This window comes from Typopeltis vanoorti, chromosome 10 (genome assembly GCF_054136105.1).
Source record: "Typopeltis vanoorti isolate ZY-2024b chromosome 10, IOZ_Tvanoo_1.0, whole genome shotgun sequence".
Lineage (NCBI taxonomy): Eukaryota > Metazoa > Arthropoda > Arachnida > Uropygi > Thelyphonidae > Typopeltis > Typopeltis vanoorti.
In genome coordinates this window covers 112,572,392-113,062,500 of record NC_143558.1, presented here as the reverse complement: position 1 = coordinate 113,062,500, position 490,109 = coordinate 112,572,392, and the positions used below count along the sequence as shown (strand labels likewise).

At 35.4% G+C, this 490,109-nt stretch overlaps 1 protein-coding gene across 2 annotated transcripts; it reads left to right on the top strand.

The window, feature by feature from the left end:
- Positions 1-3,519: 3,519 nt before the first annotated feature.
- Positions 3,520-347,397, top strand: LOC150102709 (uncharacterized). Of its 2 annotated transcripts, none has more exons than XM_090399309.1 (13): positions 3,520-3,726; positions 25,939-26,038; positions 69,528-69,629; positions 77,465-77,567; positions 103,345-103,482; positions 128,269-128,366; positions 169,635-169,744; positions 186,032-186,143; positions 202,724-203,883; positions 280,820-280,904; positions 294,246-294,294; positions 326,400-326,500; positions 347,198-347,397. In XM_090399309.1, exons 2-13 carry the CDS (start codon positions 25,991-25,993, stop codon positions 347,357-347,359), a joined length of 2,268 nt encoding a protein of 755 aa, XP_090255435.1. In that variant the 5' UTR covers positions 3,520-3,726; positions 25,939-25,990; the 3' UTR covers positions 347,360-347,397. The 2 variants fall into 2 exon arrangements, with proteins under 2 accessions (XP_090255435.1, XP_090255434.1); XM_090399308.1 differs by having other exon boundaries at positions 3,520-4,017.
- The last annotated feature ends 142,712 nt before the right edge of the window (positions 347,398-490,109 follow it).

Genomic DNA, 490,109 nt, shown 5'->3' with positions numbered 1-490,109 from the left:
AGCTATAATGCAAAAAGGCATGTGCTGTTCAATGGAAGTTGAGCTTGCGTCCTCTCCGCTTGGTCGCACGAAGTTTGACTTACGTTCAAGTCTGGTCGCCGACTGGAGGAACTTTTTCTAAGCCTTTTTTTGACCGGTTCCCAAGTTAGTCGATCACTGGCCCGGGCAAGCGAGTTTTTTCTCCCGTAACTCAAGGAAATCGACCGTACATTATTTCAGCCAATGACATACCTTGTTAGGGTTAGGTACCAAGAAATGGCAGCAGTTGTTCGTCAGCCTCTTAGTCGTTGGCTGCTATAATTAGTGATAGACATCGGCTAGCTATCTCTGATTGACTACCGGTGGAGATTGACGTGCCCACTTAGTCTCCAAAAACTAGATAGGGTATAAAGGCCTCGCTTACTCCCTATAAGGGAATGAAAGGCGTTAGCTGATTTATTATTTTTTTTATAATGAAAATATTGGTGTAAATGAAATGGTAGTGAAAGAGAAAATTTTCATGACCGCATCACGATTTCCCACTGCCGTATTTTGTCGTAAAGTAATATATACTATTAAAAAACAAGAAATATAATAATTATGTAGTAATAATATCTCTCCGCACTGTAGTTCGGATGCTCTTTTATCAAGACCTTGTAAACAGGAAAAATGACTTCCTTATCATATGCTTCAACATCACAATTATCCTCTGAGTTGTATTTGAAATTTTTGCTGTGATCTTTGATCTTCAAATTCATACTATTACAGCAAATCCCTAGCCTCATCAGTTATTGTAGCATAACCCATTTAATGTCTGGGAATGCATTCCACTTACCAATCACTTTCCATGCAAAGAACCTGCAACTCACAGATATCCTTCTTGTACGGTTTTTAGGGATGACATTTTGTGTTACCTCCACCGTCTAATTCTATGAAAAATTTCTTTCATGTTAATCTGGGAGGTTTGTGGAGGTCATTCGAGTGTGATAACTTTCATGTCCACAAACCATGCAGTTACATCAAAAGCAGCAGCAGCCATATTATATGTTATCAATCTGTCTTCATACCCCATATTCCAAAGGCCAGTTATCACCTTTGTGAATACTTTACAAATGCCTTCTGGCATATCCTCGCCGACATGAAAACCAGATACCCAAATCTATGTACAATAATAGTCATCAGGCCTGCTAAAAGCATTATCAAGAATCACAAACCTTCTATTTCTGCAAGCCAATCTTTTACACATCATTGACATTATCCAATGTGACAAGTTCACAATTTATACACAATGTGGCCACTGAACTTCAGATCCTTGTCAGCAACCATTTCCAGATCTTTACTCTCCTCTACTTATTTAAATGTTTCTATGCTAAGTGTATACTTTGCATCTCATCACTGTTTATGAAATTTTAGATTCTTACGCTTTGCAAGAATGAACACTTTTCATGTCCTCTCATGCAATCTACTCGAGTCCTCCCTTAAGGACACGACTACTTGACTCCTCATTGTTCTCCCCAAGTTGTGTCATCTGCGAAGGGTGCATATCTCCAGTTAAATCCTTCCCAATGTAATTAATATACAAGTGGAACAACAATCGTCTCACTACTACTACTACTACTAATACTAATAATAATATATCCATCCTTCTGTCACACTACCCAGGGCCGGATCTAGACTTGCTGAGGCCCTAAGCTATACAAAACCCAGAGGCCTCCTACTGTGTTAAATTACATCAGCTGGTCTTTTTTTATTTGAGGTCCCGGCAGATTGCGAGGTCCTAAGCTGTAGCTTTTTTAGCTTATACGTAAATCCGGCACTGACACTACCAGTGACTTTTCACTTTCGGGATACTGCTTCTCTATTCTATCTGGCAGCCAGTCACCTATTCAACTCACTAGTCTGTTTAGTTCAACCCATTTCAGTTTATTTAACACCTTAGTACTTAATCAAGTTGATAAAACATTATTTTTCTGTAAAAATCCATGCTAACAATGACATTGAATGTTGTTATTACCAACCCAGGTCTATATCCTTATTGTCGGTATTTTTTCCACTTCCTTAACCATAAATTCAGATATGCAGGTTAACCTATAATTTGTAGCCACAGCCTTATCACCAGCTTTATGCAGTGGAACAGTTTTAATTTCTTCTCACTCCCTTGTGATCTGTTCTGTTGTAAGATTCTTAATAAACAATGTCAATGCTACCGTTACCCCATTGAACATTTCTTTGTCTTGTCCTCAAAGTATATTGCTCATTGACATCAGACTTATTTGATTCTCATATTCCTCCTGCTTACCTAAAATTAACTCATCCTTTTTCTATTTCCTCTACACCTACTTGAATTTTTCACGATATTACCCTGAAGTGGATGAAACACCTTCATAAATTATTCACTAAATACTATACCACGTCCTCTGCAGCAGTTGCTATTCCACCATCTTCATCTATTAACATCGTTTCATAATAATCATTCTTCCCTCTACTTCTCACATATATGTGGCAAGTAGAGGGAAGAATTGGTTTTTGAGCCTATTTTGTGCTGTCCTGATTTGTTAATTTCTGTTCATTCTCCACTTTTTCCTGTCATTACCAACTGATTCTCGTTTACCCTGGATCTTTATACACCTCATGCAATTGATTGTTACCATTATTCATCTTGTGGTGCTTACACAGTATCCTCATCTTCCAGATTTCGTGCTTAATTCTTTGATTCATCCATTTGAGGCTTTTTGACTTTCGGAATATATAATATTCACACATTGATATTTGTTTATTATCTCTTGGTCAATTCCTACTTAGCATTTCTCTCTCTCTCTCTCTTCCCCGCTTAACTCCTCATTCCACGCCATAGCTCGAAGCCATCTCCTAAGTTTCTCATAATCACCAGACTTGTAATTCCACATTTATCTTTTCCTTGCAGAAGTCTTCATATGGATGGCTACCACCTAGGCGATAACAGATCACCTCATGGTCACTCTCACCAACTGGTGGAAAATGTGACACCTCACTCATAATCATATCCTCCGATGAAATGAAGATCTAAGATTCTTGATCCTCGCTTGCCCTTCCTTATATACGTCCTTGCTGCCTATGATACCTGTTTCTCAAAAACTCAAGAAATTAATTTTCCATGTTGTTTCTTTTCCAATCCATATTGCTATAATTAAAATCACCCATAATGATTACCATTTCTTTGTTTGCTAACCCAAGTCGCTTATACATTTCTTTATCACTAATCTTCACATACCCTGGCCTATACAGCACTCGATTAAATATATCTTCCTGTCAGCCTCCACCTCACATCATACTGAGTCACCAACTTTCTGTTGTTTCATTATGATCTTTTGATAGGATTAAAAAGAATAAAATAAAATTTCTTCCTTATTCCAATGCAAGCTTTTCAAATTACAACTGAAAAAGGCATTGCTATTGCGGATAAGAACAGTTACTAAACAAGGAAAATTTCTGAAATCAGAAGGGATAAAAAAAAAAAAAAAAGGAGAGAGAGCTGGACAGAGAGCGGGAGCGTAGCGAACAGAACACGTCTAAAAACGTTGAGCGCGAATTTTGTCACGTTGAAAAAATAAAGGGAATAAAATTAGCGTCGGTTGAAAATTAAATAAATAATATTTCATTAGTGTGCAAGTGAAAGAGAAAAGTATATGTTTATCAGGAAAGGTGAAGGTATTAATTAAATGTATCGTACTTTATAAGACTGATAACAAAAGAGAAAATCTAGATCGGGTAATGAAATAGTCTTTGAATAATGCAATACTTAGTTAACCCTCTCACAAATTTTCTGTTAGGTTTTATGGGAATGCGCTATATGTACTAGAAGTAATTATTATTAGCAGCCTTCAGTGGAGTCTGGTGAATCTGCCTTCAACTCTTTCAGTTTCATATCCAGTAAACATGTTGACAACGTATTCTGTTCACTGCTGCTCTCTCTAAGAAGAAATTTTATTTCTCACTTTCTGTAGCCTACTTTAACACAAGTTTTGGGGATTCGTTATTTTTCTTCTCTCACCTTGCACTGTATGTATAATCGTTTCTGTATTATTTGGTAAACATCTTTACCTTTTAGTCTATGTTATATCATCTCTTCTCTGCCTGCTAATCAAATTCCCATTTAAATGTTAAAATAGTCCAAAAGATTACTGGGATGTTGAAGGACATGTTGACAAGTAGAGATGGGGATGTAATCAGGGGGGAATGCTGGTCTTTAAATTCACACTTGCTCTTGTTATCATTCAGCAGGGAGTGAGAGGTGTGATTGAAGTCTGATTAGCGGAATAATGAATTACTGACTATTTAAAACTATATATATATTTAGAAATATATGTACATTTAATCATACAAATATAACATTTATTTTACAAATGATATTCTATCTTTTTCAATTTAGCAACTTGAATACAAATTCTACCCCACGGTTCTTCTTTATGAACTGGTAAATAACATCATCATAAAAAGAAAGTTGGTTGTAACTTAATTTTCCCAAGTAACATGCACACTTGTAAAGGCTGGTTGAAGCTTACTGGCCAGAGCTACGTTGACTGCGTATGGCCTGTGTTTAAGCAGGCCATACAGATGGCAATGCGTGTGCACGAAATCACAGTGCTGCAGCAAGGACCTGGAAGCTCCTACAACCGAGGAAATCAAGGTTGCTTTGACTAGACGAGCAAGCATCGGCCTTCGATACACAATGCAAGTTCAATTATTGCCGCGCAAGCTTAAGACTCTTCTGTGTACAAAAATAAAAGCCTAAATGGAATGCTTATAAATGCATGCATTTATTAACAAATAAATATTACTTCTTTCTCAATTAATGAGCTTACGCAGCAAGCATGGAGAATTCGCCCCTGGATGTAATAATCCTTCTTTTTAAGGCTATGATATTGCTGCATACTGACTATTGTACAGATTTGGTTACCTAGATTTCTTGGAGATGAGGAGGCAGTGGATAGGATCCAGAGATTTTTTTTCTATTCTTTTTCTTATGCGGAAACTCATCTACTAGATGTTGGTCAACATACAGTACACTTGTTTTGTGGATTGGCAAGAAGGAACTTATTCACATATCTTGAAGTGTTGTAGAGTGTATTCCTTGGGAATCACATAAGATAGCAAACTGTTCCAGAGGGCAGCAGTGAAAGAGATGAGTGAAGAGGAAGAGAAATTTGTTCTGTGTGTTTGGAGATGCATTGTGAGCGAGTGTTGATTAGTTACTGCACGAGTTTGAACTGATTTGGCAGAGAGTGGGGATATTATTGATGCTAATTTCGATCAATAGTGGCCATAGAAGTATTTGTAGAAAGTGCAAGCAACAGAAACTGAGTGTTTGTGTGAAAGTTAGTGAAGTGCATTAGTGAGGGATGAGGACAAATGATCAGTCTGACTGCCTTTTATGTACAGAGTCCAGTAATTTGAGGGGCTCTTAGGAGCATCACCCCAGATATGGGAAAGATATTCAATGGTTGGACAGATTTGTATAACGTTAGAAGTTGTTTGGAGTTAATGTAATGCTTCAAACAAAAAAAAAAAAAAAAAAAAAATCTAATTTTTTTGAGGAAATATTTCCAATATGTTTGTCTCAAGAGAGATTTGAGGTTAGTTTTATTGCAAGATGCTAAATCTCATTATACATGGTGATTTGAAAAGTAAGGTGGTGGGAGATGGGTTCTTTTGTATTTGAAGACAAGATTATCCAAACCCCCCACTGGTGAATGTTTTGGAGATCTGTATTTAAGTTGGTATTGGTTAATGCTCTGGAGATTACGTTGATTTGTGCATTGCTAGATTTGTCAAATGAAAGGGAGGAATGCAGTGTGTTGTCATCAGCAAAACTATGCATTAGGTTTACAGTCTACTGGAGTAAGTTATTTATAGAAGGAATAGGGTGGTTGGGTGAGAGAACAGATCCTTGTGGGTCCCCTGCATTGGTTGTATACCTAAAAGATAAGAAACCATCCACCATCACCTGAAGTGAGTGTCCAGTTAGAAATCTGGCAGTCAAACTTCAGAAGTCAGGGAGACAAACAAAATGATGGGAGTTTACTTAACAGGCCTCTGTACCAGACCCAATCAAAAGCCCTGGAGATATCAAGGACACTTGGGACTCGCTAAATTTTTCTGTGGTATTTGTCCAGATATGGGTGACATGAGTGAGTACATTACCTGTTGACTGACAGTGATAGAAACCATACTGCTAGTTAATTATTAACTGACAGTCTTCAAGATAGCATAATAATTGAGTGTTGATAGCACTTTCCATTATTTTGGAAGAACTGGAGTAAGAAAAATTGGACGGTAGTTTGAAGATATAGATTTGTCGCCCTTTTTAAGGGGTAGGTTGATAGGTTGATTTCGAGATTGCAGGTAGATACCTGCAATCTCGAAAGATGATATAGAATAGGAGTCAACTCTGGAGCACAAACCTTTAGAACAATTGGAGGAATGCCATTAGAGCAAGGAGATTTTTTTTGGTATCCAGTGTGAGCAAAATTCTCTGTTATCTTTTTGGCGAAAGAACGCATTGAGTGTAGTGTAGTGTATGTGTGTGTGTGTGTGTGTGGGATGATTGAGGGCAAACATTTACCAAAAGCAACACTACAAACATTGAAGAAGAAGAGTAGGAAGTCAGAAGATTGGCACAGTCAGTTTTTGACATGTTGATAATGTTCTGTCAACAATTCTGGCCTTTACTATAAGTGCTATAGGTGGATGGAGTTTTGTATGTAAGCCAGTTATGGTATGTACAGCTTTGGCACACCTGTCGGTGAAATAAGGCTTAGATAAGGGACAAGAACTTATGGCGGAATGGAGAATAAATGTGTCTGTGCTGATAAGAATTATTTCTGTGATATGTCAGCACATTAGTTTGGATCAGATATCTGGAAGCAATAATCCAAGGAATATACACTGGTGGATTCATTCATTAGTGTCCAAAAAGCCAAGGACTAACTACAGATTTTAGCTGTTTAAAAAAAATTTCATGACTACAGCTAAATGTGGACATAATTTTTTTTTTTCCATCTTACCAATAAATTATATTACACAATAATTATGTTATAAATTTCATATAAATGAAATTGCAATACGTTTTTGGTAAAAGTTACAAATTTCCTAAAGATGTAGTTAAGGAATTAATATACAGCACTCATAGAAAACTATGCAGAGAGACATATCAGAATGGAATACATCTACCTCAGACTGCGATGCAGCTCTCACAATGTTGTACCTTCCTTACCACAAAGTGATTCAGGAGTTTTTGAGGCAAACTGGCTCACTTCTCCTTCAGAACAAGGATAAGTCCTTGTTTGTTTTCTGGAGGGGAATTTTGAGCAGCAATGCATCTCCCTATTGCATAGTCATGTTCTATGGGGTTGAGATCTGGGGAGTGTGCTGCTAACTCGATTCGATTAATATCCTCGTTCTCCAGAAGTATCTCCACTGCTCGTGTATGATGTGGCATGCCATTATCATCCATAAAAATGAATAAATGACTAAAGTGCTATGGAACAATCGAATATAATGTTGAAGTACTTTGTTACAATATCATTCACCAGTCATACTCCTTTTTTCCAGCACTTGTAGCTCGGTGTATTGGGACGTACTGAGTAGGAGTCAAGCATCTTGAATTTTTAAAAAAAATTTTTTTTTATGAAGTTTGCTTTGGCATTGTTGATAATTTTTTAACACCTGTTTTGGACTGTAATGTAAGCTGAATGAGAAGCTGGAATATTTGATTTAAGCCATGAACATGTGCAGCATTTTTATCATGGATTGCAGTGGTACAATTTTTAGCGAACCAGGGCTTGAATAAGGATTGGGAGTTTGCAGTAGAGTGGGAAAATAAAGGCCCACATTTCAGTGAGGATTATTTTAGTGATTAGTTCAGTGCATATGTTTGGATCAGGAGAGCAAAAAACAGTTATCTAAATTGGATAATCTAACCATGGAAAAGAGTGCATAAAAATACCAGAGATCATCCCATTTGGGTGGGATGGCCTCTGTACGATCTGTGAAAAAGGAGATTTGGATAAAATTATGGTCAGAGTTGTCAAGAGGAGAGATCCTCAATATATTTGGAGGAAGACCTGGTTGAGTTTTGGAAACAACACGTCATTTTCCCAACACTCTGTTGGAAACAGAGTGTTGGAAAAATGATGAGGATTGTTGGGTTCTAGTCATAGGTTAACTAGATCATTACCATAGGTAAATGATTCTGAATCCCTTCTGGCTTGATCTGTCAAGTTAGAGAATGTAGCCAGTTTGTTTTATGGATGTTAAATCACCTAGTAAGATAATTTTGTGATATGGGTAATTGGATTGTGTGAAATCAACTTTTAGCAATAAGTAGTTAAAAAAAAGCAGCATGGTTTTCAGAATTAAGAGAGTGGTAAAGAGAACCAATGATGGCTGTGGAGTGAATTAATGAAAAGTTGAGCCAGAACAGATTGAAAACTGAAGATTTCAGGTTGGATAGCCTTTTGAAGAGGGATATCTGATTTGACAAAAGTACGTGTTCCTCTCTCTTGTTGCAAAGTACATCTTGCAAAAATGTAATTGGTATTGTTGAGGTAGGCCATAGTCATGAAGCATACCAATGGTTTTCAATTAGGAATAGTAGGTCAGGTTTTGATGTCTGTAGCTGGTGGTGTATATCATTATGTTTGTATTGATGCCTTGGATATTGAAGAAATTAGTGTGGAATTTTGGTGTCATTTATTATTATTATTATTATTATTTTTTATATTAAAAAAAATTCTGTTGCCTTTTTCATATATTTTTTTTTGTTATTTTTTATGGGAGTGTTTTGGCAATAGGGTGGGGTTGACTTGCCTGTGAGAGGTTATATATATTATGTTATCACCAGTCCATAATGGCCCTAGTATTTTTAGAGGATTCCTCACTCCGTAAAAAAACCAGGTCTTCTTTTCCACTCAAGATGCTACTTTTCATCCATTCAGCTATTCTTCTTCTATCATCTATGTAGATGATGATGAGGCTGAATGAACTCTTTCCACTTCTATCTGTCCCTGGGGAGTCCGAACAGTTCTGTCCAGTTTGGTGTCGCTTGTTGTGATTTGGTTTTCAGGTCCTCTTTTATTTTGGCTCTCTATCTAATTCTGGGTTGCCCTTTGGATCTTTTACCTTCCATCATTGTATACAGGGCTTTAGTTGATAATCTTTCTGTTCCCATTCTGGTCACGTGGCCAAACCATCGCAATCTTCTTTTTTGGATTTTGTCTATTATCGTTATTTCTTGTTTTAGGCATTTCCTGATGTCTTCGTTTCTTAGTCTATCCGGCAGAGATACTCCAAGTAATCTTCTTAGCTAACTTATTTCAATAGTTAATAATTTTTTCTCTTCAGCTTTTTTTTGAGATTCCAGCATTCACTTCCATAGAGAAGTATTGGGAGGATCATTCAGCTATTAACTCTGTGCAAATCCCAAATCTCTCCATCCTGAGACTGCATTTCACACATGTTAGGTGATGTACCCAAAGCATCCCAAAAAATTCTTCATGCTGTATAGAGGAGAGTGATTCATCTGAGATGAAACAACCTCCATGAACTTTCATCCAAGAGCTCTTTCAGATCCATGTCTTTTTACATGTACTTCCATGGATACTAACTACACTCAACTGGCATTCATCATTCTTTGCTGTGCATTCAGTGTGTTAAAACCATTTTCAATCCAACTGCACCTGTTTATCCTCTTCCTTATTTTATTCTATCTCTGTGTCCTCTGAAACAGTCTTTCTTGTGAAGAGTTCCCCAACATCTATAACCTCCAACTCTTCAAGAAAAATGTCAGTAGATTTTGTCTTTCCCAACTTTCACCTGCATCTCATGCATGGCACTGATCCGCTAAAAGCCAATTTCCAGAAGAGGATTAAAATTGTTTTAATTATTTTATTGATAATTTTATTAATTAAATGAACTCAATATATAATGAAAGTATTAGATGATTAGTTTTGCCTTGGAGGCATTTTGGTTGTCACTTCAACTAGCTTGTCATGAAAGTGGTTTTGTTCGTGATACATTATAAAACTTCTGTTCTATTTTAGTTCATCTTTTAAATTCTTTTCTGTTGTCTTAATTGGGCTTTCAAAACATCAAAAATCAATAATTTTGTGTAACACCTGAGCTGTTTAAATGAAGTTATACACAATGATAAGTGCTGCTGAAAAATTATAACTTGGGATAGGAGGCACTGTTAAGTGAACACAAATGTAATATGGTTACTATGTGGAGCTGGTATTGATTCAGTTATCTGCATTATGAGATTTTTGTGAAAAATGATATTTTATATATATAGGCATTCATGGTGGAAATACATTTAGTTTATAGAAATATAAATTAGAGTTTCTATATTCTTTGAAAAAAGTCATAATAAAAATTTTTGAGTCATTTAGATTACTGTTATGTTTAGAGAGAAGGCATGCTCATGGCTGACCACTTTCCAAAGCCCCCACAAACTGCAAATGATCTATAGATCACTGTTTCAGAAATTTGGCTTCAAGATACCGAAAAATTTATTTCTGTTTGTAACATCTTGTGATGTGCTGGATTGAGAGGAAAAAAAAAAGTTAGATATCAGTTATTAGCAGTTTATTATAACTGCAGCCTAAATTTTAGTCCGAATTGATGATGTGTTGGGAAGTTTTTTGAGTTCGAAGTACCTTACCTTTCCAGTAAATCTTCTTTCCATCAATTATGGCATGGCAGCTGCCATACTTTCACTTACTCAGCATATGTTTCCTAGCATTTAAAAATGTGGTAGGTACAAGGAAGTGCATGTTTGCATGAAATGTGGACAACGGGAGGAGTTGGATGGGCTGGATATCGGTATTGGATGTTTCATTGGCGATAATGGTGTTGAGCAAATGAGTGTTGAGAGAAAGATGAGTAGTGTGATGGGGGGGGGGAAGGCAAGCACCAGGTGGTGAGTTGGTTGGTTATAGTTTATTTGGCACAAAAACAACACAGGTCATAGTGTGCCATACTAAAGATTACAACCACATAAGCAGTTACAGAAAATTGTAAACAATATGCCTGTACAAAAATCAAGTTCCACAAAGCAGCATCTACAGAACTGCTGCAGAGGGCATAGCAACACACAAGGTCAGAGGTGATGTGATATTAGGGTATTACTGGGTACATGGAAGATCTGATGAATGGTGTAGACTGTCAGTGAATCTCGAGTACAAGTACGCTGCTTGAATAGAGAGATGCAGGTATTGAGAAAGAGAGAGAGGAAATGGATGGTGTGAAAATTGAGTTCACTGGTGTTAAGGGATAGATTAAAAGACTCGCAAGGCTGACTGATGTGAGACAAACAAGACTGTAAAAGAAAGTCATGGAAATTACAGGGGGTGGAAATAGAGAGAGAGAGAGAGAGTGTGACTTACCAGAGAAAGAGGGGGATGACAAATCAAGGAGCAAGATGAGATGAAATGAGAGGAAGGTAGATAAGTAGGAGAACAACAGGGGAGATTGTAATCATTTGTTTTAAGGGAATACGAACTGGATATATTAATAGATACTTATGATTTATATAATTTATAGTGTATAATTTATATAACATAAATTGTATTATATAAATTATAGTATAATCATTTATATAATTTATAGTTATTAACTTATAATGACTTAATAATTTGTGTGTTGAGACTTAAGTGCTGTGCAGAATTCATGTTGGAGGTTTAATGGAATAATTATCAGCACTGAGAAAGGATTAAAAATAATTTTAATACGTCCAATATTTTGTCTCTGTCACAGAGACATCTTCAGGGATTACAAAAAACTTTTGTAATAACACACACACACAAAAGCAATACAATAGTGAGTGAAACTAAAGTCCTATCTAGGTGGTGTGCCTTCTATGGGCATTTGCGGGTGGACTAGGATGTAAAGAGGGATGATCTCTAATAATTAATGTTTTCCAAATTTTGGGAAATTTAATGCAACCGTATTTGTTTAAATTAGGTTGATTCCTGAGTACCGATGCAGATTCAAAAAACAGTCTTTTTCTTTTGAATTTACTATGGTGGAGCATGGTCATTTTTTTCCAGGAGATCCTGTGGGTAGTATCCAAAACATAGTCTGCAAGGCCAGATTGACCATAATCGTGATTGCAGATGTAAGATCTGTGTTCTTCTAACTGAATGGATGCTGACTTGCCTGTCTGTGTGAAGTAAGCCAGTTTACAGGCACAAGGTACTCTATATACTCCAGGCACTGAGAGAGGAGGGAGTTGGTCTTTGGTGGAATGGATAAGGATAGCAAGTTTACGGTAGGGCTTGAAAGCTGTATGGAGGTTGTACTTTTTTAACGATCTGGCTATTTTTTCTGATGTACCATGGATGTAACCTATGGTGATAGCATTTCTGTAGTCCTTTTGAAGAGGTGGTCGGGGAATGGGGAAGGATTTTGATTATTTTTTTAATCCTGTGGTCATTGTAGCCATTGGAAAGAAAAGTGTTGTATATGCGTGTGAGTTCAGTTGAAAGGGCAGTTTCACTGGAACAAAGATTGTGGGCTCTATTGGTTAGAGTTTTAATAATGCCATATTGCTGAGAGGGGTAGTGGTGTGGGAGTTTGTGAATGTATTTGCCTATATGAGTAGGTTTTCTATATACCGAGAAAGAAAGGTTATCATTAGGAAGGCTTGTTACTAAGGTGTCCAGGAAGAGTAAACTATTATTATTTTCTTTTTCCATCATGAACTGGATTCTTGGATGTAGACTATTGAGGTGACTGAGGAAGGAATCTAATGTGTCTGGGCCATGAGGCCAAATAGAGAACGCATCATCTACATATCTTAGTCAGATATAAGGTTTTAGAGGGGAAGAGTTTATGGCTCGTTTTTCAAAATTTTCCATGTAAAAATTGGCAAGAGGGGGTGAGAGGGGGGGGGGAAGCCATGGCAGTTCCCTCTATCTGTTTGTAGATTTTGTTTTTCCAAGAAAAATAACCAGAGTTGATGGAAAAGGAAAAGAGATCTACAATATCAGAAGGAAAAACGTTTTTTAAGAGTGTTAAGGTGTCGGTTAGGGGAATATTGGTAAACAATGAGATGATGTCAAAGCTGACCAATATGTCTGTACTGAAAGTAAGATTTTCAATTAAGTTTTTAAAGTGGGTACAGTATTTTACATAAGATGTGGTAAGACCAGTGAAGGGGGTCAAAGAGTTAGCTAGCTGCTTTGACAATTTGTAGCAAGGTGAAGTGGTGGCATCTACTATAGGTCTTAGGGGAGAATTAGTTTATGAATTTTAGGCAAACCGTATATATACGGGTGGGGGGGACAAGAACCGAATGGTTTAAGTTTTTTGTAATGTTAGGAGGCCAGGAGGATACTTTTTTAAGAAGTTTTTTTAATTTTTTAACTTGAGTTTTTGTGAGATCGTGTTCAAGTGGTATGTAGGTAGCGCGATCACAGAAAATAATACCCATTTTCCTATTAATTCAGAGGCGTTAAGAACGACAGTGGCATTACCCTTATTAGCTCTGGTGATGACAATACTTCTTTCCATAATTTTCTGAGGGAGGTTTTGTCTGAAATATAAATTCATTCTTGGAGGTGACGACCTGGAGAAAATGTTAGCTACGTAAAGTCTAATGTTATTGGCTGTTTCTGGAACTAAGTGACATATTTCGCGTTCGATATTATGTACAACATCGAATGCGGAATATGTCACTTAGTTCCAGAAACAGCCAATAACATTAGACTTTACGTAGCTAACATTCTCTCCAGGTCGCCACCTTCAAGAATGAATTTATCTTCCAGACAAAACCACCCTCAGAAAATTATGGAAAGAAGTATTGTCATCACCAGAGCTGATAAGGGTAATGCCACTGTCATTCTTAACGCCTCAGAATATAATTGGAAAACGGGTATTATTCTCTGTGATCGTGCTACCTACATACCACTTGAACACGATCCCACAAAAACTCAAGTTAAAAAAATTAAATAAACTTCTTAAAAAAGCTAACCTAACCTAACCTGATATTACAAAAAAACTCAAACCATTCATTTTTCATCTCCCCTGTATATACGGTTTGCCTAAATTCCATAAACCTAATTCTCCTCTAAGACCTATAGTAGATGCTACCTCTTCACCGTGCTACAAATTGTCAAAGCAGCTATCTAACTCTTTGACCCCCTTCACTGGTCTTACCACATCTTATGTAAAATACTGTACCCACTTTAAAAACTTAATTGAAAATCTTACTTTCAGTACAGACACATTGGTCAGCTTTGACATCATCTCATTGTTTACCAATATTCCCCTAACCAACACCTTAACACTCTTAAAAAACGTTTTTCCTTCTGATATCTTAGATCTTTTTTCCTTTTCCATCAACTCTGGTTATTTTTCTTGGAAGAACAAAATTTACAAACAGATAGAGGGAACTGCCATGGGTTCCCCCCTCTTGCCAATTTTTACATGGAAAATTTTGAAAAACGAGTCATAAACTCTTCCCCTAAAACCTTATATCTGGCTAAGATATGTAGATGATGTGTTCTCTGTTTGGCCTCATGGCCCAGACACATTAGATTCCTTCCTCAGTCACCTCAATAGTCTACATCCAAGAATCCGGTTCATGATGGAAAAGGAAAATAACAATAGTTTACTCTTCCTGGACACCTTAGTAACAAGCCTTCCTAATGATAACCTTTCTTTCTCGGTATATAGAAAACCTACTCATACAGGCAGATACATTCACAAACTCTCCCAACACCATCCCTCTCAGCAATATGGCATTATTAAAACTCTAACCAATAGAGCCCACAATCTTTGTTCCAGTGATACTGCCCTTTCGACTGAACTCACACGCCTGAACTCACAACGCCTTTCTTTCCAATGGCTTCAATGACCACAGGATTAAAAAAATAATCAAAATCCTTGCCCATTCCCTGACCACCTCTTCAGAAGGACTACAAAAATGCTATCACCATAGCTTACATCCTTGGTACATCAGAAAAAATAGCCAGATCATTAAAAAAGTACAACCTCCATACAGCTTTCAAGCCCTACCGTAAACTTGCTACCCTTATCCGTTCCACCAAATTCCAACTCCCTCCTCTCTCAGTGCCTGGAGTATATAGAGTACCTTGTGCCTGTAAACTGGCTTACTTTGTACAGACAGGCAGGTCAGCATCTATTCAGTTAGAAGAACACAGATCTTACATCTGCAATCATGATTATGGTCAATCTGGCCTTGCAGACCATGTTTTGGATACTACCCACAGGATCTCCTGGAAAAAAATGACCATGCTCCACCACAGTAAATTCAAAAGAGAAAGACTGTTTTTTGAATCTGCATCGGCACTCAGGAATCAACCTAATTTAAACAAATACGGTTGCATTAAACTTCCCAAAATTTGGGAAACATTAATTATTAGAGATCATCCCTCTTTACATCCTAGGCCACTTGCAAATGCCCATAGGGGGTGATAGAACTTTTGTTTTACTCACTACTGTATTGCTTTTGTGTGTGTGTGTGTGTGTGTTACAAAAAAGATTTTTGTAATCCTGAAGATGTCTCTGTGACAGAGACAGAATATTGGAAGTATTAAAATTATTTTTAATCCTTTCTCAGTGCTGATAATCATTTCATTAAACCTCCAACGTGACTTAATGATTTATAGATACTTACTTATACTTTTTAAAAAATCTAGAAGTTTATTCAAAAGCACTGATATATTTCATAGTCATATGGACACCATCACTAGTAATTGCTTTCAAAACATGAATCATGAGACTGAATATGTAGAATGTGCTTAGTAACTCGTGTCTTGGTTGCAAATGAGTTCACCAGATTACACTGTTAGAGTTCAAAGGAACAGTTGTAAAAGTTTATGCAGAAAAAAAAGATCAACAGTTAAAAGTAATCACTTACCAAAACTTGGAGATTTGTATACAGTCAGAGCAGTTAAAGGTTCAGATGATTTCATAGCATTTCACATGTTTCAAGGAAAAGATTAAATTTGAACCTGAATGAAGAATTTTTATCTGGTTGCACTGAACTCTGTGCCTAGTGCTAATAGCATAAAAAGCAAGGCTGGACTTCTCAGATTCAAACAATGCAATATAGTCTTAATATTCTTGGATTCTAATCAAAGCAAAGTGGCTAGTCTGTCAAAAGTAGCAAAGATGACAGGGACAGGATACTTGATAGACCCCCCCCTGGTAAGAATAGATGAGGTAATGTAGATAAGAAAGAAGAAAACTCTTCTTTCTTATCCTTTGTAGATAAGAAAGAAGAGTTTTCGAGTTGATTTGAAAGGATGTATTGATCAAATTTATGAAGAATTTGTGCTATTTGTTGAGGGATTTCTTTAAAATTTCAGATTGTAGTCTGGTCAACAGATGATAATTATCAATAATTTTTTGAATGGTAGTTTCGTTGTATCCTTTAGACATCAGATTGCTTTTAATTATATTCAGGCCATATAATAAAAGGGAATCAGAAGAGAAAATCATATGAGCATACAAGAATCTTGATAATATTATACTTCTATTCTCTGATGAAAGATGGATGAGATGTGAGGATGAGCGAATATATCTGCCAGTGGAGGTTGGTTTTTGATGAATTGAAAATTCAGTATGACCTGTAGGATTTTGAATTATGAGGGTATCCAAAAAGGAAGGCATTTGTGGGAATTATGTTCTATAGCGAACTTGATAGAGGAGTACAAAGAGTTTTTTCCAGGAAGGAGGTAATTCTGACTCCAAGTGGGACCATATATATATATTAGTATTATTATTATTAAGAGAGACCTCCAGGGAGTTAGGGACTCATCGAGGGAGGCAATATTAATTGTACCAGCTATCATACTTATTCTTGAATTCATTCACATTGCTTGCACACACAACATCCAATGATAATCCATTTCAGTCACGCACCCTATGAGAGAAAAATATAGACCTCACCTCTTCCTTAGCGGCATTTTGTCCTTTCCTTTCTCCACCCTCCAGAAAATGAAAAATTCCATCAACTGAAATGCTATATGACCCTTTCAGAAGTTTGTACATCTCAATCATATCACCCTTCTTTCTCCTGTTTGCTACTGTCTACAGTCTATAAATTCTCAATCTGTCTTCATAATCAGTATTCCACAATCCTGATATCATTTTTAACTCTCCTTTGTACTCTCCACTGTATCAGAATCACAATGGAAACCAGGAGACCAGATCTATGCACAATATTTCAAGAGGTCTTATCAAGGTCTTGTAAAAAGGTAAAATGACATCCTTATCTTTACATATGAATGTTTGTTTGAGCATTGTGATTATCTTTTGAGTTGTATTTGCAATCTTTGCTACATGGCCCTTGATATAATATGACATTGGATATCTAATCACGCCCAATGAATGCCATTTTCACTTGGCCACAATTCCAGCCAATTCAAATCATTCTGCAACTACTGTATGTTGCATGTCAAATCCTTCCCAATGTCATTAATGTACAGATTGAATAACAATGGACCAAGAACTGATCCTTGAGTCACACCAATGGTTACCTTGATGGCAGTCAGCCATCCATGCCAATAATTTATATTCCAATTCCATATTCTCCAGTTTATACAACAGTCTTCCATGCTGTATTCTGTCAAATGCCTTAGCAAAATCCAAAATATCATAGTATATCCATTCTCCTTATCTAACTCTGTGGTAACATTATTATAGAATATAAGCAAGTTGCTAAAACATGACCTTCCTTTTTAAACCCATGTTGTTCATTGTAAAGTAGAGATTCAAAGTCAATGCATTTCTGAATGCGAGACCTAACCAACTTTTTTAAAATCTTCACCACTACTCCTGAGATACTGATTGGTCAGTAGTTGGATACATCGGTCTTTGCACCACCCTTGTGCAGTGGGATTACCATACATTCTTTCCATTCCTGCAGAATCTTCCCTGTTCTGAGAGACTCAAATTATATAGCCTGGTCAAAGGTATTGCCATTCAGCTGAACACTCTTTTTAGCACTTGTGCTAATATCTCATCAGTACCTATTGCTGAATTCTTATTCAGTTGGTGCAACAGCTCGAACCTCTACTACCTCTTTGTAGTTTCTTCAGAAGAGGTTACAGTGAACTCAATGCATACACCAAGTTGATAGCTTTTAACAAATGGGCACTCATTACTTGAACATCTTCTTCTGTATCTATGTTGGATGAATGGACCGAAAGTACAGAAACCCAAAATGATTAATGAGAGGGAAAGTGTGAGGCAGTAGTCTAGAGTTCGAAAATTAGAAAGATTGAATAGAGAGAATGTGATGTGAGATTCAAAAGTTGAATTGGGTTGGATGAGGCAAGAGATGAAATGGATGTGGAGTGAAATTAAGAAAATTCGGGTGAAAATGATTAAAACAAATCAAGTAGGTATGAAAGAGTTAACAAAAGACGAGTGAGTGGCGTTGTATGGCAACTCCATTATTAAAGGTGTACTGGATGAGAGGATGCACAAGGTATGTTTTCCAGGCGGTAAAATGAGTAGAGTGATTGAGGCATTGGATATGAGGATGGAGCGAGCATAGGAGTTGGTTTTAATAGGTATAAATGACTTGACAGAAGATAGCTGTTGATATCCATACAGAGCACGTCTGAATGGATATCAGCAGCCTTCTTAGACAGATATAAGACAATAGTGTGACAGGAAGGGTAGTAAACGTGTTGCCTAGGTATGACTGTGATGAGATGAGGCGGAGAGCAAGGATTATGAATGGTATGTTGGCTGAAATGTGTTAAGAGAGGGGAGTACAATTTAGTAATGTGTGTTATGAGTTTGAAGGATGAAGTGAACTGTATGGGAGCGATGGCTGCATTTGAGTGGTTATGGTGTGAGTCACTTGGTGTTTCTGGAAGGTAGAGAAGTGAGTATAGAGAATGAATCAGATCAAGTGGGAAATGATGTGGAAGAGCATTCATAACTACCTCTTCAATCTCTCCTCTTCAGGAGAGATTGAAGAGGTAGTTATGAATGAGGAAGTGGCATGAGTATGGAAAATGAGAGAATGGGTGTGCAAGATGAACAGGGAAATGGGGAGGCTCAGGGTGGACAGGGATACACAGCATGAGAAAGGTGGATGCTCCAAGAGGATGTGAATGCATGTGTTGACAAGAATGGAATAGGATGACCTAGGATCAAGAGGAAACAGTTGAAATTGGAGAAGGTTCTAAAATGAATAAGCAGAAAGGGAAATGTCCCCCAGTCAAGCATGGAGAGATCACATCGAATGAGCATTATCAGTGGAACTAGCTGTAGATCCAGGAATGAGCTGTTGTGTTTATATACAAATGTTAGAAGTGTAAGAAACAAGGCAGATGAAATGGTTGCACTAATTGAGTTTGTTCACCCAAAAATTGTTGGAATAAGTGAGACATAGTTAGATGAGGATGACATCCTGACAGGAATAGAGATGGAAGGATATGATGTGTTTCGTGAGGATAGAAGGGATAAATAGGAAGGGGAGGGGAGTGTTATTGATGATAGAGAAAGAGTTATGTCCATACAAAGTAGAGATGCAAGAGGGAAATAGTACCAGTGGTTTTGAGGCAGTATGGTGTGAGATAGAGGTGAATGGAATGAAATACTTGGTTGGATGTTGTTATAAACCAGGAAATGTGGATGGTAGTGACTATGAAATGTATAATCAAATTAGCCAAGCAAATAAGAACAGAGTGCTCATTATGGGCAATTTTAATTATGGCAATTATAGACTGGAATGATGAGATAGCAACTGGAAGTAAAGAAAATTAGTTTCTTGAGTTTTTGAGAGATAACTATCTCAGACAGTATATAACAAAGGCACACGAGGATTGAGGGGCTTGGATTTGGTCACCTCATCAGAGGATGTAATTATAAATGAAATGTCAAATCACCCACCAATTGGTGAGAGTGACCATGAGGTGATTGCCTGGGTGGTTGCCAGCAGTGTGAGGACCTATGTAAGAAAAGGGTATATGTGGAACTACAAAGGGGGTGATTATGAAGAACTCAGGAGACAGCTTGCAGTTGTAGCATGGAATGAGGAGTTACCTGGAAAAGAGATCAATGCAGCTTGGGGGATTTTCAAAAACTATCTAGTAGATGCAATGTCTAAATGTATTCCAAGGTAAGAAGGTTAAATAAAGTAGGTGTGAAATGCATGAATAAAGAGATTAAGCATGCGATACAGAGAAAAAGGGCATTATGGAGGCAGCATAAGAGAAGTGGAAATAACCAATTCCATGAGGACTACAAAGACCAGGCAAGGTGGATGACTTGGTTGGTGAGGGTAGCTAAAGAGAAGTATGAACAGCAGTTAGCTAATGAAGCCAAAAAGAATCCTAAGGAGTTCTTTCGATATGTAGCCAGCAAAAGAAAGAATGATTATGGATGACATTGATTGGAGAAAATGGTATAAAGACAGCTGTTGCAGAAGGTGTGGTGAAGATACTTAATGAGCAGCTCATCAAGGTCTTTCAATCTTGTGAATGTCACTTCATGGAAAGATAGAGAGCAGTTGTTGATGATGAGGAAGAGAGACTGACTGTAATTGAGCAAGAGTATGGAGAGTTGAGCAAACTAGATGTAAATAAGGCTGTGGGACTTGATAATATATCACCACGTATTCTGAAGGAATGTGCAAGGGAGTTGATGCCGGCCATGACATATTTTTTTAAATTTAATATGGGTCAAGTTCCTAAGGAGGGCAAGATTGTGCCAGTTCATAAAGGAGATGATAGAACTCAAGCATCAAACTATAGGCCTATCTGTGTGTCAGGTGTTGTAGTTAAGTTGTTGGAGAAGCTTGTGAGAACTAGGATTCAGAATTGAGTTGGAATTGTTCCATGGACAGAGGAGAAGGATACTCAGTAATATACTTGGATTTTGCAAGTGGCTTTTGATAGATTACTGCATGATAAGTTGATAGTCAAACTGGAGTGGATGGGGTTGGATATTAGATTGGTGTATTGGATTGGAGACTGGCTATCTGATAGGTATCAACAAGTTGTGTATGCAGGAGCGATATCCAGGAAAAGGAAAATTACTAGTGGTGTGCCTCTGTTTTAGGGCCATTGCTGTTTAACTTGTATATTAATGATATTGGTGAAGATTTGGATGGAGATATTCAGTTGTTTGCAGATGATGCAAAGTTGGGATGAACCATATAGAGTAGAAGATGTTGTGGCCTTACAAGAAGACTTGAATAAATTGAGTGATTGGGAATGGGGATGTGAGTTCAATGTTGGAAAATGTAAGGTTTTAAAATTTGGAAAACAAAAATGGGATGCAGAATTTATGCTTAGTGAGGATATATTGTCGGAGGTGGAGGAAATAAGAAATCTAGGGGTGATAATGGATAAGGATCTGAAATTAAATTGGGATGAAAATATTGAAGTAATAATCAAAGATAAGAAATGAGCATATAAACAATGGATAAATACAAAATCACTAGAAGTAAAAATTAATTATAAATACAAAAGAGCAATAGCAAAAAAAAGCATGTGGAAAAAAGAATAGAGAAACGTGGGATAACTTGATAACAAAATTGGGAAGAGATCTTACAGTGAAGAGACTAAATACATGCAAAATTCTAAAGAATATGAATAAGGAGTTAAAAGAAAAAGTGAAACTTGAAATAAACAAAGAAAAACCTGGCTGGACTTCTTCCAGAACTTATGGCAAGATAGTAACGAATCCAAAAACTGACATAATGTTTACTACTAACTACGTAGTGGAAGAAATAACATTACAAGAAATCCAACAAGCAGTACAGCAAAGCATATCAGGAAAACCCCCTGGAGAAGATGGAATAAATATAGAACTTATAAAATATGCAGGCATCCTATTCCTCAAACACCTTTTAAAATTATTTAACAATATCTGGCAGCAAGGAAAAATTCCAGAAAGTTGGAATAAGGCAGTTATATCCCAATGTATATAAAAAAAAAAAGGTGATAAGTGAAAAAAAAAATTGAAATGCAACTATCAACAGACAATACAAAAATCATGGCTTTTAAATGACCATTTCCAGTTAGAAGTAAAATCATGATTGAAAAAAAATTTTTAGAAACAAATTAACTGCTTCAAATACCTTGAAGCAGTTGAAGAAATACAAAGAAGCTGACTTGACATCGAAATTTCAAATTTTCTGAAGATAACAGGAATGATCAATAATATTTTAACCACTTAATTAACCATGTTCAAAAGTATGCAAGAATAAGAGTTTATAAAGTTTTGGCAGGACCTTCTCTACTGTATGGAAGTGAATTATGGACTGCAGAAGATAAAAGAATAGAAAGAAACTTGAGAAATGAAATTCTTACGAAGGATTGGCTATACTCTCTGGGACAAAAGAAGAAGCACAGGAATACGTATAGAACTAAAAATAGCCTCAGTATTGGGCAAAGTATGTGAATACTGTGAAAGAAGTGGATTGAACATATTGAAAGATGTACGAATGAACAGTTCAAAACTATCCAAAAAATATTCAGATATCACCCAGTTGGAGGATATAAAAGCAGGGACGACCAAGGAAAATATGTAAAGAGACCAGAACAGGCCACTGGACCTAAATACCTCAAAGGATGATAATAGCCAAAAAGGTGTCGAAAAAGAGGTCTGGAATACGTGAATGCTTGGAGTGCATTTTAGGATAGAGAGCTGTATGCATGAGATTGACTGCATTTAAACATGGGCATAAGCATCTGGAGGATTGTGTTCTTGAGGCAGGTGAGAATGTTAAGAGGTGAGAACTAGAGTTCTCAGGGTGGATAGTATTGAGTGTCCTCTGTAGGGAATGGCACATAGGAGATGGAAGAATGCATGGTATACTGCATTCTCAATGCAGGATATCTGTGCCATTCTTGATAGCATTGATAGCCTCAGCCTGTCTCAAGATTATTGGAATCAGTGAATCATGATTGATAGCAGATGATGACCTGACAGGAATAGAAGCATAAAGCATATTTCAGCAGGAAAAAAAAAAGATGGTGTGTTACTTATAAGTGATAAGTTGAGGCCACTCAGAGTGGAGACTTTGGAAGAAAATGCTAACAGTTTTAAAAGTGTATAGTGTGAGATGGTGGGCAGGAGAAGATATTTAGTGGAATGTTGCCATAGACCATGGAACACAAATGGGTGATGAGCAGGAAATGTTTCTCTAGATCAGTTTGGTGAGTACAAAGCAAGTGATTATTATGAGAAGTTTTAACTATAGCAGTATAAATTGGGCAGTGGAAGTAGCGTACAGTTGGAAAGGAATGATATTTTTATAATTTTTGAGGGACAGATGTCTTGGGCAACATGTAGTAGTGGGAACAGGAGGATCAAGAATTTTGGATTTGGTCCTTGCATCAGAAGATCTGACTGAGACGACAGTCTTTCTTCCATTGCTGAGAGTGACCATACAGTCTTGATTTGGAGGCTGAATAGACATGCAGAAGTGTCAAGGAGAAAGAAATTTATGTGGAATTATAAAGCAGATGACTATAATAATATTAGGAATCAACTTTGGGCTGTTCATGGATGGAAGAATTGTGAAAGAGAGATATCAGTTGTGTATGGGGCTAGTGAAGAAATATTTATCAACAGAAGTGGCAAATTGTATTCCTCATGTGAAAAAAAGATAACACGATTTGATCTAAAGTGGATGACTAATGAAATCAAACAGAAACTGTTGATGAATAGGAGGTTATGGAAAAGGTATAAAGAGAGAGGTGGAGAGTAATTCCATGAGGAATATAAGACTCGGGCCAAGGAGATGACTAGTCATAGTGAAAGACCAAAAATGAAATACAAGGAGAGATTAGCACTACAGTCTTGTTATGTGGCTGGTAGAAAGAGAAATTATTGTGGACAAATGACCATATTAGATAGAAAAGGAGGTCAAGTGACCAATGCAGATGATATAGTGTAGTTGTTTAATGATCACTTTATCGCGGTATTTCATCCTGGAAAAGCAGCTTTTGTTCCTGGAGGGATGAGAAGGATTGAAGTCTTAGAAGTGCACGAGGAGAATATGTTTTAATTTACTAAGTACTTTGGAAGTCATTAAGTTAGTGAAACCTGGATGGTATTTCACCATGTGTTTTAAGAGAATGCTAAGGAACTGACAGCTCTTGACCTGGCTGTTCAGTGGAGGTCTAGCTACTGGGAAAGTGCCTAGTGAGTGGAAATAAGGTAAGATAGTGCCATTGCACAGTGGTGGTAGAATGCTGGCATCAAATTATGGACCAATTTATATTACTTCTGTGGTTGTTAAGATTTTGGAGAATTTAATGAGAGATTGTTTATAAAATTGAATAGATGTGGTCTGTGTAGGTCAGCATGGATTTGTTAAAGGGTTCGCTTGTTTCATTAATTTGCTTGCCTTTTATAATAAAGTGACGAGGGAAGCCATATACTACCATTTTTTTTCATATGTTTAAGTTGCGGCACATGAGATTAGACATCAGTTTAGTGAACTTTATTGGAAATTGGCTGTCTAATAGATTTTTAATAGATGAAATAAGGTAAGATAGTGCCATTGCACAGTGGTGGTAGAATGCTGGCATCAAATTATGGACCAATTTATATTACTTCTGTGGTTGTTAAGATTTTGGAGAATTTAATGAGAGATTGTTTTTAAAATTGAATAGATGTGGTCTGTGTAGGTCAGCATGGATTTGTTAAAGGGTTCGCTTGTTTCATTAATTTGCTTGCCTTTTATAATAAAGTGATGAGGGAAGCCATATACTACCATTTTTTTTCATATATTTAAGTTGCGGCACATGAGATTAGACATCAATTTAGTGAACTTTATTGGAAATTGGCTGTCTAATAGATTTTTGAGACGTGTAAGGGTGGAGCAGTATGAAGGAAGAAGAAGATCACAAGTGGGATTCCACAGGGATAAGTATTGAGACCTCTGCTTTTTTAACCTGTATGTCAGTGATATTGTCACTGGATTTCAGAGGGATATTCTGTTATTTGCATATGATATGAAGCTGGAAGGATTATTAGGAATAATACTGATGTTGATAGCTCTTCAGGATGATTTAAATAAGCTGGACAGGTGAGTAAATGAATGGAGATATCAGTTTAATGCAACTGAATAGAAGGTTTTGAAATTTGGGATCTACTGATGGGAAGCTACATACTCTGGTGGTGGATCTATACTAGAAGAAGTGAACGAGGCAAGGGATCTTGGAGTTAAAATAGATAAAATTTGCAGTTTAGGACATATAGTGTGAAGGTAAAGGTAACCCAGTACAATTGCTCCAATAGTAAGAAGGAATAGTAAAGCCCAGATCAGGCCATATCTAAATTATTCTTTTCATATCTAGTCACTGGGATTTGAAGAGGATGAGTTAACTTTTGGAGAGAGTACAGAGGCAGATAACCAAAACGATGTTTAGAACTTTACAATGTTAGCTATGAGAATAGACTGAGGGCATGCAAACTGCAGAGTTCTGTGGATAGAAGACGAAGGGCAGATGTGATTGAGACATTTAAACCATTGAGAGGTATTTACAGGATTGACACAGGAAAGATGCTTCATCTAGTAGGAGAAGGAGCAAGGACATGAGGCAATCACTGGAATTTTCAAAAGGAGGTGGTGAGTAAGAGGATGAGAAGTGGCCTTTTTGGTATGGAGGGTGGTTGGACCATGCAATTTTTTGTTAGAGTGGTGAATGTGCAGACAGCAAAGGGATTTAAGGAGTGGTATGATAGGCTTTATGTTGTTCGAGTTGTTCATGTAAGTTTGGAATAATAACAGGAATGATGATAATAATATCAGTACTGCCAGAAATATTTGAATAAAGTAGCCATATTTAATTGAATTATCCAGCTTTTAAGAATTTTGTATTTAGTAATAGGAAAAACTGTTAAATTGAAATTTTTATTTACAAATCTTACAAATAGCATAACAGGTTTCTTTCTTTCTTTATTTATTTACAGTGACTTGGAATATGAAAAAAATCTTGAAAAGCAGTTCCATATCATGATTTGAATGATGTTAGAAGTAATCTTTATCATGATATTATTTAAAGTTCTGGTGGTAAGTGCCTTATGCAGTTTTTTTTTAAAGTATACTACATTTTTTCTGTACCATGTTACCATAGTTTTTTGTATCATGAAGTATTTGAACTTGAGTGCTGGACACTGGTTAATGAAATAGCATAACAGGTTTTTCACTTAGTTATTCCATACTTAGGAATGAAGGTAGCATTTAGCTACCAGTATTGGTAGCTAAATGCTATCTTCATTCCTTATGCTTATTCCTTCATACTGTTGGATATAATTAAGATGTGTAGTATAAGATTTCATTTTTATCTGTGACTGTGGAAACAATCTTTGCTCGGCACATGATCGTATCATTGTGTAAACCTTGGATATGTTCACAGTCATCTTTTAAGTTTATGGCTTCTTATGATGAAATAATGTCAGCATATTATTCCACACAGTTGTGTAGTATTTGATCAACAGTTTTGCTGTTTCTTTGAACATCTTTTAAGGGCAGTAAATGAAAAACTGTGAATATGAGAAATTGCATACATGAAACTCTATGTAATTATTTCATGTATGTTATTTCTTGTATTCTCAGTTGTCATGAGATTTTGAGGTAGTTGTTGATAGATATAGTGAAACTGTTGAGCTGATAAAAACTTTTTAATGTGAAATAATTCTCTGTAGATGCATTTTAAGTTAGGCTGGATTTTTTCATTCAGTCAGTTAGGTGGATTGAAGGAGTAGATATGTATACTTTTATTTTTCTCTTTCTTTGGAAATACTGTGATTTCCTGTAAAATAACCACAGTGAGCTGAAAATCTTAAAGCCTTAATTTTTAAAAAAAAAAGTCAGTAGAAACCTCTTTTCCTCTTTAAATAAACAAAAAAAAAAGTTAAGATGTAAAAGTAAAATTCATAGTTTCACATTCATCAGGACTATGTTTAAGCATTCACTGGAAACAGGTGGCATCTCTTTCTGTTTTTTTTTTTTTTTTTGTCTGTATGTCTGTTCCTCTCTCTCTCTCTCTCAAACACTTGACACCTCCTTGAAATATGAGAGGGGGATGGAAAGTTCTGATAAATGCCTAGAACAAAAATGATATTAAAGCAACTGATATAACCACAAGAAAGAACATACGAGGATAAAAGAATAAAAGAGCATAAGTTACCTTCATAACTCTGCTACTAGTATGTTCTTGTGGTTATGTCAGTTGCTTTCAGTGGCGTAGCTGAGGAGTGGGGGATGGGCCGCCCCGGGCGGCACTTTTCACGTGAGACACAATTTTATTTTTCAACAATTATTTTATTTATTTTAACTTAATAATTTTTATTACTTAATGAATAATTAGTTTTAACAACAACTATGCTCACAATTAAAATAAACATAAATATAGTGTTTTAATTTATTTCCCAATACAGTCATACCCCGACTTAGGCGAATCCGGAGTTACGCAGTTTCTTATATGTACGTATTCCCGTTCCGCTTCACCACTAGTCGTATCTTTCCAGTGCCGGCCGCATTCACCAGTGTCGCACATGCTGTGAACAAGCACTGGCAGGTTTCACGCGGTCTCCATTCATACACGATTTTTGTAGTCTACAAACCTTGCGATTGTTTAATGTTATGTTCTTGATAAAAATTTTATCACATTAAAAATAATAATGTCGTCCAAAAGAAGCAAGTCCAATTCTTCTACAGCTAGCAAGAAAAGAAAAACATTGACTTTGGAAACAAAATTCAACGTTATTAAGGATTTTGAAAGCAGAATGAAAATTTGTGAGCTTGCAAAGAAGTTCGATCTACTGGAATCCACAGTAAGAACAATCATAAAAGAAAGGTTTACAGATTTTGGATGACATAGATTCTAACGAGGAACAAGTAGCCACAAGACAAGGAATAAAAACATCATTAGCTTGCTATGAAGAAATTTTGTGTGACAAGAAAAAGACATGCCGTCAGACAAATCTATTAGATTTTATGAAACCATCGACATTGAAATAACTTTCTTTTTTTTATGTATGAAAAAACAGTATTTCTTTAAAAATATATGTGTTTTTGTAAATCTTTGGTCCCAATTAACTAATATTTTGTATGTTTGTATATATAAATTACATGCAAAATTATACCCAGAGTTATGCGAATTCGACTTACTCGCTTTTTGTTGGTCCCACCTACTGCATAACTTCGGGGTATGACTGTACTTCGTTTTGACTTTTTGTAGTATTTTTGTTGTGTATTGAGAGGGGCAGCAGGAACTTCCCTGTGCGGCAAACGCTCTAGCTATGCCACTGGTTGCTTTAATATCATTTTTGTTGTAGGTGTTTATCAGAACTTTCTAGTCTCTATGCCCCCTCCCCCTCATATAGGGTACTCAAGAACTACTCTGATGACTGTCAATTGTTAAACTCATATGAGATGTTTGTTTTGGGAGAGGAGGCATTTGCTAATAAAGGTAATAGTATGATTTACTTTCTTTTTTTTCTTTTGAATTTTCTGTGATTCTTCACATAATGTTAATAAAAGAAATAATTAGTTCAGTTCCTCAAACAGAGTATTCAGCCTATCAGTGAATCCCATACTTTAAGACCTTAGATTTAGTTGCATTAGAGAAATAATCTAGTACAGTTCCTCCAACAGAGTATTCAACTTCCCATGAATTACAAACCTCAACACCTTACATTTAGTTGTATTAAACTGATATCCTCATTCATTTGTTGTTCAGCTTATTTAAATCCTCCTTAGGGGACTACCACATTGACACTATTACTAATAACCCTTTCCAGCTTAATATCATCTGCAAACAACTCAATATCTCCTTGCAATCCATTGGCAGCATCATTAATATAAAGATTAAACAATAAAGGTTCCAGTACTGAGCCCTGTGGAACCTCACTTATGGCCTTTGACCTCTTGATACCAGTCCCTTATACACAACTCCCTGATATCTATACGACATTCAATTCACTTCACAAACCTGATATTTAAACCCATAAGCTGTAACTTAAAATATCAGCGTATCATGTAGCATCTTGTCATATGCCTTTGTAAAAAAAAAAAAAATTGTAGCGTATGTCTTTCCTTCACCAACCACTCTTGTTACTTCATTATAAAAGGCAGTCATATTGCTAAAACAAGATCACCCATTAACAAATTCATGTAGACTGTCACAGATAATATTGCCATCATCTGCCTAATGATGTATATGATTTCTTACTAATTTCTCCAAAATCTTAACTATAGAAGAAATACAAACTAGCCTATAGTTTGATACCAACCCTTATGTAATAGCATTATTTTACCCTCCTTCCACTCCTTTGGCATCTTTCCCATAGCCAGACTCTCATTGAAAAACCAAGTGTCAGAGGATTGTCACTTCCTTAGCACATTGTCTCAAAACACATGGTGAAATCCAATCCAGTCCCATTGTCTTATTGACATCCAGATGCTCATGCTCTCTAAACCTTCAACCCTCCCCTCTTTCTGCTAATAAAACCTTCTTTTCCAGGATGAAATATCCCAATAAAGTGATTATTGAACAACTCCACTGCTTTTTGTATCAGTTACTCTACTCCCATTTTTGTCTAACACTGTCATTCTTTCACAATCACTTCACCTCTTATTTGCCACATAATGAAAGAATTCTTCCTTCAGATTTTCCTTTGGTCTCAGGCTAAGACTTTTTTTTCTTCTTTACCATGATAGTCACTTTCCTTCCTGAGTCTTATTTCCCTCATTCAACTGCTTTCTTCCCCATTCTTTACACTTCTTTCTTATAACCTCTTTTTCATCTACAGTTCCTGTTCGATATTGTTAGTCGTCTGCTTTACACCAAATTGTGTTTTCTTTTTCACTCGTGGTATATAACTTGCAATTGCTGCTAATAAATATTTCTTCATATTTCTCTTGCACTGGTGATATCTCATTCTTCCAGTTCTTCCATCCATCGAACTGCCCCCCCAAGCTGATTTCTAAGACTAATTATAATTACCTGCTTCATAATTCCATATAAATTCCTTTCTCCTTGACACTTCTACATGTCTATTCATCCCTCAATCAAAGACTATGTGATCACTCTCTATGACTCGGGATAAGGATAACATCTCAGTTATCCAAACATCAAAGGATCTGTTACAGTTAGATAGATTTTTTGATACTAGGACCATAACTCAAAATCCTTGAACTTTCATTTCTTTTACTGCACATTGCCTAAGACATTCATCTTTCAAGAATTTCAGAAATTTCCTTACTATTGCATGCTGTTTCTTTTTTTAATTTCTGCTTCTGTAGTTAAAATCTCTCATAATGATCACTTGTTTTGCATTTGTGAAACTCAACTGCCTAAACATCACCTACTCTTTACCATCTGCCTTCCCTGACTTTTAGCAACATACCACTAAATATCCTGTCCTGTCCACCTCCATCTTATGCCATATGTTCTCAAACCATTTGTTTCATTTACTAAAATAAAGAGCTAAAAAGCTTCAGTTTGGCGATGCAAAATTATATGTCAAGTGGATATTAGATCCAGCATTATTTCAAAACCAAATGTGAAACTACGAAAATTTCTTAAAGATAAGTTGACCAGAGAACTTATGGAATACACTCACCGGCATTCATGAGTTGCCTTACCGTGGACTACTTAGAAAACATAAACGCTGCCCAAGCGTTGCTTTCTATTAGTCCATTTTGATAAGTTTCATTGGCCTGACAGCTGTTTTGAACTGGTTGGTTCTTCTCAGAGAGAGACCAGGCAGAAATCTTAAGAGAGGAAAAACTCGTTCAGTACTATGGAACTTGAAATGTCGGAGAGGTGTATTTTTTATAATTGAACTCTTGGTCGGTGAATAAAAGTATTTAGTAAAATAAAGAGCCAAAGGCTTCAGTTCGGCAATGCAAAATTATATAAGTAAAGTTGATATTAGATCCATTTCAAAGCCATTTCATTTCATTATTTCAAAGCCAACTTCAAAACTTGTAGCGACATTAGTTCCATTTCTTTCCAGATTCCTTCACTCTTAGAGGACACAACTCATTACTTATCATAAGTAATACTCCACCACTGCATTTGCCCTTCATATCCTGAAAATGCTATATTCTTCTACTCTTGTTCCTGTCAGGATATCATCTTCCTTCAGTCAACTTTCTCTTTCACTGATTCCAATCATTTTTAGACCAGAATATGCCACTACTAATTCATCTTCTTTATTCCTGATACTCCTGGCATTTTTATAAAGAAACACCAGTGCATTGTCAGTATTTCTATACCTATTAATATTCTCTCCAGACTCCATTTGACTCTACATTACACCCTACATCCTTCCATTTCCCAAGTGATCATTATCACAGCAGCCACTCCTGCTACCATCCACCTTAACAACTCTAGTTTCCCTGCACTAACATTTTCTTCTTTGCCCAGAGAACAACTCTCTCTCTCTCTACCCAAATGTTGGTATCCTTCCATGTTCAAATGCAGTCTGTAACTTGCATACAACTCTCTTCTACCCTCATATGTATTGCAGGCATTCACATAATACAAGCTTCTCTTTTGATAATTCTTGCCATCATGCCATTCATTGTTGATGCTCTTTGCCTCAATGCTACATTATTATATCTCATCATCATCAAATTCCTGCCATGTACGCTCAAGGGGTGTACAGGATATGATAGTAATACATGAAAAAAATTACATCATTACTAACTTCTTATCTACAATTTTCCTCCAAATCAGTCTGTTACTTGTCAAGACTCCAACATTATCAGATCTTATATTTCTGTCGTCTAAGGCAGTGCTTCCCAACCTTCTGGATGTCAGGGCCCCCTTTGCAAAAATTAAAATATTTCACTAATCTTTCTTCACCCATTCTGTTTAAGCGACCATACCACCTGAGATTAGCTCTGCTAACGCATTCCTGGATGCTGACAATGTCAAGTTCTTTCCTAATATCCTTGTTTTTAGGATATTGCCATTGATGCCATCTGTTCATGCTTCTAATCTTTCTCAGAACTCTCATATCTGTGGTCTCTAGTCTTTGATCAAGTGTTTTACTTCTGACCCAGCTCTCAGATCCATAAGTTAAAACTGGTTTGAACACTGTCTTGTATACACTAATTTAGTGTTCCGACTAATTTCTCTCTTATTCCATATGAATTTATTCAGTTGACTTCCCACCATACCAGCTTTGTTGATCCTGTTGTCTATTTCTATATTGAATTTACCATCTTCACTAAAAATCATGCCTAAGTAGCTGAAATGTTTTACTTGTTCCACAGGTTCTCCATTCACAGTTGACATTTTCAATGATTCTGCCTATTTTCATTGTCTTTGTATTTGTATTGCTTACCTTCATACCATATCTATTACAACAGTTATTCAATTTAGTCAGAGAATCTTGCAGCCTTGTAGCAGATTTATTTAGAAGTATAACATCATCTGCATAAAGCAAAGAGCTGAAATTAACATCTCCAATTTTGATATCATATTTAATACCACTTTCCTTCATAATGTGATCCATATAGATAATGAGTAACAGAGGGGATAATGTACATCCTTGTATCATGCCAGATTTAACATTAAACCATCTTCCTATACTTCCTTCAATTCTAATTGCTGACTTGCAATTCAAATAAAGACTAAGTATTGCTTGATATAATGCCCCATTGACACCATATAACTGTAGCGTATTGAATAGCTTCTCTCTTGGCACCTTGTCATATGCCTTTTCCAGATCGACAAAACTTAAATACAGATCTTTGTTATATTCCCATGATTTCTCAACTATTTGTCGTAAAGCGAAGATCTGATCCTGACAGCCTCTATTTGGCCTGAATCCAGCTTGTTCTTCACCAAGCTTTTCTTCCGCAATTCTTCTCAACCGTTTCTCAAGTATACTTGCATAAATCTTGCCAGGAACACTCAGTAGGGAAATACCTCTGTAATTCTCACATTCAGTTTTATTTCCGTTTTTATATATGGGTACTATGAGAGATCTACTCCAATCATTGGGAATTCGTCCCTTTGTCCAGGCTTTCTGAACTATGCAGTGCAGCCACTGTAAGACTCTTATACCACCATACTTCAGCATTTCTGGTCAAATATCATCTACTCCTGCTGCCTTTCCACATTTCAAGACTTTGATAGCTTTTTCTACTTCGAGTATGGATATGTATTCCTGACTACATGCCTGGTCAGTGTTTTTTACCACTGTGCTGTCATCACTGCTTGTTTCATTTAGCAGTTTTTCAAAGTAATTACTCCATACTTCAAGGATATCTTTTTCTTCCGTTTTCATGTCACCTTTATCATCTCTAATTCTTTTTACAGCACTCTTTCCTCCATTCCTAAGCTTCTTCAACAACCTCCAGAATATTTTGCCACCTTCTTGATATTTATTTTCTATAATCTTGCCAAAGTCCTCCCATGACTTTTGTTTAGCTAGTTTTACACAGTATTTAGCATTCGTCTCTATATTATCTAAGAGCACAAGCTGACTTATTTGCCAGAAACTTTTGATATGCTTTCTTCTTTTCCTTCACTGCCTCTTTAACTTCCTGTGTCCACCGTGGAGTTCTAATTTTTCTTTCCTTGCAGACAACTTCACCACATGCCTCTCTAGCTGAGTCAATCTGGGCTTTCTTCAAGGCTTGCCACTGAATCTCCAAGGTTTGATTCCTGTTCTCAAAACGTTTTCATTTTTTCTTCATTAATCTTTGTGTATTTTAGTCTACAGTTCACATCTGAGAGCTGCTCAAGTTTTATTCGCTTTAAAACTTTCTTACATGTTATTCTTTTCAATATGAAATTCAATTTTATCCTGCTCAAGACTAAATAGTGATCGCTTCCGATTTCAAATCCTCTGTACACTCTGGTGTCCTGCACCAGGGAAAAAAAATCACTATCAACAATAACATAGTCAGTTAGACTTTTCTTATTCCTTGCCTCTTCTCTCCATGTGAATTTGTGCACATTTTTATGTTGGAACATGGTGTTAGTAATAACCAGTCCATGTCCTGAGCAGAAATCAAACATATATTTGCCATTATTATTAGATTTGCTCTTTTCTCCAAATTTTCCCAAAATATTTTTGTATGTCTGATAATCATTTCCTACTCTGCTATTTAGATCCTCAACAAGGACCAACTTTTCCTTTTTTTATTGTGTCAGTTGCTTTTTCTAAAGCATCAAAAAATTCCTCCACTTCTACCTTAGTAGAACCTTCTGTGGGACCATAGGTACAAATTAGTCTCATTGTCCAGTTCCCCATTCTCATATTTGCCCACATTACTCTACTTGAGACTGCCTGCCATTCAAGAAGATTAGCCTCGTATTTTGTGTTGAATACTATGGCTACTCCTTCTTTTCCTTGATTGTCATTGCCTGAATATAACATTTTGTAATTATTGCTCAGAAAGATCTCACCAGTTTTTGTCTTTTTTGTTTCAGTAACCCCTTTTATGTTGATCTGGTACTTATCTAATTCCTCAGCTAGCTCCATTTCTTTGCCATTCAGGCTTCTTATATTGATAGTACTAATCTTTTCCTCTGGTGATGATCGGTACTATCATCACCAGAGGTTGAGTTAGGGTGCGTGTTTTCAGATTTGTTCCAGTAGCTGACTTTTCGCTGTTCACCCTGTTTCCCTGGCGAAAACAATGGGGGGCCTCGTTTAACCAGGAGACGCCCCAGCCCTCATGAAATTTTGTCGTGTTGTACCATCATTTTTTTATTTTGTTTTAACCAGTAAGAATACAATTTGGTCGACTAAATTCCAAATTGTCAGCCCATCCTCAGTCGTGCAGTATCCAAGTAGATACCCAACAGGGTGCACAATGAGAAGGTGAGGATTGGACATTAGGTCAGAAGCCCTGGTCGGTTCTCCACATTCCTTTAAAGGCTATGTGGAGGTCTCCTCTCAGTTATACAGGTTTGACCCTTAAGCACCCCAATTTTTCTAGGTAACATTATTTTCCCTCTCGCACACTTCTGTTGTACAACTTCAAGCATTAACCTCAGATCTCTCACCACTTGATTCACATTATCTCTCATTCTTACCCACCATGACTATCATCTCATCCACAATTTCATCTTGCTTAATTGCTATATCACACACTCTTCTGTCATTTTATTTTGCACTTCACGAATCACTGAATCTCCTTACATCACACCCCTCTCTGCTTTGTTCACTTTTGCGCGCTTTCTCTCCCTGCAACTATTTTTCTCCTTGCACTCCCACTTACCTGCTTTTCTATTATCTTTTCACCCCTAGCTCATGCAGGAGCTTCTTGTCTTTCTTCCTATTCTCCTGGTGTTCCTATGTTCTCTTTCCTATCATAACCATGATTCTTTCTCACTCTTTTGTTTGCTTCATGTCAGTTTAGCCTTCCCAGTATTCTGGTTTCTTCTTTCATACTTTTGTATTTATTTTTCATGTATTTCATTTCTTCTCTCAGTAGCTCTTTCTCTCTCTCTAAGCAATACTCTTTCTCCACATTCTCCCACTCAATCGTTACCACCTTCTAAATTTACTACACACCCTAAACACACCCTAATCCATATCAACATGACGCTTGTATTCCTAAACCTCAGTTATGTTACCCCTCTCTGCCAATGCTGATATCTGTGTTGCCAAGCCCTTCCAATTTCCTACATTTTATGTAGACATGTACCCTCTGGTCTCTTGCCTGCCTCATTCCTAACTGCTGGGATGCAAACATGTCACAAGCATCACATGCTACAAAATTTTGTAGTATACTTTAAATGTTATCCTTGAATTGTGGTGACTGGATAACTGACTGGACAGTAATGTATTGGCAAATTGACTTAATGACGGTCACCATTATTGAAACACAATACAAAGAACACTGACAAGATATGATAAAAAATGCATTAAAACAGCAAAAACCTCAAAATGTAAACTATTCACAGTCAAGATCTAATTAGACAGGTCTCCCTGTAAATTTCAAATAAGTATTGTAATAATTTATATCGAAACTTGTGTTTATTCTCTTCTACCACTTTAACACTTCTAACATGATCGTCATCCTCTAGCTGAATATCATCTTGAAAAGAAAAATCTAAGAAAGTTTTAAAAAAGAATCAAGAAGTCAATTAAGCAGCTTTTGGAGGTGAACTGCAGACTGAAATATATAAATATTTTTCAAGAATCTCTAAGGTCGAAGACAAAAGACTTCAACCTTGGAGATTCAGTGGCAGCCTCTGCTATGGATGCATGTGGTGAGGTTATTTGCAAGGATAGAAAAATCTGAACTGCATAGTGGACTCAAGAAGTTAAAGAAGCAGTCCTGGAAAACAAGAAAGCGTATTGAAACTTCATAGTGAGTAATCCAACAGATGATCTGAGCGAATACAAAGAAAAATGTGAGAATACTAAGCTGTGATAAAGTAGCTAAAGAAATCTATACCTAAGACTTTGGTAAGAATATAGAAGATATTTGATATCACAAAGGTTGAAAAATATTCCGGAGGCTGTTGGAAAAGTTTAGAAATTACAGTAAAAGGAATTGGAGATGATAAAAGTGATATAAACGTTGAAGACAAAGGTATTCTAGATGTCTGGAGTAACCATTTGAAAGATTGCTAAATAGAACAAGTAGTGACAGTACAGTGGATCTGTTCTTGTAGAACAGATCCACTAGAAAATATTCAAGAAGAATGCACATTAATACTTGAGGTGGGAAAGGCCATTGGAAATGTGGAAATGCAGCTGGAGTAATGACATTCAAATAGAATGCCAAACAGATGAATAATAAAAACAAAGCTATACAGTGGTTGCACTGCATGATTCAGAAGGCTTGGTCAGAAGGTTGAATTCAAATGATTGAGGTAGAGCTCCTCATAGTATCATCTATAAAAAAGGATAAAGCTCAGTGTGAGAACGTCAAAAGGAATATCTCTACTAGCGAGTATTCCAGATAAGATTCATGTAAACCTGGATTCAGGCCAGATGATGGTTGTTTGGAACAGATTTCACTTTAACCTCCCTCCTGGCCAAAGTGGATGAAATATCTATAAAGTATCTATCCTCCTCAAAATATTGTATCCGTGAAATATACCTTTTGTGATGGAATATTTGTCATGAAATATCTTGCCCTCCTTCCACTCTTCAGGAGTGAAAAGAGCCAATCGCATAGAATGGAGATATCAAACTATAGATCAGTTTATTTCTTATTTGGTTGTTCAGATTATGAAATATTGGTAAAAACTTATATACTGAATTAGGCAGATCAAGACAATATCATTTATGCATGCAAGCATGGATTTATTAAAGGGCACTGTTATTTTAATAATCTGGTTTGTCTTTTATAATGGAGTAAGTAGAGAAGTGGATGAGGTTTAGGCATACACTGTGATATTTTTAAATTTTTCAAAGGTATTTGACAGGATGCAGCATGACAAGTAGATATTTGAGTTGCAACATATGGGTTTGGATATCAACTTAGTGGATTGGTAACTGGCTTCTTTGTTAGATATCAGAGCTGTGTGGGGCAGGGGGAAGTATCACAGAGTAGAAAAGTTACAAGTGGAGTTACACAGAATTTCGCACTAGGACCTCTATCAAATCATCTATGATTTCATATACTCTGCTGTTATTCTTTCAATACAGTTATCTCACAGAGAAAAAGCACTTTGCTAGTTAGATAATTGAAGGGTTGGATAACTGAGGGTGAAATTACACTAGAAGTTGGTTGTGAGATTAACATCCATTCAGGGATTGGCCAATTGACGGTTCAGTTATTTGAAGGTCAGATAACTGTTTTCCATAATGCTAAAGAGGGGATAAATCGGATCTCATTATCATTCTCAAAACCACTTGTGAACCTTTTTTTATCCTCAATAGATAGCAACATTATCAACATGGAAACCTTTGTCGTCAGAGTAGTTATCATAGTGTTCCATGTTTGAGTAGGAGTTGCAGGCATGCTTGTGAAGTTAGCAGCTGTCATGAGGCACCACAGCACATTATTGTTCCCAACAAAAAACTACGTAGATCATGATAGGCCATCCATCAGTTTGAACTAGATTCAAACTGTGTATATTATTAGTATTGTTACATGACATCTCCAGGGAGTCCAAAGACTCATCGAGGGAGGGTACCTATTCTACAACTCTCTCTCAATCCACCAACTACAACGAACCACCACTACATCAATGGCATTTACCACATCACCACCACTAGTAATTTCACAGACAATCACAAACATCCATGCCCACAGCAGGATTCGAACCCGCAGCCTTTTGGTTGGAGAGCAGATACGCTAACCACTCGGCCAGCCAAGCTAGCAATTCTGGAGATAACCACAGTAATTGGGAATGAGAAGTAAATTTGATATGTCAAATGATAAAACTTTCTCTAACTTGTTAGTAATCCAGAATTGTATATTTTGCAGACCTGTAGGTGGTAGTCCTTTTATTATAAGTCATGACTGCTTTTCCTAAATATGTGCTTCATAGTTATACTATCTGGTTTATGCTGTCAGTCATCATGTTGTTCATGTTGAACTAGATACTTTGTTAACTTCATTGAAACCTGGCAATAATGCCATAGCTTATCAATATGCAGAGACCTTATCATTCATGTTTGTCTTTTGGCCAGACTTCTTTTCTTACTGCTGTTTTTATTCTTTTATTTCTTGTTGAGGAAACTATCTTCACTAACATACCTTGCTCTTCCCCTGCTTTTCATGGCAGATTTTTCTCTGCAGGTGCTTTTATACAGTTATAAAAGCATGATATACAGGTTATCTAGTTATGCTGATAACATGGAACTATGACCTACCATTCCTCATCTTGATTGGAACATTCACATTCCCATTTTACTGTAGTTATGTGTAGCTATGCTAGCATAATGCAGTTAGGTGTGTTTGTTTTGTGTCCTGGAGTACTAAAGTTACAGTCAAAAACAAGAGCAGTATCACTGAGTTTGAAATGGATGTGAAGTTGGGTGCCATATCTGAAAAGGAAGCATCTGATGTCAGATGCTTCCTTTTCAGATATGGCATGCCTTGTTGTTTCCTTGAAGCCTACAGTGATTTTAAACAACACAGCAGCATGATACTGAACAAACAAACTACCTGCCACCTAAAACTGTAAAGGAACAATGGATACTCATGGTGAACTGATTGGTAAAGGGTGCAAGTCACCATACAGGCCAATCAGTAGTAGAGTCACATGAATGATATTTTGGATGATGGTAATGTGCCTTGCTCCACTTATATATGAATCTTTGGCAAAAGCCTCACAAGTTATCTTCTCCCTCACCAGAAATCATTGTTGAAAGCTACTGCTGTAGTGTAAGTATGTTCTGGTCCAATGAGTTGTAGTAACTTACTGCTGCACTTCACAGATGTAAGGCTATGCATATTTAGCAAACATGAGTTTGATGCATTCCTCTCATTCAGAGTCTTCACTGTTTAACTTGGCAAAAGTGTTAACAATCGACTATAAAAACTTATGTGCTGGTTTGAACTTATAAGATTTAATGGAATAAATATAGCACAATTAAACAACACATTTAATCAATCCTATTTTTGTCACTGAGACATTGTCAGGGAAACTATTAAAATTGAAAAAACATGCAAAATTGAACAGAGCAATAAGTGGAAAAGATTATTATCATCATCAAATTTCTGATATGTATCCTCAGGGTGTGTACAGGATAATTATGATAATACAATACTACGTGAAAAAGTTACACCATTACTAACTTCTGATCAACAATTTTCCTCTAAATCAGTCTGTTATCTGTCAAGACTCCAACATTATCAAATCTTATATTTCTCTCTTTTAAGGCACTTATTATTATTATTATTATTACATACCCCCCCCCCCCCCAAGGAGTCCAAAGACTCATCGAGGGAGGGCACCTACTCTACAACTCTCTGTCTCCACCACTCAATCAACCAACTACAACGAACCACAACTACCATCATCATGATCTACACCAGGGCTGTCCAAAGCACTGCCCACAGTGCGATTTTGTGCAGCCCCACTTGTGGGTTTTGATTTTCATAAGCTAAAAAATAAAATAACAATTTGAATCGAATGCATATTAGATATTTTAATTTTATCACTAATTGATAATCTCAATGTTGATAATTTTGTTTGGTATTTTTACATCACTATATACCTACGTGTTTTTCAAATACTAGATGTATCAAAGAAGTTCTTACATTGTTTTGTTCCAGTGCACATGCTCTGGGTGCTCATGGGGAACGTGAGCGCAAGATTAGTGCACAATCAACTAGTGTTGTTCGTTTGTTCAGCTTTCTAGGTTGTGTCGCTGCTGCTCTCCAAATTACTAGATATGCATTGTGATGCCCCTTAGATAATTTTTTTTTTCTAATGGAGCCCTCGGATTACCTGAAGTTGGATAGTCCTGATCTACACGAACGCCATCTGTCGCCCATCTTTACCACTAGTATTTTCACAGACAATCACAAACATCCATGTCCACAGCAGGATTCGAACCCGCAGCCTTTTGGCTGGAGAGCGGATACGCTGACCACTCGGCCAACAAGGCTGGCAAATACATTGCAGGCACTGGTGGAACCTGAACCCATGATCTCCTGTTTACCAGACAGGAGATCGTGGGTTTGATCATGGGTACTGTATCAATCCATTTATATCTTGGTCTTCCTCTGTGTCTTTTTCCTGATAACCTGGCAAAGAACACTTGTTTTCCTAATCGCATAGCCACTCGGCTAACAATGCGGACTAGCTATTATTATTATTATTAAGAGATTTCTGCAGGGAGTCAGGAACTCATGGAAGGAAGCCATACTTCACACCAGCTGTCATACCTGTTCTTGAATTCATTCATGCTACTTGCACACACAACATCCAAAAGCAATCCATTCCAGTCATGCACTACTCTATGAGAAAAAACTCTATCCCTAATCCTCTTCTTGACAGCATTCATTCTCAACTTCCTTTCCTTTCAGCATTCCATGGATGTCCTCGTCTCCTTTCTTCACCTTCCATTCCATCTAATAATCTATATTCCACAATCCTGATATTATATTTAACATTCCTTTGTAATCCTCTCCACCGTATCAGAATCACAACGGAAACTAGGAGACCAGGCCTGTGCACAATAGTACAAGTGAAGTCTTATCAAGGCCTTGTAAAGAGGCAAAATGACATCCTTAGCTTTACATGTAAAAGTTCGTTTCTGCATTGCAATTATCTTTTGAGTTGTATTTGCAATCTTTGCTTCATGGCCCTGAACTTCAACTTGTTATCTACTAAAACTCCAAGATCACTAGCCTCATCAGTTTCTTCAAGCATAATCCCACCAGTATAATAAGACATTGGATATCTAATCACCAAAGTGCATGGTCTTACATTTATTAACATTTATTAAAATCGAAATGACAGCCATTTTCACATGGCCACAATTCCAGCCCATTCAAATCAATCTGCAATTACTGCATATTAGCAGCACTCCTGATTACCTTACTTATCTTTGTATCATAAGCAAATAGCTGCTTTCACATCAAATCCTTGCCAGTGTTATTAATGTACAGATTGAATAACAATGGACCAAGGACTGATCCTCGAGTCACACCACTAGTTATTTTACTTTGTAAATCTCCGCATTGAAATGTAGTGCTACATACTATGGTCTACCGGAGCAAAGGCTGACCAGTGCCTTTGCCCCGATAGTCCAGAAAGGCCAAAGCCAAAATACATCGAGATTTATCCCATACTGGTATGAGGTATTCTAGAAATCATTTGTTGGTGATGACGGCAAGCTACCAGTGTGCTCTGCAACAAGATCTTAGCCCTATGTCTGCTGAAGTATTGCCTATAGAAGTCAAGTCTTTGTAACTCTCATTGCACCATATGCCACAAAGGGAGATGGTAGCACTAGTGATATGAGAAGCTGCCCCAAACTCCTCTTCAATCTGTCGAGCAAGATCTATATTCTGTTCATAATATGAGACCTTGTTCCTATGACTGACAGCAAGTGGGCACCCAGTACTCACTATCTGTGCATCAATAACCCAAACTCTTTCATCCTTCTTTGCAATTAAATTGGGCTTTCTAATACAAGCTAAGCTATAGTCCTAGAGTGTGGTTCAACTACAGTCTCTTAACCCTTGTTTTTCAACCGGTTATTTAATATGAGGCCAAGGCATCATGAAGCTTCACCTGTACCATGAGTTCTAAAACAACTTTGGGCAATATGAGAAAGGGTTTCACTGTAACAACAACCTATGTGGGCCCTTGTGGGCAGAGCATTGATCCTAGTCCTGATTAAGTTAATAAATTCGTAACCAAGTAGTCTAGTACCTTCCCATGCCCATTGATGCTGGAGAGGCACTAGATGTCTTCTGATGTAGTCTCTATCAGCTGACCTTGATACTTGGTCCACCCTGTAGTATGCCGAAAGTCTTCCTGGATATCAGGACAATGAAATGCATCTCTGCAAATTTGAGAAGTGGATATTTCTAATTTCTTAATTGTATTATAATGGAGGCATGGGATAAGCCAGCAGAGGGAAGGGATACCAAGTCTGCCGTCCTTCACCTTGCCATGAAAATCTAAAGGAAGCCTAAGTCATGAACAGACGGCAAAGCGAATAGCCCTATCCATATGGGACAGTACTGAGACATAGGTATGTCTGCATATCAACTTATGATAATACCTAGGGAGCAAATAATTTGAAAGGAGGAAAAGCCTTTGCTGGGGTTTGAGAGGAGCTTTTCTTAAAGATGACAAAGCATTTTCTAAAGAGAAGGGAATAGAAGACCATCCTTTTGGTGTAAAGAAGATACCAAGGTATCTCCATTCCTCCAGGACATCAAGGCAATGCAATGGCCTATTGTGCAGGAAAAACTCAAGATTTTTGACCTTACTTCTTGTCACACCCTGAAGGGACAAGTGCTAATGAGCCGGACTTCTGCACATTTATTGTAAGACCTCTAACATGAAAGAAGGCTACTGCCTGGTCAAGGAGTTCCTGTAGGCCTACCTTGGTGGAGGCCATGAGAATAAGATCATCGGCTAAGGCCATAGCATTAAAAAAAGAAGCATCAAGAGAGTAACCCATATGGTTAGGTAGAAAACGAAGAAATTCATCAGTGATGCAGGTTTAAGAAATGATGGGATGGAGGGTCGCCTTGGCGAACACCCCAAACTGCGGGAATAGAAGTTGCACAGACCCCTATATTAATAGTTAGAGAATTATTAGAGTATAACTGTAAAACATATGAAAGAAAAGAATCTAGACAGCCTGCAATAGATATAGCTCTTAAAATAGCAAGAAGAGAAACACTGTCAAAGGCTTTCTGAAGGTCCAGGCAAGCTATAAACAAAGGCTTAAGACGTTAAAGATACCAAGCAATTTTATAACCTTGGTTTTAATCCGTTTTTTCCCCAAGTAAGCAAACAGACAAGTAAGTCAAGTTTGCTCCTGAACATAGTTCAGGTCTGAGGCAACTCGTGGAGTAAGCTCTGATAATTTTCCTTAATATTTCCCCTAATGCAAAGCACACTACAAAGGCTTAAGATGTCGACGGGAATCGGAAAGGAGGGCAAAAAGAATATAGATGTTCTCAGCACAGCCATCTGAAGGGACGAAGGCTCTCTGCTGAACATCATATTCAGGGCCGATTTTATCATTAGGCAAACCAAGGCAATCCCTTATGGGTGCCAAGACTTCGGGGCACCAGATTTTGCTACATATAAAACTATATAAAACTAACAGGAACTCCTGTATTCCATAAAATTCATTTATGTAAGCATACCATTTCTTTAATGGACTTATATACACGTCCAGCAAACCCGGATAATATTCTGACCTTACTTTTTGACACACACCTTGAATGGACAAGTGCTAATAACTCATAGATATTTAGTCTGATATTCTGTCCACCTGCTGAAAGAACATGGGTAAGAAGTGTAGTTTGACAGTCATGTCCATTAGAAGGGGCAATAATCCCTCACGCTGAAAAGAACACTTAACTAGATTACTTGGCATATGTAGTAGCTATGTTCAATTGACTACAGCAAGAAACGCAGTTGCTTGCCGTTTGCTCGGTAACTGGAATCTAAGTTATATCAGACTAAATACCTATGAGTTATATTCATTTTGCTGCTTGTTTTTCTCGTATAATTATAGTTTTTAATGCCAGTGCAAAATAAGAAATCCTTTCATACTTTCTTCACTTCATATTGTATCACTTTGGAAGATCAATGTCACTATCAATTTTTTGGCTAATTATTTTAATCACCAGTACATTTTAAAATTCTCCCAGAACTTGATTGAAGGTAATTATTTTTGTCAAACAATTATTTTATAAATTCACGAAAATTGGAATCTAAAAATGAATACAGCCTCCATCTGTTCCTAATTAAGTTTTCTTTTTTATTCATAATCTTAGTTCGAAGATTTGTTCACAGATTGCGCAAAGGTTCGCACTTTTAAATTTTGCTTTATAGAGAATCATATGTAAATCTTGAATCATGTCACGGAACACATCTTCTTCTTCTTCACATCAATGTCATAATTTAATTTTTATAAATAATTTTTATGAACGTAATCTGTAGGTTTTTGCATTTCAAATTTCTTGGTTTCCCCCAATCACTCCCTACAAATCGAAATAAACGGCAGTTATGAAGTCTGCTGTTATGTACATATTTTCGGTATTATGCAGCAGTTTTGAAGTAGCGATATTTTCCCTACACCTTATCCTTCGAAACATGTGTAGGTGCATGCGTCAAAATGAAAGTTTATTTCCAAAATTTTCATAACAGAATTAATTCGCCTTTAATGGCTAACCCCCTCCCAAAATTATCACTCCCCCCCCCCCCCCCCCCACACACACGAAAAAATACTGCTAGATAACATATGTGCACTTTCTTTTTGTTTGAATTCGTTATTTTTCCAAAGTAATTGTACTGTTGTTTTAAGCAAAAGACAAAGGTGAAGAATCTCTGATAAAATACCATTGGATATAAATTTTTGATATTAAAAAGACTCACAATTGGAAACCCCGAGTAATGTTTAACATCATTTGTTGTTCATTAAAAAAAACTTTCCTAAAATTGAAATGTGCGACCCAAATAATTTTATTTTCAAGGAAAGAAAGCAAAATGTCATATTTATTTCAATAAATGCTATTTAAAAAATATAAATATTTGACATAATATTTCCAATGCAAACAAATGTTTTGATTATTTATTTTTGCACATGTGAAATTCGTTTTTATTTGGGAAGAGACACGGTAAATAAATTGTGCAGCAAAAAAGGGTCAAATATTGTAAGACAGTAAAGAAATTCGAAGTAATACAGTGCACATGAAGACAATAATCCATTAATGGAGAGGGGGGAAGGTAATTGCATTTTAACTACATTTTTATTAGGTTAAAGGGATTTTGAGTGTATATTTGCGAACAGATATATTCAACATAACTTAGCCAGTTTTGTTGTAAAAAGTGCCCGCATTTGCAGAAATATTAGCGGCATAATAATAAAATAGCAAAATTCATAATGCTTCAGAATAATTTGATAATTTTGATAATACTAAAACAAGATGAGACACATCTGTATAAATCTATTATTATTATTAGAGTCCTTTTAATTATGAACCTCTATAAATATATATTTAATAAATTGGTTGTATTTTTGTGTTTTTAATTAAATAAACTAGTTTCATTTTGTCACAGATGGTTTTCGCTTCTGAACTACCTGGTCTATTGTTCTTATCAATATTACTAAATTCCAATCTCCTTCTCTGGAAATTTACTCTTAGTAAATGTTTGACTTGTATTGACTAATCATTGAGTGACTCAGCAGTTTAATCCAGAGATTTAATATATGGCCACTTTAATCCATAACATTCTTAAGAATATTTCACCCTGTGATTTCCCAGAATCCTGTTAAGAAAGAACAGATAGCTGAGTATTGAGCTTGCGATCATTTTGAAGCACGTTCCTGAGACAACAGAGGTTTTTTTTGTGTGCTGCTGCTATTTGTATTAATTAGTTGGGTAAGAGCAGTTTCTATATCACATAAACAGAGCATTTGATTTTCAAGTTTATTATTATTTATAAATTAAATGATTTTTGAGTTCATTTTTTTGTGCATCAAGATTCTAGTTATTTTAGGATAAAATGTCGAGTAAAAAGTGGATGTCAGCGAGCATAGCAAGTTATCGTTACTATTCATTGTCTCTACGTTTTAACTAAAGCTGGAATTATTATGCTCATTACTGCAACTTAAAAGAATCAAATCTGGAGTTATATATATATATATATATATATATATATATATATATATATATTTATAAAATTAAAATTTAACGGACTAGAATCCGAGAAAGTATAACAAAAACCTTTAATATATCACGACTAGTTTCATCGGTGTTCCGACTTCTTCAGGTGAGTAAGACATAACATAAGACTTATAAAAATAACAAGGTAAAAAACATGGACTTTCCAGCTTAATAAAAAGAAGCAGAATAATAACAATCATATTTGAATAGGTGACCAGGTGCTACTGTTGGCATGAGTTGAATGTGTGTGACAGCTAATTTTAGAGTGCCACTATTGGATTACTGCTCTATTACAGCTAATCCAGTATTGGATTAGCTGTCACACACATTCAACATACCAACAGTAGCAGGTCACCTATTCAAATATGACTGTTACTATTCTGCTTCTTTTTATGAAGCTGGAAAGTCCATGTTTTTTGCCTTGTTATTTTTATAAGTCTTATGTTATTTCTTACTCACCTGAAGAAGTCGGAACGTTGATGAAACTAGTCGTGATTTATTACAAGTTTTTGTTATACTTTCTCAGGTTCTAGTTTGTTAAATTTTAATTTTATAAATGTATACATCCCGAGTCAATCCTAATTACAACAATATATATATATATATATATTATTATGTGGCGATTAGTTTTTACTCGGTTGTTATACATTTCAAAAAATAGATTTAATGACTCCAAGACCGAGATAACATATAAAGATTTTAATGATAAATACTACTAGTTTCGGCATATAGCAGCCTTCTTCAGGTATTTATAAAGGAAAGGAATACTAATAAACATTGAATTATTTAAATAAACAAACTGGAAATTACAGGTACAAATTGCCTCACATAATCGATACATAAAAACGTTGTATTTTTCAAGTTGTTCCAACTGGCGTGCCATTGTTTGTTGCAATTGTGCGTGCAAGTTCACGTGAACGCCAATATTGAATAACTGCAGCATGGCTATCTGGGATGTTATAACTTAAATTATTATTTAAGTGGACCGGGTTCAGTAGGATTTCCCTTGATTCTACGATTTTTCTTTCAAACTCATCTTCACAGCGAAAAATATTTTCTGATCTATTCCAGCATACAGAGTGGCTTTAATAATAATTTAAGTTATAACATCCCAGATAGCCATGCTGCAGTTATTCAATATTGGCGTTCATGTGAACTTGCACGCACAATTGCAACAAACAATGGCACGCCAGTTGGAACAACTTGAAAAATACAACGTTTTTATGTATCGATTATGTGAGGCAATTTGTACCTGTAATTTCCAGTTTGTTTATTTAAATAATTCAATGTTTATTAGTATTCCTTTCCTTTATAAATACCTGAAGAAGGCTGCTATATGCCGAAACTAGTAGTATTTATCATTAAAATCTTTATATGTTATCTCGGTCTTGGAGTCATTAAATCTATTTTTTGAAATATATTATTATATATATATAATTATAAATATAATTATACAAGTTATATATATATATATATATATATATGTATATTATATGCTTTTTATGCGAATCCCATGCTTCCAGTAAGTGAGGTGGTCTCGCATTAGGCAACAAAATTTACCTTTCACTTAAAGTTGTGTGGTTGGAAAGCAGATACGTTATTTATATATGACAAAAATTTCCAACCATTCTGTTAACCAGAGAGGCATACTATGCATGTTACTGCAAACTGAAATGTTTTATATTTATATTTAGATCTATGTTGTAATTCCATAAATATGATGATTTTTGCTACAATTTTTACCGCAAATTCAAAATTTTTATTTTTAGTGAGAATATCTGAACTTTAGAGTTGATGAAGTTCCTATTTTTGCCTTGATTAGCAAGCTTAATTGGATTGCATTTAAATTCTTTTCTTTTCTTTAAAAAAAAAAAACTTTTATCCTTATACTAAATTATTACCATACCTCCTTATACTAAATTATTACCATACCTTTTAATATTTTTTCAGTATTCAGAATTTTTGTAGCAACTATGATGCTTGTCAACGAAGCTTGTCAAACAAAATCAATGTTCTCAAAATCAACAATCAACACTGCAATTGAAATCTTTTGCAGAAAGATTTTGGATATATTTGGATATAAATGAGGATATAAAGAAATTAAAGATTCATTACTTGTACTATCCATTTCTCCTCATGAAAAACCTATTTCTAAATTAGAGAGGTCATCATTGGCTGAACATTGGAGAAACTTTAATTTTAACAGTTGTGTGGGACAAAAGTTTACAACAAATAGATGCTACTAGTAAATCTCTACAAGATCCCGATATTGATTTGTTTTTAGCTAATAATTTGTTACAGTCTTTAGTTGGTTTTATTTTAGATATAAGAAATAGTTCTGCTGCTGTAAATGAAGAAGCGAATTTATTATCAGATGAGACAAAATTTAAAGATGAAAAGGAAAGAGTTAGAAAATTAAAAAAAAAAAAGAGTGACGAAGTTTCACAATCGAACAATGAGATTATGTTACATGGGAAAGAAAATTTCACTCCGAACACTTAATGTCATTTGCGATAAGCTAATTTTGGAAATTAGTGAAAGAGCAAAAAGCTATTTCAGCAGATTAGATGTTTGGCGTTTTTTTTTTTTTTTTTTTTTTGAAGAAAGATATAGATCAAGACAAGTACAAGACTGCTATTAATAAAATTTTACAAACTTATGGGACTGATGTTCATCCAGAAAAATTTACTGATGAAGTTAAGCAATTTTTAATAATGATGAAGGAAGAAAATTCTTCAATTAAAAATATGTACAAATTTATAAACGATGGGTTAAGGTCAACTTTTCCGAACGTAGAAACAATTTTAAAAATATTTTTGATGATGCCTATTTCAAATGCAAGTGCTGAACACTCATTTTCAGCATTGAAATGAATAAAAAATTATTTAAGAAGCAACTTGCACCAAAATAAAACATGTGACCTGTCGTTATTATGCATTGATTCAGATGTAATAGACTCGATTAATTATGATATCATTTTTGATATATTTGCTAAAACCAAAGCCAGAAAAAAAAAATTTCGTTATTGATTTTTTTTAATTATTAAATTTTTTTTTTTTAAATATTAAATTTTAATTTTTAAAACTTTAAGGAAGTTCAAATTTATCGCATCCTTAGTAATGTGGTATAATATACTTTTTGAAATAAACTTTACAAGTAAAGAACTTCAGAATACAACCCTTGATATTAATGATACAAAGAATTTCTTAATGAAAATCCGAAATGAGGATGAATTTGAAAAGATGTTAATTGATGCGGAAAAAATCGCTGAGGTCTTAGGTGTAACGCTTAATTTTGAACAAGAAAGAGTTAGACTTAGAAAAAAAAAGAAACAATTTGTGTATGAAGCAGAGGATGAATTCATAACAGATTTTAAACAAAAATTCAAGGTAGATTTTTATTTTTCAATTATTGATACTGCAATTGCATCTGTTGATGAAAAATTCAAGCACATGACTACAATTAACGAAAAGTTTGGTTTTCTTTTAAATATATATGAATTTCAAAAAATTACTCCAGCAGAACTGCTTAAAAAATGTTTGATATTGGAAAATTATTTAACACATGATAATTCTAGAGATATTGACGGAACAGATTTATGTAGTGAATTACAAATAATAGCAAGGCGAATTCCAGAAAATACTTCCTCATTAGATATCCTGTCATACATATGCAAAAATAATTTAGAAAATAGTGTTCCAAATGTGTTTATTGCTCTGAAAATTTTTTCAATATTGCCAGTATCAGTAGCAAGTTCAAAAAGGAGTTTCTCGAAATTAAAACTTTCAAAAACTTACACTTGCTCTACGATGGCTCAGGAACGACTACTGGTCTAGCAATAATATCTGTAGAGCATGAAATTGCATCTACAATCAGTATAGATGAATTAATTCAAAACCTTGCCAAAGCAAAAGCTTGAAAGATTAATTTTTCATAATTTTTGTATTCAAGAATAATTTTCTTGCTATTATACAGATATTAGAAGTAATGATATATGTATACAAATGTATTGGTTTTGATCAACAAATTTTATATATAAATTTTTATATATAAATATTCTTAATGATATTATTTTTTTAAATATCCACATGTGTAGGAGTACGTGTGCTTGTGTGAGTATGACAAAATATATATAAAGCAATCCCTCGATTAGTGTGCCTAATGCGTTCTTTAAAACAGGTGCATTAATCAAAAATGCACTTAATGATATTATTTTTATAAATATCCACATGTGTAGGAGTACGTGTGCTTGTGTGAGTATAACAAAATATATATATACAGCAATCCCTCGATTAGTGTGTGCCTAATGTGTTCTTTAAAACAGGTGCATTAATCAAAAATGCACTAATCAAATGTAATAAACTATGGGAAAAAAAAGTATAATTCGTTTCTCAAATTTCTTTTTTGAACCTTAATTTTTTAATAAAAGAATGAAGGTATGTCTCAGGGCCTAGTTAAAGGAAAATCATGAAGCTGGAAGACAATAAAACATACTCAGAATATAAATTTTATTATTCTACTTCTTAACAAAGAATTTGAGCTAAATTTTGTATGAAAAATATTATATGCCACCATTTGTTGTAATCGGCTTGCATGCAATTTTTATGATTGGCCATAAACAGTGGTATTCTCTTTCCCGATTGTTGAAAGATATCGATGTGTGAAAATTAATGATAATACGTGAATATTTCCATGTTTAAAAATATGCCACTTGGTCATTGACATTTGCTACACAGATGTAATTTCCTTCAATTTTGAGAACAGAGGACACCGCCGATTTTTATAATCCGCTTGCCGGCAATTTTTATGACCGATCATAAACAATGGTATTCCCTTTCCCAAATGTTGAAAGGTTTCAATGTGTAAAAATTAACGATACACAAATATTAGGCGTTCTGGATCTGAGCTTTTCGACATATTCTCGAATATTATTCTCCTCAGAATATTTCCACTATAAAATATTTATTCATAAAAAATGATTAGACAACTAAAATGACAAATTCCAGGAACTTCTCGCAGAACACAGTTTGGGAAACCCTGGTATACATAGTTTACATGGAATTTCTAAATAACTTAGGGAATTGAAACAACGTAGATCCGAATATAAATTAAATAATATTTTAATAGATATTTCCGATATTTCGGCAATGTCACATTGCCATTTTCTAAAGGAACTTACAAAAAGGCAGGTGCACACAAGGCAATAACAATACAGTAACTAAGAATGAAGATTTGAAGCTATCGTTCTCCTAGAAGTCCTGATGGTGCCCTCTGGAGGGCTAAGTAGGCGTTCTTGGCCGTTGGGCTGAAGGTCTGCTGATGTATGCCTCCCAAATTTGGGGCAGTCGCATACAACCAAATTTGTTGAGGTTTGGAGAGTTTCTTAGGGCAGAGGCTGATTCCATAAATAATCTTTCGAATTTATATTTGCTCCGGTGTATTATTGTTGCTTTCTTCCACCGTATTCTGTGGCGAGTATCCAGAGCATGGTCTGCAAGACCAGAATGGCTATACTTGTAAAACCGGATGTAGTCCTTGTGTTCAGAAATTCTGATATTCGCTGTCCTGCCTGTTTGGCCAAAGTACGACAGCTTACAACTGCAAGGAACCTGGTATACACCAGGTAGGTCTAGGGGAAGTGGTTGGTCTTTGGTTGAGCGGATAAGGGATGCCAATTTTCTGTAAGGCCTGTAACAGGAGGTGAGGTCATGTTTTTTTAGAATTTTGGTAATTTTTTCTGAGGTGCTTTGGATGTAGGGAATGGTGATGGATTTAGAGTAATCTTTTTTGTGGAGGGGGGAGGAGGAGGCCTGTGGTTTGTAGGTTTTAATATTTTTTGGATTTTTTGGGGGGGGGTAGCAATTGGCTGAGAAAGTGTTGAGGATGTGATTTAGTTCAGTGTTAAGGGCTATGTCGTTAGAACAGATTAGTTTAGCCCTGTTGTGTAGTGTTTTTACCACTCCATATTGTTGTGAGGGGGGTGGTGGGATTGTTGGTGGATGTATCTGCCTGTATGGGTGGGTTTTCTGTAAACTGAGAAAACCAAAGTTCCATCAGGCTGGCGGGTGACTAGTGTGTCTAGGAAAGGGAGGCAGTTGTTTTCCTCTTTTTCCAGGGTGAACTTGATTCTGGCGTGTTGGTTGTTTAAGTGTGTAAGGAAGGAGAGGAGTGTTTCAGAGCCATGTGGCCAAATAGCGAACACATCATCAACGTAGCGAAGCCATATGGTTGGTTTTTGTGGGGCAGAGGCTAAGGCTTTTTCCTCAAAGGTCTCCATAAAGAAATTGGCCAAGGGTGGTGAGAGTGGTGAGCCCATGGCTGTCCCCTCTATTTGTTTGTAGAATTTTCCCTGCCAAACGAAATAGCCTGAGTTCATTGTGAACTGAAATAGGGCTGAGATATCGGGGGAAATTTTAGCTTGGATAAGCTCTAAAGTTTCCTTGAGTGGGACATTTGTGAATAAGGAAGAGACGTCGAAGCTGACCATTATGTCAGTATGTTGGAGTGTAAGGTTTTCTATGCTGGCTTTGAAGTGGGCTGAGTTTTTTATGTGTGATGGTGTGTTGCCAGTATAGTGTGTGAGCTCTTTGGCCAAATGTTTAGCTAATTTGTATGTGGGGGAATCAATGCCATCCACTATGGGACGTAATGGCACATTTTCTTTATGTATTTTTGGGAGTCCGTAAATTCGGGGGGGGGGGGGGTATAGAGTTAAACGGTTTTAATCTGTTGGTAACCTCTACAGGCCAAGAAGTGACTTCCTTAAGGAGCCTGTGAAGTTTTCTAATTTGTGAGTTGTGAGTTGTAAGTTGTGAGCCGATCTAATAGAAGAGCATTCAGCTTACCTTTGTAGTCCTTTTGGTTAAGTACTACAGTTGCATTTCTTTTATCTGCTTTGGTGATAACTAATTCTTTATTATTTCTCAATTCCTGTAGGGCTTTAAATTCCTTGTTGGATATATTGGTTTTGGGTGGTTTTGCTATGGAAAGGACACAAGCTACATCCAGTCTTACACTGTTGGCGATTTGATGTGGAAGGTGGCGGATTCCTCTTTCAATCTGGATCATAATCTCCTCACTCGGTATTTTTTTGGGAGCAATGGCGAAGTTGTGGCCACGTGAAAGCACGTTGAGAGCTTCAGGCTTCAATGTGACTGAAGAAAGGTTGATTACGGTGTTGGTAGCAAGTTTTGGGTTGATGGTAGAATTCTTTTTTAATTTATCGAATTTCTTCGTCTGTCGGCCTCGTATCTTTTCAAACTCTTTGTCTGCAGCGGTACACGAGATGTCATGTAAAATTGACCACAGTTCTTGATTCAAAGTGCCTGAAAGTTCATCTTCGAGGGTACGAATAGCTTCGTTAATTTCGGCTAAGCCTAACCGCGCGGCGGTGATTTGTTCGCGAAGTAACACGTAGCTAGCGCGGTTGTATATACGGAGCGCTTTTTGCGACACAAAACGATGCTTCAATTTTACACAGTTCGGGATTACCTTGTTATCCCGGCAGCGTTTCAGGAAAGTCAGACGATTTAATTGTCTAGACAGCTTCAACTTCATTTTACCATATTGGCGAGCCTTCCGTGCGATCGTATCTCCGTGGATGATGTTGATTCTCGTAGACAGGCTTATACGTTGGTTATGCATTTCTAAATAACTTAGGGAATTGAAACAACGTAGATCCGAATATAAATTAAATAATATTTTAATAGATATTTCCGATATTTCGGCAATGTCACATTGCCATTTTCTAAAGGAACTTACAAAAAGGCAGGTGCACACAAGGCAATAACAATACAGTAACTAAGAATGAAGATTTGAAGCTATCGTTCTCCTAGAAGTCCTGATGGTGCCCAACGGCCAAGAACGCCTACTTAGCCCTCCAGAGGGCACCATCAGGACTTCTAGGAGAACGATAGCTTCAAATCTTCATTCTTAGTTACTGTATTGTTATTGCCTTGTGTGCACCTGCCTTTTTGTAAGTTCCTTTAGAAAATGGCAATGTGACATTGCCGAAATATCGGAAATATCTATTAAAATATTATTTAATTTATATTCGGATCTACGTTGTTTCAATTCCCTAAGTTGTTTAGAAATGCATAACCAACGTATAAGCCTGTCTACGAGAAGTTTACGTGGAAGTAGTGTAGTATGCCATTAAAAATAACTTCGTAAAATGCTTTAAATTGGTAACTAAATTATTTCATTCTGGTGAGTGATTTTTTAAAATAGTTAGCCATAAAAATGTATAGATAGAAATTTTTTAAAATCTGTAACATTTATTTTTAAGATGTATTTAGGTGCACTAATCGAATTTGGGTATCGAAAAAATGACGCACTAATTACTGCATAGAGACAATGTATAGGGGCGCCTAAATTTTCTTTGCCTAGGGGTGCCAGATACTCTCACACTGGCCCTGGTCATATTGGATATACTTTTGCAGTCTCTTGACTAACACTTCACGAGAAAGTTGAAGAACAGGAGAAACTGTAATAGGTCTGTAATCCACAGCTTTACTAGTGGTATCCTTCTCTGGGATAAATATAATTCTTGAGTTCTGTAAATAAGGTGGAATAACGTTAGTTGATAGGAAAATATCCAGAAAATCTTGAAGGATCTCAATGGGCACTTTCCTTAATCTTGAATCTTGCACATTTACACCCTCCATATGACTTTTTGTTATCTGTAAGTCAGCCATCCTCTTATACTTGCCAATAATTTATAATCTAATCCCATATTCTTCAATTTATGCAGCAGGTCTTCCATGCTATATTTTGTCAAACACCTTAGTGAAATCCAAAAGTATTGCAGTATATCCATTCCCCATATCTAACAGTGGTAACATTATTATAGAATATAAGCAAGTTGCTAAAACATGACCTTTCTTTTTAAACCCATGCTATTCATTGTAAAGTAGAGATTCAAAGTCAACCCATTTCTGAATCCGAGACCTAACCAACTTTTCCAAAATCTTCACCTCTACTCCTGAGATACTGATTGGTCAATAGTTGGATATGTCAGTCTTTGCGCCACCCTTGTGCAGTGGGATTACCGTACATTTCTTTCCATCCTGTGGAATCTTCCCTGTTCTGAGACTCAAATTATATAGCCTGGTCAAGGGAATAGCCATTTCAGCTGAACACTCCTTTAGCATCCGTGCTGATATCCCATCAGTTCCTATTGCAGAATTCTTATTCAGTTTATGCAACAGCTCTAGTACTTCCTCTTCATTCACATGACTTTCCTGATATGATGATTAGGTAGTGGCGAGTTCAGTGTTGCATATATCAAGTTCATAGCTTTTAGCAAAATAGTTGCTCGTTAGTTGAACAGTCACTTGCCATCTGCATTCAGTAGAGTTATTATTCTTTCAAATTCATTCTCTCTTTTAATTGCAGCATAACGATAGAATTTTTTTTTTACTTAGACTTAGCATTTCATACACTTGTCATTCTTCTGGCTTGCTGCTTATAATTATCATAACTGACATCATCCTGATTGCATTCCCAAAAGGAATGCAGTCAAGTGTCATTATGGTGGTGACACAAGCAGTGTTACCACCGAGCTGACACTGCTTGTTTCATTTAGCAGTATTTCAAAGTAATTACTCCAGACATCTAGAATATCTTTATTTTCAGTTTTTATGTCTGATACAATTTCTGATACTTTTTACAGTACTTTTTCCTTAATTTCTAAGCTTTTTTTCAATAGCTTTCAGGATGTTTTGCCATCTTCCTGATATTTTTTTATATGTTCATACCAAAGTCTTCCCATGACTTTTGTTTAACTAGTTTTACACATTGCTTTGCTTTCTTAGATTTTTTATGTATTCTCTAAGAGCACAAATTGACTTAATTGCCAGGAACTTTTGATATGCTTTCTTTTTTTCTTTGACTGCCTCTTTAACTTCTGACTCTGCCATGGAGTTCTGATTTTTCTGCCCTTACTCAATAAAGATTTAGTTTAGTACTCAATAAAAGTTTATTTTTCACTTGGTTTATTATATTCTAACCAAGTGAAAAATAAACTTTCAACATCTTTCTCTAAATCCAGAGTAATTTATTAAAAAGGTGGCACACCATTTGGCAACTCCTATAGGTAGAGATGACCTTGCTAATGCTTCTGGCTGGTATCTCCACTTGGGCCTGGCTCCCACTGAAGAGACCTCAATAAAGGTCGAAACTAGTCTGGGTAGTGGCCCTTCCCTTAATGCATAACATTAGACATATCCTCAAGGAGATGTGTTTTGCATTATGGGAGATACTGAGATAGGAGTGTTAGTAGCTTGCTCCACCTTTGCAAGGAGTCGTCCTGGTGTTGCACTACCTTACCCCAGTCCTGAAGATACTTTCAGGTGCAAACTTTGTTTGCTCATACTTGGATAAAGGATTAAACTAAATTTATTATACACAAGCAAGATGGTACACCTTTGCAAAATGATCACTTAGTAACGCAACTATTTGATTTGCTTCTGTTACTTGCCTACCTCACTTTTTTAAGTCATCCTTCCATAGTTATTCCTCCTTTTACTTGCCACATAACGAAAGAACTCTTTAGGATTTCTTTTGAACTCATCAAAAGAAATCCTAAAGATGGTTACCATCTTTTGAACTCATCAAAAGATGGTAACCTGGAACAGGTTACCATCTCCTTGCCTGTACCTTGCTGCTCATGTGTATGCTAATTACTTTTTTTTTTCTTTATACCTCCTTCGCAGTCTTTTCTTTATCTGCAACTCCTGCTTAATAATACTATTCATCCATCTTACTCCTACTTGATTTATCCTCCTGACTCTGGGTACTGTCTGATAATGCTTTTCTTAAACACCCTGTAACAATCTCTGCAGCATCAACATCTCTTCCCTTCAAATTCTCATATCATAGCACTGCTGAAAGCTGACTTCTCAGCTTGTCATAATCACCAGCCATGCAATTCTACATATATCACTTCGTAACAGAAAATTCTGCACTTACAATCTCCCAGGTAAAGACCACATGATCGCTTTCCCCAAGTGGAAACAGAGTAGCTAAATTGGCCATGTTCTCCAATGCTGTAACTAGACCCAACACTCTCGAACCTCCTGTCCCTTCCATTACATGTTGTCTCAGGCATTTTATATCTCTTAATAACTGCATAAACTCCATTTCCTTCCTTATGTCTATTCCTTCTCATAATCTATGTCTCCACAGTTAAAATCCCCCATAATAATTACTCACCCTGCACTCATCATGCAAATTTGCCAGTGCATACCATCTATATTCTCCCTCATACCCTCTGGATTATAGCAACAAACCTGTTATATATTTCATAACATCCTGTTGATCTCTCTCTCTCACACAAAAAGAGCCTCAAATGAACTATCCTCTGTATACCTGACCTCTTGATGGAACCTTACCAGAACTTTACCATTTCATTCTTGAGGCACTTTTACTCTTTTTAGCTTCAACTTTTCATCTATCATTAACAAAACACCCCCTCCCATTCTGTCTCTTGTATCTTTCCTTAAAATACTGTATCCCTTACATTCTGCCCCTATAACTATATCATTCTTAGTCAACCAAGCCTCACTAATTCCTATAATTTTTGGCCATGCTGTACCAACTAATGCCAAAAATTCTTATTTCTTATTCCGAATGCTTCTGGCATTAGTATACATAAATTGCAATACTCCATTCCTCCCATAACCTTTCTGTGAATTAGCCCACTCTGTACACAATTTAATTTCTTAGAATCATTGACCTTAGTACTATTAACAGATGACTCTATTACCTGCCTCCCTAGCAAATCCCATTTCCCTGTTTTTAATCATTTACTCTATCAATAAATGTTTTAAATGCCATACGTCCAATCTGTTTAATTGCAAACCATCACTCTTAAAAAATTTCTTCCTTTTATCAAACTCACTCAGACATTCATAAAATGAATATTCAGTTTCATTTCTTTACAAAAGTTTTTATACATCATTCCATTTTGTATAATAATCTGTTTAATTCATGACTGTTGATTTTTCTCATGATTTTTCTATTCTTGTTCATTACATTCATTGCTATCATCAAGTCTTTCAAATTCTCTCTCACAGAAAATCTTTCTCTACCTAGATTATTCATTCCCAACTACAATAATCTCACTCACTCTATCCCTCTGCAACTTCACAGCGTCAGTTATATCCCTAATCTTTGATCCTGGGTAAAATGCTTTAATAACCTTACCATCTTTCACACTCTTAATTATAGAATCCCCACACAGCACATCTTTATTTCTTCCTTTTAATCTTCATGCTTTTTTTACTTAATACTTGCTTGTTTTTGTTCCTGTTATTCTCTCACATGCTTTTGTACATCACTCAGTAATCTCTGTAAATGTGTTTCTGCATTTTTCATTCCATGCACACACTCAACTTAATCCATTATTACTAAATAATATATCATTCTCAATCTCCCAATGCTTCCTATTCCATAAAAGACATCAGAATATATTGGAATGCTGCAAGATAAGCTATACAAATTGGTCAGTTCAGAATTATAAAATATATTCCAGTCATTTAAAAATGTCAGTTAAAGACGGTATGCTTCCTATGAAACTGATTGCACTTAACTGTGAAGTCTTAATGCTCACTTAAACTTGAAACAGTAATTACTAAAATAAAGAGCCAAAAGGCTTCAGAATGGTGATGCAAAATTATAAAAATCATGTGGATATTAGATCCAGGATTATTTGTTTCTTCATCAAAGCCAAATGTAGAAACTATGAAAATTTCATAAAACAAGTTGGCCAGAGAGCTTATGGGAATACACTTGCTGACATTTACGAGTCGCCTAGCACGGACCACTTAGAAAACACGAATGCTCTCCAGGCATCCATATATTCGCTTTCTGATTACCATATATTTTTGCATATAATGTGATCCATATAATGCGAACTAGAAATTTTGTTTGAAAACTAGCCTTAAAATGCCATGTCCATGTATAATGCGATCTGTTAATCTTGTTCCATAACATTATACATAATACAATACGAATTGATGAAAGAAATATTTATTTTAAAACAAAATGTCAAAATACAATACGAATTAACGAAAGAAATATTTCTTTTAAAACAAAATGTCAAAATCCTTTAAATTCTTCTTCATCTTTTGCGTCATCAAACATTTCATTTATAAATTCATCTGTAGGGATTGCATCATCAGTGTAGCAGTTGTCATCATCGTCTTCATGCTCTCCATTTTGTTGTGCATCATCCTCGCTTTCGTAGATGATCTTCGGATCCATCCATTGAATTACTTATTCCACATTTAAGAAATGAGCGTTGAATCATTTCAGATGGTATCGAATCCCATGCTTCTTTAACCCAGCTAGTGACTAGGGTGATCTCAGGCTTCTGAAAATTCCCACCCTTTGTCATCTTCACTAAACCAGATGACATCCATTCTCTCCATTTTTCACGTAAGTGATCTTTAAACGGCTTATTCAAGCTGACATCAAGTGGCTGCAAAACGGAAGTTAGACCACCCGATACGACTGCTAGGTCTGTTCGTAGCTCACGTGCTTTCTCTTTGCTTGCCTCCGTTAAATGCGCCCGGAACATATCCCAGACTAGCATGCTTTGTTGATGTAACAAGCTACCTGGACGTATGTTCCATACTTGATCCAGCGACAATTGTACACCTTCTTCATCCATCCAACCTTTCTGATTGGCGCAAACGATTACACCTGGTGGAAATTTCATATGCTTCGGAATTTTCTTCCTTTTAAATATCACTGTCGGCTTTAATTTGGTTCCGTTTGCCATGCATGTTAGAACAATGGTAAAATGCGTTTTTTCATGTCCCGTTATTTTTATGAAGACACCCTTTTCATCAACCGAGTTTACTGTTCGATTCCCAGGCATATCAAAGTACATAGGCATCTCATCCATATTGCCAATTTGGGAAAGTTCATATCTGTGACACTTACGTAAATTTATGATTAATTTATGGAAGGACTGCACTTTTTCTTCAAGCTACTTTGGTAACTTCTGCACAATTTTTGTTCGGTGTCGTAATGTTAATGCTTTGCGTTCCATAAATTTGTTGCACCACCCAGCAAAGCAAGAAAAGATGAAATACCTGGTGTGTCCTTGAATTTACCATTCTTGAGTTGCAGAGCTTGAAAACAAATTGCATTTCTTGTTACTATAATGCCATCTTGTTGTTGCATCAAAATCCACTCATTTAGCACTTCTTCGAGTTCTGGAAAGGATGCTACATCTCCACGATGGGCACGTTTCGTTTTGAGGATTTTTTCAAGACTGTCTTTTTGCTTACACCAAAGTCTAATATTACTCTCTGCTACACCATTCTCTCATAGCAACACTGTTATTATGTTCTTCTGCAAACTGCACGACACACAATTTAAATCTTGCTTCAAAAGATGAATGTTTACATTTCTGTTGGCTCATTTTCAGGCTAGGTTTGTTTAACAAATAATATTTAAAATGAACTGTGGTTAAACTGTATACCTAACTGTGCTCTATCATTAGTACTACTTACATTACTGGCTTTATGTGCAGATACGATGCACGCTTGGTCGCCGAATGCGAGTGGGTCAAGTAGATTTGGTTGCATTGGCATTAGGTAGTATATATTGTGTGTGCAAGTCTAATAAGATGTTATATTTTTTAGGATCCGCATATAATGCGAACCCCTAACTTTAAGAAGTATTTTTTACCATAAATTTTTCGCATTGTACGTGATAATATACGGTAGTCCATTTTTTGATGAGGTTTCACTGGCCTGACAGCTGTTTCAAACTGGTTGGTTCTCTTTACAGACCAAGCAGACACCTTAAGAGAGCAAAAACTCTTTCAGTACTAGGGAACTTGAAATGTCAGAGAGGTGTATTTTTCGTAAGCAAACTCTCAGTTGGTGCATAAAGGTATTATTTTTATGAAACTTTCATAGTTTCTATATTCGGCTAGGAAATAATGCTGGATCTAATATCCACTTGATTTTTATAATTTTGCATCGCCTAACTAAAGCCTTTTGGCTCTTTATTTTAGTAAATACCTTTATGCACTGACCAAGAGTTTGCTTACGGAAAACACACCTCTCTGACATTTCAGGTTCCCTAGTATTGAAAGAGGGTTTTTGCTCTCTTTAGTTTTCTGAAGAGAACCAAACAGTTCGAAACAGCTGTCAGGCCAGTGAAACCTTATCAAAAAATGGACTAATTAGAAAGCAAATATATGGATGTCTGGGCAGCATTTATGTTTTCTAAATGGTCCATTCTAGGGCGACTCATAAATGCCGGTAGGCGTATTCCTGTAAGCTCTCTGTTGAACTTATTTTTATGGAACTTTCATAGTTTCTACATTCGGCTTTGAAATAATGCTGGATCTAATATCCACTTGATTTTTATAAAATTGAAACAGTAAACAAACCTGATGTGTTACCATATAACTCACGAATGTTTTGATACTTATATGAGTTAAATAAAACAAGCAAAACAGTAGACATATTAGAAGATGTGATAATGGCCTGTCTAATCTTTCATTGCTACCTTGGCATCAGGCAAGAGGTGATATCGTAGATATCACCTCTTTATGTTAAGTAATCTGGACTGACGTGTTGTAACTTCAGAAGAAACAGTAGATTCTGATGACTTTTCAAAACTAGAAAATAAAGAATTATTGTCATCAGTACCCAAGGTTTTGATTGGATGAGTATTGACTGAAGCATTAGAAACTGGAAGGAACACTGATATGTATAGATTCACTTGAGAGTTGGCCTTCGGCAACCAGGTCGACTGCTTGAAAGTTAACGTAGATGATCCTGCTCACTAGGCAAGTCTGACTCCTTATCCTTTAATGACACCAATTCATCTATGACACTGTTACTTGAGTTTTCAAATGATGCTTTCAAATGTGTTATAGGTGATGTTAGGCAGAGGTTGTGTTAGGGGGGTTAAGCATCCTGAAATGCAGGTTTCCATCCCACTATTATACAATGAATTAGATTGTTCAGTTCCTGAAATCTGAAAACAAACCCCAACTCAACATCACCAGAGTTAAAGATCGGTACTATCAACGTAAGAAGCCTGAATGGCAAAGAAATGGAGCTAGCTGAGGAATTAGATAAGTACCAGATCGACATAATAGGGGTGACTGAAACAAAAAAGACCAAAACTGGTGAGATCTTTCTGAGCAATAAATACAAAATGTTATATTCAGGCAATAACAATCAAGGAAAAGAAGGAGTAGCCATAGTATTCAACACAAAATACGAGGCTAATCTTCTTGAATGGCAGTCAGTCTCAAGTAGAGTAATGTGGGCAAATATGAGAATGGGGAACTGGACAATGAGACTTATTTGTGCCTATGGTCCCACAGAAGGTTCTACTAAGGTAGAAGTGGAGAAATTTTTTGAGGCTTTAGAAAAAGCAACTGACACAATGAAAAAGGAAAAGTTGGTCCTTGTTGGGGATCTAAATAGTAGAGTAGGAAATGATTGTGAGACATACAAAAATATTTTGGGAAAATTTGGAGAAAAGAGCAAAGCTAATAATAATGGCAAATATCTGTTGGATTTCTTCTCAGGACATGGACTGGTTATTACTAACACCATGTTCCAACATAAAAATGTGCACAAATTCACATGGAGAGAAGAGGCTAGGAATAAGAAAAGTCTCATTGACTATGTTATTGTTGATAGTGATGTTTTCTCCCTGGTGCAGGACACCAGAGTGTACAGAGGATTTGAAATTGGAAGTGATCACTATTTAGTCTTGAGCAGGATAAAATTGAATTTCATATTGAAAAGAATAACATGTAAGAAAGTTTTAAAGCGAATAAAAGTTGAGCAGCTCTCAGATGTAAACTGTAGACTAAAATACAGAAATATTATTGAAAAGAAAATGAAAGAGTTTGAGAACAGGAATCAAACCTTGGAGATTCAGTGGCAAACTCTGAAGGAAACATTGATTGATTCTGCCAGAGAGGCATGTGGTGAGGTTGTGTGCAAAGATAAAAAAATCAGAACTCCCTGGTGGACACAGGAAGTTAAAGAGGCAGTGAAGGAAAAGAAGAAAGCATATCAAAAGTTCCTCTCAAATAAGTCAGCGTGTGCTCTTACAGAATACAGAGACAAATGTAAGAAAGCTAAACAGTGTGTAAAACTAGCTAAACAAAAGTCATGGGAGGACTTTGGCAAGAATATAGAAAATAAATATCAAGAAGGTGGCACAATATTCTGGAGGTTGTTGAAGAAGCTTAGGAATGGAGGAAAGAGTACTGTAAAAGGAATTAGAGATGATAAAGGTGAAATGAAAACAGGAGAAAAAGATATCCTTGAAGTATGGAGTAATTACTTTGAAAAACTGCTAAATGAAACAAGCAGTGATGACAGCACAGTGATAAAAAACACTGACCAGGCATGCAGTCAGGAATACATATCTATACTTGAAGTAGAAAAGGCCATCAAAGGCTTGAAATGTGGAAAGGCAGCAGGAGTAGATGATATTCGACCAGAAATGCTGAAGTATGGTGGTATAAGAGTCTTACAGTGGTTGCACTGCATAGTTCAGAAAGCCTGGACAGAGGGACGAATTCCCGATGATTGGAGTAGTGCTCTCATAGTACCCATATATAAAAAGGGAAATAAAACTGAATGTGAGAATTACAGAGGTATTTCCCTACTGAGTGTTCCTGGCAAGATCTATGCAAGTATACTTGAGAAACAGTTGAGAAGAATTGTGGAAGAAAAGTTTGGTGAAGAACAAGCTGGATTCAGGCCAAATAGAGGCTGTCAGGATCAGATCTTCACTTTACGACAAATAGTCGAGAAAGCATGGGAATATAACAAAGATCTGTATTTAAGTTTTGTCGATTTGGAAAAGGTATATGACAAGGTGCCAAGAGAGAATCTATTCAATACGCAGCAGTTATATAGTGTCAATGGGGCATTATATCAAGCAATACTTAGTCTTTATTTGAGTTGTGAGTCAGCAGTTAGAATTGAAGGAAGTACAGGAAGATGGTTTAATGTTAAATCTGGTGTGAGACAAGGATGTACATTCTCCCCTCTGTTATTCATTATCTATATGGATCACATTATGAAGGAATGTGGTATTAAACCTGATATCAAAATTGGAGATGTTAATGTCAGCTCTTTGCTTTATGCGGATGATGTTATACTTCTAAATAAATCCGCTACAAGTCTGCAAGATTCTCTGACTAAATTGAATAGCTGTTGTAATAGATATGGTATGAAGGTCAGCAATAAAAAGACAAAGACAATGAAAATAGGCAGAATCATTGAAAATGTCAACTGTGTTGTGAATGGAGAACCTGTGGAACAAGTAAAACATTTCAGCTACTTAGGCACAATTTTTACTGAAGATGGTAAACTAAATATAGAAATAGACAACAGAATCAGCAAAGCTGGTATCGTGGGAAGTCAATTGAATAAATTCATATGGAATAAGAAAGAAATTAGTCGGAACACTAAATTAGCTGTATACAAGACTGTGTTCAAACCAATCTTAACTTATGGATCTGAGAGCTGGGTCAGAAGTAAAACACTTGACCAAAGACTAGAGACCGCAGATATGAGAGCCCTGAGAAAGATTAGAGGCGTGAACAGATGGCATCAATGGCAATATCATATTAAAAATGAGGATATTAGGAAAGAACTTGACATTGTCAGCATCCAGGAATGCGTTAGCAGAGCTAATCTCAGATGGTATGGTCACTTAAATAGAATGGGAGAGGAAAGATTAGCAAAACAAGTGTTCTCTGCCAGGTTGGCAGGAAAACGACCCAGAGGAAGACCAAGATATAGGTGGATTGATACGGTACAAAGTGCCTTAGACGATAGAAATATAAGATCTGATAATGTTGGAGTCTTGACAAGTAACAGACTGATTTGGAGGAAAATTGTAGATAGGAAGTTAGTAATGATGTAATTTTTTCATGTAGTACTGTCATATCCTGTACACCCCTTGAGGGTACATGGCAGGAATTTGATGATGATGATGATGAGTTCCTGATGGCATTTGGTTTTTTGTAACGTTGATCGAAGTCCATCACAGGTCTTTTTGCTGATTTCCCTTGCCGACTCTTACTTATCTGTGTCTCCATAGTTGACTGCAGCTTTCTTTTGCCACACACAATATGACTATTCACTTCAATTTTCCAGCTTCCTAATGCTCATTACCTGAAGCTCTTTGCTGTGTACTTCCCATAGTATCACATCACAATACTTGCTAGCAATTTTAAAAAATCTTTAATTTTTAACAACTTCACAACCTTTAACAGTGATGGAAGCATATCCTGCAAAATATTAATTTTGCCATGGTACATATATTGAATCATCAATTTTAAGTCAGTAAACTTCATATCACTAAATGTTACAACAGGATGATTACTTGAGTTCTCTGAAAATAAGCTGTAGAGTAGATGAACTTTGCAGATGAACTACTTGTTGAGCCTTAAAGGTCATTCCCTCACATAATAATGTTACATCAACCAGACTTTCATTAGCAAGTAAATTATCAAAAGCAGTTAATATATTAGATTTATGATTGTGCCTGTTCAGGCAAATTTTCTGCAATCTTTTCATCATATTTAGTACTGAGCTGACATTAAAATAACATACTTATATTAGGATTCCTTAACCAGATTGAGCCGCATAGTACCATTGACAGAATTCTTATAGTAGTTACATATAACATGCCAGCAAAGGTTGATTGATCGGTAGAGCCTCTGCTACTAATGGCTCACTAAAAAGTTAAATAAGTTTGAGCATGGTTAGTAGTTGAAAGGGGATCAATCGTTCGATGCTCTTGGCACACTCTCCCTCGATGAGTCTTTGGACTCCTGGAGGTGTCACATAATAATAATAATTTCTCAGATATTTCTCAGATAAATTACATACATTATATGAAGACAATTATACATAACAAATACTTTATCGTACATAAAGTTTTTTTTTTAAATAATAATAATAACAATAACTGTTTACAACATATATTATTATGATATTCATAATGATTATTACAGATGTTTCTTTGCAATTTTACACTATATATATATACAATATCAATGGATATAATCACTCTATATTGCATACTTTTGTTACAGTTATTACATACATTACATACATTTGATTATATGTGATACATTACTTACATTTGTTTACATATGATACTTACATTACATACATTTGTTTACATATGATACTTACATTACATACATTTGTTTACATATGATACATACATTACATACTTTGGTTTACATGTGATATGTACATTGCATGCACTTGGTTACATATGATACATCTGGGATGAGAACTAATTTCTCTATTTAGTTTAGTCTGGAACTAAACTAATAATAATTATAATAATAATATATTTTTTTTTATTATTATTATTTCTCAGATAAATTACATGCATTATATGAAGACAATTATGCATTACAAATACTTTCTCGCACATGAAGTTTTTTTTTTTTTTAAATAATAATAATAACAATAACTGTTTACAACATATATTATTATAATATTCATAATGATGATTTTTACAGATGTTTCTTTGCAATTTTACACTCTATATATGCAATATCAATGGATATAATCACTATATTGCATACAGTTATTACATACATTTGATTACATATGATACATTACTTACATTTGTTTACATATGATACTTACTTTACATACATTTGTTTACATATAATACATACATTACATACTTTGGTTTACATGTGATACATCTTGGATGAGAACTAATTTCTCTGCTTTCATCCTCAAAGCTTATATGTAAGCTTATCTGAGGATGACACCAGTTGGTTATTATTTATTGTTTTTTTTTTTTTTTTGCTGTGTTGGGAATCTACGAAATCTATGATTGAGAAGTTCATGCGCACGTGCGCACACACACACGCACACACAATAACTTTGATAGTATTGATGCGTCGCTGAACTGGAAGCCCGAACGAATATTTTGTGTTTCATTAAGTTTGTATGGTATTTTGGGTGCGTGTTTCTTGTTCATAGTATGTTCTTAGAGCTCTTTTCAGGCTATTGTAGTTTGTAAGGTTTCTTATTTAAAAGGTAATTTGTTTATCATGTCTGGGATGTAGAAGTTTCGCGTGGCCTTTCCGTAGTGATTATTTTATTTATATGCGATATAATTAGTAGTCTGAGATCTTGTTATGGGTATGTATTTCTGACTGACCTGTAGTTGGCATCGAAATAATATTTCAGCAAAGCTGCATAGTGACATAGATGTTTTGCTGTCAGTATTTTGTGTTCTGACATTGCAATGTATATAAGGTCGTTATTTTCTCTTTGTTCCCAAAAGATCAGTTTTATCATTTTGTACTGTAGCGACGTTAATCTATTTAATTTGTAGGGTGCACAGAAAGCATACGTTGTTATAGCGATTCATAGTATATTTTGGCATAGTGCTTTGTATATTAGTGTTTTTAGGCGTATGGGAACTATGCATTTTAACCTGTAGAGTTTGCCACTTATTGTTCGGAGTTTGTTGTGTAGATGGTTTATGTGGCTATTCCAGTTCATATCTGCATCGAGGTAAATTCCAAGGTATTGTATTGTTTCAACCTGAGCGATTGTGGTGGTTTTGCTGTTCTATGTGTTTTTTATGTTGGAAGGTGGATGTTGGATGGTTATATATTTGTTATCAACTGGTCGAGTCAATAATAATGATAATAATAATAATACACACACCTACCGTACTGTAATATACCCCTACTAAAATTAATTAGGCTTAGGCTTGGCTGAAATTAGGCTTAGCATACCACTACAGTTTCATAAAGTATATTCACCAAAAACAATAGACTAAAAGAAATACTCTACAACAAGAATATTTTACTAAACACGTAAGCAAGTATACAGCATTAAATCAACTGCCACTCACACGTCACAGTGCTATCATCATTATGTTTATTATTCTTTTTCAATTGAAGAAAGAATATCATCTAATTTACCTTCAATTGAAGGTAAGTTAGCCGATCTCATAGAGACAAAAGGTTTTTTTGTTTGTTTGTTTGTTTTTTGTTTCTGGGAACTCAGTTACTTCATTCGACATACAGCAAATTGACTATCTACTTACCTCTCTAAAAATACTGTGTGGTGGTAAGTATATATTGTAGGTGGTGTTAGTCAATTTTGTAACTTAGACAGTAGATCAGAAATGTGTGATTTTTCTAATTAGACTGAAAAACTTCTCTGTGGGTGCTGTTGGCTAGCATGAGCTGTTTTGCAGGAGGACTAAGAATTAGTTTCCCAGATCTTAAGGAGTTTAATATATTGTTTTTTAAATCTGCTGCTGATTCTGAAAAAAAATACTTTTAAATTTGTATATGTTGCGGTGAATCATGCTCATCACAACAAATACATATTCTTGAATGGCTAGCATGCAGACACAGCATTATCCATTCAGGGACAATCAGATGCCTGTTCACTCATGAAAAGTTTTTTAAGCCTCTAGTACATTCACACTGTACGTGGCTCAGGATTTTTTTCTACCCCCCCCTTTTTTTTTTTTTTTTATAATTTTATGTATATTTTATTTAATTTTTACAGTCTGGAATCTGCTCTGGAGACCAAAAATGGAACTTTTTTAAACCACTTCAGACCTTTGGTAAGTGGAATGTGTTTCCCATTGGATAATGAAATTCATCTCTCACCTTTCACAGATATCTGTGAAACTAATGTAACCATGGCAGTATTTGAACCCACAGCCCTTTTTGTTGGAGAGTGGATATGTTAACCAATTGGACTGTCCTTATTGATTTTGTGGCTAGATACACATTGATGTCAATAGACACCTGGTGGAATCGCTGCTGTGGCAGTTACAGACAGGTGGTCATAATTCAACATTATATTAATGCATAGCACACTGAACTGGCAGTATGTGTAGTTTATCTATGGGATTTAATTCTCCACTCTTGCAACCATTGTAGTTAAATGTCATTCAGCAATGATCCTTCCTATCTCTGCCATGATGAAATTTTCTTTCATTTTCTAAGTGAATAGAAAGTGAATTTCAAGATATGAAAAGATCACTGCTAAAGGCTAATTCTGATTTAAAATGTAGAAAAAAGCAGATGCAAAATTAGAAGTAAAAGTACAGATTTCATTCCCTTGCCATATGAAATAATAATACTATAGACTTTTTTAATAATTGATTTTTGGATTAGCTTTTCTTAAAATTTGAAAGAAAAGCATTCTTTTTACAGAATGACAAGAAACAGTGCTTATTTTGCCAAATAGATGTTCGTCCTGTTGAATGCACAAGTAATGGAACATCTTGTAACTGGTTTCAGCAGAAACATTTGAAGGTAAGAACAGTAGATAAGAAACAAATGCTTAAATATTTCAAAACTTTTTTGTTTCTAAACTTGATCCTGGAAATAAACTTATTTGGTATTTTTAGTTAGCAAGCAGATGACATTATAGATGATGACATTATATTTTATTAACTAAAATAATTTAATTATCATTTTCTATATTTTTTGACTTGTGTATTGTTTCCTAAAGATACTAGAATCATGCTTCAGTGAATCATACCAAGTAAAAATAAATGCATGTGGGCACTACATGAATAAGTGAGATTGAAGTAAGTGAAAAAGAGAAATCTCTGCCCTAAAATAAGTTATCTAGGAGGGCATGATTGGGTGCTGTTGGGCTGAAGGTTTAAGGATGAGAGAGCAGGATAGTTCTTTAAGACAGAGGCTCAGGAAGTTAAATTTACTTTCATGAAGAAAGGTGACTTTTTTCCCCAACTGATTCTACCATTTGCCATAATTTTATGCATCCGGTAAATTTAGTTTCCCAGATGCATGGCATAAAACTGCCTTCAGCCTGACAGCCAAGAGCAACTAATCATGTCTACCAGAGTTTATTTTAGGATTGTAGGCTTTGCTTTTTTCCTTCTATTCGTCTCACTTACTCAGGGGTAATGTGTGCTTGCACTTATCTTTATCCTGAAGATGGCAGTTCGACTTATAGGAAATGATAATCAAATTATCTCAATTATTATATCGTCTGTATGTCATTTCTGTATTTTTTTAAGTAAATTACAACTTAGAGTAATATTAACTAAAATAAATTTAATTAATATTACACTATTTTGGCAAAGTCAGTTTGCCATCGTCAGGGAATAAAATATAATAAAATACATGCACACAGCAATTACACTAAGTTATGAAGATGAAGCATGTCAACTGAGGACTTCAGGACTACTCTCAGTTGACATGCTTCATCTTCATTACTTAGTGTAGCGCCTGTGTGCACAAATCTTATTATATTTTGTTCCCTGATAATGGCAAATTGACTTTGCCGAAATATTATAAATGTTAATTAAATTTATGTTAGTTAATATTAGTCTGTGTTGTAATTTCCTTAAAATAGTTAGGAATAGCTAATTTTTAAGCTTTACCACCAGACATTGTCATCTCCTTTCCAATAATACCAGTCCACATGATAATCAACATATGCTCTTGCAGACCAGACTTAGAAATGAATAGCTTGATATTTTCTTTGTTGCATCAGCTAATAATGTGTGCAAACAAGTTTCATTGATGCTGATAATTTTTGGTCAAGTCAAGCTGACTAGTGTTAAAAATGCCTCCCTTTTATTTCATGCTTCCATCATTTGTGGACATGCATTTTAACTTCTCCTGGGACTCACAATTACTTACCTTTGCATAATGCAATTATCAACTCATTTAGATTCAAAATCCAGGATACTTCATTTGGCAGCTTCCCATCTTTTCACATTACTTGTCGGTAATTAATAATCCCATGCATTACTGACATCCTTCCCCTTCAGTTTCTTGAGCAATGGCATAAGCTGCCTCATGTGTTGTTCATGTTTGGCATTGCACCTTCTTAATTGAAAGTTGTGCATGCTTAGCTGCCTCCTGAATCAAAACTTCATGATCATTCTTTCCAAAATTGAAGGCATAACCTTGGCTATGGACACATTCTCTAATGCTGTCATCAGATCGATATTTGGTACCTTTCTTCCTTGTAGCAGAGAGAAAGAAATGGAATTCTCTTTCTAGTCTGTGTCCAAATCCTCTGTAATGATTACTCAGTCTCTGTTCATCAAGCTAATTTACTAATACATGACATCCACCTCCAGCAGCAACCAACTATATATTTTGTTCTTCTGGCTTTTATCATACATCAAATAGCGTCAAATGCACAGTCTCCCCAACTCTTCCTTCTTGCCGAACTATTTTTGCTAATTGCAGGTCTGTATTCATTAGTAATACACTCCCCAGTCCTGTTTTCTCTATCCTCCCTGAAAATATAGTATCCCATTTATTCTTTTGCTGTGACAGTATTTTGCTCTGTCAACCAAGTCTCATTGTTGTCTATCATTTTTGACTATTTCAAGTTAACCAATATCAGAAACTCTTCTCCCTTATTCATAATACTTTGGCAATCTTTGGAAACTGGTTTCTGCTTTTATTACCTTCTGTCATCAAGTCTTATTTGGCATCTGTGGATAATTTTTCTGAGTTATTGGATTAAAAATCTAGATTTCTTCTGGAAGGAAAAAAAAATTAACCCCTGCTCACCTATAACAAAGATCAGCTAACTTGGGAACTTGTTGAAAAACGTTTCTGAAGGTGTGACGATAGGATTCAACTTGTTAAATCCTTTTTCTGCCTTATGGATGTTATCACAAATCTTTTCAGGCCTGAAATTGTTTGTTACAATCAGTTATAGTGTATATTTCATTTTTGGGATTCTTTTTTAAAGGTAGATTGGAGCTTGTACTCACATGCATAAGCATAAGCAAAATCCCATTTTTAATTGCTGTTTCCTTCTTTCCCATCCTGTTTTTTTTTTTTCTTTTTTTTTTCTCACCTTCAGTTTTGGAGTAAGGATTTTGGCACTATTACTGTTACATTTACACAAAATTAAAATACAGCATGCTTGAATTTCCATGTAAATACTTCAACATTTGAAAGTTTAGCTACATGTATGAAAAATATTGCTTTCATATCATATTCTTGTAGGGCATTGGGCTGAAATTCTGTTGACCAATATCTTTTAAAAGTTACCTTTTATAACTAATCTATTGTTTTCCTTACTTGAAAACCAAGAGATTTAGACTGCATATTAATATTATTACAACTACAGGTAGTTTTTTTACCTCATGCTTGATCCTTACTCTTTATCTTTTGTGTTACTTTCCCATTTTAATATTTCCTTCTTGCGTTTACTTATCTGCTGATACAGCAGATTATTATTCATTATAATAGATTTATGGACTCAACCAGTACCGTAACAAGGGCATGGCGAAAGAAGCGCCCGCCATGGGCACAACTAGGTTTGGGGGTGCAAAACGTTAAAAATAAATAAATAGATATAAAAGTCGTCTATTTTATATTGTATTTTTAAATTTCGGTAGTACGCCCCTTTAGATACACAAATTCTACAACACACTACAAGTCATTTTGATGGGGTTAATAGTGAATATTTAACATATCACATTTAGTAAAATTTAATTGTTACATTTAAATTTTTCAAAATTTTTGTCATTTTTGGATTAGGGGCAGGCCAAGTTAGACGCTTGCCACAGGCTCTTCTTACCCTCGTTACTGTACTGGACTCAACTATTGTTTCAGATTTAAAAGAAAAAAGATAAAGAAACAGTATTGTTATTGAAATTCTGCATTTACATTAAGGCCATCTTCAGGAATATATGTATATCTATATTCACACTACATTGTTAAATTGTGAATGAAACTATGTAGTGTAATTTATTTTTTGTCATTCACATTTAACATTGCTTATTATGTATTAATCATGATTTGTATAAAAAATTATTTATTATTCCTTAATTAAGATTACTATTTAAATATTTATTCTAAACTTAACCTACTATTAATTTATTAAACAATAATATGTGTAGAATTTATGATAACTAAAATATATATATAATGTAAAGGAAAGGTATTATTATAATTAATTGTATACGTAATGAAAAAGCTGATTAAATAGCTCAAATATTCTATTTATTCTTAATTGTGAAAATTTAACGTTATGTAATCACTCATGTAGTAGTAGAGCATTATATTACATTAGCGAAATGTTTGCGTTCATTTGTTGTCATGGAGACGCATGAAGTAAACAAGCACGAATCGAAGAGAGCGTGACCTTCGGACTGAAAGGAGAGAAAAAATATATAGAAAATTATTAATTAGAGAGAAGAGAGGAAGTTTTTGCGGAGTGGGAAGGAAGGTAGAATACAAGTAAAAGAAGTAGAAGAAATTTATAAATTCTCTAGGGCAGAAATTCATGAGAATAGTGTTTAGAAGTGAGCCAAAACGTAGTGAATCATATACTTAGCTGCAAGTGAAGTCAGCTGTGTTGTAAAGGAAAATTAATGCCGTAACCGGATAAATAAAGAACTGGACATTCAATGGAAAATTCTGATTAGTTCCAGTTAGTCTGGGATTACGTCTTAATTCTATGTTGCCCTGAGAAGAATTATATCGAATTAAACTAGTTGGAGAAAAGTAAACAAGGAAAGATATCAGTGCCTTATTGATGTGTTTTTTAGAGTAGTGAAGCGCGATTAACAGTAGTTCAGTTAAATCATCGGAGAAATTTTATTAATGTGTTCCTCTAACGTAAATAAGTTAATTCATAAGTGTGCTCACAATTAATTGATGTATTGAAGATTGTATCTGGTAAGAGTAGTCATATTTGTTTGTTTATTCTAACATTAACATATCTTCGAAGTTCAAAGTCCGAAATAAGATTGCTTGGAATATTGTCTACCTTGATTAATGCTTGCTGTGAATTTAAACATTAAGTACAGCTGATAGATATGTGGAGACTGATTAAATAAAAAGTTTTGTTTTATTAACTTGAGTTAAGAAGGCTTGTGATTTTGAAGCTGTGAATTGTATGAAAGTTTAGAACATTGAATTGCCATGAGTGACTTAGCAGGATGTATTAAGTTGATTGTATTGTTTCATTTTAAAGTAGAATCCTTGTATTTGTTATATATTATATATTAAATGTTTTATTTTGTTAATCTAAATGTTGTGTTTGCCTGAAATCCTTTTTATTGCACCGTTCATAATTATTCGAATCTTGCGAGAACCCCAAGTAGAGTAGTAAATAATTCGGCCTAAATAAATGAGGAGACTGCTAACTTAATTAAGAATTGATCCTACTATTTTATATAGACTAATCTAAAAATAGGGTTTTTTTCTCCCTGAAACCCAGGTTTTTCATCCCTCAAAAACAGACAAACTAGCCAATAGAACACATGCAATTTACAGATAAGAATACTTGGAGGCATAGGAGTAAAGCCACTGATGAATGAAGGTGACTTATAAACCTTGCAGCACGAGTTGGGATGTTGGGGACATTCCTGCATTGGGAAGAAATCCAAAAAGGAAGCTATTCACTAATAATGTATATTGATCATCCAGAAGGAAACTAGTGGTCTAATTACAGAAAGATAGAAGATAGATGAAAGGATGACAATTTGCTGAACAGACCTCAGTGCCAGTCCCAGTCCAGTGCCTTGGAAATATCAAGAGCAATAGCATGGGTTTCTCCAAACTTTTCCATGCACATGGTTAAAGGCATGTATTATTGAATTGATGAACTTCCATGGACCTAGAGTGCTGGAGCCATACTGGTGGTTATTGATTAACTGTTGGCCTTCAAAATAGTGACGAATTTGGCCACCCATGATCAAATTACTTCCGTGCTGTGAAATGTCTGTTGAATATAAAAGGATGGGTGTTATTTCCAGAGTACAACTTTTAAATAGGAAACATCATGTCAACCCAGCCAGAAGGCTTTTATGGTAGCTAACTGTTATGTGAGATTATTTTGAAGACTTTCTGACAAAAGATCATATATGGCTTGTGGCATTATTTCTATTATAGTAGGAAGTGAATTGCCTTGTCATTTCTGTGCAGAAGTAAGAGGAGATGAATCATATGATAGGAGGTCAACTTTATTTTTAGGTATTGTTTTGGTGATGTCATCTGAAAGAGAGAGAGAGAGCGATGAAAGCAAAAGTTGGTCCCTGTGTATTTTGCAAATGACAAGAAATCATAACTATCTTTGTGCAGAAGGAAAGTTTTTATGTGACACACTCATAAAAGGTTGTAAATCTGTTACACATTAGTCCTTTGAATGAGATAAGGATTTTTTTTTCTGTTTTTATTTTATACATTTTTTGTATTTTTATTTTTTTGTCTATAATCTGGAAATCCTACTGTAAAGACCAAATGTGGAACTTTTTCAAGCCACTTTAGGCCTGTAATAAATGGGGCAGTAGTCTTGCACTTGATGAATGAAATTCATTTTCTATCTAAAGACAAGCACATGCATCTGTGTTCATAAGCAGTATTTGAAGCTTGTTATTTAGAGAACTAACTAGCCATTATGCTAATCACTCAGCCATCTAAGTTGAGTTTATTCATGTTGTTTTACATTTGTTAAATTCTTTTGTGTATGCTGTAAACCAGACTGGAGTTATTGCCTGTTTAGCCATTTGTAGTTTGCTGAATTTTTTTTTTTTTCTTGGAATTTTGTAGGACAGCTTCTGAAACCATTACTTGAATATTGTGTGGTAATTTTGAATGGTGTGTGTGGGAAATGAAGGCTTTTTAATTCCATTAAGAAAAATGTCTATAACTTACTTAGAGCAGGTGTTTAGATCTGGAGAATAGAAGCAGTAGTGTGACGATGGAAAGGAAGAGTAGAGGTCTGTGGTTTTCCCTGCTTGGTGCTTTTGTGGTACCATACAATGTGAGATTGAGAGTGGAAGGTTCAAAAAATCCTCTTTTGAACCTTCAATAGCTCATTCAATAATATTCATGTATTGTTATATCATGTAATTCATGTAATAAAAAAATCAAGGATATTCTGGTTGATGGATGGATGATTTGTATTAGATCTTTACTAATAGCAAGTATTTTTTGAATCACTTCTAGTTCAGTTAGAATTAGGGTTAAGCAGTACATGAGCATTACTGAATGAGCTAAGGAAGATTTAAAAGAGGATTCTAGATTTGGCATTCTCAGTGCAATCAGATATTAGAATATCTGATTGTACAGAGAAATAAGTGCCACTCAACAGAAGTAATCATGCTGAGTTTTTGGACAGTCACAGTGTCCCGTGGCTATTATAATTGATATATGAAATTCATTTAATAATTGGAAATCAGATTTGGGTATTTATAGTTATGAAGTATGTCATTTTCATGTTCATGACACAAAGGTAGGTGAAATCAATGTAAAAATTATATTTTTTGGAAGGACTTTTTGTTTTTTTTTAACGTTTTGGTAAACTGCAGTGACATGATTACTTTCCCTCCATGGTTCATTTTGGTGAATAGTGAGTAGAGATATGCATCAAGATGAGTTAAGACTCTTGAACACATTTTCCATATACAGAGCGCCTTGTTACAACACATCCTTGACATGGTTCCTGCATACCACTACTACTACTACTACTACTAGGCTCCAGGCATGTCTGTAGAGTATTTAGTAGTAGTGTTATACACTAGCTGATCTTAAAGTGTTCTAATTCATTACCATTAAGTTCACTCTGCATATCTAATAGTGTGCAAAGCCGTTACTTTTGAAATGAGAACATGTTTGGCATGTTGCTGAAGAGTGTCGTGCAAGGCTTGAAAAAAAAAAAAAAGTTCTCTTTTCTAGAGAACAAATATGAGATCAGCTGCTTTAGAGCTTTGTTAGGTAAGGCACCAATGCAGGTTGTTTATCATCTGGTGGATCTAGTTGGCATTTCCTCCAACCCAGGAAGATCTACAAAATAATTCACTGAATTTCTTAGAATTTCATTTGTGAAAACAAGCCATGTTCTGAGAAGGCATTGTGACATCTGATGAGGGGAAGCTACTTATTTTGCTTCAATTTCCCATTAGTTACCCAACCTTATAGTTTATCAAGATATGGTAGGTATACTGTTGAGTTATTAGAAGACCATGGATTGAAGTATCCTGCTTTAAATATATTGTGACTCTTTGACATTGTGCTTTAAAATATATGACTTTATTTTCTACTATACTTTACTAATTTTTGTAATAAAAAAAAAGTTCTTTTAAGTTAAAATAGCTAGCTTATATTTCAAGAGATATTTTTTTAAAATTTTACAGGAAGTGAAATCGTTATTGATATCCAATGCATTCAGAGATTTAGAACTATTGAAATCAGTGAAAAAACTAGACTTGATATCTGAAGATATTAAAATATTAAAAGGTCTGTATATTTTTCATGAACTCAAAGAATTTATGAATAATTATTTTTTATTTTTTTTATTTTGCTGTCATTTATGGATTAGTTGGGATTGATATTGAATTTGTACATGAGTAAATCAGTCAAAGTTGGATTACAGCTTAAAATTGAACTGTGTTAATAGTGCTGTATACTGACATTGAACAGATTTTATATCTTATTTTACTACAACAGAACAAAATGCCATTCTTGATTTAATTAATAACCTCATTGCATATTAGAGAATTATATTTTCATGAATTGATGGATGGAAATGATTCAAATAAAATGATATGTAAGTGCAAGCAATCACATATTTAAGTAGCAACTGCTGTGCTATTAGCAACACACACTAATGCTGTGACCTCACAAGAAGACCGCAGGATAATTAAGACCATAGGCACTGACATGTTAAATAAAACTCCTCCCACTTTTACATTTTAAGCAAAGTGTAGTGGGCATTGTTTAATTAATACTAAGACAATTGTAGGTAGTAGGGGTGAATATTCCAGGTGTTCTAGTTGTGCAGTGCTCATCCACCAAATAGCAATATCACAAATATTATATTTTTGCATTTATTCCTGTTCAAGGCTCCCCTAATTTCTAGACTTTGTGTGATTCCTAAAAATAAGCACGATATACTGTTTCATAAAGAGGACACTTTTCAACGCGTAAACATTGCATAACATTCACATTAATAGCCTGGGTGTGTGTTCAAAATATACACACCTTTGAGCCCATTGAAAAGATGTACAGATGGTGCAGTGGGTCAAATTCTTAGCATTCTAGTAGTTTTAAATCTCTTAGAAGACGAGGCTGGGTGAGCTCTGAGACAATAATAGCACCTAAAGGGTGTGATTGGTTATTGTGTCAACCAGTTCAATTGAACATTGTCATTTGTAATGAGTTGCTGTTTTTGTTTTCTGAGTTTCATCTGTTTACCGTGTGTGAACTGATGTGGTAGGCAAGATTTTAATATAAATTTGAAAGGCGTTGAAAAGTGTCCTCTTTATGAAACAGTATATTGTGCTTACTTTTAGGAATCACACAAAGTCTAGAAATTAGGGGAGCCTTGAACGGGAATAAATGCATTAATATAATATTGGTGATATTGCTATTTGGTGGATGAGCACTGCACACCTAGCACACCTGGAATATTCACCCCTACTACCTACAATTGTCTTAGTATTAATTAAACAATGCCCACTACACTTTGCTTAAAATGTAAAAGTGGGAGGAGTTTTATTTAACATGTCAGTGCCTATGGTGTTAATTATCCTGCAGTCTTCTTGTGAGGTCACAGCATTAGCATGTGTTGCTAATAGCACAGCAGTTACTACTTAAATTTATATAAATTTAAGTAGCAATAAAATTAAATCAATATAAATTTATTGAAAATTATATAACTTTTTTGCACATATTTACAGTGGGAAACAGTATTGTAGTTAAGTAAGGTAAGCCTCTTCCAAATTTTACACCTTTGAGTAATTTAAATATACCAAGCAATATGGCATTCTCCTTCATTATTGTTTTCTAATTTACAGTTTCTTAAAACAAACACATTGTTTCCCACTTTGCACAGATTTAGTTACAATCATATAATAAATTAAAGTATTTTCAAAGTTATCCTACAATTAATTGCATTAGACCAATTAAGATGAGCACTGATGTGCTATACACTCTAAAAACTTTCATACATCTTATGTATATCAATAAAAATGCCATCATACGGTCAAACTGAGATGAATTTTGTAGCGCAGATTGCATAAGCCACGACAGCACACATCCAACCAAAATGGGCACATGACACTACTGGTAGGTAATGAATTAGAAATTCTGGTGGTGATGAGACTGGCAGACTGTTTATACGAGGAACATCACAGGAGAAATAACAGTGTTAAGCAAAAAAATCCATATGACAAACAGTTTTACTAGAAGAGAAAAGCACATTTCCAGAACATGCATTTAAATGTCCTTTTATTGTAATGTGTCATAAATTGACAATTCTCAGTAGTTTTTGTTTCATATATATATGTAAACTGACATACAAACAAAATTAACTAGCTTATCAAATTATTAACTACTCATTGAAATGGACAAGGTTCCCCCCCCTGTTTTTTATGAAAGTATGGTGAAAGTGATGTTATAAAAAGGTAATGAAAATAGACAAAGCACAAAGTTTGTAATACACAAATAGTGCTTTATCTATTTTCATTACCTTTTTTTGAACATCACAGTTTTGTCTGAAAAATGTGAAGATCTGATAAATAATAGTACAACTAAATAAATGAACAAATTTATTCCAGCAGTGCTCCAGCACCATTATCCCATCCCTGTAGTGGTTCTCAGTAAGATCTACAAAATACCCTATACAGCTGCAATCACCTCTTGTTTTGAAGAAAAACACTGACCAGCAAGGACGAGTTTTAGTTTTGGGAAGAGATAGACGTCAGAGGGAGCATCCCCCCTATTCCTCAAATCTGGGGAATAGGGGGGATGCTCCCTCTGACGTCTATCTCTTCCCAAAACTAAAACTCGTCCTTGCTGGTCAGTGTTTTTCTTCAAAACAAGAGGTGATTGCAGCTGTATTGTAATGTGTCATAAATTGACAATTCTCAGTAGTTTTTGTTTCATATATATGTAAACTGACATACAAACAAAATTAACTAGCTTATCAAATTATTAACTACTCATTGAAATGGACAAGGTTCCCCCCCCCTGTTTTTTATGAAAGTATGGTGAAAGTGATGTTATAAAAAGGTAATGAAAATAGACAAAGCACAATGTTTGTAATACACAAATAGTGCTTTATCTATTTTCATTACCTTTTTTTGAACATCACAGTTTTGTCTGAAAAATGTGAAGATCTGATAAATAATAGTACAACTAAATAAATGAACAAATTTATTCCAGCAGTGCTCCAGCACCATTATCCCATCCCTGTAGTGGTTCTCAGTAAGATCTACAAAATACCCTATACAGCTGCAATCACCTCTTGTTTTGAAGAAAAACACTGACCAGCAAGGACGAGTTTTAGTTTTGGGAAGAGATAGACGTCAGAGGGAGCATCCCCCCTATTCCTCAAATCTGGGGAATAGGGGGGGGGGATGCTCCCTCTGATGTTCCAAAAATTCATAGTGCAGATCCCTTAGTTTTCCCACTGCCAAAACACCTTTGTGGACAGGTGCATTGTCCCGATGAAAGATATGATTTTTTCTTCTGCAAACTGGGTCTTTTCTCATGAATTTTTTCGTCTAGCTGGTTAAAAGATTGGAATAATATTCCCTGGTTATTGTTTTACCCTTTTCAAGATAATCAATAAACAAAATGCCTTCAGCATCCCAAAACACCGATGTTGGTTCCATTTCCTGCTGATGGAACCGACTTTGTCTTCTTTGGCGCTAAACAACCGGCTTCTGTCCACTGTTTTGACTGTTGTTTGGATTCTGGTGTGTAATGGTGAATCCATGTCTCATCCATAGTAATAAATCGACTCACAAAATCAGTTTTATTCTTGTTAAAACGCTCCAAGCACTGTTCAGAGATTTTCATGCTAGTGCGTTTTTGATCTGCTGTGAGCAAGTGTGGCACCTCTTGTGCAAAGCTTTTTCATATGCAAAATGTATCCTACACATTCTTTTGAAATTCCTAGCCTCAGCAATTTCACTCACTTTGACTCGCCGGTCATCCAATACCATATCGTGCACTTGATCAATGATTTCTGGTGTTGTTACACTTTTTGGACGTCCTTCATGTGGATTATATTCAAGACTGGTATGGCCATGTTTAAACTCGGCTGCCCATTTTTTTAATTTTTGAAAACAAAGGAGAAGAGTGCCCATAAACTTTTATGAACTTCAAATGAATTTCTTTTGGTGTTAAACCTTCTTTTACAAATAATTTTATAACCACACGATACTCAGTTTTATCCATATCAAGGGATATAGACAACACTTTTGCTTCAAACAGCTGTATAAAACAAACTACTTGATAGAATGACTTGCAATTTCACATGGATGCTTATGACACATGTACCAACTTAGAAAAAAAAATCTTGTCGATAGTGTTGCCATCTATGGTCGAGGCCGAGAACTTTTCAAACCACCCTCGTACATTAAACAACTTGTCAGATGCACTGACAGTTCTCTTGAACATTTTTGTAACACCAGGTTCGACATTTTATCCACTCACTGCTGTATTGACATTCGTATTTTTCAATATTCTAATCACCTCTTGTTTATTGACCTCATTTCTCACATTTGTCTCTGTCACATCAGCAACTGCAAAATCTCTACCTCAGTGATACACTTTTGCACAGTAATCAATTAGTAACTCAACTATTTCTTCTGCTTCTATCATCTGTCAGCATTGATAAAAGTTATCCTTTCATCATCATCATTCTTCCTCTTACTTACTCACTACATAGTAGAAAGAACTCTCTTGGATTTACATTGGCCTGCTTTGCTAGTTTTCTCTCATCATCTGATTTAGCTTTTCTTTCCATACTAGTTATTCTTCTTGCCTGCACATTGTACTGTTTGTGAGAATTTTATTATTATTATTGTTTATTATTATTATTTTTTTTGCAGCTCATCTTAGCATCCATTTGGTTTATCCTCATTACCCTGGTTAAGCAGTCTTGATACTTCTTTCAAACAACCCTAACCACTTCCCAAGCACTACTGACATTCTTTACTTGTAACTACTTGATGGCATTATTTTCAGTGCCTCCTAAGTCTATCATAATTATAGCAGTATAGTTCAACATAAACTTGACAGAGAATTCCTCATGTTCAGCATGCTCCCAGAACAAGACTGCATGGTCACTTTCCTCAAGGCAGAATGTCCACTGTGATTATTTATTCATCTTGTGATTCTTCTACTGTATCTAGCACTTTCAAACTTCTAGTTTCCTCAAAAATATGCTGTTTCATGCTGGCATTGATGTACACATTATAAATGTAAGGATAACTGGGAAAATAAGAAATAGCCATAATATTCAATACTAAATATGAGGGTAATCTTCTTCAATGGCAGGCAATTTCAAGTAGAGTGATATGGGCAAATATCAGAATGGGGAACTGGATAACGAGACTTATTTGTGTTTATGGTACCACAGAAGGTTCTACTAAGGTAGAAGTGGAGAAATGTTTTGAGGCTTTAGAGAAAGCAACTGACACAATGAAAAATGAAAAGTTTGTCCTTGTTGGAGATCTAAATAGCAGAGTTGGAAATGATTGTCAGACATACAAAAATGTTTTCGGAAAATTTGGAGAAAACAGCAGAGCTAATAATAATGGCAAATACTTGTTGGGTTTCTGCTCAGGACATGGACTGGTTATTACTAACACAATGTTCCAACATAAAAATGTGCACAAATTCACATGAGAATTTGTGCACATTTTTATGCGCAAATTCTCATGAGGAAGAGGCAAGGAATAAGAAAAGTCTAATTGACTATGTTATTGTTGATAGCGATGTTTTCTCCCTGGTGCAGGACACCAGAGTGTACAGAGGATTTGAAATTGGAAGCGATCACTATTTAGTCTTGAGCAGGATAAAATTGAATTTCATATTGAAAAGAATAACATGTAAGAAAGTTTTAAAGCGAATGAAAGTTGAGCAGCTCGGATGTGAACTGTACACTAAAATATACAAAGATTATTGAAGAAAAAATGAAAGAGTTTTTGAACAGGAATCAAACCTTAGAGATTCAGTGGCAAGCCCTGAAGAAAACATTGATTGATTCAGCCATAGAGGCATGTGGTGAGGTTGTCTGCATGGATAGAAAAATTAGAACTCCATGGTGGACACAGGAAGTTAAAGAGGCAGTGAAGGAAAAGAAGAAAGCATATCAAAAGTTCGTGGCAAATTAGTCAGCTTGTGCTCTTAGAGAATACAGAGAAAGAAAGCTAAACACTGTAAAACTAGCTAAACAAAAGTCATGGGAAAACTTTGGTAAGAACATAGAAAATAAATATCAAGAAGGTGGCAAGATATTCTGGAGGTTGTTGTTGAAGAAGCTCAGAAATGGAGAAAAGAGTGCTGTAAAAGTAATTAGAGATGACATGAAAACTGGAGAAAAAGATATCCTTGAAGTATGGAGTAATTACTTCATAGGATTATGGAAGAGAATCTTGGTGAGAATAAGCTGGATTGAGGCCAAATAGAGGTTGTCAGGATCAGATTTTCACTTTATGACAAATAGTTGAGAAATCATGGGAATACAGGAATACCTCGCATAGTCTGGTCCGGGTAATCGGTTTCACCGATATCCCGGACTGATTGAAACCGGACTAATTGAGGAACTAAATACATACAAAAAATGATAATTGATTCCAAAAAAAAAAAATATTCTCCCTGCTTTTTAATAAATAAAACGAGATTAATAAATTCAAATGTCTTTATCAAAAATAATTAAACAAAAAGTACATGTTTTTCGTAATTCATTTTTTATTCTCTAACAATTGCGATATCAACATCTGCACATTTTTCTTCTTTGGTTTTTCTTTTCATATTTTTGTTTGTAGCAACGAATTGCATTGTTTATCGTTCGGCGAATTGTAAGGGTACGTTGAATGTTGGGATGAACTTCCATAATATGCTCTGATAAGGTTTCATCCATTCCAATAATTTTTGATAGTTGTTCGGCTGTTAATTCTCGTGTAGGCACTTCAACACAGTTGTCGTTGCCTAAGTTGTCCTCCTGCTCTTCATGAGCTCATTGTTCATCCGTGTTAATAAGTGTTTCATTATCCAGTTCATTAGTGTTTGATTCAATGCACTCAATTACATTGATGGAATCTAACTCTTTGAAACCAAGTTGCTGTCCAATTTCCACTATGTTATTAGTGACTTCAGCAAAATGAATTTCAAAACCAATGAAATCATTTGTGCAATGTGGTATGATATGTTTCCATACTGCTTTCATATTGCTTGCCGTTAATTCATGCCATGCTTTGCCTATATTTTTTATAATGTTTCTGATGCTGTAGCTCTTCCAAAATTCCGTTAAAGTAGGTGCATTTTCTCCTGTTGTAGCTTTTTGGCTTGCGAAAAAGTGCATGCAAATAATAGGCCTTAAATGTTGCAACAACACTGTGGTCCATTGGTTGGATCACCGACGTTGTATTTGGTGGAAGAAAAGTTATTTGTACATTTTCATTTAAATCACAAAGACCAGTCGGATGACCGGGGGCATTATCTAAGATCAATAAAATCTTAAAATCTAATCTTTTTCTCTGCGATAACATTCTGTTGTAGGGCAAAAATAGTTGGTGAACCAATCTTCAAATAAAACTTTTGTGACCCATGCTTTCTTATTTGAACACCACAACACTGGGAGATTATTTTATTGATACATTTTTAAGAGCTCAAGGATTTTCTGCATACACAAGCATCAGTTTTAATTTGAAATCCCCTGCTGCATTTCCACCTAATAACAGTGTGAGACAGTCGTTTGAAATTTTATATCCAGGGCACGACTCTTCATTGGCTGCTATAAAAGTGTGTGACGGCAACTTTTTCCAGGATAATCCTGTTTGATCAACGTTAAATATTTGTTCATTTTTGTAGCCACCTTTTTGTATGATTTCACTCAATTCCTTCGGATATCTTAAAGCAACCTCTTTTTCTGCACTGCAGATTCGCCAACAATATGAACATTGTGAATACCAGTTCATTGCTTAAAACGAAAAAACCACTCATGACTTGGCATAAAATTTTCACTAGTTCCCTCACCTTCGTTTTCTATATCATCAGTTGTCTTCAAGTCATTGTAAAGACTTAATGCTTTGGCTTGAATTTCCATTTGACTAAGCGGAACTTGCTTTTGAGTTAAGTCTTTGATCCATATGGATAATAGCCGCTCCATATTTATCATTCGAGTGCTTCTGGTTTTAGTCACTATTTTTGATAAATAAGAAGCCATACATAAGAAACCTTGCGATTTGTATTGATCTTTTTTTTGATAAGTTTTCGAACTGATGACTCTTACATTCCTTTTTCATCTCCTATTTTAGCAAAGGTCGCACCTTCTTTATGAAGCTTGATTATATTGAGCTTTTGTTCTAAAGTGAGCCATTTACATTCTTGGTGACAGAATCGCTTTCATGTTTTCTTTTTTGCACTTATGTAGTTTTTTAAATGGGATTAAAATTTAATTATCACAAATTCAACATTAAAGTTCACAATTGTCCACTGCTTACTCGTACTATACATAGCTTACACATTAAGACGTTGAATGTAATGCCGCAATTACATTCTCGGCAAGTCTAGGTACATAGATATACAACAGGAAACCCCCGACAAAATTTAAATATCGTATCGCATAACTTTAAAACCGCATAAAAATAAACTGCACAGAAAGCTACTTGACTGTATAAAGGGGAAAAAACCAAACATTTATGCATAAAAAAATAATTTTGTGTACTCATTTTTTGGATTTAAAACTGGACTATAGTGAATCTGGACTGATCGAAGCCAGACTATATGAGCTATTGATGTATAACAAAGATCTGTATTTAAGTTTTGTAGATATTGAAAAAGCATATGGGAAGGTGCCAAGAGAAAAGCTATTCAAGCGCTACAGTTGTATGGTGTCAGTGGGGCATTAAATCAAGCAATACTTAGTCTTTATTTGAGTTGTAAGTCAGCAGTTAGAATTAAAGGAAGTACAGGAAGATTGTTTGATGTTAAATCTGGTGTTAGACAAGGATGTACATTATCCCCTCTGTTATTCATTATCTATATGGATCACATTATGAATGAAAGTGGTATTAAACCTGATATTAATATTGGAGATGTTAATGTCAGCTCTTTGTTTTATGCAGATGATGTTATACTTCTAAATAAACGCTACAAGTCTGCAAGATTCCCTGACTAAATTGGATAACTGTTGTAATAAACATGGTATATGAAGGTCAGCAATAACAAGACAAAGACAATGAAAATAGGCAGAAGTTGAAAATATCAACTGCTTGGTGAATGGAGAACTTATAGAACAAGTAAAACATTTCAGCTACTTAGGTTTACATTAGGGTTATGATTTGTAGTGAAGATGGTAATTAAATATGGAAGTAGACAACAGAATCAACAAAGCTTGTATGGTATGAAGTCAACTGAATAAATTTGTATGGAATAACAGAGAAATTAGTCAAAACACTAAATTAGCTGTGTTACAAGACAGTGTTTAAACCAGTTTTAACTTATGGATCTGAGAGCTAGGCTAGAAGTAAAACAATTGACCAAAGACTAGAGACTGCAGATATGAGAGTCCTGAAAAGATTAGGGGCATGAACAGATGGCATCAATTGCAATATTATATTAAAAACGATTATATTAGGAAAGAACTTGACATTGTTAGCATCCAGGAATGTGTTAGCAGAGCTAATCTCAGGTAGTATGGTCACTTAAACAGAATGGGAGGGGAAAGATTAGCAAAACAAGTTTTATCTGCCAGGAAAAAGACCCAGAGGAAGACTAAGATATAGGTGGATTGGTACAGTCAAAAGTGCCTTAGAAGATAGAAATATAAGATCTGACTATGTTGGAGTCTTGACAGGTAATAGGTTGATTTGGAGGAAAATTGTAGATAGGAATTTAGTAATGATATAAATTTTTCATGTAGTACTATCATATCCTGTACACCCCTTGAGGGTACATATCAGTAATTTGAGGATGAGGATAACTGGATCCACAGTTATCTTTGTGTAATATCATTACTAACTCATAAATATTTTGAAACTTGGGAAACTGCATTAGGTATTGCATAATCATTTCTATACATATTCATTTGTTTCAGCAGTGGCTGAACTCATACTTGACTGCATCCTCACTGGTTTTCCTGAAGTTGCTCTTCCAGCCTCTCACTGAACAGCACTCTCCAAACACCTATCCAACCAAACCTTTCAAATGTAGTCCATCAGACAAATACGAGTCCTTTTATTCATTAAATTCACTTGATACATGTATAGCTGCGCACTACGTTTTTGTGCATAGTCTTCACATTTACTCATTAGTAATGTCCCTTCAGCTCAATTTGTCCCTATTATACTGAGCCAGAAGATCCATAATCTCTACTTTCTCACTCTTCTTGTTTGCTTCTTTCAGCAGCTCTTTTATATTTTCTATTGTTGTATATTTCTCACTTTTCAAATCATTCATACTTGCCAAAACTACTCTTTTATTACACCCTTGCCGGCTTAAGGGTCAAAGCTGTATAACTGAGAGGAGACCTCCACATAGCCTTTCAAGGAATGTGGAGAGCCGACCAGGGCATCTGACCTAATGTCCAATCCTCACCTTCTCCTGGTGCACCCTGTTGGGTATCTACTTGGATACTGAACGAACGAGGATGGGCTGGCAATTTGGGATTTAGCCGACCAAATTGTATTCTTATTGGTTAAACAAAAATGAAAAATGATGGTACAACATGACAAAATTTCATGCCGGCTGGTGTGTCGCCCGGTTAAACAAGGACTCATTGTTTTCACCAGGGAACCAGGGCGAACAGCGAAAAGTCAGTTACTGGAACAAATCTGAAAACACACCGCAACTCAACATCACTAGAGTTAAAGATCGGTACTATCAATGTAAGAAGCCTGAATGGCAAAGAAATGGAGCTAGCTGAGGAATTAGATAAGTATCAGATCGACATAATAGGGGTGACTGAAACAAAAAAGACCAAAACTGGTGAGATCTTTCTGAGCAATAAATACAAAATGTTATATTCAGGCAATGACAATCAAGGAAAAGAAGGAGTAGCCATAGTATTCAACACAAAATACAAGGCTAATCTTCTTGAATAGCAGGCAGGTCTCAAGTAGAGTAATGTGGGCAAATATGAGAATGTGGAACTGGACAATGAGTCTTATTTGTGCCTATGGTCCCACAGAAGGATCTACTAAGGTAGAAGTGGAGGAATTTTTTGAGGCTCTAGAGAAAGCTACTGAAACAATCAAAAAGGAAAAGTTGGTGTCCTTGTTGGGGATCTAAATATCAGAGTAGGAAGTGATTGTCAGACATACAAAAATGTTTTTGGGAAAATTTAGAGAAAAGAGCAAAGCTAATAAAAATGGCAGATATCTGTTGGATTTCTGCTCAGGACATGGACTGGTTATTACTAACATCATGTTCCAACATAAAAATGTGCACAAATTCACATGGAGAGAAGAGGCAAGGAATAAGAAAAGTCTAATTGACTATGTTGTTGTTGATAGTGATGTTTTCTCCCTGGTGAAGGACACAAGAGTGTACAGAGGATTTGAAATTGGAAGTGATCACTATTTAGTCTTGAGCAGGATAAAATTGAATTTCATATTGAAAAGAATAACATGTAAGAAAGTTCTAAAGCGAATAAGAGTTGAGCAGCTCTCAGATGTGAACTGTAGACTAAAATATACAAAGATTATTGAAGAAAAAATGAAAGAGTTCGAGAACAGGAATCAAACCTTGGAGATTCAGGCAAGCCTTGAAAAAAGCCCTGATTGATTCAACTAGAGAGGCATGTGGTGAAGTTGTCTGTAAGGATAGAAAAATTAGAACTCCATGGTGGACACAGGAAGTTAAAGAGGCAGTGAAGGAAAAGAAGAAAGCATATCAAAAGTTCCTGGCAAATAAGTCAGCTTGTGCTCTTAGAGAATACAGAGACAAATGCAAGAATACTAAACACTGTGTAAAACTAGCTAAGCAAAAGTCATGGGAGGACTTTGGCAAGAAAATAGAAAATAAATATCAAGAAGGTGGCAAAATATTCTGGAGGTTGTTGAAGAAGCTTAGGAATGGAGGAAAGAGTGCTGTAAAAGGAGTTAGAGATGATAAAGGTGACATGAAAACGGAAGAAAAAGATATCCTTGAAGTATGGAGTAATTACTTTGAAAAACTGCTAAATGAAACAAGCAGTGATGACAGCACAGTGGTAAAAAACACTGACCAGGCATGTAGTCAGGAATACATATCCATACTTGAAGTAGAAAAAGCTATCAAAGTCCTGAAATGTGGAAAGGCAGCAGGAGTAGATGATATTTGACCAGAAATGCTGAAGTATGGTGGTATAAGAGTCTTACAGTGGCTGCACTGCATAGTTCAGAAAGCTTGGACAGAGGGACGAATTCCTGATGATTGGAGTAGAGCTCTCATAGTACCCATATATAAAAAGGGAAATAAAACTGAGTGTGAGAATTACAGAGGTATTTCTCTACTGAGTGTTCCTGGCATGATCTATGCAAGTATACTTGAGAAACGGTTGAGAAGAATTGTGGAAGAAAAGCTTGGTGAAGAACAAGCTGGATTCAGGCCAAAAGAGGCTGTCAGGATCAGATCTTCGCTTTACGACAAATAGTCGAGAAAGCATGGGAATATAACAAAGATCTGTATTTAAGTTTTGTTGATTTGGAAATGACATATGACAAGGTGCCAAAAGAGAAGCTATTCTATACACTACAGTTATATGGTGTCAATGGGGCATTATATCAAGCAGTACTTAGTCTTTATTTGAGTGTAAGTCAGCAGTTAGAATCGAAGGAAGTACAGGAAGATAGTTTAATGTTAAATCTGGTGTGAGAGAAGGATGTACATTATCCCCTCTGTTATTCATTATCTATATGGATCACATTATGAAGGAAAGTAGTATTAAACATGATATCAAAATTGGAGATGTTAATGTATGCTCTTTGCTTTATGTGGATGATGTTATACTTCTAAATAAATCCGCTACAAGTCTGCAAGATTCTCTGACTAAATTGAATAACTGTTGTAATAGATATGGTATGAAGGTCAGCAATAAAAAGACAGACAATGAAAATACGCAGAATCTTTGAAAATGTCAACAACTGTGTTGTGAATGGAGAACCTGTGGAACATGTAAAACATTTCAGCTACTTAGGCATGATTTTTAGTGAAGATGGTAAATTAGATATAGAAATAGATAACAGAATCCGCAAAGCTGGTATGGTGGGAAGTCAATTGAATAAATTCATATGGAATAAGAGAGAAATTAGTCAGAACACTAAATTAGCTGTATACAAGACAGTGTTCAAACCAGTTTTAACTTATGGATCTGAGAGCTGGGTCTGAACTAAAACACTTGACCAAAGACTAGAGACCGCAGATATAAGTGTCCTGAGAAAGATTAGAGGCGTGAACAGATGGCATCAATGGCAATATCATATTAAAAACGAGGATGTTAGGAAAGAACTTGACATTGTCAGCATCCAGGAATGCATTAGCACAGCTAATCTCAGGTGGTATGGTCACTTAAACAGAATGGGCAAGGAAAGATTAGCAAAACAAGTGTTCTCTGCCAGGTTGGCAGGAAAACGACCCAGAGGAAGACCAAGATATAGGTGGATTGATACAGTACAAAGTGACTTAGACGGTAGAAATATAAGATCTGATAATGTTGGAGTCTTGACAAGTAACAGACTGATCTGGAGGAAAATTGTAGATAGGAAGTTAGTAATGATGTAAATTTTTTTTCATGTAGTACTATCATATCCTGTACACCCCTTGATGGTACTTGGCAGGAATTTGATGATGATGATGATGATGATTATTGTGTAAACTAACATCATCATCAGTAACATCCTTGCTGCTGGAAAATATGCTTATGTGACATTTTGTCACATAATTTCACCTTTTATCATCAAATCTCCATACAATACCTTCTCTTTTCTCCCAGTTTCTAGCTCTCTCATGCTATTCCCATTTACCTTTCCTTTTGTTCTCCTTCCTCCTGCTGTGCCACATGCCCATCATTTCTGAATTCGCTCGGTCTCACATTTTGTCCTGTGAAGGACTCTGCACATGCACACTGTTACTCTCCTCATTGTCATCTCATCATCCATATTACCTTCAGCCATTTCTTTCATATTCTCATTCATATTTCGTCTATTCATATTTTGTCATATTGCTTACACCTTCTGCTACATTCTCTACAATTTGAATATCCTACTTTACATCGTTCATATTAGTATTTCCACTTCCACTGAGTGTATTTTTAGTGAGTGAAAGAATCTACAGATGATACAGAATTCTGAGTAAATGTAGTGTGTATTTGGGGGAAGTTGGGTGGGGGAACACCATAACAGAGACAACAGCCTTGTTGGTATTGATTTATTCAGTATTCTTATGATGTCGTTTTTGGCAACAGATCAAAAAAATTATGCAATTATAGAAATAAAAAGCACTGAAACCTGGATTTTAGACATTCGCTTCACATGAGAAATAACAGAATTCATAGGCAGCTAAGTAAGCTTGTGCTGTTATCGAATACGGAGAAAAATGTAAGAAAGCAAAGCAATGCAATGTAAAACTAGCTAAACAAAGCCATGGGAAGACTGGTAAGAACATAGAAAATAAATATCAGGAAGATAGCAATATATCATCAACATCATCATCAAATTCCTGATATGTACCCTCAAGGGTGTACAGGATATGATAGTACTACATGAAAAATTTATATTATTACTAACTTCCTATCTACAATTTTCCTCCAAATCAGTCTGTTACTTGTCAGGACTCCAACATTATCAGATCTTATTAGATATATGAAGAGCCAAAGGCTTCAATTCGGCAATATATGACTTGTTTAAGTTAAGGGATATTACATCCCATATCGTTTCTTAGCTGAATAAGAAACTCAAAGAGTTTCATGCCGAATATAGTAGAAACTATATAAAGTTCGGCGATTCCAAGCGTAAGCAAATACATGGATACTGCAGCAACTGATCCTTAAGTTAGTGCAAGCTGTGGCAACTCATGTCAAAGGTGGAGCAAGCTCCGATCACTATTCTTGATATTTACCCATAATGTGAACTTAGCTCCTAGGAGCTGTATTACTGTTCTACATTATGAGAGAAGGTCACTACCCAGACCAGTTTCAACCTTTATTGAGGTCTCATCAGTGAGTAGGTAGACCTAGTTAATACGAAGTTTGTAGCGAACAGAACTTACAACCTTTCTATGAGTATTGCTGAGAGGTGTCCTAATAAATTATTAGATACATGAAGAGCCAAATATCAAGAATAGTGATCGGAGCTTGCTCCACCTTTGACATGAGTTGCCTCAGCTTGCACTACCTTAAGGGTCAGTTGCTGCAGTATCCAGGTATTTGCTTATGCTTGGAATCGCCGAACTTTATATAGTTTCTACTATATTCAGCATGAAACTCTTTGAGTTTCTTATTCGGCTAAGAAACAATATGGGATGTAATATCCCTTAACTTAAACAAGTCATATGTTGCCGAATTGAAGCCTTTGGCTCTTCATATATCTAATAATTTATTAGGACACCTCTCGGCAATACTCATAGAAAGGTTGTAAGTTCTGTTCGCTACAAACTTGGTATTAACTAGGTCTACCTACTCACTGATGAGACCTCAATAAAGGTTGAAACCGGTCTGGGTAGTGACCTTCTCTCATAATGTAGAACAGTACAGCTCCTAGGAGCTAAGTACACATTATGGGTAAATATCAAGAATAGTGATCGGAGCTTGCTCCACCTTTGACATGAGTTGCCTCAGCTTGCACTAACTTAAGGGTCAGTTGCAGCAGTATCCAGGTATTTGCTTATGCTTGGAATTGCCAAACTTTATATAGTTTCTATTATATTCGGCATGAAACTCTTTGAGTTTCTTATTCGGCTAAGAAACGATATGGGATGTAATATCCCTGAACTTAAACAAATCAGATCTTATATTTCTATCGTCTAAGGCACTTTGTACTGTATCAATCCAGTTATATCTTGGTCTTCCTCTGGGTCGTTTTCTTGCCAACCTGGCAGAGAACACTTATTTTGCTAATCTTTCCTCAACCATTCTGTTTAAGTGACCATAACTACCTGAGATTAGCTCTGCTAATGCATTCCTGGATGCTGACAATATCAAGTTCTTTCCTAATATCCTTGTTTTTAATATTGATATTGCCATTGATACCATCTGTTCATGACCCTAATTTTTCTCAGGACTCTCATATCTGCAGTCTCTAATCTTTGATCAACTGTTTTACTTCTGATCCAGCTCTCAGATCCATAAGTTAAAACTGGATCTTATATTGAACATATGTCTTGTATACGCTAATTTAGTGTTCTGACTAATTTCTCTCTTATTCCATATGAATTTTTTCAATTGACTTCCCACCATACCAGTTTTGTTGATTCTGTTGTCTATTTCCATATTTAATTTACCATCTTCACTATAAATTGTGCCTAAGTAGCTGAAATGTTTTATTTGTTCCACAGGTTCTCCATTCTCAACACAGTAGACATTTTCAATGATTCTGCCTGTTTTATTGTCTTTGTCTTTTTAATGCTGACATTCATACCATATCTATTACAACTGTTATTCAATTTAGTCAGGGAATCTTGCAGACTTGTAGCGGATTTATTTAGATGTATAATATCGTCCGCATAAAGCAGAGCATACATTAACATCTCCAATTCTGATATCATGTTTAGTACCACTTTCCTTCATAATGTGATCCATATAGATAATGAATAACAGAGGGGATAGTGTACATCCTTGTCTCACACTAGATTTAACATTAAACCAGCTTCTTATACATCCTTCAATTCTAACTGCTGACTTACAATTCAAATAAAGACTAAGTATTGCTTGATATAATGCCCCATTGACACCATATAATGATATAATGCCCCATTGACACCATATAACTGTAGCATATTGAATAGCTTCTCTCTTGGCTCCTTGTCATATGCCTTTTCCAGATCGCCAAAACAGATCTTTGTTAAATTCCCATGCATTCTTAACTATTTGTCGCAAAGTGAAGATCTGATCTTGACAGTCTCTGTTTGGCTTTTATCCAGCTTGATCTTCACCAAGCTTTTCTTCCACAGTTTTTCTCAACTGTTTCTCAAGTATACTTGAATAGATCTTGCAAGGAATACTCAGTAGGAAAATTCCTCTGTAATTCTCACATACAGTTTTATTTCCCTTTTTATATATGGGTACTATTAGAGCTCTACTCCAATCATCGGGAATTCGTCCCTCTGTCCAGGCTTTCTGAACTATGCAGTGCAGCCACTGTAATACTTTTATATCAACATCTACTCCTGCTGCCTTTCCACATTTCAAGCCTTTGATGGCTTTTTCTACTTCAAGTATGGATATGTATTCATGTCTGTATTTCAATTCAATGAATTCAATTGAATTCACGAAATTCAATTTTTTCCTGCTCAAGACTAAATAGTGAACGCTTCCAATTTCAAATCCTCTGTACACTCTGGTGTCCTGCACCAGGGAGAAAACATCATTATCAACATGTTGAAAGTTTATTTTTCACTTGGTTAGAGTATAATAAATTTAGTTTAATCCTTTATCCAAGTGTGAGCAAACAAAGTTTGCTCCTGAAAGTATCTTAAGGACTGGGGTAAGGTGGTAACAACACCAGGGTACTCCTTGCAAAGGTGAAGCAAGCTACCAACACTCCTATCTCAGTATCTCCCATAATGCAAAACACATCTCCTTGCGGATATGTCTAATGTTATGCATTAAGAAAAGGGCCACAACCCAGACTAGCTTCGACATTTATTGATGTCTCTTCAGTGGGAGCCAGGCCCAAGTGGAGATACTAGGCAGAAGCGTTAGCAGGTCATTTCTACCTATAGGAGTTGCCAAATGGTGTGCCACCCTTTTTTAATAAATTACTCTGGATTTAGAGAAAGATGTTGAAAGTTTATTTTTCACTTGGTTAGAGTATAATAAATTTAGTTTAATCCTTTATCCAAGTGTGAGCAAACAAAGTTTGCGCCTGAAAGTATCTTCAGGACTGGGGTAAGGTGGTAACAACACCAGGGCACTCCTTGCAAAGGTGGAGCAGGTTACCAACACTCCTATCTCGGTATCTCCCATAATGCAAAACACATCTCCTTGCGGATATGTCTAATGTTATGCATTAAGAGAAGGGCCACAACCCTGACTAGTTTCGACCTTTATTGAGGTCTCTTCAGTGGGAGCCAGGCCCAAGTGGAGATACCAGGCAGAAGCATTAGCAGGTCATCTCTACCTATAGGAGTTGCGAAATGGTGTGCCACCCTTTTTTAATAAATTACTCTGGATTTAGAGAAAGATGTTGAAAGTTTATTTTTGACTTGGTTAGAGTATAATAAATTTAGTTTAATCCTTTATCCAAGTGTGAGCAAACAAAGATTGCACCTGAAAGTATCTTCAGGACTGGGGTGAGGTGGTACAACACCAGGGCACTCCTTGCAAAGGTGGAGCTAGCTACCACACTCCTATCTCAGTATCTCCCATAATGCAAAACACATCTCCTTGCGGATATGTATAATGTTATGTATTAAGAGAAGGGCCGCAATCCAGACTGGTTTCGACCTTTCAACATAAAATTTCATAAAATAAACTTTCAACACAATAAACATAATAAACATAAAATAAACTTTCAACATTCATATTAATTAAATTAGGGAAACAAAACACACGTGTTAAAAAGATTATTTTACTGATTACAAATAAAATAATAACTTTACGTTTCGACCCCTGTATTGAAGTTATCTTCAGAAGGATACATTCAGAAGTATAAGAACAAGCTACATGCTGCTGCACATTACACAAGTAAATTACATTTACGTTGTTAACTAATCTTTTTTTTTTTCTTAGCCTGCCCTCTAGTGGAAAAAAAAAAAACCTACAATAAACTCTGATAAAGTCCTCATGTACTAGGATTCTTCTGGAATTAAAGAGTTATATTACGATTATCTTCTGGATTTGTACAGGTTGCTATTGAACGTTCAAGGGAAGAAAAAAAAACGCACTTTACTGGTTCTTGTATTGAGATTTTTCTTTGTGGTTGCTATGAAGGTTGTAGATGGGTCCTCCACTTTCTTGGAATTGTTAGACCATCATTTTTATTCAGATTCGGATCATGTTTGAGCATTTCACATGCTTCCTTGAATTTCCGCTCAAACCAGGTTTTGGTGCGGTGTAGGGACTTGATACCTTTCCAGTAAATTCTGTGGTATGTTGGGAGTGCATGGTCAGAAAGGCCGGTTTTTCCAAAATGGACGTATTTTATGTGACGTTTGTGTTCATCCTTTCTGATTGGGATGGTTCGTCCTGTTTCCCCTATGTACGGTATGTTACAAGTGCAATCTATTTTGTAAACCCCCGGGTGGGGGTTTACAAAATAGATACCAAAAGTACACAAAACAAACACGGCATTATGTCCTATTGTGGAAGGAATTGACAGTCAGAATTACTACTTAGCCAAAAAATTAGCTGCCACACTCAAGGAATTGGTTGGTCATTCCCCTTCTTACATAAAAAATACACAACAATTCATAAACAAAATTAAAAATATTACACTCAGCGACCAAGATCTATTAGTCAGCTTTGACATAACTTCCCTTTTCACCAATGTCCCAATCAGTGATACTATCCTACTCTTACAGAACGTATTTCCACACAACATCACGGCCCTCTTTGCCCACGTACTCCGCTCCGGATATTTAGTGTGGCAAAACAATTTTTACCTTCAAAAAGAAGGTACCGCCATGGGCTCTCCACTCTCCCCTCCAATAGCGAACTTTTATATGGAAGATTTTGAGCAGCGAGCTCTAGAATCGGCGTGCCTAAAGCCCAAAATTTGGCTCAGATACGTCGACGCTATTTTCGCCATTTGGCCCCACGGCCGCCAAGCACTAGATACATTCCTTAGCCACCTGAACAAACAACACAAACGCATCCAATTCACCATTGAAATAGAAAAAGACAACTCTCTTCCGTTCCTAGACACACTTGTCACACGTCTTCCTTCAGGCTGTCTCTCCTTCTCAGTTTACCGCAAACCTACACACACACAGGCCAATACATACACAAAACTTCCTATCACCACCCAACACAAAAACTAGGGGTTATAAGCACCCTTAAACACAGAGCTCAAACCATTTGTTCAACTGAACATGCTCTTAACCATGAATATGAGACCATCAAACATACCTTTATAAAAAATGGATACAGTATAAAAACCATTCACAAGATCCTCCACAAAGATACCACTAATAACAAAAAAGATTTCAAGAATGCTATTGCTATACCATATGTTAGAGGCATTTCAGAAAAAATAGACAGAACACTACACAAATACAACATCAAAACCACCTTCAAACCCCCGACAAAATTAAGGCACCTACTCAATTTTTCCAAGGATCCCCTGCCACACTTAGCCCAGCCGGGGGTTTACAAAATAGATTGCACTTGTAACATACCGTACATAGGGGAAACAGGACGAACCATCCCAATCAGAAAGGATGAACACAAACGTCACATAAAATACCTCCATTTTGGAAAAACCGGCTTTTCTGACCATGCACTTCCAACATACCACAGAATTGACTGGAAAGGTACCAAGTCCCTACACCGCACCAAAACCTGGTTTTAGCGGAAATTCAAGGAAGCATGTGAAATGCTCAAACATGATCCGAATCTGAATAAAAATGATGTTCTAACAATTCCAAGAATGTGGAGGACCCACTACAACCTTCATAGCAACCACAAAGAAAAATGTCAATACAAGAACCAGTGAAGTGTTTTTTTTTTTTTTCCCTTGAACATTCAATAGCAACCTGTACAAATCCAGAACATAATCGTAATATAACTGTATAATTCCAGAAGAATCCTAGTACATGAGGACTTTAGCAGAGTTTTTATTATTTTTTTTATTTTTTTTTTATTTATTTATTTTTATTTTTTATTTTTTTCCACTAGAGGGCAGGCTAAGAAAAAAAAAGATTAGTTAACAATGTAGATGTAATTTACTTGTGTAGTGTGCAGCAGCATGTAGCTTGTTCTTATACTTCTGAATGTATCCTTCTGAAGATGACCTCAATACAAGGGTCGAAACGTGAAGTTATTATTTTATTTGTAATCAGTAAAATAATCTTTTTAACACGTGTGTTTTGTTTCCCTAATTTAATTAATATGAATGCTGATCACCTTTAACCCTAAAAGAAAGAAACTTTCAACATCTTTCTCTAAATTCAGAGTAATTTATTAAAAAAGGGTGGCACACCGTTTGGCAACTCCTATAGGTAGAGAGGACCTGCTAATGCTTCTGCCTGGTATCTCCACATGGTCCTGGCTCCCACTGAAGAGACCTCAATAAAGGTCGAAACTAGTCTGCGTTGTGGTCCCTCTCTTAATGCATAACATTAGACATATCCGCAAGGAGATGTGTTTTGCATTATGGGAGATACTGAGATAGGAGTGTTGGTAGCTTGCTCCACCTTTGCAAGGAGTGCTCTGGTGTTGTTACCATCTTACCCCAGTCCTGAAGATACTTTAAGGCGCAAACTTTGTTTGCTCACACTTGGATAAAGGATTAAACTAAATTTATTATAATCACTATCAACAATAACTTTGTCAATGAGACTTTTCTTATTCCTTGCCTCTTCTCTCCATGTGAATTTGTGCATATTTTTATGTTGTAACATGGTGTTAGTAATAACCAGTCCTGTCCTGAGCAGAAATCCAACAGGTATTTGCCATTATTATTAGCTTTGCTCTTTTCTGCAAATTTTCCCAAAATATTTTTGTATGTCTGACAATCATTTCCAACTCTGCTATTTAGATCCCCAACAAGGACCAACTTTTCCTTTTTCATTGTGTCAGTTGCTTTTTCTAAAGCATCAAAAAATTCCTCCACTTCTACCTTAGTAGAACCTTCTGTGGGACCATAGGCACAAATAAGTCTCATTGTCCAGTTCCCGATTCTGATATTTTCCCACATCGCTCTACTTGAGACTGCCTGCCATTGAAGAAGATTAGCCTCATATTTTGTGTTGAATACTATGGCTACTCTGTCTTTTCCTCGATTGTCATTTCCTGAATATAACATTTTGTATATATTGCTCAGAAAGATCTCACCAGTTTTTGTCTTTTTTGTTTCAGTCACCCCTATTATGTCGATCTGGTACTTATCTATTTCCTCAGCTAGCTCCATTTTTTTGCCATTCAGGCTTCTTATGTTGATAGTACCGATCTTTAACTCTGGTGAGTTGGGGTGTGCTTTCAGATTTGTTCCAGTAGCCGACTTTTCGCTGTTCGCCTTGGTTCCCTGGCGAAAAGAACTGGGACCTTGTTTAACCTGGCAACGCCGCAGCCTGCATGAACTTTTGTCATGTTGTACCATCATTTTCTATATTGGTTTAAGCCATTATGAATACAATTTGGTCGGCTAAATCCCCAAAACTAGCCCATCCTCGTTCGTTCAGTATCCAGGTAGATACCCAAAAGGGTGCACCACGAGTAGGTGAGGATTGGACATTAGATCAGAAACCCCATTCGGTTCTCTGCATTCCTTTAAAGGCTATGTGGAGGTGTCCCCTCAGTTATATTGCTTTGACCCTTAAGCACCCTGATGGCAATATATTCTGGAGGCTGTTGAAAAAAATAGAAATTATTATTATTAGTTTTTATTATTATTAATATCTAGAAAATCCACCCATTCAGGCAGATACATTCACCAACAATATGACTTTATTAAGACACTATACAATGGGGCTAAAGTAATCTGTTCAAATGACAATGCCCTAACCACTGAACTGAATCACATCCTCAACACTTTCTCACCAATGGTGCCCCCCCCGAAAAAAAAAAAAACCCCAAAAAATATTGAAACCAGTAAACCACAACCTACCTCTCCCTTCACAACAAGAATTACTCTAAATCCATCACCATTCCCTACATCTGAGGCATCTCGGAAAAAATTAGCAAAATCTTAAAATAACATAACTTGACCTCTTGTTACAGACTATATAGAAAATTGGCATGCCTTATCCACTCCACTAAAGACCGACCACTTCCCCTAGACCTTCCTTGTGTATACCAGGTCCCTTGCAGCTGTAAGCTGTCCTACTTTGACCAAACAGTGAGGACAGCGAATATCAGAATTTCAGAACACAAGGACTACATCCGTTTTCAACAGTATAGTCACTCTGGTCTTGCGGACCATGCTCTGGATACACGCCACAGAATACAGTGGAAGAAAGCCACAATAATATACCGTAGCAAGTTTAAATTTTAATGACTTTTCATGGAATCAGCATCAGCCCTAAGAAACATGCCAAACCTGAACAAATTTGGTTGCATGAGACTGCCCGATATTTGGGAGACGTACATCAGGAGACCCTCAGCCCAACAGCCAAGAATACCTACATAGCCTGCTAGGGGGCACTATCAGGACTTTTAGGAGAAACGATAGCTTCCTCGCTTCTTCCTCATTTACTGTGTGTAGTGCCTGCGATATATTAAAGTTTAATTTAATTTATATTCTAGTATACGTTGTGAATTCCTTAAGTTAATTAATAATAATAATAATAATAATAATAATTATTATTATTATTATTATCACTATTATTATCACATGAAACCTCCAGGGAGTCCAATGACTCATCGAGGGACAACTCTGTGTCTCAACCACTCAATTCATCAACTACAACAAACCGCAACCACACCAATGCCATCTACTACGAACTGCCAGCACTAGTAGTATTACAGACAATCACGAACATCGAATCCGGCCATGGGCCGGATTCAAACCTGCAGCCTTTTTGTTGGAGAGTGGATATGCTAACCACTTGGCCAACCAGGCTGGAAAGGATTTGTAAATGAAGGAAAGAGTGCTGTAAAAGGAATCAGAAATGATAAAGGTGACATGAAAACTGAAGATAAAAATATTCTAGATGTTTGGAGTAATTTCCTTCAAAGACTGTTAAAAGGATCAAGCAATGTTCAGCACGTTGGTAGAAAACTCCCAGCAGGAATGCAATCAGGCATATATATCCATACTTGAAGTAAAAAAGTCATCAACTACTTGAAATGTGAAAAGGCAGCAGTTGATGAAATTTGAACAGAAATGTTCAAATATGGACGTATAAAAGTTTTACAGTGACTGCATTGCATAATTCAGAAGGTGGTCAGAGGGTCGAATTCCGAATGGTTGGAGCCGTAATACACATCTGTAAAAAGAGAAATAAAACAGAATGTGAGAATTACAGAGGTATTTCCCTACTGAGTATTCCTGGATTTATGCAAGTATACTTGACAAATGGCTAAGAACAATTGTGGAAGGAAAGCCTGGTGAAGAACAAGCTGAATTCAGACCAAAATGAGGTTGTCAGGATCAGATTTTCACTTTAAGAGAGAGAGAGAGAGATAGTTGAGAAATCTTGGGAATATAACAAGGATTTATATTTAAGTTTTGTTGATATGGAAAAGCATATGATAAGGTGCCAGAGGAAATCTCTTCAAAATGCCACAGTTATATGGTGTAAATGGGGCATTATATTAAGCAATACTTAGTTTCAAATTAAGCTGTAAGTCAGCAATTTGAATTGAAGAAAGTGCAGGAAGATGGTTTGATGTTAAATCAGGTGTGTAACAAGGGTACATACATTGTCTCCACTGTTATTCATTATCTATATAGATCACGTTATGAAGGAGGTATTAAATCTGATATCATAATTGACAGTGTTAATCTTAGCTCTTTACCTTATGCAGATGATGTTATACTTTTGAATAAATCCAGCACAAGTCTGCAAGATTCCCTGACTAAATTGAATAACTGTTGTAATAAATTTGGTATGAAAATCCACAATAAAAATACAGTAATTTATATTTCCTTCTTCTTCTTCTTCCTTTTCCCTCCTTTTACCTTGTTCGGTCGAGAGTTTTCTATTCATTTAACCGCAACTGTACACAAGGATAAGGTGGTTAGCCCTATGCCTCCCGGTGTATTCTATGTCTGTAGAAGTGTTGAGTTTTTCTCCCCTGCGTAAACTGGGGAGAAAAACCCTGCAGTCCACACCCAAGACTGGCTAAATTGGCTATGTCAGAGAAAGATCCTAAGCTCCTCACGTCAGTGAAGGGAATCTAATCCAGGAAACTCCTTTACCAGGCATATGGTTGCGAAGTGCATAGCCACTCGGCCAACCGTGCAGACTTAGAATGAGTAAAACATTTCAGCTATTTGGGCATAATTTTTTGTGACGATGGCAAATTAAATATGGAAATAGACATGGTATGGTAGGAATGTTATGGAATGGTAGACATGCTGAGGTAGGCTGGTATGGTAGGAAATCAGCTTAATAAATTTATATGGAATAAGAAAGAAATTAGTCAAAGCACTAAATTAGCTGTATACAAGACTACGTTCAAACTAGTTTTAACGTATAGATCTGAGAGCTGGGTTAGAAATAAAAACACTTGATCAAAGACTTGAGCTCTGATATGAGGGTTATGAGAATGATTAGTGGAGACAACAGATGGCATCAATGGTAGTATGACATTAAAAATGAGGATATTAGTAAGCATTCAGGAATGTGTTAGTAGAGCTAATCTCAGGTAGTATGGTGACTTAAATAAAATGGGAGAGGAAATATTAGCAAAACAAGTGTTTTGCTAATATTTTCTTGCAGACTTGTGCTGGATTTATTAAATATTTTACTAAAAGATCAAGTGTTCTTTGCTAGGTTGACTGGAAAAAAGACTCAGAGGAAGACCAAAATGTAGATGGATGGATTGATATAATGATAAGCGTCTTGAAAGAGAGAAATATAAGATCTGATAACGATGGAATCTTGACAGATAATAGATTAATTTTGAAGAGTATTGTTGATCGGAAGTTAGTAACGGTGCGACTCTTTCATGCAGTACTATTAAAGTTATCCTGTACACCCCTTGAGGGTACATATCAGGAATTTGATGATGATGAGATATTAACTTTTTTTATAGGTAATGGAATAAAGGTAACATACACTCTAAGGCCAATGAGAAGTTTTACAAGTGGAGTTGTGTGCCCTAAGACAGATGAAGATTTATGGAAAAATTCATGGAAAAACCAAGAAACACAGGATGGATTTAAAAATTTTGGTAATTTATTGTGTAGTTTGTTATGTTATCGTATACAGTATGTTGCATGAAATGTTGTATTTGTTGTTATTATTTAGCATTTTAAGTAATAATAGGTGGATTACATGTTACATGTGATGAATCAGGTGGAAGCAAATTTGGCTGCATATTCCATCTTTTATGATACAGTTGGCTCATTTTTAGAAATTCATCAGTATTTATGGTATATTTGTGTGTGTGTGTACGTGCATGCACACACACACACACACACAGTGGCCTCCAACTTTATGATCTCCCCTGCTTTATGATGAATACATTTTTTCTTATGATTGTATGAAATGCTAGCTCACAGAAATGAGGTGATTAGGATGTACATATTCTTAAATATGCATATCCTAATCACCTAATTTCCATAACCCTCATTCTCGACTGACCAAAACCACATTGAATTATTATTATTATTATTATTTTTTTTAATCTCACATTCAAGAGGTATAAGATCCTGTAGCGCATCAGTGCTGTGTGAGGTACAGATAGATTGAGAAAGAAGAAATCTATTGACATTTTTCTTAAAGAGCTGGAGATTGAAGTTGTTGGGAAAATGCATTAAGAGGAAGACTTTTCCAGAGGACAGAAGTAGGTGGAATAAATGAGGAAGAGGAAAAGCAGGTTTGATGTGTTTGCACTTGCACTGAAAAGGGATGTTGGGCAGCTGCAGCTCTTCTTTTAATAGGCTCAACAGTAAGTAGAGGAATGAAGTTTGCCAATTCACTAGAGCAATAACCATAGAAGTACCTGTAGAAGAGACACAGAGCTGAAACATTCTCTGTGAGATAGAAGTTGAAGCACACCTTTGAGGGGAGGTCATCAGTGAGCTGAATTTCTCTCTTCTGCATTTTTAGAGAGGTTTTAGGTACACTGCCCCAAATATGTGTACAATATTCTAAGGATGAGCAATTTTGGGATTTATATAGGGTTAGTATCTGTGTGGGTGTAAAATAACTTCTTGAGCAGAAAAGAATGCTCAATTTTTTTAGGCCAAGGAAGCTATTGATGTGAGTGTTTGTACCAGGAAAAGCTAGAGGTAAATGGCAGCCTAAGGAGAGAGAGCTGATCCTGTCTGGTGATGTGCTTTTATTATTGAGGATAAGGGATGGTAAGCTGAGATCTCTTTTGCAAGAGAAAAGGCAGGACGGCATTTTGGATCAAGTTATCCTTGCTCCACTAAAGGATGGTATGTAGATCAGTGTGTAAGGCAAACGTTACAGATGACCTTGATTTTAAGGATGTCTGAGAAGTACATGGTTTTTCAAATCAGTGGAGCGTGCTATCATTGGCAAAGCTGTGGGTAGGATTGGTTGTGATTGAGAGTAGGTCATATAACGTATCCGCGAAAAAGGGTAGATGATGATGATAGAACAGAACCCTGAGGCACTCCTGCATTTGTGGCAAAGCTCAGAGCACACCATGACATTCAATGAACGGCCAGAGAGAAAACTGGCTATCCAGTTTCAAAGTGTTGTGTTGTCCCATTCTTGTTTAAATATATATTTCCCTTATACTTTCCTTTCCTTTATATATCTTATCCCTTTTCTCCATCTATCGTCACTTCTATACTAAAAATCTAAGCTCTTGCTCCTCTTAGTATCCTAAGACTTTCCTAAAACAGTTATTTTTTAAAGCTGCACCATTTAGGACATTTAGTTTGTAAAGAAATTTAAAACAAGAAGCAATTTTTATAAAAGTCTAGAAGTGAAATAACCATGCAGTCGTAATAACCTTGAACTTGTAACTTAATGTTTTGGATTTGGTGATAACTTCACAAGATGTAGTTGTTAATGAGGTATTGACACTGTTCCAAGTTGGTGAGAGTGATCATGAGGTACTTGTTTGGGAAGTGAAGAAACAAGAAAAGGTCACTGCCAAAAATGGATACATGTGGAAGTATAAAGTGGGTGATTAAAGGAAGCTTTGTAGCCAGTAGCATCAGTATGTTGGGTAGATGAGCTGAGCAGAAAGGATGTTGACAATGCATGGAAACTCATAAGGTAGTCTGACAAAAGCAATGTATGACTGCATACCGAGGATTAAGCGAGTAAATAGAGTGGGAATGAAACAGATGAACAGTAAAATCAAGCAAGCTGTGCTGTAAAAGAAAATGTTATGGAGGAGGTACAAAACAGTTGATGGTGATCAGATCCATGAAGAGTAGTGCACCCTAGAAAAGTGATGAACATGGTAAAGAAAGAAAAGATGCATTATTAGAGGAGATTGGCTGGCCAGGACAAGGTTAACTCAAGGAAATTTTTCTGTTACATGGCAAGCAAGAGGAAGAATAATTATGGCAGACTAATATTGGTGGATAGTCATCACAGGATATAGTGGAATGTTGAACGAGCACTTTATCAGCATATATCATACTGGTATAAATGACTGGTACAATATATAGAAGAGAGACAAGTATTAGGAGAATTGGAAGTGAAAGAAACAAAGGTGTATCAGATGTTGGTTGGGTTAGATGTGAATAAGGCTGTGGGAATGGATGATATATCACCACGTACTCTTAAGGAATGTGCACCACAGTTGGTTATGCCCTTGACATGGTTATTTAATGAAAGTCTTACAATGAGTAGGATTCCTAAGGAGTGGAAAGAGGACAAAATAGTACCACTCCACAAACATGGTTCTAAGACAGAAGTCTCCAATTATCGGCCAGTCTGTATAACTGCAGTTGTGGTCAAGGTGTTGGAGAGATTGGTAAGGAATAGAATACAGAATTGGGTTGATGGACATGGCATTCTTTATGAAGGTCAGCATGGATTTGTAAAGGATAGGTCCTGTTTCAGTAATTTACTTGCATTTTATGATAAGGTAACGAGTGTGTTAAATAAGGGAGAATCATATACAGTGATATTCTTAGAGTTTGTAAAAGCGTTTGATAGATTACCACATGATAAGTTGGTGCACAAGCTGCAGAGAATGGGAATAGACAGTATATTGGTTAGATGGATCAGAGATTGGCTCTCTCTGAACAATACCAGCAAGTTATGTCTGATGGAGCTCTGTTTTTGGGCTCCTGCTGTTTAACTTGTTTGTAAACGATATATCATGTGGACTGACTTTGGATCTTCAGTTATTTGCTGATGATGCAAAGTTGGGAAGAATTATAAGTAGCACTGCTGATGCTGAATCCCTTCAGGAAGATTTGAATAGACTTTTTACTTGGACAAAAGAGTGAGGTTGTAGTTTTAATATCAATGAGTGCAAGGTGTTGCATTTTGGAGTACAGAAATATAAGGCTGTATACTATATCGATGGTGCCGTACTGCAGGAAGTGGATGAGATTAGAGATTTGGGAATGATGGTTGACAGTAGACTGATATTTAGAGGGCATATTTCTAAGGTTGCAAAGGTTGCACATTGTAGTGCTGTAGCTTACCCAGAGTTGGAAAGGGACTGGTCTGCCCCGGGCACCAAGCTGAATGGGGGCGATGAGCATGGAATATCATTACTATTCACCAGATATTTGTATAAAAATTTTTCTATCATTTTCAGTTATTAAACATTATTTAATATTATTGATATTCTTAAATAATTTTTTTAAAATTTGGTGCTAAATATGACATACATACATATACATTATGTAGATAGTTAATTCGAATTCAAATTAAAACTTGCGAATTTTGTTTAGTTACTTTTGTATTATTGCAACGTCAAAGCTAGAAGACGTATAACATTGTAATTTGCAGTTAGTGGGAATGAAGTGGTGGTGTTAAGACAGAAACACATGTGATCTTGATTGAAAAAACAACCAATAAACTTGACTATTTTAAAATTTAAAATTTTATTGTTTGAAAGCCAATCAAAGCAAGGTGAAGACCAGCAGAACAATTTCATAGTAAAATCACACATTATTTATCCAAATATATAAGTGTACACATTCATATTTTTGTGTTTATAGTCAGTGATAGAATATTGTGTATTGAGAATAGGCTGCTTATAAACAAACTTGAAAGAAGAAGAAGTATTTTTGTGTTAGTACTACATAGCAGATACAGTTGTAAGTACAGTTTTTAAAAGTACAAATTTAAAACTTTTTTCTACTATTATTTATTGATTTGCTTCTGATCGATACAATCTATACTAGTCAAAACTAATTGAACCCTATTTAAAAAGTTATAGGAACATGAAACGACAAAGACTAAGTGGATATCAAAGAAGAAAAAAAAAACATGAAAGAAGAAGCTGTTACAAATATTTAACAGCTATTATAAAATACATAATGCCAGCAACATCAGTTTCAACTATTGCAGGTGAAATAGATGAATAGTGGCAGAAGAACAGCAAGAAATGGAAGATACTTTGGAACAGTTAGTCCAACAGGATAAGAAAAATATTGATGATGAAAAGAATATTGAACTCAATATGACAGAAGCAATAGAACAACAAGTAAAGAACGTCAATAGTAAGGAAATAGAATGGACAAATACAAATGAAATATTCTGCGATGTTGCTGCTTGGTCAATCCCGGTATCAGATGAAATTAAAATTGATATTATTAAGCAAGGAAGTGAAGTATTTCAAAATAAAGATGGACCTTTTGATGCAACAGATAGATCTGGAATAGGAATTAAATTAGATCATCGCCAACTTACAAAATCATGGTTTTATAAAGAACTACTAAATGGCAAAAACGTTCTTCCAACTTGGATGGTTGTTTATTCTCAGACAGCAAAAAAATTATAATGTTTTTGTTACCGTTTATTTGCCTGCAGTGATACAGCTAGAGTATATTGAGTTTTGTGAATGGTTTTAATAAATGGTGGAAATTAAATCCAAAGATTTTGAAACATGAAATTTGGAACAACATCTTAATTGCTTGGAAATGTGGAAAACTTTACAACAAGGTTAAAATTGAATAAGACTATAGATCAAGTTACTCGAGATCAAATTATTAAGGAAAAGACAAAAATGAAGGATGTTTTGAAGAGTTTTGAATGGAATTCTCTTTTTAGCTCATGAAAATCTTCCTCTTCGATGTCATAGAGAAGGTTCGTCAGTGACAAATAAAGGACATTTTTTGAAGTTAATTCAGTTTCTATCTCATTATGACTCTATTTTAAAGAACATTTATTAAAAACTGAAAATTCTGCTTTACATAATAGGAGATACAGCTTATACTTATCTCCCAGAATCCAAAATTAATTCATAAATTTACTAGGAAACCATGTAAAAGACAAAATATTGGCGGACATAAAAAAAAGGGGAAATATTACAGGATCCTTTTCGACAGTACTCCTGATGTATTTCACGTGGATCAAATGTGTGAAGTTATCAGATACGTGCATCGAAAATGGAAAAGTTCAAGTAAGGGAGTCATTCTTAGGTATTTTTTCTATCTCAGGAAAAAATGCAAATGATATTACTTCTGACATTCTGAAGAAATTAGAAGAGGACACACTTGACATCAACCTATGCCTTAGCCAGGGATATGATAATGCTGCAACTATGTCTGGAATTCATGGTTGAGTTCAACATAAGATAAAAAGTATCAATTCTAAAGCGTTATTTATGCCATATGCAAATTACTCACTTAATCTTTGTGGAGTTCATGCTTTTGGAAGCATTTCTACTTGTGTAACATTTTTTGCAGTTTTGTAAAAATTATATTCATTATTTCCAAGTTCAACTCACTGTTGGGAAGTATTGAAGGAAAATGTAGGACTAATATTAAAAAGATTACCAGACATATGATGGAATGCTCACTGTGAAGCAGTTCATACTGCAAGATATAATATCGAAAAGTTAATTTTTAAGTTTAGAAGCACTATGTGATATAAAAGAAAATATTTACACACGAGGATCAGCTCAAAATTTATTTGATACAATTTGTGATTTTACTTTTTTGTGTTAACTGTCTTTTTGGAATGAAGTTTTAGAAGTAAATGGTACTCAAAAATACATGCAAACTAGTGGAAGAAGTTTAGAAAAATGTAGTGCGAGACTTGAAAATGAACGAGAAGGAATGGTGAATAGAGCAATTGAATATGCAACAACAAAATGCAATAAATTGGACATTCCTATAGAGAAAAGGGGCAGAAAAAGGCTAAAAAGAAAAATGCCAGTGGAATTGTTGGACAATGTTGGTCTTACACTTTAAGAGGAGGTGAGAAGATCAATGTTTGTGTGCCTTGATTGCTTTTTTCTAGAATTATGTAGCCGTAACAAAGCAATGGATGAAATAATGATGATTTTTAGGATTCTACAACCCAATATTTTAATACATGGCACAGAAAAAGATTTTGAAAATTGCATCTGGAATTTAACAAATGTCTATGATGAATTTCAAAGCAAAGATATAATTTCTGAAATAAAAAGACTTTAGTGACATCTAACAGCTGTTAATATCAGCAAACAAGAAGCAGAAAAATGGACAGCTCTTCAATTATTACAGTTCATTGTAGAGTGGGATTTCGTGTAATCTCTTCCAAATATTTCACTGTTTTACGATTTTTTTTTTTTAACTATTTGTGTATCAGTGACTTCTTGTGAAAGAAATTTTTCTAAATTTAAATTAATAACAAGTTACCTGTGGTCCAATATGACAGAAGAGAAACTAAGTAATTTATCCATAGTCTCTATAGAAAATAATTATGCCAGCAAGATAAACTTTGACAAAGTTATTGAACATAAGGCATATTCTGTTAATTGGACCACATTTTTTTATTAAGCTAAAAGCACAATAAAGAAATAAAACCGGACAAGTTTCATAAGTTGTTTGACTTACATCTTCAGGGGTAAAAGGTAACTGAAAGTTAAAACAACAAAAAAGAGAAATTAATAGTTCATACTATACAGTTGTAGCCATCTGACTGTTTATAAAATTAAAAAATCAGAATGCAGATTCAAAGCAGTGCTAAGTTTAAACAATGCTGGATGATGCCACATTCTGTTGTTCACGATCATAATGTCCAAGGTCTGACTGAGGTATATTTTTTATCAAAGCTGACCAAACTTGGTGTACAATTAAGCCTTTTTTAAATAACGAAACCTGTGGTGAGATCATAATTAAAAGAAACACTCATATTAACCACAGTGAAAATTATTTAATTGTAAATATTTCATCCTAAGTATCTTAGGACATCATCAGTACAATAGTTTAATAGTCTTGGGTTCATAACCATTTTTTTTGAGGATCTGTGTTAAATATTCCATTTCTTCATTTCTCTGTTTTTCTGTGCTAGAAATATTATAAGCTCTGTCCCTCAGGGTTTTTATTAGACCTATTTTTTGCGAAGGGTGGTGGTGTGAGGCTGCATTAAGAAATCTTCCTGTGTTGGTGGGTTTTCTATATATTGAGAAAGAAAGTTTATTATCTTTTTCATTGACTTCTAATAGACAAATTCAAAAAGACAGTTAATTGTATACACTAAGTTTGGTCAGCTTTGATAAAAAATATACCTCAGTCAGACCTTGGACATTATGATCGTGAAACAGAACGTGGCATCATCCAGCATTGTTTAAACTTACCACTGCTTTGAATCTGCATTCTGATTTTTTAATTTTATAAACAGCCAGATGGCTACAACTGTGTAGTATGAACTATTAATTTCTCTTTTTTGTTGTTTTAACTTTCAATTACCTTTTACCCCTGAAGATGTAAGTCAAACGACTTACGAAACTTGTCGGGTTTTATTTCTTTATTGTGCTTTTAGCTTAATAAAAAAATGTGGTCCAATTACCGGAATATGCCTTATGTTCAATAAATTTGTCAAAGTTTATCTTGCTGGCATAATTATTTTCCATAAAAAGTAAGAAAAGCAAGTTTTCTAAGTTCTTCTTGTTCTAAAGTAAATTTTATATTCTTATGTAAATTATTCAGGTAATTTTTGAAAGCAATGAGTTCATCTGTTGTTCCTGGCCAAATGATGAAAATATCGTCTACATAGCATAGCCAAATATTTGTTTTTTTATGATAATTGATTAAAGCATTATTATCAAAATTTCCCATAAATAGGTTAGCTAAAGCTGGAGAGAGGGAACAGCCAATCCTTCTTTTTGTTCCCAAAATTTGTCTTGATACATGAAAAAAGTATTATTTATACAATGTTTATAAAGAACTACGATGTCTGGAGGAAAGAGGTCTTCAAGGAGATTCACAGTTTCATTTCTTGGAACATTTGTAAATAGGCTGATAACGTCCAAATTTGCTAAGATGTCTGAAGGTCCAATGTAAATATCTTTTACTTTTACCCTCTCAATAAAATGTGCACTGTTCTTGATGAAAGAAGATGTTTTTCCTATGTGAGGTAAAATCATGTTGGTGAGATGTTTTGCTAAATTAGAGGTCGGAGAGTCTCCTCCATCCACTGTCGGTCTTAAGGGACTCCTCACAACACTATGGAGTCACTAAGACACTACATAACAGGGCTAAACTTATCTGTTCAAATGACAATGCCCTAACCACAGAACTAAACCACATTCTCAACACTTTCTCAGCCAATGGCTACCCCCCTCCCCCAAAAAAATCCAAAAAATATTGAAACCAGTAAACCACAACCCCCCCTCCCCCCTCACAACAAGAATTACTCTAAATCCATCACCGAGGCACCTTGGAAAAAATTTCATAATTCCTAAAAAAAGATGACTTAACTTCTTGTTACAGACCATATAAAAAATTGGCATTCCTTATCTGCTCTACTAAAGACCCCCCCCCCCCCTAGACCTGCCTGGTGTATACCAGGTCCCTTGCAGCTGTAAGCTGTCCTACTTTGGCCAAACAGGCAGGACAGCAAATATCAGAATTTCAGAAAATAAGAACTACATTCGGTTTCACCAATACAGCCACTCTGGTCTTGCTGATCATGCGCTGGATACCTGCCACAGAATACGGTGGAAGAAAGCCACGATAATACACCGTAGTAAATACAAATAGAAAAGGCTTTTCATGTAATCAGCTTCAGCCCTAAGAAACAATCCAAACCTCAACAAATTTGGCTGCATGAGACTTTCTCAAATTTGGAAAACCTACATCAGGCAACCTTCAGCCCCAATCACCCGAGAATACTAACATTGCCTGCTGGGGGGGGGGCACCATGAGGACTTCAGGAGAAATAACAGCTTCCTGCTTCTTCCTCACTTACTGTTTGTTGTGCATGTGTCTTGTTCTTAAGTTTCTTGAAAATGGCAACTTGACGCCGAAATATTGAAGTATATTAAAGTAAAGTTTATTTTAATGTATATCCTAGTTGACGTTGTAATTTCCTTAAATTATTTAGTAAAAAAAGTCTTAAGGGAATACCTGTCTTATGTATTTTTGGTACACCATAAATTCTTGGAACTAATGGGTGTTTTGATTGTAGAGTTCTTTTAAGTTCTTCAGTCCAATTAGGCATCTTTTTAAAGAAGGGTGTGAGGAGTAGATTTTTTACATGGAGAATTATCAGTGAATGGAATGCATTACCAAAATGTGTTGTTAATGCAAGGAGTGTTAAGGACTTTAAGATTTTATATGATAAATATGCTGTCAGATGAATGCACCTCCCATGATGAGTCTGCTGACTCCATAGAGGGCATACTACTAATAATGATATATGTGTGTATCTGTGTGTCCTCAGAAATATTTGGAAAAAGGAAATCTTAATTTCAGAATGCAGAAATTAACCTTTGAAGAGAAATATGAAATTTTAAGTCTTCATTAATCCAGAATGAAAGAATTGTAAATTTGCATCCAAGTTTTATTTGTCTCATTCAGTAATAAGCACTCTTAAAGAATTAAACCAAAAAGTTTATATTGTTTGTTATTTTAGTTCAGGCTGTATTTTTCAGGAAAGTTTGAGCATTTCATGACAGAGCCTATAGAAAATTAGGGTTCGATTTGCAGTAGCTCATAATGAGGATTTATTATTTTTTTTTAATATGGAAAGTAGAAATCGTTTATCTTAAGATATTTTTGATAACTGCAATATCCTATTTTCTGCTTCCTTAAGCTAACTAACCATGCAACATAATTCTGAGACTGCAGATTGTTAACAGTAGCAGAATTATGTTGCATAGTTGAACTGAACAAATTAGCTGGAAGTGTAGCATCTATCTATAGTTCCACTTTTACTTCCTTAATTATTATTTATTTTCAATAAAGATTTTTTTTTTATTGCTATTTTTATAATGTGACACTTCCAAGGGATCATCATGGGAGGGCATACAGCTCCACTAAACTTATTTCCCTTACTTAATCCTCCATCTACAACACACTGCTACCAGCAACACACAATGGCATCTACCACTCAGCACTACCATCAGTACTATGTTTTGTTTGTAAATTCTTTTTACCAGTTTGTGAAATATAAAAAAAATCCAAGTTTCTGAGAGAAGAAACCCTGCTACTTATGTATTAGGCTAACTCACATCACTTGAAAATGCCCATATAAATATAATTAAAAAAAAATTTTTTTTTGTTTTTTTGAAACAAATCTTGTAATTTAAGATCCACAAGATTTAACTAAAAGTTGAAAGACTTTTTTCTTATCAATTTCTGGTTTATTTATTGTGGCTGTAAAAAAAATATTATATTATTATATTATATTATTAATAAACATTGTTATTAATAATAACATTTGTGTACAGAGTCTGGTAATTGACTATAAAATAGTCGCTTACCATGTAGTGCATTTATGACATAATCATCAATCTCCTGATACGTACTCTTAATGGATGTTCATGTTACTATGACAGCACTACATGATTAAGTTTTACATTATTATTAATCTCCTTTCAACAATCTATCTCTCCCTTCCATCTGCTTGAGAACAGGTTGGGTCTCCTCCTAATGAGGAGTCACGGCGAAATAATGCAGCCAGCACGGCACTCCTCTGCTGCATCCCTATTGGAAGTATTCCTGACTGTAGTCCATGTGTTTTCACACGGCCAGTTTGCCTACTTGCGGGATGAAAATCCCAGCTAAACTGGGGAAAAACGCTACTACCTGTGTCCAAGACCGGCTAACTTGGGACTCTGACTGAAGAAGATCTTTGAGTTTCTCATGTCTCCGACGGGAATCAAACCTAGGACACTCCTTCACCAGGCACATGGTTGCGAAGCGCACAGCCACTAGGCTAACCGTGCAGATCTTTCAACAGTATTCCTCCAAATCAGTGAGCACTCTTGTAAGTACTTAAATATTGTCATATCTAACACATAGATGATGAATAAGAGTGGAGATAATGTGCATCCTTGTCTTACCCCTGATTTTACATCAAACTACCTTCATGTATTTCCTTCAATTCTAACTACAGGTGGTCCGATGCCTCTAAGCTACCTACCAAGTTAAGTTTATTGGAAGTTTTTTCACTTGGTTATACTATAAATTAAAGATACCAAGAAATTATATACTTGGTTTAATCCTTTATCCAAGTGTAAGCAAGCAAAGTGTGTGCCTGAAGTATTTTCAGGACTGGGGCAACTCATGATAAAGGTGGTATGACTTCACATTGCTTGCCTTAGCACCTTTACCATGAGTTGCTCCAGTCCTGAATGTACTTAAGGCACAAACTTTGTTTGCTTACACTTGGATAAAGAATTAAACCAAGTGCAGGTAACCCTCGTATAACGTGGTCTACAAATTGTAGTAACCCATGTTCAATGCGATACTTATACAACGTAGTTTCGATATAACACGGTATACAAATTGTAGTAACCTTTTATCTTTTCATATATTTTTCACTGCGCGACTTAAAAATCAAATTTTATCTTCGTTAAATTTGTGTCTGCCCCTATCGTGCATGTAGTTATGAGTAGTGAATTTATATTAGGGGAAATATCCTTTAGTATACATGTACGTTTACCATATCAAGTGTTTACATGACAAAGCCGATGTTTATTAATTATAGGAATGGCCACTAAAAGTGCAGCGAAAGGGAAAAAACCTTAACATTGAAAAGAAAATTAATTTCTGTTGAAGAAAAAATTAAAATCTTGGATCGGTTGAAATATGGAGAAAAACCAGGAGTTGTTGAAAGGACTTTGAGTTTAATTGAATCAACAATTCGAACAATCAAACAAAATGAACATACAATCCGAGACGGTTATTGCTGGGTCAATGGTAAGTGCAAAGCACATTGCTTGTGTATGTGATATTCTAATGGGAAAATGGAGCAATCTCTAATGATTTGGATAGAAGATTGCACTCAAAAGAAAATTCCTTTGGATGGAAATCTTATTAAACAAAAAGCTCAGTAAAAAAAGTTCTCAAAGTTTATAAACATTTAAAAGAACTTGATCAAGATTTTTCAGAAAAAAAGCTCTCAGCATGGATTTTGTGCCAGTAAGGGTTGGTTCGAAAACTTTAAAAAGCAGATTTCTTTTCATAACCTTAAAATCCAGGGAGAATCAGCATCAGCAGACTGACTTAGAAGCTGCCTGGAAATATCAGGAGAACTTTTAAAATCATTGTAGAAGGTGGTTATAGTGCAGACCAGATGTTCAGTGCGTATGAATCCTGGTTATATTGAAAAAAAAAAAAACAAAAAATAAAGCCAAAACGTGCCTATATTTTGAAAAATGAAAGATCAACTCCTGTATTCAAAGTTTCCAAAGATAGATTTACTCTACTGTTTTGTAGTAATGCATCAGGTGATTTGACAAAACCGATGTTTATTAACCAATCCTCAAATCCTCGTGCTATGAAAGGGCTCGACAAGTTCACCCTATCTGATTATTGGCAGGCCAACAAAGAGGCATAGGTTACAGCTACATGTTTGAAAATTGGTTTTTTAAGTCTTTTGTGCTTGATGTAGAAAGTTACACAAAGAAAAAGAATATAGACTTTAAAATTCTACTAATTTTAGATAACTCACCAGGCCACCCAACAAATTTAAGCCATCCGAATATTAAAATAACTTTTTTGCTGCCTAATAACTACTTCACTTATTCATCCACTCGATCAAGGAATAATATCAACATTTAAGTCATATTATATTTGTCAAACATTCCAATTAATTTTGGAAAAAATGTAATCTAAGTCAGACATGACATTTTACAGATAATGATCGCTCAGTGTAGCTCTCTATTAGATTCACAAGACAATTTGATATTTGTTTAGCTCCATATTATGAACTTAATAAAAAATTGCAGCATAGGTTAAGCAAGGTCTGACTTCTTGATAACTAAACCACTTGAAGTATGCAATGAAAATTATCTAAATAATGTCCAAGAGATTTTAAGTGATGACGACGTCCAGTCATTTGTAAATAAAGAACATTTACGAAATGTTATTTTTGAAGAAGTGATGACGATTAAAATATGCATTTTATTTTATTTTGCCTAAAACATTTATGCGTTATGTGCAATGAAGTTTACGTACAATTTGTATGTGTTTCATAGTTTATGTTTTCTTAACTTACATGAATTACTTGAATTAAATAAAAATGTATTGTTGTTGGATATGTTCTTATTGTTTATATAATTTAAAAAAAAATTTCGGAACATCACCCTGCTTTTTCTATGTGATTTGAGTCTCGCATAACGCAATTTATATAACGCGACATTTCTATGGAACCTAACATCCGTGTTATACGAGGGTTACCTGTTTACAATTTCTTGGTATTTTTAATTTATAGTATAACCAAGTGAAAATTCCAACAACCTTTCTCTAATCCAGAATAATTTAATCATAAGGATGACACCTTTTGGCAACCGGTATAGGAAAATATGACTTCTGCATTACTTCAAAATTAGTATCATCTCTGGGCCTGACTTCCACTGAAGAGATCTCAGTAAAGGTCGAAATTGGTTGGTGACTTGATTCCGGGGAAGCAGAATTTCTGCCCTAATGGATGGCAGTGCTGTAGCCAATGAAGTTTTAACTAAGGCTTGGCTGTTGATGTAACCCTTGGGTTGTGAGGGGTAATGAATGGCAATTCTGTAGCTAATGAAGTTTTAACTGAGGCTCGGCTGTTGCTATTATCCCTCAGATGAGATATTAGCGGCTCTGCTCAGTGGTGGGGTGGGCCTGCCACTGGGTAGAGAGACAATGCTGAGAGTTCTTGGTGATGGGGTGAGCTTGTTGCTGAGTGGAACAACACTGAGTTAAAAGATCCTTTAGGTCACTCATTGTTGGGTGATCTGTGGGATCATGAGTTTTTGGAGAGATAACCCTGCACGTAATACAGGAAAACCAGTCTGGGTAGTGACCCTTCCCATAATGCATAGCATTATACATGTCATCAAGGAGACGTTTTTGCATTATGGGATACTAAGGCAAGCAATGTGAAGTCATACCACCTTTACCATGAGTTGCCCCAGTCCTGAAAATACTTCAGACGCAAACTTTGTTTGCTTACACTTGGATAAAGGATGAACCCTTGGCATGCCAATGACTTTTTTTCGGCATGCAACCCAGGGCTTACCTTAAAAAATAATTAATAAATAAATACATATCCAACATCTTTGCTGAGTTGTATATTTTAACTTAATAGAATACAATTTTATTAAGTAGAGCTATCTTCTTCTGCAGCTTTTCCCACTTAATTAGGGTTGCTGTTTGTGGTGAGTCTCCTCCACAACTTCCTGTCTTGGGCTGTAGCCACATCCAAGTTCTTCATCCTTAAGTCCTCCTCCACCATCTCCCTCCATCCCTTCTTTGGTCGTCCGCGCTTCCTCTTCTCCTGCACATCCATCTGCATGACCTTTCTTCCCACATACTCTTCCTCCCTCCTCATCACATGACCAAACCATCTCAACCTTGCCTCCTATATCTTTGCTCCTAAGTTCGTAACTTTTACCATTCCCCTTACATAGTCATTTCTCAGATGATCCTTTCTGGTCACACCGCACATCTACCTAAGCATTCTCATCTCCGCTGTCTCCATCCTGTTGATGTTATTTTTCCTCAGGGCCACAGTTTCCAAAGCATACGTCATAGCTGTAACTACTGTCTCACTACTGTCCTGTAAATTTTGCCTTTTAGATTGATCGACACCCTCTTATCACATAGCACTCCAGCCATCTCTCTCTCTCTCCAGTTCCTCCATCATGCTTGTATCTTGCATCCCACTTCCTTCTCAGCCTCACCATCCTCTTTCATTGTTGAACCTAAGTATCTAAAGTCACTGACCTTCCTGATGACATTTCCTTCCAGCTCCAGGTCTGTCTCCTGGCTGCCATCCACTTTGCAACACATATACTCGGTCTTACTTCTGCTCAGTCTCATACCTCTCTCTTCCAGTACTTTCCTCCAACTTTCTAGTTTGGCTGCCACTTCTTCTCTTGATTCTACACACAGCACGATGTCATCTTCATACAACATAGTCCAAGGTGTGTCTTCTCTCACTTCCTCCGTCACTACCTCCATCACAATATTAAACAGGAACGGACTTAATACAGATCCTTGATGCAAGTCAACTGTTACTGGAAAACTTTCTGTCACTCCCAGGCGGGTTCAAACTCTTGTCTTCACATTTCTGTACATCTCCTGCACCAACCTGACATATTTCTCCGGTACCTTCTTCTCCCTCAGACACCTCCAGACTTCTTGCCTTGGCACTCTATCATACGCTTTCTCCAGATCAGTAAATACCAGATGTAGTTCCCGTTGCTTCTCTTGAAACTTTTCCATCATCTGTCGTACCCCAAAGATAGCATCTGTGGCTGATTGACCAGGCATGAAGCCAAATTGCTCCTTTGCAATCTCCACCTCCTTCTTCAGTCTTCCATCAAGAACCCTTCCTAGGATTTTCATTGTGTGGGACATCTACTTTATTCCTCTGTAATTCTTACAGGCTTGTGCATCCCCTTTACCCGTGTAGATGGGGGACAAGAGTACTTTTCCTCCATTCCTTGGGTATATTTTTCTGTTGGGAAACTTCCATGAACAGGTCCCACAGCAGGTCAATTCCCACTTCCCCCCAGAGCCTTCCATGCCTCCACTGGAATCCTGTCTGGGCCCACCAATTTTCCATTCTTCATCCTCTTCATTGCCTCCTTCACTTCCACTCTACTGATGTTCTGTACCATCCCATCAGAAGGCTGCCTATCTTCTCTGTGAGTCCTCACATTTTCCTCATTCAAAAGTCTTTCAAAGTATATTCTCCATCTGTTTCTTATGTCAGCATCACTCCATAATATTCTTCCTTCAGCTTCTTTGATCTGCCTCACATGTACGATGTCCTTTGAAGCCTTATTTCTACATTTTGCCAATCGATAAATCTTTCTCTGTGCTTCCTTTGTTTCTAATTGATCATAAAGATCTTGATATGCCATGGCCTTTGCCTGTGCAACAACTCTCTTGGCTTCTCGCTTTTTCTCTTTGTATTCCTCTCTGTCATCTTCCACTCTTGACTCGTCCCACTTCTGCTTTGTCTTCCTCTTAGCTGTCACTGCTTCTTGTACATCATTATTCTACCACTAACCCTCCTTCTGCTCTGTAATCTTTCCGGATGTTTCACCAAGCACTTCAATTGCACAGCTTAGAATTACTTTTGAATTATGTCTCCACCAGTCTTGTACACTTTCTAGTCCATCTGAAATCCTCTCTAACACCTTCTTCCTAAAACAGTTCCTCACATTCTCTTTTTTTAAGCGAAATCACTTAATTTTCTTCCTCCCATGGTTTCCAAAGATTCTTATCTTTGACTTTATTGAGTAGAGCGATACCAAATAAAAATGCAATAAAGAAACAAACACTACCCAAACACTAAATTACTGTTTTAGTAATAATAAGTAATAAGAAAATGAAACAAACTTCATATTTCCAAGCTTCTCTTTCTCTCTCTCTCTCTCTCCGTGATCTAGTGACATACAAGTTTTGACCTGTTCAGTTTTTGCATCATTCACAGGCAGCCAGACACAGCTGACTCTTTTACTGTCATTTTATATATTTTTTTGTGTTTCATAAAGAAACACAGTGTGTGTTTGTGTGTATTTGGATTTAATCAAACCGTTAGTCATTAAAATATGGATTGGATGTATTTATTGTGAAATAATATGCTTAATTTATTAGATATAAATGCAAATTTTCTTTACATTGCCATAAATATAAGTTTTGCTAAAGCTATGTGAAATGTATTATCAAAGTTCAGGATTATGAAGTGTTATGTGCACATGATTAGATGGCTTGCATACCCTTCTCTTTCATTTGCATGTGTGTAAGTAGGCTTATAATTGTACTAATTTTGGTTTGCTTAAACTTAGTAGGTTATGCAGAGAGTGATTTTGATGAGATTTTCTGAGTCCAAATTGTAATTTTTGTCAGTGTCCATACATCTCTGTCCACATTTTTACATCCCATGATCCGATTTTCATTGAAGTAGGAGGCTGCATGAAGCAAGCATTTATTTTTTGTATGTACCTTGTGATTGTACAACTTTGGTCATTCAGTTGTAATTTACTTTTTTCCTTTTGCTTTTCACTTTCTCTTCTTGACTTTCTTCCTCCGTTTTTCTATTCATATTAAGCTATATATGTAAATATACCATTATCATATATTTTTATTTGCTTCCTGCCCTTTACAGATTGTGCAGAATGTCACAATCTCCAACAAAGAAAAATAGACATTCAGGTGAAGTGGATATTAGAGAATTTAAAGAATACTGGACTGAAAAATTTGGTATGATTAAGAAAGATAATAAAGCATTATGCAATGTATGTTCTGAATCAGTTTTTTGTAAATGTCTCTCTACAGAAGTAGGACTTCTTCTGTAAAGAGACATTTTGAAACTGTTCATAAGAACTTAAGCAATAAAAGTGAGCAAGAACAAAGAGAATTAATTTCTCGTGAACTGAGCAAGACAAAAAAAGCATCTGATACTTTGATGAAATTTATTTCATGTAGGCCTAGTTAAAACTTAGTCCCAACATGGAAAACCACTCAGTGATGGGGAGTATATTAAAGAAGCATGGCTAGAATGTGCTCCTTTCCTTTTTGACAATCTTTCAGAAGAGGTAAAAATTATTCAGCGCATTAAAGATTTGTCTTTGAGTAAAAAAACAGTTAAGGATAGGATGCTTAAGATGGAAAGTAATATAGCAGAGCAATTAACAAAAGATTTGGCTACATGTAAGTTCTTTTCTATTTGTGTTGATGAGAGCACAGACATTACATCATCAGCTAGGCTAACAATTTTTGCTCAGTTTTGTAGGGTTGATGAAACTTGCGAAGAGATTATTAACCTTGTAACACTACCTGAGTGTACCACTGGGATTGAAATATGTAAAGCATTTATGAACTCAGTAGTTATGAGAGCACAGACATTACATCATCAGCTAGGCTAGCAATCTTTGCTTGTTTTTGTAGGGTTGACGAAGTTTGCGAAGAGATGATTAACCTTGTAACACTACCTGAGTGTACTACTGGGAACTGAAATATGTAAAGCAGTTATGAACGAATTATCTATTCAGCAAATTGATGTTTCAAAAGTGGTATCCATCACAGCAGTTGGTGCACCCAGCATGATTGGTAATTGAGCAGGATTTGTAAATCTGTTTGCAAAACATGTTGGTCATCCACTAATAGGTTTTCATTGCATCATACATGAGGAGACCTTATGTGCAAAACATGGCCTAAAAGAATTTCAAGAAGTGATGCAAACAATAACCAAGGTTATTAATTACATTTTTGCATGGGCTTTGAATAAAAGACAATTTCAGAATCTATTGAATGAGGTGGATTCGGTGTACAAAGGGCTAATAACGTACAACAATGTTTGTTGGCTTAGTCGAGGTCTTGTTCTGAAACGATTTGTCGAATGCCAGGTTGAGATAAATTTCTTTTTGACTAATCAACAAATGTCTTATAAAGAAATGTATGACATCATGTGGATTTGTAAACTGATGTTTTCTGCAGATTTTTGCAAACATTTAAATGATTTGAACATTAAACTGCAGGGCTCTGGTAAGACTTCATGTTATGCTTGATGATATAAAGGCATTTGAAATGAAACTAGGAATTTTAAAGAAAGATATAGACAGTGAGAGATTTAGATATTTTTCCAAACCTAAAGCAGTACATCATTGAATAAACAATAGTTTCATGTTTCTGTCATTTCAATATATATATATATATATATATATATATTTTTTTTTTTTTTTTTCCCCTGTATTTGGTGGCTCATGGGCCATATTTGATTTTTTATGTTCTATGGACTAGCAATTTTTTTTTCAAGGACTTATATGGGCCCACGGACCACACTTTGGGAAACACTACTCCATATCATTTTGAAACATTTTGCCATCTTCCCTTTTGTATTAGTCTTGAATGGCCTGTCATGGCCAAGTAATGTGGCTCCTTATAAACCTGATTATTGCTTAAGATAAGCCAATTAATGCTATCTGCTATGTGTGCAAGTGAGATCAACCAACTCATTTTCACTCAAAAAGCTCTGATAAAGGTGCTTGGTATCCTAGATTAGATTCAGACCCATGTTTTTTCATCTGAATGGCATTGTTAATATCAACTAAGCTATGGAGATTCTTTGTCTATTGGAATGGAGGGAATAAGAAGGAAAAAAAAGGTGACTAACAAATCGCTCATAGTATAAATCACAGAAGGTACTGTGAAAGCCAAAGCTGATTGTGCTAGGAAGCTAGCAGATGAGGCAAAAAGAAATTCCCAAAGAGTTCTTTTGCTGTGTAGCTAGTAAAATGTAGAATGATTTTAATGAGTGCTGAGGGTAGGGAGGTAAGAAAAGCAAGTGAACTAGTTGAGTTTCCAAGTGATCATTTTGTAAGGTGTACCGTTTAGGTAAGAGATATTGTATTGCAGTGCTAAATGTGACATTAACTGATGGGAGAATAGAGGTTGATGAATTCGAGATGCTTACAATATTGCAGAACTTTAATGTGAACATGACCGTGAGATTAGATGGAATATCATCCTGTGTTACCAAGATAAAGAGCCAGTAGACTTCACTTCAGCGAACTAAATTTATTCAAATTAAGTGGATATTGAATCCAACATTATTTTTTAGCTGAATAAGAAACTCAAAGATAGGAAATCTAAGAGTTTCATGCCGAATATAGAAAACTATAAAAGTTCAGCGAGTCCAAGCGTAAGCCAACAGGTGGTACATGCTGGGACAACTCGTAGTAAAGGTGGAGTAAGTTCTGATCACTGTCCTTAGTATTTTCCCATAATGTAAAACACAACTCCTAGGAGATGTATGCTGTTATACATTATGGGAGAAGGTCACTACCCAGACCGGTTTCGACCTTTTTTGAGGTCTCGTCAGTGAGTAGAGACCTAGATGTAAATACTGAGGTTGCAGTAATACAAAGCTTATTTCTTTACTGTACGAGTCTCCAAAAGGTGCACTAATAAATACTGAGATAAAGAGGTGCACTAATAAATACTGAGATAGATTTTCAAAGATAGAAAATCTATCTACTCAGAGATAGATTTTCTATCTTTGAGTTTCTTATTTGCCTGAGAAATAATGTTGGATTCAATATTCACTTAATTTGAATCCAAACCGGCTTCAACCTTTATTGAGGTCTCATCAGTGGGAGCGAGACCCAGAGGTGATACTAAGGTTGAAGTAATGCAGAAGTCATATTTTCATATGAATAAAGGTTGAAACCAGTCTTGTTAGTGACCCTTCCCATAATGCATAGCATTATACATGTCCACAAGGAGATGTGCTTTGTATTATGAGATACTAAGGCAAGTGATGTGAAGTCATTAGCTTCTTTATACGAGTTGCCCGAGTCCTGAAAATAGTTCAGGTGCAAACTTGTTTGCTTACACTTGGATAAAGGATTAAACCAAGTATATAATTTCTTGGTATCTTTAATTTATAGTATATCAAATACTTGGTTGTTGAAAAACACATTAACAAGCAGCAATAGGGAGGTTATTGTTTACCTTTACAAGGCTTTAATGAGGCCACATCTGGACTACTGAATGCAGATCTGGTCACCTGGCTTCAGTGGGATTAAAGTGGTGGAGAGGATCCAAAGGCAAGTGACTAAGATTGTGGGCAGACCTATGGAATGATCTTTATGAGAATAGATTGAAGACTGTGGTCCTCCAAAATAGCTGATAGGAAGGGAGGAGAAAAAAAAAAACAACATGATGGAAACACCAGTTATTAAGAGGGGGGGGGTTAAATGATTGACACTGAAGACTTTTTTTTTTTAATAGATGGCAGGAACACACAGAGAGAGAGAGAGAGAATAAGGGGTCATCCCCATAAATTGTATAAGAGCATGAAGGGATAACAAGAGTGTTAGAACTAAATTCTTTGCTTGGAAAGTGGTGAATTAATGGGATTGGGTTGCCAGAGATAGCTGAGTGCTTTCTTGGTAAATGGGTTCAAGGAGAGGTATGATAGATATTATGTGAATAATGGTTAGCATAAAAATTATATATGCTAATGTAATTAAAAATAACATTTATCACTTGCAGAATTTTTGGCTAGGTTTCCTAGCCATTGTTAGTGCATACAGATGACAAGAGATAAACAAAATAGAACAACACTTAAAAAAATCTAAGTATATGTGACAACATATGCTATTAATTGCAGGAGGATAGCTCCATCTACAACTATCAGAATTCAGAGAATAAATAATTAATAATTTGTGAAACACAGGAATGAGGAGTGTTACTTAGGATGACTTCCCAAAACTGCCATAGTTTAAGACAGTCATTCTTGTTGATGTTTGGTCTGTGGATGTGGGCTCACAACTTTCTTTGTGTAATCTTCCAAGTACAAAATGAACTTCTGTGGTAACACTTAAGTTTTATTCTACTGAATTCTATGCCTAGTGGATAATACTTGGCTGGCTAAACCAGACTTATCTGACTCATGAAGTAGAATGTAATCTTGATATTCTTCCATACATATCCGAATGATCAATCATTCAGATCAATTCAGACATATTTGAATGATCAGTCTGCCAATAATAACAAAGGCCATACAAAGTATGGGACACTATATATAATTTATAGAATTTCTTTGAAATCAGTTAAACAGTTTTTATGATGTCATATTCGTAAGTTTGACACTGTTTAACTGTCATAATATCTTAAATAAGAAGAGTAATTTGCCTGGTGCCTAATTGAGTTATCAGTGTTTCAGGCCTAGTGATAAAATCTCAGTATCGTGAAAAGGGTTAGATTCTGCTGTTACTCCAAAAACAATTCCATTCATGGACTTTGTTTTGTATTGATAAAGGCTTTCATAACATCCCTCATTCCATATCAAGTAAAATTCATTTTCTATCAAAAAAAGGATGTTCTAGCTCTATTTTCACTCAATTGTGATGAGAATTTAGTGATTACTAAAGCTATCAAAAGGGTGAGAAGTCATAAATCATGATTAAAAATAATCATTCTAGAATGCTCAATCTTCTGCTTTAGGATCATATCACATTAGATCATTATCACATGCATTTCCCGAGATCCTATTCAATGGCAAATCAACAAACTTAATAATCTTCTGGATGAAGTTCAGTTTTTTTTGTTTCAGTAATGAAGATCTTTTAATTAGTTTTGATGTAGTTTTGCATTTCACAAACATTCCAGTGACTGATACAATAGAATTATTACATAATGATTTTCCTTCAGATATTTTGAAATTATTCAATTTTGTCATCAATTTAGGTTACTTTTCATGTCAAAACAAACTTTATAAACAGAATGAAGGGTTTGCAATCAAATCTTCTATTTTTAACATATATTTAATGGAATGATTTGAACAAATAATTTTTCTCCTAGGCCATCAGTTTGGTACAGATATATGTTGATGATGTTTTTGTTGTTTGGAACTCTTCCTTGTCAGCGCTTCATGAATTTCTTGAGAAAATTAATTCAATACACCCAAGAATTCAGTTTACCCTTGAAGTAGAAGAAAACAATTGCCTTTCATTTTTTGATGTTCTCATTTTATGGCAACTTAATGGAAGTTTACAGTTCTTGATATATAGAAGAACAATGCAAAATGGAAAATACATTAATGCTTCATTGCATCATAACCCTTGTCAGAAATATAGTGTAATTTAAACTTAAGTCCACTGTGTACATAAATTATGTTCCACTAATTCCTTTTTAAATAAAGAACTATCCATAATCAGAAATACTCATATCTCTAATGGATATAATTCCAAATTAATTAATAAAATTATTAATAATTATGGCCTTTGTCCAAATCCTCCTCTAGAAGAAGTTTCTAGAATTTCCATTCCATATGTGAAGGGAGTATTGGAGAGAATTGCAAGACTTCTTTACCAAATCGATCTGTTTCTATCTTCTGTCCAGTTCAAAAATTAAATTCCTTCAGAGACTTTCTGAAAGATAAATATCCCCCTAATTCTTATCCTAGCATGTATAAAATGCTATGCTCTTGCAGTTATTATTATGGGCAGATTGATCATTCAGCTCAGATTTGTGTGGAAGAGCATCAAGATTAAATTCCGCTTCATGAGATAGCTAAGTCTGGTTTAGCCAGCCATGCCTTATCCACTGGAATAAAATTCAAGTCTTACAGTTTAAGTCCCACCATCCAACGGTTCTTGTTGAGGTTCAGTCTGTGGATGTTCAGTCTATGTTTGTGTTTGATCTGTCTTAAACTTTGATAATTTTGGGAAGTCATCCTAAATAACACTCCTCATTCCTGTGCTTCACTAATTATAACTATCCTCCTGCAATCAGTAGTATATATTGTCACACATGTGTACGCTTTAAGCATTGTTCTGTTTTGCTTATTTCATGTTGTCTGTATCATTGACAATAGCTACAAAACCTAGCCAAAAATTCTGAAAGTAATACATATTATATTTTTCCTTTTGTAAGTGTCATTCCATTGCTAATTTTTATTATTATGTTCTCCACTTTTGTGTCTACATTTAGTTCAATGGTTAGAGTGGCTCTCCTTTGATGAGTCTTTGATTACATGGAGATGCTTGAGAAAAAAATAGTAATAATAAATTATCCAGTTGAAACCAAATAGGTGACTTGACACATTTTAGTAAGTTTTGAAATATGTCCAAATAGAACTGTGGAATGAAGTGTGTGAATGGATAGACAGAATGAATCTAACTCTTGCTGTACATTTTGCAAATAAATAAATAAATAAATAAATAAGGAATCTTAACTGGTTGGTTTGTTTTTATGGGAAAACATTTTCAGTATGTGAACCTGATTCATCTAATACTATGAGATACTGAAAATTTTCAAACTGCAGCAAGTATTTTATTTATCATTTTCAGACATATCCAGTGAAGCTCTAATTTTCTGCTTTCAGTTGATTAACCTTATTTAAGCTTTCCTGTACTTATTGCTTTAAGGAATGACATTTAGAAATAATCACATTGATTTAGATCTGTGTTCTTTCCTTGATTTCTAATGATATTTTCTGACAATATAGTACTATTAACTAGTGATAAACTCCATTAGAAATTGATATGATCACCCAATTTTCATGTGCTGTTTAACACCCAAATTAACTGCTCTCTTAGTAAAGCCTTTAATAAATTTGGTCAATTCAGTAAATTTAGTCAGATAAAGTAGTGTTTTTTCATTGACCTTGTATGTACTCAGTTATTATTAATATTATTATAGGTATTGTGCATCCGTCTATTGGAACTTTGTTAGCATGTTATTTCCTTTCAGCACTTTCTAACGATTATATCATCTCTATTTGCGTATATTTCAGTTCTAATGATTTTCATAAATTCGAATGAAAAACTATCTAGACATGAAAAGGATATTTATGTTAAAGTATTTATATTTTAAGTTGTTTGCGAAAATTCTTCAGTTTATTTATAATTAAGTATATTATAGTTCATAATCATTATATGTATTTTTTTCCCCGCCAGGTGGTATGTTTATTGAATGCCAGATTATGAGCTATGTGGTACATTCGACTGTTGAAAATCTTGATAAGCCATTTGGTAATCTAGAGAAGTCAACTGTGGTATATACTTTATATTTTTTTCTATCTCTTTTTCTCCACACATATCCACAATACACACACACACACACACAGACACACACACACAAAATGAAAATCCAGGAACAGGCTTTCTGGAAAGCACATCCTAGTCTGCATTGTCCTCTTTGTAAATCTATCTCGTTTTTATACATTTGCATTTATCTTGGGTTATACAACATCTAATATTCATTGCCCAACGAGGTGTTGTGTTACCAGGATTGTTTTTTGTGTGTGTGTCTGTATTAATTAAAAACAAGGATGTGAATGATGCATTTCAATTATTTTATTACATGATTTTGTTTATAATTTCTGTATTGTTTGTATTGCAGTGCAGCTTTTTTATGACTTTTTTGGATCATTTTTGTACTTGTTGACATTATAGCATTCCAGTTTAGCTGAATAAGTGCAGTTATGATGGAAGCCATTTATTTTAAGATGGTTAAATTAGGCTGCTCATACTGATAGGTTTCTGTTGCACTTTGAAAATGATCTACAAAATAAAACCAATTACTTGAGTAAATAAATAGTTCTGTCTTTTGAAAGTCTTAAATTACTTAAAAGAATTCCGTTGCTAAATTTAAGTCATCGAAAATTATCCAATTTTTTTTGTATTAACAGAATAAAAGTATGCTAAAGATAGGAAGTAATATGGTAGTTAGGCTATAAATTATGAGCATACCAGTTGGTTTGTAGCTTATCATCCATAAACACAGCTATTTTTATTTTCCCTTTCTCTCTAGAAAAAAACAGGGAAAATTAAGCATGTTGATTGCTTGTGACAGTAGAAGTATGGGTTTATGAGGAAGAACTTTGGGCAGAATAGAAATGCTTTATCATTCTTCTAAGTAAAATATGTTCTTTGTTACTTGACTTATAGAAAAAAACGTTTGGGGATAAAGAAAATTTAATTACATCAAAAGATTTTGTAAAAATTATTTTTCTAATATTAAAACAAAATTGCTTCAAAAAAGAAATCTTAAGATAGTCTCAGCAGCAAGTGGAAGCACATTTCCATTATTTCACTATCAACAACAGTAAAAAGATTTTTACATATTCTTAGGTGAAGCTAATAGAAGCTAAGCAATCTATGTGTATCTTTAAACACATTAACTTTAGAAACACCCACAAGAAGGTCTATATTATTGTTGCATTTCAGGTAGAAGTTGTTATAAATGCCTGTATGCAGTAAGAAGTATAGTAATCCTTCGATTACTGCATCTCCGATTAGTGCGTTTTCAATTAGTGTGTCATTTTTTTTCTATACCCAAATTCAATTAATGCGCTTCTAAAATTCAATTAGTGTACCTAAATACATCTTAAAAGTGAATGTTACAGATTTTAAAAAATGTTCTATCTATACATTTTTTATGGCTAACTATTTTAAAAAAATCCCTCACCAGAATGAAATAATTTAGTTACTGATTTAAAACATTTTACAAAGTTATTTTTTAATGGCATACAGTACTACACTATTTCCATGTACATTATGCTCCAAATTTGCCACCAAAATTTATGTTGGCTGCTAATTACATAGCATTTTGCTGATCATATCTTGTGCCTCCTTTGCAATTATTTTCCTTACTTTTTTTATTTTAATGTATTTTTCCAACCTTTAATCATGAGTAAAAGAATTAGTGAGCAAAAAAGTGGAAGTGTGAAAAAGATTCGAAAAGTAATCTCATTGGAAGAAAAATTTGAAATAATAAAGCAAAATGAACAAAACGAGTCGAGAACAAAGATAATTCATCATGCATGAAACCACTCAAAATCAAAGTATTATAATGATTAAATTAGAGAGAATTCTTTCTACACGGATCAAAGATTGTAACCAAAAACATCCCACTAAGCACTGATCTTATAATAAGATCAATGATTATCAATGATTTTCCATCATTGATAGCCCTTGAAAGAAAGGGCTATCAATGATGGAAAAGAAGAATTCACTAGTGCTAGGTGGTTTTAATGTTTCAAAAAGAGAAATAGCCTACATAATGTTCGAATCACAGACAAAGCTGCAAGTGCAGATAAGGAGATGGCTGCAACTTATCTAGAAATTTTGAAGAAAATTGTGAAAGAAGGGGGCTATTGTGACCAACAAATATTTAATGTCGATGAAACTGGCTTTTTTTTGGAGGCGGATGCCTTCCAAGACATTTCTGGCTAAATCAGAGAAATCGCAGTCTGGTTATAAAATTGCAAAGGGTAGAATGACTCTTCTATTAGGTGGCAATGCCAAAGCTGATCTAAAGTTAAAACCCATGGTAGTTTATAGGGCACAAAATTCTAGGGCTCTCAAAGGCATTAATCTAGCTTCCCTCCCCATTATTTGGAAGTTTAACAAGACAACATGGATTACTAAAGCTTTATTCGAAAGATGGTTCACAAGTTATTTTCATCCAACAGTTGAGAATTTTTGCAAATGAAATAATCTTGATTTTAAAGCTCTGCTTATTTTAGAAAATGCACCTGGTCACCCTACTTCTCTTGATTCATTGTGTGAGAACATTAAGGCATACTACCTGAGAAGAACATTTAAACAGGCAATAGAAGCAACATCTGGAGAGAATTCTATGACATTAGTAGAATTCTGGAAGGAATTTAATGTTAAATCTGCTATTGAAAATATTCATCAATCTTGGACTGAAATTACTATTAGCAATATGCAAGCCAATTTGGAAGCATATTCTTCCACATTGTGCAAATGATTTTAGAAGCTTTTTCAAATGAAATGGATAATGTTGTTGAGGAAATTGCCAACATCGGGCGTAAACTGGGTTTTGATGAAATTGACAATGATAACGTCCAGGAGTTAATTAAATCTCATTCTGAAGAATTGAGTGATTCCAACCTGCTAAATTTAGATTCACAGCAGGAAGATCCTGATGAATATGAAGAAAATTTAACCACTGACAGTGAGCCAAAAGAGATTTCACAGAAACATTTCAAAAATATTTTTCGTACAATCGAAATTTTTAAGCAGCAGTGCTTAGAGGCTGACCCTGATGAAGAGAGAAGCAGTAAAATTTACAGAAGAGAAGAAAAGGCAATAAGGCCATACTGTCAGTTGTATGAAATAAAAAAGAAATAAAAAAGTTGTATGAAAAAAAAAAAAAAAAAGAAGCGGAATGCCTGCCAAACTACGTTAGCTCAATTCTTTGTTAAGAGGTAGAATAATAAATGTATATTCTGAATATGTTTTATTGTCTTTCAGCTTAATGGTTTTCCTTTAACTAGGCTTTGAGACACCCTAATTCTTTTATTAAAAAAAAATTAAGGATCAAAAAAGAAATTTGAGGAATGAATTATGCCTTTTCCATAGGTTATTATATTTGATTAGTGCATTTTTGATTAATATGCCCATTTTAAAGAACACGTTAATCGAAGGATGCTGTAATGTAAACTTTTCCATTTTGTGACTTCTGTGGTTGAATTGACAGTAGCTATAAGTTTAACTTTCTTCAGGCTTTGTTTTTTGTTTGTTCGTTGTAATAAAAAAAAACATTCTTAGCATCTGTAAATTGGGATCATGGCTTTTCTTGTGATATGTACAACAAAGGTAGTTATTAATAAGAATACTAAAAAATGTTTCTTATAGTTTCTTACAGTGTAATAATGTATTCACTTTTGGTAACTGCTTCTTAAGTATGCATGCCATAACCATGCATATGGTTATGTATACAGTTTATTAAACTGTTTAGAAAAACATCCATATCTGATTATATAAAACCTGAATAATATTTACCACATCTGAAAAACGAGATTTATTGGCTCTTATATTTTTCTGCGTTTTTACAAGGGGGGGGGGGAGATCACTAAGAAATGGTAAAACAGTAATTATAGGGTGAAACATATCATGTGTTTATAACTTGTGTCAAGATCACAGTGAACAGGAGAAACTTATTAGAGTTCAAAATACTTAGAAACAATCATAAATATCTCTTACAATGAAATTGAGTAAATTATAACAACATTACAAAGAAAAAAAATATTGACTTCTACTATTAATATATATTATAATAATGTAAAAATAAAAATAATAGTTTATGGTAATCATTTCCCAAAATTTTGATACTGGCATACATTCAGCAATTCATATTTGGTTGGCGAGCAGAATTTCACGGGTCCTTGAATAGATGATAAAATTTGAATTGACTTTTGTGAAGTATATTGTCACTTGATTCCATTGATTACTGCTGGTATAGGATGAAATGTCATATTGTTGCATTTTAAGTATTTGATGCAATCTTTGTATTCTTTAATTCTGACTCAGCAGGTCAACCAGTATGTCCAACATACTGAATGATTTTTTACATTGGTTTGCCACTATTATTGTTCCCATATAAATAGCATAATGCTCAAAAGGATGTGGTAATGATGAATTCATTTTATATAAAACTTCAGTGATTGGCATCATCTGCATGTAATTCTCAATTTCCCCCCCTCCCATACACAGCATAAATTCCAGGTCTAGTATTTAATGAGTAGCTTAAGCAAAATATGGGCCTTTCTGTGATGTCACAGTAAATTCAATGTGTATTAATTATTTTATTTATTATTAATTATATAAATAAGTATATAAATAAGTATTAACTATTGGTTAGTCATATTGATAACTCTTGTCAAGGTTAACATAGGTGGCTGAATGTTGATTATTGTTGTGACACCTTTCATTCTAACTGCTCAAATTTTTGAACAATGAGAACAAAGTTCCACTTGCACTCTAGATCTTACATAAAAAGTAACCATGATTATTTTAAACAAAAGCATTTTTGTTTATGAGATACTGAAATGATTTATTTTGATGTGGCATCTTCAATCACAAACATACCACTCCAAGAAGCTCTTTGTTTTCTCTAAAAGAATTTCTCAGAAGATATCCACTTACTTAATGTCACTATCAGTTCTGGTTATATTGGAAAAACAAGTTGTACATTTAGTTTCAAGGCATTATGCATAGTCCTATCTCTTCTGCATTAGTAGAGTACTTCATGAAGCATCTGTAAAGTTATTGCTTCAGTACTGTTATTTTCAACATCCTCACATCTGGCTTTGTTTTGTAGATGATATTTTTGCATCGTGGTTGCACACAAGAGACTGAATTCTATAGTTGGAAGTTTCTTCACTTGGTTATACTATACATTAAAGATACCAAGAAATTATATACTTGGTTTAATCCTAAAGAAGCTAATGACTTCACACCACTTACCTTAAGACAAGTGGTATGAAGTCATTAGCTTCTTTATACGAGTTGCCCTAGTCCTGAAAATAGTTCAGGCACAAACTTGTTTGCTTACACTTGGATAAAGGATTAAACCAAGTATATAATTTCTTGGTATCTTTAATTTATAATGAATTCTGTAGTGTTTAGGCAAAATTAATTCCATGCATAGTAACAGTACATTCACTTTTGAACAAGAAGGCACATAACTGCCTTCCTTTTCTTGAACAGGCAGATACATGTATTGGCAAATAAATGTACAGGTTGATATGTCCAATTACCCTGACATCATATGAAGCAGACATTGTCAAAATACTAGTATACCAGGCTCATTCCATCTTTTACAGAGGCCAGTCTTCATATGAACTGAACAACAAAAACTAAAGGGATACACAATAACCACAGTAATTAACTTTAATGAAAGTACAGATATTTCATACTGAAAATAACAGTACATCATCAGTGTATAGAAACAAGCAAATCAAAGAACAGGAATACAAGGTACATATAAAATCAGTTTACTGATTAAAGAACCGGTTGGTGTGAACTGGACATTAATATATTAATAAATAATGTTAAAACTATTTTTGATGTTTACATAAAATTAGAATCTCCCAAACTTTTTTTGGGGGGGGGGGGGGGGCAATTGTTCCAATTCAGATTAGGCTGATGTAAAAGGGATTCACAACTTTCTTTGAAAAGGCATTCATATTTAAAACTTCTTCTATGGAGAAGATGAGCTTCATCCTACTGGATACTTTATTTAGTGTCAGTGCTATGCTGTGCCAGACCAGACTTTTGAGGTTTCACATATTCAATGTAATACTGCTATTCATTAATTCTTTTTTTCCTCACAGAATGGCCTGTCTGCTCAAAGCATATCAAATTACATTCACAAGTAAACTGGTAAAGTAAGCTAAACTGGTAAAGGTAATTCACAAGTAAGCTGGTAAACACCAGCTAATGATAAAGGTGACAGTTTGTCTTTTGTAGATGATAACAGATGAGAAATTTTGTTGATAGGAAAATGTGTGGGAATAAGTTGATACTACTTCAAAATTCTACCAATAGGTGTAGAGATAGCAGAAATATAAGGTATTGGAACCTGCAGTCCAAGAATACCTTGAATGGATATTAAAACAGATAACACCAGCTCTTTGCATATATGATCTTCATGCTATGTTTAGATGAGTTTGAAATCTACTGAGGCCAATCTACCTAGGCCAGATCATAAAAAGATCAAAAGATCATGCAGATTGTATGATCATTAAAGATTATACAATCTGCATCACACACCTAAAATTCAACAAATATGGCTTCACATCCTACACCATGAGCACTGGTCACTGGAACCAAATGATGAAGTTAATTCATATTTGTCTTTCAAGGAGACATTTGAAACACTTCTCACTGTTCAAATTTAAATTATTCTGAATGTATGCTATTGTCAAAAATTTGGGAAGTGTTTGAAACTGTGACTTTTTTATCTCTTTTTTTAATGTCATTATAATGTATAATAACCTACCATTTATCTGACCTTCAAAACAACAACTCTTCAAATTGACTTCTTGTACAACACATGTAATTCTACTTCAGTTATCTGGCCCTTCAATTATCAGAATGGCAAAATTGTTTTCTGATTTGGTCAGATTATTGTACATTACTGTGCATCTTAAATAATGTATATCCGTATTAAATGTTTAGTACTGTACATCATCTTATTGTAGTAGATGTCACTAATTTTTTTTTACTTTCTTTGTAATGTTATTATAATTACATAATCTTATTAAAGTAGAAGTTGCTAAATATTTTTTACCCTTTGTAATGTTGCAATTTATGTAACGTCATTGTGAGAGTCATTTAGGATTGCTCATTGGTTCTTTTGAACTGTGTGTTAAAGATGTCAAGAAATTATATTCTTAGTTTCATCCTTTATCCAAATGTAAGCAAACAAAGCATGTTTGTGAAGTGACTTCACGACTAGGCTACTTATATATAGAGGCTAATGACGTCACATCAGTTGCCTTGGTATCCCATAGTGCACCACACATATCTGTGCATACTTTGTTTGCTTAACTTGGATATAGGATGAAACCAAGAATATAATTTCTTGGCATCTTTAATTTATAGTATAACAAAGTGGAAAAACACATTTCAACTTTGAAATGTGTTTTCTACATATACATATGACTATGATAGCAAGTCGAGTTATAAATGTATGGTACATGTCATTTTTTGAACCATGTGCTCTTTGAGGATGCCCTTATAAACAAGCAGTGAAATACAAGAACAAATAAATCTTATTTATGTTAAAGTATTCTCCATATTTTTAGTGCACTTTTTTTTTCCCCCCTACTTCATTGTGACATATAATTATGAAAAAAAAATTGTTCATTTATAGTTTCTTTTTTTTTTTTTTTTTTTTTACAATTAAATTGGTTCTTTTCATCACACCTGTGTATTTAGTAGTACACAGTTAAACTTAGAATTAAGTTATTGAGATTTATATTTGGTCATTCAAACATATAATGAAAATAAAATATATTATTATTATTACATAACACCTCCAGGGAGTCCAAAGACTCATCGAGGGAGGGTACCTACTCTACAACTCTCCATCTCCACCACTCCACCAACTGCATCTATCTTCATTATCTACACCAATGCCATCTACCGCTGACCACTACTACAACCCACAGACAAACATCCATGCCCATGCCGGGATTCGAACCCGCAGCCTTTTGGCTGGAGAGCGGATATGCTAACCGCTTGGCCAACCAGACTGTCAATTTTTTTTTACTTTCTTTGTAATGTTATTATAATCACATAATCTTATTAAAGTAGAAGTTGCTAAATATTTTTTACCCTTTGTAATGTTGCAATTTATATAACGTCATTGTGAGAGTCATATATATTGACTATATAAATAAGTATATATTGATCTTTAATTGACCATGATTTATAAACATCTAATGCCAACAAGTTTCGTCAATGGGGCTGTTCAGCTTCTTCATCAGAGTTGCATTCAAACCAGTCAAGACTGTCCATCACAGTTTAAGATCATCAAAAGACATTAATCCTTTTTTTCAAACACGCTGGAGTGTACAACATCCCATGTGCTTGTGGTCTAAACTATATAGGAGAGAGATTGAGAAGCCTTGAAATCCGAAAGAAAAGAACATATAATGTTAATAACAATAGAATAGACAACTCAGGTCTAGTCCATCATTTCACGATTACAAACCATAGCATTGATTGGGATAGCAGCTCCATGCCTTATCTAGAAGAAGACTTCCATTGTAGACATTTCAAGGAAGCCGTAGTAGTCCTCCGTTCTGGAGAAAATCTTAACAGAAACCAGGGAATGATAATATCTGACATATGGATAACATTAATAAGATCGCTCAGTCTGCCAGAATTTAATTTCGCTCAAAACTACAGAGCATGCTCTCACAACAGTGACTAACATAACACGCTCCATGCATGTAATGTTACGCATTCTGTTTTAATTTTTAATTATACAGTAGTATTACTCCATTTTCTTGTACTAGCCCCTTTGACTTTTCTCTTACCGTTATAAGCCTTGAAGAAGCCGAACAGCCCCGTTGGCAAAACTTGTTGGTATTAGATGTTTATAAATCATGGTGAATTAAAGATCAATATATATTTCATTTTAATTTAGAATTAAGTTTTCAAGCACTTGAATGAAAATAAGACAAAATCAAGATATATACTTTTTTACAACTTTCTTTCTTTCATAGTATTAAGCATGCTTAGCATGTGCCATTGTTACACCATCTGAGCTTTCCTCTATTTTCCTTTTCCTTTTGGTTTGTAGATTAGTATTCCTTTTTATTTATGGTTTAGTATTTTTGGCAGTCTGATCATTTACATGTTTAATTCATTTGTTTCTACGATTATGTATTGTTTGTAAAGTCGGTTCTTTTTTTTTTTTTTTTATCTTGTTTTGTGTAACCTGTTATTTTTAAAAATTTTATTTCTGCCAATGTTATTCTTTGTTTATCTGTTTTTGTTGTTGCCATCCATGTTTTACTTCCATATACAGTAATCTACTGATTGTCTGACAACAGTTAAAATTGTTTTGCAGGTCAGATAAATGATTGAATACTGTATATGACAGATAAAGCAAATGAATACAAGATTACAGATATATTGAATATTCGTAATCTTATATTTCTTTGTACACAATTTGCTTTAAAGATATCATTAATCATCCCTATAACTGTAAATTTATTAATTTTATATTTTGGATCTGTTTCTTCTTATATTTTTCATTATTAAAACATATATGCAAGAAGTAAGATTTTAAAAAAATCTTGCAGAATGGTAATCTTCTACACACACACACACACACACACACACACACACACACACACACACACACACACACTCTCTCTCTCTCTTAAAAGTATGAATGTGTGTGTGTGTGTGTTTGGCTTCCTTGCTAAAATTGTTTTCAGAAAAACATGGAAATAACAATACCCAACACAACGGTACCCATGGAGAATGTTAAAATAAATAACTACTCAAAAATTGTATAAATTTAGTTCTTTAATCACTTGAATATGAATAAAATTCCATACCTGTTATATGGAGTATAAAAGGATAAAATCTGAGAATAATTTTAAAACTTAAAATGTAACTTCAGTCTCAGTGTAGTCACATAAGAGTTTTTTTCACTGTGCTTTATATTGTGTCCTTTCTTTTAATGTTATAGTAATCAGCCATTATGTTAAAATTATGAGACTGCTACCTTGTTTGAAGTAATATCTTTAATTTCCTTATGCGTCCACAACTTCAAATGAGTTCATCATCTGGAGAATACCTACATATATCTGTCTATCTATAGGCACTCACTCATATGCACGTGCACACAGAGAGAGAGAGAGAGAGAGAAACAAGTTACATAAGAATTCAGACAGTATGCTGAAGTATTACTGAATTGTTAACTGTTACCCTATTAACCTTACCTTTGTTGTAAAAAAAAAATATATACATTAGTGATAATGTCCTGTTTTACAGTACTGTAGTTCTGATGTAGTATTTTTATATTATACACAATAAATATAATATAAAACATGACTGTTTAGTAACATGCAATCAAACAATCTTTTTACAGGGTGATTCAGAACTCTTGGGCCAAACTTTAAGGGGTGATAGAACACACCTAAACAAACACTTTTCGTCATACGCATGGTCCGAACTCAAGTGCTAAGAGTTAGCAACTACTATGTCAGGAAATGAAGAAACAAAAGAATGACAGAGGAGATTTGAAACAATTGCAGAAATTACAGAACATAAATTAAAGAATTTTATTGAACAAATTACAGAAACTGCTCAAAAGAGTGACTGCCAACATTAATGCAGGCTTCACACCATCAGCATAGTGATTGGCATACATTGGCGAAAACACCAGGCATTTCTTGTGCAGCGGCAATAAGGTCCTCATTGGAATCGATGGGGCTATCGTAGATCAAGCTTTTCATATGGCTCCATAGGAAAAAGTCCAGACATGAGAGATCAGACGATCGTGGCGGCTGAGTGATAGGACCACCCCAACCAATCCATCATCCTGGAAAGGTTGCATCCAAGGCGTTCCACACATCCACCTGAAATGGAGTGGAGCTCCGTCATGTTGGAACCACATACGTGTTTGAATGTTTGCTGGAACAGGGTTCACTAATTCTGGCAAGACCTCCTGTAAAAATCCGAGGTATGTTCTCCCAATCAGTCGTGCTGGCAGAAAGTATGGGCCAATCAAATGGCCATTTAGGATTCCAGCCCAAACATTTATGGAGAAACGTCACTGGTACGAATGTGGACATGTTGCGTGCAGATTTCTGCTCACCCACACATTTTTAATACCCACACATTGATAATTGTGGGTATTAAAAATGCCCTCACGTGTAAAGGTACATTCGTCAGTGAATAAGACGTGCATCAAAGTCCTGCTGCAGGAATCGCTGTGCAAAATCCACACGAGGCCGGTAATCTGCAAGTGTCAAGGCGTGCGCCCTCTGTGTATGGTAGGGGTGTCTCGTAGAACTTGCCACCCCGTCGATTGGGACACACGTACGGCATAGGAAATTGCTCACATGCTACATTCGGGACGATCTGCAACTATACGTAGAATTTCCTCTGTAACGTGGCATCCTCACACTCCTTGCATACCCTGTATTCTGCATGCCGCTGACAAAGGAGCCCATTTCACACAGATACCGGTGCAATCGCTGAAAGGTTTTACAATCAGGCATGCATCTGGTCGGAAAGCGCTCTCGATACAGTCTTTGGGCTTCCCTTGCATTCCCGTCCGCAGCTCCGTAAATGAAATGCATGTTAGCTTTCTGATTTGTGAAAGAATCCATCCTTTTTGCACTCCATGGTAGAAATAACAACGACCGCAAAAACCAGCGCTTATAAGTGTTCACTGGAAAGCGCCCTCTAGGCCTTCACTGCTTGAGTTCGGACCATGCATTGTATACTCCAGTAATGCTCTATTGTTGGAAAAGAACAAGGGCCCATTTGTAATAAAAGTCCAATAAAAACTTTCATTTCTGCAACACTGACATCCTTCCATCGTGATGCCCTGTGAGATTTTCTTACTCGTGGAAGTTATGCAATTTCTTGCTCAGCATATAAATTAGTTTGTTCCACCAGTAATGCAAGAAACTCTTCTGAAAAAAAATCTACCATTGTTTGTACTATAAAATCTGTTATGTCCAATTTCGAACCAACTTTCTCTTGGAAAATAAATTGTTCAGGATCTTGTATTTCAGGTCCACAAATTATCGTTCATATTTGATGTTGTTGCTTGGGAAGTACCAGGATTATCTTCAGGCTTGGGGACGACTTCGTCTTCGCTGTCCTCACTCGAATCTTCAGAAAATTCATAATTGCTACTGTCGTAACCATCCTCGGCAAAAATCTTTTCAAATTCCGACTCACTTAGATTAGTGTAGTACTAAAGTTTTTCTTGAGTGAGTGGTGTTTTCTTTCCATATTGTGGGGTTATAAATATATATTATAATAATAATTATAAAACAAAATCCACCAGCTGAGGCGGTTTACCAGGGTGTGGCCGCTGGTGTGCACTACCAACTTCTTGGAGCCTAAGTGAGAGTTGAGTGTATGTGAGGACCAGAGCCCAACATCCTGACCCTGAGATCAGCAGCTGACATCAATACTAAGCTGTTACCTCTCCATACTCCATACACCCTGATGATGGTGTATCCAACACTGTGATATCCTGCAGACTAAATGTATTGTTGCAACAGTAGTTATAAATAAAGGTAAAGTTCTTAGTGAAGTGAAAAGTGCTGCCTTAGTTAATATTACAGTTATCCATAAACGTGGCAATCGTATTGCCAAAATGAAAACATTTTAATGGCAAAACTGGTTGGCATGTTAAGCCAAGCTATTCAAAATAACTTTTTTTATTTTTCTAAAATTATTCTGAATTTTTTGTTTGCATAACTGATGCAAATTAATGCTTTATTTTCATCATTTATGCACATATGTGACTGCTTAATAGCATTATTAAACCATTACATACATATCTGCAAGTCAAAAAAAGAAGTGGGTTGAAGGCAGTGAATCCACTTTACGACAGTGGTCCAGAACCTAACATGTTGTATGATTGCTATCTTCAGCAGCTTCTTCCAAACATTATTCGTACATTCTACTTTCACTTTGCTCCATGCTCCATGTATATTCTTTGAACAAAGCAACATGTTCCTCCCAAAAGTCTCTGAGGATTTCCTCACTCTCAATAGCAGTGATAGCTTGAGAAAAAGCATTTCTTAAATAAAATGTCTTGTACTAGTAGAGATTCTGTTCAGTGAATGTGTTAATGGGATGGCTATTGTAAGTGTGAGCAGTCATGTCAGGGACTGACTTTACTCCACTAGAATCATGCTTTTTTTCATAGTTAGAATTCATTTTAAATTCAGATTTATTCCTTTTTGACTAAATTTATCTCTACTAAAGTAATTTTTATATAAATATTTGTTGTTAGTAAATCATCTTGGGATATTTTATTATAAGATGTTTTAAGTTCGGAAATAGTCAAAGATTTATCACAGCAACACCATAAGCATACGAACTGTGACACAAAATTTTAGCACATTTATATGTTATTTCTTGATTTCTTGTAAGCTTTTTTTTTTTCATGTTTACATTCATTGAAGTCCTAATTGTTTTTCTAAATCTTTAAATCTGTGGTTTTAGCTGAGAGTTAGCTTTGCAATCCATCACTGTTCTTTTGATTTTGATCTGAATTTCTTGAATTTTGGTTAACAGATTTTTAATCCTTAGTAAAGTTATAATTTTGAATATAATTACCTTTTCCCCACCTGTGAATGCTGTATTACAGTAATTAATTCTGTATCATCCTGGTCAATAGTGAGAAGTGATATATGGTATTGTTGAATTCTGATTATGTAGATATTAGAGTAATTATTATTTGCTTCAGAATCCAACATGATCTTCCATCACAAAGGCTACATTTGTAAATATTATTTAATGTAAATAACTTAAATTATAATTTGATATCATGTAATTACCTTAATTATATCTAATATTTAATTGTTTATTCAAAGATATGTGTTTATAGTAATAAGATTCTGTATTAAATATTATTAAGCTATTTTATTTATTCGTGTGGACAGACTTATGTGTTCGTCGAACATGTTGTTTATTATTTTAACGGTATAATACGGTATAACGGTATAGCCTTCTTAAAGAGGTGCCGAGACACCAAATTAACATACCGTTAAAATAATAAACAACATGTTCGACGAACACATAAGTCTGTCCACACGTTTAAGGATTCTTCACGGAGACGATATCGTACGCAAGACACGACGATATGGTAAGTGGAAGTTGAAATTGGCGCGGCAACTAAACAGGTTAGCCTTCTTAAAGAGGTGCCGAGACACCAAATTAATACCTAACTGTTTTAAAATCAAAAACAAGTTCCACTCGGCCAAAGCCCAACGCATCTATAAACGAGCGAGTGTAGCGCTTTTACGCGAACAAATTAACACCACTCGCCGGGAATTAGCACAAGCAAATACAACCATCAGCGCATTACGAGAATCATTGCATAATATTCTAAATACGGAACTTTGGCAGATCTTAGAGAACATCACCGACGCAACGGCAAAAAAAGAATTCGACAGAGTCAAAAACCGGCACCAAAAGAAGTTCGAAAATCTACAACAACGGAACACCATACAACGACCGCAATTACAACAAGACCTCGTCGTTGTGAATCTATCGTCACTCACCTTAAGCAAAGAAGCCACAACTGCTCTAAGTCGAGGGCACAACTTTGCCATAACTCCCAAGCAAGTTCCAAAAGCCGAAATAATGGCGTCCATCGAACGAGGAATTTACGACCTGCCTCCAACAATAGCTAACAACATACGTTTAGATGTGGCCAACATCCTAATCAAGTCCAAGCCTCCAAAAAGTAATATCCCACATAAGGAATTCATGGCTATAAAAGAGCTACACAACAACAGCCAGATTACCATAACAAAAGCAGACAAAGGAAATACAACCGTGGTGATGGACACAACTGAATATGAAAACAAAATGCACACACTGTTACAAGATCAGTCAACATACAAAATTATAGATCGCAATCCCACCAACACACAAAAGAATAAGGCACGAAAATTATTAAAAAAAGTCACTTCCTGGCCCAAAGACACAGTTAACAAACTCAAACCCTTCCATGTTAGAACACCGAGGATCTATGGATCACCAAAAATTCACAAACCAGGCACACCCCTACGCCCAATTGTGGACAGTATAAATAGTCCCACATACAAACTGGCTAGACATTTAGCGAAGCTACTAGCCACTCTCACTAACAATTCTCCCTCCTTTATCAAAAATTCAGCACACCTAAAAAGCATCTTACAACACCTCACCCTAAAAAGCTCAGACTTAATAGTAAGCTTTGACATCACTTCACTATTCACAAATGTACCACTAATAGAAACCCTCAATCTACTGAAGTCACACTTCCCCCCTGATATATTTGAACTATTCAAATTCACAATACATGCAGGATATTTCACATGGAAAGGGAAAATATACAAACAAATTGATGGAACAGCCATGGGCTCCCCCCTTTCTCCCCCCCTAGCCAACTTTTACATAGAACACCTGGAAAAACAAGCAATCAATACAGCCACTCTCAAACCAACACTTTGGCTACGCTATGTTGATGATGTGCTTGCCATTTGGCCACATGGCCCTGAGACATTGAAAACATTCCTAGCACATTTAAATAGCCAACACCCAAAAATCCACTTTACTATGGAACCGGAAGCCAACAACTGTCTGCCCTTCCTGGATACACTCATTACACGTCTCCCAGATGGTTCCTTATCATTTTCAGTTTTCAGAAAACCCACACATACAGGCAGATACTTACACAAACAATCACACCATCATCCTTCTCAACAATATGGCATTTTAAAAACGCTAACCCATAGAGCGAGAGCAATCTGTTCAAATGACAAGGCTCTTACTGCTGAACTGACTCACTTACGCCACACCTTCTTGGCCAACGGCTACAATCCACAAAAAATAAACAAAATACTAAACACTCCTAAGAAACCCCTCCCACCATCCACCACAGAGAACTACAACAAAACAGTCACCATCCCTTACATTAAAGGCACATCCGAAAAGATTTCAAGAATTCTCATTAAACATAAACTACGCACTACATTCAGACCATGTAGCAAATTAGCCACCCTCATCCGCTCACCCAAGGACAGCATTCCTCCTTTATCACATCCAGGAGTCTACCAAGTACCCTGCTCATGCAATCAAGCCTACTACGGTCAAACAGGAAGAACTGTGAATATCCGCATCAGCGAACATAAACGATACGTCCGGAAATATCATTATGGGAAGTCGGGCCTAGCAGACCATGCTCTGGATACCCCTGCACACAGGATCAACTGGAAAAACACAAAAGTACTACACAGAAACCCATATAAATCAGAGAGATTGTTCTTAGAGGCGACAGAAGCCCTAAAACACACCCCAAATCTCAACAAATATGGCTGTATTAACTTGCCGAAGATCTGGGAGACAGTCATATTAAGGAAAAACTAGCACTTTTCTAGGACTCTAGCAATATATGATAGCGTTTTTTTTTTTTTTTTTTTTTTTTTTTTTTTCAGATAGAGGGCGCCAAAATCAGGACTCTAGTCTTTGTGTTGCTGCTACAATTTTGTTAATGTACACCATGTTGTTTTAGTCTCGCGTATTGTGACAAACAGTGTTTTTGTGCTCTGAAGATGCTGGTTATAATACCAGCGAAATATCAGCATCAAGTTAATAAATTAATTATTTACTTAGTTTCTGTGTTCTATTATACCGTTAAAATAATAAACAACATATTTTATTTATTGTTATGTCAATATTATAAGAACTTGTATTTGTAATTTAACTACGCATTTATTGAAATGCAAATATTCTATTTATTCTTGTTTGTGAAAGTTTAACGTTATGTAATAACTGAATGTAGTGGTATAACCTTATGTAACGTTAGCGAAAATGTTTACGTTTATTTGTTGTCATGGAAACGCGTGAAATAAACGAGCGCGAGTGGAACAGAGCGAGGCTGGAAAAAGAATAATAAAATATAAGAGGTAACAAGAGAGAGTTGGGACGGAAACTTGGAAGTGAAAGGAAGCAAGGGCATAAACTAGAGAAGTAGAAGTAAATGAAAGGTTCTTATGGGCAGGAGTTAAGAGGATAATTTTTATAAGTGAGCAAGGATGAAGTGAATTTTATAGTTAGCTGAAAGTGAAGCCAGCAGTAATAATAAAAGGGAAATTGATGCTGTAATCGGATAATATAAAAAAGCTGGACGTTCAAGGAAGAATTCTGAATAAACCCAGTTGGTCTAGAATTGCAGCTTATTTCCGATTTGCCCTAAGGAGAACCACACAGTGTTTTAATTAGTTTATGAGTGGTAACAAGGATAGTTGCAGTACCCTGCAGTCGATGTCTGGATTTCTGGAGCGCGATTGATAGTGTTTTAATTATAACTGTGGATAAGTCTTGTAGATGTGTTCTTAAGTGAAATAAAAATAATTTAAAAGTTTGCTCACAACGTATTTGATGTACTAGGAACTATTTCCGGTAAGGACTATCTTAGAGTATTATTTCAATGCTTGAAGAATTGAGTGTTAATTACGCTACGCTTAACCTAACCTCAACTGTGGAAACTCTTCGTGATTGAGAGTTGAAGTTAAGAATTGTTAGAGAGATATTTTCAACTATTAGTGCCTGCGATATTTTGAACTTATAGCATGACTGAGAAGTGTGTGAAAACTGATTAGATAGGAAGTTCTATTATATTTATATATGTGTAGGAACTTTGTAACTCAGAAGCTGAGAAAGTGTATGTGAAGGCTTGGAAGGTTGAACTAATGTGATTGACTTGGCTTAATGTTTGACTTGTTTTTATTGTTTAAATTAGAAGTAGAATTTATGTATGTGTTATATAGCTTATATTAAATGTTTGTTTTTGTTAATCAAAAGTTGTATTTTGCCTGAATCTCTTTTACTGCACCATTCATAAAATATTCGAACCAAAGCGGGTAAATTAAGTAAGTCAAATATACTCGGCCAGTATATATATTAAGGAGAAATAGTTGAGAGTTGATTTTTCTTCAATTCTTGAACTAATTCAGATATAGAGTGGCGCAGTCTTTAAATATAACTTTTCTCTATATTTGAATTAGAAACCAACTAGCAACTATTTTTAGGTTAAGAACATCGTAGTAAATAACATGTCGGATCCAAGGTACAGATTAAGACGAAGTAGGATCCAACAGTATATTTCTCTTTGTTCTTTATTTCTCTCTAACAAGTCAGTACTATCCATCTATATTTGCAACTTTTTTTCCTCCTTGAACTCATCTCTTTGGTATTCCTTAATTGATGAACACTCAACCAATCTGAATGTTATTCATCTTCATTTAGAATATTTAGGTTGCAAGCAATACATAGTAGCTGGCTGTAGTATTATGATAAAGTTTTACATTATAACAGCAGTTGAGAAATTTGTTATAATAGGATTTTAAAGGTTTTATAAACCAGGTGGGAAGTTTAGGAAAATTGTAGGCTTTCCTAATTATTTGTTTTGGAGAAAAAATAATGAGATGAAAATCTATTTTCCTGTCTTTAAATTTTTCTTATGATTCATTATTATTATTAGCATCAACAGACCTCCACGGAGTCAAGACTCATCGCTGGAGGTCCCACTGTCATATGCACAGCTCTTTGTACCTCAACTTATATGCATTCACTGGAAATGCATGCAAGTCAGAATTATTTATTCTGGGAATTATTCCTTACCAACTTATACATCTCGATCATGTCTCCCCTCTTCCTTTTATCCACTAGGCTATGTAATTTGCATTCTCTCTATCTGTCCTCATATTACACATTCCAGAAACCAGAAACCAACTTAGTCAATCATCTCTGAACCCTCTCCAACATATCATTATCCTTTTGAAAACAACCTGATGACCACATCTGTGCACAGTAATCCATATGTGACTTTTTCAAAGTCTTGTACAATGGAATAAAAACATACTTACTTCTACACATCAGTATTCTCTGCATTACTCCCAAAACCTGTTGTGTTGTTCTCATAATTTTAGCAAAATTCCACAAAATTTCAAGTCCCTATCCACCATAACTCCCAAATCTTTTATCTCCTCTACCTCCCCACCAATTCTATACTCTGCATCCCATCTTTGCTTCTCAAATTTTAAAACCCTACACTTTGCAACATTAAACTAATATCCCCACATACTCGCCCATTTAGACATTCTATTTAGGCCTTCTTGCAATTCTACAATATCTGCTCTACTTCTCATAGCTCTCCCCAACTGTGTATCTTCTGCAAACAACTGTATATTTCCATTGTCATTTACAAACACTGGATGACTGCTGAGATCTTATTCCTTATAGACCAATGCAGGCTTCATAAAGATACTACAAAATATAAAGGTCAAGATAAAATCTAAAATAAATGAAGCCAAAGAAAACAGTAAAAGAAAAATGTAATGAAATTGAAGATCTAAAAAAAAACATGACTTCAATGTTCACAAAAAAATAAAAGAATTCTTGGGATTGATGAAAAAATGACATCCTGTGCTACTTTGACTAATAAAAGAGAGATAATCCTAGAAACATAAAAAGAACTATGGACTGAATACATTAAAGCACTGTTTTCTGATGATATACAAGACTTAACAAATTCAAGGAATATAGTCACAGGCCCACCTATCTTGAAGTCTGAAGTAGTAAAGATGGTCAAATTATCAAGAAATGGTAAAGCGTGCAGATCCAGTGAACTACCAGCAGAAATTATTAAACTACTCAGTGACAGCAATATTGATAAAATTCTAAAATTATTCAACAGAATTTATGATACTGGTAAACTACTCTCTGACTGGATGAATGCCATCTTCATTGCATTGCCTAAAAACCTAATAAAAATTGTGATGATTTTAGATTGATTAGCCTAATGAGCCAGACTCCCAAAATATTCCTAAAAATTATTCACAACAGAATATACCAGAAATGTGATGATCTCATTAGTGAAATTATTAGTGCTAAGATACATGAGCACTTTTCTGCTCATGTATCTTAGCACAATGATGCAGAAAACAACAAGCTGACCTTTATATTGATTATTGATTTTGTAAAGGCTTTTGATAAGATCCAGCATAATAAAGTCATAAACATCTTAGAACAACCAGGCCTATGATAAGGCTGTTAGAATCACTGAAAACCTCTACTGGGGCCAAATGCATCTGTTCTAACAGACAACATCGGGACAAGCAAACTTAAAATTAACACACAAAAAAAGCAAAACTTATGATATAATAAGCAACAATCCATCAATAACAGCCGACTTAATTCTCAATGGAAATAAAATCAAACAAGTGAACAAATTCAAATACCTGGGATCCTGGTTAAATGAAAGTTTGGACTGTGAATTGGAGATAAGATCAAGAATTGAAATTGCATCATGGTCTTATATCAACATGAAACCTATTTTATGTAATGGCAACTTAAACATTGAAATTTGAGTACAAATGAATTGCTACATATGGTCAAGTTTACTATATGGATCTGAAACATGGACATTAAAGGCAAATACAGTAAAAAAATTGGAAGCTTCTGAAATGTGGATATTTAGAAGTTGCTCAAGATCCCATGGACAATGAAGAGGTACTAAGAAGAATAAATAAAAATCAAGAATTAATCAATATTGTTAAAAAAAAAAAAAGAAAAACTGCCTACTTAGGACATCTAATGAGAAACCATAAATATAACATTTATGATTTCTCATTGCATTCCTCTTGTCCAGGTAATACTAAAAGGTAAAATCAATGGAAAGAGAAAACTGGGAAGGAGAAAAATGTCATGGCTAGACAATATAAAAAAATGGACTAAACTGAACACAGAGCTCTTAATCAGAGCCACTAAAGACAGAAGTAAATTTGCAAAGGTCACTGAACTCCATTAGGAAATAGCACTTAAAGAAGAAGCAGACATATACTACTGTATATGCATTCCCCTTGTCCAATGTATTTGTCACCTTATTATAATAAGCAAGCAGATTGCTAAAACACGATCGTCCTTTAGCAATCCCATGGTGTCCATTAAAGAGAATTCTACTGCTGTCCACTCAGTTCTGAATCCTTGTCTTCACTAGTCAGTACTTTAACCACAGCTCCAGACAAGCTGATTGACCTATAATTCGAAGCTTTGGTCTTATTATCTCCCTTTATGAAGTGGAAAATTTTGCCATCTTTCCATTGCTTTGAGACCTAGGCTAATCTAAGACTCGTTAAAAACATACGTTAAAGCTGTTGTTAACTTCCTGGAACATTCTCTCAAGATGCAGTGATACACCATCAGTCACATGGTCTTGCTGATATCAAGTTTACTCTGTTCCTCATATACCTCCTGCTCACTCACCATGAGTGATTCCTCCACCATTCCCACTGCTCTTAAGTTTGTCATTATATTATAATCATGAGGATGGAATACTTTAATGAACTGCTCTGCTCATTAAACACCTCTACTATATCCTCCTCAGTGCTTATCATTCTCCCATTATCACTGACCAACATCATTCTTCCTTCTACTGGCCATATATTGAAAAAACTCCCTAGGATTTTTTTAGTGTCATTTGCTAACTGCTGCTCATGCCGTACTTTTGCTACCTTTATTAAGTGAGTCACCTTCCTTTCTTGCTCTTTATACTCATCATGTAACTGATTATCTCCACTCATCTTGTGCTGCCTCCACAGTGCCTTTTTCTTCCAGATTGCATGCTTCACTTCTTCGGTCATCCATTTTACCTACCTTATTTAATCTCCTGACCTTTGGAATACACTTTGTCATTGCCTCTGCCAGATAATTCCTGAGTAGAGAGACCAAGGAGCATTGATTTCCTTCCCATGGAATTCCTCATTCCATGATATCGCTGCAAGCTTCCTCCTGAGTTTGTCATATCACCTACCTTATAGTTCCACATATAATTCTTTCTCACAAAAGTCCTGATATGGCTGGCCACCATCCAATGATCACTTCATGGTTACTTTCATCAACAGGAAGAATATGTGACACTTCATTTACAACAATATCTTGTGATGAGATAATCAAATTTAAAACCTTTGATTCATGTGTGGTCTCTGTTATGTACTGTTTAAAGTAGTTATCGCCTTAAAAACTCAAGAAAGTCATTCTCTTTAGAATACACATGTCATGATGCTGCCTCTTCATTCCAATCTATATTACCACAATTGAAATTGGCCATAATGATCACAATTTTCTTATTAGCCCGACCAATTTGTCTAAACATTTCCTTCTCACTGCCTTCCACATTACCAGGTTTATAGCAACACCCTACTAAACATTTATTCTATCCACCTCCACTTCACACCATACTGCTTCAAAACCACTGTCAGTATTTGCTCCTTTCATCCCCAACCTGGATGGGCACAACTTCTCTGCCACCATCAATAATTCTCCTCCTCCCTTTATGCTTTGTCTTCACGAAAGACTGCATATCCCTGATTCAGTATAACAAGTTCTCTGTTTACATGATGTATATTCCTGAGACTTGTTTAATTGAAAATTTTTTTTGTCTATTTAATTATATTACACATACAGTTAAGAAATAAATATAAACATTTGTAATTATTAAGTACAGAAAACAATAAAATACATAAACTTTTAGTGTACAAAAGTTTCTGTAAACAGTAAATGAAACACATTCTTAGTTCAGTATCATTTCATTATATAAGAAACTAACAACAGGGAGGCCCAACATTAGGCATTTGCATGGGAATTTCATGGAGGGAATCACTGGCTTGGCCTACTTCTTGAATGTATTTAAGTGCAAAATTTCAAGTTGGACATGAAATTAAAATTAAAATAAGTAAATATTGAGTTGCACAAGTTTGAATCCATGTAAACTGAACATGCATAAACAGATGACTTACTGTCTTTTTATATAAAATATTTTCAAGAAATACTTTTTATTCCTTGATAATATAGGATATGTAAAACACAGTACATTGCTTTGAAAACATAACCTGCATAATGTCTCATTGTTCAGATGTACATCAGATTTTTCTATGGTTGAATAGAAACTTGTTAGGTGGTTTACTTTGACTATTTATTTTTCCTGAGTTCTGAGAACTGTTTTAAGAATAGTATGAACAGATTATTAAATTTTCATCAGCAAGATTGATTGATGCTTTTTTTTCTAGTTATAATTCACTTTTCTTTTTTTTTAGATTGCTTTTCTCTATAAAACTGACATTTCCCCTCTATATTTAATTGGCAGTCGTCAGTCTTACCATCAAGCATTGTGCACGCTCTTCAGTTGCATGAAGTGAAACTTGAAAGTTGTGTTACAGATGTGGTGATCTGTAACAAAAGTATACACTATTCTTGCATACTGTACTGTTTACTCAAAGAGTTTATAAAGGTCAATGAAGAATGATATTTATGGTCAGTAAGATTTAGTATTATTCCAGGCCTTCATGGACATGATTTACTGTAAGAGATCAGATTCTCTATAGATCACAATACATATCATAACTCACCTTGAATATATCAACATATATACACTCGTCACCTCCTCTAGAGGTGATGAGTGCATAAATTTAACACTTCTTTCCTGCATAATACTGTCAGTTTTCCTGTGCAATATTTTTTCTTTACACCTATCTGATAATGCTTTTCTCACCACATTATGTCTCAATCATATCATCTCTTCTCGTATCTGCAAAATATGTTCTCTTTATCTCTCCTCATACTCACCATTCCACAATCCTGAGACAGTGTTAGTAACTTGCTTCTGGACTTTTCCCAGTTTTTTTTTTTTTTAATCTCCCTGTTATCCAAATATGACACTGGTTAAGTTGATAAGAAGGTGGCTGCTGGACAGATATCAAAAAGTGGTATATGGAGGGGGAAAAATCAAGGCGAAAACATATGAGTAGTGGTGCACTGCAAGGTTTGGTGTTGGGAACATTGCTGTTTAATTTGTACATAAATGATATAGAACAGGGGTCAGCAACCAGTGGCCTGCAGGCTGCATGCACCCCAAATGTGCATTTTTGGCGGCCCATAAAAGATTGACCATACTTACATGGCATGTGGCCCATATGTTGAATTATTTAAATAATACATTTTATAATATGAATAATAAATTAAAAATAATTTTATACCTATACTTCGTGATATCGATGTTCAACTTGGTACGAGTCAACCGTGTGAATCATCATGAGTGATGATTCACACGGTTGACAAAGGCATAACAAAGGCAACTTCATTCAACGACAACTGAGGTTTTGGTGCACTTTTGCAGTTGCATTCCCTGTTCTGCCTTTTAATATAATTCAATAACATCAACTATTATTTTCAGAGGATATATATTTGTTAAAAATAATTTCAAAATTAGGTTCAAGAAAACGTAAAATTGAGATGAAGGAAGAAGATTTAACGATGAATGAAAGATTTAACAGCAAGTACTTCTTTATTGAAAATGGGGGTAAGCCCCTTTATCTTATTTGTCATAAAAGTATTGCTGTTATGAAAGAATATATTATCAGACGTCATTACGAGAATGTTGTACTTTATCTCATAATCTCGTACTTCAAATATTTGTGTGTTTTTTTTTAGATTTTCATTCACTATTTTCTCTTAATTAAACACTTGCGGCCTGATTATTAAAAATAAAAGTTGAATGTGGCCTGTGAGTCTGAAAAGGTTGCTGATCCTTGATATAGAAAATAACATGAAAGGAAATATTCAGTTGTTTGCTGATTATACAAAATTAGGTAGAGTAATAGTTAATCAAGATGATGTGAAGAACTTGCAGAACGATTTAAATAGGCTATAAGTATGGGAAAAAAATAATGCATGCCAGTTTAATGTGGAGAGGTGTAAAGTTATGCATTTTGGGATAAATAGATTACAAGTGGAGTATCATATTGATGGCACTTTACTCCAGGAAATAGATGAAGCTAAATTTTTAGGGGTTGTGGTAGACAGATTTAAAGTTTAGAGGGCATGTTGCTAAGGTAGCCCATAAGATTACTTGGCTATTGAAAAGCACGTTAACAAGTAGAGATATGGAATTTTTATTCCTCTTTATAAAGTCTTGATATGTCCACATCTGGATTATGTTGCTCAAATTTGGTTTCCTGGGTTTCTTGGTATGAGGAAGTGCCGGAGAAGATTCAGAGGAGAGGTGTTCAAGCTTCCACAATGGTCTTTGGAATGTTCCCTATGAAGATAGATTGAGGGTATGTGGATTGCAGAAGTTGGTTGATGGTTGATAGGAGAAAAAGAGGGAGAATATGATAGAAACATTTAAGTTGCATGAAGAGTTTTATAGGATTGATGCCGGGAAATGTTTCTGCACTTGGCTGGAAGGACAGAACAAGGGGGTCATCTCTGAAAGTTGAATAAAGGTGTGGTTAGTAGGGGTGTGAGGACTAGATTTTTTCTTGGAGAGTTGTGCATGAATGGAATGGGTTGCCAGAGTCAGTTGTGAGTGCTTTATCTGTTAATGGTTCATGGAGAGGTATGATAGATTGTGTCTCCCGTGATGAATCTTTGGACTCCATGGAGCTGCTTGTACAACAATAATGATAACCAGATCTATGCCACGGAAATGGTGTATTGATCAGGATGCCTTATATGGCGGTGAAACTAAAGCATCCTTATCCCTTCTTGTCAACAAGTGTCTCACATCATGGCAGCAGTTATCTGAATAACTTTTGCATTATGTGCCCTGCACTTCACTTCCAGATTCCTCATCTCTTTGAGGAGAGATCCACTAGTATGATACACCTCATTTCATCTCTTCTAACTAAAGTGCACGACCATATGCTTAGCAGTATTAAATTGGTATCTCCATCTACCTGCCTATAGCACCAAACCATTCAGCCCTCTTGTAACATTAACACATCAGAGCTTTCCCTTACTTTCTTCAATTTAGCATCATCAGCAAATAATTGAATAACTCTTTTCATATTCTCATTCCAGGGGCCATCCCTGGCAGTTATGAAAGGAAGCTGTGAGCAAGAGGGTGAGGAGTAGTTTGTGGTGCATGGAGAGTGGTTGAACTGTGGAATGCATTGTCTGATAGAGTGGTGAGAACACGAACACGAATGGTTAATGAGTTCAAAGAGTAGCATGATAAACTTTTCCTAGGAAGGGCCTCCCATGATGATCTTTTGACTCCATGGGCCTGAATCAAAATCATATCTTGAAATCTGTCTTCAGTATAGAACTGTATACTGCTTGTCACTCTTTCTTCTTCTTCTTTGAGACATTATGTTCTCAATACACAACTCACCACTTTCTGTCAATCAGCCATTCATGTATCCCATTTGATTATTCTGCTTCTTATTTCAACATTGGAGAGTGGATTGTCATGCAGTACTTTGTTAAATGCTTTTCAACAATTCAACAGTTCTTTAGATTTTTTTTCATTTACATCAGTTTTACTAATATGCATGTAGCATTAAATCATCAGTATCATCAGCAAATCATTTTTATCAGTTTTATTAGTTTTACTAATATGCCTTCTGCCAATTAGCATCTAATATTATGCTGAATAAATCTTTTATAGCTTATAATATAAATCAGTCAAATATAGATTTGATGTTGAGCTCACAAGAATACTAGATTACACTCTCTGTTCTCTCAGCCCTCATAATATATTCTTAACATCTCATTAACTCAGACCATAGCCTTGTGCACATTTCTTATTCTACACATTTCCCTTACCTCAATCACTTGTGTCCTACGCTGCTACAGTGGTGTCAAGAATGTTTGATTTGTGGGACTTGCTCTTTTTTCTTTTCTTCTCTTTCTTTAGAGTAGAAGTGTAAAAACCTTATGGTTTGCACACTCCTAATTCAAGTACTTGATGTGATAGAGTTGCTGAAATGTTTATTAGTTGGTTTAAGGTCATTATCCTCTTTTCCATTCAGATTTACTGATTAACACATTCTGTCATTTCTACATGCTTTCATACTCAGCTGTTGTTTACTTTCATAACTGAAAAGCATTCAAGTAATCATATATTCATTCAGTTAAAAAATAAATTAAGTAATTATTAATTATATGAAGCGCCAAAGGCTTCAATTCGGCAACATTAACTTATTTAAGTTAAGGGATATTGCATCCCATATTGTTTCTTAACCGAATAAGAAACTCAGAGTTTCATGCCGAATATAGAAACTATATAAAGTTCGGCAATTCCAAGGGTAAGCAAATACCTGGAAAGCAGCACCTGATCCATTTAGGTAATGCAAACTGAGGCAACTCATAGAAAGGGTGGGGAAAGCTCTGATCACTATTCTTGGTATTTACCCATAATGTGAACTTAGCTCCTAGGTGGATCAGGTGCTGCTTTCCAGGTATTTGCTTACACTTGGAATCGCCGAACTTTATATAGTTTCTATATTCGGCATGAAACTCTTTGAGTTTCTTATTCGGCTAAGAAACAATATGGGATGCAATATCCCTTAACTTAAATAAATTAAGTAATAAAAAAATGAAAGTCTGACACCAAACATTAATCCCATTGTCTTCATCTTATCTTTAAAATAATGGGGAAACTCTAGTAGCAAGGCTTATACATTGGTTAGACATAGCTGGTAATTAGTTTATGGAATTAACAACGCATTTAAAGTTTTATAGAGGGGACAGCCATGGGTTCATCACTTTCCCCACCCTTGGCCAATTTCTTTATGGAGACATTTGAAGAGAAAGCCTTAAACTCCGCCCCACTATTTGGCTTTGTTATGTGGATGATGTGTTTGCTATTTGGCCACATGGCTCAGACACACTCCACTCCTTCCTAACACACTTAAACAACCAACACTCCAGAGTCCAGTTCACCTTAGAAAAAGAGGAAAACAACACCCTCCCCTTCCTAGACACTTTAATCACCCGTCAGCTTGATGGATCTTTGGTTTTCTCTGTTTACAGAAAACCCATCCATACTGGCAGATACATTCACCAGCAATCCCCCCCCCCCACAACAATATGGGGTTATAAAAACACTATATAACAGGGCAAAATTAATCTGCTCAGATGACAAGGCCCTGACTACTGAACTAAACCACATCCTCAACACTTTCTTAGCCAATGGCTGTAACCCCAAAAAAATCCAAAAAATACTAAAACCAGTAAACCACAATCCCCCCCCCCTCCACAATAAAGATTACACCAAGTTTATCACCATCCCCTACATCCAGGGCACCTCTGAGAAAATAACCAATATCCTCAAAAAATATGACCTTACTTCCTGTTACAGACCATATAAAAAGTTGGCCTCCCTTATCCGCTCTACCAAAGACCAACCACTCCCCCTAGACCTACCTGGTGTATACCAGGTCCCTTGCAGCTGCAAATTGTCCTACTTTGGCCAAACAGGCAGAACAACAAATATCAGGATTTCAGAACACAAAGACTACATCCGGTTTCACCAGTACAGCCGCTCTGGGCTGGCAGACCATGCCTTAGATACCCACCATAAAATTCGTTGGAAGAAAACAAAAATAATTCATCGCAGCAATTTTAAATACGAAAGATTATTCAAAGAATCTTCAGCAGCTCTAAAAAATGTTCCTAACCTCAACAAATTTGGGTGCATGAAACTACCCCAAATTTGGGAGACTTACATTATGAGAACTTCAGCCCAACTGCCAAGACTACCAAATTAGCCCGCAAGAGGGCACCATTAGGACTTTAGAAACAGTATTAGTTTCTTGCTTTCTTCCTCATTTGCTTTGTGTTAGTGCTTGCGTGCACATACCATATCTTTATGTTCCTGAAGATGGCAATATGACTTTTCCGAAATATAGAAGTTATTCATTAAAGTTACCTTTAATTAATATACTTTAAATGTGTTGTTAATTCCGTAAACTAATTACCAGCAATGGGGAAACTCATTAATATTCATTCACTACCTGGAGGCTCACAAGTTAATCAGCAATTACCTATATGGATTCTGCCACTCTGGATTCATAGCACAAGTTCCCTACACCCCCACCCCAAAAAACAGGTGTTCTAGGGTAACACCTGAGTATGTTTTCCCCGTGAAGCATTTCCAAAGAACTTCAGCAGTTTAAGAAGAATATTAACAGATTATTCTGCTCCTCACCCCTGCTGACACATAGCATTTATTTGTTACAGGCCCTTTTCGTGTGTGGTAGAAGTCTCTTCCTCTTCTTTTTCCTTGCCAATATCCCATCTCATATGGGGTTGGCTTTCCTAGTTCATAATAGCCAGGATATCCTATCCTGGGTGATCGATCTCCAACTGGGTGGGTTGGAGGTATTGTTTTTATAAGGGACATCCATGGTAAACATCCCCTCAGTTCCATATGCATGTAGGTTTCATGAAGAAGGTATTAATAAATGCTGAATTATATGTTAATGCAAAGAACAGTATGTCTTCACCACATGGGTTTATAGATTCATAACCTACAGAGTGAAGACATATGTTTTGCTTCAACATATAATTTAGCAATTATTAATGCCTTCTTCACAAAACCTACACATGTAGGTTTCATGAAGAAGGGAATGGAACCAAGGAAATGTGGTGGACCCCATTGAACATGGTTGTCCCTTTCAAAAAAAACCTTAACTACCCAGTTGGAGACATGGATGACAAGGAATGAATATCTTGGTGATTGCAGTGTCCCCATGTGAATGGGATAATTGCAAGGACAAAGAAGAAGAAGAGACCCCCCCCCCCCAGAAGGACTTATAGCAAATAAATGCCATATGTGGGCAGGGGCAGTCAGGAGCAGAATAATCTATTAATATTCTTCTTAAACTGCTGTAGTCCTTTGGAAATGCTTCACGGGGAAGACCTTTCCACAGAATTAAGGTGGATGAGACCATAGCACCAGTGTACAGGTAATATAACAGAGGTATATTACACAAAGTAAAGCATGCCCATCATCAGATACCTCAGATTCACTCACTCCCTTATTCACTACTGTGAGCCCTTGAGAAAATGGGAGTAATATAAAACAAAATTGTGGGAGTAAAATGTGCACTCTTTGGTAGGTTTCTCTCATCCTTTCAACATGTCTGTTGATATCACTGCCTATTTATTTTATCACATTTACTGATATAGACTGCAGGCAATAGGCAAGATCATTCCAGGTTGACTGATTTTCTAAGTTGCCGAACATAGGCAGAGGTAATGTTCATATATAGTTGCTCGTTGAGTGCTAATTTAACAATAATTATGTGATAACTTTTTTGAGTAACTTCCATAATACACTCCTAAAGTTCAGTGTTGATCACCACACCAACACTGTTGCAGTTTGCTACTTTGCAGTGTAGATGAGTTTGTATCCATTTTCAGTATTCTATGATTTAGACTGCTTCAGTTTAAAACTTCACTTAATTCAGCACCTTTTCTGGTCGTTGTGCCTACATTCCAGGTTGCTGTCTGCATTTTTATAATCTGTTGGTGGGCCAGATTGACTGCTCTGTCGTCACTTTAGAGGTATGCCATAGTATTTCTCTCATCTCTGTTGTTTCCATCGCTCAAGGGAAATAACCTAGAATTTTTATTCACTTATTTCATTGAACTTTTTCATGATCAGGAGTTTAATTACTAGCTTTAGTTTACAGCACTTGCTACCAGACACCAAGACCACCCTGCTCACTGAAGCTTAGGAATGCTGCTGTTGACTTGAGAGTTCTTCTTCCACAATCTTCTATCATCCTACCTAATGTAGCTGTTCTTTGCCAAAAAAAAAAATATATCCTAATGGTTCAGCAAAGATTGATTCGGGAAAAAAAGTGAAATAGAAAAGGTTGATCCCTAGCCCTCGAGTGAAAGAAAAGTAACGAGTAATATAACAGGGGGTATACTATGTGAAGTAAGGAATGGTTCAGCATCAGATACCTCAGGTTTGTTCATACTTACTAATGAACAAACTGAAAACCTTTAAGGATATGAGACTAAACTGAAAGAAAATGTGGGAGTAAACATTTATATATATATATATCTCCTAGCCTAAATTGTCCACATTTGAGAACAAGGTTGAATTTGTAGAAACGTGTGGAGTTTGAGAGTTTAAAGAACATTTCCACAAAATCTCATCTCAATTGGAATTATCATGCTGAGAAGAATCTTAAATGGGCGTTTCAGTTGAAAGTGAATTAGTAGATTTGATATAGAGGTAGCAGAGTTTTTTCTCCCAGACACTCAGGTCTTTCATCCCACATACAAGCACCAGTCAGAATGCATATGCAATTACAGACATAAAAATGCCTTCAGTAGGGGAGGAGCAAGTGACATTCTATGTAGATGGATGATTGAATTTTATAGACAGTGGGTTGTGTGGAGTGGAGTGCTCTTTTGCATAGAGTCTGTGGAGATGTCATGTCATTTTTTTTTTTTTTTTTGACAAATGACAGAGTGTTTACAAATATATAATTAAAATATTATTGTTGCATTTTTTTTTCACTACAAAGATTCATTACAAAATGCAAAATATTTTTAATATAAATAGTAATAATAATAATACAATAATCTGCTGTTTATCCAACTTTCAAAATGACAATCCTTCAATTAACTGACCATTGCATGTTAAACTGACTTCTGGTACAGCACCATATAATTGTTCTTCAGTTCTCTGACCCTTCCATTATCAGAACAGTGAATTGTTTTTTCGATGTGGTGGATTACTGTAATAATGCTGTAATTTACATTTTTTAATATTTATTTATAATACTGTATTACAGTAAGTGAAATCTTTTCATTATAATAATATTGGTTCTGGATAAAGTACACATACCAGCCACTGAATTAGAAAATTTTATGTAATAGTATGTTCAACCTCTTCCTCTTCAATTCCCTGCACATAGATTGGCAAGATATAGGTCTGGAACAGCCTTCATTAAATGTTTTGGTCAATTGTTGCACACATGAAGTTCTGTTTGTCCATACAAATCTTCCCAGATGATGGTGACCTCGTTCCTAACAGACTGTTTTAGGACAACAGTTATGCCTCTTAGCCATGTGAAATGGAATTCCATAAGAGTGATGGACTGCATTTGATGAATGGTTTTGGCATGAGTCATTTGAAAATGCTGCTGGGAGAGATTACTGACTGCCAAGAATGGATCTGAGCAAGTAAGAAGTGATGTGGACAAGCAGGAGTAAGTAAGAAGGGATTGATATAATGCATATGAATAGAGAAAGTGAGTAGCATAAGTATAGAGAGTGAGAGAACACATGAGCAAGACAGATAGGTAAACAGAGGGGGATGGAGAAATCAGAGTTGACAGGGGAACACAGCATGAGAAAAGTTGGTACCCAAAGAGGAAAGTGAAAGGGTGAGTAAACAAACAAACAAACAAAAAAGAATTGGGTTGCTGGGATTTAGGGGGAACAGTTGGGTTTGAAAAGGTAACATGGATGGGTGATGAGAAAGAGAGGAATGTCTCAAAGAAGGCATGGGGAAGTAGTCGCATCTAATCACTGAAATATGTTTTAGATTAGAAATGAATCGTTATGTTTGTATACAAATGCTAGAAGTATCAGAAGCAAGAGGAAGGAAACTGTTGCACTGATTGAGTTTGTTCACACAAAAATTGTTGGGATAAGAGTGAGACATGATTGGATGCGGATGATATCCTGACAGAAATAGAGATGGAGGGGGTGTGATATTTTTAGTGAAGATAGAAAAGAGACAAAAGGAGGAGGTGGAGTGCTGTTGATGATAGAGAAGAAGTTATGCTCATTGCAAAGGGGAAATAGCAGCAATGGTTTTGAAGTAGAATGGTGTGAGATAGCAGTGACCAGATTAGATGTGACTATAGACCTGGTAAGGTGGAAGGTAGTGACTATGAATTGTATAAGCAAATAGACAAAGGGTGATCATTGATGATTTTAATTATGGCAGTTTAGACTGGAATGGTGAGATAGCTCTTTTTCCAAAAACTCGAGAAAATGAATTTCTCAAGTTTTTGAGGGACAACTCCTTCAGGTAGAATGTAACACAGGGTATGCAAGGATTGAGGGAACCTTGAATTATAAATGAGGTGTCAAATCTCTCACTGGTTGGTGTGAGTAACCCCATGAAGTGATTACGTGAATGATTTCCAGTTATGTGAGGAAAGCATATATGCAGAACTGCAAGGCTGGTGATTATGAAAAGCCTAAGAGACAGTGTAGCTGTAGCATGGAATGAGGAGTTGAGTGGAAAGGATATCAATGGTACTTGAGTGCTGTTAAAGAACTGTCTGGTAGAAGCAGTGTCTAAATGTATTCAGAGGATGAGGGGGTTAAATAAGGTAGGTGTAAAATGGATGAATGCAGAGATTAAGAATGGTACAATGAAAGACGGCATTGTCAAGGCAACATAAGACGAGTGGGAATAATCAGTTCCACGAGGCATACAAAGCGCAGTCAAAGAGGGCGACTTGGTAAGGGTAGCAAAGATATAGTATGAGTATTTACCTCCATCTTTTCACTGGGTATCCACAGATGCTGTATGGTCACTCCGATGCTCGGTGATATGCCATACTGAACAGGACTACATGGCCTTGCCATTTACTCCTGTTCTATGCTTTTCTGGAGGCTTCAACTCTCTGAAGATCAGTCACTCCACACACACACACAATCCATCCATCCATCCATCTCATTGATGGTCTACCTCTTTTTCCAGGAACTTTATCTTCTATTACTTACTGTTTTTCTGCAATATCCTTAAGGAGCCTTAAAGTTCTACAGATCTTTTCTAACACCCATTCATTTGTACACCTTTCAGTATATGATAACCTCAGCAGCCTTCTGTAACACCACATCTCAAAAGCAGCTATTCTTTTCTTATCTGACTTCTTTAGGTTCCAAGTCTCACACATCCATAAGTCGCTGTTGGAAAAACAACTGAATCCAAAATCCTCAATTTTGTTCCATGGAGATATATCCATTCTTCTAGATTTTAGACAAGTCTCTGACTGTTGTTTTAGCCATTCCTAATCTTCTTCTGATGTCTTCTGAACAACAGTTCTTCACATTAATAATGAATCCCAGGTACTCAAACTTGCTGACTTCTTCAATTCTTTTTCCATTAAGGTACACTTGTTTCTCAAGCGCTTCCCAATTTGTATTTTCTTTGAGAACCATAATCTTTGTCTTGCGAGGATTGAGTTGAAGTCCTCTGTTATTACTGATCTTGTTAACTTTATCAAGAATTTGTCATAGTTTTTCCTTGTCATTACAGAGGAGTATGGTATCATCAGCATGCCGTACTCCTTTATCTAACACCTATCCTGATTCCTGTGTTTTGCTCATCCTGTGCTTCACACACATGATGTCCTTAGCATATATACAACAAATGAGGAGAAAGTAAACATCCTTGCCTAACTTCCTTTCCATCCTTAAGCCAATCATTTAATCCAATGCCTGTTCTTACTGTGGCTTCCTGTATGAGTTGGCTAGCAACCTGATGGTGTATTGAGGAAAACCCATTTTTTTCATTATTTCCCACATGTTCACATGCTGAACACAGTCCAAAGCTTTAGAGTAGTCTAAGAAACACATTACCAATTAGTACGTCCTTATCTAAAAAATAAAATAAAATAAAAAAAAAACAGGGAGTTCTTTCAATATGTAGTCAGCAGAGGGAAAAAAAAAAAAAGAATGATTATTGCAGGATGACACTGATTGAAATAAATGGTAAAAGGACAACTAATACAGAGGATATAGTTGAGATATTAAATGAGCAGTTCATTAAGGTATTTCCTTCTTGTGTAAATGTGATATAATGCAGAATCTGAGAGCAGTGGAAAGGGAGAAGGAGAGACTGACAATGATTAAACGAGAAGTATATGGGAAATTGAGCAAACATGATGTTAATAAGGCTGTGGGACTTGATGATATATACTTTGTGTTTTGAGGGAATGTGCCAGGGAGTTGACATCTGCCTTGGAATACTTGTTTCATATGAGTTACATTGGGTCAAGTTACAAAGGAGTGAAAAGAAGGCAAGATTGCACTGCTTCGTAAGGGAGGGGACAGAAGTTGGAGAGCTTCAGATTATATACCAGTCTCTGTGTCAGGTGTTGGGAAGGTTAACGAGAGCCAGGATTTAGAATTGGATTGACGTTGGTGGTATTTTCTTGGATGAACAGTGCAGATTTGCTAAAGGAAGGCCATGTTTTAGTGATAGCATTCTAATTTAACTATCAACTTATCATGTGACAATCTATCAAAAGCCTTTGTGAAATCTCTATTTCCCTTGTCCAATGCTTATTATAATAAGGTGATTAGGTGCATTGGTTGAGGGAGATGGATACATGGTAGTATACTTAGATTTTACAAAGGCTTTTGGTAAATTGCCCTATGATTAGTTGGGAAGAACTATGAGAAATAGAGTAGATTTTGTGGTTTTTACAAGAATTGAATAGACTGAGTGAATGGGCAGAAGAGTGGATTTTCCAGTTCAATGTTGCAGAGTGTAAGGTTTTGAAATTTAGAAAACAAAGATGAGATATAGAATATACACTTGATGGGGGATATGTTGGAGGAGGTGGAGAAAATAAGATAATTTGGGTGTGAATAGGAATCTAAAATTTAGAGGAAACATTGGTAAAATTGTGAGGACAATAGAACAGATTCTGTTAGTGTGGAGGATGCTGACTTTAGAAGTAAGGAGGTTCTGGTTCCATTGTATAGGATGCTGATTAGGTCACATATGGACTACCATGCACAAATTTGGTCACCTGGTTTTTCAAAGGGTCCATAGGTGATTGACTAAGGTGGTTTCTGATCTCTGGAATGTTGAGTATGAAGAAATGTTGAAAAGATGCAAATTTACAAAGTCTAATGAACAGGAGATGTATAAGTTGGCAAGGGAGATTCTTACCAGATTAACATTGAAGAGGTTTCATAGAATGGTGAGAGATGAGGGAGGGTTATGATGTATGATGGGGGAACTGCCCGTGATGAGTCTTTGACTCCATGGAGGTCTGAGAATAATAATAATGACATATTTTAAAGTGTTTTCACATATGCCTTGTATGTAAGTGCAAGTCTTCCAGTCTGTATAGCTTGTTTGATATTATCTGAGGTTTGCTTTGTTGGTGTTTTATGGTAGCTATTCTAGTTCATATCTGCATTAAGGTACGTTTTAAGGTATATTATCTCGGGCAGTGTATGTACTGGTTGTTTTATTGATGGGTGTGTGCCTTGTATTATAAGAGAGCAGATTGTAGATTGTTATGTACTTATGTCATTTGGCTGGTTCAGTTGGTTTCGGAATATCACTGATTTTGTTTGTTGGAGTTTAGGTTAATGGGGTTTATGGTGAACCAGCTGATGACCAGGTTGATGTCATATTTGACAGTGCATATTGGAAGATCTTGTCTTTCAGAGGTTTCTCATTAATGTCATGCATATAGATGTTAAGAAAAAGAGAGAGTGAGAATATCTCCATGTGTAATGCCACAGGTTACTAATATTTTTATACTGCAGGATGATCTGATGTATGTTGTTTCTTTTCTGTTTTAATGATCATTTCTAAACCATTTACAGAAGCTACCTATTCTAAATCCTTCCTGATTGGGGCAGTGTCTGCCTTAGTTATGGCACATCTTTTAATGCTGTTACCAGACCAACACTCAAATTCCGTGATCCCATCCATGACATACTATTTCAGGTAATCATTCCTTTGCAACAGTATAAATTCCACTTCCATCTTACCCCCCCCTCTCAAATGTACAGTATGTTCTCATAGTTGAAGTCTCCCATAATAAATGCTTGTGCTGCACTCATTGTGCTAATCTTCTGATGTATGGCATTCACTTCTTCCTGTGGATCTCCCTGGACCGTATCAATAATATATATGTTATTTGCCTCTATCTTGCACTAGATAACCTCAAATGAACCAGACTTAAAATTGTCTTTAACTTCTAATTTTGTTGTTTGAAGTTCTTCAGCTATTGTCAGCAATGCTCTACCTCCTGTTGTATTTCTCTATCTGCCCTTTGCATTCTGTCCCTGTAACTATATAATTTTCTGTTAGCCATGTGTCACTGATGCCTATAAATTTTGGCAAAGTCAATCTTACCAATATCAAAAACAAACTCCTTTCCTTTATTTCTGATACTTCTGGCATTCATGTACATGTATTTCAACATTACTTTGAAATGCATAGTTATTTAATATGTAATGACATTATCAGCCCATTCAGATTGGAAACCTGTGAAATTGCATTTGGCATTATATAATAATTTTTGTACACACGCTCATTTGTCTTAAGAGTAGCTGAACTCATAGTTGATTACATCCCTTCTAATATTTATAGTTTCCTTGATTTTGCTCTTCTAGCATCTTACTGAACAAAACTCTCTCCAAACATCTACCTCCAAAACCATTAAAATGCATTCCATCAGGTATATACAAGTCCTTTCTTCCTTCAGATTCACTCTTTACATCTATAAACTGCACATCATTCCTCTTGCACAATTTTTTCTTTGACTCATTAGCAATCATGGCTTTTCTCAATTAGATTCTGTCATACTGCAGCCACAGATTCATTATCTTAACTTTCTCACTCTTCTTTTTCCCTTCTATCAGCAAGTCCTTCATATCTCCTCTCATTGCATATTTCTTGTTTTTCAAATTATTCATGCTAGCCCAAACAATCAATTCAGTCAATATTAAAAGCTGTTTCATAATCAGTGCTGTATACGTTTGTCTCTTTGCCATATTTCCGTGGGGTGATTCTTCACCCCACTTCTTTATCATTGACTTTATCATCAACTGCATTACTACCAGTACACATTCCTCTGTTATTTCACACAGGAAAAATCATACTTTATCTCCCCTCACAATTGATAATACTCAGATCTCATTATTAGACCAAGTCTCTTCTTGGGGCAGGCTAATCCATCTTATCCATAGCTTTCCAATCTTCCAGACAAACTTGGTGGTCCTTTTCTCTTCTATCCAGATACTAACTGCTTCCAAATATCAAATCTGGCCTAACCTTCAAAGTCACTTAACACATTTGGAATGGTACACAAAATCCATCCTAAAAAATTTTAGATGCTATATAAAAGAAAAATAATTTGACTAATTGGTGAATGATCCTTCTCTCAGAACAAACTGTTTGCTTTTACTATGAAAGTCACTGTTCCAGTGAACTCAAATTCATTACCGCTCTACTTTCCTCCATTCCTGTAATAACATAAGCAACAATTGCTTAACACCCACCAAACTCATTTTTTTGTATCCTCTTTCATTCCATATACCTTTCTTTTGTAAATTTCTGTTTTCTTGAACAGCCTTCATGAAGTGTTTTTCAAGAATTACAACCAACAGCTATTCCAAAAGCAAAGTGATATCTTCTTTTTCTTCTAATCCCTATTTCTTATTTCATATTAGAAATATGTTATTCTAGAAATATTTTAAATAGAAACTTTTTTTTTTATTATTTTGACTAGTTTTGTGAAATACTTTGTTCCACTTCAAGAAATAACACAAATAAACTAAAAAAACTAGAAAGCAAGAAAAACAGTTATAGCAAAAAATATTTGAACTTGTTTAAACAATGGAAAGCATGCTTTCCATTGTTTAAAAATTACATTGGCTGCTGGTTCGTCGGTGTTGCTGTATACTAATGGTAGATATGAGTGTGTTGTGATGGATATAATTTTCCAATGTGTTATATAAGAAAATGTTAGTTATATTGAATTGTTAAAAGATGTCATAAACAAGTTAAGTATTGTTTATGAGAGATGTGTACATTGTGATAGATTTGTTTTGCTGAATTCACTTATAAAAAGGAACATAACTTGTATTATGTTCCATTGGATGGGTTTGTTTTATTTTGTGTTAAAATATTGAAAAACATCCTACTGTAATTATGACCTTTTTTCTTGACCACTAGTATTAATAAATTAAAGACTTAATTCGGTATGTTAATCAAGTAAATAATTGTTTAATATCCGACATGTTTCACTGACTAATATCTGTCAGCATTTTCAGGGATACACTGGTAAGCAATGGGAAGTAACAAAAACTAGGAAACTAACCGACAATTCTAAAAATTATATAAAGTTATCACTGTGCATGTCACAATACGCATGTTGCAAGTACAACGTTTTATTTGTTGAAATATTTATTGTAATTTTCATGAAAGTTCATTTCTTTTTGCTTAAATGAGCTAATTAGAGTTTTTCATATATCTGGTAGGATTAGGCCTTGATTCTTATTTAAATTACCTGTTGAACGGGCAACTGTAGCAGCTTCTTTGAATGTTCTGGAATGGTAGTTCTCTTCTATGTAGGGCATATGACTCATATCCCATTCAATATTATGGTTGGTAGAGGCGAAGTGGAAAGAAAGGCCTGAGATATCTTGTCTGTTATTCCTTACATAACCTATGTGTTCTTCCTTTCTTGTTTCAAAACTTCTAGATGTCTGTCCGATGTAATTGATACCGCATGAACAGGGTATGCTGTAAACTCCAGAGTATTTGTAGAAAGGATGTCTATCTTTCGGGGATCATAAACTTTTGAATGGTTTGAAGGTTACTCTGATATTATATGGTTTTTAGAAGAAGAGCTAATTTTTTAGATATGGTACTAACAAATGGAATTGTTATAGAGCTGATGTATTGGGTTTCATTTCGTTGTCTTTGTGGTATGTCATTAAAGAGAATCTTGTTCATGAGTCTTGTAGGTAGCCATTTAGGGATAGATCTCTGGATATTTTCATTAATTCTTCTTGTAAGTCGCCAGGGTCTGTGGTACACTGTATAGCTCTGTTTTTAAGTATATGGATAATGCTGAGTTTCTGGGATATGTGGTGAGGCGAGTCGAAATGGAGGTAGCATCCATGTTGGTAGGTTTTCTATATACCGACAGGTTGATGCTATTGTCAGTTTGTTTCTTAATAAGGATGTCTAGGAATGGAAGTTTATTATCTTTTTCTAGTTCCAATGTGAACTTGATAGTGTTGTGGAAGCAATTAATTTTGTTTAGATAATCCATTAATTCTTTTTTGTGATTCCAAATGATGAAGATGTCGTCAATATACCTAAACCATGTGGTTGGTTTAGGGGTAATTTGAGTTTCCAAATTTTCTAAGAATAGGTTGGCACAAGAAGGAGAGAGAGGGCTACCCATGGCTAATCCAGTAAGTTGTTTGCAGTAGGTTTTTTGCCATGTAAAATAATTCGAAGTTAAACAATGCTTGAACAAAAAACTAATAAAAAAAATTTTTTTTAATTGCTTCCACAATTAAAAAAAAATTAATTGCTTCCACAACACTATCAAGTTCACATTGGAACTAGAAAAAGATAATAAACTTCCATTTCTAGACATCCTTATTAAGAAACAAACTGACAATAGCGTCAACCTGTCGGTATATAGAAAACCTACCAACATGGACGCTACCTCCATTTCGACTCGCCTCACCACATATCCCAGAAACTCAGCATTATCCATATACTTAAAAAAAGAGCTATACAGTGTACCACAGACCCTGGCGACTTACAAGAAGAATTAATGAAAATATCCAGAGATCTATCCCTAAATGGCTACCCTACAAGACTCATGAACAAGATTCTCTTTAATGACATACCACAAAGACAACGAAATGAAACCCAATACATCAGCTCTATAACAATTCCATTTGTTAGTACCATATCTAAAAAATTAGCTCTTCTTCTAAAAACCATATAATATCAGAGTAACCTTCAAACCATTCAAAAGTTTATGATCCCCGAAAGATAGACATCCTTTCTACAAATACTCTGGAGTTTACAGCATACCCTGTTCATGCGGTATCAATTACATCAGACAGACATCTAGAAGTTTTGAAACAAGAAAGGAAGAACACATAGGTTATGTAAGGAATAACAGACAAGATATCTCAGGCCTTTCTTTCCACTTCACCTCTACCAACCATAATATTGAATGGGATATGAGTCATATGCCCTACATAGAAGAGAACTACCATTCCAGAACATTCAAAGAAGCTGCTACAGTTGCCCGTTCAACAGGTAATTTAAATAAGAATCAAGGCCTAATCCTACCAGATATATGAAAAACTCTAATTAGATCATTTAAGCAAAAAGAAATGAACTTTCATGAAAATTACAATAAATATTTAAACAAATAAACGTTGTACTTGCGACATGCGTATTGTATCATGCACAGTGATAACTTTATATAATTTTTAGAATTGTCGGTTAGTTTCCTAGTTTTTGTTACTCTCCATTGCTTACCAGTTTATCCCTGAAAATGCTGACAGATATTAGTCAGTGAAACATGTTGGATATTAAACAATTATTTACTTGACTAACATACCCAATCCTACTGTAATATTTTTTTATATAAATTGTTTTGTTTTTGTTTGTTTTTAAGCCTTTCAGGTATATAGTGAAAGAAAATGAACATAGTATGTATTTTAAGAAGTGTGACGGTGAACTTCCCAAAAGCACTCCACACAAAAAAAAGCAAACAATACACAGAATGTAAGAAGTTTTCTTTTTTTAATATTTTTTGAGTAAAAAATAAGTTGATTTATATTGAAATGTTCATTGAGGAGCCAGTTTGTTAGGCATCATAAAGTCAGACATTATGTATGGAATCACGTTGTGAATTTATGCATAGAATTTCCTTCCTTCCATGGCAGAATGTTTTATATCTGTTACAAGTCACATAAAGCAGGTAGGCAAAAATTGAGGGATAACTTGTATGCCCTTACAGGTCAGTGTAGTAATGTGCCAGCAGTGCAAACTAAATGACTTTGAGTATAATATGGTAGTCTGTGTTTGTCCATGATATAGCCTGCCATGATATTGCTACACAGTAGAATGACATTATTATGGAAATTGGCATCATTCTTGGGTTTTCACATGCACAAAAGTGTCTTGAGATACTGAGAGTGGTGCAACATCCAGCAACGGTTTCTCTGACTGGAGATAACTTGTTAATATGATAGGTTAAGGCAGAATGTTAGAGGAATTGTGCAGTCTAATAGATGGACTATAATAAGTTCAAGGACACAGGCTTTGCAAAAGAGTATATCAGAACACATATACGTGTTGCATGCACACACTTGTACAGTGTGTGTGTGTGTGTGTGTGTGTGTGTAGCAGTAGATGATTTCAGTGAGTGCTCTCAACTGAAAAATAGGCAGTTATTGTAATGGGCCCTTAAGGAGCGGAAAATGTTTGTCTGACTTTATGAAGAATCCTTGTTGTGGCTATTCCACACTGACAGTAGGGTTAATATATTCTGACAGCAGAATGGCAACACTCCTGTCTGATGGTCATGGTTTCATATGTTAAGAACTTTGATATCAGAGGAACAATACCTGAGTGCCAAAAGGTGTCACACCTCATTATTAAAATTCTCTGGATTAGAAATAATTCATGAAAGTTGTTTTCCACTTGGTTATGCTTCACGAGTAGCCCCAGTCCTGAAATTACTTGAGGCGCAAACTTTGTTTGCTTACACTTGGATAAAGGATTAAACCAGATTTATAATTCGTAGCATAACCAAGTGGGAAACAACTTCCATCAACTATCTCTAATCCAGAGAATTTTAATAATAAGGTGTGACACCTTTTGGCAACTCATATATGGAAATATGACTTCTGCATTACTTCCACCTTGGTATCACCACCTCTGGGTCTGGCTCCCACTGATGAGGAACAATACTGGTCTGGGTAGTGACCCTTCTCTTAATGCATAGCATTATACATGTCCACATTATGGGACATGTATAATGCTATGCATTATACATGTCCCATAATCTGTTTGCTTACACTTGGATAAATGATTAAACCAAATATATAATTCTATTAGTGTAATTTATTACCATTAGTGGGAATTGGATAATATGGTTTGCTGCTCAAGAGAACAAATAAGGAATTTTTTTACAAGCTGCTTCAAACTCTAATCCTTGCATAATGCAGTACTAACCCTTGGTTAGCCAGGCCAATATATTATTGATTGTTACAAAAAGAAAGACATTGCAAAGATAAGCGCTTAAAAACTGTAAGCATTTGATTTTGACCATGTTACTGTGGTTATTGGAACACACATATTGTCTACATAGTATGGCCAAAAGTAAAAAATTATAGGTAATATATATCAGTTGGTACATTATGTATGGGTATATATCAGAAAATGATTATGCATATCATGTAAACTTACTTCTAACACCATCCAGCTGTTTATTATTATTCTTGCACTTTTAACACGTTTATCCATAAAAGTCATCTCGTGAATCAAGCATATTATATTGATATCCTTTTTTTTTATTTTTATTTTAAATCTTTTATTTTCTTTTTAAAGAATGCATAATAAAATACTACATTGTATATATGATGATCAAAAATGAATTTGATATTGCAGAATAACCGAACATTGACTCTCACTATAGCAGACCTTTTGGAACTGCAGGAATGAGTTTATAAATTAAAGATACCAAGAAATTATATACTTGGTTTAATCTTTTTAAGCAAACAAAGTTTGCACCTGAAGTATTTTCAGGACTGGGACAACTTGTATATAGAAGCTAATGACTTCACATAACTTGCCTTATTATCCCATAATGCAAAGCACATATCATTAATTTATAGTATAACCAGGTGGAAAAACTTCCAACAACTATCTCTAATCCATAGTATTTTAATAATAAGGTGTAATGCCTTTTGGCTACTTGTATATGAAAGTATGACTTTTGCATTACTTCAACCTTAGTATCACCTCTTGGTCTGGCTCCCAGTGATGAGACCTCAATAAAGGTCAAAACCGGTCTGGATAGTGATCCTTCCCATAATGCATAGCATTATACATGTCCGTAAGGATATGTGTTTTGCATTATGGGATACTAAGGCAAGTAATGTGAAGTCATTAGTTTCTATATACGAGTTGCTCAGTTGTAAAATTACTTCATGCACAAACTTTGTTTGCTTACTCTTGGATAAAGGATTAAACCAAGAATATAATTTCTTGGCACCTTTAATTTATAGTATAACCAAGTGGAAAAATTTTCAACACAGCACATCAGATTGTACGGTTGTTGAAGAACACACTAACAACTAAGGATAGAGATGTTATTGTTTCCCTATATATGTCTTTAATAAGGCCATATCTGAACCTCTGTGCCCATATCTGCACTCCCGGTGATGAAGAAGTTATTATTAAAACACTTAAGGAATAGAACAATGTAGTTAAGGATATAAATTAAATTAAACTTTAATAAATATTTTCCGATATTTCGGCAACGTCACGTTGCCATTTTCTAAAGGAACTTACAAAAAAGTTATGTGCACGTAGGCACTACAACACAGAAACTGGGAATGAAGAGATTAAGCTATTGTTCTCCTAACAGTCCTGATGGTGCCCTCTAGTAGGCTAAGTAGGTGTTCTTGGCCGTTGGGCTGAAGGCCTGCAGATGTAGGCCTCCCAAATTTGGGGCAGTCGCATACAACCAAATTTGTTGAAGTTTGGAGAATTTCTTAGGGCTGAGGCTGATTCCATAAAGAGTTTCAAATTTGTATTTGCTACGGTGTATCACTGTAGCTTTCTTCCACCGTATTCTGTGGCGTGTATCCAGAGCATGGTCCGCAAGCCCAGAATGACTGTATTTGTGAAAACGGATGTAGTCCTTGTGTTCCGAAATTCTGATATTCGCTGTCCTGCCTGTTTGGCCAAAGTAAGACAGTTTACAACTGCAAGGGACCTGGTAAACACCAGGTAGGTCTAGGGGAAGTGGTTGCTCTTTAGTGGAGCAGATAAGGGATGCCAATTTTCTGTAAGGTTTGTAACAGGAGGTCAAGTCATGTTTTTTTAAGATTTTGGTAATCTTTTCCGAGGTGCCTCGGATGTAGGGAATGGTGATGGATTTAGAGTAATCCTTGTTGTGGGGGGGGGGGGGGATCTGTGGTTTGTAGGTTCTAATATTTTTTGGATTTTTTTTGGGGGGGTAGCCATTGGCTGAGAAAGTGTTGAGGATGTGATTTAGTTCAGTGTTTAGGGCCAAGTCATTTGAACAGATTAGTTTAGCCCTGTTGTATAGTGTTTTCACTACTCCATATTGTTGTGAGGGGGGGGGATTGTTGGTGAATGTATCTGCCTGTATGGGTGGGTTTTCTGTAAACTGAGAAAACCATCCATTAGGCTGGCGGGTGACTAGTGTGTCTAGGAAAGGGAGGCTGTTGTTTTCCTCTTTTTCCAGAGTGAATTTGATTCTGGGGTGTTGGTTGTTTAAGTGTGTTAAGAAGGAGAGAAGTGTTTCAGAGCCATGTGGCCAAATAGCGAACACATCATCAACATAGCGAAGCCATATGGTTGGTTTTTGTGGGGCAGAGGCTAAGGCTTTTTCTTCAAAGGTCTCCATAAAGAAATTGGCCAAGAGTGGGGAGAGTGGTGAACCCATGGCTGTCCCCTCTATTTGTTTGTAGAATTTTCTCTGCCAAACGAAATAGCCTGAGTTCATTGTGAACTGAAATAAGGCTGAGATATCGGGAGAAAATTTAGCTTGGATTAGCTCTAAAGTTTCCTTGAGTGGGACATTTGTAAATAAAGAGGACACATCAAAGCTGACCATTATGTCAGTATGTTGGAGTGTAAGGTTTTCTAAGCTGTCTTTGAAATGGGCTGAGTTTTTTATGTGTGATGGTGTGTTGCCAGTATAGTGTGTGAGCTCTTTGGCCAAATGTTTAGCTAATTTGTATGTGGGGGAATCAATGCCATCCACTATGGGACGTAATGGCACATTTTCTTTGTGTATTTTTGGGAGTCCATAAATGAAGAAGTTGTGGAGAGGATTCGAAGGCGAGTAAATAGATTCACACTCTGTGGGGTTCAAAAATAGACAAAAAAGAGGAAACATGATAGAAGCATTTAAGTTATTAAAGGTGTTTTATAGGATTGAGCGAAGACTTTTTTTCAATATATGACAAGAAGAGAGAGAGCCATGGTCATCAGTGGAAGTTGTATAAGAATGTGGTTAGCAGAACTAGGTTTTTTTTGCTTCTGGATGATGAACGGATTGCCAGAAGTGGTTGTGAGTGCTTCATCAGCGAATGAGTGTAAGGTAAAGTATTATAGGTATTGTGCGATTAAATGGATCTCCCACGTTGAATCTTCATGACTTGACCTGTGTAATAATAATAATAATAGTAATTTTATTGCATGGCTCATTAAGCTTAAGATTTGTCTGTATTGTCTAGATTTAATATCTTTCATTCATTCATAGTTTGTTCTATTTTGAGTTTTCTTGGGATAGTTAGGCAACATCTTTAACAGTCTCCTTGAAACTTTTCCATTCTTTTTATGTTTTCAGTTTATTATCAATTTCTATTTCATGTTGTAAATGAAACCCTCTAATGTGTTTGCAGCAATCTTGAATATTTGTTGTATACTCATTTTTAACTTTTAACTTAATTTTTAATTAATTAAACTTCATTAAAATTAATTTCATTAATTTTCTTAAAGTAATAACTTCATTAATTTTAACTATTAATTTTGTAAAGTCATTCATTACATAACTGAAATTCAAATGAGGTTCTTTATTTCTACTCTGAATTTATTTTCATCTTACTTTTAATTTTGGAACATCTGGAATGTAGTCTGAGTCTTTTTCTTCTCCTGAGTATGTTTTTGAATGCACAATACCATTTTGAAATTTTTTTCTGATCATTATATAGTCAGTATGGTTTCTGGTTTTACCATCTCAGCCTTCCCAGTATATTGTTGTCTTTTTGATTGTTGAAAGAAGGTATAAACTCGATAAACCTTACACCTCTATCATTCATATCACACAGTCCAAAGTTACCACTGGGTATACTCCTTTTCCTGTGGATCTAGCTTTTACATTTCGGTTTCTCATAACAATCAATGTATTATCTTTCTTCATTTGTTTTATTACCTTTTCCTCCTCATAAAATTTTTAGCCTCTTCATCACAATGGCTGTCAGTAGGAGCATATACCTGGAAGATACCAGTGCCAAAAGATTTTCCTGCAAGTTTGATTAGTATGATTCTGCCACTTACAGGCTATGATTCACGAATACTTTTGGACAATCCTTTTTTCATCATGCCCCAACACCTCTTGTGTATTCTTCGCTTCCAGAATAGATAAAGTTACAAAGTCATTCCTTTCATTTTCCTTTCCATCTTGTCTCACAAACTCCCATTATGTCTGTCTTCATATTTAGCATCTCTTCCATTAAATTGTTAAATTTACCAATTTGGTATAATGTTCTGATATTTCTATTAGCTATTTGTAAGAGCCAATTTGTGGTTTTCAGATGAACTTCATCCACCTATGACTGTCCCTTGATGGCTTTGGGACATTATTCTAAGCCATGTTGTTGGAGTTCACTCTGCAGTTTCCATTTTTAGCATCTTCTACGCTGTAGTTATATACAGCAGAGTCTGCTGCAGGGGAGGGCCCAGTTCTTCTGTATGATTGAACTCCTTCAACCTGAGATCCATAATGTGCAGTAGAAAGATGAGATAGTGAGGCTCTAATTAATCTTTTCCATCTTACAGTAATACAGCCATTATAATAATTTTGATCATGTATGTCAGTTTCTGGAAATGAGCCTTTCTGACATTATATGGCTTCAGCTTTAAGGCCAGTACTGATAAGAGTACTTCTTTCCATCAGGATTTCATCACTGCCCAAGTTAGGTAGATGTTCAGGGTTTCTACAAGGCCTTCATTGCTACCATAGCAGCCCAAAAAGCCCCACCATACTTCATCTTTACAGGCATTACATGTATACTATCTACAGTGACATAGTCAATAAGACTTGTGTTATTTCTTTTGTATTTTCTTCATGTGAATTTGTTTTGTGTCAGAAAAGTAATGACTAGTCTGTGCCCTGAATGGAAATCTAAGTGATATTACTTATTATTAGCCTTGTCTTTTTCTCTAGATCAGGGGTTCCCAACCTTTTTGTTTCCTAGAGACATTCTAAACTACCGATAGGGCGACGGGCACCATCTATTTTTTCAAGCAATTTTTTTGAATTCTTTTGTTAAATGAATACATACGAAGGTTACATTATAATCAAATGTTTTATTACTTAAAAGTTTACATTATATAAAAATTTAAATATATATATGTAAGTTAGTGTGATCTTTGGCATTGCATTTCATTGGCCAGTGCTTCATAATTAGGAGAATATGATGATGTTCCAGTTCTTAAACTGGAATGAACAACTTCGAATGCGCATCTACTTTACATTGTATGCGTTTAATACTTGTCATGTGTCATTAACGCATGTGTCATATAGCATGCCATGAATTGTTGCGTGATTATTTCAAACTATACGGCACATGGTTGAACAGCGGCGGCCACACACAAATTGGTCGACGGGCACCATGGTGCCCGCGGGCATAGGGTTGGGAACCCCTGCTCTAGATATTTCCAAATTTCTGAATGTTTGATATTAATTTCCTACTCTGCTATTTTATATATCTAACAAGGTCCAGATTTTCCTTTATTTATTATTATTTTTTTATGTCGGCAACCTGCTCTAATAACTTGAAAATTCCTCCACTACTTAGTATAATTTTCTCGAAGAATATAGGCACAAATGAGTTTCTTTGTCGAATTCTCCATTTTGAAATGTGCTCATATCATTCTACTTGACATCTCTTGCTAATCAATCATTATCTTGTTTAGTGCTGAATGCTATACTTACTATGATCACTATAGCTACAATGTAGCGTATTTATTGTTAACAGAATCTCACCTGTTTTTAGTCTTCTTTGTCTCGGTAATGCCACTTTGGTTTATGTGGTACTTCTTTAGTTTTTCTTCCTGTTTGACTACCTTTCCTACAATAACTTGTATATCGATGTTGTTTATTTTTTAACTGTATATATGAGAACACAGAAAAATAAGTAAATAATTTATTTTTCTATGTTCTAATATATACCATTAAAAAATAAACAACATGTATGACGAACACATAAGTCTGTTCACACGTTTGTATATTGATGGTACCTATCTTCAGTTCTGCTGAGTTTGTTTTATTAGCTGATTTTCTGTTTATTCCAATTCCCCAGAAGGGGCTTTTTTTTTTTTTTTTTTTGGATGTCCCTGACAATATGAAATTGATCATGTATCATCATTTTGTTTTAGTTTAAGACAATATAGAATACATGTTAGTTGGCTAAGTACTCAAATTAACAAGAAAAGATCAACAGGAAGACCCGAAACACAATGGATGAATGTGGTAATGAGAGACTTAAGACAGCTGGATGAACAATTTACACCAGATGAGCTTATGACAGACGAATTCTAGTAGCAAGGCTTATACGTTGGTCATCATAACTGGTAATTAGCTTACGGAATTAACAATGCATATAAAGGATATTAATTAAAGGCAACTTTAATGAATAACTTCAATATTTCGGCAACGTCATGTTGCCATCTTCAGGAACATAAAAATATGGTATGTGCACGCAGGCACTAACAAAAGCAAATGAGGAAGAAGGCAAGAAACTCATATTGTTCCTAAAGTCCTAATGGTGCCCTCTGGTGGGCTAATTGGGTTGTCTTGGTCGTTGGGCTGAAGTTCTCATAATGTAAGTCTCCCAAATTTGGGGTAGTTTCATGCACCCAAATTTGTTGAGATTTGGAACGTTTTTTAGAGCTGCTGATGATTCCTTGAATAATCTTTCTTACTTGAACTTGCTGCAGAGTATTATTTTAGTTTTCTTCCAACGAATTCTATGGCGGATATTTAAGGCATGGTCTGTCAGCCCAGAGTGGCTGTACTGGTGAAACCGGATGTAGTCGTTGTGTTCTAAAATCCTGATATTTGCTGTCCTGCCAGTTTGGCCAAAGAAGGACAATTTGCAGCTGCAAGGGACTTGATATATACCAGGTAGGCCTAGGGCAGCGATGGAGAACCTATGAAACATGTGTCAGCACTGACACACTTTGGATGTTGAAAGATATTGGTATTCTGATGAAAAAAACTGTGATAAATTGTGTAAGATCTCTCTCAGTTAAGGCGAAGGTAGGTTTCGGTTCATTGAAAGAATTATATTTTACAGTTAGCCTATTTCTATTTTATTTTGTAGTTAGCTTATTTCTGTTTTATTTTGTAACTAGCCTATAAACAACAAGCATTTTAAGTTTACATTTTCTTTCTTAATCATTATAATTTCTGCATAGTCATATGATATTTAAAAACTTATAAAAATTATTATCAATATTATACTATACAAACTTATAAATACATGCTTTATATATTATAAACTTAAAGTTTTCATTTGACTTCTGTGTGACATTCTTTCATGCATGCATTCCAAGTCTCTCGACTAAGTAATACAAGTTCTAAACACATTTAAAACCACTTTAACAGAAAATATAATTCACCGCATTAAATATTGAATTTACTGAGTAAATAATGATAATATTTTTATAGTTGCAATTTACAGAATATGTTGGTCATCCCCTTGTTTGTTTCCATTGTATTATACATCAGGAGACACTGTGTGTGAAATCAGGCTTAAAGGATTTGGATGATGTGATGAGAATTGGGACAAAGGTAACTAATTTTATTGCTGCCAGGGCTTTAAACAAACAAGAATTTAATTCACTTTTAAGTGAAGTTGAATCAGTGTGCAATGGTCTATTAATGTAAAATAATATTCGATGGTTGAGTCGTGGCCAAGTACTTGAACGGTTTGTTGAATGTTTAAATGAAATTAAATTATATTTAAATACGAAGGGCATGGAGCACAAATTTTCTCAGTTGAACGATTCTGCTTGGCTCAGAGCACTGAGGTTTTTCGTTGCACCTGAATGAACTTAATATACAATTGCAAGGTTTCGGAAAATCTGTCGATGTTATGTGTGGCACGATCAAGAACTTTGAGTATAAACTCAAAATATTTCAACGTGATTTAGAAAGTAATAATTTTAAGTATTTCCCAAGAGTGAAAATGTTTTTTTTTAACGAGACCAGCCCTGAAAATCATGAGCAACATATCAACCAATCTATTGAAGTTCTAAAGTCAGTAACTGAACAGTTTTCTTCTAGATTTGAGCAATTTTGAATGTTGGAACAAACAATCAATTTATAAAGTATCCTGATGAAACAGAATTCATGGATCGTAAATTAGATGGCTTTGAGTGGTTGGATTTAAAAGATCTTGAAATGCAACTAACCGACTTCCAGTGTAATCCTATCTGGAAAAGAAAGTTTATTGCTCTTAGAAATTAATTAGAAGAACTTGAGTGGGAACGTCTGCATGATACCACGTGTAAAAATTCAGACTGTGAAATTCTAAGCATGTGGAATAGCCTTCCCGAAAACTTTCATGCTCTTAAAATCTTTGCTAAAGCTCTTCTAACAATTTTCTCTTCTACATACTTTTGTGAAACTCTATTTTCTACCTTAAATAATATCAAATCGAAAGGGAGAAATAGATTGAGCAATGATTTGAGCGCTGCCTGTGTAGCATTAAGATGTACACACTATAGCCCTTCTATAAAGCAACTTTCTACCAGTACTCAGCAACAGAAAAGTCATTAAATGTAATGTAAGTTTGTAATTTCACTTTATTAAATTAATTGTATAATATGAATTTATAGATTTTATATCAATGTCCTGTTAAATAAATAGCCTAATATGATATGTATAACTCACCATATGATTATATAGTTAAATTTCTAATGCATGTATGCAAGTGGCACATCAACAACATCAATATTTAAAAAAAAAAAAAGATATTTGACACACCTGGGTAAAAAGGTTCGCCATCACTGGTCTAGGGGAAGGGGTGAGTCTTTGGTAGAGCAGATAAGGGATGCTAACTTTTTATGTGGTCTATAGCAAGAAGTTAGGTCATAATTTTTGAGGATATTCGTTATTTTCTCAGAAGTGCCCCAGATCTACGGGATGGTGATAGATTTAGTGTAATCTTTATTGTGGATGGGGGGGGGGGGGATAATGGTTTTAGTATTTTTTTGGATTTTTTGGGGGTTATAGCCATTGGCTAAGAAAGTGTTGAGGATGTAGTTTAATTCAGTGGTTAGTGCATCGTCATCTGAGCAGATTAATTTTGCCCTGCTATATAGTGTTTATAATAACCCCGTATTGTTATGGGGGGGGGGGATTGTTGGTGAATGTATCTGCCTGTATGCATGGGTTTTCTGTAAACAGAGAAAACCAAAGATCCATCAGGCTGGCAAGTGATTAAAGTGTCTAGGAAGGGGGGGGTGTTGTTTTCCTCTTTTTCTAAGGTGAAATGGACTCTGGGGTGTTGGTTGTTTAAGTGTGTTAGGAAGGAGTGGAGTGTATCTGAGCCATGTGGCCAAATAGCAAACACATCATCTACATATTGAAGCCAAATAGTGGGTTTTTGTGTGGCATAGTTTAAAGCTTTCTCTTCAAAGGTCTCCATAAAGAAGTTGGCCAAGAATGGGAAAAGTGGTGAACCCATGGATGTCCCCTCTATCTGTTTGTAGAATTTTCCTTGCTGAACGAAATAGCCTGAGTTTATTGTGAACTGAAATAGGGGTGAGATATCGGGAGGAAACTTGGCTTGGATGAGCTCTAGAGTTTCTTTGAATGGGACATTAGTGACTAGGAAGAAGTCATTAATGTCCCATTAATGACTTCTCCCTAGTCACTAATGTCCGACCATTAGTGACTAATGGTCGGACATTAGTCACTAATGGTCAAAACCGACCATTATGTCAGTGTTGGAGTGAGAGGTTTTCTATACTGGCTTTAAAGTGGGCTGAGTTTTTTTATGTGTGATGGTGTGTTGCCAGTATAGTGTGTGAGCGTTTTGGCTAATTTATATGTGGGGGAATCAATGCCATCCACTATGTGACGTAATGGCACATTTTGTTTATGTATTTTTGGGAGTCCATATAATCGGGGTGGGCTAGAGTTATAAGGTTTTAGTTTGTTATTGACTTCCACAGGCCAAGAAGTGACTTTCTTGAGGAGTCTGTGGAGAGTTCTAATATGAGAGCTGGTAGGATTATATTCAATAGGAAGGTAGGTAGTACGGTCTAATACTAGAGCATTAAGCTTACCTTTGTAGTCCTTTTGATTGAGTACCACAGTGGCATTTCCCTTATCTGCTTTGGTGATTACCATTTTTTTGTTTTTCTTCATTTCTAGTAGAGCTGCACATTCATTTTTGGATAAGTGGGTTTTTGGAGGTTTTGCTTTGTGGTGAAGCACTGGCTACATCCAGTCTGACGTTGTTAGCAATATGGTTAGGAAGGTTACGAATACCACATTCTATTTGGATCATGATTTCCTCAGCAGGTATTCTTTTAGGAGCTTGGGCAAAATTGTGGCCACGTGAAAGTGCGGTGAGTGCTTCAGCCTTTAAAACTATGGACGAGAGGTTGACTACCATGTTGAGTGGTGGCTGTGGTAAGGAAGTAGAATTCTTTATCAAGTTTTTGTATTTTTTCAAGTGCCGACTACGTATTTTTTCGAATTCTTTTGTTGGCAAAGCGCATGAGACGTCATAAAGAATCGTCCAAAGATCATGGGCAAGCGTATCTGAAAGCTCTTCCTCTAGTGCCCGTAAGGTTTCATTTTCGTCAGCAAGGAGAACACGCGTAGCGGTAATTTGTTCTCTTGAAAGGGCGAAGCTAGTGCGATTATAAATACGAAGAGTTTTTTGTAAAGTAAAACGGTGCCTAAATTTAACACAATTTGGGATTACCTTGTTATCCCAACAGCGTTTTAGGAAGGTCAGATGATTTAGTTGTCTCGATATCTTCAACATCATTTTGCCATATTGACGTATTAGTTGCTTGCCTTCTTCCTCATTTGCTTTTGTTAGTGTGCCTTCATGCACATACCATATTTTTATGTTCCTGAAGATGGCACCGTGACGTTGCCAAAATATTGAAGTTATTCATTAAAGTTGCCTTCAATTAATAGCCTTTATATGTGTTATTAATTCCGTAAGCTAATTACCAGTTGTGTATGACCAACGCATAAGCCTTGCTACTAGAATTACAATCATCCACGGAGATTCCATCGCAGAAAAGGCTCTTCAATATGGCAAAATGAGGTTGAAGATATCGAGACAACTAAAATTGTCTGACCTTCCTAATACGCTGCCAGGAGAACAAGGTAATCCCAAATTGTGTTAAATTTAAGCACTGTTTTACTTCACAGTAAGCCCTCTGTATTTATAATCGCACTAGCTTAACCCTATTAAGAGAACAAATTACTGCTACGCGTGTTCTCCTTGCCGACAAAAACAAAACCTTACAGGCTCTAGAGGAAGAGCTTTCAGATACGCTCGCCCATGATCTTTGGATGATTCTTTATGACGTCTCATGCTCTTCGGCAACAAAAGAATTCGAAAAAATACGTAGTCGGCACTTGAAAAAATACGAAAACTTGATAAAGAATTCTACTTCCTTACCACAGCCACCACTCAACATGGTAGGTCAACCTCTCGTCTGTAGTTTTAAAGGCTGAAGCACTCACTGCACTTTCACGTGGCCACAATTTTGCCCTAGCTCCTAAAAGTATGCCTGCTGAGGAAATCATGATCCAAATAGAACGTGGTATTTGCAACCTTCCTAACCATATCGCCAATGTCAGACTGGATGTAGCCGGTGTTCTCACCAAAGCAAAACCTCCAAAAACCCACTTATCCAAAGATGAATATGCAGCTCTACTAGAAATGAAGAAAAACAAAAAAAATAGTAATCACCAAAGCAGATAAGGGAAACACCACTGTGGTGCTTAATCAAATGGACTACAAAGGTAAGCTTAATGCTTTAGTATTAGACCGTACTACCTACCTTCCTATTGAATATAATCCTACCAGCTCTCAGATTAGAACTCTCCACAGACTCCTTAAGAAAGTCACTTCTTGGCCTGTGGAAGTCACTAACATACTAAAACCTTATAGCTCTAGACCCACCCCGATTATATGGACTCCCAAAAATACATAAACAAAATGTGCCATTACGTCCCATAGTGGATGGCATTGATTCCCCCACATATAAATTAGCTGAATATTTAGCCAAAACGCTCACACGCTATACTGGCAACACACCATCATACATAAAAAACTCAGCCCACTTTAAAGCCAGTATAGAAAACTTCTCATTCCAACACACTGACATAATGTTCAGTTTTGATGTCTCCTCCCTATTCAGTAATGTCCCACTCAAAGAAACTCTAGGGCTCATCCAAGCCAAGTTTCCTCCCGATATCTCAGCCCTATTTCAGTTCACAATGAACTCAGGCTATTTCGTTCAGCAAGAAAAATTCTACAAACAGATAGAGGGGACATCCATGGGTTCACCACTTTCCCCATCCTTGGCCATCTTATTTATGGAGACCTTTGAAGAGAAAGTTTTAAACTCTGCCCCACAAAAACCCGGTATTTGGCTTCGATACGTGGATGATGTGTTTGCTATTTGGCCATATGGCTCAGATACACTCCACTACTTCCTAACATACTTAAACAACCAACACCCCATAGTCCATTTCACCTTAGAAAAAGAGGAAAAACAACACCCTCTCCTTCCTAGATACTTTAATCTCTCACCAGCCTGATGGATCTTTGGTTTTCTCTGTTTACAGAAAACCCACCCATACAGGCAGATACGTTCACTAGCAATTCCCCCCCCCCCCCCACAACAATATGGGGTTATAAAAACACTACATAACAGGGCAAAATTAATCTGCTCAGATGATGATGCCCTAACCACTGAACTAAACCACATCCTCAACACTTTCATAGCCAATGGCTATAATCCCCTAAAAAATACTAAAACCATTAAACCACAACCCTCCCCCACCTCCACAGTAAAGATTACACTAAATCTATCACCATCCCCTACATCCAGGGTACCTCTGAGAAAATAACCAATATCCTCAAAAAATATGACCTGATTTCTTGCTTTTGACCTTATAAAAATTTGGCATCCCTTATCCTCTCTACCAAAGACCAACCACTTCCCCTTGACCTACCTGGTGTATACCAAGTCCCTTGCAGCTGCAAATTGTCCTACTTTGGTCAAACTGGCAGGACAGCAAATATCAGGATTTCAGAACACAAAGACTACATCTGGTTTCACCAGTACAGCCAATCTGGGCTGGCAGACCATGCCTTAAATATCCGCCATAGAATTCGTTGGAAGAAAACTAAAATAATACACCGCAGCAAGTTCAAGTACAAAAGATTATTCAAGGAATCATCAGCAGCTCTACAAAATGTTCCAAATCTCACCAAATTTGGGTGCATGAAACTACCCCAAATTTGGGAGACTTACATTATGAGAACTTCAGCCCAACGGCCAAGACAACCCAATTAGCCCACCAGAGGGCACCATTAGGACTTTAGGAACAATATGAGTTTCTTGCCTTCTTCCTCATTTGCTTTTGTTAGTGCCTGCGTGCACGTACAATATTTTTATGTTCCTGTAGATGGCAACGTGACGTTGCCAAAATATCGAAGTTATTCATTAAAGTTGCCTTTAATTAATATCCTTTATATGCATTGTTAATTCCGTAAGCTAATTACCAGACAGACTAATGTAGAAACCTAGTGATGACAACATTAGATCTAAATAGTCTGTTAAGCTGAGAAAAGAAGTACCAAATTGCTAACTTATTTTCATTTTTTCAGTATCCTTTGGATATCTACTAACAGAGCAAAACACGTGTAGTCGAAAATTGAAAGTTCAGAAATCCTTGTTAATTCCTTTAGACATCCTCATATTTCCATTTTTTAAAACATTGCTCATTTTTACACAACCTTTTGTATATAAAAGAGTTCTTGTGTGTGTGTGTGTGTGTGTGTGTGTGTGTGTGTGTCAGATAGAATATTGGCTCTAGAGTGTGAAAGTTGTTACTTCTTGATCAGTCCTTATTCTTTGGAGGTTGACAATAATAATAATTGTCATGAACAAGATGTGGCAGTGGCTAAAATATGGATATATTAAAAAAGAAACAGAAGGATTTATTCTATCAGCTCAAGAACAGGCATTACAAGCTAATTAAATCAAAGCAATAAATTTTGAACATTAATAATAACAGCAAGTGCAGATTATGCAATCAGAAAGATGAAAGTGTAGAACATCTAATCAGTGCCTGCAGCAAGAAAACTCAAACTAATTATAAATACTGCCATCATCAAGTGGTCAAAATATTGGTTGCATGCAAAAATATGGCTCTTCTACTTCTGATAACTGGTGGCAGCATAAAATAGGGATAGTATTGGAAAACGAAATAGCAAAAATTCTGTGGGACTTTAGAGTATAAACTGATCGGCATTTGGAACACAATAGACCTGATATCTCAGTACCCAGTGTTAACAACAAAGAACTGGGAAAAATGACTAAATATCGAGATCTGGCAATCGAAGTTGGTCAGCTGTGGCTTAAACACACCAAAGTCATTCCAATAGTTATCGGTGCACTTGGTGAAATTTCAAAGAAACTCTCCAACTATTTACAGGAATTAAACATCAGTGAAGTGATTCCACTTGATATACAAAAAACAGCATTACTTAAAACAGTCCATATTTTACGACACTACCTGACTATTCTTAGATTCTTGGGTAGAATCTGAATTGCTCTGTATCACCAGTCAAATTGTTAAATGATATCTTGTTTTGACTATGTATCGATTATGTGAATAAAATAATAATAATAATAAAACTAAATCAATACTACTTTACATGGCAGAGTGATATTTTAAACATTTTATGCTTTTTGTATCCACTGTGTTTACTTTATGCAAAAATGTTATTTTATTTTAATTATCAGTGTTCATGAAATATCAAAGAAAAGGCAAAAAAGAAGTAAATGCCCTGATGTAACTACTGGTAGCATTACATCTGTTTTGAAAATGCATTCACTGAATGGATATAAGCAAACTGTAAGTAACACTTTCCATTTTAACATTGGTATTAATAATGATATCTGCTATAAGAAGTTTCTTGGATGAAATGAAAATATCATCAAAATGGATGAGTTATGAATTCAGTCTTGCTCCAGATATTAGTATTATATGTCAGTTTGATTCTGTTAAATTTCTTTTTCTTGGATGTTCAACTGACATGGAAATCCATTATTAGTGGAAACTGGGTAATATGTTAATACGGATTTTAAACCGTTATTGTGTCAAAACAAAATGACTGTATATGTCATTTTTTTTAATATAGATGAATTATCTAAGCAGGAACTAGGATGATTGCATAAGTCACATCTAATTTGATCAGGCATTTTGAATTTTTAACATACATCAGTTTTTGATATAGGACAATGATCAGTTGAGATAAATGTCTGTTATTATTGCTCTTTTTCTTTTATATATGTCAGATTTCTACAGACAATATAGATGGTTCTTATTCATTTAGTATCATAATTTCAAATTAGCAAAAGAAAGATCATAAATGTCCATAGCCATGATAAATATGTATGGTTATTTTATATATATAAAAGTTTCAAATTGATCATCGGCTTACAAGAATACAATTTGCTGCACGAATTGTCTTAATATTACATTACTTATCATAGTAGTAGTGCTCTTAGTCATGTCATGAATTTCATTAATATATATATATGTTTAATTTATAATGCATACAGAAAAATGAAATTATTGATGAGAAAAGTACCTGAATGCTTTTGTTGGAATATGAAATATTGGTTTCTTCAAATTAATATAGAATGTTTATAACATCAATAAATATGTACATATAAAGGAATTGGAGGTGCAAAAACATATCACTTCCATCTGCTTGCATTTAACTAATGATGTAATAGCAAATCAAAATTTGCACTATGAAGTGGAAAGGTTTTTGTTGTATTGTTGACACTTGTTTTGTTTAATTCATAAACTGATTTTCGAAGGTCATCTTCATTGTCTTGTAATATAATCTAATCATCTGCACACAGCATTGTATGGATAACAGTTCTGGTTAACTGGTTACCTTTTTTTTTTTTTTTCATATATTAAGATTCTGATTAATATATATGGAATAAAGTTGGCGATAAGCTACATCCCTGTCTAACACCTTGATTAATTTCAGTCTCTTCTGTTAATTTATTACCTAACTAACTGTATATTTGTATCTTTATATAAACTTTGTATAGTTTGCACCAAAATGTAATGGATATCCTTGTTTTTTCATTACTATTATTATTATTATTATTTAACACCTCCAGAGAGTCCAAAGACTCATCGAGGGAGGGCATCCACTCTACAACTCTTCACCAACCGCAACTATCATCTACCGCCGAACTACCACCACTAGTATTTTCATGAATAATCACATACATCCATGTCCACAGCAGGATTCGAACCCACGGCCTTTTGGCTGGAGAGCAAATACACTAACCACTCAACCAACCAGGCCAGCACTATTTCATAATTTTTCTCTCTATTTTATCAAAAGCTTTCTCATAATCTATAAAGGTCACATGTCTCTGAATTAAATTCGTCTTTGTTTTTTAAATAATTTGTTTTTAACAAATTATTATATATTATTAGTTTTAATTTAATTTTAAATTAAATTAATTTAAATATTATTAGCAAAATATTATTATAAATGAATATATTTCTTAACCAAATATGTGTGACTAACAGTCTATGTGCATATTTGTTTAATGTTGTAAGCATTCATATTAATTTTAAGAAGCTAATATTTCACATTCCAAACAAACAAAAGTACAGGCATGTCATTATTTTCTATTGTTTGTTCCTTCTACTTCTTTCTCCTCCTCCTCCTCCCATCAGTCATTTTGTTTTTCTATATACATTATTTATTCTTATTAGTAGAAACCGTGCTCACCACCCCACCATGAGATGGACATTTAAAAAAATTACAAAAACATAATATCATGCTACTTGTACTCATCCAGAAATGATCATATTATTTATTTTTCTTCTAAAAGTGCAGAAAAAAGAAGCTGTAATTTCCAACATTATCTGCTTATTAGACATCAAATAGGAGATTACGTATCATATTGATGGAACTGAACATTAGGAAATTGATGAGGCGAGGGAGTTGAAGTTTAGAGAAAATATTAGAAAGATTACTTGTTCAAGCTTGGTGATGCTGCTTGATGAAGATTGCGACAAATTTAGGAAATACTCCTTATGAGAATTGATTGAAGGTCTGTGTGCTTCATAAACTAGCTGATAGGTGAAAGTGACATGATAGAAATATCAGTTATTAAAATGATTTTATATGATTGACACCAAAGACTTTTTTCAGTAGATGGCAAGAAATGACAGAATAAGAGATCATCCCTGGAAATTGTATAAGAGTGTGGTTAACAAGGATGTTACAACTAGATTTTTTGCTTGGAATGGGTTGCCAGAGGTGTTTGTCAGTGCTTATTGTAAATTTAAACAATACAAATACAAGTAAGTTTCATTTATTTTTCTGCAACTGGTTAAAATTTTAATTTCAGTTTTCTTGAGAACTTCTATTATCTTTCCCAGTACTGAATTCTTAAGTATTATAGTCACTTCATACTTGTGTTGAGGCTTATTCCATTAAACCTCTACTATAATCTCTGAAAAATGCTTAAGGATGATTTCAGAAGTACCTTTAAAGAGAAAAGTTTTATTTATGCTTGATTAAATTTATACATTTCAGCAAAACATTATATATCCAGGTAGAGATTGTTACTTAAGAATGCCAGTAATATTAGTATAATTGTTGCAGAATCAACAAATATTAACACATAGTAAGAGCCTTTGTAGCCCAGTTGTTTTAGACGAGTTCTTTGGTTGGAAAGATCTGGGTTCGAATGGTTCAAATCCCATCTCTGACACGAGATTTATGTTATCTTTATTAGATGCTTTTAAATCAAATGATGAGTCACTTTAGCTGGTCTCATATGGAGATTGAGGGTTTTTCCTCCCAGAAATCCAGGATTTTCATCCCTCAAAACAGGCAAATCTGCCAGGAGAACACATGCAATTTACTGACAAAAATACATTATATATAGCCAGTAGCTTATTATTGGTTTCATGACATGGTGACATAACTCCCTAGAAAGAGGCCTCATGGCCATTGTATCATCATATGATATAATTAATTAATGTGTAGTAGCTATTTTTGTATTGCTTTGATTATTGCTATTTTCTTCATAAGTATTAGGAAAATATTATCAAAATATAATATAAAATACACCTCACTTTTGCATTCAAACAGGTTGCAAAATTTGTTATTTTTAAAGAATGTATATGGACTTAATTATCAGTCAAAAAACTTTACATTCAAGCTATAAGTAAATTACCGGATGTAATGTTACATCTTCCAGATCATAACTGGCACATAAAGTAATCTTTACTGTTGTCATGTGATAAATTGTTGAAAGTGACCATGAAGTGATTACCCAGGTGGTTGCCAGCATGTAGGGACTTCTGTAAGGTAAAAGACATATGGAACTACAAAGCTGGTGATTATGCTCAGGAGACTGCTTGCAGGTGTAGCATGGAATAAGGAGTTGGCTGGAAAGGAGATCAATGCTGCTTAGGTGATAATCAAGAACTATTTAGTAGAAGCAATGTCTAAATGTATTCAAAGGTTAAGAAGGTTAAATATCGTAAGTGTGAAATAGATGAATAAAGAGATTAAACATGTGACATGAAGGAAAAAGGCATTACAGAGGCAGCATAAGAAGAGTGGTAATAAACAATTCTATGAGGAGTACAAAAAACAGGCATGAAGGGTGACTCATTGGTAAGGAAAGCAGAAGTGTAATAAGAACATCAGTTAGCTAATGAAGCCAAAAATATCCTAGGGAGTTCTTTCAGTATGTAACCAGAGAAAAAAAAAATGATTATGATAGGATGACATTGATTGGACAAATGATATAAAGACAACTGCTGTGATATAGCTGAGATATTTAATGAGCAGTTCATAAAGGTCTTTCATCCTTTTGAATGTGATATCATGGAGAGATTGAGAGCAGTTGATGATGAGCAGGAGAGACTGACTGTAAGTAAGTAAGCAAGAAGTATATGGAGAATTGAGTAAACTTGATGTTAATAAGGTTGTGGGACTTGAGGACAAAGCATGAGGAGTAAAGTAGATGTTGTGGCTTTATGAGAAGACTTGAATGGACACATGAGTGGGGATGCCAGTTCAATATCGCAAAATGTAAGGTCTTAAAATTTGGAAAACAATGATGGGATGTAGAATTTATGCTTGGTTGGGATATGTTGTTGTAGAGAGGAAATAACAGATCTTGGAGTGATGGCAGATAAGGATCTGAAATTTAGAGGACACATTGTCCAAATTGTGAGGACAACACAGTGAATTCTGGCAATGATGCAGAGGATGCTGATGTGTATAAGGAGATTCTTACATTGTATAAGACCTTGATTAAACCACATATGGACTGCTGTGCACAGATTTAGTCACCTGGTTTTGAAAAAGGATGAAGAGATGCTGGAAAGGGTCCACAGGCGATTAATTAAGATAGTTTCTGGTCTCTGGAATGTTGAATATGAAGAAAGGTTGATAAGATGCAATTTATATTTAACAGATATCAGGAAAAGGAGGGGATGATATGATAGAGCTGTACAAGTTGGTAAGGGGTTGTTATAGAATTAATATTGAAGAGGTTTTATATAAAATGGTGGGAGATGGGGGGGGGGGAGACGAGGTCATCCCTATAAGATGTTTAAGGAAGTGAGAAGCATTTTTTTTACATGGAAAGTTGTGAATGATTGGGGTGCATTGCCTGAGAGTGTGGTGTCTGTAGAGAATATGAATGTGTATTTAAGGCACAGTGATTAGTTGTGTGTATGACAAAGGGGCCTCCTAAATGAGTCTTAGGATAATAATAATAACCAGTATGGAAACTGCAGATGTGGAAGAATATAATCATATTTGTAAACACACGTTATCACTTGGATGACTTGAAGCTATGGTGAAAAGATCAGAAGACTGTGAAATAGTTATTATAAATGCTGTGTTCAATGTATGTTTAATGATTTCATTTGTTTTACATAGAGAAAAACTGTATAAGTGTGTGAAACTAAGCATTCATTGTGTGAATTAATTTTTCACTGGGATTATGAATAAATAGAAATAAAACCTAATTTGGAGCAAACTTTTTAAAGCTTGGACTTATGCAAATAATTTGGGCCAAACCAATAACTGTTTTGTGATTATTTGGAATAAAATTCTTTGTGAATAAAATATGCGCCTTCAGCTAAGTATTATTAGGCAAAATTAACAATGAGAATAATTCTGACGCTACTTGCTTGTATTGTTTGTTTTGTTATAATTTGGCATATACGTGTTTTTGCAGTATGAAAGTTACTCTTATTTTGTTCATTAACAATAAATTATAAAATAAAAGGACTAAAAATATAAAAATATATTATATATGATTTAGTCTATATAATATCTGTATTTAAAATTACAGCTATATTGTGGGGAAATACCCATCTCTTGCTTTTAGTAGTGCTAGTTTTGAGACAAAGCTATGAAACTGAGTTAATAGCAAACCATTAAATTGTTCTCTTCTTCACCATTGTTTATAATATAATAGAGAACACAGCTGAGATTACTACTCAATCTGACCTTGAGTGAGTTCAAGTATGAATTTCAGCTTAAAAATTGTTACTGTGATTAAAATGCTGTATACTAGCATTAAACATGTTTATATCTTACTTTACTGCAAAAATACTAAAGTGGAATGAAATTTTATTCTTGATGTTTTATTTTGAATAGTACAATTCTTAGAAACTTTTATTCAAATTTAATTTAAGAAATAATGTAATAGTGTTTTAGAGAATTATGTTTTCATGAATGAAAAAACACCAATACAGGGAAATGATTTGAATATGTATGTCCAACAAGCATGTCACACAGAGCACAGTAGGTGCTACTGTGCTCTGTGTGACATGTGTTAATACTGTGACTTCACAATCAAATGGCCACAGACTCATTAAATAACACTCCTGGTTATCAGTCAATAGATTTTAAGCAAAGTCTGTTAAGTCTGTCTTTTCAGCAAAATACTAAGACTGTGGTGGATATGAAATGAATTAGAATAAGTTGTCAGTTGAATGAACCTCCCACGATGAGTCTGTTGATTCCATGGAGGGTGTAATAATAATAAAGTAGTTGATGAGACTGGCTGGCTTTTCTACAAGGACAATCACAGGAAATACAGCAGTGTTGAGAGAAAAATTTGGTGGACCAAACTAATCTCTAAGCAAATACCACATGATGTACAACAAGCAGTTTTACTAAAACAAAAAAGCGTATTTCCAAAAACATGCAGTAAAACACTCCTTGATTGTGATTTGTACACTAAAAAGCAAACAATTGTTGGTAGCTTTTGTTTGATCTATATGTAAACCAGCAACACGGCAAAATTTACCTAGCTGATTAAAATATTAGTTGCTCATTGAAATGGACAACGTTTCTACCTTTCTTTTTTTATGAAAGCATCATTATTTCATGTCAACTCTCTTTGTAAAAAAACAAAACAAAAAAGAAACATGACTATCTGACAAATAATTGTAAAACTAAACGAATGAATTAATGTATATATTAATATATATTGGAAGCCTGTGTAGCTTAGTAGAAGTGGCGTTTGCACTCTATGGCGCTTGAGCACACGAAGTTTGAGTGTAGTCTAGTCTAGTCTAGTTGCTGACTTGCAGTTCATTAGTAGAGCGTTTGCTTTACATGTGAAAGGCCCAGGTTCGGTCCCCTGAATCTCCATTTTTTGGATGAGATGATTGTGATGGTGGGCACGAATGATTTCAGAGGCAATGTAAATCGGGTGGCGAGAGATTTGAGATTCTTGCTTGAGGTTGTACGGAAGAAAAATGCAGAGAGGAAAGATTCTGTGTGTGTTGCCCAGGTATGATAGTGACAAGCTGAGCAGAAGAGCAGTAATAATGAATAGCATAATAGCCAGAATGTGTCAGAAGAGAGGATTGGAATATGTGGATGCTTGGAGGGCATTTGAGGATAAAAAGGAACTGTGTGTGAGAGACTGCTTGCATTTGAATGAGGAAGGACATAGGCATCTGGAGAGATTGCTGTTTTCTGAATGAGTTGGTGTGTCGCTGCAGGGAAAAGAATTTCCAGGGTGGATGGTATCAGCAGTGGGAATGGGTGCTTGGGGAAAGGGGAATGACATCAGGTAACAGTGAGTCCAGCGGGTTCTGGAGGAGATAATGATAGGCATAAAAGCAGTGACATTTTTATGCTTTATACTAATGCCAGGAGTATCTGGAATGAAGGAGATAAATTGGAGGCACAGATAGCATCAGCCTGGCCAAAGATTATTGGGATCTCTGAGATGTGGTTGACAGAAGATGATATTATAACAGGAATAGAAAAAGAAGGGTACAGCATTTTTTGGCAGGATAGGAAGGGAAAACTTGTTGGTGGAGTACTGCTTATGATAAGGGATGACTTATGTCCTCTAAGAGTGGAGGCTTTGAAAGGCAGTGACACTGCCTTTCTAATGGTTTTGAAAGCATATGATGTGAGGTAGAGGTGGTCAAGACAGGATATTTAGTGGGGTGTTGCTACAAGCCAAGGAGCACAGAGAGTGGGGAGCAGGAGATGTTTAGGCAGTTGAGCTTGGCAAGTGCAAGAAGAATGATTGTTATGGGAGATTTTAACTACAGCAGTATAAGCTGGGAAGAGGAAAATGCATGTACTAATAAGGGAATGGAATTTCTAGAATTCTTGAGGGACAAATGTCTTAGGCAACATGTAATAGAGGGAACAAGAGGTTCAAGAGTTTTGGATTGGTCATAGCATCAGAAGAACTGATAATAACTCTCTTGCCCCCAGTTGGAGAGAGTGACCATGTGGTTTTGACTTGGAAGATGCAGGGATATCAAAGAAAAGCAGACATGCAGGAGTATCAAAGAAAAGGGAATGTATGTGGAATTATAAGGCTGGTGATTATAATAGTCTTAGATATCAACTTAGGACAGTTCCATGGAGGGAGGAATTGGAAGGGTGATTGGGCAATTGTGAAGGAATATTTGTTAGCAGCTACAGTAAGCTGTATTCCACGAGTGAAGAAGAGAACACAATTTGGTGTAAAGTGGATGACAAACACTATCAAACAGGAACTGTGGGTGAAAAGAGATTATGGAAGAGATATAAGGGGAGGGTGGAGAGCAGATGCATGAGGAATATAAGACCCAGGCCAGGAGAGTGACTAGTATGGTGAGGAAGGCAAAACTGGAATATAAGAGATTGGTGTTAAGATCCGAAGAAAATCCTAGGGAATTTTTTAGCTATGTGGCCAGTAGGAGGAGAAATGATTGTGGAAGAATGACACTGTGCGATAAAAATGGGAATAGAGTGACTGGTGCAGAGCACATAGTGGAGTTGTTCAATGAACACTTTATTGGAGTATTTCATCCTGGAGAAATAGGTTTTAATACTAGAGGGATAGGGCAAGTTCGAGGTTTAGAGGTGCAAGAGGAGAGTGTGTTCCAAATACTGAGTACTCTGGATGTCAGTAAAGCTGGGGGACTGGATGGTATTTCACCAAAGGTTTTGAGAGAATGTGCTAAAGAACTGACAGCTCTGTTGACCTGGCTTTTCAATGAAAGTCTGGCTACGGGAAAGGTACTAAGGGAATGGAAGGAAGGTAAGATAGTGCCATTGCATAAGGGCAGTAGCAGACTGGAAGTGTCTAATTATAGGCCAGTTTGTGTGTCATCAGTAGTTGTTAAGGTCTTGGAGAAATTATCGTATTTGCCTATAAGATGCATCACCTTTTTTGTACACATTTTTTAGGAAAAACTTCATTGCTGAATATTATAATGAATTTACAGTAGTTGAAATATAAAGTAATGAGCAGGTCTGCTTTCAACAAATACCTAATCTAACTAGGAAAGAGTCCCGTCTTTTAATCTTCTTCGTCAAAACCCATTAATTCATCTCCCGAGCTAAATAAAGAGACACTTGACACCTCATCTAAATCAGAATCTGAGTCCTCATACAACAAATTGTCCTCTGTACCATCCAGTGTATTACTAATGCCACACTTCTTAAATGATTTAACCACTATCTCAGTTTTCACAGTATCCAGTGATCCGATGAAGCTTGGTTGAAATGCTAGGCCTCTTCCTGATGGCGTGACCTCAGAATCTAAAGACTGCATCCAGCTGTTCCACTTCACCTTCATAAATCCCTTAAATGGTTTATTAATGCAGACATCTAAAGGTTGAAGCTGATTAGTTAGACCTCCTGGAATTACAGCTAATTGAGTTTTTAACATCTTCTGTTCTGTGAGAACGAAACTGATCCCATACTAATAGGGCAGACTTCTTCAACAGTCCTACAGGGTGCCTAGACCAAATTTTATCTATCCATAACTTCATTCCTCCTCCTCCATCCATCCAGCCTTTTGCGTGAACATGTACAAACACTCCTTTAAGCAGTTTTTTCTTTAGGTAGTGTCTTCCTTTTAAAAAATCAATAGTGGCGACAATTTTGTCCCATCAGCACAGCAGGATAAAACAACCGTGTAGTGAGTTTTTCGTGCCCAGAAGTTTTGACAGTAACACTTTTTGTGCTCTTGGAATCTCCAGTTTTGTTTGAAGGCACATCAAAAGTCAGCAGAACCTCCTCCATGTTTCCTGTTTGCGCAAATTCTAAATTTTCTTGTTTCCTTGCATTAATGACGAATTGATGAAATTCAATTTGTAGACACTGAAGTCCCGCTTTTCTGTGGTCTAAAATCTAAGTATTGAGTTCTGCCTCAAGTTCTGTCCATTTTGCAGTTTCACTTCTTAGGTTATGTTTATTGTGAGTTGCTTTTTTTAGATCCTCTTCCTGATTCCGTCACGTTCTTATCATTTTCTCAGTTGGGGGGGGTAGCCCGAAATGCCTCTCTGCTGTCCTGTTTCCATGTTCTTTAGCATACGCAATCACACATAGCTTGTATGCAATATAGTAGCAATGCTAACATTTTTCAGCCATAATTCACCAAGAAATTTAGAGAAAATTTAACGGCAGAAATTTATCACTATTCACAACAACCGCGACAACAATTGGAAAGTTTAAACGAACAGGAACACAGCTGTGATCGTCTTTGACAGCGGATGGGCATCCACTGAACTCTACGTAACTGGAATGCTCTCACACACCGCAAGGAAGCAAGAAAGAAATCGCATGACTCGGAACTGAGAAAATTTCCAGAAATGAAAGTAATAAAAAACTGAATATCGGCGTATCAGACGCACCCTGTTTTTCAGACCTATTTTCAAAGAAAAAAGTGCATCTTATACGCCGGCAAATACAGTAGTGAGGGACCATATACAATGTTGGGGCAGATGAGGGTAATGTTATCTGTGAGAGTCAACATGGATTTGTTAAGGGGTGCTCTTGCTTTAGTAATATGATTGCCTTTTATAATAAAGTGACAAGAGCAGTTGATGAAGGAAAAGGCATATACTGCCCTTTTTTTGGATTTTGCAAATTGATAGGATACCACATGATCAACTGATACTTAAGTTGCAGCACATGGGTTTAGATGTCAGTTTAGTCAACTGGATTCAGGATTGGCTGTCTGATAGGTATCAGAGAGTTGTGTATGGTGGGGCAATATCAAAGAGGCAGAAGGTTAGTGGGATTCTGCAGGGCTCAGTACTGGGACCTGTATTGTTTAACCTTTATATCAGTGACATTGTCAATGGATTACAAGGGGATATTCAGTTGTTTGCAGATGATGTGAAGCTGGGCAGGGTTATTAATAATAGTGCAGATGTGGCAGCCCATCAGTGGGAGGCTGCATACTCAGTTGGAGGAGCTTTACTGGAGGAAGTAGGGGAGACAAGCGGTCTGGGGGTGATGATTGATAGAAAACTGAAATTCAGGGATATTGCAAAGGTGGTGAGGGTAACCCAGAGGATTGCTGCAATACTGAGAAGGACGCTGACCTGCAGAGATAAAAGCGTTATCATTCCATTGTATAAGACTGATCAGATCACATTTAGACTATTGTTCTCAAATTTGGTCCTCAGGATTTGAAGGGAATAAATTACTGTGGAAAGGATACAGAAGCAAGTAACAAAGATGGTTTCAGGACTGTGCAATGTTAGTAATGAGGATCGGCTGAGGGAATGTGGACTGCAGAGTTTGGTGGATAGAAGAAGGAGAGGTGATATGATCGAGACTTTTAAACTGTTGAGAGGCAGTTACAGGGTTGACACTGGGGAGTTCTTTCACTTGGTGGAACAGCGGGAAGGAACGATGACAAGGGCCATCCCTGGAAGTTATGAAAGGAAGCTGTGAGCAAGAGGGTGAGGAGTGGTTTCTTTGCATAGAGGGTGGTTGAACCATGCAGTGCATTGCCTGATAGAGTGGTGAGAGCAAGAACGGTCAATGAGTTCAAGGAGTGGTATGATAGACTGTGTCTCCTAGGAAAGTTCTCCCACAATGAGTCTCTTGACTCTATGGAGGCCTGAATAATAATAATATATTTGTTATTCTTTCTTCTCATGTATTTAAGCATACATTCATTTCACCTGAGAGATTTTTGCAGCCATTTCTATAAATAAGTGACAGAAATGGAAATAAGTGAAAAAAAAAAATTGTGAATTAAATTTGTTTAGTAGAAAAAGTGATTTCAATAAGTACATTGGTATTAGATATCATGGATGTTTATTACATAGGTACATATTATTCCATTTTATATATACTTTGTCTAGTTACATCCATGTTCATGTATTATAAATTTTTTTTTTAATATCATGAGATGTCTGTGTTTATGAAAGTATTATTTCATGTCACCTGTATTAGTTTAAAAAACAAACAAATCAAAACCTTACAGCAGGCAAGCTAGATCAGCCTGTTTCTAGTCCATACACTAGACTTTTGAGGTATTTAGTATTACATTAATTAAAAGACATAGATTAGTCCATGTCTTTTAATTAACATAATACTAAGTAGCTCATGACAAAGATTTATATTTATGTTAACTGTTAATCAATTTAAACTTCTTAGGATGAACGTTGTTTGCTTATTTAGCTATTAAATAATATCCACCAGATATTTATTATCCTTTTGTTATTGTTATTATTATACATGTGTCTCCATGGAGTCAGCATATTCATTGTAGGAGACCCACACTAATGTTTTTACACACAATACCTGTCGTTCCTCTCCTTAAACTTATTCACTGCCAAGGCACAACTAATTCTGGCAATCTCTTCTACTCATTCACCACTCTCCAAGCAAAATATCTAGTCCACATACCTTTACTAACCACTCTTACACAACTTCCAGGGGGTGACCTCTAGTTCTCTCCCTATTTATCATGTATTGAAAAATTTCCTGTGTATCAATCATATAGAATCCCTTTAGTAACTTATAACTTTCCATCATGTCCCCTCTTTTCTGCATATCAACTAAATTATGCAACCCACACACCTTCACCCTATCCTCATAGAGAGAGCATTCCACAGACCTGTCACCAGCTTGGTCACTCTCCTCTCCATCCCCTACTGATTCCCAAAAAACCCGTACTGCCAAATCTGTGTACAGCAAAGATGCAGTAAAATTATATCCTTATAAGAGGGATAAAAAGGGACTTACTTTATATAATCTTTCAGGAAGACAATAACTTTTGTGTAACTACAGAGCTTTATTTCAATGAATTCTATGTTTAGTGGATAAAGTGCGGCTGGCTGAATAGACTTATCAGACTCTTGAAGTAAAATGTACTCTTGATGGTCTTCTAGCTGAAACTGAGCAGAACAACTTGGCTAGTCATAATAATAAAAGCCACATGACCAAGGTCCCGTAAATTACAGAAGAAGAGAGAGGAGGATATTTGTCTTTCAGAGAGGTAAGGAAGGAATTTCGTTTTTTATGAACTGAATGTGAAAAAAAAAAAATCTGCCATTAGGTTAATCTGTCAAAGAAACCTTGCAGTTTTCTCTGAAATAATCTTTTTAATCATTATTTACAAGAGAATCAGTGGAACATATGTGCACAATGAGCTAAAGTTTTAATCACACCATATTTATGATGGATGATGTGTGAAGCAGTATTAATAGTTACCAGTATGAGTTAGTTTTCTGTATACCGAGAACTGTAGACTGCCATTATGTTGATGCAGAATGAGAACATCCAGAACAAGGAGATGCTGTTATCTTCCACTTTAAATGTAAATTTAATTCTTGGGTTTATTTAATTAATTTTCTCAAGAAATTCATGAAGATCAGGCAATGAAGAGTTTCACACATCAACATATCTGTGTCCAATAGATGGCTTAGAAAATAAATGTTGAGAATATGTTATTCAGATCATTCCATAAAATAATGCTAGAGTGGGAAAACCCAATGCAGTTCCTTTTGTCTGTTTATAAAGTTTGTTTTGACAATAAAAGTAGCCTGAATTTATAACAAATTTGAATAATTTTACAATATTAGGAAGAAAAGTATTGTATATAATTCTATTCTATTAGACAGTTAAATGCTTGTGAAGAGTGAAACTACATTTAAACGTATTAATAGATCTGTGGGTGGTAAAGATATTTTATATTTTATCCTGATGTTTTATTCTTGAAATCTAAAATTTTATGGAAGAAGAAGCAGCGGAATTTCCTGTATATGGGGGGATAGAGATTATGTTGATGCGGAATGAGAACATCCAGAACAAGGAGATGTGTTGAGGAGTTAATAAGTTAGATAACTTATACAATTCACATTCACGTCTTAACAGAACATTTTTTTTATGTATCTTGGGATGACCATGAAGTGGGGGAGGGCTAGCATAATGAGCCTTCACTGATTATATTTTAATTTAATAATAACCAGAAAAGCATGCATTGGCACCAAGGGTGGTGCTTCTTTGCAGTGCACAAAACATCCCTTCAAGTTGATGATACATCAAATTACTGGACAAATAAACACTTTCCCAACAAGAATGGATGAATGATAGATGACTGGATGAGACCTCCACTTAGCCTTTAAAGGAATGCAGAGAACCGACCAGGGCTTCTGACCTAATGTCCAATCATTACCTCATGATGCACCCTGTTGGGTATCTACCTGGATACTGAACGAACGAGGATGGGCTGCCAATTTGGAATTTAGCTGACCAAATTGTATTCTTATTAGCTTAAACCAATATACAAAATGATGGTACAACATGACAAAATTTCATGCCGACTGAGGCATCGCCCGGTTAAACAAGGCCCACGTTGTTTTCGCCAGGGAACCAGGGTGATCAGCAAAAAGTCAGCTACTGGAACAAATCTAAAAGCACGCCCCAACTCAACATCACCACGGTTAAAGATCAGTACTATCAACATAAGAAGCTTGAATGGCAAAGAAATGAAGCTAGCTGAGGAATTAGATAAGTACCAGATCGACATAATAGGGGTGACTGAAACAAAAAAGACAAAAACTGGTGAGATCTTTCTGAGCAATAAATACAAAATGTTATATTCAGGCAATGACAATCAAGGAAAAGAAGCAGTAGCCATAGTATTCAACACAAAACACGAGGCTAATCTTCTTGAATGGCAGGCAGCCTCTAGTAGAGTGATATGGGCAAATATCAGAATGAGGAACTGGACAATGAGACTTATTTGTGCCTATGGTCCCACAGAAGGTTCTACTAAGGTAGAAGTGGAGGAATTTTTTGATGCTTTAGAAAAAGCAACTGACACAATGAAAAAGGAAAAGTTGGTCCTTGTTGGGGATCTAAATAGCAGAGCAGGAAATGATTGTCAGACATACAAAAATATTTTGGGAAAATTTGGAGAAAAGAGCAAAGCTAATAATAATGGCAAATACCCGTTGGATTTCTGCTCAGGACATGGACTGGTCATTACTAACACCATGTTCTATGTGAATTTGTGCACATTTTTATGTGCACAAATTCACATGGAGTGAAGAAGCTAGGAATTAGAAAAGTCTCATTGACTATGTTATCGTTGATAGTGATGTTTTCTCCCTTGTGCAGGACACAAGAGTGTACAGAGGATTTGAAATTAGGAGTGATCACTATTTAGTCTTGAGCAGGATAAAATTGAATTTCAATTGAAAAGAATAACATGTAAAAAAGTTTTAAAGCAAATAAAAGTGGAGTGGCTATCAGATGAGAACTGTTGACTAAAATACACAGATTAGTGAAAAAAAAAAAAAAAATGAAAGAGTTTGAGAACAGGAACCAAACCTTGGAGATTCAGTGGCAAGCCTTGAAGAAAACCCTGATTGATTCAGCCAGAGAGGCATGTGGTGAGGTAGTCTGCAAGGATAGAAAAATCAGAACTCCATGGTGGACACAGGAAGTTAAAGAGGCAGTGAAGGAAAAGAAGAAAGCATATCAAAAGTTCCTGGTAAATAGCTTTTGCTCTTAGAGAATACAGTGTAAGAAATGTAATTCCTATAATGTAAGAAAGCAAAACACTGTGTAAAACTAGCTAAACAAAAGTCATGGGAGGACTTGGGCAAAAACATAGAAAATAAATATCAATAAGGTGGTAAGATATTTTGGAGGTTGTTGAAGAAGCTTAGAAATGGAGGAAAGAGTGCTGTAATGTAATGTCATTACATTACTGCACTCTTATGTATTTCCTTATGTAATGTCATTACTGACCCATTCAGCATTGCATAATCATTTCTGTACATAGTCTTAGGAGTGTCTGAACCCAATATGTTCTCCTAATACTTCTAGTTTTCCTGATTTTGTTTCTAACTTCTAACTGAACATCACTTTCTCTCCAAACATCTAACTGCAAAACCATTCAAATGCATTCCTCAGGTAGTTACAAGCTCTGTCATCCATCAGATTTACTCCATACATCTTTAAACTGCACACAATTCCTCCTGTACATCTTCTCATTGATTGATTAGCAATCATGGCCCTTCTTCCTAATTCGGACCTGTCATTACCTACTTGTAATCTTTATTTTCTCATTCTTCTTTTTTGCTTCTATCGAAAACCATTTCATATCTTCTCTGGTTGCATATTTCTCATCTTTCATATCATTTGTGCCAAACAAAGCAATCAATTCTTTCACTTTTTTCCTTTGCAAACTAACAGCTACACTAACATCCTTTATTTTTGAACCTGGGGAAACTTGTTTTCATCACTATCTCTTTAAGTTCACCTCTTATTATCAAATTGCCACATAATACCTTCATCATATTTCCAGTTTCTCACTCCTTCATAGTTTTTCCATTTACTTTTTCTTTCATTTTCCAACTTTTAAAGTTTTTTTAGCTTAAAATTTTAAAATTTCAAAAACCAACGTTGTTAGGAAAAAATCAATTAAGTACAAATTCACAATTCTGTTTAATAAAGGATAAATGCAGTATAATTTTTATGGTTTTTTTTTTTATGTATTTTTATTCTGGGTATTGTTTTTTCTATTCAATTTAAATAGGCTCTCTTGTCTGAATACCTATTATTATAATTAGGTTCTGTTATGAGTATATGTGTATTTTCCTTGTTTAAAGGTTTTTCCCGTTTATTTTAGATTTCTTGTGAAGTGGATACAGAAACAGACTTCTCTTACTTCAATTCTTTGAGAAGGGAAGGTAATAGTGGTCTTTCTGAAGAAAGTAATGTAGAATCTACTGATATTAAATCTGCTTTGTGTGATGGAAGGCTTATGACTAGTGACACAGAATGTATTAATGGAGACTTAGATGCTAAACTTAGTCCTCCTTATATTTGTCATATAAAGTGTTGGCAGCCTGATTTATCCAATCAAACACTTGAGATAAAAAATTGTAAATTGGAGCCCTCTAATGACTATTCATCAGTTTCTGGGAATGTAAAAGATTTAGATAGTCTCCAAAATGAAAGGACTTTGAGGAGAAGTAAAAGGAATAGGGTGCAAAGAGAACTGAATCAGTACTGTTCTATGGTTAAGTATTTAAAGACTAAAAGCAAAGATGAGGAGGTGTCCTCTAATGTCAACTGTGACCAGGAAGCAGGGGAAAATCCTCAGTGTACAAATACAAAGTTTGATACAGAAAAGCTGAATAGGAGGACTGAATTGCCATACTTTTTGTTAGATACAAAACAAAATCAACAACAGAGGCCACCTGTAGATATCAGATATGATATTAATAGCACTGAAAGTACTTCTGTTTCTTCAGATTCACACAAACAAACTTGTAGTTTACAGAACGGCATTGTTTACAGTTTGACATCTGCTGAAATAAAGGGAAAAGAATTGGGTATGACTTGTAATGAAAAAATAAGGCGAAATAGAAATCAACAGAAAAGAAACAAGCTTAGTCGAAAAACAAATTGGATAAAATCTTTAATGAAGAATCAGAATCATTCTGAAGAAGTTAAAGGACTGCCACGTGATGATACATCTAGACAAAAAGATTGTTCAAAACATTATAATGATAGCGAATGTAGTACTTCAGTAGGAACTGTTGTAGAAGTAGGAGAACTGCGATCAGATATATCTGGTACAAATAGTAATTCTTCAGTGCAGGAATTAAGCACTGAGTCTCGTATTAATGTCGTTATGCGACTTCTAGGTAAAAATAAAAAATATATTAACAGTTTATCAGCAGTTAACATGGACACTGATTCCGATATAGAAGAGACATCTTTTGATGAGGATTGCAGTAATATGAAAACTGGAGAAATTGTGAAACAGCTGAAGAAAATTCCGTAGGTTCTTTGAAATTTGAATTCAGTGCAAGTTTTAATTGTAGTATGGTATTAATGAAACTAACATTAATTTTAACATTAACATTAATTAGCATTTGTTTTTTATATATTTATTTATTTTTTATTTTATTTTTTTATAGTAAATTTACAAAAAAAGTTATAATTTTGATCTTGCCTATCATTGAAAAAAGTTGGTATTTAGTGTGATAGATAGTGACCAGAATATTTTTTTAAATTTATCATTAAAGGCAAATATTTTGTTATTGCTCCCACTGAAAACTATTTTTATGTGTTAATTTGTAACCCACCTCCATCATCTTAAATTTTAATGTTACTTATTTATGCTTGGTTAGTGAAGAAATAAAATTATATTTTTATGTGATCATGCAGTGTTTGTCAAATGATGAGGTACAACATCACAATGGAGGGAACAGAGTTTCATGTAAGACACAAAACATCTGTTTGACCTTAGGATTTCAATCTCTTCTGAAATGTTTATTGGGAGTCTGCCTTTCCTTCATTTTCTTGTCTTTTAGTGTATGGTTTCCATTTTTCTGATTATTTGATTTTTCTGATGCTTTGATTATTTGATTACTCTGCCATTGCCATTTCTTTTTCATTTTTGTTATCTATTCATTTTATATATTTTTTGATTTCTGATTTTTTAAAATTTTGCTTTTTCTGCAATTTTCCTATGAGTTTTTATTTCTGTAGTAATGTTTCAATTGTGTTTCAGATGCAAAAGTTAAAATGGTTTTATTATAATTTTATATGTATTTTTCTTAGCCACATCTTTAGATTTAGATTTCTGTTTTTCCATCTTGTTCTGCTGTAGTTAAACATCCAGAAATCATGTTTGCTAAGTGACACCTCTTTTACTTCATTTTCTGTTATTCTTCTGAGTTAATCCAAATTTCCAAGTATTTAGAATTCATCACTAGTTCTATTATTTTTCTCTTTATTTCTAACATATACCTGATTGTTTTCCTACTAATCATGAGTGTTTTTGTTTTTTCTGTTGATCTTTCTATATTATATTGGCAAATCTGTTGGACATTAAATGCCCCTCTTTATAAATTATGTTCTGTTTGCTGCCATTACTACATCATCAGTATAGCAGATTAGATTTACTATATTATTATCATCATTAATTTCCTGATATGTATTCTCAAAGGATATTCAGGCTACCTATGACAGACAGCATTACATGATTAACTTTACATTATCCATAATTTTCCTACAAATCAGTCTATTACTCATGATCACTCTAATATTTTCATACCTAACATTGTGTTTTTAAGGTACTTCAACTGAATCAATCCGCCTCGATCTTGGACTCTTTTCTGCCATCTTGGCATCAATATACCACCTTACATTAGCTCTGCTTACACATTGTTGAATGCTGACAATGTCAGGTTCCTTGTAATATCTTAATTTTTAATATAATTCTGCCATTGATGCCCATTGTCCTAATTTTTCTGAGAATGAACCCTTATACCTTTATTTTTTAGTCTTTGGTCTCTGGTCTTCTCTAGTCTTTCATTGGGTGCTTTATTTCTAACCTAACTCTCAGATCCATAACTTAAAACTGGTTTAAACACTGTCACTGCTGGTTTGTGTTTTGGCTAATTTTTCTCTTATTCCATATAAATCCATATAAATTTATTCGGCTGGCTACTCACCATACCAGCTTTGTTTATTTTGTTGTCTATTCCCAGATTTAACTTGCAATCGTCACTAAAAACTGTGCCTAAATAGCTGAAATATTTTCCTTGTTCCATAGGATCTCCATTCAGGTGAAGTTTTCTATGCTTGTGCCTATTTTCATAGTTTTGGTCTCTTTATGGCTGATTTTCATGCTAAACTTGTTACAGCTGTTATTCATTTTAGTTAGTGAAACCTGGAGACTTGCACTAGATGTGTTTAGGAATTTGACATCTCCAATTCTAATATCAGGCTTGATACCACTTTCTTTCATAATGTCTTACCCCTTATTTTACATCAAGCCATCTTCTTGTATTTCCTTGAATTCTAACTGCTGACTGACAACTTAAATATAGACTATGTATTGCTGTGTATAATGTTCCATTTACTTCTTATAATCGTAGTGTTTTGAAAAGCTTTTTGGGTGTCTAGAAAACTAAAGTACAGATCCTTGTCATATTCCCATGATTTCTCAACTGTTTGTCATAAAGTGAAAATCTGATCTTGACACCTCTATTTGGTCCGAACCCAGCTTGTTCTTCTCCAAGTTTTTCTTCTACAATCTTTCTCAAGCTCTTTTAAAGTATGCTTGCATAAATCTTATCTGTAACACTTAGTAGATAAATTCCTCTGTAATTCTCACATTCAGTTTTATTCCATTTTTTATAGATGGGAACTATTAGAGCTCTACTCCAATCACCTGGAATTCAACCTTTTGCCAGACCCTCTGAATTATGCAGTGTAGGAACGGAAAAACTTTTATACTCCATACTTAAGCATTTCTGATCGAATAACATCTACTCCACCTGCTTTTTCATTTCAAGCTTTTGATGCTTTTTTTACCTTAAGTACATATATATATATATATACATATACACACTCCTCTTTGCATTCCTCATGAAAATGTTCTAGTATGGTTCTGTCACCACTTGTTTTGTTTAGAAGGCTTTCAAAGTAATTACTCCACCCATCTTGGATCACCTTATCTTCACTTTTCATGTCACCTTATCATCTTTGATTCATTTTACAGTGTTCTTTCCACCATTTCTAAGCTTTTTCAATAGCCTCTTGAACATTTTGCCATCTTCCTGATTTTTATTTTCTTACCAAAGTCTTCATTACTTTCGTTTAGCTACTTTTACATGTAGCTTAGCTTTGCTTTTACAGTTTTCTCAGTATTATTTTAGGCCATCTGCTGACTTATTTGCTAGAAACTGTTTATGCTTTCTTCTTTTTTAGAATTGCTTCTTTAACTTCTCATGTCCAGCATGGGGTTCTTATTTTTCATTTCTTACAGACAACTTATTAGATTTAGCTAGGGGAGGTACTGTGTTCCTCCCCTAGCTAAATCCGTCAATGTCTTCAGAGTTTGCCAGTGAGACTCGAATGTTGCCCTCCTCTCCACCAAAATGTTCCCATATGTTTGGTGAGATTCTATTATATTATCATCAATTTTTATTTAATTTAACTTCTTGTCTTTTAGTTCTGTTATTATTTCATACATTAGAATATTGAACATTACTCTCTAATTTCTTTCTTCATTTTTTCTTTTGTTTCATTACTGCTGTACTTATTACACATTATCTTAAAATATCGGATAAGCTTTACTATCTGTTTTTCATTTTTCTTTTCTCTGATTAACCTATTTTGTAATTTTATATTGTCTTATGCTTTATGTAAATCTGTAAAACACATAAAAACTTATATTATTGATTTTTTTGTTAATTATTTCACTGGAAATATTACATCTGTGCAAGATATTCCGGATCAAAGCTGTGTTGTTCACCATTTAATATGAGAGATTTATTTATATAGAGAATAATTTAGTTTAATCCTTTATCCAAGTGTGAGCAAACAAAGCTTGCGCCTGAAAGTATCTTCAGGACTGGGGTGAGTGGTACAACACCAGGGCACTCCTTGCAAAGGTGGAGCAAGATACCAACACTCCTATCTCAGTATCTCCCATAATGCAAAACACATCTCCTTGCGGATATGTCTAATGTTATGCATTAAGGGAAGGGCCACATCCCAGACTAGTTTCGACCTTTATTGTGGTCTCTTCAGTGGGAGCCAGGCCCAAGTGGAGATACCAGGCAGAAGCATTAGCAGGTCATCTCTACCTATAGGAGTTGCCAAATGGTGTGGCACCCTTTGTTAATAAATTACTCTGGATTTAGAGAAAGATGTTGAAAGTTTATTTTTCACTTGGTTAGAGTATAATAAATTTAGTTTAATCCTTTATCCAAGTGCGCGCAAACAAAGTTTGCACCTGGAAGTATCTTCAGGACTGGGGTGAGGTGGTACAACACCAGGGCACTCCTTGTAAATTAAACTAAATTTATTATACTCTAACCAAGTGAAAAATAAACTTTCAACATCTTTCTCTAAATCCAGAGTAATTTATTAAAAAAGGGTGGCACACCATTTGGCAACTCCTATAGGTAGAGATGACCTGCTAATGCTTCTGCCTGGTATCTCCACTTGGGCCTGGCTCCCACCTGAAGAGACCTCAATAAAGGTCCAAACTAGTCTGGGATGTGGCCCTTCCCTTAATGCATAACATTAGACATATCCGCAAGGAGATGTTTTTTGCATTATGGGAGATACTGAGATAGGAGTGTTGGTAACTTGCTCCACCTTTGCAAGGAGTGCTCTGGTGTTGTACCACCTCACCCCAGTCCTGAAGATACTTTCAGGCACACACTTTGTTTGCTCACACTTGGATAAAGGATTAAACTAAATTTATTATACTCTAACCAAGTGAAAAATAAACTTTCAAGATTTATTTATAATTTCAAGGTTGTTGGTGACATTTGGATACGATGTTCCCACTAAGGTTGCGCAGCCATCAAGACTTAGACTGAGATGCTTTCATGTACACTGAATCGTTGCCACTCACATCACTGCTGGTTCTAAGTCACTATCTACATGGTTGTTTTTGCTTTCCTTTCCTGACACTCTGTGTATCTAATTGGTTTATCAACTGTCTCTGGATTGGTCTAGTTTGGTCATGTGACCGTGACAGGCCAGCGGGCCTCTTTGGGAAAGAAATAGGTGGTCTTTCTATTTTCAAATGGATTAGAAAGTAATGATTAGCTGGAGCGATTGCTTTACTAAAGTCATCTAGCAGCAGAAATCTGAAGTATGTAAGATAGACTGAAAGCCCCATATGAAGGTGACTTCATTAAATGTTATTTTCTAATTACATTAGTAAAAAAACTTTTCAAGTGCCATGCAGTTGTCAGATTGTGAAGAATTTTTAGTTCAGAGCAGCAGCGGGTCCATGCAGCTGTAAAAAACTTAGAGGGAATATTGTTTGGATGTATAATTATTTGGATATTTTTTATTTTCCTTTTTTTAAAAACTGACACTAATATTTTTTTCTCCATTCATCTAATATTTGTTTTTTTTAATAAACACTGCCTTTAAGAGTTAACTAAACTGCCCTGCCACTCTCATTTGAGGATAACAAGGCTTTTTACTCCTGGGCATAGTAGCTAGAAGAACACACACACACACACACACACACACACACACACACACACACACACACACACACACACACACACACACACACACACACACACACACACACACAAACTCACTCACAGCCATAAGAAACTGTGCAAATAGGATTAACTATCCTATTAGATCACTAATTTGGTTTACAAGAAGATGGGTTACTTAACCATGACAGGCCATTGAGCCTAACATGCAGGGTAAAATGGGAATCGAAGCATTATTTCTCCTCCTCTACATTTTAAGTATTCATTCTATATTTTGTCTTTTCTGGATGTTTTTCTATGTAATTTTTATTAAAATGTTTTTTATTTATGTTGTGATTTTATTTCTAATCTTTGTCACTTTCAAGTTTGCAAGGCATTTTTCTTTATACTCATACAATTTAGTAAGGGGTTTCTCATAGCAATTTTGCTCACTTAAGGGTATGTTTATTATTATTGTTATTATTATTAAGATGTACCTCCAGGGAGTTAGGGACTCATCGAGGGAAGCTATACTATCTGCACCAGTTGTTACACCTGTTGTTGAATTCATTCACACTACTTGCACACATTGAATCCAGTGGCAATCCATTCTAATCACATCACTCTATGAGAGAAAAATCTAGCCCTCACTCCCTTCTTGACAGCATTCATTTTCAACTTCCAAGGATGTCCTCAGGTCTCTTTCTCGTCCTCCATAAAATGAAAAATTCCATCTACTGAAATCCTGTCAATGATGTCACCCCATTTTCTCCTCTTTGCTAATGTCTATAGTCTACAGATTCCTAGTCTCTCTTCATAGCCAGTAACCCAGAATCTTGATATCATTTTTAACACACTCCTTTGCACTCTCCCCACAATATCAGAATCATCACAGAAACCAGACCCATGCACTGTAGTCCAGGTGAGGTTTTATCAAGTCCTTGTAAAGAGGTACAATGACTTCCTTATATTGATATGCTAAAGTTTGTTTGCAATCATTGCAATCGTTCTCCGAGTTGTATTTGCATTTTTTGCTATATGGCCATTGAACTTCAACATCCTGTCTACTAAAACTCCAAGATCCCTAGCCTGATCAGTTTCTTCTAGCATAATGCAACATTGATATCTAATTACACCAAAGTCTATGATGTTACTATGGCTGTCAGTTCAATGTTAGTAAATTTGGTAAATTAGCCCACAATTCCATCCTATTCAAATCATTCTTCAAGTATGTTGGAAGTTTTTTCCCACTTGGTTAGACTATAATAAATTTAGTTTAATCCTTTATCCAAGTGTAAGCAAACAAAGTTTGCACCTGAAGTATCTTCAGACTGAGGCAACTTGTGGTAAAGGCGGACCAAGCTCTCATCACTCCTTGTCTTAGTATCTCCCATTATGCAAAGAAATCTCCTTGCACGTGCTTTGCATTAAGGGAAGGGCCACTACCCAGACCAGTTTCAACCTTTATTGAGGTCTCGTCAGTGGGAGCCAGACCCCAGAGGTGGTGATAGTAAGGTGGAAGAAATGGAGAAGTCATATTTACCTATATGAGTTACCAAAAGGTGTTTCATCTTATTATTAAAATTACTCTGGATTTAGAGAAAGATGTTGGAAGTTTTTTCCGACTTGGTTAGAGTATAATAAATTTAGTTTAATCCTTTATCCAAGTGTAAGCAAACAAAGTTTATGCCTGAAGTATCTTCAAGACTGAGGCAACTCATGGTAAAGGTGGGCTAAGCTCTCATCACTTGTCTTAGTATCTCCCATAATGCAAGGCACATCTCCTTGCAGACATGTATAATGCTATATATATATATATATATATAAAGGATTAAACTAAATTTATTACATTCTTCAAGTACTTCATTTCAGCAGTACTCCTGATTACCCTACATATCTTTGCATTATCAGCAAATATCTGTGTGTCACATGTCAAATCCTTCTCAATGTCATTAATGTATAGGTTGAATCACAATGGGACTAAGGACTGCTCTTGTTGCACGCCACTGTTTACATTAAACCTTGCAGTCTCACATTCCCTCATATACCACTTTATGATATCTATCAGTCAATGATATCCATGCCAATAATTTATAATGAAATCCCATATTCTCTAATTTATGCAACAGTCCTTCATTCTGTATTCTGTCAAGAGCCTTAGCAAAATCCAAAAGTATCATGATGTTTCCATTCCCCTTGTCTAGCACAATGGTAACATTATTATAGAATGTAAGCAAGTTGTTAAAACATGACCTTCCCTTAGTAAACCCATGCTGTTCATTGCAAAGTATAGTTTTTCTGTCAACTCATTTCTGTGCGAGCCCTAGCCAACTTTTCCAAAATCTTCATCATCACTCCAGAGATAATGATATGTTGATAGTTGGATACATCAGTCTTTGCACCACCATTGTGAATGCGAGTACCATACATTCTTTCCACTCCTACAGAATCTTCCCTGTTCTGAGACTCAAATTATATAGCCTGGTCAAAGGAATAGCCAGTCCAGCTGACCACTCTTTTAGCATCCATGCTGATATCCGATCAGTCCCTATTGCAGAATTTTTATTCAGTTTATGCAAAAGTTCCAGTACCTCCTCCTCATATACTTAAGTCTCTTCATCCAGTGAAGAGGTAGCAGTGAGCTCAATGTTGCATACACCAGGCTGATAGCTTTTAGCAAAATGATGAACACTCATTAGTTAAGCAATCACTTCTGTCAGTCACCTTCATACCATCTGCATTCAGTAGAGTTATTCTTTCATATTCATTCTTTGTTTTACTTGCAGTATAACAATATAATTCTTTTGGGTTGTCCTTAACTTGCAGAGTTAATTTCTTTTTATACTCAGAATTAGCTTTCTCTACAATGGTTGTGACTCTTCTGGCTGGCTGCTTATAATTTTCATAACTGACATTATCTTATGGTACATGGTATTCCTTTTACATAATCTTTTTCTTATGAATATCTTGCTTAATTATATTATGTGTCCATTTCATTCCTATCCAGTTTATTCTTCGGACTCTAGGGAAACATTCTGATACTACATAATTTAAGTATTTTTAAACACTACCCATGCATTGTCGATATCCTTCCCATCCAACAGCTGATACCATGGTACAGAACCTAGCATACTCCTCAGGTGGTGATAATTTCCTGTTTTGTAGTTCCGTATGTAATCTTTTCTGAATAGAAAATTCATAAACTTTGCCACTTCCCATGTGAGTCCTACATGATTACTGTCACCAACACTGTAGGCTGAATAGTTACATCTTTAACTAAATCCCTTCTGACACTATAATCAGATCTAACACTCTTGGACCTTGAGTTCCATCTGTCACATGCTGCTTGAAGAAGTTGTTTTGCAACAGCTCAATAAATTCAGTTTCATTTTTCTCATGAGATTTCACAGCTACCCACTCATTGTTTGGATAATTAAAGTCCTCCATTACAATTACTCATTTCTCACCTATGATCTTTATTTGGTAATGCATTTGTTGATCTCTAGCAACTGATCCACCAGGTCTGTAACATCACCCCAGTATGTATTTGATCTTGTTAGACTCCACTCACACTAGATGGATCAAATTCACTGCTGTGTGAAAAACTGTTACTAGTATTGCAGTGATAGGTCTCAATTCTAACTGGTTCAAGTCATCTAATATAATTAGCAGCACACTCCTCCTATCTTATTTACCTTCTTAAAAATACTGTATCCTTTACACTCAATATTGATTAGTATTTCTGCTTAATTATATTAGATATGATAAATGACAGAACTGAATTATATATTCATATAATTCAGTTCTGTCATTTCTAATTAATTTCTATATATGTTTTATGTGTACCATAAACCGGAGTGTTATAGTTGATATCTAACAGTTATCCAAGAATTTTAATTCTGTTTTACAACATTTCTGAAACTTTTATATCTTTCATACTTTTCTTCATTTATGTTGAATGTTATTTTGTAAATGTGCTATCACAGCTTCTTTTTTCTTTTGTGCCAATAGCATAACTTCTGAATATCAAGATGTCTGTCTCTTCCTTTTATTTTCAACTGTCTGTCTCCTAAGCAACATAAAAAGGCTTGTTAAGATTATTTTTAGTTTGCAGCTTTGATTCAGTTCTTTGTTTTCATCAAAATTGTTTTTCTTAAGCTGTTCTTTTCTTCTTTGATGATATACTATTTTAATACTTTGTAATAGCTTAGATTTTTCCCCCATTATACTAATCTGTATGCTACTCCTTTCGATTTACTCTACCCCCAGAAATACATGATTGGTCCTGTATTAGCCAAACTCTAATATTAGTCATTTCTTTAGGTATATTGTTTCTACTTATGATATAATCTGTTGTGGTTAAATTTCTTTCTTAGGGTATTTCTTCGTGTTATTTTATGGTTTTCTTTATTTGGTGGAATTGCTAACACATGTTATTTATTCTCAGTTTTTGGCCCCGATAGCTTCAGCCTCTCCAAAGATGATTGGGATCAGTCAGACATGATTGATGGAAAATGATATATTGACAGGAATAGAAGTAGCAGGGTATAGCATTTTTTCTCAGGACAGGAAGGACAGATGTGATGGTGGAGTATTACGTATGATAAGTAATGAGTTGTTTCTTCTCAGAGTGTAGGATTTGGAGAGAAGTGGCACTAATGGTTTTGAGAGCATATGGTATGAAGTGGAGGTAGGCTGGATAGGATATTTTGCTGGGGTATTGGAATAAGTCAGGAAGCACAGAGGGTGAATAGCAGTAGATGTTTAGGTAGTTTAGCTTGGCAAGTGCATAAAGAATGATCATTATGGTTGATTTTAACTACAGCAATATAAATTGGGACAAGAAAATATGGTAGTAAGGGAATGAATTTCCTTACTACTATTATATTCCATTCATGTGTCATCTCCTATCTAGGAGGTTGACTACCATAATGTGACTCATGGTTAACTACGGGCATAACGACATGTGGTGAGGACCCTATCTCTTCCACATATTGTCATAATATTCATGACTGTAATCCGCATATGTTCACGGGGCCAGTTTGCCTGTTCAGAGAGACGAAAAAACCCTCTACCTCTTATGAAACTGGCTAACTCACCTTTAGTTGAAAAAGATCAGATAAAGGGTCCTCCTGTCATAGACGGGAATCGAACCCAGGTCTTTTCTGACAATTTAGAAACTATACTATACTAAAAAGCTAAACTTAGCAGTTCAAAACAACTTTTACACCGTTTTAAAATGATATATTAGTTGTTACTATTACAAAGTTATATTTCAAATTTAATTGAAAATCAATTACAGTTTGTTGAAAATAAAAAAGGCTTTTGTCTCATCTAAAATAAAATGTCTCCATGCATTTTATTATTATTATGCGACACCTTCAAGGACTCATTGTGGGAGGACACACTCCACTACAACTCACTGTCACTCTTACGTAATCCTTTAAACTACATGACACTACCACCATTAACACAAAGTGCCATCTACAGCTCACAAAAACCAGTATACATTGTCTGTAAATTGTGTGTGTGTTCTTGTGGCCGATTTGCCTGCATGCAGGATGAAAAATCCAAATTTTCAGGAGAAAAAACCTGTTATCCCTATATGAGATCAGCTAACTCACTTTCAAAATGAAAAAGACCACATAAAGATTTCTCTCATCACGAACAGAGTTGAATTCAGTTGTTTTCCAATGAAAAAGCCAAAAAATATCATCGCACACAAAAGAGGCTGAAAAACCTACATCTAGACAAGTGATCAGGGAGAAAGAAGAAATCTGCTGAAGTGTTTTTTTAAACAGCTGGAATTGCAGTCCTTGTAAGAAAATGGTATGAAGAAGGCTGTTTCAAAGAAAAGAGGTAGATGGAATGAAAGTGAAACATTAGAAGTTGGTTTCATAAGTTTGAAGCTGAAAATTATAAGGACAGATATATGAATGATGTCATATAGAGAAAGAACAAGAGATAAGTTAAACAGAACAATAGAAATAAGATAAACCAGAACTATTACCATTCTGATGATCTGTATTTGCAGTTAATTTTGATCAACATCGATGGGAGGTTGCATACTTGATTGGAGGAGCTGTACTGGAGGAAGTAAGGGAGACAAGAGATTCGGGGGGTGATGATTGATAGAAAACTGAAATTCAGAGAGCATATTGCAAAGGTGGTGAAGGTAACCCAGAGGATTGCTTTAATACTGAGAAGGACGCTGACCTGCAGAGATAAGAGTTATCATTCGATTGTATAAGACTCTGATTAGACCACACTTGGACTATTGTTCTCAAATTTGGACCCCAGGATTTGAAGCGGATAAATTAACTGTAGAAAGGGTAGAGAGGCAGATAACAAAGATGGTTTCAGGACTGTACAATGTTAGTTATGAGGAGCGGCTGAGGGAATGTGGACTGCAGAGTTTGGTGGATAGAAGAAGGAGAGGTGATATGATCGAGACTTTTAAACTGTTGAGAGGCAGTTACATGATGAAAGTTTATTTTTCACTTGGTTAGATTATAATAAATTTAGTTTAATCCTTTATCCAAGTGTGAGCAAACAAAGTTTGCACCTGAAAGTATCTTCAGGACTGGGGTAAGGTAGTACAACACTGGGCAACTTGTTGCAAAGGTCGGGTGGTGTGTTCACCTTTGCAACAAGTTGCCCGGTGTTGTACTACCTTACCCCAGTCCTGAAGATACTTTCAGGTGCAAACTTTGTTTGCTCACACTTGGATAAACGATTAAACTAAATTTATTATAGGCAGTTACATGATTGCACTGGGGAGCTCTTTCATTTGGTGGAACAGCGGGAAGGAGCAATGAAAAGGGGCCATCCCCGGAAGTTACGAAAGGAAGCTGTGAGCAAGAGGGTAAGGAGTGGTTTCTTTGTGTAGAGGGTGGTAGAACCATGCAGTGCATTGCCTGATAGAGTGGTGAGAGCAAGAATGGTCAATGAGTTCAAGGAGTGGTATAATAGACCTTGTGTTTCCTAGGAAGGTCCTCCCACAACGAGTCTCTTGACTCCATGGAGACCTGAATAATAATAATATCTTCCATTTATCTTCAGACCTTTCCCTTCCCAAATAAAAAGTTTGAATATTTATTCTAGGCATGCTGTGAATAATTTTGTAGATATTATGTCACCCTGTCTTATACCTCCATATGTATATATATATATATATATATATATATTTTTTTTTTATTTATTTTATTTTTTTTTCAGAATTCATTTTTACTCGTTTGGAATATTATGAAAAAGCTTTAATGACTGATATCGAGAGAAAAAAAGATGACATGGTATATTTGAAAAGATACTACTAGTTTAGTTGTATAGATCAACATCTTCAGGTATCACAATCAAAGAAATATATAAAGAATTACAGAGACTTAAAATTGTAATAACAGAACAAGTACAAAAAAGACAGTAGCGTGTTTGAAAACAAAAAGCGAGCTTGAGTTCCAAGCAAACGTATACTATATGCTGTCGTGAGTGCGCCAATGCTGAACAGAGGCAACGTGTGCATCAGAGAGATTGAAACTTAGGCTGTTGTTGATATGAGAAGAATCTAGAGAAATTTCTCTAGATTCGACAATCTTTCTCTCGAGTTCATCATAGCACACATGGATGTTAGAAGTTTGAGTCCAGTTCATAATGTGTTAGCGGCTTTCGTCTGAGTTAATTGAAAAGAGAACGTGGCTAGTCCTGTTATAGGAGATATCTCTACAGTGTTCTTCCAAACGTAGAAGGATGGATTTAGCAGTCTGGCCATAGTATGGCTTTCCACAATCACATAAAATCTTGTGCACTCCTGGAAACTGAGTTGGAAGATGTTTCTCTTTAGGTTTACTAAGTATTGAACGAAGTTTTGGGAGCATAGTGAAGCAAGTTCTGAAGTTAAACTTCTTGATAATTTTTGCAGTTTTGTGAAAGAGAGCCGATGTAAGGCAAAGAGATGAAGGCTCTGGGGGAAGAGGGATCATCAGAAGTATTTGAGTGACTGGGGAAAAGAAATTTGTCAATTTTCTTACGAGAGAAACCATTATTAATAAAAAAATTTTTAAGAAAAAAAGAGTTCATTTTCAATTTCTGTTTCTTCTGTAAGTAAAGATTTTGCTCGGTGAGCTTAAGGTGGAAATAATACCAAATTTTTGTGGGGGATAGTGATGGGAGGAAGCATGAAGGTATCTATCAGTATAAGTAGGCTTTCTAAAAATTGAGATTTTAATACTCTCAGCACATTTGGTAAGTTTCGGTTCTAAAAAGGGGAAGCAGTCATCAGATTTCAGTTTGAAGGTAAAAGAGATTTTTTCATGACACTTGTTTAAGTGGTCTAAAAATAAATTGAGGTTGTTGACACCATCTTCCCAGATGAGGAAAATATCATGAATATAGCGATACCAGAATTTTGGTTTAAGGTGGAAGGAGTTAATAGCTTTTTCTTCAAAATCGTTAGAAATATATCTGCGAGAATTGGAGAGAGCGGGCTGCCCATGGCCAGATCTGAATTTTGTAAGTAGATATTATTGTCATATTTGAAATATCTTGACTTTATGCAATGGGAGAGTAGAGCAAAGAGGTTTTTGATTTGTTCTTGAGAAGATCAAGAACTTCTTGAGCAGGTACATTTGTAAAGAGAGAAACAATATCGAAAACTGGCCATTAAATCTGTTTTTTTTAAGTTTGATATCCTTGATTTTAGAAACAAAATCTGCAGAGTTTTTAATATGTGAAGAGGAAATTCCAAAAAGATTTCTTAGAAAATTCACGAGATATTTGAAGAGGTTATAGGTAGGAGAGTGTATGCCCTCAACTATAGGTCTGAGTAGGCAGTTTGTTTTGTGAATCTTGGGGAGACCATACAGTCGAGGGATCAAGAAGTGACCTAAGAGAAAGACGAATGTTTCTTTGTAACTCCAAGGTGGTTTTTAATAAATTATTAGTTCTATTGTGTAGTTCAATTGTAGGGTCACTATTAATTTCTGAGTAAGTATCACTGTTTAAAAAAGCTGCTTTTTCTATCGTAACAAAGATAGAAAAGGCAGCTTCTTTATTACCTAACAAAGAAGCTAACCTCCTCTGTATGGAAGCCATTTTCACCATAAATAAAGCTAGACCTTCTCCAGACAACATTTCTTACTCTGAAAGAGCATCTTTGAAAGACTTAAGTCTTTCAAAGATAGTAATAATATCGTTATTCTTCCGGCTGACAAAGGGAATGCGACTGTCATCTTATACAAGTCTGATTACCATAATAAAATCTTGGAACTTTTAAACAGTGATACTTACTCAGAAATTAATAGTGACCCTACGATTGAACTACACAATAGAACTAATAATTTATTAAAAACCACCTTTGAGTTACAAAGAAACATTCGTCTTTCTCTTAGGTCACTTCATCCCTTGATCCCTTGAACTCTTTGTATGGTCTCCCCAAGATTCACAAAACAATCTGCCCACTCAGACCTATAGTTGAGGGTATACACTCTCCTACTTATAACCTCTCCAAATATCTCCCGAGTTTTCTAAGAAATCTTTCTGGAATTTCCTCTTCACATATTAAAAACTCTGCAGATTTTGTTTTTAAAATCAAGGATATCAAACTTAGAAAAACAGATTTAATGGCCAGTTTCGATATTGTTTCTCTCTTTACAAATGTACCTGCTCAAGAAGTCCTCGATCTTCTCAAGAACAAATGATCAAAAAAACTCTTTGTTCTACTCTCTCATTGCATAAAGTCAGGATACTCCAAATATGACGACAATAATATCTACTTACAAAACTAAATTCTTTAACTGGCTAAAACACCAGTTCCCAAAGATTACACAATTTTCAATCAAATAATGATGTTCATTATTGCTGTGATTTATTACAGTAGAAAGACTCCATCCAGTCAATATAGTCTTACCAGTCAAATTATTACGTGTCAATATAGTCTTACACACATTTATTATTATATCTATGTATAACAAAAATATAAATTAATAAATAACAACAGAATGGAAGAAGAAAGGTTAGCAAAACAGATGTTTGATGCCTAGATATTAGGAAAAAGACCAAGAGGAAGTATGAGACTGACTAGTATGACTAGTACACAATTGGAGTACTGTTAGGAAACAGAAAACTAGGAGGAAAATTGTTGATAGGAAGTTATCACATTTATCATGTAGTGCTATCAGAGTATCCTATGCACCCTTTGTGGAAATGATGATAAAATAACATGAAAGCAAGGAGAGAGCTGGAAAAGGTTCATATGCTGAAGATTCTATTCCTTAAGGTGAAGAGTATATGACTGTTTTATCCAATTCACTGAACAGAGGTTAATCAATTTCACTGCATGTACATTTCAGCTAAAGTAGAGTATTTTAAACTTAGGTGAAAGAATAATTTTCATTACAAGAGAGAGAGAAAGAGAGCGAATGTTCTTTAGGGAAATTATAATTATTTACTGTGATTGTATGATTTATAAAGGTCCTGAACAAACACACTAATCTAGTGCTTCATAACACAGAATCAGATTAGTACATTTACAGAACAAGAACATAAGAACATTACAATTTTAGTTTTTTTATGTTAATAGTAACAACATTGAGCATTTCCGAGTGGTTTAAAAATCCTTCCTTTATGACTATAGTTTTGCATTAGTAGCGCAGCCTAGTAAATTTATTTCGATTCCATGTGCAAGAAATTGAGAATGAGAACCTTATTATTCCTTATAATTTCTAATTTGTAATGTCTAATTTTTAATGTCTAAATGATTTGGATGATGGAATGGGGGGGGATGAATCTCCTGTTCTTTTTTTAATAGATATTTAAAATATTTTCCACGACACTTATTTTGCAAAACTGAGGCATTGGAGCCTAAGTGTGCTTTGATGTTTCAGTTCAGAGTTCAGGAGGCCACTATTCTCTTCAGAACTGATTTGTTTCTATCTATTATTATTTTTATTTATTTTTTTGTAGGCCAGAAATTCTAGCTTTTATCTTTTGACACATTCACAATGACAATTGTGATTATTCTTATAAATAACATTAATGCATCCTACTGTAGCTTTAATGACACCTGTAATATCCTAATAGATTATAAAAAATGCATTCATCACAGTAAAGATTTACTGAAATAAGCAACATCGTACTGAAAATCACAGTACATCAGCTGTGTGGAAAAAACAAGCAATTTAAATGAAATAGAATATAAGAAACTACTACTATATAATACTACTATAGGTCTAGCTATAATAGTAAGATTAAGAGTTCTTTAGGTCCTCCAAAACTTCACGATGCAGTGGACATAGTGGAGTTATTTAATGATCACTTTATTTGGATATTACATCCTGGAGAATTGTTTTGAGGGAATATCAGAAATAAAGGGGATTATATTTTTTCAATGATTGAGTTTATTCGCTCCCCAAATCACTGGAATAAGTGAAACATGGTTGAATGAAGATGATATTGTAACTGGAATAGAAATGGAAGGGTACAGTATTTTATGTGAAGATAGAAAGGGCAGGAAGGGAGGGGGGGTTCTGCTGATGATAGCAGGGGAATTAAGTCCACATAAGATAGACACGAAAGGGGGAAATAGTGGCAATGGTTATCAGGCAGTGTTGTGTAACGTGGAGGTTGAGAGGAAGACATATTTAGTTGGATGTTGCTACAGGCCTTGGAATATGGAAGGGGGTGATGAAGAAATCTATAAACAACTTGGATTAGTTAACAAAGGAAGGGTAATTATTATGGGTGATTTTAATTATGGCAGTATAGACTGGAATGAAGAGATAGCATTTGGGAATAAGGAAAGTGAATTTCTCAAGTTCTTGAGAGATAACTATCTCAGGCAGCATGCAAAGGAAGACGTGAGGATCTAGATTTGATCATTTCATCAGAGGATGTAATTGCTAGAGGGGTTTCACATTTCCGTCCAGTTGGTGGAAGTGATCATGAAGTAATCACCCGTATTGTGGCTAGTCATATGCAGGCTTTTGCGAAGAAAGGATATATGTGGAATTATAAGGCTGGTAATTATGACAAGCTAAGGAGACAACTTTGAGCTATAACATGGAACGAGGAGTTGAGCCGTAAGGAAATAATTACTGCATGGGAACTTACAAAGAAATACATAACAGCATCAATGTACGAATGTATCATAAAGGCCAAAAGGCTGAATAAGGTAGATGTAAAATGGATGAATGTGGAGCTTAAGCATGAAATCTGGAAAAAGAAAGTATTTTGGAGGAAGTACAAGATGAATAATGGTAATCAGTCACATGAAGAATATAAAGAACAAGCCAGGAGAGTGACTCAATTAGAAAGGAAAACAAAAGTAGTGTATGAGCAGAAATTGGTAAATCAGGCTAAGAAAAACCCTAGAGAGTTTTTTAGATATGTGGCAAGTAGAAGGAAGAATGATCATGGAAAGATGAAGTTAAGGGATGAAATTAGTAGAATGGTAACTGCTGCAGAAGACATTGTTGAGGTATTCAGTAATCAATTTATAACTGTGTTTCATCCTGATCAGGAGGGAATCATGAGGAACTTAAGTGCAGAGGACATAGGAGAGGATAGCTTAATTGTGGGTGAGCAGGAAGTATTTGAGGAAATAAATAACCTTGATGTTAATAAGGCGATAGGATTTGATGAAATATCAGTCTTTGATGAGGTAATCAGTCACATGAAGAATATAAAGAACAATCCAGGAGAGTGACTCAATTAGAAAGGAAAACAAAAGTAGTGTATGAGCAGAAATTGGTAAATCAGGCTAAGAAAAACCCTAGAGAGTTTTTTAGATATGTGGCAAGTAGAAGGAAGAATGATCATGGAAAGATGAAGTTAAGGGATGAAATTAGTAGAATGGTAACTGCTGCAGAAGACATTGTTGAGGTATTCAGTAATCAATTTATAACTGTGTTTCATCCTGATCAGGAGGGAATCATGAGGAACTTAAGTGCAGAGGACATAGGAGAGGATAGCTTAATTGTGGGTGAGCAGGAAGTATTTGAGGAAATAAATAACCTTGATGTTAATAAGGCGATAGGATTTGATGAAATATCACCACGCATCTTAAGAGAATGTTCCAGGGAACTGGAAGTAGCATTGGCATGCCTGTTTAACATGAGTTTTGCAACAGCACAGGTTCCAAGGGAGTGTAAAGAGGGTAAAATTGTTCCATTGCATAAATGCAGTGATAAGGCTGTAGCTTCAAATCATAGACCGGTCTGTATATTGGTGAAGGTGCTGGAGAGATTGGTGAGAGGTAGGACACAGATATGGGTTGATAACAGCAGTATTCTCTGTGGTTATCAGCATGGATTTGTTAAGGGGAGATTATGTTTCACTAACTTACTTGCTGGGCCACCCGGGTTAAGAAGGCTCTCAAAGTATTCCCTCCATCTGTGGAGGATATCCTTCTCGGTTGTTAGAAGTGCACCATCAAAGGCATTAATTGCCCTTGCTGTGCACGATTTTCTCCCTCGAAGGTGGCGTATGGTCTGCCAGAATACTTTGTTTGCATTTGCATAGGATGAGTCTGATCTTTGGGAATCCTTTGGAGAAAGATTAGCCTCATCCTATGCAAATGCAAACAAAGTATTCTCTCAGACCATCCACCACCTTCGAGGGAGGAAATCGTGCACAGCAAGGGCAATTAATGCCTCTGATGGTGCACTTTTAACAACCGAGAAGGATATCCTCCACAGATGGAGGGAATACTTTGAGAGCCTTCTTAACCCGGGTGGCCCAGCAGTTGTGGACATCCAAGAGGTGCAGATCGGGGCAATGACTAATCTCACAGCAGAAGAGGTGCATTTAGCAATAAAATCGCTAAAATTGGGCAAGGCTGCTGGCGATGATGAAATTTGGCCCAAAATGCTAAAAGCCTTAAATCGAGACGGTGGTCTCTGGCTGACTCGAGTGTGTCAGGCTGCTTGGATATCTGAGCGAGCACCAACGCAATGGCAGACAGGCATAATAATACCAGTCTTCAAGAAGGGAGACCAGAAGGATTGCAGTAACTATCGTGGTCTCTCTGCTCAGCCTGCCGGGAAAGTATATGCTGGGTGCTTGGAAAGATGGTGCAGGAGCATAGTTGAGTCAAAATTCCAAGAAGAACAATGTGGCTTTCGTCCTGGTAGAAGCACAACTGACCAAATCTTCACTTTAAGGCAAGTCTTTGAGAAATCTTGGGAATATGCCAAGAATGTCTACACATGTTTTGTGGACTTGGAGAAGGCATATGACCGGGTTCCTCAGGATAAGCTTTGGCAAGTAGTACAGGAGTATGAAGTGGATGGCCAACTATTAGCTGCCATCAAGTCCCTGTATGAATGCCCAGAGTTTTGTGTCAGGTTAAATAGCACAAAGTCTGAACCTTTCACAGTCTCCGTTGGCCTCCACCAAGAGTGTGTTCTGTCACCCCTCCTTTTCATAATATTTATGGACTGGATTGATAGGCACAGCCGAGGCAACAAGTGTGTCAGAATTGGAAGATGTAGCATTGGATGTCTGCTTTTTGCAGATGACTTAGTTCTACTTAGCTCTTCCACAGATGACCTCCAGTGGACCTCGGATAGGTTTGTAGCTGTTTGTGCAAACGCCGGAATGAAGATCAGTGTGGCCAAAACTGAAACATTTGTGGTCTCAAGACAACTATCCCAGTGCACTCTACATGTAAGTGGAGTCCCAATGAGGCAGGTGGAGAAGTTTAAAACCTTGGGTCCATATTCACAAATGATGGAAAATGGGACGTTGAGCTGGATACTCGAATGGGCTTAGCAAGCTCAATATTTTCCGGAGCTTGGCTGTTCGGTAGTATTGAAGCAGGAGTTAAGCCAGAAGGCAAAGCTGGCTGTCTTCAATACAGTCTATGTCCTCATCCTCACTTATGGTCATGAGAGTTGGGTAATGACTGAAGAATGCGGACACGAATCCAAGCAGCTGAAATGAGGTTGCTTCGAGGGATTGTGGGGCTGACAAGACTCGACAGAGTCAGAAGCTCTGCAATTCGGGAAACCCTCAATACTCAACCGCTGCTTCTCTGTGTTGAGAGATCACAGTTACGTTGGTACGGGCACCTGGTCAGAATGCCACAAGAGAGGCTCCGTCAGCAGGCCCTCTTTGCTCAGCCAGAGGGTGGGAGGCCACGTGGAAGGCCAAGGACTTGCTGGATAGATTATATCCAAAACCTTGGGTGGACACATTTGGGAATCCCACCAGAACACCTGAGCTTGGTGGCAGAGGATCATGACCATTGGAAGTTTGGGAAATGCAGCTGTTGCCCCCACATGATTAGGAAAAGTGGGCCTTGAAGATGTGTATGCAGCTTACTTATATACTATAACAAGGTGACAAATACCTTGGACAGAGGAGATGCAAATACAGTAGTGTACTTGGATTTTGCAAAGGCTTTTGATAGACTGCCAGGTGACAAGATCTTAAATAAATTGAAAGAGATGGGATTGGATAACAGACTTCTGTGTTGGATCAGTGACTCAGATAGGTATCAGAAAGTTGTATATGGGGGTGCAGTATCTCGAAAGAGAAAGGTCACCAGTGGTGTGCCACAGGGGTCAGTTTTGGGGCCATTGTTGTTCAATTTGTATGTTAATGATGTTTGGGTTTAACTAGTGATATCCATCTGTTTGCAGAGAATGTTAAGAGAATGTTCCAGGGAACTGGAAGTAGCATTGGCATGCCTGTTTAACAAGAGTTTTGCAACAGCACAGGTTCCAAGGGAGTGGAAAGAGGGTAAAATTGTTCCACTGCATAAAGGCGGTGATAAGGCTGTAGCTTCAAATCATAGACCGGTCTGTATATTGGTGAAGGTGCTGGAGAGATTTGTGATATAACAGAATGATGCAAAACTGGAGAGAGCAATGTACAGTCAGGCTGATGTTAATGCCTTACAAGAGGACTTGAATAGATTGTATGAATGGGTAGGTAAGTGGAACTGTCAGTTCAATGTTGCCAAGTGTAAGGTTTTGAGATTTGGTAAGCAACGATGGGATGCAACGTATACACTTGGTGGGGAAACTTTAACAGAAGTAGAGGAGATGAGATATCTAGGAGTGATGGTGGACAAGGACCTGAAATTCAGGGGCCACATTGCACAAGTTGTGAAAACATCACATCGAATAATGGCAGTGATTGCGGAGAACCCTGGTATGCAGAAATAGAGAGGTTATGATTCCATTGTATAAGGCTTTGATCAGGCCTCATGTGGATTATTATGCACAGATTTGGTTGCCGGGTTTTCATAGTGACAAGGATATGTTGGAAAGGGTACAGAGAAGATTCACAAAGGTAGTCAGTGGTCTTTGGAATGTGGAGTATGAGAACAGATTGAGAGAATGTAAGTTGTTGCAGAGCCTCGTGAATAGGAGTAAGAGGGGGGGAATATGATTGAGACACATAAACTGGTCAGGGGTTGTTATCAGGTAGACATGGAAGAGATTTTTCATAGAATTGAAGAGGGGAGTAGAACAAGAGACCATTGCTGGAAACGTTATAAGGAGGGTGGTTAGTGAGTGGAATGCATTGCCTGAGCATGTTGTGGATGTGGACACATTGAATCAGTTTAAGATGCGGTTAGATGAGCATTGTATGCAATAGTGAGTACCTCTCACGATGAGTCTCTGACTCCATGAAGGTCGGGTGTTAATAATAATAATAATAATAATATGCTAATGAACTGACAGGTTCAGTGATCTGGGCTATGGGAAATATTCCCATGGTGTGTAAAAAAGGTAAGATAGTGCCACTGCATAAGGGGGTACTAGAATGGAAATGTCAGACTATAGACCAGTTTGTATTTCTTCAGTATTAATATGCAACTATATTAATATTACTTTCCTTAAGTACCTTAATTGTTTCATCTTCTCTTTAATTCCACTATCCTAAATTCCAAGTTGCTGTTATCAAAACCATGTAATTCCCAAGTTTTTGATTTTCATGTCCGATTCATTTGTCTTGTATTGTTAATCCAGTTGCAGTTCTCATTGTTTACTCAAACAAGGCAATTTTACATTTTGAAACAAGCTGCTGATGTAGTTTTTTGACTCCGTGTATTAACTGGGCATAGTGTTGTCACCTACCTAGGATAATCTTTCTGGTAATATACATCAGTGACATTTCCTTCACTTTGCCCATTGACTTTCTTACAACACTAACATTGACATGTTGATACATCATCGTATGTATATGCATACATACAACGATGCGTATGTATGCATATACATACGTATACAGCTGCTGTCAGAATTATTTTATTATAATTCATTATCCTTGTCTAGTTAATATATTAAGTTACTAAAGTCATGTTCAGATCCTGCTGTGGGCATGGATATTTGTGATTGACTTTAAGTGGGAGATGAATTTCATTACACATTGTGAGACCACTTGTTATTGGAGGCCTGAATGGACTTGAAAAAGTTTATGTAAAAAATAAATTTAAAAAATACAAAAATATATAAAATAATAAATAATAATAATAAAAAACAACAACAGAAAAGAATCCTTAGCTTAGAATCCCATGGCACAAATATACAATAGGTTTACAAAATGTTTTATGAGTGGGAACCACATAAAATATGGAGTAGTATCAGACTATCATCTAATGCTCTCATTATTTAATCAAATAGAAAATGAGCCTTTTGCTTTCTTATGATTACTTTGAAAGGCCTTTGTAAGCATGCACCAAAGCTAAATTCAAGCAGTGATTTAAAAAGTACAATGTCATAGCTATTCATGCTCTATAAAGATTGTACATTATACATTAAGGTTTGATGACAAGAGGTATGCCCATGGCACAAATCATGCCAACCAGGTGATGACTTACATAATGGAAGTTCAGTTTGTGTCATCAGTTTTATTTTATTTTATTTTATTTTTTTCTGATTTTTAGAGCTAATATTTCTGATGCAAATTCTATAATCTCAGTGCAGAATGGTCTTCAAATTTACATATTTTTGTTATTGTTTTAATATTTGGTTTTGCATTTAGTTTAAAATCCCCTTACTGTTTTTCTATCCTATTTTAAATTTATCACTATGTTTGGCACCTAAGTTTAATTTGCAGATGTTATTTCTTAAATCTGCTAACATGTCAGCAATTTATAATATTTGACATTTTTCTTGAAGACAAAGAGGAGAAGCAAGTTCAGTGTGTTGGCAGCAATGCCAAAAAAGGATGCTGAACAGCTGCCAATCTTGTTCTGACAGGCCCAGCAGAAAGTAGAGGAATGGTAGTTATTAGTCCAGTGAAGCTGCATCCATGGAACTACCTGTAGAAAAGACACAATTGAAACAGCGCATCTTTCAAATAAAGAGAGTGAAATATGTGCGGGAGGGATCATCTATCAATCAAATCTCTCCTCTGGACAGCATTAAGAATATTTAGGGAAGTTTTAGATGTATCACCTCACAGAAATTAACAGTATTCTAAGAATGGGCAGATTTGAGATTTGCATAAAGTTAGTAGCTGATTGGTTGAAAAGTGGCGTATAGAGCAGAAAAGAATGCCTAATTTTTAAGAGGTTGGGGAAATTACTGATGTCAGGTGTTTATACTAGGAGAGGCTGCAGATGACTGTCAAAATGATCTGATCCAGTCTAGTGTTTTATGTATTATTAAAGGGAAGAATATAAGAGCTAAGATCCCATTTATGAAAGAAAATTCAAGACTGTATTTTAGTAGCATTGAAGGTGACTATGTTATCCTCACCCCTATTAAAGAATGGTGAAGTGTGTGTAAAGCACTGGTTGGATGATTTTGAAGCCTGAGATGTATGAGCACCGCATGGTTTATCGAATTAATAGGATGGATGGAGTACTATTATCAGCAAAGCTGTGGATAGGATTAGTGGTAGTTTGTGTGTATGAGAAGAGGGCAGATGATAAAATAGCGCCCTGAGTTACTCCTGCATGTGATGGTGAAGCTTGAAGAGAGGGAGCCATTAGTTATGACATGCAGTGATAGAAAGAAAGTTTGCTACCCATTTACAGAGGGTGACAGGCAGACTGAAAGATTGCAATTTCCGACAATGGCTCAGTGCCTGATGAAATGCTTTGGAAATGTTAAAAGCAACAGCATATGTTTCTCCAAGCCTTCCATTGTGCATTTCTCCTATGGTGGGTGATGTAGGCTAAGAGGTTAGCTGTGGACCTACATTGGTAGAATTCATACTGGTGATTGTTGACTAACTGGTGGGACTCTAGGTATTGGAGATGTTAACTGATGATGATTTTCTAAGTTATTTTGGAGAGGATTGAAGTGATGACAGTAGTCTGATTGACATCTCCTTTTTTGTGTGGGGAGAAACAAGTTGGATATGCGCTTGTTTCATGCACTGAGATAAGTGCCAACTGAATATAAAAGATCGTAGAGATGACATAGACAGGTGTTAGCTCTGGAGCAAGTTTACTCCAGAGCTTACTTGAGAAATGTTATTGGGTAGACTGGAAGAGCTCTTGGTGTCTTAAGTTGTTTAGGATTCTTCTGATATCTTTATGCTGAAAAACCACAAGGGGGGGGGGGGCTTAGGTGCTTGGTTTCTGGTGGGACAGGAAGTGATTGTTCATATGTGCAGGAGTTGGAAAATAGATGTCAGCTTTATCTTTAGGTGCTGTAACACAGTGGTACTATCTGGATGAGAGAGAGAAAGATGGAAGTGCAAATGAGCAGAAGTTGCATCTGATGTCCTTTGTAAGGGACCAGAAAGCATGACTTCCTTTTGGACAGGAGATGAATTTTCTTCTGTTTGCCTTTATGAAGTCAGATTTGGATTGTCTGACGGATATTTTGTGTTACTGTGTGCTTCAGCAGCAACTGACTATGACATTGTTTCTTATTGCAGGCTATTGTGGTAAGCTAAGGGTTTTCTTCAACAGTTTTATTGAACCAAAACTTGGAAAGTGGATGGGATTTTGGCTGAATGAGGAATGATGACTTCCATGCTGGGAAGGAGGATTTGTTACTTGGCCAGAGAAGGTGTATGTGGATCGCTATAGCAGAAGCAGTAGGTAGCCTGACTATGGGAAGGAGTAGATGTTCCAGAGGTTGATCCATTTTGTATAATACCTACCTTTGTAGTGCCAAAGAACACAAGGTTGGGAATGGCTGGATGGAGAGTGTTCTGTGACACATGAAAGTTGCACATTATTGTGATCTGAATAACTGAGGTAGGAGGTGACCTCAGCAGTGTTGTTGTGTCTTTATGGAGAAGTCATTGAAAAAAAAAACAAAAAAAAAACATCAAATGTATTGTTACAGTGAGAGGGTTATCAGGAATTCAAGTTTGTAGATGTATGACTTCCGTTAGATCACTGTTTGTGACAGACTTCTGCATCTCATCCAGTATGGCCAGTGGTGTTGGAAAAGGGAAGCCAGTTTATTTTGTGAACATTGAGGTCACCTAGAAAGATGATTTGCAGGAAGTCAAACTTCATGGATAGGAAGGTGTAAAAAGATGAAAGCTGTTTTAGCAATATGGAGAGCAGTAAAGATGTCAGATAAATGTTACTAACAAGAGCATGGAAACCTTGAAGTTCGAGGAAGTCAAAAGCTGATGATATCTTAACGAGATATCCTTCTGGCATGTAATATCAGATCTCACAAAGATGCCTCTGCCTTTGTGAGATTTGAGATTGTATGCTATGATGATGATGATGATGCAACACGGATGCTCTTCTGTTGTAAAGACCTGAATTTGAATCTGACGTAGGATGTTGAGGAACAATTGTGAAAACTTTACAACTGAATGTTGAGTTATTTGATTTCATACAAACGGAATAGGGTTTTTATCTCTGTAACTAGAACATGCATGTGCGTACATGCACACTCATAGCCTTCATTAGCTTTTGCCATAATTCTGATTGCCTGTGGAAATACAAGTGGCGGTAGATGGCGTTGGTGTAGTTGTGGTCAGTTGATGGAGATGGAATTGTAGAGCAGGTGCCCTCCCTTGATGAGTCCTTGGACTCCCTGGAGGTGTCAAATAATAATAATAATAATTCTAAGCATAAGTCTAATTTTCAGTTTTGCAGTTTTTTGTGTTTTACACATTTTTAGTGTAAAATTTTAGTCTAAATTTTAGTTTTAGAGTCTTTTGAGTGCACTGAATTCTTTCTTGTTGCATTATTTTATGCTGTTGCATAGGAGCTTTTCTGGCCTGGCCGTGGATAGCATAGCTACTGTCCGACAACACATTGTATGTTTCAATCTACTGTGAACATAGGCACTTTGTGGAATATCCATAGGTGGGAGATGAATTTCATCATCTACTCTCAGACTTTATCTTGGTAATTGAATGCCCTGAATGAGCTTGGAAAAAAAAAAAAAGCCACTTCAGGCATTCATTAAGCAGAAGGGCAAACTATGTAAACTTTGTTTAGTCTCTACAGCAGTGTCGCTGGATTATGTAATCCTTATCCCGTTTCAAAGAACTAATTTGTTTTATACTGGGGGAAAAAAAAATCCAACTCCTCAATTTTATATTTTACTTGATGTTTTTGTTAATTTTTAGTAGTCTTTTGAAAAACATAAAATGGTGGTTTCACTATATGTGAGGCATATGGGAACTGAATAATTAGTTAAAATTTGAGAGATTGTGTATATTTTGAGAAAAGATGATTTGTTGATAATATAATTAGCTTGTTGATACATTTTTGTTCATTTATTGAAACTTTTGGGATATTATTCAAAAAACGTGTACACTTTAATTTGATTTTTAATTCTCTATAATAGTGTTGATTTTTACATATGTGATGTTTAACAAGTCGAATTCTATGACAACATGTTCTTTGACAAGATTTCTTATCTTGCTTAGTCAATATTGTCATTTGGCATTCTGTCATTTGTACCACACCATATGCTGCAGATCAAGTCAAAAGTGCTTTAATGCTTAATTAAAGGCTCTGTGGATGCATTTGGACTAAGAGTTTTCTTAGTTATCTACCTTTGAATTAGTTAGGAATAAAGAGTCAAATTCAGGAGGAGGAAATAGGACAAATCAGTCCAACAGTCTCTACCCATATTCCTTACATCACCATTTTTGCTGAGATGTATTTTCAAGAAGTGTACAGGTTACTATGATGGGCCCATGTAATTAAAACACTTGCCAGTTTTCTTCTGGATCTCTGCATTATTTGATGTTTTATCAGCTCTAATCATGCCTTCTTTCTTCAAATGCAATTTTTGTGAGCATCATTAAGTCTGTATGTTTGTCACACACTTGTAGATGTCCCTGAAAATCAGATGTGCTTTAAATATATGTTTTGCTGATCTTTCATCTGTTATGTATAAAGAACGTTACTACCTTTCTTTATCATCATCATCATCATAATGCTAATTATGGATATATACCATATTTGGTCTGTTCCAGTCTCATTATCCATCTAATATCATTTTTTGAGGTCTACTTGACCCTCTTTTTCCAAGAAAGCACACGCTACTTTCTAGGGAAACACGTGCTATTTTCAAGTCTCACAAAATTCTTTTTATATATATAAAGTGCTTAATTATGTTAAATATCAAATTGATTTCTTTTAGTATTAAGTTCATTTCACTTAATGCATATACCTGATGGATTTAATTTGTCTCTCCTTTTCTGGTAGGATGGATTTTGTTTCTGTAAAACAATTTTCAGGAGTGCAAAGAGATAAAACATTATTTTAACTGGATGGAATTTAATAAAATTTAATATTTATTAAATTATGTCATATAGTTCACTTTTGATGTTGCTCTGATAATTTTTATTGATGATTTGGCAAACTAGGATAGTGATAGTTCCTCACCAACTAAATGCAACATAGTGAAACTTTGTATATGTGATTTTTATTAAATCTAAAATTACAGTTTTGAATGCGTAAGCTGTCATAAGAGAGTAGAAGCAGGATTGAAAGATTGGAATGAAAGAATGATACGAATTAGAATTAAATTACAACAAATATGCAATGTCAGTGGAAGATTTAAAGCAAGAAATAACAAGCACAGTAAACAAATGTGACTATCTAGTGGTGGTTGAAGACTTAAATCATCAACACAAAACTTCCTCTTTGTGCAAGAGGAAGCAAACACTTTCTCTTGCACAAAGATTGTCATACGTATACTTGGATACAAATGGACACAGATCAGTAATAGACTGTATAATAGTAAATACTAACAAATTAGCAAAATTTGTTCTTGGCCCATGGATTTTTTAGAAGCTTTGAATTGAAAACTTACTATTTAATATTATTCTCACCAGTTCACTTTCCTCCATGGTAGTTGTGAATAATGAAAATCAGTGGTGTATGGTGGGTGTTCTGTGGTAAGGCAACATTATAAAAAAAAAAAAAAAAAGATCATTAAATTTCTATAAGACTTCCTTCAATAACCAAAAAATGTTCCACGTGTATATGTCAATTCAGTTCTTTATTTCTGAGATGTAAATGCTAGGCAAATTTGGAAGAGATGAATGTGGTTTACAGTTTTCAAACAATTTTTAACTTGACATTGTATTTTTGGTTTGAAAAATGTATACCTAAAATAGCTTTAACACTGTTTCTTATTGTTGAGAAAGATACGTTTTTTTTTTAATACATTGTTATCTAACAGGAAACTACAAGGAATAACTAACTGCACTCCACTTTTTCAGCTACAGATAATCTCCTGAGTAGAACTAGGCTATCTATGCTGGTGAGACCTGCACACCTTTAATTCCCATATAAATTTCAGTCAATATGCTATGCATGCATCAGTGTGTGGGCACTGCATAATATTAACTTGTCTTTAGCCATTAAAAATGCACGTTGGGCTCCATGTAGAGAATCACATTACTCTTTCTTTGTATATCACTAGTCAACATGTGCTTCAACCTCAGTGCTCGCCTTATAAGTGTCTTGATATATCCCAATTCATGATGTTTATTTCAAATAAATGATATAAATTGGAGGTGTCATGTAATAATAATAAATAATAATAATACATCAAATACTTTTTTTAAATCAAATAACTGTTCAAAAATTATTTTTTCATGAATTTCTCAGGTGTGCAGTGCATTCCTGCCACACCTTGAATATATACCCTAGAAAGTAGAAAACTAAACATGAGAATTGCTTCAGTTTCTTAAAAGAACTGAACATAAAGTGGCTTTTAAAATAGAGAGTTAAAAATTAACTGCATATATATATAATTCAATGAATCATTTGAAGAAGGGTTAATATTTGTTGAATATTAAAACTGGCAGCATCTTAAAGCTTTGGCAAAAAAGAAGAGATGGCATCATGAAAGAGGTCTTAGACAGTGGAATGAGGATATTTCCGTGATTATAGAAGATAAATGCTTTCAAAATGTATTTCCTGTGGGATACTTATCCATGAACGTGCCTGCAGGGGATATGTTCCAAGCCCCCCTCCCCATGGATACTACTGAACCCTATATGTACTATACCTACCTATGATAAAGTTTAATTTATAAATTAGCCACAGTAAGAGAATAACTACCATAATAAAATAAAACAGTTATAATAGTATACTGCAATAAAAGTTATATGAATGTGAATGGAAACTTAGCAATCTCAGCATGTGTTTTTTTTTATTATTATTATTTTATGAAGTCGAGAAATTTCACCTTTTCACTTAAAATGAAGCGCTTTATGGCTTCTCTTTGGTATATCTGAATTGCCAGCATCACTACTCTTGCATTTCAGGGCCATTATTAAGTAAAATAAGGGTTGCTTGAACACGAGCACCTTGATACTGCAACTGTTGATCTGATAACCAAGATGGATACTAAGTGACTAACAGGCGGGTAGTGTATATGGTACAGCATAGATACACAGGACAGAGGGGTGATTCATGTCCTGGGCAGGATGGCACAAGATTTCATCACGCTACTCAGAACAGATGCAATTTAAAACTTATAAATTATTTATTACTAAAAGAAAGAGCCATGAGACTTCACTTCACTTCACTTCACTTTGCCTATGTAATTATAAATTGTTTGTTTTTGGAATTTTCCATTTAATATTTTCGGACTGGTGTTGACCACAGATAGGGTGTGTGTGGGGGGGGGAACAATGGTATTGTTTAGCCTCTGTACTGAAAATATTTTCCAACAATAAGCAGCATTTAAAGAAGTCAGCATAGGAGGCAGAAATATAAACAACTTAAAATATGCAGATGATACGGTACTGTTGGTTTGAAAATAAAAAAGATCTTCAATCCCTACTAGAAGAGATGCTGAAACTAAGTGAAAATTATGGACCTAATTTCAACTTCAAAAAAACCCAAACCATGCTGATAACAAGAGAAAAGGGAAAATACCCAATATAAATTATAAGATCACAAAAATACTTTAGATCAAGTCGAAAGTTATATATATTTGGGTCAACTAATTACAGAGAATCGAAAGAGTGATAAGGAAATATTAAGATGGATAGAAATTGCTAGATCATCCTTCATTAGCATGAAAAACATTCTGCCCTCAAGGGAAATTCACACAAAACAAGAATTAATTTTAATAATGATCTTAAATGCCAAAGTTTTTTTTAATCATTTGCCAACACAAATAAATAAAAAAATAAATAAAAATAAACAAATAAATAAAATGGATAAAAAATAAATAAAAATAAACAAATAAATAAAAACAATGATGTGTTGTATTATAGTATTTTTACTGTCTTAGGCTCAAAACTGTTTGATGAAAAACTTATGTTTTTATCCATTTGTGTTGGCAAATCATTTAAAATTGTAACACTTCCTACTTGGCTGGACGAAATTTAAAGACATTTGGCATTTAAGGTCATTATTAAAATTCATCAGAATCATTTATATTGGATCATTTTAATCTCTGTGGTATATTGCAAATGCCAAAAGTGTTCTTTGTTCAGCTATTGTAATAATAATGTCACTATATAAGAATGCTGTTATGAAATGCACTTTTTTTTGCACAATTATCTGCAGTCATTTATTCATTGTGTTTCTACTATTGATGTCATCTCTTACTTTTTTCTATTTTGACTTTGAGATTTATAAAAGGTTTCATGAGAACTTAAGAAGGAAGGAAGCTATCTTGCAAATCAGATGGAAGGTAATCTGTAGATTTAGCAGTGTAGAAATTCTAATTTTTCTGATAATTCTTGAGTGCACTGAATGGTGATCCTATGAGAGATATCTCAAGACAACTAGGAGCCAAGTTAACTTCTTGGGACAGTTTAACTTGAAACATATTGGTAGATAAGATTCAGGTCTATTTTGCAGACCTTTAAGTTATGTGTTCAGTACAGTGCAGTGTATAAAATGAATGCTTTCAATTTAGACCAGTGTTTGATTTTGTATAGAGTTCTGCTTATCAACTGGAACCTTAACCTTTTTGGTGTTTGTTAATTCTCCTCCTCCTATCAAAAACTATGAAGATTTTAAAAACAAGATTTCTAATTTTTTTTTTAATATACAGTGATATCTCGGTAATACCAAAACAAGCCTTAAAGTACAAGCCATTAGGAAAAAGAAAACCAGGACGTCCTCTTAAACAATTCAACGATGACTTCTAAGGCCGGAACAGGCCATACTAGGCCTAAATCCTTGATACGTATGATGATGATGATGATGATCTCGGTAATTCGAACCTCTTTAGTCCAAACCCTCCAGTAATCCGAAATGTGGTTTGAAAGAAAAAAGTTTTATTTATTACATATTATTATTTTTATTTAATAATTATAATTTTAACTAATATTATTTATTTTATTATTATTACAGTACAGTATTTTTTTCATACTGTTGATTGCACGGTTATACTGGAGGCCTATTTTGATTTATTGTGTGTTCATGTTTGCTTTTTTTATACTGTACAGTACGTACTGTATTGTCGGCATGAATCACAAATATACACAAAAAGAGGAAATTCAAAACTTGCATAATTTGGTTAAAAATATAAAACCAGATGTTGAAATTTCACAAACAGATGTTACGGAATGGATTACAAGTAGAACCGAAAGCGAATTCGAAATCAAATCAGATGCTGAAATTATAAATATGACGTTACAGAATGAATTAGAAGACGATCAAGAAATCGAAGAAAAAAAAGTAAAATATGGAGAGGCAATTGACAGGTTTAATGTGTATAGAATGGGCTAAGCAGAATGATACGCCATTCCACAAAATTTTGTTGATAATGCAACTCCGAGAAGAAGCATTTGAAAAAAGTTTAGCTTCCAAGAAGCAAAAGAAAAGCAGCGACTTTTTTACAAAGAAAGAAAAAAGTTTTTTGTGTTATTTTGTGAAACTTTTTTTTTGTTTTGTGTACAAGAAAGTGATATTTTTTACGCAAATTAGGTTACGTACTGAAGTATGCAATTTTATTAAATCAGAATCCTCAACAATACAGGTACATACAAATTAAATTTTTTTACTAAAATAAACGTGTGTACTGTGTTATTTTTTTATTTCACATTACATTGTAGTAGCTTTTTTCTATCAGTTAATTTATTTACGGAATTAAATTCATGTACCATTAGAATCTGATTATTTTTGTCTTAAACGTTAGTTATTGTTGTCTCTGGGGGGGGGGGGGGTTCGCTAATCTGAAATTTTTGCTAATCCGAATGAGCACGGTTTTTGTTAGTTCAGATTAGCAAGATACCACTGTATATATATATATATATATATATATATTTATGTTGAGCCCATACATGAGAGGTTGGTTGATCAACCTATAGTGCATTAGTACCATATAAATAATATGCTCTAATTTACATCTGATGGTTTAATTAATAGATAGTCACTTCCTGTTTTTTTTTATAGTGTTTTTTTTTATAATAATGTATACCATTATTCCATTTGATACTATTCGACTTTGAACTTAATGTATACTTTGATCACAAGAAAAGACATCACAAACAAATCATAGTAACTGCAGTGGGTTCTCCAATCTTGCATACTACTGCTCAAAATGGGACAAAAGGACATACAATAAAGGAGCTTAAAAGCTCCTTTATTGTATGTCCTTTTGTATGATTCTGCTACGTGAACAATATTTTTTTCTGTAACTATTCACCAGTATAACTTAGTCTTCCTTCAAAAGATTAACACTGTTTTATAGGTTTTAGTTTACCCTTGAGATAGAACTCATTAATTATCTCTTTCTCTCTCTCTTTAAAAAAAAAAAAAAAAAAAAAAAAAAAAAAAAAAAAAAAAAAACCGAGTGCAGGGCACTCCACTTTTCAATAATAAATTTGGTTTAATCCTTTATCCAAGTGTAAGCATCTGAAAATATCTTCAGGACCGAGATAAGGTGGTACATCCCTTGGCAACTCTTAGCAAAGGTGGACCAAGCTCTCATCACCCCTTGTCTCAGTATGTCCCATAATGCAAAGCACATCTCCTTGCAGACATGTATACTGCTATGCATTAAGGTCTATTCAGGTCGAAATTCAGACTGGTTTCAACTTTTATTGAGGTCTTGTCATTGGGAGGCAGACTTAGAGTGGTGATACTAAGGCAGAAGCAATGGAGAGGTCATATTTACTTGTACGAGTTGCCAAGCGGTGTACCACCTTATTATTAAATTAATCTGGATTTAGAGAAAGATGTTGGAAGTTTATTTTGCACTTGATTAGACTATAATAAATTTAGTTTAATCCTTTATCCAAGTGTAAGCAAATACTTACCTCAATCCTGAAGATATTTTCATGCGCAAACTTTGTTTGCTTACAATTGGATAAAGGATTAAACTAAATTTATTATAGTCTAACCAAGTGCAAAATAAACTTCCAACTCCACTTTTCAGTTTATAGAAGAAAAAACCAACACTGGGAGGGAGGTCAGTCAGACACAGATGCTGTGTCTCACTGTTATCCTTCTCACAAGTTAGATACTATCAAAATGTTGGTGCATTTGGTTCATACTTCGTGCTTTACAGAACAAGATCCTTTTTGAAAGTTTTTGTAAGTACATCGTACACCTTATATAAAAGCCAACCTTTTATATAAGGTGTGAGATGTACTTGAATGTTACTTTTGCTGTTCACTTACTGTCCAGAAATTCATTTTTAGGTGGGTAATGAATTTTATCACCCAGTATAAAACTACAACCATGCTTATTGGAAGCTTGAAGTGACTTGAAAGTGATCAATTTTTCTAGAAATAGGGTTTCCAGAGATAATGTTGCTGCCTACACATGCAACTGATGTGCCCTAGGTTTTGTAACTTTTCACATGCATTTATATTTAAAAAAAAAAATATATATATATATATATATATATGTAGAACTGAAGATAAGTAACTTCAATCATCAGACAACTACTATGACTACTTCTAATTTATGAATTTGTTAAAATGAATAAAGATTCATTTTTATGAATTTATTATATTTTATTTTATCATTTATTATATTTTATTTATTATTATTATCTCTGGTACCGTGGACGGGATGAAATTTTTTTTTTTATTTATATCGATTTTATATATTTTTCTGTAGTTTTTTTAATTTATTTTTAAATTGTCCAGAAACCCTGCCCTAGAGACCAAACATGGAACTTATTTCTGCAACTTCAGGCCTCCAGTAAGCAGGGAAGTGGTTTCACACCTCGCAATGAAATTAGTCTTCTACTTAATGACAATCATAAACATCCATGCCCAGAGCAAGATTTGAACCTGCAACCTGTTAGTTTGAGAGTGGGTACGCTAACCACTCATCCAACCAGGCTGACAAGTGTTGTTTGTTTATTATTTTTTTTTATGTCAACCTTTAAACGTCATTAATTTGTTGTGGGTTGGATAATCTGGAAACCCTGCTGTGTACAGCCAAACATGATAATTTTTCAAGGCACTTCAGGCCTCCAATAATCAAGGTGCTGGTGGTTTATGGAGAACAGTATTGCAGATACATTGTTGTGGCAGAAAGTAGCAAGGTTGGGTTATGTGGAAACAGGTGTAAAATTACCATGAAATATTTAGTACATGATAATATAGTAACATTTTAAGTTGATTTTAGTGAAGGTAAAGCTGTTTTCGGATTACTTATTTCTCTTTCTGCTTACTTCAAACCCAGTGGACTGGGGAAAAAAATTAGCAGCATTCCTGGATATCTAACCTTTAGTCTTCTCACACAACTAATGCACAGTAAGTTTATAATCTTTTACAAGTGAGATTGTAGTTAAAGAAAGAACACCAAAAAAGTATAGTGTTGCACCTTCCATAAAAGATAGCAGTTGACTTGTTTCTTTTTGTTGCTTATGGTGATAGCATGAGATCAGTTACGTTCAGCTTTGTTTATCATTAAAGAATGCAAGTGCTGTTGAAAGTCATACATAACTGATGTCACTATTCTGGACCTGTGCAAATTAGCTGGTGATGCACGGTGTATGGGCTCTCCCAGTCAGGTTAGCTCCATCTTATAAATATATCTTTGCTAAGTTGCCAACTTGACTATAAGGTGGTAGATGATTTTGATCATCTGGTTGAACCACCTCCCCCTACTTATTGGAGTCTTTGAAGTGAGTATTGCCATGTTTTGTTTCTGGTTTGGCTATTTTTTTTCACCCTATTCTTCTCACTTGTAGTGCAAATTATGGCTTTGTTAGCGATACTCAACACCCTGTAAATAATCAGAGAGCCAGCTCCTCCTCCAGGTAGTAGAAAAGCAGTTCTGCAGGCTGCTAAACTATACAGCACTGGAGCTTTGATGGTAACACATCATAATGCTTCCTGATGAGCTGGTGAATAATCTTGTTGCTTCTACTTTACTTAAGCTGCCAGGTTGCTTGAAGGGGCATGCTGTAGACCATTTTTGGACTGGAGTCTGGCTTTCTCTTTGTAGGAGTTTGGTTCACAGATCCATCACTACTATTTAAAAAAATCTCCCATACACCAAAAAAGCCAAACATAAAATTTCATGCGAAAAGGGGAAAAAAAAAAACACTTCTACAATCACTTCACAACATTCTGGGTTCAGTATGAACATTAATTTCATTCATCACCAAATCTGATCTTTATTCCTCTGAACCTCAACTGGCATCCTCAACAAAAAAGTTTACTTCAACTGTCTTTATTATATTCTACATGAAGAGTGGAACATTACACTTGTCATGTGTGATATTCCATGCCCAAGATAAATAAACCTTGAATCCCTGTTTATGATCTACTTTGTTTCATGATTTCCTTGCTCACTTTGTTGTCTTCATTTACCACTCTTCTAATTCTTCATTTATTGTTTTATTTACCACTCTTCTAATTCTTGACCATACTGACTGCTTTGATTATTTATCTCAGTAAGTTGATTTCCTAGAGACTAATCTCCAAAACATCAGTATTATTATCCTTAGATATGTCACGAATTCCAACTGTCTTCTCTTCTCTAACTTTGCAGAACAGCTGGAAGGGAAGCCAAATTATTATTAGTGATCTTACACTAATTGTTCATTACCAGTCTACCAGAAAATTGGATAATTCTCACCATTCCCCAACATCCTAGACATTTTTCTTGTTCAGTTCTCCCTCCAAATACAGTATAGTTTTCAGCTCTTCTTTTGGTATAGCCATGTCTCCAGTCTTATCCGTGTTCATGTTTCCTTTTCCATAGATCAAGTTAATCCTTCTAGTTAATCTCGGCTTCATGTCTCAGGCACTACAATGGTGATGCTATTTGGGATGACCAAGAAATTTCTCTCTTTTTTTATTGTATGATTACAGTTTCCACTGCCCCTCACCCATCCAAAAAAAAAAAAAATCCTTCTTTGTCTGAATATCTGAAAGTAATCCTTACTGATTTGAAAGTCTTCATTCCACACAAAACTCTGTAAACTCTTGGTTCTCCAACAAGTGTATCAAAGAATCATGCCTCCTGTTCAAATGGGAGTCAAGCTTTCTGAACTCTTGCTGTTGGACACAACTTCTGCCTTACCAGATGGTGCCATAATAATATTACCTCAACCTAAGACAGACAGACCTCTTGACATCGGCCTTTTCCTCTAGCTCTTGTGTAGATAACCAACGCACATCTTCTAACACTGTACAATGAACACCTCATGACATGCATCTTCTAATTTTTCACCAGAAGGACATAAAAATCCTCAGTAATCTTAATACTCATAGGTACTCTGATCTAGATGCTATCGCTCTTTTTATACTAAACTTGTGCTCCAGATTTAACATCTATCCTACATTGCCTGTATAAACTGTGATGCTCAACTGGCATCTATTTGACAGCATGAAATATCTAGCCTCTCCCTGAAAACGTTAGCCATCAGACTATTATCCTGTTATTGTCACCTCGTAAATAATGAAGATGGTCATCAGCAATTAACTACTTCACTATCTAGAGATCTGTCAGTTAATCGGTGATCATCAATACTGATTTTGCCACTCTTGTTCCACAGCAGATGTCATAACCAATTTTACCCACCTTTGAAAACAAACCACAGAAGAGTTAGAAAAAACTCATGTGATCACTCTTCATATCTAATATACATGTTCAAGTATGCCATAGAGGCCTTCTTATGTAGAAAAAAAGGCCTCTATGGAAGAGGCAAAATTTCCATGGAGGATATTTTGCAATTTCCTCTATGGAAATTGCAAAAGGGAGATCATTTTATGGTCTCCCTTTTGCAATTGGATTGCCAGTTTCATCTCTGGCTGTTCATTGCTTGTCATGGTGGATGGTTTTCTCTGCTGGGTAATCAAGAGTTCATGGGTTTTCATTCATACTGTTCCTCATATACATCAGTGACCTCGCATAACCACAAATCCTCTCCATAGTTTTGCTAATGAGAATACATTCTACTTCTCTTTTCATTTGAAAAAAACCTTTTCATGCTCAAATGATTCGATTCAAGCTTCTAGTTCTTTTATAACAAACACTTTAAACTGATTTCACTGTTCTCAAGCATAGTGAAGATAATGTACTGAATTTCATTGCTATCAAAACATGATCTTATTTCTTGGAAGAATGATCTTACTTTAACCTCTCCCCCATCACTCTTGATAATATTTCAATCTCCAATAAAGGTCAGTTTCTCTTCTTGCGCTGACTTTTAAATCTAGCCTATCCTGGCACAAACATATTTTCATAGTCGTCTTATCCTCCAAAAAAAAACAAAAAAAAACACAGTATTCTGTTTCAATCAAAACACTGCTTCTAGACTGCAGACCTCCTTAATACTTTATAAATCCTGAATTCACCTGACTTTAGAATATTGTTCTCACATTTGGTGTGGTGCACCCAATATCCTCCCAAGAATGTTCAGTTATATCTAGGACATTCTGCTTGATAGATGATTCCTCTCTTACAGATTTCCTCCAGTCACTTTCTTATAGTCACTCTGTTTTTGCATTATGTCTTGTTTTATAGATATTTTCATGGGTGCTGCTTAACAGAACTGTCCGCCACCATTCCTCTGCTTTCCTCTAATCAGTTACATAAGAAACACATTCATCTGCTGGTGAACATTACACGGTTCAATTCCCTACTAACTGAAGCAATTTCTTGTCCTTTTCTTTAATTTCATCTGCCACTCTCTTTTATAACAGCCTTCCTTTACTTTTCCTTAATGAATACAATTCCCAATCCTTCAAGAAAGTTTTAAATTTCGTAATTGCTTATGTGTGGAGTTGATATTAATAAAAATAAATTAACACCAAAACTCTGTTTGCAAATAATGAAGTAATTTTAACCTTTTATTACACATCCTGGCTTTGTTGTTGAATTTTATATGTCCCGCATGGCATATTTAAGGATTAGTATTAGTATTATTTCTGGACTTCTATAGAGTCAGAAGACTCATCATGGGAAGTCAAACACTCAGTGTTTGACTTCCCATGCAGGAAGTTTTTTTTGGGAGTTTTTTTTGCACTTCCTTGCTCTCATATTCCTTATATTCTCTATAGATAACCTCTCATTCTCTTAACTAATGACATTATGCAGTATCTCCCAGGTATGATAGAGTCCTCTCACCAGCTTGTCTCACCCATATCACCTTTTCATTTCTCATCTGTCAGGCTCTACAGATTATATTCCTGTAGCCTGTTGTATTTATCATTCCTTATCATATTTCCTTGTTTCATTGATATGTAGGTGAATAGAGCAGTGTAGAAATACAGATGTGACCTGATTAATGCCTTATAGTGGAATTATTACCACTTCATCTCGACTTGTCAGTGTCTTATGTATTATGGCAGCAGTTTTCTGGGTGACCTTCACAACTTTTGCAGTGTGTCCCTTGAACATTAGTTCTTTATTCACCAATACTTCCAGATCTTAACCATTTGCACCTTCTGGAGTGAAGTTCCTCCAGTACATTACACTTTGGTCCATCTTTTCTGGCTAAAGAGAACAAGTTTTATTTATTTATTTTTAGCAATATTGTGCTAGCATTCCCATTCATCTTTTGAAACCATGTAACCATTTCAAGTTTTTTAGTAGCAGTGTTGTATCAAACCTTCCAGAAATTGGTCTTAATGTAGCATCATCTGCAAACAACTGAATTATCATTATCATCACTTTCACGGTATGTATCCCCAAGGAAGTAGAGGGTACTATTACAGTATCTGTCACTTGTCAGCAGTCCTATTTTGTCATATCTTATATTCAGCATTCTAGGGCACTTTTTACTGCATTACTTCACCTAAATCTTGGTCTTTTTCCTGCAGTTTTATTATCAAGCACCTGTTTTTGCCAATCTTTCCTTTCCCAATAAATCAAATCTAAGGTGTTATGCTCTTGCATTCATGAATGCTAAGAATATGAAGTTCATTTCTAATATCTTCATTTTTAATATGATTCTAATTTTAATGTTTAATTTGCCATCTTCACTAAAAGTCATGCTTAAACTGCTGAAATATTTTACATGTCCCAGAGATTCTCCATTGTAAATACATTCAAAGTCTTCCATGTTCCTGCTTATTTTCATAATTTCAGTCTTGCATTGCTAATTTTCATGCCAGACTTTTTACAGTTGTTATTTAACTTTATTAAAGAATCCTGGAGATTTGCACTGAATTTGTTCAGGAATATATATTATATGCATTTAAAGCAGTGAGCTAAGTTTGATATTTCTGAGATCAGGTTTAATGCCACTTTTATTCAATAGTGATCCATTTGCCTGCCTGGTTGTCTGGTTGTTATCATATCCACTCTCCAATCAGCAGGCTGCTATTTTGAATCCTGTCATTGGCATGGACATGTGATTGTCTTTAAGTGGTAGATGAATTTAATCACCTGGTGTGAGAGCACTACCCTGCTTATTGGAGGCCTGAAGTGGCTTGAAAAAGCTCCATGTGTGATCTCTTGAGCAGGGTTTCTGGACCAGGTAAAAAGAATCAAAAATGCCAAAAAAAATTAAATTAAATTAAATTAAAATGAATAATAATAGAAAAAAAAATCCTTAATCCACCTGCTGTACTAATGTATTATAGATTAATACCATACTGATATTATATAATACTAATGTTTATAGGTTTACAACCTTTCATGGGTGGTAGTCACATAATACATATATATTTATAAGATTAAAATTTAACTGACTAGAACCCGAGAAAGTATAACAAAAATCTTTAATGAATCACGACTAGTTTCATCGGTATTCCGACTTCTTCAGATGAGTAAGAAATAACGTAAGACTTATAAAAATAACAAGGTAAAAAACATGGACTTTCTAGCTTAATAAAAAGAAACAGAATAGTAACAGTCATATTTGAATAGGTGACTGTGTGCTACTGTTGGCATGAGTAGAATGTGTGACAGCTAATTTTAGAGCACCGGTATTGGATTACTGCACTATGTGAATCAGGCAATTGTAGCTTAGATTGTTGTTCAAGTGTGAAGGGGTCCAGAACTATTTCTTTTGATTCCATAATATGTCTTTCAAATTCATCCTTACATATATATAAATAAATTGGTTGTGCGGTCCCAATCAACTTGGTGTTACCGTTCTTCGAGGTTAGAGTTTGCAGAGAAGAGCACATGACTGGAAAGAGCACTCGCTCGTGTTCTACTGTAGGAGATATCACGTCTATGTTCCTCAAGACGAAGTGAAACAGATTTATCTGTCTGGCCAAAATAAGGTCGACCACAGTCGCACATAACTTAATAAACACCGGGAAAATGCAGTTGGTTGTGTTTTGGTTTCGGTTGACTCAGAAAAGAACGAAATTTTGGCAGAGTAGTATAGTCAGTCTTTATGTTGAATTTCTTCATAATCCTAGATAGTTTTGGGGTAAGAGAGCTGATAAATGGTAACTATATATGAGTGATGGGGTTGGATTCATCTTCTTGTCGAGGTTGTTGGCGTGGTCTCAAACGTTTAGTGATGTTACGAGATGAATATTCATTATTTAAAAAGGTGTTTTTCAGGAAGTAAAGCTCTGTTTGTAGGTCTTCTTCTGTGGAAGTGAGGTATCTTGCTCGATGGGCAAGGGTGGAGATGATACCCAGTTTTTGAGGAGGGAATTGATGAGAAGAGCTATCCAAATATGTATCGGTGTGGGTGGTTTTCAGAAAAATTGACAATTTAAGACAGTCAGGTGATCTACTGATCTTTAGATCTAAGAAGGGGAGAACGCCGTTAATCTCTAGTTCTGAAGTGAATTTAATGTTCTGATGTTGATTATTTAAATGATTTAGGAAGTTTTGAAGTTCCTCCAAACCGTGTTTCCAGATAAGGAAGACGTCATCAATGTAGCATAACCACAGTTTTGGTTTTAAAGTAGCTATAGAAATAGCTCTCTCTTCAAAATCTTCTTAAAAAATGTTAGCTAAGACTGGGGATAGAGGGCTGCCCATAGCTAACCCGCTAGTTTGTTTATATATTTTATCCTCATAGCAGAAATAGCCGGAATTGATGCAGTGAGTTAGAAGAGCAAATATTTTTTTACAAACCTTTTTTTTAGAAACCCTTTATCTCAAAAATTAAAAATTTAAATCTCATAGACGCTGACAGAATGGTGAGTTTTGACATCGTGTCTCTTTTTACGAATGTACCTACAGATGAAGTTCTGACTTTTCTTAAGGACAAGGTTTCTAAAAAAATATTTAATGAAAGATTTAGCTGGCTTGATGCAGTTAGAGAAGTGCCTTCACTGGCGAAAATATCAGATCTGGTAATATTGGAGTCCTGATTTGAAAGAAACGTGTTGATTGGAAGCTGTTAATATTATAAACTTTTTATGTAGGTTCTATCGTAGTATCCTGTAGCTCCTTTAGGGTACATATCAAGAATTTGAGATCATGATTCATTTATTTCATTTTTTTTTAACACTAAAAGAAAGGAAGAGATCATGATGAATCCTGCTTGAAATTGCTTGCTAATCAAGTTTATCATGTTGAATGCTGCTACTCCTTCCTTTGCTTGATCACTGTTGCCTGAATATAACATCCTTTATTTATTATTTAACAGGATCTCACCTGTTTTCTTCTTTGTGTCAGTCAGTGTCTATTATGGCCACATGGTATTTCTCTAGTTCTTCTGCCAGTTCATCTCCTCCTTGTGTTAATGGTGCTCAAGGTTAAAGTGACCCGAATTTTAGAAAGACAAACTTGGACAAAATGGCTAAATAACATACACATTTTGTGGTATGCAAGTGTTGCATATCACTTTATATTCATTGTCAAATTTTATTAATTAAACTGAATTCCTTTTGTAAATTTTTATTAAATTCGCTTTTTCTTTTAGAAGCCATATTGTGCATAGTGAAAATTTATAAAATTATTACTGTTTATCATAAAAATGGATTTATTGCTAAGAAGGTAACAAACTTAACATATCCAGTCTGATTGTTTGGTTCATAATCTGTCACACGTATTAAGTTTGCATGAATGGTTCTGTTTACTAGAAATTAGTAAATAACTGATATTGCTGTGATTTGTATGGGAATAACATGCAGATTTTATTGTTTTCTGTTTTTATTTATTTATTGTCATCGTCATCTGAGCAATTCAGATATAGGTTTTTTATGTCCTATTCCTGCTCTGCAGATGAAGTTGGTCTTTCCATCTTAGTCTTGGATGTCCGCAGTCTCTTCTTCCTGTAGGTTTATATTTATATGCTAGTTTGGGAATCCTATTGTTATCCATCCTTTCTATGTGGTGTACCAATTTTGCTGATATTCTTCAATTTCTTGTACAATGTTCTTTGTATCTAATTGTTCTCTTATTGCTGTGTTTTTCTTTTTATCTAATCTAGTGAGTCCCAGGAGAGGTCTTAGAAACTTCATCTGTGCTGCTTCCAGTCTTTTTTTCAGAATCCAGGTTCTCTTGCAAATTTGAGAGATGGTTTAGAGGTCATATTATGTAATTTGAATTGAGTTTCTTTAGTCATTTGTTTTCCAAAATTTCTTTTAATTATGCCATTCATTCTATTGTAAATTTGTAGTCTTGCTTCCAATTTTGAATCAGTTGTATTGAGAGATTATATTTCCTAAGTATTTGAATTTTGTAACTTGTTCTGTTATTTTATTATTAAGCATAATTTTGACATTTTGAATGGTGTTTCCACACATTGCCATAGTTTTTTTTTTCAGCGATTTTAATTGTTAATTTTTTTTGCTATTTCATTTAGATGGTTAGTTGCAATTTGGAGTTTATCTTCTGAATTTGAAATGTAAAGTATTGTATTTAGTTGTTTCTTATTTGTTGGTTTAATTCCATCTTTGACAGTTGTTTTCCATTCTTTTAGGATTTTGTTTATATAAATGTTGAATAGGATTGGGGATAAGCCACAACCTTGTCATCATCATCATCATCATCATCATCATCATCAAATTCCTGCCATGTACCCTCAAGGGGTGTACAGGATATGACAGTACTACATGAAAAAATTACATCATTACTAACTTCCTATCTACAATTTTCCTCCAAATCAGTCTGTTACTTGTCAAGACTCCAACATTATCAGATCTTATATTTCTATCGTCTAAGGCACTTTGTACCGTATCAATCCACCTATATCTTGGTCTTCCTCTGGGTCGTTTTCCTGCCAACCTGGCAGAGAACACTTGTTTTGCTAATCTTTCCTCTCCCATTCTATTTAAGTGACCATACCATCTGAGATTAGCTCTGCTAACGCATTCCTGGATGCTGACAATGTCAAGTTCTTTCCTAATATCCTCATTTTTAATATGATATTGCCATTGATGCCATCTGTTCACGCCTCTAATCTTTCTCAGGACTCTCATATCTGCGGTCTCTAGTCTTTGGTCAAGTGTTTTACTTCTGACCCAGCTCTCAGATCCATAAGTTAAAATTGGTTTGAACACAGTCTTGTATACAGCTAATTTAGTGTTCCGACTAATTTCTTTCTTATTCCATATGAATTTATTCAATTGACTTCCCACGATACCAGCTTTGCTGATTCTGTTGTCTATTTCTATATTTAGTTTACCATCTTCAGTAAAAATTGTGCCTAAGTAGCTGAAATGTTTTACTTGTTCCACAGGTTTTCCATTCACAACACAGTTGACATTTTCAATGATTCTGCCTATTTTCATTGTCTTTGTCTTTTTATTGCTGACCTTCATACCATATCTATTACAACAGCTATTCAATTTAGTCAGAGAATCTTGCAGACTTGTAGCGGATTTATTTAGAAGTATAACATCATCCGCATAAAGCAAAGAGCTGACATTAACATCTCCAATTTTGATATCAGGTTTAATACCACATTCCTTCATAATGTGATCCATATAGATAATGAATAACAGAGGGGATAACGTACATCCTTGTCTCACACCAGATTTAACATTAAACCATCTTCCTGTACTTCCTTCAATTCTAACTGCAGACTCACAACTCAAATAAAGACTAAGTATTGCTTGATATAATGCCCCATTGACACCATATAACTGCAGCGTATTGAATAGCTTCTCTCTTGGCACCTTGTCATATGCCTTTTCCAAATCGACAAAACTTAAATACAGATCTTTGTTATATTCCCATGCTTTCTCGACTATTTGTCGTAAAGTGAAGATCTGATCCTGACAGCCTCTATTTGGCCTGAATCCAGTTTGTTCTTCACCAAGCTTTTCTTCCACAATTCTTCTCAACCGTTTCTCAAGTATACTTGCATAGATCTTGCCAGGAACACTCAGTAGGGAAATACCTCTGTAATTCTCACATTCAGTTTTATTTCCCTTTTTATATATGGGTACTATGAGAGCTCTACTCCAATCATCGGGAATTCGTCCCTCTGTCCAGGCTTTCTGAACTATGCAGTGCAGCCACTGTAAGACTCTTATACCACCATACTTCAGCATTTCTGGTCGAATATCATCTACTCCTGCTGCCTTTCCACATTTCAAGCCTTTGATGGCTTTTTCTACTTCAAATATGGATATGTATTCCTGACTGCATGCCTGGTCAGTGTTTTTTATCACTGTGCTGTCATCACTGCTTGTTTCATTTAGCAGTTTTTCAAAGTAATTACTCCATACTTCAAGGATATCTTTTTCTCCTGTTTTCATTTCACCTTTATCATCTCTAATTCCTTTTACAGCACTCTTTCCTCCATTCCTAAGCTTCTTCAACAACCTCCAGAATATTTTGCCACCTTCTTGATATTTATTTTCTATATTCTTGCCAAAGTCCTCCTATGACTTTTGTTTAGCTAGTTTTACACACTGTTTAGCTTTCTTACATTTGTCTCTGTATTCTGTAAGAGTAAAAGCTGACTTATTTGCCAGGAACTTTTGATATGCTTTCTTCTTTTCCTTCACTGCCTCTTTAACTTCCTGTGTCCACCAGGGAGTTCTGATTTTTTTATCTTTGCACACAACCTCACCACATGCCTCTCTGGCAGAATCAATCAATGTTTCCTTTAGAGTTTGCCACTGAATCTCCAAGGTTTGATTCCTGTTCTCAAACTCTTTCATTTTCTTTTCAATAATATTTCTGTATTTTAGTCTACAGTTTACATCTGAGAGCTGCTCAACTTTTATTCGCTTTAAAACTTTCTTACATGTTATTCTTTTCAATATGAAATTCAATTTTATCCTGCTCAAGACTAAATAGTGATCACTTCCAATTTCAAATCCTCTGTACACTCTGGTGTCCTGCACCAGGGAGAAAACATCACTATCAACAATAACATAGTCAATGAGACTTTTCTTATTCCTAGCCTCTTCTCTCCATGTGAATTTGTGCACATTTTTATGTTGGAACATGGTGTTAGTAATAACCAGTCCATGTCCTGAGCAGAAATCCAACAGATATTTGCCATTATTATTAGCTTTGCTCTTTTCTCCAAATTTTCCCAAAATATTTTTGTATGTCTCACAATCATTTCCTACTCTACTATTTAGATCCCCAACAAGGACCAACTTTTCCTTTTTCATTGTGTCAGTTGCTTTTTCTAAAGCCTCAAAAAATTCCTCCACTTCTACCTTAGTAGAACCTTCTGTGGGACCATAGGCACAAATAAGTCTCATTGTCCAGTTCCCCATTCTCATATTTGCCCACATTACTCTACTTGAGACTGACTGCCATTCAAGAAGATTAGCCTCGTATTTTGTGTTGAATACTATGGCTACTCCTTCTTTTCCTTGATTGTTATTGCCTGAATATAACATTTTGTATTTATTGCTCAGAAAGATCTCACCAGTTTTGGTCTTTTTTGTTTCAGTCACCCCTATTATGTCGATCTGGTACTTATCTAATTCCTCAGCTAGCTCCATTTCTTTGCCATTCAGGCTTCTTACGTTGATAGTACCGATCTTTAACTCTGGTGATGTTGAGTTGGGGTTTGTTTTCAGATTTGTTCCAGTAGCTGACTTTTCGCTGTTCGCCCTGGTTCCCTGGCAAAAACAACGGGGGCCTTGTTTAGCCGGGCGACGCCCCAGCCGGCATGAAATTTTGTCACGTTGTACCATCATCTTGTCTTACTCCTTTATTTATAGTTATAGGTTCTATAATGTTCCATCTGCAAATTTGATTCAAATTTTTGTTTCTCTGTATAGACTTTTTATTGCTTTAATTCGCCTACTCCCTGTATATGGGAATGAAAAAGCGTTAGCTGATTTTTTTTCATCATTCCAAGTTCTGAGCCATTTTTTGTTTTTCTTTGATTTGTATCCTAAACTTTCTTCTGCTGCTTTTAGTATGGTTTCCTTTATATTTTCCCAGTCAGTTTCAATATTGTTTGTAGTTGGTTTTATTTTATCTCTTATTCTGCTTTTATATAAGTTTCCAATACTCTCCTGTTCTAAGAGGTTGATTTTAAACTGTTTATTCTTTTGAAGTTTTAAAAACCTCTAATATGTAATTAATTGTCAATAAGCTTTTATTATTATTGTTATTATTATTCTTCAGGCCTCCATGGAGTCAAAAGACTCATCGCGGGAGGTCCTTCCTAGGAAACACAAAGTCTATCAAGACTCATCGTGGGAGGTCCCATTTAGGAAACAAAGTCTATCATACCACTCCTTAAACTCATTGATCATTCTTGCTCTCACCATTCTATCAGGCAATGCATTCCATGGTTCAACCACCCTCCATGCAAAGAAACCACTCCTCACCCTCTTGCTCACAGTTTCCTTTCGTAACTTCCAGGGGTGGCCCCTTGTCATCACTCCTTCCAGCTGTTCAACCAAGCGAAAGAACTCCCCAGTGTCAACGTGTAATCACCTCTCAACAGTTTTAAATGTCTCAATCATATCACCTCTCCTTCTATCCAACAAACTCTCTGCAGTCCACATTCCCTCAGCTGATCCTTATAACTAACATTGTAGTCCTGAAACCATCTTTGTTATCTGCCTTTGTACACTTTCCACAGTTAATTTATCCCCTTCAAATCCTGGTGACCAAATCTGTGAACAATAGTCTAAGTGTGGTCTGATCAGAATCTTATACAATGGAATGATAACTCATTTATCTCTCTGCAGGTCAGTGTCCTTCTCATTATTGCAGCAATCCTCTGTGTTACCTTCACCACCTTTGCAATATGTCCCCTAAATTTCAGGTTTCTATCAATCATCAATCCCAGATCTCTTGCCTTCCCTACTTCCTCCAGTATTGCTTCTCCAATAGAGCATGCAGCATCCCATCGATGTGTCCCAAACCTCAAGACCTCACATTTTGCTGCATTAAATCGAAAACCCCATTCATTTGCCTATCTGTCTAGCTTATTTAAAGCCTCTTTCAGGACTATCACATCTGCACTATTACTAATAACCCTTCCCAGCTTCACATCATCCACAAATAACTGACTATTCCCTTGCAATCCACTGACAATGTCATTGATATAAAGGTTATACAGTATAGGTCCGAGTACTGAGCCCTGTGGGACCCCACTTGTAACCCTTGAAACTGCCCACCATACACAACTCTCTGATACCTATCGGACAGCCAATCCTGAATCCAGTTGACTAACCTGACATCCAGACCTATGTGCTGCAACTTAAAAATATCAGCTTATCATGTGGCACCTTGTCAAATGCCCTCGTTAAATCTGAAAAAAATGGCAGTATATGGCTTTCTCTCATCTACTGCTCTTGTAACTTTATTATAAAAGGCTAGCGTATTACTAAAACAAGAGCGCCCCTTCACAAATCCGTGTTAACTCTCACAGATAACATTACCCTCATCTGCCCAATGCTGTGTACAGTCCCTCACTAATTTCTCCAAGATCTTAACAACTACTGATGACACACAAACTGACCTATAATTAGACACTTCCAGTTTGCTACCACCTTATGCAATGGCACTATCTTACCTTCCTTCCATTCCCTGGGCACCTTTCCCTTAGCCAGACTTTCATTGAAAAGCCAGGTCAACAGAGCTGTCAGTTCTTTAGCACATTCTCTCAAAACTCATGGTGAAATACCATCGAGTCAAACAACTTTACTGACATCCAGAGTACTCAGCATCTGGAACACACTCTCCTCCTGCACCTCTAATCCTTGAACCTGCCCTATCCCTTTAGTATTAAAATTTACTCCTCTGAATGAAATACTCCAATAAAGTATTCATTGAATAATTCCACTATGTCCTCTGCATCAGTCACTCTATTCCCATTTTTATCCCACAGTGTCAATCTTCCACAGTCATTTCTCCTCCTGCTGGTCACAGCTAAAAAATTCCCTAAGATTTTCTTTTGATCTTAGGGCCAGTCTCTTCTTATATTCCAATTTTGCCTTCCTTACCATACTAGTCACTCTATGTATGAAGAATATAAGACATCTGCTCCTTACCTGTCTCTTATTTCTCTTCCATAGCCTCTTTTTCACATGCAGTTCCTGTTTAATATTGTTTGTCATCCACTTTACTCCAAATTGTGTCTTTTTCTTCACTCATGGAATACAGTTTACTATTACTGCTAACAAATATTCCTTCACAATTTCCCAAGCACTAATGATATCCCATCCCTCCAATTCCTCCCTCCATGAAATTTCCACAAGTTGACATCTAAGACTGTTATAATCACCTGCCTTATAATTCCACACACGTTCCCATCTCTTTGATACTCCTGCATGTCTATTCATCTTCCAAGTCAAAACTACATGGTCACTCTCTCCAACTGGTGGGAGAGATGTCATCTCAGTTATTATCAACTCTTCTGATGCTATGACCAAATCCAAAACTCTTGAACCGCTTGTTCCCTCTATTACATGTTGCCTAAGACATTTGTCCCTCAAGAATTCTAGAAATTCCATTCCCTTATTGCTACATGTATCGTCCTTTCCCCAATTTATACTGCTGTAGTGTAGTTAAAATCTCCCATAACAATAATTTTCTTGCACTTGCCAAGCTCAACTGTCTAAACATCTCCTGGTCCCCCCCCCCCATGTGCTCCTTGGTCTGTAGCAACATCCGACTAAATATCCTGTTCTTCCCACCTCTACCTCACACCATATGCTTTCAAAATCATTAATGTCACCTTCCAAAGCCTCCATTCTTAGAGGACATAAGTCATCACTTATCATAAGCAGTACTCCACCACCACACTTTCCCTTCCTATCCTGCCAAAAAATGCTGTACCCCGCTACTTCTATTCCTGTTATTATAACCATGTCTCAGTTGTTATAACCACGTCTCAGTGATCCCAATAATCTTTGGCCAGGCTGATGCTATCAGCGCCATCAATTCCTCTCTGTTATTCCTGATACTCCTGGCATTGGTGTAAAGCATTAAAATACCATTGTTTCCATACCCAGCATTATCCGCTAGACTCCACTGGGCTCAGCGTTACCTGATGTTGTTTCCCTTCTCCCAAGTACCCATTCCTACAAGAGGCCACCCCTGCTACCATCCTGGGACGCACCGACTCATTCAGAATAGCAATCTCTCCAGATGCCTACGTCCATCCTCATTCAAATGCAGACAGACTCTCACATACAATTCCTCTCTGTCCTCAAACACCCTCCAAGCATCCACAGATTCCAATCCTCTCTTCTGCCACATTCTAGCTATTATGTTATTCAATATTACTGCTCTTCTGCTCAGCTCTTCACTATCACACCTAGGCAACACACACTATCTTTTCTCTGTTGTCTTTTTTCGCACAACCTCAAGCAAGAATCTCATATCTCTTGCTGCCCAATTTACTTTATCTGTCAAGTCATTTGTTTCTACCATCACAATCATCTCATCCAACCTTTCACCCTTCTTAATTGCCATAGCCACACTTTCTATTGTTCTTCCAGGCAAACACTCCTCACGTATCCTATCTTGAACACCACAGATCATTGAGTCCCCATACATTACACCTCTCACCACCCTGTTCCTCGATTGCTCACATGTATCCCTCACTCTCTCTCTCTCTCTCTCTCCTCTAACACTTTCTCTCTGTGTTCCCCTACTTACCTGCCTTCCTGACACTACTCTATCCCTGGTTCCAGTGCTCTCTTGCATTCCTCTTATTCCCTCTCTCTCCTACTGTTTCCATTCTCTCCTCTTCTATCATTCCCATAACTCTCTCTCATTTCCACTCTTCCTATCCTCTCTCTTCTCTTCTATCATTCCCATATCTCTCTGCTGTTTAATCTGTTTCTAAAGGATATATAATGAGGACTGACTGGAGATCTTCAGTTATTTGCTAATGATGAAAAGTTAGGGAGAATTATAAGTAGCATTGCTGATGTTAATTTCCTTCAGGAAAATTTGAATAGACTTCTGATTTGGACAGAGTAGTGGGGTTGTAGTTTTAATATTAATAAGTGCTAAGTGTTGCATTTTGCAGTGCACAGATATAAGGCTGTGTACTATATTGATGGTGCTATACTGTAGGAAGTAGATGAGATTCAAGATTTGGGAGTGATGGTTGATTGATGTTTCTTTCAACTAGAGGATAACTACCTCTTTACAAGTGTTGCAAAGAGGTAGTTATACCACTGTATAAAGCACTGGTTAGACGACACTTGGACTGTTTTGCTCAGATTTGGTCAACTGATTTTCATTGTGATGTGGAAACATGGGAGTGGGTACAGAGATGAGTGACTGAGACAATATCAGGACTCTGGAATGTTGGCTATAGAGAGAGGTTGAAGGAATGTTGATTGCAGTGGTTGGTGGATAGGAGGAAAAGAGAGGTGATATGATAGAGACATATAAGTTAGTAAGGGAATTTTATCAGTTTAATCCAGAAGGGATTATAAAAAGAGTAGAAATTGAATGGGGAAGAACCAGAGGCCACCCCAGAAGTTATGTAAGAGTGTTTTGAAGAGGGATGCGAGCAGTAGATTTTTTTATGCAGAGAATTGTGGGTGAATAGAATGCATTACCAGAATATGCTGTTAATACAGGGAGTATTAAGAAATTTAAGATTCAATATGATAAATATGTTGTCAGTTGAACGAACCTCCCATGACGAGTCTGCTGACACCACGAAGGGTGTAGTAATAATGTATAGATCGATAATTTTTTTCCGATGGGTACTAAATTGGCCTGGTTGGCCAAGTTGTTAGTATACTCACTTTCCAATCTAGAGATTGAGAGTTTTATTCTCACTATAATCATGAATGTTTTGTAAATGTCCTTATGAGATATATGAATTTCATTGTCCAGCGTAAGACTGCTCCCCTGCTTATTGGAAGCCTGAAGTACCTTGAAAAAGTTGCATGTTTGATCTCTAGAGCAGAGCTCTTAGCCCACTTGTGTACTAAACTTAAATACTGTGTACCACTGTAAAAAAAAAACTGTATACTAAAACTTTTTTTTTTTTACTTGTATATTTTTCTTGCCATATTGTCTCAGATAAGTGCAGGTCAGTTCTATAATTAATTTTTCAATAACTAAAAATGTAAAGGAAGTTTTAAACATGAGTCGTTTAAAACTTCCTTAGCATGTATTGATTGACTGCAGTTAGTGCCTCATCTGCCTGATGACACAATCACATTGCAACTATATGGTTCAGATTGTTTGCATTGAAAGTATAAATTCAAATAGTTTGAGCCACTGGACAGAAGTCTCCTCTGAATTTTAACCCTCTCATTAAAATTTTTTTATTATTGTTATTAAAGTCATTAAATTTTTATTTAATAACTTGTTTCTAATCTAACCGATAAGCTTAGTTGTTGACGGTTATACGTGACTTATTTTTAATGGTATTAACAACACCAAATGAACTATTTTATAAAAAGATGTTTTATTAACTGCTTATATTTCACTGAATTTCAAATCAGCATCATCAGAGCACAACACGGCATGTACGAGGGTGGTTTGAAACATTCTTGACCTAACACGGAAAAAACGAATTTATAATTTCAAAATTATTTTTAATTTTCAATATAATCTCCCTCAAGACTAATACGCTTATTCCAATGATGCTCCAGCACCATTATCCCATCCCTGTAGTGGTCCTCAGTAAGATCTGCAAAACAAAATAGCCCTCTACAGCTGCAATCACCTCTTGATTCAAAGAAAAACGCTGACCAGCGAGGAAGCGTTTTATTTTGGGAAGAGATAGAAGTCAGAGGGAGCTAAATCTGGGGAATAGGGTGGATGTTTCAACAATTCATAGTGCAGATCCCTTAGTTTTCCCATTGCTAAAACACCTTTGTGGACAGGTGCATTGTCCTGATGAAAGATGATTTTTTCTTCTGCAAACCGGGTCTTTTTTCGCAAAGTTTTTCATCTAGTCTGGTTAAAAGATTGGAATAATATTCCCTAGTTATTGTTTTAGCCTTTTCAATATAATTAATAAACAAAATGCCTTTAGCATCCCAAAACACTGATGCCATGACCCTTCCTGCTGATGTAACCGACTTTGTCTTTTTGGGCACTGAACAGCCAGCTTCTGTCCGCTGTTTTGACTGCTGTTTGGATTCTGGTGTATAATGGTGAATCCAAGTCTCATCCATAGTAATAAATTGACACACAAAATCAGTTTTATTCTTGTTAAAATGTTCCAAGCACTGTTTAGAGATTTTCATGCGAGGGCATTTTTGATCTGCTGTGAGCAAGCGTGGCACCCATCTTGTGCAAAGCTTTTTCATTTGCAATTCTTCATGCAAAATATATCCTACAAGTTCTTTTCAAATGCCTAGTCTCAGCAATTTCACGCACTTTGACTTGCCAGCAATTCAATACCATATCGTGCAGTTGAGCAATGATTTCTGGTGTTGTTACACTTTTTGGACGTCCTTCACATGGATCATCTTCAAGGCTGGTACGGCCACGTTTAAAGTCGGCAGCCCATTTTTTAATTGTCGAAAACAAAGGAGAAGAGTGCCCATAAACTTTTATGAAGTTCGAATGAATTTCTTTTGGCATTAAACCTTCTTTTACAGAGAATTTTATAACCACACACGATACTCAATTTTATCCATTTCAAGGGATACAGACAACACTTTTTCTTCAGACAGCTGTATAAAACAAACTACTTGAGAGAATGACTTGTAATTTCACATGGATCCTTATGAGAGATGTACCAACTTAGAAAAAAAAAATCTTGCCGATAGTGTTGCCATCTATGGTCTAGTCTGAGAACTTTTCAGACCACCCTCGTATATGTGACAGTGAGTAACTGAAACAATACAATTGTACTGGATAAAAGATCTAAAGTCCTATTTTGGCATGCTTGCTCACAGCATATCAAAAACACAATCGCATGAAAATCTCTGAACAGTGCTTGGAGCATTTTAACAAGAATAAAACTGATTTTGTGCTGCGATTTATTACTATAGATGAAACTTGGATTCACCGTTACACACCAGATTGCAAATTATGGTCTTCCAAGTCTCTCTATCTTGGGCTAACTGGTAGATGTCAGATGGAGTTTTACAGTTCAGCCTGCCTGTTGATGGTTTCACATATGTATTGCCAAAATTGTTTGTATGGTCTTCCTCTACTGCGATTGCCATATTCTGGGTCCCCCCCCCTCCACACCCACAACATTAGATTTCCATAATTTAAATTGAATTAAATTATGGAAATCTAATGTTGTAGGGCAGTGGTCTCCAAACTTTTCGCCGTGAGGGCCACATTGGGTACTTCAGCACTGTTCAGTGGGCCATAGTAATAAAAAATTCTAGAACTAGATATATGAGTTTTATTGAAAGCAGGTAAAAACTGATTACAAAGTATGTGAGATTAAATTATTGTATATTAATGACAATGAACACTATCAGCAAATTTTTGCTAGTCGTTAGTTTTTCAACCAAATATACACCAACCATTTACATGTAACTTTTTTTAATTTCATATAACTTCGAGTTTTTTGTCAATGAATGCAGATCGGGAAATTTTGTTTTTATTTCGTTTTCTTTTTACTCGTTAGTTCATTTTAACTGTGTTTTTACCGACTTTTTTAAGTGTTCTTATTTCATGCGACATAAATTTTTTTTTTGTTCATAAAAGAGTTTATTCGGATGTAACTTTTTTATTTCATTTTGAATTCTTTAAAATTTTTTTTCTTCATTAGTCCATTTTAACCGACCTTTTACACTCAGAAAGACCGTAACTTGGATTATGGTTACTTTTTGCTATTCGGGAATATATTTTGAACACGATTTTAATTAATGTATTTAAAATCTATCAACATCCCGTGTTATTGAAAAATTAGTCCAATTGGCGTGCCGGATAAAATCATATTGTGAGCTGCATCTGACCCGCGGGCCATAGTTTGGAGACCCCTATTGTAGGGGGAAAAAATACAGCTATGTGGGAGTTGCTCTTAAGATAACAATCTTCCAAATTTTTGGTAATTTAATGCAACTGTATTTGTTCAGGTTAGGAGAATTCTTCATAGCCATGGTTGACTCAAAAAATAATATTTTGGATCTATAACGACTTCTAAATAGCACATTCTTTTTCTTCCATCTAATTCTGTGTGAAGGGGTAAGCATGGTCTGCCAGTCCTGACTTACCATAATAATGGTAGCGAATATTTTTTATGTTCTTTCAAGCGGATGTTAACAGATCTTCCTGTCTGCCCATAGTAGGCCACATCACAGTCACAGAGAACTTCATGCTCTGCAGGGTATGCTAGAGGATGAAGTTTATTCTTAGGCAAGCAGATCAACATTGCTAGTTTAACATGAGTTTTGAATGTGGTGTGAAGGCCATGTTTCATCAGTACTTTGGCTATTTTTTCTGATGTATCTCTGATATAGGGAATAGAAATGGTAATGTTGTATTCCTATGTATTAGAAGAGAGAGAGAGAGGGGGGGGGGGTAATGTGGTCATGTAGTATTTTATCTATTTTGTAGGAATTGTAGCAGTTGGCCAAGTATGTATGCCACAGATATTTGAGTTCTGTGGACAGAGCTGTATCGTTAGAACAAATGGCTCTGTCTCTCTGTATAAGTGTTTTGTAAATGCCATACTGTTGGACTGGATGATGATGTGATTGCTTATGTAGAAATCTTGCTGTGTGTATTGTTTTTTTGTAAATGAAAAAAGATGGCGATTCATCTGAAAGGCAGGTGACTAAAGTGTCAAGAAAAGGTAAACAGTTATTAGATTCTTTTTCTACTGTGAAGTTGATTTTGGAGTGTTGGTTGTTTAGGTAGGTGACAAACGCATTCAAAGTGTCTTGTCCATGGGACCAAATGTCAAACACATCATCAGCATAGCATAACCACACTAGGGGTTTGTATATAGCTGTAGTAAGTACTTTGTTTTTGTTTTCAAAGTGTTCCATGTAAAAGTTTGCTAAGTGGGGAGAATCCATAGCAGTACCATTAATCTGTTTGTAGATTTTTCCTTCCCATGTGAAGTAACCTGCATACATAGTAGACTTGAATAATTCAAAGATATCAGGGAGAAATTTAGACTTGATCAAACCAAGAGTGTCTATAAGTGTTACATTGGTAATTAAAAGGTGACATCAAAACTAAGCATTATGTCTGAATTTTTAAGGATATGATTTTTAACTAGTGATTTGAAATGGACTGAATTTTTTTTATAAAAGTAGAGGAGTTGCCATTAAGGGAGGCAAGAGACTTGGCTAACTGTTGGGCAAGTTTATACATATGACTATCTGTGCTATTGACTATGGGTGTAGGAGGATATTAGATTTGTGGATTTTTGGTAATCCATGTCAGGTGTAGTTTAACATGAACTGGTTTTATTTTATTTATTTATTTATTTTTTTGATGATTTCTTTTGGCCAGGAAGTCAATTTTTTCATTAATTCGCAGACTTTTTTCCTTTGTGATATAGTGGGATCTTGATCTATAATTTGATACGTAGAACGTCACATTGGAGATCTTGCATTTTTTTGTTACAATCATCTTGATCCATAATAACTGTTGCATTTCCCTTATCAGCTTTTGTAATAATAATATTTTTATTCTTATACAACTTTTTTAAGGCAGCTATTTCATTATGTAGTATGTTACTTTTTGGTGTTTTAGCCTTGTTTAGCCTTGCTTGCTATATCTAAATGCATGTTATTGGCCATGCCAGTGAAAGATCGTAGATATCACGTTCTACCTTCATCATGATTTCAAATTTTGGAATTTGTTTGGGTGTGATGGTAAAGTTATGCCCTAGGTTTGAGAGAAGTTCTGTCCACAGAACTCAAATATCTGTAGATATGCTCTTGTCCAACAGCTGCATTTCTTACAAAATCGATAAAATACTACATAACCATATTACCCCTCCCTTCTCCTAATACATAGGAACACAATGTTACCATTTCTATTCCCTATGTCAGAGGTACATCAAAAAAATAGCCAAAGTACTGATGAAACATGGCCTTCACATCACATTCAAACTTCATGTTAAACTAGCAATGCTGATCTGCTTGTCTAAGGATAAACTTCACCCTCTAGCACACCCTGCAGTGCATGAAGTTCCCTGTGACTGTAACTTGGCTGCTATGGGCAGACAGGAAGATCTGTTAACATCCATCTGGAAGAACATAAAAAATACCCAGAAATCCCCTCTATCTACCACAGAAGACTACAACAAAACTATCACCATCCCATTCATTAAAGGCACATCTGAAAAGATATCTAGGGTGCTTAATAAACACCAACTACGCACAGTATTTAAACCTTATGTAAAATTAGCAACTCTCATCCATTCACCTAAGGATAAATGCACTCCTTTATCACATCCAGGAGTCTATGAAGTGCCCTTTTCTTGCCATCAAGCCTACTACCGACAGACAGGAAGAACTGTGGACATCCGCCTCAGTGAACACAAAAAATATATCCGACACTTTCGCTATGGCAAGTCCTGTCTCGCAGACCATGCTTTGGATACCCCTGCACACAGGATCAATTGGAAAGAAACAAAAGTAATGCACATAAGCTTCTATAAGTCAGAGAGGTTGTTCCTGGAATCAACAGAAGCCTTAAAACATACTCCAAACCTTAACAAGTATGGCTGTATAAATCTACCAGAGATTTGGGAGACAGTCATCCTAAGACCAAATTAATATATATTACTTTTATTTTATTTTATTTTTTCAAACTTTCTAAGACTATTATTTGGACTACTATTTCAAAACTTTGAACTTTTTTTTTTTATAACCTAGATGGCGCCATATTAGGACTTTAGTCTGGTGTTGCATGCTGCACTTATTTATACTAGCCCCACTGTTACAAATGCAAGACAACCACGGATTGTGGTTGTCTTGCATTTGTAACAAACTTTGTGTTGTGTGCTCTGAAGATGCTGGATATAATACCAGCGAAATATTAGCGTTTAAGTTAATAAATAATTATTTTCTTATCCATCTGTGTTCATATCATACCGTGAAATCTATTACAACATGGCTGATGAACACATAAGCCTATCCGCGTGTATAAAAAATACATTCGCTACCATTATTATGGCAAGTCGGGGGGGGGGGACACGAGGAGGCTATCATCTTCTGATATATGCAGTACCCTCTATTCATCAGCTATTCTGTGCAACATTTGAAATGAATTTCATGTCTGATTTTGAAAATGTATGGCATGGTCTTGTTGTGAACTAATTAATTATTATTATTATTATTATTATTATTATTATTATTACAAAAGAAACGAAGAAATTATGAAAGAATTAAACCAAGAATCAGTAATAGAAAAAATTAAAAAATATAAACATAAATGGATGGAACACGTTCAAAGAATGAAAATAGAAAGATTACCAAAACAAGCCTTAAAGTACAAGCCATTAGGAAAAAGAAAACCAGGACGTCCTCATAAACAATTCAACAATGACTTCTAAGGCCGGAACAGGCTATGCTAGGCCTAAATCCTTGATATGCATGATGATGATTATTAATGTACGGGCACCTCCATGGAATCCAAAGCTCGTCATGGGAGACCCAAACTATCCACACAATCTTTTATACCTCTCCTTGAACCCATTAACAGATCACAACTGACTCTCACAGCCCATTCCACTCATTCACAACTCTCCAAGCAAAAAATTTAGTTATCACACCCCTACTAACCACTTTGAGTACCTTTATGCAACTTCCAGGGGGCCAGAACAAGGGGTCCCCTCTAGCCAAGTACTGAAACATTTCCCCTGCATCAATCCTATAAAACCCTTTAAGTAACTTAAATGTTTTTATCATATCCCCTCTTTTTCTCCTGTCAACCAACTTCTGCAATCCACACACCCTCTCAATCTACCCTCATAGGAAATATTCTACAGGCCACTCACCATCTTGGTCACCTGCCTCTTAATCCTCTCCACTGCTTCCTCATCCCCAAGAAACCCAGGAGACAAGACTTCAGCACAGTAATCCAGATGTGGATGTATCATGGCCTTAAAAAGAGGAATAACAACTTCCTTATTTCTCCTTTTTAATGTGTCCTCTAAACTTTAAATCTGTCTACCACCACTCCTAAAAATCTAGCTTCATCTGTTTCCTGGAGTACAGTGACATCAATGTGATACCCAGCTTATTATTTGATACCTCCAGGGAGTCCAAAGACTCATCGAGGGAGAGTGTGCCAACAGCATCGAACGATTGGATCCCTTCCAACTACTAACGGCACTCAAACTTACTTAACTGATCCATTAGGAGCAGAGGCTCTACCAATCGACCAACCTTTGCCGGCAATGTAATTTATTTATTCCAAAATGCATAACTCTATATTTCTTCACATTAAACTGATACATTAATTTTTTCAATACTGACAGCCTATTTAAATCGTCCTGCAAGTTGTTCACATCACCTTGTTTAACAATTATTCTACCTAATTTTTCATCATCAGCAAACAACTGAATGTTCCTTTTCTGGTTATTTCTTATATCATTTATGTAGAAATTAAACAGCAGTGATCTAAGCACTGAGCTTTGCAGCACACCACCACCACCACCACCAGTCACCTGCTTTCACCTCAATTCTCCTTCTCCATATACTGCTTTTTGATATCTGCCCAGCAGCTACCATTTCATCCACTTAACCAGCATCATATCCATCCCCATTTGTTCTAATTTGTATAACAGAGTTGCACGTAGTATTCTGTCAGACGCCTTTGCAAAATCTAGTAGAATCACCATAGTCATTTTCTTTATCCAACTCAGCTACTACTCTATTATAAAAAGTTAGTAAATTACTAAAGAATGCTGTCCTTTCACAGAGCCATGTTGCTCCTCATAGAGTATCATATTTTTATCCACCCAGTTTTGAATTCTCTTTTTTGACCAATATTTCCAGTACTTTTAGACCGATCAGTATCCTGATATGCTGATTGGTCTGTAATTTGCTATTGCAGTCTTAGAACCTCCTTTATGCAAGAGAATTATATTGCTCTCTTTCCACTCCCTTGGAACTATACCACATCTGACACTTAAATTAAAGAGCCTAGTCAAGGCATTGCCAGTTCAAGCTGATCTCCATGTAATCCTGCAGTGTATTTACATTGAGATTCTGCAATATCCTAAGAACCTCCAATTCATCCACCTCTTTTTCCCACATTAGTGTTTGTCACATATGTTAAAGCAGTAACAATAATGGCTATTGCCATGTTTAATCTCCAGAGTAGGAGGTTTGGCTCTGCCGTTCCCTGCTCCTTCCCGTTTTCATGCAATGCAAGTAATACTGTCAGGGGCATAGTGCTGAGATATGGCTGTCAAGAGGTTCTTCAGGCCAGTCACCAGATGATACACAAACTGAGTCTGAGTAATTCCTCAAGAAGCTTCCTAGTCAGTTGATACATCATTATCTTGCTGCTGCATATTCTGTCAGACTGGAGGGATCCGAGGAGTGGTATTGGGTATGTTTGTCGGAGAGGGTTGATAAGGCTACATTATGACAATGAGACTGGATCTTTCTGTATAAGCAGCATGTTCGAGTCTCTATCTTTTCTTTCCACTGAATGCTGTTACTTTTTAATCATCTACTTCCCACCAAAAACAAAGCATTATACTGCCATTTCACCAAGTATCATAGCATAAACACAGACATAGATGAAATATATAATCTCTTAAAGACAAGAGAGACTTGACCTTCTGTTCTTGGCTGAACCTCAGATATCAACTGCATCACTCACTGAACATTTGGCTGCCTAAACTGTACTCTTTATAATTCCTTCCACATCAATGCGTTCTGAACATTATACTGAGTCTTGTTGCCCAGCTAATTGCTATTCTTTGATCTACCCTATACCTTTTGTAATTGTGTAGTGTTTTTTTTTTTTTTTTTTTTTTTTTTGTCCTGGTCGATCATTGCATATTGTGGTGGACAACTTTTTCTTTTTCAGACATCTCCACTTTGCAGGAAGTTTTCCTAGGTTCTCTTTTTCCAATATATAAATCACCAATAATTTTATCCATTTTTACTGATGTTAGTACACTTCATTTTCTTGCACATTCTTGCAGTACCTAAACATCTCAAGCTTCATGATTCTCTGTAGTCATTGTTTCAAACCTACATCTTCATACCATTCTTCATTAGGATGAAAATAACCTTGTCACCTTCACTGATTCTAGAACAGTCCTCCTTTCTTTCAAAACAACAACAACAAAAAATAAAAATAAAAACAATCTCAATTCGCTTACTTTTTGATAACACTCAGATTACTAGATAAATCAGTTCTCTTCTTGGAGTGATATTTACTTCTAGATTTTCCTGCCACAAGCACAGTTGTCACTAGCTTCTACAGCCTCAAAAAATTTGATATCCTTCTTTACTTATGCCTTTGCTACCTGTTCAGCTGCATATTCTGTACAAAACCTAAATTTATTCAACCTTTGTATACTGTTCTCATGTATGGAGTGGAACACGTTCCTGAAAATCTTGATCTCTGTAGAAGACAGCAATTTGGCTGTTTCATGCTCCTTCTTTCTATCAATCCCTCCCCTCCAAACTCACTTCATTTGCTGTTTCTGCCAAATTTGTTTTCTCCATGTACTCCCATAGGTGCAATTCTGCTTAACTGGCATTCACTATTTCTCTGCTTTCCACTAAGCCTGTTAAAACTTCAATAGCTGTCCAATAATAGACTAAGTACCAAGCTGTTAAACCTGCTTTTCTTATTTCTCTTTCATACTATCTGGATCTATCCTTCCTCACAAAATGTTTTCCAACACGTACAACTTCCATCTCTTCATGAAGAATGTTAATAGCTCCCCACCTCTTAATCCTTACCTACACTAATGTGGTATGGATTCTTCAACCTCTCATATGTATGTGCAGTCTATGCATAAATCCCTGAATGGCTTGCATGATTCATATGAAAGGTTGAAGAATCCATACCACATTAGTGTAGGTAAGGATTAAGAGGTGGGGAACACAACAGAGTGCAGTTGATTTTGTGTTACCCCTTCCTGATATTTATAGAGAATTCACTGCTGCTGTGGGATTGTATGAGAGATTGGGCTGCCCCCCTGGAGACAGGGGCTGGGAATACTTAGACTCAGCATCTTCTTCTTTTGAACACTGAGTTTCTGCCTTTTGACTCTTTCCTGTAAGATAGATGCAGTACTACTATAGATGGAATACTATGGAGTACTACCCTTCCTGATATTTACAGAGAATTCACTGCTGCTGTGGGATTGTATGAGAGATTGGGCTGCCCCCCTGGAGACAGGGGCTGGGAATACTTAGACTCAGCATCTTCTTCTTTTGAACACTGAGTTTCTGCCTTTTGACTCTTTCCTGTAAGATAGATGCAGCATTGAATATTCTCTTCTAATCATTCATGAGGCAGTATGAATACAGGGGGTGACTCAGTATTTTTTATGTATTTATTTATAATTTTTTTTTTTTTCTATTGATCCCATACTTGAATGGTTGAAGAACCTATAAATGCATCAGTGCCATGCAAGCAGGTGAAGATTGAGAAAGAAGTTTATTGACATTTAGTTGAAGTGTTGCAGGTGGTAGTTGTTTGAGAATACTTCATGAGGAAAACTATTCGAGAGGATAGAAGTAGATGGAATAAAGAGGAAGAGGAGAAGTAGGTTTGGCGGGTTTGCATTTCCACCAAAAAAGGGATGCTGGGGCTCTTGTTTTAACAGGCCTAGCAGAAAGTGGAATAATGATTGTTCAATGGAGCAGCGACCATGGAAGTACATGTAGAAGAGACAGTACTTAAATATTGTATCTGAAAAATGGAGGTTCAGATGAGTCTGTATGGGAGGGATCATCTCTGAGCTGAACTGCTCTCCTCTAGACAGCATTGAGAATGAGAATTTTTGGGGTGGATTTGTATATCGTTAGTAGCTGGGTGGGCTAAATATAATATCTTGAGCAGAAGAAAATAGCAAGTTTTTTAGATGCCGAGGAAGTCATTCTTGTGATGTATTTATGATTTCAGTGGTCCTCTACAGATGTTGCTTCAGGCATATAAACTTGTTGACCTCATTGGAGCTTTACTTTATTTACTGGAATCTTTCCATCCATTGTCTCAGTTGTCCAGTGAAGTATAAGAGGAGGAACTGTAACCCAATCATTAAAATGAACAGTCTGGTGTCTTGGCTCATACTGGTGACAGATCTCATGGTGTCTCCTAAGGAAGAGTGATTATTACTTTCAAATCACCAGAAGGAACTGGCAGCTGACCTCACTGCCCTGCATGAGACTACTTGTTTGTTGAGGCCTTGAAGTGGCTTGAAAAAGGTTCACATATGTTCTCTAGACTAGGGTTTCAGAAACTTTTATCCCATCCATGGCACTGTGGTTGGACTAAGGGTCAGATAAACCATATACTTTGCTCTAGAGCAGGGTCTTCAACGCATGGCCCATGGGCCACAGGTGGCCTGCAGAGCTCTTTGCTGTGGCCTGCCAGACGTAAAATGAGAATCTTCCAAACTTTTGGCAAAGAGAGACCACTGTTCCAATTCAGGTTAACCTGATGTAAAAGGGCTTCACAACTTTCTTTGAAAAGGTGTTCGTATTTAAAACTGCTTCTGTTGAGAAGATGAGCTTCATCCCACAGGATAATGTGTGTAGTATCAATACTATGTTGTGCCAGACCAGAACTTTTAAGCTTTCATGTATTCAGTATAGTATTGATGTTCATTAATACTTTTTTCCAAAAAATGGCCTGTCTGTCAAAGAATGTCAAATTACATTCACAGAGGATCTGGTAAACACCAGCTAAAGATAGAGGTGGAAGTTTGTTTCTTGTAGATGGTAACAGATGAGAAATTTTGTTGATAGGAAAATATGTGCAAATAAGGTGATACTTCTGAAATTCTACCAATAGGTTCAGAGATATCGAAATATAATTGATTGGAACCCTGCAGCCTGTTGAAGAATCCTTAGATGTTGGAACAAAGGAATCAGTTATCTGTTGGATTTGATGAAGATTGTAACCATTTAATTCCATTAAAATTTTAATAGAAGTTCTTGTTGTAAATTTGAGGGAGAGGAGCACACTTACCTTGTCATAATCACAGTTTTGTATCATTCTCATTCTCCATTATACCCCTGGATTATAGCAAGAACCAGTTTCATATTTCATGTTGGTCTCTCTCACACCAGATTGCCTCAAATGAACTGCCCTCTGATGTATGAGGGTGGTCTGAAAAGTTCTCGGCCTAACAATGAAAAAACGAATGTATAATTTCAAAATTATTTTTATTTTTCAACATAATCTCCCTTAATACTAATACATTTATTCCAGTGATGCTCCAGCACCATTATCCCATCACACCATCTTCTCCTGGAACTTTTCCTTTTGGCAATTGTTCCATTGCTGATATCACTTCATTTTTTATTATCATGGGTTCTTCAATAAATTCTCTCTTTTCAAATTCTCCTTCAATATTATTATCTTTCTTGTACAAATCCTTATACTCTTTCCATCTTTTTTTTTCACTGCTTCTTCCATCAGACATTTACCTGAATTACTTTTTACGACTCCTAATCTAGGGATAAACGTCTTTGTAACATCATTTATTTTTCTAAACAGATCTCTTGTTCTACCCATAATATTGCTTTCTTCAATTTTATTGCACCTTTTGTTTAGATGTTTTTCCTTATCTTTCCTAGCTTGTCTTTGGAAATCTGCACTCATTTGTCTGACCCTTTCTTTGTTTCCCTGAAGTTTCATTTTCTTCTTTCCTCTGCTATTTGAAAGCTTTTTCTGAAAACCATTTACAATCTTTCTTTCTTGTTGCTTTATATAGTCTTCTTTGCTGCTTCTATGATTGTACATTTTGTTTTTTCCCATAGTTCTTCTAATACGCTTCCTGTCTTCTCCAAACTTTTTAATTTCTTTCCAACTTCTACTAATGTTTAAAAGTTAAATCAAATCTGATACTGTCCTTTGGTTTCTTCTTAGCCCATAATTTCAATTTAACTGCAGCTTTCAATAATTCATGATCTGTCTCACAGTCTGCACCACATAGTGTTTTTTTTTGCTTGAATAGCACTCCTCTGCCATCTGTTGGCAACAATATAAATATCTGATTTCTGTATTCTCCATTAGGTGAAGTCCATCTATACAATCTTCTTTTATGTTGGAAGCAAGTTTTTGCAATAAAAGCAACTGTTCTCACCACAAAATTCCAACATCTTTTCTCCTGCTTCATTCTTCAGTCCTAACTGAAATTTTCCAGTGATGACTTGCTCTTCTTTTCACCCACTTTTGCATTATAATCACCTAATATCAAGAGAAAATATTTTTTTTTTATCAATACTGTATACTACTACTTTCAAGCTGCTGTAAAATTCTTCACTTGTTTTTTTAGTGGGTGTATACACCTCTATGAGTGTAACATTCACTGGGTATGTGTTTATTCTGATTAGGATTATTCAATTGGACATTTGGTTGTAACCAAAAATGTATTTTCTGTATTCTCTCATCTAACTATGAATGCTACCATTTCTTCAGAGGTTTTCATGTCCAGCATAATAAATCATGAAATCATCAGTATCATAGTGACTCATTCCTGTCCATCTCAGTTAATTGATTCCTTACATCTTAAATTGAGTTCTCATTTCTTTCTTCACCAGTGGAGGCATCTTCTTCTGAGATTGACTCTATCAGAAGGTGAACTTCCAGAAGATTTTGATCCAGCTTCATCATTCTTGTTAACTTCATTGGAAGTTCTCCTCTGCTCTTCCCCAGTAGCCATTTTCAGTGCCTTCCGATCTGATCCTGTCTTCCAACACTGTATCACAATAACTTAAGCCTCTGTTCATAAGATTTTCTTGGCAAAATACACAGAAGTGGTTTGCCATTGCCTTCTGTGTTTGTTTAGTCTTTGGGGTGGGGCGGGAACAGCAAGAAAGAAAAAAAGAAAGAAGAGTAGGGAACAGTCTACAGATAATATAACAGATGTATATTACAAAATAAGGCATGATCCAGCATCAGGTACCTCTGTTCCCTACTCCCATACTCAATAAAGTGAGCTCTTGAGAGGATAAAAGCAGTACCTGTATTTTAAACCCTTTTGGTAACAGCCTTTGGGTGAATTGTGAAGGAAGGACCAAATTGCAGCAGCTTCTGCCAGATCTAAATCCAGCCTCTTCATTGGATAAGGTGGTTTCTGTTTTTGGAGAAATCCTAGAAAGGGTATTCCTTTCAAAACGTTTTTAAGAAGTGCAGCTATAATAGGGTGATAGTTGTTAGGATTGTTAGTTTACTTATTGGATTTTGGCAAGGCTGTTATCATTGATTCATGCTAAAGTTTATTGATTCATTTATTATTGAGGAGAGCATGTTAGCCAAGTTTTTGCTCTTAGGCCACGGCAAATAAGAAAATCAGGAAAGCATGTCATCAATGCCAGGAGCTTTACTTGTTTTGTTTTGTTAGAGAGATGCATCAATTTCTTTTAGAGTTACTGGATTGGAGTTTGCTTCAGATGTAGGACATGATGAGAAAACTTTTTTTTTTATAAAGATGATGGATTTCTTTTTTAGTATCTGTGGGAAGTTTAGTTTTTTGTGCTAAGATTTTTAACATTCTGTTTGGGTTTACTTTTCTTTTAATTCTTTTGGGAATGCCGGTGCCTCCCAGATGAAGGTAGAAAAGCATGTTTTTCTGCCTTCATCTATGGACCTTAAATGGGTAACATTCCTGAAGAATGTTACTCTCAGTTGACTAACATGGTGTGTAGGTCTTTCTGAATCCTCTGGGGGATGTGTCTTTTTTTTTTTTTTTTTTCTTTTTTTTGGCAGATGCTATGAGGAATTTAGTGAATCTTTCATAGTTGTCAACTGTAGGTGGAATAATGTTGATGTTTTCAACAAATTCAGTAAATTTTGATTAGCCTGCTTTCTTGAGATTCCATTGGGATAACCAAACATGGAAGTTTATCAGGTCACTTCAGGCATCCCTGAGTGAGGCACTGGTCTCATACTGGGCAGTGAAATTCATCTCTCACCTAAAAATAATCATAAACATTCATGCTCATGCTCACAGTAAGATTCATATCCACAGCCTGCAGTGTGCATATGCTAACCACTTGGTCAACTAGGCCAGTGCTTCCCAAACTTCTGGATGTCAGGGGTCCCCTTTGGAAAAAAATTAAAATATTTCACGGCTCCCCTCGAAAAAAAATTGTAATATGGACATTTATCTCATATTTTTATATAGATAGATATATATTGTTATTGTACATTTGCAGTACAAGCAAATGAAATGTAAAACGATTAGTAATAAAGAAAGAATTAAAAACATAAAATAAGTTTAATAACAACTTAATGTGATGGATGTGTTCAATACTGCTACACGAAAAGTCAGTATTAGGTAAAATATTTGAAACTGTAATTTTTAGATTTCTGCTTTGAAATGAAACTTACATGAATAAGCATATATTTACTAATATTCATTAAGCACCGAAATACGCAGTAAGCAAAATTTGTGAACCCACACCAATGTGATTTTTTTTCCATTAAAATATAAAAAATAATAAAAAAGAAATAATAAATAATCAAAATTAAATACGTTTCTTTTAAGATAAAAAAAAATCTACTTAGTCTTAAAACATTTTCAGTTTGTTTTCATTATTTCACGGCCCCCTCAACAAAACCTACGGCCCCCAAGGGGGCCACGACCCACAGTTTGGGAAGTGCCGAACTAAGCCAACAACTGTCAAGTGCTGAGCTTTGTAGAATCTCAGTTTATCCTTCCTCTTTTTAACACATTTCCTCATATTTGATCAGTTGTATAAATGCCCAATCTTCTCCATTAGCAGATTATCTGAACTCATTCATTGTGGTAGCCTTTAAAATGCCTTAGCAAAATTCAGAAATATCATGATTGATACGTATTTCAGAAATGTTTTGAAATACGTAACTGAATTGTTTGAAAGATAGTAATAGTTCTTTACCTGTGATATGGTTCGTCATTCCTATTTCAACCCTTTATCATATGGTTCACTTGTGCTGTGTGGAAAAATTGACTGCTGTTTCTATATTGTGTGAATTACTTTGGGAAATGGTTCTACTATGGACATCATATAATAGGAGCATTATTACAGACATTTAAATGTACAGTTAAATATATTTGTTTTTATATTAACAGCTTTCAAAATTTGAAGAAGTTCAAAGAGATAAACACAAGAGAATGAAAAAATAAAATCAAATGGAGATCAATTGATTAAATTTGAGAAATATGAAAAACATTTGACAAAGATTAGAGACCACAGATATGAGAGTCCTGAGAAAGATTAACAGTGTGAACAGATTGGATCAATGGCAATATCATATTAAAAACAAGAATATTAGAAAAGAGCTTGACATTGTTAGCATCCAGGAATGTGTTAGTAGAGCTAATTTCAGATGGTATGGTCACTTAAACAGAATGGGAGAGAAAAGATTAGCAAAACAAGTGTTCTCTGCCAGGTTGGCAGGAAAAAAGACTCAGAGGAAGACCAAGATATAGGTGGATTGATAAAAAAAGTGCCTTAGAAGACAGAAATATAAGATCTGATAATGTTGGGATCTTGGCAGGTAACAGATTGATTTGGAGGAAAATTGTAGATAGCAAGTTTGTGGTGATGTAAATTTTTCATGTAGTACTATCAGTCCTGTACACCCCTTGAGGGTACATGTCAGGAATCTGTTGTTGATGATAATGATATATATAAAATATATGCAGATATAATTGAAAGAAAAAAGATTAGAAAATTAAAAGTGAGAGAGATGGAAACAATTAGACACAAAAATTTTTTTTTAAGATTTAAGAAAATCATTTGAAAAAAAAAATTAAGTTTCAGAATATTGGTTCAGTGCTTAATATTTCTTCCTCCCTCCCTTTAATGATAATATTTTAAAATAGCAGCAGGACAAAATTAATCCCTAATGACACCCGTATGTATGTATGCATGCATGTATGTATAAATATATATATACAGGGTGTTCGGGATAAATTTGACAGTTTTGTAAGGAAAAAGAAAATCTTCTTTGTATCTATTAAATTTAATGAATTGACAAAAAAACATTACAGGCAGAGTTAATTACAATACTATCAACAAGATTTACTCAAAATAACCACCATTAGCATCGATCACAGCTTCAATTCTGCTTCGGAACCTCGAACAAGCTGATGCTACAGTCTCCCTGGGAAGGGCCGCAAAAACTGTTTTAATTTTATCCATTAACTGGGCTTTTGTATTACTGGAAGTGTGATTGGTGTCTTTTTCAACTGCGCCCCATACAAAATAATCCATGGGGTTAAGGTCTGGGGAGTTTGGAGGCCAAACATTTGGACTGGTGAAGTCGTAGAAATTTTCAGACAACCATTTTTGACTTTTCCCAGAGGTGTGGCAAGGGGCCGAATCCTGCTGCCATACATACGGCCTACCATTGGCTACCCTTGTTATCCAGGGCTTGACTACAGTTAGCAACTCCACGAACAAAGCCCGAATTCCAATGCCAAGGTTCTTCAACACCTGTTCCTGCAGATTTGCGAGGAATTCTGCTGTACGAACGCAATCAGATCATCTGCTAGGGATCTTTCTTCTTGCTACATCCTCGTAGTCACCATTGCAAGTCTCTAGTTCATGCCTGATTGTTTTTACTGTATTCAGGGAGCATTGGGCAGCAGTCGTAATATCCTTATTTTGATGGCGGGCACGAATCATCATGATACAAGTTATTCTCTTCCATGATTCAGGTGGGTTCCAGCTATCCATCCTTTCTGACATCTTGTATATGAATGAAGAAGGGTCCAAACTTTTAAATGAAGAGAAGTGTGTGTTAATACATGTAACTTACGGAAAAATATAATTAATTATAAATATGTCAAATTTATCCCGAACACCCTGTATATATATATATATTTTTTTTTTTTTTTTTTTTTTTCCCCAAACTAAATCATAATGTCTACATGAAAGTACACTGGTATCAGTAAATTAAGGAACAAAAAAAAGCTCACCTAAGTCCATCAAAGTTTTTTTTTTTAGGGAGGGGGGTGGAATTGAGAGCAGCAACACGTCTACCCAGAGCATGCCAGACATGTCCAATAATTGGCTGGCCAGTCCATACATACAGTAGCCTCTTCTTGAAAATATTGGTCCACAAAACTCGATCAGCATGCTCAATGTTATTATTATTATTACATAACACCTCCAGGAAGTCCAAAGGCTCGTCGAGGGAGGGGCTTACTCTACAGCTCTCTTTCCACCACTCAATCCACCAACTGCAACAAATTGCAACTACACCAGTGCCACCCACCACCAACACTAGTATTTTCACAGAAAATTACAAACATCATGCCCACGGCAGGATTCAAACCGCAGCCTCTTGGCTGTAGAGCGGATACACACCACTTGGCCAACCAGGCCAGATTATCATCTTGTAAGATAAATATCTTCCCTGTTGCACATCCACTGTCAATGAACATATGGGTCCAGGGCCTCATCTCTGTAAGTAGCAGCTGTCATGGTTCCACTAGGAAGCACATAGTCAGTGCTTCCACGCAACAAGATGCCTCTCCAAACCACTGTAAGTGTCCCTTTCACCTTTCACAGATATTAGAGGATGATAATGAGAGCGACTAGTAAAGTTCTTCAGGATTCTATACTTGGACTACTGGTCTTTAATTTGTATCTTAATCATATATGGAATTATCTGAAGGTTTTAGCTGTTTGATGATGATGCAAAACTGGGTAAAAAATGGACTAGTGCAAGGGTGATAATAAGGTTGATGTAGAGATCCTGCAGTGTGATTTAAATAAATTGGCAGGATGAAGGATAATGGTTGTCAACTTAATGTGGCAAATTTGAGTGTAAGGTATTGCATTTATGGATGAAAAGATTACATACTGTGTATTACATTGATGGTACCAGATTGCAGGCAATTGATAGGGCTAAAGATTTGAGAGTTGGGGAGGGGGTGTTATAGTGGACACAGAGTTGAATTTCAGAGGACATATTACAAAAGTTGGCAAAATAGCTCGAGAAATCGAGGAGGTTATTATCCTTCTTTATAAGGCTGATTCAGCTGCATCTTGACTACCAAATGCAGATTTGTTCACTGGAGATGAGGAGGTGGCGGAGAAGATCTAGATATGGCAAACCAAGATAGTGACAGTTCTGTGGAATGCTCCCTATGAGAATAGATTTGAAAGTATGTGGGTTGCAAAGTATAGTTGACAGGAAGAAAAGAGGGGACATGTTAAAAACTCTTATATGTTAACCACCTCACCGGCCATTATGGATCAAATACACATTTCATATCCATCATATATTTCAATGTAATATCAATGGTATTATAATTTTAATATGCACTTCGCATCCATGATAACTTTGGCATCTATAGACGTCTTGGCTGGTAGCATGGTTAATAAGGGTTCTATAAGACTGATATAAAATAACTTTTTAATGCATGATGAGGAGAGAGAGAACTAGGGGCTATCAATGGAAGTTGTATAAGAGTGGGATAAGGATGTACAGACTACATTTTTTTAATGGAGAATGGTAGAATGACTAGAATGCATTGTGAGAGGTATTTGTGAGTGCCCTGACAGTGAATGAGTTTATGGAGAGATATGCAGTTTTTGCGTGAATAACATTATTCTGGTTGTCATGCAGTGAGACTTCCAACTCTATGGAGATACTTGCAATAATAATAATAATATATATTTTTTGTTAACTATATTTATATTCAAAAAATGGCTTATCTTTCTGTTCTGTTCTAATCACCTGCCATTCATATAAATCCAGTTAGTTGTGCCACCAGGTATGTATACACTAGTGGCCAAAATTGTGGAAACCTTTCGGAAAAAGTGTATTTTTGAGATTTGATAGCTCATAACACTTTTTTTTTTGGTGTAATACCATAAAATGATATATCAATGGAAAGATAATTTAATCAAGAATGTAATGCAGCAAAGTTTGTTCAATTATCTGTATTCTATGAAAGGTTATAGCCAAATAACCAGAAAAAAGAAGCACAACTTGCTTAGGTTGATGTGAAGTATCTTTCCTTCCTTTGAATGTAGCCAATGAGCATGAGTGTTTAGAGAACCAGTCAGGTGTCATCTTGTTTTGGCAATGAGCCAATAAGGTCACAGTAGGATTCAGCTGTTGATGTCATGTATTGGAGCTGAGAGGAGGACATTTGTCAGTGTGTTATGTGATTGCTATCAAGTTTTTTTTTTTTTGTGTTCTTTCGTTTAGTGACTTGTAAAACATAATAAAATTAAAGAAATGCAAAGAGTTGACTGGTCACCCAGAAAGCGATGTAAAATAGTACTATTAAGTGAAAAGGCTACAGTTATGAAGAAATTAGAAGAAAAATTGGTGGAAACTTAACCAAAGGTGGCATTTCTAAATTTTTGAAGAGGTATAAGAAGACTCAGTCACTACAAAACCAGACTGGTAAAGGCAGGAAAAGGTGCACAACAGCAAGTAATGATAGAAGAATTGAGAGACTGTGCCTACGTGACAGAAGAAAATCATCTGGGTGTATACAAGATGAAATGGCGCAATACAATGTGAAGTTGAGTGCAAGGACTGTTTGGCGCAGACTACAGGAATTTGGTCTAAATGCTAGAATTCCACGAAAAAAGCCATTTTTATATCTCAAACAAAGGTTGAAAAGATTAAACTGGACTAAAACCCATGTTAACTGGACAGCGGAACAATGGGACAGTGTTATTTGGAGTGATGAGACCAAAATCTCCCTGTTTGGTAGTGATGGCATAAAATACGAAAGGAGAAGAATCACAGAAGATTTGCATTATGATTGCATTACACCTACCATGAAACACCCACTTAGTGTTATGATCTGGGATTATATGACATCAAAAGGTGTGGGTAGAATTTGCATGATTAATGAGAATATAAATGCCCAAAAATGCATTAATGAAATACTTGAGCCCAAACCGAAACCTTCTGCACGTGATCTTTCCCAAGATAATGAAGCATTTATATTTCAACAGGATTCAGCTCCATGTCATGTTGCTGCTGTGTGCAAAAAGTGGTTTCAAGATAATCATATTCTACTGCTGGAATGACCTGGGAATAGCCCACACCTTAACCCAATCGAAAATCTGTGGAGCAGACTTGAGAAACTTGTTAGCCAGAAGCAACCCCAGCAATAAAACCCAATTAATAGAAGCATTTAATTCAATCTTGGTTTCACATTATAACAACTGCAAACTAAAAACTTGGTTCACTCCATGGGAAGGCATTGTAAGACCGTAATTAACGCTAAAGGTTACCCAACTAAGTATTAACTCACATTGTGAGAATTTTTGCATATCTCATTTTTTCTGTGTTTCACTTTTCTTCTGTGTTTCACTTATAGCTGTTCTAATAAAAAAATCCTTCATAAAAGTTATTGCATTACATTCTTGATTAAATGATCTTTCCATTGATATATAATTTTATTGTATTACTCAAAAAAAAAAGTGGTGTTATGAGCCATCAAACCTCAGAAATACACTTTTTCCAAAAGATTTCCACAATTTTGGCCACTAGTGTATGTATAATTACCTATGTATATTATATTGTATTAACATACATACTGTATGTATAAATATACTCTTAATATGAAACAGTATATTTATTACTCTCATCAACTGCACTTTGTTACTTTGATATAAAATGTGGTCATATTACTAAAACCATAGTTCTTTAAATTTTTATTCATCTTTATGAAATCTATGCTAACTCCATAAAACATCTCAACCCTATCCATCAATCTCTGTAATTTCTTATCACTTTTTCCAAAATCTTCACTACCATTGAGCATATGCAAACTGACTTATAGTTTGATACTTTCATTTTGTCAGCATGTTTATTCACTTATAATGTCTCAGCCCTCTTTCAGTGCTGTTGAGTTCCACTTAAGGGACTCAAAGGATTAGACGTTCATCAAACATCATCAGTTCTGTAAATACCTTAGCACGTTTCCTTAAAACATTGTGAGATTTTGCTGAGTTCCATTGAATTGCTAATATTCAAAATGCATCCATCCATTTCATTCACTTGCAATCCCTCAACCCATTCTCTTGCTCAGGGAATGAAACCTCTTCCACCAGAATGAAATAATCTGATATAATCAGTCACCCAATCATTTTCTTCTATTCTGCTAGCATGGTCAATTCTGCAACCATTCCTTCTCCTATTGACCACATAAAGATGAACTCTGAGATTTTCATTGGCCCACATAACTAGTCCACTTGCATATTGTGGTTTTCCCTTTCGGATTCTTCTCACCTTCCTAGCTTGAACTTTATACTCCTCCTCAGCTGCTCTCCATCTCCTTTTTTTATACATTTATGTAACCTCTTCTTGATTGTGGTTTCTCTTTGATAACATCAGTGCTATTATCTAATATTGCTTAATTATCTCCCATGCACTGATCTCTTTTAAGTTCTATCTTTGATTCAGTTTCAGTTTGTTCTTCAAACAAACTGAAATTTGGAATTACAATCACTCCTTGTAATTCCAAATCATAGAATCATTATATATCACATCCACCATTCTCTCTTTTCTAATCAAATGCCCACATGTTCCTTTGCTTTCACACTCTTTGTTTGCTTTCTATATATATATATATATATATATATATATATTACTGCTCATATGTAGTATTGCAGAATGCTTTGAATGTGAAAATGGCTGTCAGTTCGACATTAGTAAATATAAAGTCATGCATTTTGGTTTGATTAGATATCCAATGGTGTATTATATTGGTGGGATTAAGCTAGAAGAAGCTGATCAGGCTAGTAATCTTGGAGTTTTAGTGGAAGTTCAAGGGCCATATAGCAAAGATTATAAATACATCTCAGAAAATAATTGCAATGCTGAAATGAACCTCGACAAATAAAGATAAGGAAGTCATTTTACCTCTTTACAGGGCTTTGATAAGACGGCGCTTGGACTGTTGTATGCATGTGATCTCCTGGTTTCCATGGTGACTCTGATACATTGTTACTGATTATGAAAACAAACTGAGAATCTGTATACTGAAGACACTAACAGGAGAAAGTGAGATGATATCATTGAAACTTACAGAAAGGATCATAAAGGATTTCACTAAATGGAATTTTTCATTTTATGGAGGGCAGGGAAAGGGCAAGAGGGCATTCTTGGAAGTTGAGAATGAATGCTGTCAAGAAGCAGATGGGGATTAGATTTTTCTCTCATAGGATGGCACATAATTGGATTGGCTTGCCATTAGATGTGGTGTGTGCAAGTAGTGTGAATGAATTCAACAACAGGTATGACAACTGGTGCAGATAGTATGGCCTTCCTCGATGAATCCTGACTCCCTGGAGATCTCTCTTAATAATAATATATATATATATATATTTTTTTTTTTTTTGTTTTATTTGTATGCAGTTCCCACCCTAGAAAGGTCATAAGCCTCTCATACAACCATCATTGGGCTAAGGGTTAGATAATCTAGAAACCATTTAAGCTACTTTAGGCTTACAGTAAGCAGGGTGCTATTCTCACATTGAGAAATTCATCTACCACCTTGAGGATATTCATCAATAATGGGATGTATGTAAAAACATTTGACTTTGTGTGATGCTTTGATTATATATGGTGAGACTTTGAGAAATGTTCTGAAGAATAATTCTTTTCAGTTAAATGAATTAGCTCTAAGAATGAACAAAAAGCAAAACAAAAAAAAAGTAATAATAAATAAATAAAATGAGATTTCTGAACACCATAGCATGTATCTGTTCAGTTAGATCGAATGCGAAAAATAAAACTAAATATAATAATAAATAAAATAATTTAGAAAATAATTAAATAGCTAGAAAAGCACTACTTCTAACTGTATACCACTGCCTATAATAAATGAATAAATTAAAGATGCCAAGAAATTATATATTCAGTTTAATCCTTTATCCAAGTGCAAGCAAACAAGTTTGTGCCTGAACTATTTTCAGAATTGGGGCAATTGGTATATAGAAGCTTATGACCTCATATCACTTGTCTTAGTATCCCATAATGCAAAGCAGATATCCTTACGGGTATGTTTAATGCTATGCATTATGCGACCAGTTTCGACCTTTATTGAGGTCTCATCAGTGAGAGCCAGACCCAGAGATGAAACCAAGGTTGAATAATGCAGAAATCATATTTTCATATACGAGTTGCCAAAAATAGTTCAGGTGCAAACTTTTTTGCTTACACTTGGATAAAGGATTAAACCAAGTATATAATTTCTTGGTATCTTTAATTTATAGTATAACCAAGTGGAAAAACTTCCAACAATAATAAATGAATGTAACAGATCCTGACTAAACAGCAGTATGGAAAATTGTATCAATCCGAATTAGTAGTGCACTGGAGTGCTATCACCTCCTCTGTACTTCAGATTTGTCCAATATTTGGAGCATGGTAGTTATTCTGTAATTCAGATTTGTTTCTCATCAGAAAAATGCTGTATAATGTGTAATTTGGAATTTTGCTCATTATTGTGGATGATGGATGATTAATGATCTGTATTGAAACTTTCACTGTTATTTTTATTGAACTGTATTTTTTGATTTGTAGTTAATCAATAGATCTAATGAGATATTTTATTGTATTTCAGAAATCTGAAGAAATTAAAAAAAGTTCATCTTAGGTACATCTTTAATAAGCAGTTACCTTATCTTAAAAATATTTGTAAAGGAAAGGTAGATATCAAAATATAATATCATTTGTAGTTTAATAATAAATATACAAAAATATCTTGTATATATTTGCTTTGTTAAAAAAAAATTTTTACTTCCCTTACAATCAAGATGATTGTCCCATAAGGGGCAATCATCTTGATTGTAAGGGAAGCGGCACTCCCATGGACCCCTAGCTGGATCTATCCTCTCCTCCTTCTACTTTGAGGAAGATCCACTTACTTTAATCTTTCCTATAAGGCCTTATCAGCCAACTCTTCTTACTTTATGACCCTTATGCTATTAGAGTACTCGAGGGCCATGGGGTCTTTTCATTTCTGGCCTTACAACTATGCCCTCTCTATAAACCTTACTATATTTCTTCTATAATCTACTCTTTCCCCTTCAATATACCCTATTCCTCCTATGGGTTTAAATTCAGAAGAAGGCTAGTTCAGAAGCCTTAAGGTAGCAGCTCTACCACTGAACTATTCCATCGTCAGGCTAGTCCCCTGACATGGAGAACATAATCCTACTTGTAAACTGACAGAAAAAGATAATCGGATTGAATCTATGGGAAACGACCCTGGAATGGAAAAGGGAAAACGAAAATGGAAACGACAAAATATAATACACATAGCAAACTGGAATGTAAGAGGAATAGCATATAAAGAAATAGAATTAGACCAGTTATTAAATGAAAGAAATTTTAAAATAGCAGTAATCATTGAAACAAAAAAGAAATTAAAAGGAACTATGAGAACTGAAAATTTTAATGTGATATACAGTGGAGTCGACAGAGACCAAAGAGCACAACCAGGCATCATGATTTGGATTCATAACTCCCTTTCAAAACAGTTAAAACATTATAAATTATGGAATGAAAGAATAATAGAAGCTAGAATAAAAATAGATAGAGGCTATTTAACAATAATTGGTTTATATGCCCCAGAAGAAGGAAGAGAACAGGATAATATTGATTTTTATAATCAGCTACAAAACATATATAATAAAATAAATAAAAATGATTACGTAATTTTAGCAGGAGACTTAAACGCAAGAATTGGAAACACGAAAATTAATAATAATATAGGAATACATGGAGAACACACCCTAAACAGAAATGGTAAAAAATTGATTGACTTTGTAGTTTATAATAACCTAAAAATAATGAATTCCTTCTATAAACATAAAGACATACATAAATATACTTGGGTAGCAAGAGGATGGAAATCAATATTAGATTACTTCATATTAAATGAAAAGACATCAAAATTTTCACTAGATGTTCGAGTTCACAGAGGATATGAAATAAGCAGTGACCACTTCCTTGTTAAAATAAAATTAAGATTATCACCTAAATGGCTACAAGTAACAAGAACAGAAAGAAAAATTGAAACATTTGTTTATAAAACTAAACTATTGTGACACAAATGTACAATGGCTATATGAACAAAGAATTAACCAATATCTAGATAAAATAAAACAAAATAAAGAAATAGAAATAGAATGGCTTAATATAAAAACGATACTAAATGCAGCAGCAAATGAAAGCTTAGGAAAGACCAAAAAATTCAATAAAAGAAAAAAACTGAAGATCTGGGATGATACAATCAAAGAAATAATCAAAAAGAAAAAAAGAAGCCTATCACAAATGGTTAAGCAGTAAAAGATTAGAAGATGAAATAGAATATAAAAGAATAAGAGCCATCGCTAAAAGAGAAGTCAGAAAAAGACATAGAGAATCATGGAATAAATTTGTTTCTAATTTAGAACATGATTTATATAAAATAAGACCCAATGTATATAAGATTTTGAAACACCTAAATGCAGATACCAAAGAAAACATAAAATTAAACACTGAATTGAAATTAGAAGAATTTCTAAATTACTACACAGAACTGTGGACAGACAAATATTTTAAAAAAGACAACTGGCAAATAATTAACGAAAATGAAAAGGAAATAACTGAAGAAGAATTAGAAATCAGCCTGAAAGAAACAGGAAACGGAAAATCACCTGGAGAAGATAAGCTAGGTTCAGAACTATTAAATACGCAGGAACAAGATTCAAAGAAAGACTCTTATTATTTTTAAATAAAATTTACTCAACTGGTATCCCCCCCCCCAATAGAATGGAAAAAAGCAACTGTGATTCCTATCTTTAAGAAAGGTAATAGAGATGACCCTAAAAACTATAGAGGTGTCAGTATACTAAATTCCTGTTACAAAATATATAGCAGAATCTTAAATAACAAACTAATGAAATATTCCGAAAGCTTTATTCTAGAGGTACAGAATGGATTTAGAAAAGGACGATCATGTATAGACCCAGCCTTTTGCCTAAAATTAATAATAGAGAAAAGAAGAGAATATAATTTAGAAACCCATATTGCACTTATTGACTTTGAAAAAGCATTTGACAAAGTTAAAAGAAACATATTATTTAACATATTAAAAGAAAAACAAATACCAAATAATATCCTAAAAGCTATCACAAGTATATATGAAAATAATCAAATACAAATAAGATTAAATCACGAGCTATCATATACAAGAGAGATAAACCAAGGGGTCCAACAGGCATGTCCCCTCTCAGCAACTCTTTTTAATATCTACTTAAATGAAATAATAATAAAATGGAGTAAAAATTTACATCAAGGAATTAAACTTTCACCTACAGTTAACTTAAACACCCTCCTCTTTGCAGACGACCAAATAATAATTACAAATTCTGAAGATAACTTACAGAAAGCTATTTTAAATCTAAATGAGATATCCAAAGATTATGGTATGATAATATCAACGGAAAAATCAAAAACTATGGCCTTTAAAGGACAAGATCCAGCAAGAACTAAAATAGTAATAGATAACAAGATCTTAGAACAGGTGAATTCATTTAACTGCCTAGGATGTATGATCACATATGAAAATGAAAAAGATATAAATGTAAAAATTGCAAAATATTTAAAAATAACAGGTGTAATTAACTCTATATTTAAACCAAACCTAGTTCAAAAACAAACCAGGCTAAAAGTATACAATACATTAGCCTTACTGGTCTTAATGTATGGAAGCGAAATCTGGCAATAAAACAAAAAGACAAACAAAGATTAACAACAGCAAAAATGAAGTTTATGAGAAAAACTGCAAAGTATACCCTATTTGATCACAAAAGAAACGAAGATATTATGAAAGAATTAAACCAAGAACCAGTAATAGAAAAAATTAAAAAATATAAACATAAATGGATGGAACACGTTCAAAGAATGAAAACAGAAAGTTACCAAAACATACCTTAAAGTACAAGCCATTAGGAAAAAGAAAACCAGGACGTCCTCTTAAACGATGACTTCTAAGGCCAGTACAGGCCATGCTAGGCCTAAATCCTTGATACGTATGATGATGATGATGAAAAAAACATTTTTTTTTTTTAGTTATAAAAATTCTTGTAGGAAGAGCATTTAATATGTTATTTAATGGTATTATTTCAGCTAACCTTGTCTACTTAGCAAATGACATAGACCTTCAAATTTAAATGTTTCCAAGTTTTTTATTATTATTTATTATTATTACATGACACCTCCAGGGAGTCCAAAGACTCATCGAGGGAGGGCACCTACTCTACAGCTCTCTGTCTCCACCAACTACAACGAACCGCAACTACACCAATGCCATCTACCATCCACCACTAGTATTTTCACATACAATCACAAACATCAATGCCCACGGTGGGATTCAAACCCGCAGCCTTTTCACTGGAGAGCGGATACGCTTACCATTTGGCCAGGCAGGCTGACCATTTTAATAGACAAAGTTCATAATTCACTACATACATTTTGAAAATTATCTTCATTATTGTATTTTCTATTACAGAAATCATTTTCACAAATTGGGAAGAAAAACTATTTATATACAGTAAGCCCTTGCTTTACTGTGTATATATATAAATTCTACCAATTTATATATATAGTACAGTACATATATTGGTACTGTATTGTACCACTGTCCATTATAAGATGCTGCATTTGCTCATATGATTCTTTTCAATTATGATGAATGCCCATTTATATAAGTAGAATTCATGTGGGTTGGCAGTACATGCTAGTTTATTTAATGGTATTGATTCACAGCACAGAATGATAAGTAAAAAATGCATAAATTTGCATTTTTCCCACATTAAACTGATACCCATTATCTTTTGCCCATACTGATAGCCTATTTAAATCACCCTGCAAGCTCTCACTTTGATTCACTATTACTCTACCTGATTTTGCATCATCAGCAAAACAACTGAATATTTCCTTTCAGGTTATTTCCTATATCATTTATGTATGAATTAAGTAGCAGTGGTCCCAACATTGAACCTTGCGGCACACCACTAGTCACCTGTTTTCACTTTGATTCTGCCCCTCCATATACCACTTTTTTGTATCTATCCAGCAGCCACCTATCTGCTTAACCAGTGTCATGTCCATTCTAATTTGTGTAACAGCCATGTGGTATTGTCAGATGCCTTTGCAAAATCATCATGCAACTATTTCTCTTATCCACAGCTGTTACTCTGTTATAAAAAGTTAGTAAGTTATTAAGGCATGACCAACCCTTCACAAAGCTGTGGTGACTCATACAGTATAGTATGGTATTTTATCTACCCATTCTTGAATCTCTTATTGACCAATTTTCTAGTACTTTTACCATCATGCCTGAGTATGCAAGAAGATATGACAGAGTTGTTGAGTAAGCGCAGAAAAAGAACAAAAGAGGCAAGGTTTTAGTCTCTTGCTACATTATGACAGCTATGGTAGCAAGCTGTGATTGCAAATGAGTCAGTGAGCAGACTATGTAGAAGAAATTGTGTGCAGTATGTTGATGGTTGAACAGATTTGTACTTGCAGGATGAATTATATGAATGGGTTTGGTTTTATCACCTTCTTCCATAATTAGGCAAAACTACAGAAATTCATGTGGGTTGGCAGTAGTTTATTTAATGGTATTGATTCACGGCACAGAATGATAAGCAAATAAGTAAAACATGCATAACTTTACATTTCTCCACATTAAACTGATACCTGAGTGATATAATATTTATGTGCAGTAAATGCCTACACTACAATTTCCCAAACCTACTGAGGACTTTTTTTTTCTGCAATAAACAAATTGCATGGTTACAGTATGGAAGTTTTTGTCATTTTGTTCTGCAGTTAAACATAAAAATATATTGCACATGTTTGATCTATGTAATCTCCATTTAAATTGAACTGCTGTTTGTACCATAAGTAACTACATATTTCTTGCTTTCATTTTTAAAAAAAATTTTTTTTATACTCTTAATTCTTGGTTAAGACCATTTTTGGAGTACTGTGCAGAGATATGGTCACTTAGGTTTTCCAAGAAGATGTGAAGATATTTGAAAAGATGAACTGACAGGTAACCACGGTAATAGCTGTCCTGTGGAATTATGCATATGAGGAGAGAGAAGATATGAAAGAAATACATGTTGGTAAGCAATCATACATGTAGACAGAAGTGAGATTTTGTAGCTTTATGATAGGTGGGGTAGAACTTGGAATCATCCATCAAAGCTGATTAAGGATTTTATTAGGAAGCATATGAAGTCCTGGTTCCCCTCGTGTGGGCGTGTGTTGGTGCGGAATGGGCTACCATTAGATATTATCAGTTCATCTTCAGTTAATATATTCAAAGAGAGATATAAGTATTTGGTATGAGTAATTAAAAAGGACCTTCTCTTAATCAGTCCTTGGACTCCATGGAGGAGCTATGATAATAATTATCATAGCTCCTCACTAATTATTTTTGTTATCATACCACAGAAGTAAAACCCACCAAATTCAGATCATCCTATTTTTGTTCATTTCCTATCTCACATTCACTCACCTTCTCAGTGCCTGTAGACATGTTTGCATGTTTTTCTTACTTTTAATTTTCATCTTTCATATGCAGATCTACATCTCCAAATCAGACACCGAATCATTTTCTTTCATCATTTTTCTTCTTAACTTTCTTATGTTGTGCTGGAACAGACTTAAAAACTAGTCTCTTGCTTTTTTTTCACCTCTTCCACGAGTTCTTACATGTCCTCTCTTATTCTGTACATATTATGTTTTGTATCATTTGTCTTGCCAAGACTGACATTTCTCTGTCTCTCTCTCTCATTCCAACAGGATCAGTGTCTCATTCCAAAACTTCAATTCGAAATGTTGCCTTTTATACTTTCATCATCATGCTATTTCCTCTTATGCACATATGCATTTTCACGTTTCGCTTTCACTTATCATTTTTTGTAAAGTATTTGATTTACAAAAAACGAATGTAGAAATACTTTAAAAGTATTTCTACATTCTCTCTAGCTCACTTTTCATCTGATGTAAGACTTGACATAAATATACGAGGGAAGGGTATCCAAAAATAACCGGAATTGTTTTTTAAAAAATTTTTTATTAAAGTTTATCATCATCATTATCATCATCAAATTCCTGCCATGTACCCTCAAGGGGTGTACAGGATATGACAGTACTACATGAAAAAATTACATCATTACTAACTTCCTATCTACAATTTTCCTCCAAATCAGTCTGTTACTTGTCAAGACTCCAACATTATCAGATCTTATATTTCTATCGTCTAAGGCACTTTGTACCGTATCAATCCACCTATATTTTGGTCTTCCTCTGGATCGTTTTCCTGCCAACCTGGCAGAGAACACTTGTTTTGCTAATCTTTCCTCTCCCATTCTATTTAAGTGACCATACCACCTGAGATTAGCTCTGCTAATGCATTCCTGGATGCTGACAATGTCAAGTTCTTTCCTAATATCCTCATTTTTAATATGATATTGCCATTGATGCCATCTGTTCACGCCTCTAATCTTTCTCAGGACTCTCATATCTGCGGTCTCTAGTCTTTGGTCAAGTGTTTTACTTCTGACCAAGCTCTCAGATCCATAAGTTAAAACTGGTTTGAACACTGTCTTGTATACAGCTAATTTAGTGTTCTGACTAATTTCTCTCTTATTCCATATGAATTTATTCAATTGACTTCCCACCATACCAGCTTTGCTGATTCTGTTGTCTATTTCTATATTTAATTTACCATCTTCAGTAAAAATCGTGCCTAAGTAGCTAAAATGTTTTACTTGTTCCACAGGTTCTCCATTCACAACACAGTTGACATTTTCAATGATTCTGCCTATTTTCATTGTCTTTGTCTTTTTATTGCTGACCTTCATACCATATCTATTACAACAGCTATTCAATTTAGTCAGAGAATCTTGCAGACTTGTAGCGGATTTATTTAGAAGTATAACATCATCCGCATAAAGCAAAGAGCTGACATTAACATCTCCAATTTTGATATCAGGTTTAATACCACATTCCTTCATAATGTGATCCATATAGATAATGAATAACAGAGGGGATAATGTACATCCTTGTCTCACACCAGATTTAACATTAAACCATCTCCCTGTTCTTCCTTCAATTCTAACTGCTGACTTACAACTCAAATAAAGATTACGTATTGCTTGATATAATGCCCCATTGACACCATATAACTGCAGCGTATTGAATAGCTTCTCTCTTGGCACCTTGTCATATGCCTTTTCCAAATCGACAAAACTTAAATACAGATCTTTGTTGTATTCCCATGCTTTCTCGACTATTTGTTGTAAAGTGAAGATCTGATCCTGACAGCCTCTATTTGGCCTGAATCCAGCTTGTTCTTCACCAAGCTTTTCTTCCACAATTCTTCTCAACCGTTTCTCAAGTATACTTGCATAGATTTTGCCAGGAACACTCAGTGGGGAAATACCTCTGTAATTCTCACATTCAGTTTTATTTCCCTTTTTATATATGGGTACTATGAGAGCTCTACTCCAATCATCGGGAATTCGTCCCTCTGTCCAGGCTTTCTGAACTATGCAGTTCAGCCACTGTAAGACTTTTATACCTCCATACTTCAGCATTTCTGGTCGAATATCATCTACTCCTGCTGCTTTTCCACATTTCAAGCCTTTGATGGCTTTTTCTACTTCAAGTATGGATATGTATTCCTGACTGCATGCCTGGTCAGTGTTTTTTATCACTGTGCTGTCATCACTGCTTGTTTCATTTAGCAGTTTTTCAAAGTAATTACTCCATACTTCAAGGATATCATTTTCTCCTGTTTTCATGTCACCTCTACCATCTCTAACTCCTTTTACAGCACTCTTTCCTCCATTCCTAAGCTTCTTGAACAACCTCCAGAATATTTTGCCACCTTCTTGATATTTATTTTCTATATTCAATTATATTCAATTATTTTCTATATTAAAGTTTATAATATCACATTCCAGTCTCCTTCCAAGTACTCTCTATGCGAGTCAATGCACTTGCTGGAACCAGTTCTGGAACTGTTACTGGATTTCTTTTTATGGCCTCCAGTGACTTTTCTTTCAATTCATCCACATCAACGAATCACTGCCCTTTTATGGTTTTCTTTATCTATGAAAGTCATGTGGAGAGAGATCAGGTGAGTAAGGAGGGTGAGGGACAACCCCCCCATGTTGTTTTTCGTCAAGAACTGTTGTGTGTTTCGTCAAGAACTGTTGACATGGTGCAGCAACCAATCTCCGCTACTCTATGCTTTTGGCCATTTTTGTTGCACACTATCATACAGTCTTATTAAAATGTTGAGATAAAAATGTTGGTTCACTGTTTATCCAGGAGGAACAAATTCTTCGTGAACAATTCCATTCACATAAAAAAAAAAAACACTTTTGTCTTGATGTTTGATTAAACTTGACATGCCTTCTTGGGTCTAAGTGAATTTGTTTGTTTCCATTGGCTTCATGCTTATTTTGTTTCTGGATCATAACTATAACACTAAGACTCATCCCTGGTCACAACTTTTGAAAGAAAGTTCTGGTCGTTAAGAACTTGCTTCCTCAAATTGCAGTAAACGTTCACATTATTATTTTTTTTTTTATCCTCTGTGAGCAAACAAGGAATAAATTTAGTGGCCCCCATTTCATTGGGAATCTTCTGTTAAAATTCACTGGCTAGAATGTCAAATTTGTCTCTTAAGAAACTTGCTCATTGTTCTTTCAACAATCTTCATTTGCATAGCAAACCTTTTTGATGTTTTCATCATTTTTGCTTGTCGAAGTTCGGCCAGATTGTGGTTGGTTTTCAACTGACATGTCCTAATTTTTTGAAATGGGAAAAACCACTCGTAGAACTGCATTTTACCTAAAGCGTTATCCTTAAAGGCTTACTGAAGCATAACAGTAGTTTCTATGCAGTTTTACCCAAAAGAAAACAAAATTTCACACACACACACACACACACACACACACACACACACACACACACACACACACACACACACACACACACACACACACACACACACGACACTCTGTTCCTTATGGTCAGCCATCACAAAATCACCAAACTTGCTACTTGCTTGTAATAAGCACTAACATAAAAGCAGCCATAACAACGAATCAGTTCACACAGGATAATGCCATTTGCCAGACTGTCATGGAAAACTGCACACTCAGTGCAGATTTCTAATTACAGACAATGCAGCTGAGCATCGTCCATAACTAGAAAATGCGTGCAAGTGAAATTCAGATTCTGGTCATTTTTGGGTACTCCCTCATACAATTTCTTCCTTCACTTCTACTTTGTCATCTTCCACTACGGTCTGCTTCATATTCCTTTTTTTTTTTTTCTCAGAAACTCAGGTTTTTCATCCCTCAGAACAGGCAAACTGGCTCTATCAACACACACACACACAGATTTATAGCCATGAATACTTATGACAATATGTAGAAGAGATAGAGTCCTTGCCATATGTCGTTATGCCCGTAGTCAACCATGAGTCACTTCACGGCAGTCAGCCTCCAAGATAGGAGAGAACACATTAATGGAATGGGATACACTAGAAAAATAATAAAACTGACTAGTTTTACAATGCCTATGATCTGGTGGCTTCTTCATGGCTTTTTAATGGAAGAAAATGGAAAGCAGCTAATAAATTGTTAGAAGAGAAACAGTTCAACATAAATGTAACTACAGTAATGCAAAGCATGTACCAACTATCTCTTTGTGGACTCTACAGGTAATTGTAGGAAAAATTAAATTGTGATATGCTAAGAGACCTGATCATTGATTTCCAGACTTCATTTAAGATCATCCCTTGGTTCTTTTGACAGTGCGATGTAAGTGAATCACTGTTGTAGATTCTTTAATCTCTAGAAGAAAAAATAGTTTTCTTCTAAATTGGGCATTGTGGCTGTATCCAGTAAATTGTGATTTGTCTTTGAAGTATAGTGTGCTAGTCTTAATTATATCACTTACATGTTCTTTATTTCTCAATACCACAGGAACATGGTATTCTTATACAGATGGATGCTTGTAGAAGAGAACAATGTTTTTCGGAGATCTGAGGAGGGCTATGAATAGTTTGAACTGTCTTGAAAGCAGCTACTCGAATATTTTGATCCTTGAGATAGCAAGGACAGATTACTGATATATGGATGGAAATGTAATCCCTATACTGGGTATTCTGCTTTTGGCAAGCAGGATTGTTTGGAAATAATATCTATTAACTGTATTTTTGGGATATCCATTAAGAATAAAAAAAAAAAAAATTGAAATTTTTTTTCATAACTTTGGTTCATTATTTAGAATAGATGTTATCATTCCTTAAGGATGTGGATTATAGTTTTGGGAGAAGGGTAGTAGAGGGACAATGCGTGTCCAATATGGGTATGCTCACAAAAGACTTCTAATGAAACACCATGATATGGTTTCATTATGACTAGGACATCCATGAAACGAAGTGTAGAATTAGAAGCATCCAGGCAATCTCTCTTCTAAATAATGAAGACAAAGTTAAGAAAGAACTTCAAACTCTTATGCTTTTTTTACTTATTATTATTATTTGTTCTTAATAGATATTCCATAAACACAGTCAGTAAGATTTTATTTTTGGATAATCCTTCTTGTTCAAATCAGAATATCCAGTACATGAATTCCATTGTATATATTGACAATCTGTACAAGGTATCCATCTTGTACAGATGGATACCCTGCTCTAGGACCAAACCATTTGAGAAGTTTCAAGCCAGTTCAAACTATTTGTAGCTTCCTCAGATCTCCAAAGGACAGGGTTCTTTTATACAAGCATCTATTTGTATAAGAATACAGTGTCTAGTCCACATAGGTCAGACAAGCCAAAGTTTTGAATTGAAAAAGAACATGTCAGCTGCATCGATAACAGAAGAGAACAAAAGCCTATTCTAGCACACCATACTTTATCTACAAATCAAATGGTTGACTAGGATACAACCACTATGTCTTATTTAGAAAGTAATATTTTTTTCTTGATCAATTGAAGAATTTACAGCAGTGATTCACTCAGCTGGCTCCCTCAACAGATACCAAGGATCAATCCTAAATAATGTCTGGAAATAACTAATGAGATCTGTTAGTAACTAGAATTTAATATTTCCAATAATTACCCTTGTTTTTTTATGTGGTTCCCATTCACAAAAGGCTGTAAGCCTATAGTACTTTTTTTTATTAATTTTTATAGTTTTTTTTTGCATTTTTTAATTTATTCTTACATAGTCCAAAAACCCTGCTCTAGAGATGAAACATGGAATTTTGCAAGGCACTTCAAGTCTCCAATAAGCAGGGTGGTGGTCTCACACCTACAGGCTACAAAGAGGCAGCTGACACATGTTGTGCATTACTGCAGGTACATTAATTTATGCTAGATTATTTCTCTTCTAACGATTTATTTATTTATTTATTATTATTATTAGATAGTATCTTCATGGAACCTTGAGCCCATCGTGGGAGACCCAAACTAACTATTATACACACAAAACCTATTATACCGCTCTTTAAATTTATTCACTGTCAGGGAACTCACAACTAATTCTGGCAATCTATTCCACTCATTCACCACTCTTTCCATAAAAAAAAAAAATGTAGTCTGTACTCCCCTACTAATGCTCCATGATATAGATGTTGATGCCAAGTATCTGCCGATACATGGCATCTACATCTTCCTGTGGTATCCCTGGTCTATAGCTGCACCTAACAATATATTTTGTCCTGTTGGTCTCTATCTCACACCAAACAGAATCAAATGAACCATTTCCCCCAGACTTAAAATACTCTTTAAATTCTAATTTTGTTGCTTGTAATTCTTCAGCTAACATTAGCAATACCCCACCTCCTGTCCTATTCCCTTTGTCCTCCCTGAAAATACAGTACTCTTTACATTCTATCCCTGTAACTATTATCATTTTTTGTCAAACAGGTCTCACTGATGTCTATAATTTTTGGCCAAGTCAAGCTTACCAATGCCAAAAATTCCTCTTCTGTGTACATGCATTTCATCATCCCTTCATACCTACATTTACTCTTGTGTAATGTCATTACCGCCCACTGGAATCAGAAACCTGTGAAATCACATTCAATATTGCATAATCATTTCTGTACACATGCTCATTTATCACAGTGATAGCTAGACACATGCTTGATTGCATCCAACCTGATATACTCAGTTTTTCTGGTTTTGTACTTCCAGACTCTCACTGAACAACACTTGCTCCAAACATCGAACCCCAAAAACTATTTAAATGTAGTCCATCAGGCATATATAAATTCTTTTGTCCATCAAATTCACTCCATACATTAATAAACTGCACATCATTCCTCCTGTACAATCTTCTCATGGACTCATTTCCAATCATGGCCCTCCTCTACTCTGTCCTATTATACTGAGGCAGCAGACTCACAGTGTTTATTTCCTTACTCTTCATTTTTGCTTCTTGCAATAACTCTTTCATATCTTCTCTCATTGCATATTTTGCCCCTTTCTAATCATTTGTTCCTGCCTTAACAATAATCTTTGTCATTTTTCCCTTCTGCAACCTAACAGCATCACTAATTTTTGCATCCGAATAAGTAAAAGTTATGTTTTAACATCAGCTGCTCCTCTTCATTTCTCCCATTAAAAAACCTTGAAGGAGCCACCAGATTATAGGTGTTGTGAAACTTAGTCAATTTTATTTTTCTAGCATACTATCACGAGTAATAAAATTTTCCCTAGTACCAATGTGTTTTTAGTTGTGAAGTTACAATTAATTATCCATATACATTCAAATTTTCAAAATAAAATTAGTGAATTTCTCTCTTCTAGAACAATATAATTTCAATGGTATATGCACAACTAAGCCAGATTACTTAGAATCAGCAAAATGGATTATGGGTAAATGTTTGTGATGTTTATTTTGAGCCTCTTCTATGACTCGTATTTATGCTTATTATATTTGTTTGTCTAGGTAGCTTGCAGAAGACATGATGATTTTGTTCGAGGAGGAAAAGCAAATGGTATGTTATTAACTTGATATATAATTTTTTTTTAAAAATTGACTTATGCAGGATGTTTTAAATTAAACTTCCCATATCCAGAGCAATCTGTAGTGAGAACTGGTAGATGCAATACCCTCAAATGGTGTTCCCCTAACCAGATCATGGTAAAGAGATTTTGACGATAAAAAAAAAATAGTTCCAAAATGTCTGATAGGAGAGATGCGAGAAAAGATTGTGTGACTTTTGCTTACCATGTCAGCTGTAAGACGTTATAAACAAAGGAGCAAGACTTGTGCAATGGGTCTCTCACTTGCCCCAAACGTGCCTTACTTGTGAAGTGTTTTTATAGGAGTAGGGGAACATGCTTCAGTATCACTTCATGATTAGACGCCTAACGACATTGCAGAAAAGCCCATTGACACCAAATGGAGTGTGACAAATGGTTTGCCGATTAGAAGCGTTATGCAGTTTGACAGTTTAACCAGGAAGAGGGCATAAATCCGAAATTCCACAAATGACTGAAGATGTTGCAGCTGCAGTTCTTGAGCACTCAAACGAGTATGCTGTAGGTTCATCCAGTGCACATGCCCTAGCATGACAATTAGATTTGCCATACACAATAGTATGGAGAACTGTGCATAAAGCATTGCATTGCTACCTGTATAAACTCAACCACAGCTAAGAGTTGCAAATGAGAGATGCCAGCATATGAGAAACGTTTGCATTGACATTTCTGGCACGCATGGAAGTAGATGAGGATTGGCCTTGGAACATCCCATGGAGTGATGAAGTACATTTCATGTTTGTGGAAACAGTAAACATTCGAAACTGTCATATCTGAGCTACAGAGAATTAAGAATCCTCATACCTTTCAACAAGTTCCCTTACATTTGCTAAAGGTCACAGTATGGATAGGATTTATAGCCAAGTTTGTTATCAGACCATTTTTCTTCTGAGAAATCCATCAAACCAGACTTATGAAATCTAAGAAATTCTAATTCTAAATTTCAAGAAATCCATCAAACTGAACTTGCTCAACATGTCATAATAATGTGCAGTAACTGCTGTCTTTTGTTACTGCTCATCTGATTGATGCTTTTCATTATCACCCAGGATTAATTTTTAGCTTTGTTTCACAGCACTGCATAAGCCATAGTGAGATTTAATTTGCTTTAATGATGATGATGATGAAAATAGCAGCTGCCCTGCTGCTATTTTCATCATTATCATCATCATAATGCTAATTACGGATATAGACCATACTGGTCTGTTCCGGTCTTTATCTATCTAATATCCTTTTTTGAGGTCTACCCAGCCTTCTCTTTATCAACTGGTTTATATTTTATTATTTATTTAGGATATCGACTGTTGGCCATTCGGTTTACATGTTCTATCCATTTTTGTTTATAATTGTTTAGTTTTACTTCTATTGATTTTGTTTTTAGTTCTTTTAAAATATCTTTGTTCCTTTTTTGATCTAATAATGTTTATTTTGCAGTTCTTCTCATAAATCTCATTTCACTTGTTTTTATTCTTTGTTTATCTTGTTTGTTTATTGTCCAAATTTCACTTTCATGTAATAATGTGGGCACTGAAAATATATAATACTAAAGTATTGTATATTTTCAAGCATGCTTCTTTTTGTACTATATTTCGATTGAGTGTTCTATTTATCAGGCCTATAATCCGTAAACATTTTGAAGTTTTTAGTTTTATGTCTTTTTCTGTTTTTCAATTAAATTTTTTTTTGTCTTTTTCAATTAAAATAATTAAAATATATTTGTTCCTTTTTTGATCTAATAATGTTTATTTTGCAGTTCTTCTCATAAATCTCATTTCACTTGTTTTTAATCTTTGTTTATCTTGTTTGTTTATTGTCCAAATTTCACTTTCATGTAATGATGTGGGCACTGAAAATATATAATACTAAAGTATTGTATATTTTCAAGCATGCTTCTTTTTGTACTATATTTCGATTGAGTGTTCTATTTATCAGGCCTATAATCCGTAAACATTTTGAAGTTTTTAGTTTTATGTCTTTTTCTCCTTCATATGATATTTCACATCCAAGATAACAGAAAGTATTTATCTGTTCTATTATTTTATTATTAATAATTATTTTACTTCTAACTGGAGTTTGTCCACAAAATACCATTGTTTTAGTTTTATCTATGGATATTTTCATTCCAAACTGTTCTCCTATAATGCTTAAATTACGAGGGTGGTCTGAAAAGTTTTTGGCCTTGACTATAGATGTCAGCAATATTGGCACGATTTTTTTTTCTAAGTTGGTACATCTGTCATAATCATCCATGTGAAATTGCAAGTCATTCTATCAATAGTTTGTTTTATACAGCTATCTGAAGCAAAAGTGTTGTCTATATCCCTTGAAATGGATAAAATTGAGTATCGTGTGCGGTTATAAAATTCTTTGTAAAAGACGGTTTAATGCCAAAAGAAATTCATTTGAAGTTCATAAAAGTTTATGGGCACTTTCTCCTTTTTTTCGACAATTAAGAAATGGGCTGCCAACTTTAAATATGGTTGTACCAGCCTTGAAGATGATCCACATGAAGGACGTGCAAAAAGTGTAACGACACCAGAAATCATTCATCAAGTGCACGATATGGTATTGGATGACCAGCGAATCAAAGTGTGTGAAATTGCTAAGACTATAGATAGGCATTTTAAAAGAACATGTAGGATATATTTTGCATGAAGAAATACTTTTGCATTTCTTCATGCAAAAGCATGAAGCATTTCATTTGCATTGCAAATGAAAAAGCATTGCACAGGATGGGTGCTGTACTTGCTCAGCAGATCAAAAACGGCCTCGCTTGAAAATCTCTGAACAGTGCTTGGAGCGTTTTAACAAGAATAAAGAAATAAAACTGATTTTGCACGTCGATTTATTACTGTGGATGAGACTTGGATTCACCATTACATGCCAGAATCCAAACAGCAGTCAAAACAGTGGAGAGAAGCCAGTTGTTCAGCACCAAAGACAAAGTTGGTTCCATCAGCAGGAAAAGTATTTCATGGCATCGGTGTTTTGGGATGCTAAAGGCATTTTGTTTATTAATTATCTTGAAAAGGGTAAAACAATAACCGGGGAATATTATTCCGATCTTTTAACCAGACTAGATGACAAAATTCGTGAGAAAAGATCCGGTTTGCAGAAGAAAAACATCATCTTTCATCAGGACAATGCACCTACCCACCAAGGTGTTTTGGCAATGGGAAAATTGAGGAATCTGCACTATGAATTGTTGGAACATCCACCCTATTCCCCAGATTTGGCTCCCTCTGATTTCTATCTCTTCCCAAAACTAACACTCTTCCTCGCTGGATGGAATAATGGTGCTGGAGCATCGCTGGAATAAATGTATTAGTCTTAAGGGAGGTTATGTTGAAAAATAAAAATAATTTTGAAATTATAAATTTGTTTTTTCATTGTTAGGCCGAGAACTTTTCAGACCACCCTCATATATATTCAGTATTGTATGTAGTAAAATATTAGGTATATTTATTCTTTGTAATATGTCAAACAGTATATATTTTTTTTACTTTGTCAAATGCTTTTCCTTAATCTATAAACAAAAGATGAGTTTCTAAAGTCATTCACTTCGGCATGATTAGATATCCAATGTCATATTTTATTGGTGGGATTAGGCTAGAAGAAACTGATGAGGCTAGGAATCTTGGAGTGTTAATAGATAGGAAGTTGAAATTTAGGGGCCATGTGGCAAAGATTGCAAATACAACTCAAAAGATAATTGCAATGCTGAAACGAATGTTCACATATAAAGATAAGGATGTTATTTTGCCTCTTTACAAGGCCTTGATATGACCTCACTTGGACTATTGTGCACAGGTCTGGTCTCCTGGTTTCCGTTGTGATTCTGATATATTGGAGAAAGTACAAAGGAGAGTGTTAAAAAATGATATCAGGATTTCAGAATACTGATTATGAAGACAGATTGAGAATTTGTGGACTGCAGACACTAGCAAACAGGAGAATGAAGGGTGATATGATTGAGACTTACGAACTTCTGAAAGGGTCATACAGGATTTCAATTGATGGAATTTTTCAATTTATGGAGGGTGGGGAAAGGATGAGAGGGCATCCTTGGAAGCTGAGAATGAAGGCTGCCAAGAAGTGTGTGAGGGCTAGATTTTTCTCTCAGAGGGTGGTATGCGATTGGAATGGATTTGGCATTGGATGTTGTGAGTGCAAGTAGTGTGAACGAATTCAAGAATAAGTATGATTAAGCTGGTGTATATATAGTATGTGGCCTCTCTCGATGAGTATCTGACTCCCTGGAGTCATGACCTCTTAATAATAATAATAATAAATTAAATTTTCTTCTTTTCTCTGTAATTAGTTTTAAACAGAAAGCTGCATCCATTGTAGAGCATCCTTTTCTAAATCCATTTTGACATTCTAATAATATATTTTCACTGTATATTTTTAATTTTTCATTAAGTTTTCTGGTATATATTTTGTAGCATGTATTCAATAAACTAATACCTCTGTAATTAGCAGGTTTTGTTTTATTCCATTTTTAAAATATAGGTATTACTATATTTGTATTCCATTCTATTGGTATTTGTCCATTTGTATATGTTTTATTTAAAAATTTTAATAATCTTTGATGAAATTTTTTTCCAGCAAATTTATATAGTTTGGATTTTATCCCATCTTCTCCTGCTGATTTGCCATTTTTTTTATTTTACTTAAGTTTTCCTTTAATTCTTTCATTGTTATTGTATCATTTAAAGCATTTTGAATGTTAGTATTATCTGTCCAGAGATCTGTGAAGTAATCCAAGAATTCTTTTACATCTGTTTTCATCATTATAATTCTGCACTGGCTGGACAGTTTGGGGAAACTTAGTATGTGCATAATCTTTATTCAAATTTGTCAATTATTTCTTTATTTTAAATTAAAGTAGAATGTTTTTAGTGACACTTCAGATATAATAATACAAATTGTATGATTCAATTCTAATGCAATCTCTAAGACATTCTGAATTCATTCTAAGAGTTTATTAGACACTAAATGCTATGGTTTTTTAGATTCTTAATTATTGTATGTGTGTTAAGGGCATACATGGCTTATCATGATTAAGTCTCTCTCTCACTCACATAATTCTCCAAGGAACCTTTAGAAAAGTCTTTTCATCTAGGTGATATATAGCCAATCTTATACTAGGCATAAGGTTTCTCCTCTCAGTTTGGGTATTTCATTCTTCAAAATACTAGAGAACACGTTCAGTTTACAGATATAAAATATGGTCACATGGTTTTACTTGCCCCTTTCATAATGCCAGTGAAGTTTAATCAAATATTATAGGTTTCCTCTCAATGTTTTTTTGGTAGAGAGGACCTCCCATTGAGTGTAGCTTTTTTCATTCTCTTTAGTACTGTATTTCCTCGATCTTCTATGTTTGAACTTAAAGCCATTTAAACTGCCTTGCATCTGCAACTCTTTGTTAAATCTTAATGGTAAAATTGAACTTCTGTTATTTCTGACGTCTTGTTTCTCTTTACTATGGCCTGTCTCAGCAAACGACAATAAAATAATGCAGTGTCAATTCAACTTTCTTCATTATGTATTACTTCTAAACCTTATTCAACTCTTCTCTTCTTCTGTTAGTTAATTAAATTACAGCTAACTAGCCACATCTCATAACTATGTGTATAGTGAATTTTCTGTAAATAAATACTTTCCTTTCTTTTAGCATCCGTTAAGAATCTTAATGACAAAAGGTGACTGAGCAGCAACTAATAAGGGGATCATAACTTATTCCCTCCTTTAAGCGAAGATTCTTTTAATTGAACTAACAACTTTCTGAGATTTTCTCATTGTCTTATCACTGTGATTCCTGAAAAAATTATTATTATTATAATTATAATAGGAAACATAAGTTCATCTAAAGTGGTAGTGGCATAAACTCTATGAATTAATGAAATTAATATTTATACCTGTATTTAAATATAACCGCTAAAGTCAGTTTTATGTTTGCGATGAGAAAATCAGAGCATCCAGATGAAATGTAACCCCACAACCTTATTAGGATCAACTTATTCAATGCTAAAAAAAAAAAAAAAAGTAAAACAACTAGTGAACCCATATACTAATTGCCACTTTTTCAAACTGATATGCATGCCATGACATCTTATATGTATTTTCCAAATACATATAAGATGTCTTTGGAAAATACATCTTATATGTATTTTCGTCTATATATTCACTTAGATTATCATCTTATTATTTATTTTCTCATATTTTTTATTATTTTATTTTTTGTTAGTTATTTTTAATTTTTATTTTGTCCATACAGTTCATTCACAGACACAACAATATTAACAATATCAGTTCTGGCAAATTAGATGATCATTATCCATAAATTTTCATGAATTTCTTCTCTATTTCTATTAAAACCATTTAATGCTGTTATTAATTTTTTTATGTGAGGTAGACTTAATAATATTTTAAAAAATGGTTTAACACATATAAGCAAAATCATCATTATCAAATTCCTGCCATGTACCCTCAAAGGGTGTACAGGATATGATAGTACTACATGAAAAAAAATTACATCATTACTAACTTCCTATCTACAATTTTCCTCCAAATCAGTCTGTTGCTTGTCAAGACTCCAACACTATCAGATCTTATATTTCTATAGTCTAAGGCACTTTATACCGTATCAATCCACCTATATCTTGGTCTTCCTCTGGGTCGCTTTCCTGCCAACCTGGCAGAGAACATTTGCTTTGCTAATCTTTCTTCACCCATTCTATTTAAGTGACCATACCACCTGAGATTAGCTCTGCTAACGCATTCCTGGATGCTGACAATGTCAAGTTCTTTCCTAATATCCTCGTTTTTAATATGATATTGCCATTGATGCCATCTGTTCACGCCTCTGATCTTTCTCAGGACTGTCATATCTGCGGTCTCTAGTCTTTGGTCAACTATTTTACTTCTGACCCAGCTCTCAGATCCATAAGTTAAAACTGGTTTGAACACTGTCTTGTATACAGCTAATTTAGTGTTCTGACTAATTTCTCTCTTATTCCATATGAATTTATTCAATTGACTTCCCACCATACCAGCTTTTCTGATTCTGTTGTCTATTTCTATATTTAATTTACCATCTTCACTAAAAACCGTGCCTAAGTAGCCGAAATGTTTTACTTGTTCCACAGGATCCCCGTTCACAACACAGTTGACATTTTCAATGATTCTTCCTATTTTCATTGTCTTTGTCTTTTTATTGCTGTCCTTCATACCATATCTATTAAAACAGTTATTCAATTTCAATTTAGTCAGAGAATCTTGCAGCTTGTAGTGGATTTATTTAGAAGTATAACATCATCTGCATAAAGCAAAGAGCTGACATCAACATCTCCAATTTTGATATGATGTTTAATACCACTTTCCTTCATAATGTGATCCATATAGATAATGAATAACATAGGGGATAATGTACATCCTTGTCTCACACCAAATTTAACATTAAACCATCTTCCTATACTTCCTTCAACTTCAATTCTAACTGCTGACTTGCAACTCAAATAAAGACTAAGTATTGCTTGATATAATGCCCCATTGACACCATATAACTGTAGCGTATTGAATAGTTTCTCTCTGTGCCTTGTCATATGCCTTTTCCAAATTGACAAAACTTAAATACAGATCATTGTTATATTCCCATGCTTTCTCGACTATTTGTCGTAAAGTGAAGATCCGATCCTGACAGCCTCTATTTGGCCTGAATCTAGCTTGTTCTGATGACCCATAACACCCTTTCAGAAGTTTATAGACATCCATTCATATCATTCATTTTTCTCCTGTTTAAAAGTGTGTCTTCTTCATAGCATATGTTGAAAGTGGCCACCTCCTTTGTGAGTGTAAACTCATGCTCTCTTTACCAGGTTTGAGCCATCTTGTGAAGCACCTGCACACTGATGTTTTCAATCACTGTTGAAATGTTCATTTTTAGTTTATCCAGTCTGTGAAGATTATTCTGATAAACAACACCTTTGAGATACTCCCAAAGGAAAAAAATTGGTAGTGACAAATCTGGTGATCTTGGAGGCCACAGTTCTTTCTAGATGAGACAGTCACCAAAATATTCTTGCAAAAAATGTACAGTGCTATTCGACATGTAGCAGTCTTGCTGGAACCAACAGTGGTGTCCACTTACATCAAGGAGTGCCACGAACTGTGTGATCATGTCTTGGTAGACAGAACTATTTGCCTTCATTTCAAAGAAATGGGTCCCATATACAGTGCATGATATTGCACACCAAACTCCAAGTTTTTGAGAATGCAAAACTTTTTCATGAAAAAGCATGTGGATTTTCAATTAACCAAATATTATTGCTTTGACTGTTCACATACCCACTGAGGTGAAACCAGGCATTTATCAAGCATTTCTGTACCACGTTCTTCAGCAAATGAGTGTAGAACCATCTGCAGAAGATTATTCATTTGCCTTTATCTGGGTCTTTCAGTTCATGGACTGAGTGCACGCGATATGGATGGATGAGCATGTAACGACTCAGCTTTCTGAGCACTACCGTATGACATTGATGATTGTATGGCAAGTTTCCTGAAGCTTTTTGTTGGGGGAAAACTGCAGTGCTCTCTTTACCTCATCCATTTTATCGTCAGTCAAAATGGAGTGTCTTCCACTTTCCCGAAAACTCTGCACTAATCTCATTATCTTCTACTTTTGAGGGACTGCTGTACCCGGATATTTCTTGCAAAATTCCTCAGCAACACATGCATAAGAACAATTAGCAAAATAACTATCCAAAATGAAAACTTATTGTGGCTGGGAAAAAGACATTTCACTCCACAATGAACAAAGCTACACTGAGAACAACGTGTACACATCACAGTGAACTCAGCATCTCCAATAGTTTGTAATATGGTGACAACTAGTAGTGTAAGGAATGATTATAATGATCTGGAAATTGGTACAAATTCAAACTTTTGAATTTGTACAGCTAACCCACCATTTGATTGAAATGACCTGATTAAGGTTCCTCATGTTATAGATGGGATTCGAACCTGGGTCTTTCCAACCAAAAGGATTGCTATACCACCTGAGCTATGGAGGCTCACCAGTATGTCTACTGTCCACATACTGTCAATTTTTCCTCATAATCTACATTCCATAATCCCGATATTTTCTTTGTTACTCATTGCACCCTTTCCCCAGCATTTTTATCTACTACAAACCCAGAAGACAAAATCTGCACACCGTAGTCCAAATATAGTCATATCAAGGTCTTGTAAAGAGGCAAAACGACTTCCTTATCCTTGTCAGTATTCACTTCAACATCACAATTATCTTCCGAGTTGCATTTGTAATTTTTGTACTGTGATCTGTGAACTTCACTTTTCTATTCACTATAACTCCAAGATTTCTATTGTTAGTTACTCCATGCATAATCCCACCAGTATAATATGCTATTGGAAATCTCATTGGACAACACTAAAATGCATAACTTTATGCTTACTAATATCAAATTGATAGCCATTATTATTTGCCCACATTCCCAGCCTATTGAAATCATTTTGTAAGTGCTGTCTGTTGCGTTCTGATTGTTCTACTTTGTATCACATCACCAAACAGTTGAACATCTCCTCTCAGGTCCTTCCCAGTATCGTTAATGTATAGATTGACAGTAATAGTTCAAGGACTGATCCCTGGAATACTCCACTGGTCACCTTAAATCTGGTAGATTCATGTCCTCCCCCCCCATATACCACTTTCTGATACTTATTCGCCAGCCACCCATTTATTTAAGTCCATACCATATTTTCCTGCTTATGCAACAGCCTTTCATGTGATACCCTATCACACTCCTTAGCAAAGTCCAACAGTATCATGATTTATCCATTTCCTTATCTTCAACTATCAATGTTCATTTCAATTGTGATTATCCTTTGAGTTGTATTTGTAGTCTTTGCTATGTTGCCCTTGAACTTCACCTCTCTACTACTAAAACTTTAAGATCGTTCTATGTCTTTTCTTCCCTATCATTTTATTATATCCTCTAGCAGAGCCTGGTTCAACCAAATGCAGAAAGTCCTGTCTGTTTCATATCTGTCCTGAAGTAACTTATAAATTTAAATTAAATCTCTTCTCCAGTCTTCTGTCAAATAAATTCATCAGATTACAACTGACAAACCGATTCTCATAACTGGCAAGGTGCATTCTCTCTACATGCTTAGTTAATATTCTCTGAATACCCTAAGTTTTCTTTGATATCAATTAATAGCCTTGGTGAGTAAGCTGGCAGTGATAATCCAATATTTCCTTACTAAAGACATCTGTGATATATTATTACTTCTGTTCTCCTACAAGTGAATATCTTTTAATTAATCATACAATCTGAATATTACTAGCTTATTAATTATTGTCTTATTGATATGATTCTGAATTTAAATTCTCTATCCACCAGAATACTCAAACCTTTATTTTCTAATTAACTTTTTTTTTCTCTCCAGTCTGGTCATTCATCTTATATCCATGTCATATTATTTTCTTATTGATTCTCATTACTATTCTCATTAAAGTTTAAACTCTACTTTTCAATCCAGTGTATTCCAGTATTAAGATCATCGTGTAAAAAACTTAGGTTATATGAATAGTTAACTGTTCTGCTTAACCTTATGTTATCAGCAAATAAGCTGAAAAAGGAAAGTTTACTCTTAATATATGAACTTCAGTCATTTATAATATATTAGACAATATGGGGATTAACATTGAACCTTTGGCACCTGCTTCAAACAATCTCACCCTTAGGTGACTCTCCTCTGATTACTATCTCCTGTTGCCCTTCACTCAGCCAATTTCTTATATCTCTTATATTGAGAGAATGCAATTTGTAGAATTGCATTCTCTCAATCTGCCTTCATATCCACATTCCAAAGACCTGTTACCAACTTAGTCTGTCTTCTCTGGACCCATTCTAATATATCTTCACCACCATGAAAACTAGGTGATGAAACGTGTGCACAATAATTCATATGAATCCTGATCAAGCCTTATCCAGTGGAACCATAACCTATTTATTTCTGCATGTTAAGGTCCTACTCTTCATTGCCATAATCTGATGTGATGACTTCACAATTAATGCAGTGTGACCTCTGAACTCCAAGTCCAGGTCCACCATCACTCCCAGATCTCTTGTTTCTTCCACCTCCTTCAAGAACATAAGTTCCCATTGTTGCATACCAAATTTTAGAACCTTACACTTTTTATCATTTGAACTGATATTTCTACTCTCTTATTCACTCATGCAATCTATTCAAGTCTTTCTCTAAGGCCACAACATCTGTTTGATTCCTCATCACTCTCTCCAGTTTTACATCATATGCAAAGAGTTGTATATCTCCAGTTAAACTCATATCAGTATCATTAATATACAAGTTAAATAACAGTGGCCCTAAAACAGACCCCTGCAGCACTACTAGTGACTTTCTTCTTCTGGGATACTACATGTCATACACAATTTACTGATATCTATATGACAGTTAGTCATATATCCAACTCACTGATATGGTATCCAATCCCATGTGCTCCATTTAATTACCAACTTGTGGTGTGGAAATTTATCAAAACATTTGCAAAATCGAAGTATACCACTATATGTGCATCTCACATGTGCAGTACATTAATCACCTTGTTACAGTACATAAGTAAGGTGGTAAACATGACCTCCCATTAACAATCCCATGCTGACAAGCACAGAGAATACTACTGTTATCAGCCTACTTCTGTATCCTACCTCTCACCACCCTCCAATACACCTTAAACACAACTTCCAGATATATAGATTGGCCTATAATTTTCAGTCTTATCACCACCTTTGTGAAGCAGAACAATTTTACCTTTGATATACTCCTTTGGGACTTGAGCTGTTGCAAGACTCTTGTTAAAAAGGTAGGCAAAGACTGATAGTTACTTCCTGGGACATTCCTTAAGATGTGGTGATATATCTTCAAGTTGCATTGCCTTAATAACATCACTTGCTCACCAGTATGACTTCTCCCATTTTCACTACACTTGACCTTCTGATTTCATACTTATGAAGTACCCTGATGATTTGTTCACTAAATGTCTCAACTCCTCTGCAGCAGTTATCAATGTATCGCTTTCATCCATTAACATCATCTTACCATAATCATTCTTCTTCCTACCTGCCACATATCGAAAAAACTTCCTAGAATTTTTCTTGTCTTGATTTGCTAATTTATGCTCGTACTGCACTTTTGCTGTCCTTATCAACTGAGTCATCTTCTTGGCCCCTGCTCTTTATACTCTTCCTGCAACTGATTATTACCATTATATCATCTTATGCTGCCTTCATATTGCTTTCTTCCAGGTTTCATGCTTAAATCTTTAATTCATTCACTCAACACCTTTCTTATTCAGCCTTTTGACCATTGGGATATAATGCATTGATGCTGTTAAGTTTCAATGCTTTATATTGTTTTGATTTTTGTCACTACCCAAAAAATATCTCTTTCTGCACAACTCCTCATTCCATATTATAACTCCAAGCTTTAACTTCCTAAGCTTTTCATAATCACTGACTTTGTAGTTCCACATATATACTTTTCTCTGAGAAATTTTCATATGGATAGCCACCATGCAGCTGATCCAGTTGGTGAGAGTGATCAAGAAGTGATCACTCTCAACAACTGGAGGGAAATGTGACACACCACATTTTGTTTTCCAGGAACTCAGGAAATTCATTTTCCTTATTCTTAAATTTTATCTCTTCCTTCCAATCTGTATTACCATAATTAAAATAACCTATAATGATACCCCCCCCCTTGTTTACTAACCAAAGTTTCTTATATATGTCTTCATTACCATCCTCCACATTCCCTGATCTATAGCAACATCCAACTGAATATCTTTTCCTGTTAACCTCCACCTCACACCAAACTGCAGGGAAAAAAAAAACATTGTCACTATTTCCCTCTTGCATCTCTACCTTATCTGAACACAACGTAATTCCCATGCTATCATCACCTCATCATCCTCTGTTTTTGTCCTTTCTATCCTCATGCAAAACATTGTACCCTTCTATTTCTATTCCCATTAGGATATCATGCTCATTGCACCATGTTTCACTTATCCAACAATTTTGGGGCAAATGTGCCACTGAATCAGTGGCACAATTTCATCTTCCTTATTTCTGATGCTTCTGACATCATAAATAAATACAGCAGTTTACTTTTAGGTCTATAACTAGTCACACCCATTCCACCTGTTGTTGGTTGTGATTTCCCCACTGCCTGTCTATGCCCAGTTATCTGTATCTATTCAGATTCAACCATCCCTCACATCCCAGGCCATTCCACTCTTGTGATGAACATTCTCATACACACATTCACTACTTCTTCTGACATCTCCTCTCCTTATTCCATGTCTCCCTGTCCACTCTGATTCCTTCTGTTTCCCATCTTTCTTGCATTCCTATTCTCTTATCATCTCACACCATTACTATTTTCATTAACACATACTTCAGTCACTTCTATTCTACTCTCCTGATCGTTCACTTCATTTCTTACTTCCTTTGATCTCTTACATCTCTCATTATCCCCACTTCTAGTCTTATCAATTGCCAAGTGATTGATACAATATCCATTTCCTCCTCCTATAATATGTCATTAGATAAATTGTCAGCTGTGTACCAAGTGGTTTGCTATGGTAATAAGTTAACTAGGGAAAAGATTTAAAGAGGTAGAGTGAGAGAAAAAAAAAATTCAAATTAATATCTATTTACAAGTAAATATTATCATTGTAAATTATGGTATTGCATACATTGTATAAACACTTTATGCAGTATGTGCATAAGATGTTTATACTTTGCAAGTGCTATATGCCAATCAGCATTTTAAATAAAACTTATCATCTAAAGAGAAATGGTCCACAAACTTTATAATCACACATAAAAACATAAAGAACACACAAAATTTCTTTCTACTTCTCTTCAAGATCACAGGATTTTATGAGAACAAGCAAACAGAATCAGTTTAACTCCAATTTAAATAAGCATTGTTTTGTTCTCTCTCAGCAGTGGTCATTGAAACCAGTTAAATAACTCATACCTGTTTTTTGAAACAAAAAAATTGTGAAAAAACATTTCTTCAATAAGATCATGTTTCTTCTTTTATGTCTCCTTTAACATATATTAGTTCCTCTGTTTCCTTGGAAATACAGCACAAAGATGATATTAAGTTAGCTTTTTTCTTTTAACTCTGGGAACTCTTTCATTATCCTTGAACACACAGAAATGTTCATCTTTTTTAAAAAATTTAACCAGAACAAGTTTACTGCTCAGCATATTTATAACAAACTGCTTATTTCTTTGGGGAAAAGTATATAATTCATTCTTAGCAGTTTTATTCACACTTAAACTTAGAAGACTTCTTTTGGGAGAAATTTTATGCATTAATTTGGGTAAACAGTTTATTTCCCTCTTGATGTAATAAATTTAGTTTAATTCTTTATCCAAGTGTAAGCAAACAAAGTTTGTGCCTGAAGTATCTTCAGGACTGAGGCAACGTCGTAAAGGTGGACCAAGCTCTCATCACTCCTTGTCTTAGTATCTCCCATTATGCAAAGCACATCTTCTTGCAGAGATGGGCTTTGCATTAAGGGAAGGGCCACTACCCAGACCGGTTTCAACCTTTATTGAGGTCTCGTCAGTGGGAGCCAGACCTAGAGGTGGTGCTACCAAGGTGGAAGCAATGGAGAATCATCTTTACCTATATGAGTTACCAAAAGGTGTCTCACCTTATTATTAAATTACTCTAGATTTAGAGAAAGATGTTGGAAGTTCCCTCTTAATGTCTCTACTACTTTTCATACTTAAAAATTCTTTCACTCTCATGTTGTTTTTCTGCAACAAGCAGGAAAACAACATGAGGGTGAAAAAAAGTGAAACAGAATTATTGCTTGTTGTAAACAATGACATATTTCTTTAATGGCCTGAAACATAATGCTGTAAGTCGTTTTTACTTGCATGATACCAGTAAATATCATAATTAAACAGCCTGTGAATAAGCTATGCGTATTTCTTCTCTATAAAACATTACTAATTAAAAGAAATAAAGCATTATATATATATTTAGTGAAATGCTTATATATATGATAAACTAAAACTTTTTTCTTTTTTTATATTAAAAAAATCGACTGCTGCTAATTTAAAAAAAAGTAAGAAAATCTGATATTGCTAAATAGCAGATATTCTATATTTGCCTGCCTTTACAAAAATGATAGGTGGAGGGGGGGGGAATTCAATAATACTATTATGAAGGGTAAAACTTACAAGCCCTTTGCTCTTTTTTATATGTAACCTGCAAAATATTTCTTTCTAGTAGTTTCACAGCAAATTGCTCTCTCTGCTGATCCCGATGATAACATATTACTAGATATGGACATTTTATCCTCGAAACCCTGATTTACAATATACTTTCCCAGGATTGCTGTCCAATTGGAACCTCTTGTGATGAGTCTTTGATTGTTCTTTGGGATGGTAATAATAATAATAATAATTGTATTCTCATCAAAATTTCATGGGTGACTTCAGCAATATAAACAGAAGGGTCTGTAGAAATCATCCACTCCTTATTAATACTTCTGAACTCATATGTTTTGAGCTCTTTGATAAAAGGTTTCTAATTCATAATCTTTTATGATCTCACTCTCATAGCTTTGTGTATTTGAACTGCTAATTTTTTTTTTATTATGATGATGCTTATAATTATATTTCTGACTTAAACTAACATTATCACTTTTTCTGTTTTTTAATGGGATTAAATTTTTTTTTTCTGGATCTAGTTAAATGACCTTCCTCTACAAACAGGTATTTTAATTTTCCCCACCATTACTGAGATAATAATTCTTCATTCTAGCTGAATGGGCCATTATAAACTTATCAGATTGCTTAATATCTACAATCTTATAATCATCTGGGGAAAGTCTCTTAAATATTGTATATGAGCCTAAGGCACTCACTTCCAACCTTTTCTTTCTAATATCAGACCCATTTTGTGAAAACACACATTGACTAAGGTTTTAAATCTCTTTCCTCTCAGGTTTTATTTACGGCCAATCTGCTTTTCTCTGTTGTATTCATGATCAATTTCCGAGAAGTATTAAATCTTTCTACTGTATCTGTCTCTTCAAATTATGTATCTGTGCCTTCTAATTCAGAACTATATTAAACTTCCTATTTACAAGTGCAAACATTTTGGAACTGCCCTACCTTGGTGCGGCAAAACAACATAGCATTGAAATCGAAAGCAAAATCATAACTTGTTATAAACAGGGCTCCAGTTCATTAATGGCTTGAAAACATAGTTGGAAAGTTTAATCTTTTCTTCTCCTCTCAAGTTTTTCAAGGTACCAAAATAAAACTAAATTCGAGGTGAGTCCTATTTTTATGCATGATACCAGATACCAATAAATATCATAATTAAATACATTGTGACAGGCTGTAAACTATACATCTTTTTTTTATACAAAACATTACAAACAAATTACTAATTAAAAGAAATAAAGCATTACATTTAGTAAAATGTTCATAATAAAACTAAAACTTAAATTGAAATATATATTGATCTTTAATTGACCATGAGGGGTGCTTAAAGGTCAAAGCTGTATAACTGAGAGGAGACCTCCACATAGCCTTTAAAGGAATGCGGAGAACCGACTGAGAATGGGCTGGAAATTTGGGATTTAGTCGACCAAATTGTATTCTTATTGGCTTAAACCAATATACAAAATGACGGTACAACATGACAAAATTTCATGCCGGCTGGGGCGTCGCCCGGTTAAACAAGGCCCCGAATGTTTTTGCCAGGGAAACAGGGCGAACAGCAAAACGTCAGCTACTGGAACAAATCTGAAAGCACACTCCAACTCAATATCACCAGAGTTAAAGATCGGTACTATCAACATACAAAGCCTGAATGGCAAAGAAATGGAGCTAGCTGAGGAATTAGATAAGTATCAGATCAACATAATAGGGGTGACTGACACAAAAAAGACAAAAACTGGTGAGATCTTTCTGAGCAATAAATACAAAATGTTATATTCAGCCAATGACAATCAAGGAAAAGAAGGAGTAGCCATAGTATTCAACACTACATACGAGGCTAATCTTCTTGAATGGCAGGCAGTCTCAAGTAGAGTGATGTGGGCAAATATCAGAATGGGGAATTGGACAATGAGACTTATTTGTGCCTATGGTCCTACAGAAGGTTCTACTAAGGTATAAGTGTAGGAATTTTTTGATGCTTTAGAAAAAGCAACTGACACAATGAAAAAGGAAAAGTTGGTCCTTGTTTGGTATCTAAATAATAGAGTAGAAAATTATTGTCAGACATACAAAAATATTTTGGGAAAATTTAGAGAAAAGAGCAAAGCTAATAATAATGGCAAATGCCTGTTGGATTTCTGTTCAGGACATGGACTGGTTATTACTAACACCATGTTCCAACATAAAAATGTGCACAAATTCACATAGAGAGAAGAGGCAAGGAATAAGAAAAGTCTCATTGACTATGTTTTTGTTGATAGTGATGTTTTCTCTCTGGTGCAGGACACCAGAGTGTACAGAGAATTTGAAATTGGAAGCGATCGCTATTTAGTCTTGAGCAGGATAAAATTGAATTTCATATTTGAAAAGAATAACATGTAAGAAATTTTTAATCAAATAAAATTTGAGCAGCTCTCAGATGTGAACTGTAGACTAAAATACACAAAGATTATTGAAGAAAAAATGAAAGAGTTTGAGATCAGGAACCAAACCTTGGAGATTCAGTGGCAAGCCTTGAAGAAAACCCTGATTGGATTCAGCCAGAGAAGCATGTGGTGAGGTTGTAAGGATAGAAAAATCAGAACTCCATGGTAGACATGGAGGAAAAGAAGAAAGCATATCAAAAGTTCCTGGAAAATAAGTCAGCATGTGCTCTTAAAGAATACAGAGACAAATGTAAGAAAGCTAAACACTGTGTAAAACTAGCTAAACAAAAGTCATGGGAGGGCTTTGGCAAGAACATAGAAAATAAATATCAAGAAAGTGGTAATATATTCTGGAGGTTGTTGAAGAAGCTTAGAAATGGAGGAAAGAGTGCTGTAAAAGGAGTTAGAGATGATAAAGGTGACATGAAAACAGGAGAAAAGATATCCTTGAAGTGTGGAGTAATTACTTTGAAAAATTGCTAAATGAAACAAGCAGTGATAGCACACTGGTAAAAAACACTCACCAGGCATACAATCAGGAATATATATCTATACTTGAAGTAGAAAAATCCATCAAGGTCTTAAAATGTGGAAAGACAGCAGGAGTAGATGATATTCAACCAGAAATGTTAAGGTATGGTGCTATAAAAGTCTTGCAGTGGCTGCACTGCATAATTCAGAAGGCCTGGACAGAGTTACGAATTCCCAATGATTGGAATAGAGCTCTCATGGTACCCATATATAAAGAACAAAATAAAACTGAATTTGAGAATTACAGAGGTATTTCCCTACCGAGTGTTCCTGGTAAGATATATGCAAGTATACTTGAGAAACGGTTGAGAAGAATTGTGGAAGAAAAGCTTGGTGAAGAACAAGCTGGATTCAGGCCAAATAGAGGCTGTCAGGATCAGATCTTCACTTTACGACAAATAGTTGAGAAAGCATGGGAATATAACAAAGATCTGTATTTAAGTTTTGTCGATCTGGAAAAGGCATATGACAAGGTGCCAAGATAGAAGCTTTTCAATACGCTACAGTTATATGGTGTCAATGGAGCATTATATCAAGCAGTACTTAGTCTTTATTTGAATTGCAAGTCAGCAATTAGAATTGAAGGAAGTACAGCAATTAGAATTGAAGGAAGTATTATTTTAAATAATAATTATTTAAAATCGCTATTTAGTCTTGAGCAGGATAAAATTGAATTTCATATTTGAAAAGAATAACATGTAAGAAATTTTTAATCAAATAAAATTTGAGCAGCTCTCAGATGTGAACTGTAGACTAAAATACACAAAGATTATTGAAGAAAAAATGAAAGAGTTTGAGATCAGGAACCAAACCTTGGAGATTCAGTGGCAAGCCTTGAAGAAAACCCTGATTGGATTCAGCCAGAGAAGCATGTGGTGAGGTTGTAAGGATAGAAAAATCAGAACTCCATGGTAGACATGGAGGAAAAGAAGAAAGCATATCAAAAGTTCCTGGAAAATAAGTCAGCATGTGCTCTTAAAGAATACAGAGACAAATGTAAGAAAGCTAAACACTGTGTAAAACTAGCTAAACAAAAGTCATGGGAGGGCTTTGGCAAGAACATAGAAAATAAATATCAAGAAAGTGGTAATATATTCTGGAGGTTGTTGAAGAAGCTTAGAAATGGAGGAAAGAGTGCTGTAAAAGGAGTTAGAGATGATAAAGGTGACATGAAAACAGGAGAAAAGATATCCTTGAAGTGTGGAGTAATTACTTTGAAAAATTGCTAAATGAAACAAGCAGTGATAGCACACTGGTAAAAAACACTCACCAGGCATACAATCAGGAATATATATCTATACTTGAAGTAGAAAAATCCATCAAGGTCTTAAAATGTGGAAAGACAGCAGGAGTAGATGATATTCAACCAGAAATGTTAAGGTATGGTGCTATAAAAGTCTTGCAGTGGCTGCACTGCATAATTCAGAAGGCCTGGACAGAGTTACGAATTCCCAATGATTGGAATAGAGCTCTCATGGTACCCATATATAAAGAACAAAATAAAACTGAATTTGAGAATTACAGAGGTATTTCCCTACCGAGTGTTCCTGGTAAGATATATGCAAGTATACTTGAGAAACGGTTGAGAAGAATTGTGGAAGAAAAGCTTGGTGAAGAACAAGCTGGATTCAGGCCAAATAGAGGCTGTCAGGATCAGATCTTCACTTTACGACAAATAGTTGAGAAAGCATGGGAATATAACAAAGATCTGTATTTAAGTTTTGTCGATCTGGAAAAGGCATATGACAAGGTGCCAAGATAGAAGCTTTTCAATACGCTACAGTTATATGGTGTCAATGGAGCATTATATCAAGCAGTACTTAGTCTTTATTTGAATTGCAAGTCAGCAATTAGAATTGAAGGAAGTACAGGAGGATGGTTTAATGTTAAATCTGGCGTGAGACAAGGATGTACGTTATCCCCTCTGTTATTCATTATCTATATGGATCACATTATGAAGGAAAGTGGTATTAAACGTCATATCAAAATTGGAGATGTTAATGTCAGCTCTTTTCTTTATGCGGACGATGTTATACTTCTAAATAAATCCACTACAAGTTTGCAAGATTCCCTGACTAAATTGAATAACTGTTGTAATAGATATGGCATGAAGGTCAGCAATAAAAATACAAAAACAATGAAAATAGGTAGAATCGTTGAAAATGTCAAGTGTGTTGTGAACGGAGAATCTGTGGAACAAGTAAAACATTTCAGCTACTTAGGCACGATTTTTAGTGAAGATGGTAAATTATTATAGAAATAGACAACAGAATCAACAAAGCTGGTATGGTAGGAAGTAAGTTGAATAAATTCATTTGGAATAAGAGAGAAATTAGTCAGAACACTGAATTAACTGTATACAAGACAGTTTCAAACCAGTTTTAACTTATGGATCTGAGAGCTTGGTCAGAAGTAAAACACTTGACCAAAGACTAGATACCGCAGATATGAGAGTCCTGAGAAAGATTAGAGGTGTGAACAGGTGGCATCAGTGGCAACGTCATATTAAAAATAGGATATTAGGAAAGAACTAGACATTGTCAGCATCCAGGAATGCGTTAGCACAGCTAATCTCAGGTGATATGGTCACTTAAACAGAATGGGCAAGGAAAGATTAGCAACGCAAGTGTTCTCTGCCAGGTTGGCAGGAAAGCGACCCAGGCGAAGACCAAGATATAGGTGGATTGATACAGTACAAAGTGCCTTAGACGATAGAAATATAAGATCTGATAATGTTGGAGTCTTGACAAGTAACAGAATGATTTGGAGGAAAATTGTAGATGGGAAGTTAGTAATGATATAAATTTTTCATGTGGTACTATCATATCCTGTACATCCCCTAGGGGGGAGGTATATATCAGGAATTTGATGATGATGATAATTGACCATGGTTTATAATCATCTAATACCAACAAGTTTCGCCTATGGGGCTGTCCTGCTTCTTCAGGGCTTATAACGGCAAGAGGAAAAAAACTCAAAGTGGCTAGTACAAAGAAATTGGAGTAACACTATCGTATGAATTAAATATTAAAACAGAACTCGTAACATTACACACATGGAGCGTGTTGTGTTAGTCACTGTTATGAGAACACGTTCTGTAGTTTTGAGCATAATTAAATTCTGGCAGGATGAGTGATCTTATTAAGGTTTTCCATATGTCAGCTATTATCATTGCCTGGTTTCTGTTAAGATTTTCTGTAGAATGGAGGACTACAGGAGCTTCTTTGAAATTTTTACAATGGAAATCTTCTTCTAGGTAAGGCATGGAGCTGCTATCCCAATTAATTGTATGGTTAGTAATTGCGAAATGATGGGCCTGTTCTGTTGTTATTGACATCTCCTATATGTTCTTTTTTCGGATTTCGAGGCTTCTCGACGTCTGTCCTTTATAGTTTAGACCACAAGCACATGGGAAGTTGTACACTCCAGCTTGTTTGAAAAAAGGATTAATGTTTTTTTTGCGATCTTAAAACGTGACGGACAGTCTTGACTGCCTTGAATGCAACTCCGATGTTGAACAGTTTAAAAAGTTTTGTGACATTCTCGGACACTGTACCTGCATAAGGAATAACTAAGGATGAACTGTATTGAGTGATGGTAGGGTATTGTTGTTGTTGTGGGGGGGGGGGGGGTTCTGTGAAAAATCTTGTTGATTAGATTCTTTGGATAACCATTTTTTATTGATGTCTTTGCTATATGAGTAATTTCATCATAGAGTTCTTTTTCTTCTGAGATGATGTTTGTAGGTCTATTTTTGAGCATATGCTGAAATTATGCTGAGCTTCTGAGAAATATGGTGAATTTACTTGAAATGAAGGTTTGCTGTAGACTATTAGTTTGATATGTCCATCTGCTAGTTTCTTGATTAGGATATCCAAAATTGGTAGTCGATTATCTTTTTCCAGTTCCAAAGTGAATTGTATTTTTTGATGAAAAGAATTAAATTTGGTTAAAAAGTTCAAAAGAGCTGTTTTTGTGTCCCTCCAAAGTAATTAATTATTTTCATCAAAAAATACAATTCACTTTGGAACTGGAAAAAGATAATTAATTACCATTTTTGGATACCCTAATCAAGAAACTAGCAGATGGATATATCAAACTAACAGTCTACCGTAAACCAACACACACTGGATGCTACCTTCATTTCAGGTCAACTCACCATATTTCCCAGAAGCTCAGCATAATACATATGTTCAAAATAGAGCTACGAACATTATCTCAGAAGAAAAAGAACTCTATGATGAAATTACTCATATAGCAGAGACATTAATAAAAAATGGCTATTCAAAAAATTTAATCAACTAGATTCTTCATAGAAACTCCCCACCCCCCACAACAACAACAACGACAACATCCGATTGATCTAAACTATATAGGAGAGACGTCGAAAAGCCTCGAAATCCGAAAAAAAAAGAATATATAGGAGATGTTAATAACAACAGAACAGACATCTTAGGTCTAGCCCATCATTTTGCAATTACTAACCATACCATTGATTGGGATAGCAGCTCCATATCTTACCTAGAAGATTTCCATTGTAGAAATTTCAAAGAAGCCATTGTAGTCCTCCGTTCTGGAGAAAATCTTAACAGAAATCAGGGAATGATAATAGCTGACATATGGAAAACTTTAATAAGATCACTCAGCCTACCAGAATTTAATTTCACTCAAAACTACAGGTGGCGTTTACTAAATGGAAATACCACGTTTAGCGACTCTTGGTTGTATTTATTTTCACTATTTTCTGCTACTCTTCTCTTAATGCTTGTTTCATTTAAGAATCTTTCCCATTAATTACTCCAGACCTCTCTGGCTGAATCACTCATAGTTTTCTTCATATTTTATCATTGAATCTCCAAGGTTTGATTCTTGTTTTCGAACTCTTTCATTTTTTCATAAAGAATATTTGTATATTTCAGTCTCAAGTTCACCTGAATGCTGTTCAGCTTTGTTTCTTTTTTTTTTAGAATTCACATATTTTTCTTTCAGTATGATATTTGCTTTCATCCTGCTTAAAACAATGGTGATCATTTCCTGTTTCACATCTCCTGTATACTCTTGCAATCTGAACAGCATGAAGATTTCACTGTCAACAATAACAAATAGTCAATAGGATTTTTCTTGTTGTCTTCTCTCCATGTGAATTTGTGCTCATCTTTATAATTGTGTTTATAATGATTAGTCTGTGTTCCAAACAGAAATCCAGCAATTACTTACCTTTATTATTATATTTGCTAATTTCTTTAAATTTTCCAAAAAATTTTTTCACAAAATATTTGCATATGATATTAGATATAATATGGGTGAAAAAGAGAATATGTTTTTTTTATTTTTATTTTTTATTATTTTTTTTTTTTTATTATAGATTTATATCTTTTACCTGTCTGTAACTCAGTTGGCATTGACATTGTCCTTTGGTTGGAAGAATCTGGGTTTGAATTTCATTTGGGACTTGAGGAACCTTTTTTAAAACTTTTCAAGTGAAGGTGATATGGATGTGGTGTGGTTTTTCATCCAATGAAACAAAAAGTTGCTTTATCATAAGCAGAGTAAGTAGGTTTTTAGAAATCTAATTACTTGAAGTCAAGATGGGATGAGATCAGTTTACCATTTCCCTTATCCAGTTCTTTCCACTTAAATTACAGTTTACTGTGGTCTCTGTTATCAGCTGTTATAAAGAAACTAGTTGCCACCACTGACAAGTCCACTGTTGTTATGCATTTCATTCCTTCCAATTCATAATATAATTTGTTTTCCCCCTGAAACTAAGGTTTCCTATCTTGCATACAAACAAAACAGCCTTCAGAACACATGCAATTTACAGGCAAAAAATACTGTTGTTGGTGATGATGGGTGGTAGATGGCATTGATGATAAGCAGTGTTGTAGTGGATGAATTAAGTAGTAGTGGAAGGGTGAGATGTATTTGACAAAGTAGAGTGTCCTCCTGTGATGAGTCCTTGGACTCTCTGGAGGCATCACGTAATAATAATAATTGCATTCTCTTTGAAAAGTTTAATAGCTTATTACAGTATAATGGAAAAATATTACACTTTTTTTCTTTTCTTTTTTTTTACTTTATTTTATTTATTATATTTTTGTGTGTGCATGTTAGAAGATGCTGGCTTGGTTGGCTGAGTAGTTAGCATGTCTGCTCTCTGGCCAAGATGCTGCGGGTTTGAATCCCACCCATGGGCATGGATGTTTGTTCTACAAACTCTGTGCGGGAAGAGAATCTGCAATCCTACCAGTTATTCTACCAGAAGACTTCACTCCCAAAACCCTGTGAGGTATGGGAGTGACCATATGGCATCTACAGACGTCAAATGTGAAATTTTTTTTGTGTTAGCAGATGACATTCTCCCAACTCTTCGGTATCTTTTTTATAGCCAAATTTATTTTAATTAGCAGTGTTGTTTAAAGCTTGTGTTGCTTGCCAGTTTTCCTTTTTAGTTTCAATTTTTATGGATAGCCATTCTGCAAGAGGCTAATCAACCTATAGTACACTAGTAACATGGATGAGCAGGAAGGAACTTGTTCACATTTAACTTTGAAAATCTCTGGGTTGCATTCCCTGGGAAATACTTAAGGTAGGAGATTCGAAGGCAGCAACTTGAAAGAAGGGATAAAACTGTGAAAGAGTATTGATTAGCATTTGAATGAATTTGACAGAGAGTGAGGGAATTATTAATGCTAATTCTAATGAACAGTGGCCATAGAAATATTTGCAGAAAAAAGTAGAAGAAACTGATCTGAGTAAAGTGTATTAGTGACAGAGTAGTCATTAATCAATCAAACTGCCATTTTCTGTGTAGAATCCAGTACTTTTTGGAAGCTCTTAGCACAATACATCAGCTTAAGCTCATTCATTCAAAGCACTCACAATTATCTCTGGCAATCCATTCCACGCATTTATTACTCTTGAAGCAAAAAATCTAGTCAAGATGCGGCAGAATTATAACTTTATAAAGAGAGATAATAACTAGTGTATCCTTACTTGTTAGTGTGCTTTTCAACACCCAAGTAATCCTTTGAGCTATTTTGCCAACTTTTGCAGTATGCCCTTTGAACTTCAACTCTCTGTCCACCCTAAGTCCCTAGCCTGATCAATTTCCTACAATTCAGTACCATCAATGCATTGCACAGTATGCAATATTTTCAACCCAGAATGCATAACCTTACATTTTGCAACACTAAATTGACAACCATTATCCATCGCCTACAATGCCAATTTATTTAAATCATCCTGCAGGATATCCACATCAACTTTTGTTCTCCAAAGTTTTGCATCATCAGTGAACAATTGAATATTCCTCCCATAAATCATTGCCTATATTGTTAAAATAGAAATTAAAGAGTAATGGAGCCTTCGGGCACTTCACTAGTTGCCCTCATTTCTCTAGATCCCACTCCACTATGTACTACTCTTTGCTGTCTGTCTGTTAGCTATCCCCCTGGCCATGCCACCAGCTTCTTATCCATTTCCATTTGTTCCAACTTTTGTAATAGTTTTCTGTGTGGTATTCTTCCAAATGCATTTTCAAAGTTCAGCAGTATCATGGTGTATCCATTTCCTATATCTAATTCTGCTGTAACTCTGTTATAAAATATGAGTAAATTACTAACCCAGGATTTGCCTTTTACAAAGCAGTGCCACCCACCTTAAAGGATCATATTACTAGACATCCATCTTTAACTAGCTTTACCAATACTTTAACAACCACTCCTGAGATGTTAAGTGGTCTGTAATTTGCTACTTCTGTCTTGAAGTCACATTTTATGTAATGGAACTCTCTTATTCTATTTCCACTTCCATGGAACCTATTCAGAGATGAGACTTAGATTAAACACTTCATCAGAGGCACTGCCAATTCTCTTGCACATTTGCATAGCACATAAGCTAACATGCATCTATTTGCACTGCTGTATTCACATTGATATTTACAATATGCTTAATACCTCATATTTATCTACCTCAATTCTCAAGTTAGTCTCTTTTGCATCAGCAACTGCAAAATCTCCACCAGGATGATAGTCCTATGCAAAGTGATCACTCAGCAACACAACTATTTCTTCTACTTCCTGTCATGGCATCGATTACAGTCATTTTCCCTCTTACTCTCTACATAATGAAAAAACATTTAGATTTACTTGGTGCTAATTTTCTTTCTTTTCCCCTTCTTTATATCTCTACTTATCTGCTTAACTCTCATTGGATTTATCCTCCTGAATGCCACTATACAGTCTGATACTGTTTCTCTTCTACACTCCTGACCACTTCCTATGTACCACTGACATTCTTTTTGTGTAGTATCTTAATTATCATACTCAATTATCAGCTTTAAAGTTCAGCATAAATTCTTTCTTGATAGAGAATTCCACATGCTTAGCAAATGCTGAGAGCAAGAATACGTGCTCACTTTTCTCTAATGGATGTAGAGTATAGATATTAAAGGGATAAAAATCCTATGTTGTTATATAGCCAGTAAGTTAAAGCCGTTTGGCTTTTCATTTTAATTACAGGATGTAGAATATTTTACCTTGGGTTATGGATACATCTTCTAGTGCTGTTAAAGGATCCAGCACTCTCTCTCTCAAACCCCTGGTCCCTTTTATGCTGGTTATCCCTCAGCGACTGCATAATTTCCATTTCATTTAGACCTCCAGTCTAAATCCCTAGTCTAATTCCTCCATAACAATTGCTCTGCACTCATTGTTATAATCTATCAATGATATCCACATCTTCTGGTTGATCCCCTGGTATATAGAAGCAACCAATGATATAGTTTGTTCTGTAAATTACAGAATTACTGTAAATATACTGAGTGTTCCTGGTAAGATATATGCAACTATACTTGAGAAACAGTGAGAAGGATTGTGGAAGAGAAACTTGGTGAAGAACAAGCTGGATTCAAGCCAAATAGAGGCTATCAGGATCAGATTTTCATTTTACGACAGATAGTTGAGAAATCATGAGGATATAACAAAGATCTGTATTTAAGTTTTGTAGATCTGAAAGAGGCATATGACAAAGTGCCAAAAGAGAAAGCTAATCAAAACACTACAGTTATATGGTGTCGATGGGGCATTATATCAAGCAATACTATAATAGTCTTTATTTGAGTTATAAGTCAGTAGTTAGAATTGAAGGTAGTACAGGAAAGTGGTTTAATCTTAAATCTGGTGTCACACAAGAATGTACATTATCCCCTCTGTTATTCATTATCTATATGGATCACATTATGAAGAAAAGTGGTATTAAACCTGATATCAAAATTGGAGATGTTAATCTCAGCTCTTTGCTTTATGCAGATGATGTTATACTTCTAAATAAATCCACTACAAGACTGCAAGATTCCCTGACTAAAGTGAATAACTGTTGTAACGGATATGGTATGAAGGTCAGCATTAAAAAGACAATGAAAATAGGCAGAACCATTGAAAATATCAACTGCATTGTAAATGGAGAACCCATAGAACAAGTAAAACATTTCAGCTACTTAGGCACCATTTTTAGTGAAGATAGTAAATTGAATATGGAAGTAGATAACAGAATCAGCAAAGCTGGTACAGTAGGAAGTCAATTGAATAAATTTATATGGAATAAGAGAGAAATTAGTCGAAACACTAAATTAGCTGTATACAAGACAGTGTTCAAACCAATTTTGACTTATGGATCTGAGAGCTGAGTCAGAAGTAAAACCCTTGACCAAAGACTAGAGACTGCAGATATGAGAGTCCTGAGAAAGATTAGGGGCATGAACAGATGGCATCAATGGCAATATCATTAAAAATGAGGATATTAGGAAAGAACTTGACATTGTCAGCATCCAGGAATGCGTTAGCACAGCTAATCTCAGGTGATATGGTCACTTAAACAGAATGGGTGAAGAAAGATTAGCAAAGCAAATGTTCTCTGCCAGGTTGGCAGCAAAATGACCCAGAGGAAGACCAAGATATAGGTGGATTGATACGGTATAAAGTGCCTTAGACTATAGAAATATAAGATCTGATAGTGTTGGAGTCTTGACAAGCAACAGACTGATTTGGAGGAAAATTGTAGATAGGAAGTTAGTAATGATGTAAATTTTTCATGTGGTACTATCGTATCCTGTACACCCCTTGAGGGTATATGTATATACCAGGAATTTGATGATGATGTTCTGTAAATTTAAAAGGCAACCAGGTTACTAAAACACAAATCATCATGCAATGGCACTATCATATCTCTCTTTCACTCTCCAGGAACTTTCTCTGTAGCAAGAATTTCAATAAATTTCAATAGACTTACGGTCAGGTCCACAACATATTCCTTAAAACTCATGATGTAATTCCATCTAGTTCCCCTGCATTATTGACAACTAGCATCTCAGTGTTAGGAATATGTCCTCTTCACTCATGTCTGATGCTTTACCCCTCCTTAACCCTCTAAGAATAAAGTCTGTTCTACTAGGATGGAACACGCTAATAAAGTGATAATTAAATATCTCGACTATGTCATCTACTTTGGTCAACAAAGTCCCATTTCCATCCATCCGTGATCATTTTTTTCTCCTATTCACTACATAGTGAAAAAGACTCCTTGGGATTCTCTTTGGATTGCAACACCAGGCTCCTTTGATATACTAATTTTTCTTTTCATACTATACTAGTAAATTATGTGACTCCAAAGCACTTTATTTTCACTTCACTCGAGTTGTGCAATCTGCCATTGATGCCAAGAATTTTTTCTTAAGTATCTCCATGCGCTACTGACCTGATATTCTTCCTCCTTGAAATTCATTCATTCATTGTACTGCTCCAGACTGCTTTCTAAGTCTTTGATAATTGCCTGCCTTATGATTCCACACAAATTACCTTCTGTTTTGATCTGTGTACCTTTTCATCCTCCAAATCAGGACTACGTGGTTTACTCTCACCAACTGGGAACAAGCATGATATCTTGGTCATAATCAGATCCTTTGATGATGATGTGACTGATCCAAAACTCTTGATCCTCATGGTCCCTCCACCACATTTTACTGAAGACAGTTTTTCCCTCAAGAAGTTCAATAAAATAATTTATCCCAGTTGATATTGTTATAGATGAGGTCCATATAATGATCATTCACTTTGCACTTGCCAAACTAATTTACTTAAACATTTCCTGCTCATCACCATCTATATTTCCTGGACTGTAGTAACATTCCATTAAATATCTTGTTCTGTGAACTTCTATTTCACATTATTTAATCTCAATGCCATTAGTATAATTTTTGCTCTGATTCTCTATCCCGAGAGGGCTCATTTCATCTCTTACCATGAGTAACCCTCCTGGATTTACCTTCTCTATTCTGCTGAAATATGGTATGCCCTTTTATTTCTATCTCTGTCAGAACATCCTTCTCTTTTTCAATTTTTGATTACTGTGAATTGGCATGATGATAACAAACTATAAAAATAAAGGAAATATCATGTTAAAACTTTTTTTATAAATAAATAAGATAATGACAAACTATAAATAATTTGTTATTATCCTCCTCACTTAACCAAGTTTCATTGATACCAATATTCTTTTGAGAGTCTGAGTAAATTAACATCACAAACTCATTCCTTTTATTCCTAATGCTGCTGGTATTTGCATACAGAAAAACCAGTGCATTTCCAGCATTCATATGATTATTCCCCACAAACTGCACCTAGCTCTGCAATATATTATACACCCTCTCATTTTTTTAAGCCACTATCTCCATATTAGGCAATCCCTGCTATGTTCCATCCCTGCTGAACTCTGCCGTAACACACTCATTTGTCTAGAAAACAACAGTCTCTTCAAATACTTGCATCCTTTTGTAGTTAAATGTAATCCTTCTCTTCTGTCCTCAGATGTACTCCATGAATCCACATATTCCAGACCTCTCTTCTCACACATTCTCACTGCCATCTCATTATTATTCTGCTCTTCTTTTCTACTCTGCATTATCATACTGAGGCAACACACTGACTATCTAATGCATTTCTGCTGACTATCTCGAATATAATTTTGAAATCTCTTGGTACATGATTTGCACTACCTCTCAGGTCATTTGAACCAACCATCACTAGCATCTCCTCTCCTCTACATTTTTACCTTGCATCATTGCCATCACCATACTCTTTATCATTCCTCCTGGCAGGTAGTTTACTCTACACATCCTGAGTCATCAAATCTCTATACATGACATTCCAAACAGTTTCCTTTATTCTTCTTTCACTGGCATTCCTGACTGCCTTTTTGCTTCCAGTCTCACTCTCACCTGCTTCCCTTATTCCTTTCATCTCTATCCCAAGCTTCCACAGTCTCTTGACTTTCTCCAGTTTCTTCTCATTCCTTGTCTCTCACATTATCTTGCCTTCCTTCTTCTCTCTCTCTCTCTCTTGCTCTGTTATGCCCTTGTCTCACAGTTACTGTATTCAAAGTCTCTTAATTTCCTAATTCACCCTTCTCAGCCCAGTCGTTGTGCCTTCTATCTCCCTTCTCAGTAGTTCTCTCTCTCTCTCTATGCATCCTGCTTTCACCTGACATTCGGGAACACAGTCACAGCTATCATACAAAACATCTCTTTGTGCAACACTGCTCAAGGTCAAATTCATAGACACATCTTTCACATTTTCTTCACCTTCTAACACACCACTGGTATCTACATGTCGGCACTCACCCATTTCCAAGCACTGTTTCTGCTGCTGCTAAATCCCCAGATTGAAATGATTATGTTGCCTAGCACTTTCTGATGTCTACATTTAATGCACACATACACTTCCCTGTTCCTCACCTGCCACGTTTTAAATCCACATATGCAATACATGCTACCAAATCATCAACTAATGCTATATGTAGTCTTTAAATGGTTGTGGGCTGAGAGAGAACATATCAGATCTGGCTGCTGCTGCTGCTGCTGCCATGATGGATGCAAACTCAGTTTAATATAAGACAGAGGCAAATTTATACTAAAAAAATAAAAAGAAATAAATAAAACCACCAGTCAGACATAAAACAGCAGAACCCTATATTTGAAAACTTAATGGCTGGTATTAGTACAAACAATTCTTTCTTAATACTAATACACATAATTTTTTACCACTGCACAATGAGTGATGTGCAGAATATGTTGAATGAGTGGTGTTTCTTATGAAAAAAACAACAACAACAAAAACTTAATTTTGTGGCTTACAAACCTTAGAGAAAAGGCAGATAAAAAGAGATCTGATTTATGTTTTTAAAGCTGTTAATGAACTGATCAAGTGTCATGAACTAGGGGACATAATTTTAATCTAATCAAGCCTTCATCAGGTTACACTTAAGATGATATTGTTTTAGCGATAACGTATTCAACCACTGCAATAAAACTTCTGAAAAGTATCATTGTAACAGATACTTTCAAGAAAATTTAAATAATAAAATCTAATAACATTTTAAAGAAAATTTTATTAGAATACCAGTTCCAAATTACCTTGTAATTTGGAGTAGTTGGTATTCCTTGTACTATGTGCTTAAGTACATTAGTTTGATTAATAAATGCTTTTGTTTAGTCAGATGCAATAGCGTTCTGAAAAATTATTATTTGTTATATATGATTACGATTTATTATATGAGATCTTAATCATCAGAAGTATCTTTTGCCCTTAAAGATTCTGTTTGTGTTCTGATGTTGATGCTATAAAAACTTTGCTTCCTTGCATCAGGCTTAATACTAGTCTTAAAGATAATTAGTTATATTGTCACAAAATAATTATATATATGATATACATTTTGCTATAATATACTGTTCCTTTATAGTGTTATTGAAGTATGAGGTATTCACAAGACTTTTTCTAGAAAAACAAGTGGATTATATTATGGATAAACTTATTGGAATTTTCTTTAATGAGAATGATAATGTAAGTCCAATTAAGATTAAGCATTTAGAAATATTTAAAATTTGTTTGTATTAACAGTTTAATTCCTTCTGTAATTTCAATTGATTTTTGGTAACTGTATGAAGCAAGGAATTCAAAAAAAATATGAGATTAGCATTCTGTGAGATAAGCCTGCACATTTATTTGCTTTCAGCCTGATGGCCTCGTGTGGGAGTGATATATATATATATATATATCACTCCCATATATGTCAGTGTATAGGACGATCGGCGTATAAGATGAGGCCTAAATTTTAGGCTATTTTTAGGTTTTAAGCTTATGTTGGTTGTATAAGATGACCCCTCCCCCCCCCCCCCAATTTCTTCTTTCTTGTATTAATGCAACGTTAGGTATTGTTATTATATCCGTTATTTTTTTGCATAGCACAGATTTAGTATTTACACGAATTATCCTAATTAAAAGTGATTAGCCCCAATTTTAATTAATTATTAATTTTGCATTTTTTTTAAATTTTAGGATTATTAAAATTGTTATCATTTAAAATCATGGAACCAGCAACAAAACAAAGCAAGTATGAAGCTCGATTTAAAATAAGGGTAATTGAAATGGCAAAGCAAACTAATAACTGTGCTGTTGCAAGAAAGTTTGACATAACCGAGAAGGTGGTAAGATAATGGAGGAAGAAAGAAGATACTTTAAAAAAATTGCCAATGAAAAAATGTGCGATGAGAACAGGGATGCCCGATGGCCACAACTGGAAAATCACGTTACAGAATGGGTATTCAAACAAAGCAGAATGGTTGTTATCTTGTTACAAGAAATATGATTAGAGCATATGCATTAAAATGGTCAAGATTGAATCCGGATGAAAGTATAGAATTTCAAGCTACTTCAGGATGGTGTAATCGTTTTATGAACAGACAAAAAACGAAAACTGCTCAAAAACTACCAGCAGATCTTGATCACAAACTTACCAGTTTCCATAAATTTATTATTCAGTTGAAACAAGAACATAAATTTCTATTAATTTACGCCACTGGAAAAAAAAAAAAATAGCCTCTTGGCTCTTTATCCTAATAAATTTCTGTTGTCAAATATTGGAAAAATGGATGAAATTCCTATGAGCTTTGATATGATAAGCAATAAAATAGTGGAGTCTAAAGGTAATAAGAGTGTGCTAGTTCGAAGTACTGGTCATGAAAAAACAAGGTTTACGGTTGTGTTGTCATGTTTGGCTGATGGAACCAAGTTAAAACCAATGATTATCTTCAAACGTAAAACTAAACCTAAGATAAAATTTCCTTCAGGTGTTTTTGTACATTTTCACGAAAAAGAATGGATGGACGAAAATGGTGTGAAATTATGGATAAATAATGTATAGAACACGTGACCAGGCAGTATAACGAAGAAATGCAGTTTATTAGTATGGGATATGTTTCGTAGTCATTTAACTGAGAATACTAAAAGTCTTCTAGAAAAAAATAACACAAAAATTGCTGTTATACCAGGTGGTTTAACTTCTATATTGCAACCACTAGATGTCTGCTTGAACAAACCATTTAAAGATCACATGCGAGAAGAGTGGAATAATTGGATGTTGAGTGGTGAAAAATCATTTACAAATGGTGGATCTATGCACACTGCATCACTTGATATTGTGCAATTTTGTGATCAAAGCATGGAATAAAGTAAAAGTAGAGACTGTAATAAAAAGTGTTTTAAAAAGTGTGGTATCTCTAATCTTATGGATGGTACGGAAGATGATCTGTTGTGGGACACTGATGATGATGAAAACAAAATCAATTCACCGGATTCGAACTGGGATCCATTTGACAATCATTTAAACAATGAATCTGAAGAACTATTTTCAACGGATGATGAAGAAAATTAATATGAAAATTGAGGTTAATAATTATTATTATTTAAGACTTATATCTATTGTAATATTTTAAATAAATTTATGTAACAAAAAATTAATCTGATTTGTTTATAAACACTGCCTATTTTCTTATATAACGATGTATTGTAACTACTAAATATTCATCCAAGAAATTAAGCTTCCCTTTTTACACTTACTGTATAAGACAACCCATGATTTCGAGGGGTTTTCTGTAGTATTTGAGAGTCGTCTTATACACCGACATATACAGTATATATATATATATATATGTATATATATATATATATATGTATAAACTTAAGAATCATGGAACTTTTAAACATATTTCTTGATGTTTTAGATGCTGTGTAGAAATAACATAATTCATAAAATAACAGTGGTGTCATCTTTCGTTATATCCATTTGATAAAATTTCTCTTTATGAATAATTTAACTGTTAGCATTTGCTGAAGAGTACGGGGGTGGTGGTCTGAAAAGTTCTCGTCCTAACAACGAAAATACAAATTTGTACATTGAAAATATATTATTAGAATGTCAAAATGGATTTAGAAAAGGATGCTCTACACTGAATGCAGCTTTCTGTTTAAAACTACTTACAAAAAAAAGAAGAAAATTTAATTTAGAAACTCATCTTTTGTTTATAGATTATGGAAAAGCATTTGACAAAGTTAAAAAGATATATACTGTTTGATATATTACAAAAACTAAATATACCTAATATTTTACTACATGCAATATTAAATATATACGAGGGTTATCTGAAAAGTTCTTGGCCTAACAATGAAAAAATACATTTATAATTTCAAAATTATTTTTATTTTTCAACATAATCTTCCTTAAGATTAATACATTTATTCCAGTGATGCTCCAGTGTCATTATTCCGTCCCTGTAGTGGTTCAGTAAGATCTGGAAAATACTCCCTCTACAGCTGCAATCACCTCCTGATTCGAAGAAATACGCTGACCAGCGAGGACGAGATTTAGTTTTGGGAAGAGATAGAAGTCAGAGGGAGCCAAATCTAGGGTATAGGGTGGCTGTTCCAACAGTTCATAGTGCAGATCCCTTAATTTTCCATTGCTAAAACATCTTGGTGGGCAGGTGCATTGTCTTGATGAAAAATGATTTTTTTCTGTATATTATTTCTGGGAAAACTCCCATGTTACTCCTCTTAATAAACTATTATAATTATGGCTATTTTGCCTGTTTCAGTTTAGGAGTGCCCCTGTTTAAACGTTATTGGCTATTTACTCACGGATTCTTAGGGCATTGTAGATGTAAATTTACCAAAAAGTATATGTAGCATAAGGAAGAGAAATTTACACATACCTTTTTCTGGGTGTTGCGGCTTTTCTTCTTTATGCGATGTCCGAAAACTACTGAGTGTGTGGAGGGGGGTAGGCAATTTGGAAGAATTAATGTTGTTTATTATTTTAACGGTATAATAGAACACAGAAACTAAGTAAATAATTAATTTATTAACTTGATGCTGATATTTCGCTGGTATTATAACCAGCATCTTCAGAGCACAAAAACACTGTTTGTCACAATACGCGAGACTAAAACAACACGGTGTACTTCAACAAAATTGTAGCAGCAACACAAAGACTAGAGTCCTGATTTTGGTGCCCTCTATCTGGAAAAAAAAAAAAAAAAAACCCTATCATATATTACTAGAGTCCTAGAAAAGTGCTAGTTTTTTCTTAATATGACTATCTCCCAGATCTTCGGCAAGTTAATACAGCCATATTTGTTGAGATTTGGAGTGTGTTTTAGGGCTTCTGTCGCCTCTAAGAACAATCTCTCTGATTTATATGGGTTTCTGTGTAGTACTTTTGTGTTTTTCCAGTTGATCCTGTGTGCAGGGGTATCCAGAGCATGGTCTGCTAGGCCCGACTTCCCATAATGATATTTCCGGACGTATCGTTTATGTTCGCTGATGCGGATATTCACAGTTCTTCCTGTTTGACCGTAGTAGGCTTGATTTCATGAGCAGGGTACTTGGTAGACTCCTGGATGTGATAAAGGAGGAATGCTGTCCTTGGGTGAGCGGATGAGGGTGGCTAATTTGCTACATGGTCTGAATGTAGTGCGTAGTTTATGTTTATTGAGAATTCTTGAGATCTTTTCGGATGTACCTTTAATGTAAGGGATGGTGACTGTTTTGTTGTAGTTCTTTGTGGTGGAAGGTGGGAGGGGTTTCTTAGGAGTGTTTAGTATTTTGTTTATTTTTTGTGGATTGTAGCCGTTGGCCAAGAAGGTGTGGCGTAAGTGAGTCAGTTCAGCAGTGAGAGCCTTGTCATTTGAACAGATTGCTCTCGCTCTATGGGTTAGTGTTTTTAATATGCCATATTGTTGAGAAGGATGATGGTGTGATTGTTTGTGTAAGTATCTGCCTGTATGTGTGGGTTTTCTGAAAACTGAAAATGATAAGGAACCATCTGGGAGACGTGTGATGAGTGTATCCCGGAAGGGCAGACAGTTGTTGGCTTCCAGTTCCATAGTAAAGTGGATTTTTGGATGTTGGCTATTTAAATGTGCTAAGAATGTTTTCAATGTCTCAGGGCCATGTGGCCAAATAGCAAGCACATCATCAACATAGCCCAACGCATCTATAAACGAGCGAGTGTAGCGCTTTTACACGAACAAATTAACACCACTCGCCGGGAATTAGCACAAGCAAATACAACCATCAGCGCATTACGAGAATCACTGCATAATATTCTAAATACGGAACTTTGGCAGATCTTAGAGAACATCACCGACGCAACGGCAAAAAAAGAATTCGACAGAGTCAAAAACCGGCACCAAAAGAAGTTCGAAAATCTACAACAACGGAACACCATACAACGACCGCAATTACAACAAGACCTCGTTGTCGTGAATCTATCGTCACTCACCCTTAGCAAAGAAGCCACGACGGCTTTAAGTCGAGGGCACAACTTTGCCTTAACTCCCAAGCAAGTTCCAAAAGCCGAAATAATGGCGTCCATCGAACGAGGAATTTACGACCTGCCTCCAACAATAGCTAACAACATACGTTTAGATGTGGCCAACATCCTAATCAAGTCCAAGCCTCCAAAAAATAATATCCCACATAAGGAATTCATTGCTATAAAAGAGCTACACAACAACAGCCAGATTACCATAACAAAAGCAGACAAAGGAAATGCAACCGTGGTGATGGACACAACTGAATATGAAAACAAAATGCACATACTATTACAAGATCAGTCAACATACAAAATTATAGATCGCAATCCCACCAACACACAAAAGAATAAGGCACGAAAATTATTAAAAAAAGTCACTTCCTGGCCCAAAGACACAGTTAACAAACTCAAACCCTTCCATGTTAAAACACCGAGGATCTATGGATCACCAAAAATTCACAAACCAGGCACACCCCTACGCCCAATTGTGGACAGTATAAATAGTCCCACATACAAACTGGCTAGACATTTAGCGAAGCTACTAGCCACGCTCACTAACAATTCTCCCTCCTTTATCAAAAATTCAGCACACCTAAAAAGCATCTTACAACACCTCACCCTAAAAAGCTCAGACTTAATAGTAAGCTTTGACATCACTTCACTATTCACAAATGTACCACTAATAGAAACCCTCAATCTACTGAAGTCACACTTCCCCCCTGATATATTTGAACTATTCAAATTCACAATACATGCAGGATATTTCACATGGAAAGGGAAAATATACAAACAAATTGATGGGACAGCCATGGGCTCCCCCCTTTCTCCCCCCCTAGCCAACTTTTACATAGAACACCTGGAAAAACAAGCAATCAATACAGCCACTCTCAAACCAACACTTTGGCTACGCTATGTTGATGATGTGCTTGCTATTTGGCCACATGGCCCTGAGACATTGAAAACATTCTTAGCACATTTAAATAGCCAACATCCAAAAATCCACTTTACTATGGAACTGGAAGCCAACAACTGTCTGCCCTTCCTGGATACACTCATCACACGTCTCCGAGATGGTTCTTTATCATTTTCAGTTTTCAGAAAACCCACACATACAGGCAGATACTTACACAAACAATCACACCATCATCCTTCTCAACAATATGGCATATTAAAAACACTAACCCATAGAGCGAGAGCAATCTGTTCAAATGACAAGGCTCTCACTGCTGAACTGACTCACTTACGCCACACCTTCTTGGCCAACGGCTACAATCCACAAAAAATAAACAAAATACTAAACACTCCTAAGAAACCCCTCCCACCACCCACCACAGAGAACTACAACAAAACAGTCACCATCCCTTACATTAAAGGTACATCCGAAAAGATCTCAAGAATTCTCAATAAACATAAACTACGCACTACATTCAGACCATGTAGCAAATTAGCCACCCTCATCCGCTCACCCAAGGACAGCATTCCTCCTTTATCACATCCAGGAGTCTACCAAGTACCCTGCTCATGCAATCAAGCCTACTACGGTCAAACAGGAAGAACTGTGAATATCCGCATCAGCGAACATAAACGATACGTCCGGAAATATCATTATGGGAAGTCGGGCCTAGCAGACCATGCTCTGGATACCCCTGCACACAGGATCAACTGGAAAAACACAAAAGTACTACACAGAAACCCATATAAATCAGAGAGATTGTTCTTAGAGGCGACAGAAGCCCTAAAACACACTCCAAATCTCAACAAATATGGCTGTATTAACTTGCCGAAGATCTGGGAGATAGTCATATTAAGAAAAAACTAGCACTTTTCTAGGACTCTAGTAATATATGATAGAGTTTTTTTTTTTTTTTTCCAGATAGAGGGCGCCAAAATCAGGACTCTAGTCTTTGTGTTGCTGCTACAATTTTGTTGAAGTACACCATGTTGTTTGAGTCTCGCGTATTGTGACAAACAGTGTTTTTGTGCTCTGAAGATGCTGGTTATAATACCAGCGAAATATCAGCATCAAGTTAATAAATTAATTATTTACTTAGTTTCTGTGTTCTATTATACCGTTAAAATAATAAACAACATGTTCGACGAACACATAAGTCTGTCCACACGTTGGAAGAATTAAATTAGAAAAACCCAGGTTTTTTTCCAGTAATATATATATAAACATATATATTATATTACTATATTATATAGGGTGGGGAGAAGGTGAAAGGGTTGATTTTTATATAGGGAGGGGGAAGGGGAAAGGGAGTTGACGGGGTGCGGTCCGTTTTGACTATTCTCAGTCGTCATCTGAACTCATTGGGAAAGTGGATGCCATGTCAGGTCGGGTAGGTGCTTCTGTTTTTGAAGTGTTTGTGTTATCGCCTATTGGTCGGGGTTGTGACCTCAGTTTTATGTTGTGAAGCTTCCAAACCTCGGAGATTATGTAGGGCCTGTGTACGTTGATAGAGTTCGCGTCACATTTTATGGCTATTGTTTCCGATATTCTTAGCATTGTTTCATTTTCTTGTCTGCCTACTATGATGGCCTTGTCGATCTGCGGGGTATGTTTTTGTTCAAGGGCGTGAACAGCTATTTCCGTTTTTCCTGTGCTTTGTATTCGATTTTTCTTTTTGATGTTACTTTTTTAGTGTTTAAATGTTCTGGAATGGGGATGTTACAATCACGGTAGTGTTCTTGTAGTCTTGCCCATAAAGACCTAATGGTGGAACCTGTGTAGGTGATATCACAGTCTTTTTGGCAGGGAAATTTATAGACTACATTGTGATGTTCAAATATTTCTTTCTGTGTGTGGGGTTTGGTGGATTTTAGGAGATTTGCCAGTTTTTGGTTTGTGGTGAATACCAATTTGTAGTCAGTATGTTTGAAGATGTATTTATAAGCTTTGTAAGTGTTTTGGGTGTATGGTAGTTTGATAATTTTTTGTATTGGGAAGTTCATTTTGGTACTTGGGTTGTTTTGGCGGTTTTTTGCCGTCTTGTTTGCGTAGTTAATCAGTTGTGTAGGATGGTTGCGATTTATGAAGATCTGTGTTAGTTTTTTATTTCTGCGTTTAGATTATTCTGATTGGTTGAAAATTTGTAGACATTTATGAATTGTGATAAGATGACAGATTTTTTAACAGAATATGGTATGAGTGAAAATGGAGGTAGTTTCCGATGTGCGAGGGTTTGTGGTATATTTTCGTGGCTATTTTGTTGTGTGTTCTGGTTAATGTCAAGTTTAAGAAATTGATGGATTTGTTCTGTTCGGTTTCTGTTTTGAATTTTAGTCTGTTGCTGTAACCGTTTAGGGATGTTTTTAAGGTGGTGATGTGTGTGGGATTGCCAATGCACAGAACAGAACAAATCTATCAATTTCTTAAACTTGACATTAACCAGAACACGCAACAAAATAGCCACGAAAGTATACCACAAACCCTCACACATCGGAAACTACCTCCATTTTCACTCATACCATCCATATTCTGTTAAAAAACCTGTCATCTTATCACAATTCATAAATGTCTACAAATTTTCAACCAATCAGAATAATCTAAACGTAGAAATAAAAAAACTAACACAGATCTTCATAAATTGCAACTATCCTACACAACTGATTAACTATGCAAACAAGACGGCAAAAACCGCCAAAACAACCCAAGTACCAAAACGAACTTCCCAACACAAAAAATTAACAAACTACCATACACCCAAAACACTTACAAAGCTTATAAATACATCTTCAAACATACTGACTACAAATTGGTATTCACCACAAACCAAAAACTGGCAAATCTCCTAAAATCCACCAAACCCCACACACAGAAAGAAATATTTGAACATCACAATGTAGTCTATAAATTTCCCTGCCAAAAAGACTGTGATATCACCTACATAGGTTCCACCATCAGGTCTTTATGGGCAAGACTACAAGAACACTACTGTGATTGTAACATCCCCATTCCAGAACATTTAAACACTAAAAAACGTAACATCAAAAAGAAAAATCGAATACAAAGCACAGGAAAAACAGAAATAGCTGTTCACGCCCTTGAACAAAAACGTACCCGCAGATCAACAAGGCCATCATAGTAGACAGACACGATAATGAAACTATGCTAAGAATATCGGAAACAATAGCCATAAAATGTGACGCGAACTCTATCAATGTACACAGGCCCTACATAATCTCCGAGGTTTGGAAGCTTCACAACATAAAATTGAGGTCACAACCCCGACCAATAGGCGATAACACAAACACTTCAAAAACAGAAGCACCTACCCGACCTGACATAGCATCCACTTTCCCAATGTGTTCAGATGACGACCAAGAATAGTCAAAACGGACCGCACCCCGTCAGTCCCCTTTCCCCTTCCCCCCACACTATATAATATAGTAATATAATATATATGTTTATATATATATTACTGGGAAAAAACCCAGGTTTTTCTAATTTAATTCTCCCAAATTGCCTACCCCCCCACACACACACTCAGTAGTTTTCGGATATCGCATAAAGAAGAAAAGCCGCAACACCCAGATAAAGGTATGTGTAAATTTCTCTTCCTTATGCTACATATACTTTTTGGTAAATTTACATCTACAATGCCCTAAGAATCCGTGAGTAAATAGCCAATGACATTTAAATAGCGGCACTCCTAAACTGAAGCAGGCAAAATAGCTGTAATTATAATAATGATTTTTTTCTTCTGCGAACCGGGTCTTTTCTCCTGAATTTTTTCGCCTAGTCTAGTTAAAAGATCGGAATAATATTCCCCAGTTATTGTTTTATCCTTTTCAAGATAATTAATAAACAAAATGCCTTTAGCATCTCAAAACACCGATGTCATGACCTTTCCTGCTGATGGAACCGACTTTGTCTTCTTGGGCACTGAACATCTGGCTTCTGTCTGCTGTTTGGATTCTGGTGTGATGGTGAATCCAAGTCTCATCCATAGTAATAAATCAACACACAAAATCAGTTTTATTCTTGTTAAAACGCTCCAAGCACTGTTCACAGATTTTCATGCAAGTGCGTTTTTCATCTGCATGGCACCCATCTTGCACAAAGCTTTTTCATTTGATATTCTTCATGCAAAATATATCCTACATGTTCTTTTGAAATGCCTATATTCTCAGCAATTTTATGCACTTTGATTCGCTGGTCATGCAATACCATATCGTGCTCTTGATCAATGATTTCTTTTGTTGTTGTTATACTTTTTGGACATCCTTTTTGTGGATCATCTTCAAGGCTGGTATGGCCATGTTTAAACTTGGCAGTCCATTTCTTAATTGTCGAAAACAAAGGAGAACAGCGCACATAAACATTTATTAACTTCGAATGAATTTCTTTAGGTGTTAAACCTTCTTTTACAAAGAATTTTATAACCGCACGATACTCAATTTTATCCATTTCAAGGGATACAGACAACACTTTTGCTTCAAACAGCTGTATAAAACAAACTACCTGATAGAATGATTTGCAATTTCACATGGATGCTTATGACAGATGTACCAACTGAGAAGAAAAAAAATAATGTCAATATTGTTGCCATCTGTGGTTGAAGCAAGAACTTTTCAGACCACCCTCGTACATTGTTTACTTTCACTTTCATTAAATTTTCTTAAGTATCAATTCGACAAAACTGTTTTGATCAAATAATTAAAGAATCTCGATTCTTTCAAGATACTTGTGACATTAGGATTATAAAATATATACGCGTTTACACAAGAATATTATTTAATTTGCCAAATATTTTGGTCTGAATATTATAGACCATCTTCAGTGGCTACGTAGGAATAATTTAAAAAAAAAAAAAAAAAAAAAAGCTGTAATACGAACAATTGATCATTCACAAATAGAACGAGCCGCGTGATGTCATATCGCTAAGTATTTAAAAAGGAAACATTTCTTATCAGATTAAATTAAAGATATTAATTCAGAAATTCATGTAATAATCTTAAATAACATTAGACTAATAGGAAATTAAAAAAAAAAAAAATTAATATGTTATCCTGATTAAACTTTCCCAAATTTTTGATACAGATATACAGTCATTACGATTCAAGTTAGGACGTTGAAGTAATCGATTGTTCGTATTCCACCTTGTTTTTTAAAACTATCCCTATGTAGCCACTGAAGATGGTCTGTAATATTCAGACTGAAATATTTAAATAATATTCTTGTGTAAACGTGTATATATTTTATAATTAAAGAATCTTGTTTTAAATTTTGATGTTATCCTTTTAAACCATTAGTGATTATGACTATTTTATTGATATTGGTCAACAAATGTTTATATATATATATATATATATATACAGTAAAACCCCAAAGTTACGTGATAGGTGGAACCAACAAAAACACCTATATTTTTTAAGAAATATAATCATAATTGTAGTTTTTCGTACATAAAAAAAAAGAAAGTTATTTCAATGTCGATGGTTTCATAAAATCTAATAGATTCGTCTGGCGGCATAATGTCTTTTTCTTGTCACGCAAAATTTCTTAATAACAAGCTAATGTTTTTTTATTCCTTGCCTTGTGGCTACAATTCATTCCTCGTTAGAATGTATGTCCTCCAAAATCTGTAAACCTTTCTTTTATGATTGTTCTTATTGTGGATACCTGTAGATCGAACTTCTTTGCTAGCTCACAAATTTTCATTCCGCCTTCAAAATCCTTAATAATGTTGAGTTTTGTTTCCAAAGTCAATGTTTTTCTTTTCTTGCTAGCTGTAGAAGAATTGGACTTGCTTCTTTTGGATGACATTATTATTTTTTATGTGATAAAATTTTTATTAAGAACATAACATTAAACAATCACAAGGTTTGTAGACTATAAAAATTGTGTATGAATGGAGACCACGCGAAACACGTCAGTGCTTGTTTACAGCATGTGCAACACTGGCAAATGAGGCTGCGCCTGAAAGATATGACTAGTGGTGAGACGTGAAGCGGGACAGGAATACATGCATATAAGAAACTGTGTAACTCCGGATTCGCGTAAGTCGGGGTATGACTGTATATTTTTTTTAGTGCTTGTTAGTGATTTTTTCTAAACTGATCATGATTTTTTCTATTGCACATACAGTTGACTCTGACTTTTGCAAACTCATAGCGATTATACGAATTATATGGAAAGTTTTTCCACTTAGTTATGAAGTAAATTATACTAAGTAAGAAATTATATTCTTATCTTAATCCTTGACCAAAGCACAAGCAAGATCACAAGATTAATTTGTTGTCTTTGCTGTAATCAGTTTCTTTTAGTATGGCATGGTACTGATGGGGCTCTAGTTAGGTCTTTTATTGTAGTTCATTATAGCAAGCAAGTTAGAGCTTGATGGTGTAATGGTATTTGCTATCATGAGATTCAGCTGTGATTTCGGAGAATTTTGAATATTAAAATCCATTAAAAAGTTGAAGTACTGATTTGAACTTGTGTAAGTTTTCAGATTTAATGTTAACAAGTTTCTTATTAACTTTTTGTCCGAGATACTAGCACACACTAGGAGTTGAACAACCTCCTGTATTGGGATCACTGTGCACACACACACACACACACACAAATAATAATAAAATAAAATAATAAACAGAGAAAATTATATAAGAAACTATGGAGTAGTAAATCAGCTATTATGACGAACTTTTATGTTTGCCGTAGTATGAGAAAATGATCTGTCAGATCATTTTTCAAGTGCAGTCAAATATTGCACAAAGCAGTATCTGACTGCATTCTGAGATATAAGGGAATAATTCAAGTGAGAGTTAAATGAAGGAATGAAATTATTAAATAAAGTTGCTTAAGAAGAAAATTTTGAGGCAGTTTCAGAAGAAAAGAGTGATCTGAGTGTATGAAGTACAAACTAGAAAAGTGAGAAACATGATAAAAATAGAAAAAATCAGATAATGACAGGAATAGTTGAGTTAGCAAAAGGAAATCTTGAGACTTATTTCACTACATATTAACTGAAAGGAATAATGATTGCAGAAGACTAATTTTGGTGTATGCAAATGATAGTAAAGTGACAGCTGAATTCTTCTGCCAATTTCTAGGTTGAAAGGTATCAAGTATAAGTATGGAGAATGAGTTAAAGATATTGAAAACTCTTGATGCAGATACACCAGTTTGATTAGATGAAAGACTGCATGATCCCAAATCAGAGGCAAAGTCATCATCTTGATTATGGCCAAATCCCTTACCAGATTAAGCACCTCTCAAATCTGAATCCTTTCTATCATATGTGTTTTAGGTAATTTTCTCTCAATAGCTACATAAATGTCCAGTTTCTTCCTTCCACATGTCCTCTTCTCCTGAATCTATGTCCTCATAATTAAACTCCTCCAAAATAATTACTTGTTTTTGGCTCATTGAGCTAACTTGCTGATGTATGTCATCAACAAAAATGTAGATGACATGCATATACTCTGCTGCAACTGTCCATATGTTTTGTACTGTTGGCATCTTATCTCACACCATCTTCTCATATAACCTTAAATGTGCTACTTCCATAACATTGCTCAACTTCTGCTCTTATTTATTGCATTTCTTCTGCTGTGATTGATGGTGTTCCTGACACCATCCTGTTCTCTCTGTCCTTCCTAACATTACAGTATACTTAAATTTTATCCTTGTAAATTATCCTTCTTCATTAACCAGTTCTCACTTCCTGCTTATAATTTATGGGCAAGTCAAGCTAATGGGTGCAAAAATTCATCACCCTCATTCCTGATTTATCTGAATGAGGGTGATGATTTGATTTTGATTTATATGAACATTTTTCAATCATTCCTGTTCTCATACTCACTATTTCAAGGATACCTTGTACACATACTCAACAATTGCAATTCTCCCTGCCGCTCCCTCCCCTCCAGAAGTCCTTCGATTCCAGTTTTTCACTGAAAAACACTCTTCAGACACAACTTGAAATCCATTTAGGTGCAAACCATCAGTTATATCAAGTCCGTTCATCTATCAAATTCATATATATACAAACTGCAGAGCATTTCTCCTGCAAAACTTGCACACTGACTCAATTACAATCATAATTCTTCTGAGTTTGCTTCTATCATACCTTGGCAATATTTAAACTCTCATTGTTCTTCTTTTAGCTTCTTCCAGGAACTCCCTTTATCCCGAACTTGTTGATACTTACCAAAACTAATAACTCTTTTGCTTTCCCTTTTTAGTAATCACCAACATTTGTACCAGGAAAACTTGATTTTGCCGTGCTCTTATCAAGTTCCCTTTCCAATAATCAAATCACCATTCAGGCCTGTCTTTTTATTTTCAGACCTTCCCAATCTTTCATATTTACCTTTCTCTTCTCTTCTGTACCACTCAGTTGATGCTTCTCCAGTTGCTGAAGTTTCAAGCATTGACCCGTGAAAGATGTTACATAATATGTTATTTCTGTCATTATGGCTGTCTCACCATTTCTCCTCATTCCATCTCACTGACATATTTTCACTTTTTTTTTTTTTCACTAACCTTTATCATTCTATTATCCTACTTTTCAAATGTCCACTCTTAGTGTAACCTACATCATATACTGTAATTATTAACAGTGTCCACTGTAATATCGAGACACATGTACATCCTACCAATTAGTTTAAAAAAAAAATAGCCATGAAATTAGTTCTTTACTTTTTTTAATGAGTGGATATACAAATATTTTCCCTATTAAAGCAAAGTGGGGGGGGGACATCATTAAAAAATTAGCTTTCTCTGAGAAAGCACAAATGGCGCTGTAGCTATTATTTTGATTGACATAACAAATTCATTCATACTTTGACTGACAGAATGGCACCAATAGTGGAACACAGAATAATGACTATTCTTACATCGTTTTTTTATTTGTAAAGAGAAAAGATTGTCAAACAGCTATGAAAAGAAACTTCTCAATAAACTGTTAAAAATTTTTCTTAATATCTTTTGAAAGCACAAAAACAAAAATCAAATTTGTAAGTTGCATATCGTCAGAAAGAACTCTGAAAACATAAGTGCTATTTTGAATAATAATTGGTAGTGTTTCATGAATTTTCAAGTTTTGTTATTTATTTTTGATAACAAAGTGTGTTTGCGTGATTTTTAGTGTGAATTCTGCCAGATTTATTCTGAATTGGCTTTTCTAGTATAACACAATGGTGGTCATGAGGTTAACCACATGGGCATCGACTGGTGCTACTAGGCGCGTGCTGTGAGAGTTAAGTGGCATTGGCAACATAGACTTTTCGAAACTGATTCAATGTTGTGAGTGCAATATGTATGTATGCATGGCGGAGTGTAAGAGATATGTGTGTGTGAGTGTGGAGAGAGAGAGAGAATGAACAAGAGATGGGAAAAAGCATGGAGTTGTTGGAAGTGCTATATATTGTTGGACCATGATGCAAGGAATGCAAAAGAAAGATAGTGGTGTACATGAAAGAAACGGAAATGAAATTAAAGCTAGAGAAACTGAGGGAGGGAAAGAATGCAAAGATGTAGCAGTGAAAGTTAGTGATAAGGGAGTGAAAGAAAGTATGAATAAGGTGCAGCAGAATGAGAGGTAACGAGATTGCAGGAGTCATAGAGAGTGAAATTGTCGGAATGCAAGATTTAATGAAACAGTTATTGAAAATGAAAAATGAAATGAGCAATATGTGGAGTGATGTTAGACATCTAGTGGAAACTAATGAAAGTGTACAAGAGAACAGAATGAAAGAAAAAAAGAGTAAAAGAGGTTAAGTGATTCCAGGATAGCAGTATACGGAGACTCCATTATTAGAGGGCTAGTTACTGAGAGACTCTATAAGGCCAGCTATCCAGGTGGGAGAATGAGTAGGATAATTAAGGCATTGGACATGAGGAAGAAGCGAGCAAGAGAGTTAGTCATGATTGCATGGACAAATGATCTAAATGGACATAAGAAGGATGTGAGGACGAATATCAGGAGACTATTGAGAAGAGTGAAAGATAACAGTGTAGTAGGAAAGGTTGTCAGTGCGTTGCCGAGGTATGATGATGATGAGTTGTGATGGAGAGTCAAAATCATGAATGGTATGCTAGCGGAGCTATGTGAGGAGAATGGAGTGAAGTTTGTGGATGTATGGCATGTGTTTGAGGGAAGAATGAAATTATACAGTTGTGATGGATTGCATTTAAATGGCTTTGGAATGAGTGTACTGGAGAAAGTGTTGCTGGATGAAAGTACAGTGTGTGATGCATCCAAGAGATCAGAAGAAAGAGATGAATGGAAAAATCAGAAGAGTGGTACTGAAGAGACAGAAGTGCTTGCCAGTGCAAACAATAATAGTGTGAGAGATGAAGAGAGAATGGGAATGCAAGAGGAACAGGGAAATGGGGAAGAAGCTCGGGTGGATAGGGAGACATAGAATAGGGAGAGTGAATGTTGAAAATGGCAGTGAATGTGTGTATGAAGATGGAGTATATTGCAGTGTGGGTGGGGAAGTTGAGACTGAACAGATTTATGTGGTAAGTGGTGATAAAGGTGATTGGCAGGTGTGGTGGGGAAATCACAACCAACACATGGCTTGAATAGGACTGGCTATTGACTTAAAAATGTAATGCTGTGTTTGTTTACGAATGCCAGAAGTATCAGAAATAAGGGGGATGAAATGGTTTTAGTGATTGAGTTTATTCTCCCCAAAATCATTGGAACAAGTGAAACAGGTTGAATGAAGATGATATCGTAACGCGAATAGAAATGGAAGGATGCAGGATTATTGCTTGAGGATAGAAAGGGCAAGAAGGGAGGAGGAGGAGTGTGCTGATGATAACAAGGGAATTAAGTCCACATAAGGTAGACAAGAAAGGGGGAAATGGTGGCAATGGTTATGAGGCAATGTGGTGTAACGTGGAGGTTGAGAGGAAGACATATTTAGTTGGATGTTGTTATAGGCCTGGGAATGTGGAGGGTGGTGATGAAGAAATGTATAAACAACTTGAATTAGTGAACAAAGGAAGGGTGATTATTATGGGTGATTTTAATTATGGTGGCTTAGATTGGAATGAAGAGATAGCATTTGGAAATAAGGAAAATTAATTTCTTGAGTTCTTGAGAGATAACTATTTCAGGCAGCACGTAAAGGAGGGCACGCGGTGATCAAGAGTTCTAGATCTCATAATTTCATCAGAGAACGTGATTGGAAAACGAGTTTCACACTTTCTTCCAGTTGGCGAACGTGATCATGAAGTTTGTCTTCATGATTACGAGATCATGAAGACAAAAGTCTGCATATGATTAGCCACAACACACAGGTATTGTGGCTAATCATATGCAGACTTTTGTGAGGAAAGGATATATGTGGAATTGTAAGGCTGGTGATTATGACAAGCTTAGGAGACAACTTGGAATTATAACATGGAACAAGGAGTTGAGTGGTAAGGAAATAAATGCTGCATGGGAACTGACAAAGAAATACATAACAGCATCAACTTGTGAGTATATTCTGAAGGCCAAAAGGCTGAATAAGGTAGGTGTAAAATGGATGAATGTAGAGCTTAAGTATGAAATCTGAAAAAAGAAAGTACTTTGGAGGAAGTACAAGATGAATAATGGTAATAATCAGTCACATGAGGAGTATAAAGAACACGCCAGAAGAGTGACTCAGTTAGTAAGGAAAACAAAAGTAGAGTATGAGCAGAAATTGGCAAATCAGGCAAAGAAAACCCTAGAGAGTTTTTTAGATATGTGGCATGGTAATGTGGAGTTAATGGATGAAAATGGTAGAACTCAACAACGTCGTCTGCTGCAGAAGACGTTGTTGAGTTATTCAGGGATCAATTTATAAGGGTGGTTTCATCCTGATCAGGGTGGAATCATGAGGAAGTTAAGTGTAGAGAACATAGGAGGGGATGACTTAATTGTGAGCGAGCAGGACGTTTTTGAGGAAATAAATAACCTTGATGTCAATAAGGCGACATATTACCATGCATCTTAAGGGAATGTTCCAGGGAATTGGCAGTAAAATTGGCATGCCTGTTTAATAAAAGTCTTACAGCAGCACAGGTTCCGAGAGAGTGGAAGGAGGGTAAAATTGTTTCACTGCATAAAGGTGGTGATAAGGTTGTAGCTTCAAATTATAGGCCGGTCTGTATATTTGGAGTTGTGGTCAAGGTACTGGAGAGATAGGCGAGAAGTAGGATACAGAATTAGTTGATAACAGCAGTATCTTCTGTGGTTATCAGTTTCACTAACTTACTTATTTACTATAACAAGGTGACAAATACCTTGGTTAGGGGAGATGCATAGGTGTACTTGGATTTTGCAGAGGCGTTTGATAGACTGCCACACGACAAGCTATTATATAAATTGAAACAGATGAGATCGAATAACAGACTTCTGAGCTGGATCAGTGACTGGTGGTCGGATAGATATCAGAAAGTTATATATGGGGATGCGGTATCCCGCGCTAGCGGTGTTCCACAGAGGTTAGTTTTGGTGCCATTGTTGTTCAATTTGTATGTTAATGATATTGGGATGGGTTTAACTAGTGATATGCAGCTGTTTGCAGATGATGCAAAACTAGGAAGAGCAATGCAGTGTCAAGCAGATGTTATGGCCTTACAAGAGGGCTTGAATAGATTGCATAAATGGGCAGGTAAGTGCTACTGTCAGTTCAATGTTGCAAAATGTATGGTTTTGAGATTTGGTAAGCAATGATGGGATGCAAAATATATACTTGGTGGGGAAACATTAACAGAAGTGGAGGAGATGAGAGATCTAGGAGTGATGGTGGACAAGGATCTGAAATTTCGGGGCCACATTACACAAATTGTGAAGACATCACACCGGATAATGGCAATGATGCAGAGCACCTTGACATGCAGAAATAGAGAGGTTATGATGCCATTGTATAAGGCCTTGGTCAGGCCTCATATGGATTATTATGCACAGATTTGGTCACCTGGTTTTCATTGTGATGAGGATATGTTGGAAAGGGTCCAGAGAAGATTCACAAAGGTGGTCAGTGGTCTTTGGAATGCGAGGACAGATCGAATGTAAGTTGTAGATCCTCATGAATAGGAGGAGGAGGGGGGATATTGAGACATATAAGCTAGTCAGAGGTTGTTATCGAGTCGACATGAAGAGATTTTTGGTAGCATGAGAGAGGTGGGTAGAACAAGAGGCCATTGCTGGAAACTGTATAAGGAGAGTGTGAGCAGAGGAGTGAGGATAGGTTCTTTGCATGGAGAGTGGTTGGTGAGTGGAATGCATTGCCTGAGTGTGTGTTGTGGGTGTAGACACATTGAATCAGTTTAAATATGGTTGGACGAGCATTATGTACAATAGTGTGTACCTCCCAGATGAGTCTCTGACTTCATGGAGCTCAAATGTTAATAATAATAATAATAAATTTCAACAGTAAAGTGCCTTATCATCATCATCAATTTCCTGATGTATACCCTCAAGAATTGTTCAGGTTACTATGACAGAACTACATGATTAAGTTTACGTTATTATTTTTAATCAACAATTCTCCTCCAAATCAATCTATTACTTGGGAGCACTCCAATATTGTCATATCTAACATTTTGTGCTTCTAAGGCACTTCTGCCTGAATCAGTCTATCTAGACTTTGATCTTTCTCTGAGTCTTTTTCCTGCCATCTTGGCATTCAACAGTTGTTTTGCTAATCTTTCCTCACCCATTTTATTTAAGTAGCCATACCACCTTAGATTAGTTACAAATTCTTGAATGCTAATAATGTCAGGTTCCTTTCTAATATCTTCATTTTTAATATAATTGTGACAATGATGCCATTGGTTCACTCCCCTAATTTTTCTCAGGACGCTCATATCTGTGGGCTCTAGTCTTTGATCAAGTACTTTTTTTCTAACCCAGCTCTCAGATCTATAACTTAAAACTGGTCTGAAAACACTGTCTTGTATTTTGCTTGTTTGATGTTTTGGGTTAATTTTTTTTCTTATTCCATATAAATTTATTCAGCTGGCTGCCCATCATACCAGCTTTGCTTATTCTGCTGACTATTTCCAGATTTAACTTGCCATCTTCAGTAAAAATTGGGCCTAAATAGCTGAAATATTGAGTACATCATCATCTGCATGAAGCAAAGTGCTAAGTTTGACATGTCCAATTCTAATATCAGGGCTAATGTCATTTTCTTTCATAATGTGATCAATATAGATGATGAATAAGAGTGGAGATGGTATGCATCCTTGTCTTACCCCTGATTTTATATCAAACCATCTTCTTGTATTTCCTTGAATTCTAACTGCTGATTGACAACTAAAATACAGACTGTGTATTGGCTCTGTATAATGTTCCATTCACCCCTGTAATGGTAGTGTTTTGAAAAGCTTTTCTCGGTGCACCTTGATTGCACTACTAGTGAAAATCTGATCTTCACTAGTAGTGCCTTATCTAACAAATTATGTCTATTAATCCCTTAATGTACCAATTAAAAATTAGAAAGCGGTCATTTTTCCGCCAGTTTCCTTTGGGCGAGGGTGATTTGCTGGATCAAATTCATCATTATTTGAAAAATGTAGAAATTGTTTTATGGCCTCTAAGCATTTCCCGCTTTCATCTTCTGAACTAAATAACCAGTCTTGATCACTATTCATGATAGGGTAATAAATATAACATAAAAATTGTCTAGCATGTATATTTGGTTGTATTTATATGTGAAATCAAAATTCACGGTCACACGTATTAAATCGGGTGCATGGTACTTAATATAAGTACCACACACCCGAGTACTTAATATAAGGTACTTAACCTCTTAACGCACTCAACCAAGTTAACTTGATTGAGTGCGTTAAGGGGTTAAGTACCTTATTTTATATTACTGATCTTTCTGTTATCTATTTAATTATTTTTTCTTGCATGTATGTATTAATGTTAAAAATCTATTTTCAGAATCTTGATTATGTGCTGAAAGTCTTATTACCAGAGTTGTTGATATCAATTTATATAGAAGTTGCTGGTACATCTCATGAAGAGACCGACAGACTTATGGCTGAAGGCAAATTTGTGAGGAGCAAAAATCAAAAATCAGTCACTTCACATTTCAGAAGGTAAAATTAGCACATGGTATGTGCTAATTTTACCTTCAGGTTTTTAGTCTGTTTGATACATGCTCTTATATATATATATATTTATATATATATATATAAGTTGGAAAACTGAGTTACTCTAGTATGAATGCAAATTCTCTCTCTCTCTCTCTTTTTTTTTTGTGAATAGGTGTATACAGTTTTTTCCTCCCTTTTATTTCATTATTGCTGAATTTTATTGCATACTATATTCTTAAAAGGAAGAAAACTTTTGTTGAATGAATAAATAAAAAAAACATTTTACAGAATTGTTTTTTTTTTTTCAGATTTTTCATAATAGAAATTAACTAGTCATTATTCATTTTTTTTATGTTTATTGTTATATAGAAATATAAATGTACACAGTTTCTGACTTGAATTTAAGGTTGTTTTTAAAATAATCTGGTGTATTATAATTAGCTGAATTTACTTAACCGTTACACCAATATTTAATTACCATGGCACCTTTACAGGTCCATAAATAAGATTATTTAGGTAATTATAGACACATATAGACATGCAAATGCCACTTCTACTGAGTTACCTGTGTAACTCAGTAGAAGTGGCATTTGCACTCTACGATGCTTGACCGTACAAAGAAAGACCTGAGTTCAAATCTAGTCGCCGACTAGAGGAACATTTTCTAAGCCTTTTTTCGACCAGTTCCCAAGTTAGTCGATCTCTGGCAGGGGCAAGTGGTTTTTTTCTCCCAGAAACTTTTTTTTTTTTTTTGGTCCCATAAACTCAAGAAAATTGGCCATCAAACCGAAACTTTTTTCAGACATTAAAAATATTGTGTTAGGGTTGGTGACCACGAGATGTACCAATTAATTACTGATAGCCTTGGGCCAGCTATCTCTGATTGGCTACCAGTGGAGATTGAACTGCCCATTCAGTCTCCAAAAGTTAGATGGGGCTAAAACAGCCTTTCCTACTCCCTATATGGGAACAAAAAAGGCATTAGCTGATTTTTTTTGATTTTTTGATAGATGCCTATGAATGTCAAACAATAGACTGTTTGCATATCCATTACTTAATCTCTATGGACATAGTAAGCTGATTTTAAATGTTTTGATGGGAGTCTCATAATAACGTATCCCAGATTACCACAGCTTGAGGTAGCCATATTTGTTTAGAATGAGGGAATGGCATACAGGTCTGGTGAATGCCAAAAATAGTCTCTCAGTTTTAATTCTACATGTGCACAATAAGAAAGATTTCTTTATCACTGAGTCCAGCCAAGTCCGGTAATTAGAGTCTTTCGCATGGTTTATTATATTGTTATGCAACACCTCATCGCAGGATGGCAACCCACTCTATGCACCCCAACATCTACACTACTTACCCTCCATCCACACAATGCTACTGTCTACACCTTAACTATGTGCAATGCCATCATACAGCATCAGAGCAGCCAGTAGTGTAAGTACTGGTAATATGTTTTTTTTATGTTCTTCCATTCAAGTAGTTCAATTTGTAGGTGATCATGTTGAATTATTATCCCAAGTGCTTATAGTTCCTGGGTGGTTAGAATGCTGCTGAGTAATGCTGAAGGCAAGAGTAGTGAAATGGATTGTGTTTTGGCAGCTGAAATTGACTAGGTTGTCATCATTCAATTGAAAATTAGTATGGAGACCAGTATTTAAATCAATGGTTGTAGAGCTTGAAGTTTGGAATAGTACAGAACTGTAAGGTTTATCAAATACGGTATCTTATCTCGTGGTATCTGAAATCTTATCCATAGGTCTGCTGACTACAGCATAGTCATTCATCCTGTGGGAACGTACAGTATGCCGCACCAAAAAAAAAGTATTGAACTTCGACACCCTCTTCAGTGCACATGGTATGAGATGTACCACTCAACTACATCCACATTGATAGAAGAACACATGTAGAGTCCACACCATTACATTTAGCTGTAATGGTCCTAGTGCATGACACGTTTGTAAGTAGTTTGTTTGTCATTTTTGTAAGTGTGCCCCAGGCAAAAGTTTCATCATTGCCTTAATTGAGAGGTTCCAACATACCAGGAGTATTCTGCTGCTGTGCAAAGGACATTCGGGGAGACCATGAACTATTAATAAAAATGAAAATCATGGGTGTGTGCTGGAGCAAATGTTACAGTCTCTGAAACTCGGTCAACAGCGAACAACAGTAAAACTTGGGATACCAAGGTGGTCACTACAGAGAATCCTTATGGAGTTGAATGCCTTTCCATATACCATTCAAGGGGGGAGGTCAGTGCTTAACAGCAATGGATTACGCTGTATGGTAGGAATATTGTACATGCCTGTTTGCCAATGTCAATGAAGATCCGTTCTTCCTCCATAATGTCTAGTTTCTCAGATGAAGTGCATTTCCATCCAAGCGGTGATGTAACCAGACAAACCTACATGTTTCTTGAGAACTTGGAATTTGTCCAAGAGAAACCTCTTCATAGTGAGAAGATCACTGCATCATGTGTAGTTTCCAGCTATGACATAATTGGACCCTACTTCATTGAAGAGGGTGGTGTAACCTTGACCTTGATGCATAGGATGTGTTGTGCAAAAAACATTCCATTTCATGCACATATGCCCCTTCATGTTCTCCTGATCTCACATCTCTTGATGGCTTTGTTTGAGTATGGTGAAGGAATGGGTATTCCACCATGACCACCCACCTTCTGACCTTGATGAACTAAATGAAAAAATTGCACGATATCTCGAGCAGATATCCCAACCCTTGTTCTCCAAGATGATAGAAAACCTTTTCATGCGCTATCAAACCTGTCTTGAAAGACAAAGTGCCCATTTTGGGCATGTAATCTACTGTTGTTAATGCTTTATTTGACCAAGATTACACTGATAGCTGTGGATGTTCACATCATCAGGTGTAAACATATTGTTGTAGTTGTTCAGTACTGTTTTTTTTTTTTTTTTGTTTTGTTTTGCACTATACTGTAAATTCTCACAGAATGAATGACTATGCTGTAGTCAGCAGACCTATGGATAAGATTTGAGGTCTGTGAAAAGGCAGGTCATTTATATATACATATGGGGGAGAGGAAAGAGGGGTAGAAAAAATAACGAAGTTGTGATGCATTACTACACTGGGAGAAATCTGAATACAGGTAACACCATGAAATGTGGCGAGAGAGGAAACTGACTATCTTCTAACAGTGGGCGGAAGGAAATTGCCTATACTACTCATCTTGTTACTCTTATTGTATCAAAAAATGTCATACTAATCCAATTTATCAGTGCTCAAAAACTAATCAGCAGCCATTGCTTAAACCAAAAAAATTACAGATAATTATAGATCTCTTCCTTTATCAACATTATCTGCAACAACTGACTTACCCATTTAGCCCAATATCATATTTTCCCCTCATCAACGAAAGAAACATTAAAATCTTATGTGATGTTGAAATTCTCTTATATGTCTTCAAATATGCTAATTACACAGTGGTCTTCACCAGAAATAAATCACAGAAACTACAAAAGCAAATATGAATAGCAGCATCAGGTATATTATGGTACACTTTTGTCTACAAATTTCATGATTTACTGTCAACTAGGATAGTACCAAGTTGACTATTAGCTCTTTGAATTTAGCTTTACATGAACATTTTCATGATTGCACTATTTCTCCTACCCTACTATTTACGTCATACCACAAGGAAAAAATATAAATATAAAAATATGCATCAACATAAATGCTTCTACAGAAATATTGTTTTGTGCTGTAAACACACCCCTGAAATTAAAATATCGCTGTTATAAATTTTCAAGAAAATGAGAACAAATTATAATTCTCAGAAAGAACAGTGATAAGAACCAGCTGATATGTATTAAATTCAAGGCCTTAACACTTCTATGCCAGGCTTGGTTCACTTAGGAAGTTAGTATTATGAAGAAATATCATTGTATGGGGACTCAATCATTAGAGGTGTGATGACTAATAAAGTACACAAAATATGCTTTCCTGGTGGAACATTGAAACATATAACTGATGTTTTGCAGAGAAGGGAAAGTGTAGAAATCAGAATTAGTGTTAACTGTGGGTACAAATGACTTAGTTGGTGAAAAAAAGGAATGTTGGTAGAGACTTGTGGAAGTTGTTGTGGGAGGTAAAGGATAATAATATTGTTGTAAAAGTTGTTACTTGTTGTCCACATATGACAATAGTAAGTTGAGAAGGAGAGCAAAGATCATGAATAGCAAGATAGCTGAATTATGTGAGGCAAAGAGGATACAATTTGTGAATCTGTGGAGTGAATTTGAAGGAAAATTGGAATGGTTTAAAGTTGATGGACTTCATTTGAATGGGTTTGATGTTGGGCAGTTAGAAAGGCTATTGTTTGCTGAGAAGGCACTGAAACAAGAAGTTAATGTAGCTAATGATCAAATGGTACTTGTGAAGCAGGATAGCACAGCTAAACAGGTTGTATGATGGGGGGAAGATGGATGCAAGGTTAAAGATGTGGTTGTGGCAGCACAAGGTGAGGATGAGACAGGTGTGAATGTCAGTCAGAGTCAGGATCAGGGAGTGGTCAGATTGAGAAGAGAGGTGTGGTATAGTGGCTAAAGTAGAGAATGTTGATAGTGGTACAATGTCCTCAAAGATAAGGGAATTGTTATGTTCATATACAACCAGACGAAGTATTTGAAATAAGAGCGCTGAGTTTGTTGCATTGATTGAGTCAGTATGCCCAAAGATAATCAGTATAAATGAAACTTGGTTGTTTGAGGATAATGTGATGTCAGGAATAGAAATGGAAGTATACACAATTTTCCAGAAAGATAGGAAGGTGAAAAATGCAGGGGGGGGGGAATTGTTGTTAATGATTGCAGAGGAATTGTATATATCTGATAGGATGCTCTTATAGGCCAGGAAATGTTAGATAATACTGATTGTGAAATGTTTAGGCAAATTGGTTGAACATGTAAAAAGAAACAAAGTTTGCACCTGAAAGTATCTTCAGGACTGGGGTATGGTGGTACAACACTAGGGCAACTTGTTGCAAAGGTGGAGCAAGCTACCAACACTCCAGTATCTCCTATAATGCAAAACACATCTCCTTGTGGATATGTCTAATGTTATGCATTAAGGGAAGGGCCACTACCCAGACTAGTTTCGACCTTTATTGAGGTCTCTTCAGTGGGAGCCAGGCCCAAGTTGAGATACCAGGCAGAAGCATTAGCAGGTCATCTCTACCTATAGGAGTTGCCAAATGGTGTGCCACCCTTTTTTAATAAATTACTCTGGATTTAGAGAAAGATGTTGAAAGTTTATTTTTCACTTGGTTAGAGTATAATGAATTTAGTTTAATCCTTTATCCAAGTGTGAGCAAACAAAGTTTGCGCCTGAAAGTATCTTCAGGACTGGGGTAAGGTGGTACAACACCAGGACAACTCGTTGCAAAGGTGGAGCAAGCTACCACACTCCTGTCTCAGTATCTCCTATAATGCAAAACACATCTCTTTGTGGATATGTCTAATGTTATGCATTAAGGAAAGGGCCACTACCCTTGGTAGTGGCCCTTCCCTTAATGCATATCATTATCCTCATCACATTATCCTCAATCATTAAGGGAAGGGTCACTACCAAGGGTAGTGGCCCTTCCCTTAATGCATAACATTAGACATATCCGCAAGGTGATGTGTTTTGCATTATAGGAGATACTGACACAGGAGTGTTGGTAGCTTGCTCCACCTTTGCAACGAGTTGTCCTGGTGTTGTACCACCTTACCCCAGTCCTGAAGATACTTTCAGGTGCAAACTTTGTTTGCTCACACTTGGATAAAGGATTAAACTAAATTCATTATACTCTAACCAAGTGAAAAATAAACTTTCAAAAATGTAAAAAGAAAGTGATCTGTTGGGAGACTTTAATTATAGGAATATAGAATGGAAGGAGGAGATAGTATACAGGAACAAGGAGGATGAGTTTGTTCAATTTCTGAGGGATAAATATCTTAAGCAGAATGCCACTAAAGCAACTAGAGGCTTTAGTGTTTTAGATTTGGTGATAACTTCATAAGATGCAGTTGTTAATGAAGTATTGACATTAGCATCAGTTGGTCAGAGTGATCACGAGGTACTTGTGTCTGAAATGGTGAAACAAAAAAAAGTTACTGCCAAAAGGGATATATGGTAGGTGATTATAGGGAACCCTAGACAACTAGAGAAGATGAGCTGTGAACATTGGGTAGATGAGCTTGTGCAGAAAAGATGTTGACAGTGCTTGGAAATTCATAAAGCAGTATCTGACACAAGCAATGTACAAAGTGGCCCATAAGTCACCGGGTATCCCATATTTATTACTATTATCAGCAGACTTTCATGGAGTCAAGAGACTCATTTTTCCAGAAAGATAGGAAAAAGATATAAAAAAAAAACTGTTTATGTTAAACAACTTACACAGTTGCTTCACGAAGATGAGCCGTTTCTATGGCATGTTCCATTACTTATGGGCCACCCTGTACTGCATACTAAGGATTAAGTGAATAAATAGAGTAGAAGTGAAATGGATAAAAAGTGAGTTGAAAGTTTATTTTTCACTTGGTTAGACTATAATAAATCGGAGATCCTACTCTCACATTCACAGCCCATCATACCTTGACTTAAATGCATTCACTGGCTCTGCACTGACTACACTCCTAACCAATGTATTCCAGTCACCCACCACTTTCCATGCAAAAAATCTACTCTTTATCTATTTAAATTAAGGGGATATTAAATCCCACATTGTTTTAAAACCGAATAAGAAACTCAAAGATTGGAATCAGAGAGTTTCATGCCAAATGTAGTAAACTATAAAGTATCGGTGATCACTAGCATGAGCTAATGCAAGTGACCCTAGTACGTAGTACAATACTGGACAACTCGCAGCAAAGGCGGTAAAGTTCTGATCGCTATTCTTAGGTATTTTCCATAATGTAAAAACACATTTCCTAGGAAATGTATGCTGTTATTACATTATGGTGGGAGGTCACTACCCAGACCGGTTTCAGCCTTTTTTGAGGCTTCATCAGTGAGTAGCTAGACCAAATTAATACCAAAGTGTATAGCGAAAAGAACTTATATACTCTGCTATATGAGTTTCCAAACAGGTGCAACCATTAAGTTACTTAAATATAAAGAGCTAATAAGCTTCATTTCGGCGATATAAACGGCTATATTTGCTGCGAGTTGTCCGGTATTGTACTACGTACTAGGGTCACTTGCATTAGCTCACGCTAGTGATTGCCGATACTTTATAGTTTACTATATTCGGCATGAAACTCTCTGATTCCAATCTTTGAGTTTCTTATTCGGTTTTAAAACAATGTGGGATTTAATATCCTCTTAATTTAAATAATGTTTATATCGCCGAAATGAAGCTTATTAGCTCTTTATATTTAAGTAACTTAATGGTTGCACCTGTTTGGAAACTCGTATAGCAGAGTATATAAGTTCTTTTCGCTATACACTTTGGTATTAATTTGGTCTAGCTACTCACTGATGAAGCCTGAAAAAAGGCTGAAACCGGTCTGGGTAGTGACCTCCCACCATAATGTAATAACAGCATACATTTCCTAGGAAATGTGTTTTTACATTATGGAAAATACCTAAGATTAGCGATCAGAACTTTACCGCCTTTGCTGCGAGTTGTCCGGTATTGTACTATGTACTAGGGTCACTTGCATTAGCTCACGCTAGTGATCGCCGATACTTTATAGTTTACTATATTCGGCATGAAACTCTCTGATTCCAATCTTTGAGTTTCTTATTCGGTTTTAAAACAATGTGAGATTTAATATCCCCTTAATTTAAATAATGTTTATATTGCCGAAATGAAGCTTATTAGCTCTTTATATTTAAGTACTCCTTATCTCTTTGCTTACACCTATCTTATAGAGCTTCCAGGGATGGCCTTTCATTTTCTCCCCTATCTCCAGATATTCTATGAAACTTTTCATCCACATTAATCTGGTTATTATCCTTTACCAATTTATACATCTCAATCATGTCCCCCCCCATCTTCCTTTTATCCACTAGGATCTGTAATTTGCATTCTCTCAATCTGTCCTCATATTCCACATTCCAAAGACCAGAAACCAACTCAGTCAATCATCTCTGAACCCTCTCTTACATCTCATCATTCTTTTGAAAACTAGGTGACCAAACCTGTGCACAGTAATCTATATAAGGGTTGTTTGAAAAGTTTGATAAATTTCCAATAGACACCATTCATTCATACCAGTATTGGCACGTATCAAGTTTTTCATGATCCCCCTGGCAAAAGTTTAGCCATGTGCGATGCATAGTTCTCGTTTGGCAAACGTTTAAAATGACTGTGTTAACATTTTTCATAAAAATGGAGAAAAACGAGTTTCATGCAGCGATAAAACACTTTCATTCATCGGGATTCGCATTAGCATTTTAATTTTTAGATAAATGAGTTTAAATGTGGTTGTAAGTCCATCGAAGATGAAGTGCACTCCAGATGCCCGACTGAGGTCACTATGAAGGAAATGGTTGACAAAATCCATGGTATCATTATGGAAGACCGTCGAGTGGAAGTGTGTGAAATTGCTGAGATCGTAGGCATCTCAACTGAATGGGTGTATAATATCCTACACGAAAAATTGCACATGAAAAAGCTGTGATTGTGAAAAAAACGGTGCTGTGATTGTTGACTATCGATCAAAAACACATGAAAAACGACATTCAATGCAGTGTTTGGCGATTGTTTAATCGCAATTTGCAGGATTTTTTTGCATAGATTTGTGACTGTAGACGAAACTTGGATCCACCACTACACACCTGAGTCCAAGCAGCAGTCAGAACAGTGGATAGTGTCCGGCAAACCGAAAAAGGCGAAGAACGTTTTGTCAGCTGGGAAGGTGATGGCCACTGTTTTTTTGGGATTCTCAAGGAATTATCATGATAGACTATTCGGAAAAGAGTAAGACAATAACAGGAGTCTATTATGCATCATTGCTGGACCATTTAAAAGAAGAACTGAAGAAAAAAAACGGCCAAGATTGGCACACAAAAAAGTGCCCTTTCATCAAGACAATGTACTGTCCCATACATTGGCAAAATTGCACGAATTGAGGTTCAAATTGGTTCTACATCCACTGTGTTCTCTGGACTTGGCCCCGTGTGACTTCTTGTTCCCAAACTTAAAAATTTGGCTTGGCGGGAAAAAGTTTTTTTCGAATGAGGATGTCATCAAGGCTGTCAATGACTATTTAGCACAATTTGACAAATCCTACTTTTTAGATGGGATGAAAAATTGGAAACTTGCTGGACCAGATGTGTAACCTCAATGGAGACTATGTTGAGAAATAAAGGTGATTTTTTCCAAAAAAAAAAGTGTTTAACTTATTTTTTTACCAGACTTTTCAAACAGCCCTCGTATGCATCTTGATCAAAGTCTTGGACAGTGGAATGAAAACATCTTTACTTCTCAGCGTTCTCCACATCATTCCCATAATCAGCTGTGTTGTCTTCAGAATTTTAGTAAAATGTATGTGAAATTTCAAGTCACTATCCACCATCATCCCCATATCTTTCGTTCCTCCTCCTCTAAAACATCCCCATCAGTTCTATACTCTGCATCTCATCTTTGCTTCCTAAATTTTAAAACCTTAAAATTTGCTACATTAAACTGACATACCAACATACATCTCCCCCATTCAGACAGTCTATTTAGGTTCTCCTGCAAAACTACATCTGCTCTACTTCTCATAACTCTCCCAAACTTTGCATCATCTGCAAACAACTGTGTATCATCATTTAAACCCTTTTTGTTATTTACATATAAATTAAACAACAATTGTCCCAAAACAGACCCCTGGGGCACACCACTAGTGACTTTCCTCTTCTGGGATATCACTCCCCCCCCCCCATACAAAACCTGCCGATACTTATCAAACAGCCAGTCTCCAATCCAACACACTAATCTACCATCCGATCCCATCTGTTCCAATTTAACTACTAGTTTGTTATGCAGCAGTCTATCGAAAGCCTTTATAAAATCTAAATATACTACTGTATATGCATCTCCTTTGTCCAATGTATTCATCACCTCATTATAATAAGTAGGCATTCTCCAACACTTTGACCACAACTCCAGACAATCTGATCGGCCTATAATTCAAAGCCTTAGTCTTATGATGTGTCATCAAGTCCCATGGCCTACTTGACATCAAGTTTACTCAATTACTCATATATCTCCTGCTCACTCACTCACTTCATTGGTTCCTCTCTTATTCTCATTGCTCTCAAGTTCTTCATCCCCTTTATGAAACAGAATAATTTTTCCATCTTTCCACTCCTTTGGAACTTGGGCTAATCTAAGAATCGTGTTAAAATGTAAGTTAAAGCTGTTGTTAACTCCCTGGAACATTTCCTTGTGACATATGGTGATATGCCATCAAATCCCATTATCTACTTGACATCAAGTTTACTCAATTGCTCATGTATCTCCTGGTCACTCACTTTCATCGGTTCCTCTCTTATTCCCATTGCTCTTAAGGCTAACCTAAGAATCATGTTAAAAATGTAAGTTAAAGCTGTTGTTAACTCACTGGAACATTTTCTCGTGACATGTGGTGATATGCCATCAAATCCCATGGTCTACTTGATATCAAGTTTACTCAGTTGCTGATATATCTCCTGGTCGCTCACTTTCATTGGTCCTCTCTCATTCCCATTGGTCTCAAGTTCTTCATTATGTTACAATCACAAGGATGGAATACTTTAATGAACTGTTCATTAAAACTTTTACTATATCCTCCTCAGTGTTTATCATTCTCCAAATATTACTGACCAACGTCATCCTTCCATAATCATTCTTCTTTCTACTGGCCACAAATTGCAAAAACTCTGTAGAATTTATTTATTTTTTATATAGCAAAACCTGTGGAGTATTCATAACTATAGAATAAACGTATACCACAGTAAATGACTTTTTTTCATTATGTATATATTTCATCTTGTGTATCATAAGACATCATCAGTACAACTAATGAACAACAATAGGAATTGATTCAAAAAATAGTAGTGCACATGCTTAAATTGGAATCCTTCTATGTACGCAGTCACAATTTCATGGATTAAAAACTGCTTGGCTGAAATTAAAATTACTTAAATTAAATTAAAATAAAGCAGTTAACTTATTGAATACAATTTTAATTTCAGCCCAATAGTTTTTAATCCATGACCATGCAACTGTACACGTAAAGTGATTCCAATTTAAGCATACACACTACTGTTTTTTTTAATTCAATTCCTATTGTTGTTTGTTGATTGCACTGACAATGTCTTATGATACATAAGATGAAATATTTACATACTAAAAAAAAATTATTTACTGTGGAATATGCGTTATTCTATAGTTATCGCTATAATTTCTTTTAGCCTCATTTGCTAACTGCTGCTCAGACTGCAGATTTGCTACTCTTACCAAACAGGTCATCTTTCTTGCTTGTTGTTTATATTCCTCATGTAACTGATTATTTCCACTCATCTTGTGATTTTTTGATTTTTTCTTCCAGATTGTATGCTTCACCTCTTCACTCATTCATTTTGCACTTATCTTATTTAATCTCATGACTTTTGGTATAGACTTAGTCATTGCTTCTGCCCAGATATTTCTTAAGTAGAGACCAAGCAGCATTGATTTCATCCTCATGCAATTTCTTTTCATAATATTGCTGTAAGAGATTCTGAGTTTGTCAGAATCTCCTGCCTTATAGTTCCATGTACTCGTATAGTCTTTTCTCACAAAAGTCCTGATATGGCTGGTCACCACCCTTCATGGTCACTTCCACCAACTAGAGAAAGATGTGACACTTCATCTACAACAATATCTTCTGATGAGATGATCAAATTCAAGACCCTCGATCCACATGTGGCTTCTGTTACATATTACTTAAGGTAGTCTTAAAAACTCAAGAACATTCTCTTTCCTAATGCTGTATCTGCATTCCAGTCTATATTACCATAATTGAAATTGCTCATAATGATCACCCTTTTCTTTTTAGCCAGACCAATTTGTCTAAACATTTCATCCTGCCCACCTCCACTTCACACCATACTGCTTCAAAACCACTGTCAGTATTTGCTCCTTTCATCTCTACTCTAGATGGGTACAACTCCCCTTTCCTTTTTGCTATGTTTGTCTTCACAAAAGATTACACATCTCTCCATCTCTATTCCTGTCAGAATGTCATCCTCGTTCAACCATGTCTCACTTATACCAACAATTTTTGGGTGAATGAACTCTATCAGTGCTATAACTTCATTCCCCTTGTTTTGAATACTTCTAGCATTTGTAAACATACACACTATCTCATTTCTGTTTCTATAACAAGTTTTGGAATGTTCCATAGAAAGGGCCTCTCTTTGTGAAGTGTATAATGGAAGGCATTTACTTGATGTAGTTTTTCATAACTAATAAAAAAAAAATGTTTATGTTAAACAACTTACACAGTTGCTTCACAATGATGGGCCGTTTCTATGCACTGTTCCATTACTTATGGGCCACCCTGTACTGCATACTAAGGATTAAGTGAATAAATAGAGTAGAAGTGAAATGGATAAAAAGTGAGTTGAAAGTTTATTTTTCACTTGGTTAGACTATAATAAATTTAGTTTAATCCTTTATCCAAGTGTGAGCAAACAAAGTTTGTGCCTGAAAGTATCTTCAGGACTGGGGTAAGGTGGTACAACACCGGGAAACTCGTTGCAAAGGTGGAGCAAGCTAACATCACTCCTATCTCAGTATCTCCCATAATGCAAAACACATCTCCTTGCGGATATGTATAATGTTAGGCATTAAGGGAAGGGCCACTACCCAGACTAGTTTCGAACTTTATTGAGGTCTCTTCAGTGGGAGCCAGGCCCAAGTGGCGATACCATGCAGAATCATTAGCAAGGTCATCTCTACCTATAGGAGTTGCCGAACGGTGTGCCACCTTTTTATTAAATTACTCTGGATTTAGAGAAAGATGTTGAAAGTTTATTTTTCACTTGGTTAGACTGTAATAAATTTAGTTTAATCCTTTATCCAAGTGTGAGCAAACAAAGTTTGCGCGTGAAAGTATCATCAGGACTGGGGTAAGGTGGTACAACACTGCAAGGGGATGTGTTTTGCATTATGGGAGATACTGAGATAGGAGTGATGTTAGCTTGCTCCACCTTTGCAACAAGTTGCCTGGTGTTGTACCACCTTACCTCACTCCTGAAGATACTTTCAGGTGCAAACTTTGTTTGCTCACACTTGGATAAAGGATTAAACTAAATTTATTATAGTCTAACCAAGTGAAAAATAAACTTTCAACATCTTTCTCTAAATCCAGAGTAATTTAATAAAAAGGTGGCACACCGTTCGGCAACTCCTATAGGTAGAGATGACCTTGCTAATGATTCTGCATGGTATCGCCACTTGGGCCTGACTCCCACTGAAGAGACCTCGAAACTAGTCTGGGTAGTGGCCCTTCCCTTAATGCATAACATTAGACATATCCGTAAGGAGATGTGTTTTGCATTATGGGAGATACTGAGATAGGAGTGATGTTAGCTTGCTCCACCTTTGCAACGAGTTGCCTGGTGTTGTACCACCTTACCCCAGTCCTGAAGATACTTTCAGGCGCAAACTTTGTTTGCTCACACTTGGATGAAGGATTAAAGTAAATTTATTATAGGATAAAAAGTGAAATTAAGCAAGTGTTGTTGGAAAAGAAAATGCTATGGAGGGTGTACAAGATGGTTATGATCAGATCCATGAAGAGTATAAAGTTCAGGCTATGAAGATGACGAACATGCCAAGGAAAGGTGCAGTATGAGAAGAGATTGGCTGGTCAGGCTAAGGTTAATTCAAGAGAATTATTTTACTATATAGTAAGCAAGAGAAAGAATAATTAAGGAAGGTTGACGCTGGTGGATAGTCATGGCAGCAGAGTGACTGCTGCAAAAGATATACAGGAAAACCTCTCTTAACGTGAATTTGATATGCACGATAATCAGTTAGTGTGATTGAGTGAAATGATGCTATTTCCCGCTTTAAGCGAGTGATTAATCAGTCAACACGATTTTTTTATGTGTGAAATTTTTTTTTGCCATTCTGCAGTGAATGGAAAGGCTGGAAGCTATTAAGAGACATGAAAGTGGTGCTAGTAATACAGTGATTGTGCGAGACCTGGGATACAGTGGGTCTACAGTTTGGGCTATATTCCTGTCCTGTCAGGTGTCTTCTCCCTCCAGGAGATTGACTACCATGTCCTATTCTGCACCTCTCTGCTTCATTCCTCATATGAGAGATAGGTCCAGTCTTCTATATTTTTCATCTACTCCAGTCTTTGTCTTCCTCTCTTTCTCTTTCCATCAACAGTTCCTTCGAGAAGTGTCCTTTGTAGGCAGTTATGTCTCAGAATATGTCCAAAATATCAGCTTTTCTCTTTTTAATTTTTTTCATCAGGCTCCTGTTTACGCCTGCCATCTCTAGTACCTCTTCATTTGTCTTTCCACGATATTCTCATAATTCTTCACAGCATCCACATTCCAAAGGCCTCCAGTTTTTTCACACTCAGAATGTCCATGTTTCTACTCCATATAATAATGTAGACCATATGTAGCATTTGGAGATTCTTAGTCTTGTTTTCAGATTTAATTCTCTAGATGTTAGTAGATTTTTCATCTTGTTGAAAGTTGACCTTGCAATTTCAATCCTTTTTCTAATTTCATCTTCTGTCCTGCCATTCTCTGTGATCAGGTGTCCGAGGTATATGTATTTTTGCACCTGCTCTAATTTATTTCCTTTTATATTGATGCATATTTTTGGTATTTTCTTTTCTCTTGAAATTATCATGATTTTTGTCTTTTTAAAGTTGAAACTGAGGCCGTACTGTTCGCTATACTTGAGGGTTTCATCTATAATAGTTTTGAGGTCATATTTGTTTTTAGTCATCTGCATATCTTAGTTTATTAATATTTCTGCTCCCTACAATGATTCCTTTGAGGTTTCTAATGTTATTAAATATTTCTTCTGTGTACAGGTTAAAGAGAATTGGAGAAAAGACACAGCCTTGTCTCACACCTTTCTGAACTGGGAATTCTTCTGAGGGCTCTCTATTCCCAAAGATGCAGTCTGTTCTCAGTAAAGATTAGTTAATAGCATAATGTCTTTTCCATCCATGCCTATTTTTGAAAGGATTTCAATTAATTGTTCATGTTGGACATTATTCTAGTGGTAAGACTTATACGTTGGTTAGACATAACTGGTAATTAATTTACGGAATTAACAACGCATGTAAAGTAAATTAATTAAAGATAACTTTAATGAATCACTTCTATATTTCGACAATGTCACATTGTCATCTTCAGGAACATAAAGATATGGTATGTGCACTAAAGGAACTAACAAAGCAAATGAGGAAGAAATTAAGACACTAATTTTGTTCCTAAAGTCCTAATGGTGCCCTCTTGCGGGCTAATTTGGTAGTCTTGGCCGTTGGGCTGAAGTTCTCATAATGAAAGTCTCCCAAATTTGGGGCAGTTTCATGCACCCAAATTTGTTGAGGTTAGGAACGTTTTTTAGAGCTGCTGAAGATTCTTTGAATAATCTTTCGTATTTAAACTTGCTGCGATGGATTATTTTTGTCTTCTTCCAACGAATTTTATGGTGGGTATCTAAGGCATGGTCTGCCAGCCCAGAGCGGCTGTACTGGTGAAAATAATCCATCGCAGCAAGTTTAAATACGAAAGATTATTCAAAGAATCTTCAGCAGCTCTAAAAAACGTTCCTAACCTCAACAAATTTGGGTGCATGAAACTGCCCCAAATTTGGGAGACTTTCATTATGAGAACTTCAGCCCAACGGCCAAGACTACCAAATTAGCCCGCAAGAGGGCACCATTAGGACTTTAGGAACAAAATTAGTGTCTTAATTTCTTCCTCATTTGCTTTGTTAGTTCCTTTAGTGCACATACCATATCTTTATGTTCCTGAAGATGACAATGTGACATTGTCGAAATATAGAAGTGATTCATTAAAGTTATCTTTAATTAATTTACTTTACATGCGTTGTTAATTCCGTAAATTAATTACCAGTCATGTTGGACATTGTCGAATGCCTTTTTGTAATCTATGAAGCAGAGGTACACCTTTTTGTTTTTTCTAGATATCTTTATATGATGGTTCTGACATTGAAAATACCTTCTCTTGTACCTACATTTTCCTTGAAGCCACTTTGTGTATCATTTATTTCTATGTTTATTTTTCTTTTATTTCTGTCAAGAATAACACATATAGGAGGACTTTTGATACTTGACTGATGAGGCTGATTGTCCTGAACTCTTCACATCTTGTAGCTTTTTTTTTTTTTTTTTTGGGAATTGGAACAAAAATTGAGTGATTAATATCTTTGGGTAGAAATCCAGTCTCGTTATTGCATAATTTTGTTTGAAATTTCAGTCCTTCATCGAGAGCCCTCAACCATTCTGCTGAGATGTTATCTATTCCTGCAGCTTTATGTGGTTTTAGTTTTCTGATGGCATTTTCAACTTCACAGAGTAAAATGAATGGTCCTTCTAAATCAGTCTGTTCAGTAATATCATTTCTTTGTTGTTCATATAATTTCCTTGTGTATTCAATCCATCTTTCCATGATTTCTTTTTTATCCATTAGAATATGGTCTCTTGAGTCTCTAATGACACTTGCATGGTTTGCTTTATTTGTCTTGCTTGTCATTTCTCTGATGTTTTCATGCATTTCTCTGCTTCTGTGTTTTCTATCAAGGTTTTCTATATCTATACATTTATATTTAATCCATTCCTCTTTGGCTTTCCTGCATTCTTTTTTATTTCTTTATTCATGCTTTTATATTCGGGTTTGTTCTTTTAACTTTTTTCTTTGTTCCATCAACATCAGTATTTTTTCATTCATCCAAGGTTTATTCCTTTTCCTTTTTAATTGTGGGAGTGTATTTTTGGCTGCTTCATTCATGCTATTCTTGAATGTTTGCCAGTTCATGTTAATTTCATCAATTGGTGTTCTATTTTCTGTGTGAGTTGTGGTGTCAAACTTGTTATAGGATTTTGTGAATTATTTTATAAAGCAGTCTTTAACTTCTTGGTTGTTAAGTGAGTCTGAATTATAAGTTTCTCTTATGAATGGTTGTTTTGGTATCTTAAGTTTTATTTTGATTTTTGCAATCACTGGGTTGTGGTCTGATCCTATGTCTGCTCTAGGATATGTTTTTGTTTGTGTTATTGCATTTCGGAATCTTTTGCTTATTATTATATAGTCAGTTTGGTTTCTATAGATGTCCCCAGAGCTTTTCCAGGTATATAGTATTCTGGAAGGATGTTTAAACAGTGTGTTAGCAATTATTAGGTCATTGGTTTCACAGAATTGAATTATCTTTTACCTCTTTCATTTCTGATTCCAAGCCCTTGGTTTCCCATGCAAAATGAGATTTTTTCTGAGTCCACTTTTGCATTTAGGTCACCCATCATTATAATAATATCATCTGCCTTAGCACTGGAGATTGCAGTTTGGATGTCTTCATAAAATTGTTCCAACTCTTCATCTGGGTGATCTTGAGTTGGTGCATATGCTTGATTAATATGCAGGTTGAATGGTTGTGCAGTTATTTTGGCCTGTTATGATTCTGTCATTTATGGGCCAATATCCCTGTAGAGATTTTGCAATTTTATTACTTAGGACAAGCACTACTCCATTAAGGTGTAAGTCCCTGCCAGAGTAGATTATAGTGTGATTTTTTCTTCTTATTATGCCTGTATCTGTCCACCTCACTTCACTGATACCTGCAGTATCGGCCTTCATCACTTCTAATTCCTGGAGTAGGTTATCTAATTTGCCTGCCTCGTAGAGCGTTCTGACGTTCCATGTTACTATTTTCAAGAGATTGCTCCTGGTTTTCAGACAAGGGACATCTGAGAATATCCTCCCTGGAGGGTTTGGGATATTTTCTTCATACACTACCTCAGTAGTTCTTGTCTTACAATTCCCGGTTTCAAGCTCTTCTTCCCTGTAGCTATAAGAGCTGATGGTTGCAGGGGATCTCAACCACATCTCTAACTTCATATTGTAACATGGTGTGTTTCATTGTTGACAATGGATAAATACATGGTGAGGCTTCGATCTCTTCCATGGCAGCTGGCCACAAGTCCCTTAGATGTCAGGAGTGTACCCTAGATGTGCTACACATCTTGCTGTCATGCCCTTGATGCCATTGATCAGTCAGTATCGATTCTTCTTGGCCATTCCAGACTTCGTGCACATAAAGCATGACATTCCCTATTTACAGCATTCTATATTGCTGATACCCTCACTTAGTTTAGTCCACCAGCCGAAGCAGTTTACCGGGGTGTGGCCGCTGGTGTGCACTACCAACTTCTTGGAGCCATAAGTGAGAAATGAGTGTATGTGAGGACCAGAGCCCAACATCCTGACCCTGAGATTAGCGGCTGACATCGATACTAAGGTGCTACCTCTCCATACACCCCGGGCTATATTAAATAAGAGCAAAAAATACAAAGAACAAGGAAAAGTTGCTACTGTTTCTTTAAGCATGCAAATCACCTGAAATAGAAGCCGTTTAATGATCAAGATGGAGCATCTTCTATCACTCTGGATTGAGGATTATAACCAAAAAAAGAATATCTCTTAGTACAGGGAATATTCAGGCAAAAGCTCTCAATATTTTTACCTCATTGAAAGAGACCAAATTTCGAGAGGAATGTGAAAGCTTTACTGCGAGTTTTGGATGGTTTGACTGTCATAAAAATCGAACTGGACTGCATAATGTAAGAATGACTGGGGAATCTGCTAGTGCTGATAAAGATTCTGTGGCCAAGTTTCCTGAAGAATTGCAAAGCATAATTCAGGAGGGTGATTATGATGATCAGCAGATATTCAACATTGACAAAATTGGTCTCTTTTGGAAGCATATGCCAACAAAAACTTTCCTAGCTAAAACTGAAGCATCTCAACTGGGATACAAAGTATCCAAAGATTGTCTTATGCACAAGCCTATGTTAGTTTATCGTAAATCCAAGATCTAATATTATTGAAGAAATCAGCACAATTGGAAAATAACTTGGATTTAATGAACTGGATAATGAAGAGGTGAGAAACTTGCTTGATTCCCATTCAGAATAGTTAAGCGAGAATGAGCTCCTTCATCTAGAAGAACAGTGTGCATAAGAAGAAGATAAGGAGTGCAGACAAGAAGAGAATGTTACGACCACGAAGCTAACTGTAAAAGAACTGAGCTAATTTTCAGTCACATTGAGTATGCTAATGAAATTTTGTTTGATGCTGATCCTAATATGGAACGAAGCTTTGAAGTCTGCCGAATTCTTGATAAAGCGATCGCCAGCTATTGCAAATTGTATGACAAGATGAAAAAGTCGAGCATGATTAAAACATCTTTACTTTTTTTTTGTAAAAAAAGTAGCTCAATCAAACGTTTAGACATTAAATAAAAATTTAAGCAATTGATTTTAATAACTTGGATAATTTTATTCTCTAATATAGTTTATACTGTAATTTTTTTTTCCAAATTTATGCTAACTGATGGATGAATTATAATTGTTCCTATTGTTGGTTGTATTTGCTCAATGTGATTTTGCTTAGGCGCATTAATAGATGGATTAATTTAATCACATTAAGTGAGGTTTTCCTGTAGTGTAATTATTGAATGAGCACTGCATCAATGTATATCATACTGTAAATGATGCTGTGCAGTATGTAGACGGGAGGGAAGTATTAGGAAACTTATAAGGTATCAATTGGATTAGATGTTAACAAGGCTGTGAGAATGGATGAACAGTGTACTTTTGAGAAATGTGCTCAACAGTTCACTATGCTATCAATTATATATTTGGTTTAATCCTATTATCCAAGTGTAAGCAAACAAAGTTTGCACCTGAAATATTTTCAGGATTGGGGGCAACTCGTGGCAAAGGTGGTATAAGTTCTCATCACTTGCCTTAGTATCCCATAATATAAAGCACATATCCTTGCAGACATGTATAATGCTATGCATTATACATGTCTGCAAGTTACTCGATTATACATCGAGTAACTTGTTCAGTTTTTTCAGCTGTCTTTTTGTGGGATCATAGTCAAGTTTTGCGTAAGTATTTCGGTCTCGGAGTATTGGATTCATTTTTCGGTCATATGAAACAGTATCAAGAACCACTGTTTCTTCACAAAGACGGCTGAAGAAACTGAACAAGTTATTCGATGAAACAAAGTCATTAGATGAAGAAGCTTCAAAAAACTCAAGACATACCATGCTAGACCTCCGAGAATATATGATTTACCCAAGCTTCACAAGAACAACGTCCCACTCAGACCTGTCGTTGATTCAATTAGCAGCCCGACTTACAAGTTATCAAAATTCTTATCCAACCTTCTTCGTCCCTTTCAACCTCTTCAAGAAAAAATTCCACAGAATTTCATGCCAAAATAAAAGACTTTCAACTGCTGAAAACTGACATGCTAATTAGCTTCGACATCGTCTCTCTCTTCACCAATATCCCCATAAAGAAACTGTAGACTTGTTAAATCAAAAATTTCCGTCGGATATTGTTGAACTTTTGAAATTTGTTATCACTTCCAGTTACTTCACATCAAAAGGAAAAATCTACAAGTAAGAGGAGGGAACAGCAATGGGGTCCCCCTTGTCACCCAACTTGGCAGAACTGTTTATAGAACATCTTGAAGAAAAAATTCTCGCATTTAAACTCAACCAAAACTCTGGCTTCGATATGTCGATGATATCTTCGCAGCCTGGAGTTATTCTGAACAAGAGCGTTTTTAGATAAAATCAACCTTCTTCATCCATGCATCAAATTTACATTAGAAAAAGAATTCCCACAGGGCATCCCCTTTCTGGATTTACACATCTAAAGAAAAGAAGACGGTTCCATCTCCACCTCTGTCTATCGCAAGCTGACGTTTTCAAGTCGCTACATTCACCATACTTCTGCTCACCATCCCTCTCAAAAATTTGGCATCATTAAATCATTGGTAACCAGAGCACACAGATTTTGCTCCTCCGAGGATTCTCTAAAACAAGAATTGGAAATAATCAAAAACACAGCCACTCTAAATGGATATAATCTCAAAACAACTCAAAAAATCATCAGCAACTTCTCCACACATCAACTTAGACAAGAACAGGCCCATGGGATTCCCATACCTTATATCAAAGGCATCTCCGAACGGCTCTCGAAAATTATGAAGAAATACAATCTTGCTGCCACCTACAAACCCATCAACCAGATCCACAACTTATTACCTTCGCCTAAAGACAAACTTTCACCTATGCTACTACCTGGTGTATATGAAATTCCATGCTCTTGTAACCTCTCTTATTATGGACAGACAGGCAGATCAGTTTTTAAATGCATTTCGGAACATCAAGACCATATCCGCCTCATCAAACTGCAAAAATCAAGCCTCGCTCAACACAGAACTGAAAACCCAACTCACAAGATCCACTGGGAAAAGACAAAACTCCTACAGAGACCTTCATATAAATATGAATGCTTATGTAAAGAAAGTGCTGAAGCCCTACTTCACAGACCAAATCTAAACCGCAATGATGTTCTTGCCATCCCTAAAGTATGGGAAATTGTCATACAAAATTGTGTAAAAAGAACTTAATTGTAATTTAATTTAATTAATTTAATTCAGTTTAAGTTCAAGCCGCAACGCACTACTGCACACAATTTGGATTCCATTGTATATACGCGCCTTATCATTTGTGTCATTCCTAGTATTGTTCTACTGTACTGATGATGTCCTAAGATACCTAGGACAAAATATTTATGTAATAAAAAAACCTACTACTGTGCTTCACGTGTGTTAAATTTAGTCATGAATTCTCCACAGGTTTCTCCATGTAATCAACACTAGAGATTGATTAGAAATAGAATACAAGATTTGGTTGACAGACAGAGTATTCTTTATAATGGTCAGCATGGATTTGTAAAGGGTAGGTCTTATTTTAGCAGTTTACTTGCATTTTATGATAAGGTAACAAGTGTGTTAAATAAGGGAGATTTGTATGCAGTGATATTCTTGGATTTTGCAAAATCTTTTGAGAGATTACCACGTGATAAGTTGGTGTACAAGTTGCAGAGGATGGGAATAGATAGTATATTGCTCTAACAAATTGACAACCAGCACAATGCAAGCTCAACTTTACCTGCGAAAGAACTCTGCAATCTAATTGCATCAACGGTAAACGACTTGATGGAAACCAAAAACAAAAATTCAATGCTGTCATTTTGAACTTTCCAACGGAAAACAGAAAATAATTAAAAAAGGACATCAACAAACTAGCTGAAGAATGCAACATCGATTCTAAGAATATCGTTTCGGGCCTATAAATAAAAGAAAGGAGAGAACGAACTTTCTGTGCCTAGTAAAAGTGACTTGCGACATGCTGACAAGCAAATCAAAACTAATAACCGCAATCAACAACAAGTTCAAAGACGCCTTTCCCCAATTGCTCATACGTGCTCAACAAGATTTATCATTTGCACAAAGGGAACAAAGATGCTGGCTTCGAAGAGAACTCGAAGAAAAATGTCAAAATGGTGACAACAGTTGGATCATCAACTACAGACAAGATAAACTGGTGCAAAAACCAAGTCGCTGCTAGTGCCACTAGCAGCCACCATGGAGACCAGTATGCAGGCACTGCATAGGAAATGTGCAAGACCCTTGCAGTCAAACATATGACTCGCAAAACCCTACATATCCACTTCACCAACATTTGTGGCCTAAACTCCAACCGAAATAGTGCCCACTACCACCTTCAGTCTATCAAACCCCACCTAATGTTCCTGGCAGAAACTCAAATCTCACCTCCCCCAAGCACTACTTATCTCAACCTTCCAAACTACTCACTCTTTAACAACTTTTAATAAACATCGAAACACTATTAATAAACATCGTAAAGACAGTTAAAACACGTTGCACTCAACAAAATAGTCACCTAAATCAAAAGCTTTGTGAACTGAAACAAATACCAAATGGAAAACCTGAAAATTTGGCTTGTTTGGATTTTGTTTGCTATTGTATATAAATAGTGTGTGTTCTCTCACCCCGTATCGAATCCAATTTAAATGTTTATCATGTATATGATGAACTATAGTGCTAAAATATTCCGTTCAATTGAGGTACTAAATATTCAGTAAGTTTTTAGTAGTCGATGAAAATTATTTTCTGAAATATGCGTGTGATATCCCAGAAATCGAACTGAAAAAAGCCTATCTGATGTAGATCCTAACTCAGAGTACTAGAAATCATATTTACAGATAAGGTTTTTCAGTTAGATTTTCGGATCTAGTTTAAACTTTGCCAACTTCATATGAGAGCAGCTATCTCATCTTCAACTGAAATGCCCTTATAAAGGTTATTCGCTTTCCAAGATCCCATTTGAACCAAGGTGTTTCTATATCAGTTGACTTTATCAATTTGTAAGGCATTTTAAAAGTCTTTAAATGAGCTATCATGCAGCTACTACTCACAACACACGCAATATAATGCATGCAGTGTATAGATAAGTATGAACTACTTGAAGGTTGATTTCCCCTATGTCTGAGTGGTATAAATTAGAAGGGTTATTACACCTGTATGCGCATTCTACAAACTAGAGATTAATGAGTAGAACGTCACAATTTAGAAATTATTGAGTTTAATAATGCCATTCATTTTCCACAAGGAAATGTTGAAAAAAAAAAAAAAAAACTTACATGACCCAGGCAATAACATTTAAATAATTACTGTTTTATTAAACATATAATTGTCTACATGTTTTTAAAGGAAACTACTATAATCTATTGCTATAAAAATCAATGACAGATATCTGTTGAAGCCAAATTTTCAAACATGGCGAGTTACCATCATCATCATCATCATCAAATTCCTGCCATGTACCCTCAAGGGGTGTACAGGATATGACAGTACTACATGAAAAAATTACATCATTACTGACTTCTGGCGAGATACCAACGAACCTTAAAACAACTTTCGTGTGTATGTGTGATATTTGGTATTTTTTCATTGGGAAAAAAGCGACAATTGTACTAACTACATATACAGGCAAGAAACGTTGCTACATGTATATAATACAATATGGTCCTTTTGACCGGAAAGCCATGGATTCGAATCCAGACTCGAAGAATAACTATTGAAGACTTTTAAAATATGCATGAGTTACACTTATGCAGTGGCGACGAAGTTTTTCCTTCTGCACAACAGACAAACGGATCGAAGTTAATTAGCAAATATATACGTGTTAAATGTTAATACACATTTAACAGTAGAATTAATTTAAGTAGGATCGAAGTTAATTAGCAAATATATACGTGTTAAATGTTAATACACATTTAACAGTAGAATTAATTTAACAGTAGGATCGAAGTTAATTAGCAAATATATACGTGTTAAATGTTAATACACATTTAACAGTAGAATTATACTGGAATACTAGTTTTTCTAGTGAACAAGTTTCACTCCATCCAAACACAAATCCAACACATGTAATTTTAAGGCTTTTATTTACATGATTAAACTTACTGAATGAAAGTAAGTACAAGACACCTACATAAAAGCTTAATTTAGCATTAAGATAGTTTCCTTCATATTTTTTTTTCATCTAAAAGTATCAAATTTCATTCCATGCTAACATATATTACGTTTCCTATCCAGTGTTACTTCACTTTTTTTTTGTGGTTGTTGTTATCACTAGGTGGAGCTATCGCTGTCATGCTATCTGCTAAGCATCCAAGGACATAATTAAATAAATCCGTCATGTCTGAAAAGATTTGCTATGACAGACCTTCTCTTTACGCCAATCTCCTTGATGTGCACTTACATCGTTACTCAGAACCTCGGCACTGTGCCGCGAGACAGGAAAGCACTCCTCAAGAGAGCATCTAAATTTCTCCGAAGACCACAAAACATTCCTCGAGGTACTCAGAAGTTGCACCACTTTAGCCATGCTGCGACAACATACCTATTGAATATAAGAGCAGTTTGTTTCACAGGCAGATTCACTGTTTTCTTTAAATTAATATAGCTTTTTTTTTTTAATGGGAGAAGAAAAATGAGAGAGGAGTTCTGCAGTAGGTGTAATCAACGTCTGTATCATCATACAAAGTTAACCTATTCAGATTGTCTCTATTCTTCACTAATGAGTGATCGCCATTCAGGCAAATTGGCATATCTTTTTTTTTAACACACACACTCATATTTACTGGGTTCTGTTGCAAAGAAAAAAGAAGACGAAAAGGAGAATATTTTCTTTAAATAAATAAAATATATTACGGTTGTAGGTAGACTTCGAATTTGGGTTTCATAATTGCAATCTGCAGTGACGTAATTAGATACTCATTTAATGAATATAAGACTAGGATTTTGAGTTAAAATCGAATTTTATTGCAGTTCTTGTTTACTGAGTTATACATGTGTAACCTCACGAAAACTTCAATGACGCTAATTTCTGGAACCGTCCTATGAGGAGTGTCGATGCTATTCCACCATTACAAGAACTTTTTAAGCCCAAAAGAGAAAAATTTTATTAACAGACTTCTCTTTCTAATTTTTTCTCTTTAACATACATATAATTTTAGTGTGAAATACTGATGAAGAAATATTCCATAACACAAATTTAAGCAATAATAATTGGAGAGGAAAATTTAGTTCAGCTTTCAATAATTACTTATAATTTTGGATTTTGAAGAGAGTAATAAAGTATCAACCCGATGATATGAAGCCTACATTCTCTGAAGAAAAGGAAGTAATAATTCCAAAACTGAAAAATGAGGTGAACGAAACTGATTGAAAATATGGAAGGAAATGGTGCGAAAAATAGTGAAAGCAAGTCTTTCACTACATTTTTCACTTTCGGAAATATGTGTTTCATTTTGGAACTCTTTTTTTTTTTTTTTTTTTTTTTTTTTTTTTTTTTTTTTTTTTTTCGGTTGGGGCATTTGCTGTGGTCCTTATATACTGCTTGCGTTCAAATACTTCGTTGGAGATAAAGATTAACAATTCCAAACAATAGTCATCAAAATATTTCAGATTTTTTTATTTTGATTGAAGACTTATAATTTATTTATATGTTGCCTCTTCATCTGTGATATCTCTTGAAACCAGTTTATTCTACATACAATCTGGGTTAATGTTAACAGTTCTAGGAGCAACAAGTTCAAATAAGCATAATTACATTGCCGATTAACTTCCAGTTACTAAAATTGTTTTCAATAATACAGAAAGGTGTGTAATATATATGTTATGATTAACCTAATACATGACTACGTGGCATTACTGAGGTTGATAATTTTTTTGTTATGAAAAATAATAAAAACAACACAGTGATTACAATAATTATTATTTATGAAACACAAGTTGTATGTATCTTCTAATTATTACATAGTATAATTAGAATTAGAATTATTACATACTGTTGATTAACAAAGCTTGGTGGGAAAAGAGCTGCCCCACCAAATTTACCTACTCACAAAGCTAATATATCTAATTATTTTAAAATTACAAAGTAAAGAAAAGAAAACATACTTGAATATTCTTGATATTTTGGTATAAGATCACCCTGGATATTCTTGGAAGGAAAGATGATAGCCATTTTAAAATCAACATCACAAAATTACTGATATGTACCCTCACAGGGATGTACAGGATAATTATGATAGTATTGCATGAAAAAGTTACACCATTAATAACTTCCGATCAATAATTTTTCCTTCAAATTAATCTGTTACCTGATCTGATAATATTGGATATCTGATAATATTGGATTGGATCTTATATTTTTGTGTTTTAAGGCACTTCTTACTGTATCAATCCATCTACATCTTGGTCTTTTTCTTCCTCTTTCCTGCCAATCTAGCAAAGAACAATTGTTTTGCTAATCTTTCCTCTCCATTCTGTTTAAGTGACCATATCACCTAAGATTAGCACTACTAACGCATTCATCATCATCATCAAATTCCTGATACACCCCCCCCTAGGGGGTGTACAGGATATGATAGTACCACATGAAAAATTTATATCATTACTAACTTCCCATCTACAATTTTCCTGCAAATCAGTCTGTTAGCTGTCAAGACTCCAACATTATCAGATCTTATATTTCTATCATCTAAGACACCTTTTACTGTATCAGTCCATCTATATCTTGGTTTTCCTCTTGGTCTTTTTCCTGCCAACCTGGCAGAGAACACTTGTTTTGATAATCTTTCCTCTCCCATTCTGTTTAAGTGACCATACCACCTGAGATTAGCTCTGCTAATGCTTTTCTGGATGCTTACAATGTCAAGTTCTTTCCTAATACCCTCATTTTTAATATGATATTGCCATTGATGCCATCTGTTTACACCCCTAATCTTTCTCAGGATTCTCATATCTGCGGTCTATAGTCATTGGTGAAGTATTTTACTTCTAACCCAGCTCTCAGATCCATAAGTTATAACTGGTTTGAACACTGTCTTGTATACAGCTAATTTAGTGTTCTGACTAATTTCTCTCTTATTCCATATGAATTTATTCAATTGACTTCCCACCATACCAGCTTTGCTGATTCTGTTGTCTATTTCTATATTTAATTTACTATCGTAACTAAAAACCGTGTCTAAGTAGCTGAAATGTTTTACTTGTTCCACAGGATCCTCGTGCACAACACAGTTGACATTTTCAATGATTCTTCCTATTTTCATTGTCTTTGTCTTTTTATTGCTGACCTTCATACCCTATCTATTACAACAGTTATTCAATTTAGTCATAGAATCTTGCAGCTTGTAGTGGATTTATTTAGAAGTATAACATCATCCGCGTAAAGCAAAGAGCTGAGATGATCACCAATTTTGATATCAGGTTTAATACCACTTTTCTTCATAATGTGATCCATATAGATAATGAATAGCAGTGGGGATAATGTACATCCTTGTCTGACACTAGATTTAACATTAAACCACCTTCCTGTACTTCCTTCAATTCTAACTGCCGACATACAACTAAAATAAAGACTAAGTATTGCTTGATATAATGCCCCATTGACACTCTATAACCGTAGCATTTTGAATAGCTTCTCTCTCTTAGCACCTTGTCATATTCCTTTTCCAGATCGACAAAATTTAAATACAGATCTTTGTTATATTACCATGATTTCTCAACTATTTGTCGTAAAATGAATATCTGATCCTGACAGCCTCTATTTGGCCAGAATCTAGCTTGTTCTTCACCAAGCTTCTCTTCCACAATCCTTTTCAACCGTTTCTCAAGTATACTTGCATATATCTCACCAGGAGCACTCAGTAATGAAATACCTCTGTAATTCTCACATTCAGTTTTATTTTCCTTTTTATATATGAGTATTATGAGAGCTCTACTCCAATCATCTGGAATTCGTCCTTCTGGCCAGGCCTTCTGAACTACGCAGTGGCACCACTATAAGACTTTTATACCTCCATACTTGAGCATTTCTGGTTGAATATCATCTATTCCTGTTGCCTTTCCACATTTTAAGACCTTGATGGATTTTTCTACTTCAAGTATAGATATATATTTCTGATTGTATGCCTGGTGAGTGTTTTTTACCACTGTGCTATCACTGCTTGTTTCATTTAGCAATTTTTCAAAGTAACTCCACACTTCAAGGATATCTTTTTCTCCTGATTTCATGTCACCTTTATCATCTCAAATGATATGCTTTCTTCTTTTCTTTCATTGCATCTTTAATTTCCTGTGTCCACCATGGAGTTCTGATTTTTCTATCCTTACAGACAACCTCACCACATGCTCTCTGGCTGAATCAATCAGTGTTTTCTTCAGGGCTTGCCACTGAATCTCCAAAGTTTGGTTGCTGTTCTCAAACTCTTTCATTTTTTCTTCAATAATCTTTGTGTATTTTAGTCTGCAGTTCACATCTGAGAGCTTATGAACTTTTATTTGCTTTAAAACTTGCTTACATGTTATTCTTTTCAATATGAAATTCAATTTTATCCTGTTCAAGACTAAATAGTGATCAGTTCCAATTTCAAATCCTCTGTACACTCTGGTGTCCTGCACCAGGGAGAAAACATCACTATGAACAATAACATAGTCAATGAGACTTTTCTTATTCCTTGCCTTTTCACTGTTCACCCTGGTTCCCTGGCAGAAACAACAGAGGACTTGTTTAGCCGGGCGACACCCCAGCCGGCATGAAATTCTGTCATGCTGTACCATCATTTATTATTATGGTTTAAGCCATTAAGAATACAAATTGCCACTTTTGTGAGGTGCCCCCCCTAAACTTCAACTCCCTTTCCACCAACACTCCCAAATTCCTAGCCTCATCAATCTCCTGGAGTATGGTTCCACCAATGTGATATACAGATGCTAATCTTTTCACCCCGGTCCTCCAATCTATCCAAATAATCCTTCAAGATTTTGAGATCGTGTCCATTCACTATTGCTCTACCCAACTTTGCATCATCAGCAAACAAGTGAACACTTCCTCTCAGATCCTTTCTTATATCGTTAATGAATAAATTGAAAAGTAGTGGTCCAAGAACAGAACCCTGCGGCACACCACTAGTCACAGGCCATCTTTTGGACTCTACTCCTGAATAAACCGCTCTCTGATATCTCTCCATCAACCACCCTCCTATCCATCTCACCAACCCTATATCCATCCCCATATGCTGCAGTTTACTGATTAGAATTCCATGTGGTATCCTGTCAAAGGCCTTAGCAAGGGCCAGCAGAATCACTGTAAACCCATTACCCTTATCCGGTTCAGTGGTCACTGTGTTATTAAACGTGAGCAAGTTACTGAGGCACATGATCTACCCTTCACAAAACCATGTTGTCCCCCATACAGTATCCCATTTTTATATATTGTCTGATATAATGTCCCATTTACACCATACAACTGTAGCACTTTGAAGAACTTTCCTCTTATACCTTATCATATGCCTTTTCCAAATCAACAAAACTTAAATATAAATTCCTTGTTATATTCCCAAGATTTCTCAACTATTTTTCTTAAAGTAAAAATCTGATCCTGACAACTTCTATTTATCCTGAATCCCACTTGTTCTTCACCAAGCTTCCCTTCCACAATTTTTCTTAGCCATTTCTTAATATATTTTTATTTTATAAAAAGTATATTTTATTATAAATCTTACCTGGAACAATCAGTAGAGAAGTATGTCTAATTCTCACATTCAGTTTTATTTTCCTTTTTATAGATAGGTACTATGAGCACTTTTCTCCAATCCTCAGGAATTCGACACCCACTGACCAGGCCTTCTGAATTATGAATCTGGCTTTTTGATGACTTTTTTTTTTTTTTTTACTTCAAGTATGGATATATATATATATATTCCTGACTGCATTCCTGTTGAGAGTTTTCTACCATTATGCTGACACTACTTGTTTCATTGAAAGACTGCTAAGTCTTTCAATGAAATTATTCCAGACATCTAGAATATCTTTATCTTCAGTTTTCACATCACCTTTATCATCTCTGATTCCTTTTACAGTACTCTTAGCTCCATTTGTGAGATTTTCCAATAGCCTCCAGAATATTTTGGCACCTTCCTGATATTTATTTTCTATGTTCTTATCAAAGTCTTCCAATAACTTTTGTTTAGCTAGTTTTACACAGTACTTTGCTTTCTTACATTTTTCTCTGTATTCCCTAAGAGCACAAGCTGACTTACTTGCTAGAAATGGAGTTCTGATTTTTCTTTCCTTAAAGAAAACCTCACCACATGCCTCTCTGGCTGAATCAATCAATGTTAGCTTCAGGATTTGCCACTGAATCCCCAAAGTTTGGTGCTTGTTTTCAAATTATTTTATTTTTTTTTTCTTCAATGATATTTGAGTCTACAGTTCACCTCTGAAAGTTGCTCAGCTTACATTTTCTTTCTTTCTTTCTTTCTTAGACAAAATTCTTTTCAATATGAAATTCAATTTTATTCTGCTCAAAACTAATAGTGATTACTTCCTATTTCAAATCCTCTGTATATTCTTGTGTCCTGAACCAGTGAGAATATATTGCTATCAACTATAATATAGTCAATAAGACTTTTCTTATTTCTTGCATCTTCTCTGCATATGAATTTGGGCACATTTTTATTTTGGAACATGATGTTAGTAATATGTAATCCATGTCCTGAACAGAAATCCAGCAGGCATTTACCATTATTATTAGCTTTATGCTTTTCTTCAAATTTTCCCAAAACATTTCTATATGTCTGTTAATCATGTCCTTTACTCTTCTGCTTAGATCTCCAACGAGGACCAACTTTTCCTTTTTCAGTGAAACCAGCTACCCTCTCTCTCTCTCTCTAATGCCTCAAAAAATTCCTCCATTTCTTCTTTGGTAGAACATTCTGTGGGGCCATAAGCACAAATAAGTCTCATTGTCCAGTTCCTCCAGTCTGATATTTGCCCACATCACTCTACTTGATACTGCCTGCCATTCAAGATTATCCTCGTATTTAGTGTTGAATACTATAGCTACTCCCTCTTTTTCCTGATTGTCATTGCCTGAATATAACATTTTGTATTTGTCACTTAGAAAGAAAGATCTCATCTGTTGTCTTCTTTGTTTCAGTCATGCCTATTATGCCAATCTGTTACTTATCCAATTCTTTTGTTAGTTCCATTTCCTTTCTATAGTACCAATCCTGAAACTATCAGCATACTTGTTATGTTTGCAGTACCAATCCTGACTCTGTTGATGTTGAGTTGGGACGTGTTCTGAGATGTGTTCCAGTAGCTGACTTTTTGCTGTTCGCCCTGGTTCCCTGACAAAAACAATGGGACCTTGTTTAACCAGGTGACACCTCAGCCAGCATGAAATTCTGTCATGTTGTATAATCATTTTACATTGTGGTTTAAGCCAATATGAATACAATTTAGTCAGTTAAATGTCACATTGCCAGCCCACCCTTGTTCATTCAGTATCCAGGTAGATATCTGACAGAGTGCACCACAAGAAAGTGAGGACTTGAACATTAGGTCAGGAGTCACCAGTTGGTTCTCCATATTCATTAAAAGGCTACATGGAGGTCTCTTCCCAGTTATACAGCTATGACCCTTAAGCAATCCATTTGTAGACTCTCCAAATTTAATTACTTAGGAATTTTTTTTGCATAAAACCTATGGCAAAAAAGTTGTGAATTTAGTTTAACTGCTATATGGACAATATTAACACACGGATGCAAGGCACAATACAAGTTGTATTGTTTGGTACTTTCCGAGGAATGCAAAAAATTATCTCATACTTATGGTTTGCCATTTGTTAGGCACACAACAAATTGTTACGTGTGCTTTCTACAGAAACCAAAGTTATGTTAGAAGGAAATAAAAATGACTTTTTGTTTTCTGGTTATATAATTCACTGATATTAAAGAGAAATTTTATAACTGTATTTTTAAATTTCAAAAGTGTAAGTAATTATATTTCAATTTGCATCAATCAGATAATATATAAACATATATAGAGATTTATTACAGTAAAATAAATATCCAATAATTTAGCTGTGGCATTATGAGTGGTTATTATTATGCATTATTATGACTTTCTTCCTCCAGTTGTACAGATCCTGCAGACAGAGATGCTAAAACATTTGCCATCATTAACGACCTTACACAACTTGTTCAGATGCCAATCAGAATACCAGATAACCCAAACCACTCCCCAAACACCCTAGATCTCTTCCTCACCAAATACACAGTGAACGTAGTGTCCCCCCCCCCGGCAGTTATGACCACAATCTAGTGCCCATCTACTCCTCCATGCAATAACGCTTACAGACACTCCCATACAAGAGTAGTTTAGCACTATAACAGTGCCAAGTGGGACAGCCTCCGCAACTTCTATGCCACATTCCTATGGTTGAACTATTGCTTCCGGTCTTCCAACTCAAACATATGCACTGAGCTTATTACCAAAGTAATCCTCACCGGTATGGAAACATACATTCCACACAATACTCTGAATTCCCTAACGAATCCCTGGTTCTCCAAAAGATGCGAAGGCTGTACAGATGGAACACCAGACATACCTTATCCTCCTTTAAAGCTTACACCAAAGCCTGAAATAGATGCAAAAAAAAAAAAAAAAACAATCACTACTTCCAAAACAGAGTTCAAAAGAGCAAAACGCAGGAAACTGGCAGCCTGTCCAAACAGCAGCCGAGCCTTTTGGTCTCTCGCCAAAGCAATTGGCCATAACTTCTGTCCAACACTATTCCTGCCCCTATCATATCCAGATGGCTCTGTTGCATCATCACCCATGGAAACTTACATGCAAAGTCAATCTTCTGGCTTCATACTTTGCTTCCAATGCATGTATCACTGGCGATGGTAAATGTCCCCCAACCATTCCAGACACCCAACATGCAATGTCCCCTATATCCTTTTTGCCAGGATGAGAGCAGAAAAATACGCTCCACATTAGACACAAAAAAAGTCTCCTGGCCTTGATAACATTCCCCAATTGTCCTGAAAGTTTGTGCACCAGAACTGACTCCTATTCTATGTCACCTATATATACTCTCTTACTCCACTGGAATCTATCCCACAAACTGGAAATTCAGCCCATTCCCAAGAAGGGTGACAAGTCACTGCCTTCCAACTACCACCCTATCTCGCTTACCTCAGTCCTGTCAAAAGTAATGGAAAAAATCATCAATTCTGAACTCCTATATACCCACCTAATAAATGACTGCCAGTGCCAACAGATCTGCTCATATATGTCACCCAACTATGGACATTCACCCATGCCATGGAGAAGTTTGGCAAATCTGAAGTGGTTGCACTAGATATCTCCAAAGCCTTTGACTGGGTCTGGCACAAAGACCTACTAAGCAAACTACCATTATTCAGTCTGACCCAGGACTTCTGTAGTTGGATTACCAGCTTTCTGTCTGGATGCATACTGTGTGTGATGGTGGATGGCTCCCTATCCTCTCACCATTCAATTAATACTGGGGTTCCACAAGGTTTCTATTCTCTCACCAACCTTCTTCCTACTTCAATTGACCTCCAACCCAATACACAGTTTAGTAGACAACACACTATACTCTTTGCTTGCATTCATTTGATAAACCTTACTCTACACAACTCACCTCAACCTACAGAACATCAACCACCACCACCCTTAACTCCAATCTCCATGCCATCTTACAATGGGGTTCGGATAACCTCATCAATTTCAGTGCCAATAAAACCCAGTTCTGTACTATTTCCCATAAAAAAGAACCATTTTTTCCCAGTAACCTTTTAGACAATACCCAAATTTCCGAGAGTTTGAGATCTCTCTTCTTGGAATTACCCTCAACATCAAACCTCTTCTGGCATAAACATATCACAACCATTGCATCCTCAGCTTCAAAAAAACTAGGATTTCTCTTTCTCTCAAGACGTTACTTCACCCCTGAATAGCTGTTAACATTATACAAATCACAAATCTGCCCAGGTGTTGAATACTGCTCCCACATGTGGGGTGGGACTCCTTAAAGCTCTCTCAAAATGCTTGACTCAGTACATAGGAGAGCAATTAGACTTATTAATGACCCATCCCTTACCAACTCTCTCTTTCCCCACTTTCACATAGACATATGGTTTCTGCAGTATGTATATTCTACAAATATTTCCATGCGAAATGCTCATCTGAAATAACATCAATAATTCCTCCACTCAGTATTAAGCTCGTTGGAACATGTGCAGCTGCTGCTAAACATCCCTTCACAGTATACCTAGAGACAAACAGAACAAGTTTCTTTTCCTCCTCCTTCATTCCCACAACTGCTGCACTGTGGAACAGTCTCTCACCTGCTGTGTTTTCCCAAGGAATACAATTTACAGTCATTTAAAGCAGATGTAAACAAGTTCCTCCTCTCCCAACCCACTACTCATACACAGTACTAATGTACTATAGGTTGACCAACCAACCTGTATGGGCACAACATAAAAAAAAAAAAAAATTGGTTAGATGGATTGGTGATTGGCTTTCTGAACGATACCAACAAGTTGTGTATGATGGAGCAGTCTCAATAAAGGAGAGTAACCAGTGGCATGTTAAACAAGAGCTGCAAAAGAAGAAATACTGTGGAAGGAATATAAAGAAAAAGACGATCAGCATAATTATGAACAGTATAAAGTACAAGCAAGACGAGTGACTGGCAAGAAGGGTAAGAAAGGCCAAATCAAGTTATGAGAGAAAATTAGCTAAGCAGGTTAAAGTTAATCCAAGAGTTTTTTTTCATCATGTAGCAAGTAAGAGGAAAATAACTATGGTAGGATGACTTTAAACAATGCTGATGGTAGGAAGATGACAGAGGCAAAAGAAATAGTTGAGTTGGTGAGTGATCATTTTGCAAAGGTGTATCATCATCTTGGCAAAATAAAAATGCATCATTGCAAATGAGATTTTGCAGTTGCTGATATGACATACATGCATATCAAAATGAGGTAAATGAACAGAAGGTGTTCAGCATATTGAAACATAGCCTTATTAACATCTAACCCAGATAAAGTCTCCTAATTCTTGTCTTCCTTCTACATACTGCACATCATCATTTATACATTGACCTACCAATAGACCAACCTTTGCTGGCAAAGGTTGGTCGATTGGTAGAGCCTTTGCCACTAATGGTTCAGTTAAGTAAGTTTGAGCGACGTTAGTAGTTGATCAATCGTTCGATGCTGTTGGGACACTCTCCCTCAATGAGTCTTTGGACTCCCTGGAGGTGTCAAATAATAACAATACATATGTTATACACAGAAGAAGTGCTCATTCAGTAATTCCACTATATCTTTTGCAGCGGTCATGCTGTTGTCATAACTATCCATCATGTGCTACTTGAATGTGTAAGAGAATTGGATTGCCTCTGATGAAGTTGTTCATTCTAAGTCTCAGCTCTGGCTGGGTTCAAGGGAGAGTGGAAAGAGGATAAGATAGTTCCATTACATAGAGGTGGCTCCAAGATAGAGGTAGCAAACTACAGACCAATTAATACATCAGGTGTATTAATTATATATTTATTTTTCAAGTATTGGAAAAGTTGGTTAAAGGTAAAATTCAACAGTGAGTGGATTGGGATGTGATAATCAAAATAAATAAAGCCTTTCATAGACCCATGTGCAACTAGAATTTATAGGATGACAAGTAATTAATTCATTCCCTACTTAAGTAATTTATTGCACCACTCATAATGACACAGCTAAATTATTGGATATTTATTTTACTCTGTTGTTTTTGCCAGGGAACCAGGGCGAACAGCGAAAAGGCAAGGAATAAGAAAAGTCTCATTGACTATGTTATTGTTTATAGTGATGATTTCGCCCCGGTGCAGGACACCAGAGTGTACAGAGGATTTGAAATTGCAAGTGATCACTATTTAGTCTTGAGCAGGATAAAATTGAATTTCATATTGAAAAGAATAACATGTAAGCAAGTTTTAAAGCGAATAAAAGTTGAGCAGCTCTCAGATGTGAACTGTAATCTAAAATACACAAAGATTATTGAAGAAAAAATGAAAGAGTTTGAGAACAGCAACCAAACCTTGGAGATTCAGCAGCAAGCCTTGAAGAAAACACTGATTGATTCAGCCAGAGAGCATGTGGTGAGGTTGTCTGTAAGGATAGAAAAATCAGAACTCCATGGTGGACACAGGAAATTTAAGAGGCAGTGAAAGAAAAGAAGAAAGCATATCAAAAGTTCCTGGCGAATAAGTCAGCTTGTGCTTTTAGAGAATGCAGAGACAAATGTAAGAAAGCTAAACACTGTGTAAAACTAGCTAAACAAAAGTCATGAGAGGACGTTGGTAAGAACATGGAAAATAAATATCAAGAAGGTGGTAAGATATTCTGTAGACTGTTGAAGGAGCTCAGAAATGGAAGAAAGAGTGCTGTAAAAGGAATTTGAGATGATAAAGGTGACATGAAAACAGGAGAAAAAGATATCCTTGAAGTATGGAGTAATTATTTGTGGAGTAATAATGGAGTGTTAATGGGGCATTATATCAAGCAATACCTAGTCTTTATTTGAGTTGTATGTCAGCAGTTAGAATTGAAGGAAATACAGGATGGTGGTTTAATGTTAAATCTGGTGTCAGACAAGGATGTACATTATCCCCATTGTTATTCATTATCTATATGGATCATTTATGAAGGAAAGTGGTATTAAACCTGATATCAAAATTGGTGATGTTCATCTCAGCTCTTTGCTTTACGTGGATGATGTTATACTTCTAAATAAATCCACTACAATTCTGCAAGATTCCCTGACTAAAGTGAAACTGTTGTAATAGATATGATATGAAGGTCAGCATTAAAAAGACAAAGACAATGAAAATAGGCAGAAGCAATGAAAATATCAACTGCATTGTGAATGGAGAACCCATAGAACAAGTAAAATATTTCAGCTACCTAGTCATGATTTTTAGTGAAGATGGTAAATTAAATATGGAAATCGACAACAGAATCAACAAAGCTGGTACAGTAGGAAATCAATTGAATAAATTTATATGGAATAAGAGAGAAATTAGTCAAAATACTAAATTAGCTATACAAGACAGTGTTCAAACCAATTTTAACTTATGGATCTGAGCGCTGGGTCAGCAGTAAAGCACTTAACCAAAGACTATAGACCACAGATATGAGAGTTCTGAGAAAGATTAGGGGTGTAAACAGATGGCATCAATGGCAATATCATATTAAAAATGAGGGTATTAGGAAAGAACTTGACATTGTCAGCATCCAGAAATGCATTAGCAGAGCTAATCTCAGGTGGTATGGTCACTTAAACATAATGGGAGAGGAAAGATTATCAAAACAAGTGTTCTCTGCCAGGTTGGCAGGAAAAAGACCCAGAGGAAGACCAAGATATAGGTGGATTGATACAGTAAAAGGTGTCTTAGAAGATAGAAATATAAGATCTGATAATGTTGGCGTTTTGACAGGTAACACCGATTTGCAGGAAAATTGTAGATGGGAAGTTAGTAATGATATAAATTTTTCATGTGGTACTATCATATCCTGTACACCCCCTAGAGGGGGGTATATATATCAGGAATTTGATGATGATGAATGCGTTAGTAGTGCTAATCTTAGGTGATATGGTCACTTAAACAGAATGGAGAGGAAAGATTAGCAAAACAATTGTTCTTTGCTAGATTGGCAGGAAAGAGGAAGAAGAAGACCAAGATGTAGATGGATTGATACAGTAAGAAGTGCCTTAAAACACAAAAATATAAGATCTGATAATATTGGAGTCTTGACAGGTAACAGATTAATTTGAAGGAAAAATTATTGATCGGAAGTTATTAATGGTGTAACTTTTTCATGCAATACTATCATAATTATCCTGTACATCCCCGTGAGGGTACTTATCAGTAATTTGGTGATGTTGATTTTAAAATGGCTATCATCTTTCCTTTCAAGAATATCCAATGTGATCTTATACCAAAATATCAAAAATATTCAAGTATGTTTTCTTTTCTTTACTTTGTAATTTTAAAATAATTAGATATATTAGCTTTGTGAGTTGGTAAATTTGGGGCAGCTCCTTTCCCACCAAGCTTTGTTAATCAATAGTATACTATGTAATAATTAGAAGCTACATACAACTTGTGTTTCATAAATAATAATTATTGTAAACACTGTGTTGTTTTTATTATTATTTTTCATAACAAAAAAATTATCAACCTCAGTAATGCCACATAGTCATGTATTATGTTAATCATAACATAAATATTACACGCCTTTCTGTATTATTGAAAACAATTTTAGTAACTGGAAGTTAATCGGCAATGTAATTATGCTTATTTGAACATGTTGCTCCTAGAACTGTTAACATTAACCCAGGTTGTATGTACAATAAACTGGTTCCAAGAGAAATCACAGATGAAGAGCCAACATATAAATAAATCATAAGTCATCAATCAAAATAAAACAATCTGAAATATTTTGATGACTATATTGTTTGGAATTGTTAATCTTGATCTCCAAAGAAGTATTTGATCGCATGCAGTATAAGGATCACAGCAAATGCCGCAACCGGAAAAAAAAAAAAAAAAAAAAAAAAAAAAAAAAATTGAGTTCCAAAATGAAACACATATTTCCGAAAGTGAAAAATGTAGTGAAAGACTTGCTTTCACTATTTTTCGCATCATTCCCTTCCATATTTTCAATCAGTTTCGTTCACCTCATTTTTTCAGTTTTAAAATTATTACTTCCTTTTCTTCAGAGAATGTAGGCCTCATATCACCGCGTTGATACTTTATTACTCTCTTCAAAATCCGAAATTATAAGTAATTATTGAAAGCTGAACTAAATTTTCCTCTCCAATTATTATTGCTTAAATTTGTGTTATGGAATATTTCTTCATCAGTATTTCACACTAAAATTATATGTATGTTAAAGAGAAAAAATTAGAAAGAGAAGTCTGTTAATAAAATTTTTCTCTTTTGGGCTTAAAAAGTTCTTGTAATGGTGGAATAGCATCGACACTCCTCATAGGACGGTTCCAGAAATTAGCGTCATTGAAGTTTTCGTGAGGTTACACATGTATAACTCAGTAAACAAGAACTGCAATAAAATTCGATTTTAACTCAAAATCCTAGTCTTAAATTTAGTAAATGAGTATCTAATTACGTCACTGCAGATTGCAATTATGAAACCCGAATTCGAAGTCTACCTACAACCGTAATATATTTTATTTATTCGAAGGAATTATTCTCCTTTTCGTCTTCTCTTTTCTTTGCAACAGAACCCAGTAAGTACGAGAGTGTGTGTTAAAAAAAAGATATGGCGATCGCTCACTAGTGAAGAATAGAGATAGACTGAATAGGTTAACCTTGTATGATCATACAGCCGTTGATTACACCTACTGGAGAACTCCTCCCCCATTTTTCTTCTCTCATTAAAAAAAAAAAAAAAAGCTATGTTAATTTAAAGAAAACAGTGAATCTGCCTGTGAAACAAACTGCTCTTATATTCAATAGGTATGTTGTCGCAGCATGGCTAAAGTGGTGCGACTTCTGAGCGCCTCAAGGAATGTTTTGTGGTCTTCGGAGAAATTTAGATGCTCTCTTGAGGAGTGCTTTCCTGTCTCGCGGGATAGTGCCGAGGTTCTGAGTAACGATGTAAGTGCACATCAAGAAGATTGGCGTAAAGAGACGGTCTGTCATAGCAAATCTTTTCCGACGTGACGGATTTATTTAATTATGTCCTTGGATGCTTAGCAGATAGTATGTCGGCGATAGCTCCACTTAGTGATAACAACAACCACAAAAAAAAAAAAAAAGAGTGAAGTAACACTGAATAGGAAACGTTATATATATATATATATGTCAGCATGGAGTGAAATTTGATACTTTTAGATGAAAAAATATTATGAAGGAAACTTGTGAAAGAAGGAAACTATTTTAATGCTTAATTAAGCTTTTATGTAGGTGTCTTGTACTTACTTTCATTCAGTAAGTTTAATCATGTAAATACAAAGCCTTAAAATTACGTGTGTTGGATTTGTGTTTGGATGGAGTGAAACTCGTTAACTAGAAAAACTGTAGTATTCCAGTATAATTCTACTGTTAAATGTGTATTAACATTTAACATGTATATTTGCTAATTAACTTCGGTCAGTTTGTTTGTTGTGCAGAAGGAAAAACTTCGCCGCCACCGCATAAGTGTAACTCATGCATATTTTAAAAGTCTTTAATAGATATTTTTCGAGTCTGGATTCGAATCCAGCGCTCTCCGGTCAAAAGGACCATATTGCATTATATACATGTAGCAACGTTTCTTGCCTGTATACGTAGTTAGTACGATTGTCGCTTTTTTCCCACTGAAAAAATACCAAATACCACACATACACACGACAGTTGTTTTAAGATTCGTTGGTAGCTCGCCATGTTTGGAAATTTGGCTTCAACAGATATCTGTCATTGATTTTTATAGTAATAGATTATAATAGTTTCCTTTAAAAACATGTAGACAATTGTCTGTTTAATAAAACAGTAATTATTTAAATATTATTGCACTGGGTCATGTAAGTTTTTTTTTTTTTTTTAACATTTCCTTGTGGAAAATGAATGGCATTATTAAACTCAATTTCTAAATTGTGACGTTCTACTCATTAAACTCTAGTTTGTAGAACGCGCATACAGGTGTAATAACCCTTCTGATTTATACGACTCAGACATAGGGGAATCAACCTTCAAGTAGTTCGTACTTATCTATGCACTGCACGCATTATATTACGTGTGTTGTGAGTAATATATGTAGTTATATAGAGTGATATATCATGTAGCTGCATGATAGCTCGTTTAAAGACTTTTAAAATGCCTTACAAATCGATGAAGATAACTGACATAGAAACACTATGGTTCGAATGGGATCTAGGAAAGCGAATAACCTTTATAAGGGCATTTCAGTTGAAGGTGAGATAGCTGCTTTCAAACTCTAGACATCCGAAAATCTAACTGAAGAACCTTATCTGTAAATAAGATTTCTAGTACTCTGAGTTAGGATCTATATCAAATAGGCTTTTTGCAGTTCGATTTCTGGGATATCACACCCATATTTCAGAAAATAATTTTCATCGACTACTAAAAACTTACTGAATATTTAGTACCTCAATTGAACGGAATATTTTAGCACTATAGTTCATCATATACACGATAAACATTTAAATTGGATTCGATACGGGGTAGGAGAACACACACTATTTATATACAATAGCAAACAAAATCCAAACAAGCCGAATTTTCATGTTTTCCATTTGGCTTTTGTTTCAGTTCACAATGCTTTTGATTTAAGTGACTATTTTGTTGAGTGCTGCGTGTTTTAACTGTCTTTACGATGTTTATTAATAGTGTTGCGCGTTTTTAATAGTGTAAACAAGGCGACATTCATAGTGTTTTGTGTAGCTATAAAATGGAACATCTCCAAGAACGCATTCAAAAATATCTACTCTTTCTCAGCATATCCATGACTCAAAAACAAATTGCCAATGAGTGTGGTGTTGGTTTGGGTACTGTATCTCCAAGAACGCATTCAAAAATATGTACTCTTTCTCAGCATATCCATCACTCAAAAACAAATTGCCAATGAGTGTGGTGTTGGTTTGGGTACTGTAAATGCAATTTTAGAGGTTTAGGGAGACGGGTACCTTTTTTTCCAAGATTGTCAACTGTAGACTCAAATAGAGACTTGGCAGCTAGTGGGATTAATGTTTCTGACATTCCAACAAAATTATTGGAAGCAGGGAGGACTGCCCAAGACCAAAAAAAAAAAAAAAACTATTGAGGCCATGTAGAAAAAGAGACTCCAGTGGGCTAAAGTGTGCAAAGATTGGACTGCTGAGAAGCGGAAGAAAATCGTACTCTCAGATGAGAGCCATTTCTTTGTCCAAGGAGAGCGAGTATACCTATATCGGCAAATCAGCGACGGAGAAGCCTTCTCCCGCCCACCTCTAAAGCTCCTCAAACACCCAGCTAAAAAGATGTGAGGTTGTTTTACACATGATGGTCCAGGATCACTTGTGTCTGTTTACGGTGTGATAAAAAGTGACCAATATAAATATATATAAAAATATTGGAACAAAGAGTGCTCCGATAGATCCAGAAAGATAAAGAACTCATCTTCGAACAGGTTCTCGCTCCATGCCACACTTCAAAAAATGTGGAGTTTCTCAGAAATAACAATATCCAATTGCTTCAGTGGCTAGGTAACTCTCTTGACATTAACTCTACAGAAAATCTGTGGACTATAGTGAAAAAGAGACTTGGAAAATTAAATTTTGATACAAAGGATAACTTAATGCAATCCATCATAAAAGTATGGTTTCGAGATGCAGAAATAAGAAAAATATGTTCTCCGTTGGTCGAGTTAATGCCTCTGTGTGTGTTTGTAATATATATGCAGTATGGCGCAAAAAAAAGAAAAAAAACCCTACTGAATAACTACAACGATATTTGTTTATGTATACTACAGTATATGTATATATATATATATATATGTATACTACAGTATATGTATAAATATACTGTAGCCCCCTTCCTTATCCGCGGGGTTTGGTTCCATCGTCTTCCGCAGACAGTAGAGAACCACTAGTGAGACCCATATTTTTCCACATATATAGCAAAATTGAAGCAGGAAATTATTAGTAAATTGATTTAGTCTCACGCGATAAGACTGTAGGGTTCTTTAATGAATATGTTATGCAGTTAATATATAATGTGTACACTAAATTGTATGGCTAAATAAATAAGAAAAGTGGTAGTCAAGTTAATTTCTTGACTACCACTTCACCCGTACTATCCAGGGATGCTATCTACCGCATTTGGGCACATTCCATTGTTCCTCGATAATAATATTACATATTTATTTAAAATTACTATGAAACAATTTTTGCGTCTTTGGAATCTACGAGGAGCAATTGAATGTGTGCCCAAATGCGGTAGAAAACACCCCTGAGTAATACGGGTGAAGTGGCAGACCAAAAAAATTGCCTCATTCAATAAAACTTCGTCTTTAGACAAATAAAATTTAATTTATAGAACGAAATGATGATGTAGAACGAATGATTATGTAATAATTATTCGTTCTACATAATTATGTAGAACAAAATGAAAAAATATGCTAATGAAAATGTAATTGTTAATAAAATCTTAACATTTTTATTCTTATTAGGAGGAATCAACTGAGATCAGAACACCTCGTTGTGTTCAGCTAATATTTATTCATCTTCCGAATCTTTGGCAGTTGGCTGCGTGCTTGCCTACAGAGCAAATGATGTGGACCGCTGAGGATCATCGATAGTAGAAGCTTTGTGGACATTTTTAAAAAACATTGTTATTGGAAGCTCCGTTTTTGTCTCTTCAATTCAGTAAACAGGTTCTGCAAAGGTTAAAAAGTTTCTGTTATTGTGCGAGTAATTTTTATGCTGCGCTCCATCATTGAGTCATAATCCGTTATCTGTTCCTTTAATGTTTGAGCCGTCCGAAATATCGTGGCAAATTTTTCGAGTGTCCATACTGGTGGTTCTTGTTCATTTTCATCCTCGTCATCTTCTGTAGAAGATTTGGCAAGATCTTTCAACTTCTCGTTACTGAGCACCTCATGATGTCCATCTATGTAACCATTCAGTTCTTCTGTCATACTATCAAATCCCTATGCACCTATTTTTTCTTGCTGTGTTAATTATCGTTGTTATCTGTGAGTTAATATCAGGAGCGTCTTGGGAATTATGAACGGCATCACTCCACAAATTCTTCCAACATGCAGTTATCGTTTCTGATTTCAATTCGTCCATTGCTCCCTTGATGAATACAATTGCTTCTGCAATTGTGAATGATTTCCAGCATACCATGACTCCAATATCAGCAGAATCCTCAACCATTGCACGAATCATATCGAAAACATGCCGAGTATATGAGGCTTTGAAGCATGTAATGACACCTTGATCGAGTGGCTGAAGCAATGAGGTCGTATTAGGTGGGAAGAAAACTACTTGAACATTTTTATCTTCTGTGACTAGTGACTCAGGGTGCCCTAGAGCGTTGTCTGTTATCAGTAAAACTTTAAATGGTAATCTTTTCCCTCTCCAAGTATTTTTTCACCACAGGAGTAAACACATCGATGGAACCATTCCATAAATAACACGGCCGTGACCCACGCTTTTGGATTTGATTGACAAAAAAAACAGGCAGACAACTTTTGTTTTTAAGGGCACGTGGATTCTGTGCTCGGTAAACAAGGCCAGGTTTAATTACATGACCAGCTGCGTTGCCAGAAAGTACCAGCGTCAGTCTGTCCTTAAATGCTTTAAAGCCTGGTGCTTGCTTCACAGTTTTATGGGTGTAAGTCCGTTGGGGCATTTTCTTCCAAACGAGGCCGGTTTCATCACAAAAACTTCCTTAGGATGATAACCTTTCTCTGCAATAATTTTTTTAAAATTCTGCTGGGAACAATGCAGCAGCTTTCTCATCAGCCGATGCAGATTCTCCCGTAATTTTCATGTTTTTTTAGATTAAACCTAGTTTTGACTCTATGGAACCAGCCCTTGCTTGCTATAAATGACTTTTCTCCTCTTCTGTTTCGTCTTGCGGCTGCATGTCTTCATATAGGATCAATGCTTTTTGTCTTACCGTCAATAGGAATCCTCTTTCTTGTCATGTCTTCTACCTACAAATTCAAAGCTTTCTATGCCTTGAGTAACGCCTTATCACGCACTGTACCCGTAACCTTTGCAGATTTGGGCGAAATGGAAAGACGCACGAATTTTTTCTTTGTTCTTCAACACGTATCGAAGATTCGTTTCTATTATAGATCTTGGCAACGATTGCAATTGACTTTTTTTATACTTCAATCATATTGATAATCTTTCATTTTTCACTAATACTGAACACTTCATATCTTCTCTTAGGTTTTGAAGCCATGTAAAAAATTTTAACAATTTATTTGCTTGAATTTAAACGCAGTTTTTAATTGCGATGACAGACAATTGACTGCTTTCTTCGACAATTCGAGTAAAACTAAACATGAACAAACACGCATGTTTAAGTCCACGTGCTTTGCAAAACAAGCGTGTTTCGACAAGTTTTCAGTCTGAGCCTATGTGTGTTTCAACCGGCTCGCGCACTCTTTTCGAACCGTGGATACGGGGGGGGGGGAAAGGGGTCTTACTGCACACACACACACACACACACACAGAAAAAAAACCTACTGAATAACTACAACGATATATATTATCGTAGTCGCCGCTAGAGGGCCAGGCGAACGGTCGTGTTTTCAGTGAGCTCCCGAAAGCTAAGTACAATTTTGAATGGAAATTAGAATATATGTTAAAAATCATAATAATATTGTCTAAATTTGGTAGCTTGTTGTGTCTGTGTGATTTTGGTGTAAATTCCGTTTATTAATTTAGTATTTAACGATACGTTTCATAGATTTGAATATGGCGCCAATGCGACGTAAGATAATGGCGTCCAAAAATACGACGCCATTGTTCAAAAACTATAATGTGAGAGAATTTGTCCAGTGTGATGTGTGTGGAATGTATGCATTCCCGAATGAGGCTGGAGTTTGGATTAAAAGTGATAGTGGTGGGAGAATTCAAGAGAAAATGGTTTGAATGATAAAAAAAAATGAATTATTTGTAGGAAGTGAGATCGCTAGGCTGCGCGCAGTGATACAAAATGCGCAGCGGCAATTAGAGCACCTGCAAAACTTTCCAGAGTGATTCGGCTAACGTAAATAAACAGCGTGGGAGAGTTTCCGAAATGAAGGAAAGAGTGTTGTATGGTGAATCGTTATTAAGAGGAGTAATAGATGGGAGTGTAACTAAATCGTACTTACCGGGTGCGAAATTTAAGGATGTAAGCGAGAGTATTAGAGTGCAAAAACAGAGGGTGAAAGAATTAACAATTGTGGCGGGTACGAATGAATTGAAAGGTGATAATTTTTTTATGAGAGAGGACTTGAAAGTATTGTTAAAGGTAGCGAAAGAAAAGAGTGAGAGTTAGAATGGTGAGTCTGTTACCGCGGTATGACAGAGAGGAGTTTAGGAGGGCCATAATCGCAAATGACATTATGCGCAGGTTATGCGGACGGTCTGGTGTGGAATTCGTGGACGTGTGGAATGAGTTTGATGGGCGAAAGGACTTATACAAGATGGATGGCCTGCATTTGAATGGACTTGGTGTGCGGAGACTGGAAAAAGTGTTGCTGAATGAAGTGAAAATGGATGTGCAGAACCAGGGAAACTAGAACTACCAAGGAGGGGGGGAAGTGGATATCCAGACATCAGTGAGACAGTTGAGTGTAAAAATGTATATAATGTACCTGAGCCAGCACTAAGGACAAAACATGGGAATGGGACATTTAGAATAACGCATCAAGATAGGGTGGGACAAAGGGATCACTGCAATTCATGTATACTAATGCCAGGAGTATTAGGAACAAGAAGGAAGAATTTTTGGCCTTGATTGGCTCTTCCTGGCCACAGGTTATTGGCATTAGTGAAACATGGCTGACGGAAGATGATATAGTTAGTGGGATAGAATGTGTAGGTTATAGTATGTTTAGGAGGGACAGAGAGAATAAAATTGGGGGAGGGGTGTTATTGATGATAGCTGATGAACTGCAGCCAAGGAGAATTGAAGTATTGCAGGATAGTGAAAGGAGCTCATTTGAGGCTATTTGATGTGAGATTGACACTGGCAGAATAAAATATACAGTTGGGTGCTGCTATAGACCAGGTGATGGAATAGATGGTGGAGATGGTATGCATAAACAAATTGATGAAATGAGTGGAAGGAGGGTAATTATTATGGGGGATTTCAACTATGGTAACATTGATTGGAAGGAGGAGAGGACACATGTGAGGAAGGAAATGGATTTTATTCAATTATTAAGGGATAACTATCTGAAACAGCATGTAATTGAAAATACTAGGGGTATGAGAGTGCTTGACCTGGTAATAGTATCTGAGAATTTGACTGTAATGAATATGACCATGTTGCCAGCTATTGGTGAGAGTGATCATAAGGTCTTGACCTGGGAGGTGGCTAAAGGTGTGCAATTTGTGATTAAGACAGGGTATATGTGGAATTACCGTGCTGGCAAGTATGACAAGCTTAGGAGATTGCTTGGATCAGTGCCATGGCATGTACAACTGCAAGGGCTGGACGTCGATAGAGCATGGGAAGTGGTCAAAGAGCATTTAGGAGGTTATGGCTGATTGTATACCTAAGGTCCGAATAGTGAAACAAGGAGGGGTTAAATGGATGAATAACACCATTAAGCTTGAGCTGCAAAAAAAGAAACAACTATGGAGGGAATTTAAAGAAAGGGGTGACCTGCAGGCACACGAATGGTATAAAGTACAGGCCAGAATGGTAACGAGTGTGGTAAAAACAGCAAAAGCCGATTATGAAAGGAAACTAGCTATGCAAGCAAAAGAGAATCCCGAACAGTTCTTTAAATATGTTGCAAGCAAGAAAAAAACTGTACATGGCAAAATGATTTTAAGGAATGACGATGGTAAAGAGTTCACTGAACCAGTCGATATAGTGGAGTTACTGAGCGCGCACTTTGCAAAAGTATATCATCCAGGTGGTGACGTTGAAAAAATGAAGGAACCATTAGTTTATACGGGAATTGTGATGAATGAAGTGGAGGTGAATAGTCTATTACAGAACATTAATGTGAATACATCTGTGGGATTGGATGGTATACCGGCACGGGTTTTGCATGAAGCGGCTAATGAATTATCAGTGCCCTTGACCATGTTGTTTAATCTGAGTCTCGGGTCTGGCTTAGTCCCGAAGGCGTGGAAAGAGGGGAAAATAGTTTCACTGCATAAAGGAGGATCCAAGACTATGGTTGCAAATTACCGACCGATCAGCATATCAGGAATTGTTGTCAAGGTCTTGGAGAAAGTAGTCAAGGGAAAAATACAGGAATGGATTGATGAAAATGAGATACTGTACAGAGGACAGCATGGCTTTGTGAAGGGTAGATCATGCCTCAGTAACTTGCTCAAGTTTTATAACAAGGTGACAGCTGAACTGGATAAGGGAAATGGGTTTACAGTGATACTGCTGAACCTGGCAAAGGCGTTTGACAGGATACCACATGGAATTCTAATCCGTAAACTACAACATATGGGAATGGATATAGGGTTGGCGAGATGGATAGCTGGGTGGTTGATGGAGAGATATCAAAGAGTAGTTTATTCAGGAGTAGAGTCCAAAAGACATCCTGTGACTAGTGGTGTGCCACAGGGTTCTGTTCTTGGACCACTGCTGTTTAATCTGTTCATTAACGATATAGGGAAGGGTCTAAGTGGGACAGTTCATTTGTTCGCTGATGATGCAAAGTTGGGTAGGGCGATAGTGAACGCAGAAGATGTCAAAGTCTTGCAAGATGACTTAGATAGATTGGAGTTCTGGACTAGGAGAATGGATGTCAATTTAATGTGACAAAATGTAAGGTTATGCATTTCGGAGTGAAAAGATTAGCAGCAGTATACCACATTGGTGGAACTGTACTCCAAGAGATTGATGAGGCCAGGGACTTGGGAGTGTTGGTAGATAGGGAGATGACGTTTAGGGGGCACATTGCAAAAGTAGCTAAATCAGCTCATCAACTCACTTGGTTGTTGAAAAATACCTTGACGAGCAGAGAAAAGCAAGTTATTGTACTTCTGTACCGAGCCCTGATAAGACCTCATCTCGACTACTGTGCCCAGATTTGGTCACCTCGGTTCCTTCTTGATGGGGAGGAGGTGGAGAGGATCCAGAGGCGAGTGACTAAGATGATAGCAGGTCTATGGAATGAACCATATGAGAACAGGTTGAAGATTTGTGGGTTGCAGAAACTAGTTGATAGGCAGAAAAGGGGAGATATGATTGAGACATTCAAATTGCTAAAAGGATTCTATAGGATTAATTCAGATGATATTTTTGAGATCAGGACTGGTGGTGGGAGAACTAGGGGACACCCATGGAAGCTGGGCAAGAGCGTGGTTAGCAGGGGTGTTAGAGGTGGGTTCTTTACTTTTAGAGTGGTAAATGAGTGGAATAAGCTGCCAGAGTCTGTTGTGGGTGCTATGACAGTGAGCGAGTTCAAGGCAAGATATGATAGATACTGTGAGAATGTTGAACAGTTGTGTGAACATGATGTTTAGGGCCTCCCTCGATGAGTCTAAGGACTCCTGGAGTAGCCCGTAGTAATAATAATAATAATAATAATTATGGAGTAAACGGGTTTATTAACAAAGAAAGTACGTGTTTGCACATGATTATGATCTGTACATCCACAACTATCGGTGGAATCTTGGACGAATAAAGCATTAACGACGGTAGATGACGTGCTCGAAGTGGGCACCTTGTTTTTCATGACAGGTTCCATTGAGCATGTGAAGATTCTCTGTCGTCTTGGACAGCAAGTGTTGGGACATCTGCTAGAGACATCGTGCAATTTTATCCCTTAGCTCATCACGGCTTGAAGGAGGGTCATGGTGGAATACCCATTCCTTCAGCATACTCCAAACGAAGGCATCAAGTGTGATGTGTGAGAGGTTGCTTCGTCCTGCATTTTTGAACGACACATCCCATGCAAATCCTGGATGAACGGAACCCACACATTCTCGATGTAGCGTTCGCTATTCAAGGTCACGATTACACCACCCTCTTCAAGGAAGTAGGCTCCAGTAATGCCACGGCTGGTAACCCGCACATCTTTCGGCGACCTTCGAGTTGTGAAGAGGTTTCTCTTGGACAAATTCAGGTCTCGAGAAACCAAAAAACCTGTAGGTTCTTCTGTTTATATGACTGCTCAGATGGAAATGCGCTTCGTCCGAGAACCAGACATGGAGGAAGTACAGATCTTCATAGACATTGGCCAACGTGAGTGCGCAATATTCCCGCCGTACAGCGTAATCCGTTGCCGTTAAACACTGGCCTACCTGGATGATGTACGACAGGTACTCAGCTCCTTAATGATTCTCTGTAGTGATCTCCTGGGAATCCCAAGTTTTACTCCTGTTCGGCACTGACTGCTTTTCAGAGACTGTAAAACGTGATCCAGAACACGACCGTGATTTTCATTTGTGGTAACAGTTCGTGGCTTCTCCAAATACCCTTTGCATATATATATATATATATATATATATATATATATATTGTATTTTTTTTTTTTTTCTGCCAGCTTACTTGTTTTGCTGGATGCAAAGTTCAAGATTTCGGGAGGAAAATCCCTTCCATCTTCGATCTGCTAACTCGGCTTCAGCTGAAAAACTCGTCTTTCCAATCGAAGGGCATTGTGTTTACCTACCAAGCTGCAGAGGCTCTGGGCTAAGTCGTGAAATTGTTTCTTCTTCGTGCTATTTTTCAGCCTACAAAAGGGAAAATGATAGCGGGGGGGGGGAATCTTACGAGTAAAGTGGGTGGGAACCCACAGAAGCGTTATGCTTGGTTAAAAATTTCTAGACATTCAGGGTTGTTTAGCATATTGTCGTATAGCAGAAACCTTGTGTTAGAAGGCCATTTGTGAGTCTGTTGTCGAAAACAGCAAATTCACAAATGGTTTTCAACAAAGAAACATTTTATTGAAAAAAAAAAAAAAAGATGGAAGATGAATTTCATTTTCCGGTGTGAGTTCACCGCCCCCGCTTGTTAGAGACCTGAAGTGGCTTGACAAAAAGTCATGTTTGGTCTCTACAGAGAGCAGGATTTCCGGATCAGGTAAAAATTAAATAAATAAAATTACAAAATAAATAAATAAATGAATAAAAATAAAATAAAATAAAAATTGATAAAAATGGGGGAAAAAATCCCTAGCCCACCCATGGGTACAAATGTACTATAGGTCTACTAATAAACCTTTCGTGGGTAGGAACCACATAAAAATAAATAAATAAAAGGTTTTCAAATACATCTCAGAAGGACTGGGAGAATGATTCCTTAAACAGTCTCAATCATCATCATCATCTAGCCTTGGGGAAGAAATTCATGATGTTTCAGACCCTTCGCGTCAAAAATAAGAAACAGTCAGCATTGCATGACATATTTGAACTTACTTGCATCGATCCGGTGACGACATTTTGCTCAGAATTTTGAACCCATAACTCATTCTTTGTAATAATGTTTGGCAAGAAGGTAGTTGATATGACAGTGAAGTCATATCAACTACCTATAAGTTAAAAACTGTCTATAAGTTAAAGACACCTTAAATGGTGTCTTTAACTTATAGATTTTGAATAAATTTGATGATTCCTTCAATTTGTGAAGGAATAATTGTGAATCTTGTAAATTGTTTATCTGCTATTTGTAGTTGCTTGCTCTCATTTACCAAAACTCAAGTCTTGCCTCTTCGTTTACAAAAGAAATCTCAACTTAGATTCCCTTACCCTCAGTAATATACAAATCACCAGACAAGATCAGATCTCTCTGCTGGAACTAACATTTATTTCTACTCTCTCCACAAACACGGAATGTCCTTCAACTGTCATGTATGGGATCGTTCTCACATGTTGTTATTAATGATGTTGAGAAGATAATGTGTTTTGTCAGTATGTCTCATTAACAATAGACGTTCTGACAAAATCATTTTGGATAAATTGATTGAACTGACTCTGTACATGTGATTCTGTATTTGAGAATAGTCAAATTATTACTCATTCTTCATCTCATGTGTTTCAAGGAGTTAATAAATAAAATTGAGCAAATAGAGCGTTTTTAAAGATTAAAAAAAATAAAACTGAACCAATAATCTATTCTGCATATCTTTTCCAAAGGAGATGCAAAAGGCAAGTCTTCAGTCCTAACTACACATGAGAAGACAGAGAAATTAATAAGAACAGACATAAAATAACCCGATTCTAATGGAGTAACCATGTCGCGCTTCCTTAATCAACCAAGACGGCAGGCTACAAAATAGCATGTCCTGTCGTATGAAACAACTGCCCATCTATCTCTACTTAATTAGTAAGTTTAGAGGAGATTATAAGAGAAACCATTTGTGACAGCCGGAAGAAATCTTAAGTCTTTTTTAATCTAGGTACCTGGTCTGTAAACATCGTTAAGTAAATGTTTACTTGGAGGAAAGTGTGACGGCTTATCATAGCTACGTCGCGAAGTTGCCTTCCTGTATAAGCAATGCGGGAATTAAGAGGAATCTGTGCGTTTGTTTGTGGACAATACAGAACTTGTGGCACTAAATGTGACGAGGCACTTTAATCGGAGAAATGGTGATTGGCGAAGTCTGTGCAGATGAAAATGTTTCATTTGGCGGTTCTTCGAAAGAAAGAAAGTTGGATACTTAAAGTTGGATCATTCAGCTCATTTTTTTTTTTTTAATTACCCTTTTTGCTGTTTATTTTAACGATGAAGTCCTAAGTGGAAAGTTAACAAGAATGTGGAGAAAGTTTTCTGGATGCCAATAACTTAGTTTGTTATTGTTTTTTTCTACAAAAAAAAAAAATGTATTTCTTTTCATCAAGTCTACACACGAGTGATCTCAGTGCCTTGTGCGGGAAAGTGATTATGAGAAAGAAGAAAGAAAGAAATCTGTTAATGCGCTTCTTGGAGAGTTGTATGCGTTGGGGAAAATGGTATGGAAGGTTCCAAAGGACAGAGATATATACCGAATTATACTAATGTTCGTACATGATTAGAGGAAAATAGAGAAATAGTGACAGCCAGTTCAGAATGCAAAAATAGAGCATCTTCGGGACACCGATGGAATCTAATAAGCGAATAACTTGCTTTTGGATAAATCAAACATTCTAAGAGACGTTTTGGGTTTTTGTTTTTTTTTTTGATTCCCACATATGAGATCTACCCTAAGATCTGGAAGATTTGGGATTTATAAAGTGTTAGGAGTTGAAAATAAAAGAATTAATGTTTAAAACTAAAAAGAATACCAATCTAAAATTTTGAAGCTGAAGAGGGAATGGACGTATGCCAATAGGCCAGAATATCCAAAGCGAGGGAATGAGGTATGGTCTTTCTTTTCGTAAATAAGGGAGGGCTGTGTTCGGGTAGAATTAAAATTTACCAACTTATCTTCACCCCACTTGAGAATGGCTGGAAGATCAGTGTTTAAGGCAATGGCTATAGAATATCTTAAAGCTTAAGTCATCTGAGTACTGCAAGGATTTGTGAATGATACGAAGAGGAATTGGAGAAAGCTGTGAATAGGATTGAACGTTAATGAGAGATCATTAATATATAGGAGAAAGAGTGTAGATGAAAGTACAGAGTTTTGGAGTAATTCAGTATTGATGGAAAATCAGATGAGATGGGGACCATCCACAGTGACCTACACTGCATGACCAGGGAGGAAGCTGGCATTCCTTGCACAGAGGAAAGGAGGGAACCATAAGATTTTAAGTTGCCTTCAAAGCATGAAATGACTCGATCGAAATATCAAGAAAACTTAAGTTTCTCCAAATCTTTCTATCGCCTGTGTCCAAAGTTGGGCAACGGTTAGCCAGGATGTCTACTAGAATGAGAAGGGTGTAATCCATATTGGCGATCAGTAATTAACGGATGGTTCTTTCTCTCTTGGTAGCGAAAAATCTGGTTATGGTTGAACTTCTCCAACAATTTTAACAGTATTGATTTGACAGCATTGGGACGATAGTGTGATGCCTGACTTTCATCTTTCTTTTAAGGGACAGGTTGGATTAAAGCTTGCTACCATGTTGTCGGGTTGATGCCATAAGAGAGGAATGATATCATCTGGGCCATAGGACTTATTACTATCAAGGCTATTGATTATTTTTCTGATGTCCTAAAGAAAAATTACAGGAGGCATACTGAAGAAAGATGGTTTCTGGAATAGTAGGGGAGATTTATGTTGGTTGACTAAACAAGAGTCGGAGAATGCAGATTGTTACAGAGAGAGAGAGGTGGAAACATTTTCAGCTTAAACTTTATTGATTCTTTTGTGTAATTTAAATTATCAACTAAAACCTGGCACATCCGAGATGAAGGCACATGAGTTAGTGTTATCTTTTCACCTCATTTTTATGTGAGAGGCAGTTACCAAAGGCTCTAAACTTATCGTATTTTAGGGTAGCTGAGGGTTCTATCATCCTAAGTCCTGTATTAGAGTGTCACTTAAGGCATCCAATACTGATTACATTCTCTTAAATGCAATGAATATCCTCTACCACCTGAAAAATTTCTCTACAACTTGAAGAGTCTATTATTCTGAATATTAGAGAATTTAAACGGTTTGAAATCCACAAAAGTCTCTACGAGTAGGGGGTGGAATTTTCTTGTCGGTTTACCAGGCCAGCAAAGCATGAAATTGTATTCACGTTCTACCACACTCTATAGTTTCTCATTCTTCCGAAATCAAATAACAGCATGTGTGTGTGTGTGTGTGTGTATGGGGGGGGGGGGGTAAGTGTGGCGATTAAACGACGTCTCATTTGTCGTTATTTGAGACAAAATGAACTTTATGACAGTCGATATTTTTGTGTCTTTTATTTTTAACCATTAATGTATATGCAGTGCGTAAAGTTGAACGAGAAAAAAAAGTTGGAAGATCTTTTTTTCATTGAAAATATCATTGATTCTACTTATTTCTGTGAACGTAAATACCGACCAAGTAATGGTTGCTTTATGCTTTTCTGGAGAGGTAGGATATCATCTTTTCCAACTTTCTAGCACTGCACATTGATTTGCAAAATACCTGAAGTGGAATATAATTTAATGTTTTATTTTTATTTATTTATTTATTTTTAATATAGCATAACATAAAATTTATTGCATGGTGAGGCAGTATACTGAAAACTACTTCAAGTTGGTGTAGGTGTAAAATAGTTAAGATTTTCAAGAAAGTTATATAAATAAGTTATACAAGATGAAAAATAAAATTTAGGTAATTCATATTATTCTGTTGATATAAAGTTTTTTTTTTTTTTTTTTTTTCCGATTCCGGCTACTGCCCTTTGACTGAACGGGTTAAGGGCTTATTCATAATCATTGAAAACTAACAAATGATCTTAACGTTAGCATTAGGCCATAATAGGAAGCAGTACCTGAGACTTCTTTTTGCATGAATCCCAAGTAAAAATTCGTTGAATGAGGAAGACAGCCTTATGCGTTTAGAATGCATCCAATCTAAAGTTTTGAAAACAAAATGTATTTTTGCCCTTAGCGATATTTAGCAGAGTCTCGTGATGCTGACTCTCACCTCTAACCTTAAAATCCCCTGGAGACGTTAGCTATCTTCGAGACTAAACCTGAGGTAAACCTGCCTGGTCTGTAGTATAAGTTTTATCGATTACTTGTCCAGCGTCTCTCAGCATTCAATCACAGTTTACACGAGGATCTGCGTCACTGTCAGCCACACTCTTTGGGAGCTATCTTGCCGTTAATTAACTGACACGTGACCACAGACAGATGTATTAACTGAAATTTAAAGGAAAAAAAAAACGATAGAAATATTTTAGTGAACAAAGTATACTCGCTCTCTCTTTTTTATTATTATTTTTATTTTTTATTATTACGAGCGACAGTTACGTCTCAGGCTCATAAAATAAAGATTTACATTTTTCCTAGGGTATAGATAAATCACTTTTTCTCGGCTAAGTAGTGGTTTCAAACTTTAAGTAGGAGTTCTCTCTTATCTCAAGAACGTTTCCCTTATGTTCCGCTTCCTTTTCAATTGTCATAATTTTTACAAATAACTATGCTGTTAATAACTTGTATTAATGATGTAAAGTATTTCAGAAATATGTACTGAGATATTTAAACTTAAGTCCAACATTTAATCTAACAATTAAATTAATACATAAAAATCAATAGTCATGCATATTCACCGCAATAGCGCTAAGGCTAATATCATTTGCCATTTACATAATTTAAATCACAGGTTCATATAAACTTCTTTTCATAAGATTCAATTGCTAACGACCGGCAGTACTAGTTAAACCGGCCATCATGGATCAAATACGCTTCGTATCCATCATATATTTCAAAGTAATATCAGTGGTATTACAATTTTAATATGCACTTCGCATTCATGGTAATCTGGACGTATATATACGTATTGGCCGGTAGCGTGGTTTTAAGTTAGTTTTTGTACTTTTACACATGCAGTTATATTTAATGTGATATAATTAAATTTTATGGTTTTATATTAATTACATTTTTATGGTTACATGGACAGATTAAAATAAGAAAATTATTAAATAAAAGGTACATTTAAAAGTTGTAGTGTATAATAATTTCAATAGTTCTATATATGATAAATATTTAACTTATGTTTATCAATTTTGATTTGATTCCCGAAGATGTCGCGAACTACAGTTTAAGAACCACTGATTTATATATTTATATTTGGGCTTGTTTTTAAGCCGATTGTTTTCGAACTCCCAATTTTCTTAGTTTACAATTTCATCGGTATTTGCATTTAGTAATGTACATCATTAATTTACTGAAAATAACATAGATTTTGTGTAAAACTACATTTAAAATAAAGTGCACCATCTTAAGCATATGTCTGAAACTGTCCATCTGAGTTTTAAGTGGCTAAAATAATAATACACAGTAATTTGCACTAAGTTTGTTGTAATAGAATCCATGTCTGAAGTAATATATTTAACAAGTTTACAAGTCATACATTTACAAGCTATGCATTTCCCAAATTAATTTTTAATATTATATTATTTAATTCTGAAACTATGTATTTATAATTTGGGAATTAAAGTTTCGCATTTCCACTTGTATGTTCTTTGACAAAGGGCACTCTAAACTATTTCACAATTTCAATCACTTTTATCTGGGAGAAGGTACTAGTATGCTCATCAGGTAGGATAAGTGGACAGCATTGGCGCACCCAGGGAGGGGGCCAAGGGGCCCTACCCTCCTCAAAAGAAAAAGGGGAAAAAGACTAGAAAATTTTCCAAAAATCTTTTCCTAATTAATTTTTTAATTATTTTTTTTTTTTATTTCTGTTGTGTGGTGTCTTCTATTTGTATACTACTGTACTTATGAATTAGCGGTCGCATAAGGTGGGAATACATTCTGGCTCTCGGGAATCACGGCCGTTGTGAACGCAAAGCAAACGAAGTAGTGCTCGTGCGATACTTTGTTTGCCGGAGCCGGGCCAGAGATCACGAATATCATGCATTGGCGATCACTGCAGATGCTCAGTCATAGGTCGTATGCAATGCGTAGTGTCTATTCTCAAATCGTCTACTCAACTCGGCTCCCCCCTCTCCCCAAGATTAAGTTATGAGTACTCCGCCCCCTCCAAGATTAAATCCTGAGTGCGTCACTGGTGGACAGTGCTTCCTCTCTTCGACTTATAGGTCATGTGTTTGAATCTTAGTGTAACAGGGATGTTTGCGAATATTTTTAGATAGTAGATGATTTTAACTGATAGATGATATTACATTGATGTCCAAAACCTAAGGACTAACACTGTGGGTGAAGACTAAAACCGCAAATTCAGAAGCATCAGCTCGGCAATTTGTATAACTGATGATTTCGAGTAGAGAGCATGGTACCACTCAACAGGATAAAAGGCAAAAAGCTGCTCTAAGCGAAATTATGTTTGAAGGAAGCGTTTTTCGTGGAGGAATAAATTTACAAACTTGGATGCCTTGTAATGTCTCAAAGACATTTTTAGATGATTTCGTGCAGGGAAGAATTATGGGAAAGCTTGAAGAAAGCCGCAGAAATACTGATATTACCAGAGAGTTTGGAATCACATAGCATTGTGTGCAGTCTCTGGACAGCGTTTCAAACCAATGGGATGTAAGAGGTCGCCTTCGCTCTACCACGGAGCATGAAAACAGATTTTTGGTTCTAACAGCAAATCGTAATCGACACACCACGGCTGGTCAGCATGCAAGTCAGCTCCATTCAACCATATCTTGTCAAACTGACAAGACGTTTGCAGCAAGTAGGCCTATACGCCCGAAGGCCTGTAGTCTACGTCCCTTTATCCACAGCTCATCGTAGAGCATTTTCAGTGGTGTTGTATCCATAAAAATTGGACAAGAGGCCAGATGAGAGTCGTTTTAGTCTTTCCTGCAATTCTAGACGATACTTGATCCGGAACGACAGTGGTACTGCTTACCATCGCGAGAATGTCCTTGAAAGGGATAGCTTTGGCGGTGCTGGAGTCATGGTGTGGTGAGGCATTATGCTTAATGGATGCGCCAAGCTACAAGTTCTGGAAAAAGGGACTATGACTTGTGAACGATATTGCAACGAGGTTCTTCGACGTACTGTTCGATTGTTCCGTGGTGCTGTAGACGAAGAATTTATGTTTTTTGGATGACATTGCCCCACCACATCGTACACGAGCAGTGGAGATACTTCTGGAGACCGAGGATATTAATCGAAGCGAGTGACCAGCACGCTTTCCAGATCTCAACTCTATAGAACCCTTTGGAACACAATAGGGAGACGCATTGCAGCTCGATTAAAAAATAATCTTGGACTGCGATTAAAAAATAATGTCATTTATAATTATTTTTTAATCGCAGTCCAAGCACCATATAACACATTCGCTGATTGGTCTCGTCTTGAAAACAAAATTTACCACATTATTATTTTGAATGCATGTGATCATAATCATTTAGATCGCTCTATGTTTTGGTCACATAAAAGTTTACATTATCGAAATTTATTTTAAATTCTTGAAAAGAAGGTTTTAGTTTTTTAATGAAAAGTTCCAATTGAAATCGTAGTTTTATTATTAATAAGAAAGCTAAAACAATACGGTGCCATCTTGTAAAAAATATTACTTCTTTCCTAACTCACTGGATGTTACGTTTGCGACGTAGGACTTTCTGAATATGAAACGAAGGGGTGGTAGAATATTGGAACGTGCCACGTGAGTAACTGGTTGTTAGGATCTCAGGGACGACAGTATTATATACTAAAGAGGTCAACGAGTTATATTTTATCAGAGTGCTCTAGCTAATTTGATGTTATGAATGAATATTAAAAATAATAGCGGTTTAGAACGTTTACGACGATAATTTGTATGCTGAAATGGATCGCGAATGAACTTCGTGCGAAGTACAACTATATCAAATCAAAATTGTACTGTAAAGGGTAAGTAAATGAAATGCTGTTTTGTAATATTATAAACATAAAATTTCACATGTCAAATGAAAGCGAGAAACCAAAACAAGCGAAGTGGTGAAAGCTTCTTGCTCATTTAAATTTAATTGCTCAAGTTGGTGAGAAGAGAATATTTGTAGTGAATATTTGTAGATCAGACGTAAGAATATTCAAGGAACGGATTTGTTGGTACTCCCTTTTGTGTGAGTATTAGAGACAGTTCTGCACAATGCATTCGCCTAGTATTTTGATGAGTAACAATTGCAGCAGTGAACGCAATTAATACATTATTATGATTCGAACTTTTAATGCACAGTAGTTTTGGGTTCAGCCATTTAAAAAAAAATAGTCTTATCGTATGCTTGATATGTTCTAAATTTCAAGTTTTTAATTCTGTATACTATTTTATGTTTAAAAAATAAAATAGCATACAGAATTAAAAACAGTTAAGTAAACGATTCTCTCTTGAACTGGCTTTTGTGGGTACAAGAGGGAGTGTCCATAAAAGTGGAAACTCCATACTGCGTTTATTGAATAATACGATTGACCTTTTGCTGTGCAGACTTCTTAAACCTAGTGAAAATGTTTATCCAAATTATTACTAGTATCCAGTGAGTACGTACCGAATAACTGGCACACTAATCCCCCCTTCAGACGCTAGCAGATTCTGCATAATTGTGTTTTTAGTTATTTCCATGTTGTTTTACGAGAAAGTAAAACTTTTTTTTTTTTTTACTTTAAAAGGAAATTTAGTCTGTTAAGTTGCAGCTGTTGCACCCTACTTAAAATATAATTTGTTTATTCTTCAGAATTTAATGTGCGCCAATTATAGTGGGATAACTTTTTTTTTAATCCTACGTAAAAATGTTGTCAACTGTTTGCCATATTAGCATCGCGGATGAGCGAATTCTTAGGCAGTTCGGAAATCTTGTTCAAGAGACGAAACCTGAAAGTTTCTCATACTTCCAAGCATGCTGGGTGGCAGTGTCGTACCGGGCAATGTAATTCATTACAGACTAAAATGTTCGTATTTGTATGCATTGAATTATTACAGCTCCTGCATTTATTCACACTTCTACACCTAAGCAGTGTGGATAAATGTATTGTGTACGGTAAAAAGTCAAGACAGGGGCTGTTCCCGTAATTCAATGACTCATTTGTGGTTTTATAAGCTAATCGGTCCAGATCAATTTTATATTATTGATTGGTTTAAATTTAGGTTGTGATCGTAGTATGCGACTTCAACATAGGAGTACCAGTCTCGGTAACATTAATACTGAATCTACGGGAGCTGTTTAGAACTAAAATTTCAGTTAATAATTCATCAACTGAAGAGTGAAATGGGTTGGAGGGTGAGGCTCTGAGAATGGCGGGGGGGGGGATAGAGCACTAATTACCTTGGCTCTAATGAGCACCATCAGGTCCCCGATTTTTTTTTTTGTTTTTTTTTTGATGCTTCTTGTTTAATTTTATTTCGACATTTAGCTTAAAAGTTATTTTTGTTTAATGTGTATATAATCGAAATAGCAGTGAAATAAAATCCTTCATTTAAGAGCAAAATGTGTGTAATAAACCCATTGAAACTACACTTTAATGTAACTAGATACGTTAATAAATATGTGGTATTTCTGGAAAGAAAAAAAAAAAAGACTAGACTATGCTTAATGACTTCCTGTTCGTTGCAAATGTTAGTTATTAGTTGAAGACTACTGTAAAGTCATTAAATTTGCTTTTAGGAGAGTATTGACTACTAGCTGACAAGCAAATGCAAGGTGGTGGCGATAGCAAAACCAAATGCATGAAATGGTGAGATTTAATTTCCAAAAATAGTAATAGGATTATTGTAAACTATTAAATAAGTAAGAGTATTTGTATTAATGATTTTAGCAGTGATAATATAATATTATGTAAAAGTTCGTGACTCTACAACTGATGCTAATAATCTGAAATGGAACTTTAAAATTTCCTGAGACTCGTGAGACACATTTAATAACGCTTACATCAGTCGAAGTCATTTGTTTATCGACTTACTGTTTGATATCAAAGATAGATTACTGAAAGAACTAAAGTCTATCTTTACGCTTCCTTTCCCATACCATAAGATTATATAAGTAAAGTAATTTTAATCTTGCCAGAGGCTCTTTCTTCTTAGGTAGGTCTTATTTGTAGCAATATTATTTCTTAATTTCTTTCTTCATGTGGAAATTCCAGTTAAGAAGGGGGGTATATGTGGAACTATAAGGCAGGTGATTGTGATACGCTAAAGAGGCAGCTTGAAGTAGTATCATGGCATAAAGCTCTGCAAGGGAAGGATGTTCACAGCGCATGGGGAGATAATCAAGGGTATGGGGGTAAATCAGGTAGGAGTTAGATGGATGAGCAATATCATTAAGCAAGAGCTGCAAAGATGTTGTGGAGGATATATAAATAGAAATATATATTCATCAACAGTACAAGGAATACGAAAGAACATGGAAAGGAAGACAAAATCAGATTACGAGAAGAAACTAGCCGAGCAGCCAAAAGGAAATCCCAAAGAGTTTTTTTTTCGTTTTGTGGCAAGCGGAAGGAAAAATGATTATGAAGGGATAATGAGCGCAGATGGTATTTAAGTGAAATAGGCAGACGAAATTGATGAGCTACTAAGTGATCATTTTGCAAGGGTATAACATCCTAGCAAAGATATGGCAGAGGTCACAGGGACTGATGCTAGAACAGAAGTTGATGAAACTGGAGGTTCTTTGGATACTACGGAATCTGAATGCAAATACAACGTGGAATTTAATGGGATATCGGCTCTCGTTTTAAGAGAATGTGCAGGGGAACTGCACATTCTCTTAAAGTTCTGGTAAAGTCTCAAAAGAGTGGAAGAAGGCGAAAACAGTTCCTTTGCACGAAGGAGGTCTGAGTCTGTAGTAGCAAATTATAGACCAATCAGTATTTCAGGAGTGGTGGTAAAAGTACCGGAAAGGTTGGTCAAAAAGAGAATCCAGGAATAGGTAGATAAGAATATAATACTCTGAGGGGAGGGGGCTTTGTGAAGGGTTAGTAATGCTTTAGTAATCTACTAATTTTTTAGGATAGAGTAACAGCTGAGTTGGATAAAGGGAATGGCTACAAGATGATATTGCTGGGTTTTGCACAGGTGTTTGACAGGATGCAATATGGAACGCTGTTAAGCAAACTCCAGCAAATGGGGATGGATAGGAAACTGGTGATATGAATAAAAAGGTGGCTGACGGACTGATACCAAAAAGTAGTATATGAGGAAGCAAAATCCAGGAGAAGGCAGCTGACTAGTAGTGTGCCATAAAGCTACATGCTTGGACCACTGCTGTTTAATTCGCACATAGATAAAATGGGAAATAACTTGAAGGATTATATTCAGTTGTTTGCTGATGATGCAAAGTGGGAAAGGTAATAGTTAATCAAGGTGATGTAGACAGCTTGCAGGATGATTTAAACGAGGCTGACAGTATGGGCAAAACATAAAGAATGTCAATTTAATGTGGAAAAGTGTAAAGTTATGCAATTTTTGGGATAAAAAGATTACAAGCTGTTTACCACACTGAGGGAAATGTATTCCAGGAAATTGAAGCGAGTGATTTGATGGTAATAGTAGATTGAGTTGAAGTTTAAGAGGGAATACATTTGCTTAAGTTCCTAAGATATCTCACAAGCAGGGGAACGCCAAGGGTATTTGTCGCCCTGGTGCAAACTTTTATCAGCCGCCCCTAATACTGCATTGTATAATATTAGCACAGATATTAGCTACATAAAATGCCGCCCTATCAATGTAGCCACCCCGGGTGCAGTGCACCCCTTGCACCCTCGGATTGGCACGGCCCTGCTCACAAGATTACTCAGTTATTGAAGGACACTAACGAATAGCGATAAAGGAGATATCATTCGTCTTTATAAACCTCGATATGACTGTGCTCAGGTCAAGTCACTTGGATTTCTTGGGGATTTAGTGGTGGAAAGGATTCAGAGGCAAGTGACCAAGATGATCCCTATGGGGATAGGTTGACAGTTTGTGGATTTTTAAAGTTGATTAATAGGTGAAAAGGAAGGGGATATGTTAGACATTTAAGCTGCTTAAAGGATTTTGTAGCTTATTGCAGGATTGATGCGGATGATGAAATGTTTCAAAGAGGGAGGTGAAAAAGAGATAATCCCTAGAAGTTGGGGAAGAGACGTTAGCATGAGGGCTAGATTTTTCGTTTTTTGAATGGATGGGATGGATTGCCTGAGTTACTTGAGTGCTCTCTTTGTTAATAGCTTCAAGGAGAGGTACAATAGATATTGTACTGATATTTGGGTCTCCCACGATGAGTCTTAGGATTCAATGGAGTGCCCGTGCAATAATAATTTATGTTCTGTGCGTAGTATGTTATAAATAAATGTATTAATAAAGGTTAGGTGTTGTATTATATTTAATTTAAGAACTAAATCTCTCTAGTTAAATATTACCTACTGTTATACGATATAAAACATAAGAACAGATATAGAAAGTATTTTACCTTGGATATAATAAATGTTAAAAATACCAAGCTATTTTAAACCTGGTTTTACTCCATTTCCCAAGTAAGCAAACAGACAAACAAGTCAAGTTTGCGTCTGCACGTATTGGAAGTCTACCTGACCCTCAAAGTAGTGCAAGACCAAGGCAACTCTTGGTAAAAGTAGAATAAGCTCTGATCACTAATCTTAATATTTACCCTTAATGCAAAGCACATCTCCTGGAGATGTGCTTTGCATGTTCTGGTAAAATACTTATAAGCTGTATTACTAAAATCTTGGTATTTCTAGCCTGGCTCCCACTGATGAGACCTCAATAAAGGTCGAAACCGGTCTGGGTAGTGGCCCCTTGCCTTTAATACAAAACATCATACATCTCCTCCAGGAGATGTTGCTGAATTCTGGTAGAAAGTTGCTTTATAGAAGGGCTATAGTGCGTACATTTTAATGCTACACAGGCAGCGCTCAAATCATTGCTCAATCTATTTCTCCCTTTCGATTTGATATTATTTAAGGCAGAAAATAGAGTTTCACAAGAGTATGTAGAAGAGAAAATTGTTAGAAGAGCTTTGGCAAAGATTTTAAGAGCATGAAAGTTTTCGGGAAGGCTATTCCACACGCTTAGAATTTCACAGTCTGAATTTTTACACTCGGTATCATGCAGATGTTCCCGCTCAAGTTCTTCTAATTCATTTCTAAGAGCAATAAACTTTTTTTCCAGATGGGATTGCACTGGAAGTCGGCTAGTTGCATTTCTAGATCTTTTAAATTTAACCACTCAAAGCCATCTAATTTAAGATCCATGAATTCTGTTTCATTAGGATACTTTATGAATTGGATTGTTTGTTCCAACATTCGAAATTGCTCAAATCTAGAAGAAAACTGCTCAGGTACTGACTTTAGAACTTCGATAGATTGATTGATATGTTGTTCACGATTTTTGAGGCTGATTTTGTTAAAAAAAAATTTTCGCTCTTGGGAAATACTTAAAATTGTTACTTTCTAAATCACGTTGAAATATTTTGAGTTTATTCTCAAAGCTCTTGATCGTGCCAAACATCGACAAGATTTTCCGAAACCTTGCAATTGTATATTAAGTTCATTCAGGTGCAATGAAAAATCTGTGAAAAACATCAGCTTACTGAGCCAAGCAGAATCATTCAACTGAGAAAATTCGTGCTCCATGCCCTTCGTATTAAAATTTAATTTCATTTAAACATTCAAAAAACCGTTCAAGTACTTGGTCACGACTCAACCATCGAATACATTAATAGACCATTGTACACTGATTCAACTTCGCTTAAAAGTGAATTAAATTCTTGTTTTTGTTTAAAGCCCCGGCAGCTATAAAATTAGTTACCTTTGTCACTATTCTCATCACATCATCCAAATCCTTCAAGCCTGATGTCGCACACATTGTCTCCTGATGTATAATACAATGGAAACAAACCAGGGGATGACCAACATATTCTGTAAATTGTTTGATAAAACCGATATTACCAATTGTTTGATAAAAACCGATACAAAACACGACTTTGCCTGTCGTGTTTTGAGGTAAATTTTTCTAATTTTATCAATTCCTCGTGTATAGAATCACCGTGGACATACCTTGCAATAATAGCAAATCGAGCTGATGACGTAATATCTGTAGTTTCGTCGATACAAATGGAAAAACAATGGCATGAGTTCAAGTCTTGTTGTATTTGATTTTCTATACTAGCATTCAATGATATAACTCTGTATTTAATAGTATTCCTACTTAATGGTAACTCTTTCATGCGCTTTACAATAGCTTCCTTATTATGCAAGTCCTCAAATAAAAATGGTGCACGCTTTAAAAGCTTCTTTAATATAATCGCCATCACTAAGTGGTTTCCCATGTTCAACAATAGTATGAAATACTGAAAATAAGGGGATAAACATCCTTTGTTGTTTTATAGCCAGTAAGCGAAACTAAAGATCGATAACTACGATCTATAAGTTTCATGCCGAAAATCTATCGGCGAAGGCAATTCGAAGTAAAGGTGGAGCAAGCTCCCTCACTATTCTTGATATTTTCTCATAATGTAAAATACAGCTCCTAGGAGATGTAATACTGTCATTACATTATGAGGAGAGGTCACTACCCAGACCAGTTTCAACCTTTTTTGAGGTCTCATCAGTGAGTAGGTAGACCTGGAAGATATCAAAGCTTAGTGAAAAGAACTTACATATTTAGTTTCGCTTACTGGCTATAAAACAACAAAGGATGTTTATCCCCTTATTTTCTATATTAAGGTGCCAGAAAACTAGCCATTTGGCTTTTTATCTTAACTAAAGTATGAAATACTGTAACTTGCGGCTACTAAATTTGAAGGTCCTGAAACAAATTTAATTAAAGTTCCTGATTGTGATTCTGCCAGTTTTAGATGTTGCGATATGTATTCTTTGCGTTCTTCAAAAGTTTTTTTCTAGGAGCCATTTGTGCTTAGTTTCGAAATGTCTTCTTACATTCCAAGTTCTACTCACAGATAGCTCACCACACAATTTACAGAGAACTTTATCGCCTCTATCCATAACACCATATTATTCAGTCCAGGCATCTTGGAAATTTCTTCCACTTCCTTTCTGTGATAATTTTAGTTTTTTATTAGTGCTAGCTGCAATTATAAAATGGTTCACAAATTAAAAAAAGAGCAAAATTATATACAGCGGTAATTAAGCAGTAATAATTAATAAAAACTAACAGTTACTGGAAATGAATTATACACCAGCAATTCAAATTACTTAAGTGGCAGACCATGCAAGACTACCACTACTTCTTTCAGCAGGGTTGCCAGATTTATTACCGGTACGTTCCTAGTAGCCTTGTTACGTTTTACCCTATCACAGTGCTTCCCAAACTTCTGGATGTCAGGGCCCCTTTTGCAAAAATTAAAATATTTCACGCCCCCCTCGATAAAAATCGTAACGGAGATATTATTATAATATTTATTGTATTTATATTCAATACAAAACATACACAGCGAATATTGCAAAAATCAAATGCATTCATTACCTTTTTTTGCCTCTTACCGTTTGGTTCTGAAGACGATGTGGACTATTCTGGTAAAATATGAAATACTGTCCTTTTTTTTTTTGAGTCTGTTTCTGCTTTTTCTGATTGTTCGTGGGATTTTTTTAAATCTTTTATCAGCCACTTATCCATCTCAGGGTTAAATTTTTTAACGTAGAATAGATCAAATAATAGCACCACTTACCGATATTGGCACATCACAGACTGACAACATGAAATTAGTGAATATTACCTAAATAAGGGAATCTCCGGACCAGGAACATTTTTCTCTTTTGCGACTTTTCTCCCTTTATGGTAATTAAGCCTAACGCGAAAGAGACAGCAAAGGCAGGTTATTAAAACGTGCATATGATTGGTGCGGTATTAACAAAAGATTGTGCAACCGAAAGATAAAAGCATAGCTGACTATTGAGTTGAAATGCTAACTCTCTTCAACCGAATTCCATATGTGAAACTGCCATAACATTCATTATATATATATATATATATATATATATATATATATATATATATATATATATATATATATTACTTAGTTTTAACACTTTTACGAATTTTAACACGTTCAGTTGAATTTTACTGTTGCCTTGGGAAATCGAACTCACACACGTCTAATTAGTAACAATAGTTTTTAGTTAGATACTGTGTTTGCCCATGCAACATGATTTTTTTTCAGTCTATATATACAGCATAGTTTCTGTATGAGGGGACATGTGATTCATTAATTAGTGTGTTTTTATCCCAGTTATCTCTAATTGCACTATTTGTTGAGAGATATATTACACAGACTGCTCATACCTTATTCACTGGCATAATAAAAGTACTTGTTTTTATTGCCTCTGCAGTATAGTGTCTGTTAGGGAGGGCGTGTTGTTTACCACTGCAAGCGAGTTACTCTCTCCCCGTATGAACTTGTTTAAGCTCTTTTTCATGTGTGAAGTATATGCGAAACTTTTATTGGTAACAGAAAACTAGCTCTAATGACAGTGATAATATAAAACGACTTTTGATTTGATATGTATATAAAGTCAATATCAACAGTCCCTGATTACGAACTCATGATGAAAGCGACAGGAAGATTTGGAGCTCTCCTGGAGAGCATTCGAAGTAAATACAATTAACCACTGCTTTGAAAGGAAACATATGAATAAGCAATATTTACTAATATTCATTAAGCGCCGAAATGCACAGGAAGCAAAGTTTGTGAACCAACACCAATGTGTTTATTTTTCCATTAAAAAATAACAAAAAAGAAATAATAAAAGTTAAATACGTTTCTTTTAAAATAAAAAAAAATCTACTTAGACTTACAACATTTTAAATTTGTTTTCATTATTTCAGGGCCCCCCTCAACAAAACCTACGTCTCCCAAGGGGGCCACGGCCCACAGCTTGGGAAGTGCTGCTCTATCATGCTACTCAATAGCAGCTATTTAGTAGTATTTAGTACGACGTCATCGTAAGTTGTTACTATTTGCATTATTTAACAAAATTTACTGAATTTATAATTTTTATTTTTTATAATTTATAATTTACTGAATTTATAAAATAGAGCCTGTGTAGCTCAGTGGATGTGGCGTTTGCCAACCACGGCGCTTGGCCGCACGAAGGAAGACTTGATTTCGAGTCTAGTCGGCGACTAGAGGAAATTTTTCTAAGCCTTTTTTCGACCGGTTCCCGAGTTAGTCGACTCTGGCACGGGCAAGCAGGTTTTTCGTCCTGTAAACTCAAGAAAATCGACCGTAGAACCCACATTATTTCAGACATTAAATATATTGTATTAGGGTTAGGGATCACGAGATGGCGGCACATTTGAGCCGTCTCTCTTCACTGGGTACCGCTTAATTAGTGATAGCCTTGGGCCATCTATCTCTGATTGGTACCAGTGGAGATTGAACTGCCCACTCAGTCTCCAAAAGTTAGATAGGGCTAAATGGCCTCGCCTACTCCCCGTATACGGGAATAAAAAGGCGTTAGCTGATTTTTTTTATACTGAATTTATTGCAACTATATAAATGTTTTCATTATTTACTCAGATAAATTCAATATTTAATGCTGCGAATTATATTTTCTGCTAAAGTGTTTTTAAATATGTTTAGACCTTGTATTACTCAGTCGAGAGACTTGGAATGTATGCATGAACGAAATTCACATAGAAGTCAAATGAAAACTTTAAGTTTATAATATATAAAGCACATATTTATAAGTCTGTATAGTATAACATTGATAATAATTTTTATAAGTTTTTATAATATATGACTATGCATTATCTCCATGTTAATGAGTATATCTAATAATAAAATGGTAACATTCATTGTTCGTGTATTATAATTTATTTTCTTGATGTAGCAAAACCCGATACTTGATCTTTGTATGCTAAAGAATCCTATTTATTGTACTAAATTTGTACAAATCGCTGAATTAAAGAGGTCCTGGAATTTAAATAATATATTGAAACCGTTCACAAATGTATATGTTTATTTTTCAATATAAAAATGCTCCTCCAAGTAAAACGAGCGTCTCTGCTTTAAAGGCCTTTTTGCATCTGTGGTTAGCGTTGGAATAGTGAGTTGCGAGTTTCGCTAAGCTGCAGACACGCTGTGAAAATTTTCAGTTCATCGTATTTATATGCGTGCATGGTTAATTTCGTTGTTTAGTCTACAAGGAGAGTAATGGCCTATTTAATAAGCGGTGGATGTCATGGAGTGGCTGCTCTGGTTCAGATCAGTAGTCCAGATGTGAGTATGGTTTTTACACGGACGCTCTGTGTAAAGCGTAATCAGCACCATGAACGAATCATCATCTTCATCTCTGTATTTTGTTTCTAGTTCATCTATTCGAAAATAGGAGTATCAGAATTTGGTAACTCCTATGTGTCCCAATATTTTGATAAGGTAGTATCCAAATCTTCAGTATTATCACTTGAATGCCTCCAGTCTTAAGGGTGTAGATTCTTACGAGGGAGGGGGCTATAAATTCTAATAAACACCTTGAACAAAAGTAACTGATATAACCACCAGAAATAACATATCTTAAACCTTTAACCCCCCCCCCCCCATGTTTCACATGTCGTAATATTTTAAGATATGTTCTTTCTTGTGATTGTTTTATTGTATTAATATCATTTTTGTTCTAGGTGTTAAACAGAACATTTCATTTCCCCCCCCCCCTTGTATCTGTTGTGGCGTGATATTATTGAATGGTTTTCATCATCAGAAAATTCAGTGCGCTGGTTTCAAGTACAGGATCTCAGGATTATTTAATCCATTCATTCGAAGCATTAATGATATAGGATTACAGCCTTTTGTGAGCTGGAAGTAATTTTAAAAAAATAGTTTGACTGTTATTTTATCTGTTAAAATAAATTCGTATCATGGTCGAACTCTAGCTCCGTAGCAGTTCAATTCATTTTCAACACGAAACATGAAGTTCTGTGGTTTGTGTATGGGTAATACAGCTCGAGATTCGATCAATACTAAGCAAATTACCAAGATAATCTTAGAGCGTTTGTGACTTAATGTTTTCTTTAAGTTGAATTGTTGAAAGCCTGTCTAGAGTGGCAATGATATAAAACTTACAAAATTACCTGAATGCATACTTTAAACCTTATATCTACCGAATATGTTTAAGATCGATGTTTTGATTGTGAGAAGAAAAAACAGAAGTACCTGGAAGAAAGAAAACTTCACGATTATAGTCTAAGACTAAATCAGTGCCAAAAAAAAAAAAAAAATGGTATAATAGATTGAGTTGTCAATGTCCAAACTGATATGCATACCTTGAGATTCATCACATATTTCATTTTTTTAAATACGGAAACTCCAGATTTTTCATCCATCAAACAGGAAACCAGCTGGAGAACACATCCATTTAACAGAAAGTGTATTGGCCTCATAGCCAGGGAAATAACTTTCGGACTTTGAAATTGTAGGATGACACGTCAATAGCTTGACCGTTCATGACATGGGTTAATAGTGCATAACCCAAAATCAACAGTAGGGCTGATGGAAATGTAACGGTGCTACTTGAGCCAAGAAGCATGCAGTACAGGAAGCTAAATGAAATAAATCATTGTAACCTCAGTCCGATATGAAAATGATATGCCGAAACTTCTGTCTCTAGATTTATGGGATACCAGTTGGATCCTACATAAGGAAATGCGTATTTATGGTTTTTATGGACCGGCAGTAGAATTGACGCACATCAGTCATGGCAAAGCAGATCCCACTAGTGTAAACGTCTGTGAGTAGCCTGGAAAGGCCTTTCAGACACTGCAACCGAAATTATCAGCCACCAATTCTTGATAATGCTGTGTTTTCTACATTGCAGTAGTTATACAAAAACAGACCCATGTTTCTTTTTACCACAGCGTCATATTACAAGTGCTGTTGTGATCCGATTTGAGTAATTAATCTCGTAAAACTTAAGCAGTTTGCAAAAAGTTCTGATCTTAAAACACCTTGTTTGATGCATTGGAAAATCAGATGCTTATCAAACTAATGTGTCTAACAGATCTTTGATAACTAACACTTGATATATTGTAAAATCAGCTACCAGGAGCACTAGTTGCTCCAGTCTTTGTGTTCTTCAGATATCAAAAATCAAATTCCACTTCTCAAATTAAATCTGACCTGTTAATTAAATGAACGAAGAGAACTGCGTTACAAGAAGTAATTTCTTAGTCGTAAAATAACATAAATGCTAATTTTTCTTCATTTTTATTCTTTACTCGCTGAGTAAAATCAGACCATCAGTGGCTTTAACAGGCACTTAAATACTCATGATCTTCAAGTCTCCTTGCATTTCGTAGCCGTAAATCCAGGATGAAGTGGTTAGCCCCCTTTATAAGTATTCTTTGTATGTAAACTCTACGTGTTCTATTGGTCAGTTTGCAGGGGCAAAAATCCTAGTTTTCGTGAGGAAAACACTTTACCTTCATATGAGATCAGCTAACTCACCTTCAGTCAAAAAGCTGTGAAAGATTGTTTGTCTCGTAGACAGGATTCGAACCCAGATCTTTCTCTATCTAATTATTACGTGAGTTATTATTACGGAATACGTGAATAGAATACTGTATTTTAAAATCTTTTTATAACATGAAGCATTACCTTACCGAATGGAGTTTCCAATATAAAGTGCAACACTGAAATCATATTTGAAATCGATTACAATGATATAACAGTTTTCCGATTATTCGCGTCAGTTTTTCGTTGTATTTGCAATTCCTCACTTCATTACATCGCTTCCTTCATCAAAAGCTGACATCCCAAAGAAAACGGTGTAAATAATCACAAAAGAGAGATGAAATTCTCTTTTTTAAAACAGTGTACTCGAATTGAGTGAAGATGTAACCTTTTACCCATTTAAAGGTTTTGAAAAAATGAGGTCTTTTAGTTCCGCTCCACAGGATTCGTGTTCGGAGATTTAGCATTTAAAATTTTAGAACTTCCTAGTTACACACAAATACACACACATTTTAGTTTAGAAGGGGCTTTGTTTACTGCGTGATATTAAGGAATGTTGGGAAGTTTAACAAATTACATCCGAGATATGAACCTAGTATCATCGTACCGTTTAACATACTGAGTATGGAAAGTGTGTGGCCAAACTACTCACCCGGTTCTCCCCGCAACATTAGTTTCCAGGTATATAGTGTTTTCTGGTTAAAGTTTTATCAGTAGAAAAATCTGAGAAGGAAACTGTCTTCGAAAATTGTTTTCAGACCTCCACCAAGTCGGAAAATTTGTTAGTTAGTATCTGAACCTACTTCACTGCTCTTTATATTCTCTCCGACGCCAAGTTCTGGGTTCGCGTTCTCAGGAGATAGGTGTTTGGATTTACATCTTTAGGTTTAAAGTTAATATACTTATAAATAATTAAAAATTTTATTAAAATATTTAATCGAAAATTAAACAGTAATAATATAAGAAAAAATAAAAGCAAGACCTACTAAATTGGAATTTAATATATATATATATATTTTTTTTCTCACTTTGCTACTATTATCTATACTTCACAGGTGTTATGTACCGGATAAATTCATTTCCGATCTCCAAGAAATTATTTCGGAAGCCTATCCTCTCCTTTCATGATATTTTTTTTTCTTTCCATAACTTGCACACAGTTGTCATAAACTAAGTAATTGTTGGTCAGATTTGAGGGAAAAAATGAAACCGGATGTGATATGAAGTATTTCCCATATGTCTATGAAATAACTTATTCAAGTTGCATTTCGGTGAAGTGCAAATATATAAGAATATATCACTATTGTATTCTAAAGAAATAAATCTTACTAGATCCCATGCGAAACAGTCGATGTTTTTTACATAAGAGAAAATGAGATGCACTCGTTCTATATACAGAGCCACTCCTGTTTTTAACGGATACTACTGCACAAGAACATATAAAAACAGATGTACGAAGTGATCAGTTGTGTACAATATACAATACTAGAAATTTGACAGGGTCTGTGGTTAAACTGATTTACAGCCTTAGTGTTATACATGGATTATTCAGCAATCGTGTTGTGTGGCTATAAACTCCAATTTGAGTACCTGACTGCGATTAATGTCATTATGAGGCAAAAAGAAATTCAAGAAACAGCACAGAGAAAATTCTTTGTGTGATGTTCTGGCATAAACCTATGCAGATGCTATGGCTTGAAGGATTTGTCATCGGTTTGCATGGAAAAGCTGCTGCATACAAATCATATGTTATTTCAAATACCGCTCAGACTGAACTATCGTTGAGCAGGATTCATCACGATGCAAACTGAGCAGGATGACACAGTTTGAGGAAAATTGGATGCAATGGTTAGATTGGCCATTGTACAATCCTAATTTGAACTTAATACAATTTCTTGGTAATAATTAGAAATTTGGCGGAGGAGAGATTAAAAAAATTCAACTTTACTGCAGGAGAAATGATGGATTTTTGTCAAGGTTAGTGGGATGTCTACCCATGAGAGTAGCATATTTGTGCAATCGCTTGCTCAATATGTGGCACTTGTGAAATATTGTGTCCGTATGCAGCATATACTGCGAAGCAAATAAGTATATAAAGAAATGTGTTTAAGTAAGTGTCGTGTGATGCACTCCGTGAATAAAATGTCAGACATGCTAAAAGTGCTAGTGTAAAGCATTCGCGAGGATGGTGCGAAATTTGCCCTTCATTTGGAAGGTTCTGAGTTTGATCCCTTCAGAGCGAATAAATTTGACAAGTATCACACAGAAGTAGAAAAGTTTTTATTCCAACCTATGAGTTGGAATCCCGATGTGGCAATGTTCTTCAGCTGATAGACGAATTTCACTATCCTGCTTATAGGGGTATACAGTTCCGTGTTTGATTCCTAGCAGGATGTTTGGGTTATTTCATTTTTATGATCATCTCCCACTCATTAAATCTTTTAAACTAATAGTTTAAAAGATTTAATGAGTGGGAAGTGGTCGTAAAACAGTGGAACTAATCACACTTGGCTGTTACCGAATATTCACATCTGGTGGGTCCCCTTTAGAGAGAGTATCTGTATTCAAGTGTTTCTGATAACGAGAAACATTTGTGACTCCAGGGAATGGGAGATAATGGTAGCAAACGGACTGATGATAGTATCTCGAAAAATTCTTTCCCTATTCTAGTGTCATACGTCTTGGTTAGCCAGGGATGTATGATAAACAGTAAGTATAGGGCATGTATCCAGAATTAGTTGGCCAGCATGGAGGATAGACAAAGGATCGAGAAATGTAACAGTAGTTCTATAATTGGTATTCATTGCATAATACAATCAGATGAAAACAAGGAAGCGCATCCGTATATACCGTATTGGAAGTTTATATTTCACTTGGTTAGACTATAATAAATTTAGCTTAACCCTTTATTCAAGTGTATGCAAACAAAGTTTGCGCCTTAAAATATCTCCAGGACTGAGGTAAGGTAGTGCAACACCAGGGAACTCCGAGCAAAGGTGGACCAAGCTCTCATCACTCCTTGTCTCCTATTGCTTCTGCCTTAGTATCTCCACGTTTGGGTCTGCCTCCCGCTGACGAGATCTCAATAAAGGTTGAAACCGGTCTGGGTAGTGGCCCTTCCCTTAATGCATAGCAGTACACATGTCCGCAAGGAGATGTGCTTTGCATTATGAGAGATACGGAGTGATGAGAGCTTAGTCCACCTTTTGCTCGGAGTTTCCTGGTGTTGCACTACCTTACCTCAGTCCTGAATATATTTTCAGGCGCAAACTTTGTTTGCATACACTTGGATAAAGGATTAAACTACATTTATTATTGTATGTACCGTATATTGATTCGAATGGGGTATAACGGCTGATGACTACCGAAGACTCCAAATCTTTTCCAAAATCAGGCAGCGAAGTCTAAGATAAGAAACATCATTTAGATACCAGAGAACTGGAGAAAAACTGCATGGAGTGGCTGATCCTAGTTATTTCCAGACACCTTCGTTGAGCAGAAGGTGTAGCAACAACAACACGAAATCGTCTTGTGCCATTGCCTTATTTACGCATGGTCGCAGCTATATGAAATGGTAGTGGAGTTGTAATCTTTGCCATGTCTGTCTTTCTGGAAATCTTTAAGGACCCGTGATAGTAATGGAGAATAAGCCGAATGGTAATGATGTCTGCTTGAACGTCAATGCTAACGGAGTACATCCATTCATGTTACTATTTATCCTGCACCTGATGACAACTTCTAAGACGTTAACCTGTCATATCACATGGTATCATGAAAGGTTTGCAGAAGAATGACAGTCACTTTACCTCAATGGATTGTTTCTCTTAATACTCATAGGTTGAGAGAAACAATCCGATGAGGTACTATGAAATATACCTCAATGGATTGTTTGAAATATGAAATATATTACTTGAGCAGTTTGGGAATGAAGTTGAATAGGATGTTTTGTGACAGATTCCATCACTTTCCATTGTCATTACTTTCTGTGGTGCTGACCATCTATACTGTGGTCATTCAGTTGTATTCTGTTTTTTAATACTTTTTTTTTCAGAACTGTTTACAGACGTGTGCATCCATTTATGTGCACTTTGCTTGCTTTTGAATTTTAAACAGCGGGAACACATTTTTAAAAAATACGTTTAGTAAGTTACTTCATAAAACTACGCTGCTTTTATCATAGTATGGTCTGAAATGTAACAAAAAATGTTGGTTTCTATAGTATTAAAATATTAGATTTTTTTTCAAGTAATGTAGCTAGTTTTTTCATCAAGAAAACTGGTGCTTGGCTGAGAATAATCATTTGACAGAAATTAGCTTATGTCGGATAGTCTAAAATCCCACTGTCATAACATAGCCGATGTCTATATGTCCAAGTCGCAACTGCCATCTAGTGAACATTTATTTCAGTTTACTAACAACGGCAATATGCTTACATGTATGGAAAAATCCTGTCATACATGTGACAGATGTGCATTTCAGAACAAGTGCTTTGCATGGATTGAAATGCGCGTCTTCTCCGTTTTGTCATTTATTTCTTGCGTGTTTTGTCATGGCTCAATTTAACAATTCAAATTGCTTTCTTGTTTTCTCATTATTATTTCTTCTTCATCCTATATATAAACTATAATGGCCTTACAAAACGAAAAAGAGGTTAAAAAACACAAGGCAATATTTTAATAGTACTCGTATTGTTTCATTGAAAAACTAGGAATCAAACGAGGAATGATTTGACTGGGGTGAGACACCGAACTATCAAACGAATGCGCTCTGAGACACTGCGACTAAGTTTAATAAATGGTTCTCAGGAGAAGTTAGACTGCTACGTTTCTTCGTTCATTTAATAGGAAATTTGTTGTTGTTGCTTGATTACAAGTGGTGTATTTCGATCAGTTTATTCAACTTGTAAATCATATTTTGTTGTTTTGAATACAAAAAAAATCTTCCCATCAAAATAATGAAAGCGAAGCGTCATGTAACTGATGTTTTTCAAATTATCGATTTGACTTGAAGAATTTCACTGAGTTTTTACCTTCAACTGGAATACAAATAGTAAAATGATGTCACATCAACTAAACAATATATTTGCAGCTTAACGTTGTTTTTGTGCGAAGTATTCTACGATAATGTTTGCTTCCAGTATAAGGTATACTGGTCAGCTTCACGGGAATCCTTGATCATTATCTTTTCATTTAATATTATTCAGCTTTTAGCCACGCCCTCTGATTATGATGTGACACTTTCTATTCACAGTTCTGAATTAGCTAGAAATTAGAAATATCCATATGAATATAGTTTATTTTTCTTTTCTTTAGCCACCTAATTTATTTACTGTTTATTTTTCTTTTTTAAAGGTTGTCTCACATAGAATTGGCTGGATTTCCCTTTGGAATTAAACAGACTAATTTCCTTTCACATATTAGACTAAATGTGTGAAAGGAAATGGCCCGTTACGTTCGCATTAGAATGGCCTACTACGATTTGAAACTGCGATGACTTCGAGGATAAGATGGTTAGTCCTTTGTCTGTAGATGCGTATGTTCACGGGACCGGTTGGCCTGTTCTGGGGGAGGGATGAAAAACCCTATTTTCCGGGTGAAAAATCCTCCTACTTCCGTATTAGACCAGCACCGGTTAACTCACCTTTTCAGTTGCAAGATACCAGATAAAGGTTGCTCACGTCTTGGACGGAAATTGAACCCAGGTCTTTCCGACCAAAGGGGGAAGGGGAAAAAAAAAGCATGAGTATATGAGACTTAATTGCCGAGATGTAATGCTAAACCTCCCCCTTAAATTCATCTCTTAAAATATCCAAGAGATAATAGTTAATAAGGATTAATATTCTAACAGAAGTTTACATTTGTCTGTCTACTAAATTTTAAAAAATCTCATGCCCACCTATTAAATCCTGTAGTCATATTCTGTTAAGCAGTTTTAAGTAATAATTATGATAGTTACATCTTCTTCACTTCTGATTTCATTTCAGTGGAATATAAGTCATTTAACTCTGCAGCTGATCTGACAGATACATGCAGAATGTTTATTATAAATATTCTTACACAATTCAGTATATAGCTTGAAGGTCATGAGTAGCTGCGTATTCATATGTTACGAGTGATATTCCGCACTATTTTTTGCTTGGTTTAACACATGTTATGTGAAGGTTTGTGATATTTGACAGTAAATTGTATCTGAGAGATACCGCGACCTCCGATGTCAGTATAGTATGGTTTAGTTGTTTTTTTTTTATTCTTTGTTCAATAATTTCTAGATTTTAACTGAAAATAAATAAACCATCTATTACTGAAATAGAGACCGAAAGGCTTATTTATCATACATCTCCTCTAGGAGATGTGCTTTACATTATGTAAAATGCTAAGGAAAGTGATCTGGAGCTTACCCCACCTTTACTACGAGCTGCCCATAAGGTTGCTTATGCTTGCATCCACCAAAACGTTTAGTTTCTATATATTCGGCACGAAACTCTTGTAGTTTCTATATTCGGTCATGAAGTAATGTTGGATTCGATATCCACTTAATTTGTGCCATCATGTGTTATATTTGCAGTGTTTTTTCTTTGTTTTATTGCATTTTAGCACATACTAGTAATGAATGTATCTCTCAGATATACCGCGAGCTCCGCAGGGTGAAGTAGGAGCTAGCACAATTTTCAACTTTTATTTATTTATTTTTTTAAGTCGTTTTTGCTTAGGCCTTCTTTTGATCTAAGCCTTCTTTTGAAACCGGATTAAGACATAATTTCATAAAATTTCGTAATTTTATACCGTCTGCTCTCCAAAGCAATATCTAAGTCAGAAACGCAGAACTGGTCAATTTTCAATGGTATCAACTATTTCTCAAATTTTCGAATATTGTGAAGCACCTTGTTCGCTTTCTACAACTGAAATCAAATTATTATTAAATTCAAATGTAAAACTAAGATTTGAATTTCTTTTTTGTTCTCTGAATTTTTTTTTTTTTTTGCAAACATTTGAATTATTATTTTTTGTAGTTGTTTGTATCTAAATCCAATTTTGTGTGTGTGTGTGTATTCAGCCTTGAAAGAATATCAAAGAAAAGCTACCGAAGAAAGTGAAGGGAGGGAATGAGCTCAGTTCTTAGTCCCAGGAACATATTGCTCTTTGCATAAAGTCTCTGAGGACTGAATGGCACTTGTGTATATGTCTGCTGCAAATCCACTAACTCGCTCCGTTCCTTTCAACTGAAGGCTTTAACTGTCTCCCGAGCTTTGTGTCTCGCGCCTGTAACAAGGCATCTACTTTACCGAGTCATATTTTCTTCGATCTTCCAATTCGGCCAGCTGTCTTCATCTCTATCAGCAATAAATAACTGACTTACTGCCATGTTTCTGGGGGAATGGAATAATTCATTTGGGACATCATTAAATAAATATGTTCAATTACAGATTATAGTCTTAAAACGAGCATAATGGGTAGTAATAAGAAGTAGCAATAATTTTGAAAACTTATTACACTTCTCGTAAAATGTAAATTAAAAATATAATTAATTTCATATTGTCAACTTCAATTTTCTAATTAATATTAGTGGCATGTTATAAAATCAAATTTAATATATTTCGTCGGAAATGCATTTTAATGTTCTGTGAAAATTAACTGTGAATATTTCAAGAATTGTTTTTGATTTTTGTGAAATAATTTTATTTATAGTCTTCTAATTTATGTATTGTAACAGATCCAGATAAAGCTCGAAAAAAAGCGAACTATTAATTGGTAAATTATTAAAAAAATGTAAATAACAAGAATTATTTATTTAAAAGCAATACAAATGCAACACCAAAGAAAACGTGGAGCAATATTTCACCTGATTTCTAGCAAAATTTGTTCTTTCATATTGCTAATGAGCTGGTAGTGTTATCAACCAGATGGCTAGTTCTTATGCTAGCAATAAGATTCAGAGGCAAATCAATACCAACTTTTTGTATTTTTACTGTCTTCTTTGATAAGAATATGCTTATCTTTAACTTAAATGAGAACTGTTATATTTTCCTACGTTTTTTTTTTTTTCATACAGATTACAAATGTAGATACGCATACATTATTAATGATGCATTCTTGAGAAAATCATTATAACAATATTTTCAACGTTTCGATAACTAGAAGCGAATGATTTTCTCTGCTGCAAGACGCGAGACTAAATGATTTTAGATTCTGTACGATCTAGTCTCTGCATGTCATCTCTTTGAGTGGAATATTTATCATTACGAAACTAAAGATTCTTTGCACAAATAACAGCCTTTTGACAGCCTAGAATGTTCTCAATAAATAAAAAATGAAAAGTCCAACTGAAAACAGACCGGGGTTGTCGAGAAGATGGAAAGAATGAGGAGAAAGACCGAATATGGTTTGGGGAGGGGGGGGGAAGCTTTTCACCTTTTTGAACCTGAATGTAGCTCGAGTTTCTGATTAATTTATTTAATTATATTTTCATCTTTTACGGAGCTAAAATGTTTTGCCTGTTTATTCAGTGAGGATTTCGTCTATTATGTGAAAGGTATTCTAAATAATTTTAATGATTTTGGCGACAAGAAATGAATTTATTTTCGAGACGGTTATAGATACAACTTTTATCTACAAGATTCTGTCTTGTAGATCAAGATTCTATTTTATCTACAAGAGTGTAAGATCCATCGTTTTTCACCAAATGTCCAAAAATATTCTTTCCATGTTTGCTGCAACTGTGATCACCCATAAACACTGACAATGAAATTCGCTCTCGAAGCTATCGGGGATGGGTATTTCTTGTCTTACCCTCCTACCTAAGTCAGATAGACTTAGGTATCTTGAAGATCTAGGTGGTCACTAAATTATTCCTGTCCATCCGGCCTAAAGCCGCGGATGATTTGTGTCCAATAACATCCGCGTAGCCACATGGATGTGAGATGGACAATACTAGAAATGAAGTCACCTGGGAAAAATTCCGTAAACTGTAGCTGCAACTGTTGTTCTTACATGTTGAACTCAGTTGATTCCGCGAAGTAGACCGTGCCCTTTTGATCTGTAAATATTCAGGAATTTTGGACCATGCAGCAAGTGTTTGATCTGGTGGATATAAAATGCTCTCACAGCCGCACCATATGAGTTGTAATGATTAGTAAAGGCAGAGCCGGCGTTAGGGTCTTTGCCGCCCGCATGCAATTTCTATCTAAGCGCCCCTGTAACGATCCGGGAGTGTGTGGTTCTTTTACGATAATAAAAATTTAAATTATTTGAAATTTCTTAAATAAATATTGACAGAACAGCCACACGTTGGTTGTTCGCTGAATGTAACGAACCGGGGGTGTTGACTAGGCAGGATAATCGTTAAAAACCCGAATATTCAAAAATTTCTCAAAAGTTAAAGCAAATTTTGATAAAGCCACTTCACTTTAATCGTTTAATATAATGATACAGGGATAATAGCCTTCTCACCGACCCGAATCGCTAACAAAATTAAAATGAATTTTAATTAAAGTTAAAATTTATTTGAACTAAAGTTTAAAAAATTCTTGCATTTTACAAGTTACTAAATTCTTAGTAACTTGTAAAAATTTTTAATAATTTTTATAAGTGGAACTATCTTTTAGGAAAATAAAAGAAACTCAAGATAGATGAGAAAATAAAGGAATTCAGAAATAATTAGAACATTTAATATAAGTATTCAAAAAATAACATCTTTACAGAATAACAGAAAATAAATTAAATTACATAAATATACTTGAAATTTTTCAAATTAAAATTTTAAGGTTTTTGATTTCATATTTATAAAATTAGAAATAATGGTCTTAACGTCTAATTCCGCACATATATCATTTTCAATAACTATTAACGCCAAACTAAAAAGCCTTTTTTGTGACATGTTTGTTCTTAAGTAGGTTTTAATCAATTTTCAACTTGGAAAAGGAACGTTCACCGCTCGCTACACTAACAGTTAAGGTTAATAGTATTTTTAAAGCAATTGAAAAGTTAGGGAAAGATAAGTTATTGGACACAATAAAATTAAGAATATCGAAAGGGCTTTTGAATATTTAAATTATCCTTCCGAAAAATATCCCGGAAAGCACATAACTCGTCATATAGTTCTATTGCATTTGCGTCTTTATTGTCGCAGTCCTTCAAGAGAATCTCTAAATCGTCACGATTTCTTCGTTATTAATTTATAGTAATCTATACAAAAATTGAAATTATCATAATGTTTTTAGTTGTTCAAAACGTTCTATTAACGAACACATTGCAACGTCTAGAAGTGTATAAAACACATTCACTCTAAATTTATCTTCTGGCGATTGTGGCGTTTCGTCATGAAGCTCGTAGTCCAATTGTCACGTCTTCTTTCGTCGTCGACCTTCCGTACCAGTGTTAAATTCTTGTTCTCCATCCACCACTTCACTCAGTTCTTTTGCCGTTTTTAGAACTTCTTTAAAATTTGTATCTGATCGATACTCTTGTAAGAATATTTTTAAGTTTTCGATAGATTCTAAAGCAAGTGTAATGTTCATATTTTTGTCTTGAAGCATTTTACTCACAGGGTTTATTCTGTTAAGTAAATCATGCCCAGTTATAAGAGAGCAAATAAATTTGTAGTCCTTTATTTTAGCGCATAATGTTTGTGCTCCATGCTGAGTTTCTTTATTAAAATTTTCATTATTTAAAACTTCAAAAAGTGCATCATCAATTTCTCCTAACTGATATCGTAGCGGGCGGATTGCATTAATTTTACTTTCCCATCGCGTTTCTGATGGCTGTTTCAATGTTAAATATTTTACGAACTTTAAAAGGATTGCCCAACGTTTGTAAGAGAATGAAAAGAAATTGTATATTTCTTGAATAATTGCAAAGAAACTAATGGTATCTGCATTCACTTTGGCTGCATCGTTAATGATTAAATTTAGAGTATGAGCAGCACATGGCACGTAAAAAGCTCGAGGATTTTTGTTCGAAAGCAAATTTTGGAGCCCATATTTTTTCTTTTTCATATTTGTCCCATTGTCATACCCTTGACCTCGCATGTCTTCAGTGGGAATGTTCCATTTTTCCAGTTGTTCCATTATTGTTGCACATAAACCACGTCGTGTGGAATCTGATATATCTGCAAAACCTAAAACGTTTTCTCTGATCTTAACAATTCCATTGTCACAGGAAACAAAGCGAATAATAATGGTCATTTGTTCTGTTTTACTTGCATCAGGTGTGCAGTCTAAAATTATGGAATAATATTTAGATTTGCGAATTGATAATAAAATTCTATCCCTGATTGCATTACTTTAAGTTTCCAATACTTCATTTTGACTGTATTTACTCAACTAGTGTACCCTATTGTTTCGTTGTAGGGCACTTTCAACATGCTTTTCCATAACGGGATCAAACATAGCAAATAGTTCGACTAATTTTAAAAAATTGCCGTTATTCCTTTCATATAATTTATCAGATGATCCGCGAAAAGCTAAATTTCGACTACCAAGGAATTTTATAATTTCAATCAAGCGTTCTAAAATACTCGACCGTTGTTCCTTTTCCATTTCATACATACTTTGAGTCTGGAAATCAATAGTAGTTTTTTTTTTAATTTTTATCAAGTTCCTTCCATTTTAAGAAATTTTTCATGTGAGTTAAAATAGTCTCATGTCTATGTAAAGTTGTACTTACATTTCTCCAACCTTCTACAAGACTCAGTAGGTGATTCAGTTGATTCAGTAGGTGCGACAAGTTTGCAACAAAAGCAAAAAACAGAATTTAAAGTTTCGGAATAAATGAGCCATGTTCTTGGCAAGAGCTCCCGTTTTCCATTTTTCTATTTATTATAATAAGTGTCGCCAAATTTACGACCATATGTATCTCTGGGATATATTATATTTTTATTTTGAACAGGCCCAATTTCAATTAAACCAACTCGTAATTTTTCATCAATATTTCCCCATTCACTTGGATCTTCTAAATTTACAGACATTAACAATGTGTTAGTTTCGTGGTCAACTACAACTAAATCCTAACTATTTTTCACTTAAATCATGTTCAATTATCTTATTCAATAGTTGCAATAGTACTTTCATGCAAACTGGATGATGTGCACGGTTCTTCGACTCTGATTTCTGATGTATCGAGTTGGTTACAATCTGCATCAGAATATTTTAACAAATTTATTAAGAGCCCCAGTTTGTTTCTTAATATCTGTTTCTTTCGCAACATGACGCTTACGATTTTGTGCACCGAATAACTTCTTTTTAATTTTGGATTCCATTTCTATTTTATACCCACAAGAAATTATTATACAACACGATACAGACGAAATAATAGTCCGCACTGCGCTACTGTCAGTAGCCTACTGAGATGCGTACCATATGACTGGTTTACCTAGCAAGAAATGTTTTGTACGAAAATTCGTTTCTGTGCATGAAAACCGTTCACCGTTTCACTTTAGATAGACTGCAGTAGACACAACATTCTTTAGGCAAGCATTTAGCCTGCTCTCGCTGCAAAATTGTAAACAGCCGGCTGATCAAAGAGGCGGCAATATACAATTTTTCTTAATTTTTATTCGATGTATCCGGCCTTATTTATTTTAATATTGATCATTCCAAGAATTTTTTGTTTTTATGATAAAAATTTTGTTTCTTAAAAATTAACTTATGAACCGTTGGCTGCGGCGCCCCCATCGTAGCGGCGCCCGCATGCCTGCTTCCGCGGTCCCTGAGTAGAGGTCTGCTCTAGTTATGTTATGCGATAAGTGTTTCTGTCGTTGCGGTAAAACGCTAATTTATTAGTAACACAACTTTCTTATTTGTAGAATGAAGATTTTGTGCGCAGCCATATGGGTTTCGGTTTTTGTGTGGTGAAGGTTAACCTCTAAAGCACCGTTGAAATAATGCGGTGTGTTTTGTGTGAGCTATTATGCAGAATCTGAGTATCCATTTAAATTCTATGACAGATTATTATTTTTACGGTAATTGTCATTCTTTTGTTTGAAAAAAAAATTGCTGCAGTGATGCTGAGTTTAGTGCGATTCCATATGTTTAGCTCATTTTAAGTTAGCTTGTATAAAGGCCAAGGTATTTGGCCTGTGTTACGAGTATAATTCTAGGAGAATGACAAATGCTGTTAATGCAATGATACTAGGTGGGAACCTAAAAGTATGGTACTGTATTTGTGAGTGCATAGTATCAGGGTACAGATTCCGGGATAAGTATCATTTACGTTTTCCTGTTAATTTTCATTAAATTGTGATAGAAGTTGGTCATTAGTCAGTTTAAATCCAGCTGTGCTATGAAGAGAGTGGTATTAATGTCTGTCTGTCTGGATTTTTAATAGCGCAGTATAATCTGCGTTGTGATATTTTGACTTTGTGTGCACAGTTTGTGAATGTTGTTAATGTATATGTTCAATACTGTGGGGGATAATATTACACCTTAGGGACTCAGTGTTGTATCTCTCTATTCTGGAAGTGATTGCGTCTATTTTTGAACAAAATTAGCATAACTATTCAAGTGCATTACTATTCTAGTTAAATGCCTACAATGCTTCAGTGTCATTGTATTTTCTCAAGAGACCGTTTTACCTTTTGATTTCTTCTTTCCGAACCTTTCATTAAGAGTGCTAAAGATTTCATGGTTCCATAAATGTGGATGACACTGCAACATACTTTTTGTTTCATTGCTGTGATAGAGTGGAAATGAATATCATCCTGCCTGACACTAATCCAATGTTTAGTACGATATAAAATGAGATGTCTCTATAGTTATAATTTATCTGACATTTAAGGATTAAAAAAGTTAACTGCATTTTGATTTGAAATAAAAAAATTCGTTTAGATAACAATCTCAATTTGTCAACGATATTTTTAAGCTACTTCCTACCACAGCTGGAACATTTCATAGTAAAGGCTTTGAATATATCGCTGCATAAGTGTTTTAATAATTTAAGGAGATTAAGTGTTTTAATGCTGCACAATACGACAATACGTATTTTTAATGATTTCACAATTGCAATTACTTCTGAGTTCAGAGAAATGAATGTTTGATTGCATATTTTTCAGTTGAAAAGAATACATTCAGCTTTCTGCATACTTTTAGGTTCCCACCTACTTCCATTGAACTTAGTAGTTAATATCAATCGGAAATCAGATCAGCCTTAAACTTCAGTTCTGATGGGGAAGAATTTTCTCAATACTTTCAACTGTTTGTCTTCCAGCTACGATTGAAATCGTAAGTTATACCCTCAACTTTCTTGATTCCTATCTTGTACAATTTTCTTAATAAAGAATGGTAGACAAAATTAAATGCCTTCTGTAACTATAAAATTGCTCTTTTTTTTACTATTATTGCTTTTATAAATGAATACACAAAATAAATCTGAGTTTAAAAATTGAACAAATGTGTTCGACTGAAATTTCAAGCTTTATCTTGAAAACGTAAATTAGAGATTGGTCCACAGCTGTTGATATTGTTTTAACTATATCATAAATTCTCCATTTGTGAAAGGGATTTGTTTATGATATAAAAAATAACTATCAAATGATATTTAGTGACGATTCATATCATTCTTATAATCCCTTCGTAATTCCTTACTATTTACTCCGTGTTTATAATTATAGAGCTGCCACTAATTGTAATTAGTCATAGTTCAGATTCCGTAGAAATATGAAATCCAATCTTTCTTTATGACCAACATTAATGTGCTGTCATTTAGTTCCATTGGATTATTTGCGACGTAACTAGCGCAGTTTGTGCCATTTCATTTACTCTAGTCTTTAGATTGCTATAATCTGGGACATTTTCTTCTCTTTTCGCCCAGAAGTTAATCTAATTATTTCCACTGCATTTTTGGGTCATTACTCTAAATGGTAAATTCACTTTTACATTTTAATTTTACTCTTGAGAAACTTATTAAATGATTTCTACTGTTTATTTTTCTTTCGTTTTCAGTGTTCTTTGTTTATTAAGTCTTTAGCTATCTATTTCTTTAATTTCCATTGTATTTCTAAAATCTCCATTTCATAGTACCTTTTTGACAGAGTAAGATTGGGAATTAGAATCGTATAAATCTCGCTGATGTTCATCTGTGGAATAATTGACCATCAACATATTTAATCTGGTAAACGTCCTTGCACGTCGCCTCGTCAGTATTTCATTCTTATTTTATTTTGACTATTTTAGGGAAATGTCTTGTCATCTTTTATATTTTTACTTTCTTACTATTACTATCAGTTATATTTCTAATAAAGACATGCATATGCACGTACCAACATACCCACTTTCTTGGCTAGTTGAAATAAATATTGTCTATAGCCCATTTCACACACAACGTTTAACCCTTTGAACTTCACTCTTCAGCACTATGACCATGTGCTTCCTGAAAATTTTCACCCACTCTGGAAAATTTCATCTTACAGGGTAACTTTCCAAAATGTTGAACGAACTTTTTTAGTGTATAGTATAAAACAGTGAATTTTATTCATTCACTATGTTTTTCATAGTATGCTATGAGAAACGCAGCGACTTGATGCTAGAATGTAATGATTCATCGCGAGAATTCAGCTTTGGAATGATAAGCCTCAAACAGTTGTTATTCAGGTGCACAAGAATAACACACTTCACGTGATTTACACTGCAAATTTTAGTATGCTTAGGCAAATCTCTGGCCTTGACTTCCGGATTGCCTATGTTTTTCCGCTTGTTTTCCTCCTAGCCGTCAACTCGTCTGTTGTTTGAAGTTGCTCCTTGTGGTCGCCCGGGAGTAAGTACACTGCGCCGTCGTCCCGTCATTTTCCAGTGGTTGTGAATTTGTTATCTGAGGCTGACAATTGAAGTATTTTCAGTTGGCTCGGTCAACTGAAAATATCATCTGAAACATTTATCTTGAACCTCTCAGTAACACAAGTCTCAAAATTACTGTATTCATTTTGAAAGTCATCTGCATAGGTGCTTATCTGGAATGTCCGCAGAAAGAAAGTAGAATTCATTTTTCTCCGAAATTCACTGCCGTCTTTTTTTAATTAGTTTCACTTTTATACAGTAAAGGCAAGAATATTAACTAGGAGTAAGTCTATTATTAGAAAATTAAATCTATCGCTCTCTGAGGCCTATGCCGAGTGAGATAAATTAGCAATGGCCATCCGGAGATAAAATTAATACAAACTGTAACCGTTATCTCTAGGCCACTTTATTGACCCCCCCCTCCCAATAAAAGATAAATGTAGCTAAATAATCAGGCTAGTAAACTGACCTTTCCGGTTTATACCTCTCGATTAGGCCGGTTTTCTGGCCTCTGTTGGTTCATAGGATGAAGTCGACCATTCCTATTGCATTTCTAAAAAATATGAATGATCGATTTTCACCCATTAGGTGGTAACTTGTATCACTTTCGACACGTAAGTCCTTCTAGCCCTATTTCACGTACATGCATTCACAAGTATTTATATGCAGATCATATGAAATTAGATTACGATGTGTATCCTTCACAAACGTTAATACATCACGTAGTTTGTCGTATGTTCTGCAGTTAAAAATCTCTTGCTCACAGAATCCATATCTCGGACATGTAGACCATCTGTTAATGATTCAGCATAAACAGCTTGTCCAAATTTTGCGGTAACCAAATTTTTCTAGATAACCTGCAAATATGAGATTTCTCTAAATACTTTCAATCTTCTAAATGTGCAATTGGGAGATTTTATGTCTCCCTATATTAGGAACTACTCTTTTTTTTTCGATCCTAATATTGTGGTTGTGAATTTGTGTATTTTAACGGTGTTACTCCCTTAAAATATTTTGTCATTTAAACAAGGGCAAATTGAAAGCCACTTTCTATTCTTAATTTTCTTAGAACAAAACATCATTTTATCGTGGACTTTAAATCATGTGTTCATTGGCATTAAAAAAAATTGCTCTTAATATCTGAATCTTTGAGTTTCATGAATTCGCTTTTTTATCGAATTTATCTTAAGAGTAACAATAAGTAATTTGATCTTATGTTTTTGCTGAAATTCTAAGAGCCCTCCAAGTTTTTCACTTATTTCCACTACTAGTGGAAATTTTGTTTTAGGATTCTTGGATTCCTGTAGATATTTTGACTGCATTCTATAGAGGATGGATTACCTCTTTACTTTGGCATAGTCATGTTTTATTTGTTTCTGTTCTTAAATATTTTATTTTCCATTTGCATTTATTCTGTAAAATTATTTGAATATGCTTTTTTTTTTTTTTTTAGTTCGGACTCAATTGTATATCTTTTTTCCTTGCTTAAATCTTTGCCGAATTGGTGATGCTGCTGATATTTCGATTTTCAGTACTTTTTGTGTTTCTTGAAAGTCACTTTAAATACAAGTCGAGCATATGTTCTTCTCAAGGATCGCCGAACAGTTATTGCACACTTTCTCTTGAAATAACAAATAACAAGAAATATTGTTTTGCCTTTTTGCATTTCAGATGCCATCTTGGCTTTGGGGAGTGAAGCAACTTCAGTCAGTACTTTAAACTCACTGTTGGGAGGAAAAGAATAACTACTTGAATTTGTTTAGACTTTTGTTCAAGACAATTGCAAATACAACTTCTTATTCCACATATTTCAAAAGTATGGCAACTTCTAGAATAGTTAATTCCCCTTCCACATCGAATAATCAGTTTCTAGATACCGTAGTTCCTCTGTAGCAGTCTCGACTATCATCGTTTGCTTGGAAAGAAGACGAGTGGGTTCACATCAAGGACGCGAAACTTCTCATAAGGACTTTTCGGTTGAAGACAAATTACCAGGTTTTATACTATGAAGCGACTTCACAGTAGCTTTGGCTGTAATCCTAAACAACCTGAAAGAAGCTTGACAAGCAAAAAGTCAATGCTGTAATAGGTTGAATGCTTTATTGTATGAATATAAATAGGATTATAATATGAGATTTACGGAAAGTATTAGATGATTTTACAACAATTTTATGAATTATTTTTTGAAATGCAACGAAATTTGTTCTTGATTCTAAAGAACATAGAATAAACTAGCTTTTTTTTATCAGCCGTTTCAGAAGAGGTTATACTTTTACTATGTCACAGCTACAATAGAGAGAATATATTTTAAATAATGCTCTATTTTTTCTTTATTTTTTCGGCTCAGGCAATTGCTAATTACAAATAAAAATATCTACCGAGAAGTATTTGCTTTGTTTTTTTCCTATGTTTTTTTGAGACGCCCAAGTAAATTACGTAAATAACAAAATAGGCGATAGATGACATTCATGCAATAGCTCGCCTTTTTCATTATAACACTTGTATTGTATTTGAGTGTACTAATACGCGCTAAGTCCATCTTTGTTATCTTTGTCTTAGGTCTTTAGATTCAATTTAGATTCATTGTCATACTTCCGACTGTGTCCAGTATTACTTCACTTTCGAGGTATGAATAGAGATAGTGAATGTTTTTGTCTGAGAACATGAAGAATGATACATGCTGATTAAGTTCCAAAAATAGCAAAATCGCCGCTAAGTAAGGTAAGTTACTAATTTCAAGTATACGTCTTTAATTTAATACAACGTAATGTGTATGCTAAGAAATGGAAATTTCTAGAAGCGCTCCATAAAATATGCGATGTCTTGGATATTTTCTGAAGCAGTGAATATAATATGATGTTAAACGCAAACACCAAGATTTGAAATATTTTTGCAGCTGGTTTTTTTTCGAAAGCTGACCGTCACTTCCTCAGAAAAAGAGAATAATTCGCGAAAGGCAAAGTTGACACAGAATAACACAATTAATTACACTGCAAATATTTACTTAGCAGGCAAAAGAAAAAAGTAAAACCTGACATAGTACTTTTTTTCATGTTCATCCATAAAGCAAACGCTAGTTTTCTTCCGTGGTATAATTTTCGCAGAACGCTGTTAATCGACTGTGTATCAACACCTGCCCCCTTCGTTATATTCCGACTTTTGTAGTTTTCCGAGTGAAGTTTCAGCAGCTTCAGTTTGAAAAATTTTGTTGTTGTGGATAAGGATCTCAACGCCATTCTTTTCAAAGAGAACAATAGTTTGAAACGAGATACTGCCATATAAAAATGATTGCTGGGCCACAGAATTTTGGCTATTATTTCAACACATTGAGCCATTTATTTGGCAAACATTTTATCACAAACCGTCCAGGATCGAATTCTTACTATTTTACCTATCAGTATATTGACAATGAAGAAGTTTGGATTCGGTGTAATCTCCCTCAAACCTCCTTATAGCAAGGATATCCTTAAAATGTATGATTTGCCTTTAATCATTTCCATACAAAAGATGTTCTTTGAAATAATATCCTCTTGTATTGGATGCATTTATTATTAATAGCCGTTGAATCTAAAGTCGTATTATGTTCACAGTATATTAACCAAAGTTGATTTATTATCATTTGTAATATATAAATGGATTTTGCTTTGAATTGTTTTGACATTAAAATAGCCCGAATTTTAAATCAAAATAAATTTTGTTAAACGATCTCAAATATGACATTTTTCTTCTCCAACTGGGGAACTGAATTTCGTCCATTTAGAGCGGAGTTATCATATGCTTATTGATTGAAACGACGAATCAAATTGCTTCTTATGCATTTTTGTTAAACACACTTAAAGAAAATAAGCTTGGTAAATATGATTCCTGTTGTTGATCGACATTGAATTTCATATTGCATTCTTCTTCGCAAATCGAGCAAGTTTGAATTTCATAGCGTAAGCTTTCTATTGTTTTTCTTTTTAAACTTTTCTTTAAAAAGAAATCATCTTTATCATTGGATTGATAGGGATGTTCCTTTTATACATGTAATTTTTGTCTTCATCGATATTTTCAGATTATACTTCTTACAATTCGTGCACTGATCGTTCTTGTTTCAGGATAACATTTTTTGATGTCTTATTCTATCATCCTCTAAAGGTATCATTAATATACATGTTTAAAAGCGGGATAACGGGCTACACCTTTGTTCACTTTATGGGTTTATTATATATATATATATATATATATATATATATATATATATATATATATACACACACACACACACACATACAAAAAATTATTATTTCTCTCTATAGAAAGAACTTGTTCCGTTGTACTAGTTTTCTCCCAGATCGCTAACTTTTTTAATTATTACTGCAAATATCTTTTCAGCTGAGCATCTTAAAGATATTTTTCTATTACAGATTCCTGGTTTAATTCTTTCTTCATACCTTTTGTGATCAAATAGAGTATATTTTTTTGCAGTTTTTCTCATCAACTTCATTTCAGCTCTTATTAATCTTTGTTCGTCTTTCTGTTTTATTGTCCAGATTTCGCTTCCATACATTAAAACTGGTAGGGCTAATGTGAACTAGGTTAGGTTTAAATATAGTGAATTACACCTGATTAGCATACCTTCTAATCAACTAACAACTTGTGGGTTCGAATCCCGCATGTTTGTATAAGCCTACTCTGGACGAACTTGTATAGCTCCTGAAATTTATAGGACTTGTCTTTTAATTAAAGAAAAAAATTGTATAACCTTCTTACATGATACTAATATTGCAATATTATCTATGAGGCTTAAAGTGTTTCACAGCTCACATTTTCACCTTTAATAAATTACTTGTAACCGCTCAGAAAATTTTAATTTTTTTAAAATCCCCTGATTGTTGAAATTTTAGATATTTAATATATTCAAGCATTCTTCATTAACCATTAGGTTTGAATTATTTAATTTAGAAAATAATTGTTAATATCGTATCGCCCTTGCAGTAATATAAGACAACAGACTGTTACATAGATTAAAAAAATGAAGTCGATTCAGCAGATTCACACTCAATTTTAAACTATTCCTGGAAAACGACACTTATAACATGTTTACCATTCATCTAATGTTCTGTAGATAGCCTCAGACATATGATGAAATACAGGAAATGAAAACGCTTCAGCTACACATGAATTTTCCGACCAATTTTCTCTATTAACAATTTAATTACAACTAGAATTTCATCACTCAATTTACTGCAACATGCATTAAGGAATTAAATTCAAAAGAACACAGATTACTGTATATTAGCATTTCTATATGTAAAATTCCCTTTTAGATGTATTTTAATCAATTAATGGAGACTATACCGGCAACGCACTTGTAATGTAAACTGAATTTTTAAGATGACCAAACTGGATGCAGTAACGCAGATGAAAGAAAAGAAGAAACGATATTCGATCCATTCTTGCAGTTGATTTTTGAATGCTTTAAATCTCCAGGAAAGATTGATGCTAAGATCTTTCGGAAATTCTTTGAGTAGCCAAACATGAACATTTTTCAAATCACAAATCTACGGTACACAGACTGAAATTTACAGTCTGGTGTGAAACGACATTTACTGCATAAACTTGGCAAATCCCACAAGATGGAAGAGTTTTTTAAAGTCTTAAAATTTCTTCCTGAAAAACAAACCATTATAGCTTACAGACATAATATACTGGCGGGGCTCCTTGGTGTTTGTTACCATGTCATGATATTAAAAAAAAATAAATACAACCACTGAGTGATTTTATAAGGTAATGTTCGTATCTATCTATATATAATGTGTTAGTATTGAGCTGTAATATCGAAAAAGTAGTCATTATAACCATTTTCATATTTGTTCTTTTGCAATTTAGTGAATTTGCACTGTGACACTTGCACCAGCCACTATACAGCTTTGCTCTATGGAGAACATAGGCAGAACTGTTTGAGTTCAATCTACGCATCACATAACCTCTCTTATAAAACAACCCGGAGTGAAGTGCGGCTCGCAATCAAGTCATAGTTGAGGTAAACTGTACAAAAATATTTAAATGCCGCTTTAGGAGGCTCCGTTAAATGAACCTTGTTGACTAAACTTTTAAGAATTGTTATGTAGTGCGCATATTTCATTACTTTATCAATCCTTTCAAGGGAGAGCATAGCTAGCCTGTTTATTATGCCGTCAGCAATGGATAAGAATATTGCCTTTGGAAAACGCAGCTTTCATCAACTATATTTACTGTGTCCTTCCACTTCATTATTTTTAGGCAGCAGTTCTGTAAGAACGAGATAGTCAACACATTATTTGTAACTAACTATTCAAAAAAAGTTAGCTGTAAACTATTAATTATTGAATAAAGGTAGCCAGTGCAGAAGAAGGACCAAACGGCGAAATGGTACTCGGAGAGAGTTTGAAGTTTATAAGGTGGCGAAACAACTGACAGTGTTGTTTGTCTACGGCTGTTGTAAGGCTAACCACGTTCATGTCTAATTCGTGCGTCTGTACATTGTAACGAATTGTGTACACAGAGTGACACAATGCAGTAGATGGTTGTAATGGTCCAGCTACACATATGCAACATTGGGTAGCTATACTGATGAGGCTGGAACAGTCAGTGAACAACATCGTGAAGGTCGATCCCCCCACTTAATAAGTATACAGTAACTCTTAGTGGAGACTTTCATGTTATACACGGATCTGGGCAGAGTACGTAATTTGCATACAGAAGTGCATTAGAGTTTTCACGGAACGCCTGTGACATGACTAGCATACGAGTAAACAAATTAGACCGCGTTAACTGCATCGTAATGACCTTTCCGACTCCAGAAACACATCTGGAGAAACTGTAGTTCAAACAGAGCATCAAGAGATGTCGGCTGTATCTACATAAATAATTCTTATAGAATTCTTCCTTAAATATGCAAAAGTTCAAGTATTTTGGGGACTACCGTTATTTTGTTTCCTACCCACTTCGTTTCTGTAACTGAATAAATGAACAAGGTGTAATACGTCATCTGTAGGAATGGATATCAACCTCCAGTTTTATTTTTAAAGTAATCATTTAACAATTCTAATCAACCAATACAGTCTGTTTAAATAATTTCTCAGTTAATTATTGCTCCTTGTATACGGAGGTGGTAATTTTGTTTCGTGTATTTAGCACCTGAGTTTACTTACTTTTGACCTTCAGAATTTCTAAGCAAAATTTAAAGATTTCCTTGTCTTTCTCAGGTCGTTTAGAGGCTTGCCTGTTTTAGGATTGATTTAAATGAATGAGAAATTTTTCATTTGTTTCTAATTTTTCTTAAGTTTACTATTGATTAAGCATCTGTATCGTCTCGTTACAGTAACTAAACTTATCAAAAGAGTGTCAAAACGGATTATCGCGTAACCACAATTAAACCACACACACCATGCACCTTGTCAAATCTGTTTAAAAGAATTCCGTGCTAGAGAAATATATTTCTTCCTTTGGGCAGAATACATCAGCGAAAAAAAGTGTTTGAGAGTGAGCTGCATTGCGGATTACCTTCCCTGAATTGTACAGCTTATGCACTCCAGTAAGTCGCGAGTATCTTGAGACAGATTTACTGAAAACGAACCCTTAGGGAATGTGACGATTAACTTAAAAGGTTAGTGTAGGAAGTCGTCCGTGACAGGAGTATATATGGAGAGGGGAGATTGGTGGTTTGCACAGAAACCACACACATGACAAACTTTCTATCGAAGAGGAAGGGGAGATGTTCGTTTTTCTTAAGAATTAAATGTTCTTTAAACTTCTAATGTTAAAGGTTAACAAAGACCATCGAACACAAACTTACAGTAAAAAAGCGGAGAGAAAAAAATGTAAACTACATAAGAATATTTTCTAATAGTTTTATTAATAAATCGTGAAATTTTATAGTAAATCACAAAGTATATTAAATATTTATGTTTGATATTAGTTATACGATGCCTCAATTCAAGATTGAAGCAATATTAGCTGCTTAAAAATAAGGAGGATCCTTTTTCTATCAGTGGTTAACACAAAAATGTACAATTCACCTATCGTGGGTGTGATGTGTCGAATACGGTAGGACCCATGCCAAGAAACGTCACGTACACTTGTTAATTAGTTTCTCTTCACTGTTACCCAACAAACAGGAGTTTGTTCCATTCCAAGTAATGCTTTCCATCTTGTAAATGAGGAATCAAGTGGCGAAATTTCAGCATTAGAAACTTCTTACAAGACCGTTTATATCAACGAACTTATACCGTTGTTACTCCCATCTTCATACCTTGTTACTGGGTGTTAATGTTCTTCATTTATCTTTCTCTAATTTCTTGGCACACGTATATTTTAATATTCACCATGGCTTCCTCCATAATGATTTGCAACCATTAATGCTGAAGTGGTCTACTTTTCTAAGTACGCTTTTAACTTGTTCTCACACTCCTTCGCCATTACTTTGCTTTAATAATCCTACAAACTTTTCTGTGCTTTTATAAAGGGTGTCCCAAAATTCACGCAAGATTTAAATTTAGCGGTAAAGTGTTGCCAACGAGAACAAAAAGACAGCGTGACAGCTGACAGTTCAGGGTTATTAAAAATGGAGCGCTACACGAAAGAACAACGCATTTTCATTGTTGAGCAATATTTTAAAAATAATGAAGGTTTGGCAGCTACAGTTCGCAATTTTCGTACAAAATATGGTCGGAATAGTGATTTAACTTCATCAACTGTGAAAAGGTTAATTAAAAAATTCAAGTTAACTGGATCAATTAGTGATCTTATACACTCTGGCCGTCCTTCAACTAGTCGTTCAACAGAAAACATCGAAGCAGTTCGTGAGAGTGTTGCTGAGAGTCCAGGAACATCAATTCGGCACCGTGGTCTTGAATTGGGCATTTCGCGAAGCTCTCTACAGCGCATTCTCACGAAAGATTTGCAACTTTATGCTTACAAAGTTCAATTGACTCGAGAACTGAAGCCAACTGACCACACACAGCGAAGAGAGTTTGTTGAATGGATTATGGAACAACAAGTGGATGCTTATTTTTCGAACAAAATCATCTTCAGCGATGAGGCTCATTTTCATCTTGATGACTTCGTTAATCGACAAAATTGTCGCATTTGGGGTTCAGAAAATCCACGAGTGATTGTTGAGAAACAAATGCATCCACAACGTGTCACTGTTTGGTGCGGATTTTGGGCTGGAGGCATCATCAGTCCATTCTTCTTCGAAAATGCGGCTGGTAAGGCAATAACAGTTAATGGTGCTCGCTATCGCGACATGATAATCCAGTTTTTTGTGCCTAAATTGCAAGATATGGATGTGGACGACATGTGGTTTCAACAAGACGGTGCCACATGCCATACAGCCTGAGAAACAATTCAATTACTGTATGAGTCATTTCCTGGTCGTGTAATTTCCCGTTTTGGTGATCAGAATTGGCCGCCCAGATCATGTGACTTAACGCCGTTGGACTTTTTTCTTTGGGGTTTTTTGAAGTCTAAGGTTTATGCCAACAAGCCCACGACCACCCACCCCTTGAAGAAGGAAATTGAGCGCTGTATCAACGAAATTCAGCCACATTTATTCAAAACGGTCATGGAAAATTTCGACAAAAGTGCATATGTGCCAGCAAAGCCGTGGAGCCCATTTACCTGATATGCTATTCCATGCATAACCCTATACTGTATACTTTATGAATCAATAAGAAATTACAATTTTTAATTAAAAACCTGTGTTTTCTATCAAAATTACTTCTTGCGTGAATTTTGGGACACCCTGTATTTTACTATCCAGTATTGAAAATCATACATCAGCGTATTTTTAAGACAGGCATGATTATAACTTCAGCACGAAACAATTATTAATTTAGCGGTGCTGCCAGGGTACTCAGTGGCTGTTATCTGAGACCAGATGTATTTGTCTGTTACTTGCATTCGTTTTCTTGCCTGTTTTATGAGATAAATCTCTTCCACCTCTTTATGAGACTGGTTGTTCACTTTCAGCAAAATAGCCCTTATAAAGGCACTTGTATTGTAGATGGGTTGAAATCCAGGGACCTTTAATTGAAGGACAAACGTCAACTTGACCTTGCAAGTGCGCTAATGAGGCGCACATTTAAAAAAAAAAAAAAAGTAATTCAAACGTTTCGCAATCAAAATCATTAAAATGCTGCATATCACACATTTTCATTACAGGTTGTTTACAAGGAACTAAAACATTGAAATATCTGTTCCAAAAATGAATATTTCTCTCGACTTGCTCCTTCTTATCTTCAGTAGATGGCGTGTGACTGAAAGTATTCTTCATAAGAACCGAAATGAGTGTTGCTAAAGTAGCTTTATTCCAGGTAAATAAAAAATAAAGCAAGATAGTATAAAAGCATTCGCTACGAGTGTCAAACAAGAAGTGCAACCATTTGCAATCTCGCACGCACACACATAGAAATAAGATCACAACGTAGTGTTAGCAAACAACTGGCTCACAGAGGAAATCAACGAAAATTGATCCAAATCGGGATTCGCGGTTGATGTTTACAGAGTTCTTCATCGTGTGATGTAACACACACACAGTTCGTTCTTTGACTAATGCAGAATTACTTTGTCTTCTTTTTTCCACCAAGAACATTTAATAATATTTAAATTAAATATTATTCTTGAAATTATTAGAATATCTTTTATAAATAAGAGTAATTCATTTAGAATTACTAATGTAACAATTTCTAACCTTGTTTTTGTCAAGAAAGGGGTATAATCTATTTATATCAAGCCCTCACTTCGAGGAAACTATCAAATTTCGGAGAATCCTTTTAGACCAAAAACTTCGCTTGTGTGGTAGTGACAATGCCCACAGGCCAGGAAGGACTGTACACGGAAAGGGAAAGCCAAACAGACACTACCCCAACAAACTCTTTCAAATATTTGGACGAGACGGTTGAAGGGAAAAGTAAACCCCGGTGGCTAAACAGAAAGTGCCAGTGTCAACTATAAAAGAAGACCAAGATCTGGAAATTGGAAACTTTAAGTTTTTTTTTTCCAGACTGCCATCTTCTTGTGGAAATGCAGTCTTTCAGCTGTCAGACGGCCACAGGAGGGATTCCTGCTGACTTCTTTTATAAGACCGTCCTAACCGAAAACTAATTATTTCGTTGAAATAGAATGACGTAAACAGCAGGAACATTTCTTGAGTATCATCCAAGACGGCAGATGATAACATTTTTCACTTCATAATACATCTTTTTTTTATTATCATCTGTGCTATTTTAAACAGTAAGTACAATCTACGTGTTAATTTTTGGCATATGTAGCAGAGTACATATGCCAAGAACGGTTCTATTTTCAGTTGCTGTGATAATTAATGATGTTGCTACACTAGAATTCAATTGTGGAATTATTCTTTAACGATATCACCATTTTTTATTTCGTTTTTTCTATTTCTTTTGGCTGTCTAACTGTATACTGTTGGCTACTGCTTCTGCTATTTAGTTTTAGTGTGCAATATGTTTATTGTATTGATAAAATACATGGATATTTGAATGTGTCTGATCTGATTTTGCTAACCTTTCTAAATATATTATTAAATGAAGCTAGAATTCAAGAAAGAGCACATGTTCAAAATTACATTTGATTTAATTTATAAGTTGCACAATAATGCTTATAAAATAATATTCGCCTTTTTTTAAAAACCAAAAAATTTCAATCGTTGTTTTCTATAAGAAGAATTTCTTTAACGTGATTTCCTATCTACATATAACATTAGGCTTGTAAAAACGAAATATTAGATATTAAATAATTGATGTTTTTGTGTGAGAAAACACTCGATCAGCATATTGGAGATATCATAACACTAATTACGGGAACAGACCATATTGGTCTGTTCCGGTCTCATTATCCATCCAATAACCTTTTTTTTGAGGTCTACCCTGCTTTCTCTTTCCAATTGGCTTATATTTTAGTATTTGTTTAGGATGTCGGGTGTTTGCCATTCGGTTTACATGTTCAATCCATTTTTATTTATAAGTGTTTAGTTTTTCTTCTATTGATTTTGTTTTTAGTTCTATTAAAATGTCTTCGTTCCTTTTTTGATCTAATAATGTGTATTTTGCAATTGTTCTCATAAACCTCATTTCACTTGTTTTTTATTCTTTGTTTATCTTGTTTATTTATTGCCCAAATTTCACTGCCATATAGTAATGTGGGCACTGCTAAAGTATTGTATATTTTCAAGCGTGTTTCTCTTTGTACTATATTTGGGTTGAGTGTTCTATTTATCAGGCCTATAATCTGTAGAAAAGTTTGAAGTTATTAATTTTATGTCTTTTTCTCCTTCATATGATATTTCACATCCAAGATAACTGAAAGTATTTATCTGTTCTATTATTTTATTATTAATAACTATTTTGCTTCTAACTGGAGTTTGTCCACAGAATGCCATTGTTTTAGTTTTAGCTATGGAAATTTTCATTCCAAACTGTTCTACTATAATGTTTAAATTATATATTGTTCTTTGTAAATTGTCTTCCTTATCTGATATTATTACCTGACCATCTGCAAATATAGCGTATTTATTTTGTTATTCCGGGCAATTTCTATACCTTGATTGCAGTGGCGGCTGGTGGCTTGAAATCTTCGGAGTGTGCTGCAACTTTCGAAATATACATACACAGTGTAAGTACAGTTGTATACGTGTTTGGATAAAATATCAAAATTATGGTAAAATTAAAAAAAAAATAGTTTATTATCGATAAAATTATACAGGTTGCTATAATTCAACATTACTTTAAAATAAAATCCATTATCATAACCCCAATAATGTTCTAAAATAAAAAGTATAACGCCTCTGCTACTAATGGCTCGCAAAAAGTTAAGCAAGTTTGAGCGCGGTTAGTAGTTGGAAGGGTTCAATCGTTCGATGCTGTTGGCACACTCTCCCTCGATGAGTCTTTGGACTCCCTAGAGGTGTCACATAATAATAAAATGTTATGTCTTTTAATTGTAATGTCCAAATATTTAAAGAGACGGAGTAAACACGATAAGCACTACGAACACTCTACTACTGGCGCAAACTGCATATAAATAACACTGGAACTGCGCGACAGACAGTGCCGCATTACGCTAATGCGGTAATGCGGCATAGCAATATGGCACTGTGGTAAACACAGTGCTGCTAGCGTCCTTCGCCCTCCCAAGATCTACAAGATGGATTTTTATTATTTTTTTATACAAAATAAGAGAATTGTATAGGATTGTTGATGATAAAATTAAAATATTACAAGCAAATATAAATAAATTAATAAATATATTTATGTATCGAGAAAAATTGGGGATTCTGCAGTGCCTATGCACGAGCCGCCCCTGCTTGATTATTTAAGGTGTTCCACTGTATTAATATTTCATTAATGTAAATATTGAAAAGTGTTGGAGGCAGAGGGAATCCCTGTCTTACTCCTTGGTTTATAGATTGTTTTTGAGACAACTTTAAATTTATTTTTATTTCATTATCTTTATATGTATTCAATATCGCATGCAGTAAAATCTTAGGTATATTTATTCTTTGTAATATATCAAACAGTATACTGTAACGTTATTGACGTTGAAGAATACTGGACAATGTCACGTGTGCTTGTTCTCTTTCATACAGTCCGAGCTCAGATTGGGGTAGATTTTTTATTAGAGCTGACCACACTTGATGGAGAATTAAACCTTGATTTTTATTGCATTGGGTTGGGTTTTTTAGCATATTAGCAGCTTCTTTAAATTTTCTTATATAACTGTTGTTTTCTATGTATGACATCGTCGTTTTTTGCCAGAGTACATCGTGTCCAGTGGAAGTGGTATGGAAAGCAAGACCCGTTTTTTGTTCTCTTTTGTATTGTACGTCTTTTTGGTGTTCAGCCATGCGTATTTCTCCAGATCTTCCTGTCTGTCCTACGTAACAAATCCCGCAAGAGCAATGGATTTTGTAGACTCCTGGTTTTTTAAGAGGATGATAAGGTGGTTTTGATGGATGTAGGAATCTTGAGATTTTTTCCATAGGAAGGAAGGCTACTTTTATGTTGTGTTTCTTCATTAATTTGGCTAGCTTGTCTGTAACATTTTTGATATAAGGAAGCGAGATTGCGTTTTTGTAATCCTGTTTTATTGTGTTGTTAGCTGGAGGCATTTTAAGGATTCTCTTGATGGTTTTTGTTTCATATCCATTCTGTTGGAGGATTTGTGTTAAGTATTTTAGTTCTCCATTACATCTTTCTTGTGTGCTGGAGATATTGTATGCTCTGTCTCGAAGAGTTTTAATTAAGCTTATTTTTTGTGAAGGATGGTGGTGTGAGGTTGCATTTAGAAATCTTCCAGTGTTTGTCGGCTTCCTATATACTGAGAAGGAGAGTTTATTTTCTTCATTAACTTCTAATAGAATATCCAGAAAAGGAAGTTTTTTTATTTTTTTCTTGTTCTTAAGTGAATTTTATGGTGTTGTGCAAATTGTTGAGATAATATTTACCCCTGAAGATGTAAATCCTACGATTTACGAAACTTGTCTTGAACTATTATTTCAGTGTTTTATATAACTGAATAATAACAAAAATGTGGTGTAATCACCGAAATATGTCTTTTGAGCGATAATTTCTTTTATATATTCTTTCTCAATGTCTTCATTTTCTTGTATTTTTTTCTAAGTAGTTATTAATCCTCTGTTAATATAAATTTCTTATACTTGAATCATTTAGTAGTCTTCCTTTGTAATTAGATTTTGTTTCTCTAGTTTGTTTATTTTTTTTAATTTTTTGTAGCCAGTTTGGTGGAAATCTTTAGTTTTGCCTGTGCTAAATAGTGATTTGTGTCAATTTCTAGCCTCCTCCTAACTTTAACGTTTAGGAAGAGGTTTACTTTATAGCAAATTAAAAAGCATCAGTCTATTATTGATTTTTGTCCTCTTGCATCAGTCTATTATTGATTTTTGTTCTCTTGCACACTACGTATATTTATATATATTTCTATGTTTGTAAAATGTATTCATGATTTTTAAATTATTATATATTGTATAATCAATGAGTCGCTTTCCATTTTTGTTTACTGTTGGTTCTTCAAATTTTTGAATATTATTGTTAATTTTTTTTCATTCCTATTTTGTCATTAAGATCTCCGGCTATAATTATATGGTCTGTTTTTATTTAATTTTTTCATATATTCCTTGTAACTATTTGTAAAAGTAATAATTTTCTTCTTCTCTTCCTTCTTCTACACTCCAACAACTGTTGCATTTTCTTTATTTAATTGATTTATGGATCCAAATCATTACACCAGCTTTTGCATGTATTTGTTTGTCCACTCCACTATATATGATATTGTACATAGCTGTTTCTTTTGTTCCTTTAAGTTTCTTTTTTGTTTCTGTAAGAACTGCAATTTCTATATTTTTCGTAATTTAAAATTTTATTTAATTCTTCTCTTTTATGTGCTATGCTTCTAATGTTCCATGTAGCATATTTCACCACGTTTTTATTTTTCCAAAATTTTCAACTTTATCCATAGATAAAGTTTTCGACCCCTCCTGCTCCACCTCTCCAAAAAAGCTGTTAGAAAACGCACACGGTATTCCTCAAATTTCGCTCCTTTCTGTCTTGGCAGGATACTATCTTCCTCAAATTACAGTTAAGATGACATCTCTTTGTTAAATGCTTTATTCAGCTTTTCATTTGCTTTTCAAAGATCCGTTCTCCGCTAAACATATCGACGTGTTTAAGGGCAAGTTCTCCTCTCAGGTATTAGATCGTTCCCATGATACATCTGTGAGTTGCGAATTCTATTGAAGTCAGTTTCTCCAGCTCTTAACGATTTCAAAATGCACGTGTTTGATGTACCTGTGTAGGGTCATTTTTTTATATTTTATTCATGTATTTTAATGACATGTTTTCATTAAAGCATTTAAACGGAATTAGCTAAGTAAAGTTTTGTTATCACTGAAGATTGACTATCGAACATAAAGCAAGCAAACAATTAATTAGTTGTAAAATATACTTAAATTAGAATTATATTTTATAATTAAACATCGGTTTTGTTGTTTGTTGTTGTTAGCTAGGTAATTCCTGAGGACTGTTTTCTTTTTTCTCCATAAGAGTTATGATGCATTGGTGAAATGGTTTGTGGTCCAGCTAAGTGGATAGCTTCACCTCATCCCAACGATGAACTAAGGGTTCAAATCCAACAGCTCTATGGATGTTTGAAGTTTTCATGTGGTAGCGATTTTCATAACCAGATATGGCAAATCCATGTGCTCACTGGAGACCTAAAGTAGGTGGAAAAAGTTCAACGTTTGGTTTCTACGGTAGGGTTTACCAATTAGTAAATACTAATTCCATCCACTATAATTTGTTTAGAATCCTTCATTATATATTTAAGTGAATTCCACCTTGTTTGGTCGAATTCACTTAAATATATAATGCATATTGTAGCAATAATCTGCATTACTTCTGTGGCCGGCATTAATATCCCAAAAGGCGTTTTTACTTCTTTTTTTTTTACAAACAGTCATCGTCGTCTTATACTTAAATTTTATATCTGAAGGGAAGAATATACCCTGTTTTTCATAATTTTTCATAAAAAATTTGTGACAAAAAGGTAGTAAATTTCCATACTTGTTTAGCTTACTTCTTCACTGGCTTTAAATTGTCTGATATTTCTATGCCAAACAGAAAAATCGTAAAAACATCGTATTAATTCTCATTGCTGCTATTAAAAAAATTCTCTGCTGTTGAAGATGCTTAATTGAGTCTGATTTGACAGTGGGTGTTGGGTGGATGGTTATGCCTGATGATAACCTTTCTGCCAGTTTCTAATTTAAAAAATAAAAATAAAAATGTAGCTTGTCCCTTTTTCCATTATAATAGTCGTTTCTGTTTTATTTTACTTCGAAGTTGTTTTATAAGAAAAAACGTTTCCCAACACATGAAAAGTTTCTTTATCAAGCATGTAGTAAGCAGGACGACAATACTAACAAATACCCATGTATGCAACTGAATTTCAACCCACGGTCTATTGATTAGGACAAAGCCATGTCCAATCAAAGAACGTCTTAGTTTGATAGTAGTTTTCTTTCATTCGGATTTTCTAAAATTGGCACGTGTGAAATTAGTTTATGTACAATATTTTTAACAAGGTTCTTTAACATATTTGGATTTTCTTCGTTAGTAGTTTTACAGATGGTTTGTAAGCCATGTTTTGTGTTGTTGTAGGTGTGTCATATTGTGGAAATCGACTGTGCCAACCTCGCGTGTTTCTATCATCATCATTATTATTATTATTATTATTAGTTTTTTCGTTTGGAAAGGCAGTGTTTCGATTATCTCTTTGAATCTCTCTAAACTTTGGAACATCATGTGAATGTATTTTCTGAAATTGTTGCAGTAATGGTGAAGTAACTATAAAAGAATATAATAGGTACTGCAATCCTTTTCTCTTATGTTTCTCTCTTCATTTTCACCGTGCCACCCCATACCGTAAAAACTGAATGGTCTGCTGTCCAATTTATAAGTAATGTACAGATTTTGCCCTCTTTCCCATTTGTTTAGCTCTATCTGTCTAATGAAATTCTTTATTTGCATTAAATCCAGTATATTGCAGGTTTTTATAGATTCTTTACACTTGATGTTAGTAGTTCCGTCATTCTATCTGCATTTATATAAGCTATCTACTTTTCTATTTATTTGCTCCTTGTATTCATTTACAGTTGTGATAAGTTTCCTCGTGCCTGCAGGATTTATTCATTTGCCTTTACTCGGATTTTTTTAACTGACGTTTTTTGTTCTTTCCAGTAGCATTTGCCTCTAATAATAGGAAAGTGGTAGGGGTAAGGACTTTTCAAGCGAACGTGATTTAGTAGACTTTTTTCCTTCTAAAATCTCGGGATTTCATCTGTGTATTTTCCGATAAGATAACTGAAGATGACACTCAAATTGACATTCTATCGCAACTTTAATTATTATTAGTTTTTTTTGCGTAATCAAAAGAACTCAACTACTACATCGGTGTATGTTTTATCCTATTTAATCGAAATAGCTATATTTTACAAACATATTTCCATTTTCCTATATTATTTTGTGATTCTAATTGTGCGCTGGGTAATAGATTTATTAAGTACGCTTTAGTATTCATGAAAGTCATTATTTCTTCAGAGATGGTGGCAAGCTGCATAAAGCAGGTAGAGTAGAAGAGATCAAATTTAATTCGTGCTCTTAATGGTATGATGGCCTGTGCTAGACATGCCAGTGTCTTTCATTCAAGCATCAAGGAAACTATCGCCATGCTACAGTGGTATCTAGAATTCTCAAAATAGGCAGTCATATAGTCAAACCCAGTTCTATATATGTATGTATGTATGTATGTATGTGTATATAGATATAGATATATATATATATAGAGAGAGAGAGAATGATGAGAGATGATAAAAATTGTAGAATCCAGTATATCCCTTCATACCAACCAGTTTATCCTCTAGAAACAGTTGCTTCCAGTAGGATAATGGGGCCTGAATGGTTCTAGGAGTATAACAGCGATTGGTTGGTATTTTTATAGCTCTTCCACTTTCTATGTATAGCCTCAGTCTCTCTCATCTAGATTGTTTGCTCGAGCACCCTACAAATTCTGGATCTTTCTTTTAATCACCTAATAATTTTTTTGACACCATAGTGCCAAATTCAAGCTCATCACACAAGTGTCCTGCACATTCTGATAACATTCATGACTCCCTTTTCCTAAATCTGATTGTCAGGCGAAATTGTTATCACATTCTTGCGAAATGAAACCGGCTGAATACATTACGTTAAAACGAAAGACATTATTGTAAATGAATCCCTATACACGACTGATAAAAAGGAAATCCATGTTAGAATCTGCCAATATATCCAGCCCCATGTCTTAACTTCTTCCAAGAACCTTCTTCTGATAGATACTTAGTTGAATTCGAATACAGTAGTTTGACAAACCTTCAACTCATCTTGCCCTCTCTCAGCGAAGATGGATAAAATTTCTTATAACTTATAGCTGTTATTATCTGAACTCCAAAATCCCGTAAAACGTAATTATATTTCCAGATATTTTCGAAAAATATGTTGATTTTCGTGGCCTGAATATTGTAATATTTTCCTTGATTTCATTGATGCTTAATGAGACAGTTTCTAAATTAGATATCATTTGGCTGAATTTCTTCTTTTTATGCTCATTTGAGTAGTTATTTTTGCAGTTTTTCGCCTCCGACGAAACAAATGGCTCCAACGTTTTTTCAGTATACTAATTCTTCTACGAAATTATAAATTAATCGGCTATATTTATTAATAAATTTGCTTAATTCCCTAAACTGTTAGTTTGTCTGAGATCGTAATATAATGTCAATGGTTTTCTTCCTCTGTGTCCTTGTACTAATCTCATTTAAAATTAGTGAACTCTTTTCAGTTATCTTTCTATTGTTATTCGTTTAAATACTGTTATGTTTTTTTCTCGAAAAAACTCGAAACTAAACCTTACGAAACACATTCCAATTTCCATTGGAATGTGTTTCGTAAGGTTTAGTTTCGAGTCTTTTTTTTTTTTTTTTTTTTTACTTTTGTTAACTAAAATTTCCTTTAGTTAAATATATAGTCGATCTCTGTAAAAGAATCGTACTTCCATTTTTATGAAGATTTTTGACACAGAGTTTACATTATGTTCTACACCACCACTGTTTTGCATAATTTACATTCAGATTGATAATTTGCTCGCCTGGTTAGAAAAGCAGTTAACACATCTCTCCCACACCCTTCATCCAACAGGATGGGACTCAAATCCTGCCTTTGGTATCTGTGATTATCTTTAGGTGAAAGGCGAATCTAATCGTCTGATTCTGATATGAGATTACTGCACTACTTACTGGAGACCCTGATGTAGATTGAAATAAAAAAACAAGTTCCATGTTTAGTCTCCAGAACAGGATTTCAGCAACACATCAATGTTATTGACGTTTAGAAACGTTCGTGGTCTTGAAGACACAGGAATTATTTAAAATAATTAGCACTAATACGGTCTTCCAAATGTAGAATGATTTTTCCCCATCTCATTAGTTTTCCATATATGTAACTGTTAATAATGATTAACACTGGAGTATTCTTTATATATTCCAAATACTAGAGATGAGGTTTTCTCAATTCTATGTTAGAAAGAAATTATAATCTTGAAGTTGACCTTAATGTCTATATTCTTAAGTCCGTCCAAGATATAATTCTAGAGGGACGTGTGCTTCCACAGTGTTTGAAAGACCAGAACTTTGCCGGTACTCAGTTATTTCAAACTGCTTTGAAGAAGTAAAATCTAAGTGTTAGTTGGGAAAGGTCCACCATGAAGCTGAAATAATTAATTTGCAGTGAAGAGATAAACGATAGATGGTGACCTATTAAGTATGACACAAAGACCGATTTAGGCATTCTTATACCGAAGGAGAAAAAAAATCTGGAACACACACACTAAAAAAAATAAGGGGAACACACACTTTCATGATAGTATTTCCTTTATATATGTAAAGAAATATTTTCCTACGTTCAGGATGAATTAAATTTCATTAACTCCTTAGGTCATTTATGTATTTTTCCATTCACATTTTCGTCAAGAAATTGCAAATGAAACGGCAACAGCAATTCATTACACTGAAGTAAGCCTTTCAAATAATAGATTCACTTTATGAAAATTTAAGCAAGAGAAAAACAAATGCTTGTTTGATTGTGTTTCTACATAATTGATAGTCTAAATTTAAATCGAAATAATGACAAATGTAGAGAACGTTTTATACGTTGTTTTGAAGGTTACTTTGCTTGGTGTTCCCTTCGATTACCTGTGATCTTATTTTGATTCATTTTCCTAACATTTCATGCTCAGTACTGTTTTCATTGTTGGTCACCGAAGTCTTAGAGTAAATAACTTAGTAAAACGGAGTAGACATTTTCTGTAATATCAGTAAACGATGGGGAATTAATTTGATTGCCTCTTAGCTTTTGATTACGTGGTTTATAAGGATCGTTGTCAGAACTGAAAGACCTTGGTTAGACAAAATTAGAAACAAACCAACAGCTTGCATTTTCTAATAAACAGAATAATCAAAGAAGAATAGCAATATTTAAGCGTCTTTCCTTCACCTGCCGACAAACTGTGACACACGTCACTTCAAGATGCTAGTGACAAAGCTCCAATGATTATCTCATGAGGAAAGCAAAATATCCGCTCGCGTTGCTCGAAAGACTTTTTTAGCTGCTTTCCTATAAACAGGCTGTCAGATGGAAACACGTTAGCGCGCTCTGTAAGGACTTTCTTTGCACTTGTAGAATACCCGATGGCACTTCGCTTCTTGACGTTTTTGGCACATCACTTGTCTTATTGGTTAGCTGAACTTCGGTTTCTTGTTGCGAGGTGAGCGAGGACAATACTGCTTTAGAAAACGGGTAATAACCTTAGATGCATCGCCAAAAATTGCACGTGCGTTCTGAAGGTTGGTTGATGGGTGTTTTGAAAGAGAAAGTAAGTTTTCTGATCGAAAACTTGATTCAGAGTAATGAGCCGTCTGCAGTCGTGTTCTCCTCCAGAGGGTGTGCAGAAATTCTGTCCATTCTTCTACACTTTTTGTTTAGTGTTTTCTGATATATTTGACATTCCTAACTCCATTGAAAACAACCACGCTTTGATTTTCAGTATTTTAATTATAAAGTCGAATTTTCCGACCAATTCCCATAGGTATTTTTATTTTATTATTGTGCCGTGTGATTTATATGGTATATTTAGCATACACTGTTTAATCAAGTGTCAAACGATTGTCAGGAAATAGTTTGTTAGATAAGCGTTGCTGTTAATTTATTGAGTTTTTACTGTGCTCTTAAAACAAAGTTTAAGAGATGGCTTTAGTATTAATAATTAATTATAATACAACTGTAACTTTGTTTTTAGTAGCTACATTTGTTCGAACTGAATTACTCGTTTTATCTCTCTAATTCTCTTGACGACCTTTGCCACTACGGCAATGGTATCCGAAAAGTATCAACTAGTGGGCTCATTCGTGGAGTGATCACTCAGTTGTAGTATTGAGTGGCAACTATAGATGTGTGCCAGTGATTTTTGTGCAATTCCAGTGCATCCCCCTCTTTTGTTTTTGAAGTAAAACAAGTGTTCCCTTTTAAAAATTCATTTGGCAGTAAAATATCAAATACTGCTAAAATAGGCCGTCATTTCGGATATCAAGCCAATCTTGTATATAACTTAATCTATTTTAATTAAAATCACTTTGCATTTTTTATTGAAGAGTGGGAGAGAAAGTTGAATTATACGATAATCATATACCGTATAAGCTCATAGGGACAATAGTATATAATTTTTCCTTACTTGCACGTTATATTGATTTAGAAAAAGAAATTCATATTTCACAAGAATGCATCGCAGATAATTGATGTTATAATATGCTTCGTTTTCATACCATTTATTATTTATTTAAATCTTTCAGAAGTACAACAAACAGAGGATTAAGAATATTCATTGTTTTATCTAAATTTGATACATTACATACAAGTGAAGCATGGTCTGTTTTTTGGGGGGTTTTTCAGCGTCCGGAAGAATAATAACAGAAATAGGATTTTCCAAAACATGAAGATACTTTAAAAGAGATTAAAAATAGAAACAGAAATTTTTCAAAAACTACAACAAGAACCAGCTTAACAAACAATACATAATTAGAGAAACAAACGGATTCAACATGCGGATGGAATATTACCGAATACGCTACCAGAAAGGAATATTAAAATATAAACCTAAAGATACAAAACAAAGGAAGATCCTTAAAGGGGATGAGGTCAGAAGAAGCAACCAGGTCTAAACTGAAAGAAAGATGTTGACCCTTCTGTGTGCCCTGAAAATGTTTTAACCCTGTTAATAGTGCAACCATTAAATTTTTGGTTTAGTTGGAATTCCAAGTGAAGCAAAAGTCTATGCATCAGTTAACTGAATGTGTTATTTGACCAATTGCTGTTTTTCAAGATGAAAAACTTCCAGTTCATTCTCGGGAGTAAACTCACCTCGCGTTTTAACTGGACTCGACCCCGAGGCAAATGTAACGACTGTGGCCACTAATGGATGGATATTTTTGTAATTAAATTTATTGAGATACCTCGTTTGGGTGGGAAACTTTCACAATTGTGGACGTTTCCAGAATATCCCTTGTATTAAATGAGGTAGCCAAAGAGTAATGATTAAAAAGCGTAAAATAATAAGTTATTCGGCATGAAATAGGAATAAATATGAACGAAATACGTTTTGATTCTGTCAGTAGAAAGATTTGAATAATTGTTGGCAACGGTATGACACGGTTCGTCCTTCAATGCAAATACAGTATTATAGTTAAATTCCTATTAGCCAATAGACACTTTCGTTTCGGTGGAAGAGAAAACATCAACAAAGTTTTTATCTCTGGGACGCAGACACAGCAAAGCGGGTGGGTGTGTATGTTACTGGCACTCAAGCATGCTCGTGTCTTTATTAAAGTGTTTCTCGCTAGTGCGTGAAGATGAAACTGCTCAACCACTCCTACTGACCCGCCCATAAGTGATGACTTATTACCTTTACCATTTCCATTTAAAAAGACAATTGAAAAAAATAAAATAACCTACAGATGCTACGCACATCTGTTACATATTTTCTTTTAAATAATTCACTATTAATATAGGTAAGAAATGTGAATATCGTGCAATACTGAAAAGTCGGTTTTTATAGCTCGGAACGTTTAAATTTTAATGATCAGAAGTCGACAGCAGAAAACTTCTCAGAAGACTATTTTCTGCAACAATTTCTGAGATTCGGAAGCAACAGGAAGTTTTTTCCTCAGCAGAGTAATTTGGAAACGTTTAGAGAAAACTACCTTCGTTTTTTTTTTTTTTCAAGTTTTTAAAATAAACTAGACGCAACCGAGTACTACGATTCTGTTCGAAGAAACTGTAGGATCCAGAAAGAAAATGATTCTGAAGAAAATCAATTTCTAAATAATTTGACTTACTAATTCCATGAATAGTTTTTTTTTCGGTCATAGTTTCTATTTTCTGCATGAGTTAAATTCAATGATAGAGGGCGCTTTGTTGCTCAACAACGGAATTTTTCATTTTAAGTAACTTTAATTCCTATCAACCACTGACAGGAAAGAAGATTAACATTTCGAAGAGTATTTTTAAGTTACGATAATTGTCGAATTCTGTCAGTCTTGGTTTCTTCGTCATCAATTTCGAATCGCTTACTGAAGTCAGAGAATAAAGTGTTCCTTTTTTTTGGTGGATGAAGAGTGTGTGTAGTTGATAGTAAGAGGCAACAGTATCCTGTAAAGAAAAATAGAATAAATTTTTCTAGCATTTCATCTCAAGTAAACTGGAAAGTTTACTTGAGATGATCTAATAATTCAAGGTTGTTAGTGAGCATCTTTCCTACCAGAATTGCAATTGTATGAGTGACCTGATGTTAACCAGTAAATCACGCATTTACATCGATACATCAGTCTCCATTGTATTTAGGGGAGGGTTTTATGAGCACTGCACTGTTTATTTCTTAACCTGCATATTTTTATTTTGTCAAGTAAACTAATCATCGGTCAGAAGTGCTGCCACTGTTACCTTCAATGCTCTGATTCACATAGACAGTTCCTCGTTCTCGTAAGATTGCCAATATATATTTCTTCTGAAGGGAGAGAATGCCAATTGAAATAGCTTCTAAACATGTTTCCTTTCTTGCAGTTCTGAATCTGTAATATGTATTTATGTGAATTATGGGATATCTACGTGTATAAACAAGCAGTTCTTCCATCATTATTTGGAGAAACTCAAACTTCGATAATCTAAGTAACTCATTAGCTAATTGGAAGATAATTCGTTCTAGAGACGATCAAAACAGTATTTTTGTTTTTACATTTTCAACTTTTAGAGTTTTCAGTTAGGATTAGCAATATTCAGCGTTTGCTAATTGCGTGTATTCGTCGGTATGGTTAGAGGGGGAAACCCACTACTATATGAGACTAGTTAAATCATCTTTAGATGACAGTCCTAAAAGGGATTAGTAGTAATCTTTCATGCCAGAGGGCATCGTCGTTAACGCTTTGAAATGCATAGGCTTTTTTTTTTTTTTTTTCAAACGTTAGACATCGTTGCTGTGTCATTCCAAATACAACGAATGACCTCATTGTATTTTTGAAATTCACTATTTCTTATGTGATAGAATCAAGTCCCGAACTCTCATTTTGGTTTCAAGAATAGGGTTTTCGGATTCCATAAAGTATATATAAATTATTTTGTTGAGTGTAGCTCCGCTACGGTACTGGTGTATGGTCTGCAACCTTTTGGGGGATGGGAATCTAATTTGAAAATTTTGAAAATTGCAGTTTGTTGCACACTTCAATTCATGGTTAGTATCCGATCTCTGCTGTCCTACTTTCACGACGCACCAAAACCAATACTAGAGGTGCCACTACTAACGAAATCATATTTGTGATATTGTTTTAATATTGTTGTATTAAGTTAATAAATAACTGAGATTTTAGAATTGATTGTTAACGATATCATGCGTAACTTTTGAAATATTTTAGATTTTAAGACATCAATTTTATTACTGCAGTCTCATTCACCAAATATCGATGAGTTAAGTTTCTAGCGTCGATCCTGTTTGGTTTATTTGTAATTGATATCGTTATAGAAGTTATATCTTTGAGCATGTGCCGAACAAGGTTTTCTTAGGATCATTTTAACTTAAATGAATTCCTTAGATATAGCAAAAAAAAAACTATTCATATATAACAGGTTATCCTTATCGAAACTTAAAGCAATTAACTTACGAGTACTGCTATTCTTTGGTTTCTTCAAATTATTGACGAAAAATATCATTCACATTTTTTGTCGTGTTTATATCTAGGATTTACAAATTTATGTAATTTCAAGATTTTACTACAATTTTAACATATTATTCTTTTGAATGTTTTGTCTACGACTTTTGTGTTTGACCGCACAAAGTATCCTGGGATGTCAATAAAAAAAATATTAATCCTTAGCATAACTCCTGTCTTTTAATTGCATTTTTCTTTAATCATAATAAAAATTTCAATATTTGCTACAATTGTTTTTTAAAAAAAGTAATTTATTTCACAAATAAACTAGTAGAAAATATTTTAGCACAAACTCCGATGAAAACACCCGGAAGATCTAAATTTCATTATAGCTTATCTTTTCGTCTACTTCAAATGAAGTCAGTTATATTTCATTGATATAAAATATCCACCATTTATTTTAGTTTCAATTAAATTAAGATTCCATCCTTTCAAATAATAAAAACAGTTTGGTTCGTTTCTCGTTAAATACACATTCAATTAACTTTTTAGATCCTGATATTTTTTCAGGGACCCGAGTAACCTAGTGGTAAGTTTCGTGACTACCTCTGCAGAGGAAAGATATTATGGGATAAATTTAATATACTAAAACTAGGAAGAACCTTACAAAGATCGCGTAATAATGGTCAATACAGAGTCTTTTGCAGGGACATATTGGGTCGCCTCACCCATAGAAACTTGGATTTTTTTAACACTGGAACTTAGCATAGGTACATGATATTGTAATTAGCATTGTAAGAATTTATTTATTTTTAAATAAATTAAATTTTATTAAATTTATTTTAATATTCAAATATTTCTTATTGTTCTTTAGGTTTACCATGTCTAATATTTTCAACTAGAATCCACTTTTACCCTAAGTTAAACACTTTCTTATTACCGGCATTTTGCGCGATTGATACCGAATAAAAAGATCAGTATCGTTGTCCTAAACACTCAAGAATTTGACATGGAAAGATGTCTAAGAAGTGATGAGGGCAGCATCTTATAAATCCTAAGTCTGACGTTGTGCACAAGAGAAAGGGAGCGTGCGTGTTTCCATCCTGAAGCCAAAACTTTGCGAGAAGCGAACGAAATATTGATTTTCGAGGATGGCATTACCGCGAACAGCCTCTGGCTTTTTCACCAACAAGGAGCTCTTCTGTTTTGCATGGTACCAACACCGCATACCTCCGACAGCTTTCTTTGTCATCAAATAGTTGACAAACCATGGAACTTCACCAACTCTTTCAAGGAAGGAAAACAAAACGATTCTTAAGGAAGTCTGAATTGCGTTTAATGTTAGTTAATAATTGCGTTTGTAACTTAACGCAGCATTCACTGTTACGTGCTATTTCTCATTAGTACAAACCCAATGGTTTTAGTAAGCATCGTGTCTCAATTCTTCCGATATTTTTAGGCTTACATAAACACACAGTTTATAGTAATAATTTTGTGTAGCATATAATATCGCCTAAAATTCTTTCTTCATGTCTTGATTTGTATTACTCACTTAATCATGGCTTTATTGATCTTAAGGTTTCGTTTTACAGCGCCTAGGTATAAAATTTCTCAACATTCTCCATAAAATATCCCATCGTTTCGATTTTCCATTTGTTTTCCTAACTGTACACCTACACACAAGATAAAGAAGTAAGGAAAAAAATAATTGAAGATTTTTTTTTCTTTCCTAAACACGTAGAATCCTTTTTTTGGTATCGGCACGACGACGTCCTACTTACGCGGAGATCCCAGTGTCATAAGCAGTCGAAAATCGACAAAGAAGCACATTATTTATTGTGTAAGTCTTCTTATTGTCTAAGGTGAAAGATATTTTTCGTGATATTCGCTTCAACACCTCATTTATCGTGAATAATATATTGCTGCGAAATACGCTTATCAATAACAAATACTCAGAAATAAAAACAGCACCAGTTCTCTTTTTTTTTCTTTTATAGACTGAATAGTTCTAGTGCAGATGCCTCCGCTGTGCAGTAGGCGGACAAGTATCGTGACTAGAAATACCATGGTTCGAATATTGTTTCCGAGGGGACGGTATTTTCTAACCTATTTCGGACAAGATCAGCTGAGGGATGAAGTTTTTTTCCTTCGAAAAATTGACGTATTGTAGCCTTAACTTTCTTGTGATAATACGCAACTCAATGACTATTGTCGTTAATTGTCTTAACAAAGCAACTAAGATTGCATTGTATGTGCGCGCCCATTCGACTGGAACGGCTGTTTTGGTATGGTAAAAAATCCCATTATTTCAATAAGAGACCTGCTAACGCACCTTTTAGTTGAAGTCGTTATAAATGTTATCGTCTTGGAAGGACGTCGAACCCAGATGTTTCCAACTAAGGACTGGATTTGATTTGAGAGCAAAGATGGCGTTTCCTCTCCACATATTTTAACAAACATCAAACCGGAATAATATTAGTTTTAACTGCACCTATTTCACTCTTAAAGCAAAATATCCTTTCCAAGATTTGCAAGCCTTATTATTGTTGAAATTTTGACAAAGGAAACATAGGTAAGACAACATAACATGAAATGAAAGAAAAAAAAAAGGAATCTTACCTGTAACTCCGATGGAGAAGGTCAATCTTGAGAGCTATGTCTTATCCATTAGAAGATTGAGAAGCAAATGGAAGTTCACCCACTCGGTTTACTTCCATTTGTTCAATGAAGACTTTAATTTTTCGCACGCAGTTCTCCATTCATGACTTCGTTTTCGCCAAATGTTACTTCTAACTTAAGCGTTATCTGACAGTTCAGATTTATCGATCAGTCGATGTGGTCTTGTACAGTGGCTGCCCATTCTGGCGTTTCAGTATAAACTATCATCACGTTTTCTTTTTTCTTTCTTTATTTTGTGGTTTTATTACTTTTTTTTGTCTAGGTTCTGTTCTTGCCAACCTTTAGATAAAGTGTATTTTGGTAGGAATGAGATGTTTTTTTGCCAGTATTCCTGTGGATGCAGTATGAACGGAGAAGATGGTTTTATGACCGATGTCGAGCCAGAGCAACATTTATTTATGCTACTTTATTATCCTTTTGTGATTGAGGAAGCAGAAGTCAGCATTATGGCATGCAGGATATGACCTATAATAGCTGTTTTACTACTGATGAGATCTACTTTAGTAGATAATATCATGGCAATCAGTTTCTGTTGCATTGCACAGAACTCAATTCATTACATTTAAAATGTTGAAAGTTGCATTTTAAAATTATATATTAATAGATATGTTTTCTAGACGTGATATTGAAATAAGCACTGAGGAAAGTATGGATTCAAAAGTACTTGTTATATATATGACCAGTTTGGATTAGTCGGAGTTTCAGTATTATTAAAGAAGCTTTCTAAGAAATGATAGTATTGATGAAATAAAGCAGCAACTTCTTAAGTGCAGAACACATTTAATTCCCTTTTACATGCGATTCTCAGCGCATTCAATAAAGTGATTCATCATAATAAAAATCATAGCCTGTAACAGCTGATGCACATCATTTCTGGGTTACTGGCTATGATCTTGAACTCCTCTTTTTATTGTTGCGATGCACATTTTTGTATTCATACCGAGGAGAGTGATTTGCTTTCTTCTTGTCAGTCCCTTTACTTTAGGGTTATCTCATAAATGGCTTATTTAGTTTTTGTTTTAAACTGATAAGATTTATCGCTTGCCTAAGAGACGAGTCGTTTTATGTTTCCTGTGGATGTGAAATCTTGTGACATTTTGCTGATATTTGCTTCATATTTTTGAGAAACAAATATAAACTTAGTATCTTTTTTTTTTTCATTTTGGTTGCCCAGCTGTATTATAATAATAGTAAGAGACGAACTGAAAATGAGACCGTTTTAAATTCTTAAACGGTGCATGCCAATACAGCCCTTGGTCACTTAAATGGTTAAAAAATCATTTAAATTATTCCACCGCTTTCAGTTAATAATTTATTTAGAGACAAAAATGTAGTCGATGATTAATATGAATTGTATCTGCTCTGAAGTCACGCACAGTAAATGTTGGGGAATATTTCATCGCTTTGGTGCAAGCATCTGCTGCATGCAATAATATAAAATCTTACTGATCGGAAGTATTCTCCTAACTTCATAATATCGTCTTGCTGGCCAGCGCATATGGGAACAGTAATTTTACACGATGAAGCAATATTATTCCTCTGTGTACTATGCACAAGTTTTGACGAGTCTGGAGCTCCAAACTCCGAAACATATTGTTACGAAAGTGTCCATTATATTCACGGAATGAGTGCAGCCGCAACGCTGTATTTTTTTTTTTTTTTACTTTGCCTCCCCTATTTACGAGACGATAAAATCAACTTGTTTCCTTGTAAGTTGAAGAAATCGGTGAAGTGGCTTTGCCTTAAGAACCACGCGCGGAAAACGCCCATCTTAAAATAGATTAGAAGTAAAAGATAAGAAACAAAAAAAAACTTCCGAAAAACAAAAAAAAAACTTAGTCAAACTGTTTATTGTTCATTAATATATTTTGCAAAGCAATTATATTTTTTAATACTGGTTTTGTTCTTCGCCGGAGTTTCTCATCAATACGCAACTTAACCGAACTTTTTTTTTAATGTGCGGAGAAGCAATTAAGTACTTTTTCTGCTGTTGAAATTTCTTTCTTGAGATAAAATTGGATGATACAGATGGGTTCCGAAAGTTGATAAAATTTATTAAATTACTGCATGAGGACTACTGATGCCGATTTTCGCAAGATCAAACAAAGGGTACTTTAATGATGTTACGACTGAATTGAATTGGTGATCAACTCCTCTCCCAGCTCCTTACAAAGTCATACCTAGAAAGAGCAAAGGCTTCCAATGTAACCTTTTGATGCGCACTGTAAGACAACTAAATAATCCTCAGGAAAAGTAAGATTTAAGACGAAGGACTGTAGGCATTTATCTTAATAAATTTTCTAGAAAAATGTCTGAGAGATTATTTTTGTCAGATTAAATCTAGTCAAATGTAAGAGGGTGGGAGAGAATGATTAAAAATAAATGGTGCTCATTAAAATGAGAACAGCCAATTAATGTGATCGATGGATAAAATAGTGTTGTAATATTCGAGCCCTCGGCTGTAGTAAGAACGTGGATTACTCTTCATGCAGCAATAACGGAACCTTTTATGATTTGTGGATAGTTTTGAGTTACAGTTCGAAGCGAATGAGGCTGAGCCTAGAGTTTATTATTCTGCCCATTCGAGAGGTGAAAGACACGGCTATCCCCTTATGAACCTGCAGAATCCCCATCAGTTGAAAAGTCCTTACGATTTTTTTTTTTTTTTTTTTTTTGCATTCTTGACAGGATTCGAACCTTGGTCTTGTCATTATCGATTGGGAGACTGCTGAGGTAAACGTACATTACAGAAACTTTGATTTGAAGTCATTCGATGTTAATACACAGCACTTATTAAAATAACTTTTTGTCAGTCTTTTCACACACAAATCTTTTGTTCTCGCTGTATTTTAATGAAATTCGGGATTCTTCAATAAATTTATCATAATTTTGATTCTAATCGGTTCATTTTTATAAACAACATAGTAATAATGCATGCAAAATAAGTCATCTCGATTAAAGATGGTAATCATTGCAATTATTACAAAATAATTATTCCAAATGATAATAAACTATCTACAATATCCGCACCAAACACAGCTTTTAAGTTCACTTAACAGAGAATATCACTACATCCATAATTATAAGCTTTATCATTCTTCATTTTTATAATTATTTTCTCTGCTGAGTATGCTTGAAGATTTCGAGTGTAGTTTCGTATACGACCCTGGAGAAATATACAGCGCCAACACAACCATAAATACTGCTCATACAATTATGCGCTTTCTCTCTGTCTCCGGGTGGTTTGATTTCAACCGAATTGTAGTTCTCCGGTTTTCATATGATAAAACTATATCATTAGTTCTAAATGCGTAAAAGCGATTTCCAATACTTGGGGGTCACTGATAATCAGAAAATGAAAGATTTGCTTTGTTTATCTACTGAAAGCAAGTTTATTATCTGAATTTTTCTGGTCATTTTGTTTATTGCATGGGTTGAAAAAACGAATAGACATCAAACTTGCCTTCAGAGTTGATAAGATCTTAGATTCCTCAGGGTGTCTTAAAAGGTACTTTAAATCCAAGTATTTCCAAGGGAGGACCAGAATCGCGTTGTCTTAGAAATGCAGTCACAATTATTTTATCTCTGGTATTAATAAATAAAAATGAATATTTCTATTCAGAAAGATAAATTCGTTCTTTTTTCAGTTAATTTTTAAAAAATGACGTTTGCATATTATTATAAAAGAATTTGAATTGACGAAGCATCAGTTTCATGCTCTCTCTGCTGTTTTCCTATTCTTAGTATCAATTCACAGAATTAGGTTAATTTATGCTTGCATTGCTTTATTTACTTTAAAAATTTATTTCCACAAATGTACGTGATGTGTACTAATGTAACTGCTGTAATCGTTTCTTGGTGTTAAGCAGACCAAAATTTGCTCTTAATGAATTATGCTAATAATGATTTAAATGTCGCTACTTATGAACTAAAAGCAAATAAAAACTCGGCACTCCTCCAGAGAATGTAATATTTCGGTTTTAAGCGGTCTTTGAGGACACATCATTACATCCAAGCACGCATAACATACCTTTCTGTGCTTACGCACTGCTAATGTTCTCGCATTGTGAATAAACAAACAGTTTGTCTCTTGAATGCTAACGCAGTCTATTTACATTGCCATATATGTAAATAACCTGGCTGGAAAGTCCGCAGATTTCAGTTGGTTTATGAAGGGCTAACTTTTTTGAAACAGATTTACATAAAAATTGTTGCAGCAAAACTATGAAAATTTTTATTGCAAAAAAAAACAACTGAATATTCAAATACTAAGTATTTTCCGCTTCAAGAAATTTACATATTTTTGTTAGCTTGAGTACCTCATCGCTTTCGACTGAAAAGCGATGGGGTCTGGGTTCAAATCCTGTCTAGGACGCGAAAAACATTGTTACTCTTCATCTGACAATGAGTTAACCGATCTCATAAGAAGGTAGAAGTTTCTTCCGTAAACTTCATGATGAGAAATAGACAAAGGGCAGAAGAATGCACGCTATATATATAGGATGCTACGAAATGAGAAGTAACCATCCCACTATGTCAGATTTGGTTTTAGATGCCTGCATACGTTGTGTGGATCCAAGCGCAAACATCTTTATCTGTAAAAGATTTGTAATGTAAATAGCGCCATCTGTTTTTTTTTTTTTTTTTTTTTTTGTGGATTAATACGATCTACTGTACCAGAATTTGGTAGTCTGAGGTAGCTTCAGCTGTGTGTTTTCCAAAGTTTCAAATCATTGGCTAATTGGAAGGTGATTATAAGAAAAAATATGGAGGAAAATGTCCACCTCATCATTCTATACTAATGAAAATATTTGCCCTGTAAGGGAAAAAAAAGTGGGTAGTAGTAACTTGACTATTGAGGTGCGTTATCTTGAATAATTTTTATTTGATGGATGCCAATTGTTCATTCATTTATTCTATCTAATTTACCATTTACTTTCAGAATATCGTAAGTAAAATTAATTTACACAGGTGATTTAAATAAAAACTTAATTAAGCTATTTGGAATTCTTTTCTAAGATATTATTTCCAATTCTTACTCGACTCTTTCATTTTCAACTTTAAATGGACTGGCATATTCATAAGAGAACGTACTTTCAAATTGCCTTAACTGCTAAGTGGAGAGTTTCGCAGAGACAAAAATAAAGACGTCGTCAATGAATAATTGTTCCTTATATATCTGGGCGAACGATTATTACATGTTCTCCAAATTATTAACTGCAAGTAGTCCGCAGTGTTAGCGAAAAATTCAAGTAGGAGCCCATTAATTAAACAGATGTTTTTGTTCCTCTAATAACCATCGATTTAATTAGTTTATGAACTTCAATATAGATGGCGCTGGAAGTAAATGATTAAGGAAGCATTTTTAATTTGAGTTTTGGGAATGCGCTAATATTTATAATTAAGAAAAGCTTCTTTAAATTGTACAGATTTTACGAATAATATAAATTGTATTTAACATTGAACATATTAAATTAATATACTATACAGATTAATTAAAAAATGTGAGGTTTACATCAACATGCAAAGAATAAGTTGATATTTTCGAGGCCCTTCTTTGAATAATCTAGAAATTGACTCTTAGTATTTTTTAAATTTATCTTTTTTTATTATGGCCCCTTGCTTTTCGAAACACTTGCAAATCTGGCCACACGCTTCTTTAAAGGTTTGTGGGAAGATCATTTTCAGTTGATTCCTCAACCAAGTATGCATCGCTTCTTATATATCATGAGAATTCTTCACAAAATGCGATCACACGAGGAAAGAAAGTTGAGACTGTGGAGTGTGATGCTGAATAGTTTTGATTTAGCATCGCAGAAAGATACGTCAATGTTACGACATGTTCATCCCTCTAATGGACGAGACGTAAACACCAGAAATAGGGAAGACACAATTAAACTTATATAGTAGAACAGTGACGTCATGCTTCTGTTTCCATGTCAACAATGCGTTCTTTTTGGTACCTCTCAGTGTTCTTCCGTTTAGATGTTGTCTTTTTTTTATAATTACAAGTAAATAGTCATTACGTTGTTTATTCTTTTGAGTGTTGTGGTTCGAGTATCATCACTTGAAACATTCTTTTCTCGAGATAATCTCTTTTTATTTTGTGCGTAGGCGTTCTTCATTTTCGTTTTATGCGCACAGCAATTACGAAGGCTTTGAGAGAGACCACGTTATTCCGACAAACAAATTGCTTTTTTATATTTTGATTTCTTTCTCAAATAATATACTAGAAGGGAAGCAGATCTTAATAAAGTCAAAAATGTCACATATTACCAATAGTCCTTGTTACTAAAATCATGATCAATATTTTATTAAAAAAAGATTCTGCTTAACCAAGCCTTTAATGATTTTAATTTTTACTAATACCTTAAAGTTCAATTCAACATGAAGATGCGCCTTGTGTGAGCTGTACTTGGTGGTTCTTGTTTAAAAATAAAATGCCTAAAAAACATCAGGATTCACTCCACGAAAACGGTAGTGACAATTTGTAAATAATTCTAGATTGCAGAACCGACAGTAGCTCAACAAAAATAGTAGGTGATATTACAGAATTATTCTTACTGAAACTCATTTCTAGAAGTTCAGAGAGTGATGGAGTTTTTACTGTCCCGCTTCGTTGATTATCTGATCCAGACTTGGAAACCTACAACGTAAAAAAAAATCGGTTAGTAACAACTTGCGGAAAAACATACAATCTTATAGAAAGCAATCTACCATTAACAGATGCACAATATTGCTACGGTTCACTAGAAGTCCCTAAGTGCTGTAGGAGGAAGGAAGTTGTAACAACTCCAACTATCTGTTACTTCATTTATTTCTTGATAAAGAATGGCATGACACATCTTATTAATGATTTATACCAGAGCCAATTAATTGGGGACATCCGTCATTGTCTTGTGCGCTCTCTTCAGGGAATTATGTCATACAGTTCAATCATAATGATTCAACCTATGTTTAATGATTAAAAATGAGAGCTCTTCATGCACGTATAAACACCTTCGTAGTACAACTGGAAGAACACCGGAACATTGCGCCCTTCGGTTGGTGCGTTCGATTCTCCTGGTGACGAGAAGAATCTTTATATGGAATCTTTTTTCAAGTGAAGATGACTTAACAGATTTCATACGTAGGTAGCAGGACTTTTCTCCTGGAAACGGGTTTTTCATCCCGCTTTCAGCCAATTACTTTAAAGGCCATTATAACACATGCCGTTTGTAGACAAAAAATACTGTGGAGAGTAGATGGTGTAGGGAGATGGTGTGTAGTGTCCTTGTAAAAAGTCCCTCAGATACTGTTTACTGATTATTTTGTCATTACTCATCCTTTTTGTCCTCAGATTTTCCAACATTTCGCGACATGTGCAACAGTTTCAACTGAGATTAGAGTAACGTTCCATCCCGATCCTTAGTATTTTTTTTCTTGTTTAAACCCATTTTAATCAAAAGTATATTGTTGAAATTTCTACTACATTTTCCGAAGATAATTTAAAATTGCTTAAATGGAATTAATTTGAGGGGGGCGGAAAGATATGAAAATGTTTTACCATGAGGAGAATATATACACCGGAACTGCCAGACCAACAATGGTCGGCATTTTTTTAATGACGCCTCCTTTAGAGAAAATGTGTAAACTAAATGTTTTGCATATTTAGTTATTGCCGCCGAATGAGGTGTGATGAACGCTTAATGTTAATAAAGAGAAAGACAAACATTGGGGATGTTTTTGTTTAAAGATAACACCTTTGATCATTCTTAGGGGTTTGTGGAACATTAATGACTAATTTGCGCTGAAAATTAGCAAGATTAGCCAAATCTTATCTATTCGAGGTTGTTCCTGCACTAAAAATGGGTGGTAAACGACTATAGCTTTCTATGAATTCAGATATATAAGCCTATCTATCACTAACATTTAATAAGTTTTGATTCTGAAAATTCCCGTTAGTTTATCACCTGACGTGTGCAGCTATTTCTACCATTGAAGATATTTCTGAAAAAAAAATTGTGGGTAAGAGTATCTTACAGATCTTTTAGAATGAAAAAAAAAAAGAGAGAAGGAAGCGAAATAGGTGCTTTTTGTTCGGTTTCACTAACATAGTTTGTCAGGGAGACCGAGTAGTAAAATGGTAGCTTGCTGATGACTTCCAAGTAACTTTATCCGAATGTTATGCCCAAACACGAGTTTGCTGAGCTAAAACTGAAGTACGAAAGTTTCTTCGTCTGGTTAATCCTACGTAAGCATCGCGTTTAACTGCTTCGTGTCAACGGAATTCGCGTTACAAGGACAGCGTTTATTAAAAATTTCTTCAAAAACTGAGTGCCAACTTTGAATTGAAATTTTTACTTCTGTTGGTTTCTTTTGGAAATAGTTTTGGGATGGAGTACGAAAACATTTAAAAAAAAATGCACTTCTTAAAATGATTAAAAATGCGATTTTATAAATGCCTTTTATTAATATCGCATATTAATTTTTCCTCAAACGCCTCCATTACACAGTTCCACTCATGCGATGGTCAAGTACGAAGAATCTTTGGTTAAATGAAATGCATTTTTGCCTATACGGAAGAACTTTTACGGTCCCCATTCCGGAAACACATCTGAAATCCTAGAAAGCAATAATCAAGCATTCGCCACTCGTGCCGGACCAATAATTCGCCAAAGGTCGCACCCTGCATTGCAGTATTTGATGTCTATTAGCACTCTGTGTAGTTTATGTACCGGAACAGGGCATAAAGGATGTCCCCCCTTCTCCGATTCGTTGCGTCTAACTGCCCGAAGACGTCCCTCCATATGAAGACACTTCGTCAAGCGCCAAAGCTTTTCGCTCTCCCATAAGCACGACCCTCGAAATATCCAATAGACGGAGTGTAGATTAACACCAGAATACCGAAAGACCTACTGTTAAAGAGCCGCTACACACACTTAAGTGTCACGAAGCTATGATAGATGCTTGTAGCCAATGCCACAGTTTTTCTACGGGAATCCAGCCAACTTCCACAACACTACCTACAGCACGCAACGTCACAATACAAACGACTTGCCTTCCTTTGCCATGTGTGCTACAGAAGTCGAAGTCTTCTGACCTTTAAGAGTATGTTACTCTGTTTTGTGTTTAAAACAACAACCAAAGTTGTTTTTGCATATTGCAATTCTTTTTTTCAGCTCTGAAATGCCTACATTAATATTACAAGTTAGGAAGTAGTCTTCCTTTTTCTCGCAAATAATTAAACACATTTTGCCGACTTCTTCTAGAGAAAGAAGCCTGAATTATTTAAAAACAAAAACGTTCATTCAGATGAATGGTAGAGTTCTGTTTGAAGTCTTATAGTGACATCTATCGGCAGCAAAATAAAATTTTTCTAGTGAAGTTCGTTTCGATCTATTCTGCATCAGTCTTTTCTTGGTATTTCAAAAGCGTGTTAGAATGTAACATTAGAGGAGCTCAAAATCGTTCTTTCAAATATGTAATTATAGCTTACAGTTCATCCTGAAATCACTGTAAACGTGATGGTGTTATGGTTACGAATTTGATAAATGTTAAATCGCAGGCATTCACCTGACAACCGAAATGCACACTGCAGTATTTTTACACACAACCCACGAGCAAGACGAGTTGTGTTGATTCATTATTTTATGCACTTCGGCCTATTCTTGAGCAGTAGAACTTCTCGTTTACACTCCATATATTGAATTCAGTAACTTGTGTTCTAAAACTGTCAGCTTAATGAGAAAAACGCATTGTAATCTTCGTCATAAAGTCCTTCCTCGAGTTGCGATATTCGGAACTATTGAATTATCCATATCCTAGAGATTGCGATGAATCTGAAATTAATGGCTATTCCCAACGCATTCACACTGAGGTCAGATGCCGGATTAGTTTGTAATAAACTTAGCAGTCTATGCAAATGTACTTGATTTTTCATGAAGGGGCATCCTCCGGGGATAATTTAATGGCTTTTCCACGAAATCTCTCCAAGTACCGTGAAACTGAGTTGATGAGTATACCATTGTTTTTCGTAATGATTCCTGATTTCGGTGAAATCAGGAATCAAAAATAAAGATCCGTTCAGCCCATGCTGACACGAATAGGTTCACGATTATCGTCTTCATGTATGAGTTAATGTTAAGCTGTTAATCACACCAGCGTTCCAATTTTACTGAAGGTAGTCCAGAATCACTTTGAAAAGTAGAGTATGAAGAATAAAATCTTAAAATGTTTCTGTAATATTATAAGAATTATTTATTGCGAACGGTGTCTTCAACATTCATGCTATAGACTGTGTGAAAGTGTATCACTTAGATGAATGCTACCACCTACTAAGAGACTACTACTGCCACCTCTTCTTAGTGGAAGCCAGAAGTGATTTGTAAATGTTTGGTATGTAGAGAAGGGTTCCACAACATTATCTATTCCTTTAACTACGATGGTTTCACGACCTTTTGTTTCAGTTATCGCAATGTAATTCATAGTTAATGTTCCTCAGCTTAGTGATAAAAATCAAATTTATTTAGATTGCATAAGTGTGGCAATGAATTATTTTTTATTAGTTAAACATAGTATGCTCAATTAAAGTTTATTTCTTTAGCAAATATTTTTATTTTACATGGATTTGGAAAAAAAAGTATAACTTCATTACACAGAAAAATAAAAAGTTATATTACAATTTTGCACCAAATTCTTAAAATGATCTCTGAGGACTTAACATTCTAATACCTTTATCGTTAAAATGCTGCTATACCCTCACTCTGCACCGACCAATCACCCTGGTTGGGAAAAACCACACCAATCAAGAAAAATGAAGAATTTCATTAATCTAATAACGCCACAATAGCTGCAAGCATTTTGATCGTCATGAATTTGTCATCTTTCTGTTGGAGCTTGAAAATGCCTTTTTTTGTTAATGACTTTTGCTTTTCTTCTATATATTTCGAGAAATATCCGTTTATAGTACTAAGTTAAATTTTTAAACCTGCATATAGATTTGAAAATTTTCATTTAGCGATTTAACACTGATATAGTGTTTAAAAGACGATTGTATCTCGACCCCAACCTTTCAACGAATAAATCAAGTATTTTTTCCCCTCCGTAGTAAACTATCGTTAATATTGCATATTTGTTTTATCTGAAAGATCGATTTATATCATTATCTAATAGTTTTGACAACACATCACACTTGAAATTTGAGAAGATTCTAATTTAATACCAGGAAAGCTAAATATATACTCTTTACATCGAATGGACAGTTTTGCCAAAGTCAGTTCAGGATAGAAATGACCCCAACACAAATATTTGTTGTTTTCACATACGAGAACTAGTATAGATTGCTTTCCATGTGCACTTAATAGCGAACATTCCAGAAATTTCTGTAATCGCCGAAAAAACTTAAGGAGGAATGCACAGTGTTACAATATTATAAAGATCTATCTGTAAACTATTTTTAAAAATTAATTATAAATAAAACACACATAAATCAATCAGAATTTTTGATTACAAAAATTAAAATTACGTTCATGCAATCAGTCTTTTCATAAGTAGTTTGTAATACGAATTCCTCAGTTGCATCCATCCAAACTTTTTCTGAAAAAAAATACACTTTGAGTAACTCGATTGTCCAAAAAAAATTCAGGTGGATCCAGATGCTGTTTTAGATTGTGGAAAATGTTCTCGAATTACGCAAGACTTTTTGAACCTATTAATTTACACCTTAGACATTGATACCATCCCCAATAAAAAATATCATTTATTTATTGGGGATGTTATTTTATGTGAGATCCCTCAATTTCATTTTGACTAAAAAAATCCTGTCCTTTTTTTCAATTGCATGGATTATTGTCTTTGTTAGATTAAAAAAAGTGCATCAGGAAGGTCGTCGAATGTTTTTTTGGTCACATTGATGAACTTCATAAAATATCAGAAAAATGGGGCAGCACATCAGCGGAAAATAAACAGCATGTGGCTTTTCGAGAACTGTTCGATAGTATGATGACATTGTTAGATAAATGAGGCGATATCGTTTCCCCGCCAGTTGAAATCGTGTCAGTCTCTACGGTAATGTGCAGAAACGTTATCGGAATAAATGCTTGATGAAAAATACATCAGCAAATTGGTTTTGTTAAAAAATATACCGCGTCAAGATAACGGTTGCATCTTTAGCAAACTAATTTGCATTTGTGTTCGAGATGAGAAATCGGAATTTATGTATGCAAGAAAATAATTGCATAACGCAACCTGACAGTCATCAAATTACTGTAACTACCGTATGAATAAAGCTAATTAAAAACAAAGAAATTAAACAAGTATTTACTTCGTCCAGTAAATTGATTCCAGCTCAGTGTGGTGCTGTATTTCGCAATAACCAGCCCTGATAGAAATGAAAATAACCATGAAGGAATCACCAGTACTGCTTGGATAATACGTTGTTTTAAGTTAAGAATTGTTAAAATTAAGCCAACATCTGAACTAGGGAATTAGTGATTTTATTGTATTGATGTGGACACAAGATGAACTCTGTAGTTACAGTGATGGAAATGGAAAAATTCTTTATTACGTCACACCACTGACAAATACAGAGGATAGTGGAAGACTTGAATGTCCGTATCCTTCAATAGTCAATTTGAGCAGCCGTAATTTTCATAATATAATTTGATATCGCGTGCACGTTTACATCATACGACAACTTATTTAACTAATAAAACGTGGGTGTAAAACTACTTTCACAAAGAGTTTCCTTAGTGCGATGAAACTACACCAAACTAAATTATTTCGTCTTATTACTCTCCAGATAGCCTTTATGTTATGCATTTTTTATACGCAGTAGTTGTAGTGTCTACTTAATGGGGTTATCTCTGGTAGAGGAAGATGTGCGTGTTTGTGCTTTTATACCATCTGGTGATGACAACAATGATGACAACAAAACACAACGTGCGAAATTCTTCAGCCTAATGCGAGGTAAATTTAATTAAGTTTTGTGGCTCGTGCTAACAAACAGTTCAATTCACGTGCAACTAGTTGTACCCTAAGGAATAATAAAAATTCGAATATGGAATTTGCTTTTCGAAAAAAAGAAAGAAATTATATTATCCTACTGATTTATGCTAAATTGTCCCCATTTCTGAGTTTGTTAGAAGGTGCATTTCCAATGAACTTCAAGTGCACTTATGTGGAAAGTAGGAGTTAATATAATTATTTATAGAAATAAGCCAGTGTCGAGTGATATGGGCATCAAAGTGAAATAAATTCCTAAGAGCATAGTTCTTTGCCCCTGTAAAGGTGTCACCACTGCATAACGCATTATCGTTATGTTTAGAGAAACTTCTAATTAGCTGTACAAATTCAGTGTCGGAAAAAGCTGTTGAAACATAATTATTTAAAGAGAGGAGGAAGATTTAATATCTTCCACCTCTCTTTATTACTGTGTGATAACTTGTATCACAGAGTTTTTGATGTAACTATCATACGTCGCCTATAGTTGACAGAATTTTACTGCAGATCGCTACATGATTATGCAAGTAAACTATCCATTCTTGATGCATCCACATTGTTCATTAATATAAAAAAGAAATTCATTTACTACAGCTGTTTAGTTTTGTTATCAATAGTTTATTCGATGTCCAAGAGGACAATCATTACTCACTACAAGAAAGCCCATAACTCACCTTCTGTCTGGCTTCATGCCAAATAACTTGTCTCTTTCCTCTTTTCATGTATGCGTGCGTGCGTGAGTGTTGGAATTTTGTGCAAATATTTCTGCAGATTCTGCTGTTGGCTATGCATTGTAAATATTGATCTCAGTATTGTGTACCATGCAAAACAGAACTGATTTTTTCCTGTTACATTTGTAATAACACTGCACAATATATATGCAATGTCAGTATACCAGTAATTGTATGTGATTACTTATACACCATCAAGGAACATTAATTCACATGATTTATAAAAATGGTATTCTTTATGAAGAAAATAAACGAAGTCTCTAGTACTGAATTATTTCATACAGATGTTCAATTAAATTTTACTTGATAAATAGTAGGGTATTTAAGTAGGATTCTGGTTAATAGCAATATTTCATTTGGCTGGTAAGCTTATTATTATTATTATTATCTGAGACCTCCAGGGAGTCAAGGACTCATCGAGGGAGGCTGTATATTACCCAACCCAGGTCAGCTATCATGCCATCCCTTAAATTCATTTACACCAGATGCACTCACTACCCCTAAGGGCAAATTATTCCACTCACTGCTCTCTGAGAGAAAAACCTAGCTCTTACCCCTCCCCTCCCTTGACTGAGAACAACCTTAACTTCCATGGATTCCCCCGTGTTCTCTCCCCACTTTCCATATAACGAAAAATTTCATCATTTGAAATGCTATAACACCCATTCAAAAGTTTATAGACCTCTATCATATCACCCCTCTTTCTCCTGTTAACCAGAGTCTGCAATCTGTCCTCATAATCTAAATCCCATAATCCGGATATAATCTTTGTAACTCTTCTTTGCACCCTTTCCACAGCTTCTTTATCCCCTTGGAACCTGGGAGCACAAATCTGAGCACAGTAATCCAAGTGTGGTCTTATCAAAGCCTTATAAAGAAGGCAAAATTGCTTCCTTATCCTTACATGTCAAGGTTCGCTTCAGCATAGAAATTATCCTCTGAGTTGTATTTGCAACTTTTGCTATGTGACCTTTGAACTTTAAATTCTTATCCACCAAGATCCCTTGCCTCTTCGGTTTCTTGTAACATAACCCCGCTGGATCTCTAATCACGCCAAAGTGCATAACTTTACACTTACTAACATTAAACTGACAGCCATTTTCGTTAGCCAAGATTTCCGGTCTATTCAAATCATTATGTAATTGCTGAATATCAGTAGCATCCCTGATTTCCCTGTCTATCTTCGCATCATCAGCAAACAATTGCAAATCTGATGATAGACCTTGCTTGAAGTCATTAATATATATATTGAACAATAATGGCCCAAGGACTGAACCCTGAGGTACACCACTGGTTACCTTAAACCTGGCAGATTTACACCCACTTTATACCACTTTTTGATATATGTCTGTCAACTCCCCCCCCCCATCCAAGTCAATAGATTATATTTTAGTCCCATATTCTCCAGATTATACAACAGCCTATCGTGTGGTATCCTATCAAATGCCTTAGAAAAATCCAACATTATCAGTGTATCCATTTCCTTTATCCAACTCGGCCGTAACATTGTTATAAAATATGAGCAAATTGCTAAAACATTGACCTTCCTTTAGTGAACCCATGCTGTTCCCTGCACAGTACAGAATGATTGTCTACCCATTTCTGTATGCGAGTTCTTACTAACTTCTCTAAAATCTTCACTACCACACCAGAAATACTAATAGGTCGGTAGTTAGACACACCAGTTTTTGCACCACTCTTGTGCAATGGAACTATATTACATTCCTTCCATTCCTGTGGTATCATTCCTGAGCTTGAGACTCAAGTTATATAAATGTGTGAAAGGCCTAGCCAATTCAGCTGAACATTGCTTTAACAAGCAGGCAGATATTCCCTCTGTCCCTATTGACAAATTTTTATCCAGGTTATGCAAAAGCTCTTCAACCTCATTTTCATGAACCTCTAGCTCTTCATCCAACGTAGCAGTAGCACTGTACACCATACTACACCTGATTGATATATCTTAGCAAAGTGAGCACTCATTAACTGAACAATCTCCTTAGCTTCCGACACTCGTGTACTATCTGCATTCAATAAAGTTATTCTTTCTTTTGCTTGAGACATAACGTTAAAATTGTTTCGGATTGCCTTTAGCTTGCATGGCCAATTTCTATTCATACTCCGTTTTAGCTTTTCTCACAATACTCGTTACTTTTCTGGCCTGAACTTTATATATTTCATAACTCCTCTCACTCTTATTCTCACGATACTCTTTCCACATCATCTTCTTCTTGTGGATTTCTAGCTTAATAAGGCTGCACATCCATTTCACACCCAACATATTTGCTCTTCAAAAACTAGGGAGATATTCAGATACTGCCTTAAAGCACTTTTTCAAAAGATTCCCATGCATTGCTGACATTTTTCCATTCAGTAACTGATACCATGGGACCAAAGATAGTATTTTTCTAAGTCGATCATAATTTCCACCTTTGTAGATCAGCATGTAGTCTGTTTTAATCGAAGCTTCAATACAAGTAGATACTTCCCAAGGAAGAACTGCATGATCACTGTCACCAATTGGTGGTAAAATAGCTATATTCTTGGCAGAGATCCTTTCTGACGCTATGAGCAAATCCAACACTCTTCGACCTTGAGTTCCTTCTTTCACATGCTGCTTGAGAAAGTTATCCCGCAATAATTCGATAAATTCCTGTTCTTTCTAATCATGAGATTTCTCTTCTACCCAATTAATGTTTGGAAAATTAAAGTCACCCATGATGATCATTCGTTTGGTACCCATAAGGCTAAATTGGCGATGCATTTCTTCGTCCCCTATAACTGAGCTGCCAGGTCTGTAGCAAAACCCTACCATGTATTTTATTCTGTTAACCTCCACTTCACACCAAATAGACTCAAAGTCATCGCTATATGGGACATTGTTACCATCATTATCATTGTTTTCTTGTATTTCTACCCTAACTGGACTTAAGTCATCTGATATCATTAGTAGCACCTTATCCTATCTCTTCTGTCATTCCTAAAAATAGTATATCCGTTACACTCGATCCCACTTGCCATATCTGATTCTGATAGCCAGGTTTCACTAATGCCACATCGTATTCAATAAAGCAACAAACTCAACCCCTTTGTTTCTAATGCTCCTGGCATTTGTGTATTGACATAAATTACCACCCAGCTTATTCCTATAATTAGATATGCAATGTATTTGGTCTTGTTCTAGAATTTTCTCTTTTCCCTCCCCAGACATACTTAAAAGGTACGAACTCAAAGCATATTTTTCCACTCCTACTCTACATACATAACCATGTTCAAAGGCATTTATATCTTTATCATGTTTGTATACCATAGCTGAACTTTCACACACACTTTCACCATTCCTCCCTTGATGATCTAGTTTCCCTGACTCTTTATTTATATTAAAATGTATTCGTAAAATTTGGATTAATTCAAACCAGTCAATCCACCTAATGTTGGATCAGGAGCTTCTTCCATGTATATCTTAGTTTTACAACTCCTGAGTTGTCTGCTAATCAGGCATTATATAGCAAATAGTCTTAAGCGGTTTTAGTTTTCCTACTTAATTATAAAAAGAGTTATGTCAGATGGTGACGTCATAGCGCCTTTAACACAAAACGGAAGGGTAAAACAATCAGAAAATAAAATTAACGTATCCAGTCAGTGAGAGCTTGGAGGTTTTTCCCTGTTTAGAAAACCATGCAATCCTTTAGAGAGCATCACTGCACAACCGATGTGTTTATGGGAGAAGCTATCTTTACAGGAGTAAACAAGGAAATTGTCACAGTTGTATGGCTTCAGTTAATTTGTAAAACTAAGAACTGACGTAATCTATCTGGATATTCATTTGTTGGAGGCAGTGAAGGGAAATATTTTCGATGGGAGTTCAACAACTAGGATACGAGCAGTAACTCGATGCATACGAAAATCATACGTCTCTCTTAGCAGAGCGTTATGTCCTCATATATTATGTAGAAGGATTGTGCTTTGTGACGTCCCTTTATGTGTTCTCATTACAGTCCTGTTGTCTCTTCTTGGCTGCTTTTATGAAACAAGCCACTTACTGAAGCTTCCCTTATTCTCACTAGACGACCTGTAAATGGGACTCTAACTTTAAACCTCTTTGCAAAATGAATTTAATGTGAAGTAGCTGGAATAATGGGGTCAGTGTTTGTGCACGACACTTACTCAGTTAGCTTACACTGGCAACTTTGAAGGCAGCTTGTCGTTTCCTTTCGGGCTTTACCGTTTAATTGGTTCGTGATAACAGTAAAGGCCTATGCAGTCTACGCAATTATCAGTACGGATAACTGTTCTGTGGGTATAACAGCTCATTTATAGCGTGATAACTTTGGTACCATCGCAAGTAAATAGAGACTTCAAGTCAGCGGTTTATACCCTGCTCGTGACATTGTAGAGCTGCTGGGATCTGCTTTATCGTTCTTGTTAAGGACATAATGAATCTCTTGTTTGGTCAAGCAGGATTTTGGAATAACTTTATCGGTTTACTGGCATGTCATCCGCACTTCGCTTAAGGATTCTGTTTGAATCTCCTTGAGAAACAAATGGAATTTTATATTCTGTAATGCAGGCGTGGTCTTTAAACCCCTAATACTCGGGAGGTAATGTTTCGACAATAAGTCGACTTAGTTTAATGAGATCTTTTTAAATGAAGTGTTAACTTTTGTTTTCTTACTGCGCATCAACGTGGCATTTTGTTCGATAATTTCTTTTGATTTCCAATGATGAAGAGGTAGTTTGAACAGCCTCTAAAGCTATTTGCATAGTCAAATAGCTTTAATGTTATTTGTGTTAAACTATAAGAGAAGTTACGGGATTTTAGCTATCTTATGTGACATTAAAGACGGGAAAGATTTAATTAAAATGTCCAGACATTTATCTCAAGTAGGCCCAATGTGTCTACTGAAATAAATGTCAGGATTTACGTAAAACTACGGTACAATGCGACTATTATTTCAGTCTTCAATTAAAAAGAAATGTTTCATGCATGTCGAATGAAATAAGTTTGGTAGCTGAAAAAATAAAGCAATAATTTAACAGTAGCTACAACTGACATCATTCTTCATCCATGGAAAAGTGCAGGTCTTTATATAAGGGTTAGAATAGTTTCAGTGGTTTAGGTTATTCGAGGAAAAAAACACTTAGTGTTGACTCAAAAAATTGCGCTTTTGCCTAATCTAGGGTGAGAGATATTGCTTTAGAAGAAAGGGTTAAGTTTTAATGTGCTAATCCACCCCCTCACCTGATTGGTCGAATGGACACCACACCCTATCTTTGGCCAACGACAGTGTAGGTTTGAATCTCCCCGTGGCATGGATGGATGTTTTTGTGATACCCGCTGTGACACTAACTTTCCAATTTATTTAATAGGATATTAAATATCGCTATTTATTAATGGACCACGTAGTTTTTTGTTTGATTTCTACAGAAGGGAAACACGATATCATCTTTAGTCCATTCGCTGTACTAAATGAACGATAAGTGCAGTGAAAAATTAATTATGGTTCCACAGCATTGTTTACGGTCCAATTTGTAAAACAACTATGTAATTTTCATGCAAGATTTTTTTATAGATCTCATATGTAATATTTGAGTAAATTGTTACAGAGAAACTTAAGTTATTTATTATCGATGTACAATCTCTAAACGAGTTTTTAAGTCCATGTTATAAACATGTTCAGGTTAACATATATACGTAAACATCAGTCAATCAATTAAGAAAAACATTCACCCGTAAATTAAAAACGGGACTAGTTTTTAATTTAAACCACGTTCTTAAACAGAATAATAAGCCGATGACAAGCAAAATCTGAAATCTAAGATAACAAAAGAAAACGTTGGTGGTTTTTGAGTTAATTTCAGCCTTCTTATGCTATCCACCTGCATCACCAAGCCGCTACCTGTCAAGAGAAATGTTTTCAGGGCAGCCCAGTTAATTGCATTCGTTAAGTGTTCACTCATTCATTCATGGCTGTTAATAGACAGTGAATGACGTCTTTGGCCGTTCGATTTAGCCATTACAAACCACAGCTGTACGAGGATTAAAAACGTTCATCCAATTAGGGCTAAAAGCCAGTTACGTTAAAAAAAAATGTGTGGAGTCCTTTATTTCTGCTTTGGCCTAAAGTTTGCTATGCAGATAAGCATTGTTCGAGCATAACTCATCACCATGGCAACATCTTTTCATGCTTAAATCTTTTACGTATTATTACTTATCACAAAACTACATCAACAAGTGGTTCTTATTCTAGAAGAGTCAAATAACAGCAGGATTACAAAATCATAAGTAATGAAACCCCGACGAATAAGTGATTAATCAAATTTATATCAACTTGTGGATCAAATTCCTTTTCTTGATAATTACACTCTTTTATTTCTGCGGATTTCTAGTTCAGATGTTAATCAAATCCGCAGTATGATTTGTTGGTGGATGTTTTAACGACCTCTTGTCATCTAAATTCTGCTTGTGGATTTCTGTATTAACTATGCGCTGAAAATTGATTCAATTACCAGCCTTTCACTTTCCCATGCTAAATTCGTCACGCTATTGCACAGATGAAACGAGAATTTACTTCATAGAAGAAAAAAAAAAATCCATCAGTCAGTTGACTTCCTTTCCAGTCGCACTTCACTTCTCCGCATAGCAAACTTCAATATTTATTTAAAGCGTTTCGATGTTGACTCAAACCTACAGTCCTTTTTCAACATTGTTTAGTTGTATCGGACGTTTAAAATTGAATATCGAACATTCAAGATTCGTTAATGAGTTTTCCATATGGTGTGTTAGAGACTATCGGCAATTAAAACATCTGGGGAAAACGACCTCGAAGCTATCCTAAGTTGGAAATAAATGTTGCATTCAGACCATTTACGCTTGTACATCATTTGCTTCCTTTGTGATGGCTTCCGGTTCTTAGAAACGAAACGTCTTTGCTCCAACTACTTACACGCTTTAAAATTCTTCAGTTAATTTGCTGCATTTTTTCTTTTGTACCTACTACAGAAGAGTTTCTTTAATAGCCTTTTGACTGGATTTTAATTTTTAAGGTGTCTTAAATGCAAATGATTAAAAGGAAAATTACCACTTATAAGCTTTTTTCCCAATCTATTTTTGCAATTAGAGCCAAGAAAGAGATGATTAAAATAGAGAACGAGTGATACTTGCAATAGTTAAACAGAAATGAATTTTTACGTCATTTAATAGAAGATAGGAGCACTTTATAGAGCTAACTCTTTTATCCTTTGTGCTTAATTAAGTGTACGTGTATTATAAGTTACTTCGGTGGCGTTTTTAAACTGGAAATCGAGTCATTGTCTTTCCTGTCTTTGTTAAGTCATGTGACACTATTCATTCGTTGCCGTCCATTTTTGTCATTTGGAATTAAAGAAAAAAAAAATCAAAAATTTCTAATAGTCAAATCTTTCATTTGTAAACTTCACTTTTAAGAATTATTTCTTCTTTCTTTTTCTGTCGTAGCTGTTCATTAATTAGGCCTCTTAACTTCAGGGTACACAACTGAACTCAGTAAAGTAATTTCTCTAAAGGTTTTAACCCATCAGATATAAAAATTATTCATGCTGACGAAGTTGAAGATTAACCAAAGATATACAGAAGAAAAAAAAAACAACTGCAGGTTTCACGATTTGGCAAAAAAAAAGTTTGGGAAATGAATTTATTATGGAGATCTAAAGATCATTAGGGAATTGCTGGAGATGGGGAAAATCCGAACAAGCCGATAATTTTTTTTTAAGAAGGCACTGAAACAGTTATTCGGTTTGATGAAGAAAAATAATAAACTCTTAAATGCTTATGAAATCTTTTACTGATTTTTTTTCATTTGATAGAGGAAAAATTTTGCTTTGCTTAATAAATTACTTTCAGTTGAATCATTCACTGCAGACTTTCTTAGTAATTTAAGTAACATGTCATCATTGCTACAATATGCGTCAGCCGACATGTACAACAGAAGGCGTTACACTAAATGCTGTATTGTACATCGTACGCAGTCTTATTTAAATGCTAAATATATATATATTTATATAATAATCTACTTATATACGTATTTACTGGCTACTATACAAAATAATAAAACGCATTAGAAAATGGAGCCACCACTTTTCTTCAATCATTATTATTTGGATGCAGGAGCAACGTGAAATCTAGTTTAAGAAAATCTTTATACATTACTATTATTACAATTGACAGTGAAGCTGTTAGCGTACCGTAATAAGGAATATTTAAAGGTGTTCGCTCTATTTTTTTTATCTGAGAATTTAAATTTAGAAAAATTGAAACTCGGTACATACGAATGTTCCAGACATCAAAATAAAGCTCTTTAGTGCATGCGTGTGGTCTTAGCCTGAATACTCCTTTCTTGGTCATAAACGTGACAATGATTATTATTATTTGTGGTTGTATGTGAACCGAGAAGGACATTAGCAGTTTCTCACATCCTATCTCTCAAACTGTAATTTATATTCTTTGATTATCTGCCTGTTCTTAAGAAGAGATATCTGAGAAAGAAAAAAAAACTGGAGTAGCTGAAGGAAATCCTTCTTATTCAGAAATGAGTAGAAAAATTATAAGAGTGGGACTGAGCAATGACTAATGCTAACGTTCTTAACTGACGCACGACTCAGACAAAATGAAATTTCTATTGCTTAATACGATAACTTGAGTTGTTACATGTAGAGAAGATAATATATTAACCATTGAAATTCTATTTCTCTCTGTGAAATAATTTTACATAAGATTTAAATAATCTACTTAACCTGGTCGCTTCTAGGGATGCGTATATTATCTTTGCGCGTGAGTTTAAGGAGGTTATTCATATGAGAGAGAACTCGTTCTAACTATTGTGCAACTATCACTATACAGTATAAATCCCAATGGTCGTCCCTTAAATTGTGAAAAACAGGATATAAAATTTTTATTTTTCAAAATAAAAGGTTATTTGATTGCAGGTAGGAGAACACACACCCTAAGTATCTAAAAGAGAGGACCTCGGATGTCTAAGATGTTTGAGATAACGTGGAGCAATCAATAAGCGAACGGTGGATAGAACTTAGAAATTGAACTGAAAGATTATTGGAAAATGTTTCCCAGAATAGAAGAATAAAGTAAAAGCAAACTATCTTCCTAACACGGCAACTGTGTAGAGAAATTTAATGTACTTCACTTGGAAGATAATTCAAGACACATTTATCAACATACTTAAAAACAAATGATTTTTTCTATTGCAATAAAGGATTGTATGATTCATCATCCTTAAAGTGCTTGCTTTGAACCTCGAAAAAATATCAGTTATAATTACTCCTCTCATTTCAGGTTCGTATCCTGAGGACTTTACAGACAAAGAAGGCGGCGAAGTTGTGCGATTTAGTGCTGAATGGTTGCTCTAAGCAAGCGCGTATATATCTCCGCATGCTTCCGCAATTATCATTACTTCTTTCACCAATCTATTTTATTCAGTTTCTCTTATTCAGACAGCTGATGTCTATAAGATCCTTTTATCTATTCACTCTTTAGAGACAAGAAAAAAAAAACTGAAGACGGTACCCTTGCTGTCTCCATCCAGCGTAAAATTTAAAGGTAGAGCAAGGAACAGGCGGATAAAAGAGGATGATGAAGCCCTTCGCTTCGAGATGGATAAAGAGCGGTTATTATGTTGTCGTTGTGCGTGATATAAGGGCGATCACGTGGCCACGTCTGCGATAACTGCCCCGTTTTACGGCTTTGTAGAAGCCGAAGCCTTGGGCCGAGCAGGAAAATGCTACTCTTTATCTCTGGGCTGAGGAGAGATGCAATGTTTTATCTTTCAAATGTGGACCTGAAATGATGTTTTATATTGCACGTCGTCGAATACAAACACCAGAAGTTTGTGTAAAGCATTTAAAAGCACTGGAAGGAACACATGTTATCTTTTACATCCGTTTATCAAGATCAGTTCCTCCTTCCCCCCTCCATTCTGTAGATCGATAGTATCTGATCCATGGCTATTAACTTTGTTCCAAAGCTATCTTTACAACAACCGAAATAAGCGGTCGGTTAAGGTTAACTTAAAATAAACATGACCTATCTTCGATCTGGTGTAAAATACCATAGTTTTTCTATAGGAATAATTTCATGTGAGATTATTCTTGAAGATGAAAGGTGACCTTGTAAACGAATAAGAATATCGGACATGCGCAGATGCTTAAAAGTTAGTCATTTACTGAAAAAGAATCAGTTTTCTCTTTCAGACTTCACTGATAAATTTATTTAAAAATATGTACAAGGTATTTTTGTATAAATAGAAGACCTATTTTTAAATAAAAACAAAACAATAGGGGATGGGAAGAATTTGACATTGCAACAATATTCATTTAGTGAGTAGTATATAGTTACTTCGTTCCTATTTATTCTACTGTCTTGGAATTAATTCCATTTTAAAGTTGCGATTCAAACAGTCAGAAATTATAGTGTGCCAGCGACTGACAAAGCAACTTTTCGCTGACTAATTCAGATCATGAATCAAGTTGGAAACATCTCATTTGAAATCTCTCATTCGAGCGTTATCAAATTATTTATCGGCAGTGCCCGAGACACACCAACGTAAAGAAAGTGGTGTTAGAAGATTGGGTCTTTTGTATTTATTCGTAGTTGTTTTTTTTTTGCTTTTGAATTGTTCCAAACTTTTAGATAAAAGAAACTAAGTTGGATATGCGCCAGTCTTCTTACTCTCAAATGTTATTTTCTTTAATCTTAGAATACCAAGGAGGTCCATTTGACCGAATATAATTTTAAAGCAGGCAGAAAAAATTTTTGGAAGATCTGAACATTCTCATCTGGTGGAATGCAAATTTGTTTATTTTGATAAAATTTAAATTTTTTCAATGTATAGGAGGAAAAAATAAACGAAGCGTGACACATAGATAAGTACTGTTTGATGTTTCGAGTTTCATGTTTTGTTATTAGTGGGGCCTGGAGTACTTAGAGCAGCATGCGCACAGTTCAAGTGTTTTTGAACTTACCTTGCACTATGATTAAAAAATAATCATTCTTCACATGGTGCTGGTGGATTGCTTGCACTTAACAAATTTGGCGTTAAGCCTCGTGTGGCGTTTTTTCTTTTCAAACTCGAATGAAGAAAACGCCCCATCTGCGCGAGACAATCTAAATTCATCTTGAAAGCGTTTGGAAAAATACGTTCTTGACTCGATTTGAACCAATATATAGTTCTTGTGGATTGCTGAAAAAGACCTGAAATTAGATGGTGTAGCTAAACGACTTTAGCTGTGTAAACATATAGAAATACGTGCCGCTCTTATTCTTTACATTTCCAGAATATTTCAAAGTAGTTGACTCCTTGTTCAGTAAACTACCATCTTTTGGTGTAGCTTGCATTCTTTTTAATTGTATAGGCAGCTCATTCTCTGGTCTTTCACTGTATGTCATGGTGGATGGACTTCCTCTCTTCAAGCTTCTCCGTCTATGTAGGTGTATCTCAGGGATTATTTCCTGTCCTCTTTGTCTCACACTGACCAATAATCCTGTCCGTAATGGTATGGTGTCCCTCCATTCCTCGACAGTGCTTTAAATACAGACCTATGCGTGCTTTTCATTAATAAGGTAAAAATAATCTTGTCATCTTCTATGCCACCAAAACATTCCTGCTTTCTTTTAACACAACGATCGTAATTCACCCCAAAAGCGTCCTAAACCTCTAAGAACTTTTTTTCAGCTCAAAAATGCACTTTATACCTATTCATATCCCAAATCCTCCAAACCTAATCGTTTTGGCATAGCGCAGACAAAAAAAAGTCCCTAAATTTTTTGATACTGTTCAGAGGAGATCAATTCGACTGGCTGATGATCCCCTTATAAACTATTTGATGCTTCACCGATGTTATCACCCATCCTAAGTATAAACTAACTTACTTCATCAGCCTACATTCATCCTAACGAGGTGTTCTTCAACTAAAATTATTTCACAGCACTAAAGAAAATATAATTAAACACTTAATTTGAAGCAATAAAGATATTTTCTTTAATATAATTATTACACGAGGTTTGTCAATCTAAACAACACTAATCCTTTTTATTAATTCGCTAAAGTGAATCTGTGCTGCATGTCATAATTATAAATCTAGGAGAGAATAAAAAAAAATGGGACAACTGCAAATTTAATGTCATCATTTAGTGAACAAAATACGATGGAATAGCAAGGAAACTTATAAAATGCAATAGTGTAGAATACGAATGTAATATATGGCGATAATTCCATCCTCTTTGAAGGTTGAATAAACGTTTATGAAGAGACGACAGGGAGATTAAGTTTATATTGTTTAGTTGTAAATAAATAGGACGTATTTAACCTTTGAACTTTAACCTTTCATTTCCGTAGTTAAAATCGTTTATTTTACTAAAATAGCTTTAGTGAAATCAAAATTAAACAACAAATTTGAATAGCTTTTACTCAGTTATAAGCGTACGGACGGACAAAAATGAGTCATAGGCCCAATTGCTTGTCCTCCGGTTCTGTGTATATCATTGATATTAATC

Coding starts and splice junctions, on each gene's coding strand:
- LOC150102709 (XM_090399309.1), top strand. CDS start 25,991: ATGATGTTAGAAGTAATCTTTATCATGATATTATTTAAAGTTCTGGTG. Junction 26,039..69,527: donor TATTATTTAAAGTTCTGGTG/GTAAGTGCCTTA, acceptor TTCTTTTTACAG/AATGACAAGAAACAGTGCTT. Junction 280,905..294,245: donor AAAATATTTGTAAAGGAAAG/GTAGATATCAAA, acceptor TTGTTTGTCTAG/GTAGCTTGCAGAAGACATGA.